Genomic DNA, 526,628 nt, shown 5'->3' with positions numbered 1-526,628 from the left:
GCTTGTTTATATTTCCTATATACTGTATTAGAAAGTAAGGCGAGAAGAGTTGGGTTGCTGACACTGCTTTTTGATAGTAATTTTGATAAGTGAGAATTTCCTTAATAATTTTCATTGGAAATGCAGAACTTCCAACAGATTGAAATAAAGGCCTTGTTGGAGGTTCTTCTGGATTGTGACTTATAGCAAAGGATGTTGAATGAGAATTTTCTGTATTTAACCGTAGTCCGGCTTTAGTCTCTCTGAAGATGGAAAACAATGTGATTTTTGTGGGACAGGCAGGACACCCCATGAGATCAGCCAGAAGTATCAGGGTATGTTTTCCAGCCAAGAGGTGAAAGGGGGGAAGGCAGGGAAAAAAGATGTGCCAGCCCCCTTCCACTTAAGTCTTTGATTTGCTTCTGTTGCCTTATGGGTTTGAACGTTAAAAGCTGAAGAACTTGAATTTTTGAGCCTAAGCTGTTTGTGTTTTTCACATTTGTGGGTTTGTGGTTTTTTTTTGTTTTTTTTTTTTTTGAAAGGTAGAGAGTCTCTGAATTTTTTGCAGGCTAGAGCACAAACGAGTGGTGGGTGTAGAGCTTGTAGATGAGATCCCACAGAAATAAACTTCTACCTCCATAATGAGATTTATTTTATCCGTTAAAGGGAAACTTCTAAAGGAGGACTTTTGATGATATATTATTTGGCACAGAAACTACTTTTAACAACTGAGTAAGCCAGGGCTGGAACTAGAACCCTGACCGTTGCCGCACAGGAAAAAAGGAGATGCTGTCCATCTTCCCCGTGGCCTTGGGAAGGGAGCAGGGAAACAATTCCTTACCTGCATCTCCTTTGGTAATTTGGTGTTTGTAATCGCTTTTTTTGGAGAAGAAGAGTACTTGTTGATCATCATAATGGCACTTAAGAGGGCATAAGAAAGCAGCTTTTCCCTTTGTGCATGGGAGCACAGGCATGTGAGGCAGTTGTTCACGTGGGTATACGAATATTACTGAAAACAGAGCAAACGGTGTAGAGGTTTTTGAAAAAAACAAACAGGCTCCACAGAATGATGAGGGAAATAACATTGACAAAGCTTTGTGTCTCAGGCTGCATTATAAATAAGAGCATAACAGATTCTTCAAGTCTGAAAACTAAAAACTTCGGTGAGTCAAGCAGGTATGTCGCTTCAGGCATTTTTCCTGGTGCGTTAATGGCCTGAATGGTGTTTAAAAAAAAATTTCTCGGCTGTGTGGCATTATCAAAGACGGAGACAGCCAGGTTACAAGAGTTGTGTTTGCAGCAGAGAAGCACTTCAAAGTTGAGGAGTGTTACGGTGACAGCAGCTGAAGATCAAACGGTGACTTGCCTTTTTCACCCCCCCCCCAAACACTGAACAATCGACGGGGGGGGTTGAAGCGAACTCCCTGTTCGCTTCCTCAGCGGCCCCCAGCCCCTGTGACCTGGAGAGCAGAGGATGACACAAGCGTCGAGAGAAGCGGCTTCATTGCTGAGCTGCGCGTGCAGGGCCCGGGCCTGAGCAGTGACAAACCTTCTCCTGCCTGTTTTGGGAGGTGCAGGCAGAGGCTGTATGCTGGAGTGGTTTCCATTGCCTCGGCGGCTGTGAGGAAGCTTTTCTCCCCCTCGGGGTTACTTCAGACTGCTGGGTCATGCGTTTGAGGTATTTTAGTACTTGCAGAATTCTGCCCTTGAGGCAGTGCCCTAGCTGTGCTCCCTGGGGCGCTGACGCCACTTAGGTTTATGCTACTGCGCAGCTCCCTTCCCCCACATCCCTGCGTGCCTCAGTTTCCCCGTCGCACGCACGCCCGACTCCGCCCTCACCGCTGGCCCTTTAAGGCCGCCCCCCCCCCCGAAGGGGCTGGGCTCGGCTGCACGAGGCGGGCCACAGCAGTGAGGGCTTGCGCCCACTTCCGCCGGCGGACCGGAAGCGGGGGGGGGTGGGTGGGCCGCGGCCTGAGGGTGGCCCGGCGGTGGCGGCGGGCCGGGGCGGCAGTGGGGTGAGGTGAGGGACGGGACGGGACGGGACGGGGCTGGTCTTCCTCCCGTGGCCCCGCTGGCGCTTCCTGCCGCGGGGGAGGCCGGGTTCCTCTCGGGCGTCCCTTTGTCTTGGTCCCGCTGCCTCACGCTGCCGCAGGGGAGGGGTTGCCCTACTGGGCCGGCTTGGGCCGGGACCGCTTGGCGGGAAGGTGAGCGGCGCGTTTTCCGGCTCACGGCGGCCTCACGGGCGGCGGGGCCGGGCAGGGCTGCTGGGCGGGCGGGCGGCGTGTCCAGCAGCCGCGCGGGGTGCGCCCGGGGCTCTCGCGGGGAGCTGTTGGGGAGAGCCTGGCTGTCTCCGGGGGTAACGGGGGGCGGCTGCGGCAGCTTAAGCCCGGGGAGCAGGCGCTGCTCGGTGTAGGCGGTTCTGTGTGCAGGTGTCGGCGCTCATCAGCGGGCAGCCGTGAAAGCGGAGCGATAGCTGAGCGTTGCAGGGCGAGGGCTCTGTTCTCAGCTGAGGTTTACGTATCCGCGTACGCTTGCTTAAGCCATTTCCTTGCTTAATGTGCGTAGATAAATTTTTACGCCTTTTTTAGAAAAAGGTGAGATAGATATTGTATTACCCGCTCTTGAATGACAGGAGGGATTCAGTTGCAAATTATCCCTTTAGTAAATGCGTGCTTAATATAAAGTGTTAATTAAAAGCGATTCTTAGTCTATAACGTGTGAACTGAACCGGTTTCTGATGTTCCCGTTTTGCTCTAGATCTTCGAAACATCATCAAGACATGGTTACTAAGGGGATGGATTGTTGACGATACCGCTTTGCTGGGCTGTACCCGCAGGCATGGCTGGAGGTGGCAGCCCCGCTCCCTAGCTGCCGGGTAGCGCTGCTCTCTGTCCCACCATGTGACCTGGCACACCTGCACAGCAAACTGCTTCCTCTTCCAAAGGTAAATACCACAATTGTTTTTTTCCCCAGTGTGTGTATGTATGAGGAAATGTATGGTTTTGCCTTACCTAGATTTCCCTTTTACGTTTCTTGTTATGCTGAATAACAGAAGCAATTACTGTCTTTCCTTTTAAATAATATAATGAACTTTAGCACTGTAGTTCTGGAAAGTATGCATTAAGTGTGGATGAGGGTGGGTTTTTTTTGTATGTAAAGTGAATGTTCACATGTTGTTTCGTAGTTTGCAAATTATGTAATTTGATTTCTTTTTGGTGCTTTACTCTTAATATTTGCCATTCAGCAGGCATTTTTTTGTAGTGTTCATTTAATGCTTTAATCTGTATTTTTTTGTTTAATTGCATGCGCTTCTATGATCTAAGAACACCCAAGAACACATGCATGTACACTGCTAATGAATTAGATAAATCCTGAAACTCATCACACTTGAAAACTAGGTACTATTGTGGCTGAAAGGAAATACTTTGCTGCTTTCAGTCTTTGGACTTCTGTTAATTCTTTCTTCTTTCCATCCAAAGAATGAGCACATGTCGATGGTGTACGCCTAGTGGTTCTGACACCACTGAGTTCCTGAAGAGCTATGCTTCTAAACGGTTGTCCCTGGAAGATCTTGAAGGATCCAATGATGATCTCTGTTACTGCCTGGAGTGTGTGGTTGAATACCACAAAGCAAGGGAAAAATTGCCAAGGTTGCATGAGGTAATTAAGAGACTTGGCTCCTGCCCGTTACTGAGTGAGAGGACTCAGAACTGAAGGAAAACTTCAGAAGGGGCTTCTGTGGTCCAGCCTTGGCATTGGGGGGATTTTTGTGCAGGGGTTGTGTTTTACTGTTTTTTGCAAATAGGGTATGTTGCTTTTTAACTGACTGCTTTTTTTTTAATGTTGATTTGCAAAGAGCTGATCATAAAACAAGAGGGTCCTCTTGTTTTGCATATATTCAAATTAGCAAGAACTAAAACAGTAGTGGGAAGTTGCTGACTAGACATTATAGCTCGAACTTCATGCTATGATGGTTTGACAGCTGAAAGAAAGAACACCTGCCAAACAAACTAACAGCTCTATTTCTTTAATGTATTTTCTTCCTTCTTCTGGCTTCTGTTCAGCTTTGGATTTGTTCCTCTTTTTGCTTTCATTTCTCATTCACAGTTTTCTACTATGCTTGAATTTCAGAGGTCTGATCTTGCAAGCTTGTGAGATTGTGCGATTAAAACAATCAAAAAAGTTTAAAAACTTTATTATAAGCCATTTATAATTCTCCCTTATTAGTATCCAGTTCTCTATTTTGAAAAGCTTTTTTTCCCTTACGTGTATATGTATGTAAAATGAATATTTGTAGCCAATTGATCATGATACAGATGGTTGCTCTTTAGTCAGCTAGATTTCTCTGGAGAGCAATCCCATCTAAGTATAGACTGGAAATAAGTAGAGTGACTGGACTGCTGAAAGTTCCTTTCTGTGTCTAGGAAATAACCTTGGTTTCTAACTGAGGTTTGGAGCAGTTACTTTAGATGAGTATTGTTATGTCAGCCAAATCCCCTACAAATATTCAGCAAGTCGATCAGTCTGTTGGCATTGTTTACATTCACTCCCACTAATACTTCGCAAGATATGTGAGAAGGCAAGATTTTAAAATTGCTTTTCCCATCTTCCTAAATACAGTAGTTTTTTGTACTGTGCACTTTTTTTATACTGGCCAGTGGAACAAAATTTTGTGAGTAACCTGTGGCTTAAAATAATTATTGAAACAGTTTATGAATATTTAACAGAATTACAAAAATATTTCTGGTTCGAATGTCACTCTTTTAAAAATTGCTCTATAATCTTAACTCTGAAGTGAGAGTTTTGTTATTTGCACTGTCTGAATGCCATGTCAAAACTTTATTGTTGCACACCACGCTTGGAAAGAAACTTTTCAAAATGAAATTGTAAGTTTTGGAAGTCTAGTTAAGGTTTCTGCATGTGATGATAAATGTCCTTAATCACTTTCTTCACAAATGCACTTTGATAAGTTGTTTTTCCCTACTGAACAGGTTTTGTGGGAGTTGGAAATTTCCCGTCTTGTGGCCCACATTGAGAAATCTATGCGTGAAGAATCTGGAGAAGATAATGAGTTGTTTATAGTGGATGAGAATGGAGAGACACAGCTGTCTGGTTATGTGGGCCCAGATTTTGAGAATAATCTGCGAGTGCCCCTTCTAGAAATACTGAAATACCCATATCTGCTGCTGCACGAGAAAGTCAGTATGTATCTTAAAGTATACAGTTGGAAGGGAATGGTATTGTTTCTACTGAAGGAGCTGCAAATAACAAGTTAAACTTGAAGTACCCTTGTGTGTGTATATATATATATAAAAATATTTATTTTGACACTAAATAGTGTGTTGGGTTTTTCTTGTAAGCATAAAAATTAGTCCTTACTATATAACTATGTGTGTCCTTTCAGGTGAGCTCTGTGTAGAAGTGCTCTGTAGAATGGAACAAAGTCACAACTCATTTCAGGTCTTTGAGAAGTATCCAGGAATTTATCTCTTTTTGGTACACCCAAATGAAGCGGTAAGTTGCGTTTTCTGTTCCACTAAAACTTTGTTTTAAAAAGCATCAGAACAGATTCTTATTTTTAATGACAAGAATATGAAAATAGTGGCATTCAGAATTTTGTTTGATTTTCTGTATTTTTCTTTAACGGTATATATATATATAAAAATGAGATTTCGGTAGGAATGTAGTTGCCCTTGCTGAAGGAGAGCAAACTCTTCTTTCGCAATAACTTCTAGAATCACTTCACTGTTTGCATTTAGTCAGCAGAAGTTATAGATGTTCAACCAAACTGTAAATTTATGCCGTTTACTCCCAAGCGGAGTTCTTCTGCAGTGGGCCAGGTTTTGTAATTTAGTGTATTAATCCCCTTCTCCTTCCTTGTTCTTTCTCCATCCCTAGAAGCTTTCACATTTTAGTAATATTCAGAACCTGAAAAATTGAAGAAGTGAGAATAGTGTAGTTACTTGCAAGAAGAGATGCTCAGCAGTGTAATTCCTCTGAAATACCCTTTAATTGTCACTGGATTTTGTCATTACAAGGAGGCAATGTTGTGTTTTAATGGACTTGTGTATTCTGTGGTGGGACAACTTAAAAGTCTGCAGTGTTGTTGTTTTTGTTTCCCCCCCCCCCCCCCGAGTCTGAATCCATATGGGATATTTTAATGTTGAACAGTCAGAGATCAAAAGATCGTTTGAAAGTGATAGGATATTTAGAAGCGTCAGCTGATCTTAGTATCATTCATGCTGGTGTACATAGCAGAGACTGCTCTCTTTTTGAATCCAATCTCTTAAGAAAGTAACACAGAAATTTTGGAGTCCTGGAAGTGTCTAGGTTGAAAGGGTTGAGAGGCTTTGCAATTGCAGTTGTTAGCAACACTTCTAATTTTTTTTTTTTTTCTGGTTAAAAGGATTTGAGAGATTACAAAAAAGACCTGAGGGGTTTTTTTCTACATTGTTTTGAAGATGATGTATTATCCAGTAAGAGGGCTGTTCCTTCAAACTACATATACACATCCTGGAAGTGAAACTGGTATCAGTAATAGGGAAGAGTACTGAAAAATAGTGATAATGCAGAGAACTTGGGAACAAACACTCTGCTGCAATTAGGAGGGCCTGTTGGAACAGTGGATCCTGGTTTCATGCACCATGTTAATCGTGAAGGGAGATTGAGTGCTTTCTTTGCATGATCTTAGAAATCACAGGACTTAAACACCACACAGGGACTTTTCTGTCTGTGTAAAGTGAATTTGGATGTGTAACTCTCGAAGGAGTACTGTAACTCAAGTGGGCCACTTGTTTATATCAGGAGAGTGCGAGTTCATATCATCATTTCCCACCTCATTTGATACAGCTTTGGTGAGTCAGGTTACATTTGCTGTGGCTGGTGGGCAGGTTGTGGCTGTAACCCTTTCCAAGACTGGCTTACTTACACACCAATGTGGCGTACAAAATTTCAAGTTGTCCTAAGAAACAGTAAGAGATTTAATAGTATTGTACCTTACACTTGCTCAAACTTTGAAGTTTTCTCAGTAGGTCAGAAAATGATTCCACTAAGGCAAGAAATGACAAGTGTCCTGTGCTGACAACACAACTTGTTGTTATAATATACAATTATCTAACTGGTAAATATTGGTCAATAATGTTTAAACAGTATAAAGCAAGTACAAAACCAAATGCTGTCCCTTTGTCACATGAATCTGAAGGAGTTTTGTTTGTATATATTACCCTGAATTTTAACTTTGTTACCAACTACTCATACCCATAGTAAGCCTGTTTCTAAGGTTATTTTGGAAAAAGACTAACTCTTACTTGCAATTATGAGACCTTGCTTGAGTAAAAATGTAGTTTTGTCCCGTTTGTAGTAGCAGTGATTCCTGATCTTACAGCATTGTGATTTTTTTTTTGTTGTTCTTTTTATTGATCTATAATTTTTTTGTTTTAATTCTTAGATTCGTCGATGGGCCATCCTAACAGCAAGGAATTTAGGAAAGGTTGACAGGGATGATTACTACGACTTACAGGAAGTGCTGACTTGCTTGTTCAAAGTTATTGAGTTGGGGCTTTTTGAGAGTCCAGATATTTACAGCTCTTCAATGATTGAAAAGGGTAAACTCATCCTTCTGCCATCTCATTTATATGATGCTGCCAACTACAAGAACTATTGGCTAGGTGAGTATTTATGATCAGAAATGAATTTGTGCATGTAGTCTCTCATGTTGTAAGCACTTCTTTCAAGTCAGAGCTCTACAATTTCATAGGTGCTGTTTATTTTGGGGCATGTCAAATGGGAAAATCGAATGTTGCACAACTGCAGTAGTGAGTTTGTGTTTAATTAGTTGCTGCTGATCTCTGGTCAAGTGTTACACTGGTAATGGCATTTGGAAAATGATCCTTGTTAGAACAAATTTTTGCAAATAACACTGACAGGTTGCTGCTTTTTTTCTTGTAGGGATTTGTATGTTGCTAACAGTGCTGGAAGAACAAGCTATGGACTCCTTGTTACTGGGCCCAGACAAACAAAATGATTTCATGCAGTCTATACTTCACACCATGGAGAAAGAAGCAGCTGGTAACTCCTTTCAACTGCTGAGATTAAGACAGTTCATAGCCTATTTTTATCTTTATCAAACTTCCTTGTCTGAGTAAATTTTTAGTAGTGTAATGCTGAGGTGATTTTTAACTGAGGCTGATTTATCTTCTGGAAGATGGCCAATATTGCACAATATTTGGGCAATACTGACAAATACTGAAAAATGACATTTGAACAAACTTTTAAGTGGAGAATGGATGGCAGTGCTTTGCATAAGCCTGGCTTAGAGATTTTGAGGATAAATCTATAATTTCTACCATATAATTTCCATTTAATGTACAGGTTGTATGGGAATGCGCATTTCATTGTGGCATGAAGTTTGAATTTTGAGTCCTAAAATAAAAGAAACACCTTCTTCTGAATTGCTGCAGCTTGCTTAAAATTTGACTCTTCCGTCCGTCTGTTTGAAGGAACTCCTTTTGCAGCTGGGAATTTAGACTTTAGAATTTAGACTAGTAGCTCTTGGCCATTCTTGTAGGCCACATGCGATGGCATAGCCTGGGAATGGGCACATGAGCTCAAGACCAGGGCAGCCTTTTAAGTGACTAGATCTTTATAAGCTTAGTATGTTTACTAAGGATAGAATACTATCTTATATGAAGAAGGAAGAACACACTTGAAGGAAACGCCATTGCTTCTAGCTTAAATGTGAAGTATAAATTGTCATAGCTGTGTAAGTTGTACCCACTTCTTAGAACAGCACTGCAAAAACTGGTATGGAAGAATCAGTTTCATAGAGTTAGGAAATGTTAGTAATAGTTATCCAGGTTCCTGTTGATTTAAGACTGTGTAAGGGGCAGTGTCTGTACAGATAAGCGACGTTGACTTTTTTCATCCTTTTTCTTTTTTCCGGGTCAAAAAGTATAGTTGCAACTTACTAGAATACGTTTCTATATATTAGTACTTAAGAAAAATCAGTGAAAACCAACTACTTTCAACTTCAGCTTAGTCTAAGAATGTACAGGACTCTTGCATTTCAACTCTCCCCAATATTACTGTTATGTTTCAGATGATTCTACTGACCCCTTCTGGCCAGCGCTTCATTGTTTCATGGTTATTTTGGATCAGCTCGGATCTAAAGTATGGGGTCAGCTTATTGATCCTGTCCAAGCCTTTCAAACCATTATCAACAGTGCGAGCTACAACAATGAGATAAAAAATATACGCAGTAGCTTTAAGAGGTCAGTTTTACTAAGAGACTAGAACAGTTTTTTGATTTTAATACCAGGTAGCGTAGTAGCTTCGTCTTGGTTTTCTTGTCAGTGCTGCCTTAATTTGTGTTGGGGGAGGGAGATGGCAAGTAAAAAAATCAGATGTTGCCAACTTCAAGCAATGAAAAGATGAAGTACGTCCCCTAAAATTGTGAGGTTCTTTCAAAAAACTTGTAAATATGCTATCTTTTCATAGGTATGTTTTATTGCTGACAAGTTCTAATATTCACATGGTCAGTATCTGAAAAGTGAAATCTGTGTCTTGGCCAGTTGGCTTTCTTGTAGTTTAAGTTAGTTGTGTGGAGTCTATAATGATTTGTATTTCTCTTTAGGACAAAATCTGAGCCGGAGTCAGACTACAATGATGACATGGTTACTTGCAGTCAGATTGTTTATAATTATAACACAGAAAAGCCTCAAAAGGTATTAAAAAAAATTGTATTTCTCTGTTCTTCTAACTCTGATTGCTGAATGACACTGTCAGTTTAAACCATCTATAAAATACGGAGGGGAAGATACTCGTGTTTCTACTAGTAACATTGTAAAGAAAAAATATTAAATCATGTATGTCACTGTTGTGTGCCTTAATAGCAGGCAGTCTGGTGACGTCTTGTTTACCTGGTACTTTCAGGCTGTAAGAGGAAAGAAGAATGTGTTTGTGGATTAGGGAGGGATGGTATTAAAGCCCAAGAATTGGTATCAGGATTGAAACAAAAATTGGTACCTCAATGAAAAATCCCTGAATTCAATTTGAAAGAAAAGTTGCTGATTGAGTTCTTGTATTTTGCTTTTTGTTTCTCAGTATTATAAACTAATATATTGAGTATGGAGTAATGAGGTGTGCATCGATGAACTTTCAAATGTTAGACCGTGCTCCAAAATAGCACCATTTTTTTGTTGTTATAAAGCAGAAGAAACATTTGTGAGTGTGTTCTCTTGGTGTTGGTGTGTTGTATTTATGAAATGTTTTTTAAAGGCTTTAAATGTATATTTGATTATCTGAGGTTAAATTATGTCAATGTAACATCTTTGGAGGATTTCACAATGATTTTTAAAGGAAGTACTACTTTATACTTACTTCATAGGTTACATTTTAGGAAATGAGTTCGTCATACATGTGTTAATTTGATCTTTATTTTTCGCATTTCTTTAAATTTAGATTTTGATTTATATTAGGATATAAGAGATGCTATAATTTAATCAACATATATTTGAGACAAAGTAACTTCTATGGCTAGAAAACATTCTGGCAGATTGAACTGTGCAGATGTGCATAATGAGGATGATGTGTGGTGAATTTATTTTTCAGGATACTGGATGGAAGACTGCCATTTGTCCAGACTACTGCCCCAACATGTATGAAGATATGCAAACGCTGGCTAATGTGCTTCAGTCTGATATTGGCAGAGATATGCGTGTCCATAATAGCACATTTCTGTGGTTCATCCCTTTTGTTCAGTCGCTTATGGATCTCAAGGACTTGGGTGTAGCGTATATAGTGGAGGTCATTCACTACCTCTGCTCGGAAATCAAAGATATTCTCAATGAGAGAATCCAGCAGTGTGACAAAATTTCAGAATTTTTTCTCCTGATCTTGGTGTCCGTTATTGAACTACACAGAAATAAAAAGTGCCTGCATTTGCTATGGATTAGCTCCCAAGAGTGGGTGGAAGCAGTGGTGAGATGTACTAAGCTTCCAGCTACTGCATTTACACGGTGCACTGAAAAATCATCTGGACACTGTGTGAGAGGTTCATCATCAGTATCTTTACAAGCTTCTAACTCTGTGCAGCACGCCTGTGTGCAGTTGATACGCAGCCTTCTTAGAGAAGGGTATCAAATTGGCCAGCATGCTCTTTGCAAGCAATACCTAGACAAACTCAATCTTCTTCTACGAGGAAATCTGTCTTCGGGTTGGCAGCTGAACATCCAGGAAACCCAGGAATTACAAGTGTGTCTAAAACAAGTTATAAGAAGTATAAAGGACAGAGCATTGAATACCCCTGTGCCTGTAGGAAACAATGCAAACTCTCCAACTTTGCCTGCCATTTCTATAAAGCAAGAGAAGAGTGCATGTGGTGAAGAATGCAAGATGAGTGTACATGGTAGAGATGCCCTTTGTTCACCATTTGCTGTCATACTGAAAGAAGGCGGAGATGAAGATTGTCAAGAGAACCTATTCTCTAGAAGAAAGAGTGCCTGGGAAGAGGAACGTATAGATATATCTAAAAGTTCAAGATCTTGGACATCCACAGAAGGCCTCTTGATGAATATTAAAAAGGAAGTTGATGACTTTACAACTCAGGAATATGACTGGCCGCAGAACTCTTTGGCAACAAAAGTATGTGGGAAAGTTCAGGAAAACAGGAGCAATGATCTTGTGGCTGGGAAATGCGATATGGATAATCAGTGCTTTAATCCAAATGTCCAGCGTTTAGATTTCAGAACAAGTGAAGAGTTGGAAAACAAATGTGAAGCAGGACCCATAACACCAATGCGTCTGGCTGTTCAGACTCATGTTGATTCTCCAGAACATGTTTACAGCTCGGATGTAAAGCAAAGCAATATGTCTTCCAGTTCCTCTTCAAAGTTTAAGGTAGATGCATACAGACTCACAAATTTGAAAAACAAGGTACAGAAAACTGAATGGCCCTCAGAAGTAGCACAGCCACACCACTTGAAAAACTGCAGTTTAGCAACAAGCGCTTCAAAAGCAGTGGTAGAGCAACCTAAGCTTTGCACTGGCTATCTTTGTACAAGCAAAGATTGTCATAAACATCAGGGAGTGAATTCTTTGTGTGAAAAGGAAATCTCTGTTGATACTCTGTCTTCAAGGAGTTACGAAAGTATGCAGGAAAAAAATATCAACAGTGCTTTTCAATCTGGACTGGTCCCCACTAAACATGTATCAAAGGAAACACCGTTAGATTGCTCTAGCTCCTCTAAAAATGAGCCTGGTATGCAGGAAAGTGAAGATGACCATATTTTGCTTTCAGGGATTAGCGACACCTTGCTGAAAAAAGTATCCACTGAAGAAAAATCAAGTTCACTGTTAAAGTCTGTGTTTAAGAAAGACACTGACATGGAGATTTCAGACCGGGAACAGCCTAATTTAAGTGACTTGATTAAATATGACTGTAAACATCAAATTTCAAAGACATTTTGTATGGATAAAACGTCAGCAAATGGTCGTGTTCCATCTAGCTCTGAAAATAAGAGAGAGATATCCAACACTGCTTCTCAGATCAGGCCACTGTCAATGAAGTGTGAATCAAGTGATAGGTTGTTCAAGTTTTCAGAGTATTTCAAGAGAGAAAACAATTCAGTGGGGAAGAAAGAGGAAAATTTTGTGAAGATGGTTTCTGAACATAATACTTTAACAGACTCCCAGGTTGATAGAGAACTCAGTAAATTATCTTTAGCTGCATATGCCAAAAGTGTCAATTTTCCCTTTGATTCAAGCCAGGAAAGCTCAGTACGTCATAATGTATGTGGTATTAAAAGGAAAGTGAAAGGTGCTGTAAGATCTTCCAGTGATGGCCAAAGTACCAAGTCTCCCTGTGATGCAGATTTCCTTGACAATCAAGTCATTATAATTTCAGACTCTTCAGATGAAGAAGGTGACAAGGAGGAAACAAAAAAAAAGAATGAAAATGTGTGTCCTGAAAAGCAGCCTCCAACTTCCAGCTGCATTTCTGATAGTGATAACAAAATAGAATCAAAGACGCCAAGTTCTCCCTTGTCACTGGAAGACTGTGAGTCTCAATACTTTGAGTTTGAAACAGAAGTTGATGTCTTCTCGGTTTGGCAAGATACTCAAGCGTATAGTACGGAAGCAACTCAAGAGTATAAGCAAGATGATGTTTCAACAACAGCCGATAGTAGTAATTCAGGTGGCTTTCTGAACGATCACACAAATGAATGGGGTTATGATGTGGATTACGTAAGTGGTGATACCATGGAGGAAGAAGCAAGCTTGACAGAAAAGCAGATGGAAAATATTTCTCATCAGAAAGAAGCTGATGATACAAAAGAAGTAACTAATTCAGCACTGCAAGAATCTGTTAGTAAGGGAAATGCAAAAGATCAGCTAGAGAATTTTGCAGACAAAGGTACTGTTGCTAAAGACTTCACCCTGGACTCAAAATTGACTGAACCCCGAGCATCTACATCTAACATGTCATTAGCTTCAAAGTTGGCCCTTAAGAAAAATAGTGCGAGCCCAAGGAAGAATCTAGCAAAATCTAAGGTAGCAAGAACTATTCAAAGAAGTCCTAAAAACCTTCCTGTTCTTAAAACAGTACAAAGTAAAAAAATACTTCAAAGTACATCAAGAAATTCTCAACCTGGCAGGTCAGTGCCTGCTGTGGTTCCTCCAAGGAAGGTTCGGCAGTGTCCTGCACCAGCATCAACTGTAGAAAAACTTGGTCTGAAGAAGGCGCCCCGCAAAGCGTTTGAATTATCCCAACGCACTTTAGAGAGCCTAGCTCAATTGCGCAGCTATGGTAAAGCGGCAGGAAGAGTTGGAGTTTCACAGAAACAGAAGATTAAACTAATTGCTCCTCAGAGCTTGTCTATAAAACATAACAAAAAATTGCTAGCCTGCCAAGACCTTCAGTTTTTAAGGCAGACAAGGCCCCAAAAAAGTGTGAGAGTGAAAAATCTTGCAGGAAGTTCTGAGAGTAGAAACAAAAAAGTTAGCAAAGTGGATACAAGATCTATGAAACAAAATCCTATGAAACAAAATCCTAGAAGCTTTGAACTGGCTTCTGCTGAAGGATCTGTTGAAAACCAAAGAGAGAAAAAAAGGGAGGAGACTGTTTGTCCCTTTGCCAGCGAGAGAAAATTTGAAAGCCTCTCTGTGGAGGAGGAGATGTGTCTCTCTAAAATGCTTAGTTCTTCAGACTTGAACAGAAAATTGGAGGGTAACAGTATGATGGTTCCTCCTGTACCTATGCATTCAAGTATCTCTTCTGCTGCACTTGTTGCAGGTGATAAAGATGAACCCTCGGGAAAAGGTTGCATTGTCCAGCCTGAGGGTGAGAAGACAACTTCAAAAGCAAATGGGTGTAAATCAGATGGAAACAGTGAAGAAGATGATGATCTATTTTTAACTCAGTTAGATCCTGTGGATATGGAATTATGTTCTGAGGAGGAAAGTGTTCAAGATACTACTAGAACTAGTAAAAAACCAGAGGAAATGGATACTACTGAAAACCTTCAGCAGAATGACTCCTTGACTATTGTGAAATGTAAGTACAAAGACTGTATGGAAAAAGTGGAAAAACCAGGAGAGTACTGTAGTAAGCATTCAGCCAGCAGCTCAGATGCAGATCACTTGTTTGCCAAACCTTCTCTCCTGCCACCTTCTAAAACAAGAAAGCCTTCCACTACCAAAATTTTCAGCTCGGCAAGTTCTTCACGGAATGCAGCCTTCAGCAAGGATCTTGAAGATGTTAAAAAGCTACCTCCAGCTTCAAAAAGCAAAGTGAATGCAATGAAACCGGCGGTGGTCAGGCCACCAAATGCTAAGGCTGTACCAATAGGGAATCAAACATGCAAGTCTCCAAGTTTCAGTAATGTACCTCAACCCTATATTTCTAATAACGTTCTCCAGCCACAAAATAGACAGAACGACAATGCTTCAAATATTTCCAGAAGGCCTGGACGAGAAGCACGTTATTCTTTTCTTGGCGCTCAGCAGCGTGATCATAGTATTTTTGTTAATGAAGTCCTAAAGTGGACTTACGAAATGTTTGCAAACTCCAGCCAGTTTGGACCTCCAAGTAATCTCCTGCAGTCTCTAGTAGCCCCTGTTCCTGTGCAATTTCAGGGATACAATGACTATTTTAATACATTTTTCCCCTTGATGATGCTAAATGCCTTTGAAACAGTAAGTAGCTATCTGCCTCTTAGTTTGTTTTCATCAACCCTAGTAAATTTTACTAAGAGATTAAAAACTGGTTTATGTCCTCTGTTTACCTTCTGAAAATGTTCAGATACAGATCTGAATAGAGGAGTGAATATTTCCCCTAAATGTAGACAGTTGTGTTTAAGATTAGGGATTGTCAGTATTATTCATTTTGGTGAAGCTTTTTATTCTTTTGGCGCGCATCCACAATAGCATGTAAAAAATGGGAAAAAGGGGGTGGTTCCTCTTTTTATAGCATATAAAGCTTAAACCAGAAATTTTTGTTTAAGAAACTGAGGATAAGGTTGTAATGTTTTGATTTATGTTGAGAACTTATGTGAGAGGGTAGGTTAATGTGAGAAATTTTTTTTTTTTTCCAAACAGTTTAACTTTACAGTTTAATAGTAAGAAAACGCAGTGCTCCTTCAATTAAAGTCTGTATGCTTTCAAGTTCAGTCATTGCTTCACTTCTCTCATAGAAATAAGGTAGAAAACAAAGTCAGTATCAGGATAATACTGGTATTTTAAGGTGAACGTGCACTCAGGGTGAACCCACGTTTGTTTTGAAGAGCTTTGTAGGAAAGTACGTTAAATGGGGAGTGGGTGGGGAGAAAGTACTTTCGTTTGCCCTGTGTGTGTTTATATGTAATGTGTATGCATATATTAAAGAAATGGGTAAGACTCTTGATGTCTTGTACTTGACAGTCTATTACCTTTCGTTGATTAGTACGTTTGCCCTTTGAGTCATGATAAGCTATTCTGATACACTAAACCCTTCAGAGTATTTTTATTTAGCTTTTACTTTCCAACATGTAGCTGGCACAAGAGTGGATAGAAAACCAGAGAGTAAGAGAGAAGAGTTACTACTTCTACTTACAGAACAACTGTGCCGAATTGAATACAGCAGATTTTACAGGTAAGAGGGTGTTCTAATTTTCTTCCAATTTTCAAGTAGACAGTGCCTTAGAGTAAGCTAGCACGTACAGGTAGAAAATTTTTTTATTTGCTTTAAATACAGAAAGGATCTTGAATTTGCTATTTTACAGAATGCACATAATGGAAACGTGTTTTGCAGGATATTTGTGCCTTAAGTGTTCAGTACAAAAAGATACTTGATTGCTGGTGGAATACTTTCTATCTCACTCATTTGGGATTTTGTTTCAGTTTCATTTGGTAAATAAAATAGTCCTTGGCTTGGTCTGTTTTTATATAGTGCTCAGTTCTGTGTTCAGTCTTAAGAATGCAGGATGGAGTTAAAACTCTTCATAGTCTTTTGCCATAGCTTTTAATAGCTTTAAAAGTTAGCAGATAGGTATTACTGAAGTATATGCAGTATGTTAATGGTAGTACTTCTATAGTCAGAAAGTAATAGTAACCATTTTTGTTCTAATGTTCTAATTTTAAAATGTATTTTGGGTAGCTCATTTTCGAGAAAGTGATTTGGCAAGGCAGCTTCATCCGAAGGAGGATGACTTAATCTTTTTGGTGGTCCAAAAGAAGAAAGACACCTTTAGGGAAGAAAGTGAGATGGAGAACCACATAGTGAGTCACGTTGGTCTTGTGACACGATTTTCTCGTGCATCTGGCTGTTTAACCAGTAAGTAAATGGGGTTGAAATGAAAGTGGGATTCTTCTTGGTACCGTAAAATGCTTCTTCATAGCTGGCTGTTGATAATTGTAAATTACAACGCTTCCCTCGGAGGAAATGCGATTGTTTTTCCACTGTAGCATGTCTGTTCCATGCTAGAAGCTTCATAAAAAGCCAGGAACTGAAGCTGCAGACCTGCTTTCCATGCTTTTTTCTAGGGGCTTCCTTCAATATAGGTGTTAATACTGTGTGTAAGAACAGAAACTAATGATGAGTAAGTGCTCTGCATACATCTTTAGGAGTGCATTGCTGTAAGATATGAAGTGCCATGAAATTCAGTGGTCTTACTAAAGTTTTCACTGTCTTCTGGAACTGAAGTTGTGAATTGCCGGGATTACCAAGTACCAAGATCAGTACTGCTTGATTAAAACAGTGATCTGTGTTACAGAGCACTGGTGGGTTTGTTTTGATTTGTTTTTTTTTTATTTGGGGGGAGATGCGGGTTGGCAGAAGGAGTTTGGGTGTTCTGCAGGAATTAGTTGTTGGCTCCCTAACAGAAGGCAGCACCTGGTTCTGGTGAATTCCTTTGAATGACCTGTTTGAATACTTTTCAGTTAACAATTTGGATATTCTTTGAATTAACTTGTGTTGGTTTTTTTTTTCTCCCTCCCCTTTGAATAGGACAAAAGGAGCAGCATACAGTCTGTCATCTTTCTGTGCAAACCCGAGCCAATTTGTCATTCTTCATAAATAAGCAAGTGAGGTGTGTGGTGGTTGGCTCCCTGGTAACCACACACCGAACATTCAAAGGTCTACTACTATTGAGCAGGAGTCCCCTGGCTAAACCCATCATAAATCCAAGTTACAACGACTTCTGTCCCAGAGATTTGCCTGTAGCTTCAGAAAGTGCTGTAAGTCTTGCAGCTAGAATTGATAGTTAGGGATGACTAAAGTGGGCATTTGGATCTTGTGAGTTTTGCAAAACTGGTTTTGCATGCTGTCTTTTGAGATGACCGAGTGCAAATAGACAAGTTTCAAAAGCACTGAGGTTTTCAGTGTTGATTGATTGGGTGAATAGGAGTCTGAATTTGCTCAGGTGTTTCTGCTGTACTGCCCTTTAAACAACTTTCAGGTTTTTTTCTTTACGGGAGAGGTGCCTGTCCAGGAAATAAGGTGTAGTATGGAAAAGGAAATGCAAAATAAAGGTGTGTAGATAAAGGTGTGTAGAGTAAACAAAACCTGGATTACAGCTTTTGAGTCAGGATTGGGTGTGCATCTAGAGCAAACCTAGAATCAAAACCTTCCATGCCATTGAAGTTTTTGAGTCATAACTAGAGGTGTGGGAGACATCCTGAAAATACATAAAATGAACATGGAAGGTTTGATCAACATTAAGTAATTAATTATTTTTTCCCCTGTCTTTTCCTTCAGGCTTCGGATATGAATGAATACAATGAAGATCAAAAGAGAGCCATTGAGACAGCTTATGCCATGGTAAAGCAACATCCAGGGCTTCCCAAGATCTGCCTCATCCATGGACCACCTGGAACAGGGAAATCAAAAACTATTGTTGGACTTCTGTCTCGTGTTTTGAGAGAAGTAAGTGAACGTGATGGGATCATCATGTGCTGGTGTTTGGTTTACCAGTGGAAGTGAATGATCGCTTAAACTAAATGGAAGTGTAGTAGTGGTAATTACTGGGAGATAATTCATTAAGGTGACTTAATTCGATCTGTACTGCATAGGCTGTAAAGGAGGAAATAATACCTTTTGAGCATGTTGGAAAACACTTATTTTATGGAACTTAAAAAGTAAAATCAAGAAAACATGCACAATCAGTAGTATAAACACTTGTTACATAAAAAAGTACTATTTTGATTTATTAAAGAATGTTAGTTGCCCTGTTCCCCTTTAATGGTTTTCATATTAGCATCCAGTAGATTCATCAGGTACATAATTGTTGAAGGGAATTTATGCAAATAGTATTAATACATTTGACTTCTTACTCAGTGTAAGACATACCTTAAGAGATATTAAAGTGTAATAGTCCCCATACTCTGCATGCTGATTAAGATGAGCATACAGTCTGGCTTTTAAATCACAAATGAAAACAATCTAAAGAGCCTGTTTTGGTTTATTGTTAATTAATCTACAGAACACTAGGAATTGCAAAACAACTCAAAAAGCAAATTCCAAGATCAAGCCAAACCGTTTTCTAGTTTGTGCACCATCAAATGCTGCTGTTGATGAACTCATGAAAAAGATCATCGTTGCATTTAAGGAAAAATGCCAAAACAGACAGGAGCCTTTGGGTATGGTTTATTTTAAAATTCTGTTTATATGTTAAATAGACAAAACCTGAAGGAGTAACTGGAACAGTTGATTACATATATTACTTGTATGCTACTCTAAGCAGCTTTTTTCTCTTGCAGAACATGACTGGTACATCCTCATACTGTTATTAATTTTAATGTGCTTTTCTAAAAGGTGTATTTTATGTTTTTTTAAAATAAATTGTACTTTGTCTTTATAAAGACCTTGACACTTTCCTCATAGTGTTAGTTTCAGTTCACCAGTTTTCCTAAGTACTCCTTAAAGATTTGAACACAAGACTATTACATTGATTTTTGTATAAAATTGAGAGCCTCTCCCTTTTTTTTCCATCCTCTTAGTTTGTTGCTAGTACAAAGTAGATGAATTCTGAACAAGGCATCTAGTCTGTACTGGGGAAAAAAATCTGCACTGTAACAAAATGTTAATTCGGTTTGACTTAGCAGCTGCATTACTGATGGTACTCGGTAATTTTCTAACTTAGGAATTCTGTAAATTTTAAATAAAGAAGCCTGGGGATAAGAGGTGGTTATGTTGATTCGAAATTACATTCTTAACTGTTAGCCACCACTAAAACATTAGCAACATCTGTTTCTTTTAGAGTTCAGAATTACTGAATTCTTTTTTTTTGTAGCTGTGTTCAGATAAGTACAAGTGAATTGTTGCAAACCCCTGAAAAGCAGAAGAAGGAAAAGCCTTGTTTGATATCCATGATGTTTAAATTTTTTCTCTCTCATACCAAAGTGGAGAGATGATTGGAGCAGTCTAAAACTATTTTGGCTCTGATTTTGTAAACAGGGAATTGTGGTGATATCAAATTAGTGCGACTTGGTGCTGAAAAAGCAATCAACAGTGAAGTCCGGGGATTTAGCCTGGATAAGCAAGTTGAACACAGAATGAGTAAGTAACATGCAAATCACTTTTCTTCAGTCGTCTTTAAGAGCTTGATGATCATAGAATTATATTATCTTTGGGTTGTAAGAGACCTCTCAAGGCCATCTAGTCCAACCCCCTGCAGTGAGCAGGGACATCTTCCACTAGATCGGGTTTTTCAGAGCCCCGTCCAACCTGACCATGAATGTTTCCAGGGATGGGGCATCTACCACCTCTCTGGGCAACCTGTGGCAGTGTTTCACCACCCTTATGGTGAAAAATGTCTTCCTTAGATCTAGTATAAATTTGCCCTCTTTTAGTTTAAAACCGTCACCTCTTGTCCTATCGCTACAGGCCCTGCTAACAAGTCTATCCCCATCTCTCTTAGAAACCCCCTTTAAGTACTGGCAGGCTGCAGTAAGGTCTCCCCGGAGTCCTCTTGCTGAGAGTGCACTAGATCCCACTGTCGATGGAAGATATTAAACAGTACTGGTCCCAATACGGACCCCTGAGGGACACCACTTGTCACCGATCTCCAATCTACACATTGAGCTGTTGACCACTACCCTCTGGATGTGACCATCCAACCAATTCCTCATCCACCCAGCAGTCCACCCATCAAATCCATCTCTCCAATTTAGAGAGAAGGATGTTGTGGGGGACTGTGTCAGAGGCCTTACAAAACTCCAGATAGATGACATCTGTAGCTCTTCCCTTGTCCACTGACGTGGTCACTCCATCACAGAAGGCCACTAGGTTGGTCAGGATGAAGTTTTACACGTGGAACTGCGTGTCCTTTAAGAAGGACGATCTGGTAAAAGATTTTTATGCCACAGCGCTTTATAAGTGTTGTTTTTCTCAGTCTTAGTCGGAAAGTGTCAGCTTACATATGGCCTAAGATCTAAGCAAAACCAAAGAAATAAACAGACGACAACTTGTTTGGTTGTTTTTTTTAAAGAAATTACAATAATGCATGTTAAAGCCATCACTTTTAAGCAATGCAGCTATGCAGCATTTGAGAGCCACAGTTGGAACCAAGTCTCATTATCTTCGTTCTACAAGATACAAGATACGAACTCAGTAGAAAAAGGGAAAATGCAACAAAAAACGAGTTTGTCCGTTTGTTCTTAATGACTTAACACTTGCTCTCAGTCATGCATCTTATTGCAACATAGTTTTTCTATTCCTCCTGTATGTTTTCCTTTGTTCTATCATAGAACGAAAGCCAGCTGACTGTGACCAGGATATTCAGAAGAAGAAAGCAGCTCTGGATCAAAAGCTGGACATGCTGTCTCGTCAGCGTGCCATGCACAGATGTGAGAAGAGGGAGGTAGTAAGAAAATAGTATTTTTAACCCTGTTTGTGTTTTCTGTCTTCATAACTGAATCCAAAGACTAAAGAACTCTACTTTTTAATGCCACCCCTGAGCAGTAACTCTTTCTTGACCTGCTTTTTCAACTAATGGAAATGTTGGTTAGCACTGTGAAAGAGAATGAAGAACTTTACATCAGGAATTTTTTTTATCGTCTTATACTAGTGTTTTCAACTGGTTGGTCATGCCACTTCTTACTCTAGTGTTGCATAGTCTTCATTTGGTTCTGTCACCAGTTAGCTTTTAGTGTAACCATATTTATAAATCTTAATGACTTAATTTGATTGTATACTTCAAAGCTCTGTTTTTGTTTAACTGGAAATAGTAAGATCTCCTTGTGATCTGAGATTTTTGGGATATGTGTTGCACTTGAAGATTTCGATTTTTTTTGTCTAAAAATTTGGCACTTCTGCTCAAATTACAGATTTCTGATGGTAAATTGTTTTCACAGTTGCACAGAAATGTAAGGTGTAGTATTGTGTGTTGCAAAGTCTAAATACATTGACAACTTTCTAAGAAACTGATCAGCTTCCTCAGACACAGTAAATATTAAAGGACAGTCTGAACAAGTCTAAATGTTTAGGAAATGAACTAGGGTGCGTGAGGAAAAAAGGTATATGGGAAATGTGTGGTGTTAATGATTCCTGATATTTATATGTGGTTTCTCTTTATTTTATTTCCCATCTAGAGTCAAATGTTAGATGATGAAATTGGCAGACTTTCAAAGGAGAGACAACAGCTTGCTTCTCAACTAAAGGAGGTAGGAGTTTAGGGCAGCTCTTTAAGAAACCTCAGCTAATGTATGTATATACTTGCTATCCTTTAATTGTAGTGGAGATTTGGTTTTGATGTGGCTGGGATATAAAGTAGTAGGTAAACAGATAAAGGTCATAAGTTGATTAAGTTATGGACAACCTGGTGTGAAATCAGGTGTACTCTGACTGCATATTGCAGAAAAAAACCCAAACGGATGGGAGTATTCACTCTTAGAGTTAAGGGTGGATTTTAAACAAAATGTGGCATGTTTGGCAAAGAAGGTAATAGAAACGTGCCTGTCATGTTCTAGGATGTATCATCTTCAGCACTTTCATGCACCTTATAGTCCTACTGGAATTGAGATACTTTTAAATGTTTTTAAGTCAAGCAACAGCTGGAAGAATTTTTTTGTGTGGAAAGAGATAGGTTTGAAAGTGGAAATAAGCACTGATAGCAAAACAGTAATTAAGCCTGAGTAACACGAACCACGAAATGAATGAAGGTTCATCTTTAATGAATATATGTTGACCCTTAATGGTCGTGGAGGCTAGGAGTTACAAATGTGATGGCAAACTACACTTTGCTCGCAGTGTCTAGATTGCATAGCTGTAGAGATAAAGGAATACTTCTTTCTAGTTTGCCACCTCAATGGCATTGATCTGTAATTTAAAGCGACAGTAACACTTCGGTTAAGCCAACTGGTTACTTTCACTTGTAATAGAGATAGTTTCACTGGGATGACGCATTATGCATGATCTGTTTGGCAGTTAGAATTGTCCAGGCAGTTAGAAATTGCTCTAAAGTCGTTCAAGAAAGCTAAAAGAAGACATGGTATCCTGTTGTACTTGAAGGTTCGGGGTCACTCTCAGAAAGTACAAGTGGATATCATCTTGGAGTCCGACATCATCTGCTGCACGCTGAGCACGAGCGGAGGAAGTTTGCTGGAATCTGCTTTTTGGAGGCAAGGACTTGATCCTTTCAGCTGTGTCATTGTGGATGAGGTCAGTAAAGCTATTTAGAACTAGAGCATGTTCTACCTCTAAAGGCCTGCCTTGTTCTCTGCTTAAGCTACTTGTGACTGGCTGCTGGTGTAATACATGGTGGGTTGACTGCCCCATGCCCACCTTTTAACTGATAACCAGCCTATCCTGCCATGTAGAGCCATAAGAAGAAAGAGTAACTTTTACTTGCTGCTTTTTCTGACTTGTTTGGTGCTTTAATGGCAGACAGCTTTTACTTAAAAGTCATGGCTAAAGTGTGGCTCTTGCTGTAGAGATTTCCAGATGGTTGGGTTATATTGGTATCTGTTTGGAGAGCTCTGGATATTTAATAAGAAAAGAAGAATATGTTTGGAGGTTTCTTTTAGGGAAAGATCCTTCTTTCTCTCTCTCCTTTTTTTTTTTGTTTGTGGGTTTTTTTTGTATGTTTGTTTTAGAAGACTTAAAGCATTTCTGAGTTGCTCTGGCTCTGTTAAAGGAAATGTAACATAATTCCCTCTCCACTCCTTTGCTTACAACTTGTGCTTTTTGTCCTGTTTGCATATACAAAAGGCAGGGCAGTCCTGTGAGGTTGAAACACTGATTCCACTGATCCATCGCTGTAATAAACTTGTCCTTGTTGGAGATCCCAGACAGCTCCCTCCTACTGTAAAATCAGTAGTAAGTGTTCAAACTGTGTTTTTTTTTGTGCTATGTAGTATACGAATGGTATCTATAGAAAATATGTAGAAGGAAAAAAGACACTTCAATGTCAGGTCATGATGTGTATCAGATAATAACTTTTGCCCTGCCAAGTTTAGTCTCTGTTATGTGGAGACTGTATCAATACTGCCTTCAAATGTGTGAATAAAGCCAATACAGATGTGCGAGTGCAACCTCTGTAGACTTTCCTGGTGTAGCTTGGAAATTATTTCAAGCACCATTAAGAATAGCTAACACAAACTTCAGTGTAACTCAGCACTTAGTTTGTGATGGACGTTGTGTTGCGGCAGGCTCTGTTATTTTGTCATGTGAGCTTCAGTCAGTGTCACATTCCTTAAGGAATGGAGGATGAAGACTACCTGTTTGTGTGCGGATTTCCTGACCCTACACATGTGATTAACATACAGGAGCACTTCCTTGTATCCAACTGTAAGGAGGACTGTTTTAAATATCTGATAAAGGAGGAAAAACAGACTGGCTTCTCTAGAAGGGTGAATTGTCTGGAGGCTGTGTGCTTGTTTAACAAGATCCCACCTGGAAGATATTGCTTTTTGTTGTTGTTGATGTTTTTTAAATTTTACTGCATTGTGCCTCATAAAGGAAAGTTGTCTTGATGAAGAACTACACTGACAAAAATTCAAATTTATGCAGGTGATTGCTATTGAACTAGTAAGACTAACACAAATAGAAGATTGAAGTGCAAGTAGTTGTCTTTTTGTCAGTGATTTAGAAGTTTAAAGGAAAACACCAAGAGTTTTAAGTCCAAAAAGCAAATTGGTGTCTTTAGTTTGGGATCTAATTCCCCAGAAATCAATCTCATGTTTTCCTTGTGGCAGAAAGCTCAGGAATATGGCTACGATCAGTCCTTGATGGCACGCCTGCACAGACACTTGGAGGAGCAAGTGCAGAAGAATGTTTTACGGAGCCTGCCAGTGGTGCAGCTGACTGTGCAGTACAGGATGCACCCTGACATCTGCCTCTTCCCGTCCAGTTATGTTTATGGCAAGACCCTAAAGACTGACAAGTGAGTAGCTCTCTGTTCTCCTTTCTGAGCAGGGGGTATTTCGAAGAAATCTTTTCACATCAGGATATTGTTTTGAGTCTAAAAATTCTTGAGGTTGTGTGTGGGGGGAAGATGCTTACTTGCACTCCATCTCTTGTCAGTGCTGGCTGTGGTACGTAAGTTAACCAGATCACTTAAAATTGAGCATACTTACTGCTTAGAGTTCATTTTCAGGCTTCAGTGTATCTGCAGGTAGCAGTGAAAATGAAGGACTTTGGGGGGAAAAAAAAATGCTGAAAGCTGCTTGTATTTGATAACCATGGTGTAAATAAATGAAGTATTAGTTCTTAGAATTTCTGTATGGTTACCTAGTGATAAAAATGTTATTTACAGAGCAACAGAAGAGAACAGATGTTCTTCAGAGTGGCCATTCCAGCCCTACCTTATTTTTGATGTAGGAGACGGTCGTGAGGAGCGGGACAATGAGTAAGTCGTGCATTGTACTCTGCCAAATTTTAGATTTACTGAGAATTAATTACCTGCAGAAGAGTTCTCTTCTCTCCTCTATTGTTCGCTATATGCATTAAGTAGCCAGGACTGCATTTTTAACTTGATTTGATTTAATCTTGTAAGAAAGCAGGTGTTAAATGTTTTTCTGTTAATTTGAAACTGGCTTTAGTCCTGGTTTGACTATCTGTTAGATGCCAGTGAATGCTTACAGTCTCTGCTAGTTCTAGTAACTGTTTCAGATTCCTGATTTTTTTTTTTTTTATCAGTGACTTTCCTTTCACAGCTGCATGATGAGGTAATGCCAGAAGGTGGCAGGCTCAGTCCTCCCTTTTACCTGTTCTGTAAAGAAAGCAAAGCTATGTAGTTTTAAGGGAACATGAAGTGCAGCCTTTCACTGCTAACACTTCTTGTTAGCCCCTCATCAGGGCCTGCTTGCAAAGTTCTTTGAGCCTCTGTGTGAAGGAAGTTGCAGCAGTTCAAGACAGGGGCTTTGACTTGCAATCCCCCTACAAATTACAGAATCACTAAGGTTGGAAAGGACCTTCAGGATCATCAAGTCCAACCATTAATCCAGCACCACCATGTCCCCTAAACCATGTCCTGAAGTGCCACGTCTACACGTTTTTTGAACACTTCCAGAGATGGCGACTCCACCACCTCCCTGGGCAGCCTGTTCCAATGCCTGACCACCCTCTCAGTGAAGAAATTTTTCCTAATATCCAATCTAAACCTCCCCTGGCGCAACTCGGGACCATTTCCTCTTGTCCTATCACTAGTTACTTGGGAGAAGAGACCAACACCCACCTCACCACAACCCCTTTCAGGTAGTTGTAGAGAGCGATAAGGTCTCCTCTCAGCCTCCTCTTCTCCAGACTAAACAACCCCAGTTCCCTCAGCCGCTCCCCATAAGACTTGTGCTCCAGACCCCTCACCAGCTTTGTTGCCCTTCTCTGGATACGCTCAAGCACCTCAGCATCCTTCTTGTAGTGAGGGGCCCAACACAACACAGAATTCAAGGTGCAGCCTCACCAGTGCTGAGTACAGGGGCACAATCACTTCCCTACTCCTGCTGGCCACACTATTCCTGACACAGGCCAGGACACTGTTGGCCACCTTGGCCACCTGGGCACGCTGCCGGCTCATGTTCAGCCGGCTGTCAACCAGTACCCCCAGGTCCCTTTCCGCCAGGCAGCTCTCCAGCCACTCCTCCCCAAGCCTGGAGCGTTGCCTGGTGGTGTTGTGGCCGAAGTGCAGGACCCGGCACTTGGCCTTATTAAACCTCATACAGTTGACCTTGGCCCATCGATCCAGCCTGTCCAGATCCCTCTGCAGAGCCCTCCTACCCTCCAGCGGATCAACACTCCCACCCAACTTGGTGTCATCTGTACACTTACTGAGGGAGCACTCGATCCCCTCATCCAGATCTTTGATAAAGATACTGAACAAGACCGGCCCCAGAACTGAGCCCTGGGGAACACCGCTTGTGACCGGCCGCCAGCCGGATTTAACGCCGTTCACCACAACTCTCTGGGATTTTTGTACAGATATTACCGATATTACAGATACTTCTGTAATGTTTCCATTCTGTCTTATTTAGCTCTTTTAGTAATCCTCAGGAAGTGAAGCTGGTGATGGAATTAATTAGAACAATTAAAGAAAAAAGGAAAGATCTGGGTCTTCGTCGCATTGGAATAATTACCCCTTACAGCGCACAGAAAAGGAAAATTCAAGAACAACTGGACAGCGTGTTTAAAAATAACAGGTAAAGAAACTGTGAGTTTTTGAATGGGACTTGCTCTTGCATGTTAGTCCTTTGTTTATCCTCTTAAAATAATGGCAAAAGCTATCAGACTTTTTTCTGACCTGCCAAAATCTGTACTTAGTTATGCCTTTAAAGGGGACATGCAAGGCTTTAGCTTGAGAGGCACAGCCTCTTTGTACCACTTCTTAGTAGTATGCATGCTTTGATTATATTGCTGTTCTGAATAAAGCTCATTTAAAAGAAAACCTAAAATTCTAAGCTACGTGGACCTGAACAGCTTGTCAACAATGATGCTGGCTTCAGCAAAGCAAGTTTAGCTTTAGGTTTGTACACTGAACCTTTGCATATATTGAAGCAAAAATTTATCCTGGGTTATTTTGACAGCTGATCATTAAGGATAGTGTTTAGGCTATTTGCATCAGTGTGTTGCTTAAAAATTCAACTAACATAGTTTATCAGCTTGCTAATTCTTTCTTCAACAGCCCAGGAGAAGTGGACACAGTGGATGCATTCCAGGGACGAGAGAAAGACTGCATCATAGTGACATGCGTCCGGGCAAACAGCACGAAAGGGTCAATTGGGTATGTTTCTCTTCAGTGATTTGCAAATTCCATTTCCAATGACACTCTAGATATACTCATTATATTTTTAATATGGCCAGTAAGAAAGTTATTAGAGAACAAGTCACTACAGCCAGCAAATTAAAGGGTATCTTAATGCATGAATTAATGTTACTGGTTTGAGATCTCTGAACAAAAGGGACCTGGAAATGCTAAGTATTGTGTTCTGTGCTGCATGCTGATGAATTTGTGTGACTGCCTTAGACTGTCACTGTTTTGGTTTGGCAGGATTGGTCTTTAGAACTTGGCTCTTTGCACTAGTACTGCAGCAGTTATTTTTCTTGTAGGTTTTGATATATAGTGTAACTTTCTGAATACTGTTAATTTCTTAAAATGAAATTAATTTTCTGTGACTGTTGCTATCCTATTAATATAGCATTCTGTCTGTAAAAGTATTGTTAACTAGTTAGAGATGTTGCTAGGAATGTGATGTAGATGAGCTGGATCTTTGATTTGTAGATGAATGTGCTTGTCTTTTGAGTTAGGATGAGATTTGCAGAAGTCTTGATTCAAGATCACAGATTTTATAATTTTATGTGGGTTTTTCCTGTCTGAAAGAGAAGGAGCTAGATACAGTGTGTGCTGTTTACCCCCAGACTGCTACAGCAGTTGTTGATTTGTTTCTGTAACTTATAATTTTAATTTAAAAAATGGTAGTTGAAACGTGCCTTCTTATAGTTCATTGGCTTTTAAGTCAAACTATAGGAAGTCTGTTCGCATAAACAAAAATCTTTGTTTCCATGTACCAGGTTCACTAAGCTACTTATGTTTCTCTGATACAAATTTTCTAATTGCTAGATTAGGGCTTTTAATTGTGTTGATCCATGCTGCTTTGGGAAGAGAAAGAATCCCAATACTGTAGTAAACAACAGTAATGCTTTTTGGAGACTTCTGAATCTGGTTGGTTGAGTTTGGAAACTGAAGGCAGCTAGAACCTGCCAGTTCTCTTGGCTGACACGGGACTTAATCTGTGTCCTTTTGGAAGAAAACTTTCCAGCTTGCTGTGTTGAAGGTTTATATATTAAAGTTTTGGCAGTGCAATGCCTTAAAAGCTGTACATACTGATGGCTTGGACATCTCTGTTCCAGGGTCAGGTGTCATTGGCAAGGTGTGATGGGAAAGTTTGCTTTGCCCTTATGATCTTGTAGCTGAGCAGAGCATTTTTGTCTCCAAGGTTGCTAGTCCAGCGTTAAATTTATTCTGGAAGTAAGTTGCAAAGGGAGGAGAAAACTCTCCAAGAAATTACAAAGGATTTTTTTTCCTTTCCTGAGAAAATAATCTTGTCATCTTTCAGTTTTAAAAGCTGTTGAGAATATTTCGTAGTCTTTCACGATCCCTTCCTTCCCCCCTCCCCTCCCAAAGACCTACAATATCTGTGCTGCTGGATCCACTCCTCAGGTCTGCTTCCTGCCTCACTTTTTTTCCCAGACTGCCCAGATTTTCTGAGGTGGCTCAGGAGCTTTTTCAGTCTTTACTGCAGGGGTTGTGAATTTGCTGAAGAGCAGGTCTCGGTGCCGTGACCACAGTACCAGGCATTGACGTTAGACCTGTTCAAACCAGGTTGTATAACGACTTGACATAGTATTGCAAAGTTTGTTGGTATAGAATAAGCTGTGCATTGTGGGAGATTTTTCATTAGTGAAGAAATTGTTGATATTAGTTTCACAAATCTTTTTTGGAGTTTTGGTAAATAACAGAAGTCAACCTTTTAGAATACACTAAGCATTTGTTTGTTTAGGTTTCAGTACCTTGGTTTGTGATCCCACAAAAACAGACTAGACAATTTTCATAGTGCAAATACAGACTTTCTTCTGCAAGAACGTACTTTTCACTCTTGAAGCATGACAAAGCAAAAGTCTTCCTTCGTGTGCTTCCAGTGCAGGTCACCTTTAAAATAAAATATTCATGTGCAGTGTTCAGTATTTCAGTAGAAAATTTTCCCATTAATCATGCCAAATATTATTAATCTATTTCAGTTCAAGTCAAAAAGAAGCTTAAAGTCTTGATAGGTGAAGTGAGGTTGATGTCTTCTGTACTTTGAGGAACATTTAAGGAAGCAGTGGCTGGCATTAAGAGGGGATTTGCTCTAAGAAAGGAAACATCAACAGCAAGAGCTGGAAACAACTGGAATTCCCTGCAAGGAATCAAATTGGTGAAAGAAAGAAAACACAATTTGTGCAAAGCCCTTCATATCAGGCAGGGCTGCTGCAGTGGGATCGGGGAATGGGTCATGAACTGCCGCCTTCTTTGTAACTGCTTCTGTTATCTTCATTTCATTGAAATTGTGTATAATAACTTTTTCTTGTAACACTTAAACCTTGTGGAAAAAGTAGTTTAGGAGCTTAGTTTTGTCTTGTCACCTAGGTTTCTGGCAAGTCTTCAGCGTCTGAACGTTACAATTACCCGAGCCAGATTCAGCCTCTTCATCCTTGGAAGACTGAAAACGCTCATGGTAGGTGCAGTGTTAACCAAATAATCTTCTATGATTCACCCTTTTAGGTCAAGTCAGTGTTGGGGAAATGAAAACCGTCCTCAGGCTGCTCCAGCCTATGAAAGGGGGCCATTTTCTAGTGTATTCTAAAATTTTAAAGTCCTCTGAAGGATTCTCTTTGAAAGCTTTGGCTGTAACTGTCAAAAGCTTAAAAAAACCCCAAAAACCTCTTTTCCATGCTTCTGGGAAGGGAGGTTAGAAATTACTCTCAGTATTTTTAGTAACTAAACTAACACAGTTCTTTACAATTCAAATGTGGGGGTTGTGAAAAATCTTCTCCCTGCTGGTAAGATAGGGTGGTGGCAGAGGTATTTCCTGCTTGATCCTTACTGTTCCTCCAGCTCCGACTGTTGCAGTCATCACTGGGCATTTGAGCAAGGAAAAAAACAAACCACCCCAAAACATTCCTCTGACCTTCAGATTATTGTTTTTGATGCTACTTTGTATAGTCATGTGGTTTCTGAGAATACTCTTTGCTTGTACTCTTTGAAGCAGGTGTTTCTGAAACAGAACTACGTATTTGGTGGCTATAAAGGCCCACTGAGTGTGTAGGATGTGCTCTTGAATAGATTTAATGTCTTACAGTACTTGATTTTTATTCTTTTTCGGGGGGGGGGGGGGGTGTTGGCTACACCACTAGAGGGCATTAAAGCTGTGTTCCTGTTTCACACTCCGAGAGAACTCTTCTGGCCTTCATAAATACAGAAATGGTCATTTTAAGTAGTAGCTCACTGATGGTTGAAAGTACCTTCCCTGTGTTAAAGCAGCCAGAGTGCCTGTTGCTGTTTTGCAACTGAAACATAAGATTCTTCCATTCCAGAAGGAACATAACAGTGGTTTCCATGACAGTTGTGTCAGGTACCTTGATTAAAGAGGTTGTGCATCCTCTGACACCTCTGTCCATTTTTGTTGATTTCTTTCTGATAACTGTTTTTTTGGGGGGGTGGCGGTGTCTTTTTTCTTTTTTTTTAAAGGAAAATAAAGACTGGAATGAGTTGATTCAGGATGCTCAGAAAAGAGGTGCCATTATCAAGACATCAGAAAAAACCTACAGGAAAGATGCTGTTAAGATTTTGAAGCTCAAGCCAACAGTACAGCCCCCAACCAAAGCAGGGACAAAGAACTCTCCTCTGTTGCAGGCTCGTTCTTCCAGTGTAAAGAGGGGTGAGCCTGCAAATCCAAGGGAGGCCAGCAGCCCACGGGAACTCGCTGCTGGTGCTGGCCGTGCAGTGCCACAAGGAAGCAGAGAGCCCCAGCAGCCGCAGGGGGCTCAGGCTGCAGGCTCCAGGAGAGGCAGTGCCTCCGCACCCGTGGAGGCTGCTGTGCTTCCTGCTGATCAAGAGAAACCGCGGGACCCAAGGCTGGCAAGTATGGTTAGTAGAACTGAAACAAAAGGGAAGGAGCAGGCCTCAAAAGGCAGCAGTCGGTCAGCCCAGAGCAATCCAGGATCAACGTCGCAGCAAGGCCTCGCTGTGTCCTCCGCTGCCAGGGATCAGCTTTCCAGAACAGAAACTTGTAAGAAGCCCCAGCAAACAGTGGGACAATGCGACGTGCCTTCCACGTCATCCCATGCGGCTCAGCACAAGGGTGACTGGAGAGCTTCTGTATCAAAAAGCAGCTCAAAAGCCCACAGTGAAGGAGGTCACGGTAATAGCAGTCAGTGGAACAAGGATTATCGTGTTTTAACGCGGAGAGCATCAGAGGAGTCACCACAGAACGCAGACTCAAACACTGCCAAGCGAAGAAAGACCTCTCACTGACTTCAGTATTGGCTCATTACTGAAAATCTATTCCCAGATTTCTGTCTAGCAAGGACTGTATTTTAAATTATTTAGTACACCTGGAACTCCCTTATATTGATACCACCACTACTATCAGTAGATCCATCTCTCTCCCATCCTGTTCCTAATGGTGAAGGAGACTTTATACCTGACTGTTGATAGCTTTGAGCTTTTGAAAAGAGAAGTTGGGTAGCTGCATTGCTTGGAAGAGCAGTGAATTTTGTCATCTAGGAAGTTAAGGTTGTAAATGTTTAACATGTATATTTGTAAAGTAGAAAAAATTATTTTAAGATTTAATTTTGCAAATATATAGCTTCTTGTTTCCTTGTGCAAATGCTAATTTCTTAGTGATGCAATTTTTTATGAAGAACCAGAGCAAAGCAAAGCAAAAAACCACCAAAAAAAAACCCCAAACAAAAAACCCTGAACAAACAAAAAACCCTCCCAAAATCTAAAAAACAGCCAGACTTCTTTTTCCCTTTGCACTAGTAAGTCTAATTTATTTGATAGCAAAGAGTGAATGTTGAAAATGTGGTAGCAGTGATTCTTCCTCACGTTCCACTAGTGCCTCAGGAAACACTGAAGGCAGATGTACATTGGTTGAATGGAGAGAATTCTACTTATTTTGTATATTTTAGTGCTTGTTTTTATAGGAGCAGAAGAGCTTTCATTTATACAAATGTGCCTTGAGTTTTGCTCTTGCCGCTGCATCATCAGTTGGAATCCTTTTCTTCTTGCAGTGGCAACACAAACTGCAGATTAAAGCCTATGAGGTGTGTTTGGTCCCAGTGAGTCCATGTGACGAATAATCAACAGCACTGTGGAATCTTAGTCAAAGTTAACACTTACCGGTAATGACACTTGAGTTTCTTTGTAGATACCCAAAAGCTCTATACAGAGATAAAAAGGGCAAGCAGTTCATTCTGCGTGTTATTACTGGATCTTTCCACTATGTTAATGAAGAATATATAACCAGTAAACTGGGGTGGGGGGGAAAAACCAAACTTTTTTAAGAAGCCTTCCTCTCATCGTAACATTTCACCATAACAGTGGAATTATTTCTCCTAAGAATGCCTTTGGGTCACTGTAAAGTATCACTCTCTTTTTCTGGAGTACGTGCCTGTCTCAAGGAGGTGAAGAGCAACATTTCATGTGTGCAGGTTTGCATGGAGACAGTCTGGAATGCTTCTGCCCGAGAATGCAGCACTTGCTATGTCAATACCAGTTGGGGGTATTGCTGTCTCTATGCATCTGTGTTAAAATACAGCCTGCTGTGAGGCAGGCAGTATCCTGCTGTCCCTTCCTCACTGACTTAGGCTTAACCAATATAAGGGCAGTGGCTTTCCTAAGCAAATGAGCTGCCAGACTTCTCTGGCCAGAATTTAGCCATAATTTTTAGTTATGTTTTCTGTCCTGACACATTCATTGCAATGATTAGTGTTAGCTTTGTGCTTTTAACCCACTGCCAAAGACGTTCATGCGATCCACTTCAGTGAAACGCAGGTGCCTTAACCATCAGTAGTGGTTCAAACTGTAATTGCCAGTAAAACTTCCATCCTTACTGCATCCAAGCCCAGAACAAATGTGCTTTACTGGTAACAACTGTATTGTAGGTGTGTTGGAAGGCTTTTTGTTGCAGTCTGTGACTGTCTCCAGCTCATGGTGCTGCGTAGTACAGAGCATTTTAGGGGAGAATCTCTGAGATGGCTGTGAAGTGAAATCAGAATACATGCATTGTTTAGCTTTGGTTATTCGTTATGTTGCAATCCGAATCCCTTCAGTGAACCCTGAATGCCTCAGTCAGCAGTATATGCACTTCTGAAACTGCTGTGACTCTTCCGTTGGTGGTGCGTACCTGGTGCCATAAGGAAGGCTGCCTGAAGGAATCTGACAGTCGGTTGGGCACTTCGGTCAGTCCCATGTCAGGGAGTCCATGCCCTGTGTGTCATCTCCCTTTATGTTAATAGGCATACTTAAAAATACTGTCATCTTTCAAACCTCTTGGCTCCTCTTGGCAGGGCTGTGCTGACCTGCCTGCTGTTTCTACTTAGCACATGAAAAAGGCTGCTATTCTGCAAAGGGCTGTAGGGTCCTATAGCTGTGGAAGCCATTTCCACTGTCTTTATGTAAATAAAGTGAGGTTGGCAACAGTGTGAATGAGGAAATGTTTTTCTGGCCATTAAATACAATTTTGTCAAAAGAATGTTTCTCTGAAACTTTTATTCTGGTTTTCTTTCGCCTTAATCTCTATTTCAGAATGTGTTCTTCTGAAAGGTATACTTACCACATGCTGGAAGGAATTTTGTTTTAGTGTTTCATTTTTATTGTATTCTGTACACAGCACATAGGTCATGTACTCTAATGCCTGTATATTTCCTTAAATCAGCTTTGAGGTGTGGTCAGTGGCTCAGACCTTTTTTGCTTATTTAATACTAGATTTATCTGACTTACGTTGTCTATCTTTCAGCGGTAGCTTATTGCTACCATATCAGTTTGTATCGTTAACGGTGTATTCTTTAATAAAACAATGTTTGGGCTGTTGCACTTAGAACACTTTACCGTCTTCACATACCACTTGGAGTAGGTTTGTAGTTTTAATTAACTTCTTTCCTTTCTTATACCCATAACATGGAAAAACAAGCAAACTCCAAAGCACGCTTCTTGCAGATTCAAATAAAATGTGCATTGGGGAACAAACAGATTAAGCACAATTTTCATAACTTCTCTGCTGTTTCCAGCGTGTGTTATAAAATGGGGAGTAGTGACAGACCGTCAGTGTTGGTAAGGTGAGTGTAGGCTTGCTGAATTCATTAAATAATCACCTCAGAACCAGTGCCAGTCAGGAAGTTGTCCAGTGATTGTTCTCTTCTGCTGACTGTTAAAGTCAGAAAAATCAGTAAAGAAACATTCAACACAACTTTATGTAAAACAGTTTAATTGGAGGTTGTGCCAAAAGACTTTGGAAGAAGCAGTATTCAGGTTTTTATACAGAGGCTTTCGTGCTTCCTCCAAGCTTGGCAGCTTAATTCTCAGTGCAAAACCAGTTCCCTCTGTGGTACTATTAGTCTTTGATGTCATTAAGAAGGGAAAATCTCTTGCAAGTGTTGGACTATATTTTGTTCAAAGTTTTTTTTTTTTTTAATTCTTTGTACATGAAATAGGTGTTCCAGTAAAGGTGGAGTGTATTCTGGTTATTCCTTTTTCCTTTAAGGTTTACTGCAATTGTTTTCCACGTCATTACATGTAAAATTATGGCGATGTGCGAACAAACCAGAGCCATATGTACAATGATGATACCCAAACAGGTACTTGCCCAGTAAGTTGTTCTTCCCTGTGTTTCATTGTATACGTGCACCATGCTATGGAGCGCTGCCTTACTAACAGTGACTCTATCCCTTGTACCTATGGGTGCCTGCGGACCGGCCGGAGGAAAAGCAGGCGTTTGCAGGAGCGCTAACCCGCTCGGGGGAGCGTAGCAGGGAGGGCGTTCGCTCCTCGGGGCGGTGGCGGCCTGAGGGCTGCCGAGAGCTGGTGGTGCCCGAGGGCTGTGCCGTGCTGCTGGGGGGGATGCAAACATCAGCCTCTGCTCGCGCTTCCTGCGCTGCTGGTAGCAGGGGGGCAACAAATTTTGACGGTCCTGGCTCCTGGACCGGCTGCGTGCAGTAACTAATTGGCAGCTGGGTGCGGCGGTGGGAGGCGCGGGAGCCGGGAGCCCGAGCCGTGCGCGGGGCGCAGGCCGGCACGGCCCTGGGCTGCTCCCTCGTGCTGGCCCGTACCATGGCAGCGGCCCCGAGTCCAGGCAAGCGCTGAGCGGCGCGCGCTTCCAGAGCGAGGGAGAACTGGTAGTGACGAAACGTATTGATTGAGGGTAAACATGGAATCATTTCGCTTGGAAAAGACCTTTAAGATCACAGCGTCCCCAGTCCCAGCAGAGATGCAAAAAATAACATAAAACCCCAGTAATTTCAGAGTTGAAACTTTTTTTTTTCCCCCCCAGTTACTGAAGTATGGTGAGATATTGGGGTTTAGTTTTGCATATAGAAGGGAGAGACTGGAGTAGCCAACAGCTGGAAGTGGGCTGCTCATTCACAGCCTGTCTGCTGTAGCAATATAGGGTAAGCGGGACCACGGTCCTAAAAATGCAAGACGTTCTCTCTAGTCTGCGTGGATAAATGATGGATGAAATGCCTGCTCTATTGTAAATGGAATTTATAACATTAATGATATAATACAGTCTCCTGCCACAACGGGTCCATTCCCAAGTCATACATAAGGTCTCCTTTCTTGTCTTTTTAAGATGCTTGGAAAGGAGCCCAATGCCTTATTCTTCAGTGCAAATAAACGTAAGCTAAGCAGCCTTGTACATCGAATATCGCTGACACATGAGACTTTCTAGCCATATGTACCTGTCTGCTAAGGCCTCGACTAATTTGCCACCAACTCCCAGGCAAATAGTGATGGAAATGAAAATGGAGGTAGTTTTGAGTGCGTGTTATGTTACATTTTCAAATGTAGAAACCTTGTTTTATAACCTGCCAGGCTACACTGGTGTGGCTGTCCCATTTTGTCACCAATTTCACTGTTGTATCAGGTAAGAACTCCCATTGCCACAAAGAAATCCCATCAGTTTTCTCTCTCTTTAGTTTAATCCCTGGAATAGCACAGAGTGGGGTCAGGATGGAGCTTTTGGAGCCTGGTATTGTTGCTGGCCAGGAGAGAAGGTAGTTAGATGGTAAAAATGGGTGGCTTTAGGCTTTCCTCACACGTTTAACCCTGCAGTGAAACTTATGACACCTGGAGAATCAAAATGACGAAGGAGCCTTTAGGACAGTCTGAAGCTCTTCCCTGCATCTCGAATTGGTGTGTGATTTTTAGCCGGTTTCTGCATGATAGTGGCCAAACTCTCCAAGTCCCTGCCAGAAGGGTGGGGAAGATGGCGATACAAATCTCTTCATAAACCCAGCTCTGCTCTTATTTCTGAGCAAGAAAGCTCAGCGCCTCCTTTATACTTTGTTTTATTTACATTTGGGATTTTTTCACAAAAGCCGATTATAGACCAGACTTGGCTGGTGAGACCATTAATTTTATTACTACTGAAGTGTTGGTTCACTCACTGCTCCAGCCTCCATGAGTCTCCTTACGATCACTCTTGTAGATGAGATGTCTGCTTCCTCATCGTTATAAAACCAAATAACATCCCTGGTAAGTGCCAATGGAAAATTTTTTCCCCCTCCTTCTGTCTCTAGCTCCCAGGGACTGTGGGCTTAACATTTTATCTGGCAAGTGAGCAAATGTGCATAAAGCCAGACTGTTGACTTCTCTGCAGCCGGGGCTGGGGACTCAGCCTGGCCACACAACGGTCTGTCACATCAGGCAGATTTTTGTTGCTTTGGGGCTTTTGGTTATTTAGATTTGTCAGTACTCTAAATAGTTAAAATCAGAGTAGAATTTTAGGTAAACAAGAAAAATCAAAAGCTCTACTTGTACTATTTGAAGAGGTCACTTTTTTGAAGCCAGAAGTGTAATATAAAAACTTTTTCAAATGAATCAAATGCCATCTGCGTGCTGGCAACAGGATACACATGAAAACCTCTTGAAAGAGCGCAAGTGGTTTTTCTCAGAAAGAAAAGTACCCTCTGGTTAACCTTTCCTCAAGTAAAGCATCAGCCTCATTGGACAACTCCCATTTGAAAGCATTAACTGATGGACAAATGTTTCTGTCTTAAAGAAGATGAACTTTTGGATCTGTGGGCACTTGCTGCGATGGTTTCTCTCTGTATTATTTCAGTAATGCTCTATTCTCTTTGTGTAGACACTTCTGTGCTAACAGATGTCTGCAGATAATGGGTCTTCAATGCTGAAGCTTTCAGAAGCTTTAAACTATTTTCTTAAATACCAAATTTAAGTTTTGTGAGAGTTCTTTTTTTCCATCTTGCAGTGGTTTTTGTTATGTGATTGCAAGTTCTTCAGCACCATCAGAAGGTAAAGTGCCATCCTGATCTCCAACATGCAGGACCAGCTTTGTGTCAGCCTGCAGATGAGCTGTACTGCCCCGTCCGCAGGCAGAGCCACAGGAGGGAAATCTGAAACTCCTTCTTTTGGTGGCTCTGCTCTTGCTCACAGCCCCAAGACCATTTGATTTCTTCTGCAAGATGAAGCGTGTTGTGTTTGTCCTTTGCAGTCACTACTTCAGAGAGGGCTTTTCTTCTGCACGACAAGGAAGAGCCTAAGAATGGTATATGTAGTGTGGAGGGTGGACTTGCGTTTTGGTTTGGTTTTGTTCCCCACCCATCATCATCAACATTTTTCAGGTGTCCTTCGGCATAGCTGCAGGAGGGTTAGCGCAGCAGCTTTCTCCTTCTGGTTGAAGTTACAGAACTATTCATTGGGCTTTGGTTAGAGAAGGTCCAGGACTGAACATTACTGGCATTCTGGGTCCATAGGGAGGTGGTGTCATCTCTGGAGCTGAGTTAGGAAGCCAATGATGTTTTATCTTAAAAACAAACAAAACCCCAAACCCAACCAACCAACACCAAATCAACCAAGAGAAAATCCCCCAAACCAAAAAAGGTCTGGTGCAGTGGTGTATCACCTTCAGCAGTCCTCGTTCCTGGGCTGCTCTGAGCTTCGTTGTGCTCTTCTGAGGTTATTTTTCTACGTGAATTCAGTGCTGCTGCTGCTGCTGCTTGGCACGTTCCTGCTTGCATCGCAATAAAAGCGTGCGTTTGCAGGGGGTCTGCTGGGTGCAGAGTTTGTGTGGGATACAGCTTTATGAAGTAGTAAATTTTCTGTCGCTTAATCTAATATTCTAGAGAAAAACACTAGCGCAGGGAAAGGAGAATGTTGCTTCACCTTCCAGAAGTGCCATTAGAGATCTTGATCTTGTTACAGTCTGTTCTACGCTATTACTTGTAAGAACAGTAATGTATGAGGATTTTAAATACATCACAGTCAGAAAGTACAAAGAAAGAGCAAGTGTCAATAACAACAGACAGGAACCGACTGCTTTAAAGGAGAGGAGGCAATGCTTGTGCCAGCCCACTCCCTCAAAGATCAAATCTCAGCAGGCTGAGTTTAACCCTCATTTATTTTATGGTGGATTAACTAAGTCGTGTGACCTGCCTCTGTGATGTTAAACACTGCTCGAAATACGCAACAGATTTCTTTGTGTTGCTCTTTGATGTGACGGTATCTGTCCTGCACCTTCGCTCCTGTTCTCTTTTCCTTTTTCAAAGTGCAAGTTCATGCCCCCCTCTCCGCGGGGGTGGCTGCATTTCGGCGGCACTGGCTGCGTATGTAGTATCTCCAGTGTTAGGCTGGAAGATGCTGCAGGCCCTTGCGCTTTTGAAACGTGGGCTGTTCCCAGCACCGGCCCCGCTGAGCGGGATGGGCTGTAGGGACAGGACGATGGAGACACAGCGTTGAAACAGGACAGATGTTGATAGAGAACCTCTTGGAGTAGCACTCTGGCAAGGACACCAGACCTGGAAGTGCCAGTGGAGGCTCGAGGCGAGGTGTGGGTCTCCCGGGCTGGCTCAGGGAGCAAGCGGGCTGGGGTGGTGACCGAGGGCTGCTCCCTTGTCAAGAGAATTAGCCCAGAACTGAACGTGCTGGAGGTGGGGAGTGTCTCCTGTCTTCTAATCCTTCGTGCAATCAGCTCCTGGCTTGGTAAATATTTGGACATGACCAAAATTAAAGCTCTTGTGTTCGTGACGTTCCCGTTCTGGTTGAGTTACATCATTTCTTGTCTCTGGTTTCTCCTGCCTTCATTTATGTGCTTGACTGCAAACGCTCCCTCTGACAGGGACATGTTTATGAGCCTTAAATGAGTCGATCTAGTCCCTGTGAGCTCTATACTGAAGTCCCAGGCTGTGGCTGCTTGAAGATACTCCAGATAAACAGCTTTTTCTGCAAAGGTGCATCATGGCACCAGCTCTCGGGGGAGCTTGCAATGGGGCTGGACACCTGAGGTCCCCCTGGAGAAACATCCCTGGACTACCCAGCCTTCTCCTGCCACAGGCTCATTTGGAAATGACCAGTGCTTAATATATCACTCAGGCTTTGTTCATTGTCTACAGTTAGTAGTTTAACCTAGGTTCAGCAAAGTAATTAGGAGAAATAATTAACAGCTCTCAGTGATGAGGCAACCTCTCTCTCCCTCCCCTCTCCCTCACCATGTGGTGCACCTTGGTAGTGACTCAGAAAACACAAGAGGACATTATGAATCAAAAAATAAGTCTTTACCTGTAATTAACTGTGCACACAAAAAGGAAAATGTGGTGATCGATCAGCGGTTGATAGTTCCTTTACTGGAGGAGGATACACCAGAATTAAATGCTCATGGCAAAATGTCCCTTTACGTTGTGGTTCTTTTATAACATTTAACCCGAACAAAAATAAGTCTCTACCAAAAAAAATACTTGAACCGTACACTATACGGAAATGTGTGGATAAGACACTGCACTCCTCACGTACCATATGCCTAACGGCCCCTGTGTTCTCCATAAGTGCAGAAAAACAAAATCCAGCAATGAAAATACAAAATCAATGCAGCAACTAGAGTTGTAGGCAACAGTATGTGCATGGCCAGGCCAGGCCGACGGTGGGATGTGGGACTATGCAGCAAGGATGGACCAGAGTCCCCCCTTCCCTCCCTCCCCGTCCCCTGCCTGTTGTGTTACAGGGCTCTGGAGTTGTCATGACAGGCTCTTTCAAAACGGGACACTAAGAAGAGGAAAAATAAAAAGAACACCCCAGCCTATACCAAAGTAAATAAAGTAATAATAAAAAAATATCCCTTGGATTGCGGCACTATTTCACCAGGGCCCCGGTGGCCCCGGCCCCGGGTCGCCCTGTGCGGAGCGGGGAAGGAGAGTCGCTGTGCGGAGGGAAGGACGGGCCCCGTGTCCCCGCCGAGCTGCGGGACTGCGGCCCCGGCACAGGCTGGCGCAGTCCCCGCGCCGCTGCTCGGCTCTGCGCTGCGGCCACCCCGGCTGCTGCCAGGATGGGTTCGTGGGCAGGAGTCGGACCCTGATTTTCTGCATACCTTTCTGCTTGGAAAGTGGACCAAAAGACGTTGTGCAAGTCCTAGCGTGAAGGAAGGCGGAGGAGACGGTGGGGAGAGCCACCCGTTACCTTAGTCTCCCCAGGTCCCCCGGGTGACATGCCTGGGCTGGGCTTCCTCCTCTGCGGTTTCAGAGGTCCGCCCAGCCACGCAGCTGGAGGGCAAGCACCCCGAGGAGGATGGTGCTGAGGCTGCTGTGCACACTGGGGGCACCGTCGCAGTCCTTTTTGTCGGCTTCACACCTGGATTGCTGGCACAGGACCCCCTTGAAGCCCACGGGGCAGATGCAGCGCTGGTTCTGGTAGCAGGTGCCACCGTTCTGGCAGAGCAGGAGCTCATCGTCGCAGACGTTGGCTACAAGATGGGAGGGAGGGAAGGATGTGGGTCTTAATCTGGGGTGTGTTAAAACCCTTGACCGGAACAGAAACGAGAAGCTTTTGGCTTTCTTCTCTAGTTCCTAGGGGTTAAATTATCCAACCCTCGTAACCGCTAGAGCAGCCCCGAGGCCAGAGGAACACAGCGGGGGCTGCAAACTCCAGGGGCAAAGCTAGCAAGTCATTTTGGATTTGGGAGGAATGACCGGAGCCTGTCCACCCTGCACCCTGAGCATCACAGGGCACCCGAGCAGGCGGTGCTGAAGATGGACGCGATGCTGCCGGCGTACTTACGGAAGCAGCCCTGTCTCCAGTAGTAGTTGGGCAGGCAGTCGTCGCACTTGGGCCCCGTGGCGCCTTCTTTACATTCACAGTAGCCGGTCTCGTTGCAGCGGTCGTGCATGGAGCCGATCTGGTTGCAGTTACATTCTGGCCAAAGACAGGGCTGTCAGTGCCTGGGGGCTTTGTGCCTGCTAACGCCCCGAGAGGGGTGTTAGGGCCTTTGGAAAAGCCTGGCTACGTGCTACGGGAGGGGCCGTAGAGACCCTGCATGGGCCAAGCGGCTGGGAGGGCACGGCTGCATGAGAGGGTCCGACAGTGCGAACAGCCACGGGTGCAGAGACCACCCCCTTTTAGAGCTGAGCACCTCCTGGTAGAGCAACGCATCTGAATCAAGTCAGAAAGATACTATCTGGGGTTTGTTTTCAGGGAAGAGATGCCTTGGGCTGCAGAGACCGTAGCGGCTGCTGCGCTTGGGGACCGTGCAGGCAGACACACCACCCTCCAGAGAGGGGCTGAGCTGAAGCCCACCCCACAGAGCGAGGTCCTACGTGAGCCGTCCCACGTCCCGGTGCCGCTGACCGAGACCGCTGGAGCGCTCACCTATGCATACATTCTCGTCATCCAGCTCCGCCGAGCTGTTGCGGTAGAAGCCCAGGCGGCAGTGCTGGCAGTGCTGGCCCCTCGTGTTGTGCTTGCAGCTCACGCAGGTCACCACGTTCAGGAAATCGATGTAGCTGCAGCGGTTGGAGTGGCCGTAGCACTCGCAGTCTGCGGAAAGGAGGAGAGAGCTGGGAGCGGGGCCGGGAGCATCCTCCCTCGCGCCGGGCGGAGGCGAGGAGCCACGAGGCTTTGGAGGAGGCTCCTGCTCTGGCGAAAGGCCACGGCCGCTGCCGACGCAGGGCTGGGGCGGGCTGGGCGGGATGGCTGCGCACAGCGGCTGCCCTTGCTTCGCTGCCACGGGGGGATCGGGCTGGAAGACGCTGCTCAGAGAGCAGAGCGGGGTCGGGGGTCTGTCCCTTGGGGGTGAGGGCAAGCTGGTGCCAGCCCCCGGCCGTCCCAGGTCACAATCTCCTTAAGGAAATGCTTAATCATGGGAGCAGGCAGTGGGCTGTGGAGGGGAGTCAGGCGTTAATTAAAGAGCTGCCTTCTTAATGAGCAGAGCCCACCTTGGTGCCTGGGTTTGGCTCCGGTGGGGCTGTGGGACCTGCAAGGGAGCTGGGCTGGGGCGCAGAGCCCCGGCGAAGGCTTTGCCGAAGGCTGCGCTCTGCCTCGCTGCGGCAAGGAGAGGACTGGCCGCGGGACGGGGCTGGCAGGGGTGCAGCAGCGCTCGCTGCCTCCAGCGATGGGGAGGCCCTGGACGAGGCTGAAATGGAGCTGAAGCTGCTGCGTTCCCAGGTAAAACCTCGCTGCCTCTCTGGCTTTCTCCCCTCTGAGTCCCTTCCCTGCATCCCCCTTGCTGTCATAGCTCCCGAATCAATGCTGGATGTGAAGTATGGTTACTCTCAGGTTAAACACTTAAAATGAGTCTACACAAGGAAGCGTGGCTTGTGTGGGGCCCTTCAAAAGATGGTGGACAAGTGTGTGAGGGTTTGAACCAGGGCTGCCTGGCACAGGGATGCCTGCAAAGGCTGCTGGTGGGGTGGGAGATGCCACCATCGCTTGGCCAAGCACTGCTCCCGTCCCGAGGGCTGACCTCTCTCAGCTCTAGGTGCCTGTTAGAAAACAACCAGCTAGGTTTAATTTGTAGCCAGAGGAATGTGGTTACTCGCTCCTTGTGTTTGCTTTTTATTACCGTGACTTGGGACGGTGACTACCATGCAGTGTTAAGAGTCAGGACGCTGGATCCTTCCGGGAGTTTAAAAGTACCAGCTCTCCTCCTGCGTTGTACCGTAGTTGCCTTGTGGCCCCACTGGCCTGGTCAGGAGGTGTCCCGGCCAGTATGGGGATAACGTGAGCAGAGACAGTGTCAGCCAGGCCTGAGCTTCCCCAGCCTTCGGAGAGGAGGGGGGCTCAGAGCTGGGCTTTTGGTCCAAGCTCTAGCATTAAATGTTGAAGGAAGGATGGCAGAGGGATGGGAGGGAAGGATGAAGGCTGGCATGCACATGCGACTGGAGGACGAGACTTGTGTCAATGAAATGATGACCGGGGAAGATGGAGCAGGGCAGAGGTTTCCCCATGGTTCACAGCTGCCTGTGGAGGAGCTGGGAGTTGTTTTAATCTTGACCCTCTGTGAAACAGCTTCTCCCTGTTCGACCAATACCCAAAGCATTTCAGCTCAAATACTTCTGGCTGCCGCAATTCCCGAGCGTTGTTTCAGCCTAGGGATGCACTCCTACATACAGCTAACCATGTCTTGGATAGGCAAACCCTCCCTGCCCTCTCCGTGCCGGAGGCTGCTGGACCCGTCACCTGGGCGAAGACTAGGAGCCCTGGAGCATCGCGCTCCCTCCTCTTACCTTTATACGTCTCAACAGGAGCCACTGGGCCTGAGCCCGGTTTGATCCGGATGAGTTTTGAGCTCTTTGAGGATGCTTAAGAAAAATCAGAGACATGCTTTTTCTCACCGCTTTGCACCGCTCCACGTCCTACCCTGCCACGAGCAGCTCTGCTGGGAGAACAATGCCGAGCCAAGAACACCGCTCTGGCAGCGCCGGCATCTATTTCGGCACCAGACAGCTGGTAGCTGCCAAATTTCTCCTCTTCCCCCCTTGTCAGACTCTGATGCACGAAAAACTCCATGCACTGCGCTATCGCAATGCGTGGAGCTGGGAGCTACTCGCGCATCCCTCCCTTTACGCACGTTCAGTGGTGTGAATTGGGTCATTCAGGATAAATATCTACAAGTCTAAAGAGCTTAAAAAAAAAAAAAATCTACCGGCCATGGCCTCAGTTTGTTGGAGGTCATGCCAACTGGTACCCAAAAAGCTGCTAGGAGTACAGGGAGGAGGACAAATGCCACAGAGGTGGTATCTGGCAGGGCTTGCTACTGGGTCCTGCAGAGCTCCAGCCCAGCTCGTCCCTGCCAGCACGTACCTGGCTTCTTCCCGTGCCTCTTGCCTGCAGAGTGTGCTGTGCGCCCTGCTTTGCTCTTCGGAGCCGCTACGCAAGACGATAAAACATATCTGAGTGCTGTGGTGGGGAGAGGGCTCCCAGGCCAGCCCAGCGTGGCTGGGCTGGGATAATTCATCAGGGTAAGGGGCCGCCCCGGCTGGGACGGTGCTTCCTTGGGGGTGTGTGGCCAGCCAGACCCCCGTGCTGCACCGAATGACCAGGGCGCTGGGGGTGGAGGCCACTGCTCCCAAATCAAGCTGATGGGGTTTGCTGCTTGGTGGATTTTGGTAACCCCAGTAAGGGGCAAGGTTGAGCCGTGCTGAGATCCCACAGGATGTTTAGGAATGGGTCCCACCGGTTTTTGGGGCGTGCCAGCCCTTGCACAGTGCTGAGGCGCTGGGTGGGCATTGCGGCCGCGCCCCACCAGCGCCAGTCACGTCCCCGCAGTGACAGCGATGGCAGGAGGTGGCCGTGCTCCCCATCCCCAGGGCTCAGCCATGGTCAGAGCGGGCCCACTCCTGCCTCTGATGCCATCTGTGAGGCTGCTGTGCATCGGGGCCTCCTCAGGCCTCCATGGCTTCCCCTGGTGGGCTGGCGCAGTGTCCAGACCCTCCTCCACCAACACGGCGTCTCCAGACTCCATGGCCGTGACAGGACACCACGGTGCCCCGGCCTTGCTCTGCTACCACGGCTCCCTCCAACCCCTGGCATAATGGCTGAGCAGGGAACATGGTGGCCTCTCCTCATGGGTGCTTGGCAGCACAGTGTCGGGGCTGCACAGCCTGCTGTCCCTGCCACGAGGGAAGTGGGGCAGCCCAGAGGGGAAGGAGCAGTCCCTAGGGTGCCCGAAGCCCCATATCTCCGCAGCGGGTGCTGTAGGTGGCCCTGGGGAACATATCCCTGCAGAGAAGTCCCTGTGGTTGTACTCAATCCTCATGAGGAGGGGGCCATGGCCGTGAGGAGGCTCCATGGAGTGTTGGGAGCAGGGTGATCCACTAATGAGGCTTGGCCCTCTTGGGCCGTCGCAGCCCATCAGCCCAGTTAATCTGGCTCATTTAATCTTGGCCAGGTGAAGGTGTGTGCCCCTCACTCTGTGGCAAGAAATCCCTTCCCAAAGCAGCTGAGGTGCCCACGGGCTCTCCTGGGGCCCAGGGACAGTCCTGCAGCCATCCCATTCCCAAACAGGTCTCCCAAAAGATCTCCATGGGGGTTGATAAGCTAGAACTGAGCTAAGGTGGACCCTCTGCGTAGGAGAACAGACTATATGATGGTGGTACATGCTGAGGACGGGTGGGTTGTCCTGGCCTATGGGTACTGAGGGAGAAACCTGTCCTGCCCTGTCCTTGGGGATGGGTATGGTCTTACCTCGAATGTTCTCGGGAGGGTCTGGTGGCTTCAGCTTGGGTCCGACTGCTGCTGTGTTTGGTGGGCTCTGAACAGCTGACGGTGGCATTAGAGAGAACAGATTTAATGCAGATCCTATTCTTTTTTGCTTAAAAAGGTGGCAAAGGGACACTGGAAGCTCTAGGCAGGTACCTAGGGTGGGCTGGTGGAGCCATATCTAGTTGGGCATGTGTTGAAGCAGGAATGAGAGACAAAGTCTCCTGGAAATTAGAGTCTTTAAGTGTGAAAAAAGACAGAAAAATACCCCTAAGGGGAGGGTGTGGGAGCTGCTGGATGGGTGAGTGTTGGCACGTGGTCATTACACCGCCCAAGCATGGAGAGCAGCTAAGTCTGCAGACCACTGTCAAGACTCAGAAGCCCTGCTTGTTCCACACAGACTGTCAGCATCACCTGGCGTTGATGCCCATGGTGTAGGCCTATCCCTTGTTACTGTATCAAATACAGTTTTGTCCCTCTCCGAGAGCACTTTTTGCCCCCAAGTTGAGTATCTCCAAACACTGGCTTGTGTCCTGGGCCCAGCTTCAACAGTTGTTGTGTTCTGCACTGGAAGGCACGCTAATGTCTATGGCTGGAGCGAGCTACAGGCATCTGGGATGGGAAGTGGGAGCTGAGCACCAACGGGCATCTGCTGAAGCACGTGTGCTGGTGGGAACCCCGAGAAGGAGAAACTTCAGCCTCAACAGCCAGCATGAAGCCTGCCAAGGTTCCCACCAGGAGCAGCTCGCCTTAGGCAGTCACACAGGAGACCTGAAGCAAGAAAATACACAAGAAGGCATCTATGCTATAAATGACACAGGCCTATCTATTTACGAAGTTATTCTGCTCTACAAACAGACTCGGGTCTCGGGAGACAACAGGATTTCCATGATCCTCTCCGCTCACCCCAGCAGCAAGCTGCGAACAATCTCGTCTGCCACTTACCGTCCTCATCTCTCAGGTATGCGACCGGCCCCCGAGGCTCAGTCCAGCCTCACCAGATTCCCAGAGACAAATGCCGAGCCGCTCCCCAGGCGGGAGGAGGAGAGGTGCATGGAAACCAGAGATGCGGAACTAGGAACTAAAGCGTTGGCCGAGCGCTGGGAGCCGGTACCCAGCTCAGCCTCGCGTCTCCTACCTTCTGCTCCTGGGCCAGCCTTGGCCGGGGGAGAGCCCACTTGCAGCGGGGCAGCCGCCGACAAGCTGGTGTAGCCTTGCAGGGATGAAAGGGGAAAAGCCGCGTTACCGGGGGAGCCGGCAGCCGGCGGGGAGCTCCGCGCCGCCCTGATGGAGGGCCGCAGCTTCGGAGGACAAAACCAACCCAACCCTGTGCCGCACAGGTTCTCACGCCCCGCTCAATGCAAGCGCCGCTGCGGGTGTTGAATGGGAGCTGGCGCGTCCTCGGGCACGGGAGGGGCCGGGCAGCCCTTGCGATGCGAAGGGCAGGAGGGCGGCGGTGCGCTGAGCTGCCCGTTCTCAGCCCCGCTGAACGCACAGCGTTTTGCTCGTGTGTTTGCGTAAGGACCTCAGGGAATGACCCGCAGCCCTCTGCTCTGCGGAGCTTTACTTTGAAATAGTGGGACTGAGAAGTAGCACAGGTGTCTTATGAGGGAGACACAAAGTCCCGGTTTCTAAGCCAGACTTCTAGGCCCTCCTTCAGGCTCTGCTCTTGCCTTGGAAATCCCAGTTTAAAGAATTTGTAAGACGCTGCAGATAAATTAAACCAGCAAGAAATTTATAGATCCCTTGTTTGATTTCCCTGCGCTCCCTCACCCCCACTGGCTCCATACCCCTCCCAGTCTCCTCAATATTGGGAACAATCTTCAGGTTTGCTAGAAAACAAACCAAGGAATAAAATTTTAAAAGTCATATTATTAATTTCAAGCTCCAGTTGGGTAACATAAGGAGGAGGAGGGGGGAAAAAAAAAATCTCTCCATCCTTGCCAAGTTTCAAAGGACAAACCCGAGTAGGAGAGAAATGTGATTTCCCAGCCTCGTCAAGGGGATGATAAACAATGCAGACCAAAAAGGAGGGGGGAAAAAAAAAGGTTTTTTTTTTAATGACAAGCTCTAAGAGACAGTGATAGACATTGTCCTTTTCAGCTGGAAAGTGGAAACTAATTGATATTAATACAGTGTTAAAGAGAATATGAAAAAAGCCCCGTGCAAATTGGCAAGGGTTTAATTAGAGTCACAATAAAAAACAGCCCTGAAGGCATTTTGCTTTTTAGTCATTCACATACACCTCCACTCAATTGCATTTACAGAGCCAGGAAAATTATTAATGCTCATTATCCTGAGAACCTTTCCCTTGTAGCTCTGGGACATTAATGGACAGCGTTACATTTCAGGAGGGGGAAGAGACATGTTTCTCCCCTAGACTCAGCCCATACAAATGGGAAATACGGGGCAGCTCTTATCTCGGGGGCTTGTGTCAGCCCCGATGAAAAGCGCTGGTCTTGGTGGACTTCTGGGGAAGTAGAATAAATTGACCCAAGAAGTCATGCTTTACAGCAAAACGCATCAGGGGAAACAGCACAGGAGTGTGGAAGGAACCTGCAAAAGTCCTTCTCCAAACATAAATATGGGGTCCTGTTTCTGCAGGACCTACACAAAGCCAGGCTTTTGGTGCTCTCTTTCTGCAGGAGCTCTTAAACATTCAGCAGGGCTCAGGTTGGTTTTGTTTTTCCCAGAAGTGAACTGGCACTGCTGAAACTGCTACAAACCAGGGTGAGGGGAATGGAAGCTGGGGGGGGGGGGAAGCTTTTTTTGCTTATTTTGAACATGGGAAAAATGTAACAAATGGCAAGGAAGAATTTGACAGGCTTCAAGGAAGGTTTTGAAATAACAGAACTGCAGAAGGTAAATGAGAATAGCACTTAATTCATCCTCCTTAGGGTAACTCCGTGATTTCCCTCCCTTCTACCCATTTGGCAGCCTCAACTGCCTTCAGATCACAGACCGTGCCCATAAACTCATTCTTCTCCCCCCTCTCACCACAGGCGACCAAGCACAAAAGCGTCTTATGAACATGACCACAGCTCCACCTTGACCACAAAAAACACCACGAGCAGCCAAAGGAAGCAGATGTCTACCAGATCCATGCAACCCAGAGACAGCTCCAGTCTAATCTACTCCTCTAGCCTACGTGCTACGTTGCTTTCTGCCTTGCTGCTACCCACTAATGTGCGGAGGCATGAAGGAGAAGGGGAAAAAAACATCGGTCTGGCTTTAAATACCTGTTTTTTTCTGTGTTTCTCTCACGGGCACAGAGGCTGCGAACTCAGAGGCTGGTCTGATGATGCTTGCTTATGGTGGGAAGCAGAAATTCAGAGGGCAGAAGACAGTGTGTAAATTAGAGAGTGAAACAGCACAGGGATGGGGCAGGGCCCTAACAGGACTTTTTTTAGTGCCTGGCTGGCTGAGCTGGCTGTTAAAGCAAGGAAGGATTTGTTTAATGCTTCTAAAATTCAGAAGGGAGGTAACGACAGAGTATCCCACCGTGGGACTCTGAGCCAGCTTGGGGTTACTGCGTCTCCCACAAAGAGGCGTCTTACCAGGAGCTTGAAGGGTCATCTCTTTAACAAGGTGTTTCCCCTGAGGTCCAAGCGAGTTAGGTGCACAGCCCCTTTGGGATATCATGGTATTTAAAGAAGTACTTTGTGCAGGACTGGAGGGGGAGGAGCGTCTCTGGTCTAAAGCAGATCAGAATTGGGCTGTGCCTTGATTCCCTGTTGCTGGTCAAAGGCACGCAATGGACCTTCGGGATCAAACCCAGCATGCTGCCCAGGCCAGAGAGCAGGTCCTTGAGCGCTGGGTGGCCCTGACTACCTTCTTATTTGGGGCAGCCCCTCCAGGGACTGTCTCCATCCCTGGGCACACCGTTCTGGGGTGGGACCTGGCTGTGCAGGAACGTGGGTGGGGGTCTGGATGGGGGTAAGGAGCTCAGAGCTCAGGCCTGACCGTAGCAAGCCAGAGATGTGGCAGCTGGACTGCGATTTATTTATTTATTTTGTCCTTTGCCATCAGTTAATGAAAGCATTTTGAAAACACTTCCTCTGCCCAGGAAGCAGGTTTTGGAGAAGGAATAAACCCCGAGGTGCACGACGTCTCCCAGGTCCCTCAGAACAGTTTGGCAGGAGACACTACCCCCCACCCCACCGAGATGCTGTCCTGCCCGCCCCAGATGTGCGACACAAGCGAGGCAGAGCACTGCAAGTCATACACAAGATAGACACTAAACACACCATCTGCACGTACACAGCGCTTGCAAAAAAATAGACCTTAAATGTTGCTACAGGTGAACATGGATGAAAATCAAATGCCCCCAAGCGCATAGTGCAGACGTAGATGTGATCCCGTCACTGCGGGGGCTCTGGGCAGGGGTGGTGGATGAACCTCCTCCCGCACATGTACAACATGGACCTGGGCAAGAAGCACTTCTTAACAGACCAGAGACTTGCACTCTTTTGCCCAGGGTCACTCCAACTCCAAGGAAGCTGGAGCTAAACCCTCGGCTTCCTGATGAACTACTCGAGCAGGGTACTTCCACGAATATATCTATATTTGCATAAACATGCAATCAAGTTTCCTCATTCCTTTGACTGGCTTCTGGCAGCTCCCCCAGACAGACTGTTACTAACATACTGTGGGTGTAAAATGTCCTCCTGGGAAATATCAGGCCCAGAAAGCGTGGCAAGGGGAAGAATGCGTGTCTAATTCCCCCATGAGAAGCTTAAAAAAAATGTCCTACTGTTAAGTTTTATCTGCTTATTTCCAAAAGACAAGTGCAAACACAGTCTCCTTGTTGACGGGGCGGGGGGGAAGGAGGAACCCTCAGAAAAAGGACAAAAGTTTTTCTCCGTGGGGTGATTCTAGAAATTAGGAAAGGGCATTTCTGGCATGTGTGTGAGCTCCAGCCCCACACGCTCCTTGGCTGCTTGTGCAGCGGCTGCCCAGGGAACGGGCTCTGCCCTAGGGAAGCTGCCCTCGAAGGTGCAGCCAGCCTGCGTTACGTCCCTGCGCCCGGCCACGGGGGCTTGGTGCAGGACTGGGAGAGCCAGCAGGGACGGAGCCAGCTTCCCCCTTGACCCCACGGCCCGTCCCTCACACGGCTTAGCACAGCCTGCGGGCTGCTCCGAGTCCGGCAGCACGTGGCCGCTCGCGCGCCGAGGCAGCAGCCCTCACGGAGAAGGTTCGTGTCCGAGCGAGCGGCCGGTGCGGCAGAGCAGCACCCAGCCTTCCCCATCACGCTCTGGGAGCAGCACTCAGCAAGTACAGCGGGGGCAACTCTCCTGCCTGCTCTGGGATCGCACGTGGAGGCTGGGGATAGAGCAGGACGGGGTACAATTCCCCTCTCCCTCCAGCCAGGCGGGACCAATACGTGGTTTAGTTTTACGGTGGGACGGTTAAAGCCTTCGTTGCTTTCCTGCCCTGCCTTGCGATGGAGCTGTAAGAGGGCATCTCGTGCAGCCGTGCCAGCTCAGTGCAGGACGATGTTGCCAAGTAAGTGGCTCTAGGAGGGATGGGTTTTGAAAACCTTTTCTTTTTAAAAAAAGAGAATTGAGAGAAAAAAAGGGAGAGCGTTGCTTCCCCCTCATCCAGTCCTGGCTTCACTTCTTGCTGCTCTGATGATAAGAGAGTGACAGCAGAGTGAGATCAGCTGGTGAGGGAGGACGTCAACCCATGGCGTCGTTGTCTCCTGGCTTTGAGGTGGACCCGTTGTGGCTGGCTCCCCGCTTACGGGGACCATAACGCTTGCTCCTGGCCTGCGTCACACAGGTCACAGTGCCCTTGGATTGAATAGTGAGAACGGCAAAGCAGGACTGCCCAGAGGCTGGGGAACGTGAACCGAGCCGGGGTGATTTTTATCCATGTCCCTTTATCATCCTACAGAGCAGACAGCCAGGGCCGCCGCCACCGGAGGAGCTGGGATGGGAAGCAGCTGAGAAGAGGAGCCTGGCAGGGGAGTCCTGGCCCTCCGAGCAAGGCAGGGAGCGTGGCACCCACCTGGCTGGGTGGCGGTGGCAGGTCGGGGGGTGCTGGTGGTGGTGGTTGTGGTGGTGGTCGTTTTTGCGGTGGTAACACGCTGCGGTCGCTCATACGCTAGCAAGCAAAGAGAAGAGGCAGGAGGCACTTACTGCGGGGGGAACGGAGGGTTTCCTCGCCAGCCCACACGCCCGTGAGGCTGCTGCTGCTGGGGCTGAACTGGTGACCAATATCTCAGTGCGGTTACAACTGGGGCACCGAGAGGATTAAGGCGATGGCGGCTCGATGACGCCGGATGCAGCGAGCGCGCGCGTGCAAGGGCCGGAGGCTGCGGTTGTATCAGCTTACTCTGTTGGTGCAGATATTGGCTTAAATACTTACAGTTCCACCATAAACTAATCGCCAATTAAGCTGAAAGGGAGAAACGAAAGCACTCCTGGGCAGAGAAGGGGCAAGGAGCGGGCGGGAGGCGCAGCGGAGCCCCCGGCCAGCCCCGCCGGGAGGTGGGCTTCCGCGGCGTGATGTCTACATGCCAACGGGCAGAGCCCTGCCTGCCCCGGCCCCGTCAGCGGCACCGCTCCCCCCTGCCAGCCCCCAGGCAGCGAACTCCCCGGCACCGTCAAATCCCACCCGTACCATTGGCACGTATTCATTTCCACTGGCACCCTTCATTCAGCGCGGCAAATTAATCGATGGCTTAAGGTCAGCAAGCCCTGCGGAGCCGAGCGGGAGCCGTCCCGGCTGCGGCGCCCACCCCACCGTGCTCGCCACAACAGCCTGAACTAAAATAATGCTGCAACACAAATTCCTTCTTAACTTACACCTGCTGCCCTCCTGTCCTTGTTTGTCCCACCGCTCCATGCAGATTATCACACTTAATTTCATAATAGCCCTGAGCTAGTTTAAATACTTAATTTAGGTCACTTCTAGTCTCCCATGCAGGCTAAATAATCTCTCCTTAACTGGCCTTGGACACAAATCCCTCCTGTCCACCTCCTGGATATCGCTCCCAGCCCCCCCGCCCCAGCTTCTCCCTAGCCGAAAAATGGGATGGGAAACATTTTCCAATAAAACAAAGGTTTTGGCACTGAGAATGCCAAGCTTTGTTAAGAGGGAAAAAAAAAAGAGTTACCAAAATGGCTTTGACCAGCAAAGCAAAGAATATTTTGGACTGTTAAAACATTTAACTATTTAAAATCCTAAATTCCTTAAGGGAGACTGAATTTTTATTTGCATTTTTTAACCATTTAAGTTTAACTGCGTACAATCTATATATGGTTCATTTACCCAGAAAAACCATCCTCCACATTTCAATTACGAGGTGCATTTTTCTTAATTGCATTTGCATTTCACTGAAACTTTCTCTCCTCCAATTCTTTCCACTTGCCTGCAAACCAAAGAATTCATTATTCATTCAGGTCTCTGACACGTTTCTTCTGGAGGGTAATTCCGAGCCACAAAATTCAAACCCAAGCTTCTGCTTACCCAAACTCAAGGCTTTTGATATCAAACTACCTCCAGCTTTGTTAAACAAGGACTCCTATCACACCATCAGTCTTTCAATAGAAATCCCCACTGAGCTCCACCGTCTTTGCTGCTGACACTTCACAGACATATGTTCATACCCATACACGTGTACGTACGGATGTACACACTATATATGCTTTTTTATCAACAGCCCAAGGTGACTCGGACTGGATGCTACGCCAAATAATTCAAACCCAGCTCCTTCTCAGAGCAGAAGTCTGCAATACTGTGGGGGGGGAAGTTCACAGCGAGCACCGGTGGTTTTGAAGAGTCTTTTTTTATTTCCTTTCTGGCTGCCATTCTAATGAACCTCATGGGGGGAAACCATGCCAGAGGAAGAGGCAAAATGAGGCTACTGAAGTCAAAGGAAGAAAATATAAGACTCTTTGACAAGACAGAAAATGAGGCACAATTAGGGAAGACTTATTGCCTGGAAAATGATAATGAACAGAAAATAACAATTTTTTTTTTTCCTAGTGACATCTGCAAGGACCATGCACCAGGGTGTTAAATGCCAGCATTTCAGTCATGTTTTTACTTACTGCCAAAGGCTGAGCCTGCAGCTGCACCTGGAAAAAACAAGAAGAAGCCCGGTCACTGGAAGCAGGATGCCGTCGGCTCTGATACCAGCAGAAGATCAAACAGATACACGATGTGGGACTGAACGGCAATTCATTAGCGGGGGTCTTGCTCATAGGCTTATCAGTTTGCTGCAACATCTTAAAAGCTGCTTTTGTCAAACCACAGAGGTGACCAGACAGGGCTGTCTGAGGTCTTGGCATCTCAAGCTTTCCACCTGGGGAAGAAAAACCAGCTTGGTCTTTGCTGATGGGTTTTTCTGTTAACCATTTTCTTGACCTACCATTAAAGCCTTGGGACAAGCACAGCTTTTGAGATTCACTCTGCTGAGTACAAACTGTAGGGTCTGAACTAGGTTGTTGCACCTAGGGCATTTCTCAGTGAGCAAGAAGGGTTGAACACCATTCCCCCTGCAGCATTTGCTCAACAGGACACTGCAAAGCCACCGGCTTCAAACCTGCCAGTTGAAGGCCATCCAAGGACCAGCTTCTGGCTTACGGCACCCAGGAGACTAACGGCCATGGTCGTCTCTACTGTAACAAGCGGATGAACCATGGAAAGTCTCAGCTTTGCATGAACATAAAGCACGGGACCAGCGATGGAAGGGGCAAGACCACCAAGAGGAGAGGACTTCAGAGAAATGCCTCTGTTGCAGAGGAAGAGGATGATGTTGATGGGAGAGGAGGAAGCAACAGAGAGACAGTGAGGGAGGGGCAGGAAGAAGACTGAGTGACAGATGGGAAGAGAGATGAATGGGAGAAGAAAGAGCAGAGGAGAAGGAGAAATAGGAAGAGACACAAGGAACGGAGGGGAGGGAAAGAAAGAGAACAGCATGTCTGTGCCTGTCAACACCAGAAACTCTCCCAGGCTCCTTTGAAGCAATGCAGCCGCTTGGTGGGAGCTGACAAGCTCGCTCCCTTTCAAAGAACCTGCTCGTCTACCAGCCCTGGCACACACAAAACATTCCCATCACGGCCTTCGGAGCCTGAATTTCAGCTTTGATCATCTTAAAGCACATAAATCTTTCAAAAAATTTGGGGGGAGGAAGGGAAAAGATCCTCTTTGGTAATGCTCAAAGCTGCTGCTTGAAAGGCTGGAGTGGCTACTGTGGCTCCATGACATTTAAAGAAGTCTGCTAATGTGGACTGGACAGAAACCCAGGAGAAACTGGCCCATCTGTGATGTTTCTTGTCCCAGTTCCCCTGCTTGAATGATGGTGGGTATGCATCTTTCATCTCATCTGCACGCCTTTGCTTGTCAGTGCCTTAATCCAGCAGGCAATTGGATGAGACTGGCGCTGCGCAGAGGGACCGCAGCTCACGGTGCTTGCCTGAAACGCCGACATACACAGAACAGGATCGAGAAAGCAACCAGCGCTCCCGCAGCTGAGCAGTGCCAGCACTCAGCCCATGGACTACTTGAAAGCCAGCGGTGTACTGTGGCCAAATAGTGTCTTCTGCAAGGGACAGTAATTTGCATTGCTACAAGGCCGTGGACTTATATTTTGGCCCAAGGTCATCCTTCCTGTTCTCTACCAACATTTGGACTCATCACTCATCTACCAGTAGCCAACAAATCACCTTTGCATCCACCCAGATCCTCTCTCATTTCTCTGTGTACCAGGACCCAGGTAAATACCTGATTCCTTTTCGAAAGCTGAGCATCCTGCATTGATTCGAGATGGAGAAGGACAAGATGAGAATCCGCTCCCATCTGGAGGCATTGTGCAGCCCAAGGTGGGAGTGCGGCCAGGGCTGGCTCGCTGCAGGTTACTTACATGCGTTGGGGGACCCGTTGGGGAGAGGCAGATAGGATCCCGCTCGCCACGACCTGGAGCGAAAGTTCTTCTTGCACTTGCCGCAGTCCTGCCCCGTGGTGTTGTGCTCGCACTCGCACTGAAGGCTGCCCTCTTTGAAGGTGCACAGGTTAGCGTGGAGGTTGCATTTACACCTGGAAGAGGAAGACAGGAGAAGAGCTATCAGGTATTACTGCATCTCCCCCTTGCCCCTGGCGTAGTGCTGCCCATACGCGTGAAAATGTAGTGGTGAAGCTGGGCCAGTTACCCCTTTCCTGTTCTTTCTGCAGGGTTTTTTCACTGAACTCATCTGTTTTCCCCAGGTAGCTGGTGCTGGGGTTACGATGTCCACGTCCTCGCCCAAGGTGGATCTGCAGAGATCCAGGTGGATCCAGGTGGATCTCATCATTCCAAGGTGAGAGATACTTTACCCCCACCATCCGACTGCAGGAGCACAGATCGTTTAATGGTAAGTCAACGTTTCCAGCTGAGACTCCAGTAAGGACTCACACATATTTTTTTCAGAAATCTGAGTGATTACTTGGAGGCAGAGAGGACAGTCTTGAGCTTTAGATGGAGAAGCACAGCTAACGCTGGTGGGACTCAGCCCCTCGATCCCTGCGCAGTGTGCTAAAGGCAAGAGTGTTTTCTCCTGTGGTGTGAAGTTGCACAACACAACCTTTTCCCTACGTGCAGCGCAGCCCCAGCCTGCTGTGACCAAAATAACACAGAGAACAAGTCACCATCAGAATCTGCCTTTTAGTCCCTGCCTCATCAGAGAAGGCAACATCGAAAAACACTATTCAGCAATTTGCAAACATTAACAAACTTTTAATGAGCTGTAGTGCAGTATGCAGGGAATAATTATCTCCGTGCACAATAATTCCTGTTGTTCAGACTCCGGAGGTGACTTGCACAGAGCACGGAGGCTGAGTCCATAACTCACACGTGGCTCTACTGACTCCCTGGGCCCGAGCTCAGGCCATCAGACAGGGACTTTGGGGACCAGAACCTCGCATTTCATTCCAGAAAGTGGATCCTTAGCACAGCCCACTGGGTTTTCACTGCTTTGTGCAATAATTTACACTCTCAGAAGCAGAACCAGTAGAAAACAGTGACGCTGTGCCTTATGCGAACGGGTGGAGAAGTCTGACTGGGCAGTGCTTCGTTTTACTGGGCTAATTGCACATGAGATGCAAAACCGAGGGGAACAAACTGCTTGCAGAGAAGATAGAGGAATCATGGCCTGTTTCTCCTCCTGCTCTGTCCGTGCTGGGATAAACAACCTGGATTAGGCTGGGAGCCGGGAGCCGGGTCCGTCCCGGCTGCCAGCGCCGCGCATGCCCACCAGCTGCTGGTGCCTCTCCCCCTCTCCCTTGGAGCCCCCAGAGATGCTCCCCAGCCACCTGCCTGACCCGCTGAGGCCGCCTTTGCTGTGCTGCTCATGCATGGCTGGATAAGCTGACCTCATGTATGATTTTTTTTTTTTCTCCCCCTTCCTGTCCTTAATTCTAGCAAACCCCGCTCAGAGGCTAAGCATAAGCTGGATAATGGTCTCTCTCCCCATCTTACAACCCTGCCCTGTCTCTGACCAAGCAGGGGAGAGAATATTTAGAGAGTCTCTAAAAGGGAGGAAGAAAGAAAATGTGGCCCATGGAGCTGAGGCAGACACACTCGGCGTGCTCCACTGGAATCTGTGCGTTAGCGAGAGCTGGAGATGCTGCCTCACGGCTGAAAGCACTAACAGCATCAGTGCTCTGGGAGCAAGCCACGAATCTGCGCGTCTCGGGGAAGGAAGCGGCTTTGGCCAGTACCTACACACCTGGGATGCTGTATTGCAGCCGCTCCGTGTCCCCTCTGCCTCTGGTGAGGAAGGATTTTGGCTGAGCCATCCCAGCCCCTTGGCAGAGACGATGCCCAGCCCTGGGGTGCTGCGGAACCTGACTGAATTATTCAGCGTCCACCCAGCATGGCCTCCTTCTCCTGCTTCCAAATAGCAGACGGGAGGAAAGCAGGCAAGGCAGAGGGTTAAAGCAGGTCAAAGCCTCACCGCTGCCACTCCGGGCCCGGCCTGAATCAGAGCAAGTTTCTGGGAGCTGCAGCTCTCCTCCCGCCTACTGCTGGTGGGAGCCAGCTTGAAGGTGCAGCCTTAAAATCCAGCCGAGGGGGAGTTTTAAGAGCCTCAGGGGCAGGGGTTCAAGGAAGGCAGGGCCTGGCATCCTCCTTGTTTTCTCTGAAGTCTGCCATGACGTGGAGGGTGGCACTTGGCTCCTGTCCTTGACCGCGCCAGTCTCGCAGTGAGAACGTCAGCCCTGGGTGACCACCACCTGGTCCCCGTGGTGGCCTGGGGGAGCCTCCATCACCCCCTCCGCCATAACACACCCTTGTTCCTGGTATCCCCTGCCGAGGGCCCTGCAGGCGTTTCGGGGTGCCTCTGCCAGCTCCAAGCCGCTGCCGTGCAGGAGGGTGAAACCCACTCGCCGTTAATTTGCCTCCTGCTCCAAAACCTCCGCCAAGCGGCAGGAGCCAGACCGCTTGCCACCGGGAGAGCAAGGCACGGATGCGTGCGGGAGGCCGCTCGCTTGCTGCCGAGGAGGGCTGGGGGCCGAGCCCCAGCCCCCGGGACAGCCCCAGCTGCCTCCTGCCCCCGCAAAGGCACCCACACGCTCCCCTGCCCGGGGATGGGCACAGGCTGGGTGCTCATGGGCGTCCCCCGGCCGCTGCGTGTCGGGGTGATGGGGCACTGCTCTTCCCAGAGAAGACCCTCACTTCCTAATTGGTGTAAACAAGGAAAATTAAACAGGAGAAAGCAGAGGCCGATGGTCACCCTGCCTGCCTGCGTCCGGGTCACTTGTAGTTCTCTCTGCTCGGCCCTTCGCCACTGTGCAAAAGTTCTGTTATCCGAAGGATCAATTTTACCGGGGAATTGCTTTCTGAATTCGACCTTTGAGGATCATCAATCTAAGCAGAGAACTATAACCCCAGCAAGCTGACCCCGCAACACAGCACTTTTCAGCCCAATCAATCAGGCTGCATTATTTAATAGCGAGCAGCCGAGCGCCTTCGGCCAGCCCCGATTGCCAACCCCATTTTGTGCGACGGTTTCTGCATCCGGGCCTCCTCGCTGCTTGCGCTCGGCGGCTCGGCTTAACCCCTTCAGGCTTCTCTGCCTCCTCCTCTGGGCCTCCAGCCCAAGGACGCGTGCTCGCCGACGGTCTGCGCACAACGTCCTTCCCCAGCCAAGATCCAGCTGGTGGAGACTGGAGTAAATGACATTAGCCCGGTCCCCTGGGTGGGAGCTGCTAGTCCTGCTTGCCTCCGCTCATCTTCCTCGGGCGGCCAGCCATCGCAGGAAAGAGAGGATGAAGGGAAAGGTTAGGAGCTACTTAGCAATGAGGCTTAAATAGCAGCCGTGTGGCAGACACCTGCGCTGTGTCCTGCAGAAGGCAGCGATGGCCCCGCTCCAGTCCCGGGGCCGCTCCAGCAAAGCGCCGGTTGCAATATGGTCTCTTTGGTGCTGGAGGTGATCGGAAGGGCTGGGAGCATTTCTCCTCTCTAGCTCATGGGTCAAGGCTAGGAGGGATGGTGCTGTTTCTCGGTGAGCATTCAGAGCTCACGTAGGATGCAGCCGTGGTGCTTCCCAGCAGGAGCTGCAGCACCCACAGGCACTCTCCGTGGCCCGGGGACACCCAAGTCCTGTGCTGGGCTGTTAGTAGGTGCACAGAAACTCGCTCGCACTGTTCCTCGGCAAAAGTGGCCGGAGCAACGGTTGGCCCAACGCGTTACAGTTTGCGCTATGGGGTATTTATGAGTTTATTTTAGCGCAAGTCATTCAGCTGCTGCCTTCCCTCGGAGTGGTGCAGTGTGGGCTGATGCTGCCAATGCCTCCACCAGGGAACATCACGGAGCTTGGAGCGCCAAGGAAAGTTTACAGGAAAGTGTCCTTTTTTTTTTCTTTTCTTTTTTTCTTCTCTTTTTTTTTTTTTTTTTCCCCCAGACATAAAGAACAGTTTGCCGTCCCTGCATTTCTCCAAGTCAGCATCCTGGAGGTTGCAGCAGCGAGCGGCTGGAGAGGCGTCCAGTGCCAAGCCCATGTGTGAGGGAAGGAGATGCCTTTGCACAGGCTCTGAAAGGGAGTGCAGGCGGGGTGAGTGCCGCAAACCTGCAGGAGCCATGCTGGGAGCAGGAGAGCAGCCCCTGTCCCTGAGCTTTCATTAATAATGACTTCTGAAATAATTTTAAAAAGCCACCCCAGCCCTTTGCTTTCCTTCCAAGGATCCTTATGTGTTTTACAACCTCTTTTCTGTCCGTACCCCCACTTTGCAGAGCAGGGAAAAGGCAGAGAGCACCTCTTCATCCCTCTCCCTCCCTGCGGGGCTGAGCCAGCCTTGGGGTGCTGGCACCCTTGCTCAAGCCTGATGCCGTGACCCCGCTGCTGTGCTGGGTAGGGCTGGAGGAACCGTTTGCTGGGAGCAGATCCAGAGAGCTGCTCCATCCCCATGCACTTCTCAATCCTGCCTTGCCCCAAGCTCCTTAAAAAAGAGCCTGGGTGAGGACATGGGGCAGCAGAAGGCCACCACAGCGGGCCACCACCTCCCTTCCGAGTCTTCTTCCAGTCCAACCTGCGCACTCATCTCCACCCTCTGCTCGCCATGAGAATGCTACTGCATGGCCGCATGGCCCCAGGGGTGCTGCGGAGACCTGCTCCTCTCCTGCCGGCTCCCGGGCCACCAGGCTCCTGCTTGCCCCCCCATCACTGGCGTGGCAGTGCAGCCCCCCTGCTCCCGTTCTGCTCGCCCGAGCTGGCGTTGGGCAGCGGCAGCGCACAGCGGGAGCTGCTAATGACTGCCGTCCAAAGGCAGGCTTGCGATAGCTTTCCCCTGAATTGTTTGCTCTCACTGTAATTGATGAGCCTTTAATGAGTCTCATGGGACAATGTGTTTGAAGGGAGCTCTTTCCTCTCCGTCCCTGAGGAAAATGATGTTTCAACTGATCTCGGCTCTCGGGGAAACATGAATAACTCTTCTCCATCTCTCTATTGTCATCCCCAGCCATTGCTCGCAGCGTGCTCCGGCAGCTGCCTGGCCATGACTTCCCCACTTTATACCTGCTCCTTTACAACTGTTTTGGCAGCTCAGCAAAAGCAGGGAGCAAATCTTTCGGGCAAAGCATAACGGCCGCTGAGCTTGGATTGTTTCTGGCCCATCTGTGCGTGAGGATGCAAGTAAAAATAGCTTCTGATGGCTGGGCCACAGAAGAAGCACCGTCCCTTTGTGGAGAGCAGTTACATTGCTATTGCCAGTGACCAGAGCAGGGCTGAAAGGGCTGAAGAAGGCGATGGCGGCTCACTCATCCCGGGAGCAGGGCTGGGAGTGTACCTGAGTCTGCGGTCCGGGGGCTGAAGGGGGAGGAAAAGCCATTTTAACGCGTTGTTTCTTTCCACTCGAACCAGGGAGAGGGGCTTCTGGGTTTCACTGCCTTTTGCAGAGCCAAAAAACTGAAAAAACCCCAACCTGGGTTAGGTCAGAGGGACATGCTGTGAGCGGTTTTTTTTCCTCCTTGTGGGTTTTCACTTTTGGTTGTGTGGTAGGGAGAGCCGAGTCCTCCCGGCAGGGAGGAACACTCCTCGCTGCCCTTCGAAATGATTTGAGGTTTGGGTTACAATGAGGAGACAATTTAAAAGATGCCAAAGTGGAGAGCACGCTAGCTGGCTGTTCCCATTCGAGAGGCTATTTATTTTAAATAAGTTGACACTCACCAGCTGTCAAGATCCTGCTGACTGGTGGAACGTTATTTACATTCAAAGCTGTCTTAAAAAGCAAACACGAAACCAAACTTCCCCATTAGGGGGTCGGGCAACAGAAGGGAGGAAGGGTGAAGAGGACATCACACGGATACATGAACATAAATATTTGCAGAGTAATGTGTATAAATGTTCTTGGTCTTTCTCCTGGAATGCAATAATGCCTGCAATTGAGTTCATTGGCCAAATTGAATTTGGGCTCCTGTAGAAGTCTCTTTATATTAAGTGCTTTAACATACATCACCTTCTCAGTCTATCGATGAAATTCTATTATCCGCTCAGGGCCGGACGCAACTCGGCAACAAAATCGGAGGGGAAATAAAAATCTTCACAAACCGAAGCCAGAGCAGGTAATAGGACCTTGGGCATACGTCTCCGTCTATTGGCAAAGTGTCACGAGTGTCTGGGGGAAGGAGGAGCTCTCCGGGCTTCTCACTAACTCCCCCCACTCTCGCTCAGCAAGTTTCCCCTCCATCTTGCTGCAGTGAGAGTAAAAACCTTTACGAGACTCAAGCAAAGCCAAGCAAATAGTTGCTCCGCATTAACTTAATTTAACTATATGACCAAGAGCAAGATTTTTGCTTGAACTCAAGCTAATTCCAGCCTGGAGGAATGCCAGGGAAATTCAGCCATCGGGCACTCGGGGGCTGCCCAGCACGGAGGCGAGGACAGGCCGATGAACGTGGCGCACCGTTGGCGCAGACTTGGCCGTCCTTGACACGAGGATGCTGTTACCTCCTGGGACCCGAAGTCTGGCTGCCAGGAGCTGCAGGGGAAGGAGCGGGACCAAGCGCAGGCGGTGCTCACCCCGGTTTTCACGGTCTTCCCAAAGCTGCTGAGCATGGGCAGCGGCGGGCTGCGGGCTGCCGGGGCGCTGGGCTAGTTCTCGGGGCATGTTTGGGTGAGCCCGTGGCTGTTTTGGGGGTGATGCTCTGGCACTGGGGCTGGGCAAGCTCTGCTGGGGAAGCTCTCACAGATCATCTACCCCAGGTCCCTGCCTGTCCCCCTTCTGCAAAGCAGCAGTGGTGCAGCCGGCAGATCCCACCCCGCTCCTCAGGGAAAAGCGCTCAGCGGGAGCATCGGTCACTATGCAAAATCTAAGACCCTCAACAAGAGACTGTTCCATGGACCAAACCTGCTTCTTTCCTCCCTTTTAGAGACAGCTTTGTTGGAGAAGCCAAGATCAGCTGGAGGCTCTCCAACAGCTTCACCAACAGAGCCAGAAAGAGGAATGTCCGAGCAGGGCAAAGCAGCCTGGGGCAGCTGGGACGCACTTTGCGCTGGCACCCCCAGTTCCAGCTGAGAGCTACAACCGGAGGGGAAGCACAGTGAGCTGCCGTCATTGCGCTGGCCTGGAGGACTGAAGCAGGAGGCAGCCACCAGGCTGAGCAGGAATTGCTTCATCTTTAACGGCAACACAGCATCGAGCATCACCGCAGTTCAAGAGTCACCAAGAATGCAGAAAAACGCATCCTTTGCATGCGGGCGCCACTGCCAATTAACCAGCTCGATTTATTGGAGGAGGTGCTTTGGGGAATGGCCTTGATCCTCCAGGTCTGGAGTGCCTGATCCTGGCTGTTGGCACTAGCATAACAGGCTGGGTGAGTTTGTTCTGCTCCACTAGCACAAACTCTCCACTCCAAGTCACGTGGAGAGCAAAACCTCCCGGAGAGGATCTGTGCACGGCACTGAGAACTGCACAAGGAGAAGGCAGGGATCAAAGCAGGGGAGCACAGAGGGCCTGTCCCTTCAATTCTTTTGAGAGAGCAAAAGAGAAGCCAAGGAAACCCTCCAAAAGGCAATCGGTGAAGAGAGGAAAGGAAATGCCGTTACAAAACTGGAAACCTCATCTTCTTGTTGGTCCTGATAAGTAATGCTCGCTGATAAGTAATGCTTCCTCCTCCTGCCTTGCTCCAGGGACTGCTCATCGCTGACAGGACAGACAGACAGACACAATGCGCACTGGGGCAGGGGAGGACGAGGGAGAGAAATCTTAATATCAGCCTAAAATTGATTCACTTCTGTTCAATCTGATTTCTCCTAACTGGATCCACATGTCCTGGCCATGGCACATTAACTTCAATTATGGCTTATTAATGTCTCTGTGATGGAGCGTGCCCCACTGAGCACTGCGGTGACTGACGTTATGAAGGGGAAAAAATTACTCCAAAGAGACAACGTGTGTAATGGAAAGAGAACCGGCGGCTTTCATCGCGCCGGCCGTCAGTCCCGGCAGCCAGGAAAAGCTCATTCACCCATTCCCGAGAAGATGACCGAACTCATTGCTGCACCGAGGAGAAAAGTAAGCGGTGAATAGAGATCTGCGGGGAAAAGTCTTTCCGCTTCCCTTCCCCACCCTGCCTGGCACACACGCCGGCACGCAAGCCAATCGTGTCTATTCCTGTCTTGACTCCTCTGCATCTCCAGTTACTCTGCAGATCAATAGGGACAGGATGGAAGAAGAAAAAAAAAGAAAAAGATACCAAGAAGAAAGAGAGTAAAAATAAACTATCAGCCATGAACGGAGAAGTGGACCTGGCTGAGGCTGTGGGGGGAGGAGGTGCAGGTGGAGCGGCCACAGGACGCCCTGAAGCACCAGCCCATTGCACCACCCCCCGGGAAGAGAGCAGTGACCCTCAGATTCACCAGACCCTCTGGGGATCCTGACAAACTCTTGACCCTCCTGTCCATCTGACCTACAGGAGAAGGCAGCGAACTCCTTCCCCTTCTCCCCATGCCCTTCGCTCCATCTCTTTCTGCTTTTCCCAAAAGTTCTGTGAGATCGCGGGGAGGGGTTTTCCTTGCTGGGAAGCAGAGGGGGGAAGCACAGGGTGTGCTTGGATGTGGGATCAGGAGCCCACGGGCCAAGGGAATCGGTGAAACCTCTCTGAACCCACCAGCTAAGGCCGCGGCATGAAAAACCGCCCAGGCTTACGGTCAGCAAAAGCGTTTTGCTCTTCCCCTGACTGTGAACATCAGCTGGAAATGAGCTGCCATGTGTCTCATCGCCCTGCGGGCACTGCCAGCTGCCTGCCAAAACCCTGGTGCCGTAGAGGGGCACAGGCAATGCCCCGCACCGCTCCTCTGATGGCACGCACCATGGCTGGGCACCACTCCTCTGTCCTCCCGGGGCCGCTCACTTCTCTACGTCACCAGCTCCTCTGCTCTCCTGGTGGGATTTTCCGGCTGCTTTTTGCCTCTGAGCCTTCATTTCTTCATAATCATCTTCCCTCTCATTTCCATGACCCCTGTAGTGACTCCCTAACACTCCCCCCCCCCCCCCCCCATTTTATCTAGGCACTATCCTCCTGTTCCTCGAACGTGGTCGTTCCCACGTCCTGGAAGAGGCAGCGTGCGTCCAGCCCCAGCCCTGCCCGCCCTGCCACCCCCTTCCCCGCACAGCGCTCCTGTCAGGCTCACATCGATTTCTCCTCTCTTCCTCTCGATAACCCACCCCTCGTTGAGCCACACACAAGATGTAGTTTGGTTTTAGTCCCAGCACTGTAACTGCCTTTGCTTACAGCTGGAATTAGATTGCTTTCCAGCAAAAACCCTGCTTGCTTGGATGGGAATAACCACAGGAGCAGAGTTAATTCACATGAAGCTTCTCCTCCTCATACACCACTTATCCACAGCTCCTCAGCCAGTCGTCCCGCCCTGCCCTGCGCCCATCGGAGCTGGAAGAGTCAGTCCAGGACAGGCATCAACTTCTTCCCTGTCCAGGATGAGTGTCCCTTTCTCCTGGGGACCAGCCCAGCAAGCGGGGGCAGCTGGGGAGAGCTAAGCAAAGCAAATCTGGGTCTTGCTGTAGCTCAGGACTTGGAGTTTGGGCCAGAAAAAGCAGATTTCAGAGTTTTGTTTGTCCCTGGCCACGGAAAAGCCCTCTCCTCCCTGCTGCACGGCCCTGAGCTGTTCCAAGGACCGTGGGTATTTAGCACGCCTGGCAACGCTGCTTACGGGCAGGTGTAAAATGTCTCTGCACAAATTTATAGAGCACGCTGCACTGACACCCGGGCGCTTGCAGACGTGCGCGGCGATGCCCTCCCGCACCTCTGCCCGTGTGCCTGAGCTCCCCAGGGCTCTCCCCCGAGCAATCCCGGCGGTGGGCACGCCGACGTGCCGCCAGATCAGCCGAGAGCCGCGGCTGCTCATCCCACACAGATGACCGCACCGAGAGAGGGACCAAGCCCCTCTGCCTGCTGCTGCCCTCACCGCTGCCTCCTGCCTCCCCCGCGGGAGCAAAGGGCTCTCCCATCCCTCGCTGCAGCTTCCTTCCCCTTGGAGCCCGTTCAAAGCCAGCCTTGGTGGCACTTGCAAAACATTTTTGCTTGCGAGTCTCAGAAGCAAACAGTTTGGAGCCGATACAAACGGCTCCTCTGTCGCTGTGGTGATTCTTGTTAGCGAGGGGTGGGTGATGGGGAGATTTTTCCCCTCTCGCCTGTAAGTCTCACACAAGCTGAATCCACAAGCTGGATGGGAAATCAGCCATCTCGGCATTTTTCCACCTTACTTTGCTTTTTCGGTTGATGTCATAACATAACATATGGCATTGTACGGAAAAATGAAAAACAGAAACCAGGAGAAACAAACCCCCTCCTGCCTTCTCCTGCCCCAGATCTGTCGGGGGTTACCCTCACCCCAAACTTCATCTGCCGGAGTCGGGGCTGCTCCGGGGCTGCAGGACTGACTCCCGACAACCCATCCTACTTGGACTGGCAGCGAGCCGGAGTTTAGTGAGGCGAGCCTCATGCCTCACCCCCCAGATCCACTAGGGTCACCCCTGAGATTTTTGGGCAGAGGCTGCCCACGTTTGCACAGCTGGGGACGAGGTATCTCAGCGGGAACTCAGACCCCGACCGTCCATCCAAGCTGTGTCCCAGCTCCCCCCGCGCCAGCTCCGGGAGGACACAGCCCATCCCTCAGGCACTCCCGCAGCAGCCTCGGAGGTGCCCCCGCCGTCCCCTGCAAGGACACATCTGTTTTGTTACCGGTGCTGCTCTGTCTTGGGAGGGAGGGTATTAGAGGGAGAAACACCAATAATCTTATAGGTCGACAGAAACGCTGATGGCTTATTTTTCTAGCAGTAACCCTCTTCTCATCCCTCCGAGAAGAGATGCCCAAAGAAATACAGCAGCTGTTACCTGCCGGTGACTTCAATGTTGGAGACGGCATAGAAGTACTTGTACAAGTTCTCCCTCTGCACGTAGGTGCCCCCCAGGGCCGGTCTCAGCAGCCTCATCCGCAGGTCGGTCACGGTGAAGAAGTCCTTGAGCCCTTTGGCGCTCTCCAGCCGGGTGTACAAGTTGTCCATGTTCTTGAGGTCAGGGCCAGCGAAGATGGCAAAGCGATCCCTCACCTCGAACCGGACAGTCTTCTCTTTTTTGGAGCCCGCCCAGCGGGAATACTCCTCTGTGCAGAGGACCCTGTTGGCACTGGTGGTGGAGAGGTCCCGGACCCTCCGTGCTGGCATGCTGAAGGCCTCCATGCAGTCATCTGCGTAATACTGGTACGGGTGCCAAGTCCTCCCGTTGTCCAGCGACTTCTCCAGCATCATGATGGTGGGTCGGCCGTACTCGAAGGTTATCACGATGTCATCCGTCAGCTCGATGCTCTTGTTCCAGGACACCGTGATGTTGGCCAGCAGCGGCTCTGGGTACCGGCGCCACGTCACGCTCTGCCAGTATGTGGCCAGCCCTTCGTCCTCGCTGTCAAACATGAGTTTCGGCGGGTGGGCCAGGTCTGGGTTGGAAGCATCACACTCGTCGCTGCACAGGTACGGGTTCTCCTGGAACAACAACAACGGTCACGAGAGAAGGCGGCAACGCCTGGGCATCGCGTGGGCATTGCAAGCGCACGGCCAAGCTCACACCAAGACCCCGCTCACACCATGACTGGGCCCTGGTTGTAGCTGCTTTTGCTTTTGTCAAATGTTAACTGCTGGGCTGCACTGGAGTGTGGCGGGGGCCTGGCTCTGGATGATGCTGTTTCTGAGCACGAATTTAAGACAGAAATGCATGGCTTTGCCTTCGCTATAAGAACGGCTGAGCTGTTTCCTTTGAAAGGCCCTTCGGGAAAGGGCCGTTCAATTTGGCGCGGGGGCAATTTTCATAGAAAGCACTTTCCCTGAGATGGTCTCTGAGAACCTTTGCTTAAGGTTGGCCGAGTTACAAGCCTATGGAAAGCTGCATTCACCCCTGCTCCCTTGCAAGAACTGAATGGTTGAAATCCCTGAAGCACATCCATGCCTCTGACGGCTCCTGATGCTGAATGGGCTGGGGACACACCGTCCCCGCAGCGCCTCTGAGCACGACTGGAGGACGGAAACCCAAATTCCCCAGCTCTGAGCTGGGACAGGACCTGGCGGTAGTGGAGAGAGCAGATTTCTGCTCCCAGTGGCCTCGGGGACGTGTGGAGCAGGTGTGCTTGGGGTGCACCCGCTCAGCCCGATGTGATGACCGTTGCTGGTGACTCCTCAGTTCAACCTGCCCGAACTAACCAGAGGCTGAGCCGACAGAGAAGGGATCAGGAAGGGAACGGAGCAGGCAGCTCTGTGTCCACCCGCCAGTGTCTAGACGGGACCCGGGACTCCCTAAACACTAAACACTAAACTCCCTAAACACTAAACAGCCTAAACACTGTTCACAGCTACTTGCTGCTTGTCCAGGCACCCTTAGCCTGTGGCAAATGGAAGGGAACGGGAGCTGACATCCGTCTTTGCACAACCCGAGTTACGTTGCTGTGCCTGGCAGCCCCGCTGCCCGCGGGGACAGGCACTTCCCCAGCTGCAGGCAGGAGGTGCAGTGGTCCTCGCCCGCCCGCAGGGACCACGGTGGGAAGGGTGGCTCATCCCATCCAGGTGACAACGTCTGCTGCTACTTCTGCTACATCATTCGTTGCCTGCAGGCCTGGGCAATGGCAGAAAAGGTCCAACCGTCCCATTTTGCCCACAAGTGAGAGCGCTCACGCGTTTTGCAGGGACACACGCATGCATCCATGTGTGCTGAACTGCACTTAGGACATACCGTCAAGGTCACACACCAAATGTTGACGTTTTGGAGGTGGGCATCAGGGATAGCTGTGCCAACGGGTTTATTGCTCATGCTTACGTGTGTTAAAGCTCGTCACTACAAGCTGGGGTCTCTCTTGCCCTGCAGCCCCTGCCTCCAGGAGCGTGTGGGTGAGACTTGCCTTGGGGATGACGTGGGGCTGTTATAGTGGGTACCGTCCGCAAAAAAACCTCTGCGACACACTGCAAACCCTTTTTGCATACGAAGCATCTCTTTGCTGTCGCTTTACTTCCCTCTCGGACTCAAAATCCAGATGATCGGGGAGGGAGAGGGACCAGTAGGACAGCGGGCTCTGCTGCGGCGGGACCCTCGTCAGGGGGGCAGAGGCACCTGGCAGAGGAGGAGGTGATAAAGCAGCTGGAGCCGCTCAGAGCTGATGGCTGGAGGCGAGGAGCCTGCCGGGGTGTGACCTCTGGCCCTCCTGAGCACAGTGGACTTGCAAGGTAAGACCGAACGGGGTTTTGCGGTTTGCTTTGTGAATGCTTTGTGCGTGCTCGGGAGCCTCTGGGAAGGTTCTGCGTGCGGGGAGCAGCGTGCTCCTTCCCGGCCCCGGGGACCTCCTGTAGCACTGGGGCTGTGCTGGGGTGCGGGGTGCTGCTGGTCCCCAGCCCACGGGGAGCCGACGCTGGTACCCGGGCGCTCAAACAAGCGAGGTGCAGGGCTGGGGTCTGCGCAAGCTGCTTGTGTCCCAGGGCTGGGAGAGCCCCGCTGCAAGCGCGGGGAGCTGCAGGAAGAAGCTGCTCCTGTGGCTGTGGGCTTGCTTTGACCTGGGCATCTGCTGGAGTCTCTAAGTGCTCGTGACCTGCTTTTAGGGTGCCCTGTGTATACCCCTGGCAAAGCAGAGGAGGGGATCTGGCTTGTATGAATGGGTGCTCTTGGGTGCAAAGTGCGGCTGTGCTTTGAATGTGGAAAACAATGTGTAATATGAGGTGCTTTGGAAAACCTGGGCTTTTCCAGTTCAAACCTCCACTTGGGCAACCAAAACTCCTGGAACTACGTAGGGCCTCTCCACTCCGCATCTGCAAAATGGGCCTTTGGTGCCTGCCTGCAGCTCGGAGACACGCGCTGAATGCGAACAACTGTTTGCACAGCGAGTGGAGGCCACAGCGCCGAGGAGCCTAGAAAAGCTCAGGAGGACATAAATAATTCTGTCTTCTGAGCAGCGTGTGAGTAGCATGCTGTAAATAAGGCAGAAGGCTGCTCTGCCAGCAGTGGGGATAAAACAAAATAGCAAGCAGCTGATCTGTACATGAGCACCAGGCTCCTTTGCAGGGGATGCAGCAGCAGCCTTGGGGAGGAAAGGGGACTCCTGTAAATAAAGCATGTGTTGTCGTGTGGGTGTGCGCGAGGCTGCCAGGGAAAGCCGCAGAGCCAGTTGATAAAATGGGGCAAAACTCATACTGTGTTCAACATTGTCTTGCTCTCAGACACACACCGATGGTAAAGGCACGAGTGCTGTGCTGGGATTTGCTTCTCCTGTTACAGCCTTAACTCGAGGGACGTGTGGCTTTTGCCATCTCCGTGTGCGCTGGGAGGAAGGGCTGCAGCCGGAGCTGCTGGGCTCCGGTGCGGTGCCCATCCCCGGAGCGGGGAGGCTACTAACTGGATGCTTCGACGGCTGTTTTAAAAGCAAATGGTTATAGTTTTATTATTTTTCACTTGCTTGCAGCTGTGCCAACTGAGCAAGGAAAATCAATGGAGCGCTCAGGCTTGCTTGGGTGGGTCAGGTCGAGATGTGAGGGCATCTGCCCAGGAGCTCCCCACTCCCCTCCCAAAGAGGGGGAGATGCTCCAAGCAAGGGGAGATGCCAGCTGGGGAGCTGCGGTGGGGGGGTCCTCTCCTGCTGCGACATGCTGTTTTGGAGCAGGGATTAAAAAACCCAAAGATATTGACATATTTGATATGCTCTCCTGCCTTGTCACGTTCAGAGGAATTGTTTACCTCTGCTAATGAGACACAGCTTCCTGCTGGGAAATGGAGCTGCCTCTTAGCGCAGCTTTACAGCGGTGGCTGACGGAAAAGGAAGAAAAAGCCCCATCAGCTGAAGTGCTGGAGGCTCTGGGTACGTTTCCTGTGCTGAGGCAACATATTGTGTTGCAGCATGGTCCTACTGCCAATGTGGACATACAGATGGTTTAATACGACGCTCCTGAAAAGACCATCCTGTGGTCCGTTTTCACCTCTTGTCTGAAGGAGGGTGCAACAGTGCGGCGTCTCGGTGGGCTCAGGTGGGGAATTGGCTTGAGGCAGCAGCACAAAACTCCCCAATAAACCCCCCTTGCTGCTCAGACCAGCTCTGTGTGAGCAGGAGCCTGCGTGCAAGGAGCCGTCCAGGCAAGAGTGCTCTTGCCGCGTGGCTTCCTTTCCCTGCGTGCGGCAGGCATTGGCGCTGCCACAGCCCTTGAGCCAGTGTAAGATGAACCTCCACTGAGTATTTGCTGCTAGAGCATGGCCACACGGGCCAGCTTCACCTCTGGGGCTAAGGATGATGCTCCTATCGAGGTTTTCTTTGGTGGCTTCCTTATGCAGTGGCTAAACTACACTAGGGAAGGAATCTGTGACCAAACCACAGTACGAAGACATTACCCAGACCAGCAAAGGGTGGCCAGGGTGCTGGGTGGGACAAGTTTCCCAGGAGCAGCGAGGGAAGCAACCGAGTCTGACAAGCGTGATCCCCCTCCCGGTGTCCCGTCTGGAGGGACAGAGCTGGCCAAGCAGGTCCCTGGCAGGGGACCTGGCGGGTCAAGAGCAGGAAGGAGCAGAGCCAGAAGTCTGCCTGTCTTCCATATGCTCGTCCCAGAGATCAGGGAATGGAGGTGTACAATCTCTGATGGCTCCTGTACATCCCATGCTGTAAGCGTGCTCAGCTCAGCAGGCAGCAAGCCCAAAGATGTCTTTAACCACCCTGATGTTCTGGAGCGGCACGCGGCTCAAGAGCTGCGTGGTTCCAACAGGGCAACGCAAAAATAACCTCTAAGTGATAGTGCTTGCAAGGTGGGAGAGAGCCTCAAAAGCCACCGAGTGAGTCACGTCACTACAGCTTCCTCTGCTAAAATGAAGTGTTCCTTTTTGGTTTTAGATTTATTGAATTCTCATTCCTCCATGGGATGCTCAATGCATTTTCTGCTGGTGGGGTGGTTTGAAGCCAGCCAGGAGGGCAGGGGGGAGCGGAAACAGATGACCATACTTTGGCTGCTCCATTGGTCCTGGTAAGATCAGTTATAGCACTGTTGAAACAATTCCAGGTATTATTTTTTAATCTGGTGTCCTCCTCCAAACCGTGTGTCCTCCAAAGAATCTGTCCAAAGTCTCAAGATATTTACGTCTTCAATCTAAAAGTCAGACTGCATTAGCCAGGCAAACTTGGTCTCAGTGAGCTTAAAATAAACCAGTTCACTTCGAGTCTCACGCTATTAAATCAGTCGTGAGTGTCCTCATGGCAACTAGACGTTGTAGGTTTCCAGCTCTCCAGCATGCTTTTCTGGTTGCTCATTTCTTGAGGGTGCACCAAAGAGCACCGTAACCTTGTTTAGCCCCAGCTAAGCCCAAAGGGGTAAAGCCCTGCGAAATTGCCACAGCCTTGTTGAGGACAAGTTGGCCTAACAAATGGCATCACAGAAAGATTGTGCCTCCATGAGGCAAATCATAGAATGGTTTGGGTTGGAAGGGACCTTTACAGGTCTTCAATTAGATCAGGTTGCTCAGAGCCGTGTCCAACCTGCCCTAGAATGTTTCCAGGGATGGGGCACCTACAACCTCTCTGGGCAACCTGTTTCACCACCTTCATCATAAAAAATTTCTTCCATACGTCTAGTCTGAATCTCCCCTCTTTTAGTTTAAAACCATCACCCCTTGTCCTAGCACAACAGGCCCTGCTAACAAGTCTGTCCCCACCTTTCTCCTCAGCCCCTCTCAGCCCTGGCAGCTGCACTAAGGTCTCCCCGGAGCCTTCTCTGCTCCAGGCTGAGCCCCCTCAGCTCTCCCAGCCTGTCCTCCCAGCAGAGCTGTTCCAGCCCTCGGAGCGTTGCTGGGACCTCCTCTGGCCCCGCTCCAACAGGTCCATGTCTCTCCTGTGCCGAGGGCTCCAGAGCTGGACGCAGCACTGCAGGGGGGTCTCCCCAGAGCGGGGCAGAGGGGCAGAACCCCCTCCCTCGCCCTGCTGGCCACGCGGCTTTGGGTGCAGCCCAGGACACGGGTGGCTTCTGGGCTGCGAGCGCGCGTTGCTGGCTCATGTCCAGCTTTTCATCCCTCAGCACCCCCAAGCCCTTCTCCATGGGGCTGCTCTCCATCCCTTCACCCCCAGCACCCCCAAGCCCTTCTCCATGGGGCTGCTCTCCATCCCTTCACCCCCAGCATCCCCAAGCCCTTCTCCATGGGGCTGCTCTCCATCCCTTCACCCCCAGCACCCCCAAGCCCTTCTCCATGGGGCTGCTCTCCATCCCTTCACCCCCAGCACCCCCAAGCCCTTCTCCATGGGGCTGCTCTCCATCCCTTCACCCCCAGCACCCCCAAGCCCTTCTCCATGGGGCTGCTCTCCATCCCTTCACCCCCAGCACCCCCAAGCCCTTCTCCATGGGGCTGCTCTCCATCCCTTCACCCCCAGCACCCCCAAGCCCTTCTCCATGGGGCTGCTCTCCATCCCTTCACCCCCAGCACCCCCAAGCCCTTCTCCATGGGGCTGCTCTCCATCCCTTCACCCCCAGCCTGTGCTGATACCGGGGGTTGCCCCGACCCAGGTGCAGGATCCTGCACTTGGCCGTGTTGAACCTCACGAGGTTCACCCGGGCCCACTGGGAGGGTTTTGCCTCTTTTCGGGGGGCCGGGCTGGGGTCAGGGCTGGGCAGAAGTGCTGCAAAAGGGACTTTCTGAAGGACAAGAGGGACTTGCTGCTTGAGGAGGATTTCTTAAGAAATAAGATACCGGTCTGACAAGGCGTGATGACAGGAAGCCAGGACGCGGCAGTGAAGCTGCTCCCCACCTTGCCGGGGAGGGAGGGAATGGGGGAAAACAGCCACAATAAAAGGCCCCGGTTTTACAAAGCCCAGCTGGTTTCTAGGGCTCTTAATGAGCGCACAAACTTGTTTTGCTTTTTTTTCCTGGCAGATAATGCCATTTTTAAGCCTCATAGCATAAAATTATATATTTTTGTAGGTGAGATTACTTGATTAATCATTAAGCTGTTGAATATTTTAAACAAACTAGACATCTGTTGTGAATGGTGAAAGCTGCACAGAAATAAAACTGCAGCTTTTAGGAGATCTCCATGCCAAAGGGAAGCTGGAAAGTGATTACAACCACTAGCTGCACAATGAAGAAAAATAATAATAATAATGGAAAAAAAACCCCCAAGATTTGAGCAAGGATAAGTGGATGTTGTGAAAGTTTGTACTGCTTGGCCAAGGATGCTGATCACAGCTCTCATAACCCGGTGTGATTTGTTTAATGGTGTCTTGGCCCAGGGAACCCCCTGGAGTTGCTTTGCTTTCAGGGGTCTCTTCTGCCTGATGAAATTGGTGTTGCATAAGCCAAGGCTTCTGCTAAAACCTAGGTCACTCTGGGAGCAGCTTGTTTTTAATTATAATCGGTCTCCTAATAAGAGTAATGGTAAGGTCTCATCAACTTGAGCTAGTTTCAGAAATCCAAATTTTGTATTTTTTTAGTTGGGGAAATGCTTGGCTTTTTTATAAAAGCTTTTTATCAAAGGGGAAAAAATTAAATGCTTTTCTTTGGCACAAAGAGCTACGCTGTCGGGTGAGTTTCTCTTGGGTCCTTTCTTCTGTAGAGGGTTGGTTTTTTTCCCATGAACTGGCTCTCAGACTGAATCAGGGAGCTCTCAGATCTTGGGTGTTTCCAGGTTCTCCTGCAAGCCCTGACAATGGTTGGGACTGGTGGCCACTTGATCACCCCCTCCACCGCCTAAAGGGCCAGAAGAGCCGGGTCTGGTTCCCTCCACTCGAGGAGGAGCTTCCTGCAGACTCTGAAATGAGAGATTTGCTTAATGACCAGGCTCCTGGAGCAGGCAGGAGAAGGTCTGGTGCCCACCGAAGCGTGTCCCTCCTGGCCCTCGCGGGGCCGTTAGCAGCAGCCGGCACTCGTCAGGGCTGCGGGAGGTGGAGGGGCTGCGGGTGAGGAGGGCTTGCATGGCGCTGCCCCTCTTATCTGTAGGTTTTCATCCCGTTCGCAGAGCGGCACAAGAAATTCAGGGGAAAAACATCCCTGCACAGAAACAGCGTTTTGCTGGCCTGTAAGTCGGGCGGTTGCTGGAGCGGTTTCAGTGGGGCAGGTGAAGGCACAGAAACCTCCTTCTCAGCTTCTCGGGAGTGCTTGTGGCCAAGGAAACCTCAGTCTGAATCTCCACCGCCGAGGGGACAATCCCCTCCTCGGCGCCCGCCCCGTCCAGCCGTGATGCTTAAGGAGCTCTCGGGTGCATCCCAAGGCCCTTCTGCTTCTCGCAGGGCACCTACGACCCTGCCTTTGATTTTCCGCTTAAAGCTCAGCTGATGAGGTTCCCGAGGTCCCCGTGGGGGCTAGCACAGCAACAAAGTCCTTAAGTTGTTATCAAATTTCCTCCAGACCCTGCAAAACAACTGCACTGGCAAAATCCTCGCAGGCACCTGATCCCTCCTGCCCTGCTAACGTCCCCGCTGTGGACCGGTGCCACCACCGGTGTCCTGCAGCCTCCCCTTCCCTGAACAAGTCACGGGGAGGACTGATGGCTGTGGGAGACGGGGTCCCCAACCTGTGGAGAGGAGCAGGGGCCAGCCTGCTCCGTCCCTGCCTCTCCTGCGGGTGCTCTGGCACACAGTCCCCCCCAAGTTTTATTTTGCACCATCGGCTTCTCCCCCTCCCTTTCCCCAACTGATCTGTTCGCTCAGGCGGCTGCAGGATAAAGCCGAAACGATCGTCTCTGCGCGTTTGCTTTCCTGCTTCTTTACGCTCAGCCCAGCTCCCCTGATTCACACCGGCATTGCTTCGCCTCCATCCCCTGCTCCAGCCTCCCTGGCTCTGCCGGGGCTTCGCAGGGATCTCCGTCCCCATCCCAGCCGGGCTGCGGGTTCGCTCCAGTGCCTGTCAGCACCACGATTCCGCACCGGGAAGTAACCCACCGGGCAGGGAAGATGCGTTCCCCAACCCAGCGCCGGTGACAACCACCTTTACCCTCCCCACTGATACCGAGTTAAATCTATTTTCTGCAACACAAAATTTTGACAAGAGCCACACTGAGCAATGTGCGTTTTGGGAAACCTCCTGGGTTTTTCTTCCAATAACTGCTCCAGGACGCGACGCTCTTTCCCAAACAGAATTGCATTTACCCGGGAGAAAACGCAGGCTCGTCCTAACGTCATTACAGGGTATTTTCACTCTTGCTGCTCCTGACCTGAGGGGTCAACTGCTCTATCTGGATTTACGAAAAGACAAGGTTATTTTATGATCAAAAATAACATTTGTGTATAATTAAATCTCATGCTTCAGGGCATAAACCATAACCTGCCAGTGGCCAGGATGGGACTCCCAGAGAACTGGAAATACTCTCTGACAATTAATTTTCACTCTATTCATGGGCTGGGAGGGATCAGAGGGGTGAAACAACCGTAATTAATTTACAGCGATTATTTGCAACAGCTGGCAAGTGGCATAACTCACCGGCAGAGATGGCTGGGAGCACGGAGATAACTGAGGAGAAATATGAGGCCCCTCTCGAGCCCCGCACCGGCTCTTCCCCGTGAGCGCGGGTGAAGGTCTGTGCCCTCCTTGCTCGGTGGAGGGGGGTGCGGGGGGACGTTGAGAGCCATGGGGCACCCACGCAGAGCTGCCTGGCCGGGGTCCACTCCTCTTGCGGTAATCGCCCCGTCCCCCGGTGCCTGAGCAGGCTTTCCCCGCGGCACGGCTGTGACTTGAACCCGGCAAATGTCTCGGGAACAGCTTCACCCGCACTGGTTTGGGATGCCTTTGGTGTGCGGGGAGGGGTCCCTGATGGGGCCAGCACTGCAGTGTTGGACTGCGGAGACACTGGGGGTGCTCTGAATGCAAAATGTGCCCTTTCGAAATGAAATCTTAATAGCTTTCTCTTTTTTCTTTTTTTTTTTTTTTCACTTTGGTGAAGTTATAGATATTTTCAATAACCCAGAAGCTCTCCTTTCCCATGTCCCGTACAAGATCTGGTTTCCCCAGGGGCCGGTGCAGCCGCTGCCCGAGAGCCGCTCGGGTGCTTGGGGATGCTCCCGGCAAACCCCTCATCCACAGACCCCACAGGCATCGCTCCCTTCTTCGTGGTAACCCTCCAAAGAGGCGTTTTTAAACGGCCCGTGCGCCTAGGCAGGTTCTGGCAAGGCATCCACGGGTCGGAGAGGGCTTGTTCCGCGGCTTCGCCTCCGCAGGGGAAGGGCGGCTCCGGCTGGAAGGCAGCGCGCGCCGGGGCAGGGAGCCCTGCGGGGACGGGGACGTGGTGCGTGGGTGAGGTGGTTTGCTCGCTTGTGTGCCCTTCCCTCGCTGTCTCCCTCCCCCCAGCCATCTGCAAGGGGCTCTTAGAGGCAGCAAAAGGGGAGAAAACCGTCCTCGCTAACAAGCTGTTTGCTGTTTATGAGCAGGTAAAGGCAGAGCTGGAATGAATTATTAATAGGGTGGAAATGGGGTCCCTCCACAGATCTGCTGCTAATTCTGGCTCAGCCGAATGTCACTCCCTCCGCCTCCCCCCTGGCCGTGGTTTGGGGGATTGATTGCTCCTCCGCTTCCTTCCCCTTCCTCCCGGATCGGAGGTTGTCCGAGCGCAAGGTCACCCCTCGGCACGGGCGTTAGGACACGCTTTGCCTGCGCGCGGGATTCGGGAGAGCGTGAGTCAGCACAAGCCAGCACGGCCGGCTTCGCGGCACGGCTCTTAGCGAGCAAACGCCGGGATGTGCTCGGCGAGACGTTTTGCTTTGCTTTTTGCCTCTTCCCTTTGCCCTGAAGCAGATCCTCATTCACCGAGCAGCGCGTCGCTCGTCCAAGGCTGCCGGGCTCCCTTGGGCCCGTCTCTCCGCCAGAGAAGAGATGCAAGCCCTGCTCGTGGCTGCTCTTCCCCTTCCCCCTCCAGCCTGCTTCTGAATTCGAGAAGCATCTCGTTCGTATTTCATCCTAACTCAGCATTGTGTCCTTCTCTCCACCAGCCATGGAGAAACATCACGGTGCCAGGCAGGGCTGCGGCGGCAGCGCAATCAGTCCTATCTCCAGGTGGGGAAACTGAGGCAGGGAGGGATTTCAGGAGCCGCTCCGGGCTCCACTGGGCGTGTTGGGTGTTCCACCTTTCTGAAGATCGAGCTCCCCCAGACTCCTGCAGCTGGGCAAAGCAGTGGCTCCTTCACCCAATCTTGACATGGGGGTCAAGGCAAACCATGAGGGTCGAGGAAATCTCTGCTCTTGCCCCATGCTGTTTCTGAAACTCTCCCCATAGTCTGCTTAGTACCTCCACAAAAAGGGTCTGAACCGATCTTTGCACCGTAGATGGTAAAACCTCTGCAGGAGGCTGACATCCAGGCAGGCACCGTCCTCCCCACAAAGGGAGTATCGGGAAGGAGATACTGCTCGTCATGCACAAGGACCAACCCAAGTCACCCGTCCACCCTCGCAACGCAGCCGGCGCCGCTCGTGCACAGACTCAAATCCCTTCATGCCCACCCTGGCTAAGCCAAAAACAGTCAGAAAATCTGGTGACACAATGAATTTTAACCTCCAGACTGAAATCAGCCCCGTCCACAGGTGACCTTGCCAAGAAGGGCCCCGGGCATGCCATTTGCAGAGTGACCTTGGGGCAGCACTTCCGTTTCCAAAGCCCCGGAATGGCCGGGCAGCAGCTCGGCTTCTGCTGCCGGATCCGCTGCCCGGCACCTTGTCCTGAAAAATGTGTGTGCTGATTTGCGGGTGACACAAGGGTTAATGCCTCCCGGAAAATTCCACTCCTAAGCAGATAATCTCATCTGTGCTGGGCACACAGACGCATCACCCACAGCCCGGCCTCCGGGAATAATTTTTGAGCAGCTCTTCCTTTGTGAACCGCTAATCCCCCGGTGAGCCGCTCTAACTCCCGGCGCCCTGGGCTCACCTCCGCACCCACCTCCCCGTCGGGCTGCACCCCTGCAACTGCTTCTTTTGCCAGTTTGTGGATTACGGGGTGACCTAGAGCCCGAGATCAGCAGCGGATGAACCAGCCGCCACTCAGCCAGCAGCCGTGGGCGCGCGTTCAAAGATGCAGGCGTTTAATCCCATTGACTGCTTTTTACCTCGTCTCCAAACCCGGGCTTTCTGTACCCAAAAGTTGCAAGCTTTGCTCTTCCCTGGGCTCCTCCCTGAAGCTTGTCTACAAATTAAGCTGCTTGGATCCTGCCCCATCCCTTCTCTGCCAGATTTTTAAGCCCCTGCATCCCTCCACAGAGACGTGTCCGCAGCCCCTACCAGCAGCACAACAGCAGCGACTTGTGTGCTGGGCTGCGGGTGCATTATTGATTCAGGACTAAGAAAATGCTTAGGAAGTAGGAAAAGTGTCCTGCTCTCTAAAAGCTTGTGCGCCTTGTAAGCTCGATACATGCAGCCTTTGCAGAGAGGCTCGCTACGCCGCTATTAATATTTTATTCTGTGAGAGAGGCCCTGATAGTTTGAATGGGGGAGGGCAGGACGGGGAGGCTGGGGGTGGGAAAGGGGAGGGAGCGGAGGCTCTGCTGTGGTCCTCAAACGGAGGTGCAGATCTTCCCCAAAGGCTCTGCGGGGGGAGCACGGCTGGGTGGCGGATACCCCTGCGCCCACCGCTGACCTCCGCCCAGGGCTCCTGCGTCTGCTGCCTCAAGCACTGCGCTTTTGCTGTTGCATGCAAAGTATTTGGCTGCTTTATGCTCCGTTTTAGGGGAGCGATTCAGCGGGTGTCTGTTGGTGGCTGGGACTGCGCTGTGGTCAGCCCGAAACGTGCCCCGGCTCTCCCCGAGGGCAGGACTGCCATCCTCTCCTTTCAGAGGGCTCCCCAGAGCCCCCTCAATGGCAGCACCACGGAGCTGCAGCAGCCGCCTCGGCCAGGGGATGGGGGCTCGCAAACCCTTTGGCTGGGAGTGAAAACCTGTTGAATCGGTGCTAGTTCTGCCTTCGGGATATTCCCCCCAAAAGGGACGCGGAGCTGCTGAGGGTGGGACTGGACACGGCGGTGGCCGCATCCAGGCGGAGCTCAGCAGCGGGGCAGCAGAGACCCATTGCCCGTGGTGGAGCGTGCAGCAAAACGGGTGCTGGTCCTGTGCCACGGGCACGTGGGTGCTGAAGCCACCCAGCACCGCTGACGGACGGGCAACGCTGCTGCCTGCTCCAGCACCCCTCACCGCTGCTCTAATCCCACGCTGGCGCCCGCCTTCCCGTGCCACTTATTGGGGGCTGGAGTCGCAGGGCCACGCGTGGAGCTGCTCCGGGGAGGGGAGGCTGCCGCGTGAGCTCTGCGGAGGTGCGAGCAACTGGGAGAGACGGGAGCCAGCTGGGATGTGACCCAACCTGCTGGCTCTGCATCACTGCGTGCCTGCACCCATGGGGCTGCTGGATGAGCAGCCCCGCTCAGTCCCGAATGGAGGAACCCACTCTGAGCCAAAAGCCACAGGCTTGCCCAAGCCTGCCTGCTCGCTGCACAGAGCCGATGCACAGAGCTGCCGGTGCCCGGCGCTGGAGCCAGAGCAGGTCGGGGCAGTGGAGCAGGGTGGGGGGGGTCAAGGCTGCAATGTGCTACAGGCTTGGGGAGTAGTGGCTGGAGAGCTGCCCGGTGGAAAGGGACCTGGGGGTGCTGGTTGACAGCCGGCTGAACATGAGCCGGCAGTGTGCCCAGGTGGCCAAGAAGGCCAACAGCGTCCTGGCCTGTATCAGGAATAGTGTGGCCAGCAGGAGTAGGGAAGCGATTGTGCCCCTGTACTCGGCACTGGTGAGGCTGCACCTTGAATCCTGTGTTCAGTGTTGGGCCTCTCACTACAAGAAGGATGTTGAGGTGCTGGAGCGTATCCAGAGAAGGGCAACGAAGCTGGTGAGGGGTCTGGAGCACATGTCTTATGGGGAGCGGCTGAGGGAACTGGGGTTGTTTAGTCTGGAGAAGAGGAGGCTGAGGGGAGCCCTCATCGCTCTCTACAACTACCTGAAAGGGGGCTGTGGTGAGGTGGGTGTTGGTCTCTTCTCCCAAGTAAGCAGCGATAGGACAAGAGGAAATGGCCTCAAGTTGCACCAGGGGAGGTTTAGATTGGATATTAGGAAAAATTTCTTCACTGAGAGAGTGGTCAGGCATTGGAACAGGCTGCCCAGGGAGGTGGTGGAGTCGCCATCTCTGGAAGTGTTCAAAAAACGTGTAGATGTGGCACTTCAGGACATGGTTTAGGCGACATGGTGGTGCTGGATTAATGGTTGGACTTGATGATCTTGAAGGTCCTTTCCAACCTTGTGATTCTGTGTGTGTGTGACATCACGAGACACATCTGAGGCGGCAGGCAGGGTTAGGGTGCTGCGTGGGATGGGATGGCACGTGCCTGGGGCGAGGGCTGGAAGTCCAAACTGCTGTTTGCTGGTGGGTCTTAGCCAGGGCTTTGTGGGCACCAGCTTCTCCCCATAGGCATCTCCTGGGTGGTCATCAAGCTGTGCTTCGCAGCCCCCAGAGCAAAAAACCCCTTTGGTGTTTTCTAGCACAGGAACTGGTGTACTGCATTGAACTGCCCAAGTAACACACGATGCGTATTTGGCGCTGCAGGCTGGGTGCCTGGCAAGACGGGCACCTTCGAGATGGCCACAGCAGCGGTGCTCACACCATCTTGGTGGAGAACTCCTGCTAAGCAGGTCAGCGACAGCCCACATGCATGACAACTCCAGCAAGTCAGAAATTTGGGCTCTGCTAGCCAAGCATTGCTGAGCTGCTGTCGCCCACGCTTGATGGAGCTCCCTGCCTAGGTCAGAGGAGGAATTCCTTAGGCTCGGGACCCCCGGCCGCCACAGCGTTGCTGTAAGCTCTGTACCCCGCCGAGCGGGGACACTGCGAGATGGGCACGGAGCGACCGCTGGCTCCTGAGCCCTGAGCCCCTCACTGGTGGGATGCGGGGCTCTGGCCGCTGTTGGCAAGCGGGGCTGAGCTCAGCAGAAACAGCGAAGCCGCAGGTGCCGCGGCCCGCGGCTCTGCTGGGGATGGAAGCAGCCGCTCCGCTGCGCTGCGGCCCCGCTGCACCTCTGGGTTGAGGAAACGAGGCTGCTGTGAAGGAAGGGACTGTGCTGCTCGCACCGTGGACAGGGCTTTTGGCACAGCTTGGGCATGGTTTGGTTTCTCCAACACCACGGGGTGAACCGGGTGCAGGGCTTGGATGGTCCCTGTTGAGGGCATCAGGATTGCTTGCCCATCGCTGTGCTGCCCCGGAGCGTAACCGCGGCGGGAGAGGTGCTCGTCCAGCGCCGTCCGTGATTTTGCAACCCCGTTTCTGCAGTTTGCTGCCTGTCGCTGCTGCAGGTGATGCAGCGGTTGCTGCAGGTGATGCAGCGGTTGCTGCAGGCAGCGCCGCAGCCCAGCGCTCGGCCCCGCAGCTGCCGCGCGACGGGCAAGCGGAGCGGTTTGGGTGGCTTCGCAGAGGTGGTCTTCTGACGGATCGCTGAACTGGTCCGACCCACCGTGGCTCCGCAGCCGTGGTGCTGCCACAGGGGGACCAGGGGGACGTGGCTGTCGCTCGTATGGGACAAGGGGCAGGGCCGTGGGGCTGGGACAGCCTAAGCCCCACGTCTCAAGATCCTGATGGTGAAAGATTGTGTTTGAGGTCTGAAACTGTCATCAGGCTCGACTAAGGTTAAAACTGGACTTTCACTTAGGGAAACTAGAGCGTGGTAGGAAAGCACTCGTTCCTGCTCGGGCAGTCTTGTCTGTAGGAAGAATTCCTTTTGAAGTTTAATGGGAGATCGTATCTATGCTATAGAATACAATACAGACTTAAAGACAAATAAATAAGAAGGACTTCCCTGAATCCCTTCGGCTCATACGTGAGGCTGGCGTACGCGCGAGTGTCAGAGCTGCTCTCCCGGCTCTGGCCACGCTCCCCAGCAAGTGTTCAGAGTCAGTTCTCTCCAGCTTTTCCCGTCTGGATGCTGTTCTCTTTGAAAAGCAAAGCTTTTCTTAAAAGCAGTTTATTCTTCCCCATCTCTTTCAAGGTGGGGGGTAGACTTTCTGCTCACTGTACCAATTAAATCTGCTTGACAGCTTGATTTTATTGCTGTCTCTTTTCCATCAGCAAGTAGAAATGATCCTTGTTAGGGGAGCAGCATCCCACTTCACAACAAGATGAATCCTGAACTGGGCATTTAAGGAAATTGCTACGGACTGTGAAGGGAAATCCCGTTCGCTCAGCACTCTGTAATTTAAAGCTGAATTGTATTCTTTCATTTTCTGTAAAGCCTCTGCTTTTGTAACACCAAGATCCTGCTGCACTCCGGAGTAGCCTCTGTGGTAGGAGAGGAGTAGTGTGTAATTTGCTGAGCGGCTAATCACATCCAATCCAAGGGTCTGGCCCCAGGGGCAAGGAGCTGTTGATCTTGTCTTCAAATACTGTTCTCTGCAGCAGCCCTGATGCCGAGAAGTGATTAAGGGTGGGAACAAAACAGAAAGGCCCCAGCCCTTTCTCCCACGCTCGAAAGCAATGCCGCGACGGGTGCAAGGGGTGGATTAGGGAAACCTTCATCCGTATGGAAATGTTGCCTTTTCCAGGCTCTCCTCAAAGGAAAGAGGAGTATTTTCCAGGTGTTAATTTAATGTATTGGAGGGCCCAAGGGGGAAGAGGGGCTGTTAGCACTTTACAGATGTAAAAAGAGAGATGCAGCTTTCCGTCCCCACAACCCCGACTGAGAAGTCACAGGCAATTTGACAGCGGAGAGTGGATTTCTTGTGTTGCTGAATTTTGGCGTAAAGGCAAAGTAGTTGTCCCCAACGCCATCTAGGTCCCGTGCGGAGGGGCAAAGGGGAGCTCTGTCTCCCAGTCCTCTGCTAAGGCCAAGGATGGCTTTGCAATCAACGGTGGGTAGTGCCGATTTATTCAAGGAGGAGGGAGAACATCCGCTTGTCTTGGAAAGGATTTTCCATTTGACTTGTAGACGGGCTCCGCTCAGCCCAAAGGCTGCCCTTGAACCCTGGGGTGGTCGCAAGGCTGAGGACCCCTCGTGCTTTGCTCCCCTGGTTCTCCTACCTGAGACGAGGCTCAGGGGCACCTCCGGTGGGCTGGGGAAGGGCTGCGGGTTTTGTCTCTGCTCGGGGCACCAGGAGGGATGAATCCATCCTTTAACCATCAGACCATGCTGCATCTTTAAAAATGCTTTTGGAAGAGCATCTCTGAAGCAATTCCATTTTCCTTCTTTCTTTGAAAACTTTCACTTTAATCGTCCCCAAACGCACAATCCTTTGTTTGCACCTAACCAGGGGTATGATGATATGGTTGGGTAGAGTTGTATAGGATGGGCTAAGAATGGTGAGAAAAGGGTTTCTGTGCCAAAAATTTGTCTGCTTTTTTCGATGTTAGCACCCAGTCTACTAAGAGAAATAGTTCTTTAGTACAAGTCTTATAACCACGTGTCATTCAGAAAAGTTTAGCTAAGAATTAAACTAAACATCAAATTTGGCTGAATGTGTAATGAATAAATAAAGCCTTTTCTTTTCAAGTACCCGTGCCAAAATCAACAAGCTCTATTAGCTGATGAAACAATGCTGACGCTAAATAAAAATACCCCTGACCCATCAATACGGGCTAAGAGCTCGGCCCTGCATCAAAGAGCATTGTCTGAAGAAGAAATACCATCTCGACACCTCTGGGGAAAAAAGAAGGGCTCCCATCCCGGCGGCGAGCTGGGCTCCCTGTGCCGCCGGCCGGCTGCACGGAGCTCTCACCGAGGTGTCAAGGAGCAGCAAAGCCATTGCGTGATGGCTGCTGGCTCGCAGGCAGCCTGCTCCGGACGTCTCTCCTGCGTGCCCCACCTTGCTTTTGCTAGAATGATTTGGAAGCCCCTTGAGCTGCAGACCTGTTTGGAGCAGGGACCGCGGCTTCGGTGTTTGCTTGCTCCCCGCCGCCCGCCCCGCGTGCACATTGCCCACAAAAACCCACGTGTTTTCTTCTCCTGTGTGCAAAACGCCGACACTTGAAAGGGAAATTCTCAAAGGTCCCTGCTTGGTATCAAAGTGCTTCAGCATCTCAGAATATCTCAATACCTAGGAGCACCCTGCCAGCTGTGCCATCCTCCTCCTCCCCAGGAGGGTGGGATGGCGAAGTAACGCCGCATCTCCCCCCGCCCAGGCAGCCCGAGCCGCTTTGCCGTTCCCCAGCCGTGCCTCTCCTGCAAACCCCTCTCCTTCGAAATCTGCATTTAGCCGCTCCGTGCCTCGCCCTGGACGTGATCTCTGAAGTCCCACCCTTCCCTCGGCATCCTTGGTGAAAAGAGCTGTTTCCTATTAGTCTTCAGTCACGCTTTTAGATTCGTTCGGGCTGTTATTTACGTATCCATCTGCCTTCCTGCTCCCACCGCTGCCCCTGCCCTGCAAGGGGGGAAAGTACCATTCGTTTTTCAGGTGACCCTGCCAGAAAGGCATTGACATGAGTAGGAGAAAGTTCAAAAACTGTGGAAAAAGCAAAACCCCTGACTTTGATAAGCAGCAAAACTCTTCCCAAGCAGAAGGGAGCAGCCAGATGTGACTGCAATCACTGCCAAACAGAAAAGACAATCCTCCAAAAAATTCCTGCAATCCCCCAGACGCTTCCTTTTGCGGAACTCCGTGAGCGCTACTCAAAGCTGTTAAAACCGTAGCGTGCGATCCCGCGGGCTGCGCAATGCCTCCTCAGTACCGGCCCAGCCTCCTGTCCTGCAGGGTCCCGGCTTCCACCGGGACTCCCCTCCTCTGCCTGCCCACAGCCGTGCCCCGCGTGGGGACATCGCCCGGCTCCCTCTTGCCTGGCTGCCTTAACCAAGGAGGGACGTTTGTGTGTCTGTAATTTCGATTTCAGTCGCCTGAGCAGCGCAGGCGTCCTGCCGGGCTGTGCTTAATTCTGAGTAACGTTAATTTAGCTGCACGGACAGTACCCTGCTGTTTTGAAAGACACCTAAGAAAGCAATATAGTCACGTAAGAACTTCTCTGCTGGAAAGCCGTGCTCCTACGAGAACCCACCTGTTACATAAAAATAATTAAAACCTGAAGAGAAAGGATAACAGGACACCGAAAGGCATCCGAGCAGGTTGGCAGGCGAGGAGCCGCGCAGGGTTCACGCGAGGCACCAACCCTCCCCTCTCGCAGCGAGGGCCGGGGCTCGGGGGTTGTAACGATCGGTGGGCAGCGACATTGATTTTTGTCCAGCGCTTCCTTTGCGCAGGGCTAGCACAGCTCCGCTCGCGTCCTCTGCGGGCTCCGCTCGCCTCTCTGCACGTCGATAGGTGTCAAGTCACCACCCAGGACCGGCGATGGAAAGGCCATTTCTTGCTGATTCCACTTTCTACTGACCATGAGGGGATGCTCAGCAGTAAGTGGCCACGTGTCATTCTCTGTGACAGAGGCCGTGAAAATTTACCTTGATGGCCTCCCAGCACACACCGCTCCAGTCCTTAGGCTGGACTAGAGTCTGGATCGGCTCCTTGCTCACCTCAGCAGGGCTGCTCTTCATCTCCTCCTTTTTCAAACCTCTTTAAAAGAGTGCAGGTTGGGGGAGAAAGGGCCATGAACTGTATTCAGTGGGATTTCATAAACCCATCCCAAAAATCTAAAAAATAACTTGCAATGTATGACTCCTGTTCTTAGCTTGATTCTTCGGCAGGGAATTGCTCGGGGAATGTTGCCGGGAATGCTGGTTTCTGTTTCGGGAGATGAATGCTGGGCCAGGCACGCACCCCGGGGTGAGGCAGGGACAGGAAGGCAAATCCATGTTTTGCGTTTGTGTAACTCCCATTCACGGCTGTACACGGTGTTTGCAAGTGTTACAGCACATGGCAGGCGTACACTACGAGGAAATACTGCTGGTGCCCAGAATAGCAAGATTTTAGCTCAGTATTGACTGAATCAAGAGATGTAGAGAGCTGATTGCAGTTTGTGTCTTTTGCTTCCTTGGAGGTCGGTGGAGCTGAAGTTTGGAGCATCCTTAGCCAGAACGGGCTTGCAAACAGCTGCAGTGGATGGAGTGGAAACCAATCCGGTGTTCACCTTTTAATCCTTCTGCAGCCGGTCAGATAAATGGAAATCCAGACTGACCCATCAACAGTTAACTGTTTTATTTGCAACCTTTGACTTAATCTTTCTTTCCAAATGACCTTTTAAAAAGAAAAAGCTGCTACTCTTCTGGAATTAGTGAAAATATCTTCCCTGGTACTTACGAGACCCCTTAGGCTGGGGAGAACTGGGTAAATAAACAGCGGCGGCATGTTCTGATGGCCATAAATGTTTGGCATCCCTTGGTATCAAAGAAGCAGTTTTCTCATGGATTTTCAAGAGAAGCCCTGAGCTGGTTGGGCCCAGGGTATTTTCTAGGTGTTCGTGCATTTTCTAGATGGCAAACTGATGCATGGGGTATACAGGCCTGGGTAATGCTGGCAACAGAAAATGGGACTCCCCCCAGTGATTTAGAGGGGGGACTCCCCTTCTCGTTACAGGTAATAGAAGAACAATATACTCTTTTAGAAGACACTCCTTGTCCAGTGCTTACCCCAGTGGAAACCTTGTCTGCATGGACCAGCTTGGTCACCGTGCCTTAAATGTGTGCTTGGACCACTCCCGGAGGGCTTTTGGGAGGGGACGTTACAGCCATGCTGTTTTGCTTTTTGCTTTGACCCCCGAACTCTTTTTAACAACATAAAGCCTTGTGAATTATAAATCAAGTGTTCCTGCTGAGCTTTGTGGTGCACGGAATGAAATGCAATGATTAATATTTAAGAGAAAATAAGTTAAAGATTTTAACGTCAAGGGCAAGTGTCTGACCAGAGAGCCTCCTCGCGCGGAGGCTAGAAGAGAGGGAGAGCTGCCTTTCCAGCTACTTCAGTGAAACTCGGGGCCGTCAGCCCGACTGCCGGAGCTGCCGGCGTGCGGGGCCACGCTGGCACCCACCGCCCTGCCCCTCGCTCTTACTCATGCCGAGACGCTGCGCCCACCTCTGACAAAACCCGGGTGCCAGCACAGCCTTTTGGGACGGGACCGGTGAACACACCCCACGCACTTTAGCAAGCGGAGGGATGTGCTCAGAGCAGCGCAGGCTGCGTGCTCACTTGGGGCAGAGCCTTCCCAAACCCCAGACCAGGACTCGCTAAGCCCCCCCAGCTCCTCCTCACCCTCCCCTCAGCATGCCAGCACCATCCCCGCTCCAGGGCTGACCTCTTGTCGGCGCAGCACCAGGGTGGGCAGGAGACCTCCTCCCCATTTTGCAGATGGGGAGACCGACAGCTCAAAGCAGCAGCCCCCGTTGCCACCCTGAACCCAAACGTCCCTGTAACGGCATCTCGGCAGGACGCTGCCTCTGGCCACCTGCAAGCAGAGTCTGTTATAACGCATCAGACAAGGAGGGAAACACTTACATGGGTGCAGAATCTCTCTGGCGGATCCCCACAAGTGATTCCTGCTGGATCCACCCGCACTGTCACATAATCCTTCATCCGCATGGCCTTGGGTTGACAAGCGTAAAACTCCCATGATGGGCCATCATCCGTGGTCACCCAGGACTTGCAAATGTCATACTGTCCCATGGCCAAGGGGAGACAGTGCAAGAGGAGAGCAACCAGGTAGAGCATGGCAGCTGTGGCCAAGTGCGGGATCCCTGGGCGAGGGCAGTGCCGGGAGTCCCGAGGAAGGCAGCTACTGGGCTAGGGGTTGCTCTCGGGATCAGCATGGAAACTCCTCATCTAAAAATGATCCAGTCTAAGGAGATCCAGATGATAACAGGAGTGATCCCACTCTGCGCACGATATTAGAATATGGACAGTTTCTCTCAGCACAGAAGCCAACTTTGCAAATTGCTTGGTTGGGGAAGTTTTGGCCAGAGCTGCTGATCAGTCGTCAAAAGTCTTCCTTAACCTCATTTTTTTTCCCCCTTTTATTGTGTGAAAGGGCTTCCAAATCAGCATGAAAATATCTAGAGGTGACTCCAGTCAATCAATAGAAAGATCAAGTTCTGAGTTGCTGATGAAATTTGATAGGAGTAAATTGGAGAGGTGAGATGGTGCCGGATCAGGTTTCCCTCAACCTTCTTGTCTGCCGCAAACGCGTCGCTGTGGAAAGTGCCTTAAACAGTGGTCTTCCTTAAATAATTATTGGGGCTGTTGAACATTAATACATAAAATAAATATTGCATCTGGTGATGAGTACAACTCTGACAAGAGAGACTCTTTGGAGGTAAAATTCCTTTCTCCCAAAGGATGGTTGCGTCTATGTAAACGCGTTGGGTAGCAAGATCCACCGTGGTCCCGGTGGGATGCTGGGTGGTCAGCGGGTTGACAGGAGCAGCGCTGGCCTTGTTGCTTCTCCCTCCGAGTCTTGCAGCGGTGGCGAGGCACTCGCAGGCGCGGACTTCTGTCTGACTGCCCTTTGGCAACTAAGCATCAAGTTCCCCAAGCCTTCAGCTGCAAGCCATGCTGCTACGTGAGGTCTCCTCTCTCTTTCATGGTCAGGGCTAAGGGAGAGTTCATTAGCAGGCTGCACCTGCAACAAATTGAAAGACAAATTAGCTGGGAGCAAGGGAGGGGGGCAGTTGGAGCAAGAAGACTTGCAGGAACAGGGGTCCCCCGGGAGACAGCCCTCGGCTGGGCTTCCCAAGCCAGGTTTTTGTAAAAGGGAGATATACAACTTTAATAAAAAGAAATCCATAGTAAGATGCTTATGGCTCTTCTGCTGTTTGGGAGATGGGAAGGAGTGTTGCCCCGTTTAAGGTATCTGGCTTGTAACAGCAGTTGGACAACAAGAGCTCTAATGGGTCTTCAAATAATATCAAGAAGCAGCTATAGGTCATTATCAGACAGAGAATATGCAGACACAGAGCAGGGACAGACAGACAAATTGATAGTCTTAAAAAGATAAGCAAATAAATAAGACATCTGGGGAGACAGATACATTGTCCAGCATCCCCACATATGATTTATCCAAACAATAACATTTAATAAAAAACAATTTAAAGTCCTAATAACATTTAAGGTTCACCTAATACAAAGAGCAACGACCTTCCCAGTATTCATTTCAGGTTAGAGCAACATTTCTGCAATTTTGTCGTCTTTCCAGTAGAGCTATAAAAATCTGAAGTAATTACAAAACAAAACGACAACTGAAAAAAAAAAAAAAAAAGTCAAACCCTCTCTCAGCATTAGATCCAGTAGGGAGATCTCATAAGAGAAGGTGGGAGGCACATATCCAGAACAGAAATTTAGCTCTGGATAATTCCCTTTCTATTCAATTCCTCAACTTTTCTTCCAGAATTTAGGGACATCTGCTTCAACAGCATGTTCAGGATTCGCTATCTCATAAAGCTCAGTTACTAAAGCTCAGAAACTCCAGGTTAACAGATGCATTGATCCATGTTTGGGGGCTTCACATCACTGTGCTACCAGCTCCCTTTCCCTCCTTTTTGGTTGAAAGATTGCTGATTGAGATGAATGAGTTCAGAAAAGAGAAGCTATCTCTCATGCTTCATCGCCAGCTCTCAAAGAAGAGCCTATTATAGCTGCGTTGGACCCGAATAAACTCCCAAAGAAAGAATAGACTGGCTGCTATTTTTACATTATGAGTAAATGTAGTAAAAATAATAAACTGGTGTGACACAGTGTTTGTAAGTCCCGCTGACATCAGAGCTGTCTTTTCGGTTCCTAATTATTACATCAAACTGGTCACGGCCAAGTGCCTAATAACAGCGGAGAGCGCGAGACTCCGGTATTGCACAGAAAACAGGCAGGGTAGTTTTAATGAGGACTCCAATGCTGTTAAGTTTATGTATCTATTTTCACAGCCTTAACAATTATATTTTGCACTTGAATGGCTGTTGGGGAAAAACCCAGGAAGAAAGGATCTAGCGTATCTATTAGTTTCTTGTTATGCTGGCTAAATATCATAAATTCCTAGGGAAATTAAAATTAGCAGGAAAACTGTATTTACTGTCAGTCAATCAGCCAGGCGTGCTGGTTCCCCGCGAAGTCTGCGGCGCAACACTTAGCTGGTACAGCCCCTTTGCAGGAATAGGTGCACGATGTTGCTCCAAAATAAGCCAGCGTGCTGCAATCGGGGGAGAGAGACTCTCTGAATTAAAGGTTTTGTCCTGCTTGATTTGGTTTGATCCTTAGAATATAAATCTGCACCTGATATTATTAAGAAACTGCAGTTCGTGCGAACGAATAGAATCAATGCTTTTTGTTTTCTTTGAAGAGTCCTCAGCAATCGCTGGGGACTGATAGCCAGAGTATTAAAACCACAAAATTAGATTGTCTCTTGACTTAGCTGGTTCCTCTTTTTTTTTTTTGTTATTATTATTTTTTTTATTATTGGATTAACACCCTATTGAAACAAAGGGACAACGCTGAGCAACAACTGAGCTGCTCCGGAATTAAGCGCCGAAAGTAAACTCAATGGCGGAGTTCCCCGTCTCCGTGCCGGAGTCTTGCCTTCCAAATCCGCCCCTGCCGCTCTGCCCCTCAGCCCTGACCACGCGTGAGTCTTCCTCCCCTTCCCCACGCTGGCCACCCCCCGCCGCCACCCCGCAGGCACGGCCGGGAACACCCGCTCCGCCCGCCGCGGGGACCCCGCGCGCACGGTGGCGGGGCTGGAAGCGGCGCCCGGCTCCCGCAGCCGCCCCCCCCCCCCCCGCGCCCCGCGCCGCGCCCGCGGCACCTGCAGCCCCCGCCCGGGCACCCAGGGACTTCGGGGGGCACGGGGGGACCCGCGGGGCAACTTCGGGGGCTGGGGGGACGCGGCAGGTGGGAGATGGCTGCCCGCCGTCCTCTTCACCCCCCCACACCCCCCCCGCGGGGCCGGTGCTCGGCGCTGCAGGTCCTTACCGGGAGGGAGCTCTGCGGCGCGGGGCTCCGGGCGGAGCAGCGAGCTTCGGGGCCGGGGGGACCCCCCACAGACAGGCAAGACAGACAGACAGACAGACAGACAGACAGACACCCCCTCCCCAGCCCGGCTGCGCCGCCGGCCCCGAGGGCAGATGGCCGGGGAAGCTTTGTGCAATCCCCGGCTCCCCTCGCAAGTTAATGCCGAGGCTGAAATCCCTTTTGCTCTCACTTTCAATCACAATCGGAGCTTTTATCTCCGTGCCTGATCCCGGCTGCGTAACTTCCTCTGTGCAGCTTTAGCACACACCATCCCACCGGCCAGCAATGTGCTTCTTAAAGGTGCAGGGAGGCGATGCGAGGGGGGAGCGGGGGGAGGGGGGCAGGAGAACCACCCGAGGAAGAGGAGGCTGCGAGTGGGGGGAGCCTTCAGCCCCGGTGAGGCGGCTGCAGCATCCCCGCCAACCCGGTTAGATAACGGCAGGCCGGGTGTGCCACTCCTTGGTGGTTTCTTTCTTTCTTTCTTTTTTTTTTTCTTCCCTTCCTTTTTTTTTCCCTTTAAGAGCTTAAAAAAAAATTTAAAAAATCATGAGATCATGTTTGCTCGAGGAAAAAAAAAAGCTCCAGTCACGAGGGTTTCCGTGCACGTGTAAGTTCCCGGTGGTGTGCCCTGAATATTTTGGGGAGCCTTCTGCTGGCGAAGATGCTGGCGATGAGGCTGTGTGCATGTGTGTTGGGGGAAGAGGGGGTGGTTGGAATTAATAGGATAAACAAAGCAGGAACTCAGAGATGGGGAAATCAGACGGCTGGGAAATGCTTTGATAATGGTGGGAATGTGCCTTGGGATTTAACCAAACCCGGTTTTTCTGTGGTAAAGCAGGGGATTAACATGCAGAGCTGTAAGGTGTGATAACACCTTCTAGCACGGGGATGCAGAAGCTATAGGTGTTGCTTAGGTCAACTCCCCTGTGTCCACACGGAGGGGCAGAGAGGGCTCCAGCTATCGACAGGGCAGATAAAACTGTGGCAGGTAAAGGTCCCAGTTTGCCCTGTACCAGTTAGCTGCTGGAGACAGGATCATGCCGCAGCAACAGGTTTCTGACGCGCACATGGATAAATGACAGTCCATTTACACGGAGGAAAACCAAAGAATCCCCACAGCCCCCTATGTACATGACCACCAAAAAATGGCTGTTCTTTCCCAACCAAGAATTCAATAATTTCTAAGCCAGAAAGTGCATTGTCCAACTTGCATGTGGTTTGCAATCTCATCGACTCAGTATTTTGTTACATGACTTCCTTTGGCCCTCTGCTCTGAGGTCTTTATGTGGCTTCTCCCACCTAAGAGTCCCTGGAAGACGCACGATCCATCCTGTGACCGGACAGAGGTGATTTAGAGCTCTTTTGGGAAACGTTTCCCATATACTGGAGCATAAGTGAGATTTATGGAATGACGGCGTGTATCTTGACTGTGGCCCAGGCTAAATGCTACGCTGATGCGCGGGGTGGTCATTACCTGCAAGACTGTCTCTGATTCTGGCTCAGTCTCCACTCCTCTGGTCAGGGCACAGACTGATACTTTCCACACGGTAATTTTTTCTGTAAACACTTATTTTAAGGCAGCAGTATTACTTAAGTGAGAAGCACTGGCTCGGAATCCAGGGCTTGCTAATATTCCTGGATTTCACTTTGTGCCTTTAGGTCTTCTCCGTAGTAATGACTCCCCTGGAAATTCCCCGTGTCTCACTTATTACTCCTTTATTAGTTATTATGGTACAGTAACAGGATAAAAAGGAGTTGGTATTTCATTTTCATTCCCTCTAATAGCCACGGCAAAGACCAAGTGGTGTGCTGATTATTGACATCAGAGTTAAGTGATATGCACGCATCATTAGGTTTCAATTGGAAAGAATAACAGCACAGTATGAGTCGTCACACTTCGAAGCTACATGGCATTTAAAGAAAAACCAAAGTCGTTTTTCTCAGCCCTGCAAGCTCAAAAGATCAGAAGCAAGCAATAATACGCGTATAGACACAGGTAAAAGGCGCTAGCTCCAGGCAAATCACCAGAATTAACTAATCGGCGTAATACCCCGGAGAGGCTGGGAGCAGCTGTATGACTTGTCCAAGGTTACGCAGCGGTTCAGGAGATCCAGGAACAGGCTGGGAGGATGGGATATCACGCTGCTCCCGCTCCTGGGGCAAACAGACGGGTCTGGCTCCAGGGGAGCTGGGAGGGAGAGAGACTGTCTGTGCCGCTCACAGACGCGGGAGCCCAAAAGCAGCGGCTGCAAAGCAGCGGCAGCGCTGCTGTCACAGGCGGGGAGCAATGGGGAAGAGTTGCAGCGAACGTTTAATTTTAGACCATTCTTTTGCCCAAGCACATTTTGCAAATATTTAATGCTGGGTATCCTTTCCTTCTGGGTGAAATTTCTGCGAGGAGCGAAAAGGATGTGCTTTTCCTCGAGGGGACAGCTTAGCCCCCTCCCTCGCGCCGAGCTCTACCTCCTCACGCGAGGAGAGCGCGGTTGAAAATCAATGGGTCTGCACTGAGATTTAATTACTACAGCGTAGGCAGGGGTGGAGAATAAGGCTCTTAATATTTTATACAGCCTCTGCTCCCAGAGGGATCCCTGGGGCTCAAGGGCCAAATGTAAACCCATTATAAGCAGGTGTAATTCTATTGACATATGCGGGCTTGCACCTGGTTATACTAGGGCTATATTTGGCTCCCTAAATTTAAATGGCAAATGGTGCTTTTGACATGCGCAGGAGAAGAAGGAAGTGTTTTCCCGACTTGGGATGACAGAGGATATACTGAAACAACAGACGGTAAACGTGGCACCTCGCAGTCCCCGTTCTCGGTGGTGATGTGCTGGCTAACACTTAAGCTGAGTTGAGTCCGTGGAGAGAGATCCGAGATTACTGCCAGAATAATAACCGGGTTTATAAAGGATCTTTCATTTGAGGATACATGAGGATACATATTGCTGTATCACCTATAATAGCAATACATTCTTTTTATAGTCCTTATCTAGCGATGTGCGGCCAAGGATGTCAAAGTGCCTACTGCGAGTGAGTAAGCATTTTATTAGGTGGAAACACAAGGCTCATAATTGTGCTCCGAGCCCAGGAGCAGGCGAGAGACCCCTTTGCAAGGGAGGGTCTCGGGTAATACTTGACAAGCACAGCTCAGCCCGACTCCTTGCTCCAGCGGAGGCTTTGTCCAGCCCGCTGGGACCTCTGGGGAGAAGTTTGCAGAGAAAAGGGAAGGAAATTACTAAAGGTGCTTTTGTTTGATGGAGGGGAAGGCTGCTTGAACCTTGCACTTACTGGGGGGAGATTCGTCTCATCTCACCACCCTTGTACTGTCCTTTTGTCCTTAGTAAGCTGGACATGAAGAAGGCTTCTAGCTTGATCAGAGTGGAAAAGTTTGTGCTTCCCAGTTCCATTGCAAAGACACAATCACCGCGTTTTAAAAGGAAGAGAGACGTAATATTTGGTAGTTAGCAGAAATGCTGGAAAACTCACACAAAGCCTGAGAAACCGAGCAACAGCCAGCTTTGGTACACGCAGCCCAGGAGGGTGGGTGCAGGGTATTCATTTTCTTGCCCTTCCCGCGACGCTCTAGCCTCGGGGCCAGGCCAGCCCGCGCTACCGGTCCCCTGCTCTTAGGCACACACGTACCCCAGCGAGCAGGAGAGGGAAGAGCCGAATGCTTCACTCCCTGGAGTACTCTACATTTTTTCCCTTAGTGAAAGCTGCTGGGGAGATGGCAGAGAGCATCTGCTCTGGGAGGGGAGGCTTCCCCTGGCTCTTTGCCTCACACCCTCCCGCACAAGACCTCGGATGCATTTTCCGCAGCTCAGATGGTTTTTACGGGGCCCGCGGTGAATTTTGCCCTCCCTGATTAGATAACCAAAGGAGCAGTGACTGTAGTCTCCAGAGAGAAGATGCTGCCTCTTTCCTGCCAGAAGGACAGCTGGAGGAAGGGTGGGATTTTCAGCATGCAAGCACTTAGCCAGATCAAGGAAATGGGATGCAAAGCATTTTAGGCTAAGAAAGGTTGTTGTGCAGGGAAACATGAGGCTGCTGTTCTGTTAGGGAGATAAGGCTTCGCAAAATGCTCCTGCGTGCCAAACTGCAAGCCTTAACCACGGCAGGTCATTGCCTCTTTAAGGAAAACAAGCATGACGAGTCAGAAAAAAAACCCATCGCTGTCTTTGCTGAAAAACTTTGATCATTTAAATATTATTGATGCACGTTAACCCCAGCAGAGATGGCTGGGTGGTGGGAAGTACTTCACCTTGACACTGGGAAAATAAGTTGCTTTCTGTTGCCTTGTCTTTTGCCTTGGCTTTTGTTTCATACGTTGAGTCGGAGCTTAGCCAAGTGAATCAGCGCAGGAAGCATTCAAGATTTATGTGATTTTGGGGAAGGTAGAGCTTTCCTTATCTTTACTAGCTGCGGGGGAGTAAGTATGGATAAAAACAGGAGGAGCGTTTAAAGGAGGGATCTATAATTAACAACCCCTCAGAAGGGGAACTTTCCTCTTAACTTACTATTAAAATGGGAGCGTTTGAGAGTATACGGTTTTGGCTCTGGGGATCTCCTCTGTATCCTTGACAGAGCCCTGCGAATTCCTCTAATCCCTGCCTCAGAGCATGTCTGCGCGTCAAAACCGGCTCCTGCCACCCCACGGAGGGCTCCCCTCAACCCATGGGGCAGGCGGCCATGGGGAGAGGAGCTCCCCTCCCACCGTGGGGCCGTGTTTCCTTGGCAGCCCCGAGCCTCACGCTGGGAGGAGACGCCTTCCACAAACGCTCTAATGGAGCTGACAGCAGCAGGGAGGGTTTTTAGGTTAGTGGTTGAAGAACACACTTGTAATGAGTGAAGTAATTGAATAAATGCTGACAATTTGATGTGGAAAATGCATAATCAGCTAGCTGGGGAAGGTTGACTTGTTCTTTTTTCTCTCTTTCCTTAGCAGTGGAATAAAGACGTTTATTCTCTTCCAAGCAGGTGATATGTGCAGCAGCACAAAACCAGCAGACACGTGCACATGCTTCCCTCCCAGGCACACATGTGTGGATTGCCAAATAATTGACCCAGTTATGCTAATATGCTGTTTGCATCACTGGAACTTGATAAATACATATATAATCAATCTCAACACTTACGTTTTTCTTGGGTCGTGTGCTGGTTGAATGCTCACTTCAGTAGCTTCACTGGCTCTAGCCCAGATCACAGGAGCTGTGCCTACAGTAGGGAGAAAGGCGGCGGTCCCTTGGGTAGGTACACGAGGCCACACCAAGGAGCACGAAGAGCTGATCGTGCAGGAATAACCGGGAGTCTAACTGGCTTTTCAGATCCCAAGCACAGCTAATAAACTGTGGATGTAGGCAGTGGAGCTGACATATTCCAGTGCAGTGACTTTCCCTACCCAACCATCACCTCAGCTTTATGCAGATGGAAACTCAGCGAATTTCTTGTCATCAAGCCCCCGGTTTTAGTCTGACAATGGCAACAGCATCATCTGTGTCATGTATGTTGGAAGCAATGAATAGAGAGCTGAGCTCACTTGTCTATTTGCATATTGAAGATATGGAAAAAACCTCTCTTCTTGCTTACTCTCCTGCCTACTCAAATATCTGTGAAACAAGGAGGAGAATATAGGCCCTCTTTGCACTTCAGATCTCAGTGCCCTTGGATAAAGGAGCAATTGCTCAATCCAGCCTTCTGGGATGAACGTGAGACTCAGAACTAGCTAGGCTGACGAAAGGTCTCCATATCTGCAGGCTGGTGGAAAAAAGGCAGTTCCTGGATTAAGAATACTCATCAACATGGATACTTTGACTTTATGTCATCAGGACACCTTCTCCACTCCACATCTGAATCAGCACTTGCATATCTAGGGCATGGAGGTTTGACCTGCCAACCGTTAAATACATTATGGCATACTCCCCCCAAACTATTAGCATGGAATGGTGCACATTCACGGGAAAGACGAGCTAAGGACACAGCGGTTCACAAGAACAATGAGGCGTAGGAGCTTTTCCTTTTGGATAGAGTTGAAAGAGTTGTTTATTACAGAAAAGGTGAAATAGCACACAGCAGTTCATCCACATCCAATGGAGGCAACTGGGCTATGACTCCATATTCAAGGCTGAGCTGAAGTTTTGGCTTGACTCTTCATTCAGCAGCTCTGGATTATCTTTTGAACTTGAACAGGTAGTTTTCTTCTAGGTTTTAGCTGTCTTAAGCATTAGAAGTGAGATCCAGGTCAGGCTTTAAGGGTTGGAATTTACATGCTTTTTCTTATGCTTCTGGTATTAATTTCATATGCAGTGGAAAAGTAATATCCTGTCTGTCACTAGAGAGGAAGAGATGTGCGTGCGTGTATACGCACAGTCATCGCTAACTGTTGAGCTTTTTCACTCAAATTTCATTTTTGTGAAAATTTCTAAATTAAAATGAAAATCGGCTGCAGAAGCGATGAATGTGAAATACCAATAAGGCAAAAGCATGAGATGTTTTCTCTTGTTTCCGTAACTCGTGGTCTTTGTGTGTAAGAGTGTATTGCATGGCAACTGCATTCACACTTCTCTTTAATAAAAGATCCTAGCAGATGGACCCACTATTAACGTGTATCCCCCAGATCTGCATATTTCATATGCCAAGATGGCACAAAGCACACATGGGATGAACAAGGCTGATATAAACACAATTGCACCAGATTAATGCAGTGACCAAAGGGTATTGTCCTAGCATCCCCGATAGGAATCCAGTTTAATATTAGTTCTTAATATTGTTAGCTGGAGTCAAATTAAGGTCTTCCAAATATGGTCGGACAGGACTCTTAGGTACTACAAGTTGAGGAATATATTATGAATTCCCGAGAGAGAGGGCTAAGAAACAGCATTTGCATCTGAGCTGTGAAGAATCCAATGCTGGAAATGTGCAGACTGAGGTTTGGTCCAGCGCGCAGTGTGATTAAGACTCACTTGAAATTCAGATCTTATCCGAGATCTGTATCTCAGAATTCAAGTGCAATCACATCTAGGCAGAAGACAAGCCTATCTGCAATATCTTATCAAATATTAGGCATTACAAAGTGGTATTCTGGAGCCCCAAATATATTTGATCCCATTGTTCTAGTCCATTAATCAAGCACTGCGCTGCACATATAAATAGGATCAAACATTAGGAAATATTTGTCAATGAGCATTGTTGTGACTGCAAAAATTAAACCGAACAGGTTTTAAATACACACTATCTCAGAAAGGAAAACTTGATTATCTCCTATATATCTGGTGCCAAATTCAGAGTGAATTTTAAGTGAATCTTAGGCAGTCTGTGCTTGAGTACTTTACACCTTCTTCCAGCTCCCTTCAGCGTGTAAATTATACCTGCTTCCACCGATATTGAATCTGACCCATTGCCCCAAGGGTACTAACGAAATCATGTAGCACCAGCTAATGCCGTTTCAGGGAGGCAGGGGCCGGCACGCACACAGCGCGATGGTGCTTGGGGCGTGCAACGCTCAAACCCATCGACGCCGTCCCTGCGCTACGCTCGGCATCTGCAGCTCTCTGGAAATGAAGCGCCGCTTACCCAGCGGAGCACTCATGCAATGATATTTCCACTGCTGCTGCATGCTGGGTGGAATCCGGACACGGTAAAGTCCTTCTTGGATGCTGGGAGTTTTGTCCCCTACTTGTGGGGACCGAATTTTGCTGGCTAGATCCCAAGGCAAGGCATGGCATTGGCATAAGGTGTACAGTAGCCCCACATGCCGTGGTTTCGCCAAGAATAAATCATGTCAAACCAATCTAATTTTCCAGTGACAGGGCAGCAGGTCTCGGAGAGGGGAGAAGCTGGAGATGTGATACATCTTGACTGCAGTAGGGTTTTGGCACTGCTTCATACGGCGTTCCCAGCGGCAAGGTGGGGAGTACGGGTGAGGAGAAGCACCAGAAAGCATACTGAAAAGCTATCAGCTGTTTACCGTTGAAGTGGAAGGATGGCTTGAGTGCGGCGCTGCGGGGGTCTGTGCAAGGTCTGGTGTTACTCAATATTTTCATTAGCGACTTGGGTAATGGAATATGGAGTAGACTTACGGCATCTGCTGACAAAGCTGAGAGGGGCTGCAAGTGCTCTCAGAGAACGGGAGAAAGATTCAAAAATCTTAACAAACTGAAGAAACAGGCTGGAAAGTATAGATTGATGTTGAAAAAGGACAAGAGCAAAGCAGAATGTATGAGAACTGTCGAAAGATGTGTCAGGAAACGGCTGCGTGGGCAGCATTTCTGAGGAAAAGGGATAATATCATGGGCAAGAAACTAACCCTGAGCCAGCTGTAGTACCCTGGTGTGAGAAACGCAAAGCTGACACCGGGGTACGTAAAGAGTGTGGTATGGTACGCTGCTCCCGTCTGTACCGAGTGTTGGGGAGGAGCAGTTTTGGTCATTGGACTTCCAGAAAAATGAAAAGAACGGTCAGAGTTCTAGAAAACAAACCTACCGAGAAGGAAAGAAGGAAAGAACTGCAGTCGATTACTTAAGGCTGATGAGGATACAGTAATAATCTCCCAAAATGTAAAAGGTGGTGCAAAAGTAATGAACTATTGTCCACATCCACCAGGGTAGGACAGAAGTAGTGGGATTAAACTGCAGCAAATGCAATTTGGGTTAGACTTGGGGGAAAATGTTCCATCTATAAGAATAGCTGACACCCAGAATAGACCATCTGGAGAGCTTGTGGAATCTCCTTAAAAACCTCCAGGGATGAACAGGTTAGAGAAACTCCTGTCAAGACGGATTTAGGCAGGGTTGATCCTACCCTGGGGGAAGGAGATGGACTAGGTGACCTCTCAAGAGCCCTTTTCTTCTTATTCCTTGTGGTTCTACGTGTATTTCATGCGGCGGTGATATTGCGAGAGCGGAGAGCTTGATTCTGCATGTTGGGAAAACATTTTACGTTTAAATTGGGAAGTCCTGTTTACTTGTCAGTCTGTTGTTTTTTCAGTTTAAATCTTACTAATTTAAATTGAACACTGGTTTATAAATGACAGCGATGGATGTATGAGGAATACCTGAGGAGACAGATACTGAAACCGATTCATCTATCGATCACATTGATTGGAGCGTTTAATTTAGAATAGCATATTCCTATTTTTAAATAAGTTTTAAAAGACTCTTCTACAAACAACTTTGTTTTGTCGAAGTGCAGGAATTCTCCTACTCTCTGATAGGTGCGTATCCTTCAGCAGGCAGACAGAAAAAATTGATGTTGGCATATACAAAAGGCACAGGATGAAACCTTGCGTTACCGCAATAAAAGGAAACCATCGGTTTTTTAGATGAAGTCAGGCAGCGGTCTGGCTGCCAATTAATGAACACGTTACTGCTAAGTGATAGCTTTAAAAAAAGTTCCTCAGCTCTTGTAACGGCTCTTGCTCCCCTTTCCTCCAAGCATGACACCCACTGCTCGTTTGCTGGAAGCGGAGCCCCTCGCCGCGGGGCACAGCCGCTCGGGGCCGGCGATGAGTGCGGCTCTGGGGCTGTAACTCTAAGGGGGGATCTGGCACAGCAGAATGCATTTCCACAAATTAATTTGTTCACGACCCAGGGGTTAGCACTAATTTTGCACTAAGTACCGAGAGAGCTTTAATGACCGCAAATAGCGAACGCTTCAATTTTTACTTCGTCCCACTCGGAAGCCAAACCTGAATCGGATTTACAGTGCCCTCTAGTATCGCAGCGGAGCATTAGCTTTCCCGTGCCACCCACCGAGCTGCCCTGTCGCAGCAGCATTGCTCACTACAGCAGATTTACTGTTTTTTCCCCCCTTCGGTACTTTCGCAGCGTGAACTGTAGCCGCTGTGAGCGCGGGAGCCTGGGCTGGCTGGGGCCGTGCCCGGGGCTGCGTCTGGCCCGCTGGCCGGCGGGCACGGTCCCTGGCTTGACCCTGTACCAGCCCCGCTGGTTTGGGATGAAAATGCACGTGGAGATAAAAACGCGAGCTCTGCTCAGAGGGTTATGGTGACTGGGCTGCTTGGAAAAGAATGATGTTCGATAGTTTGCGGCAATTTGGCAAAGCGGTATTAATAATAATAATAAGCCTTAAAATGGTACTTTGCAGCTGTTGCTGCATAACCGCTAACTAGCAAAATGCACACTGGTGAAGGAGAGGGAAGGACAGAGGAGAAAAACCTGAGTCATATGAAACCCATTAGACGTTACCCAGTACCACATCCCAGCCAGCTGAGGTCACTTAACGCAAGGACTTCTGAGCTGTGACCTTCAGCCTCGCACGGATTTCTCCGTGGAGCAGATGCCGGAAAATTCCTTGGTGGAATAGGACGTGGCACCTGCTGGAAGAGTGGGCATATTTATAAAGCACCTCTAAAGATTTCCAGCTGCCGAAGCAGCCTGGGGAGGCTGCCTGTCTCAGACCGAGCCGATCTTGTGCAGCGTTCTCGCTGCTCGGAACGGCGCTGCGGGGAAGGCACCGTTCCCATGGAGTCGTGGAGGCAGAAGGAAATCTTAAACTCCAGCTTGCCTCCAAAACAGAGCTGTGCTGTACCCGGGAGTTCTTCCCCAGAAACCCCGTTGCACAGGAGCCGCACTTCTACTGATTTGTAAAAAAGCTGCCTAGATCGTTGTTATGCCAAGAAATCTTGCCAGTTCCTGGCGGTGAATTAGTGGCGGCAGATTATGCCCATGTTACCCAGCGATTTTTCTGATAGGGAGATCTGCTTAACTAGTGAACTCTGGCAGGTGCAATCAGGCTGTTGGTACATGGAAATTATTAAGTTACATTCACTAAGCGCATTTAGAAAATGAATTCTTAACATCAGTTTTCAGATTTTTCACGTCATGGCTGCTGGCAAGATTGTCATGGACAAAAACTGGCATAAAGATGGAGCTCTTCTGGTACCCAGTACGGCTGGTGTGTGCACTTTCCTTTGAAATAGATAATCACAGGAGAAAGCTTCCTGTCGACTTAGCCATCGACTTCTAGTTACTTCAGTTCCTGGGTTATAAGCTACCAAAACCACTTGAGCCACCCTTTCTTCACTGCACAGCAGAGACCAAAATCTGGCAACCGTTGTTATTTTTTGAGAAGACAAATAAATTCTTCCTGCTTTTAAACCATGTGTGAGGCTATAACACATATTAAAAATGAAAATATTACATGGAATAGTAATCAGTGTGTCTAAAGGACAGGGAGAAATTAGGAAAAATGTTAGTGAAATAAAATAATCGTAAAAGTAGGAAGTGCAAAAGTTAAAGAGGAATCTTAAGATGGGAACATTGGTATGTATCGAAGGGCTGAACTGAATGTTATTATTCTTACTGACTTTCAGAAATCAGCCATTTGAGAGAGTTTTCTCTCTTTTGTATTGTAGGTCTGTATGGTACGTACAAATGTATTTATTTTCCTAAGTGTCACTGCTGAGCAGCAGGACAAAGAACATCTGGGGATAACCTGCGTCCCCTTCGCACCCTCCCCAAACTTGTAGCACACCAATTTCAGAAGCACAGGATGGAAATGTTATTGTATCTAGCCAGATTCTTTTTCATCAAAATATGTTCATGCCCTCTCATGTACTATGCATTCTATGTAAATGCTGAACTTTCATTATTGCCAATGTGATTTCTGCACATGGAGCCACAAGAGTCTGAAATAAGAGGTCTAGAGCCCTTCTGCTTTAAATTCTAACTCCTGCAACTAGTGTGCTAGAAATGAAGAGCTAGCTCATTGTATATGCAATATGTAAGTAGTTTGACAAGGATGTCTCTTTACAGCTTTAAGTGTCAGCTCTGAATAGATGGATTGGGGGTCTTGAAAGACGTGCTACACAGCTCTGCATCATTGTTCGCAAAAACTTTAGCGAGTATCTCAAATTCCTTGCACAGCAATACAAGCGACTGCCTCAGCTTCTCAAGGGCACTACACCTTTGATAATGAATATATTTAAACAAAAGAGGGGGAATAAACCTTTGCTGAATATAATAGAAAGCAGCTTTCTACTTTCATATTTCATGGGACATGAAGGTTCATCATTTATTGAAAATAAGATGTAGACCATCAGTAACATCCTGTCTAGATTTCATTTTCAGAGTAAGATGCCTTTCCAATAAAATGAGAAGAAACTGCATTTCTTAGACAAAATCCCTGTGTTCAAGCTGTGTTTCAGCATTCTCTGGACTATTTTCTCGCTTTTGCTGTGCTCTCTATTACAGCTTGATTTGCCAGCTGAGAAACTTCTTTTGCAAATCTGTTTTCTCCTTTATATTTAAAAATTATATGCTCCCTGTGGGCAAATTTCCATAAGCCTTCAGGACTTCAGATTTACTGTTATTCCTCACTGGCCAACAGAAAAATTAATTTGATTAGAGCTCAACCCTCAAGAGAGAATTTTGAGGGAAGCAGAGTCCAGTCAAGGAAGGAATACCTGGGGTTAGCTAACGAGTGAACGCTCCCTCGGGAGTATATTCTCCCTCTTCCATGAGCTGAACTCCCTGTACATGAGCAACATCTCCAGGTCCAGGTGTCACAGGGCATCTTCATTGCCGCAGGAGGACCAAGGTGTGTGGTGCCGGAGGGCCCGGAGCCTACAGTAATAGGCACTGCTGACCAGACTCCTCGGCGGGTATCAGTGAGCTGATGTGAATGAGGCAACCGAATGTCAAACCCCAGGCACAAGCACCCAAGGCAGAGGGCTAAAAGTGACACCGGATCCCCACCCCGTGGCAACCAACTGATGTCAAACGATAATAAGAACTGGAGACTTTGAATGAGGCGTAGAAGTGGCAAATAGCTTTTTCTAGCAATAGAAGAAACAGGAAAGCTATCGTTTGTTTCTGTTCTCTCGCCTGCAGTGCTTCTCTGACATCCAAGCTAACTCGTGCAACGGATGCATGCCCAGAGGATGAGGATGAGACCATCAAATCAATGGGGGGCACCCGCGTCACCTTGCGGTGTGATATTTGCAGGTCTCACAAACTAACAGGGCTGCTGGGGCAGTGGCTTGAGGGCAGATCTCAATGGAAACCTTCTGTGCTGCAAAACGTTGTTTGGGTGGCTCAGAAGCTCCGTTTCCTTAGAATCGATACTGGATTAATGCCGTGGTATTAGACTGGAGGCACCACGCTCTGGGAGATGCTAGCTGTAAGATGAGATATGGAACTGAAGTGTGCTTGTAATACCTACTTGTAATATTTTAACAATTCAGCAACAACTTTGTAAGGCAGGTTATTAGCCGGACTGCGTGAAGCAATTCTAGACAGGGTAACTGAGTTCTCTCACTATGAACCTTGCCCCTGCATTTTTATTTCTGCATAATATTCCTGACTTGAGTTCTTGCATGGTGTTGCTATGCATTATTAAACTCCCACTATTTTCCACTCCAGAAATGGCTGCATTTAGATTTAGGTGAACTTTTGGTGGGAAGGTTAATCTGCAAAAATGCTATATAAGTGCAAACTATTAATTACTGCTTTTGTATTTTTAAGCTGAGAACCCATGGCTGCAGGGATGAAGTTGGTGTGTTGGCTCACTAAGTTACTAGATACTCATACTCTCCCTTTGGAAAAGCAATTTGCTTTCCCTCTTTTTCTTTCCCTTTTTTTTTCCCCCCTAGAAAAAAACGCAATTCACATTTTCTGTTTGTGAATGGTCTCCCAAACACGGAAAGATGGCTTGGGGGCTTGTTCAGAGATTAGCATCTCTTCTCAGAGCTGGCCCCCAACTGTATTCACATTTATGAATCCATACGAAGAACCCTGAAGAATAATATATAACCCGATGATGCAACAAGCCAGGAGACAAAAAAATTGCCCATTAAGAGGACAAAGCTAATCAATACTAATAGCAAAGACTAAGATTTTAAAAGCCTCTCAATGAAGCCAGGCACAACCTTGCCAGGCACAACCTTACCAGGCAGTCAATGAAAAACGAAGTGTGCCTGGCAGGAGGCTGGGGGCAAGTCGGAGAGAGAGGGAGAGGAGACCCTTTTTCAGGAGAGGCGCGGATGGGTCGGTTCCCCAGGCTGGTACAGCATGTCCCGGCTGCCGCTGCGGGAGGTGGAAGGAACAGCAGTGTTTGAAGGGGTAAAACATCGACAGCACGTGGGAGAGAGCAATTTGGTCTCCTCCTAAGTTTCTCCTGCCTCTTTTCCGTCACTCTTCCAGGTGCCACTAGGATCTGAGCAGCAGGATTGCAGACCTGTGTCAGCGCACCCGAGCTCAGCCCTCCTCTTCTGTTCCCAGCTCTGCTCGCTTCTCAGGACAGGAGGTATCGTGGTTTCCTTCCCTCCCCGGCAATAACTAATTCACCCAGGAAACTGGCAGATTAAAGTGCTTCCTTCTCATTGCTCATCTCCATGAGGAAGGCTGTGGATTTGGCCTTCAGGTCATGGAAAAGACACTTCAGATGGTCTTCTGTTGTTTTGGCTGTATTCTTTTGTTTTGGCTTCCAAAATTCTTTGGCAACTTTCCTAGCTCCTTCTTGCTCTAGATTAGGCTCTTCGGTGCATTTCCTGTAGAAGTTCCCTTTCATGTCATTGGAAGTTCATCTGTCGTTCCCAAAACACAAACACCACAGACTTTCCTTCATCAGTCATGCCAACCCTTCACTCAAGCCTGCCACAGTGCCCCGTCTGTCCTGCATCTCCCACCTTGTTCCCACCTCCATCTTCGATTGTATGGATTTTTTTCGGTGTAGCTTCTCTAAAATGCAGCCTCTGATATCCATCCACATAGACAAAATTCAGGCCTAGACTTAATCTTGTGGTTTGTATTCCTGTGTGTTGATAACACCAACATCCTATCTCTTGGACGTGACTGACGCAGCCTCGTCCTCCCATGCTCTTACAGAAGCTGCTGGTAGAAGTGTTTTCCTACATTTTTGCACCCTTTCTCTGACTTCCCAGTATATCCCCATGAGAAAATTCCTCCATGAGTGTTTGAGAAGCCACCTCATGCTCTTTCAAATGCCTCCTACACGCTCGTTTTCTACCCTGCTCCTGCCCACCGTGCCTTATCCTCTCTGCTGCGTACTGCCCTCCCGCTCACGCTGCAGCTGGAGCTAATCCCCACCCAGCACCACGCTCTGCCTCCCGCCCCAGCCCTGCGACCCAGCACGTCCGTCCCTCGCCCCCCGCAGTCCCGGTGAGCGGGTGGACAGAAGGGAGAGCCGCGTCCTCCTGCAGGGACGGGCTTCCGAACGCAGTCACGTCAGCCGGCCCAGCTGCATCCGGAGGAGATTGTGTAAGCCAGTCCTCAACACTCGGAGATAAACTCCGAGAGGGCCGAGCGTCTCTTCGCCCTGTGCTTGTGCAGTGCGCGGCAGAGCAGAGCCCAGGTCTAAAGGCGTAGGCACTACAGAATTAGTATCAACAAGGCAAAATGGCGACCGAAGCTTCCCACCGCGTGCGTCAGCACTGGTGCCCGACCGTGAGCCGCCTGCGAAGAAGGGGAAGGTTGCTCAGCTGCTGTAGTTCTGTGTCGTGGTTTAGCCCCAGCTGGCAACTGAGCCCCACGCAGCCGCTCAGTCACTCCCCCACGGTGGGATGGGGGAGAGAATCGGAAGAGTAAAAGTGAGAAAACTCATGGTTTGAGATAAAGACAGTTTAATAAGTAAAGCAAAAGCTGTGCACGCAAGCAAAGCAAGACAACGAATTAATTCACTACTCCCCATGGGCAGGCGGGTGTTCAGCCATCTCCAGGGAAGCAGGGCTCCGTCACGTGTAATGGTTTCTTGGGAAGACAGACGCCATCGCTCTGAACGTCCCTCCACCCCTTCCCTCTTCTTTGCCCCAGCTTCATATACTGAGCATGACGTTATATGGTATGGAATATCCCTTTGGCCAGCCTGGGTCAGCTGTCCTGGCTGTGTCCCCTCCCAGCTTCCCGTGCACCCCCAGCCTCCTTGCTAGCATGCCAGCACCAGAAGCTGCACTGTCCTTGACTACTTAGCAACAACTCAAAACATCAGCACCTTATCAACATTTTCTGATCCCAAATCCAAAACATAGCCTCACGCTAGCTGCTATGAAGAAAATTAACTCTACCCTGGCTGAAACCAGGACATTCTGTCAGGCCTTAGCCCCTCTACTGAAAGCGCTGCAAAGGCAGAAAATCACTTCAGCTAGGACTAAAGGAAGCAGCAGTGCTACGGAGCTGCGCTGGGATCATTAGGGTGGTTAATATTCTGCTGAGTATTAACCCAAAAAGACGGTGCATGCTAAGAAAAAAAGAGCAACAGAACCCAACACTGCACCTAGATCTTTCTGTCGGAGATATTAACGGTGACAGTGGTGTTTGTACAACAGCAACTAGTACCCATTAAGACCGGAACCACAGCTCTGCCACATCTCGCCGAGGTCATCGTGGAACAGTTATGAAAACAGTCCTGAGTAACCTGGGCCGTGTGTAAGCCCATGAATTAGAGATTAAATGCTTTTTACTGCTTTACTGGTCCTCCAAAGGTGACTTCACTACTTTGGCACACAATACTCCGGGCAAACTGACATCGTGGCTTTGGTCAGGGGTCTGAAATAAATAGTGCTAAACAGTACCCAAGCCTGCACGCACACATACAGAGAGGTATTTTGCAAGAAATCTCATTTAATTCATGAAAAAAAATCAAAACTCAAGGTGCTCTTTGAAAAGGCCCTCAACTGGAGCTAAAAGCTGTCTGTCATCTCAAGTGCAATGTAGCTGTAAAAGGAACTTTTGCTGTATATAGAGACTCTGTAGTCCAAAATGTGTTATCGGGCAGAAAAACCAAATCCCTGTAAAGGGCCACCTCTTGCTATAATGCAGGTCTTTTCTATAATAGAGTCAGCTCTGATATAGGACTATTGCTGCACTGCAAGCTGTAATAAATATTAATGTGTCAAACTGTACACCACCTCTGTTTCAGGACGGAGGCAAAAGACAGCCTCACAGGGGGTGAGTCGCAGCCCTGCTAGGGAGCCGCTGCATTCCTGGGGCTTTTGGTAAGGAATTTTTATCTTTGCAGCGATTGCATCCTGCCTTTCCCTAAAGAATCACCAAAACCTCCATTTTACTCCCTAAGAAAGGCATGCAATCTGCCTGTGCTTGGGGCTATGCCTTGGGGAGCGATCTCGGCACTTCATACTGCGTTCATTGAAAACCTGCCCTCGTGCCAGCCCGGCATTTTGTAATGCAACCCCACAAGGTCATTCCCTACCAACTGACAAGTCGGATGTTAAAAGCCCAACATCTACCACCTTGCAAAGAGGTTCTGGTATTTATATTGCATTTGTTTCTGATAGTGCAATTACTCTACAAAGAAAACCAAATATGTATATAGTTCTGTGCCTGTGTATGTATCTTACAAACTGATCCCCTCATTCGCTTGCCTGCACCATGACACTGTATTAAACATCTTACCTAAGCCCATGTCTACGAGTAGTATTACTAGACCAAACATTTGGATGTATACTTGTCTTTAGACATAATATTATTCTAAATAGAGGATATAAATGTAAATAAGTATTATACTAAATATTTATGTTTACTATCCCATGTAACAATAGTTTATCAAATATTTACTAGCCTACTTACCTGTGCTCTTGTGGGCATAACTGCATAACTACTTATGCTACAGAGTGTTTTTGTGGTTGGTGAAAATGATTTGTGTGTATATCTGCGATGTTTGGTAGGCCTAGTCAAACAGCCACTTCCAGAAGCAAGCAGTGAATGTTACTCCTTTTAAAAAAATGAAGCTTGTTGTTATAGATTCTGCAACATCTCTTAGATGAAGCTCTTATTAGCCTCATGCTAGGTATCAGTGGAGCAGCAGGTTATTTTTAAAGTGTTCCTCTGCAAAAAAAATGAAAAGAAAAGCAGCTTCCATTTGTAACGAGCCCTGATCACTAGTTTCAGTTCACAACACGTTGCTGAAAGAAAACTGTTTTTCTTTCACAGAAATGTGTGTTTCTGTCCAGGAATAATCCTGTTAGGTTAGGAGACAGGAGAGAATTGGAAGAGTATCTCAATGTTTTCTTCATCAGAAAATGGGGTAACATTGAGAATGGGATGACAATCCCACTCTCCCATATCACAGACTGAAGAGGAAAGGAGATTATATATACACTTCCACTGCAGGAAGAATCAGGCAGTATTTAGCGTTTATTCCATCCTTGTTAAACTTAACTGCTTTACCAGCAAACTGTTGCTGCTGTTCACTCAATATACATTCCAGCAGAAGCAACTTGCCTGCAATTAGTCAGCAGCGAAACTCAGTTCTTAGGCAATCTCAGGTGGCAGTTCCTACTCTCTCCGTTCGGTCTCCAAGCAAACTTTCATATTCTCACGATGCAAAAGGACTGCATTAGCCAACAGGAGATGACCAGCCCTACTTTTTGAAAAGTCATTGTGTAAGACTCTCAACAGAAATGACTGCTTTGGTTGGAAGTTGATGGTGAAAAGGTACTTTAAAACCTTGTTCATGAAGCTCATTGATAGCTAAGTTACAGAAACACAACAAGGAATGAGGAAGCAGCACAAGTCTTTGCTTTTTATGGTAGATTCTAAACAAAGAACCTTAAAGGCAATAGGTTGATGTAGTTGCAATTTCATTAATTTCAAAGAAGTTAGTTTTTCTGGATCGAATTATAACCTGATGGCAGGTTGTTACACTGGAGACAATCTGGCCAAGCACTCCACAACCACGTAGTGTCAGCCAGCAGGGCTGAGGGAGGTGAACTTTGTAAGGAAAAACAGACTGCAATGAACATGAAAAAAAAAAGACCTCAAAAGGAAGCCATTAAGTGCTTTTTCATCCTAACTAAGTTCATTGTGAAGGGTGGTTGGGAAAAGGGGTAATATGAGACTTTCTTATTGAAAAAAGTATTGATTGTTAGGAATCAATAGCATTAAAAAGCTGTGTCTTAAGCACCAAGCTTTGAAGGACTCCACAAGCTTTTCCATTCCTTGTCTATTCTCCTGCCAGAACTTTGATAGCTTTAGCCTGCAAACCAGCAAATGCAGTGATTTGATGGTGGCCAATATATTAAAAAAATTAAGGTGTCAAGCATGAATTTTATTACATCTGCAATCAGATGTACTTCCTTCAGTCAGCTCATTTGCAATTAAGTCCAGCTGTTCTCGGTGGAAAAGACTCTTCCAAGGAAATTGCTGTAAAATTTAATGGGAGGATTTTCCTTGGTGCTTTGTTGTAAATATTGTTTCCTTAATAGCCTTGTAAAGGGTTTCGCTTTTTTATTCAATAGCCAGGAGAAGTTCTGTAATTTTTCAGGCTTTAGAAAATGAATAGGTCAGTGATAGAGTTCATAAAACTTATGAAAATATTCTCATTGTATAGCAACAGAAAGAACTTTAATAGCTTGAAGGAGAGGAAGTTTTTGAAGATCTTTTTGGTCGGTGTAGTTTTTTGTTTATGAAGGGCTATTTTTTATTTGACACATCAGACAGAGTTTGATCTATATGTTTTATTGGTCTTATTCTGTCTAGAATCAGGTATGACAGCCAGAGAGGGGCATCAGATTGCAGACTTCAAAGTATGATCCTTCATTTCAATATTGCAGTATAACGTCCCACGGGGGCCACAACATTACACCATGAACTCGAAATACTGCAGCGCTTTAGTTTGCTATCACAGAATCCTGTTTGGGTTTTAAGCAAATGATACAAATTAGAAACTTTTGTACCTCCTTGCTACTGTGGCCAAAGAACGTATATTTCTTTTTTTGCCACTTAGGCAGAGCTTAGATGTGTTTTTCCTATCTCCCAGCAATCTCTTCAGCAACATTTTCAATCTGTGTGCTTCTGTCACTCCGGGAGAACTGTGCCTAAAATAAAACAGTGAGATTTGTAATTATTGGCATTATTTTAAGATGTAATGCTTGAAGCATTAAATATAACAAAATGAAACTATTTTGAGGGGGAATGTTGAGACATGAATGATAGCAAATACTGTTATTGTGCATTTATTTTCACCTAAGCAAAAATCAGACTCCTTCTCTAATGGTGAAATATGACCTGGCTCTTGCAGAGAGAGTAATTTGCTAATTTGTTTAACGTTGTTATCTGTGCAGGAAAAGCTTGCAAGAAAAAGAATTCAGAATGGATCAAAAGTGCGGGTTACTTTTGGGGACAGAATTAAGCCACTTTTTATTCTTTAAGACAGTGATCGTATTCTTTTTTTGGCAGCTGTGAATACTAAGGAGAAAACAACTCGTCCGGGTCGAAAGCTGCGTTATCATTGTTATATTGGTTTGCAGTGCAAGAGGTGAAACTAATGTCCTATCAACACAACCCTTCTGCTGAGGCAGTAGAAGTCCTTCTACTAGTACAGTTTATTTGGAGAATGGGAATGAGCTATACAGTAGGAGAAATATCCTTGTGCTAGTGTACCCATACAGCTACCTTGGCAAATCCTCATGGTTTAGAATCCTATCTCCCATGTCTGCAAATAGCAAGAGTCAGCTGGCACAGTTTGGAACAGTTCTCCAAAATAGTGTAGCAGAGAAAGTTATAGAGGAAATATCTGCTGAACATGTATGTTCCTGTGTACGGGCTTCAGAACAGATTGATAATCCTGTTAAGAGATGATTAATCAAAAGGGTTTGGATCAGGAAACAACAAGGGAGTTGGAGCTAGCTGCAGCAGAGTGTAAAAAGATCAGGTGTCTGTAGGAGAAGAATGTCTTTCATAGATGTGGTTAGAAAATGAACCTCAGAAGCCCATGATTAACAAGGAAGGAGGGAAAGGCTGGAACACTGTAAAGTTCATGCTTTGGGTGAACCTATACATATGTGTTTTATATGTATAGCTTGCTTGGTTTTGGTTAAGTCACTGCCTCTAGAATAAAGTAGACGATTTTCATCCCGAGGTAGTTTCTGCAGTTACGAAGTTCGGGGCTTTTTGCTGTTGTATGAATTAATCTGCTAGGTCTCACCAGCAGGAGTGAAAGGAAAAAGCAGGGCGCACAAGGAATAAAATAGGTCTCCTTGCCCAGGCAATGGCCAGTGCTCGCCTCTCCCTTTTCTAATCCATAGGCTTTATGGGCAATATCCAAAAAGGAAGCGGCCCAAAGTCACAGGTGGGGACTGCAGATAGATAGATAAATGGCATCACTTGCATGAGAAAGCTGCAAATAGCACTGAGGCATCATGGTTTGTTCATTCATTGAAGTTCTTTGCATGCCTCTTTTCCAGCTTATATTTAAAACTTACACCGGATATATAGAAACTTTAAAGGTGTCTGGGTCACGTTTCACCTAGTAGCTGGTAAGAGAAACAAGCACAGATGCACCTTTTAGCTCCGTAACAGAGCAATTGCCGCAGGAGGCTGGAGATCTGGTCCTGCCTGCTCCCCACATTAAGTGCATTTATAGTCTGTGAGCCGTGATCCATCAGGGAGGTGCATGACAGCTTCTAGAGAAAGCTTTCCTGGTCTCTTAAGGATTCCCGCAAGCATTATTCAGCCATCAAATTCACAGCCTCTGTATCAGCACTTAACGATGTATTTGGCTTAAGCGAAGAAGAGCATATATAGAAGTCTGGCTCTGTTTAAAATAGTAGATGTGTTTGAGACAGGAGTCTGAGATCCAATATTGTACTGTTTGAGAACAAGCAGGTTCTACCTTGCATCTAAATGTTTTGGGTTTTTTTCTCCTTCAGCTTCACTCTAAACTCAGAAGGTGACCAGAATTAATTCCTGTGTTTTAAGTATAAAAATTGTTCATGGACCTTTGGAGGCTGGAGTGCTCCAAACCCTCAGGATAATACTTTCCATTCTCAGTGGGCTTCAAAAAGCAGGAGTCTTTCCATGATGTGATGGGAATCCTCATGAGAATACAAGAGAGCATCTTCACCACAGGAGGTTATGGGGGGGTTTGCTTTGGGGACCTGACCCCTACTTTTCACAAAACTTCTGTCCCTCCGATACCTGAAGTTTTCATTTGTATCTAGTGCCTGGAAGCCCCTTCCCTGTGACACCTTGCAGACCGAGCCACGCAGGGCAGCGGCGTTCACACGCTGTTCCTTTTGTCGGCCAGGAGATGCCTTGCGTCCACAAACAAATGATCTTCCAGCAGCTTATTTCACCACTTAAAGGGAAATAACAACGCAGCTTTAGAATGAAAACAAGATTGCTTGGCACCACTCTTGTCCACTCCTTTTGCATTTCTTGCTGCAAGAGATACAGCCGGGTACCTGCCAGCAGCGTAGCCCCAACACGATCAATAGCAGAAAAGATAAATCTGCTGCAGCTGACTACAGGCTGTACGGCCACTAAGTGACGATGAAAAACGATTGCTACTTGAATACACTGCATTTTTATCTGTAAATCTTTCAATAGAAGCAGTGTCAATAACAGAGCACTATATAATCTCTAGACTGAAGGAAAGTCTTTTCTTTCTTTCTTTTTTAAGAGGAAAGATGGATGTCACTTTTTTTTGAGACCTTAAATACTGAAGTATGGAATTAGACCTGCAAATTCCAGGAAGTGATTGTCTGTTCAGAAAATCTCTGTCTTATTTTAGGAAAGACTGGCTGAATTCTGCCTGAAAACATAGCTCAATTGCACAGCATGAATGCACCAGGGTGACTGTAAGTGGAATATGCAGAAATAAAATAAATAAGGATTTTTTTTCCCTCATGTTCCTTTGGGTATAATATATCTCTCTGAATTGGATACAGCTGCCAGCGATGGCCTTTCTTTACTTTAAAATATCCCTGACCTTTTCCTGAGCTAACTAGACACAGTTTACCATATCGGCCCAAGTATAAAGCAAAGTCTTGTTTAGTTAATAGCCTTTGGAAAAAAATCCAATCTGTTCTGTATCTGCTGACCATGCCACACATGGCTCAGGTCCTTCCCTAGCCCATGGGTGCTGTTAGCTGGCACGCCAGTGTGGCAGCAGGCCAGCACCGACAACGCCCATTCCTTTGTGTTGCTTTTGGGTCTGCTGGTCATGGTGGAGCAACACCCAAATGGGGCAGATACTCACCGGGGATGCTGGCAGCAATGTGGCCCCACTGCGTCTGCATATGCCTGTACTTCTGTCCTGACAAAATGAAGGTAGTCCTTTATTTGAAGCTAATTTATTTCCACATCATATGGTGCCTCCACTGTCTCCAAGTATTGATGTCCCTTTTATCCCATATTATGAGACAGCAAGAAACACACTAGAATGCCTTTGACAACACCAAATTGATTAACTTGTTGTTCTTTTGCTCACGCAGGATGTTTTCCATAGCAATGTCTGTGGGAGTGGGAGTTTCTGGGTAAATCCAGTCTGGTGGCAATTTCAGCAATGCCAGTTGTGTCCTGCTAACATGTAGAGTGCAGTGACCCTATGACGCTCTATGCAGGTTTTGGATGTTTGCTTTCCACATGGACCCCACTCCAGGGGAAATGCTCTTCTGGTTGCGGACTCTGTGAACTGAGTTCAGTTTAGCTGCCCGACAGATTCCAGAAATAGGGTCTTGAAGCAGGCAGCAGGGCTGTAGAAAGGCTTATTGATTTAAAAGTCCCTTTGTATGTACTCCAAGTTTGCTTTCTTGAATAAAGGTCAAGATAAAATAGTGAATTTCTGAAATGCTGAAGTCCTGAACATCCCAGAACTTAGATTTATTCTGCCTGTTTCGCCTGGATTTCTGTTATAAAGCATGGTTGTCTGTCCTCCTTCCTGGATTGATGAACAATACTGGGTGTGAAACGGCTTGAAAGAAAATACTTATCTATGCAGTTGCTAGATCTGCTTGACTTATCTGGAAAACAGCAGGTTTCCATGTCCTCATTCAGCCTTAAGCATATTTGACTGTATTTACTTTTATTGTTGGCCTCTCTCTTTTATGGCTGGAAAAGAAATCAAAGAAGGCATGAAAGAAAAGCTAAAGAGTAAAAAATAAGACCTTGCTGTTTCAGGGTGGCTGGTGCTTTAAGGGCAGCCCAGTCTAATCTGTTAAAATTCCAGCTGAGATTGATTGGTTTATGGAGAGATGATTATAAAAGCCAGCAAGTAGCTTAATTAGGATGGAGAGTTATGAGAAGTAGCTTGGCTTTTGTAAGAAGTACTGGAGCAAATGACTCTTGGCAAGTGACTGGTGGAATGGGGACAGCTAAGCTCGGGAGTCAGGCAGGATAGTTGCTTGGCATACTGCATTCATATTTAGAAGGAATAAAGCTGAAGATTGCCAAAATCATGCCTGAATCTGGTTCATGTCAGGCCTTATTGTCCTGAGATTACATTTTTCTTAAATAATGTTTAGTAATCAGGGACTTCAGAACACTTTGAACTTGTCTCAGTGATTGTTAGTGCGTCAGGTTTTTTAAAGACCTTGGGGAAAAGCAAGCTCTGCTTTTCCAAGCTGCATGTTAGCGTTTGCTCCTGGCAAGAAGAAATACCGTATATCGTACCATGAACTCCATCATATTTACTGTCATAACAGCGGATACACTGCCATCTAAAACTTTCATGTGCCTGTTCAATGAAGAGCAATAGCTAGTGGATGTGCTCAACCATGTATTGAATAACCATCACGTTTCAAGCTTCTGCTTGCCTGCTGCAAAAATCCTACCTCTGTGAGAAACTGGTAAGGAGTAGAATTCAAGCATTATATATTCAAGCTAATTCTGCTGACTGCTGCTAGGCAGTGAAGCTGGAATGATTGTGCCAAATCCTAGCCCTCCATGATAATGGAAGCAGAATTTTCCCCAGAGCAAACCAGCATCAGAGAGAAAACCCAGAGGACAATACAGAACATTTAAAAATCCAGCCCAGGCATTAAAAAAGGCAAATAGGCTTTAACTAGTTAAATTGCAGAACACAGGAATGTCCCAGAATTATGTAAAAGCCTGATCCTGCAGTCTTGAGACAGGGAAAACAATGAGTTTAACTGACTCTAATACTGCAGAATCATCAATATAATAAAGAAGCAGCAACTGGGTCATTCTGTCTCAGCCACTTGCATATTGCAGAACTACTTGTCTGTTCTTGCTACTATTTCATCCCTGCTAATGTCTTATTTAACCTGCTCAGGATAGTTGTCATTTTGAAAATGTGCAAAATATATTAAATTTTAACTACATCATTTAAAAATACATGTATTTGTGCAGATTTTTCAAAGTGACTAGGATCTGAATGTATAGGGCAACAGAACACAACTCAAAGCCCAATTTAAAGCAAGTATGTTTTGTGCAAGCATCAACAGATAGATAGACTGAAAAGCAAGGCAAAAGCATAGGGTTTTTTTTAGATGTTGAGTGGACTAAATGCAATGTGAATTTATCTGCAAACCATCTGTGATTTCTGGTATTTTTTGATGCCTTCACAGCTCTAATTTTAAGCAGTTATGCAGCCTTTAAATAATGATACTTTCTTCCCATTTGATTTTACATCAGATTCCACACTAGGTCACTGAATGTTTAAGGAAAAGAAGTGGCTGAGTATACATCTCTGCAGATTGCACACATACAGAACAAAACAGCAGCCTTTTTATTTTTGCAAGTAAAATTTGACATATTTTGGGACAGAATTCCGCATGCATAAAATAACACCATGATTTTTGCTGGGTATAGTTTACTTTTTGTATTTTGCTTTACATTTCTCATGTAAATTCAGTGCTGGGATAAGGCGTTAAGTTGACTTCCCCTGGGACTGAAACTCCAGAAGCAGCACTGCGTAACAGCAGATCTCTCTGAATTATCTTAAAACTGGTATCAAGGGTGCCAGTTCCATCAAACGAGGGGGAAGCAAAGAGTCATAATCCACCCAGTTCTTAGTGGTTCTGCAGACAAATCTGTTTGGTGCTGGATTTTCTGTGTGTGATGTGGACACTTTATAACTGTAAACTGAAACAAAGCACTCTGGATGAGGAATTGAATAGCCACCTGAAAATCATAGTTCCTACAGTTACAGTGACCCCCTAAGGGAAGTGGGAGGCCTCCAGGTCTGTTTTCCATACACCATGATGTGGGGGAAGATCCTTTCGAATGTGAGCCAGGTCGCCTGAGAGCCTGAAACAATACTAAGGTAACTCTATTCATCCCACAGGAAATCTGATGATAACTACATCATTGTCAGCTCAGTTCATTATTTCACTGTTTCTTCTGGCAGGAGTGTTCAGATAAGATTTTCGCTCACTGTTGTTGGATATAGTGGGAGATTCTGATTCAGGGAACAATAGGAAAGAAATAGCACTGAAGATCAAAGCTCCCCCACATCTGAAAATGTCTTGCCTTTCCAACCTTGCCTAAAAGGAGGCAGGACGCATTCCCTTCTCTTGGCAGAAGCCTCAAACATGAGTCGATAACCCCTCAGCTTCTCTTCTGTTTAAATAATGCATTATGTAGTAAACTCTGTGGCTAACTTAAGACTGAAAACCTGAAAGAAATTAATAGCAATGTAAAAATAGCAAGAATATCTTACCAACTGCACTATTGAGCGTTACAATTATTTGAACATTAAAAAAAAAATCAGCTTATTATATTTATCTGAAGTGCTGTCAAGAATGTACCAATGAAATATGAAGAAATGAAGAGGCCCTGGTGATGAATATCAGTCCAGCTTGCCACAGAATAAATGTCAGCATTTATCTATCTCAGAGGAAGATAAAGATCGTTTCTTATGATGTCATTTATTCCAAATGTTGAGTCCTGTCCAGACATTTCATGACAGATTATGAAACCCGATAGTTGCCATTAGTTGTCCCTCCTGACAACAAAATTAATTTCTCTTAAATGAGAATGCATTTCTAATTGGGCACTTTCTTCCCTAACAAATTGTTTACAGTACCTCTTCAAGAATTCTGAAATCATCCCTTTCCTTTGATGCTGCTAATTAATTACAGCCCACTTGGTTTTTAGTAGCTGCGATAGCTGTGATTTGAGTAATATTGCCATAATATACTTTGCCGTGAAAGGTTCATCTTAATTACATGCTCCCCAGTCAAGCTTCTGCTTCGGAAGAGAACTGTACTTCTCCTGTCAAGCTGCATGTGATGCCAGGTTGGATTGTTGCTTTTTTTTCCCCCCCTTTCTCTCGAAGTGAGTTCAGAGCTTATGTACGCTACGAGACTGACAGCACCCAAAATGAAATTCTCTCTTTAGCCACAGAACAGATCCAGAACTGGCAGTTCACTGCAGTCTCCTCTATTCCATCTCTTAGTCTATCTACCTGGCACAGTGCAGCAGCGTGTGGAGATAACTGGGCTAGCTGTAGTATCACCGTGTTAGCACAGTGGTCTGCCAGAACTAATTAGCAATGCTGAGGGCAGGGTTTATTAGTCTGGTCAGAATGCTGAACTAACAGAGCAGGCTGCTTCCAGGTCTGCAGTTGCTGTTTGCATCTCTCTACATGACACTGCGTCATGCAATGTGGATATAATCCATACGCTTTTAAATGTGAGGGTTTTTTGGAGGGGGATGACTAGGTCCTTGAACTTCTGGTGGGGAGGATAAAAGATGTCAGTTCTGATGCTTGCTCAGATGTGGATACATGTCCATATTGGGCCACCCAAATAAATTTTGCAGGAGCCCACTCAACAGCTGCCAGATAATAAGATTTTTGGATGTTTTGAACATCAGCTGGATTGTTGCTTTTATGTTTTACTAGTGATTTTAAAGCAAAAAGATTTTTATCGGTACCTTGGTGATATCCTTGTTCCATGTATTTTATATCCATAATGCCCACTTACAATCTACCTATGATGAAGATGAAATTAGCATACTGCCTTGGTTTGGGCAAGCTGCCACTTAAGGAATATTGCTTAAAAGAAAGCAGTGAGCAACTTAGGCAAGGCAATGCCCTACAAATGAGCACACCAAATTATGCAGTCTCTTCTGTCTAGAGGTGGCAAAACAGGAGGAGGAGTAATAAGAGGAAGAGGAACTCCTGCTCTCTTCTATAGCCATTATCTTTAGGTGTTGAAGGAGAGTCTGCTTTAACTCCCCACAGAGCCAATGGAGTTCTTAGTGCTCCGAATTGCCCGTTGTCTGTTCAGGAGGAGCTGGCTCCTCATTTATGCATGGAAAAGCAGATCCCTGGAACAAAAAATGTGAATGCCCTCCTTTGAGTTTCTAAGCCAAAGCTATGCTGCGCTCTTTATTCTTTAGGGCCAACTTTCCAATGGATCCTTATACATCCATGGGTTTGCTTTCAGGCTAGCGTTTTGTTGTTACAGTTTAAAAATAGTAAAACAACTGTCAGGCCCTTTTACTGTTCCAGGTAGGATGTAAAATCAGAAATCTTTGCACTTAGGCACCACAATGACAGGGATCTTGGAGATAGATAGTTAAAAAAATTGCGATATTAACAGCTGAAAATACATATTTAAAAATTATAAATCTTACAGCAGCGGGGAAGAAATGGAAAAGAATCATCCATTTCCAAGGGATAACATATAAAACAAGTTACAGACATCCACAATGTGCACCCAGAATCTGAACTTTGCAGTGCGAGGGAAAAAGAATAATGCCATGCAGGAGTAATCATTCAGCCTGCAAGTATTCCCTCATAATAACACAGTACTTTCTTAATAAATCTATTATAGTCCAAAGAAAGGTATTTTAAGTCTAACATAACTAATATTATAGATCCATAAACATTTTAAGTTGCATGTCTGGCTGAGCTAGTCCTGTCCTTTCTGCCTTTGGCTGCTGTCCTGCGATTCAGTGCTTTTTTACATAAAGAACTATTCCTATCTTGTTCATATTTGCCTTACTAAGCATACTCAGTCCGTTGCTGATTCTTTAAAGTACACTACTATATATTTCACTGTTTACGTAGGCTGAACTACATTGCTTCAGACTATATTGCTTCCAGGTTCGCATTAACCTCTGCGCTTAGACACAACAGCATTACTAAGCTCAAGAGAAGTAGAACCGCAGCCGTTTCATTTTCTCATTCTTCATGCTAAGTAATAGGGTTTCACTTACCAATACCTCGCATGTTGTCTGAGAACATTTAATGGATCGGGTGCAATTTTCAGAATCCGTTGCATGACAGACAGGAAAGTGTCACTGAGTGGAGGGCAAAGCCTCGCTTCACTTGGCCGGTGACACATCTGCTGGTCCTTGTATTCATTTCCATTTTACATACCAAAAAAGAAAAGCACCTCGACTAAAGGATCTGACTGTAGATTGTGCTTACTGAATTTAATTAATACCTTTATGAAAGAGGTTGTTATTTACTTTAGAAGTTGAGGAAACAAAAAACCTAGCCTCATGCTGCAATTTACTCTGCGTGGAGTGACTCTTGGCCTGCACAGCGCTTCATTTATTTTAGCGCTGTTTATTTTAGCTGCACTCTAAGGGTGTAAAGAGCTGGCGGTGGCATCAGAAGCAGCTCCTACAAAATCAAACCAGTCGTACTTAGTGCTGCGACAGCGCTCTTGAACTTGGCAGTGCTTTGCGAACGCTCGGTAATGGAGGCCGGGTCCTCGTCCTGGTGCTTCCAGCAGTAATCACGACTGGGACATCAACTGTAACATGGGGCCCAACCTTAAAACCAGGAGCATAAGGCGAAGTATTCTTGCCTGCTTAAGTGTAAGCACAGCTGCAGCAGGGCGGGGGCCCTGGATGCCGATTTGCAATAGTTTTATTTCTGGCTCTACGCCTGGAAAATCCCCTATAGAGCATCTAGAGGAGGGAATATACGCTGTATTATGAGCACAGAATGATGCACGGCAAGGAAAATAGAAGAAAAGAGGACATTTGACTGAAAAAAATCATTCTGAGGAAGGAGAGCGGTATTTTAGAGATGCACACGCCGGTGATCATCTCTCCTGCCGCTGGCTCCCGCCCCGGGCCGGGCAGGCATCCTCAGCCGCTCCTGTCATGGGGGTGCGCACAGGGCGCGCGGGGCAGACCCGCCGCTGCTGAAGAAACCCTTGAGGTTAGAAACCAAGGGATAAAAGGCTTAAAAGTGACCTCTTGTGCCGTTCAACCGGCTCTCCCCGCCCGCGGCCTCCCCTGAGGGAAGCGCCGCTTCCCGTCCAGCCCCGCCGCTCGCCTCCGCCCCCCTCAGAGCCCGGACTACATTTCCCAGCCTGCCCCGGGCCGCCGCGGCCTCGCCGCGCTCTTCACGGACCGCCGGGAGGAGGCCGGGCCTGGCCGGCCAAGATGGCGGAGGGGGTGTTGAGCCCCGGGGTGAACCTGGAGGCCTTCTCCCAGGCCATCGCCGCTATCCAGGCGCTGCGCTCCAGCGTGACGCGGGTCTTCGACTGCCTGAAGGATGGGATGCGGAACAAGGAGACCCTGGAGGGTCGCGAGAAGGGCTTCGTGGCCGCCTTCCAAGAGAGCCTGCACTCCGTCAGCCGCGACCTGAGGTGAGCAGCCGGCCCTGAGGGGGCTTCGCCCGCGTCGGCGTGCAGCCGGGCCCCGTGCCCGGCCCTGCGGTGGCGGCGTGGGAGGGAGAGGGGTCCCGCAGGCCTGTCCCCTCGCAGGCGCCCGGCAGTGCCGTTTCCACTGCCAGAGAAAGTTTTAGGCAAATAAACGCGAAAACGCTCCAGTTTGTTCCTTCCAGCATCGTGCGCGTTACTCCTCCGTGGTGTTTCGTTCCAGAGTCTCCGAAGGGATGGGTGGTGCTCATAACATTTACCTGTTTTTTGTTCTTTTTTTGTTTTAAAAAAGGAGCAGTAGGTGGCATTGCGTTGGCAAGGTGAAGGCTTTTGGTTGCAGGGAGATTTTTCTCGTGTTTTTTTAAGATTTCTATTAAAAAAAAAAACCACCCGCACATTTTAGGCCCTGACAGTTCAGTAACATCCCAGTGGTTCAAGAATGAGCGTTTTATTACCAAAATGTGTAAGGCTGGAAAGTAAATATGTGTAAATATGGTTGTCTAATAGGGGCTGGAGTGTTTCATGTAGAGGCAAACTGTTGAGCCTGATGGTCTGTGAGGATCCTGCCATGAGGAGCTGCTGGGTTCAGCTGTATCCTCCTTGGAGCCAGCAGCGCTGTCCAGGGAGGTGTCCAAGGGCACGTAACCACCCTTTCCCAGCACATCTTCTGGCCTCCAGAGACTTAGGGTTCAGGGTCTTCTGAAGAAGAATTTGTTTCTTGTTGATTTTTAGTTTGTTCTGACCATGATAATATAATTTGTTACCTATTTCTTCCCTTCGTGTTGGGAAAGATGATAATCATTCTTATGAACAATGATGTACACAACTTTACAGACTTCTGTTGCACCCCTTTGTTGTTTTCAAGTTGAGGAGGCTTCATGGTTCCCCACGTGGAAGCTGTGGCATTCCTTTGGTTATCCTTCTTGTCTTGCTTGGTAGCTTTTTAAAGAGTTATACTTGTATAATATAATTGTATAATATATATATACACACACTATATATACATGGCTCTGACCTATCTTGTCTCATGTGTAGTATTTTACACTCTTCTACTTTGCAGTTTATCATCCAATATTTCTGTGTTGTGAGGTTCTTGTGCGATTCTTTGCAGTCAGTCCCTGTCCTTACTGCCTTACCTGAGAGTAGCTTCATCATCAAACTTCACCAGTTCCTTTTTCACCATCTTTTCCACACCATTCTTATCAGCGCTTTGGTGACCATTTCTTTCCTGATTCCTTGCAAGATAACTTTTAAAAAATACTTCAGAGTATATTTAATTTGTCTTTTTTAAAACATAACTGCACCAAAATATTGTAATTTATATAGCCCTTTATATAAGTGTTACATATTCTCTTATATGTTTGGGAAGCACAGATTACAAGTAGCAAGGGAATACTCCAAGGTGAATTGAAGTTGTTGGTATCTGTGGACTTTGGCTCATGTCATGAAAGTATTGACTGGGATCCCTGTTCAACAAATACTTAGTTATTATGTCTATTCCCATTTATTTTATCGTATTATTTTGCCAAGAAATATTAAGCACATTCACAAGTGCTCACAGTACTAGAGGCTTAGAAAGCCATGGAAACTTGAAGGAATGGTGATTAATAAAGGAGAATTTTGTGGTAGTAAAGTGTGGAAGTCTCTTAACAGTTGGTTCCCTGATTGTTGGCGTTTATCTTCCCAACCTTCATAAAATGCAAATTTAGATATTTGGGATGTTTCTTTATGGTGACTTTCAAAAGTTACCCTTTGAAGGGTCTGAATCCTGCTTTTCATCTAGTGGAAGTTATGAAGTTCAGAGTAGGATGTAACATTCAGAAGTCAAAAGCAAAGGCACCTGATTAGTCATGTCACTTGCAAAACTGTGTGTTGTATCTGTTCCAAGTAGCCAGTCTTTCTTCTACAGCTGATTAATGCAAGTTTTAAAAATTGATTAACTTTTTTGTTATTAAATGTAGTGTTTGCAAATGAGATATGAAGCAATAATAGATCATTTCCCAGTGAGCTTTTTTTCATGGGAAAAGTGTGCTTATTATGCTTTAGCTGAGTATTTTATACAGGTCTACAAATGTACAAATTGCTCGTGGAAAACAGAAGATGCTTCCTTTCCCTGAGAACTTGGAATGTGCGTACTTGCTGCGAGTAATCACAGACTTTGCAGAACCATCTTCAGGCTTAGGACTAATGCCAGCCTATCTATTTATATGAGGGCAGTTTTAATTTCTAGATCTTTAATGGAATGATAAGGCATCTGCCTGCTTGATGGGTAAAAAAATAGTTCTAGTGTTGCCCCTAGTACTGCAGCCAGTGCTCAAGTCAGAATTTTGAAATTTCTGAGGGTATGCATTGCTCAGAAGATGCCCTGCGTTCTGGAAGTGCTTGTGAACAGGACCCACCTGACTCTTTCCAGCTTTTCTTACTAAGATTCTTGACTTGTACTTTCTCTCCTTAGATGCACTGAGCTTAATGACTAACAGGCCACTTTAAATTGTTTAGACGACAGTGATTGAGGTTGTGGTTTGTTTTGGTTTTTTTTATCAAGTGGGGTAGGTATTTAAAACTCACATAGATAATAAACTAGAGTTCATGCTTGATTGCTGTCCCTGCAGGAGGACTGTACATCTTGGGTATCTGTATCTGCAGATCTGACTTCAAAAAAAAATGCCATTCTGTTTTCTTTCAGTGAACTGGAGCGTCTGAGCAACCTAGTTGGTAAACCATCTGAGAACCATCCCCTGCACAATAGTGGACTGTTGAGCCTAGATCCCGTTCAGGACAAAACACCTCTTTACAGCCAACTTCTTCAGGCTTACAAATGGTCAAATAAGGTAACAGAATAAATCCATGTAACGTAGTTGAGTGTTGCTACAGAATGTTTTATTTGTGATACAGTAGACCTCTGAGTGTTTGAGACTGTGAAAATTGCTGAGTTTGTTATCATAAGTACCTAAATGTACTTCTAAGGGTAAAAATGGTGTTTTAATTGAGAGGAGACTTTTCTGTGATACTGAGGTGTACCCTTGTTTTTCAAAGGGAGTGTTAACTCCCAAGCAGAATAATACTTTCCATGTTAGCTGTTTAGCATCCTATGTAGATATAAAATAAAAGTATATAGTGTCCTTGTATCTGGCAGTAAACACTGTAGCAGAGGGCAGTGGGATATTAGAGTAGAGAATCAAGAACCTATGTCACCTCCAAACCGATTTCCAGGAAAGAAACATACAGGGAGGTTGTCATCATCGCAGATCTTGATGTATTTCCATACCATTGGCTGCTGCTGAAAAACATTTGCACCTGGTCTCAGAAGTAACTTAGTATTTAACAGCTTTGGCATACCTGGTGTTTTCAGAGTGTATATATTGCATTGAGTTTTAATAATGTTTAAAAAAAAAAAGGGCAAGTAATTGATGCAGTGTTTTACATTTTTAAAAAATTCTTTTCATGACAAATTTTTTTTTCCTTCACCTCTTTCTCATGAGCATAATTCAGTTCCATAAACCTGTACGCTGACTAGATCTAGAGACAGAAATTGGGTAGGTATCTTTCCTTCTCTGCTCTGAACATAATCTGTTTGTGGGTCAAAAATATTCCTTTCCTCACACCTGATTTCATTAAATAAGTAAACATTGCATTATTGCAATTATTACTGGTCTCTGTCTGAGCACCATTATGTTTCAGGTTGTCTGTTCCCATCCTGAATTTTTTGAGCATGCTTGTTACTTTTTATAGAAATATTTAAATGAATATGTATTTAAAAGCTTTCTTAATTAACTTTGAAATACTAGTGAGCAGTTACAAAATGTAAAAGATGGATTCATTTCTGTTATGATAATTGTTAATAGTGAGAGATTCCAGAGTTGTAGCTTTTAACAACCTTACACAAGACAGCAGGAGTAAGCTAGAATAATAAATCTGAAAATATTTAGGGCATTAAAAGAAACAATTCCACTTTAAATTATTTATTGCCATACATGAGCAAGAAAGACTTTCAGACTACACAAATACTTCTTAGGCAAATTCTTGTTAGATATTGAGCCAACCTATCTAATATTATTCAGATTTAAAATAGAATACTAGAATAATGTTTGTATGAATACCACAATGTTTGTACAGCCACTTTTCAGAACACAAATATGTGTTAATGTCTTCTAAAATCAGTAGAATTCAGCATTGACAGATATTTGGTATGGTTGGAAAATAGGGGAGAGGAAGGATTTTTAAGTAGGTATTTATTAATTGAGAAAATGTTTATACTTGCTTGTGTTTCTTGCTGTTAGCATCCAGTTATTGGCACTGAACTAAAAAATTCATTTGCTACTTTCAGAAAAAATAAAACAATCTAACATTTATACGTGAAAACTTCTAAACTTGTAACGCAGTTAAGTCTTCAGTGATTTAATTCTTTAGGTCGTTATCAGAGTAAACTCGGCTGGTAATGAAATACCTTTGGCAGAGTTGTTCTAATGGAATTTTTTATTAATTTAGAGTGTTACGGAGCTTTGAAGAGCAGGCTTTTTTTGTAATACTGGATTCTGATTTCAGCAAGCAGAAAGTTTGGGCATCCTGTGTACTCATACATACAGTTAAGTGTTCCAGGAGAAAAGCGGTTTGTTTTTTTTTTTTTTTTTTCTTTTATCTCTGTTGTCTTTGACTTCTGTTTTACAGCTAAAATAAGAGATACTTGAGCTTAAATTGTATTTAAATGGCTGCTTTCTACCTGATGGTTCTTCTGAACTTTACTAGCATCCTTTCTGGGGTTGGCAATAACCAGCAGGCACGGACAGGTTGCCCCTGTTTCTAACAGCAGATGTGTTGCCTGTGTGAGGGTATTAGCTGCTGGATTTACCATTAGCAGTGAAGACCCTATTGATGCTTGTGTATATTGCTGCTTAATTCTTCATTGCTAAATAGACTTTTTGAATAGGTGTGATCTCATTTTGGCCACCTTCTGTTCTTGTTATGTGTGTCTGGTGTTTTCTGTTGCTTCGAAGGGAGGATTTAGATGTGGTGATGTGTCAATACACTTTATGTCTCTCCACATTTAATTTTTAATTTGTGACCCCTTTGTGGCTTGCTTGCTTGTACTTTTGATGAGCTGAGATAAGGGCATTTTCCTCTCTCTTTGATTGTTCATGCATTACTGATGGCATGAATAGCCACATAGCTGCCAGGGGAGGATAGATGGAGTAGAGTTCTGGGGCTCTAGTGCAATTCAAAAAGGACGTTCATGAAATGTAGGGAAAATAAGCACACAGACTTTTGTTGCGTGCGTTTTGTTTATTTGTCAAACATGGGATGTCTGGTAGTGACAGTAACCTTCCAAATACCGTAAACCACATGAAGCTTCTTAAAACATAGTACTACGAAATTGGTTCCTTTTTTTTAGTGTATGAATATACCTAAAACTTAAGCAGTTTTGTAAATCTGGAGGTGGATCATATCTACCTATTTGACTTTTCAGCAAAATTGGTTGCGCAAGTAATAGCTTGTTTAGTTTTGTTTTCTTAAATTTCAGCTGAGGCTGTATTAATCATCGTTCCTTGTGGTTCGTGAGATACTTGATGTTAGAACGGTTATTTATATTTGCAGTTTTGTTTTGATGCTGGGTCAAGCAAATGCCTAATTTTGATCTGGTCTTAGATGCATGGACAAGCTTTTTTGGTTAAGTAGCAGTGATGGGTGGGAAGTGTAGTAAGAGCATACTCACAGGCATAAATAGAAAATTTTTTGTTTAAGATATGAATATTCAACATAGGAGACTAGACTTACCTGACACTTTTCAACTTGCTTTATTTACCATATTTAATATGTGTAGCTGTGGCTGGGTAGTGAGGAGACTCGCTTCTAGGTGCAAATTTGCTGACCTCTTTGGCTTAGTGCAGGAGAGATTAATGGCATTTAATTGTGATTTCAGAGATGTTTGCCCCAAACCTTATTTTACTGCTCTTATGAGTCACAACGCTACTTACTCTCTTTCTGAGTATCTTAAGTTTGCCTGCTCCAGGGGTACAGAAAAGTACAGCAGGAAAGATTAAAACTTTTCTTACAGAAGTGTGTTATCTTGGCAGGGCTTGTGATTTATTAGCACCTGCTATCCTGATATTTACTTACTGTAGTTTACCCAGTACTTTTGCAGATGGTAAAGTTGTCTGTACAATGGAAGCAGCTGTTTGGGAACACAACAGCTTGTCAGATGCATTAATTACATACACATGCAGCTGTAAAGGAACTTTATGTTTCCAGGTGTTTAACAGAGCTCACAAGCTATAGCTGAAAAACGGGGGAAGTTTAAGTTGATCTTATTGCAAGGAAGAGGTAAATGGCTTTTCTTTGTTTTAGCATCTTTCATGTATCAGTGGAAATCGTACAAGTAAATTACTTTGACTTGGGGGGTGCATGGCGGCATGTAGTAGCCATGGAACAGTATTTAGGTCTACTTGATAAGTTCTGTGTCCCTCTGCCCTTCAGTTTTATTTAAGAAAAGAGGTCCTCTTCATTACAATTGAAGTGCTGTTTCCCAGAAGGATCTATATGTGCCCTCTAATGTAATACTGAAGATACAATATTAAATAAGACAAAAAAGAGCTATCATTCTGTATTTTGCAGATAAAGTAGTATTGGTAAGTTAGGAAGTTTGCAGAAATCAGTAGTGTGGTTTTTTTTAATGTGGACTGTCTCTGTCAAGTAATTGTAGTTGATTTCTGGTATGTACATCTTGGCTGTTGAATTTCTTGCAATATGATTGTTGTGACTAGGCAGCTGAAATCTAAGATGACAGTAGAAGTCAGAAGGGTTTTTGGTTTGTATGTGGGTGGCCCGATACTGCTCAGAACAGTCAGAACTGGACCTGCAGGGTGCTGCTGCCTTACCTCTCATTACCAGCTGCTTGCATTATATTGGATTTCATGGGGAAACTACCACAGGGGAGAATCCATTTGCTATAAGTTTAGGTGAAAGGAAAAGGTGTTTAGATGTTACAAGTTGCTCACTGAATTAGACTGAAATACTGATTAAGTTTTGATTTTAAAAAAATATATGACCTCACGTTTGTGACAGCACTGGAAGAACTCCTGTTGCTCAAGTGCCCTTACGCTGGGCTTCCTTGTTCCGGGGTGCTGCTTCTTTTCCATGGTAGAGACCATGCTCTCATGAATAACAGCATCATTTACTAAGCAATTGTGTGTTCTTGATATTTGTTCTCCATACTGAGTCATAAAGGGGTTTGGGGGGTGGAGGGGGTAATTACTTGTTGATGACGTGATTAAACCAATATTATAAACTTATCCATATATAAAATGTTTAATAAAGCTTGTGATGGTATGGTTACCTGATCCAGCTATAGTAATGCTCACAGTCAGGATAGATGCAGCTTTTTCGGAGTCCGGGAGTTTGAACTCACTCTTTGAGTGGTATGAACTTTTGTTTTCCATCTGCTGCTTTAGTGGGGTTATTTATTGCCTATAGTGTGTATTTGTTCATCCTCTTTGCTCTTGGCAAAGTATTTGTATACCCTAGCCCTGTGCATGCCTGAGGCAGTGTCTGTTAGGGTGTTTCCATTGACGCCAGTGGAACAGGAAATACACAGCGTGTTTATGATATGTCCACTGAGCCAGGCAAATGCTTTTGTAGGGCAAGTTTCCTCTCTCTTAATGGGGGGAACATCAAGTAGTTCATGCCCAACGCTTGAGGTTTTATCACTGGTAGAAATTTTTTGCTTATTTACGTTTGTTTGTTTGTTTGAAGAGTATATGCAAAATGGATCAACTACCAAACCAACACTATAGAATTATTCTACGAGACTTAAGAAACATTGAGTTGTTGGATAGCAGCAAACTGTCTTCCCTGAGTTGCTGTGTGATAGCAGTATTAGCAGAGTTTACTTGCCCAAGTGAAAATACTGTCTTCTAGAAGTCATCTTTCCTTTTTTTTTTTCCTCCTTTACCTTTGCAGTAAAGAGTTTGTTTTCAGACTTTCAAATAATATTATTAACAGCAGTAGAAGTGGGGGAAATCTAGAACAATTATAGTCTTGAACAGGTGATGTTATCTTAAATTTTTTCCTTGACATTAACTTCGGCAAAGTGCAGTGTTGCATGCTGTACTCTTTTCAGAGTTGCATTTGTCTGTCTGCTATATTCCAATTACAACGCTTCCATAGTTTGAACTGAGGCGGGTAGGTGTATGTGCATGGTGGTGGTATTGTTTTATCATCATAAGATGGTACTTAAACACAACCATATGTTTGGGAAGGCTGTTACCTACCACTTCAAGCAGAAAGCAAAAAATCAACTTTTCTGATTTGGTGACTCTCTGGGTGAGTAGGATTTAGATCAAATTATTTCATTTACACATCTGTGAAAAGCAGATTATGGCAACTTGCATAAACTTTATAGTATCAGTGCATTGTAGACACTCCAAGCAAACAAAGCTGCACAGGAGTTGTCATAAATTTATTAAAAAATAATACACTGGCAAATACAAAATGAAAAAAAATTACTGTTGATCTTCATGTTGAAGTACACTAAAAAATATTTGGATTTAAATTTGTTACTTGATAGCTTCCTCTTGTTTTTACATAAATTTAAAATCGAACTTTTGAGATAATTACCATAATGAGTTAAAATGATTTTCTGTCACATGACAGAAGAGAAAAGGAATATATAGTTTTTGTTTATTAAATTATTTTGATGTGTTCCCTGATAAATTATTTGTATGAATTGTGTTTGTAGGTCTCAAAAAAAGAAATCAATAGAGCCTGTAGAGAAAGTCCAGACTTGTTACGACTGCCCGTGGTAGCTTAGTATTGATTAGACACAAATATTGAGTTTAATGACAATAAATGACATTAAATGTTAACCATAACAGTAGAGGAACACTGTTGAAGTAATTTTTTTTTTGTTCTGCTTGATTGTAAAACAAAGTGTTCATTCCAAGGAGCACTGATCTTAAATTTTGGATGCGCTGAAACATTTTGAATTTAATGTAGTTTTACAGTGGCATGGACAATGTAACTGAATTATTTTGGCAGTTGTTTGGAAGTTCAGGCAGATGGCCAAGATTTTGTCCTTTCAGGACTTTTTTTTTTTCTACGAAAATGCGGTGTTGTAATATTGTGGCATACTGTTGCATGGAGATCCAGCTTATTCTGCTGAGATTTCATCCATCCAAATTAGGAAACATTTTATTTTCAGGTGTACTGTAGTATCAGTGACAGATGTGTGGCATTGAGGAAAACTGTATCATGGTAACTGGATCATCTGCTTGCCCAGTGCTCCTGGAGGTTGCTTTTGAAGATCACCTGTGCTTGCTGGGGTAAGAGTGGGAAGGTTAATGGCGCAGCTTGAGATACTGGTGTTCTCAGTGAGCAGGAGCTCTGAAGAAGTACTTAAAGACAAAATTTGAAGTGACCAAAATCCCTTGGTTTGCTTACAGAAGGCAACGAATGAAAAAATAAGATTTTAATTGAAGCAAAGTGACAAGTCCCTACAAGGATTCCTCTTGCACTCTGAAGAGCACATTTTAATCTGCTTTGTAAGAACGGAATCGGTGCTTCATGGAAGGAGCTGGAATGGAAAGTTGCTTAGGGATTACTGGCTGTGGACTCCTTTTCTGTGCAGATAAGCCATGAGAGTTTATATTCCCGTCACTGGAGAACTGAACGATGCACAAACTGGTGTTTTCCTGTATATGGGGTACAAAATAGGAGCTGGGCCACTTGAATTCTATTTTTGCTTTTCTTATTTTTGTTGTAACCTTGAACAAGACATATGATTTTTTTTTGTGTGTGTGCCTAATTATTCTGACAGATAAAAGAGGATAATATTACTTAACCTACTTCTTGGGAGAGTTTTTAGTCTAAATGTGTCTCAAGTGCATTGGGTTCTTTGGACAGAAATGCTTTGTAGATGCCAGGTATTATACAGCTAGTGACTAATGTTGTTTGCATGGCAGTCTGGAAAAATGCCCTTTCTGGGCTTTTAATTTTGTGCAAAATTTAGGCAAATGTTTTTGTGAAATGCCCTTGCTATTCAGAATTACATTAATGTTCGTGGTTTTTTTTTTTTTTTTTGTTAATATGACTAGGAAACAGGTGGTTACCTCTCTGCCTCCAACTGCCATAGTTTTTAATTATTGCTCAGTCGTCTGCCTGGAGAATATTGACTTTTATTATTGCAGGGTTGATTTTAGTGACCAGCAATGGCAGGGGTGGCAAATTCAGATAATGTGCAAGTTATCCTTGATGTTATGGTGCTGGGGGGAAAAAAGCAGTGGAAAAACTATGAGGAGGAAAAAAGTACTTGTACCAAAATACAAGGCAGAGGCGGGAGGCAGGCATTACAATAGTCTACATATATTGGAGAAGGAAAAAGGTGGGACACAATTTTTCTGAGGGTCTCTTAGCTATGCAATGATAACTTAAAGTAGTGAATATAGTGAGAGGGAAAAATAGTGAAAATAGTGAAAGCCATAATGAAAATGGGGAAGCTTATAATAATAGCAATGGTAAAAGTAAAGGCAGAATCACCAGCTACTGTATGTTGGATGGCTTTTGTTCTCCCTAGAGATCCTGCCTAAAGCAGCATCTGGGGGCTTTGGAGGTGGATAACAGCAGTTATGTCCACCTTCTTTTTGGAGGATGCATCTTCCCTTCTCAGCTGGGAGTCCCTGGAATCTGCAGCTCTTGGGGTCTCGTGTTCCTTTGCCTGTGATTCCTATGCTGGTTTTGAACAAAAGTCCAACCCAGGGTTATCGTAACTATTTTTATTATTGCCACGAGTAATTCTAAAAGTGTTTTTGACATCTAATAATTGGAACAAAAGGAAATTAAAATTAGGAAATATGCTATGGCAGGTGAGAATTTGCCACATATGCCACCTTGTGCCCGTGTCATTACTTTGCAGGTCAGTTGAATTTCTTTGACAGTTTAGTAGGCTGAGGTTAGTTTATTACTTCAGGAAGAGAAGAGTGATGATGAATAACTTGTTGCTTTAAAAAAAAAAAAGCCTTTGATTCTGTCGTCTTTGTTATATAATTTAAATATTTTATATCTGTGATCTTTCCAGGGTTGTAATAGTAATAATTCACGCTGGGATGCTATTGTAAAATAACGTTATATGTGTCCAAACAGAATTTGCCTTTCTTACTGAATTTTGCTAGAATACTTTGTTTTAAATCTGAAGCAGCCTGAGAGCATGATACTTCCCCCCGCCCCCGTTATTGTGCCTGGTGTTTGTTGTTATTCAACAGTATTTTTCAAGGCTCTGATCAAAATAATGCTCTAAGCAGTACCAGTCTCGCTTTTCCTGATTCTGGGAAGTGATATATCAATACACACTATTATAAATCACAGCCCCCTTGTCAGCTGGTGGGAATTATTTAATGCTTTGCAACACCTTTATTTGCTAATGAGTGGGGTTTTTTCCCCCTCTTTCCTTGATAAGTATTAATGTTCTAGCTGTTAGCCTGTTTCAGGATGGAAATGATTGATGTTGCTGTATTTTAACCAAAACACTTCTGCCTGCTCCTGGTTCTTCCTCCCCTAAATCCTTTTTTTTCCTTTGCAAGAACCCTTCACAGTTCATGTGGGATGGCTGAATTATGTAATTTGTACGTCGGTGATCACTTCAGCTTTCTAAGCTGTATAATGTGGTCATCAAAAACTGCATTGCTGTGTATTAATAACAGACTTTGAATCAAACTAAGCCATGCACAGGCACAGAAATGCACGATGTAGATAAATAAGTCCTGGTACAACTACTAGATCAGAAGAAAAGGCTTTACTTTTAGAAGTTGAGAAATACAACAAAGTATAACTGGAAATCCATGTTGTCTAGGGATTAATTGAAGAATATGTAGGAGTCCAGAACAAGAGCAGCATTCTAAGAGACCCTCGGACCCAGCAGCGCTCTCTTGATTTTCATGTTTGCCTGTTACCTCAGCTCTCGGTGGTACAGACTGACTTGCTACTGGTGGTGAAAGCCTGACTTATCTTCCAGTGGATGGTGGCCACCATGAAAGCACAGAGGATGTTTTCAGAGACTCAAAGTTGTATCTCGCTTTCTTTGAGGCAAATTAAAGATGTTCGTAAAGCATTTGGGGACCTTCATGTGAAGGGCATTGAAGGAATACAAACACTAATATAAAATAACTGATACAGGTGATAAGCATACCATCGGTATTCTTTAGATGGAAAAGATTTTTTTTTTATAGCTTCTAGAGGAAATCAAATAAAATGGAAAATTTAATGATGTCACCCTGTTGCTCTCTGCTATTGTCAGATCTTTTAGTGTGACCGTTACTTGGTTTTTTTAGTGCAGAAGTACGCTCATCTCTCTAATCTTCTTTTGACTTCTCTTTTTGAGTTACTAAGGTCGGCCCCCTCAGACATTTTGGAGTGATTTGGTTGTTTGAATTGCATATAAGCAATACTCAATTCTTCCCCACTGTATCTTAATCAGATACTGTTGATAACTGGGCTATAATACATGGAAATCACCTAAAAGCTAATAAAATTGAGAAGAGTCTATGTAAGGAGCTGTATGTAATCAAAGTGCAGTTCAGACCACTGGTTTGGCTATTGCTTCATGGAAATGTACATTTGGCAAAAATGCGGCAGCAGTTTTATATTCAGCAGTAGTTAACGCTGAGCTTCTGATGTTGAAGGCATGTAACCCTGAAGCTCTGTGGTGATCCTTGAAATCTCTTGCCTCAGGATCAGTACCGTCTGACTTTTATTTTCCTGGGAGGAAAGAATGATCTTGCCCAGCAGGAGTGGTGTTTTGTGGCTCTGATTCTGTGACAACTGAAGAATGTGAATAAAAAATTACAGACCATGACATCAGTACCATTTACTGTTCACATCTGTGCCTGTTTTTTTGTTTTAACATAGATAGATGTGTATTGAAAAAGATGTGCAGTTGGTCTCGGATCACCTTTCGGAGGGAATTTGCTCTTCCAAAGTATTCCTGTTAATAAAATAAAATTTTGCTTGATGATTTGAAGCAAGTTGTCTCTTCTCCCCACTGGTGTAAGATTTCCTTAATTCATTGCTTAATGTTATTAGTGAAGTCCACACTTTGCAGTAGATGTGGTCATTTTACATTCTTCTGAAAATAATTGTTATTTTTTGCAGGTGAACTTTGTTTCAGGTCTGGCCGGATATCTGACCTAGCTGTTAGGGATACTTGAATTTGGTGTTCTGCTTTCTGCAGGAGCTGTGATGAATGACTCTTCTGTAGAAAAGCAAGACTTTGCTTCTGTTGTAAAATGCTGCCTCTTGAGAAATGGGCTTGGGTTTTTTCCTCCCCCCTCTCTCCCCCCTGCATGCTGTAATTATACTCTTCTGTCTTGGGTCAGCTGGGAGTAGAAATGTGGAAAAACAATATTCTAAACGTGGTAGTAAGAATTGTAGCCCGTGTAACTTTACAGCTGACTGTCAGAGTTGTTCAGTAGTTGGAGAAACATATATTGGCTCTCCTAGAAGTTTGAGTAGTGCCACAGTTGGGCAAGTTTGGGGATTGATAGGAGACTAGAGTAGAGACGAGAATGTGAACACTGCACTCAGAGGCACTTCACTCCTAACTCTATTTGTTATTGGTACATCTTCTTGGTGTGAGCTAGCGTTTAAATCAGAGTTGTAAAATCCCGTAGTTCTAGAGATAAAGATGACTTATCAGTACATGTTATCGCTTTCTCTGCCGATACAGGATTAGCCCAAGCATGTATAATTGTTCATTTTATCTAATTTTAAATGCCTGAATCTAAGGCTTCCACTTACACAAGAAACAAAAAAACGAATAAAATCTTTTAGCCATTGACATTTGTTCAGTTAGAGCATACCTAGAAAAGGATGTCCTCTGAATTAATAAAAGAAGATTTAATGAAAGCTGACTGATTCTACCAGGTGCTAGTCTTTCACATTTTTGATCCTTTCACAGAAAGATCAAGAGTGTATGCATCCTGAGCAGCAGTTACCTTGTTGTGCTCTTTTGTAAGGTTCTTGGCTTAGCGTGAAGCATTCAGTCATGCTATGGTGCTCCACTGAGTTTGCTGAGAACTTAACTACTCAAGTTATATACCTAAAGCTAGATTGTGAAATGGCACGTGACTGCAGTTCCAAGCTTGCCTGGTGTCTTAGTGAGTTAAAAATGCATTTCTTGGAGCGTGCATTTTTTATATGCTCATTAATTGGCTTGTTCCCAGATACTACTTCTTCAAAAGCACATATACTGACAGGCTGACAGTAATAACCAATATACTTATTGGGTAGAATTAGTGTCTGTCATTATGAAAAGTAACAAACATGTTGAAATGCTAAGGATATTTTCAAGATTACTTTAGATTTGGTTGGAAAGCGGAGTATAATGGCTACATCTTACAGAATGTAATAAAATCACAGGGGTCTTCGTTCAGAGTTGCACTTTGGAACAAATAGTTCTATTCAAAACTAGCACTAGTCTTGATTAATTTGCTTGTGGTATTTGGATTCTCTAAACTCTGTAACTGGCAGTGACATCGTATAAGAGGTGCTCTGTATACTGCATGGGCCATTAGACCCAAAGGAATTATATCTAGGTGTGACATTTTACAGTGTATTCTAAAATAGATGTATTTACTTCACATTATATGAAACTGCAATTCCTGTGGAAATCAATATGGAAAATACCTGCTAAAAGCCTCCTCGGATCTGCAAGCATGCACAAAAAGGAGCTGTATGCATGTACTGTTACTCACAAGGGGTGGGTTAAAGTGAATTGTTTTAATCTTTTCATGTCAACAACTGAGTATATTTTCCTTATTGCAACGTCCTGTTACTGCTACAGAAGATGCAGAGAACGTGGACTAGAGCAGAAAGAGTCTTCAGGTGTCTTTAAACTGTTTTAAGCTGCCTATGGTTTGAAAATATTCAAGAATCTGTGATATGAGCTGTTTGACATTTTTCCTATTCCAAATGCTCAAAGGAATACATCTACATAAAGAGTGTTAAAAATGAGAGAGTCTTTGCGGCAACGTCTGGAATCTCAGAATGTTACTTTATTTCTCTCTTCTGGCTGACCACCACGATAAAACAGCTGAATCAGAATACGTTCTTTTATGTATAAAATATATTTTTTGGGTCTTGACAACTTGTTTCCAGTTTTAGTCTAATTCAGTTTGAAACAGCTGTTCCTAATCTCTGCAAAACAGTTTTTTTGATGGAAATCATGACATTCTCAACTACTGCAGTGTTACTGGGTTCTATCTTGTTTCAGAAGTTGGCTTTTCTTTATATTAAAAGAATTCTTCATTCAGAGAAGATGTCACTTTTGTATAAAATAAGCTACAGTTAAAAGAATAATAGCTGCCTCCTTCCCCCAAGGTCATCTCTCAATGAGGTTGGATATATGTTTCTCTTCCCACATGACTTTTAAGAAAAAAACATTAGTGTGTGTTTTACCATTAGCTGGATTTTTGTTCTAATGTTCCCTGCCCTACCCATATGCTTTCAGTTGGGTTCTATTTAGAGTTTTCTCTGCAGTTGTCTCTGCACTCAGACTTAACAAGTTCTCTGGCTTGCCTTATGGTTCCGTTTTACTCTGGAGTCAAATCTTTTATTTTCAGAATTTTCAATGTAGCATTTTCAGTTTGCTCGGTGCCCTTTTTTTTTTTTCCCATTGCCTGCACTGCTTGGTGCCTCTTCCAAAGCTGTTTGTAGAAATTTCATAGATCACAAGCTCATCAAGTCTGTAAGCTCTCTTGTGCCTGGCAGAGCAACAGCTAACCTTTCATTTCTAATTTTCTGGTTCTTTTAGACACCCTAGCATGTAATATGGAGTGAAGTTAATGACTTTCTGCATAAAAGAACTTGCTATCTAGTCGACCGTGTGAACACAAGTGTGTGATTATACTGTGTGTGGACATCTCGAAACATTCCTGATGGCGAGGGTGAAGGTTTCAGGATTGGCAGCGTTACCAAGTTTATAATGGGACTGGAAGGACTCTGAAGTTGTACAGCCTCTTCTTTCCTCTGTCCTTAGCTTGCTGGATGAGGTTTCACAAGTCACTTCGTTATGCATGTCTTTGTTTTCCTGTCTATAAAGTAAGGGTTGTGCTACAGAATAAGTACTCTGAGAAATCTGAGAGAGATGGCTGCATCTGAGTAGGATCGCTAGTGGTTGCTGATCTCACTTCTGAGCCCACTATGGACGACTACCAGCCAGAAGCCTCTTTTGGGTTATTTTGTTAAAGCACAACTTATCAGCTGAAATAGAACTAACAGCTAACACGATGTGAAAGCTTTACTACTTAAAGAGCTGTTAAATATGTTTTCAGTTCCAAATTCAACATTTTGCCAGGCAAATACTTTGGAGTGTTTATTGTTTTCCTTGCATCTTTTTTTTTCCCACAGCCTAAAGAACCTGTGTTGGGGCTGCACTAGGATTAAGTGAGATTACTAGCGTCTTCTTTCCATTCCTCTTGTGTACCTTGTATGAATACATCCTAATAACTATTGATATTGCATTCATCCTGCAAGAAGCTAAGACCTTTAGTGTCCGCTGATGCTGCAGTTTTGATGTTGTGTTTTTCTTGCAAGTAAAATCAATTGAGACAAATCTTAGTAACTTTTACAGCAAAATAAAATGACTATGCCAGGCAGCCATTGGAAGTTTTTTAAGTATGGGTATGCTCTTAGATCACATATACAGGGTCGTTCCAGCAGAATTGATTGGTTGATCTACTAGATTTAAAGGTCAACTGTAATCACATTTCAGGAAGATAGAAGAAGATATAAAATTGCTACTGTGCTTTTCTGGGTCATATACCTGCTTCTGGTGCTCTTTGCTTTTCACCTGTACATCTTAATTTACTTAGCTAGAGCATCAATACATAAAGGGCACAAGTCAATGTGCTTGCTTTCTCATGTCGATGAGGGAGCTACTTAAATTGTATTTCCTCCAAGCCAATACCTTCCCTCTAGAAGACCTGAAGCGGACAGGAGGAGTCCACTACACTCTGCAGAAATGGAAGAAACAAGTTGCTTTTTAGGGGAAGGCTGTGAGGAAAGCTAAAGTCTAGCTGTCTTGTTAGATGATTCGTTCAGCTGCTTGAGTTGACGCATCCAAGGGATGCTGTTGTCCGTTCAAAGTGCAACACAGTTGAAAGAGAGAGATGGCATAATCCTCTTAATGGATGGAGACCTTTGATTGTGGGGAATCAAAAGAACATCTCATTAGCAGTGTTTTATTTGGCAGCTTGGTATTATGCAGATGTCCATAGAGACGGAGCAGCTTTGGAATATTTTGTTTTATAAATATGGTGTTTCAAAGTCATATTTCCATGTAATAAGCAACCATATCTGTATACAGAGATGAGTAAGTTTCTTAATTTTTTGCAACAACCCAAATGAGACAACTGTTTTGCCATAGCAGGTTGCATGAACTAAGAGCAGCAGGGACATAGAACGTTCACCTGCTCAGATACAGTTCACTTTCCCTGCAACACAGCGAAGAGAGTCCTGAAATGAAAAAGAGATTGGTGGAGGGGAAAAAGAAAATTTAATCTAAGTTGATAAACTAAACCACACTATTCTGCAAGATTTTTCCCTCATGAACCATACTATTGCTATATTAGTGTGATAGAACTTTGTTCACTCTTAAGTTTTGCCTTTTTCCTGTACTGATAAACTTCTTGTCCTTCTGTGTGGATCTTCCATAGAGCAACAGAGGAGAAAAAGTGTTTAATATGGAGGAGACTTTAATGGCATGGGACCTGTTCCTGAATCAGAGCACACTGCATTGCAAATGCTTTTAGCTCATCTTCAAACAAATTTCAGAGTTACTTTGTGATTTTGTGTGGCTAGTAAATGCATATTTGGTGATGATCATGCTATAGTAAGTGTTTTGTTGTGTTAACAGTACATGGAAAGATGACTCTTTTTGAGAGTCACTTCCCCCCAAAAAAAATCTGTTGCAGGGAACGTTAACTGTTTTACAAAGGTTATTTGTAGTAGAACTCCCAGAGTCTAAATGAACTCGGAGAGTACTGTCCTTAGTGCGTTTTCATACGTGCTAACTTGCAAAATGTAGTATTCCCAGATGTATAGAAATCAAGGGTCTGTGGCTTTTTTGTAAGCATCCATGACCTGCTTTTAAAATAGACATTGACGTACAGCAGTGGCTGAAGACTGTGCTTGAGTGGACTGAGGAGACATTTACTGCGCATTTATTTCAGGTGGCCTTTTTCAGACATTCTTGCTCTGATTTGCTTTCTAACTTCAGTATGCGTTTTGCTTTGTCAGCCACAATGTGAAGTCTGGGAAACTAATGTCTCATGTTCACTACACTTATGGTAAATATAGAAAGAATATTTTTTTTAAAAATAAATAATGGACGAGGCAAAGTTTTCAGAGGCTTGCATGATCAGATTGGAGTAGCAGCAAATCCTTTGTGATTTTCCCAGTGGCCGATGAAGTCAAACAGTGCCTTGATGGAGTGATTTGGTGTTTGTTTTCTTGCAAGTTGCTTAAATCTAATTTTTTTTTTAACCCTTGATGAAGTCTTTCTCATTAAAAAGGTACTTATGGAAATAATGAATTTTCTGAAGGGCAGAAGTAGTGCATGTAGGGTACTGGAAATGTGATTGTTCTTTTCATATATGAAAGTTGCATGTCATTCTGATCAGTAGATTAGAAAGACATTTTTGCAGGGACTTCAAAGGGGTTAAAAACAAGAACACATGATATGTTCATGAAGTTTCCAGGCTACAGGGAATTGTCAGGTTTTAAAAGAATGCTTCTGTGTGGAAGGAAGTTTGCAAGGTAAAAAAACTGCCAGTAGGATTATTATACCGTTGTGCGAACTTTATGCCTTTTTCTCCTCTTGTTTTCCCTTCAAATCACATGGCTCTGGCATCCCTTCTTTCTTCAGTTTGATAATTGTAACAGCAGAGCGCTGTTTTGAATAAAACCTGTTTAATATAGGATCCATCAGTTGCCAAAGTAAAATACCCATTAGAAAAGGGGAAGAAAAATCCTTTATTATCAAGAGTATTTAAGCAAGGTAGGTATTTAAACAATCTAAATAATTTGTTTTCTTGAGAGGTGCAATACCAGTAGTAGCAGTCATGGCAGGCAAAACGCTGTGAATATACATGCTGGTGATTAGTTTGTAGGTTCTGTTCTAATTTTTGTTGTACAATATATTCCGTGGGCTTAAGTCCAGAAGAAGAGAAAGGTATGTTGAAAGCACCTTCCTTAAAAGGAACTTGCTTTAATTTCTTATCGATTATTACTTTAAAGAACAATAATATTTGGTTCCTCATTGAGAGGAATAATAAACTTGTGCTTTCATACTTCTTTTACAAGCTAAACACAAGTGCAGTCTGTTGTGTTCTAATGCTGACTTCTTTCGTAACACTGCTGAGCTTACACCTTCATCAGAGTTCAGACAGCGCGCTGCTCCTGCCCTTTGGAAATGCTTCAGACCGATTTTTTATTTTTTTGAATGCCAGTTGCCTCCAGTTGTGATCTGTAACAATATGTATGTGTTGGTGTATTTACTCACAAGAAATTGCACTTTTCTCATCTTCAGCAGGATTTATGTTGGAATTTGCATTCCGGAAGTTGTTGCAGCCTTTTAGGCAAACATTTAGATTTCAGGAAAAGCTGATAGGGAGTGTTACTGAGTAAACAATACCTGGAGATTGCTTTAATCAATTTCTGAACTATGGAAAATTTGGATGAGGAAAATATTTCACAGAGGCATTGGAGGGCTGATGCTTGGGCAACGGTTCCCTGAATCTCAACTAGTAAAACTGTGTGCTGAGGCGTTTGGTTTCCACTGCCTTCTACCAGCATCAGCAATTGTGTCAGTGAGTTTTAAGAAAAATAATAGACGTGTTCTACAATAAAACACTTGTTTGAATGGATTTTTTAAAAATTAAAATAGTCTCATTGCAAAAACAAAGAATATGTCAGCGTAATCTGTAGCTGAATAGCATCACCTGTCATGGTGTGCAGGCCAAGGTGATACTTCCACTGTTAACTCCAGCTACTGACCTTGCCTTTTAAACAACCTGGTTTAGCACAGAAAAGTTGCAGAGGACGAAGAATCTTATGCTTGGCTTTAAACCTAGGTTTTCATCTGTGTTCTGATTCTCTAGAGACCATATATATATTTTAAGAGGTTTCTGTGGTCAGAGAATTTATAATGATTTGGCCTTTCTGAAAAGTTGCAGGTTAGATTTTTAGGTTATTAAAAGTCCCTGCATGACTGATATATTGCTTAGTCATGATAGCCTTGAAATGTAATACTTAAAGAAAACAAATTAGTTTGAGCTCCTTACACATTTGTCAAGAAGCCCTTCACTGGTTCTTCAGATGTTTATGTGTGCATGTGCACTGCGAGCCCACTGCCTCTGAGCACGTCCTCAGGTCTGAAACAGGACTTCCATTTGAAACCAGCCAGCTGCTTGTCTGCTCCAGCATGTAGCTGGAAACTTCCCCTTGCAAATTTTGGTTTTGTTCCACAAATAAAATAAGTCTGCCAGAATGAAAAACGAAAACTAAAAATCCCACAGCTTGGTAGTGCTGCCCAATTGCTGTCTGTGCCATCTCCATGGTTTTGAGCCTTCATTATGCAGCTAGCACTCAGCACACTTTTATTTAAAGCAGAGCTAAAAGTAGAACTAAATAGCTGACGTTCGTAGCCGTTCGGTATGATGCAGAATTACTGGGAGGGGGACGGGACAGGAAGAGGAATGCTGCTAGTGAGGGGCGGATTAGGCGCATTTACTTGCACAGAACTATGCAGGGCTGTCCAAAAAACCCTAAACTAGACCATGCTTTATCAAGGAATATAAGCTTGCTGAACTAGGAGGTTCTGGTTTGTTTTACTCTCCTTAAGTTTTGCTTTGTTTTATACGCTGAAATGATGCAATTGAGTTTGCTGCGGCTGTTGCAACAACCAGACAAACTATTGCTACTACGTTATTGCAGCAGCCCTGTGCCGATTACTTTTCATGGAGCCATCTCCATATTGCAGAGCCATCTGTTTTCCTTACTGTCCAAGCATTAGGCTCAGTAGTATAAATTACTAACTGCTCTGTGGCTTTCAATTGTTCCTGTTTGTTTGGTGTGCTAGCAGCAAGTCTTCAGCCCTTTCAGAACCATTTGTAAGTTTTCATTGCTCTTTTATTTATTTTTTTAATGCCTCAGGCAAAAACTATAGTTGAGTGAATTGTCAGTCATTCATGTTGCTGAATTATTGGCTTGATAAAATAAACTTCGGGAGGTAAGTAGCTAGTGTCCTCATTTATGAAAGATTTTTGTAGCTAGAAAAGTGATAGAAACACGTTAAAAAAAATCATGGTTTGTGGAAAGCAGTCTTTTGCTCCCCCAGCGCCCCAGTTTCCTTAAATGCACACCAGTTTGTCATATTGCTGGTGGTATGATCTCATACAAAAAGATCCTTTTCGGCTCTGTAAGTACATGCGCAGCTGAAGAGTTAAGGATGGTTTTAGGAAAACTTAATGCTGAATTTATCAGCTTGTGTCTTTTGAGACCGAATTGTAATGTAACGATTGTGTAGGTTTTTTAATATAGTTGCCCTGTCTAGCTTTAAGACCAAAAAGATGCAGGGTGTTGGGTTTTTTTCTTTATATATATATAATGTTTTTACATTCTCAACTCACTATTCAGGCTAAACTAGTCACTTCCAATAGTTCTATGATGTTCTGCACCCACCATAGCTGCAGTGATGGGCACCAAGGCATGCTTAGCTCCATAAGGCGTTTGCTTCTGGGCAGCTCAAAACTGTTGGAGGAGAAGGGGTTGTTTTAGTTTTCGAGGTGAGAAAGGTAAGAATAAGTGAGAATATAGGATACAGCATTTTGTGGCTGTTGAGGACTGGCAAGTTTTGGAGGATGACAGACGATGTGTATTGGATGCATCGTGATTTTTATGGGAAGCAGTTGATAAGATGAGGTGGATACCAGTTCATAATAGGGTGGTACTGAAATTTTGGTACAAAGGAAACTGTGTAGGAAAGTTGGTGCCGTTCCCTTAAGTCAGCTAGACTTTTGGAGTTTTAGCAGCCCAGGTTGGAGGAGTGGTTTTGATAATATACCATAAAGTGAATTAAACAGCAAGGAAAACACTTCTCTCTCTGTATTACAGACAGCTCAATCTAGCTGAAGTCTTTGAGTCTCCATAGTATCTGAAGCCTCGTAAGCTGCTGCTGCTATTTCAGTCAGGCTGTGCGGTACGGCAGTGAGGAGCGGTGCACGGGGCAGCCTCCGCTGCGGCGTGCCGTGCTGTGGGGCGGCCCTGCCGATCGCCCTGGGCTCCCTTCTGGGGAGTGGTGAGCTGGGTGATAGAGGTGTGGGGAAGGAGAACCCCTTCAGAGTCTCCCTGGCTTTTTCCAAGAGACTAAGTCTATTGTGATGCCTCCCCCGCCCCCCTTTTTTTTTTCTTGGTAATGGGAAACATTTGGAAAAAGGTAAAAAGGCCAGTAGTGTCCGTTTGTTCTGACCAATATATCCTTGGGGCTTGTAGGCAGTGTGACCTTCAGTAGAGAAGGGTAAAGTAGTTGAAACAATCAGAGAAGTTTGTCTTACAGTGTGAGGGAGGAAACACAGCTCTTGGTCAGATGAAGCTTCATAGAAGAATTTTCTGTTCCAATCCAGTGTTGTTACCTCACTTGTAGCACTGTGGCCATTAGTGTTCTTAATTTACCTTCCAGTAAATATGCCAGATAAGCCATTGTGGCCAGCCACCTTAACTTCCTATGTATTTTTCTTATGATGGCCACCTGAAGCAATAGATTGATTGATGTCTGCAATTTTTACTTCATTAATAATGGAGTCCACAAAGCAGTGAGTGTCAGTTTACTTGGTGCCTTAAACTGGGGTACTGCTGAACTCCTGTTTTTTGATCCAGTAAGACATTCTTAGTAATTATCAAGATACAGAAATAAGGTATGTCCATATTTAGATGAGGAGCTGAAATGTTTGTGGGTTAGGTGACAGACATTTAAGTGGCAACTGAGTTATTGAAGAGTGCCTGCAAGACAGACAATGCATGAAAAGTCAAATGTGTGTCAGTCTCCTCTGAAATCCATAAAACTTAATCATTTAGGTTTTCCTGTGGCTTTAACGGTGTCCCACAGCAACTTAAAAGTGGCTCAGTCTCAAAGTCTTAAAACTCTTCCGCTAACATCAGTGCAAATTCCTAGCTAAATAAAGAATCTGTAGTGTTTATAATTTCCAAAAAGTATGTTTTAAACTTCTATTGTGGCAATTGGTGATAGGAGTACTGTAGAGCTTGCGTGGGTGGGGACATTTTGTGCTGAATACACTGACAGCTGCAAGTGTAGTCTTCAGAAACCTGGGGTTGGTCCTGAGTGTCATTCTCTTTCCCCTCAGTTCCTATTCTGAGTCCAGTAAAGAGAAGCATATGTTTTCTTGCATCAGCTACGTTGGTGTTACCTTGTGAAGCATGACAAGGTCATGGGTTTGTATGGCAAAAGAGGAAGTATCAAATTGTGTTTGAGCTGTCTTAGCCTGTGCTTTTTTTTCCCCTGATGTATTAAAGATTTCTGTGATATACATGGTTAAATTCCATTCATGTAGGTATGCGTGTGCTGATGCTACATTGCTGCTCCTGAAATTGGTACTGTTATATTATTAATATTGCAGATCATGCCAAAAAGGTGTCTTGCATTTAATATAGAACACAAGAAGGTTTGCCTACCCCATATGAAAATCTGAAATTGGAACTGAAGATGCTATAAAAATTTAAAAGGGACAAGGTCAGCCTGAAAATCACATATCTTAAGCAGAAAATAATTTATTTTTAACAACAAATTTCCTTACCTGTTAGTACCTGTACTAATAACATTTTCAGTTATTAACACTTGAAAATGGTTTTAAGCGTTATTTTAATTGTAAAACTACCTAGTACCCATTTGTCTAGGTGCCTGTTAATTTGGTTGAGAGACATGAGAACTGACCAAAAGCATTTGGGTTCCTATGCTCCTTCTGTATGATCAAACAAATTCAATTTATTTCACTCATAAAAGAAAAGGTAACGGATGACTCGCTTTGTACCAACATCTTTATTGAGGAAGAAAAAGTGGATAAGAGGGTTCATTATAGCAAGCAAAGACAAAAAAAATCAGTAATTGAAAATAGAAGTTTAACAAATTCAGACTACAGTTGAGGTGCATGGTTTAAACACTCACGGTAATTAAGCACTGGAAGAATTGGAGTGGAATAGTATGGGACTGTTTCCTTGGAAGACTTGAAAGGTAAGCACATGCATATTCGATTTTTTTCTAACTACATTTGCTAAATTATAAACACAGAAGTAACTTGAGCTGGGTAAGAGGCAAGACTAAATGTTCACAAAGGTTCTTTCAGGTTGACTTAATATTTCCTAGGAAGCTTGTGGAAAGGATCAACTCCACCCATCCAGGCCCTTAACCATAATGGAACTTTATTTTTTTGGTCTGTTCTGTGCTCACTAACTATATGCCTTCTAATTTGAGGACTCAAAATGAGAAGGGTCTGTATCCACGAGAACATGCTGTCCTCCAAAGTGTAGAATTTAATTTGAAATTTTAGACTCTCAATTTTAAACTTATTTTCAGAGAATAGCTGGCAAGACATACTTCGGTTCCAATTAGTGGCTGATCAAGACAGAAAGTAATGGCGAACTATTACTGACTACTGCCTTATTTCAGGTGGTAAAAGTGGGGGTGGAGATTCCAACCTTGCCATGACCTGGCGTAAAGCATCTTCTGGCTATTCGAAGACTTGCTGAGCACCTGACTGCAGTTACTATCTGTAGGAACTCTACTACAAATATAGTAAATAGTAAAAACGTTTAGTGTTTTTAAAAACTTGAGATTCCTCAGATCCACACCCAGCATGAGTGGAATAAGAATTCTGAAGGTAAATTTTAATAGTATTTGTAAAGAAGCAAGACAAAGAAGGAGAATATCATAGAAGACATCTGAGAAGGTAAGTGTGGGCATTGTGTGAAATACTGCAAATAACATGCTGTGCATGAAAGTAGGTGCTGAATAACTGCCTCTTCATCCATGCGATCCTGCAGACTGTGGTAATTTGAGGTCCTTTGGAAAGAAGCGTGTAATCAAAGTCCGAATCCTTAGCACAAGCAAACTGATTCAGATTGTATAGGCAATATGAATTCACGCATTTCATAGTTATTGAATTCTTCATTTGTAACCTGAACAATTTTAATGTAACTTTTTTAGCGTATATAACAATACATGAAAAAACACTACTTTTCTCCTCAAGTAGGAAATGTTTCTTGGGTCAGCACAAAAGCTCAGATTTCACTATAAATGGTGTGTTATAAATACAATAAAAACATTTTGGAGAGTATTTCTTCCTTTTGCTTCCAGTGAGAGAGGGGTAAATATAATAATCGATGTGCTCTGTTAGCTGTCGACCAAGTTTCATGTCGCATGTCTTTCCTTTGGCATGCATATAGCAGCAGCGCATTTTAGCACCTCGCCTACAGCATCCACCTCCTGACAGCAAAACTTGCCAATAGAAAAGCATTCAGCACTTCATTATTTCTACAACCTGAGTGCATTTGCAGATTAATTGATGTGTGGGAGTAAAGGCATCTGCTATTGTAGAAGACCTTTAACTGTTGCAGCAAACCTAGAAATAAACCGCTTAGCTGTAGTGAGCTGCTGTGCTGTTGCAGGTGTTGAAGCCTCTGAGGTGGCATCTTGTCCGTTTTTCTTCTGTCTTTGATATTTAAAAAAAAACCCAAAACCAAACCAAACTGCTCACTGAATTGTGAACATGGAAACAAACAGCATGGTAAAGATGATACCATATATAATTATATATGGGTAGTTAGCAAGTAGTTTCATATTTCTTGCTGGCTCAGCACCAAAAGAGAGTTGTAATTAGGCCTGTAATGAATGACTGGGAGCATTTTAAACGCTATTAATCTTGTGGTGTAACTGAGTTAATTATAGTAGCATTATAAGCTTCCATGAAAGTAGTATGACGTGTATTCCATTTGTTTTACTCCTAAAGATATTTCTGAGGTCCCCTGACTTCATCTGAAATACTCCTACTGGAAGTCTTCAACACTGACAGAGAAAACTGTAAAACCACTTTACGTGCGGCACCACCAAACATTTCTGTTCGGTGCATCATCCTGCTCCTGGTCTTGAGCTTTCTGAGCTGCTGCTTTAACTGTAAACCACAGTAACTTCTTGCAACGGTGTGTGTCTCTTTTAGCCTTCATTGCACAGTGTAGTATTTCCATGTTTTTCTGGTTTCTGATGGGTTATCTTACCCGAGCGTGGCAGATGAGAGTAAGAATATGTGATCTATTTTCAGAAATAAAGATTACAGCAGCTTTTGAACTGTTACTCTTTGTGCTGTGGTAAAAAAGTGTGTAGCAAAAGAGGTGTTTTTGCAAAGCATATGGCTTTTACACTAGTTCAGACTATAGTAAGTCTTGGATTTGGTTGTAAAACATCTCTGTGCTTTTTGCACTCTCTAGTCAGAGTGTGACATCTTCAACATATGGACAGATAAACTTTCCATAATCCATGTCTTTCCTTTCAGAAGAGGAGTTGAGATTCTCATTTGTAAAAGTTGTTGAGGAAAACCTCATTTGTGTAAGTCTGTTGTATGCTCAGATGTCGGGGTGTGAAAATGTGATGGATACGCAGCTAAGCACTGGAGTTACTGATATTTTTGGGACTGTCTTTTTGCAGGTGCAAGGTCAGCCCTGCTTTTGTATGTACTTAAAGCCTTATTAGAGCTTTTACTTTATTTTCAGAACCATGTGCTTAATCGTGGAATAAGCATGTTGCTCAAATCCACCTTCTTTCTGTTTTGACTGATAAACTGTCTTGTTTGCATTTTGTAACCCTGCCTTACCAGGGTTGTTTTGGTTTAGTATTTTTAAATTCTATGGTCAAGAGTTGTTTCCAACCTTAATTAACCCTGCTGGGATGGTAGAAATGCCTTTTCTTCTTTCAGTAACTTTGCTGGTCAGACTTCTATATTCTTCCATCCTCTTGACTATTACAGATTTTGTAAATAGTTTGGAAATGCCAGCTTGTGATGTATGGGCCTCTTTAACATTTCTTTGATTTATGTGCATTGTGCTGAAAAAAAGCAGAGGAAGCATATTATTCTGGAAAAAATGTTGCCAGTCTTCAGATTTTTTCAGTCTTAGTTAAAAGCTACACTTTTATCAATCAAACCTGATAGATTCTTTTTTCATTCCTAAAAACATTCATAACTTAACTCTTTGAAGTCTGAAGAAATAATTTGACTAAGACTTTTATAAAAGTCTATGTATTTTTTTGATGTCTAACTTGAAATACCTTTTACACTGATTTTTCAAAAGTTGACTTTCATGCAATATAGCTTGGTCGTCTAAAAGTAGAGACATTCAAAAATCACTAAGGGTAGGCATTTTTTGTTTTGTGGGTTTTTTTTTAAAAAAGTTTGTCTATATGCTGCTATTATGAGTAGTGCATTGCACAAACTGATGTAGTAAACCAGGTTTTGTTCCCTAGCAGTATGGAGTAAGATGATATCTCTACATCGTATACAAATGACAAGGATTGTAGATTTATGATTATCCAACTTGTCATGTAAATGTCCTAATTAAATGCAGAGAGCTAATTTTTCTGAAGTCTGGTGTTCTGTTTCAGACAAAAAATCTGCAAGTCCCTGTTGTAAGCCATAAATGGCCATTCTGAAAAGTTGTTTTTTAAAAAAAAAAAGTTTAAATTTAAAGATCTTTTAGAGTTTTAGCTGGAGAAAATTTTCAGTGAAACTTTTCACAGGGAAGGAAGGGCTCACATTGCTGCTAGTGATCAGCAGGATTGCTCTGTCTCCCAGAAGCCTATGTGAGGCTGAAGACAGGATTCAGATACATATCATTAATTTTTGAACACAGAAACCTCCAGTAAGGCCAGAAAAGCTCTTTTTTAATTGCCTTGCTGTGGAGGGGGAGGAGGCAGGGAGGGGAGCGGGGGGAAGCTTCAGGTTTTGTTGACCATTACATTTCAGCATTCTGCCTGCAAGTACAGTGGTTGTTGTCATCTTTCCCAACAAGTGTTCTAGAGGTGTCCGTTCGGTGTAGAATGCGATCTGTTTTAAGGGGGAGGAAATGATGTGTTTTTTTGACACTCATCCTCCAGAATGCAGCTGATCTCTAACTTCCAGCCACCTATGGTGCTTCTAGGGTTTGTCTGTGCAAAGATCTGTATTATAAGGGAGGGTGAGAATTAATTTAACACCTCTGTTTCTAACCACTCGTGTATGAATGCTTTCTGTGGGTCACTTTATGCTGTTTCCGAAGGAGTATAAATTAATCACATCATAAATGTTCTGAAGCTATGGTAGGAATGTTAATACTGGGAAATAGGCCACAGACATTCTGTTCCAGACCTAACTGTCCTGCTTCCAGCTTTAATTGGATGTCCTTGCTAGCGGGCTGGAAATTAGCACTCCCAGCAGCATCACTTCAGGATACCTGCTAGATGTAAAGGAGGAGGGTATTAGCAAAAGTAACCATTTAAGGAAGAATTCTCTCCTAATTTGGCAAGTTCAGCTCAGTTTAAATCGTATTCGTGCAATCCCCTTCTGGCACGGTCGCGTGGTCGTCTCGAGTGTATCCATCTGCCCGTGGCATACCTGTGTCAGGATGAACTGTACGCCGGAGCTGTCATCTTTGGGTACAGCTTCCCCTTCGGGAAGGCCACGGGGGCCTGAGTAAAGCCAGGTTTCCGTTTGCTGGCGAAGACCCATGGGGCTAGGCTAATAGCTATTGTCTGGCACTCAGTATGGGTATTTGCTAGTCTAAATATATTGTCCTTTTTAATTACTGTGTGAGTGACCAAAGCTGAGGAAAGGCATTTAATGGAAGTTAAAATAATTAAATTTAATGAGTTAGGAAAAAAAATTTAGCAGCACGAGTACCAGCTGGGGTCATTACTGCTACATTGCTTATCCACTAACGGATTTCCCTCTCATCTGTTCTTTGACAGTCTTCTTCCCCTTTGATGGTACAACTGGTCTAGTTGGATTTCCATAATATGGAAATGTCTACTTTCCTTGTAGACATTTTATAGAAGAGTATTAATTTCTTTATTTGGCTGAGACGCGGTTCGTTTGCTGTAGTGGTAAAGCCTAACCACAGTGCTGCAAATCATGGCATGCTGCTAGACAGTTTAAAGAGTGTTCTGTAGCTGATTCCAGCCCTTCATTCTACCACTGTTTTAAAGTATTGTCACGTTTCTTATATAAGCACCTGAGCACACCCTGTCACGGAGGCAGCAGGCCATCCTTTACACTGACATAGCTGCCACCTGAGCCCCTGACACCAAAGATTTAGTCTAGGGTTTTAGAAAATATTAATTTTAGCGTGAGAGCAGTGTCTCTTCATTCAAAGTGGCTGTTTAAGGGAGCACAGCAGAACTGGGGGAAGATACTAATTGTGTCCTTATTCAGTCTTGAGTTTTAATGATGACTTTTCCTTACTGCAGATTATTTGTCCTACGCAAAGATAACATTTTTGTCAAAAAGGAATTCATGTTTTTCTGTCAAATACTGATCAAGTGCACTTCTTGGGTCTTGAGAGTTTAATGAAATAGAACACGCAAGTGTGAATATATTGCATAAAGCAACACCAAGACCATTTCTGTATTAGCGGACAACCTCTGTAACAACTACTGTCCTTGGGCTCAGGGTTAGTTGAAAATACTACTGTTTGTTACTGCACATGGTTTTATTTTGTCATTTAGATGCAGAATGCATTGTAATAATTTTACTCTGCTTTTTGTTATTGTGTTATGCGTCTGGGTTGTAGCTGCATATCCAATGAAATGCCAGTTCATTTAGTTATCTTTCAGGACAGGAAATACATATGTTTCCTTCAGTGTACCCAGAAGTATTTATAAACATCTTAAGCATAAAATACAATTATTCTTCTGAAGGGGTGAATAAGGCAGTGTGTAGCCGCAGGTTGTGATTACTCTGCCCCTTTATCCATTTGAAATACTAGGTCTTTTTAAATCTCAGAGCCTGTTGGCTGTGTAGTGTCACTTTGTGTTGACGTTATCCAAAAAGCAAGAATATGTCACTGATGCAACTATTAAATGGATTCCAGAATACTTAAAAAAAAAAAAAACCCAAACCCTGGAGGAGGAGGAGTGGCTTTTGCAGAGACTTTGAACAGCGCAGTTAATTTTATTGGCAGCAAGGATGCAGATCCTGAAGTTTTGACCAATTCCTTGAAGAAAGTGCCACCAGTTTCGCTATCTCTGCATGGTAAAAAGCCAAAGACTTACAAGCAGTATTGCAGTGAGGGAACATTGATGCAGTCATTCATCAGCAGAACTTCAATGTTTTTGAAAGAAAAGTATGGCAAGAACACACTTTAAGGCTGAAATCTGACACTAATTAAAACAGTGCTCTCAGCAAAAATAGGAATTCACAGACAATGGAATGAAAGATGTAGTGAAGACTAGACATTAAAAGAAACAGGGATATGAATCAATGCATTTCATATTATTATATCTTCAGACTATATGTGTATATATATAAAAAAACCCTTGCTTTTCAACTCCCTAGCCTTGGGAGGAAGGAGGAAACACCCAAGGGAAAAGCAAGATTGCCAGTGCAGGGGCATGTGCAGGTAGGTGTCCTCAGAATGCTCAATATCCCCTGGTTTGGTGACCAGGGTGAGGCAGTGGCACTGTGCATCTCAGTGCAAAGCAAGTAAGAGCTGTTGCAGATGCTTTTAACAGGAGTGCGAGCTCATTAGTTCCACAGTTTAGTCAGATCAGGGTGTTTAAGAAAAGACTCAATAACTTTTGTATGGGGATTTAAAAAAGAATGGAATGGGGGTAGCCTTTGTTCCCATCATGGATAGGTATTTGTTGCTTAAATGTTCTTGTAAACTGGAAAGTGTCTGGGGGCATAAATGCTTTAAAAAAAAAATACAACAAAGTGTCCTAATTAAATTGTAAGCTAGAGCAAAGGCACAATGTCTAGCTTTCCTATTAATTGAAAAGCCTGCAACCCAATTCCAGAAGAGGGAAACCTATGAGTAAATAAATTGGAGACTGCTCTTTTAGTTTATTGATGCTCTTTTGGCCAAGTCAAGGATTCAGCTATCCTAAAATGATCAAACATTGTTTGGAGAAATGGAGAATTTCCAGACTGGCCTCATTATCTGAGAGAAGCTTAAAAATATCTGTTAAGGTAGTATAATTTCTTTCTTGCCTACTTTAGTCTGCAGAGATGAAACTGTGGGAGTGTCCTGCTTGCTTGCTCATTGCTCTTTTCAAAAGAATGACTAGAGTTTTATCATAATAGACAAATCCCTTGTTAGCTGCAAGGGAGAAATAATTTAATGATGAAGGGCAAAGTACTGTGCATTTTAAAAGGAGGCAAATGTGCATGCATTCACCATTATTACAGTGAACTCAGAAAATTCCATGATGGGTAAGTATCTGTCAGCTGCTTCTGTAAAACTCCATTTCTTAGAAGAATGGAAAGAAACTTTTTTTTTTTATTACTTATAGCTAAGAAAATGCTTTTCTGTTTATGTCTGTGGTCTGTAAGTGTTTATATGAGAATGGAAAAAATACCACAACAGGGTAATGTGATGGTAAAGAACAGTTATTCTTCTGATTTCACTTTTTAAAGAAAATCTCTTGATGCTTAAAAAAATTTAAATAATGGTTATATGTATATTTAATATATGCATGCCACTGTGAGTTGACATGATCAGTTGTAAATGCTCCAAGTGATTGTGTGTTTTCTCCCCGCTCCCCCCCCGCCCCCAGCCTGATTCTTACCTTCTTCCCACCCAACCAATTTTTTGCAATGTTAAATGGCCTTGGCAGTAAGTGGAGTGTAATGACTTGTTTGGTCAGCAGTCAGCACATGCAAGATCTCCAGCCCATGAATTATGTAAACAAAAGACCTTTAGACCCAGCATGATTCTAATGATGAAGCTTTAGTTTTAAAAGTTTAAAATCAACACTGTGTACATGTTTGTAGTTTCATAACATACACTGTGGAGTAATCCTGTAGGCCACAACATAATCTGTCACGATACGGTCAGTAGGTTCCTATTGAATGAAGGAGCCTTGCTGCATTGTTCTGATTTAAGCCCTTTGGCAGTAGCAGAGGTTCTCTGTCTGCTCCAAACTTTAAAGATCATCTGCAGAAGACAGTGTGATCTTCCAGGGGGATGGAGGGTTTCTTTTCTGTTTGTTTTGATTGATTTAGGGGGTACGTTGCTTTGTTTCTGGTAAGAAGAGAGTCACCAGGGTAGAATAAATAAAAGAGATTATGTGATTACCTTTTAAAAAAATATTAATGCTTTTGGAACTAAATCCAGTCTGTCTCCAATACACCTAGTCTCTAATACACCTCCTCTGTTTAAATAGTTCATGTGAAAGCCAAAGACATCTTACGTGAATGAAGAAATTGTTCTCCTTACAATTACAACTGCCAGAAAAGTGACTCCAAAGTGCTATCTCTGTTATGATGTATTTCACTCTGAGGAAGATTGAGCCGTTAATGTATGAATGTAGTTTTCATCTACTCAGGAACACTGTGAAAATGTGAATTATGGCACGTGTAAAACATTAGTGATAATCTTTTCTTCTAGAAAATATAGCCATGTTGCCATTAATGTAGAAAAAGAATGAATCTGAAAAAATAATGAAATTTAAAAATAATCCAAGTTCTATTTTTATTTACCTTCAGGTAAAGCTTCTGTATGTATTGAGGTGTTATTTTCAGTACTTTTCCTACACCCTTGAGAACTAGAGTCTCTTGATCTTAAAATGTGGAATTCACACATCTACTTGGAACCAGTTTTAAGAAAAATATCAGCTATCATGAGACTCATAAAACTGTACAAGTTGGCACTGGTGTATATTCTAGCTGCTAAGTGTTATAAATTGATCTTTTTTGTTGCTTTTTTTATTTCTTAGTTTTCTGAGATATATGCAGATGGAACATAAAATCTATTGGGGGGAGAAAAGATCAATCTTGTTGAGTTTTTACAGAGGAATATTTCATTAGGAAGTAAAGAGCTTAGTTTCATGTAAACCAGTTGGAATTCCCCAAAGCTGAAAGATATGGATGCTTGCTGTAATAAAGGCTCTGAATGATGGGGAATTCCTTAGTGTCTGATGAAGAAATGATTTACAATACTACCTAGTGCTGCACCAATACTCAAGTTCAGTGAGTATGTAGCGTATTTTATGGATACAGCTATTGCTGTTTACCAGTCTGCTGGTTTAAATGAGCACAGTTGTCGAAAGCAGATGGAAGGTGGTTGGGAATACACTTACAGGAGGCACTCATGACCATCCACAAGTACCCAGCTTTTGGCTGTGCTGGGTCACAGGGTACCCCTCTGTAGACAGTGAAACACAGCGGCTCTGCCGGGTCAAACCAAAGGCTCATGTAGCCCCGTATGTCCTCTCCAGCAGTAGCTGTAAGCAAATGCCTGTATGCAGTGTGCTTCCTGATGTTCTTCGAGCCATCAGCAGTCTCTGGCTCAGGGACTTCTTGAGCTAAATGTGGTTCCTGTGCGTTTACTAATCCTCAAAGGGTTTGGGTCCCATGAGCTTGTCTCAGCTTCCCTGTGTGAGCCTTTCAGCACCCATAATATCCTCTGACAGTACATTTCACATGAGTTCCCTAAGGTGAAGATGATATGTTTGGAAATAACGTTCTCTTTTTAGTAAGCAAAAGTGTTGAGGGGATTGGTATGTTTTTAGCTGAGATTTCCCGTCATCGCTGATGCTGGCAAAGGTGTTTATTTTGCAAGAGGATAAAAGAACCAAATGTCATGTTTATTATCCATCAGGACCATAGAATCTCCCGGTTGTAGTTTTGATGCTAGTGGTACTGCTTTGGCACTATTTTCAGTCTTGTTTCAGAACAAGTTATTAAGAAGCAATTTCCCGATCTCTTCAGTTAATACCTCTCCACCCCCAAAAAGGAATGCATTCTGTGCAGTACAGTATGTGATACTTTAATAATGTATAAATCAAGTTGGACAGAAGCTGCCTGTCAGTTTTATTAACTTTGACCTTTTCTCCCATTATAAGGATGGTTTGGTAAATATTTAATGGCCCGTATAGATTTTGACAGTTGGATCTGTGTTCCTGGGAGCACAGGCAGATTATAAAGAAATACTTATAATTAATAAAAATAGCTTAATCACTGGGATTCAGCCTTCAAGGACGGAGTTAGTGTTCTAGAATATTTTTTTTTTTTTAATTCTTTTTTTTTATGCCTGACTGCTAAGTGTCAGACTAGCTGGGAGGTTATGAAATGTTTTTAAAAGATTGCATTTCAAATTCATCTATGATTAGTATCTGTGATTATCTCCATCTCTGAACAAGTGTCCGAATTAGTTTATTTACTTGAAATACCTGTCAGTGCCATTCTGCACAGTGAACATAAGTGAATGGTGTCAACAGCACAAAATGGCTGAAGGAGGGCTGCTCGTAATAAGATGCAGGAAGAAAAGGGAAAAGCATGTTCCTGGAGTTAGAGGGGTCTTCTGCCAGAGCTGTCTTTCCCTGTAATTCCCTGCATATTGCACTCACTGCAAATTCTGGTAGTGAAGATTGAAAACTAAGCCCCTGACACTTTGAAACATTGCCTTTCAAACATGTATTGTCTATTGCTCTCATTGATTTTTTTTTTTTTTTCCAGAAATCTGTCGGAGAAAAACGAATTTGAGCAAAATTCATTGGTCTAAGCAGTGCTTTTGTGGCAATACAATCCCCCCCCCCCCACTGCCTTCCCCGGCGGAGCGCGGTTCTCTTCCCATTAGGAATGCGATGTGTCTTCATGTTGTGCCATGGCTGAGGTTGCATGGCAAAGCAGCCAAGTAAATCAGGAGCCTGGTAGAAAGCCTTATGGATGCTCTGGGCATTGACATTTTGAGTCAAATTGGCTCACGGGATAGCTTCACTCATTTTAATAGCCATTTTCAAGTAGATCACTTTACCGGGCTTTGTTTCCCCCATTTTCAGTCAGTACCCTGCAGAATAGCTTTACCTAAGACCAGTTTATTTTCTAAACACTTGCAAGTCATAGTTTCTGAACTGTAACCTTTTCTTATAGGCAGGTCATGTGATTAGAGTTGTTAACATGTCAAACAGTTCACCTTTTCCAGAACAAATCTTTAGACAATTTAATGAAAACATTGATGTGGGGACTAGAATGATGAAGGGAATTGCATTTACCTGACACTGAGTCTTAAGCTTTTTTCCGACCCCCTTCTCTTAAAAAAACATGAGGAACTAAGAATGGAAATTGTAGGTGTTCAGAAGTGAGCTTGTACTTGTTGCACTTGAAACTCGTTTCAGGACAGACACAGCACTGTAGCTGTTCTTAAATCTGCGAGCAGCGGGAATGCACTCAAAATCTTGCAGATTCATGTTGCGTCCTTCATAAACTTGTCTTTCATTGGCAAGTAGAATGAAAGATTAGAAAAGAAAGTTACTGAATGAATGTGAATCTTTCTGTTGCAATGCTGTGGAGACGTGCTAGCAGGTATTTTAAAAGCTACATTTTTCTTTACAGTGGTAGAAACTTCTTTACGAATGTTTTGTGGTTTCATGTTTAAGAAAGACAGACGAGTGTAATTTCTAAAAAGCTGGTTTATATCGTGAAAGGGTTGCATCTTTTCTTCCTCTTTTCTTCTTCCAAAAAGTAAGAATGCTTGATCCCTTGAGAGGAGAAACAGTCTTAACCTTTAAAAGCAGGCCCAAGTTTCAGGAGAGTTAGGACTTGAGAGTAAGTCTTTGATTCATCATCTTGCTTGCCCTATAGCATCATTTCCTTGCAATACCTATTGCACAGCAAACTTCTTACATGCTTTTGTTTGTATCATCTTCTATCCAAACAATATATATGGAATACCATGCATTAACTTACTGACTGGTTGTAATTTGAATCGGGTGGTACAGATAGTAGAGGTCTGACATAGAGTACTGCAGTGTCATGTATTTTAATATATATGTTTTTTATTATCCAGTTGCAGTACCATGCTGGGCTAGCATCTGGCCTTTTGAATCAGCAGTCTTTGAAACGTTCAGCCAACCAGATGGGAGTATCTGCAAAACGCAGACCAAAAGCCCAGCCAACAACTCTTGTCTTACCTCCTCAGTAAGTAATGGAATATTTTGAAGAATTTGTGTGGGAGGGATTTTTTAAAATAACTTTTGTTGTAATTATTTATTCTTTTAAATCATCATAATAGCATCTTTGTGCTTGCATTTTTGTTTCATACAGGATGAATTATTCTTGTTGAATGGGTGGGGTACCCTCTGGAAACAGTATTTTATTTCTTCTGTTATGGAGGCACTGTGACAACAGAAAAGTTGCAAGGATTCTTCTTTGTAGCAGGTCATAAAAGTTTTTGCAACACGAGATTGTCATTGAGGAATGATGTTCCCCTGATTAGTATGACTTGGAGCTTCAAGTAGGACTTTTCTGAAGGTCCTAAAAGGCCGAAGCCAGAAAGTCTTTGGTGTGAATACTTTCTTGACAAACGTCTGTTCTGAGTCCATCTGTTCACCATATGTTAATTTTGCATTGGATCTAAACCTCTTTTACAGGTGACAAGCAATTATGAGGACACTTGGAAACTGTTTGAGGACATAGAGTATCAATGCTTTAGGCAGTCTGTGTACTGATGCCAAAAACACAGAGGTGTCCACAACTAAGCTTATAAATTAATAAACTGCTTAAAATATTTAGTTACAAGTAAAAAAAATGATTATTATGTAGAAAATGAAGTGCTAAGCAATTATTCATTGTACTGAGCATCCTTGTGGTTTGTGGAAACCGCCTGCTTTTTCACAGAACAAGTCATTGATGTATAAACACTATGCTACTAAAAACTTCACAGTTGTAATAACAAAAGTCCCTGTTGTCACCAGAGTCCACAGGCCTAAGTTGGTGAAGGAATCAAAGGAAGTTTAGAGCTTTTTCCTGAAGAAATGCGGAAAAAAATCAAGAGGCAACAGAGCTGTCGCCTTGTGTGTTAACTTAAGGGCTGCTAATTCAATAATCCATAAAATGTTCTATTGCTGTACTGATATGTCAGATGAACAAGAATGATTGGAAGGGCAGCTCTAGCAGAACTACAGGTTTGGAAACCAGGTGTTGTTTCTCTTACATCTGTGAAAGAACAGGGGTATATTGTGACAAACTGGCTACTTAGTTTTCTTCCTTTGAGGTGTTGGGTTTATCTGGAGCTTAAAATGGACTTCTCCAAGAAATCTATAAACTAGAGTACTGTGATACCAGTTGTCACAGTTTTTATTCAGGAGTCTTAAAATATTTTTGTGGGTTTTTTTAATCATGGCTTTTCTAGTTACGAGAAATAAATGTAGTGAGAGAGAAGCTAGCGTCTCTTTTTGCATAGAAAAGTCTGTACTTAAGACTTATACAGCTGCAACTGTTTAATATTGAGGTATGTAATATACACATTTAAAAGTATTGTGTATCTTTTTATCTGCAGGTGATTTTTCCTTCAGTGGTGCATTTACCTACAACTTGCAGATAGAATGAAATTTTAGTGTGGTAACTAAAATTTAGCTAGCAGTTGAATTATGTTTCAGTATCTTATTACCACTACAAGCATTATTGAGAGAAAATATGTTTATGCTGAGCTGGCCCTTTATCTGTCCCTGGTTTCCTCCTCTCTGGCTTCTCTTTGACCTTTCCGTATTTGTCCTTATTTGCTATCTTGGTGTCTCTTAGGGAGAGAATAATAGTTATATTAAGTCACATCAAATACCTGTTGAGCTCAATATCATGTCTCCAACACAGGGCAGAAGCAGATTATGAAAAGACTTATGAAAATAGGCTTATGAAAAGTATTAAAAAAGAAAGTATGGCAAATAGGTTTTTAATATCTAGATTTTGCTGTAGTTTCATGCAAATAATGATGAATCATGCTGTGGGGGGTGTTTTTTCTTTCTCTTCATTCTCTCTAAAATGTGAAAGAAGAAAACATCCAGGTGCAAAACTGTGTATCCCCTTGAAAGGGCATACTGCATACTAATTTTCCCATGGCAATTCAGGGAATTTTTTTTTAGCTTTATTGATTAGTCAGGGAAGGAGTAACTATTTCTTTGTCTTTTTTTGCCTTTTTTGTCTTTTAATTTGCTTCGCTATTAAAATTAATTTCAGTCTTTGGGCTGAGTACCAATGTGCTATGAGTCAAGTATACATTAAATGTTGTTCAGAGCAACTATATTATCTAGTGCTCTCCTTAAATATAAGTGGTTAAAACTGGCTATATGCCACTATGTCATTTTAGGATAGTAGACTGGAGCCAATAGCAATACTGCATTAATCCTTTTCAGCCAGCAAAGGAATGCAGGAAACACTGTTGCTCAGGAGGTAACATGATTTGGACAAAGAATCTTCTAAAAACTGTTTTATATTTATGCAGATTTTGCATATGAATAGTTTGATATTAAATATATCTTAATTTGAGTTAAAGGTAGCATTAGAGAGCGAGTTCCTGATCTGTTTGTTTATTTATGTTCAAGTTCCTCGAAGAAACTGCATGGGTAACTTTTGCTGTTGCACATTACATTCTTAATGGCAATGATGCAAGCTGAGCAATTATCTTGCTAATCCATATCTTTTGGTCTTTACTGCTATGGTGAGACTTGAGTTTTATTCCACAGACGGAACATATCCAAATGGTGTCTGTTCTCATACAGGTGGTGGTAAAACTTCATTCTTGTGCTGTGTCAATCAACTCGTTCTTTACTTGAGCTGTTAGTCTCTCTCCCTGCTCTGCTTTATCTTCTCTTTTATTTTCCAAAATTGCTTTTAAAAAAGGAAAACAAAACAAACAAACAAACAAAAAAACCCCAAAACCCAACCAAACAAAAACAAACAACAAACCCCCCAAACCTTCTCGGCCTGTCTTGGAGTCTCAGCCGCCTCTTCTTACCTTATGGTCACAGAAGGAGCCAAAGAAAGGGTTTCTCTAATGGCAAAGCTGGTTCTTGGTGGGCCCACTCATTTGTCCCTTGCCAGCCTTAGGGCAGGTGTGCTCTGGTTTGGAGGCGAGAAGCTCTAGTTTGTCACTAATAGCAGTAGCCATTTTAAATTAAGTTATTTTTAAAAATTGAAGGTCTCTGTCCTATGCAACCACTATCAGTAAAATTTTCATTTTCTTGCTGTTTCTATTATCTGAGAGCTTCTAAGGGTGCTGAACAGCTTTGAAGAGAGGCTTCTTAGTGTTCAGTTTAGCTTTTCAGTATTGGTTTTCACTGTCTCTGAAAGTGCAGAAAGGAATACAGGATTGATACGTGTCTCATTTCTAGCCAAATGTATCTGTATGGGAGAATGACTAACTGCTGGCTTCTTTCTCTCCCTGCTTTGTTCCTCCTTCTGGCTTCTATTAACAAGACATCTCCCTGTACTTGCTAATAGATGCGTTCCCTCACATGCTTCTCATCTGGCTGCTGGTTCCTTCCTTCTGTTAAAGAATCTCAAAGCAGTGTTTGCTGAAGTGCTGAAAGCTGTCAGCTCCTTCTAAGTGACTAGGAAAGAGTGTACAGGCAACCCTTCTGAAAACCAGGATGGTGTGTCCTGGTTTGAAATAAATAAATACAATAAGAAATGATGGCTCTTTTTTTTTTTTCTTTCTTTCCTCTTGAAGTGTAGTAGTTGACGCAGTTAATTGATTTTGTATCATTTTGCTTGGTACCACATCTCAAAAGCAAATTCCTGTTTATATAGTTGGCTCCATGACCCTGTGGGAGCAGAGCACTGTGCCCCAAAGAGTCTGAAGTGGCTGAGAACAGTGAACCCATGGAAGTAGTCCCTGCCAGTGGACCACCCTGCTGAGAGCCCAACAGACTCTGGTATGTCACTGTCTAGCTGGGAAATGACAGCAGTGAGTGACTTTGAGCTGCAGACAGGAAAGAAAGAGGAAGCACAGGATGTTGATTGTATTCTTGCAGTTGTGTTCATTGGCACACACGAGGGTCAGTTAGTATTAATGGGAATTTTTAGAGGTCTCAGCTGAAAACCTGGTGACTTTGATAGCTGTGTTGTTATGGGGCTTTCGTATGCTCCCAGATTAATCACCTGTCTTCTCTGCCTGCAAGGAAATTGCTAGAACAAGAGCTTGCTCACCACAAAAGGTACTGAGACTCTTGCCCTTTATGGTGCCTCTTGGGGTCATTTGTTGTGACATCTGTGGGTTTGGGGAAATAAGCACATTATAAAGAATAAACAAGTGGAAGTCTGGTTCTTGTTTGACAGCTTCAGGCTCAATGGCCAGACTTGCTTGAGTAAGAGAGAGTCTTAATTCTTTGTTTTAGGGCTCTTCAACTTGTCTTGTAAATCTCTTGTGCTCTGATGTATGCCCTAACCTGACGGTGAAAACATTGTAATAGATTGAGTAAAAATGTCTGTGAATTTGTACTGTGTTGCTAGGAGCAGACCAGCAAAATTACTTTTCCTTTATTTAAAAAAAAAAAAAGACACTGCTGCCCATGATACTGTTCTAGATAAATGAGCAACAAAAAGCTGTGAAGGTAATTTTTCCTTTAGGAGATAATAAAGACTTGAAGGGTAGAGTACTGGGCAGAGACTGAGGAGGGCCAGGTTGTTTCTGCCACTTGTGCTGGATGAGATGGAGGAGGTGTCTGTTCTGCTCTCAACACCTCAGAATCCATCCAGATTCTTCTTCTAGAGACGATGGGTGTATTCAAAAGAAGTCCATACATGCTCCATCCTTTGGAGCTATGTTAGCAAAAGATGCTTTTCAGCACAAGATGTTCTTTAGTGAGTGGTCTCCTTTTAAAAATTTAGTTTACTGTCTCAGCAGGCTCATCTGGATTTGGAAAATATGTTTACAGATATCCCAAACTCTGTGTTTACTCTGTGTAGCTTGATTCAGTACCAGCATAGTCAAAGTGTTGTTCTTTCATAATATTAATGCCCTGCAAGTTAGTTCTGTCATAGAAGTGGTACTGTAAGATTCTATTGTATTTGTTCAAGAGCTTTCTTCAGGACACACAAATTGAGTCTTGAGGAAGGAATTTAATTTAAAATAGTCAGTGATGTATTATTCAAAAAACAGTTGCTATTTTTAACAGTTAACTGAAAGGTATGTGCATATATATAAACTATACACCCAGTCATCAGATGTGCCAGAACAAATTATTTGGAACTTAACTTCTGTAATTTATCATTTTTACATTAAGAAAAATCCTGATGATCCGTTTGCCAAGAGTTTTTGGAGGAAAGTGTTTTTCAGCATTTTGTTTTATAAACAGCATCTAATTGCTTCCTAGGTTCAGGGATTTTCATTATGAAAGAAAGAGGCAGATTGTTCTAAAGATAATGGCAAAGCATGCTTAAGCCAATAAATGTTCATAGGTTTTATGGTGTGTTTTTTTAAGACCGTATGTTTAAATTATGCTTATCTAGTCTGACCTCTCTGTGTTGTAGAGGTCTGAAATCCCAACCAGGGATTCATACTTGGAAACCAAGAATCCGATGTACCAGTTAAGTGTGACACCTGGTATATAGGCTGTGGGGAATGTGGTTGTTTAACACACAAGTGTTGTTATTGCAATAATCCCATTCAGTATTATGAGCTGTACTCTGACATTTGGGCTTCCCCTTAGAATGATTCAAGAGTAAAAGAGCGAAGTGTGTGGCTGTATTTCCCTTTTTGAGAAGTCATCAGAAATTCTTTGTGCAGTTCTAAAATTCTTCTTTCTCCCTACTGGCAAAGCTGCATTAAGTATCAATATTCATTAAATACCACAGAGATGATAATGTAATAAAGCAATAATCCTCGGGCCCACATCTATACTTCTCTCCAGAAGAGTTGAGGTTGAGAATATAATTAAAGATTAAAACTCTGTTTGCATTCTGGAACATGGAGATATCTTTTTGTACATGATGGGGAATTGTATTAATAAGGAGGAGATCAGTTTCCAATAACTTTCAATACTAGGAGCTCATTTAATATCCCTGTTCATGTTTAAGTTTCTTATGGTATTCCTTTAGCTTGACTTTAGCAAGACGGCGCGACAGGAACAGGAAGAGAACATGTTGCTGAAATACGTGACCCTTTTGCTCTGCAAATTAATCCCTTTTTTTAATATGAAGAAAAAAAAGATTTAAAATTAGTTCTTTATATTGTAAGGCAATAATATTTACATGAATAAGTTTAATTACTTTGCAGCTGTGTACCATGTAGATCAAAGATTAATTTTAGTATTTGGTAGCTTGTGCACAGTTTGGATTATATTGTTGTATTGTTTTCTTTTTCTTTTTAGTAAATTGATGAACACCTGTTCTGCAGATGTTTTGTGGAGCTGTTTTAGTGTAAGTTGTAGTGTATTGCGGTACGGTGAGGTTGCATTTATCCCTAACAAACCCCGATTTTAGTGTGTTCAGAGTTTAGTTGCACATCTTGCAGGATATTTTGATACTCAAGTCTCTTGAAGCAGTTGAATTAACTAAATAGAAAGTCTCTTGAAAACTTTCTATATTGTACTTCATTAGCTTGTTAAATAACTCTTACTTTCCCTTTAAGAATCTTAGCTGAATGGTTCTTTGCCTTCTTTTTGCCTTGCTTTTTAATAAACTCGGTAACTTTGCACAGAAGGTCCCAAATACTGTCTTTCCCCCCTCAAATACAGGTATTTTAACTACCAAAGCTAATCTAGCTAGACAGAGTACTAGTTCTTAGTAACCTCTGGTAAAAAGGACTGTGATCATTAAACAAGTGGTTTGGTGAGCATTTGTCCATTCCCTAGAGGAAAATCTATTTTGATTATAAAATCCATGCTGTGCAATTCAGGGGTTAGTATTCCATTATTTTCTAAATATAGTGATGATGGAGGGGTATGATGTAATGATGCTGTTGCATGGTATGCATTCCCCTAAAATTTTTTGAAGGATTACATATAGTGTATATGTAGTATTTAGTTTCTTTAAAGAAAACTACTGAGTAGTACAAACCTATTTAAACTGCTGCCTACAACACTGCTTTGGAGAATAGCAATGTCCCCAAGTGAATTTTTCAAACCACGTAGAATATAATAGAGAATAATGAGCAAACAGGAAACTGCTATTTTGACAGCTTTGTTACAGGAGGATAAGTGCTGCAAAATTCAGATCATAATGAATTTCAGCAGCTATTGAAAATACGATACGTTCAAGTAATTTTAAGATACAGCTATGTTTTGGTTTGTTCTGTATTTTTCTTCATGTTTCCCTTCTGCCTACCAGAGATGACAATTGCTTTTAGACAAGTTCTTTTATGGAAATGAGACTGGACCCTGTTAGAGCAAGAGTAAACCCTTTGTTGTAGGTTTAGTGAGACCCTTGGGTACTTCTAGTTTCCTTGAACACAGTGAGTATTAAAGTTGTATCCTAGGGCGTGGAGGAAAAGTTATTCACTACATAATCCTAACTTCATTTTCTTCTCAACAGTGTTTCCCCACTACTGAAAGCTAAGAAAACTGGTTGTCTGGATTACTACAAAGTACATTGCCGCCACAGTATTACAAATTCTGATTTAAGTTACTCTTAAACTCAATGGCAATGTTTAACAGATGGCTTGGAGCTGATCTGGTTCTTTACAGATTCAGTAGCTGGGACACTGAGATCCCAAAGCTGGGGAAGTGTCTACCATGAATGAACCCATATTGTATTACAAATTATGAGGGAAAATTCCTAGGTGATAACACATCATTAAACTTTCTTGAACTTAATTTTATCAAGAGAACAGCTGTGCTTGTGGGTGTCATGTTGTTCTTTCTGGTTTTTGAATGTAACACAAGCGAGTTAACTGATCTGTGTCATTTGGATGAAAGATGACTGTCAGCTTTTAAAGAGAGATTATTTTTTTCCTAATGGCCCATGTCAACAGCAGTGACAAGTGGTTTGTAGAGCTCAGTGGCTGGCTGTTCTCGGGCACGGAGCGGTCATGGGCCTGCCGTTGCTTTATCCTGTTTCTTTTTGTGTGTTTTGTATTTAAATACTGGGGGGGAAAAGCAGCCTGCTATTGTAATAGCAATCTGTCTCTTTTAGTTATGTGGTATTTATTGTGTAGCACTCAATATAATTTAGCTGGAAAGAAAAAAATCCAAAGTACTGTTTTGATTCATGAGGGGCTTTATTAGACAACTCCAACAAGATCAAATCCAATCACTTCCTGGGGATATAACATTGATTAGGCATCTAACTATTTGTAGTCAAAGATACTTTACCAGGCTCTGCTCCAAAAAAGAGAGAAGGGGGTAATCCAGTTGAACTTTTGATTTCAGTGTAAGAGGTACATTTTAAAATAAGGTGCTGTTAATTTGTTTTATGTCTCTGCTTTTTCACTGTTGTTCACTCGGGTTATCTATCGTGTTAACTTTGGAACCATATGTGTGTTTTGTAGCTTGTTTAGATACCAAAGATACAGAAGGTAGACAGATTTTTTTTTTTAAATGCCCCCCCCCCCCCCCCGCCACCCTTCTTTCTTTCCCTCTTCGGTCTGTGAGGCACTTGAGGTCGATCGATTGTCCTTTCCTGTGCTTTATCATGGATGTATGCGGTTTCTTTAGTTAGGGACAATTGCAAATAGTAGACCAATGCAGGTGTAATGAGAATCTGAAATCTGAGGGAAAAAATGTGGTCTGCTTTTGAAGTTTGTAGATGATAAGAATGTACGATAGCACTCAGTCCTACAACAGCTGCTGGGACCCATAGCCTGCTTCTATATTTCTGACTTCTACACTTTTGTATGGCATATAGTAATACAAAATAAATCCAGTTGTCTTTTACACTGTAAACTTGATCACTCCCAATGATATTAAACCAGCATTCAGAGAATAGGAAAAATCCTTTTGCAATGTTAATATATTTTGGATTTTAATTTTTTTAACTTTCAATCAGTAGAAGTGTTGGAGCCCCAGATAGAGCTGTATGACTTGGAGAGTTGAGTAGGTTCCAAACTAGACCCTTACACTGGTAAGAGGGAGCAATTCCGTAATAAACTGTTGTGGTTTTTAGCAGATTTGATCCCAGTACGTGTGACATGGAGAGTGGTGGAGTGAGGAGGCACTTCCCCGCTTTGTGCTCTGTGCTCTCCTGCAGTACTCAGATGGGACAGAGGGTCCAAGTGTTGTTAAATCATCTGGGTAAACTCCACGTTGCTGCTACATGGGTACAATATGACTTTGTGTGGAAGTTTTTTGGGGTGGTTTTTGTTTGTTTTTTGTAACAACTGCTACTATTGTGTCTGATGCTTGGTAACTCAGCACTGAGTGAACACCTTTGCTGTTCTCTGCATCTTTAGAAATAGGATTATTTAAAAAATTTTAATCTTGATCTAATCTCCTAATATGTTGATATATCTGGCAGCAGGGGTTTCTGTAATAATCTTCTTTGTTTTGTTATACCAGATCAATGCTTTTTTCTGGCTGTAGTTAAATGCTGAATTTCATTTTGTTCCATTAAGTACTATACAGCTGCATAATTTCTTACAAAGTAATTACAAAAAACCAGCAGGAATTGATCAACACAGATTGTCCAAAGAAAAAACTTAAACTAAAACCAAATGTTCCTTGTGATATTCATTAACAGGATAATAATTTTTGTCCAGGAACGTACAAGAGACAAGGATCTTGGAGGTTGCTCTAGCCCTGGTAAATTACTGAAATGTGCATTAGCTGTGTTGTAAAACTTCACAGTGTATTTTAAAAGGGAGGAAAAATGTGTTTTATTTATTCACTTTTCAACAAATATTCTAACCAACCACTGTGGAAAGAGAGAGCATGTAATTAAGATTTCATTATTTCTTTACAGTGTATAGAGCTTCACTTTTATTAGCATGTTGTGAGCTGTTACGGACTGACAGCCTTAGCTCAAATGTGCTTGTAGTGAACACCTCCATGAACATGTCTGTCTTGAAGACATTAGCCAAAAGAGGCCTGGGGCTGATTGCTGTTGATATTTTGGTGTCATATTCCCCACACTAATCCTGCAAATAGGATTGCTCTGTGTGATGTGCAGCCCTGTGTGACTGAGCACAACGATTTGAAATAATTCCCATCTACTTTGCTGAAGATTAGCTGGAACAGACCATCGCTGGGAAATGAAAAAGCTGTATCTTTTTGGAAACTTTGGGCTGTGTAACTGGCCTTGATCTGCATGTTCATTTTCCAGAATATGCACAGATCCGAAGCAGCGTGTAGCCCTTATTGAATGTTAGTGTTGGGGGTTGCAGCTCTGTTGTAAAAGAGCAAATTTCTGACTCTTTGATGAATGTTTGCCTTAAAGGTAATGTTTGTGTGAGAACCGTGCCATTAAAAGGTGGCAATTAATTAAAAGTTGTTCCGCAGTCCCAACCATTAGAAGATGCCCTTGCAGCATTTAGAGCAGAACACTAATATTGCACTGTAGGGAATCCCTGTACTTTCAGTAAAAAAGAAAGTTAAGGATGAAGATTTTAATGTGTAATTAAGGCTGCAGATACTAGTTTAACTGCTTGTTTCTGTGTCAGAAAAAGAGGAACACACACTACCAGTGGTTAGACTAATTAGTGAAGAACAAGCTAGATTAGAGAGGAAATTTGTATGAACTTAATAATGATATCAAAGCTTTTGCTAAAGCTGTGATTTTATCATATGATTGCTTTACACACACACACACCCTTTTTTTTTCGCTTTGCTATTTGGGGGAGTGGGATTAGAGGCTGCTTTACTGCGGCAGACAATCTGAAAAGAATAAATGAAAACTGCCACTTGCCAAATTCAGAAATGCATTACAGCAAGTGTTTCCATCTGCATTGGTTGTATATTCCTTTGTCAAAGATGACGAGCAGAAAGAGCAGTGCCAGAATAAGGTGGAGGGAGAAGGTCTTTATATTTTGGTGGCTTAGCAAGAATGACATTATTGCATAATCATATTGTATAATGTGATGCGATATGAATGTATTGTGACGTATTTATTAATGACTTTATTTCTGTACCTCTACATGATTCCAAGTAACCTTTAGCTATTTGAGAGAAAAGCTAAATAGCTATACTGTGAGGGGAGATAAAAGTACTTTCAAATGCCAAACCTGTACTGTTAAGAAGGAAGCAAACTCTAAGTGTATCACAGTAAAAAAAAAAACCTTTGAAATATAAGTCGTACCTGAAAATAAAGGCAATTGAAGTCCCCTGTAGTTTTGACAGTAACTCTACAAAAAGGGAAAGTTCTCCCAAGCAATGAACTGCAGGTGGGGATTTACCAGGGGACTAAAGGGGCTTTTCCCTTCCCTGAGGACCACAGCGGATGGTGGGCTGGCCGTGCCGCAGCGCTGCCTCGAGCGGCTGTATTCAGCACCCATCATCCAAGCCGGCTCTTGAATTTCAGAAGGACAGCTGAATGCCCTTTCTAACTAGAAAGGTGACAGAGTAGGAGAACTGCTTTGCTCTGCTTTCTTTACTTGATGTTAAAAATAACTGTTGTTACTTTTTAATTTCACTTTAGGGCATTCTCTGGGTTTTCGTGTGTTTACAAGGAACCCTATGGATGGGGTAAATGAAGAAAGCTTGGACAGCAAATTCCAGCTGATGACTTCATAGAGTTTTCCTCTAAACATAATTTTCATTTGTAATTATTTGAAGTGTTTTGGTATGATTATTTTGCTAGTCCTGCCAGTGGAGAAAAATAAATAAAATGCAACTGTTAGAAGTTTCTCTGGGTGAACTGACTTTGGTTTTCATTCCTTTATAGATGCTGCTCTACTGTTGTTTTCATTTCTGGTGGTTTAATTTTGCAAGGCACTTCCTCTTCGCTGTATAGGTTTACCTAATAGAGAGTAACACTGTCTTTATAATTTCAGTGATGTTACTCAGTAGTCTTTGTGTGTCATTTTGAAAACAAGTGTATTAATAGTGTTTCTATTTGGATGTGGATACATTTGCCTCATTATTAGTTTATTTTCCCGATTCTTACCTTTGCAGGGGTAACATAGGGCGTAAACCACTATGGACACAGAAGACCTTGTTAACATGGGCAGACTTAGTTTTGACTTCTTTCTATGGCTGCATGCAGCCTCTTTACTGTCTGTGAGTCATGGCCAGGGGAATCCTATAGTAAGTTCTCTAATTTTAGCAACTAAAAGCATCTCCGTGCAGCAATTTTTGCATTGAAATTAATTTTTTCTTTTACATTGCTCAGGATTGTTCTTACAAATTTTATTTTTGGGAAAGAAAGTAAGAGTTTGGCACAGAGATCATGGTAAAGTAGTTAATTGCTTATTTCACCTTTGAGTTCATCTGGGCACCTTGAATGAAATGAAATAAAGATTACATTCTGTGTGTGATCATTGTGCTCTGTTGTTGCCTGTAATACTTTGTTTCCAACCCTCGCAAAGTATGACTGTGGAACAGTGTTCGGCCTTGTCATTCTGTACCATGCATGTTTGAAAGCACTTAAAGATACAGAGATTCCTGAATAAGTTATTGCAGAGCAAATTATGATTTTGTTGAGTTGCTCTGTGCCTCGGTTTCCCTGCGTGAACTATGTGAATTGTATCATCTGGGAACTGTGCAGGAGTGCTGAGAGTGACTGGAGTAGTGTTTGTACAAAGCTGGGATAAGAGAAGGCATTAACTATGAGGCATACGCTTTCATACAGGGGAAGAGTCTGGATTTTTGGTTTTTATTGTCACATGTCAAGACCAGTTAATTTTTTACAAATTTCAAAGTCCAGGAGTGATACGTTGTGAAGAATGAATGACCGTATCATTCATACTTGCAAGACCTCATAGGAAGCTCTAACTATCCACTGTCAGTGTTCATTCTGATACATGAATGATGATGTAGTATTCTGTATCCTTTGTGTTCTTGCCTTTAGGTGTTCATTTCAGTGATGGAAGACAAAGTGCAGACGCATGAAATAATTACACAGCAAGCTTGGCTGGAGCCTGTCAGTCTGTGTCAAGCTCCCTAGACTTCTTGAATCTCTAAATTGTTGAGCTCTTTTGCCGATTGTTGCATTCAGTGTTTGGTGTTAAAGTCAAATGTGCTCTAGAAGTGGCAAAAAATACCCTAATGTTTTGATATATTTTAAGTCAGAATTTAATATCTGTGTCCAAAATAGCACTATAAAACTGACCTCCCCTGAAGCCAAAAACCAGGCTGCTCTTTCCTATTTTACATGCACAACCTTCTTTTGTTTTGGCTTTTGCATTTTGACAGTTGATCAGCACGGATGATGCTTTTGCTCATGACGAATTTGTATGTGCCTTGTAGAGAGGTCTTATAAAAAGAGCCTTTTGTGAAACACTGAAAGACAAATCAAACTTGGATCTAAATTTGGAGCTAATGAGCTACGTGGCAGACTCATAGTTTGAAGAATCATAGCCATATCTAACAATACTTTATTAGAAATAATACCTAAGTTTAAACACTTACTGCTTTATAACTTTTATGGTTCAATTTTAAATTTGTTAAGAAAAGAGGGTATTGGGCTGATTTAGCTGAATGTCGCTGAGGTGTATCGTTAGCAATTAACCCATAAATTTGAAAGTTTAGGAAGTAATTCCTGGTTGATAATCATTGGTTTGGTGTTAGTGCGATCTGTCTGCAGAGTGCACTGAGAAGACTCTGTAGCTGTAATTCCTCCAACTATTCTTCTGTCTGTTTATTCTTCAGGTACTGCCTCTGCTAACCCTCTGCTTGCTGCAGCTTTTTGTATCTTCTAGTCAAGTAGGCATTAATGGAAAAGCCTGCTGTGGCAGTGGGTGCTCCAGACTCTCAGCTCTGAATTCTCTTTGATTTCTAGTTGGAGATTGGGTTGGAGGGACCCTGGGAGACGATCTAGTCCAGCCTGCCATTCAAAGATGGTCTTTTGTCACAGCTAGATCAGATTAGCCGTGATCTTGCCTGGCTGAATCCTGAAAACCTCCAGGGATGGAAGACCACACTTGCAGTTGTCATCAAAGCAGCTCATCTGCTTCTAGAGGTCCAGTTAGCGCTGTTCTTGTGTAAACAGGCCTGCTGAAAACCTGTTCTAAGGAGTGTTTGAGGCGGGGTGGCTGATGGAGAGAGAAAGCAAGTATTTTTTTAGAATCTACATTGCTACTTAATGTAGATTGTAGTAGCTTGTTTGAAAAACAGACAGTGAGAAGCAGATGAGTTAACTAAAAGGAGTGCTCCAAGGAGGAGTGATTGGGATTTAAAATAATATTTGGGTTTTTTTTTTTAAATCTAAAGGTTGGCTTAAAAGCAATTTATATGTTGATGCTTCCATGATCCTTTCTACTTTGAAAGTTGTTATTCATTTAGACAAAAGGTTACTTCTTCAACAACATGATTTTACAGCATGATATACGATAAGCAGATCTAATGCTATCTATTCGTAGGTATTTCTGAGGAAGTGAAACAAATTTCTTGACATGACAGAGCAATGGTGGCTCTCGAATGCCACTTTAAAATGAGCTTGCTGACAGAAAATGCCAGGTAGAACTACTTTAACATGTGATTATGCTTTTAAAATGAAAATTTATTTTCAGTGCAAAGATAGCAACTTTAACATCACAGACAGAAAATCAATTATAATTTTTGCTAGTACAGCTAAAATATTATCTGCTGCTACTAATTTCTTTTTGTTGTTCTACAGTTGCTGCCTTCCCTCTGTTTTTTTTATTAAGTCATCAATGGGGAGAGAAATTCTGATATTGAAGCCTGAGTGTTGTAATATCCTTCTTTCTCTCCTACGATGTACTTTTGCATTTGTCTACAGTACCGTGGTTGAATTATCTATTTCCTTGCTTGTATGTATTTAAGCCACTTAATCTTTATTGTGTCGTAGGCATCATCCTCTACCAGCAAGCTCTTGTGCAAGTGAACCACTGTTTGCTTTTGTTACTAGTTGCTTTGTTAATGTGTAAGTATATACTGGATCTTAAAGATCTGCATTTTGCAAATCTCTCGAATACCTTCTGCTGAAGTTCTTCTCCACACATCTTAAAATGCTAGTATAAACAAGGTACATAGAGAACCTGGTTGTTGGATGGCCCTTAGTTTTCAGGCTGTTTAAAATATTTCCTTCTCTGTGAACTTCCTCTGGTTGGCTGTTTCAGCAAATTTCAAGAAATGAAGTTTTTCTCTCTCACATAAAGTCTGTTCAAATACTTAACTGCTTTCACTTTCAAATCCTAAATAAGCATTTCATTTCCATCTCCTGAGTGTGAAGGATAGAGTATATTGAGAGACGTTCAGCTCTGATTTGAGCATAGAGCCTTGCCAGGTGTGTCAGCACTGATGCAGTGCGGCATGTGAGGATGGAAAGTGCTCCTTTCTGCCCTGTGATCCTGGGAAATGTACGTACATACACATATTTAAGCTAATGTTTTAAGATTGGGTTTTTTTTAAGCCCTTGAAAAGAATAAAATGAGCCCTGTGTTTTGTTTGCCCATGTTTTCTGTTTTTTGCTGTTGCTGACTTCTCACTAGGTGCAGCTCAGGAAGAAGTCTGTTTTCAGTGTAATGGGATGGGTTGCAGAAAGCCAGTCAAAGCAGCAAACCTCTCAGTAGTGCAGCTGAAGATGTAACTAACTACGTTTGATTTGTTTTCATTAAGACATTTTTCAGCTTTACCATCTTCATGTTTCCTTTTCAGATATGTTATGTGATGTTTGTCTCATTGTGTCCTTTGCCAAATAGTTATACAACAGAATCAAGGCTGGTATTTTTGTCTCCTTTTTAAAAATAACCTATGAACAGCTATTAAGAATGTGTCTGGCATTAGATCAATGCAATTGTATTTTGTTTGTGTTTTGAATCTACAGAAAACTTAATGATTGCAATTAGGCAAAAAGTGAAGAATAATTAAATGATTAAACAAAAGTCAAATAGAGAAATGCGTGTCAATGCAGTGAGTAGTGAATGTACAGTGAGCATGAATGGAGAGCTCCCTTGAAACATCTGCAAATCACTGATATTTGGAAATATAACTGCAGGACAGTCTTTTGAGGTGATAGATACCATTTGGTAATATTCTATCTGTTTCTGTAGGGCTTCAGCTGGTTCACTCTCAGTAGCTACATGTTAGCTAATTAATCATATAATTTGCTGTCATGTTATTAGGTGAACCTATATCCCAGTAGCAGCATAAATTGGAGATAATGGTTTCCTAATGATCGAAATAGCCCTGGCCCTCATGGTTGACTTCAGCTTTCCCTCTGGTTGCTTTTAGAAAAATCTTTGATACGAGGTTACTCTTAAATGAATGTTCTGTCTGCTAATACAGGTAGTTTGCACCTGTATGTATTAATATAGCTGAGTCCCATGCTCTTCTTTATACAGTATATTTTTTAATTAAAACACCATACTACAATAATACATTGGTATATATTGTACATGTGTTGGATATCCAACTATTCTGTAGCTTTTACGCTGTGATGAAGCAGAGTTTTGTTTTGTTTTTTTAATTTGGTATAGGTTTTTGTTTATGCTGTCATCAGACTTTTTCCTACAAGAACATAGAGCTTTCTGTTGGGTGGAATATTTCAGAAGATTTGGCGAGAGAGTTTTTAATGAAAAAATTACTGAACTGTTTTTCATAAGAAACCTTTAAGCTTGCACAGTGTAACTATGTAATCAGCCATCTCAAGAAAAGGAAAAATATAAACAGAAAAAGTAACCTTGCTTAAAATACACTGTCATTTATCTCCATATTTAAAATTTTGTCTGTGTGCAAGGAATGTCTTTAGTCAGTGTAAAAATCTAATTAAATCTTCTCATGGTAGTGATTCATAGCTGACCCTCTCTTTATTGGAGCACCATATTAGAATAATAAACCACTCCCTGCTGAGAGGCACTGTCACTGACAGACAGGCGAGACACTTGGGCTGCTGATTAGAAAAGGTTGATCAGGCTGGTGTTGTCTTCAGAGTCTGCAAGAAACCTTTCATTGTCCCTTCTGTAGTAGACCCTTTGAGATGCTCTTTGGCAAAGTCCGAGTTCTTGCCTGTGACCATGTACAGTCCCATCTGGTGCAATGCCACTCTTTCACGTTACAGAGGGCAGTCTTTTTTTTTCTTTTTTCCTTTTTTTTTCCTCTTTCTTCTTTTCTTTTTCCCCGTTTCTTTTTCCCCCTGTTTCCGTCCTCAAATTCTATGTTTCTTAAATCTGTACCTATTTACTATTAGAAATTATGTGACAATTGGGAATTTCTTTACTTTGGGTAACCAACTTGATGTTCCTTAAAATAACTTGCATTTTATAAGTTTTGAGCTCGATATTTGTGAAGTGGATGCTTAGAATTAGATAAACGTATCTAGGTACAAAGCTAGGCAGTGTTAATAATAGTGTGTATTTACCTAAGGCGATCTTCATGCCTTGTTTTTCATTTAGGCAGTTTTCACTGTTGGTATGCTTACATGAACAGAAGTGTATTACATTTTAATAGGCTGAACATTTCTCCCTGATAGCACCAGACGCGGTAGTTCTAAAGGGGTTGTCCTACTTCAGATATACTTGGTATAAAAAGCTGGTTTATGGTTTATTTTTTCAGGGAAGCTTTGCAGGTAATGCAAAGCGATGCAAGTACAAGAATATACTTACGAACAGAACTGTATTTGCTTACCATGGTGGTTCTCTGGCTTTAGTCCAGGTTCCAGCCCTGCGAAGTACTTTAAACTCTGCTCTGCCTGCTCTGCACAGTGGAGGAACACAGGCAAGGCAGAGACTCCAGCGTTTAAAGAGCCACAGTGAACATAAAGCCCGTCTGATCTTCACTGTGGTTGCGCACTGATCCTTGTGTGCGAGGGGAAATAACATCAAATGAGAGGGAACCTGATCGCAAGAGTGGGAAAATGGCCAAAAAGGGGCAGCAAATTTCTGCAGTCACTTTGCTGAGGTGTCTGGACTCTGTTTGGCAAGCCCAAGAATAACTGCCATGATAAGCCCTTTCCTTTAACCAACTCTGTTGTTTAAAGAGGAATTTTTTTCAGAGCATTTAAGGGGAATTAGCCCTCCTCTGCCACACTGACTTTCAGTGGAAGCCATGCAATTAATTTCCATGAGCCCTATAAAAATCACAACCTAAGGAACAGCTTGTCATGGTGGAGGAAGAAGTGATGAAAGTGTATTTTTTAGAAAATATTATTTTGAAGGGCTTCTCTCTCCAAAATGTTTGTACTGGGAGCGTCTTGAGTTCATAAATGGCTAATCGTACTTGTCATATGCAGTCTTCGTACTGCAGTATAGAGATGACCTTGAAGGAGTCTTTTGAGAAACCTCTGAGTTTTAAGATAGATTTTTCATCTCTGTAGGTATCACAGGCAGATCGAAATACTTGGTCAGAGTATAATCCTGAAGAGGCAAAATCAGGACTAATTATCAAATTGCCTCAAGAAAACTTAGTGGGTGATCGCAAAAGTTGAAATGGGTATTTGGTAAAAGTTTGTGTAATAAATTGCACTGGACTGTACAAGCGATCATTTGTTGGGGTATTTAATCTTTTTTGTGTTTTTTCTTTGCCTTTACTTCCCTCTTAATTACAGAAGAACAAATTGGTTTTAAGTGTCCTCAAAGGCTGATATCAAGTATCCTGAGTACCCTTAGAACTGGTGTTATGAAGACTTGTCTGTTTTTACCGTAGTTTATAATTTTAATAAAGCACTAGGTCTTGAAGTGAGTGCTCTTTTTGAGTGGCTGCTTGAAGTCTATTGGTGAGACCTAAAATTTGAGTCTTTACTTACTAATCCCATGTATTCCAACATCTTGTTCTATAAGAATAATTTAATTCTAAAGGAAGAAATTAGAAATACAATAATAATAATAATACATCACTGAGGACTCGAATGAAATGAGGACTTTTTTTTTAATGCCTTCATGTCTATGATGGGGTTTTTTGGTTGTGCTTTGTCTCTTGGCTAATTTACTCCTTCGGGCACTTCTGTTGTTCTCTAAGTATGCTTAGATGTGAGCATGGTTACAAGCTTTAGAAATCTACTTGCAAAATACAACAAGAGGCCAGTGCAGGTTCTAAGGTAATAGATAGCATTGTGTCTTAGCTTGATTCTGTAGGAGTGAAACTATTTTGCATAAAAGTTGAGTATCTTCGTCCCAGTAACTTCTAACAGGTCATGAAACATTAGGTATGATAGCATCAATAACCGTACAAACACCCTACGTGCATTTAATAATGAAGGCTGAAGCTCTGATAAGCGTGCTGGTGCCTGCATTAGATGCTGACACGACAGAGGCAGTAAGATATTGTGGTGTTAGCTGAAGTTAAAAGAAACATATGGTAAGGATGAGAAATTCCAGCGAGACAGCTTTCCAGAGTACTGAGCCATTGCAAATGTGAAGAATGTTTTAAAACCACATACTGCCTGCATGCCATCAGAATGTGATTTAAGTAGAGGATGCTTTTTTTTTAAAGCAGAAAATATCAAGGCTTTGCTAACTTAACTGATACAAACAAACCTGTTTTAAGAAACAGTCTGCTCTGATCTCCTGTTTTGATGTTAGCCATGCGCCAGAGGGTTATATCCTTAGTTCTCCCTTCCTCCTACCCTCTGGAATTTGTGTTGATTTCTAAGGTCAGACTAAGTTCTGGGACTTGATGTGCCTAACATAAATGATCACTAAGAACTCTTCCTTCCAGCAGTGCTATTATATGGTCAAGCATAGTGTATAACAAGGTCTAACTGTGCAAAACATAGTATGTTTCCTATTCATCAATCTCTCTACCCAAAGGTAAAATCTCGCTGCTTTTGAGAGGTATAGAATACATAATGGGTATCATGCATCATCTGTTGCTTTTCATAAAAGGAGGTAAGTACTGTAATTTCGGCTCTGTTGAGGGGGAAATAAAGCACAAAGAAAGAAAGTGAGAAGACTTTGCTATTGAAGTAATTCTTCAATAGCAGAGCTGAAAAGTACATGTTATAAATTACTGAATTCTAGCTTTAAAAGAGTGAATTCGGGAATGAAAGCGTGGAGTAATGTGCAGCATCAGGATCACGTCAGGCGGTCAGTCCACACGACGGGACCTTTCCCATCTGCAGGGAGCCCAATTTACTTTGGGAGTCTGGCTGGGCAGGTGGACTGAAAACCACCTCAGCCCGTTACCTTTTCTAAAAGCAGGACTGAACTTCACGTGTTGTTTTTGAGGCCTTTGCCAAAGCACTGTCTGGTGTTTGCTGAATATCAGCGTGTCACAGCTTAATCCTCTCCCTCGCTCCATGGCTGACTGGTGAGTGCAGGAGAGGTGGTTTCACCTTACAGTGCAGACCCAGGCAACCTCAGGTGAACTCTGCTCAACTGCAGGTGGTGGAGAGGGTGGGGATAATCCATCTCTCAAACCTCGTGGCAGGGAAATGTGTGTAGTTTGTGCAGACAATTTTCTGTAAAGGCCGGCTGCCTTTACAGAAGAGATTCTCCATCTCTTGGCTTGACTTTCTTCTGAGGACTTCTGGCACAGCTTTACTGTATGAAAACATGTGTCTGCATGTGCAAATTTAGGCTAACAGGTGGGGCACAAATTGCTTGATGAGTTAGGAGTAATTCAAGAACCGTCTTTGTAGCTAAACACTGATGTAATAATTCTGATTCTCATCCAGGCCCCTGAAAATTACTGTTGTTAGCATTTATTGTTGGGCTGTGGAGCAACATCTGATTTCATGAAGAAGTGGAAATATAAACAATATGTATGTTCTGTGAAGTGTTGCATCTGAAATTCTATTACTAATGATGCTGCATAGTTAGGGAGAGCTGTTTTTTGTCTTGAGGTATGTATAAAGGAGTTAATTTTTTCCATAAAGCACAGACTAGTAACAGGCTCAGACAAGATTCTAGTGATGACTGTAAAGTAGATGCATGCTTGTTTTCTTAACCAGATTTCACACATTCTGATATTCATATTCCCCTCTTGATTATTGCTGTGAATTAAAGGCAATTTGAAGAGCGTTACACATAAGTACTAAGAAAGCTATTTCAGCAATATAATAAAATATCTGTGGGAATTTGACTGCAAGGTCTCTATTTGTAACTTAAAGTTTTCCATATTAAAGGTATGCTTTTTAAGGTGGTGCACTGGAATTTGATATTGTGAGCAGATGTCTTTTTGCGCTGTCTTAAAAAACAAGCTCTACATTGTCAACATGTGAGCTTTCAGAGTGCATTAGAGGTGATCATATTTAATGCAAATGTGCAGATGCGGATTCGGGGCAGGTTTGCATCTCATAAGCATTCAGCATGAGAACCTGCATGCATTTGTAGCATCACTGTCAGCTCATACTTTTGAGACTATTCCTTGCAGATTTACACCATGTTGCTTATCAGTGGATTCACAGTAGCACTGAAGAATTTGGAATTGTGTTTGTATAAACAACGCAGTATAAGTAACACATTTTACCATAACAATATTTTATTGTTGTAATAGAATGACCCCAGTGTACAGTATTCCTGGCCCATGATGCATGGCCCCAGCAGGAATTGTGCTGGCACACAGCGTGTGCAGCCACACGGGGAGCTGAATCATTAGATGGGTTTAGATTTAAACTAATACCTTTTTCTTTTTTTCTTTTTTTTTATTTTAAAGCCAGATTGGTTGTGTGATCCAGCTCTCCCAGCACAGCACAGTTGAGGGGGCTGTATGCCGCAGCATGCGGGAGGGGATGTGTCAGTGCCTTATGTCACTATTGGTGCTGCAGCTTGAAAATTGTTGAATCACAGCCTCAGGTTTTGAAATGTCTTTGTAAATCCAACCCTTAAACATTCTCTCTTGGCTTCTAGAGAACTGTCCAAACGACTTCACATGCATCCTTAAGTGCTGTACCAGGTTTGGCCTTTTGTGAGTGAGAAGTGCAGATGGTTAAGTGTTTGATACAGCTATATGTGCATATGCTTTTGAAGCAGACCACCCTGTGTTTATATGTAAACACTTCTAGACTATTTAGGCACATAACTTAATCTTTTGCATCCACTCAATAATGAAACGTAATTCCTTCATGACCGAAATAACATCTCCAGCAAAGTTGAAAACAAGCTAGCTTGGAAGAATGAATGGAAAACTGCCTTCTTTCAAGTTTGGAGCTGAATCTTTCAGCACTTTCAGATGTGCATCGTATTAGTTGTCCACTGCAGGGTAGGGAGGAGTTAGGCATGAATCTTAGCAAATCTGTTCCTTAGGACCTTTGTCGAAGGTCTCTTAGCAAATTTGGTCCTTACAATCCACGCATTCTGGCTTGCTTCTTCCCACACCTGTGGATTCATGTTAGCAAGACACTCTAGTGCCAAAAGTCCCTCAAGCTGAGCATACGTTGTAGCCCCAAGACTGAAGAACTCTGTATAACTCAAGAGACTCGGGTTTGCCCCTTCTGCCCTCAACTTACCTCATGGTAGTTAGAAGACAGTCAGTTATTTGAAAGAGGTAACATTTTTCCTTTATGACGTATTGTGAATAAAGATTTCACAGCGGGAAAGGAGGCATTGAAGGAGTAGCAGAAGACCAAGTTAGTGTGCGGATGAGAATGGAACAGAAGGAAACGCGAAGAGCCAGGAGGAGCCTGGCTGGAGTCTCCCACCAACAGAAACTTGGAAATTGGGTGAGAAGAGAGAGGAAACCACTGAAGCTGTTCGTTCAGAAAGGACAAGAGGATAGTGTTAATAGCTATAAGAGAAGACAGCCTGGCAAGGAAGTTTATAGCTGGAGGAGAAGTTGGTCAAAACAAGAAAGTGATTTTAGTACTGGAACCAGGAAACGAGCATTTTTACAGAGGTTCTAGACAAGAAAAGAGCCAGAGCCTGAATTAACAACTAAAAAAACAAAAAAAACCCCAAAACAACAAAGCCTGTGGAATTTGGGGAAGAGGCAGAGACTTCCAGGATTGAGGTACAAATATCATGGATTGTGCCAGCTGTCTAATTTAGTCTTGAGACTTGAAGTCGCTTTCTCAGCGTGAGAGTTGTTGAATTTCTTTTCACGCTTTTCATTGCCTATCCAAGCAGGAAGTGTCATCTCACAAAAGCTGGCAGAGGTCACTGTTTTAATAACTACTGTTAATTGATGCTTCTGAAAAGCCTTCTATCAACTTGAATTTGCTACTTGCAGAGACTTGCTTGGCAGGTAACTGAATCAAATAAAAACTTTTAATTTGTTGATTAATAAATCACAGTGGAACTGTGACTACCTCATATGTTTTAAAATACAATATTTCTCTAATCAAGTTGCCTAAAAACTATTTAGTATCTTTATAATATCTATAATACCTAAAATCCTGCCACTGCTAAAAGCTTTAAGCTACATATTGAGCCTGGTTCTGCAAAAAATAGCTGTTACATAGGTCTTAGTAGAGCGCAGGCAGGCTCTTTGCACCAATGGCTTTATTAGCGAACACTGCATATGTTAGCAAGAGTCTGCAGGGCCAGCCCATACTTCTGAAATACCAGACATGTGGAAAGAAATTATTAACTGTGTGGAAAATAGTAACTGAAAGCCAAAAAAAAAAAAAAAAATTCTGGGAGCAAGTAAATACTGTGCTAATAAGTAAGAGAATATGTGGAGAGTTTCCCCTATTGCTGTCCAGAATATCATTAATCCACATTCAGTAGAATCATAGAGTTTCTCTTCATCTCATATCTGTTGTTTTCCACTGAGTGTATAGGAAAAATTACACTCTTTGATATTACAAATATGTATTTTTTTCCTCTATATCTTTGTCTCCTTAAGGTCATTTAGCAAAATTTTCTTTCTTCCGAAGGACCTCCTCAGTAAATTATTGTTAATACCTATATTTCTGATCTTTAAATTGTTGTGTCGAGTGGAAAAAATGAACAGCATGCAACTTAAACACTGTGTGGGATAAATGCTATTTAAATCTTGTCTAAGCTGTTAAACCTCACACTAACATTGGATCACTGGATCTAATCCAGTAAAAAAAAAAAAAAAAATTGAAGACAGGTCACATTAGAGAACTAAGCCATCTGTCCAGTGTGGAATTGAAAGGAATTTATAATGAATTACTCTTTTGTATTACTGTCTTTTGGGGGGGCCTTTGTGTGAATCAAAGCGATGTTACAAGACCATTTATCTACAAAGGTGGTTCCTGAATTATTTCTACCTTGTCAACCTGATGTTTTAGTATGAAACGTCTCGTTTGGCATTTTGCATAACTAATTAGTCCCTTATAAACAGTATTTTCTAACTGGCTTCAAAAGTGTCTTCTGTCTGTTCCAGGCATTGTTCCTCTAATTCTAACTAAAGGATTTATGTATATGCTTATTGGCAAAATGGTAGTGAGATTTTTCAAATATCTCCGTTGCTTTATTCTGGTGTTGATTTTTCTGCATATTTGTAACAAGACTTCATTCGGAGTGTAGCATTTTGAATTACTTTTTGTCTTTGCTAATATTCATGAAGTAGATTGTTATGTTCTCACTTTTGCAGTATTAATATAGCATGTTTGTAGAAAAAAGTGTTCTACTACATTAAAAAGAAAATAATGATTTATAGTGTTGACAGCCTTGGAGAGCATCTGATGTCAGGTCTGATCTTACTGGCTGGTTGTGTTGCACGTTCAGATGCATGCCCCTGAATGATACAATTATCATTTTTTAAAATAAAGATTTTCTGTCAAAAATACAATTTTAAAACCTCCTTAAAAATCATGAATCTGTGTCATGAAGGAGAGAAAGAGGAGAAAAAATGGGAGAGGGAAGTCGGTACAAACCTGCTATTAAAGCTTCTTTTAAAATCCTCCCTCTGACCAGTAAAATTACATTAGCAAAATTGCTTTAGCATTTGATACGGTTTAATGATCGGAAGTCCTGTTGGTGAAGTCTGTTGTTCTTTTCTGACTAGGATGCATATGCGTCTGGATTAGGATGCAGGTATTGATGAAGTTACTTGAAGCTTTTTTGAACAGAATGGGACTAATTTAGGATGTTGCAATTCTAAGGTGTTAGTGTGTTGGTTTTTGGGGCCTAGAAGAGTAAGTAAGATGGAATTCTGTCTATAAGGAGTTTAAATACTGTGCTGTAATTGAATGTGGGGATTATCTTTTGCAGTTGTTGCCTGTCTTCAGACATTTTTGAGCATCCTTTGCGTGATAGGGAAGCCATGGGGAGGGAGTTTGTCTAGACACTCTATTCACCCCTTCGTAGGTGGAACAATGCCGGTTCTAGGACAAGAGGAGAAGCTACTACCGTATAATTTCGGCTTGTATTTAATTCTGAGAATTCCATGAATTTTTTTTAAGATTAATATATGCCAAATACTTGAGTAAATCTATTTCCATTTGCTTTTCCCTGCTTTGCATTATTTCTTTTGGGTTTGTAAATGCTCATTCCAACTAGCATCTTTTGTAAGTAGGAGAAAACTGAGATGTGGTAAGTACCTTAAAAGTTAGAAGTGCTTGATGGCAAAGTAAAATTAGACTTTTCTCCATCCTTAAGTGCTACGCTTTTTTGAGACCGTGTAAGAGGTTCTGTAACATAAATAGGATCTATCATATTTTTGAGCTAAAACTGATTGGACAGACATGTCTAAATTGTGACTCTGCTTATTTTGGCACTAAATTAATATATTTCACTTCTGCAAAATAAGTTCCAGACAGCAGCTTTTTCTCTGACCCTATTTCCAGACAGCCTCAGGAGTGCACTTTATCTTGTCTTTATTATATGTTCTCCAGTTTTCTCTAAAGTCGTCACCAGTTACACTTTTACATTACTGCATCTGATTTATCATATCCATCCCTTCACAAGATGTTTTACCAGATGTCCTCTCTGAAGGGTGTATCCTTAGAAGAATTTTGCCTTAGATTAGGTTGTTTGTCATTTTATATTTGAGGCTGCCATGTAGTCAGGCTAATTTAGTAATTACATCTGCATCTTTGAAGAATCCTTCTGTTCTCATGAGTCCTCAGGAAACCCTGATGTCTCTGTCTGAAAAAGGCAAAGGGTCGAAACAGTGTTACGTATATCAATGCTCTTTTATCATAATGGTCTTGGATTTTCTCTGACATTCTCTTGACTGAGAAGAGAAGGAGAAGGCTACCTGTGTGGATGGTCCTGATGGAATTGCTGAGCCTTGCCAAAGTAAAACACTGTATTTCCTGAAGTGTCTGGTTTCAATTTTCTTGTTTTGTCAACTGACTTGTGAAGAGTGGTACAAAATTGCCAGGCTTCTAAGCCCAAATCATCTTAGTAACGCATCTTTGAGTTCTTTCAGGAGCTGGTTGATACAAATTAGAAGATTTCTGTGTTGCTGTATGTGTGATTTCAGTTAAAGGGAAGACTCTTTACAAGCTGCCTGTGAATTCCCTGTTCTGTCTTATACTGCCCAGGTAGTAGAAGGTGGCAGTTGGGCTTGAGTCAAGTTTTAAGGAACACAGTTAAGACAATTTTTACATGTAAAAAATAAACAGATCTAAGAAAGAGTTGAAGAATTGGTTACCTCCAACCAGCCTGGATCACATTTTCAATGAACAAAGTGCTTGTCCCCTGGGATTTTTCAGAAGGACCTAACCAGATTAAATGCACGAGTTGAACTGTTGTTTATATGATTTAAAATTACTTGAATTTTCCTTCCTTAACACATGTAGACTGTGTCAGTGTGTAAGCAGCCTTTGTTTTATGCAACTTCATATTTTGATTGTTTTATTGCCCGAAGCTTGGAAAATTAGAAAACTTAAGTTCTGCAATAATCTGCATTGTAGTGTGCAAGGCAGTAAGACACAATCCTAACCACAGAATCTCTCCGTGCCTGTTCCTCAATCAGCCATCTCTATTCACACGCAAGTGATAGCCAAATTTATTTGCAGAGCCCGGAGTAACTGCATTTACAAAAGAGTATAAACGCTCATGCTGTGTTTAAAAAAAAAAACTAACAAAAAACAAACAACAACAACAAAAAAAACAAACCCAAAAAACCCCACCACCACAAACCGTATGGGATTCAGTAATGTTTAGTTAGGTGCATACTGTTGGTGTGTAGCTTACTCATCCTGAAGCACTGTCTTACGTGTCTCCTCTTTCACCGTGCTAAGGAAGTTCTTGGCTTATGGCTGTTCTGACTTTGCTTACCAGCAAGCAGCTGCTAGTGAGCCATTCAGGTGAATGGGGAAGGTTTCCCGGATTAAGATTTTTAGGCAAAATTGTCATAACTAATTCTATTCTTTTCTTTTAAAAGTGGGCTGACTTTACCAGCTGTGTAAGTGCAGCTTTCTTGATTTTATTTTATTTTTTTCTGATGATTTTTAATCCCTTGCAAAATAGCAATTGGAGCATAGCACCTCATTGTTTTGCGTTTGGGTCTTTTTTAGGAGCTAACAATAGAACTTAATAACTTTGAAGAGCGAGAATTCAACGTTTTTTGCCTTCGTTTAAGCAAATTAAAGGGAAATAATTAGGTATTTCAGTTTTACTGTTAGTCTAACTGGGGCAACCAATTTTTCCGAAATATTTTTTCAGAGCACTTATGTGGGCTAGCATGAAAACATTTTATCAATAAATTCATTCACGGATCTGTGATCAAGTTGCAGAGTTTGTAGATGCATATGATAACACGGCAGTAGTGCCCCTCCGTCTGCATCCTTCGGGAGAACTGAAAGTGGTACCAAAGGACAGATTGATGCACGGACGATACAGACTGCCGTGTAAACTCGGCTAAAGCAAATACTGTGCATTTTAATGTGTCCAGAGGAATGGCTGAAGGATGTGAGACATGCCCGTGGGATGGGGCGATGTGTCCTGGGGAACAAGGTCTCTGAAAGGAAGTTTTCACTGTTAATGGATGTCAGTTCTTAGTACAATACCAGGGAACCGTGGCAAATGTGCGCCGGCTCCCTTTGGCCTGCGTAAGCAGGGGGATTATACCCAGCAGGAAGGATGTTATTTTACCTGTCTGCTTGATCACCTCAGAGAAACTCCTGGAATGTGCTAGCCAATTTTAGAGTCACCAGTGCATGAAATAAATTGGAAAGATTCAGGAAAAAAACCAACCCTATGAATAGTTTGAAGACACTGAGAAAATCTCTATTTGTTTAGTTCATCAAAGAGAGGGTAAGGAGGTGACAACCTATTAATTCCTACCCAGGAAGAGTAATTTTGGTAATGTATCCTTCAACCCCTGGAGGCAAAAGTATAGAAATACAATGGCAAGAGTTTGAGACTGACAGATTTGGTCCAAAAATAGAGTGTTTGTTTTTAAGGGCAGAGTAATTAATTTTAAAAACCACTTAAGTAGGGCTTTGGTATGTTTCCTCTTATCGATAACTTTTTGAATTATGCTTGCTGGCATTTTTGAAGAATATGCAGGTACTAAGGAGAAATTAATTCAGGGAAGTCCTGTGGACATGGTTAAAAAGGAGTAACAATCTGAGTCTGTGGCACAGAGCGTCTGTGTTAATTCTTTTGTTTTGGTCTGTTTGGCAGATATGTTGATGACGTCATCAGTCGGATTGATAGGATGTTCCCTGAAATGTCTATCCAGCTATCCCGGCCAAATGGAACCTCGGCAATGCTTCTGGTAAATTGGATTATTTAATCCCTTAAGATGGATTTCTTAAGGGATTAAATCACTGTTCCTAAAATGCAGGTTATTAAACTCTTTTTTTTTTTTTTTCAGAAACATACTATTCTTCATTCGTCACAGCAATGTAGGATCCTTCTTGCTCTTAGGCAAATGAATAATAAAAAGAATTTCACCTTTAAATGAAAGATCTATTACTTTTTATTGTTAAATGTGATTGTGGAAATATGACTGCAAACTCAAATATTCACTGTGTTTTTCAGCAGTCTTGGCAATGAGTGAGTCTTAATCATGATAATTACGAAGAAAAAGAGTGGTGGGAGGAAGAAAAGGAGGAGGAAACCAATGTGATTTAAAGTTTTTCACATTGTTCTTGGGTCAGTGAATTTCTGCTATATGATGAAGTTAGGAATTTGCCTTTGAAGTAAATGAACAGCAGAGGCTGGATTAGAGATAAACAAATCCAATACATTTGACTTATTTCTGCATGACCAAGCAAGATTTCATTCCAGAAGAACCTGTTGTTCACATCAATTTTCACGGGCAGCTGTTGTGCTTATAGCAAGAGAAGTCTTTAAAGCTTTTACTCAAAGACAGCAATGTGGAAGTGGAGTCTGTAGCATGGCAGTTGGGTGCTGATTTTCCTCTTGTAGGGTGAAAGACAGAAGTCTCATCTTTTGCCAAATTCTAAATAAAACTAGAAAATATACTGTATACACAGGTGAAGAACTGGGACCAAATCAGTCTCTTCCATCTTGGATTTCTCATGTCACTTCCTCTTATTTTTTCCTTTCTCACATAGCCTATTACAACAGGCTTGGGTGTAGTGTATATGTGAGTATATTTCTTGTTTCCAAGCAAATTGTAAAATGGATCTGAAAATCAGATATTTTGTGAAGACAAAATTGTTGAGTCAATATAAGTCAACCTTAGGATTGCTTCTTAGATTTTGTATCGTTATTAGTTTGTTGACTTTAAATCACTAATATGGTTATATTTTTGCCTGTATCTTTCAAAGCTTTTGTTAATTTCTCTATAGTGAGTATAGCTGTGATTATATTTAGTTTTAATTAATCAACTGTCTAACGTCCCAGTATTAACTTTCTTTGAACAGCCCCAAATTTGCAAGAGATTAACTGAGTCAGAGGTTAAAATAAACAGCTGGCATTAAAACATTTAATCTACAATTGTTGGATTCACCAAGTGGAACAATATATTCCAGAAAAGAATTGAATTAATCAGTGAAGTTTTAAGAAGCTATAAGTCTTGGGAGCTTTTGGATTTCTTCTTAAGCTGACTTTAACTATTTTGGTATAGAAAAATGTCTGGTTTTACTTCCTTGCTTTACCCTTTGCATTCTCTTAGAGTCCCTCTTTGCGTTCAGTAGGTGCCTTCCACTTCTAATGGCTTTTTGAGGTCAGAAAATCTATGACACTTTTCAAGATTCAGGCACAGTTAGGAAATTAGGTAAATTATCTTGGGTGTGACTGATTAGGAGTAAGGTGGGTTGGAAGAGCAGTAATTGTAAAAGAAGCCCCTTTTACAAGCAGTAGTAACTTAGTGAATTCCATGTTGTAGTTGCTCTCAAAATCAAGGACATTTTTATTGCTACAAGACAGCAGTCCTATATTGAACCAGTGGTGTGCATATTTTCCTTGGATCAGAGATCAGAAAGTTTGTTTTTCGAGTATTTTTGTATGTGATTGTGTGATGGGTTTATCATTTTTTCTTTTAGGCAGGTTTTCCCCTCTTTCCCATCTGTCTCAGTTGATGTTGCCAATATGGCACTTTCCATCTGGCCCTGACTGCTACAGAAGCTTTTGCTGTTTTCAGCCACAAGTCATTCAGCGAAAGGTGCTGCAGGATGGGCAGTGCGAAGAGCACCTCCCCCAGAAGAAGGGAGGTTTCTTCAGTACTTGTGATTTCTCACTCTGAACTTATCCCAAGTTAGATTTGGAGTTGCTCCCTTGCAGCAACGTGGTTTACCACTGTACCAAAGGATTCAGATAATGCTTATTTTATTTAAAAATATTTCACAACCATACTGTTTGCCCAGAGTTAATTAACTTTCTAATTTCAACCACTTTCATTCTTGAACTGTCGAAATCATACCTGTCTTTGATGCAGAGGTCTAGTTAGTATATTAAAACATCCTTAAACACAATCATTTAATTTACCAGAAAAAACATGTATTCATCTTCAAAGGCACTGGTAAACAGTATACATATTTTAAGAATGTGCTAATGTTTGGAAGGAGATGGGGAAGAAGGGAAAGGGCGTCCCTGTGAGATTCTTTGAAACTTCAAAATAGCTGGAGACTTTGCCAAATAAACCATCTTCAGGACAAAAGGACCTAATACAGAAAGCTTCAGCCCCAGACTGTACAATGGCATGTGCACATGGAAATCAATTTATGTCCTTAGCTGTAGAGGTGGGACTTTCACAGTCTAAGGCTCATCCAGTGTTTAAAGAGGAATAATTACCAGCCTGCTGGTCTATTCTAAATGGCGAGTAACCTTTGTGTTAAGCTGGGTTCTCCCTAACCAAGGTACAGCTTTTGCATAAGCTGAGAATTTTAAGCAAAGAGGGAAAATAAACTCTTCCTGAGAGCATAAATGCTGTGTCTTGAAAGGTTGCTACCTCCTAGTCTTTTGAGGTTACTGCTTCCTCCAGAGAGCAAGGAGGGGTTTTTATGCTTTAGATTTATACACAGCAATTGTACCTCATTAGTCTGGATTTATGCTACACAGACCAAACACATAAATAATTTAAACCTTCCAGAGCTGTGTGAAATCCTCAACTGATTTTAAAAGCAGTTTATCATGGCATTTCAAGGTGCTGTTTAATCCCAATCTTCACTAGTGATTTTTCAATTAATCTTTTAATCGTACTATGCATCAGAAAGACTAAACATAGAATTCTATCAGCTTTAATAACAGTGTTATGCAAAATTAATTTCCAGCAGCAACAGAGGGAACTGTGGACTCCTTAAGGTTTTTGTGAGATTTTTTTGGTCAAATGCCAGGAATTGTAAATAGATAAGCTTCATCTCGTATGTTAAGAAAACACAAACTGATTTTTAATCAGTGAAAAATACCTAGATTTTTGCTGGTTTTGAATGATTAGTTGTATTCCTAGGTATACATTTTTCCTACGAAAATAGCTTGATGGTATGATTTTTATATGATTGTTTCATGCACGTTTCTGTTATCGAAATTCAGAATATTTTTTTCTCTGTGTGAAACACTTAATTCCTGTGTACAATTCATTCATTAATATCAGAAATATTTTACAAACCAGTAAACATTAACCCCACTTTTCCAGTTGATAAGTGGGTCATGTAGCTAGCCAGTCCCTGTTAGATATAGAAACTTATTTTCTTGTCTTCATCTGGGAACTACTTTGTCTTTAAAATTTTTTGCCTCCCCAGTTTTTGTAAAGCTGTATGAAAGCACTACTGTAGAAGTTACAACCACTGGGTAAATATTTTTACAGATAATTGAATAGTTTTCTGTAATTTGAGCTGTTTCTAAAGGATAATGATTTGTGTAACTTCTAATTTGAAAAATTGAATTGTTTCTGCCAAAAAAAGCTCATGGCAGAAATAATGATTTCTTTTCATGTTATCTTACAAATTTCTGATAATACATTAATTTTATAAAAACCTAGACATCAGTATCAATTTAATAGATATCTCAAATAAAAATATGAAATACGTTTTTATACAATTTTATTCGTTGTCCATAAAATCAGACACATTTACATTTCAGCTTTCAAATCTTGTTCCAAGAATTTTAAACAGTCTGATCATATGGAATGGGGCTGTATTAGTTGCAAATAGGCTAGACATCTGTTCGCTAAAACAGAATAATTTCTTCTGTCTCATTTTTGTTTATCAGTGTTTTACATAAAATCGTTATGATCTTCTGTTGGAAAATGGATTCTGAAATTTATTCTTTACCCATTAGGAAATGCTACCAAACTGATTTTTGTTCAAGAGATGCTGATCTTGAAGACCTGGGGAGATGGGGGGGAAATTTGCCAAGTGACTTGAAACTAGTATTGATGTCACACTTGATTGGAAACAATTTGATGTTCTTCATTTCAAAACAACCTCTTTTTTCCAAAATGCTTAGCAGTGTAAGCGTTCCTCCTTACCAGTCTGGTGGTTGATTAGGAAACCAGTCCACAGGAGGCACTGGATAAAGGTAGGCATGTTCATGGTAGGGATAGAGATCTGATGATCACATTTGGCGGCTTAGGCACCTCATTTTAGGCACATGGGATGAATATTCATTTAGGGATTTGCTCTCTTGGAGACGCTAGCTAGGTTTTGGTGTTTGATGGAGCTACCAAGATGTTTAAGGGCCTCTTGTGTGAACTGGATCTTGAAGAATCGCTTCTGAGCTCATAGTGGGATTGTTGTGACTGCAGTGGCTTCACAGATTGTCACTTAAGATTGAGAACCGGCATTTAAAAAGCATTACACCAGCATTTGAGGTCACGTAAGCAGAGGGAGAATGTCTTGAATCAACCAAGTGTGTGAGCGGGGTGTGGCAAGTAAATTGTAAATTATTCTCTGCTTGTCAAATACAAGAATGAGGAAGGGGCTTTTGATGGGAGAGTGAGAGAGCGTAGAAAAAGTAGAGAAAGACCAGCAAGAAATTTCCTCAGCTTTGCTCTCTGCACAGGGTTCTTGTGACCCAGGGTTGCTGTCCAGTCCCACAAGTTCACAGTTCTGTCTGTGTTGATACTCCCGTGGATTTATATTCTGCAAGATCAGACACCGTTTTCATCCTGTGAAATTCCTGGTGTGCTGTAATTTAGAATGAAAAAAGAGACAGAATCCATTTAATCATCTGTAGCAATGCTGTGGGGTAGGGTGACCCTTGCCACTGGCAAAATCTGTCTTTTAACCTCCGAACAATACTCTATGCCAGTTTGTTCATCTTAGTTAGAGAATATGCTCTGTTACTGAGGGAGGGTAACAGCAGCGCATCCCTGATATGGCAAAATCATTTAAAGCCCTTCATTTATGTTGACTTTTTATCATGCACTATTGCAATTAGGTTAGACTAATGAAAGGTAAATTCCAGCCCTTACATAAAAAAAGAAATCCTTGTAAAGAACCTAATTAGTATGATTGTTTATTTAGACTCTAATGGCTTAATTGCATCTTATCTTGCTATTTACAAATAGACATCATTAAAGAATAATGAGCATGTGAGGGAAAGCGCAGCATTCATACCAGCAGCAGATGAGACGTAGGGGGGAAAAAAACCCAAAACTAGTTGAAAGTCTGGGTGGGATTATTTTTTACTTTATTTTTAATACATGGCCTTATTTTTCAGTATTTATAGATATGATTTCTAGGCATTGTACTGCTTAGTAAGACAGATACATGAGTGGGAGGACAAGCTTGTGGCTGGCTATATGGCAAGGAGCAGGTGTCTGGCCTTTTGCTGGAAATAAGTATAACTTGATTACACCTCTGGTTTGATGTTGCCTTATTCTTTCCTCAGGTAAATAAAAAAAACCTCATACAAACTTGTGCTCCTTTTTATACAAGCAGGGAGGTACCCACGTTAACTGAAAATAATGTTTTCTTTCCTATAGCTCTGCATTGCAGAGCATCTGCAGCTCAAATCAGCAGCAAATTCCCTGGGATGCTGAGAAGAAATCTGGAGCTTTGGGAATTTTTTGCAAAGTGTTGGTGCTTGGTGTTGTCAGCATACGTTTTCCTAATATGAAACTTTTAAATAAATCTGAAGAAAGAATGTTTCTTAACGCATTTTTTTTAATTGTTTATAAAAGAACTTTTCATGTGGTATCAATTTCAGTGAGGAGGCAAAATTAAAGGGGGGACGACTTCAAGCTATTTCCTCCAGGCAGAATTCTGGCATGGTAAATTAATTTTGATCCTTTTCATTTTGTAAACTCATTTTGACCTTGATTCTGACTTACTTGGAGAGGTACTTATTTCTTTTCCGATCAGAAGTGGTGTTAAATGGGAACTCTTTTAGCAGTCTTACAAAAAATTATCTAAGCCATTCTCAGTGATTATTCTGTTTCCCCCTCCCCCTTTCTTGGCATACAGTGTCTGTCATATGCTCTTTGAGAATTATTTTGGTGATAGACAAAATATTTTTAAAACTGGGATATTTCAAGAAGATTTTTATTTTATATATCTTTGTCAGAAAAAGCTGCATAATATTGCAGATTTCAATCAGCTGCCTATCCTACCTTCTTCTGGAGGTTGCCATTTTAGGAAGCAGGGGATTTATGAATAATTTAACTGTCTGTATTTAGTATACTTCAGTTAAAAGGAAGTTAGAAGTACCTTATTATACAGACCAAAACAGAAGCTACAGAAGTATTTAACTTGCAACTGTTCCATTTTCAGCTCACAGAACTGTGGGGCATTTTTTTTCATTCATATTAATTGAATTTTAAAGTGACCTTGTACATGTATTGATTTGAATTAAAATTTTCTGCATCAAGGACAAGTTGGCATATATCCTTCAGGCGAAATATTAAAAAGCCAAATGCTGTCTTAACAGGATATCGACAGAAGAAGTTGAAATTTAATAGGAAAAGTTGGCTTAGAAAGGAAATTGTTTCCTTTTTGTCACAACTGAAAGGTATCTTTTCCATGTAATGAAAGAAGTTTCTTGCAGTTGCTATCTGTGGAAATGCAGGGACATTTTAGTGCCCATTAAAAAGGGACCATCTGGGTGGGGTCTTGACCTCTAGGAGGAGAGACCTGCGCTACTGGAACTCAGAATAGAACTATCAAATTGCTTTTTTACCAGAGCCATTAGGTTTTTATTACCTTCGTTCAGGTGATCTGTAGGGACACAGTTGTATGACTATAGGTGTAAATTATATTCCATACATAGAACTTTTCTGAACACAGACTCCAGTTAGCTAAGTTGAGCAGGCATTGAAAGAAAAGGGTTTGCTGGAAAACATGATTTGTAAAATACGGTTGAGATGAACAAAAACATTAAGCCCTGAAAACAGTTACAAGTCTTGATTATTAGAGGAAAAAATAAAAGGTATCCCGTTTGTTGTGTACAATACAGAATGTGCTTTACCCTGAAAAGAGCTGTGGAGCTTACTGTTGGCTTCCAAATCTAACAGCATCCTCCAGTCTAGTGACAGGCTGTTGTTCATTCTTTGTACTACTAGCCTCATTCTTTTGATGCTGTTAAAGTGATGAACTATAATTTCTGTGAGCTATACTTAGTTTTACAAAATTTCTGCTTCTGTCAGACTTTAACTAATAATACGGTCCTGCAAAAGTAATCTGAAAGTCCCGATCTCTCTTCCAGGCAGCATAAAACCTACAGGAGTCTCATGTCAAAACAACAGCAGCACAAAATAGGAAAGTTTCCTATTTCAGTATGAGAGCACTGTAAGAGCTAATTCAGACAACCTAGCACTAACCTGGCCAAAGTTGCAATGTATTCTATCGTTCATTTGTATTACCACGATGCCTGTATGTGCCCCTACTCCCAGAGAAGAACCCTTTGTACAAACTGTTGTGTAAGTTGAGATAGCAAGAATAGGGCCTTCCTCAGGGAGCTCACAGTCTCAGGTACCCATCTAAGGATGGTTTCCCACAGCTCCTTACACGTGTGGGAGACAGTGTATCCCTGCTTTTTTGATGTTCAAGCAAGTGGTTGATCAAGGCTACTGTCTTGGACCAGTCTGCTGAATTTGACCTTTCAGTATTGGATGATAAATGATAACTGGGGTCTGAGTTGCTGTGATGCATTCTGAAAGTGTGGAGTGGGACGTTGGAAGGGTATGAAAACAGATGACCTGGGAAAAGGCAATGAGCTAATGCAGAAGTATTTTGAAAGCCTTTGTGCAGGTGTGTCTTGTGGGGAAGTTTGAGGCCAGCAGTAAGTATATTCAAGCAAGCTGGGGTGCCAAACATGGGATTTTTCAGCTTGTTATGTTCCACTGTTCACTCTGAGGATTTTCAGGAACATCCCACACAGGCTTCATCCATTTTTTTTTTTCCCACCTGGCAGCAATGTGAGATACCATGAATGCAGAACGTAAGGGAAGAGGGAAGAAGTGAGCATCCACTAAAGTTGTGTGAACGCAATGGAGATAGAAAATATTATACATAAAGCTGGGTCTGGGCATTTGTAGGGCAGCCTTTTTGCTCTTACGTTAAGAAGGTTTCTTTTCTTTTTGTGTAAAATTTCTTCTTTTCCTCCTTTTAATTTTACCGTATGTGGTTAGTGCCTAGTGTGAAGTTGTAGGAGTCAGTTCTCTCAGTAGACCTATATCCTAGGAAAGTGCCAGTCTTACTAAGGTAGAAAAATAAAAAAAACCCTGTTAACTCTAAATGTGCTGACAGCTTTTTTCAAAGTGACTCCATTTCCTCATTTTTGCAGTTATAACAAAACTGTCTTTCTGATTCCAGTGGACGATCAGCATCACAGATCAGGCACCTCTGGGTCATGACTTTGTATTTTTAACTTAACTGATACAGTGGTAGGTGCTGAAATTGCCAATTGCCTTTGTTTGCAGACCAACCGGGTCTTATTACAGAGTATCCCAGCAAGATACTCAACATTTGGGATAGACCCAAATTCACAGCACCCGTTATCATTGTACGGTGTTCCATACGCCTTCACAAAATCCCAATCTGTTGGAAGAAGGTAGTAATCAGAAAAAGCTAATGATGGTAATCATGGTGTGTGCATGGCTCAGGCCTTGATACAAGTCACCCTCCTTCAGCCTGGAAGAGTTTAATTCAGCAATTTACCTGTTCTTCTGACCTGCTATTTTTTTTTTATGTTCTTGCAAAATCACGCCTAGCAGCCTGTCATCAACTCTGTGTGCTGGTTTTGGCTCAGATGGAGTTAACTTTTCTATAGCAGCTTGTATGGGACAGTGTTTTCAGCACAAACCCAAAGCAGTGTTGAGGACACGGGGCTGTCTCAGTTATTGCTGAGCAGCGCTTACCCAGAGTCGAAACCTTTTTTGCTCCGCGCGGGCAGCGCGGAGCTGGGCATGCAGCGCGAGGCGTCGGGAGGGAACCGAGGGATATTCCGTACCATGTGGCATCATGCGCAGCAATTAAAAGCTGGGGGAAGAAGGAAGGGGGGAAAGCTCAGAGTGATGGCGTCTGTCTTCCCAAGTCACCGCGAGGCGTGCTGGAGCCCGGCTTCCCTGGGGATGGCTGAATGCCTGCCTGCCGATGGGAGCGGGGAATGAATTCCTTGTTTTGCTTTGCTTGTGTGTGTGGCTTTTGCTTTACCTGTTAAACTGTCTTTATCTCAACCTATGAGTTTTCTCACGTTTACTCTTCCGATTCTCTCCCTGTCCCACCGTGGGGGAGCGAGCGAGCGAGCGGCTGCGTGGGGCTGAGTTGCCGGCTGGGGTCGAACCGGGGCACTCTTTCCCTTCTCGTTTCCCTGCCCTCTCTCCTGCTGTCAGCTCCTTCTTCCCTGTTGTTTAGCCTCTTCTCGAGTTGCTTTCTCCATGCCCCATGCCAGAGAGTTGTCATCAGTTCTTTTTAGGATTTGTAACTCTGTCCTGCTATAGAGTGATTATAACGAGCAGTATTTAAAGTAGTTTGGGTAGCTGTTCTGCAAAGTTCCGTGTGGTCACCCCATTCCTACCGCCATTTCCCCTCCTAACCCTCCTCCAGCGTTCTCCCTGCATCAGCTTTGAGATGGAGTCTTTGTGCCAACTGTTCTGTCTTCCTCCTTGGGTCTAAAAGCATCTTGGCACTTCAGAGCCGAGTTGCCTGTTAGTGCCTCGGTCAGCATCAGGTTGACGTTTCTTGTGCTGAACCAAGGTGGTAGGTAGGAGTCATTAGCAGGAGTTAAAAAGAAAAAACATGTAACAAATCAATCAAGATGCATATTGACTGATCCGTTGGGGTGTGGACCTGTCTGCTGAAGCTAGCAGTCAAAACACAATTGTTCTAGTGTGTGTTAATCTATACTGGATGAAATGTTGGAACACAGCGCAAAATGAGCCGCTGCTGGTCGGGAAATATTAAAATGAACTAATTGTTTCTTTTTTATCTCGGTTTTATGCTTTTGTGGGTGAGGAAAAGCTCTGTGATAATCTCTGTATAGCAAAGCACAATGACAGAATTATTGTTAGACCCACATCTTAACAACATTGAAGTGCAAGTACATCTTTGAAATGTAAATTGATTTTTAGATTAAAATGCCTTCATTATTGTATTTTTGTCAATAATATAATTCAGGCTTATTTCTGTTGCTGTACTCTGACTGATGCTATATATTTTCCATGATACTAGTTTTATTCTTTACACTTTACCACTTTCATGGAAGAAAATGAAACCTTTGAAAATGTAACATTTTTACTTTTTAGCTGTAGTTTCCTTTTAAATAATTTTACATTTTTATTGGACCTAAAATGTTTTCCATTACACTCATGGCGTGCTTTTAAAAGCTAGCATTAGAAGAGTCTGATTCTTCTTTCAAATTATTTTTTTCTACGTGGACTTATATTGGAGAATATCAAATACATCGAAAATAATCACATTTGCTCATTGTTTTTGACAAGTTATTGAGTTGTGGTGTTAATAAAATTGAGAGAGTTGCTTGGCAGTGTCATGCCTACACAAGGGAATTCTGTGAATTCATATATTTTTCAGTTGCAAATGAATGTTTGTTCTGCACTTTATAGTCTCCCTCTTTCTCATAACACACACAGTGTTTTTAGATCTTTTATTTTGGTCTGTCTATAAAATACTGAAAACTTGAAATGACATCAACTTAAGCTGTTAACTTGATGGTCTTGTGAATTCAGACACCATTGACTGTCCTTCAGCTTGTTTTTGTCCTTGTCCTGTTCTTCACAGGTTACCTTAGGAAAAGTGTTAAAAGTGATAGTGGTGATGCGGAGCCTCTTCATTGACCGGACAATAGTAAAAGGGTACAATGAAAATGTCTATACTGAAGATGGCAAGGTAGGTTATTGTACATCCAGCAACATTAAATTTTATTTTTACCTGGTATTTAAATGACAGAGAACAGGAATCCCATCACGTTATGCTAGAAACATAAAACTGTCAGAAGACTCTGTGGGTGTTTTGCAAAATGCTCAGGTTTAAATTTATCATGCTTTGCTTCGATTTTTCATACCCTAATACCTGACTACTTTCTGAGCTCTGAAGCCCTTGCTTGAATTTCTAATTTATCACCTTAGACCCCAGTTGCCTCGTTAATAGTGTCTACTGAGAAAACATTTTTTCAGTGTACCAGCACATCAGTAGCCCAAAACTCAGATTTTTATTTTCTGAGAGCCATTGGGAAATCTTGGGCTAGTTTTGTGCTCAACTTGATAAACGCAACTGTGTGAATCGTTGGTAGGTAGTCCTCGATAATTCGCTTGTCAGTAATAGCACATCTTGAACAACAGCTTTTAAAGCAAGTGTTACCTGCTTCCGTAAGTGATTTGTTTTATGAACAATTCACCCTGCTTGAACCCTCAAATTTCGTCTGACTGCACACACTCCATATGGCTCTCTTTAGCACATCAGAAGATGTTAATGGGACCTGACGGCCTTCAGCTCAGCTTGTTTCTCGTTTCGGGGCGGAATGGTCTGTCTTACCGAGACATCCGCCAGGACTCGCCTTTGCCAGTAACGGTACTAAATACCTCCATGTTTCACATTTTCTCTCTGGAGCTTTCTCTTCTGAGTATGAAGCCTATTAAAATAAAAAGTTCATTATATCAGGATGAGTACTTGGCACCCATAGGCCATGTTTTAATGAGGTGAGACTTTTTTCCTTTCAAAAGTGATAACTGTGTTTTAGCGCACAAAAGCACGTTGTGTACTGACCCGGAGTTCAACGGCTCTGAGTCTGAACCTCTGTTCTCCAGAAAAGGCCAGGAGCTGATCTGCTGAAGGAAATAGCAGAGCTCTATTTCCCAGGTGAGAGATTCTCACTTGAAGGGTGGGGGATTTGCCTAAGCAGTAGTAAAATAAAAATTGCCTGATTTTGATTTGGATTATTCAAATATGCAAGTTTAAATACCACTTTGCCGCAGAAGCAGCTGCACTATACTCCCTGTATATTAGCATATAAATACAGACTTACAGCACCAGCCCCTCTTCACCCCAAGTTCTGCTCAGAAGTGAAATGATAGTCTGCCTAAAGAGCACTGACAGTGCTTGATGGATTCCTGTGTCACACTTCATTTGGGTGTGCTCATTTTCTCTGATGAATCCAGTTTCCTTTGAAGCTCCCTTGAAATATAGTAATGCTGAAAAGCTAAGTAAGAGAGTTCCTTTCTGAAACTCGGCTTCTCTTTAGCTCAAGGTTAGCTCTCTGGAGAGCCGTACACTGTTCCTCTCATCGTTCGCTGCAAGGCGAGGAGCGGCACTCACCAAGGCCAGCTTTGGGCACGGGGCACTAACCTTTGTCTGCTGTCAGTGGGGAGCAGTTCAGCTTCTCCAGAGCATCGGTGCTAACACCTGGCTTATTTTCTTGCTTTAAGCCAGTCTGCAGGGGAGTCTGTTTTCTACCGATGCGCGTTTCTGTGTCCAAAGCTAGGCTGTGTGACTGCTCCCACAGGGCTGCGCGAACCTGTGACCTTTGCCTGGCAGTGTGCTATCCCGTTGGGCCATCCCAGGGCTTTTGCAAACCTAAAGGTCTGCGTTTTAGGTATAAATAGGAACATTTCTTTTGACTTAAGTAGAATTAGAGTTGCAGCCGCTTAAATCATGAGTAGATTTGGCTTGGAAGATTGCATAAATGCGTAGCTTGCTAGTTTTGCCAACTGGAGTGCATATTGACAAACAGTGAGCTCCCTCTTTTTCACTAATTAACTACTCTGGTAATTGGAGAATAAGAATAAGATTGTGCTCTTGCAATGATTCGCTTTACTCATTGTGCCTGCTGGGAATGAGCGATTACAGTCAATTGCAAACATAGTCCATTCCAATTCCTCCTCTGTCACAACAGACGCTGGTGGGAAAGTACTCCAGTGAGGTTTCACCATACTATTCCAGCTCCTCGGTTTCCAGCCTGATGGGGGAAAAAATGCACTAGTGTTCAGAAGGATATGAAAAAGGAGATCAAGGAGTATTGTCTCTATTAAATAACAAAAATACTTAGAACCCTCAGGATCACAGTAGGATGTGATTGTTTTTCCAGTGAGCAGTTTACACAGTAATTGCTTTGCTTATGTATTCCTACGAAGCACTTAATATTTGTAAACAGCAGAGATAAGATTAACTAAGTGGTACCATAACAATGTGGCAGTTTTGAAGCTCCTGTCTTTTCTGTAAGCCATGCTGAAGAAGGGACACTGGATAAGTCATAGCGTCGTTTCGCTGCTTTACACTTAAATAGCTGAGTGAGGGTCTGGTGAGTAACGCTCCTGACTGCACAAGGGAGAAGGTCCTTGTAGTAAGAAAAGTGAAATTCTGTGGGGGACTTTCTCCAAGTAGAGTGGGGCTTGGGGGAAAAAAAATATATTCAACAGTATTCAACAAAAGAAGAAATGGCCGTTAGTGGGAGACTGAACGATCACAGAAACAGTAAGTGAAAAATGGACTGTGCACAGAAGTGGCCAGCAATTTGCTTGCAGATCAAGGGAGTCATCGTTTTTCTCTGAAAGTACAACTGTGTTAGCAAATTCTGCATTACTGGGAAGAAGAATGGAAGAGATGAGAGCAAACAGCAGAGATGTTGATAGTCTTCTGGTCCATTAGTCAGGCAAGTCTAGAAGAAAACCAAATATGGCTGTTTCTTGTAGTTGTGGAACTGGGCATGGTGGCATACTAGCCGTTACACACAGGGAAGCTGACATTGTGTTACCCAGGTTGCCTTAGCTTGCTGTGTGCTTGTGTGTTGTACTGTGTAGGTTGACAGGTACTTCCACGAAAGCTTCATGTGTTTTGTGCTGTACTGAAGTCAAGTTAAATTGGACACTCCCTCTTACAGATGGAAAGACTTTCAAAATTAAGGTGAAAAAATAGAAGTCTTAAGCTTGCAGCGAGTAAAATGAGACACTACATTCTGGGGTTTTATTTTCAAGCTTTGCTTATACAGACGAAGAATCATTGCGTTTCTGAAGTGCTTCATGTATTTCTCTCGTGAATTATTCACAAACCCTGCAGGTTGCCAGCTGCATAACTTAGACATTTTTGGTGACACTTTGCAAAAACAATAGGTGAGATCTGGCAGCCTCTGTCATGTCGTGGGTTCTGGATGCTGATCGCTCTGCAGTCTCTCTTGCTTACCATACTAACCCATTGCATCCACCACGTACTGACGCATTTTAATTAGCCCCGTGGTTTTAGCGATGGCACCGTGCCACCCTTAATTTCAAACTCTGACATACTCATTGTGCGCTGGAATTTAACCATGGCTAGTAATTAATTACTAGTGTTGTCCTGACTCCTGAATAAATGAAGCTATGCAGCTCACTCTTGCAGGGCAGGCTGATTGTCAGCTGAGCCATTAGTAGCCCTAGTCTGCCAGTAAAAATAAAAATGTGTTGGGATTTTTTTGGCATAGTAACACTCTGCTTTTCTTTGGATGCAGAGACCAACAACCACCTTGACAGGGCGTATTTAGAGTGGGTACTTAACGTCGCTGCCTAGCCAAATTCCTATTTTTGCATCTGTTAGACTTAACTAAAGAAATATAAGTGTTTCCGTTGAATTATCGTGTTAAGGAACTTGGGTTATGTTAATGCTGTGGCTTCATTAATTACCCCATATCAATAAGAAAAGGCAGCTTTTAGCCTCCTAGTGTAAGAGAGGAAAAGAAATAGTAGTATCAAAGGAAAGCTTCAAAGACAGGCAGAGCTGTCTCTCGGGTAATTTCTGATCCCTGCATTCTTTCCACTTCAAAGCTGGATGTGTGTGTGTTTGGGTGAAGGGGGGGTTGAATCCGATTTCTCTAATAAGTGTTGGCACCGGACCTGTTTGATATTAGATGCAGGCAACATTCTGATTTGTTATCGCCTTTGAAATCGTTCAGACGACCTTCAGAAAATGGCCTCTTGTTACTTATGCTGGGGGTGGGTGGGGAGAGTGGGGCACTGGGAAAAAAAGCCCCAGTTTAATTCACATGCAGAGGATGCCCTGAAATTGTGCTTTCAGCAGTTTTTTAGTTACAAATGTGTGTCTTGATTGAAAGTGAAAAGTTGAAGAATAATAGACCTATAACGATGCATTCTTTAATCTGCCTCTGCCTTAATCCTCAATTTCAGGGGGAAAGGTGGGCAGTCATTTAGGATGTATGCATGTGGTTTGGGGGGTTTGGTAGCTCTTTTGGTTTTTCTTTTTTGCTTTTTCTTTTTTTAACTTGGATAACATCATGTCTGGAAGACAGACGTTCGTTACTTTTTCAGCTTTTCAATCATCGTGCCAACTAATGAACGCTCAGAACATGTTGGACTCATGTTAATGCAGCATCTGAAGTGGACTGGGGTTTTTTTTTGAGTTTAACTAGAGAGGATCACATACTTGGTTTGACCACTAGGGATTAGCAAAACCGTATATACATTCCAATTACAGCAACTCTGTCCGCAGTCAAAGAAAACCTTAAATTACATTTAAAAAGTTTTTTAAAAATACACATTAATATTTTATTTTCAAATGTAGACTTTTTTAACATGGAAATACAGTGCTTACTTCCGAACAGGAACAGGTCTATTGTTACACTGTAAATCAAGCTCAGGTCTGAGTCCAGGCTGAACCACTGCTTGTGGACGCTGGAGTATGAGTGTTGTTGGTGTTCCCACAGGTTCTTGATCCCACCCTGAGAGCCAGTAAATGTAAAATGTTGTAGGTACATGCCTCAGGGTAGTTCTGCCTTTGTCTAACCTGGAAGAGGCATCGAGACATCAGCTGCCTTTGGTCTCATGGCAAGGTCAGTGGTACTAAGCCACGAAACATCTATCCTGAAGTGCTTTTTAAAGTTTTTAACATCACCTCCTGTCCACACTGAGGTTTGGGGACTCATGAGTCACTTCTGTACCGGTATTTAGAAGTGGGCCACTTAACAGTGTCACTCTTAAAAGAATGGGAACTTTCACCATTCTGAACCTTTTTAGCAATGTGAATTAATTACTTGGGTTCAGCATCCTTCTCCCTCTCCTCCTTCACCACCTCTAGTGTGTTTTACTCGATTCATCTGACTTCCTTCATTTCAGACTCTTAATTTTTGTGCCTTTTAGAAGACTTGTAAATTCAGCTAGAACTTATGGGCACTACCAGAAGACAGAATTAAAATAATCAGTTGTACTTCATACTAAAGGAGATAAAACCCCCACTGTGGGAAAGCGTGTGTCTGATCATATTGTCAAGCACTAGAGGAGCTGTACCTGCTTCAAAAATTCACTCAAAAATATTTTCTTTTGCCTAAATCGAGATTCCTGAGGTTAATAGTGTAGCAGACACCTTTCCTCTGACGGGTTTTCTGCATATGAAATTTTTGAGTATAGTGGGTTCTGTAGAAGAAAAGTGATTTGAAAGTCTGGAACTGATGGAAATTCCTTGTTTTTTCCTGCTGCTTTTCCTTGACAGAGTACAAGATATCCACAGGGCTGGGCTAAAAGAGGATTAGCATGTCAGTTGAAATTTTTTTATGTGTGAGCCATTTGGTTGTTTAACAAGGACAGCCTTACCTGCTGGTTTCTGGGGTTAATAAAACCCATTTCAATTTTTTCTTTTCGTTTGTCTACAGTTGAGCACACATTTAAGTCATGGATGCGTGCAGTTATCTGCAACCTTAAATCTCTTCTAGTGTGATTTTTGTCTGCAAATGTAAATGCAGTTTCCTAAGGGATGTTTTATTTAGCCCCTGTGGACCACTGCTTTGGCTTAATTCAGCTAAACGTTCTTTGTGTCATTTGTAACTGAATCGCTTATTCAGACACAAGACAAGCATAAACTTAGTAAAAATGCCCTCATTTTAGAAACAGACTGAAGCTGATGAATATTTGCATAGATCAGCCACAACCCCATACAAATGAAAATTTTGCTTTTTTTTTTAAGGGGAATGTGTTTATTCAACAGATCTTGTATATGTAATTTTTTTTTACTGAAACTCTGAACTCTGTTCGTCTTTCATTGCAATGCAAAGGAAATTGTATGTCATTTATTCCCTTTCTTGAGTTGCAACAGGTAAAGGCAATGGGTCAAAACAGTGAATTAAGAATTAAGTCTCCATAGATTTGTCTGTCTGCTCTTTTAATTTGAACAGCTGCTTAACTTCTTTTTCTCAGTAATCACATGTAGTAATATATAACGCTTTTTTTTTTTTTGCCCCCTACTGCAGCTTGACATATGGTCTAAATCCAACTATCAAGTTTTTCAGAAGGTAAGTCCCACGTCATTTCTCTCTACGTAATACGTGTAGGAGATACATGGACATTATTTCAAATGCCTAGGCCCTTATGTAAAGGAATTCAGAATTTATTCTTTTGTCATCACAACTTGCAAATAACAAAAACTAATCTGTAATAATTGAAAACTGTGAGTAGAAAAGGCAGATCACTTCTGCTGTTATTTAATTTGCATTTATTTCCCATCACAGTTCCAGTCCATGGTTTGGAGGAGGGTGTTGGCGATTATATTACTCTATCCTTAAAATTTCATGAGGAACTACAAGTACTCTTTTTTTAGTTTAAATTTTTGGGGGGAGGAAGGACTGTTTCAGGTTAATTTGGATTTGGTTTCGTTGTTTTCATTGGTTTTGGTTCCCCTCCTTTCCTAGGGGCTTGAGTTTAATACATGAGTAGAACTCACTTTCCAGAATGAGTTTGGGAATTTTTCCCATGACGTTATTTTGGCGGCTTCCCTTCTCATGATGGTGTAAGCAAAAGGCATAACTTACTTTCTGGAATGGCATTCATTTCAGTAAGAAAAGACTGATGAGAGAATGGGAGCAATAAGTATAAAACTACTAAGAAGATTAAAGTGTATTTTGGAAAGATCTATGTCTCGGTATTTTCCAGGCAGGGAAGAGAAGATTTCTCTTTGAAGGCCTCTTGTCAAAATGCTGTAAGTTCAGACTGATCTGGGTTTAAATTCCGGTTTCCTTACCTTCAAGCCACGGTTCAAGGCACTTGAGTCTCCAGCTAGTACGCTAGCTTCCTTTCATCTGCTTTTGTATTTTGTGTAACAAATGGGGGTCAGGGACTCGAAAGGGCGTAAAAGCAGGGGTCAAAAGTATGGCGTATTGGCTGTATTTGTGCATCTTCCTTCCAAGATTTCAGATGCAGTCAGAAGGGAAGGAGTTTGACCTCTGATATTAACCTGCTAGAGATCAAAGGATAGCTTTTGGGGAGGTTGGTTGCTCTCCCTCTCTGCCTAGCATTAAAGCAAAATTTTGCTGCAGTTGATTCTTTACCCCAGAGATTAGTGGATTAAATATTCTTTTTTTTTCTCTTGCTCCTCAGACATATTTAGTGTCAAGTAAGGTTTTACAGCAGGAAGTAAAACAGCATGTATCTTGTTTGTCAGTGTGCTTTAAAGTAATTTTTGCAACAGAATAAAGTAATTAAGTGCATCATCTTCATTTCCCCGTGTGTGTTCGGCTGTGAGCTCATTTGGGCATAAGATTGTCTTCCTAGATGTTTTAGTTTAGAATAACGGAAGTTAAGTTATACTACCGTAATTTCTGTTAAATGATAATAAATAATGAGGTTTTTGATTATATAATTTTAATTGTCTATATGCAAGATAACAAAACAGAGTAAATGTAGTTTGCTTAGAAGTCCAAGTTAAGGACTCGGAGGGCATAAATACGTAGAGTAAATTTCTATTCAGGTCCGGGTGTTGGCCTTCAGACCAAAAATGGAAGAGGTCAGTGAGAAAATGTGAAATGCCCCTCTTACTGCTGCCTGTGGCTGTGTTACGGATAAATAAGGATCTTTATTCTCTTCCCAATTTTCTAAAATACTGTGATGCAACCTGAATATTCAACTCCTGTTCTCCAGTTCTCTCTCTGTAAATAGTACCAAATGCATTAATATTTTCAAAAAAAAAAAAAAAAAAAGAAAGAAAAGACTGCAGGTGACTGCCTGTAGTCAGTTCAACAGCTGTCTGCATTTTTATAGTGGTTTTATACGTTTTGTTCTCAATTCTGTCACTGTGTTACCTTGGACAGCTTAACTTCTCTTTGGATCAGCTTTCTGCATCCCTTAGGCTGGGGTAATACTTGCTGACTTCACAGGAGCTATCGCGGAATTGGTTGCATAGTACTCTCAGATTCTTGCATGAAAAATGTGATAAAAATGCAAGGTGATGGTACTTTCTAATCAATAGATCTGGTACTATTGAGCTGATAGTTAAAGAAGTTAAGGCTAGGACCTAAGTCAAGTTTTCAAACATGATAGAAATGCTGTGGTTTAGCATAGTAGGCTTTCTCTCTGTGGTGCTGTACTTGGCTTGGTTTTCTCTTTATTCTCTGAAGCTTAACTTGTATCCATTTATAATCCCCAGGAATAGTGATTTAGCAGTAGCAGAACGAAGGAAATGGGTAAAATAGTATTAGATAAACTGTTATACTGTTACTAGTGTAGGATGTGTACTGCAGGATCTTCAGAACAAATGTTGTCATGCCATTAAAAAATCATCAGTAAATGTGTCGGAGCACAGCTGAACGTTCCTGAAACGTGTTTCTCATGGCAGTCACCAGTAATGGGATGTGGAAGTGCTGTGCTGAGACGGGAAAATACGGATGAGTAACTGCTCCCACTGAGGAGGCTGGGTAGCCCTTTCAGCCTGACCGCCTTTAATACTGTAAAATCAATTATCCCGCTGAAGGGCAGGGCCGCTTCTCTTTAAAAGCTGGACCAAATTCTCAAACTCTGTCTTCAATGATAATATAACAACATCTGGAGCTCACAAGATACCTGCCGGTGGTAGCTGCAGGCCTGTCAAATTTTCACAGGGTTGCAGCATGACTTTCTAGGTTAAGGACCAGGGACCTCTGATCTTCAGTCCAACCCTGTCAAACAAAGCTAAATTTGTCCTGACTTTTTGTTTGCAAACGTTGGCTGTGTCAGCAGGCCTTTTCTCTCTCCTCCTTATTAGGCAGGATACCCGAGTGCGTATAATTTGATGGGGGACGGCTCCCGGAGGGCCCATTACTGTTAAAGTGTACAGTTATTTTCTAAGTTCCCTGGAGGCTCCTTGAATCTGGTCCTGGGGTGAATAAGCTTTATAGGCATTGAATCTGCCAGCAGGGTTAGATTCAGAGAATGGAGCTGGGAAAGAAGAGAGGGAAGGCTGAAAGGGCAAAAGCACAAGGGGCAAAGAAAAGGTTTTTCAGACTTGCACATTGGTCTGACATTTAAGCTCTGCAGGAGCGGCAACTGTTTTGATCTTAAACCTCCTTATTTTAACACCTTGCATCTCTTGATCCACTAGCAGAGGAGGAACAAAATAGGAAACGAGGAAATATTTTGGGTCTTAAATCTTGGTGGGAAGAAGGCTGTACGTGAGGGCTGCATAATTCCACGTCATTGTGCAAATGATTAAAAAAAATACATGTTGTAAAGAATGGTGCCATATTCGTAACTTTGCATTAAAAAAAGGCAAAAATACAGGATAGTGGAACTGCTGTGAGTGGATCAGAATGGGAGATGGTGTCAAACATTAACTGTTTCATTTATCAAGCTGCTCAGTTAAGAGCAGTATAGCTGTTTTAGCTGTGTAATATGATCAGTTTGGCCGTTTAAGTCGTATGCAGAGGCTTTAAACCCAATGTATTTTGTTCTGATCTCGGAGTCCCATTCTTATTTTCACCTAAATGGTCTATCAATTTTAGCATGACACAAACTGGATTTGTTTTGGTTTGATACGCTTCTTCCCAAGGCATGTTTTCACGTAAATTTGAGAAGCTGTTTGTGCCTGTCCAGCTGTTTATGAGCTGTGTGATCCCAAAGTGATGGAACTCGTAGCGCAGTTTTCACCACTGCAAGGGCACATAAGCATTGTAATGTATGAAGATGTATTCTTGTCAATAATCTCTGAATAAAATCACATGCAGAATGAATGCATGCATGAGACAAATATTGGGCTATTGATGATGTCTGTTCAAGGAGAGGAGATGGACTGTTCCAGGGTCACCTGCGTGATTGCTCCTTTGCATGATCAGTACTTGGCTCTATTCAAAGACCTGCTCAGGTGAAATAAAATCTCTATGACGCAGTCCAAATAAGCAGAACAAGCAAAATAAAAACTTAAACAGTCTGTGGGCTCTGAAAACAAGTGATAAATTCTACCCTTCAGAAAAGTCTGGTAGTGCTTTACTGAATTGGGAGGGGGGAAGGCTGCGTAAAGGATTTGTGTGGAGTTCATCAGTGCCTGTTCGTAGAGGCACTATCTATCATCCTTCCGAGCGCCTCTTGGGCACCAGGTTCCATGCACCAGCTTCCCTCCGAAGAGACTCGGATGTGTTCCTGGAGAGAAGATTGAGTAATGGGAATCTTCGGAAATGAACAAAGGTGCTGGTGCAGTTTTCCACACTATAAAAGGTCTAAACACTAATAAAACAAGTTTTGGGGTTTTTTTTCTTTTAGTGCTGTGATCATCCTCCAGAACTCATTGCTACAGGCTTCTGTTAAGGCCATGAACTTAGCAGGGTTTAAAAAAAAAAATTAAAAAAACTTTCAGGGGATTTAGGGAATCCCTTTATATTAGATGGAGTTGTCAGTGCCATACTTGAGGGAATAAACCAGTAAGTGAGTGGCAAGGGAAGTTAGGACTCTTAAAGGAAGTCTTGCACTGATTTTTGAAAAGCATGTTTACTGGCAGTGAGATAAAGTACTCGGAGAGACAGCTTCTATAATTTAGTCATGTGATGTTCGTATTTTTCTGGTTTGTATGTATGGAACATACATAGTCTATGGCGGGGCAAAGCTATACCATAGGTCCTTGCTTTTGTGCTGCTTATTGCAGTTAGAGGAAGCACTTGTTCAGCTTTCTCAACCTGTGATTTGTAGAATGCCTTTTTTTTTTTTTTGTAAAATTTGAATGAATTTTCATCTTTGGGAATGCTGTATGACTAACAGTTGTCCTCAGGGCCAAATAATGCCCTTGTTTGGATGTGTCACCTTTGTAAGTCACATTTCAGCAGAGTGGTACTATCAAGTGGGTAAAGAAATGCTCTAGAAATGGCTGATGTTGGTTCAATTGAGAGAAATATCAGGGATTTTGTTTTGTGCTCTTGCTGTGTGTTGGTCTCGTGAGCCATTTCTAACTGAGCAGGCAAGCTGAGCGGTCGGTGCGAGGGGGACGCAGAGCAGCGGCGTGGGCTCAGCAGGTAGTTTCTCGCAGCGGGCCAGTACCCAGACAGTCCTGCTCTTTCTGGGGCCTCGGTGTTCGCCAAGAGTGACAAGTATGTAGGATTCAATTTGCACAAAGTCGCAATGGCGATGAGGTTTGATCCAGTATCAGTCTGTTTTGTATTCCTGATACATACCCTGCCCTAGACAAGGGAGCAGAGATGCAGTTAAGAAGCACATGGTTACAGTCAACTGGAATTTGGAAGTGAAAAGGAGAAAAAAAAAAAAAAAAACTCAGGTGATATAATTAACTGTTAAAGAGAAGGGAAGTTTTCTTGTTCAAATTGAAAACAAGACCATACCTTGCGAAAGCAGAATCATTTTATACAGCCCCAGACAGCTTAGCTTTGTTTAAAGGAGAAGACCAAGACTGTCTCTTTGCCGGAGTTTTGTGGGTTTTTTTCCCGATGTAGCTGAAGTCTCTTTTGCTCTGTCTCAAGGTGGGAACATGTTCAGTTATACAATAACTATTTTATTTAGCAAAATTGTGGCTTCAGGAGATTGCCTTGTCTTGCCTTTTTTTTTTTTCAGACAAAAATTCCAAGTGCTTTTCAACATATGAATTGTGAAATATTGAGCTGCAAGATCACTTGAAAAATCTATTTCAAGGTCCAGAGCAACAGCTATCCCAATCAATGCGTGCTCTTCTGAATATGTTCCCATATAAAAGCAGGTAGAGAAATTGGAAAGTGACGGATAACTTAGATAGTGGTAGGTAAGGTATAGCAATAAAAGTGAAGTTAATAAAATAAAGCCCTGAAATGTACAAAATGTCATCCTACACCCAGAGTAAATTAGTTTGTGATTCCAACTTGGCTGGAAGAAAAAGTGTGTGAGCTGGCACATACACAGTTTGTTTTGCTTTTGCTTTGGTGTGAAATCGTATTACCATTAGTAAAGTTGGGTATTGATTCCCCCCTTCTTTTTTTCTTTCTTTTCACCCCCCCGCCTCTTTTAGACTTGGGCAGTTTGTGCTTTCACTCATCTCCCTGATCTTGGGGTGGGGTTAGTTCTTCCTTCACTCCCATGCACTGGCCAGTTTATCATTTGCCCAGCTCTTTTCAATTTACCATCGTGTTGTTGGCTACTTTGGGGGGAGTTATTCCCTACTCCTCTTCCTCAGATTTGACACCCATTTTGATCTTTTTTGAAGCACTTTATCAGCACTTGCTTATGGTAGAAATCGCCTCCTTTTTGTTCAGAAAACATTGTTAGTGTTCCAGCGATGCTGGGATAGCTTTTATCTCCCTGTGGAATCTCATTAGCTTTACATTACAATAGGAACAGCATATGTGCAACTTTGCCAAAGTGGCCAGTCAATTTAAATTTGTTAATAGCAGTATTTTTTTTTTTCCAGCAACTTTCTTCAGTGCCAAGAGAAAACAACTTTGTTGTTCAGGAAAATAAACCCCACAATTTGTTAGAAGCAGAAATACAGCAGAAGGAGAGCGGCTGCTCATAAATATCTTCAGAACTTTCTATTCTTTGACATGTCTGGTACTAGCCTATAAAAGCACCACCTTAAAAGAAAAAAATTCATAGAGCTAGGGCTTGGATTACAGTCATTTCTGAATGCTACATGAGATGTGTTTAAAAGAAATGACTGATTGGAGTTATGCTGTGCTCCTAATGCACAGTTAAGCACATTATTTCTAATTTTTTGGTTTTATGTGTTCAGTGGTAACCTATAAATGGCTTAAGCAGGTTGAGGTCCATTTTGTGAATATTTTTGCAAACTCACCAGAACGTGCACGATCCCAAAAGTTTTCCCCTCCAAATGTCAGTCGCGCGTCCTTGTTCACGCTGAATGGAGCTGCTTTTGGAGTTAGGCATGTGCACTAATGATGGGGAGAAGAATCTGTTTCTGTAGTGTAATTTAAAACTGGATTCAGCGTAGGATAGACGGATTTGATGTAGTGTTCTGCGGAGGAAGTTTGTATGGTGTGAATTAGAGACTGTCACGGATTTATTCAGGAATACATCTTACAGATTCACCTCCCTGAATAGCTTCAAGCCTGAGCCTCTCTCTCCAGTGATAGTCTGAGTGCTTCAGCACAATTCTCATTGCTGAATTAGACTAACTACAGATCAGGAACAAGCAGAGTTAGCTGGGAACAGCAATCGTAATTTCAGTTCACGCTTCATCGTACTCAAAATTTGCTATAGTATATAGACGAGTCCTGGGAAATACATAGACAAGCCCTGAGAAGAGCACTACTTCTCCATGTTGAAACTAGAAAATACAATTTAATCACCAACTAGACAATCACGTAGTTTGTTGGATGCTTTGATACTACTGATGAGGACCATTAATAGATTTACAAGTTACAAGGTGTGAAAGAGCTCTCGTGGTTGTGTTGTCTTGAGTCCTTTAATAGTCCAGCCCAAAGCATTTTGCCAATAATTTCAGCGTTCAGCCTAGAACTTCTGAGAAGCAGCAAGATGCTGGCTGTGCTAATAACGTAGGAAGCTGACAGGCTGAATACTGTTTGTGAATTGTATCCTAGCTGTCAGAAACTGCCCCCTTACAGAATAATTTTAAAAATGGTAGTGATTAAAAAAAAAAAATCTATCAAAGCATTGGTTAGTTTTCCTGATTTTTCTTTAATTATTCTTGTTATTATAAATACACGTTTTATATGTATTGTGTCTAGCTGTAATTCCCAGATGTAAGATATTGTTATGGCTCTGGGAAATTAAAAAGCTTTCTATCAGAAATCTTTTAGTAATGCAAGTATTTGTAAACCATAATCATATTATTTGATTCCTGGCTTCAGAGGAAATGAAACAGAGAGCTCAACTGCTGTTTGTTCAATGTAAGCAACCTGAAATAAGACTGCAAGAGTTAAATATTTTAAGTTTTCCTGTTTAAAAGTGGGGAGGAGCATACTCATTTTTTCTGTTAAAATGCATTTTCAAATTGAGGTATTTTATCCTGGGGTTTTGGGGTGGTTGGTTTTTTTTTTTTAATAAAACAAACCAAACCTGAAGCTTTTGGTTTTTTGGAAGTAACAACCTCTGGTTCTAATAAGTTAGCCTTCCATAATTATTTAATTTAGCTACATTATTGACAGTAGGTTTTTTCTTTGTTGAGCAAATCAGCATAGGTTAAGAGAATATATTGTCTATAAAAATTACAAAAGCAAAAAATGGCATCATACAAAGAGAAAACCAGAGTGCTTTCCTGTGACATGATTTCTTTGTGACTTGGCTTGTTTATGATTTCACAGAATACACAGGATTTCAATCACAGAAGCATAGATTCTGCTCTTACGCTGTAAAGTATGTTGAAAGTTAGGCAAATTATTTGCTGTGGATGCTTTTATTTTATACGCTACAGAAGATTGATTTTTTTTTTTTCCTTTTTATGGCTGGGTTGGTAGTCCAAAGTGGGAAGCAAAGTTTAGTTTAGTGTTGTTCCATGTGGCACAGAGCTGGATGCCTTCCTCATGACTTGGCTCACGTTAGCCACCGGTTTAGCTTCTTTTACCAACACTGTTAGGTTATCATCTTTATCAACTTCCAAAGGTGTGTTTGGTTTTACTGTATGCATACAAAGTTATTTATCATGATTGCTTCAGCTGATTCTTGTATGAAGTTGGCAGAGGGAATGGAAGCTAGCTGGCAAAAGCTACCCAAAATTACTTTGAGAATGTCTTTGGAGTCATGTAGTCCTTGGTTTACTACTTCCCCATGGAATTTGTACTGTTCTTCTGCAGATTAACACTGCTTTGTCTGAAATACAGAATGAATAAGGGTGTATTCTCCTTTTGCCTGATACAGGTGACAGATCATGCGACCACTGCTCTGTTGCACTACCAGCTGCCTCAAATGCCAGATGTGGTAGTCAGATCTTTCATGGTAAGTTTATTGAAAAATGCATTTTTCCAGATAGACTTTAGCATGCTTACAGTGATTCACGTTAGGCAGTTCTGATACAGTTGTAATTTCTCCTATTTAAACAAGCTAGAGAGTAGAGATTGACTGTAATTCTTTGTATCTCATACCTGGCTCATTCTCATTACCCTGGGATAATTGGTGTTAGAAGACTGAGCTGTGTATGGCTCTTCTGTCACAGGTCTCAAGATAAACTTGATGATGCCTATTTGCAAAGCTAGTCTGGGTCATCTCTAAAGACAGTAGGAAAAACTCTCTCAATCAAACTCTTTGTTATGGCCCAGCCCTTTCACGCTGTTCATACTGTGCAACGAGTTCTGGATGTAGAAGGTCTGCTCTACTGGAAGCTCCCCAGTAAAAGGAAATTCCCAGTTAGTGTGATCCAGCTGAGGCAGCTTGCTTGTCAGCTTGTCCAGTATGGGGAGTGATGTGCATTATTCAGAGAATGGTGAGAGGCAGGAACGTGATGGGGAAGAGTCCATTTTGCTGTATCCCCTTAAAGCCCAAACTTTGTTCCTAAGGAATTTCATGCACTCACCCAGTGCAACAGCAGGTGGTTTTGAGAATCGAGGAAATGTTTACTGAAGTGTTTAGCTGTTTTTTTACTGATTAAAATTAACTGAATACTGCTCTACCTTGAGCTGCAGATTTAAATTTATCACCTTTAATTCTGTTTGTATTTAGAATTGTACTTGTGAAATAAACTTGTATATAAGCAGCCCTGTTAATCAGAGGATGAGAACTAGGGTTTATGGTTCAGAATTCCTTCTACCAAGATCAGTTTTGGGACACACTTGCTGTTCTCTCTGCTGCAGTCTCCCAAAGGAGGCTTTTGGGAGAGGTTTTCTCTGCAATTCAGATTTTTTTCTTCATTTACTTCCATTATGTTACCCCTTTACCTGAGACTTTTGAAACAAGCATCTACTTTTGCCATTCACGATTGGTTCTTTTATATCTTTAATTTCCACTGTGTAATTTCAGAACAGTCAGGCTCCCTAACCTGCTGTGCTGGTTTGTTTATTTAATAAAACAGCCACTAAGATGAGAGATTTGCAAAGGTCTCTTCTCTTGGAGTGCATCTTAAAATAATAGGTTTTGAAAGGTGAAAGCACCTCTTACTGGTCGAATCCATGTTCAACGTGTTTCTGAAAATTAATGTTTAATAGACTAGGTAGCACGTTTGTTTAAGCCATGACCTGCCTTATTGATTTGATAAAACACTACTAAAACTTTTAACAAAGCAAAACCCGATGTACACCAGAAGTGTCAATATGTTGGTCCTTTCACATGTCAGTTGTGCAATCCACATGACAGGATGTAGTGAGGCCCTAATTTTCTGATGGGGATGAAGAATGTTTCCCCCCCGCCACCAAACAGATGTCTCAAGTGCACGATTTAACTTCATTTACCTATTTTTTGTGTTACGGTTCAGAAAATTCGATTTCTCTATAGTGCAAGCAAAGCCCGTCCAAGCTGAAGTAAATAACAGCAATTTACTTGTAGTGTTCTGTTGCCCTTGTCCCCATATTTACTGCTAAACCCAGAGAAGATCTAGTTCTTTTGGAGGAGAGTTATTGACAGCCAAAGGTTTGGTTGCTATAGAGAAGGCTCTGATGAAGATGGAAGGATTTGTTTCAATAAACTCAGCTGACCTCTTCTTCAGAGAACAATTTTCTCTTATCGATGTAATTCAATAGGACTTTAAATGACAAGATTCATGTGCATCCTTCACAGTATAAATCTGCTGGTCTAGGTGTTTTCTAGTTGTGTATCTCCTTGAGTTGGGAATTGAGTTATGCAATGCTCATTGCTATGTCTGACGATGGGAATAATTCGCTCTAGAGGCAGGAACTTTACGTAGGAACACCTGAACTTACTCTGTGTTTTTCAGCACGAGGCTCTTGCATATATTTATCAGTGTAATCAGCTTTAAAATGGTACAGTATTGTTATGAGCAATGACTATTGATCTTAAAGTCGCATTAGAGAGGAAGTTAGTTAGCTTGCTGTGAAGTCCTTATATCTTCAGCTATGACGAGTTCAGACCGGTGCAGTATGATTGCAGCGGGGGTGTGATAGATGATCATAGGCGGAGACAAACCAATATTCGGTTGAAGAAGGTACCCATCAAGAACAATTATATTCCAGTAAAAATATGAGCAGCATTACAACTCTTGCCTTCCATCGTGATTCTCTAGCTGCGAATACCTCCTGCTCAGAGTGCATGAATTTCTATTAACAAATTTGCCTAAGTGACTAAAAAAGCAAAAGATTATTAATAAAGTGGGAATTCAGCTATACGGTGACCTTGTAATCTTCTGCATGTTCCTGTTTATAAAATCACTGTGTACCTCACTGGGGCCTCGCCAAAGTACATTCTCTGTCCTTGCTTTCACTGTTTGACAAGAATGATGACAAAGGGGAACGTCCGTATCCAGTTTTCTTAATTTCTCTCCCTTTTCCTTTCAGACCTGGTTAAGAAGTTACATAAAGCTGTTCCAGGCTCCATGCCAGCGCTGCGGAAAGTTTCTGCAGGATGGCCTGCCACCCACGTGGAGGGATTTTCGAACGCTTGAAGCTTTTCATGACACTTGCAGGCAGTAGTAGCCCAGCCCAGCTACGCGATATACCCAGATAACGCGAGGAGTGAACGCTGTCGGGCTCAGAAGAGAGCTGGTGGTTTAAATAGGTGGTTCCGTATCTGAACCTTTCATCATGTACCACGTAGTGAGGTTGCACTAATCCTATTTAAAAGCCATCAGTCTGCAAGGTACATGTGAGACTAATGTATTTTGAAGGAGGTGGTAAGAAGCTGAGTGTGATTGCTTGATCCTTCTGAGCTGAAACGGTATGTCTGGGGAGATCTGACAGTAATAATCATTATTCTAAACGTTAATGAAAATACCTGTGTACAGTTTGTTTTGTGACAAAATCTGCAATGTTGGAGACTTTTATAAGCTTGAAATAAATTTTGTATTCCAGAATTTGTGCTATTTATTTCATTTATTTCATCAACCAAATCTTTGGGTTTGGTGTGGATTTTTCAACACTGCTCTTTTCTTCAGAAAAACTGGAAACATTTAACCATGCATGCTGATATGGTGGGGGGTGGTTGTTGCAAGGCTGCTTATCTGAGTGCCGGTCTTTTTCTGGAAGAGATTATGGTGTTGATTAAACATGGAATTTCAAAGGCATGTGGCAGCTTGGAAGATGCAATGTACTTTCAAAGGCGGGGGGAAACAGATGTTTCCCTTTACTAAAATTGTAATGAAAAATGTTAGCAAAATCTGCATGTATTAAGTGGTTAGAAAACGTGTGATGAGCAGTGACAGCGTGTATAATTCGTCATGTTTTAGAACTGAAACTAGCAAAATAATTCATCCCTAAAGCACAACTTCTGCAGCGCAGACACATACAGCATGTTTCCTAAATGATTTAAAAGTTACAAAATCTACACGCCAGCGAAGAGTAAGATCCCTCCCAGTAATCGTTGCCCTCGGAATGGACGGGAGGGTTCAGCTCCTACAAGCCCCAGCCTTTTTTCCTCCACCCAAAGACCGGGAAGGTCCCTGGTCCAGTCCCAGCTGAATGCTCGCTGGCCTGGGGCTGTGGCAGGTTAAGTGTCTTCTCTGGTGTTTTCATGAGAACGGAACGTTTCATCTCTCGTCTCCTGATAGCCGGTTTGATTAATTCGACAGTCGTTCCGCTAGTGCACCCTTGTTTCCTTTACAAGCCGCAAAGGCTGCAGTAATAAGCTTCCTTTGGGGAGCTGGTAAGCGGAGGTCTGCAGAAGCTTCCTCACTGGGTTAATTTTCAACTAAATCGACGTTAAGGTATAGAGCTGCAGGCTCCTTCTGCCCGTGTGAAAAGCTGCTGTGGCGGAAAGAAGAGACGCTCCTCTCGGAGGCTTTGGTGGCAAAGTTTGGTTTGGTTTTCAGTAAGGAATGTTGAGTGAAGTTAATCACATTCAATAAAAAGAAGGGGGAGATGGGACAGAGAAATGGGGCAGGAAGGGGAGGAATTTTTTTTTTTTTTGCAGCTGATCGAAATAAGGTGTTCAGAGATTTTTAAAGCACTTGTTTAATTTAATTTGAACCTACAGCATTTATGAAACAGCCCATTTCGTAGCTGTGGAAACTGAAAAATGAAGAAACTTGAGTATCACCCTGTCCTTGCGTGGTACTAAATTAACTCTGCTTGCTAGTAACATGAAAGACTGAGCTCCCAAAGACAGCAGCTCCTTCCTGCGAGGACAGTGTGCGATGTGGGAATTTCAGCTTTCTAGGTATAGAAATCATGCAAGACTGGCTCGTATAAGAGAGAGAGAAACTTGAAAGAAAATACATGTTATGACTTCCTTTGGAGACACAGAATTGTGTGTGAAGGACGGATGTGTATTTGTTTGAGGATGTTGGTAAGTGAGATTGTCTTTTTTTCAACTTTTTCCCTTTTTTTTTTTCCCCCCCCTCCCAGTCACCAGACAGAACCATGGCCATAGCAGTGGGATAATGGCCATTTCAAATCCAGCTGCAGTTGAATTACCTAATGAAAACTTGGTGTGCTATTATCTGACCCAAGTAGCCTTCTCGGTACAAAAGATCACCCAAGACAGCACAATGTGTGCATCTTCGATGAGAGAGCGCCTTGTAAATAAGCAGCCCTGCTATCCGTCCTGTTACTGTACTAATTAGAAGGCCTGGGTTTCTGACAGTGTAAGCATTTTTTTTGTTGTTAATAAAAAGCTCATAATATGGCATCCAACCTGCTTTAGGTGCTGCTGTCTCCTCCGTTCCGTTTATACTGAAGTAATGGTGTAGAAAGCAAATCCCAAAGTTCACAAAAGTATTGTATGTGGAATCGTGTCTTGGCACTTGGAGATAATTAGTTGCAGAAAACAGCCTCAGCCAGTCTGTGTGTTAATTGAACCTGAAATTTTAAACCTGTAATTGGCGAGCCTGATGGAGAGTCGTAAAACTCACGGTAGGTACCCGAGTACAAAAATAATTGTCTTACAGAAACGCAACACGAACCTGTTTGTCACGTTCCTTCCCGCGGGCAACTGCAGTAGGAGGAAACCTTCTCCCCTTTAGCGGCCGTGGGAGAAACGGTGGTTTCTATCCCTGCGAGCCTTGAAGTGCAACAGGTCGGGATATTTCCATGCTGGGGAATGGAATTCAGCCGTCTAAGTTCTTCTAAAGCTCATGAATTTCCGCAGGCTGGATGCAGTGTGTGCTTGTCTCGGCTTATTGTCCCGGAGATGGGAACGCCGGGTGGCCGGTGCCCGATCGTCCCCGGGATATGGATTTCCAAGGCAAGCAGGAGCTCGCTCCGAGTTTTGAATGCCAGGAATAGAAACGGAGATTCTAAGTAAAAAGCCGTTCTCACAATACAGCATTCTGGTGTTCTTCCTCAGCTTTGTAGCTTGGTAGCTGGACGATGGTGTTTTTCTTTTCTACCCTTAGTTAAAGGGTTGGGTGACAAAAAGCAGTTTAATTGCAGGATGAGCGACCTTGTTGGTTTTTTATCATTTGAGTTTGCTGCAGCTTTTAAAACAGCTCAGATCTGCAAGGCAAACAGCAAGGACCACGACCCCCGAAGAGTGGCTGCCTCTCACCTCTTCTAGAGCATCCTCTGGAACCGCGTTGCTCCTGGTACGTGCTTCATGAGGCACCCGCCGCCGCTGGGAGCAGCCGCGCGTACCGGGGAGAGTGAGGAAAGGAAACTACGTGCAGCAACACCGGCGCTGCCTTCAGCGGCTCGGGCTGCGCCCGCTCTAGAGCCGCCCCGCTCCAGCTTGTGCCACGGGCGTGACTCCCGCCTGAGCCTGCCGGAGACGTGCGTGGCCGCGTCCTGCTGCGCGGCGTCGCGGCGTCGCTTGCCCTGAGCCGAGCACGTGGTCTCCTGGGGCCTCTCCGCTGTGAAGAAATCCCATTTTATTTTCCTGCATGCAAACCCCACCTACTGCGCTGGTGGCGCTCGCAAGTGCTAAAGGTTATGAAATCCATCTTTTTGCTAAGAAAGCAACTTAATTAATGTGAAAGTTTCTCTCGCGAAAGGAACCCGCAGCAGATACGCAGTGCGTATCGCAGCCGGCTCCCCTCGTCCCTCCCAGCACCCCTCCCCAAACCGCTTTAATTTCTCTGCCAATACTGGACAAATGTAACAGGCTGACTTTTTAATTTTCTGCTCCCAGCTCTCCCTTGTCTCCTCATGCATTTTTCATCACAGCTCACGGCTCCCTCCCTTCCTGCCCTGTGAACAATATTGATCGACTGATTAAGCCATCAAGCCATGGCAAACAACTTTAATTTTCTAACCAAAGCCTTTTCGTTTTCTTCTCTTTCTTGTGTATTTGTTACCTTCTTAGGAAGTTTTTAATGTCTACTTGGAAACAAATACATTTTTTGAATTAGTCCCTGGGTTAATTGGGAGCTACTCGGCACTGACAGCAATCCACATCAAAACATTAACCCATAAAATGTAAAAAGAGAGAGCGGGAAGCGCTGGGCACTGGTCCCCTGTTTCAAAGCCAGAGTCATCCCTGCCCAAGCTTTTGGAGAAAGGCTTAAAGACGCCTTGCGGTGCTCGCCTCTTCTCTTTGGCCTCCCCCAGTAGCCTTCAATCTTACTGGGAGGAGGTAGCCCACCGCGGCAGGGCAGCACCCTGGCCATGCCTACAGCTCTGGGGCTCCGGGGGCCAGGCTGCGCTTCTGCCTGTTCTTGAGCCACGAACTGACGCGCTCAGCTCGACCCGCCGAAGGCTCGTCGGGATGCATGCGTAGCGCTGCCTGCGTGCTCGGAAACCGAAGAGTTCCCGCAAGTGCACGTGCGACCCGGCTTCTCTTGTAGAACGTTTTCAAGCGATGATGATGATGATGATGATAAAGTGAAAGGCGATTCATCCGACCTGAATCCCAAGGCTGGCAGGTGGGTAAAAGCATCTTTCTCGCAAACTCGGCACACGTGGTTTCAGGGAGGCTTGTCGGAATCGCTCTGTGGGTTTGCAAATTGCTTTTCAAGGTAAAAACGCAGCTTAAATACCAGGATATTTGTCTCTCGCTGGAAGCGTTGTGCAGCGACGCCGCAGTCCTGTCCTAGGCGCTGGTCCTTTAGGTAGCACCGAGCCGTGAGAGCACGGGCGGTGAACTGTAGCGTGCGTCAAGGGTCCTCGTTTCGAGCGTTGGCGCAGCTGCTTGTTCCCATGTCTCCAGATCTGTGCGTTACCAAGATGAGCAAAACCTTCCGAAGGAGCCGGGCCGCTGTCGAGGGAGGGTTTGCGCAAAGGCAGCTGCTGGGACCAGCCTTTCGACTAGTTCTTAGCCGGGAACCGCTCGCCCCCGGCTCCGTGCCAACGCGCGCGAAGAGCCGGGCGCCCGGGGCTCGCGTGCTTACAGCGGGCGCGTCCCGCGGGGGCTCGGCGCCGACTCGCCGGCCGTTACGCGCCGCGTCGCGGAAGCCTCGGAGGTTTCTAGGGCCGCCCGCGCGACCTCGGGACAGATTCACGCTGCGGATTTAGTTCAAATACGTGCAGTAGGGTGAGAGACCGACCTCGCGGCTGGCGCTCGGCGCGGGTTTCATCAGTGAGTTTAGCACCTAAACCCACGTCCCGGACTCCCTCCCCCAGCTCTGTGTGGGAACTGGCTCCTCCGCCGGGGCTGAACCTCTCCGCCCGTGCCCAAGTCTCCGACTGCCGCGGTTATCGGGGACGCAGCGCTGCTAGGCAGGGCTTTCGTTCCCCTAAACTCCTTTCGTTCCCCTAAACTCACTTGGTCTCCTTGGGACGAGGAGGCTGGAGTCGCCGGGGTTTGTGTCGTCTCTCCTGCTTTGAGGGACTCTGATTTCAGTATCAGGCAATTAGTTCCTTTAAAGACGTGGATGTGTCGCGAACTTGTTAGAATGTTTGAGGTCATCTTTTTTCCTCTCCTTTTAAAATCGAGCGATCAAAACAAGAGACATCTCCAGATGTGCTCCTTGTTAACAGGAGGAGAGCGGTGAACCCTCTGGGAGGTCGGGGGGGGGGATGTCTTTGCAACAACTGGGGTTTTTTAATCATCTGGTATTTTATCCTCTGTAAAGCTCAACAGTGGCACTAATAGCTGATTACCAGGTTTGTGTCATAAAAACGAAAGGAGATAAAAAAAAAAAAGTATGGCATAGGAATGTAAACGGCCTTTTGTTGTACGCTGAATTGTGAGAACCCGGGGACAGCTGAGCAGTTCTCATTTTGTTTACTTTTTTCTGTTAATAAGGAGGCTAATTTAAAATGAGAGTCCTTGTAGTTGGTAATAGAGGAGTTTGTGCTGATCAAAAAGTTGCTCTGAAAACCAGAGGGCTGGGATCAAGGACAGAGGCAAATGCTGGGACTAGTCATTTGGGGTTTAAAGATGCCTGTGTGCATCATGCTCGGGTCTGTCGGTGCCCAACAGCTCCCACACGTTCCTGCAAATCGGCTGAGGAATATTTCCAGAAAACAACAAATATGTAAAAAACGTTAACGGTAAGATAATTTCGAATTCATGAGAACAAATATTTGCATCGGGAACGTGATTATAAGAGTTACACTCGTGAAACGGTAACGCAGGCTGGGATTTATGCGCCCGGTTACAATTAACCCACGGTACCGACATTCCAGCTCCTGAGTTTTCACAACAAGCTGCTCATTCGGCATCTGCAAGTGAAGAATTATTAGCAGGAAATTTCACTGTAGCCTTGGTACAAAAATAAAATTGATAGCGGGGAGAAGCAGCCTGCGCTTGTGCAGCGCTGCCATGCCCTTGTCTCTCACCATCTGCACCTCCTGCGTGCATTTTGGTTTTATTAAGGTATTTTTAGCCCTTTTTCTTTCCTTATAGCCTCGCTCCTGTTGACGATCCCTCTTTAAAATGCTGCAAAGCAAGCGGGAGCCTTTTTTTTTTTTTTTTTTTTCTTTTCCAGAGGCGCTGAAGTCCCATCGGCCAGGGCTGAGGGACGACAACGGGGCTGTGGCTTCCCCTTGGTTCGGAACAATCTACGGAGCAGCTACAGGGAGAGGTGACCTGTGGGCACTGTCCGTTTTCTGCCAGATGAAGAAGTCAGCCTGTCGTCGGTTCCCAGAGCTGAGGAGGCTGGAAGCCGCCGGGGGACCTGAAGGAAAGCGAGATGTCAGATGCGAATGGGGAACCTCTGCCCGGGGGCCGGCTGTTCTGCGTCCCGCTGGAGGGAATAAAGCTGGTCCTGGGGAGGGGGTGAAAGAGCCTGTCCGGCCCCCGGGGTCAGAGTGAGCCGGAGGCAGGTGAGGTCCCAAAATTTGAGCAGGAATCGCTAAAAGAGGACCTTAACAGGAGGCTTAATTACATTTTCTCCTCTTTGAGGTTTTACCCAGAGCTTGCACAAATCCTGCTCTTGTGATAAATTCCTCCTGAGCCAAGGGGTGACTTTGTTCCGACGAAACGCTCCCGCGCTTCCACAACCCTTCTTCCTACATTTCCCCAAACCTGGTTTCTGACCCAGGTGTGCCCCCAGCTCAGGGGAGGGAGCGGAACCGTGCCGGTCCCTGACGTGCAGGTCTGGTCTGCTCAGGCGCCGTGTGAATTCCCCTCTCGGGCTTGGATGACAATTCCACCTCTGCAGCGGCGGAGGGGAGTGACTGACGCTGAGGTACGACGTGCTCCTGATCTTACCCTCCCACTCAATTCAGCTTCCACCCCTGCACGTGGTTTTGAGGCAACAGCCATGGAAGATTACAGTCAAATTAGTTTCTTTGTATTAAATATTTTTCTCCTACTGAAAAACATGAGGAAATTAAACCGAGAGTATGTAACAAAACATGCCAAAAAGTAAAGCTGTTAAGCTCTTAAGATTTTCTTTTTGTTTTTAGTGTGCACCTCGCTAGACTCACGTAATTTACAGACACCCGTGAAATTAAAACTGCAAATTGCTGATGTAAGAGAGCGGAGAAGCTGGGCTATGAGACGCTTAAAGCGACTGCGCCGGGACATTCTTCCATCCTTGCAGGAGCAGCGAGTGATCGGGACGGGAGGAACGTCCCGCGCAGCTGTGTTACCTGTGCTGCGAAACGAGAGGTGAGCTCTCGGATACCGTTGCAGCCGATACCAGTGCAGTCTGCAGGTGTGCAGGGGATACTGCCCTCTGCAAGAGAGGAACTTGCTCAAGAGGCTGCAAAACTGTACGTTTTCTTCCCAGATTTAGCGCTCGTCCTCGGGTGCGGTCCCACGTTTGACATCGCAGTTTCACCAGTTTGCGGCTGTTAAGAAATCGTGTAGTTGTTTTGCTGTCAATGGACTGCTACAAAATTCAGCAAAAAGGTTGGTGTTTATTTTTCGTCTAAGAACATTTTTAAAGGGTTTTCTTGGCGATGGGGAAAGGGGGGTGGTCCACCACTACTTAAAAAGCAGTCAGACGTGGGCCTTTTCCTAGCAGGCTCTGAACTAGAAAAGAGCTGAGTTATCTCTTTTTTAATACAAGCCACCTTATAGCATACGGTAGAGAAATCGATACGCCCTCAGCCAGGTTATCAGAAGCACTGAAAATATTTATCATTAAATAGTGGTGGTATAAACAAAAATAACGCCTTCACCCCTCGAGATTAAAAGTGGATTTACCTTATTTTTCCCAAGTATAGTGCCGTCAGAGCTCTGTGCAAGCACCGCGTGAAAACTGCTTGGTAGAGACGCAGCGTGGAAAAGTAAAGCTTTTGAAGGGCATTCAGAAGGCAAAGTAATTAGATTTAAAAAAAAAAAAAAACAAAAACAACCCACAAAACAAACAGAAACAATCCCCCCAGTCACTGATCTGTAAGCTGCATTTTAAATTGATGTTGCCAACCAAAACTTTCTCTTGCAAGACTGTTAGCACAGAGTAACGTGCTCTTGGTCTGGTTTAATGCTATTTTAATTCTGTTGTTTCACCATCTTTAGATAAAGCTGTTCATTTTTAGGCTCCTATTGCAAAGAAATAACTTACACATTTGGATACCTGGCGTTTTGTCCTCTTCCCTCATTATTTTGAGGAAGCTGCAAAAAATAGGGTTTATTTGCTATTCTTTCTTATTCACTGAGAGACCACCCGTGCTGAAGAGTCTCCTGGCTTGTAGCGTTCTTCGATGTAAGTCCAGAACTGGGTTTTGGCACACGGGCTCCACTCCGTCCTCCAAGTTTGTGCTTAGATTTCGGCAGCTTTCCCCCTGTGCTCAGTATCTGTAGGATGAGAACCATTTCCCGACTTTCATTACAACAGGCAATGCTGCTTTTTTATTGGCCATGGAAAATCGGATTTCTTTAAAATGTAAATTGTGAAAATAGTTATATTTTTATCTTTCATCCCCGAGGCATCACAGGCTTTACAAACCCTTTTTAATCTTGGGTTGATTGATGGCAATGGGAGTTTTCCACTGGCTTCGATAGATCTTGGACCGGCCCCAGGGTGCAGCAATGCAACGATCTCCGGGAGGGAATGCAGCAGCTGTTAAACCTCATGAGGTGATGCTCTAGGACAAGCCGAGATGCTTTATCAGGCTGAATAAAATAGAGGGAGCTCATGGGTAGGCATCTGTGAACCCCTGAAGCAGTAACAGGTCAGAGATGGGTCTGGGCAAAGAGCCTGGATCCACTGTTGGTTTAATAACACCTCCAAGGATGTCATCTGCGGTCTCTGAGCGCAGGACGTGCTGGAGGACCGAGGCTCAGCAGAACGTGTGGGGCGATCCAGGCTCCCCTGGGACCTGCGGGCTCGTGCAGGGCACAGGGACACTGGAGAGGTGGCGTGCTCCGAGGGGTGTCTGTGGGGTCTGGGATTAGGGATGCTGGATGAGAGGGGATGAACTGTTTGGTGCTCATCTCACAGTTGCGTTGTATGGGAAGAGGAAATGAAGCCCGGTATTGCTGGGGGAGAAGAAGAGAGAAGGGGGTCCAGACCTCAAGAAGAAGGATGTGGGGGTCACTCCATTGGGAGACTTGGCAGCCCCCGCATCGCCCCCCATGCGGCACTGGGGCAGGGGAGGTGTCAGGTCCCCAGTGCAGGCCAGAGGTGCATGGACTGTCCTCTTTCCCAACTGTTCGTAGGAAGGTGGTTCTCCCACCAGGATTTAATTACACCCTGTTAAATGTCTCCACATTGTGTTTACACAGCTAGTCAAAGAAACGCTGCCGTGGTGAGTGGGGCACGTACTCCTATTTGCTTCAGGGACCAGCTTAAAGAAATATCCTAATACGTGGTGTAATATAGACATAAATCACATCACTTTTTTGTAACGCGCTTTATCAATCTGTGCTACAGATCCCCCCGCTCCCCCCATTCGTAATGATCTGTCCATCTGCAGTGCAAGATTAATAGTAGCCAGTTGGAGAACATTAAGATGACATTACCTCAAAAGAAAGCAAACACCGTTTGAATTAAGGCTTGTAACGGGATTGACATTCCTGGTTTCTGTGGGAAAAGGTGACTGACTGCTTGTACCCGTGGAAAAGCCCCTGATGCACACACTGCATTAAACCTGGCCCGCAGCAAAGCGTGGGCTCTTGTGCTTTTCTCAGAGAGATGGTGGTTCAACCTCGGGGCCAGGACGGCGCTGAAGGGGCCAAACGGTGGCACAGCTCCGTGAAACGCTGAAGATTATCAAGCGCGTCACCCAAGGGTCTCTGAACACCGAGATTTCAGACACGAGGGACTGACAGGTATGTTCCCACACGCAGCCCTGCTTGAAGAGCGGATAGATTTTCTTTTCAAGATCCAAAAGCCAAGGGGTGAGACCCCAAGAGACACGTTAAAGCCACCATCCTCCTTTCACACGCTTTCAAGAAGCTCAGCGCAAGAAAAAGCCGAACTCGCCGCAACCTTCTCTCTTCTCCTTAGCTGCCTCTCCGTTTCCCAGCGCTGCTTTGAGGACCTTTGCGCAGAGGGAACTCCACGACACACAGATGTCCTTCCCTTGTCCTGCTCTGAACTATTCGGTTGCAGCTTTTTCTCCTGAGCTCGGTGCTAAAAATACTTTAAAGGTAAACCCTGAGGTGGCTCTTTCCACCCATTCCTTCTCCTCCTGCCGCCTCCTTCCCAGGCCATTTCCCCCACAGCCGAGCTGGCTCTTTTATCCCGATGGAAACTGGGTATTGATCTCGCCACTTTACAAAGGGAGGGGAAAACCAGCCCCTTTCATCTTCTCCTTGCATAGACTGATACCCTTGTCCGGTTTGCGTTTGATGGCGGGGAGAGTTTAATCCAGAAGGATTGGAAATCTTTACCTGATCAAAGAACTCCCCTGCACAGCAAGGGCTTCAGTCGGGGGCTGCGGCTGCAGCAAGCAGGTGGGAAAATAGGGAAGCAAAAGGGATGCCCGGCTCGGGAACCGGTCTCAGGCGTTTCTGGGGATGCAATTGTAAAATGAGCTCAGTTGAGCATCGTGTGGCACAAACCCTCGCGCGGGACAGCTGCTGCCATCTCCTCAAACAAAATCCGAACTCTTGTGTGTTTTAAGTCCCCCTCCCCTCCCCTTCCACTTCTTCATTAACTCAGTCATTTTTGAGCGTGAACACCCAAGCTGTAAATCTGAGGCCATTTAGCAGGTTAGGTGAACTGTGAAAAGCAGATTTGCACAATTTGCAGATTGCTTGTTGAGGTGAGAGCTAATGCTGCTGACTCACAAGCTGATCTGATGCTGTTGGCAATCCCTCCCGAGCCTCCAGCTATTTCGATCCAGCCCTTCACCCCTCTCAGGTTTTGGCAGCATCCAAAGTTTATTCCAAGCACAGAAGTTTTCTGGATCCAGCAAAGCCACCTATTTTCCCCCAAATGCTGCAAATACACCATTGCCTCTTGCAGACCCTGGCCCCAGAGCTGCATTTCAGTGGTCTCGGCTCAGACGAGCAATTAGTATTCAGGCAGGAGAGCCGGCTGCCGGCGGGCGCGGGAGGGACGCCTCGGCTCAATCTTTATTCATAATCCGAAAGGCGTGTTTGCTCCCGGGTTTGGGTTGCTGCAGTGCCGGAGAAGCCGGCTCCGGCCAAGCCGCCGCAGAGGACCTCTGGGACACTCCAAGAGTTTGCCGGTTTTTAGCATTTCTGGATCATTTCTGTGCTCCGGCTCTCACTCAGCCCGGGAGGGGCAGAAAACCCTCCCGGCTCGGGGCTGGTGCCGGCGGTGCTCACCCGGGGCAGACCTCGCCGGCACCGGCTGGCCGCGCGGCAGCGGGCACCTCCCTTCGTGTCTGCTCCGGTTTCTGTCCCTGTCACAGCCACCTCGTGTCGGTCCTCACCTCCTCTTGGGTAGCTCTGCAGGTAGGAGCTTTGTGGTGGTTTCCACTGATCACTCGGAAACCCGTGGTAGCCGGGCAGGGGAGAAGGGTTTCCCTGCCCCGAGCATCGCTCCCCCTGACCCCTCAGCTCCAGGACCTCCCAGATGGGGGAAAACCACTTGTTCTTCCAGCCCAACGGCCTTTAGTCTGGGCTTTGTGCAGAAGTGGGGATTGTTGTTTTCAATCCCACTTCCACTGCGGTTTGCATCCTTCTCCCAGAGGGTAACAAGCTCCGGAAGTTTAGCAGCATCTCCCAGGGTGAAGCCTGCACCCACTCTGTCTCCCTGGGTTGGGATTTGTTGGGAGACTGGGGTGAGGGATGCGGTGCTCTCGGGGAGCGGGTTTTCGGCCATCCCTCCCTGGCTGGGGACACCGTGGTGTCCTGAGCAGCCACAAAACCTCTGCCACGGGACAAACATCTCGCGAGCTCCATTCTCGCGCTGCCCAGGGAAAGGCAGAGATAGATTAATCTGAACAAAGATTAATCAATAATTTATGCTGGTGTTTTCACTCACCTGGGGTTTAGACAGACTTTGATATGATTTGATGGGGTCAGACCCACCTTGCTTTAATTAAATGTGATGGTGAAAATTAAAAGGAAAACCTATTGGCTACTGGAACTGAAATCAATCTGTGATCAGTAACGAGAGACTGATTAAAGAGGTGATGCCCAGGAACGAAAGGACAGATTCAGCAGACGCTTTCTGAAGGCCAGATTAGCAGGATATATTGAATGTAAATACACCTATCGGCGTCTTGTCATGGCGTGGCCTTTAGCGAGCGAGCTGTTTGTACGCCGTGATAAATGGCTTTGCACCAGGGAAGGTGCTGCGGGAATTCAGGGCTGCGCTGGATGCTCTCCCGGAGCGTCGCGGGCGTGTTGGCTGGGAACAGCGGCGAGGGGGGAGCCGGGGCAGCATCAGCAGAAGAGCTGAGGCCTGTGCACCCACCAGCCTTACTCGGTGGGGCACAGGCGGGGTAAGGCAGCAGGAAATGCGTCTGTCTGGTTTTTTTTCACAGAATCGCACAGAATCATTAAGGTTGGAAAAGACCTTCAAGATCATCAAGTCCAACTGTCAACTCAACATCACCAAGCCCACTAAACCATATCCCGAAGTGCCACGTCTACACGTTTTTTGAACACTTCCAGAGATGGCGACTCCACCACCTCCCTGGGCAGCCTGTTCCAATGCCTGACCACTCTCTCAGTGAAGAAATTTTTCCTAATATCCAATCTAAACCTCCCCTGGCGCAACTCGGGACCATTTCCTCTTGTCCTATCGCTGCTTACTTGGGAGAAGAGAGCAACACCCACCTCACCACAACCCCTTTCAGGTAGTTGTAGAGAGCGATGAGGGCTCCCCTCAGCCTCCTCTTCTCCAGACTAAACAACCCCAGTTCCCTCAGCCGCTCCTCATAAGACATGTGCTCCAGACCCCTCACCAGCTTCGTTGCCCTTCTCTGGACACGCTCCAGCACCTCAACGTCCTTCTTGTAGTGAGGGGCCCAACACTGAACACAGGATTCAAGGTGCGGCCTCACCAGTGCCGAGTACAGGGGCACGATCACTTCCCTACTCCTGCTGGCCACACTATTCCTGATACAGGCCAGGACGCTGTTGGCCACCTTGGCCACCTGGGCACACTGATGGCTCATGTTCAGCCGGCTGTCAACCAGTACCCCCAGGTCCCTTTCCACCGGGCAGCTCTCCAGCCACTCCTCCCCAAGCCTGGAGCGTTGCCTGGTGTTGTTGTCGCCGAAGTGCAGGACCCGGCACTTGGTCTTATTAAACCTCATACAGTTGACCTTGGCCCATCGATCCAGCCTGTCCAGATCCCTCTGCAGAGCCCTCCTGCCCTCCAGCGGATCAACACTCCCACCCAGCTTGGTGTCATCTGCAAACTTACTGAGGGAGCACTCCATCCCCTCGTGCAGATCATCAGTAAAGATATTGAACAAGGCCGGCCCCAGAACCGAGCCCTGGGGAACACCGCTTGTGACCGGCCGCCAGCCGGATTTAACGCCGTTCATCACAACTCTCGGGGCTCGGCCATCCAGCCAGTTCCTCACGCAGCGAAGAGTAAACCTGTCTAAGCCCCGCGCCACCAGCTTCTGCAGGAGGATGCTGTGGGAGAACTCGCTGCTTTGGCAGTGAGTCGCGGGCCAACGGGCTTGTGCAAAGGCAAACTCGGGGCATGGCAGGGGATGGGGTCTGGGTGCAGCCAGCACCCGCTCTCGCCTGTCTCTCTAGCTGCTGAGCTGCGGTTGGGCTTTGTAGAAGCGGAGCTGCAGCGGCATCGCGAGACACGCGCCGGGCTGGGAGCAGGAGGGGGGTTAACGGCGGACCCGGCGCTTCGCATCGCGTCCGCCCTGGGAAACGGGGCTGCTCCGGGAGGAGAGGTGCTGCAGGAAGGAGGCTGAGACCAGCGCTCCGACAGCACGAGGTTCGGGGGGGGGGAGAGAGAGAGACCAAGCCCAGCGCTTTGGGGAGGAGAGGTCTTCCCCCTGAGAACGGGGCAGGGTTTTGGGGGCTCCCAAGTGAATTAGGGCTGGTTGGTAGAGCTCACGGGACAGGGAGCAGTTCTGGGAGCAGAAACTGTGCTGGGCTCCTTGCTGCTGTCAGTAAAGGTGTCAGATGTCCCGAAATTCAGAAACGAGGCTGGGGAGGGATGCTTTCCCCCAGTGAAACCCTCACCTGTCTCCAAAGTGACCGGGGCAAGGCGCCGGGCTCGGCACGCTGGGCTGCGGGCTCTGCCGAGCTGCCCCCCGCCCCGGCCTCCGCGTGCCGGAATCGCTCCCCGCCGCCCTTCGAAGCGTGAAGCGTCCCTGCGCGCAGCGCGGTTGCCCGTCGCTCTTTGCTGGCACTGTCCTCTGAGAAGCGAAGAGGAAAACAAGCCGAAATGTCTCCCCTCTCTCCGTCCCACCTCAACCCTGTTCTGCGCCAGGCGGGGGGACAAGCAGCATTTGTCCAGCCCCCGCCCCCCCCGTCCTCTGCTCTCCTCCGCGCCTGCGGCTCCGCCGAGGACACCGGCAGAGCCCTGAAGGGACGGGGACAGTGGGGACGGTTCCTTCCCTCGGCTCCTGCAATTGCTCGTTTTTAACTTCCCTCTCATTTTGCAGGGAGGCAGGTGCTGGCTGCAGCGAGAGGTGCAGGATTTGAAGAGTTTCAGTGGCTGCAGGCAGGAGATGGAGTCACCGTGGCCAAGGCGGTCGGGGAAAAAAGCGCCCTCGAGTAGAGGACTGCTGGAAATAGGCTGGATTTGGGGGGAACAAGGTGACTTATGTGCCTTAAAATAAGCTTTTACCATCAATTATTAATACGCAGTGTTTTGGAGGGAGCTCAGAAACGGGGGGAGTGTGCGGGGCTGCTGCCGGCACCGGCACCGCGGCCGCACGGGGACGGGGACGGGAGGGGCGAGGTGTGGCACGCGAGCCGCCGGACCCGCCGGCCGCTCGGGGAGGTTGGAAGCCGCTTCCTCCCCTGCCTGCCTTGTTGGGGCTTTGATTCCTCGCTGACAGCACGCTGAAGGATTGATCTGAGCGGGGATAAATAATTCATGAGCTTTTTTTTTTTTTTTTTGAGCAGCTGTGAATTTTGAGACGGGAGCTCTGCACAGCAGACGCTGTTGGGACTAAAAGAGCAGTTTGAGGAGAAAGCTGTATATTTTTGTTGTTGTTGTTGTTGTCTGTTGCCATTTATAATTTCTGATCTTCCTTTTCTTCTTTTTTTTTTTTAATTTTTTCCCCACGCAGGCCTGTTTTGCTGCCCCGGCTCTCGGCAGGCGGCTGCGGCAGAGGCAGCATCCCGCCGCGAGTGGGTGCCTCCACCAGCCACGCCGTGCCGTGCTGGGGCGAGGTCTGACATCCCAGCGCTGGGGGAAACTATAAGCCCTGCCCAAGGACATCCCCCGGCTCACGGGCGCCCATGGAGCACCCCTGACCCACCTCTGACCCCTGGTGTCTGCAAAGCCCGTGCTGCTCCAGGCCCTGAAGTTCAAGGGATTTGAATAGCACCTTGGTTCCTGCCTCACCCCCCGGGGACGGAGGCTGCAGCACGGCTCCTCCGCTGCCGTCTGCCCCCGACGAGCAGCACACGGATCCCCTCGGAAAACGAGGGTCGGAGCAGCTCTGTGCGCGGCGGCACGGGGGGGAGAGGGGACGGCCGGGACTGTTGGCAAAAAATGCCTGGGGAGGCTCAGTGGGGGCTGAGGACCTTCCCCCGGTGGGTTTGGGCACGGGGCAGGGGCGTGTTGCTGGAAAAGCTGGACTGCAAAGCCTCTGGAGCATCTGCCCGGCTGCCCAAAGGGGGCTGGGGACATGCGGGCTCTTGGGCGACTGCAGCCCGCCCAGCCCGGGCTGCCAAAACTGCCCCCGGCCCCCACGGTAAACCCCTGTGTGTCACATACAGGTGCTTTACCCGGCATTTCGCGTTCCCCAGGTTGGCTGGTAGCATTTGTTACCCGGGACCCCTGGGTGGATCTTTACCAACCGCCTAAAATCAGCCCCGCAAAGGCACGGACGCCCTGAGGAGAAGATCCAGCCTGACCCCGCTGATAGACGCTCCCTGCTGTAGAACCGCGCCGAACACCCGCCCGCTGACTCCAGGAGATCCCAGGAAGGGAAAATGTGGTTCAAAGGATTTCGTAAGGAAAAATTAACGATAAAAATATTCTGTTGCAAGTCAGCCAGACGTTGTAGACCCGGATTCCTGCGCTGCTTTGCAGCTGGGTTCGCAGCGGCGCGGGGAGGCATCCTGCAGCTGCAGCCGAGTCGGGGGGGACCCGCTAGTGCTAATACAAACCGGTGCAAAATAATCTTTGCTGTAGCGAAGTTTATTTAGGAAAATGAGAACGAGAGGCAGCCCCGGCGCTGCTGAGGTATGTGTGAAGCCATCCGACAGCCCCTGAGCGCAGCGTGCACCGCTGCTGCCATCAGCCTGCCGTGGGGAGGAGGAGGGAGGCGAGCGGGGAGCTTTTTGCCTTCCTGCCCCCCAAATCACCCCCAAGCGCTGCTGTCCGAGCCCAGAGAGCCCCTGGCCTGGGAGCGGGGTTTGCAGCTGGGTGAGGCAGAGCTGGGGGCTTCTGCAGCCCTGCGGAGAGAGGAGCTGAGCCCAGAGGCGTCTCCGTCGCAGCCCCCGAGCTCAGCGCGGCCGAGATCTTCTCCCGGGGAGCGGGGACAGCCCCTCGCTCTGCCCCGGGAGGCGGCTGGGGTGGAACCCTCGGGGGCCCCATGGGCCCCTGTTTTGTGGCTTTCACTCCGGGCTGGGATTTTCTCTGTCGCTCCAAACAAATTTTCTCTGTTTGCCAGAACAGCAAAACCGGTGCAAACTGTTTGCCGGGATATTCCCGCGTCACAGGGAGGAAGGTGTGCGGGGAGGTTTTGCGCCACTTCGTCCGGCTCATCCAGGCCTTCACTTGTTCGCTGTAGAGCAAGAAGGTAGGATGAAATCTGCTCCGTGTTGAACCCAGAAGGGGCTCACGGGGACTTTGGGGTCACCTTCCCCAGCAAGTCCTGCAGATCCTCAGCTCCCAGCAGTGGGGGGGCATCTCGCTGCTGGATCCCCCACGCTGGCCGGAGCCAAGCGAGAGGGGACGGACACCCGCAGCTGTACGGCACTTCGGGCTAAGTCTCATCAGCGATAAGTGGTTTCAAGCTGATGGAAATTATTCATGAACTTGTGCTGAATTAGACGAGGAGTTGATGAATGGGGGGGTTGGGGTCTGTGTCAAAACGTTTCTTCATAATGCTTAAAAAATGGAGTATCTTGACTCTTTGTTTGGAAATGATGTTAAAATAAATTTGGCCAACGCTGATTTCATAAAGAGGGGAACACCTGAAGAGTGTGAAACGTTAGGGTTGGTGGTGAAACATTTTTCAGTTTTGGGGTTTTTTTCCATGTGTTTATTTTGACAAGGGAAGGAAAGAGGAAGCTGGGGGGTGATTATTTTTTTCTTCTTTTCTCTGAAGGCCACGGCAGTCTCTATAACCCTGCCTTTTGCCTGGTGGGTAGTGGTGGTAGGGGACAGCAAAGCACTATTTGCTATTTAATTCTTGGCCTGTTACGTAGAGGAAGAGGAAGATATTTAAACAGCAGTAACTTGTCTCCACCGTGCTGAGCGCACGAGGGCTTCCCTGCCCTCCCCTCTGCGGCGTGGCGAGCGCGTCTGCCCTCCCGGCAGAGCCCGGGTTCCCCTCGCTGGCGAGCAAAGCGACGCAGGAGCCGCCCGCGTTGGACACGTGGATGGTTCATCAGCTAATTAACTGATCACTCTCCGCTATCCATCTGCCAGCCCAATTTAGCTGGGTTTCATTTCCCTCTTTAGTGGCTTAATGATGTTCGCAACAACTTTTCCTTTGGACGGGGAGATGGACCCGCAGCAGAAAAACTTTTTATGTCAAGAGCTTGATGTGCTCAGTCACACCCGCCTGCCACGAAGGAGGCACAGCTGCGCCGAGAGAGCGAGATAAACACTTGAAACACGGGATGAAGGAGGCTTCAAACAACTCTGCTGCCTGCAAAATAGATTTCTGTTTCCAGCTCCCTTTCTGAAAGCCACAGGGATCACAGGGAGACGCGGAGAACAGGTGGAAATCTGTGGCGAGACATTACTTATTCATAAAATAATGTGCAATCATTCCTGTGAAGCGTTGGGGTTGGGAGGGTCACTGTAATTCAGATGAATCCTGCTTCCTCGCTTCCATTTCGGCGGCGGTGGAGCCTGGCACCGAGTGGGACAAGGCTCCTCCGGCGCTGGAGGGGAGCGGGGACACTCGCCGTTCTTGCAGTCGGAAAAACACAGGGAAAGCTCAGGAAGGGTTTTTTCTTGGAAAAAGCTGCTTGGGCCGTGGTGCCCGCTGATCAGGCGAAGAGCAGAGCAGCCTCCCGCCCCGTCCCGCCGCAGCGGGGGCGAAGCGAGCACCTTGCCGCGGAGCCGTGCCCCCGGGCTCTGTCAGCATCAGCCTCCGCTGCTGCCGTCCCAGCCGTGTGACCGGGGTGCCTCGGCACCCGGGGTGCCTCCTCGGGGCTCGGGGCCCGAAAAGCAGGAGGGAGCAGGGCTCTGTCCTGCGTTTCCCGGGGTACCTGCAGGAGCTGAGAGACGCGGCACGCGGTCCCTGGGTGCGCTCCTGTGCCCCCACCGCCGCGGGGGTGACCACCACCGACCGGCCGCCGCAGCCGTCCCACGCGAAGCTGCGACTCCCACGCTCCGGCTCTTCCTCAGTCACTTTATTCCTCTTCAGAAATGGTGGCGTGAAAACCAAGTGGGAAGCGAGATGTCTTGTGAAAGGGGGGAAACCTGGTTCGTTCATCCATAGGAAATCAAATGCTCCTCACCGGAGCACTGCGGTGCAATTACAGTTATGAGATTCGCGGGTAATTAATTTGCTGTGTTAGAGTAGCCAGCAAAGGGCTGAACACCACTGCCGGCAAGGAGTCTCCCGTAATAATTCACCTGACGCAGAAAACGAACTGTAACGAGAGCTGATGGACAGCATTGACGCCGAGGACTTCATCCCATGTGGGAATATCGCTGCATCCAAGGCTGGAGCCAGCAGCTTCACTGCAGCAACATCCCAAATGGCAGCGAGGAAGCAAGGAAACCCCTTTTTTTGCCAAATCTCTGCTGATTATTTGGGAAACCAGAATTTATTTGCTGTTAGCACCTTTTACTTTGAAAATGCATCATAAACCTGAACAACACCCACAGTGCTGCTGGCAACCAGACATGGGCACCTCCGTCCTGCAGATGGGGAAGGCACCGGGGGTGAAGGCGAGATCCCCACACCCCCCCAGCACGGCGAGGGCAGGGGGCTGCGGGGAACCCCACATGCTCCCGGCGTTGTCCAGCCCATGCTGGTTCCTGGTGTGGTCACCTGAGATGGGCACTGGGTCTCCGTGCCTGACTGCCACCTCTTGGGGACAACCACCCGGCGCAAGGTCACCCGTGCTGCACACGTGGTCCTCGAGCATCTCAGCTCCTCTAAGTCTTACTGCACATCAGATTTTTAAAACAAAAAAATAGGAGAGAACCGATCCTGGACACTCAAAGGATGCCTGAGATCAGACTCTCCCAACAATCCCACTCTTGCATACGTGACCATGACCGTGACCTGCCGGGGCTCCCGTCCCAGCTGGGCCCCCCCCCCGGCTGCTGGCACTGACTCCTGAAAAGCCCCGGGCATTTAACTTGGCCTTGGAAAAATGCCCGGTCTGCTCCTGTCCAGGATTTCATTAGCTTGCAGTCAAATATTAGGGCTGGTGCTGCATGTTTGATTGTGTTTCTAATGCTCCTGCCCTCCCTGGGGCTGGGAATTGCTTCTCCACCGAAAAGCAGAGAATGAACAGGGGCTCCTGAGCAAATCAGTCCCGAGAAAAGACGAAAAGTCCCAGAAAGGACCAAGGTGCTTCCAGGGTTGGGGCTGGAGCTGGGCTCGGGGTGCACGTCACCCCGGGGCACTGGGCAGCAGCTATCCCAGGTCTCTGGATGAAGATGCTCCTTCCACCCCTCCCAGAGTCCTTGGTCCTTTGGGCAAACTGGAATACTTTCTGTGTCCCCTCGGATGCTGATAGCAGAGCTGTGACGTGCCACGGCCCAGGTCTCCAGGGCAAACGCAGGTTTTCCTGCGGAGCCAGGAGCGGGGGGCTCTCCGTCCCCTCGGCGTGACCCACCGCCCGTCTGGTGCCGGGCTGGGCCAGGCTCTTCGCTGCACGTTGCCTGATTATTTATGGATCTATAGGCTTGCCTGGGGTACGTCATTCACAAGGTGGGTCCTGGGGAGGTTAAGGCTGGACGGGGCCTCGGGCACAGCCTGGGCTCCTCTCCCCTTCTTTTGTGTGCAAAACTTAGGAAGAAAAAAAATTAAAAAAAAGCACAACTCAACAAATCAAACCCAACTAGTTCTTCAGCTTCGTTTGGACGGGGGCCTGAAACACAGTCTGGCGAGGCCTCGCACAGCGCAGATGGAAATCCTATATGGGGCTACTGACTCACGGCACTAAAAAAAACCTGTTAGTCAACGTTCAAAAGGGCTGGAGCTCCCAGAGAAACCCTCCCGTGCCCCGCAGGGCTGTTGTGCCCACGGGGGATGCTCCGCTTGGGGACCGCAGGGGACCGCGCCCCAGGACCGTGGGCGCTGCGTCCCCCTGCGGTGCTCCCGGCGCCGATGGGTGTCGAGTGCTCGAAGACTCGGCGGGGTAATGAGGTGGGTGCTATCGACCAGGGTCTTCGCCTCCCCCTCTCCTCTTCACCGATTTCCCGTCCCTCCTCAGCGCACTGCGCTTTTTAATCCATCCAGGTCACGGCCCGCATGAGCGGGGCCAGGTACGGGGTCGGCACTAATGATATGCTAATGAGGCTGGGGCAATCAATTCCCCCTTAATCAGGCAATCGATCCCCACTGCAGGTGTTTCTGATCTGGGGCTGTGTGGGAGCAACATCCGATTTTAACGTGGTGGGTCTCTTTGAAGCCGCTTGTCACAGTGGGACTGGACTTGGAGGAGACTTATAGGGCTTATAATAAAAGAAGTTATTAAAAAAAAAATTTTAAAAGAGGGTTTGGGGATTGGAGCATCCTTTTGACCCCAAGCGCTGCACTCTGGTCTGGTAATGAATCAAAGCTTGTTGGCAGCAGTGGGTCGGGGCACACAGGGGTCTGGTCCAGGCGGAGGGGATGGGGATGCCGCAGCACCCACAGCCCGGGGGGGGAAGGCTCCTCCCTGCTCGGCTTGGTGCCATCGACGAGGTCTGGCAGATGTGGCATTTTGAGCATGCCCACGTGCACCCTCACGCCCGCCCCGGCGATGCCCGTATCTCTCTCGGCAGCAGCCGCAGCACCTTCCTGACGGACGTCCCACGTGCAGGTCCCTTCCTCCACCATGGGGCAACTGGTGGCTCAGGACACTGGGAAAACAACGCCAGCACTGCGCAGGCAAAGCTTTCTCCAAAGAGAAAGGTAAGAGGTTTCTGGGGGTTCCTCTGCCACTGCCGGCCTGGCAGCGCCTCGTGCGTGGAGGTGCTCGGAGGGACGGACACGGCCCGTCCTGCACCCGCTGCAGCACCCAGAGGATGCACAAGGACAACATCGGTGGGGCAGATCCCAGATCCCCTCCTCGATCGTTGCCTTTTTCCTGCAAGAGCAGCAGCATTTGCTTTCTCCTTTCCTCCTGTTTCCTCCGGGGCCGGTGAAACGGGACCGGCGGGGGGGTTTGCTCCCAGCCCTCCCCGCCGCAGGGGCACCTTCGCCCGCACGAAGCTCTCGGGAGCTTTCGGCTGCCTGCGCCGCCGCCTCTGGAGCGATGGGGAGAGGCTCTCCAGGACGGGCTCTGCTGTGCAGACGTGAAGGCAGTAGCGGAGCCTCTGCTACAGTATAATTTCCCCTTGTTAGTCATGCAGCTTTGGGATGTTTACGTGCCTCTCCGATTTAGTTGAGGCAATTGCTTTTAAGGGTTGATTATTTATGGATCTATAGTACACAGTTGCCAGCAGGAATAAATTTCCCCATCTAAATCAGTTATTTTTCCAGCACGACACACTCCCCTCGAAATAGATGCACCCGCCCCCTCATCACCCAGCCCGGGCGCGCGGCGGCGGGCACCCACCAGCACGGCGCAGCCCTGTGCGGCTCCCACCGCCGCCTCCAGCTGCTCCACCGCACCGGCTCACCCGGTTGGGGTTTCCCACACGCTCCTCCTCATGGGGCTTTGCTGGAGGTGCCTGCCACAAAATAGTGGCTTTTTAGTGGTTTTTAGGTCTCCTGTCTCCGTAGCAGCCGTAAGCAGACGCACAAGAGCGAGCAGGAACAGGTCAGGGTGTTTGATGCCCCCTAATATTTCGTGTTTGAGCCCTCTAATAGGTTTTTAGTGTCAGTTGGCTTTGGCTCAGGGAATTGCCTGAGCCTGATGTGGTTTGCTTACCTCTCTCTGAGCTCCTCATTCACTCTCTTCAGCCTCCGTGAGGCTTTTTTCCACCTGCATCGCCCTTGGGTAAGGATTTCAGTAGCTTGTCTGACCCCTGCATGGGAAAACCCACTTAAGCACCTCTAGTCCTTGCATTGGGAAAGCCTCTCTTCCTTGCAAAGGTGAGTTAAAATCCCCCTGTGTTGCCCAAATCCTCCCCTCTGCCCCTGGAAAAGGAGGAGGGTGACTCCGCTGCTCGCAAACCCTGCACACGCTTCACAGCCTTTGGGTTTCAGTGTCTTGTTGCATCTGGAAAGGCTGGAATTAGAGTTTTATGTGCGTAATGCCACGTGGTCCCGGCGTGGGCGTACGGATGTGGGAAACGCTCTTACATCAAACCCAAACCGCTCCTCCGTGGCCCTGCGGCGATGCACAGCTCTCGGCACGGTCCCACGCAGCCAAGCGAAGCAAGGACAGTGGCGGGGCCAGACCCGTGCGTCGGCCCCAGCGGGGACTGCCGCCATTGCCACCCAGCAGGCTCGTTGGGCTAATTAGAGCTTCGGGCAAAGCCCTCTCTCCAAAACAGCCCTGCCCCGGATTAGCCCGGGCTGCGCTCAGAGCCCTCTGCGGATCCACACAGGCAAGTTGACGGGGGCTTGGATCCGGTGTTCTCACTCAGTCCTGCCCCGTTACTCCAAGGGGGGAGTAAAATAAGGATCAAAAGAGCAAGAAATGCACTTAAAAAATGACCAGCATCTCCGAAGCGGCAGCACCTGGCAGCAGAAGGAGCAAACCCGTCTCTGGGAGGTAAAAGCGCTGGTGGCACCGAAAAGAGATTGGGAGCAGGGGGTGGCGGGGGGTCTCGCAAACAAGAGGATGGAGGAGCCGCTCGCTTGACTAATGTGGCCGGCGGCAGCGATGGAGACGGCTCTCCGCGCCCGTTAGGAGGTCACCGGTGTCGCCCACGGTGTGGCTGTGCCAGCACCCGACGCTCGGGCTCCCCGGCCCTGCCCCGCGTTTGGCTGGGCGATGGCGGTGGCGGGGGGGGGTGTTACGGAGGGGCTGCATGTGCACGAGGGGGGAATCTTGTTGAGCGCGTTTTCGGGCAGATCAATCAGTTCTGCACCCTTTTTTCCCCGGTCGACCTGTCAGTCCCAACGCTACCGTTAATGAGAGCGTACGCCCGGAGTCCGCTAATGCAGCGTGAGCGGCCGGCTGTCCCGTCCTCAGCGGCGCTCGTGGTAGAGCCGGGGCTGGTCTGAGTCCGTACCCCGGCATCCTCACGGATGCAGCCTGTGCTGAGAGTCACGCTCCTGCCTGCGGCGCCCGGGTACCGGTAACCACCGGCTGCTCCGGGTACCGCTGGCATTATGCAGAGGCCTTTGCTGAGTCAGCAGGTTCCTCGCTCTAGCTGAGTCAGCAAAAAACACCATCCCACCCACCCACCGGTGCCGGGCTGTCCTCCCCTCCAGGGAAGACCGACGCTGTGGGGGATGTTCCCCCAGGCACCTCCTGGGCAAACGACGCGGCGGGTGCAATACTGCGTTTCTACCAGCTTGATGCCGTCTGCGGCCAGATGCCGATCCCGGTGTAACGCCAGCACAGAGGTGACCAGCCAAGAATTTGGCCCCGCGGGCAGGCGACGGCGGGTCAGTGACTTGCACGGTGACATTACAGCAGTTTCGGTCCCGTAGTCGCAGCCCTGGGGCTGGGTTTACTGCTGCCTCGCTGGGCTCTGAGGGTCCCCAGCCGCAGACCCGGTGGGTGCCACCCCGCCAGAAGCTGTAGGGCTTCATGGACCAAAGCCACCTCCCCAGGCGGGGCACGGGGTTCCCCAAACACGGGGGTGGCTGCAGCCTTCAAGCTTTCCCAGCCCTCCTGGCTTGCCACACAGAGCTGCACTCCCAGCTCAGTCCCCGCGCTGGCCGGAGAGCGATGGGGCATTTGGGATGCCGAGCTGGACGCTGTCGCCCCCCTTCCAGCAGCCCCCTGTGCCAGCCCCTCCTCATGTCCATGCCCTCCCGCTTCCCTCCGGCATCCTTCTCCCGGGACTGCCGCTGCCTACAGCCCTCTCGAGGTCGGGAAGAGCTTTGGGGTTATCTCTGCGCTCTCCCCAGGCTCCGCTTTCGCACCGGCGCGCTCCCTTCATCAGCAAGAACACTGTCTTTTCTTAACACTTATTAAGCCCTAATTTTCATCTTACTCATTACTACCAAGTCATTAAGCTGGCAAGGAATTAAATGGGGTGAAATGAAAAGAACTGAAAGACGACTGAAGGGTTTGGTGTGGTTGGGTTTTTTTAAAAAGAGACCAGGAAATAATCTCCCAGGATTAAGCAGGTGAGAGCAACTAACCCCGCGGAAGGGCACGTAAGACTTAAGGACGAGGTTTCTAATTAAATAGAGGCACCGAAGGACTCTGAGGGGTGTCCTCCCTGCTCCTCCCTGCCCACGAGGTGACGGCGAGGACAGTCAGGCACCGGTGGCTCCCGGGCAGTGAAGCGGCTCCTCCTTAAAGTCTCTGCTCAAATAAAAGACGCTGCAGCAAGAAATGGGGGACCCAGTGAACATTTGTGAGGCTTCCAAAAACAGTCTCTGCCAAAGTCATTGCTGTTGGTGCCAGACTAAAACCCTGAGCTTTTATTTATTTATTTATCTATCTATCTATCTATCTATCTATTTATTTATTTATGGTTGGGTGGGGGTATATTTAGGGACATTATTTAATATGTTAAATATAAATATACAAATATAATTAATATTAATGTATTTAAATACATGTCTGTATATATAAAGCCATTGCTTTCAGAAAACAATCTTCTACCTGCAGGGTTATCGACCGGTCCTTGCTGGGCATTTTCTCCAAGGATGGCTTTCCATCGGCCACGCTGAGTGTGCATATGGCATTTATGAAATGCTTTGAAATCAGATGTGGTAAGTGTCTGTCCATCTGTCTGTCCCTGCTCGCCTCTCCATGCGTTTGGTCTCCCACTGCCCGCGTGCCCCCAGGGCTCCTGGCACAGCCGGGTACAGCTCTGAGGCACCTCCTTGCCCTGGGATGGGGCTTTGGGATGGGGCTTGCGTTTCCCTGGTGGGTGCCCGGGGGGTGCTCGCAGCCCAGCTTTGGGGTGACCTGAGCTTCTCCATGAGCGACCAGAGCATCCCGTCCCTTGAGGAGCTCTTTACATCCCCTTTCCCAAATCCGTTGCCCATCCGGGCACCGCAGCCACTGGGCAAACCGGAGGGATCGGCTGCTGCCCTGGCATGTCACACCGGCACGTGGCTTTTTTATTATTGTTGTTTCCCCTGACTGGATTAAAATAACGGTTATACAGAACAATGTCAGACCTGCCAAAGGAATCCCAACTCTCTGGTGACTTCATTAGCGCCAGTGCCTCCAGTCAGCAAAGTCACGGGGCTTTATTAGCGCACGGTGGGTTCTCTTCTCTCGCCCTCCCGCATGCAGAAACCTCATTAGTGGGGAAGACAGAGCACTTAAGAGTCCCGTTAAGTTTCCATCCTGACTTGTTTCATCTCCTCCTTTCCTGGCATGCTGCCCCGTCGCCTCCGCTTTCACTGGCAGAACGGGTGAGGTCTTGCCACGACCACAGGGATTTGGGACCCAGCATCCGCCCAGCACCGCGGTGCTCATGTCCTGCCGGGGACTTGGGTCACCCCCTGCTCCCCCTGCCCAGCCATGGGGGCCCCGCCAATGTCTCCGGCCCCACATTAGGGCTGTGCTCACATTACTCATCAGCAGACATGCACTGAGCTGGCCGGCCTCTGCTAGTGCCATCCCTGCTGGGAATATCCCAGTTCTCGGCCAATGGGAGGCAGAGAGAACACAAGACAGAGGTGTGTGCAGCACAACTCTCTTCCTGGCCTGAACTGGTGTTACTGGTATTAAACCCACCTGGGCGGGAAGATCAGAGTTCCCGGAGTCCCGATTCACCTGGTACGCAGCGGGGTGGGGTTTGTTCCCACGCCGCCGCTTACGGCCCTACTCCACCTGCAACACGTCCCTGGTGGCACCGTGACCCCTCTGGTCTCCCGTTCGTTTTGATGCATTCAAGATCGTAAGAGGCTGTTATTTTATGACGGATTAACGACACTGTATTTGCTTTTAGCCTGTTTTATGGTGCCCCGAGTGCCTTGGCTATAATTCTTCTGTTTATTTGTTTTATTATCCCAACAGGCTGCTCATGGAGGTTAGCGTGAAAACACCCACTTTCCCCACCACGTGCCCCCGAGAGAGGCTGGAGGAGATGGATATCCCATCCCAGATGAGGCACAGGCCCACGGCTCAGCCCGTCCGTGCCATGGGAACGCTGCCTTGAAGCGGAGTCGGCTGGGGAGGGAGGGGGCAGGAAGTTGCTTTAATTCAGCGTCTGTCTCAGTGCACCCACCCGCTTGTGTGCAGGGCTTGGCTTGGCCACCACCCTGGAGCAAGAGGAGCGGGAACAAGGAGCCCAGGGCTTAGGAGAGGAGGTGTGGAGCCATCGCTGCTGCGGGAGGTCACATCCATCTCCTCTTCATCCTCACTGCTGGGGCCCTTCTCCGTCCTCGCCCGGGTACGGCTCCTGAGACAAGCCGTGCACGCGGGTGAGGTTGGCTGGAAGGCACACCCAGGCGCAGACCTCTCCCCACCTTTGAGCATGACCTTGGGGGTCATCCCCCAAGCCCCGTACCCGGGCTCCTCTCCCACCTCCCCTCTCCGGCGGCTCCAGCGGTATCTCCCCTCCCCTCCCCTCTCCTCCCCAGGGGTTGATGTATTTGCGGTGAAGTACCTGAGTGCTAATAACTCACATTAGCAACTTTGGCTGATGGATGTCAGCGCCAAGGGCCAGATTCCATTTCAGCTGAAAGCCCGGCTGCTAATTTCCAGTAGCAAAGATCAACTGGGAGCTTCGGGGATTAGAACAGTGGGTAGAGAGGGAAACGAGAAATGAGAGAGGAAGATAAACATAAAAGTCATACAAAACAAATAGCTGGCAGTAACTCCATTAAATCAGATGTTTTTAAAAGGAAATATTAAAATACTAACTATGTAATTAAGTATTTATTAATTAAAAAGGAAGCCAAGCCGCATTAAGACAAGCAAAACCCTAATTATGTGCAAATTCTTGTTTAGCTCAGCTGCCAGTTCAATGGACCTTGTATCTGGCTTCCCAGGGCCTTGGGCTCAGGTCGGTAGACGGGACGGGGAAGCGGATTCTGCTGAAGTTATAAGGAGCAAAATCACTTCAACGGTTCCGTTTTCTCTGCCCTGCCGAGGTCACGGCTGCCCACGCTGGCGATTCCAGCGGCTCCTTCCTGTAGAACCCCACAGCTGCCCGGGGAACTTGGCCGGCAGCGGGACAGCAGGCGAGGGCAGGGGCGATGGTTTCCCTGGCTGTGCATCACTACCATTCCTCCAACTTGTTTGGCAATTCCTCCTTTGACGATGTCCAAGCGTGGCAGGACCCCTGCGCTGTTGTCCTTGACCTCCCGAACCGCAGGAGCTGGGTATGGAGGTGAATCGCTAAGTCATGGACTGGGATGTCTCAGCGACCGGTTTGAGGGAGATCCGTGTCCCGCTGCGAGGAGCCGGTGCCACTGGCGCTGTGACCTGTGTGGCGATGCCGGAGCCGGTGCCGGGGTCACATTGAGCTCTCCCAGCCCTGTCCCGGGGAGCACGAGCTGTCTGGTGCCTCTGACAAACTCATCTGTCACGGAGTGAGGGCCATCGGCTGCGAGACGCCGCAGAAGAGAGAGAATTAAAAGAGGGAGAGAGAAAGAGCAATCAATACATTATTTAACAGCGGGAATGCAAATGACAAAAAATTAATGAGGTCTCTCCCCCCCCCGCGCCCCTCCCCCAGCCCTCCTTTGCTGTAAGATTGCTGACAAATTCTCTGAAAAATATCAAAACAGCCGGAGGGTGTAACCTGCCAGAGTGATGCACCATTATCTATTATTGATGGAAACCTTGACAAGTTCCTTTTAAAAAAGGAGAGAGAAAGGGAGGGCGAGAAGGGGAAAAAAAATTGCATCTGATCTTTGTTTTAAAGATACAGTTGCTCCTTTTCTTTTCTGGGCAAGTGACAGAAGTTGTCACCGCGGTGTCACCGTGCTGTGATGCTCCCCGAGCCCCAGGACAGCCAGGAGCCTCTGGGCTGGGCTGGTGGGAATCAGATGGAATCTGGATGGAGGCAGAATATTTGTTTCTCCCCCTGTTACCCCTCTAAAGAGTCTTTTAAGCTTTGTTTGAAGACGAAATAGGGCTGAGCTGGCAGAGGCGGCACTGGGGATTGTGTCTGGGGAGGAGAGAAGTTGGGGGCCTGGGGTAGGAGGGAGGGAGCAGACGATCAAAGCAAGCCACGTGGTAAATCCAGGAGGAGAGACAGGCTGTGGGACAGGAGGAGGAGGAATTCCTGGTAGAAAAAGTGACTAGGGGAAAAAACCATCCAGCAAGTCCCTGGAGTATATCAAAACCTCTCCTGAGCCGCAGAGAGGCAAGAGACCATGGGAGCCAGCACAGAACCACTATCAAACACGCTGGCGAGTGACACTCTGCAGGGATTAATACTTTATAAATGTCATTGGCCTCCTGACAGGCTGCTGTATAATCCTCTTTGGCCTCTTACAGCAAACCAGCAAAACCCTCTGAACAGCCCGGGTGGAGCAGGTGGTCCCAGTGCCCCGTTATCCCGTCGCCCTGAGCCTGGGATGAGCTGCCCCTCATCCCACCGGTGCCACCTGCTATGCGGGAGGCACCCGAGCTGCTTCGGCTGCAGACCCCACTGTCCCCACGTCGCCCTGGGGATGCTGTTTGCTGCAGGGCAGGGGGACAAGCCAATGCAGCCGCTGCCATGGGAGCCCCCTCGGCGTGCCAGCATCCTTCCCTCCATCCCCAAGCCCTCCTCCAATAGCCACCTGGCCCTGACTTGATAATCTGCTCTCCTTTTTTTGCAGCGCTCGTATTGACATCCCTTGCTGCCAACTAGATGTGCAGCTCGAGGCGGGGAAAGCTGTCAGCGTGTTCCACGCGCGTGCAGCAGCCGTGGGCTCTTGGCTGAGCTGCCGTACACGTGCCTGCGTTTCGCTGTGCCTCAGTTTCTCCAGGCAGACACGGGCAAGTCATGGGCACTCTGAGATCCAGGGATGAAGGACGTGCCATAGGTGCCAAGTATTGTTATTCACTGTTGCTTTTTTTAGAGGTCCTCAAATGTATTTCTCTGATCTCACGGCCAAGCACCTCAAGGACGCTTACGGGATCTATTCCCAGCAGATGCTGCAGTCCAGCTCCCATGGCCCCGTCAGTAGCTCTGGGCCTGTCCTCGGACTATTTAACGTGAGACTGTTGGAGGTGTAGGAATTACCCCCGGAGGTTTGTTTCCCCACCCCACTGTCCTTTCTTCAGCAGAAACCGTGCAGAGGACCTCAAAGGTACAAAATCCTGGATGAGGCAGTTTGTATCTTATTCAATTTAACCTTGGCAGACACCAGTGTCACTCTGGTTTATGCCCACGGGTGTTGCGGATCCCACTGAACTCCATGTTCCCGTGAAACCTCGTGGCAGGGAGTCCTGCAATTCTGCCTGTCGGTATTCCCTGCTCTTGGTTTGAAAGGTATCGTCCTCTAATTGCACTGAATGTCTCCTGTTTTGGTGCTGCAGGGGCAATCTGTCCTCCCAGGGACCTCTACACCAGCCGTTGCTTTGTATGCCTCTGCCGTGCCCTCCTTATCTTCACCTCTATCCTATCCCCTCTTCTTAAACTAAATAGTCCTAAATCTTTTTAATCTCCTCTCATGGATTATTGATACTATTTGTTGCACTTCTTTGGATCTTTTCCATTTCTGCTCTATCTTTGCCGAGATGATGGGGTGACGAGATAGGACTCCAGCTGAAGTGAAGTTCATAAAGCCACGGCAACACTTGCAGGTTTGCCACCTTTCCCGCGTTGCCCAAACCGGCTGGCTTTGGGGAAGGGGCTGCTTCTGCCCATCGCATTGCATGCTCCTAGACCTGCCCACGGCGATCCCCAGGCTCCTTTCCGGAGAGCTTATTGCTCAGTAAGACCCCACGCACCAGCAGAAGGATCTGTGTTTTAATCCGTGTGTTTGCGTCGGAGTTGTCACAGTAGGTGAGATCCACAGCCGTGTCACCCAGCCCTGCTCTTTTGCTGAGCTCTCCCCAGCACGGCTCAGCTGTCCCGGGGCTCAGATAGCTGTTTTGAGTCCCCCCCAGGTCTTGCTGCTGCGCAGTCCGGAGCCCCTCTGGACCCTCCGGGACACAGAGGTGATGCTGCTGCTCTGCGCGGTGCCTTAGCAGCATCCCCGCGTAACGGGGAGCAACCGTGTTCCCCCTCCTCGGCTCGCTCCTGCCCGGCCTCTGCTGAGCTCCAGCTCTCCCCCAGCACAGCCTCAGCCTCAGCGGCTTCTTGTGTTTGCAAACCCAAGCCCACCGGGGAGGGTGCAGGCAGTGCACAGGCTCCCGTTTAACTGGGGAGGTGGCCCAGTTTATACAAAATTATTTGGGCCCTTGGGAGACCTTGTAAGCTGGGGGTGGCAGTCAGGGCTCCCCGCTGCCTGCACGGTGTGTCCTGCTGTTGGGGTGCCTCATGGGGGGGGCAATCTCCTTTGCCAAAGGGTTGTCCCTGCTCATGCTGCTCGCTTGGATATTTTAGTACTTAAATCACTTCATTTCCTTGTTACTGGAAGGTGAGCGGTCTATGATTCCCTGATTTTATCCCTTGAGTCTTCTTCAAGTTGAGGTTTGGCTTTTCCAGCTTGCTGGAGGGGGCTAATGAGAGGTTTATTTTCTTCCTGTCACAGCCGCAAGGAAATGGGTCTTAGTGTCCATCTGAAGTGCACGGCACACCCGGTTTTCTCCCATCCGGACCACAGCTGTGTCAGGACGCAGTTTTATCAGAAATTGAGCTAAACCCTGGCCATGTTTAGGCCAGGGAGAAAATAGGATTTGGCCCCGTGGTAATAGTAATGAAGGTTGAATAACCTGCAGAAGTGCAGGGGCTGCTCTTGCCGAGAAGCTCATCTGTGCCTCTTCTTCCAGGCAGGGGATGGCAGGAGCACCCAGGCCAGCTGCGCCCACCCACCGCCCTGCCGGGCCACGCGGGTGCCCCACGCAGGGCTCCAGCCCGGGGGATGAGGGCAGGAGGCTGGGGCTGCTCACAGCTCCCTGGGCAGACTGGCTGCTTCAGGGGGCTCCGGGTCGGTGTGCGGAGAGAGAACGGGGGGAGAATTCAGATTTCTGTACTTTATGCCTTCTCCCCAGTGTCTCCATACAACCACACTTTTTACTTCCTCTCCTTCTTCCTCAGTTAAGTCTGGCCGCCACTAAAGACACATCCCTCAAATACCCTAGCCTGCAAGGAAGCACTGAAGACCAAAAGAAGCAAAGCAAGATAACGACGCTGGAGAGGCGATTGCCGACATGGGGCTGCCAAGCAGTCAGAAGCTCCAGGTCCTGTGGTGGGACCGTTCAGCCCGGGTAGGCAGGCACACAGATGACAAGGAAATCAGCCTTTCAAGGGGCCGCAGGTCACCCCGGGCCAGTTGCGGGGGGACAGAGAACAGCCGCCGTGGTCACTGTGGTGCTGGAAATGTCGTGTCCAGCCAGAGCATTAGTTTTGCTTTTCCATTGTCCATTCTGCTAAAGAAAGCTTTGCTGGCAAATGAACTTCATGGGAAGCTTATTTCCTTGCTGTTAGCTTGGTGCAAAAAAAAAAAAAAAAAAAGTTATAATAAAAAGAATACAACATAAATTCCCAGGCAGAATCAGGAGGTCAAGTTTAAAAAAAAAAAAAAAAGGAAGGAGGAAAAAAACTACACTAAACAACCCATCAGCACTGGCTTGACGACAAAGAGAAGCGCTCTGGGCTGAGAAATAATGGTTTGAAGTTTGCATCATTACCAGGGCTACGTGCCCCACATTTACAATGCTGTCTGAAATGTATGCAAGCTGGGACTTGTGCGGCATAATGGAAGAGGCATGGGGGTGGGTCAGTCCCTCCTTCAGGGACAGAAGAGCCAAAATAGAGACTTGCACGAGACGTTGCAGCTCATCATCCCACACGCTTCTGAGAGGGACCTCGGAGGGGCTGGGTGAGAATCGCTGGTTCTAATTTGTACCTGCTGCCAGGCCGGCTGCTGTTCTCACAAACGAGGTCCAGGGGAATCTGTGCCTTTCTTGTCCAATTGCAAAGGCAAAAGGGCCCTTTTACAAAAGGGGAAACTGAGGCACAGAGAGGCCTGCTTGCCCCAAGTTAGCTTTCTGCACTGAAAGCGATGCCCTTCCACAAGCAAACGCGTCCCCTCTCTCCCGTGCACATCCTCCGTGCCGGTGCCACTCACTGCTCAGAGGCAGCGCCGCGTTTCCCGAGCCTGGATCCTTTGCCCTCATGCAGTCTTCAGGATTCAGCGCATCTCAATCCTGACCTGCCACAGCCTCTTTTATTCAGTGCCGGGCTCCCCAGGCGAGCTTGCCAACACAGCTCATTCCTGCAAGACTTCTGTGATTTCAAACCACGACCCTCTGCATCTTACCCAGCGCCCTCAGGTTTCTCTCCCCCACCCTTCCAGGTCTGTGCATCTGTTGTCAGCTGTATGAACCGTATGGTGCTTCGGTAACGTGGGCGTGGGCAGGTGACACTTTGGCTTGGGCACAAGGTCTCCCCACCTGGGATTGGCAGAGAGAGGAAATCAGGGCTGGGCTGTCACGTCCGATTACATTTTTCTCTGGGTGACCTCTGTTTCCATAACACAATTTTTATTATTTGACTTTGGAATATTGACTTTGATTTCTTTTTTTTGATTCATTTTGGTTTCGCTCTTTCCTGCAGGGAGTGACTTGGGTCACCTTCAACTTCTGCTTGTTCTGTAGTGTGGGGCAGGAACGGTCACTTGTCCATGGAAAATGACCTGGAAGAAAAGCAAGGATTTAAAGAGCACTTGTGTATGGGCTGGGTTTCCTTCTGATGCTCTGAATTGGGCCCCTCCATCCTGTCCCTCCTGAGCTACGTGGTGACTTCTCTCCCTCTCCAGGAGGTCCTTCACGGAGGGGGACGTGAACTGCACTGCAATGAAGCTGGTCTGGATGTGGAGCTCCTCCGATCTTTGTGGGCAGCAGCACCAGCTTCTGATCAAAAGGGAGGGTTTTCTGTGGACATGTGTCCATCTCCTTGTGTCCTGTCTTCAGCAGTGACCCGTAATGATGCTTCAGATGAAGGAAAAATGCAGTTGTACCGGGCAGGGTCTAAGGTAAGTTTCCCACAGACCCGATGCACCCGGCAGCTTGTGCCATGACACGACAAACTTCCCTCTGCTCCGCTTGCCCAGCGCAGAGGCTGGCCAGGGTCTGTAGAAGCTGGTGGCCGCTGCCTGTGGGCAAACACGCAGGTGCTGTTTTCAGTGGGTTGAGTTACTTCTCTTTTCATTTTGCTGCCAGTGGGAATGCTGGCCAGCTCATCCCCTTTGCAAGAGCAGCAGGTGGTGGTCTGAGAAAAATCTCCACATTTTTTTCCTGGTTTTTTGGGTTTTTTTTTTTTCCATTTAATTCTGTGGCTCCAGCCTCAGTGCCTGCCTATGGCCTCTGTGAAGCAGAGTGGCACCAGCTGATGTTCAAGCCGTCCTACGGGGATGGACTTGGGACCATCTGTGTCTCTAGGAACATGCCCTCAGAATTTGCAAGTGGAAAGGACTGCCCAGGATATACTGTCCACTGGGCTCTGGAAACAAAGAGGAGTTTTCCCACCTTTCCTGTCCTCAGCAATGCAGACTCCAGAGCCAGAATGTAACCCACAGCACCCGAGTCGGGACAGGCTCCAGAGTCCCTGCTCAGAGCTGCTTTTGCTCTTCAGGGACAGCAAGGATGGACTCCTGATTTGGTCAGCAAAGTCAGCAGCTGAGCTCCAACCATGCACAGCAAAGATCTTTATTGAGTTACCTGCCACTCTCTCGTTGAACCCCAAGAGGATGAGCTATTGATGTGAACCTCCCCGCGTGGTGAGGTGAAAGGACAGCCAGACGTCTGACCACTAAGGAAGTGCTGACAGAAACACCTTGCGGTACCTGACGGCTTGTTAGCCTCTCCTTTCGGTGTTAGCCAATATGTATTTTTGTGGTGATTCACATGCTTATTTTAATACTGTGAAATATAGTCCCCAGTAGAGGGATAAGATTAAGCCAGAGAAAGAACCTTTATAGCCTTTTCTCCTTCCACCCTCACCTTCCTAATTACTTTAAATGTACAAGGGGGTTGTCAAAAGTTGTTAATCTCTCTCTCTGAGTTTTTCTTTTTAATTATCCCAGGGCCTGGAGTTCTTCTCAGCCTTCCTCCTCAGATCCACCTCATCCTCCTGTGGCAGGGTGAGGCCAAAAATTTTTTTCCTATTTACTTCCTTTCACAAAAGACTGAGAGAGGGACATCAAAAAGCTTCACTTTAAGCTGCCATTTTAACAGATCTGAAAGTGCGATTATTTATTTGTTTGTTTGTTTGTTTGTTAAACCACCTAGCCCCAGTGACCTAAGCATCGTTGGGTCTCTGCCCTCCTGCCTCTGTGGCTGTCTGCGTTTTACAGATGGGGAGCCCTGAAACAGTGAGCGACACATCTCAAGCAGCCGAAGGATCTAGACCCCTGAAGCCTGCGATGAGTCCGAGGCAGGGGTGCCTGCTCGCGGGGCTGGGCGGCAGGTGGGGATTTGGGCTGAGATTTTCCGGATTTGGTTCTGGCACCTCATCCCTTTCAGAGATCTGTCTGGGGAACAAAAAAACCCCAAACCAAAAGTCTGTGACCAAGCAGGGAAGGGACCAAGGTGTTTCAGGTGGGGATGTCCCACCTGCAGACAGCCATGAACCCACTCTCTGCCCACTCCGGTTCTCCCTGCCTCCTGGTCCCCCTTTTCTGTGCTCAGATGCTCAGAGGGCAGCGGCTGCTGCCTCGGGATGACGAGTGTTGGGATTTTTTCCTCCTCCTTGCGCCGGAGCGTTCGCTTGGCTCAGGCTTGCTGCGGGCGCAGGGGGTACGGGCGCGGCGGCCCCCCAGCCCCATGTGCCGGCATATGCTGCCCTCTAGAGTCAGCACCCAAACTTCCCTTTTTTTGAAGGAAAAAGCTGGTAGAAGGCAAGTCCTGTCAATCATGTGTCAGAGTGGCTGAACGAGAGAAAATCCGCCACCTTCTCCGGGCTTGGCAGTGTGCGGGTGCAGGGTGAGACACCCACCTGCAAAACACCGAGGCCGCCTCAAGGAGGTGAAAGTGGGGATGTACCCAAAATCAAGGTCACCCGTTTGTGTTTTTGGCTCATATGAAGTTTGCCGCAGCCCACATTACATATATATTTTTCCAGGGGACTGATACAGAAGCTCTGTCCTCGCCTGCTTCAGCTCCCAGCTCTGTCCCCTTCTGCATCGCTCCTCTGAGTCTCCCACCCAGAGTCTGTCCTCCGTGATCTTCTATCAGCTTCTCCTTCCCTGAACAATTCCTCTCCTCCCCCGTATACTGCCATCTCACTACTGTTTTTCCCACCACTGAAGACCTCAGAGGAGTTGCATCCATTAACAGGAGGTGAGAATCTTGTTCTTCTGCTTTAGTTGCTTCCACTAAATTTTTTTTTTTTTTTTCACTTCTTCCCAGCTGCAAAGCTTTCCACCCTGAGGGCTGAGCGTGTGTGGCGGCAGGGACATGTTGGGTCACTCTGATGTATCTGTCACTTGGGGATCCTCCTGTATATTGAATAAGGTCTTTACAGGGAGCTGGTTGTGTCTTAACCAAATTGCAACCACACTGACCAGCAACGTTATCAAGGCCAATGCTGGTCTGGAAGCCATCGTGTGAAAAGGTTGTTGGCTAAATGGCATTTTCCTACATAATCCTAGTTACTCCCTGCTGCTGAAACTCACTAGGACAGCTGTGTTTGGGGGTGAACAGGCGCTATCTCCTGGCTTCTGCAGGGACAGACACTGCATCACCCCAGCTGCCGCCCCACAAGCTGGGGGAAAGCAGGAGAGCAAAGGCTGGGGTGGGAGGAAGCCGCCCGGGAGAGGGGAAGGGCACTAGAGGGCAGGAGAACTCTTTATTATTGCACGTCTCAATAATTTTGGCATTTCTTGCACAATTTCCCCTGTTCAATGGGTCAGTTGTGAAGTTCAGTGACTCATTGCAGGAAATGACCCTGTGGGGCTGCAGTTTCTGTCCACTGGCCTTCCCTAGCTGCCGTCGGCACAGGTGGCAGGGCTGAAGCAGACTCAATCGGAGGAGTTTGCACGTGGAGACTGACCGCCTGCAGTGTGTTGCTGGCAGATTTGCTGCCAGGTAGTTTCTCCCAGTGAAGAAACGTTTGGGGAAGGAGGCTCCAGTTGTTTACCCCCACATGCACATCTTTTGCTGCAAGGTGAACTTTAGCTCTGCACTCTCATCCGATAGCAAAGCAGGTATCCACACTGGTGTGAAAACCCCACATATTCTTCTTCTCTTCTTCCTGATGTAGCATCAGCACCTGAAAAATTGACTTTTTGCAGGGTGCTTCAGTATTGCTCCGTCTTGATGGTAACCAGCTACCATCATCCCCTTTCCTCTCTCGCCAGCCTGCAGCAAGAAACATCCCCCCAGGATCTCACACCACTCTGTGCCAGCATGAAAAGTCACAGCTCTCGTCACAGCTCTCCTCCCGCTCTCCTGGCCCCGGCTCTGTCCATAACAGCATATTCACACTGACGCAATTAGCGCTGGGGTGTTCTTTTCCCCCAGCTGGCTCAATGGGATATTTAGAAGCATCAGGTTTTCCTGGCGTTGTGAGTTACATCTTTTAATACAGAATGCACAAGAGAAACTCCAGCATCCCCCGAAGGCAATACATCATGGGCAAAACAGGGCTTTTTATATCAGACTATGAAAAGACCTTCCAATTTAGTAGCTGTTCTGTTCATCTCGCACATTATTGCACACATACTCCTTCCGTGCCCAAGCCTGAAAACGGAGGGTGTAAGAATAGCAGCTTCTTACTTCATCTGTCTGCTTCCTGTGTGTACTCACAGTCGGGTCTACTTGCATTAACATCACCCGCTACGGCTCCCAGTTACTATCGCCTACTAAGAGAAGTGAGTCAGCACAGCTCAGCATGGCTACAAGACAGCCACCTTTTACACATGTGTAAATGAGAGAAGAATCTGTCCCTAAATCTTTTTTGTTTAGATTTACTAAGCAAATGCACTCAGGAACTCTCCACAAGACTCCAAAAAAAAAAAAAAAAATCATGAGAGAAAAATGCATACTCTCCCTCTCAGAGATTTCCTCCTATAGCTTGTGCCCAGCTCCAGGTGTGTGAGATGTTTAAACAAGCTGATGAAGTCACTTTAAAAGTTGTGTGTGAAGCTTATGAAAATAGAAGCCTCGTGAATGACTTATTTGATAGAGGGGGGAAGTAAACAGCCTCTGACGGCTCACCAGGCTTCAGAGATTTATTGGGTCGTAGCACAGGGTGCTACCTGCAAGTCAAGGTACTGCTATGACATTTGTCCCTAATTAAGCCATAGAAGTGAGTTAATTTTCAAATAGGACCATAATCTTTTATTGTCGCCTAGGGCCATCCCCACCAGCTCTGCTGTTGCCTCCTGCCAGCGGGAACCTGCTTCTCCCCAGGGAGCTGCCGCCGCTTCCTGGGCTCCGATGAAAGACAACCGCAGAGGTCGGGATGGCAAACCCAGGGCTGTGGGTGCGAGGCAGCTGGGAGCTGGAGCCCAGCGCTAGCCTGCGGCTCCTGCAGAGCTTCCAGCTGGGTGACCCTGCGTTTAGGATCATCACAGAATCACAGTTTGCGTCAGCCGAGGCCGCCGGGCGTGCTGGAGTTGGGGTAAGCACATGGTGCTGTAGGGTTCTCCGTGGCAGCAGCAGCGGTGTCCAGTCTGAGTTAAAAACCGTGTCAGGGTTTGCACAAATCTCACCCTCGTTCCCCTTTGGTTAATTGTAATTTTGCTGCTGACTCCTCTAACAGAAAGCTTCTGCCGTGGCAGCGCGGCTGCGAGGCCTGGCGAGTTCCTGGCGGGCTGGAGCGGCGGCGGGACGTGCCGTGGGTCCCTGCTCTTCCCAAACCCGCGTCAGAGGATGGCGTTTTGGGGGGAAAACTGTCCAAGAGGCCCAGGGCTGCCTCGGAGACGTCTCTTCCTTTTGGGTTTCCCCCAGCCCCTCGGTGGAGGCCCGGGGAGAGGAGCTGGGCCCGCAGCAGCTCTCTGGTGCCGGGCGTCCCCGCCACGCTGCCCGGGGCTCCACGGACTCCCGAGTCCCGCCACGCTGGCAGCTCCGGAGCCGCGGGCGAGGGTCTCCCTGAGGACGCTACCCACCGCTGCCAGCACTCGCCGCGGCCCTGCGGTTGCCCTGTCAGCGCTCCTGGGGGGCACTGCCGGCCCCTGACAGCACCCCCTAAGGCGCCGCCGCTCCCCCGGGCCAGAGCCCCCGGCACGCCCGCAGATACGCGGGGCGCTGCCCTGCCCGCTGCCCGCCCCGCCCGGCCGGCCATTAGCGGCGGTTCCCGGGCGCGGCCGGTAGGCGGCGCTGCGGCGCGAGTGGCGTGTGCGGCGGGAGCCCCCGGGCCGCCTCTTCCCCTCGCGGCCCGGCGGAGCGGGCGGGGGGCGGGCGCTGCCTGCGCCGCCGCCGCCGCCGCCGAGCTCCACAGGCCGCCGCCGCCGCCACCGCCAGCGCTTCTCCCGGATCGCGGCCGGCCGGCAGCAGGCGGGAGGCGGCGGCGGCTGGCAGCCCCGCGCCGCGGCCGCTCAGCCGCCAACCTGCGCGGCCAGGCCTGAGCGCCGAGCCCGGCTCCGACATGTCCGGCAAGATCGAGAAAGCAGGTGAGCGGGCCGGGCGCCGCGGGAGGCCCGGGGGGAGTCCGCCGGGGCGGCCGCGCTCGCCGCCTTCCCCTTAGCGCCGCCCGGCCGCCGCCGCGGCCCGCCGGAGCTGCCGGCCGCGGGCCTGGTGCGGCCCTGCGGGGCTGGGGGAGGCGAGCAGGGGCCCCCGCGCTCCACCGGCTTCGGTGCCCCGGGCCGGCGGGAGCCTCCTGTCAAGGCGGCGCCGGGGCCCGGGCCCGGGCTGGGCCCGGGCCCGGGGTAGCGCGGGAGCGGTGGGGGATGCTCTGCCCGGCGCCCCCCGCCGCAGCGCTGCCAGGGGCTGGTCCTGGGCTGCCTGGGCGCCGTTCGGGTCAGGCTTTTTGTCTTCTCCTCCGCTTTTTCCTTCTTTCTCCCTTTTTTTTTTTTTTTTTTTTTTTTATTTTCCCGCACCCCTGCCGTCCTTTTCATGTAGCAAAGCATCAGCAAAGCCGGGGCGCTGCAACGCTTTGGGGCCTACACGCAATGATTAATTGCAACTTCTCCAACTTTCCTCTTCTGGTGTTTGTGCAAGGTCAGGAAAGATGAGTCCGTGGGCAAATGTCAGAGGGAACGTGCTCGTTTTTTCCCACCTCTTGCAAAGCTCTTCCTTCTGCCTAGGGTGCTCAACTAGAGCCAGCCAGGGGAGGCTGCTGAGATCTCTTCTGTTCTCACAAGGCAATGTTCAAGCACGGATCATATTGTCTCTCTGTGCTTCTGGAGTCGTGTCTGGTTCTCAGTTGTCACTTTAGATGGTTGAATGCCCCTGTTTTTCTGTGTAGCGGGAGTAGTATGTTTAAAGATTCAATTAGTGTTTTGCAAATCAAGCAGTGAAGTTATTTAGTTTAATTATGTTGCATTTAATTAGCAGAGAAAAATCAATGCTGTTTTGTATTTTTTTATTGTAAGGAATAGCAAGGCAGCTTCCTACTGGGGAAGGCAGGGTAGCAGTCAGGACGTGTGAAGTACAGCGTTCAGGCTTTCCAGGACAGCAGCCACCGATTTAGGAAAGATTCCTGTTTCAAAGGAGTAAAGTTGGTAGCAGTGCTTTCTGGTTTTGATCATTCGATCCTGGTTTGTTCTGGCTTCTGCGCTGCACTGTGTACGAATATGTTCTCCTGTGATACGGGTTCTGGAGCGGCCTCCAGGGATAAGCAGACTGGCAGCCGGCTTTTGAGTGTAGTACGTAGGCATGTTTCCAGCTCTTAGCGCTAAGTTATGGTCTTAACAAGTGTGCATCACATCATGGGACAAATGTTGTTCCAGAAATATCATAGGTTAATCTAATGCACAATCCCTTACATAGAATCGCAACATTACGCTTTGCTTTGGGATTCTGGCTATGTCTTTTCAATGCTTACTGGTATATCGCTGCAACTGTTTGTCTGGGAAGTGGGTAACTGAGTAAGGAAGGTCTTAGTAGCATATATAGACCTGGGGCCAGTTCTAAAATAATTGCCACTTGTTTATGCTAGAGGTGAATTTGGTTTGGGATTTTAGTAACTGCTGATAGTGCTGTAGACAGTAATTACAGATGTATAAAAAAGTGATCACGTTTTGTTTATTCGCGTGCAGTAAATAACCCTGTGAGAATAGTAAATATAACTCCACCCAGCGAAGCAGCGTGAAGAGTTCAAATGCGGGAAGATGACTCTGTAGACACACACAAACGCAGTGCGGTTCCATAAACAATATAACAGAAAGGCCAAAAAATACCATACAAAACTCATATGCTGCGCAACCTAGAGATACGACCTTGCAACACACTGAACTCCCATTGAAGAACTCAAGACATCATGCAGGATCCGTCCCCAGGTCAGTGCTGTAAATGTACAGTTTTGAAGATGCAATGGGTGAAGCCTTGATGTGGAGGCATTCTTTCTAGTGGGTGTGTATTGTAGTGATGATTTGCTGAACAAGAGAAACTGTAAATCTGGGAAACTGTCCTCTTTCAACTGCTTGTACTTTCATTTCTTTAAGAAGGGTATTTAAAAAAAAAAAATTAAATCCATTCCAAATATAAACTGGGGGAGAAAGAAATGGGGAGGGGGAGGGAAGGAGGGCTGGAAGCCAGCTGTTTCAGTGCAGTACAGTCTTGCTCACTGTTTTTGAGTGTTTGAACTTCTGATTGACACAAACAGTTCAGTTAATAGCGTCACCAAATAAACACAGTCTGTAATACCACAGTAATTCTGGGATAATATTTGTCAAAATGTATACAGTAGCAGAACAAGGGATACAGAGTCATGAAACAAACGCTGTGAGGTCTAAGGTCTGTGTATTTGCGTACATTTGAATTTGTTTTTTTTCTTATGGGAACGGAAATACATGCAAAACTCATTATGTTGTAAATAAAATAGGCTGTTGCCTGATAACAAGCCATCCTGACAAACTTCGGAATGGGCTTGGGCTTAGGTTTGACTCTCATGTTCATCTACTTGGGCTGCTGGGAAAAGAAATGTTATTTTATAGGGTTAGATCCCTAGAGGTCTTGCATACATCTGCTCCCTGGGTCCTTAAATGAAACACCTTGTCGGCACTTAATAAAGAACAATAACAAATGATTAGAAATAACAGCTACCATCCTGTCCACCAAGAAGAGCGGATGAGGCTCCCTCTGGAGCCTCTCTGTACTGTTGTTAATCAACAGAAGGGTCACTGTAGAGCGATTCAGAGCACTGCTTTGGAGTGAAGGGAAGCCATCTGGTAATGTGGAATAAGATGGTATATTTTGTTTTCACTAGCATTAGACTGCCTGTTCTGTTAGGCTCCAGCCAGGAGACTTCCAAATACTTTTTGGAAGCAGACTCCCCACTGACTTGAAGAGAAAGAATGGCATCATCCAGTGTTGGTGTTTTGTTGCTGTAGAACTGTGACTTTTTGTCTTCACTTTCAGAAGGTATTTGCTCTCACCCTAGTTAGTCTTACAGTTTTGATCCGAAGCCCAAAATAGGGATGCCAAGAAAGAGTGGAGAAGGTCACAGATTCTGCTTGGGTTTCCTGTTACCATGGCAATATGTGAATTCCTGTATTTATTTACCTGATGGATTACGTGCTCCAGGGAGTTGATCTATTCTGCATCATTCAGGGAAAATAAGGGAGCACTTAGGCACCATCAGGTCTAAAACCAAAAGCTCTTCCATGAAGCAGGTCCATTCAAGAATGACCTTTATTAAAACCAAAGAACATATGGGTGCCATACTTTGAAGGTTTATTCTACTTGACGGTTTCAGTCTTAGTCCTGTAATTTCTTGTAGGGTTTTCATATACCATGTAAGCTTGCTTTTTCAATAGCTGTCTGCTAAAGGTTGTTTGAGATAATTGCTTCAAGTGTTAGCTACCTGGAGTGCAGTCAGTTATCTCTATTCTGCTCAGGACTTGACTGGATGTGTTTATTCCCAGCAGACTGAAAATGCTGTTGTCCTCACAATTTACTCACAAGCGTTTGCCTGATAAGCAAATTCATCTCTGAAGTCTCCTCCTTTAGTATTGGTGGTATAAACGTCTAGGGGTAATCCCAGGAGAACTCTGTTCTTAAGGAAAATGGCAAAATAGAAGAAACAATTCAGGAGGCCAGATTATTCCCACATTTTTAGGAACTTAATATTTGTTCGGGGTCCCCTATGCCAATTTACATGATTCTGAATTGTGCATCTGTCAGTGTTTTTGTATTAACATGAAGCTTCCTGGGGATCTTACTTTTGAGGAGGATATATTTTGAACTGTGTATATTTTGATCTCTTGAGTCATTCTATGGAAATTATCCTGCATATTTTTTACACCTGTACAGTATTCTGCAGTCTCTATTTGCCTAAGGTATGCTTAGGCATGTTACTAGGCAGAACTCTTTCTCAGTTCAGTTGTGCATTCACCACTGTACGATGCTCTTCAGTATAAGCGAGGGCTTTCACATCAGAAGTTTTGCAGTTGGCGAGTGTAAGTGCTGCTCTGCTGGTGCTTTTCAAACGAAGTAAAAATTGTCTGTGAAATGTCTTGTCCTGGGATCTGAAAATTAAACTCTTCTAAAGACTCACGTCACAACCCTAAAGGCAGGTTGGTTCCAATTCTTCCTTACTTGGGCTTTTAGCACTTACTACGTTTCCTACTATACGCTGCTCGGATAGTTACATCACATACATGTTTTATTGTAACTTGTTTGAAAAGCATCAACAATTCAGTCTAGTTTTGTGTAGAGGCAAAATACAGGTACAAGAGGATCGCGATTTAGTGTTTCCTACAAAATGGCACAAAGGGCAGAATTTTGCATTTTTTATAAGTTGGCATAGGCTTGATGTGTGTTCTGATGCATAGCTTCAAGACTGCAGTGTTCAGAAATGTAGCCTGCGGGATAGCTGGTGCAAGATTGAGATGGTCAAAGCAGTTGTAAGAAGGAAGTGGACAAGGAGTGGAGAAAAAAGACAGCTGAAGTCTACTGGAATGTGAAGCAGCTGGGTTGTGCCTGAGTCAGTGAAAAAGCAGAAACTGGAAACAATTGCTAAATTTATTTGCAGTGCAAGCAATCGTTTTCCTTGAACCGCAATGACTAAATATATCTATCGGTGTGATTTTTATGTGGTGGTAACTCTTACTGGCTCTTGCTAATGTCCTGGCATGCAGCGAGATGAATGGAAGTTCACTGTCAGTCAAGATCATAACACAAATGTCCTTCATCTAGGTCTGTTCCTTCACTTGCAGAGAACGTTCCCTGTTTGTAAGGGACCTGTCATCTGTTAACATGGCTTTACTCGTTGCAATGTATTGCATGAGTGGAAGAAACCTGGGTATTTGTTTCTAGGGAAGGGAGTCAATTTCTAACTGATTTTCAGGTTTCCTTGGGGTTTTGTTCATCTTTCTGGAAGTTCTGAATTACAGTTGATACCTCAGCTGATATTCTAGTAACTCTATCCGTAAGTGCATCTGTGCTATATTAGAAAGATTCTGATGCGAAAGTGTGGGTCCTTTTAAAAATATACATTAACTCCTTATTTATTCCGAAGTTGACAGCCTGTGGCTAGAATTGGCAAAATGAACTTTGCCATTGACTTACAAATCCTTTGAAAGGAGAGCGTTTGATTCTGAAGTTTACAGCCTGTTAACTGTAAGTGGACAAGTGAAGGAACATGAAGTGTTAACTTTCTAGACTTTATTTTAAAGAAACTAGGGAGATGTTATACCTTTCCCTGGCAGAGGCATTTGATAGCTAATCAGATTTAATTCAAGCGGTGAAACACTATGTGTATTGCAGGAGATGTCTAGATAGTTCTCAGTTGGGCTACTGAGAGGTAACAGCTGGAATTGTTTGTTACCATAGCATCAAATTTGGAAGATCCTTGTACCACAGCAAAGGTAAGATGATAGAGAGCATCTCCAGTCTTTGTGCCAGATAAAACTCCAGAAACTATGTAGTATATTAAAACCAACAAATTACATATCAGAGCTACAGGTAAGGTCATTTAATGGCCTTTTTCCTCTCTCCTGCTCCTCACCACACCCATCATTTTGCATAGCTTGGATACATGTAGAGGATATAACTTGTTCCATTTTCCAAGGCAAATCATCCCAACATTCTGCTGCTGAAACTAGAGATCTGGAGTTTTGGGGTCTTTTGCCAGTTTGCAAAGCTATTGACCTCTGTCTGCTGTTGCTTAGCAGTGAAATGACTTCTTCCAGTCAGTATTCTTCCTGTGGAGACTTTACATTATCTGGAGAAAAAGCTACGCATAGGAGAGGGATCCTTCAGCTCCTCAAATGTGTGACAGAAATAGGCTTTTCTCTCTAAAAACAATTGAAATGTGTAATTCTGCTTCGGTGTTATATCTGTCTTTTTTTCTTTATTAATGTTAGCGAACTGTAGGATTTGGCCATTGTCATGGAACCAGTATGGAAGGAGTATTAAAATCATGTAGCTATTGCAAGAATATTAGCTTTGTTATTTGTCAGTTTTGTCTAAATAACCAAAGCTTGGCTTTCATGGTGTACAGTTGAGAAATATTGGACAACGTAATGGGATGAGGGGACGGTTAGAGAGAACAATGTGTCATTCTCAGTGCTTTAGTAGAAATTAGAGGAAAAGGGAGAGCTGGTTGGAGGAAAACTAGAGTTACTCACCTTTGCAAGTTTGAATTTGCAGCCCCAGAACTCCAAGGTTGTTGATGGAATGGTTGGAAAGACCAGAAAAGGAGTGAGAAGATGCCCAAACCACAGATGTTAGAAGAGGAGGGAATGGTGGGCTAAGTTGCGTGCGAGTAGAGCAGATAGGAAAAGACAGACAGATGACAAAAGCGGAAAGTGGGCAAGGAGGAGGCTCCCAGCAGCTTTCACAGGAGTCTGGTCCAAGGCAAAGAGACAGAAGATGAATTTCAGTAATTCGGAAAAGCTGCAGGAATCCTGCAGGTTGGGACGTGCTGCCAAAGGAATGTTCTACAGTTCTGCTATTCACATTACTGCAGCCTGAAAAATTTACGGCTATATTACCTGACCCATAGCATCGACTCTTAAAAATACGTTTCTGATCTCTTCTTGTGGTGCGTGACACTGACGCTGATAGAGCAAACAACTTCATCTGTGCGAGAGAGAAATGATGTCCCTGCATATTCTGTGCAGCAACCCGAGGAAGTTGATGGATCAGATTATTGGTCTACTTTTGTGTTGCATATTTCAGTTAAAGCTCTTCAGCTTCAAAACAGCCTCTTGATGTTAAATCTGTTTGCTGTTTTAGTTGCTACCATAGCTCACCTTCTCTGGAGTTTGTAAGATAATGTTTTCATGTTGAGAACAAGGAAGAAGTGAACAGAAACAAGTATAAGAAAGAGATGGTCTGTATCAGAGCATTCAGTGTTGTGGGAGATACGATATCAACAGTATTTGGGAGATATGATATCAACGGTATTTGCAAGAATTGGTTCTCCTACACTTGCTTTCTATTTTATCATATTTAGGAAAGTAATCTAAAAGATTCGTGAATTGACAAGAGCTGTATGGAGATTCTAAGCCTTGGCTAGCAGTTTGATTTCACGTTTCTTTCATTTTTTTGGTTCCCCTTTTATACCGCTGAGAGGGCTGATCAAGCATGGGTGGCACCCCAAGAAGAGATTTCTTAATTATGGGGCTGAGGCTCTTTGAATTAAGCAAATGCATGTTTTGCATTATCTTACTTTACCTGGGTGATGGTCTCTGCTGCTTTGTGTAGAGCTTGTCTGGTGTCATGAAAGTACTGTGCATTTTGTGATTCAAGTTAACATCTTGGTATGGCCATCAATGCCTCTGAGAAAATAGTAATTCATTATTCTGCTGAGGGGGAAAGGTTAAAGCTTGCTTGCGCTCTCATGTGCTCATTCTTTCTCTCTGAAGGCTTCATGCGGGGATGCCCTTTGTTGTGTACTTAACGTATTCACTGAACCAGTCCCATTTATATTCTAAACAAGATCTTTAATTTTGTCCCTCACATGTACAAAAATCTCAGGTTTTGAAAGAATACAGATGAGCATTTTCTTTTTAGGCTTCTGGAAAGAAAGGAAAAAATCAGTAGAAGTCAAAATCAAAGAACAGTTACCCATAGCTTGGTAAAGTTGAAGTAAGCAGATGCTGTAACTTCGCTGATTGATTAAATCTTGATAGAATTTTACCAAAAGATTGAATATGTATTTCTATATCTGTTAAGCTATAGTTTGCAGGTAGTCTTTAATAATTAAAGTGGGAGCAAAAGGAGTGTGTTCATAAAGCACAGCATGCATTGTTTTATGCCCTACCTTTTGATATTTTATTGTGCTTCTCAGTCTACCAATCTGTCCTGTCTGTGCTGCCCAAGAGGTAGTAAAATAGCCTCAGGAATTAATTCCATATTTAGAAAGTTTCCTTTACGAACTAAACATCATGTAATAAAAGGCACCCAGGGAAATCAATATTTTAGTTCTGGTTGTATAGTATATTCCAACCAATTCTAGATAGTGGTGCTCAGTAAATCCATCTGACAGTGGGCTTCAGTTAGCAGGGCAATGCTGTTTAAAACACATTTTTCCTTGGATGATACATTATCCTTTCATTTTGTGCTCTAACTATATTAACTTAAGTCTGTCAATTTGAATGCAGGGAGATAGAGTGTGGGTGATTCCCATCCACTTTTGGCTTAACAATGCAACCTTGCATTTCATTGTTGAGAGTGGTGTGTGCTACAACTTTCGTATACAAAGAAATTAAATATCCCTATTTGGATATCTTTTTTCCATCTTAGTTTTTTTAAGTGTATGTGTTCTGCTTTTCTAATTAGACGAAGCTTTAAATTGAATTATATACAAGAATAATAAGTTTGAGGAACTAGGGAGGTCTACCAACAAGCTTAGTTAGAGCATGATGTATGAATTTACAGGGCATAACAGAAAATCTAGAACACTGGTTTGTGCAGGAGGTGGTTTGTCTATATAAATATCCTTGCAAAGGTCACATGAAATCATATGTTAAGTCTGATGCCAGATTTTTGATGGAGCATGGTGAGAGGTTGAGTTTACTCAGTTACTGCTTGGAATTGCTTCTCTAGGGCTACCATATGCGAGAAATTTGCTGTGCCCAAAAAGACACTATGCATCTGAAAGTCACATGGTTTTGGTTTTTTTAAATCTTGTCTCTTTATGAGCAATACCTAGGAGAACATAACTGACAGAAACTGAGGTGGGGATTTTCTCTGTTTTCAGCTCAGTTTTTCTGTTTGCTCTGTGAATAGCTGTTTGCTCTTTGTCACTGGAAACAGTGGCACTTCTGTCTCCTGCTCTGTCAGTTTGGCCTGTTGTAGATTACAGGAGAGACACTTTGGAAAGTTGAAGAACCACCCTGTTAAAATGTTCTAATTAATATAAGAAATGGTATTTAAAGGACATTGTTTACAATGAGCTGGAGCGCTCAAATATGGCCCGTTTTGTGATATTCAAGTGTACAGTATCCCTTTGAAGAAGAACCACTGAGGCTTGACGCATAACTTGGCACATCAGCTCAGAGATAAGTTTGCTTCTTATGTCTGTACCTGTCTTACTTAATCTGTAGCACTTTTCATAAGGAAATGACGGTGCCTCATTCATCGTCTGTTAGAACTCTTGGACCTATGGCCAATTTCAGTCAAACTTCGCAGAGAAATCTATATTAGAAATTTAAATAAAATTTCTGCACGTTTTCTGTAGAAGACTGAGTAGAACGAAGAGACCACAAATAATGCCATCCCTGTAGCAAAAGAGAAAATGTAGTTGTCCCATACTCCATTTGATCATTCATTATCAGCTGGTACACACATCATTTCAGAATCACTTAACACACATGGTGCTTCTTGATCAGAGGAGTGCCAAGGGAGATGTGAGGAAGCTAGATTTCTTGTGTTGGGAGAAGAATAGATAGTTTTGCTGGTCATAGAAAAAGATTTTTTTTTTTTTAAATAAGACCTCGATGATGCAGTTTGCTGTTTGATTTAACTAAGGTTATGACCTTATGCTCATTCAGCTGCATAAGCATTTTGTCAGTCCAAACTTGTCTCATATGAGTTTATCTTGCATTGTAAAATTCTCAGGAATGAGAGAAATCTGGTGGCATTTTGGGGGGAAAAAAAAAAAAGGAAAAAATTGTGCAGTGAGTTACTTTAGCTTAACCTCAGCTGGATTAATTAATGCAATCTTCATGGGCAAGAGTCTAAGAATGAATAGGTATAAATGCTTTATTGCCTAGAAACTTGTCCTTGTTTCACCACTAAACTTCTTGCACCAGCACACTTGTGGTAGTTAAAAACCGATTGTGTCATTTAAGCTTTTGCCTCTACATTTATGAAGGTAAGATGAATTCATAAAAGAGAGATTTATGGGAATTTGAGAATATCCTTGCTCAGAATTAGTCAATTTTCTGAAGCTGTCTCAAAATTGCACCTATACCGAAATAGATAGTTTTGTGTATACAAAGTCTAAAATATTTTTTATTTATGTATAATTTTTGTTCTACTAATTTCTAATCCCTCGTGGATTCCAGCAGTTGTCAAGAGGATTTAATACTGGTTATACTGGTTTGGAAGTGCCCGTCTTTCACGAGAAACTACGTAGGAAAAGCCTCTGGTGACCATGACTAGAGCAGATCATGAAGCCTAGCATTTACCCAGCTAAGTTTGGGGGAGATGAATCCCAGCCCTGGGCAGATTTCTGTCCTGTTGGGAAGCTGTTCAAAGAGACTTCTACATACTGCTTGATGCTATAGTTATGTGAAGCTGAACGCATTGACTTGGCAAATGGCTTGCTGCATCGTTGGTTGAAGCAGAGCTGAGGAAGGCATTTCTTCACTGCCACCCTCGCTTTGGCATGCCTGTTTCTTGCAGCACTAAAGCAAACATGCTGTTTCATAGAATCATAGAATGGTTTGAGTTGCAAGGAACCTTAAAGATTATGTAGTTCCAACACCCCTGTCATGGGCCAAGACACCTTCCACTAGACCAGGTTGCTCAAAGCCCCAACCAACCCGTCCTTGAACACTTCCATGGATGGGGCATCCCCAACTTCTTTGGTTGGCCATGGTGTTCACCCCTCGGACTGCCTGACTCTCTGCAGAGGAAACCAGGGTTAGGAGAAGACCCCTTGCCTCAGAAAAAATCCCATCTCGCATGCAAGTCACTGCTGAGAGGACTAATGAAAGAACCTACATACCTCAAAGGGGCTGCTTGCAAGAGCTCACTTAATATTGACCCTGCTGCTGGTGGCAGGTCTGTGAGCTGGCAACATTTTTATCTAATTTGCTGTTGATTCCCAAAGATGAAACAGACACTAGACCTTTTAAAGTTGAATTTCTTTGCTTTCCCTTGCGCTGCTCTGCCTAAGGAGATGCGAGGTATCGCGTTCCATCAGCCAATGATTTGGCATCAGGCTGAAAGGTAGAAACACCGATAAAAGTTTTTCTTTGCTGCTAGAACAAAGACTACTTGAATTGCGAACTGGTTGGCCTGGAACAGGGAGTGCCAAGGAAAAGCAAAATCCTTTGGAAAAAAGCAAATATGTGTGTCTTCTGGGGACAGCTTTGAGGAGCCAACCAAGGGCAGTGAAGAGTGCATTGCTGTTAATGCTGAAGTATCCTGGTAAAAATGGCAGGGCAAATGAACCCTTAAAAACAAAACAAAAAGAAAATTTGGTTCTCTGTATTTCTGTGTCTCTATTTCCAGGTAGTCTTTTAAGAAAGATGGTTTTGCTCCTGTCTGTCTTGGGTAAAAGCATTTGTATAAATTCTTTAAATATGCATTGGCAGCTCTTACTGTTAGGTTTTATCCTGAATTACAGCCTTGTTCATTAAACCTGAAATCTGAGGTGTACATTTCACTGTAGTACTTCTAGGGCTCCCTGGAGACATCAGGTATACCGCAAGTGATACACAGGAGAACTTTGGGCTTCCATTTGGCTGGCAGCCTGGGGAGCGCCAAGGTCCAAGGGATCAAAACCATCATTTGGACCAGACATTGGTGTAACTTGTGTCATTGCCTGGGGTTGTCAGGATTGTTGTGGCTTTTTACTATGTGCGGAAGGAACAAATGCTTACCTGGCAGTTGACCACAATTACCTGTGTTGAGGGCTACCAGCCAAATGTGTATTTTATTCTGGCTGAAGTTAACATGATAAAGAAAAGAAAACTAAGGAAAGATCTGAGGGATTATTTCTGACAGCTGGGTAGATCAGTTTATCCATAAATCCTGAGACTCTCTGGCAACAAGGTGTGTAACAGTGTTAATAACAACAAAAATGATGTTGGAAGGTTGTTTGTGGCTTATGTTATTGTTTTGGTACTTCTCAAGTTCTCTAAGTACTTGAGGCTGGTACAAATAATATTGTTTAAGGTTACAGCTGTTGGTCATCCAGACTGCTAGAGCTCCACTGGCAATATCCAAAAAAAATTCCATTGTGAAATGAAAGAATAACTGATTCTGAAATCCCTCCCAGTGTGCATGTGCCATTGACATGAATGTTGATCAAGGTCCTGATCTGAATCTGGCATCCAAAGTTGATAACTCATGCAAAACACGGTTCTCTCTGATGTTACCAGTGCTGTGGCATGCCCTGTGGGGAGAGCTAACAGGCTGTGGGGTGGTTGTTGTTGTTCTTATTAATATTGATATTGATATCAATAATATTAATATTAGTTATTTTAAAATACAATTCTTTTCAGATGAGGTACTTTGCATCTAAAAGCTTTGGCAACCTAGTATAATAAGTTTCAAATATTATCATAATGGGAAAAAAAATTGTGCTAGAAATATTAGTAGTATACATTTAATGACATTGTTACTCAAAACTCTCATATCCAGAAAAGTAATGCTGGTTTGTGTTGATGCTGCACACTATGATTTTAACCTTTGCGATGATAACAAAGCACAAGAACTGGCTCCTTCTGCGATGCTGTGCCCTTGAAGAAGTAATTTAGTTAAATTCCTTAATATTTTTGCAGCTGTGGTTGTGGTTTACTAACTGATGCTGCCTTGAAGAAGAGCCTGTGTCTGCAGTAGATTTTTCATTACTCATCTGTCAATACTTGCAGAGTAAAACAAATGGGGCTGGGTAGACAGGTTTCTGCTCTTCTGTGTAAATTGTTTCTTTTTCTCCATCCCTGCTATTTTATCCAAGGAGACGATATAGAACAGTTTTGATGCCGTACGTAGTTACACTGTATTGGATAGGAAGGTCTGACCTGCTTTGTCTGTGAGGATTATTTTAAGCTATGATGTTTAGATTTTATTAAATGGACCAGAGGGAATTAAAAACATCTCTCTCCCAAAATATTCTCACTTGTACAGATGTAAAATGCCCTTTATCCTGAACCGAACCAGCTGAAGAATCTCTAGAATTTCTGTTTTGCAGTAGGTAAAATAATGATTTTTGGCCAGTTCAACAATTTGCTTTTCAGGAGAAATCCAGTTGAATTCTGTTTGGTTTTGTTTCTGTTTTTACATAGTCCTCAAAATTGAAAATTAGATAAACCAAAATTATTACGTTGCTGTGTTTACTGATGCAAACTGCAAGTTTTGCAGTAATTACCTTGGCTTCTGGGTGAAATGCAGGAGGAAACTTATCTGCCTGGAGGTTTTTTTTATGATAATTGCAAATGAAGGGCACATCTTATTTTGAATCCCCTGCAGAACAGGGATATCTGCTCTGAGAGATGGAGATGTAAGTGCATTTCATGTTGCTACATAATACGGGCGAGCGAATGGAACGAACCACTTTCGTAGCTCGTTACGAAATAAGCAGTCAATAGAAATGCTTTGCTGGAATGGGGCAGGGCTGTAGCAAAAGGACTAGCTGTAGTAAGCAGGGGAGAAGGACTTGCAGAACCCAGGGTATTGAGTCACTTGCCCACACGCTCCTCTTGAGTTTCACACTTGACTGTGACAAATACTGAAAAGAATAGTAGCCAGGCTAGTGAGCAGATGTGCTTAAGAGCCAAAAGGCAGTGCTGACCACTTTCTGTGTGTTTGTATTTTGGGGGAAATACTGGAGTCCTTACCCCTTTTCCTGTTGTGCCTTCTGGTTTTGCTTAGTTTTTCTCCTACTTCATAAAATCCTGGTGGGGAAAACCCATGTACAGTGGTTCCCTGTGCAAGAAGATGTAAAGTGAGGCCCAGCCCAGTAAAGGGGATTCATAACTTGAAGACTTGCTTTGTTCCTCTGTACCTTGGCTATGTGAGGTGTTGGCTGGTAAATTGGTGCCAGTTTCCTTAGCACAGACCTGCTTTCATCATGGACTTGCAATCAAACATATTTTTGAGACTGTTCCGTGTAACTGTGGCCTCCGGTGAGAACAGAGGCAACCAAAACCTCTGCCAGACTGAGCTCTTGACTAGCTGCAAACATGAGGACCTCAATAAAAACTGATTAGTGGATAATTCCTCCAGAATGAATAATCTCAGCCTTAAAAGATGAATTGCAGATGGTTTTGTATGAAGAGAGATCGGGTTTAAAATGTCATTCTTTCAGTAACCTGAATGTGTTGACCTTATGTGGCATCGCAGAAACTATTTCACCCGAGTGAGAATGGAAGCAGAGACTTGCCTGCTGGTGTGCAACCAGTGCTTCCTGTGTTGGTCTGACCCTCCAGCCCCCAGTGTTGCATTCGCCTGTTGGTTTGAAAGGTGTCACTCCACATGGTCAAGGAAAGCTTCCAAAATACAGAGGAGAGCCATTGTAAACTTCCCAAGTTAGGATTAGTATCTAATACGACTTTTTAAACTATTTTCAGATTAGTTACGCATCTTTACCCATCTTTCACATTTGCAAAGGTAACAGTGCATGTGTGTTTGCCCAGCTTTGACTGGAAAGCTTGCAAAAAACAAGACTGAAACATAAAACCAAGTTAAGGTCTATAGGAGCAAACTATGTCAATAAAGACCATCATTTTGTGTAGCTGAGCAGCTTACCAAATTACTCCAGCAAGAGTCTCCTTACAAATGCTTTTGTATTTTATCTGTTGACTCATCCATCTCAACACTTACAGTAGCATTTCAGTACTGTCTTATAAAGCCCATGATTGAAACAAGGCTGTTCTTGGACTGGTTAATCAACAGATGCAATTAATACAATGATGTTTGTCTTGACACCCTGTCTCACTGGGGTGGCATTGTAAGCAGCATTGCTACACGAGGAGAGCTCTGTGGTTGAGGACTCACTGAACAGGCAGATCACTCAACATTTGTATTCAGTGTAAAGTCAACACTGAAAGAGTTTCAGACCTCTCCTGAGCTGGAAAACAGTCTCATTGGAGCTACAAGCGATGTTAACAAAAAGTTAAATTGTAATCTGCCACGCTCTTAATTTATTTAACAGTTTTATAAAATGCTGGGATTTTGTTCTCTGTGTTCAGAGCACCAGAAGTGTAAGAGGAAAGCTCAGATGGATTTTCTTCTTGTGCGAGTCTAGGAAGGTGGTGAAGGAAATACAGTTTGGGCTCAGATTTTATTCTTGTACTAGAACAATGTCAGTCCCAGGCCAGTGCTTCTCAGATGTGTTTTACCCTGGGAACTTGCATAAAACGTCTTCCCTTTCAGCTATTTCATTTTTAGCTGTATAGAGGGTGTAACCATTGTTTAAGGGAGTGTCAGTGGCATGTAGCCAGTTGATATCTAAACCCTATCATGAATTGTTTTAAATAGAGTACGATTTTCTGTACTGAGATATATTGATGACTTATTTTCAAGGCAGGAAGTACATGCTGACTCCACCAGTTGCCAGAGCAGCTGTTCATTATGAGTAAGCCATATGAAAGATCTTGTGAAAACTTTAATATCAGTAAGAAGCAGTGTGAGCTTAAATGATCAGCACCAAAGTGTGATTAAGCTGTTTTCATATAACTGCTTTCATATTTTCACTTGCTTGGAATTCTATATTGGAAAAAGGTTCTGGTTCTTATGGTATCGAAGTCTGTAGGATAGTTTACAGAGAGGTATTTAACTTCAGGCTAGTTAATATTTGTAAAGGCTTGTCTGGACATTCCCTAGACTCTTGCTCCAGGGTACAAATTTATTTGATTTATCCTATGTGGAGTTGATGTCGCAGTTTCTGTCACTGTTAGTAGGCATCTCAACTGGTTCCATGGCTTTTAGCATTTCCTAGCATTGCAGCACCAGTGTTGCTTAGACTGGCTTTCCACCAGGGCCTGTGTTAGGCAGAGCACACACTTGACATGCAGTCCTCTCCCTGTCCTGAGTTTCCTAATCAGTAAGTTGGGGCTTTTTTGGTATAGTCTGTCTCGGTTTTTAATCACAGAGCTGACTTTTGTTGACACTGATACATAGACTTCCATAGCTGTCCACCAGAAAGTTTATTTTTTATTAATGGACATTTCAGTTAATTTCTGTAGTTGACATTTTCTGGAAAAAGAAATTATTATTTTGGTCCAAAAACCTCTGAGCCATGCCAGCTGTGAGCAGCAAAGGCGCTGGGCTCTGGTGGGCTCTGGTGGGCTCTTCCTGGGTTCGGGTGGCTGTAGCAGAACTGCTGACCTTTGGCTCACAAAAAAAAAAGAGTAAGCAAGAAGTACCGCGCTCCAAACACGAATCCCTCTGGAAGCTGAGTATGCAGAGATAAACTGCTGAAGGGGAAAACCCCTTCACCCATAGCTGATGCATTGTACAAGTGAACCCAATCTAATAGCTTCCTAGCTCAGCTTCTGAGATACTTCTAACCCAAGTTCAGTTGCTTCCTTTGTTTTACGTTTGAGCTCTGTGTTTGAATAGCTTTTCATTTTGTATTGTTCCTTGTTGTCTTTGATACCAGGATATGATTTCTTCTTTGTCACCTCTCGCTGCCCTTTGTTTCTCTTAGTTTACAATTTTTTTGACACATACACTCATGTTGCTTATAGTACATCCTGTGTAAGAGACTGTGTCACAAGGTTTTGATTCAGCAGGGTTGTCCTGGAGATGTTTAGGGATGTGCCAGCAAATAGTGGTACATATGTCACAGCAAAGGGACACACATACACATCTCCCCTCAGCAGTAGAGCTTCTCTTGCCACTGAATGTGGTTCTCAGGCCATGGCTCATGAGGGTGGTAGCAATGGGAATCGTGGGATGTGCTGGCTTATTTTAAGAACAAGATTCAGCTTCCCTTGATGCAATAATTTCATGAATCAGAAAGGAAAATGTGTAATGCTTAGTGTTTATCTAGAGCTTTACATTTTCAGAGCATTGTGCAAGCATTTATTCTGTACTTTTGACTTTATGATGGGTGGTGATGGAGAGTGCTGTCTGTAGTGAGGTGGGAATGGGAATGAGTACCACTTCTGCCCTTGTTTCAGTTACTAATAAGATTTAACTTGTTAACTTTGGTCAGGTGATGTCTACTTCTCCATAAGCTTCTGTAGTCTTCTCAGTTTATCGCTAGAGCTGTATACTCTGTGAGTGGGTTGTTAGTTCATGGTTTTTTAAGGCATTTGAGATCTCTTTAGGTAGTGAGAGTGGAAGACATAGTGCTATGTAGTGGTGGCATCTCTCCATTTGTGGGAAGATGCAGGTAATATTGTGTGCACAGAGCATGCCACCTAGAGGAATGGAGTGGGCTGGCAAGGCTGTTTGGTATGCTGGCAAAATTTAGGTGGCTGTGCAAATGGCTGTGTTGAGACCTTCTCCAAGCAGTGCCCTTTGTGGCCTTGCCTCTAGTACATTCACCAGGTCAAGTGTGAGAGGTCCATGCACAGCTAGCTTTCCATCAACTCTTCTCAACAAACATTTCTCAACTTTTTACATGCGACTGCTGTTCATGATTTAGCCTCCTGGTTATGTTGATCCTAATCTTTCATGGAGGCTCAAGAAGCTGAAAATAAGTTGCAGATCTCACCTTATATTCTCTGGAAATTAGGGTGAGGAATCTAGCACAAGGTGTGATTTGATGGGCTAATGCTCTCCAAGCTTTGTGCTTTTTTTGGCTTGTATGTTGCAATTTCTTTTGTGGGAGACTAATAAATTTCCCAGGAGATTATCCTAATTTCCAGAGTCTCAAAGTCTGAGTTGTAATTAAGCACTTAATTTGATGAGGGTTTTTAAATGTGTTGTTAGTCTACTGGCAGCTTGGGGAAATGCTTCTGTCTTCAGCGCAGCTTCCCTTGTGTAGGTTCAAGCTCAGAAAGCTGGTATATATTTGGAACTGGCAGAACTGCAGACTGCCAGACAGGCCTCAGAAAATTGCTCCAAATCTATGCTTTCTGGATAGGTTAAAGCCAAATTTGAACGAAGCCTGGCTTTTTTTAAGAAGTTGAAGTTAGAGTGATGGCACTTTTTCATTAACAAATGGGCAGTGAGAAATTTTAATAATACATTTCATTGCTTACAATTTCATTGAGTTCTCCCATTGCCACAAATGACCATAAATCAGTACGTCCAACAGGGAAGCTATTACTTTATTTCTTGATCTTCCAGAGACGCGCGGTCATCCAGAGAGTCAGGGAGTTGTGTTGTCAGATAAGCACATGGCTTGACCAGAGGGTATCGCCTCTTCAGGACAAAAATTTCTTTTTGATCCATATTAGTCTTAATACATGGTGCAATGGGTGACTTGGGACAATGACTTGGGCTCGTAGGATTTAATACACAAATAATAATATCTGAGTAGAGGTTTTTTCTTTCATGCTATTTGAGGTTACGGCTCCTAGCTGTCGCTGATTAAGTTTGCATCTTCTGCTAAAGTTTCTCTCTGCTGTTTAAGTAAAACATCTTTCCCCCCCCACCTCCTGTGCTTCTAATTTTTTGCTTAAGACCTCAGGAACAGTCTTGAAGACTTTATTATGCTGTGCCTTTGAACTGACCCCCATGTGTTTCCATCAAGACATTAGGATGACCTTCCCTTTCCTTCTATTCTCAGTTTAAACTTTCCTGTTATGGGAATACTAAAAAAAAAGATAAAATTGAATTGTAATTAGTCATATGTTAAAACAACCAGCCTAAAGCCAGCAGGAAGAGCATCCTCTCAGTGTCAGTGTACGAGGCCGTGTGTTAGTATGCCATTTCGGTTGGGGCCAGATCTCTTGCGTCTATTGACCACTCATGCATTTAACAGTCCCGTTCTGTGGCTGCCCCCATGTCTCTCTCCTTAACACGTGCCCCTTTTCGCTGATAACTTTCTGGCCTCCAGGCTACTGACAGCTGTTGTCCACTTGCTGCTAATTAAGAAAGCAGCATGAGCGATGGGAATGTGGATTGAAGAGACTGAACCCCCCTCTCTGCAGCAAAGCATTTCAACCTGATTAAAGAGTCTGACCGATCGGCCTCTTTTTTCTCTGTAGATAGCCTGTTTGCTCTCAAAACTCACATGTGAGGCGCTTTCTGCGTCTCCATATTTTTTAGATCCTGCAACAATAAGCCATGTCAGAACAGATTTACCATTGAAATAGTGGGCACGTGTGAAATTTAAGCCACTATAAATCCACTTATTTAACATGCAAAGCATTGTGTACATCTGTGCTCTTATGTAGAAATTCAAATGTCCGTTGTATTTTGTAACTAAAATGACACATACTTTGTTGAAAATTTAGAACTAGCTATAAGAATCAAGATCATCATGAATTAACAGCACTGAGGGGATGGACTGATGATTTCAAAGATTTTCTTCCTTTGTTTAAGGATTTTCCTTGTTTGGTTTCCTTGTTTTGTTTTCCTTGTTTTGCATCAGGTCGCAGTGGGTGACCTTTTGTGTGATACGGTTGCGCTGTGATTTTTATGCTCCAGCAAGAGAATGGGCTTGAACTCTGGAATTGCCTTTCTGGTCTGTGCTTCTGTGGAGGTAAAATGATAGACTGAGCTTAAGATAATACAAGATTGTTGTGTTAATACACAATCAGAGATGTGAATTCAAGTAAGAGTGATGGTAATTTGGTAGAAGAAGCCTTCTCCTGTAGCACTGATGCTCTCTGGAGCTGTTTACCCTGAGGAATATTATGATGCTCTGTATTTCAAATTAGACCTCCAAAATTCAATCTGAATTCTTATCTGCAAAAAGCGGGCTCTGTATAGCCCCTAGCATGCTTTTAAAGCAGTGTTGTTTGTTCTCATATCTGCAATATAATTTCTCTTCTTCCTGTTGTGATTTTTCTCATGCTTGGCTGTTACCGTTTACTGTGGAGATGACTGTTTCTTGATACAGTAATTCCGCACAATCAGAGTGTCTCTTTAAAAGCACTATGTATATATAGGAGTAAAATGTATATTTAAATAAAAAAAAATCATTGCCAGACTTGGCTCCTTAGGCATGTGAAAATCCTTTAACAAACCATGTCTACCACAGTATAATAGAACAGTAGGAACATATCTAGGGAGAGGAGGACGTACTTTTGACTGTATTTACTGGTGTTCACCTTATATGCCCATCATTTTGCTGCATGATCACTTTATGAAAGAAGCCTTGGAGCATTTGACTTTAGCTTTTCAAATAAAGAAATTCTAAAATGGTAGGAAATGTGAAATGTAGTGTGCTTATAACTAACCGAACTAGGCAGACTCTTTGGGATATGGCTCGTTCAGGGTGTCAAAGTGCTATAATTTCCTTGAGTGGCTTTCTGTTTTCCCTTGAAGAGAGCAGATGCTGCCACAGTACAAATAGAAGAGAAATCCTATCACTAGATTGGCCCTGACTCCCCAAGCTGTAATCTGTAAATAAAGTGATTTATGGGTATTATAGATCAAAACAGTGTTTCATTTTTTCCTCCAAGCAAAATATTACTTGCAAATAGATCATCTCATTATTGGACTCTGGTTTGGTTAGTAATTTTATGAAATAAGCCTGGTAGACGTAATGTTAGAAAATTAATGGGACGATTTCTCTACTAGTAAGAATTTATGGAGACTCCAAATCCCCGTCTATCTTGCTGTGGGAGCTAATTAAAAATATGAGGGAGTGGTTTCTTGGTTTGAAATGTTGAAAGTGAGTGTAAGCATTCCTGCTGTTACGCCTGGAGAGCTTGTTAGGGATGGTGAGATTGGTTATGCTGGGTCATTTTCTGTGAATATTGGTCATTTCTTTCACAGTAACCTGATAATTGCTTGGACAGCTTTGCCAAACCGTTTACTATCTGCTGCCTGTTGACTGGCAGTGCATTTCAAGTCGATTATAGGAATATTACGTGGCTTCAGGATCACGGTTAGTCCGTTTTTCCTTTAATGCCAGTCACGGTGACATCAAGAATTGAGCTGCCATCATCCAGGTAGGTCCTCTGCCAATATTGATACGTTTTTGCACCTCTTCTGCATTAGCTTTTCATGTGACTGATGGCAAGTGTCACTTGCTCTGAATCCCCACCTTTTATCTCTTTGTGCCATGAATTTCTGGCTGTGTAAAATGAAAAACCATCACACAGTCATTTCAGAGACACAGGGGTGGCAGTTTTGACATTAAAAGGGCAAAAGAAACATTCTGCAAATTCCTATGTAAAAACTAGGTGCCTGTTTGGTGCTAGGATAGGCTTTGTTTAGACTATTGTCTAAATGTAAGCCTAGAGCTTTGCTGCGAGGTCTACAGTTGCCTTCCACTGGGTTTGTGAATGACAAAGTATTTCAGTGGAGCTGGCAGTTCTTTGTTGGGTTGTTTTGTAAATGCAGACCCAATTCTTAACAGGAGAGCACAAAACAGGAATTTCTGCTTTACAATGGGAAATCTTGGATTTATGTTGTTGGAGGAACAGGTTTAGTTCCTCTGCTTTCCTGGTTCCTTATAGTACCACAGGAGTGTCCTTTAAAGAAATAAAAATTACAAAATAAAACCACTCCTACCAACTGGGAAAAAGGAAATATATGCAAACAATTCTGAAAACAGGCCACTGGATTGTAGGGAGAGTGACTACAAGAAAAATCTGTATGGAGTTTTGTCATCTTCTTCTGTTGAACAAAGCTGGACTTTATCTGAGCAACAGGTTCCCATATATATATAAGAATTATCCTTAAATATTTCAATTTATTGCGCATTTGGCTTCTAATTAGCTAAATCCACTTTGCAAGTGGACAGTCTTATTCCAAAGTAAAACTGTGTAGGGAGTAAATTGGGAATATTGTGCCCAAGTTTCCAACCTTCACATTGATTGAATTAACTTTCCTGGATGGAAAAGCCCTCTCATTTATAAAGTCTGAGCTATAAGGTTTTTGTGGCTTTGAATGTTGGTACATTTTATCATGATAAATTACTGGTGTATTATAGTTTCAAGCAATCTCCCTAAAAGTATAGATTTGTACAGCTGCCAGGAAACCAGCTCAGCTCTTCACCTGCTCTGTTCTCTGCCAACAAATGGCAAACTAACTTGACTGTGCTTGAAGTATTGAAGTATTTTCTCTATATATTTTTAAATTATCTTTTACAAGTTATTTGAATATCCGTTGAAAATGTCTTCTGTGAGGGGCATCTTTCAAAGTTTTTATATGAATGAGTTCAGTTGCATAATTTAACATTGTGACTGCTATATATAGTGTTGTGTTTTTTTATCAAATGGCAGCAATCAAGGCATTAAAGGTGTTTTGTACCTATGGCTTGTGTGTAATGTCAGAACCATCATAGAAATGCTTAATGTTTGAAGTCATATAGACTGTAGGAGCCTTCTGCGGAGGAACTCGGGACTCTTGATACATTGTAATGAAGGAGGTTTTGCCAAGTCAAATGCCTTTTCCAAGATTTGTTTGAGACATCTTCAAGTTTTGCGCTCTTTGTAATAGATACATAGCTGGTTTTCAGGTTAATGAAGAATCGTGGCACATTTAGTGTATTCATACTTTCCTGACTGCTGAGTTGCCAAAAATGAAGCAAGAGCGATATCTTCCATCTGTCATTCTTCTACAGAAATCAGCAGTTTAGAAGTAGATGTAGCTGAGAGTTTATTTGCTGAGCTTCAGAGTAGAGTTCATGAATACACAGAGGAGAAAAAGAGGCAAAATTTGTTTGTTTGGGGAGGGAGGTAAATTGAGTTTGTTGTGTAAATGTGTAAATAGGATAGAAAGGAAAGGGAAGTTTCCTCAAAACACATGCTAAAGTAAATTAAGTCCAAACTCAGATTGGAAATCTCCTTGTGAAGTTGTGTAGGGCGTCGTGGGAGAGTGCTCCTTCTGGGGAGCAGATGTTTGCTGAGGTCCTGCAGTGTTCAACTCCTCTCAGCCCCCTCCCACAACACACATGTATTTCTGCCAAGCAGCACCCCATCTCTTCTTCTTCCTCCCTTTTTTTCTTCCCCCCCCCCCCCCCCATGAGTTTTCAGATAAGAGTAGAGAAAATAGAAAGGTCTGTGGGGCTACCAGTCTGCCCTCTTTTTTGTTGTTGTTGCTATTGCAGAGTCTCAGACACATAATCTCTTAGGCATAAGTATTTTTTAGCTCATGTGATATTAGATAGCAATTACAAAGCTATGGGTTTTAACTAGGCTGCCACAAAGCTTAGTACTAGATGCTTCTTATACTGCAAAATAAAATTAATAAACATGGATCATATATACAAAGTCAATTCTGCGTTTGCAACGTTACAGGTCATTGTTTATTAGTTGAAAGATGGTTTATAGCATTTCTTGTTGCTTTAACTGCAGTGTAATTTTTTCGACTCGTTGGCTGAGCCCAGTTGAAGGCTCAAAATCCAACAGGGATGAAGCTTGTGCAGGGTCGTTGTGCATTACCAGTTGATAATATTAAGCACAGAAGGTCTGGGAGCTATTTACCCTTCTAATGATGGTACCAAAGGTATTTTTTTAAACATGTCTTCATGTCTTTCTGAACCCAACTGCTATGACATACTAAATCCACTGCAGAAATCGCTAGGTTATTGGATGTTTTTCACAGTGAAAGAGCATAAAGTTAATCACACTGAAGCTTTGACAAAGCACCAGGCTTAGCCTGACGGAAGAAGCAAGGCTCTCTGGACATGATGGCACACAGCCTGACCCGACCTGCCGCCTTCCCGGGGCTGCTGGACCCAGTGCCACACGTCCTGAGGCCTCATGGAGCTGGAGTTTCTTCTTACAGACTAGCTGCTGTTTTCCAAACGGACCTCCTAAGCTCCCAAAGCATTGCTCTATGTACCGCAAGCTGAAATTAGTATTGATTCACCTTTCAGGGCTGGATGGCAGGATCGCCACACAATCGCATGTTGCGTTGCAGAGACTTAAATATTTAATTTTGGCAGTTGTGGTTTTGCTACTTTGTCAAAACCAAATTAGATATAAATACTGTACAAAATTATTTCTTATTTATGGAATCGTAAGGTCTCTCTGCCAGAGAATCTGGGCACTGGGTTTTAAAACATGTCTTTTTTTCATGGAGTGGTCTTTGAATGCATTCACATGGCACCCTGTGCCTCCTGGCAGGTATGGCTCTTGAGCAAGATCTCACTTTTGAAACCTGATGCCATGCTCTGCACTGGATGCAAAATGATAAGGGCATGGGCTGTTAGTAAAAACCTCACTCAAGTAGCAGTTAATTCACCAAGATTTATTCAGTGATAAAAGAATTGTTTCAGCAGGATTGTAAAGAGATGCTGAGATAAGGTTCAACTTTGTTTTTGGTAAAATACAGTCTCAGCTTAGTTCCCTTTAGCTATGGCCCCGCTGTTGTGTGTTAGCATTGAAGGTGTTTCTTCTTGAAATGCAGGCCAGCTTCCTGTATCAGTAAACTGGAAGCTCATTAAAAAATAGAAACTGATTCTTAGTAGGGCCCGCTTTTGGTAATTTCCATTAAAGGTAACAGTACTGTTTAAATACAAATAGTCAGGGTGATACAAGAAACAACACTGCATGCCAGCAAAAAATTAAGCGCCAAAGAAATCAGGCTTGGCATCCCCTCGTTAAGTGGGTTTTCAAACTCGTCACTGCATTAGACTATGTAATATTCCAAAATAGCTGCTTTTTCTTCAGCATTAAATTAACGAATAAAATTCTAGTGACTGTTTCTGTGCTACTGAAGCCCCAAGTCTTCAGCAGGCTCAGTTGTGTTGCAGATGACACAGATTCCTTCAGATTCCCTTCACGTTTCTGTTGACAATTGTTCAGATCTTCTAGGGTTTGCTTCTGTGGAAGTTCGTTCATATCTTTTTTAAGATGTATGTTTGTTTTAAAGTCAGGATTTGCTGAGAAGGTTGGGGAGAACTGCAGGTGTTCGTAGCAGTATGCCTTCCCCTTGAAACCTGTCATCTGTGGGAGCGATGTAACCAGACGGTTTTAATTCAGGCATGAAGAGACAGGATAAAATAGAGAGTTGTCACAAATAATTGTTTAATGCTAAAGTAACTTTTAATGTTTATGTGCAGTAGAGTAAAAAATAGATGTCTCGGACTCCATAAGCTACCTGATGTTTCCTGCCATGATGGTCTAGGGATGTGCTAATCCTACAGCTCACAAAGGCAAAGTCTAGTATTTCCTCTCCCTCCTGGGCTGTTCAGTTCAATTAACATCTTGGTTTCCCCTTGCTGGAGGCACTGATGTTTCAAATTGTGCTTATAGAAGACTAAAATTTCCTACTGCCTGTAGGCAGGCAATAAAACTGGCTGTTTTTGGTTGCAGATCCTATCAGGTATAGCATAGGATATGGAATTGAGGATATGGCCTGCAGCTTCTTAACCCTTTATGTGAGCAGCACAACAATAATGTAAAAGCAGCTTCTGACCTGATTACATCAGACACTTCACACCTCTGGTGCCGCTGTATCACTTGGCACACGTGCTTGTCTGTGTATGTGGAGATAGAGAGCTGGCCCTTTGGGGCAGCAAGTCGTACTTCAAAGTTCAGTGATTTGCATAGCCCTCCTGTGATGCCTTGTTTATTGAGTAAGCAGTATTAGGGAATTTTACACTGGTATTGCAGTGCCTCTGTAGGAGATACTGCTGGCCTGCTTCCTGAAATTCATTTTTCTTTCTCTTGCAGAGGTGTGAGCCCCCAGCATGGTGCACTGGAGTTGTGCAGACATGTTTAATCTTACCGAACCCAGTATCTGCTTTTCAGCATCTGAGCCCCGAGGACACAGTGCTAGTTAGAACAGTGAGAAATGAGGCTTCCTTGCGCAGAAGTTAGCTCATCTCTTAACACGCATGGAAAAGAGCTTACGTCACACTCTCACCTGGACTGTTGCCCTTAATCTATGGCACTTGCTGAAGAAGGAAATAAAATTGAGCATGTTTAAGCAAATGCTTTCCATGTTTTGATCTCATTTCTTGTGCTCAGCTCAGAGGAGTGTGGGCGGTGGCTTTTGGGCAGGGTATAAGGTTCCTCCCAAGCCTACTAGAAAAGAGGGGTTAGCTTTGCAGTTCAGCCTGAATGTGCAAAGAGTCTGTAATCAGAGGTCAAAAATAAAGATGTCTATAATTAGTAATGTCCAAAGCAACTGGAAATTGTGTCAGGCAGATCCGAGCCAGCTTCTCTTTTTTTCCATCGCCTAATGAATGAGAGCTGAAGTTACTCTCTGAGGGTGAAAGAGGGCTGGGTTCTTCCCATTCAAAACTGGTGCTGTGGGGTAGATGCAAAGTCAAGACTCTCATTTACAACCTTGTTTTTCAGCTATTGAACCTGTAGGCAGGTTGTGAGCAATTAGGCTTTTCCCTAAAGCATCTAAAATAATGCGTTTCTGCTTGCCGTCCTGCAGAGTGCCAGTGACGACATTCTGTCACCTTGGAGATGGATAAACAGCTTCAGCAACATCGGGTTATAATCTTTCAGGTCTGAGTTTCAAAGCTGACAACCGTATGACTGAAACACAAGTGAAGCAAAATTTTTTCAACATGGCAAGGGTCTAAATGTGCTCAAGTAAAATGAGAGGAAGGGAGAAAGAGTTTAAGCGGAGCTCAGTGGCAGGGCTGTTTGCTTGGCCATGGCAGCAGTGTGAATGAAACGAATTAGCTTTGGCTCACATGCTCCCTACAGCCTGGAGTGACTCAGGTAGTGTGCACGCATACTTGTGCCTGCAGGGCTTTATTTTTAGATGTCTGAATCACTGTCATGACTATATCCTCATAAAGCCGTTAGACGAGTGGGGATGCCCACGGACCCCATATTAAGTCATGTTTGGTGAACAGAGAAATTCAATGGATTCCGTCGCAACCATTGCAATTTCTGTATTCCAAGCTGCTTGCTGAAGTAATGGAGAGGCTATGTCTTGTAGCTGGATTTTTTTTTTTTCTCGTTTAAAATTAAATGTTTAGTTAACAACCTTGGGGGTTTATATGTAGAGCAGGGTAAGCATGCACCACAACAGTCATGTTGATGTTGGAGGCTACTTGACTCTCTTGTTGTTTTAGTGTTGCTGGCACAGGGGGAGTTACGAGTCATGTTACTGGTGGTGTAATCCCATTAGTTCTCTCGGGCTTGCGGGGCTGTGCAAAATCAGTACTTAAATGGGAAATTACCAGAGACTCAGCAGATGCTGCACAAAGGTTTGCTAGTGATTTGGTAAATGGCAACATTTCTGCTTGTGAGTTGATATGGGACCAATTTGCTGGAGCGGCTTTCTTTCACATAAAACAGAGCAAAAGTCCTGTCTGCTGCTTATCAATAAATTACAGTATGTTTTTCAAAAAGAAGTCTCAAAGCCAGGTTTGGTGTGCTGGAGGAAACAACTTGGGTAGCAAAGTTCTACTCCCTTAAATCCCTGCTTCTTCAAATAATTGTACCTTTTTCCTTTTTTTTCTTTTTTTCTTTTCTCCTGTAAATTGGTTGGGGGGCATTGCTGTGGTTTTCAGCAGCTACAGGATTCCTGGTTTGTGTCTGCACGCAAGGAGATTTCTCTCTTCTGAAATACTTCAGGCTAAAAGAGGACTAGGAAGGAACCTCGTCAACTGCTCTGAACTTGCTCCTTGGTCTGGTGCACCTTCTCTTCATCGCAGCCTGAAGATTTGCTTACGAATATGAAGCTGGAAGGAAGAAGAGCTGCAGTGCTAATGCACCGTAAAATTAATGTTGTTGACTGACCCAATCCTTTTTGCTGCAGTCAGGAGACATGGCTGAATTGATAAGTTGCCCTCTGTGCTTCCCAATTCCCTTGCAAACACTGTGAGCTCTTCCCACATGAGGTTGCTGCAGCTGGAGATGCCTCATTCGTGGTTGCTTAGAAAGGAAAAAAAAAAAAAATCAAAATAAAAATGTGCTCTCTGACAAATAAAAATCTTTTGCTTCCTCTGGAGGCCCCAGAGGGCGGCATAAAAAATAATGAAGCCTCTGAGTCAGTGAGCATTGCCTGGCCAGCTGAGAGGGAACTGAGCCTCCCTTTTCCATAGAAGTTTGTGTGCTGTCATTGCACATCATTAATGCTCGCTGGTTTATGCTCATTCACTGTAATGTTGCCAAAAAAGAGGAAGGGCAGTTGGTCTTTCCGTTCCCAAATGCTGGCTGCTTCGAAGGTGACGTGATGTTAAAGGAAAAGTTTCTTTAGCACTCAAGAATGATTGTTTGATTCTCGAGCTGCCCTTCCTCCACCGTTTTCCTGTAAAACCTGGCGGCTCTCCTAGCAAACTGATTCCCTGGAGAGGGACTTGGAGCAGCTTACAAACAGCTCCACCTAAGGTACAAAGGTTAGGGTGGGCAAACTTCCTGATTGACACTGGACCCTCCCTTTTTTTTTTTTTTTTTTTTTTAATCCTTTCCGAATCCCCTACCGGGTCTATTTTTATTTCTGAATAAATTCTCTTTGCTCAGTCTCTGGGGGTAATGGCAAAGTTGAGAAAAATAAACTCACAGAGACGGAAGTAGTAGGTCTGAGGCTTCTGTAGCGGCTGTGATGCAGCAGTGATAAGCTCAGACATTTAAAAGGGATATTTTAATTCTGTTCTGTCACATTCTGTCTTTTCTGTATTGAGGATCGCAGCTCATCCTTTTGAGAACATACAGCATCGCACAAGTGCTGCATATCAGCATTTTTCATTTTTTGACTTCTAACCATCCCCAGGACTTCTGCAGAAAGGGGGCATGAAATGGAGCAGAAGGCTGTTTGCCGCATAATGCGAGAGCTGAGTCATGTTGCAGGTGTGGAAGGGTCGAGAATGTATCTGGGGTTGTCCTTGAAAGTGCTTCCTCTCCATCCTTACAGTCACACACTGGCAGGCTTGAACATTTTGTCGCAAGAAAGACAGAGATGGCCTCCACCACAAAACTATTAAAAATTCCTTTTAAAAGTGCCCCTGTAGTAGCTTTCTCTTGCCCACAGCCCGCTGGTGAGCTTCACGTCATTCCTCCTCCATCGGCTCTGGCAGCTGTTCTGTGGAGGAACTTTGCCGTTGGGAGAGGCTGTTTGAGTATAAGGTTAGAGCAACATTCTGCAAAGCTCAAAGCCTTCAATTTTCTGTCAATCACTATTATTTTAATGTTCCCATTATAGGAGAGCCCAAAAGCTTTAGCCAGGGCAAAGGCCCCACAGATTTCTGTACTTAAAAGTATATAGTAGCTACAGCCCTTGCCTTAAGGGTGGAAGGAACATGGTTGGGAATTCTAGCAATATTCATATATAGTCTTGAAAGACCTGTGCTTTGCAGCATGTTTCATGATTATTGTGGGAAGCTCTCCTGTGCCCATCTGTCTGTCCTGAATCGCCTGTTCTCCTGTGTTTCTGGCAGCAGGATTGGGTCTAGAGGAGCCAGAGCCGTAGCCCCTCGCTGGGTAGCACATCGCAGCACCAAACGGACAGCCTCTGCAAAAAGGTTGTTTTGAGCTGTAGCTCATTATTTTTTCCTTTTGCTTCAGAACTCTTAAAGTCTCTGTCAGCTAGAGTTCAGCTGAAGCCTTGCAACTTGCCTTTTGTCTTCCACAAATGATGGAGCTGAGCCCAAGGGAACAAATGCCATTTTAATGGGCATCGTTGTGTAACTCATTACATAAGTCACCTCTGCCTTCAGAGGACTTGTGGCATAAATGGCAGGAGTGGTTGATTAAAAATGTGCACAATAGCTTCATTATGACATGGGGAGAGATGTCTACTGTTGTTTTTAATCTGATAGCTTTTAAATATGTGCATCCATCAGACACCCAAATGGCCTTTAAAAAGGGAACCATGTGTGGGATAAGATATTTTAGGCTCCACTTCTCTCTAACAAGCCGCAAGGGTCAGTTCAAGCTGGAAAATGAACTGTAATCCTTTTTTAAGGCTTTGTCTCCTCTGAAGCTGCAAGGTTTTGGTGTGTGAACACATACAGAGTGACAAAAGATGGAGGGTTTAGGTTTTCAGGTGAAGGGAAAAAAAGAGGTACTGTATTTTAAAGTTTGGGGGTTTTTTATTAAAAAAAAAAAACCCAAACCTATTTTCAATTTGTTTAGTATGATCCAAGCACTAGACAAGTTGAACAGTTCAATTGCCCGTCCCTGCTGCTGGAGCCTGCCTCGTCATTGAACTGTGCCTTGGTGACAAAAACATGACCAGGAGGTGCAGAAGCAGACAGGGGCTTATTTCCCATCTCCGAAGCCTCCCATGTGCTGGTTACGTGCAGCTGGCGTGGGAGGCGGCTGGTGAGGAGGACCTGGCAGCTGGAAAGCCTGCTGTGACTGAGCTGTGTAAAAAGATGAACTTTCACTTTGACTTTAAAGTAAATTGCTGCTGGGTTAGGTTGGTGGAATTCACCAGTGTGCGAGTGTTTTGACTTAATTTCTGGTGTTCATTTGAACCTGAGTGGAAAGTGACTGCTTGACTATGGCAGTGGTGAACATTGGGCTTTGACTTGCCGGCTTTCTCCTAAGCAGCCTGGTTTCTTCACCCACAAGCACATAAGCTGATTTATCTGCCTTCCCTTGTGCCTCTTAATCCGCTGTCCTTTAAAATCTGCAGTTCTTTCCTCACCAGATTTAGCTTTGTGTCAGCAAACTGGCAGGCAGCACCGCTTTGCCGGGGCTGGGGGAGCTGCCGGGGGATGAGGCGGCTCCTGGCTGGCCATGGCCTCCCTGGCCCGGGGGGCTCAAGGGGAGCCGAAAAAACCCTCCGGTCACACCTGGCAGCAGGGCTTGGAGCAGGCGCGTAACGTGAGCTTTCTCGTGTTGTGTGTGTGGCCGGACCCCAGACGCGTGCCGGCCGGGGGAGATGAGCCCGAGAGCTGAGCAAGGCCATGACTCAACAGCTGGAGCGCGTTCAAGCACAGCGGAGCAGGAGCCTCATTAATAGGGGGATGGAATTAGCAGTGAAATGAGTGACGTATTAAAACTTCTAGTCAGAAATCAAGAAACTCAAATCCATAGTAAAGTAATTTTGAAGCGATTTTTTTTTCCAGCAGCAGAGCATCCGGAGGGATGAAATACGAGGGGATGGAAAGTCAGTGGTTCCTTTGAGACAGAAGCACTTCGATACAACAGTATTTCTTTTTTCCCCTTCCAGCTGAAATCACTCCCATCCAGTTTGTTACCCTGTCTTTTCCCATTCATCTGATAAATATTTGGACACTGCATAGAAGTGCGGGGTACCCTCCTCCTGCGCACCAGAAGGGAGAAAGGGAAGTTCAGAAGGCGGGTGCTGAGACTCCAGTTAAACACTACCAGTTATTCATCAATAAGAGGCGAGGGTAACATGATAGAACAATTTCCAGTGGGCAGACTACCAAGCTCAGGAGCAACCTCAATGCTGCATTAAGGGGTTTGGTTACTGTAGAGAGGCAGGAAGGAGCAAAGGGACAGGAGAAGTGGTTTGAGCACTGCCATGGCTCTGTTTTCTGCTTCTCTTTGTAGGTTATCACATTATGTGATCTGTAAAGGCGTGCTGCGCTGTTTGAACTTTTAAACTGGACAGACATAGGACGTTAGACATTTAAATTAAGATGTAGTGTAAAGAAAGTAACTTTCTCAAAGCAAACCAGTGCTTCCTAAGTTTAGGAAGTCTTGCTCAGCTGTGCTTTTTGCAGGAGAGTTTCATGTTCATCTGTAGAAGCTCAGGTGACTTAACGCCTTTGAGCAAGAATACTTTCCTATTTAAGTGTAACTTCTTTTTCATACCACTTATTCAGATTCATCAAAATGCAAATTCTGTTTATAACTCTTGAACGATGTATCTGCTTGAAAACCATAAAGCCCAGTAAGTGCCAAATAACGTCTGTTGGCACTCAATGAATATAAGTGCACTAGCTCCACCGCTTGATTCACAAGTGGGGGGAGAGGGACGAGGGCCTGCAGCTTGATGGAGACTTTGTAGTCACTGATTCACCCTGGGCTCCGTTTAGACAAGTTGCTTCACCTTTGTGCCTCCTTCCCGTCTGCAGAGTAAGGTTAAGACCTAACTGGACAGATACGTTTGTAATGTGCTTGGAACAAGAAAAGCACTATTTTAAGTGCAAAATGTAATTTGAGTGTAAGAGAATACTGGTTTGTGACTCATTTGTTTAACTGCAAATGCATCAGAAACTTATGAGATGAGATCTGGAAAATGCTTCTTGTAGATGGAGAGACATGGTAGTAAAAAGCTGCATTAATTTGTGATCTTCAAAGCAGGACTTAGCAGGGCTGTACAAACAATAACATTTATTATTTTTGCAAATGTCAGCTGGTTTACTTCAGTAGTGTTATTTTAAGAAGTTCCCGTTCTGCTCCAGCCATTTGCTCCTGTCCTCTCTCTGTAGGTCGGTGTCCCCTCAGAGCGTGGCATGCAAATGATTCAATGTTTGATGTGACAGAAGGGTAAAGAGAGCGAAGGGAAATGGTTAGGCTGATGGTGAAGGGAACCTGCTGTCAGCAGAAGAGAAACTTTCTCCACTGACAAGACATCTCCTTTTGGAGGCTCCAGGCCATACGCACCACATTGGTTCAGCCGCTCCTGTGGCTGCCCCATAAAGGTGGGCAGAGATGTCTGCTGAGAAGCAGAAATTCTAGTCTTCTGAAATCTTTCTCCCTTCCAAATTTCTTGTCCCTACAAGGCAAAATTTATAGCCATAAGCAACCGAGGGTTTTGGAGGTATTGAACATTTTCTTACTCAGACAAGGAGTTTGGATCTCACTGCAGCCCATGGAGGAGCCAGACGCCATTTGTTGCTGCTACCATTATTTCCCTGTAGATTAATTATTGTAATTGTTTGCCAGTTCTTCAAAAATAAATTCAGAGCCATGACTTCTCTCGACAAGCATGCATACGCGTGCATGTTTAGAAATTCTCAGATGGTATACGAAATAAATACGAATTATTTTTTGAGAGGGAGTGCAAAAGCATTATTGCAGCAGCCAGGAACTGTTTTCAGTGGTGACCTTCAGCACCCTGTGGAGCCGCAGAGGTTTTAAAGGTTTGGAGATCCCCTTGTGGATGTAAAGCAATGACGTAAATTGTTGCTAAGTTAGGGTGCCAGCTGGTGTAAGTGATTCTTCAGAGGCCAACTGATATGTCTGGATTCATCTGCAGTGACCAAGGGTTTTAGTGCCTCCCTCCTCAGTGCATTAAACAGGGCTTTATGATACGAAGAAAACTTTGAAAAACATTTACTCCTGTAAATGGAGACCAGGTCTGCAGCCAGACTAGATTAGAATCGGTGCTGATGCAGCTTCCATTAATAGGATGCCTGCAAAATTTTGATCTAGGGGACATAACTAACCAGAGTTTTGGCTCTGGTGAAGGTGTTAATAGCAGGGTCTTAACATGCTACCAGGAAACCAAGTATAAAGGGAGACAGCCCTTATGGGGAGGGCAAGCACAGGTTCCTTCCCCTGAGTTGTGGTTAGGTAATTTCTGAGTATGAGGAGCGGCGTTTGCGCTGCAGTGTGGTATTTAGCTTCTGGGTGCTAGGTTTGACTCAGCAGCCTTTTCTGTTCGCAGTCTGCACGCTAACAAGGTGGTGCAGTGCTGCATGCATCAGACTGTGTCGTTTTGACTCATTATAGCTGGTGCAGTCAATTCCCAAATAATCTAAAAGAAAAATGAAACCTACAGCAAGACTGCTTACTTTTCTTGATAGTGTAGTGACAGACAAGTTTGATATCTTCTGCTGAATTATCTGGGCCACTAGAGAGCAATTCAGACCTTCATTTATTACAGTGCTCTTTGCTCAAAATACATTCTAACTTGCTCTCTACAAGGCAGCTTAGTTTTATTTAGCTTCATGGATAAACAGATGAAAATGTATTTCAACAGTAAGTCTGCATATGGCATGATTGCAAACCTTTGAGACTTCTGCTTTTAGGTATTCAAAAAGTAATAAAAATATGATTTTTAAAAGGGTTGGTCAGTTCAGTAGTGAAACTTCTTCAATGATGCCCTGGTATTGAAGCAGTTCCTCTGTTCTCTGGTTTATCTGGTACATTTGAAGTGAAAACCATTGGGAATGACAAGGGCTGGTATTTTTGTTCAGATTATCCATGGAGCCACATGCAAAGGAGATGCTACCAAGTGGGTAGAGATCAGCAGCCTGGGAAGGGCTTTATGTCGGACTGTGTTTTACTTTCCTGAAGCAGCCACCATGCTGGTGGCTACCATAGGTAGAGAGCAGAGCTACCATGGGCAGAGAACCCTGCCTGCGCACCCATGGTGGGCACTGACTCCCAGCCAAGACAGGGGCAGGAGCTCTGCTCTGCCAGAGGTCTGCGAACAAGTCACTTTATCCCCTTGACTAAGTTGCTCATCGGCAAAAGAGGGACGATGATTACCTCCTTTGTAAAGTACTTTGGGATCTGCTGGAGATAAGTGCTTTTGAGAGGTATTTTTCCTTTTCTCTCCAAGGCACAGAGCGGTAGCAATCCCGCTGTTCCTGCCTTTGTACTGCAGCGTCGCTGCCTCCGAGGGGAAGCAGGAAATGATGGTGATATTGCGGTTGGAAACATAATAGAGAGCCACAATTTTTTTTTTTTAAATCCTGTTCCACTCAATAAATTTACATGGCTGCAATGTTTTTCGTAGGCTGGTCTTCCAGATAATGCTGTGACACAACTTCCCTGGTTTCGACAAATTTACCCTAATCCAGTAACACATTTCTGTATCTTTCTAGATTCTGAGCGTTCCCATCTCTCCTCGTTCACTATGAAGTTGAAGGGCAAGTTTCATTCACCAAAAATAAAGAGAACTCCTTCAAAGAAAGGAAAGCAAGCTGACCTGACAGTGAAAACACCAGAGAAGTCAGCGAACAAAGTAAGCAGACAAAGGACATGTTATGTTAGTCTTGCTGGTTTCTTGCTTGCTGGTGCTGTTTATCAAAATCCACAGTGCTGCTTTAGATGCGTGACTTAGTCCTTCGCAGAATTCTGCAGATTTTTCAGGGATCCTCAGGGTTACTGTATGGTTAGTTATAAACTCTGCTGTGTAGTATAAAATAGGAGCAACCAAGGCATGTACTTCCTTTTGGAGAGCCTGATGAGACCTCCTTCCATAAGCGTTTAAATATCTCATTGTGGAATGTAGTTTATGGCTTGACACATCCTCTCCACTTGCACACCCTATGGTTTTGCTTACAGCTTCCAAATAACTGCCTGGTTTTGGGGTGTGATCCTTTTAAAAAAAACACCCCAAAACCCAGGCCAGCAAATCCTTGAAGATGGTCCAAAGATGTGCTCAATCTCTGACGACATCAGCAGGGAGAGTCAAACAGATGCGTGCAAGCATTCCACACACCGTTCCTCAGACCCAACATACTTCAGGTCTTCTAAGAGCTGAAGTCACCACTCTTTCCCAGCACAAACCTATCAAAGTGTCACCACCTCTGCTGTTGTGACCTGATTATGTAGACTGGAGACTATCTAGATAACAATGCTGTTACAGTCAGTTTTCAAGTATAAATCTAAGCCAAGAGTTAGGAGCAATCGAGGTTATTTATGATAATTCAAAATCTTTCCCAGTTGTTGTTGGAAATCTCATCCAATGTGCAGTGCCAGATATGCAAACTTTTTTTAGATTATCTCTGCTGAGGATTGTTGTAGTGTTATTGAGAGCAGTCAGCAAGATACAGTTATCTCGTGCAGCGTGATGTGCTTAACACCCAGAGAAGTCAATGCAGGACTTCCTAGCACTACTCTGCACCATCAGGTGGAAGATGATGAGGCTTTTATATCCCAGGCTGTAGTTGTTTGGGTTTTTTTTTTCCCCCAGGAGGCTATGGATATACTTTCTAGGGAGTCAAGCACCTTGTATTGCTGGCTCCTACCAAAAAAAACCCACAAAAACCCCTGGGAGTACTTCTTGAAGGCTTTTAATTCCAACAATGCTTCAGGATCATATATTGAGATAATTTAGAGGCCTGTCTTTCAATTGATATGTGACCACATACTAAATAAATTAGAAAACGAAGACCCCTTTTCAAAAGGCTATTCTATAGCAAATACGTATTAGCACGTTCATAATAGGTGAAGTTTTTGCTTTGCTTTCTTTCCTCTAAAACACACTGCAAGAGGATTTACTGATAAGGCATGCTGAACCTGTAAAACCTTTTTTTATGTACAGATTGGGGTTTTTTTACTGAAAACCAAAACAATTGCAATAATTTTTATTATCACACATGATTATTTAAACTTTATACATTTTTATACTGTGAAATATTGTTATTTCTGGCTCATTCTTGTCTATTTTAATAGCTACTGTCCAAATAATCAATTAGTTGGATGTAGTCAGCTCATTAGCTTTGTGTGGATGGAGTGGGGAAGAGGATATGCCTGGATTGGCACCATGTTCTCTCACTGGAATATAGACATCAGTTGACAAACAGATTTTCCATCAGAAGACACACTTGATACACAAAATATCATCTTTTCCTCCCTCTTAAGTACTTAAGATGCTATTTTTATACTCTTGAAGTAGATAATCACTGTAGAGCAGAAATAGCAATACCAAAAATTAATATAAAATCACTATGTGTAACTTGAAGGATATGCTCAACCCATGCAGGCATCGTCTCTTATAAATGAGATGCAGACACTGGAATATATTCCTATCCATCCATCCACCCCACCGGGTTATTACTGCCTTCTCTAGAATTATTGCTCCTGTTCCCAGGCCTCAGTGAGTAAAGCACTGAACACCAGAAACTTCACCCTCATGGCAACAACTGACATTTATATATCTGAGCTCCGTAGCAGAACCTGCAATCCTGTGTAGGATGTGTAGGCTTTATTTTTGTGTGTTTGTGTGCGCATGTATACACACATAGATATGATGCCTTTGGACCTCAGAAAGGGATTCATAAGAAGTGCTCATATGGGATTGTCGCCCAAAGAGCTAGCAGGGGAGTTGCAAAAAAGGGCTGCATCCCAAATAGCGTCCGGTGGCTGGATTTGCATGCCTTGATGTGTTCAGCAGAAGGATTTGTGTTTCCACTTGTCATTCTCAGCCCTGAACTCTCAGAGTCAAGCCCATCCCTCCTTTGTGCCAGGAGAAGTGTTTAAGCTATTAAGGCGCAAGTCTTTCTACAGGAAACAGTTGTTGAATGAAACATAAGCAGTCATCAGAGCAGGAACTGCAATCCACATTTTTTCACTTCTGTGTGAGAGCTCTGACCACTGGGCCATAGTCCTACTCGCTCAGGGAATGTATATAGGGTTCTCTCATACTCGCTCAGGGAATATATATAGGGTTCTCTCATCCCTGAAATGTGTGTTCATATGAAGTGCAAAACCTTCATGGGAGGGACTGAGCCTCTCCATATCCTGGAATAAACTGTGCAGTGGTGAGGGCATATGCCTAAAAAATGGGGAATGTCATTTTTCACATCAGCGAGTTGCCAGGATACTCCTCAGCAAGGGAGTTCAAGGTGGCTGTGAGCTGTGGAGCAGAACTTGAGGTGCCTGGCAAGCAATACTGTCAGAATTGGAAGCAGCAACAGAGTTTGGGCACTTCCCAGATGAGATGGAAAATGACAGGGTGGTTTGCAGATCTTGGATTGGGACTTAGACTTCTAAAGTTGGAGCTGGACGGGACTTGGGACTCTAATCCTTTTATGCAACTAGCCCCAAATTACTAACCAGTGCTGCCTATAAATTGTTCTTCCTAAAACCTTTTGGGCTGCTGGCCTGATTTTGCAGAAAAGCAGCAGTTTAACAGCTGACAAGAGTGTGGGGAGCACACAATGCCCATAGGTCATTAATTCTTGAAGCCGAATTTACTGAGGAGATAATGGATGAAACCCGACTCTGCTAATCTCTCTGCTCCTTTTCTAGCAGTGTTCAGTAGTTAATTTAAATCTCACTTAGGAAATACTTGTGGCATTAGAAGTCCTCCAGGCATACTCTGGTAAACTTTTTAAACAAATCCCTGTCCAGAATGCCATTAAGATATCATGTATCACTTCTGAATTTCCTCTTCTAGTGTTGGTGGTGGCACAAAAGTATGTGACCACAACTCAGCTTTATTCCAATGAATTGTTCCCTTCTGCAACATTCATTCACTGATGCCAAAACTTAGCTTTCACAATCTGTCCCCATGGACAGTGTGTGAGTTCCCTTGTTCCAGCAGCATCACAAAATGACTTAGGTTGGAGACTGATCGGATAGGAGTTTTTTATTTGTGAACAGAAAGACAAGACTGTAGCTCACTTTCATACAAGTAGGCATATTGGAGTCAGCAGAATCACTTAGAACAATAAAGGTGAACACCACATATTTTGTTGAAATTATCAGGGATGGGTACAAAAATGGAGGCATCTGTTTGGATTGTTCTAGAGTTCGGAAGTTTTTCTGATTGTGGGAGGGTTTTTTCCTCTTTTCTTTTTCTCTTTCCCTTTGGCTGATCCACTGCATTTACTGATTGAAAAGACCTTTTGATAATGAGATGTGCTTAAGGTGAAAGGATTTGGATCACATCAGAGGAGCAACTCTATTAAAACCAGTAGTTGATGCTTCCTTTCTTGCATTATCTTTACTATCTGCATTTAGTAGATTTTTTTTCTTTCACTCTCCCAGTTTGGCCTGTGGGTTTCAAAGCAGTGCCCTTCACATTGGTAGTAGTGTTAATCTTGGCCTAAACCTCATGAAGATAAGTCTTCAGTTTGGAATGCACATGATTCAGAAAGTTAAAGTGTGGGTGCAATTTTGCACTGACCATTCTTTTGAAAGAGTAGTAATTGAGTTTAAAAGTGTTTGTGGTAGAAGGGGTTTTCTCCAGTTCTCTGAAGTAGAATGTACTGCATTCAGTGTTGCCATCCTTTAGGTAAGGTAAGGTAACCCTGCCCTTAAAAATCCTGAGGTTTTAACATATCTCTCCTTTTTTCCTCCTCTTTAGAATGTATCGTGGCTAGAGGAAAAGGAGAAGGAGGTTGTCAGTGCATTGCGCTACTTTAAGACTATTGTGGACAAAATGGCAATTGATAAGAAAGTATTAGAGATGCTGCCAGGCTCAGCAAGTAAAGTGCTGGAAGCCATCCTGCCCTTGGTGCAAACTGATCCACGCATCCAGCAAAGGTAAGTTTCCTTGGGTTTTGGGACTGTGACAGACCAGTAGGCACCCAACTTCTTTCCTTCTTGTGTCTGAAGAATTATATCGCGCAGGAGACACAAAATGCTGCAGTGGCTAATGAAGTGATTGCTATTTTTACTAATTACGTGATAGTTTTCAAACATAACTTAAAAGCAGATTTCCTGCTGCAAAGAAGTCCGTGCTGTGGAAAGATAAAGCAAATCAGAATGGTTTCAGAGAGGAGGAAGGGCTGGTTCTTAGCATAAACTTGGAAATTCATCATTTACTAGCGGGAGATTCTCCTCAGATGCTATACTGTTTCTGCAGTCCATGATGATACCCTAAAAGCTAGCAAATCCAATAGCTTTTACCTGAAAAAGAGTTCATCTTCAGCGTAATCCCTTTTTGTGTTCAGTTTATCCACCCTGATACTAGAGAAGTCTGAGCCTGCACTCTTAACTGCTTTTTTTATTTTACTGGATCAGATACAGAATAGAAGCAAGCAGATACACTTCAGTAGATTAACCAGTCCAAGTTCATTCCTGTGCACTCTCAACAGATTATTTGTTTTATGTTTTAACAGATTATGTGTATTATGTTTTAACCAGTTAGACAGTGGGTTTGAAGCCAGAAAAGAAGTAGAAATGTGCCAAAGCCAAGCTCGGCATGGATTATAAGAATTTGTGGAGTTGTCAAGCCATAGAGATATAGCTACTGTTCATCCCATAGATGCTGGAGCAAGTGATTTACACAAAACAAGCAAACATTGATGAATAATACAGAAACGGCAAAATTAGCACAGACAGAGAAAAGCACAAAACTAGGCAGAGAAATGCAGGTGTTTGGTTCCTGAAATCCCGACGATTTTTGTGCTGTTCCTATTTGTTTTCCCATGAAGTATCTCCAAATTTTTGTTTCAAGATGTTTACTTAAATTCTGGTGCGAGAAAGGTTTATAGTATGGTTGAGACAGCAGTAGGGTGCCAAATATTTTGCAAACAGGGATGCTTAGCTGTGTTTGGCCCTAATGCAGAGGTCAGGATTGTATCTGACAGTACAAAATGAAGGAGGCAATGGGTGAGTATCAGAGCTGTGGCTGAGACAAGAGGGATCCAATTTAGGTTAGATCTATAGAACTACAAAGACCAATAGCTGTTAGAATGGGAACATTCATCAGGCTTCTGGATACAGACATGAAAGTTTCTTCAGTTGCTATCAGGTTTCCCACAGCCATTAAATTCCTGACAAGCACCTGCTTTCACTTAATAAAAGAAAGAACAAACTTTCCTTTTACATCAGGAGAACATGTAAAATGTCAGAATATATTTTTAGGATACAACATGTCATCTTTATAGTCACTTGCTTTGATTTGTGTATCCACTGGGTGTTCGCTGCATTATCTTAACTTCCAAGAATATATTTTGAAATAAATATCAGCTAAGTAGTCTTCGGCAGCAGATATTTCTGTTGTTCAAATTCCTTATAGCCTCTCTCTTAGTAGTGAACTAATGCAGCCTTGACAGTTGGATATCCATATTTACTCATATAAGCAGAATTTTCATAGTCAGTAGTCAACGGAGTCCTCTACGTAGTGATAAGTCTCTTTTTATGGAAACAGTATGTGTTACAGCACAGATCCCATATGTTTGTTTTGCCTTGTTTAGCCTCACAGGAAAAAAAGGTAATCTGGCATTCTCAAAAAGCCATGTCCTTTTGTGCTGACCTATGTACTTTATTTCTTTTGAGTAGTGTCAGGACACAAAGTGGTGATTTTTGATAGCAAATCCCCCTCAAGAAAAGTGAGCAAGACTTGTCTCAGTGTGGAAGAAAGTCCTACAATTATTGTTGGACTTCTTTTTGCTTTAGGGGAAGCATTTGCATCAAGGAAAAAGGTAATTAAATCTAGCACAAAATGGGCTTTCAATTACCACCTCCTTAGAAGGAAGCAGACTGAAGGTTAATGGCAAAGAAATCAAAGCCTTAGAAAGAGGTGGGGGAGGGCCCTCTTTAGGAAATATCTCCTACTAAGCTGATTTCATTTGAAGCTAGAACAAATGGCAAGCAGCATGATTTAAAAAAAAAACAACAATACCAACAACCAAACAAAAATTACTTGCTGTTGTTTGTATCCCCCTGGTTGTAACTTGACAATCCTTCTTTTCCCAGTCCTGCAAACCTCAGTCACCTTTATTTAGGTGAATCTTCTCATTGAAGCCTGTGGGCTTGATTCTCTTCTCACAGATAATGAAATTACTGGAGTAAAGCCAGTGTAAAATGGATACCAAAGAGAAATGGGAAGATTTGGAACACTTGTATCAGTAATGATTGCAAGATTACACCTTCTCTTATCTGTTTATGGTTTTGATGCAGTTTGAAATTGATTTAACTTTACGAAGAATTGTTGAAGCGTTGCCATCAGCGGTACTCTTAGCACACCTTGTTTAGTAATGAAGTGTTTTCAGAATAGCCAGGAAAATGCCTGCGAGCACTATTGTTACAGTTAACTTTTATTTAGAGTTGTCATCCTTCCAAAATTCTTTTTTTCACCCCTGTCAGAACAATAGCTTCAATTCTGTTTCTCATTAAAAACAAAACAAAGCAACACCCTTCCTCTTCCAAACCTGAAATTCATTCAGTTCAACTTCTGTAAAGGAGCAGGTTTTAGTTACATGTTTTCAGGCATTATAAACAGTGAGGAAATGATTTGTAAGGGAATGAATACAGTCAGTTCTCAATTATCCAAGACATTTTTGGGGAGACTTAATAAGGAAGAAGGAAGTCATAGGTGATACTGAAATGATATAACTTTGACTTAAATACAGGACTTAAATATTTACCTTTGAAGTTAAGGCATAGGATGGAGCTGTAATTAAAATGGAAAGCATTGTCTTTTTAACATTGCTGTGTTAACCTGCAGCCCAGATAATTCATTCTGTTAGCTGAGAATGAACTGTTGATCGTTTGTACTGTTGTCCCATTTGGTGCTGGAGAACAGGAGAGCAACTGCAGTGGAGAGGAAACCCAGGCTTTGTCACCTGCTAAACACAAATTCTGAATGTCAGAGAGAAAAGGAGAACAATCACGTTTTAAATGTGTTAAATTTAAAGTGTGAAATGCACTGTTATTAAAAATCAAGCACTCTTGTAACATCTGATAGTATCTCCATAATTTCATTTTGTGCTTTTTTCTCAACTATTTCCTCCCCTGCCGTCCAGTTCCGCCATCTCGTCCTGCTACAGCCGTGTGTACCAGAGTCTGGCCAATCTAATTCGCTGGTCTGATCAAGTGATGCTGGAAGGTGTGAATTCAGAAGACAAGGAGATGGTGACAACAGTGAAAGGTGTCATAAAAGCTGTTCTGGATGGAGTCAAGGTACACGAGTCAAATATTGTGAATTATATAAGGTATAAAATAATGTATTTTAGAAGACATCTAGTTGAAAGAGGTTTTTAAGTGCAGGTAAAATATAAAGATCATATTCTTCCCTTTTATAAACTACCTCTTAAATCAACTGCTCTGTAAGTGAACTGATCCCGCTTGGAGTGCTGGTTAAAGACTAGCACAAACGGTTTGGCTATTACTGTGCACCTCTGAAATGCACACCCTGGCATTTGGATGAATTGGAAAAAGCAATAAATCTTTATTGAGCATTGTATTAAATTTTCTGCGTGTCAGTCCCAGTCTCCCAGTCTCGCGTGTCGATTACAAGACAGAGTTTGCATATTCTCTGTCTAGGCAAAATATAATGGAAATGCTTCCTGTCAGTGCCCACAGAGAATCAAAGACTCCAGCTCCATCTTTTAACATAAATTTCAAGGGATTTATCAGTGATACATCACCGCTTTCAGCAGTCGGATTAGGGTGTGGAGCAGGTGATGAGCTAAGCTCAGTTTTCTGGAGATTACTTTTACGTAACTAATGGAAACGTTTAACAGAAACCATTGTATCCTTTGTGAGACCTGCTTATAGCGTTCCCTCCCTGCCCCACCCAGGGCAAGCTGTTGGCTTTCCTTCTACCTCCCAGTAAGCTTTTGGTACCCATTATTTCTGTTTCCCAGGCTTGTCTCTGGGCTGATGGCCACAGAGGCTGTTCATTCAACTGTCCTACCACTGCAGTCAAAAGTTTGCTTGACCTGGGCTCAGGGCACCAGTGGAGACACCGTCATGTCTCTTGGGAACCTTATTTTGAAAACTGTAGAGAAAGTTAAGCCTCTTTCAGCAGCAGGGCTGAATCTAAAGTGGAATGTCTGGGTGAAGTACAGAAGGAAGGTCGAGGTAGTGTTTTAAGAACTGCAGCGGGTGTTTCACCTGGACTAGTGTATCAGGAACAGGCATCTTTCACTGTACTCAAACTCAGCTTAATTTTTATTACCTGGAACTGAATGCAAAAATGAAACTGATCTCCCCAAGCTTTGACTATCACGTTTTCATGAGTCTTGGTGTGGTATTTGCATACTCTGAATATCTCTTTAATGTTACTCAAACACAGATACTAAAACCTACTATTACTTACTGAGCCTTTTAAACAAGTATCTTTGGAACAAAACATTCCAATCACCTAAAGATGACAGGTTTTCCTGATTATTTTGCACAGTATGTCCTTTAACTATAAGCTCCAGATTTGAAAAGTAAAGCCGGTCTTAAATTTGCACAGCAGAATGGAGAAAAAGTGTTTAGCGTAACGTCTCAGCTGCTGTTAGTGTTGGAATTCAGCAGCAATTTGCAGTACGTGAAAAATCTGTGCTGTGGTATCTGAACGGTAATACCCCAGCAAATTGCAAGACAGTTCACTCTGTATTCACTTAATGAATCTGCACAATCCCGGGGAGAGCCATGTTACCACCAGATCCGGGATAGAGTTGTGCAGTCTCATTGCATGAGACTTGCACACCCACTGTCCTTGCACTCCAAGCAATATTTAAACCCCTGGTACCTGTTGCCTTCCAGCCGAAGCAGCGTGCCTGTGCGGATGGGTGGAAAGTCTTGGATGCCTGCTCTGCCCGCGCTGCAAGCCAGCCAAGGCTGGGAGCGATGCAGGCGTGTCTGTACGCTGCTAAGCCTGAGCTATTAAGCCCCACTGAGTTATATCAGTCTCTACTTTGTTGTTAAACTAAAAGTTATTTTGGCCTTCCAGTTGGAGCTGGCTTATGTCTGGTCAGCTTCGAGGATGGTTAGAGCAGATGTGTGGCTGTGGGTAGATGCGAATGTGTCTGCCCATCAACAGATCAGCATTTGGAAGAGGCGTGCACTCATTTACTGCATAGCGAGGAACAAGGTTTATTTTAGAAGGGCCAAGCCAGCTTTCAGGTCTGGAAGCAGAACTGAGAAGTTGGACACTTCTCTGCTGTGGAGAGCCTTTTTTGGTTTTCTGGCAGATCACACAAGATCCACTTCCACATTTCAGTGCTTACTTCCCCCTTTATTTTCAGAATTGAGCATAAAGGAGTCGCTTGTTCACTTGTGTTACTTGCTGTTTTGATCTCAGGTTTTAGTGCCTGGCTAGGCATATATTAAAAAAAAAAGAAATCCCTGTTTTGATTACATAACTTCTTAAAAATCCATCTCATTTTGGAATTTCCAGCTTGCTGAAGTAGCATAAGTTTGTAGAGAGGCTTTAATTATCTCAGATTACTGCTGCAGTAATCTCTTTATTTGCTGATAAGAAATCGCATAATGTGCATCTGGCTCAGTTGCGTGCTGGTTACCTCTGTGCGTACGCTAAAGATCTTGGCTTGATTTTTCAAGCGCTAGTTCTCATTTTGGGGTTAGTAGAGAGGAGAAAAAGTCAGGGTCTAGGGAATCTGGTGATATTTGCCAACGTTTAGAGGAAAAAGTGATCCTCTCAAGTATCAGCAATCATACATTGTCCTGGTGTCTCTGGTAGGAGGTGTTTTGGTTTTTTTTTTCACAGCCACAATGGTTTGAATCATTCTAAAGATACTTTTGAGCCAAATTTGATTGTCTTTCTGCCCTGTGGTAACCTACACTCCCATGTGGTGGACAAGCGGGTGTCCATCACGACTGGCAAAATAGGAAAACTGAGCACTTCAGCCCCGAGTGTCGGGGGCTCATCGGCGCTGCTGCGGCACAGCTGCCACCATCGCGGTCTGCAACACTGGCCTTGGCTTGGTTTAAGGTGTTAAACATGGTGAAGAAAGGTGAGGAAAAGGAAACATTACATTTTCCCTTCTGTAGCCCTTTCAGGGGGATGTTTAAGGAGTATTTTGGCTTTTGGTTTGAAATCCCATACATTTTATTTCCCTTATCGTGCTCTTACACACCGTGTGGAGTCACTGTTCTTGCTGGCGAGTACCCGATAGCCCTGCAGGGTCCAACTCCAAGTCTGTTGAAGTGCGCGAGAGTCTCCAGAAACCTCTTTGGTGGTGGAATTTTGTCCAGAGGGCAGGAAGGTGGCAATCCGTTGTGTCACCACTCATTCCTGATGGTGACTTGGAGCATGGTGCCAGCTGTATGATGTCACTGTGTAATTTCCAAGCTGTCCGATTCACAGAAAGGCCTTGTTTGGGGTTCGTAGGCTCCCAGGTCCTACGGTTGTGTTTCCTAGTGATGCTCTGTAAACTTTATAGGGGAATTTCTAAAGTCTAAAAGGAATAGCAAGTTTTTAATTAAAGATTGTTCATCCTGAAAGAGAGGATGAAACAGAGGAAAGTACGTTTTTAAAGAATAGTTTCTGTTGAGTAACTGGGGATGCTCAGCAGAGAAGTCTGAGGTCAATTCAGTCTCCATGTTACCACTGTAGTTCTTCTGTGATTGAAGGGCCTTAATTATTTTACGTTTTGATACACAGTGTAATGTACATTACCACAGTGGAGCTGATAGATTGTCAAAAGCCCTGTTGGTCTGTTGCTCCTTGTTGCAGAGTGTTTCCCCACTGGGGGATGTGGCCCTCCTTGGAGGAGGGCACTGGCCAGGCTGGTTGGCTGTGGTCAATTTGGTGCTGTGCTTTTTCTCATGAGGGCACTTCTCAGAACACCCTGTTCATCACCAGGGCTCTTGTCTGTCTGTCCCAGACAGGACCGTCTTCGTAGCATTAACCCGCATGGACATCTGTATGTGCTCTGTTTGTGCTCTCTCTTCCTTCCCCACGTGTGGGATTTTCCAGGACAGCTTCTGGAAAGCTGAGTGTTTTGTCCTGTTTTTGGTTGACAGGGCGTACATTATTTTTGAGCACAAGCTCACACCAAGAATGTTAAGTAGAACATTGAAACCAAAATCAGCTGTGCTGGACACTTTGCCATCCTTTGCGTACCCAGTGCAGTACTTTATTCCTCTTGTTGTGTGTGTGTTAACGCATGGAAGTTCAGCTTTAAATAGAGCCTTACATAAAAATATGAGAACAAGAATATTTTCCTGCCTTGGAAAGATGATGACGGCAACATTCCAGTGGCAGTTACTGCATTCAGAGAGCAATGACAGTTGTTTCCAAGCTCAACAGACATGGACATGAAGCTGATACTGGAATAATGACTGTGTACTTCAGGCTGCTTTAAAAAAAAAAAAAAAAAAAGATGGATCCCATATAGTTTCCTTTGCATAATGTGCTGGGAAGCCAATACTGTCAGGAAGCACTGCCAGTTTTCCAGCCTGCCTGTAAGAGGGAATGTGTTTGTATCTGTGAGCAGTAGATCTATTTGTCAGGCTCAGACATCCATAAAATGTTCTCTCCATCTTTCTGGCATGAATGATTGCTGTTTTGACTGCTGGCAGATTTGTAGTTCAGGATTATCATGCCCTTATCTCTTTATCCAGAGCCTTATCTGCCTATAACAGATACACTACAGTAGTTCCTTGAGTGATTAAGACCTCCATTTCTAACATGTTAAAAGATGGCTTCAGGGGAAGCAGGCCTTTTAATAAAGGTGTTCGCTATTTAATTTGTTGTTTGGCATCTTACAGAAAACTTGCTTTTTGAAACAAATACATACTTGTTTATAAAAAATAAAGCAATTATTTCATTTTTTTACAGGCTGGGTGAAGTACTCCACTGTGTAAGACTTTACATACATAAATACAAGTACAGAAAAGTCAATTTGCCATTATCTAGGGTGTTGTGGGGACTGGAACACATTTCTGACAATAGAGGAAAGAGGAAGCACGGCAAAAAGACACGTGTGTGGGTTTGTGCAGAATCCCCATAGGGCTTAACTCAGATATGGCTAAACTACTGCTGGGTGCAGACTGCTCCTTAGAAGCAATGCTGCATCATTTGTACGGCTTTGTACCACACTTAAACCTAGCTCAGCTCTGTCTGTGTCCGTGCCATCATTAACCCATAACCTGGGTAACCAAGAGTTTACTGCAGTAGCATTTCTTTCTGTCCTAGAATGTTTGAGTGCAGCATTCACCAAATAATGATTATTTTCTTTTTCTTCTCTCCTCTCCATCCATCAGGAGCTCGTCAGACTCACGATTGAAAAGCAGGAGCATCCCTCTCCCACAAGCCCAGTTAAACCCAGTTTACCAGCATGCAAATCTGACAGGTGGGTCACTGACAAGGAGATGTACAGAACTAATATAGAAGGGATAATTTCTGGCTACTGATAGTTGTATTAAAGCATTCAGTTATTCTTCACAGAGGGTAGCATAGTGTTCTGTATGTAGCCTCATCCATTACAGTGAGACCACTTAAAGAGAACAATATGCTATGATAGGGAAGATAACAAAATCTGGCAATGAAACATCACTTGGCTGTGACACATGCACATTGTATTCTGCATTTACATGAAATTTCACCTGCAGATGCAAACTCTGCCTTCTGCTGTAGGTGCCTCTCATATTGCATGTCATTTAAAATACGTATTAATGTGTCGGCCTGCTGCATTCCAACTATGTTTTATGATCTACAATCTGTATTTTGCTTGTTGCAGCCCATCAGAACTTCCCCTCACAGACCGAGAAATGGAGATCCTCAACAAAACAACTAATATGACTCAATCCAACGAGCTACTGACTGACTCCATGGATGAAGAAGTTGCACCTCCTAAACCCCCTCTCCCTAGCATTCGTGTGGCAGAAAACAGGTAATATTGGCCAACCTGCTGAGTGGAGAATACCAGTGGATCTTACCAGCTTCTTGGTTTTTTTAAACAGTCTTGCAAAATGTGCACAAGAGAGGTCTTGAGGAGGCTTAGTCATGCCTCTGAATTTCCAGTCCTCCAGAGTAATTCTGCCCTGCTCCTGGACTGTGTTTATGACTTTGTGTTCTCTCTGTCTTGTTTTGAGCAATACCCTTCATTATCTGTGTTTTCCTTTCCCGATTTTTATGTGACGATAGTGCCATGCCGTGAGATCCGTGCATGAGAGGCATCACGTAAATGCATAAAAACCTTATTTAAAACTATGTGAATACCACACTGTACAACAGTGTCTTGTGCTGTTGTATCCAATGGGAAATGTTCCGCTAACCTCAGCTGGCAATTGTTGATCTGTCCTGCACATCCAGGTTGTTCTGCATTGCTTATCAGGTTAAGAGTGAAAGGAGCCAACAGTGTGTGAAAAAATATCTTTTACTTGGTTGTTTTTACCCTGTTCTACGAGTAACCACATGAAAGTTTCTATGTTCTATTTTGAGAAGGAGGAGAAAACCCCCTATTTGCAGGTTTTTGGTCTGTGTGTGTAATGTTTTTCTTCTCTAATGTTGGTACTAATGGATGGTGTGAAAAATACATGTCGTGCTAATTTTAAAATGCGGCATCAAAAGGGATGTGGCTGGCAAAAAGAATCACATTTCTATGTATTTTATGAGTTCTTATGGGTTATATAAAAATTTCCTGGTATGTTCCAGGAACAGAAGATACATGCTCTTGGGAACTTCACAGGCTTGATGATTACCAGAATTGTGTGTCACTAGAAACAAAAACTAAAACTGCAGTGGTTAAAATCTCACTACTTACTGCTAATGTTTGTATCTGAAACAGATTTATCCCAAAACATGGTGAGAGCAACATTGACCATCTTGTTCCAGGAAGTTCACCAGGAGAATAAAAGGGCGGAAAAAGAATTTTTCTGTCATAGAAATTTTTGAAACTTTGAACATTTTTCAAACTTGGAAGGTTTGAGGATGAGGGACTTCTATGAATGGAAACAGTATTTGGGTTAACCAGAACATTTAATGTGGATTTTCACCACTTTTATTAAGAAATAATTACCGTGCTAATTAGCTCCATTAAAAATTATTTTTAAAACAGCAATTGTTTTTGTTTGAGAAATACCAACTCTGTTCCGGCCTTAAAAAATAAATCACTGAACAGGACCTTACCTGTGAGAGTATTTGATATTTGTTAGTGGGTACACTTTGCTGAATAGCTCCTGGCCAGCTTTGGATAAGAACTTGTGAGCTTTGATCCTGGCAAGTCAAAGGCTTTCTGGGAAAACAAACTCATGAAGCCTTTAAAAGCCTTTTTGCTGGAAGAGTAATGGAAGCATCAATGCCCGTTCTGTCTTGCAGCCCTCCACCAGCATTGCCCCCTAAAAAACGGCAGTCGGCACCTTCCCCAACCAGAGTGGCAGTCGTGGCCCCCATGAGTCGTGCCACCAGTGGATCCAGTTTACCTGTTGGAATCAACAGACAGGTAATGGCGTAACCCCTTTGTGAAAGCCAAGGGAAGCATGCTGTGAACTGTAGCAAAAGCTCAGAGAGTTCCCTGCACGCCTCTGCTTGTCCCAAACAGCCCTGTACAGCAGAGCTCTCGAGTGGGAGTTTTAGTGGCAGGAACATCAGTATAATAAATAGTGTGAACAGCTTAATTTTTTTTATAGTATTGTTGGATTTAATTAACAAATTGCTACAGACTTTGTTGCCTTGAGCTGTAGCAGAGTGTGACGATGTGAGCGGTTGAGTGTTGCTGTGTCAAATAGATTAGGGTAGAGAGTGGCTGGCTGAGCTTACCAAGATCTCACCAAGGTTTATGTACAGGCCAGGGAGCATCTGGCATAGTGAGATCAGAAGTCTGTATTCATCCAGTCTCTATTTAAAACATCTTTTAACCCAAGGAGTAGTTTGAGCAACTGCCTTGAACACTGCTGATGCTTTGGGGGAACTTGTAAATTTTCTGGTAGAAAAATTGAAAACTTGGGGCTGTGTGTGTTAGGCATATTCCATCGCTTGTGCTAGTCTGGGGTTTATGAGGTTGTAAACAGCTGGGTTTGCTTTACACATTCAGGAACCTACTAACTCAGCAGTGAGGACCTGAATCATATTAAATTGCACCAAAATCAAATCTTGTCTTCATCCCCAAAGCCTCAGCTCTGGCTTAGGGAGTCTCTGCTGTTGGTTGGCTGACCCAGATAAAGCTGTGGCAGTTCTTCAGTTACTCGCACAATCACACTTAAGTTGTTTTGCAGGAGCGGGAATACTTGAGGGGTTCACTCACAGGTTGATAAGCTTGAGGTAATTTCCAAAATAGAAATTTAGTCATAGGCACAGAAAGTTGTATTTCACTATAGCTTATTTTCCCTTTGCATTCACCCAAGCTAACCAAATATTTGCTCAAGCCTCAGTTATTTAATGACAAATCTTGCAGTCTGGTTCCCTAGTATCAGTGTCTTGACAAGCGGTCATCAGACGTGTGTAGCGGTGAGAAGCTCAGTCATCTTCTCATCTTCTGTGAAGTCCACTGTGGGTCACAGCACGCCCTGCCTGGAAGCAAGAACACGCAGAGCTCCCTGGCGTGGGCTCTTTACTGAATCAGAGGTTTTCTGTGGTCCTGATGAGCTTGTCTAACTAGAGAGGGCTAGCAGCACCGATCTTCTTCCCTCCTGGTTTTCTTAATACAGCTGTGAGGTGTTTGCTCCTCAAGCTGCATCTTGCTTGCTAGTGAGCTGCCAAGAATGATGGTGATTTTTAAAAATTTTTTTTTTGCTTAAGGATTTTGATGCTGACTGCTATGCCCAGAGAAGGTTATCAGGTGGAAGCCACTCCTACGGGGGAGAATCTCCTCGCCTCTCACCGTGCAGTAGCATCGGCAAACTCAGCAAGTCTGACGAGCAGCTCTCTTCTCTGGACCGCGACAGTGGTCAGTGCTCCCGCAACACAAGCTGTGAAACATTAGGTAAGCGAGCGGCTGTCCAGGGCCTCTGGAGGAGCCCCCATCACTCTCGTCTGGGAGCTGTCATAGCTGTGATGCAGAAGTAAATGGATTGTGCTTGCAACTGTCATCTTGTAGTTGCTGCAAGCAGTTCTATGCAGAATTATATTCTGTCAGATAGGAGAAAGCCCAGGGGAATGTGTTTCCCTAGCTATAGTTGATTGTATTCAAACTCAATTCAGCTCTCAAGTGGAATGTTTTGTTGATTTCAGCCTTGTCTGCAGACATCAGTAGGAAATGACAGTCCTGATAGACTAAAGCAATGTTGTTTCTACATACTAGGAAAGAAAATAAAAATATGAAACGCAATCTCTGCCATGATCTACCTATTGAATTTTTGTAATTTGTTTGCTAATGTAAAGAAACGTTGATAAGAGTTTTATTCAGGCTGGACGTTACGGAAGGTGTAGCAAGATGGTCCCTGCTGCAAGGAAGTACCACTCTGATTAAATGAACTGGTTAATTAACTGATGGAATGGGAGGGTCAAAATTGAGAAGGGCTGAACAGTAAAAGAGAAAAACTAATGCATCATTCTCCTGTCCCCTCTGTTTAACCAGATCAATCAGATCACTATGATCCGGACTATGAATTCCTGCAGCAGGACCTCTCAAATGCTGATCAGATACCCCAGCAGGTGCCAGGTATCCTCAGCCCACTGCCAGAGTCCTTGGGTGAGTCTGGCTCCCCTTTCCATGGACATGCTTTCCAGCTCCCGCAGGGCAGCTCTCCTCCACTGGAATTCTGCAGCCTCTCGGGAGCAGCGCAGCCAACAGAGACTCCTCCAGCTTTACCGGAAAAGAAGAGGAGGAGCGCAGCCTCTCAGACTTCAGATAACACAGGCTGCAGGGTCTCCTATGAGAGACACCCTTCCCAATATGATAACATCTCGGAGGATGACATGCAGAATGCAGCGTCTGTCCCTTCAGTACCCTTCACGCCATTTGCTGCTGTTTCGCCTTTCCAGCAAGTAAACTCTTCAGCACCGGTTGAATTCATTGCTGACTTTGCTGCTCCAGATTCTAACAGTGATCCAGAGAAGCCACCACCTCTGCCAGAGAAGAAAAACAAACATAGTAAGCAAGTTCTTGTGTTTGGGTTTTACGTTTACCTTTCCCTTTCCTTGCAGTTGTTGTACTTCTGATGACCACTAAGTAATGGTGACCCCAGGGTAATGCCCTTGCTTACCTGAGGCTGAGGGTCAAAACGAGTCAATCAGTGTCAAAGGCATGGAAGGAGAGTATCAGTCCTTTGGTGGGCAGGGAGTAACTCTTGGAGTCAGGCACGATCCAGGCCCAGGGGAGCTGGCATTTTCATTACTATAGTGAGACCATTTCACTTCTCTGTTTACCTGAGTGCGAATCTTTGAGGCACTCTGCCTTCCAGATCTTCCTGGTTTATCCTCCCTTTTTATGTCCATTCCTTCCCTCCTGCCCCCATTTCATGAACGTTTTCCCACTGCAGAAAAGAATTGGGTACTCTCCAGGAGCTCAGTGAAAGGGCTGGTTTTCTGTCCAAAACCGAGCATTGCCAGAGCAGTTATTTGGCAATAGGAACATAGTCACCCACATAGCTGTGCAAGACAGCGCTATTAATCTAGTGTCCAGTGCTGCTGTTTTGCTACGGAATCTCATTTCCTTTGGATGTCTAAGAATTTCCCACATCATTAAAATGAGCAGCCTCTAAACACGAAGGCTCGCCATCCCCAGCCAGGCTCCTGGCACGCCAGTACTGACTGCGACTCAAGCTCACAACCTTATTCTGATTTCCTTAAGTTCATGGCTGAAAACAGGTGAAACCTCTTGACAAAAAAGGAGCCATACTGATCTGTCAAGGAAGGCTGTGGACTACATCGTGAGATCCAGCAGATGTTAGCTTACTAGTTACTGGCTTGCTTTGCAGTGGTACATTGCATGAGGAGGTAGCATGTACAAGATCTGGATCAACAGAGTTATGTTGTATGGCTGGCAGCCCAAGTGAAGAGCCGATTCGAAAGTGCTGAGTTGGCCTTCTGACTCATTTCTGCAGTTTATAGTCTTTTCACTGAGAATAAGGTGGAAGTGAGATTGGTGTGTCTTCAGCACGGTCAGTATTCTGTCCATTCCTGTGGTAGTGTACTGTGCCAGTCACTTTTTAAAAAGTGCATTGGCTAAAAGCATTTCCATTATCCCTAAGTGACCAGTCCACATTTGTAACCCTCTGGGTTTTTAATCAGACCACAAGGCTTGACCCACCTGCAGTTGAGGGTCGTTCTTGTAGTTCAGTGTCCCCATGCTCATGAAATCACTTTTGTGCCTCTCTGGCAAGCAATCAGTTAAATGATACTGAAAGCAGCTGAAAAGGAGCTGAGATGTTTGTAGACAACAGAAAGGAAATAAAAGCTGGCACAGGGCATAGCCCTCGTGCTGTTCAAAATACTCGCCTGCAGTAGCAGCTGCAAGGGGATGTGATACAGAGGCTCCTTACTGGAGATCAGGTCCCTGTGGGCTCTGCATTTGAATAACGAGGGCTGGGTCCAGGTGATTTTACACCATGCAGGCTGGGGTGGACACAGGGAAATGTGCCTCTGGACACGTAGGCAGCTTTAGTAGGGGGAGACGCCTGGGTGGATCTTGGATAAGAGGCAGTTTGACAGTTGAAAGAGAGACCTGGGTTGTTTGCTTTCCTCTTTAAGCCTCATGTCTTTGTTTTCTGTTATCATATGAGATGTCGAATTACTTAAAAACAATTTTAAAAGCTATCTTCTCTGTTACTGCCCATGCGCACTTTTAACCTCAGTACCAAGGCCTTGAATGTGAATTTTCTTTGATGTTAGGATAGAGTTAATTGTCATCTGTCATCTGGCACTATCAGAAGCTCTTGGGGTATTGACCAGATTGCATTGTTAGGAAAGGTAGAAGCTGGTATCTAATGTACTGTCAGCTCTGATGGTTTGATAAAGCATCCTTGCTGCAAAGCTTCTAGTAGTATTTGGGCTGATACCTGACTGCTGCGGATTTTTTAATTGCATTCATGTGACAGAGAACTTGTTTTCGATTGTCTTTACTCCACAGTACATCACACCACAGATCTGTGGTTGTTAGTTTTACTTTTATTTTCAACATTAAAAGGGCAGTAAAATATTACTCAGGCTATATGGTAGCACCCAGGATTTTTTTGCCTGGAGGGTGATGCATGTAGATGTTCTTGTGTAATCACATAGGTGAGGCAGTGCTGTTTCCACAACTCCAACAAACTCCTGGGATCCAGAGGAGATGCATGAATTTATTAAAAAGATCTAGAGCTCTCACAGATGGGACTTGGTTGTAGTCCCTTTGTTGTGGGTCATCTTTTGGTAGTTGGCAGGAAATGTTGCAGCAGAGACTTTGATGGCCTTTTTATTAATAATATATAGCAAATCCTGCTTGAGTTGGCCATGTGTACTGCTGTGAGCTGTGCTCAGAGGGACCTCCAAGAGTTGACTTCTGTATAATTTAAACAGAGGAGTGATAAGCCTTTTAGTCTGGCATGAATTGTTATTTTACTGTGCTGTAGGAGTACATGTTACTGTGCTAAGGGCAAATTACTCCAGACTTCTGCTTGAGCACCAGCATCATGCGGCTGCCATACAAGACACAGGCATGGAGCAGCTTCTGCCATGAAGAGCCCAGAGTCAGAAATAACAAGAGCCTTCCCTCAAACAGCTTGCAAACTAGAAGTGAGGCACTTATTCATGTTTCCCTCCCTGTCAGTGGGAACAAAATGCAGCCTGGTGCCCTGTAAGCAGCTGGTATTTAACTGCAGGAACCACGCTGAGAGCAGTCTGAGCTTAGCCAGCGGATAATGCGAGCTCTTTGAAAAACAGCTCTCCTCCCAGAGGTGACAGCAAAGACTGGCTTATTTGACCTTGACTTCTCCAGTGAGTTGATGTGCAGTATAGCTTAAGAATTTCCATTATTTTGGCTCTTGCCCATGCACACAAATCTGTTGCGCTTGTTTGGAGCCAGCAGTAACACAGGCTGCTGACACAGTGCCAGGAGCTGGGCTAGACCTTCAGTGAGTCCTCATCAGATACTGCTGTGCCTTACCTATATTGCAGATGTGTCTTATTGCTGATAGTCTTCCAGCAGTTCCTTGCAGACTCCAACAACCACTGGTCCAAGGGTGTTTTCCTGACAAGAGGTTACTTGCCGCTTTCTCTCTTCTCCTGCAGCCAAGTGCTGCTTCCAGGACTGGTGGCTGCTCTCTCTGGCCGCATGGCGAGCTGGCTCGGATGCTGCTGGTGCACTCTGAGCAATACCTGTGACTTCCACCATGTGGGCAGAGCTGGTGTGTGCTAGAAATCTCTGAGCAGCTTCAACTCCTTCAGAAATGACAGCCACAGCACTGCAAGCAGATTGCTGGGAAGGTGTTCCTCAGTGTGAGATTTTATAGGTTTTTTTTTATTTCAAATATGTTCTGTCTGGGTTAAGAATTGACATAGGCTGGGCATGGTGCCGTGATGGGCGAGGTTTCTCTCTCACGCCTCCCTTCTGTCCTGGGGTGCTGCCTTGAGACTGTCACTCCACCGCGGCTGCTCACCATGGAGGTTGCAGCCCCCATCCCTCCCTGTGCACAGAGTCGCTGCAGGGCGTGCAGCCTGATCTGAGCTGGTGATGTAATTTCCCATCTGCTTTTAAAATTTTTGCCTTGTTAAAAACCATGGCAGAGAGGGAAGGGGATAGAGGGAGAAGGGGGAAAAGATCCTTTGCAAACAGCAGCCTTAGGAGTGGTCCTGCTCCCTTAGTCTCCTGTTCAAGATTGGCAACATTTTAATGATGCCCATTTTAATTTGCGCTCTGCAATATCTACTCCTGAGCCAGGTTTGTATTTCACCATCCCAACTGTTTTTCTTTTCACCTAAAAACAGAGAAGACGACAAAGTAGAAGATGAGACATACTCACCCGCCCTGGACTAGTTGTAACAAGCAAGGCAGGGGAGCTGCCATGGCGATAGGATGCATTAGCCTCATAAAGAGCTGAGATAAAAGAGCTCTTCATTATTCCCTTGCAGATTGAGTTAAGGCTCTCAACAGCATTCAGGTTTACTACTTTGCATTATAGTAATACAGTAATTTAATTTTATGCAAGTATCTAATGTGATACCCTTTTCACCAATGCTTCCCAAACTGTAGTGTCATACAGACATCTCAGCCCAGGAACTCACAGCTATCGATCCTGAGTGTTGTCTTCAGATCTGGACGTTCAGTGAAGCACTGTGTTTGTAGGTAACTCCACATGAAGGGTTGGTCTGAATTTAGCAATGTCTGCTGCATTATGCCGGGACTGCCAAGCTTGACTTCTTGGCTTTTGTCCTACTCAGCTGATGAGCTCTCAAAATGTGATCTTTTCCTTCAAGCCCTTGTCCTCCACACTTCTCCAAGGAGTCTTGATCCTTAGTTCACTTTTACTCTCAAAGAAATGTCTTTAATAAGCGTCCTTTAGACCTTATCCTCTAAAGTGATTGCATGATACCAAGGCATTTTTCAGGGCACGGGTAATAACAGGAGTACCTTAGTTAACCGAATCGCTGATATTTGAAAACAGTATTTTAGCAATTCTGTATTTTCTACACCAAGACTCCTTCACTATGATTTCAAATAGGAGAATATTGCCAGAACATGCTTCTTTTCACTGTTAGGACTTAGGCCGAAATTCACGTGCGTGAGCAAATTTGATCTTGGCTTTAACGTGAGTGCCGACACCAGCAGATGAGCGGGCACAAACACACACCAACACGCATGTGCGTGCAGTTTGAAACCTCTGTCACGCTCCCTTCAAAAAGGAGAGGAATGAACCAGCAAGAGTGGTGACTCACATCTGTGAAGCGGTGCTGGGAAGGCAGGAGGGTGGCTGGGAGAGGAAGAGGAGCAAGGCTCGGCTAGCAAAGGGTATTGGAGGTCAGAATTTCAGCAGCCTTGGCAGAGCTGTGCAGGAGCTGGCAGTATGGCGGGACACGAACAGGTTGTCCGCTGATGGCACCGCGTGGGGTCACAGGATGGGGACGGCAGGTGTTACCGGTCGGGATTGACATCCATCAGCTGCGGTTTCCTGTGCTCCCAATTGCTACCACTTTTTTTTTTTTTTTCCCCTCTTTATTCTGTTTTTTGGAGGAGGGATATCATTCTGTGGGAAGGGGCAGCTGTGTTAGCTCCATTTCTAAACGGAGTTTAAAATATTAGAGGAAATCTGAAAAAAGGTGCAAAAGACAGGTGCAAAGCGACTCCTTCCTGCCGACACGTTTGCACGGCTGCATCCTGTTTGAAAGAGGCTGGCCCGCAGATCTGCACTGGCAGGTGAACAGAGGGCTTTGCCTTGCCGCTAGTGTGGGAACCAGCCTCACGATGTGCAAATACTGCATTGTGGTCGTTGTATTTATAGCTTTCACTGAAGTCATCCATTCATTTCAGCTGTACAACTGAAATGCCAGCAGAAGCTGAATAATTGCCACCTAATGACCAGATTTACAAAAACTGACAACTGCTTGTTTATCAGGAGGAAGGGAGGAATGATCATAAAGTATCTTGTGTATGACAGCGTATATACAAAAAGGACTTAGTTAGTCCTTTTTATGACACTTAAATACATCTGTTGCACCTGTTCTCAGGTATATAGAAGAGAGTTCTTTCTTTATTTTGCATTTATTAAGTACACTTCTGATCATTAATAATTTGAGGGGGTTGTAGTAGTCTTTCTATGACACTGAGTGTCATTCTCCCCCTCCAACACTAAAATATTGCAGCAGTAACTAATTCTCTCTCAGAGCCACATAGGCAGACTTGAGTGAGGTTTTTCATAGATTTTGGAAGGATATTGTAGAGATGGAAAGTCTGTAAATGAGATTTGATCCCATTTAATATTTCCATTGAACCACATCTCAGAATAGCTTTTGAATCAGCTGGATTCAAGAATTGGAGATGGTGAGATGCTTTAAAAAGGAATGAGAACAGAGTGTTGGATTTGAGCTAAGGAGTAGGACGGCATGGTCCGTGGCACTTTTGTAAGGTAAGTATCTTGTACCAGCATTGGCAGTGGCATATAAATAGCTGAGGGAGAGGTGCATGCAGACTCTCAGGTAGGTGTTCTCCGATAACAGTTTTATCAGCTTGCTGGAATGCAGAAAGGCTGTAAGCCTCCTCATTCTAGAAATCTTGCTGACTACAGATCCAAGACTCACCGTAGGCACAAGAATTACTATAGATTTATTGTCAAGGTTGCATCTTTGTGCAAGATGATTCGTGCCTCCTAGAAAGCAGACTGAAGTTATTCTGGGTTTTTTGGTGCCTTTGGACTCTAGCTGTTGGGGAATATTCTCAAAATTTCCATGGGTTACATGAGGAAGGGATTTGGGCTAAGCATCAGTGAATCAGACTTCTCAAGTAGCTGTTTGGAGACCTCGCTGGTTCCTTAAACTGTTGTCAGATGTGTTTGTGGCCTGTGATTATGTTTGTTGTGCTCCGGCTTGCAGGATGGGATACTCAGATCCTTCCCTGCAAGGTGGATGGCAGCTGACTCTGTGAGCTACCTGTGAGCACAGCGTGGATGCCTTGCTGCTCCCAGCCTGCAGCGAAGCCCGACTGACAGTGGCATTGCCTTACTCTTACCTTATTTTAAGAATGACCACCCTGCCTGCTTGTTGCAGCTGCAGCGTGCGGACCAGGAGCAGTGAGTGTGACCTTTCTTTGCATTGCAGTGATGGCATACATGCAGTTTGTGGAAGACTACTCAGAGCCGCAGCCGTCCATGTTCTACCAGACCCCCCAGAACGAGCACATTTACCAGCAGAAGAACAAGCACCTCATGGAAGTCTATGGGTTCAATGACTCCTTTATCAGCTTAGACCCCTCTCAAGATCTGGCACCTCCTCCTGCTCTCCCACCGAAACAGCGGCAGCTGGTGAGTGACATCTGCGGTGCCCTCCCCGGCAGGGCACACCAGCCTCCCAGGAACAGCCTCCTCTGTTCTTGTTACTGCTGTTTCTGACAGGTTGCGGTGGTGGGAGGATGTCTCGTTGGTGTTATCGCGTCATGCTCCTTGTCAGCTTGTTAACATGGTTTTAGGCATTTTGCATCATCTATTTTGAGCTCCTTTCTAACCCCATGTCCAGACTGTTCCCCACAAGCTCTTAAAGTCCTAAGATGCCCTAAAAATTAAGCATTAGTCTTCCACATGGCATGGCTGAATCTGTGCCAGACTACAGGCTTGTGCAATGACAACTGCTTTGAAGATTTTGACACACTGGGCAACACGATTTTCAAGAGATTGCTGCACTGTTGTTCCCAATGCTGTTTTGAAACTGTTGTCAAGGATGCCACTAATAATAACCGTTTAAACATAATAACTGCTTTCATGGCTCAATCTTTGCCAGAGCCACAGAACTTTGGTATAGCTGTTACTTAACTTGTACATGTTTCCTCTACATTAGTCCCCTTGTGTGATTCAGGGTGTTACCTGTTTTTCAGTGTTCTGTTGGCCCTCCCAGACTCCCAGCACAAAAAGGCACATGCACATGTGCATGTATGGTGGGTTTAACAGTACAGCGAGTGCCATTTTCCACACAGGAGATGAAATTCTGGCCTCAGTGATAGCAGTGGCAGTTTTGTTTCCAGCCTCAGTGGAGCTGGGATTTTGTCCTATTTCTTTTTAAGGGTCTTCCTTTCTTTTCTCTTTTTTTTTAACTCCAACCTTAGGGGTTTTGTTTATATTAATTATCAGATTTGCTCTTTAAAAAAAAAACAACAAAAAACCTAATCATGTTTTCTGCTGATGTAGCTAAATTGGCCATGGCTTTAACGAAACAGGAGGAAAGGTGGGAACAGAGCCATGGTCTTACCATCATGAGGGCAACTGTTGCAATATTTCTTCATGTTATCTCTGCTAAAGTTTGCCTGTCCCAGGGGGTTACCTTTTAAATCAAATGGGAAAAGCAACCAAGAACTCTAATTTTGGGATTTGCGTAACTACATTCCTGTATGCAGGTAGGAGTCCTAAAAAGATAAAGTAACATTTCTGGCTACGCTAAACTGAGTATTATGCATTATTGCTTTGTGGGGATGAGATCTTAAATGCTCATGTCCCATCTGTTTTGCGGGGACACTGAAGAGTCTACATGACTCCTCTCTGAAGGATCAGGCAGTTCTCCAGAGTCTGTGGTCCCCTTGTCGGTGTGATGCTCACAGTCATTTGTACCTTGTAATGCCTTGCCCTACCTCCTCCTCCTCTTAGAGGTGGCTGCACTCTAGTGATAGTTTCCAGTGGTGACTTAGCCTACATGGTCATGAGAGAGGGTGTGTAAGGCACAGATTTACTGTAGCCATTGTGCAGAAGGGAAATTCTGCTCCTTTTCTGAATTTGTCAGCTGAAGCAAAGCATTTCTTTGCTGCCCTTTAATCATTACCTGGGTAGCCAAGTTGTCACTGATTTGCCTGCTGGGCATTCTTGTAGTCTAGCAAGCTGATACCATCAAGGTGTTGCTTGCAGTTCCCCTGCAGCAAAGGTTTCTTCAAGTGCAGCCTCCCACCCTTACCTTTATCTCTCTGTTGGGAAAGTGATGCAAGCAGACGATGGCTTATTCAACAATCACTGTAAACGCCACCAGACTCTTGTTCCTCTGCTCCTGCTGCCATGAGAGTTTCTGAAACAGCAAACCACGTGGGCATCAGCTGCTCTAGCAGTAGGCACATTTTGCTGGATGGACTCCTCTATAAAATAATTATTAGGAAGTCCTTTCTTGTGAGCTTCGAATCTTATTTAGGAAACAGTTGTACATTATATTCAACAAGTCAGAGCTGAGAAAACCTAAATATACCTGAGCTTCCCTCACACTCCTTACTATAGTGGAATTTAGGAGAAATTCCTTAATAGTACTTGTTACTTACAGGGTAATATCTCCCTCTTGTGCAAATGATCTATCATTTTGGACTGGACTGAAAAATGGCTGGACATCACTGTTACTGAGTATCTTAGCGGTACCAGTGAGGGCCCATAGATCACACGGGAAAGACCAACTTCCCAGTCTGCAGGTTGCCAGAAAAAACGGTAATCTGCAAGAGTCGGCTGCTTAGCGGCTAGAAGGAAGAGCCAGTTCCTCCTTTGGGCATCTGCACCCCCAGGCCATGGGGAAAAAGGGCAGCGAGGAACAGCTTGCCTCTCCCTGCAGCAGCTGTCCATGGGTGAACTGGAAGGGGGAGGCAGGAGTTTATTTTTAAGGGATTTGTGAAACAAAGAAGATTTGAACTGTGATTTTTGTCATGCCTCTTGAGCTCAAGAAAGGCATATTGGTGTGTCTGGCCCTGATGAACTGTATGAATAGCTGTTTGTTTAGCAAGCCATTATATGCATTGTTTTACAGTTAGCATTTCTTATCCTTTATTCATAGCCTTTTCTGTGCTCTCTTTCTTTGTGTCTTCTGTCTCTTGCTTTCTTCCCCCTCTTCAGCAGGCCTCCTATGCTGCCTCTTCTTTCTCTTCTGTCTCCTACTGTGTCCAGCAAACTAAAGTGCCCTTCACCCCCGAGGACACCGGTGCCACTCAGGGCCTCACTATGTCAGTCTCTAACTCCTTTCTCAACCGGCACAGCTCCTTTCCTGTGCATTCGGTGAGTTGCTCTCCACGCTTTAACATGTGTGCGTATTTGTGTTGGTGAAAAGCTTGTGTGCAAATTCTGTGCTTATGCTCTCAGTTGCAGGTAAAGGTGAAGGTTCTTTTGGGGGCTTTTGAACTCATGTAGTTATCAGCCAGGTGAGAAAAACTGCGTGTAAATCCTAGTAAACGGACTGCAGGGGAGGTGTGGCTTTCATTATTTATATACGTGCCAGTATTGATGTTTCTGGTGAGGGACTGATGAGGGAGAGCTGGCCTGTGTGCCCAGGCACACTCCTTTGACCTACATGTTCCCCAGGATGCACGTTGGAGCTGCAAAGTCCTTTTATTCCGCTGTATAACGTTAGCGATGTAGATGAGTCAATTAATGGCTGCTGTGTGAGTCTGGCCTTTGGAGAAATAACAAGATGCCGTCCCCAGAATACATAGATTTAGTCAAATGTATGGAACAGTGGCTGCAGGTCCTTAAGTTTTTTTCTAGAAGATGGCCTCTACCAGTCCCTTCATGTCTCCATGGTCCCAAACAAGCTCAGTAAGCTTGTATGATTTGGTGACGAATGAGCAGGGTTTTCTCTCCTACAGCACTTGTGAGCAGTCTGAAGACAGAACCACAGGAGGAGCTGAGAAAGATTTAAATCAAAATAAGAATAATCTTAGAGCACTGCTTAAATCTGTGATCAGCTGCTTAAATTAAATGCTAGTAATAACAAAGTGTTAATGTAATGAAATTAAATCTAACCATGGGATTCCAGCAGCTCATCAGTATGGGGCTCGTTTGCATGTAAAACTATGTGGTTATGCTCTGATTGCCGTGTGATGACAACTGAGAATAGGCTAGTTTTTAACAGTGACCTTGATGTTTAGTAAATTAGACTACTGCTGGAGAAGAAATTATCAGACAAGACTTGAAAAAATTCGGAAGTGTTCAATTAATTTAATATTAAATATTTGAAAATGGTGTCCTCCCATTGTGCCACTGCTATCTCCCCATTTCAACACTTACTCATTCTTTAAGAATTAGTGATAATCGTGGGTCCAAAGAAGAAGAAAGTATTCAAGTACTTTACAAGTGCTACTTCACAAGCAATGAATTAAAGCTTTTGTCTTCCACTTGTGTGAGAGAGCAGTAGCACAGTTTCACTGCACAGATGAAAAGGCTGAGGTGTGGAAAGGTTAGTGCTTGCATAAATCTGTGGTAAACAGTTTTAAAATGTGAAGTAATGCAAAAGTTCTGAATAGTACAGCTGTCATGTTTGGTAGTAATCCTCGCAAGCAAAATACAGAACTCTAAGACAAGGTAGAAGCACTTCACTATTTTTGTTTTAATCGAGAGGCTATAAATATGATAGTATAATGTTCTAAAAATATGTGGGTACTTCAATTTAAAAAAGTGTCCTGGTTGGATTAAATGGTTACTACCTACTTAATTGCTCTGACCTGTTCTCATCTTGCTTTGGACTACATTATTGTGAATACATTATTTTATCAAACGTTAAAACTTCATTAAAAAATCCTTACTTGGTTTTGCAAGGATTTGGTGAGGGGTGACTGAGCATGAGAAACAGTGAGAACAATTAGGCAGTGCACTGTCAAATGCACAAAGGAAATAAGCTGAATTAAAAATGGTGATTTTTCCATTAATGCCTTTAAATTATGATAATCTTGTGGTTGCTCATGACTCTAGCTGGTCTATTTTTTCACAGGCAAAAATGAGATTTTTCACTATGACACTGCCTCTTTGTTTCCGAGCTGCAAAATACCGATGTCCTTACATGCATCATAGCTGACCCATGTAATACCATAACCATGGTTTATCCCATTTTCCCTATCCGTAATAAGACAAAGATGTGAAACAGCTGTCAAGGTTTGGATCATTCCCAGGGTGACACCCTGCATTTCAGCACTGAGAAGGACCAGAGCCCCTCCTGCAATTTGCTCCCGAGCATTGGCTGGAAAGACCACGTGCTTTCACGCAAGGGATGCCACGAGCCGCACCAGGAACGCTTTAAGCACATCGCTCTGCTTCTCTTATTCTCATGTCTTCATTTTTAACTCTCTCACCAAAGAAAGGCCACTCAAGTGAGCACTGTGGTGAACAATAAACCTCTTAAAAAATAAGCAGTAGCTTTCCGCCAGCCCCAGCAAGGGAGTTAATGCTAGGGAGAGCATACCCTTCGTATACCAGCCAACTGAGGAGTCGGCCTCCTGTGTACCCAAATATCAATGGTGATTATCAAATCTCTTAAAATGATATGTCTCCTACATTAATCGTTAGCCATTCCATACAGGAAGCAAAAACCTCCTTAGATCAATACCAGGAAATGAGAGCTGATAAACGAAATGGCTGTCCATTGACCCACTGTGAGCAATGCATTGCAGGTTTGCCAAGCGTAGCCAATCTTCAGAAAGCGCCCTGTGCTTTTTTCCTTCCCTGGAGAGTGGCCTGGGGTGGGCAGCAGGAGTCAGTCCCGGAGGGGAGACCTGGCCCTGTACCCATCTGTTCGCATGCAGGCAGCAGGAAAGCCGAGCCTACACCGTGTTTTGCATGGTAGCCCATTAGCTCGGTGCTCCAGGTGAAGGACTGGCGCCTTAAATCAGTAGTAAGGGGCTTAAAAAGGCTGTTTCCCGTTGGTGTTTTGAAGCAAAAAAGAGCTGAAGTTGTTCAGAGCATCTTTACCCTCTTAATTTTTAAAGCATGAATTTATTTTCTAGAACCCTGACTTTTTTCTTTCTGATCAGCACTGCAGACGCTGCTGCAGCCCAGAAGCCACCACTGCTCTGTCAACCCACTAATCGCGCTTTTCCCTTCTTTGCAGGAAATTGTGTCAGAGGTAATAGCTTTTACTGGATAGAGGCAGATCTTGAGCAACTGGATCAAACCTCATAGGTTTGGCAAGCTGAGCTTGTTTTTTACCGAGTCTGATTCGCGTCTGGCCTCTGTGCCAGCAAGGGTCGTGTTTGCAGTGTGGGCTGATACCGTGAGGATCTGCAGCATTGTATTCCCCATCCCATGCACAGCTAAGCTGTTCAGTCCCACACCGGTGGGACAGCTGGATTGTCCTGTCAAGAGTCATGTTAGGGATTGCCATCTCCTTTGAAAGTACTTTCTGTTGCTAGACAGTAGGAAAGGAGGTATACAATAAGAAAGCATCCTCCTTGGTAATTGTTGGCAGTAGTTTTTTCTCTGGCTGATTGCCTCCCTCCCTTCTTCTCGTGAAGTCAGAGACGCTGTCCTTTGGTTTATTAGCTCCTTGTGCTGTTTGACTGGAGATGGGTGGGCAGGTATCCGAACGGCAGGAATCAAATCTCATTAATTCCTGGCAGCTGGGGAACTCTGCACTAATAGAGGAAATCAGTCTGGTGACAAGCTTTACTGCTGTCCATCCACATATTTTCCACCAAAGACTGCAGAAAGTCTTGCGTTCAGTTACAGCTAGGAACGTTTTCCTCACTGAAACAAGAAACGCAGTTGTTTCTCCAAGGCATTTACATGCCATTAGTGGAGATTTGGCTGCATCCTCCACTGTGGAGAAATAACTCGCGTTTCTCAAAATGCCGTTTTTTCTGATGTTTTCTTTTTAATTAAGAAACATTTCCAGTAATTTTCCAGAAACCAAATTGGCTGTTGGATACCAGCAGAAGGCACAAGAGATTTCTTTATGAAAGATCCAGTTCAGTGCTTCTGTTCTCACTTGTTCCCACTGTTCTTGAGCAAATTAAGCAAGCACACAGAAAATTCACAGCAACTGTTTTTCGTTCTTGTGTGTGTGCTAATGTATGTTCAGGAAAAGGAGGGTCAGATAAGTGTTTAAAGACGCGCATCATGCAGACATGTGCTTCACATGTTTTCCCTGCCTCACTCGTGTTTGTGTAGCTCACTTCCAGTCTGCAACACACGCCGCAGCTCTGGCCCTCAGCAGAGACCGAGCTGTTTTGATTCATATGGTGGTCCGATGGTGGGAACCACGATCAAACCGGGAGATCGAACTGTGTGAGTTCATTTCTGTCCTAAGCAGGGTTTGGCTCCTTAGTTTGGAGCAGAGGGAAAGGGGGGGGGGAAAAAGATTTGCATCCATTTAACCAGCTGCTGAGTTCTAGGTATTGTTTTGCCTTTGCTATTTAGTGTTCATTCTGCATTTGTGTTCGTTTCCACTGCCCACAGCAGGCCTGGATGGTGGTATTAATAATGCTATTGCATGCTGAATCCTGCTTCTGAAAACTACTTCCTCTGGTGGCTTATATATTTTTCTTTCAGTTGGAGCACTATCTGTCTCTGTGTAGGTCTCTCTAAGCAGTCTCCTGTTGACTTCATAGGTCACAGGCCACGTTTTTTGTGACTGACTTTTTTTTTTTTTTTTTTTTTTTTGAGTCTTGTCTTTGTCTCCAGGCTCTGCCTTTTAAAGATCTGCTTGCTAGGTGTGGTGATATTATCTACAAGCTAAACAAGAGTTGATGGTGTTGGTGTGATCAGATTGAATTCTCCTGATATTTTTGAGAGAGATGCATGATAGCATGGTTAACAAATCTTTCTTACAAATGTTTTCTCTCCCCCCCTTATTTTTTTTGTTGCAAAGGTGTACAAGAAACCCTCCCACTTAAGGAGAAGTTTGGATTTCTGTTTTCTCGTGCAGAAGCCAGGAGGCCATTTCCCAAGGGAAAAGCAAACCCCATCTATCCATCTGCTATGCTAACCATTGCTTAAAAACAGGGAGGTCAGATGTGCAGCCGGGTCAGAGGCTTTGCTGAGAAACATTCAAGCATGAGGAGTTGCTGCCTTTCCTGCGGCAGTGCTTGAAGCCATTCTGTTGGCAGCTTGTGTTTCCAGCCATTCATTGTAGGAGCATTTCCTTCCTCGTTAGCAAAAGTACCTGGAAGCCCAGCATTGTGTCATGAGATAGGAAGTCTTTTCCAATAGTTGTCTATGCAATTATATTCTTAGGGTGTAGCGGCCTTGTGCAACACCCGGTATTTTGTGAACATAGTTCTCTACTGTTAGAATTTGGGCATGCAGTTCTGGCACGTTGCCCACATCCCCCTCTTTAATAGCATTAGCAGAGGAGATCTAAAAGATGGATCCTTTCTTCCGATAGCTTCATGTTTTGGAAGTCTGATGCTCTATCTGATCTGGGAGCGTCTGGCAGGATCACAGATTAATTTGGCAGATGAAGTCTGTAGGGTAACTGAGAAGGCTGTGCTTAAAAGGTAAAGACTGTCTTCTTATGCTGCAGATACTCTGACAGCCATATAACTGAATTCAACTTTAGATTTAGAATGGAGACTGCTGTAACTTGCAACCAGTGACTCCCTGCATTTAAACACCCTGTCACCCTGTTACTGGTGGTCAGCCATGCCTCGTGAATGTAGAGAAACATCACTCTTGAAATAAGTTTTCTATTAGTGTGCTTATCTCTGCCATCTAATCCAAATAAATGGTCATAATGTCATTGACCTTTGGGACATCCTGTAACACTGCTGCTAATGATGGAAAACTGTTCTAAAATATTGACCATTGCAAAAATCAAAGGCAGCAAATTGAAAACGTTGAAAGATGCCATCTCTGGAGGACCTCTGTGTGTCATGGTGTGTGGTAAACATTCAGGTCCCGGCATGTTAGCTTCCTGCTGTTCCCAGGAGACGAGATTGCTCCGAGCTCAAAGCATGCTTTGTGGAAGTACTTCCAAATGACAGATAGCTTTTTTTAAAATCCACTTTATTGGTGAGAGGAGAGGGATCTCTCTCTTCTCCTTGTGTTGCCATTTGCTGTTGTAGGTCAGGATCACTCGTGCTGGGAGACCATCTTCTGGTCCTGTGGTGGGACCTTGGCAGCGTAACCAGAGTCTGGATAGAGGAGAATATCTTTTATCAAAGGATCTAGTTGCATCCTGCTTTCTAGCATTCCCAGAGGTTATTTTGAAGTACTTAATTTAAAGCAAAGCCATGGAATAAGGAGGTTGTGACAATACAGCCATAACGGAGGCCTTACTGACCCTGCAAGAAACCTCTGAGAAGCAGATTAAAACAAGCACTGATTCATTTCCAAGATAAACTGTTGCCTGTCATTTCATAGGGGGAGGAGTAGTAGAGAACTAGTTTGCTGGTGACAGTTCTGTTGAACGGACCATCCCCTCCCAAAAGAAGTATGTCTTTTAAAGCATGACAGGGCTTCCAAGAGATGTGCAACACCCAAACTCCATGGAAGCTGTTGCCACAATTCCTGTTGCAGCTGCTGGCTGGGCTGGGTTGGACTGGGGAGCAGCAGGAATGGGTGCCATATGGACGGACATCATCTCCACCACAGGGTGTTTTTTTCCCCTTTAAAAGTATGCTTCATTCTTGGCTCTTGTCCCAGCACGGCTGCATAGCTGGAATTCCAGAGCTGTTTGCAGGCTCCGGAGGAAGGAGGGGGCTCCCTGGCTCGCTTTCTACAAGATGCAACGTTACAGGAAGATTGGAAGTTGAGAGCAGCCTGGCTAATTAATGCCAGCACACCAAAGGCTTCTCTGCACAGTTCCCTTTGTTAATAGCCTGCTGAGAGCATGTCTACATCGTTAAATGATTGTTCGCGGATCACATAATGAAGATGAATGCATTTTCCTGGGTACCTGGGCCTTAAGCCGGCATTTTCAACACGTCTCGTGCCAAGATGTTGTTTTGAAAAGTATATTGATGAGGCCGAGGAGAGGTGAATGTATAGTGATTGTCAGTAGTAACGTATCCGCATTCAAACTTTTAAAATTTATGCAATGTTATGTTATGTCTAGGTCTAAATTGCTTTTGAATTGGGATTAATGTCTCTGAAACTATGCAAGGCAGAAACTGTGCAAATTTTCCTGTCCTAGAAGAAGTAATTCATCTCCCCGAGCTCTAGCTCAGCCTGCAGGCGCTGTACCAGGCAGTGTCTCAGCTGCCAAGCCTCTCGGCCAGCATTTGGCCTGAACTAACCCTGCCAGCACCATCACGCAGCGTGAGAGCTTCGCGGGGTGCTGCCTGTCCCAGAGTGACTTGATTGAGGACAGTGATTTCCTTTCACTCGTGCCCGGCATGAGCTCCACCGCTGCTTTGCAAAAGCCTGGCTTTTTCTTTGGGTTCAGCAGGTCAGGGACAAAAACCCTTGAGACTCCTCAGTGGAAGGTGTCTATCAACTACAAAGCGAAGGACAGCATATGCCGCCTGTCTCATGTGGGCACAGGAAGCTCAGCTCTAGGGGAGCTGGCACATAGGTCCTGTTTGAGCAAATTATTTCCTTTACTGGAGCAGAGGAACTTGTCATCAGGACAGCATTTCGCTGAGTGCTTTCTCGAGAGCAGCTGCAGCAGTGGTTCTCCATTTGCTTTGCTCCTGTTCTTTTTTTGGGGTCTGGCCTGGGACTTGGGACTATAGTTGCCATATTAGCACCAGTGAGATCATGAAATACCAGGGAGACAGGGCAGGCATAACAAATGTGCTGAGCCAAGATGATGTCATGAGCCTGGCATGTTACGAGGGATTTAGTGTTTTGTGCCATGCAAGTGAAAATTAATAAATGTAGAGCATTTATCCAGGCAGAAAGTAAATACAGAGATTAGACTTGTCATTGTTACTGAGGCAGCACCAAAGGCAGGCAGTGTCCCTGGAGCCAGGGCTGCTCATCCGGAAAGAAACGGGCAGGAAGAGAGAGGACCCAGTCCTAGAGCCAGTCTCCTTTTAGCCACAGGCATGTGGTAGAGATTTGCATTTTAATCATTTTTCAGTAGTTTTTTAAGCTCTCTTTCCAAAGCATCTCCCTCTGCTCGTCTGTATTATGGCCAGCAATATGTTTTGGGCCCCGAGAATACACCCAGAGCACTGCCAGACTCCACGCATGGCGGAGGGCAACCACTCAAGGATTAAGGTGGTGGAAGGTAAAGTCTAGCCATTGACCTTTACTTTTCCTTTCCTTTGTAGTGGAAAAGCTTTTTTTGCCCGGGCTTCTGGCCTGAGGGTGTTCTCAGTTTAGATTTTCAAGCTCACATCTTTCCTGTGTAGAAAAAAAATACCACTGCTGAACTGGATGCTGCTGCCGTGACTCAGGTGACAGACTAAACTTTGCTTTTTATCACCTGCTCAACTCTCCTGAGAAAATGTAGCTTGAATTCTCCAATTCATGCCTTTGTTTCCCTTTCTCCTTTTTACATCACAGCGGTGTCACTTTTCAGCCTGGTTTGAGCAAGTTGTGTCTGTGCTTGGTGAGAGCTCTGTAATGCACCATCCTTCTGCAGCAGATCACTCAAACGAGCAACCACCACAGCTGAATTTCAGCGTGGGTTTATTTAATGATGTGGTCCTTCCTTCGGTCCACTTGGCTATGACACACGTCTCGCTAGTGGCTGAGCTTTACAGGTTTTAAAATAAACTCCTCTCCAGTGGGTTTAGCGTTACTGTCTTGTTTTTGTGTTTTTTTTTTTTATTTTGATGGGCGTCAGCTTTGTTTTGGACTTAACCCTGATGGCAAATCTTACTAGCACCAGATGTTAAAAGACAGAGGGTTGCTCCTCTTTTTCTTGGCACAAGGTATTCCCACTGCATTCTGTTTAATACTATCTGAACAGTAATCTGATGATTGGGAGAGGTAGTGAAATAAAGCTTTACGCAGATGATCTCTTTTCATCTCTTCAGCTGACTCTTCAAGGCACTGCATTAAGGGATCTGTTTGATAAGGAATTCATCGCTTCTGAGGGCAATTATCATTCTTTCTCCTTGTGTTTCTCAAATAGGAAGGAGAGTTACACATCCTTCAGTGTAACTTTGAAGACAGTATCCAGCCACTTCTCCCTGGGAGCTGTGTGTTCTGGAACAGACTTGACACAGTAGCCGTTAAATTACAGGGCTGGAGCAAACAGCATCTTAAATTTGGATCCTGTGGAAAATCCCAGAAAAGCAATAAGCACTCGGAGTACTCTTCTCTATCTAGATATTTCCAGCATGCGCACAGTCGTGGTTTCTGTATGTCTTCACATCCTTTTATCCAATCAAGTGATTTTGGGGGTCACTGTCATTAACAGTACTGAGATATCCGGGCTTTCCCCCTGCCTAGCAAAGGCTGGATGCCTGCAGGTAAACACCCTGGTGCCCACTTTCCCTCCATGAGATGAGCAACCAAACTGCTGTTTGTGCAAGAACATGCCTCTCCATGAAAAACTGGCTGACATGTCCCAGGCAGCAATTCCTGCTCTAGCGTGGGGATGATAAAATAGCGCTGCCTCTGTTCGGGTTGGCCTCTCGACGGAGAGGTGCCTGTGTTAGAAATGCCTTGTGCTCTCACTGCTACACTGCTGCCGATCTAATTACTTTTTCTTTTGTCTGTCTCTTTCCTTTCCTCATCTTCTTTCTTTTTGTGTTGTACGTCTCTGCATCCTGTAGTACAAATCTGTGTTTAGGTCCTACTCCCAGGACTTTGTGCCTCACAATCAAGTCTCCATACCTCCTTTCCTCTCTTCTACCTCCTCCTCCTGCTCCACCCCACCTTTTCCACCCGTCCATCCATCTCAGAGCTCTGACCTAGCGGTGCCCGCCGCAGCCAGCCAGTCACCCAGCACTGTGGATGTGCCAAACTCCTCTTCTCAGGAGAGCAGCTTTAACGGGAATGCTCCTGTCTGCCTTCCTTCTGAAACCTCTTTCACTGATTCTCTCCAGACGCCTTCGGTGAGACTATCCAAAGAGATAATGCACCTTAACGCAAGGCTGGGTTTATTTATTTTTTAAAAGAAAATGTCTCTCTTTTATTAATACATGCTAAATGTGATCTAGTCCGGTTTCCAAAATGTGTGTGTGAGTTGAAGAGAGATGATTTCGTATAAAAATGGTGGCTAGAAAAAATGAACAACCTCAGCAGGTTTAAGAAAATGTTAGCACATGTGTAAGATATAAAATGTCAAATGCTGGTGAAGGGGAGAGGAGAAGTTGCTGTAGCTTCCTGCAATTGTAATACAAAGCTGAGGAAGGTAGAGGAGTGTTTTGTGAGGGTGGTTGTTTCTAAACAGAGGCTCCTAACAGTCGTTTGCATCCTGCAGTTGCTGCCATGGCAGGATTTGGTGACTGCTCCTTCCTAAGTCACCGCTGAGCCCCAGGAGCAGCGGGTGCAGACCTGCTCTGTCTCTCCTGTGCATAAACCTGTTGCTCTCTCCAGGCTCCTGCTCTTTCCAGTTACCAGCAGCCCTAGCTGTGCGCGTGGAGGCAGTGCACGTTGGTGCAAAGCATGACATGTTGGTGAAGTTACGACTAACACTGTTCCCACACTGATACGGCACTGCTAGTTTGAGGTCCCAGATCAGTTTTGCAGATCACTGAGCAGGTTTATCCATTACAGCTACTTTTTTAAATGCCTTGTTTTCGAGGTAGTTCCTCTTTTGTCTGCTGCAAAGCCTCGAGTTGATGGGATTAGAGCTGTCAGCACAGTGCATGCTAGTGCTGCCTCTTCACAAAGTTTGGAAGAGGGACACTGCAGAGTAAATGATCAGGTTTCCACTTTGGACCTGACCTTGCTGTTGCATCTTCCTCTCATCGGGTCCTTGTTACAGCCCAGAAGTCCTCAGGTTTGGTTTATCCTGGCGTGATGGCTCTAGTCTGTGCTTGTAGTATAGTTTGGGAGATACGTTTGACACCCTCTGGGCTGCAGGGCTGGGATGCCTTTGGTGGCAGGACTACAGCACGGGTCGGACAGGCACTTGTGTGTCAAGCTCTGAATGCTCAGCTTCCGTAACCTTGCAATCTGCACGTGCATATCGCTCCTTCGCAGTCTCACGTGAAGCCCATGGCAGCTCTTGCAAAGCAGTGCCTGCTGCTGTCCTGCTGTAGCTCAGAGCCTTCGGGATAGTGCTTGAGAACCAGAAAATAATTACCCCCGGCAAGGTACAGCCTCAGTGGCCAGTGTTGGCCACTAAGCTGGAGGAAGGGCTCCCAGCCAGGTGACAACAGCCGCCCAGAGCACTTCTCCTCCCAGCCCGTGGGCATGTTCTCTCACCAATGTGAAGTGCTGGCGGGGAGCACCATCACATATTTCCTTTCATCCTGTCTCCCTTAGAGTGAAAACGCCAGTGAGGAAGCTGGTGAGGGTGAATACGTCAATCTGTATTCCTCTGGCCAGAGCAACGGGGAACTCCCTCGCTCTGAAGGAGTAAGTAACCTGGAGAGGGCCGGGCACCGGGAAGGGGCTGCCTGGTGCATGCTGAGCTCACGCCGGGGCTGACGCGCTTGGCACCGGCCCCTTCCGCACACCGTGGAGCTCCTGCGTCCGTCCTGCTGCCCCGGCTCCCTTGCTGGCGGCCCCTCTGCTTTGCCCACTCCTGGCTTGCAGGCCTGGGTGCCCTCGCGGTCCGGGTGGAGAGCAGGCAGTGCTTTGGGGGCCGCGGTGAGCCCCGGCAGGAGGTAGGGATGGCTTTTCCTGCCGCGCTGTTCCCTTTGTGCTTCGCTGTCTGTTTGGAGCTGCTTGCGTGAGGTTCCCTTCCAGAAAGCTGCACCCTGACCAGCACCGTCCTGGGGCTGTGTCTATTCTTGTAATTGCTTTGGCTTCCCCATTTTAATACAGAAAGCCTTGTGCTCTGAATTTTTTTTTTCCTTCACCGTTTGGATACAAAGTGATTGATTTAGCACTGTCATGGCACGCCGTTTCTTCCTTTACTCAAGCCTCATATCTCATATTTCCTAGAGGAGACAGGGCGTTTTCCATTGCAGGGAGGTACCGTCTTCCTGTCAGGTCATAGGAAACAGCAGCAGAGGTCTGTGGCGATCTTTTTGCGTGCCCTCATCTTGGAAGGCAAATCTCCTACAGGATGTCTTGGAGACCTTTATCCATACTGGTGTTAAGTATGCCAAGAGATAGCGCTCCCATCACTTCCCTTCAGGAGACACATCTAGGCAGGCCCATCCTTTTGGGCAGCTGCGAGCTGGTTCTCGACTTTGAAGCAAAGGGCTTTACAGATATAGCCTGGAAAAATTCTGCAGACACTAAGAAACCTAAACTCAGCAGTGTGTTTTCCAGGCCGAATGGATAGCGTGTAGGTGGTTTCAGTCCTGTCTGTTTGGTAGGCTGAACTTCCAAGTTTCACTCTGCATGTTAAATAATTCTGAATGCCAACACTGTTACATTAATATTCCCATTTGCCGTTCATGGCTATTTGTCTCCTTAATAAATGGCTAATTTAAAATGCTCTGTCTTTACTTCGAGCTCTCTACCTGCTGTTCCATGCCATCGGTTCAGATGGTTCTACTCTTTTGCGTTAGCTTCATTTCCACAGATGTGAATTGTGAAGTGGAAACATTGCATCGTTGTGTAACCTCTTCTGTTGGGGAGCAGGGAGGTAGGAACGGCAGTGTGCATCCTCCCCCCAAGACAGGCTGGTCTATTGGGGGCTGTGACCAGGAGGGGAACTGAAACTGGAGAGCTTAGAGCTGGCTGTGTCCATTTTGATTAAAGCAGAAGGCAAGTGTATTTCAACAGTAAAGGGAAAAAAGAGTGGTGAGAGGGTTAAAATCCAAGACAACAGCTGACTTGTGTTGTAACTTTCAGCATCGTTTCACAATGTTAAAAGCAAACAGTACTAATTACACTAGTCTCCAGAGATGGTCCCAAATTTCCTGTCTAATTAACTTCTGTGTTTTCCTGGCATTTGGCATTAACTTGCATCAATCTTTAACCGCTCTGTAGGAATTTACAATAAAGGGCCATTTAGAGGCAGTCAGACTGTAAATGCAAGGCTAGCTGTGGTGTAGGACCCCATGTAATAATGAAAAACTTCTTTCTCTTTGCAGGAATCTCCCTCTGTCAAAGACAGTCACACCAAAGACTCCACTTCGAACAGCAGTGCCATGGGGAAGGAAGGCAAAGACGGTGCTGAAAGGTGAGCCTAATTCCCCTGGTCCTCCTGCTTCCCAGCCTCAAAGGGTACAGCATCTCACCAACGTCCCGTCAGCCCTGCCCTCTACCAAATCATCCTTGGGGCTGCCCCATCTGCCTTCAACCTTCTCGATGCTCTCTAAACTTTAAGCCCACTTTTTTTGCACAACTGGTGAGCGGCGGGATCCTGCTGAACAAGGAGATCCTGGCAAGTTGTCGTGACTTAACTTGGCGAGCTCGCAGGGGTTAATGCAGCTTGTGTTAGCCATCCTAAATCCATCTAATTGGTAGTCCTGTCACTGACACTGGCTGCTCCCTCCTGCTTACAGGAAAGCAGGAGTCTGTATCGCTGTTGGGAAATAGTCTTCCAGAGGGGAATTTCTTCCTAACCCTGCTAGTTAGAGGCTGGCTGAGGCCCCAAAGCAGGAGGCTTTATATCCCTTCTAATGCTCTTAGCTATCATTTGTCTATGTAAATGAAGAGGTTCAGGCTGTAACAGATGGGCTTCAGGAGGAGTGCAGTGAGCGCTTCCCTGCTGCTTGAGATTGCTCTTCAATTGCATTTCTAAAGCAAAAATAGGGAACAGCATTGTTTTGTGTGTGACAGTCAACTTCCCTCCCCCATTTTCCTGCAGTTGGTTGAGGGTTTTAATCCCTGCAGTGAAGGAGACAATGCAGGAGTGCTCTGCAAAGATCACTATCTGATGAAAGTACAGACTGGTGCACGGGATTTTGGCCTGTGCCTGGGGTGAGCTATACAGAACATGCATACTTTTTTTTTTTTTTTTTTAAGGAATACAGTCACAGACAGCATGTGTCCACGCACAAGACTACCAGCCCTTGGTGGTAGGAACACTAGGGTTGTGTATGTATACCAAAAAAAGTGGTCAGAGCTTTCAGGTCTATCTTACTGCAAAGAGAGAGACTCATCTCCCCTTGTAGCAGCACGATGGGTCTTGAGCTGACTAAGATATGTATCTGTAGAGTATGCTCAGTCTCTATACATTTGAGGAAGGGCTTTAGATCTGTGTGCGCTAAAAATTCAGTGGATTAAGGAGACACGGAAGCATGTACTCATGCAGGGCATAGTAAAATCCTGTCTACCAGAAATGCAGGCAGACAAGTGTTCAGATCCTAAAGGTTCCTTCTCTTTTTCAAGACATGCACAAAGCAACAGAATTGGAGCTAGACATTTGGACTTGTTTGCAAAAGATTTACCTCCAGGCTCTCTGTGTACTTACGGTCGTTTAATGAAGGTTTGTATGCTGAGAGTTTGGGTGGACCCAGCATCTCTTCCCCTGGATGGGCAATGACACTGGTGGGTATTTGCCTTTTTTTTTTTTTTTTGTTACAGGCAGCAGCAGTCACCAGATGCTTTGGAATCATCACAGCTGGAGGAAGAGGTAGATGAGCTATCCCTTATTGACCACAGTGAAATTATGGCTAGGTTAACGCTGAAGCAAGAGGTAGGTGCATTCAGGGTTTGTTTTCTTACCCTTTGGTTTATGCTGTATTGAAATCTGATTCTCTGTGTGCACAAGCAAGGCATCAGCTTTTATTTGATGGGAAGAGCTAGGTTGCAGCAGAAGTGGTATACAGCTTTATGTGTGCAGGCTGTTGTGAAAGTATGAGATGCTGGTACAGGCAGGGAGCATCAGCACTGAGTCGGGGTTTAACAAAGTGTGAGATGTCTCTAAAAACCAGCTCATCTTGTGCCCTTTTCCCAGTCTGTTCCTTCCCACCTCTTTAGCTTGCTTTAACTCTTTAGTCTGAAATGAACCTGCACAGTAAATCCGGGTGCAGGTTTATGTTGTTGGCCTTTCAGTCTGAAGGCAGCTTTAGCAGATTTCCTGAGCAGGACGTTATATTACTGATGTGGAAGAGCAGCCAAAGTAACTGTTTCTGTATTTGAGAAATGGTTTTGTTTCTAGCCTTGGGTGCACTCCCAGACAACTTTGCTCACTGTGCTCTTGAACCAAGCTGTCTCTGACATGCAGCTTGAGGGAATATGCGGGCTTTTGAAGCTTTCAGACTGTCAGGGGCTTGTCTGAAAAACAGAGAGAATGTATCATTTACTGGCACTTTAGGAACGTTCTTTGGTCAGCCGAGATGCACAGGAGAGAGTGAGAATCTATTACTCATTCTTCAAGTAGTATTTCATGAGTCTTGCCAGAGGGTTACCTGAAAAATTCACATCTTGGACATAGCTGCTCCATGGCTTTCATCTTTTTTTTGCGTATTAAAATGACAAAGACATTGCTAAGGGAAGCCAGACATGACTCCAGCCTCCTCTGCAGGAATATTTCCTTTAAAAAACAATTAAAAATCACTGATTTCTGAACATGTGGGACTAGCATGCCTGTGTCAACCCCTAACTTCTTTTTTCTCTCTATTCTTTACGGTCTACATGTTTGAAATGATACAGAGCTGCCGTTGCGAGCTGTTTCCTGCAGCGTGGGAACTGCTGGCTGAGTGATATATCAGTTTTGCATATTTTTAGTTGTGAATTGCAGCAGCTAGAAGAAAGTTGTTTTTAGAGAGTGGTAAGGCAAGAGTCAAGCAGCTAGCAGGGCTGTTTTCTGCTCCTGGTTATTGGATCGCTTCAGGTGACCTCCAGCCAAATAGTTCCAGATTAGGGAATTAACTTGCTAGGTTTTGATGTTCCAGGAACATGCAAGTTGAATGCATGACCTCTCCCCTCCCATCCACTGTGGTACATGATCCCGCACTTTGAGACAGTTCACACAGTGTTACTGCTCCGTTAATGGTCTTCTGGGAGCATTTGGGAGTCTGGGACATTTCTGTTCATTCTTCTGTGGGCAGAAGGTTCAGCTTTCACTGAGCTTCACAGCCTGGCCTTAAGGAGTCGGAGACCCCAAGTGAGGATCAGCCCAGATCCTCATCTGGGACACCAAGTGTTTTATTCAAATTCCAGGATTAGCCCAGCATTGAAGACCATGTCCCAGCTTGCGCTTTGAGCAGTGCCAGGAACGTTGTGTACTCTGCCAATGATTGCTGAGTTTGAACCCCAGAGATGGTAAACCAGGCCGGAGGGAGCTGGGGCCATGTCTAACATGTTTCTGTTCTCATTGCAGGGAGATGATGGGCCAGATGTTCGTGGTGGATCTGGAGACATTTTGTTAGTGCATGCAACAGAGACCGACAGGAAAGGTACAGTGCATGCACCAAAACAGAGCTGAGGAGCGTGCAGCATGGCATGGCCTTTTGCTGCTTGTCTTCTGTGTCTGTGCGGTGCACGCAGTCGTGATGTGGCTGCAGGCAGCAGGGTGGCAGCAGGCAGCATTCGTGATCCTCCAAGTTGAGGGGGAATTGTGCTTATCTTCGGTGGAACGGAGATAAGCTGGATAAGCGCCTGTTCGTTTCATTTAGCAGCAGGGATGGTATTAACTCCTCATAACCCTTGCCCAGATCTGGGAGGCAAGGCACACCAGTGGAGTTGGTGACAAGTGCTGCGTTGGTGTCTCCGTGCCTGCCGAGGTAGGTCACTGCAAATGCAGGTGTGACTGGTCCTGTTTTCAGAGGTGCTCCTTGCCCTTTGAACTTCAGGGCAGCGGTGATGTAGGAGTTGCTGGAGTGACTATTGCATCAAAGTAGGAGAGGAGGGTCGTTGGTTTGGGTCTAATGCTGTACCTGTGGGCATTGGGCAAGCTATCCAGATGCTGGTCTGCTGACATTCCTTACTTTCAACTCATTGTGTTGCTTCCTAGTCCTGCTCTGTACCGCTTACATGCTGGTAGCCACCGAGACTGGTTCAGAGAGGGAATCCACAGCACAAGAAAGGAGATGTGGGCGAGGAAGAGAGGGTCTGGCAACCCCTAGCTATAGATTTGTTAAAACCCCACTTTATCTCTCCAAACCCAGTCACCACCTACATGCAGCTGCACCTTTCCAAGACCTGTGGCAAAGACAGGCTTTGTGATGTTTCCAGAGAGTGATTTCAAACCTGCCAAACACATTTGTGCTGATGGCTTTAACCAGAATTGATCTCCTTGTCTCCAGGGATGTAAGGCAAAATGCACTAGCCCACTGAACCACTCAGCGCTCATATTTTAGAGGTTTGATAGTCAAAGGGGAAATATCTTTCATGTGCATTTTTAAATGGCAGGGTTTTTACTGTAGCATAAGGTGTTTGCAATTACTTACCAGCACAATTCAGCTAGCAAGAAAATCCTTCCCCTAAGAGCTATGTTTCCCTGTTTACATCAGGCATCGAATCCAGGCAGAAAGGACCAAAGTTAGGAACATACTAGAGAGAAGGAGGCAATTGATTGCACCATGGATTGATATGTATATTTAAAAAAATACAGTCTAAATGAGATGGTGGAAATACCCCTTATAAAAATGCTGAAACTGGAATAGGGAAGCTCTGATTTACTCCTACTGTTCTCCAGAACAAGCATCACACTGGAAGAACTTCCGTGCTGGTCCTGCTGAAAGACCGCTCTTTGGTAAAGGGATGTGTGCTAGACCTCCTGTTCACGAGCGTGGAGCTCTGAGGGTGCTGTGAGCAGTGAGGTTAAAGCCATGGAGCACCTCTCAAGACTAGGAAAAAACTAGAGCAGGATTTTAACCGCACAGCGGTGCGGACGGGGAGAGCGGCTGGGTGGAGGGAGCTCTGCGCGGTCCGTTTCTCAGAATAGACGCAGGGCTTAGCCTCACGGGCTCTGCCAAGCCGCTGAGCTGAATGGAGCATGGAGGAATTTGTGCTATGCTAACCCAGTGTTTGGGTGACTGAGGGGGTTAATGAATTAAGCTTACAATGAAAAGAATTCAGGGCCTGTAAATCAATCAGCCAAACGGCACAGAGGGGTATAGTTAAGAGGCTTTCGTTTAAAGATGAATTTCTTGGCAGGTTCGAGTGCCAGAGCAGACCAGCTGTATTACCTCACGTTGCCTTTTGGGCAGATGGGAACCCAGAATAAATGTAACTCCACACCCTGTTGCATGATACTTCTTGTCCATCTGAGTTTTCTAAAAGAGCTATGGAATAAGGGATAAAGGGAAACTTGTGGTCTTTAGGAATAAAACCCGTGGTCAGTTAAGTGCTCACAGCCACACTTGCTGTGAGTGCAGCATTACAGCTGGACGGGGCCTAGGACTCACCCCTGACATGACCACCCAGCCTCTGGCTTTAGAGCTCACGTCTGATTGTCTTTAACCAAAAGGCAGCGGCGCGCTCTGATTTAAGAGCAGGAGGAGGTGGCGTCTCTGTCAGGCTCCTGCCAAGAGAAACACCGCAGGTAGAGAGGCACAACTAGCACGCCGTGCCCTGCTCTTTCCCACCCTCCACGTGCAATGGCTGGGTGTTACAGCACGTGGGTGCGCGGTGATCCCTGTCCTGGCTGAAACAAGTTTTACATGTACAGCCTAGCCTGGGCAGGCAGGGCAGAAGCTTTTTCTCCCTGTCTGCGCTAACAAGGCTGTGCCAGCGGTTGCAGGGCACTGGGCAGGGGCAGTGTGCCATGCCACTGCATGCGCCGCCTGCAGTGCTGCGTGGTTTCATACCGGGGCTAATAAATTTCTGTTTTGACCACTGCTGTCCACAGCGACCAAGCCTTGGTTGGAACTGCGAGTATACCACAGTCTTGACCTGAAATCTTCGTTCCCATTTGCGGTTCCTGCTTTTTCAAATTCCCTCCTTTGTGCCCCTGACGACGGCCAAAACCTTTGCAATTCTGGGGCCTGTAGCACCCACTGCTGCAGATTAATAAACAAAAGCTGTCTCCGTGCACCACGTTGGAGTGTGTTGTGGCAGGGCCACAGTCACGGTAGCGTCAGTTTTTGCAGTGCAATTTACTCTTTTGGCTGAAAATAATCTATTTACACTGTCCTGAGCCAGATTGCCTGGAACGTAGCAAGGGCAGAGGGTCTGCAGCACCATATCATCATGTCAAAACACATGCGTTCTGGATCAGGAGGGAAGAGTGACCATGCCTTTCTGCAGGGCCCTGTGCTGCCTAAGCAGTAAAGACAGAGAACAGGCACCCATCTCTCACCATCAGATCTTTGTTTTAAAGTATCCCCAAGGTCTAAACCACATTTTTTTCTTGACCCGTCATTGAAAGCTCCTGTCCCACAAACAGGTGTTTTTCACTGACCCCTTTAGTGGTTGCATAAGCGAAATGGCAAGCCTGAGAGCTGCAAATGGGAGCCAGGCCAGTGGGGACAGGGCAGTTTCACTGTTGCTCTTGTGCCATAGGGTCCATCTGCTGGTAAGAAACAACAGCACAGCATTTCTGTAAAATCCATTTGTGTCAAAATGTGTCCGTGTCCTCTGCCTGTAAGACTGGCTTCAACCTTACAAGATGCTTCCTTTTTCTGAAAGTAGGCTGGACTGAAGCTGTCTTGTCTTTCTCTGTAGATCTGGTGCTGTACTGTGAAGCCTTTCTGACTACATACAGAACATTTATCACCCCTGAAGAGCTCATCAAGAAGCTGCAGTACAGATATCCTTTTGCATGAGTGACAGTTGCATGACCCCACCAGGAATCAGAGCCAAGCAGTCATTGTGGAAGGAGCTGGTGGCAAGTTGTTTGCTCAAAAGCCTGCTGTCAATGTGGTCAGTAATGTGCTTGCTCTGGAGGTGTCCCAAGCAGGACTTCCTTCACCTCTGCACCTTGCAAATGGGAAATGCTTCTGGGCAGGTCCAGGCAGGGTGGAGTACTGGACCTGAGAGTAGTCTCCTACAAGCCCTGGCAGGGCAAAAGAGCAGTTCAGATTTTCTGTGCATTGCTGGAGAATCGGTCATTTGTTTGGGACATCTCGTTTGCAGAATGGGGATCATACCGCCTTCCGGAGGAGCCATGGGGATTGCCTGCTTGGGCAGTTGTATTTTAATCCTAGAGATGACTAAACCATCAAGACCTGTTCTCTCTCATATTACAAGAAATGCAGCACAGAAGATAATGTCCTCTTGGCCTCCCAGTTCTGAACTGAGCTTGTAACTGCTAAGGAGGCAAGGGCCCCTGCGTGGCAGGGTGAGCGTTAGCATTTCTGGCAGAGCATGCAGAAGGCTTCTTGCTGAGCACCCTGCCTGCAGTTCCTTCCCCTTGGCTCTGTTCCCGTGGCTCCCTTCGCCGTCAGCTGAGCAGGCCAGTGTCTCGGTTCAGGCAGTGCAAAGGCCTCGTGGGCTTTGGTCCTGAACAAGGGAGCACACGTCAAAGGGAGCCTGACGTCACCCTGTCCTGCGTCGCAGCTCATCACTGCCATCTGCAGCAGAGCCGCAGCTCCCCTTGCTCCTGCTGGGATCAGCGCGGCCAAGGACACAGCAAATCTCACTGCAGAGCAGTTGTCAGTGAAAATACTGGCTGGGGCATTCCTGCAGGCCCTTGTCAATACTTGACTTACTGGTAACATTTTTCTCTTTCCCTTTGTCCACCTGGCAGAAGGTTTTTCAACCCATGCTGTCTCCCCTGCCAGCCGTTCGCCTTGCAGCAAATTGGGCAGTGAGGAAGGTAGGGGCGACGTCTGAGATCTGTTATGAGAGCAGATGTCACAGACCAGTGGGGGAGATCACAGTAGAGGAGTGCTGCTCATTAAATTCTGCCTTAGAGAGAACAGTTTCAGGGTATACCTACTCTTCTAGCATCAATTCTGCAAGGTGTAAGTACTTCCTCACACCCCTGCTACCTGCAGCTGGTGGCAGCTTAATACCGTGTTAATTAGAGCCACATTGGCGTCCCTTACCTCCTGGAAGTTGAACACCAGTCTCTGTCAAGACAGAAGAGTAGCTATTCTGACGTTCCTCAAGGCAGCTGTTAGTTGCATTGATGCTGGTCTGACCACACTAAGTTGATTCTTTAATTTGAAACCAACATATGAGAAGTTTTGCCACTTCCCAGACACGTTTAAGAAGCGAGTCAGTAAGAACACCTTCTTCGTGCTGGTGAGAGTGGTGGATGAGCTGTGGTGAGTTGCGTTCTTCATTTTGGGATGGGAGATGTGGGCTCAGTAACAATACAGAAGTCTGGCAGTTATGAAGATGTGGGTTCTTTAAACCCCATCGATAATGACCGCTGAAATCCCCTGCCCTGACCCGCGAGACACCTATAGTGCTGAACCCTCTTGTTGGAAGAGCCAGGTTCTCGGTGTGTCCTAACTGGGTCAGTGATTTTAAAATAACAAATAAAAGGGGAATCTGTAGGAAAGGGAGAGCTGGGAAGAGGAGAAATTTCAGTCATTGACTTCTGCTTGTAGGAAAGAGTGAAAAGACTCAGTACAGATACAAACTCTCTAGCTCAGTTAGAGTCGTAGCTCTGATGCCTTCCCTGTGTTTTCCATCTTTCTCTCAGCTTAGTGGAGTTGACAGAGGAAATTCTCAAGCTGCTGATGGACCTGGTCTTCCGACTGGTCTGCAATGGGGAGCTGAGCCTCGCCAGAGTGTTACGCAAGAATATCCTTGATAAAGTGGATCAGAAGAAAATGCTGAGCTACGCCAATTCCATCAAACCCCTTGCAGCCCGTGGGGTGGCAGCCAGGTGAGGAAAGATGCATGTAACCATACTTTAATTCTATGAGAGACAGGGCATCCCTTTCTTGTGGACACAACAGTTTTCTCAGTCCAAAATACAAGAAAGGAAAAACAACAGGTCACATTTTCTTCGCCTTTATACTTCATCCTTGTTTCCTGCAGGCCAGGGACCCTGCATGATTTCCACAGTCATGAAATAGCCGAGCAGCTGACCCTCCTAGACGCTGAACTCTTCTATAAAATTGAGGTACAGAGACAAGGATGGGGTAAGGGCGATGGGAGGGATTTGAACAAGTACCCTCTCCGATCTCTGATATTCCCTGCCAGCTCTCCAGGCAGACGTGGTGGGTTGCAGGAGACAGCTGAACTTGCGTCAGCAAGTAACAGTGAACACAGACTGCCACTGGGAATCTTGAGGCAGAAATCCCATTTTAACGTGTGATATTTTCCCACCCCTCTCCTCTTCTTCCTCGGCAGATCCCAGAAGTTTTGCTTTGGGCAAAGGAGCAAAATGAAGAGAAGAGCCCCAACCTGACACAGTTCACAGAGCACTTTAATAACATGTCCTACTGGTAAGGAGCTCAGAACAACCGTGGCATTGAACTGTGCTTAACCTCTGGTGCCCTACAAATATTCAAAACTTACCTTGCAGAGTTGGGTTCCCTTGTTACAAGTGGGATAACATACATTTGTGGCCAGGGAGTAGATGCCAGGCACTCAGGAAAGACCCCGGAGCACATGAGGAAGATAATCAGGAGGGTTGTAGAGGGCACTGTAACCCAGAGGAATTATTGTCAGTGCCACTGAGCCCTTCAAACAAACATTACCCTTTCAAATAAATGCACCCTCTTAAGGGTTATTGTGGTCATCCTTGAAATTATTCTGTCTTTTTTGTGAATTAGAGTGCTCCATTTAAGTTGGAGGTAGCATGAACTTTTTAGTGTTGTTGGCCCATCCTAATCAGTTAATCTTTTTTTTTTAAATGAAACAAGAAGAAATCTGAGATCTGCTTAAGTGTTTTGGGTTTTTTTGTCTGTTCTTCTAGGGTCCGTTCAATAATTATGCTACAAGAGAAAGCCCAAGACCGAGAGAGGCTGCTCCTTAAATTTATAAAGATCATGAAGGTATCAGCTTGGTTCTTGCTGTGAATCAGACACAAGGCTCCTTAAAAGAGCAGGGCAGGTAGAGCTGTTTGGTGCTAGAAGGCTTTTCAGATCTCTAGAGTAACTGGTATATTCTCCCTCTTCATAGCACTTACGAAAGCTGAATAATTTTAATTCCTATCTGGCCATTCTTTCTGCACTGGATTCTGCACCCATCCGAAGGCTGGAGTGGCAGAAACAAACCTCAGAGGTGAGGAGCAGCGAGGGCTATCATCTTCAGGGGAAAAAGATAACTGTGGTTAAGGTGTGCAACAGCTGGGTGGTTTTAAGAGCTCAGCAGCATCCCGGGGTGGAGGGATGGTGGAGAACTGCTCTCCGGTGGTTATAATGCCGCCATGCTGGAAGTCTGCCGCGTGGCTGGGCATTCTGACTGCTGCAGTCACGGGTGAGAACAGCCTCCTCCTCCTTGCAAATTGAAGGCTTGGTGAGGCTGAAGGCAGCGAGGCTCTGTCTATATGCCCTCAGGGTCAGGCTGAGTAAATCAGTTGGAGGGGTTTGCAGGATGGCATTAACTCCCTGGCCTGCATGGCTCTCTGGGGAGAGGTTACAAAGAAAAGAGATTTGCAGCAGTGGTGTCACCGTGGGCTTTGTGTTCTACCAGGGCCTGGCTGAGTACTGCACACTGATTGACAGCTCCTCGTCCTTCCGCGCCTACCGAGCAGCCCTGGCTGATGTGGAGCCTCCCTGCATACCTTACCTGTGAGTTGGTAGTTTCTTTCCTCTGCTGTTACTTCTGCACGTTCAAATGGTTCCCTCAAGGATTTCTCATCAGCTTCTGCTCAGCTCAGCACTTGCCTTTTGACCTACATCTAGGATAAGACGGCAATGTGCCACATCAACGCACGTGCCCTCTCTGGAGCAATTTGTCCTGTAGCACAGGAAAGCAGGGTGGCAGCTGTCTTTTTGTAAGGACGGCTTTTGTGATTTGGCTATGGCAAAGTGCCTGGATCTTTAGCTGACACTTTTAACTAGTTTCTTTGGGGTCTGTGTGCGGAAAGACAAATTTTCCCATGGGTCACACAGCTTTGAGCTCCTGCTTGCTCCTCTGTGACAGCAAGAGCTGGTGAATGCCTTGTCAAACCTGCTGCTTCATCATGTTTCTAGATGAAAGGTTGAAGCAGTTGCCCTTTTCCGTAAGGGCCTTCTGATCTAGATACAAGATTTGCTCTGGGTTTACAACAGTAAAACTTCTCTTGGTCTTACTTTCTTCCATGGAAAGAGTTCTGTAGGAGGAGGTTGCACAGGAACATGGCATCTCATCTGGCAGGGGACCCCAGCAGGACTGTGCAGAGACATGGCTGAGTAGGGGAGGCAGAAGGAGGAAGGGACCACAGACTGCCTTGCTGGGGAAACCCTCCTGCATAAAACCCCTGGCAGGCACATCCCATTGCAACCTTCTTCCAGCCCGGTCCTCCTTTCCATGGAGGGTGAAAGCAACCTCAGCACCCTTAGTGTGACCTCAGAGGTCCCTCAGCTGTGCATGACGGGGGCCTTGCACCTGAACACCTTTGGATCTGTGGCTGGGGGAACACATCCCTCTAGTTGAAGGTTGCCGTGCTGATGGTGGCAGCAGCGGGAGGCAGATTGCGTTCGGCTGCCTTTTGGCTGCCCCTGTGTGACTAACCTCTGTTCTTGTTTGCCTGCTCCCTGGCCTACTGCCCCTTTCTCTTTCAGAGGCCTGATTCTGCAGGACCTGACCTTTGTTCATTTGGGAAACCCAGATTACATTGACAGCAAAGTGAACTTTTCCAAGCGCTGGCAGCAGTTTAACATCCTGGACAGCATGAGGTGCTTCCAACAAGTGTAAGTGCAGCAACAGGCGGGGCAGAGCTGGCTTTGAGGCACCACGGTGGGGATTGCTGGGGGGGTCATGGCTGGAGCAGGTGAGCCCCCATGCAGGGGGAAGGGAACCTAAAGTCAAAGCATCATGACGGAGATGTAAGGAGACCTGGGAACAACCGGGCTCCGGTCACAGTCTCCTTCCCTCTCTAGGTGAGGTATGACTGAAAGTTGTGAAGACACTTCTCCTATATTAGTTTTGAGATCCAGTGCATTGAAGTTTTCTCACTACTCTTTCATACAACAGTTTTTCCTCCAGGTCTTGCTGTTGCTGGGTCTTGGTGTTCTCTAGGTCATGGAGGGTTTTATCCAATGCTGTCTGGCAGCAGAGGCAGCAGATCTAACTGCTGATTTCAATGTGATAGGGTCTTTTTTTTTTCCCCCAGTTCAGCGATGGGCATGATGGTTTTTCCCCTGATGCCACAGTCAGGAGTATCGGGCTGAGGCAATGCAGACCCCACAGCAGTGGACGTTCCTTAGAGCAGGGGTGGCTCAAAGTTGAGAGAGGTCCCCAGGTAGCCCCTTGTTTAACTGCCGCCCTACTCTGTGGTTTTCCAGACATTATGACATCAAAAGAAACGACGACATAGTGTCATTCTTCAACGATTTCAGCGATCACCTGGCTGAGGAGGCCTTGTGGGAACTGTCCCTCAAAATCAAACCTCGGAACATTACGAGGCGGAAAACAGACCGAGAAGAGAAAACCTAGGAGGAGGGGTTGTGCGAGCAAGAATTGCTCCGCAGACGCACCGAGGGCAGCTATGAGACTGGAGTTCAATGTTTGTACCTGTTACTGGATGACGCACCCTCCCTCCCAGCTGGCAGCGATCCCTGGGCGTGCGAATGTCGGGCTCTCGCAGCGGGCGAGAAGTGACCGCGCGTGCCAGCCACGATGGGCAGAGATCAGCCGGTGCTCGCTGCACTCACCCTCCTTCTCCTCCCGTCCCTCTGTGCCATGAATCAGCTTTAAACCCGGGGAGAGAGCTTTGTGGAAGGAGGGTCCCATGCAAGTGCGTTACTGGTTTGCTGGCCAGTTGCATCTGGGAATACCCGGGCTTTTGTTTTCATCCGCGAAGGAGGGTCAGCAAGAGCTCAGCACCCGCAAACTTGTCTCTGGAGTGGTGTTCAGCAGGCAGCAGCCGTGGAAGCCAAGGGTTTGAGTCTCCCCTGCAGTGCCACCTCGAAATGTGTTCATCCTTAGGAGACGAGGATGGAAGAGTCTCCCGCTGCTTGCTGGAGGAGCTCTGCTTTCCGAGCTGCTTGTGTTTACAGGGGTCTTCGGTTTACCCCAGATCTCTGGCGCCTTCTTCAGGGAGGAAGGCACCGGTCGTAGATACGGAAAAGGCACTGAAAATGTGGGCAGGGACCCGCCATCTCCGGTCATCGTATCCCCCTCCTCCTCTCAGATCTCATTATTTAAGCAACGGTAATCCCTCCCAACCCTGGAAACATTGACTACCCGAGGTACTGTGGTTCACTTGTCCTGTGAACCCGTATCTTTTAGTGACGGTACTAGCTTTTGCACAGTAAATGCTGTAGTATACGAGACTGTAAATATTAGTATTTAGAATCCATTGGGGATTTTTTTGATGCATGTCTGAATACCGATGGGTTTATAGGAAAAAAAAGAAAAGTGCAAAACAGTAAGTATAAAACTCACAACCAGTGACAATGTTGTTTCAAGTGCTGGAAGAGAGGAGGCTCGGGGCGGCTGCGTGGGCGCTGGCTGCGGAGCGGGTGCAGGAGCTGGGCGAAGGAGGCAGCGGGCCGATTTCTGAGGTTGGAAGTGGGAACGGGGAAGGAGCCCCGTGCCCGGCCGAGCTGCCCCATCCCGTCCGCCCCGCTCCTCTCTTCTCTCACTGTTGCCAAATGTTTTTTTCGGAGGGTCCTCGTCTGGCTGACCCTTGGTGCTTGTGCTTTGTGATCCACTGTTTGTCAGGAGCCCCCGCAGGTCCCGTCCCCAGCCCCGCCGTGCCGGAGCCAGCAGGGCAGGCCAGCCCAGCATGGAAGAGCGAGGCGAGGGGTCTCATTTACCACACACGCAGCGTTAACCCCCATCTGTTTGGTGTGCCTTATTCAGCCCCTCTGTCCCCTCTCCGTGTCCACCAGGGCATCCTCCTCTGTGCAGCCCCAGCCGGGCCATTTCACGTCCCTCCTTCCTGTCCTCATCCGACGGTTTACAGTGCGGATTGTGGGTTTGAGCATATGCTGTAGGTTTTAGCAGCCTTGCGAGGCCTTTCTCAGTACCCTGTCACGTGGTCACAGGTTTTTACAGAGTTCTGTCTAACAAAATCCTGCAGTTTTAGGGCAGCAGCTCACAAGGAATACAGACAGGGTGGTTCGCAGAGCATCCTTAACTTATTTCTCAACAGCAGCTCCGTGTTTGCTAAAGTCTTTGTTTATTCTGGGTAAATCAGAGTTGCAAGCACTTCCTTCTACAGATTGCAAAGCCTTAGCCAGCTCCCTGCAGACGGCAGCTCTGCCTGACGGGTGCAGGAGGGAGCGACAGTGGTGTTGCCCCGTTCATAGGATTGTACCCAGCTCGACTATTTTCCTGTAGATCTAGGCGCAGGACACATGCAGCACCCCAATGCCCCTGAAGGCATCTTCTGGGGGAGGAGAGCATGGGGTTTGGCACCGGTTTGTGCTGTGCAGCCCCAGAGCAGGGATCTTTCTGGACTGAAACACGGCGTCCAAGATGAAACACTTCAAAACCGCTTTATTTTTAGGGCACTAAGGGCACTGGAGCCATGTGTTGTACCTGGCTGAGGTTTGCAATCCTGGAAGGCTTCCCAGCCTTCCACGCAGGAAGTAATGCTTGTGCTTTCCTTTGTAAATAAGATTTTTTTAAAAAACAACATGGTAAGACTGTGAAAAGGCAAATACACCCCGTGTCTGGGGCAAGCTTCCCCCCGGCCTGTGCTGTGGCAGAGGCTGTTCCTAGGAGTGTCATGTGTGGTGGTAGTGCTAACGCGGCGGCCATCGCTCCGCTGTCCCCGTGCAGGGGCCGTGGGGCTGCAGTGCTCATGGCTGGGGCTCGGCGCTTCGGGTGAACAGGGGGGTGCACCTTGTCTTCAGCCCTGCCGGGATGCTCACCTCCTCTTGGCTGGTGAGCGGGAGCTGTTTCCAGCCCTCTTAGTGCCAAAGTGGGGGTTCTTGCTCCCCCTCTCTGCCAGCCCCCCCGAAAGCCGGAGGCTCAGCCCGCGGCATGGGACAGGAGGGCCGCACGGCCGCAGCACCTCATCCAGCATGGTGGGGCCGAGCCCCTGGCTTTCCTCCCCCCTTCTCCCCTTTGCTCTGCCGTCAGCCCCAGCCGAGCGGCCTGTCCTCACTGCAGCTCCTGGCTCATGTCCCCGCCTCGGGCCAGGCTCGCGGGGAGGGCTGGGGGTTCCCTAAAGAAGAGTCTCCTCACCCAGAGCAGCGTCAGGTTTGCTGACCAGAGACCCCCCTCTCTGGGAGCAGCACCCCTGGGGAGCAGAAGCCCAGAACAGCAGCTGTTTGCAAGACTGGCCACGAGCATCTTCGCCTCTGTTGCAGGCAGCATCCTTGGGGCCGTCGCCTCTCTTTTTGCAGGGAGCGAGGGGTCCCAATCCCCTCTCCCTATGGGGCAGGGAGGGGGTCGAAGTGATGACCCCGGTCACCAGCCCCCTGCCCCGCTCCCAGGCCTCTCCCCGACCCCAGCAGTTCAGTTGTATTATAGAGTTCCCACTAACCCAGTCCTGACGGTGGCATCTTCCTGCAAACATTTCAGACCTGTAACTTTTATATTAAAGACAAATAAACACCAGTAACAAACCCGCCTGATGATCCTGTTTGCAGTGCATGCAGCAGTCTGTGGATTAAAGTGACAATCGAATCCACTTCTGGCGCTGGTGTGGCCTCGTGTTTTCTCACGTGTCTTTCGGGCATTTCCTGTGCCCTTTTCCCTTTTCCTTTTCTCCTATAAATCTCTTCCTCACCTCCCAGCGAGATGGTCTCGCCCCAGTGCGAGCCCTACACTTGGGGGGGGGAAATATCTGCTCCTGTCACCTTCTTTCAGGCACCAATGCCCCCCCACGTCAGGAGGGTGCTGCTCCCCAAAACACAGGTTGGTGGGGGTGCGCCCGGCCCCAGCCCAGCCCCTGCAGTGGCTACGGGCTATAAATAACCCCTGTGGCGGCCTGGGCGGCCGAGCACGCTCCCGCGCTATTTCGGTCCTGGATGGGCTTCAAAATTCCTCTGGAAATAATCAGCATCAGCCAGCTGGGGAGGAGGATGCCCAGACACTGACTGAGTGCATACCACCCGCCGGGGCTGGCCACGGTGCCGCAGCCCACCGGCCCGGCAGAGCACGAGGGGGCTGCGGGGTCTGTGCCCCCCAGCACCCCCGGGAGGCCGGCAGGAGCCCCAAGCAGAGCCAGGGCCGGGCGCGGGGCACGCTCGCCTCCCGCCTCGGCTTGTCGGAGCCGCCTTCGGAAGGGCCAGCAGCTCGTCCCTCCCTGCAGCTGCTCTGCCAGCGGCACCCCCAGACCTGGGGTTGCTGCAGCCCCAGCACGGCCCCGTGTGGGCTCCCCTTCCCAGGGGTTTTGGAGGCAACCCTGATTTGACTGATTATAGGAGAACTTACCCTCAACTTTGTAGACAAAAGCCACAGTTGGAGGAAGGTCCTTGGTGTGCCCAGAAAACAGAAACTTTGGCTACACCTGTATTTTATTTCAATCTGGAACCAGCAAGAAGGTGGTGATACAGCGTGTGTGTGTATTTGTGTGCAGAATTACCGTGGAAGCTAAATGCGTGGGTTTCTGTCCTCTCATGCCATTAATTACCGGTGAGGCTTCTCGCATGCCCAGAGCAGCAGCTGCCAGCAGAGCGGCTCAGGCCTCTCCGTTACACCTTGGCCGTTTGCTCCATGGCCAGCCCCGGCTCTGCGAGACGCTGTGCCCGAGTCCCATTTGGCACCTCCGAGTGACAGTCCTCCATTAACAGGATTTCGCATCCCGCAGCAGAGCCTGACCCCGTACGTGGAGCCGCTGCTCTGACACGGCTCCTTGCCCAGAGCTGGCTCCAGCGGGGCACAGCACCGGCATTGCTTCAGCCCCCACGGTTTGCGGGGCCGAGAGCGAGTGGGCGAAGGCGCGTGCAGATCCGGAACAGCTCCTTGTCCCACCAGGATGGACGGATGCTGCCCCTCGGCCTCGGTAACTCTTTGTGGTCACCCGTTTCCCGCAGCAGCCCTGGTGATGCCATGCGGGGGCTGCAGCCGCTCCACCTGCCCGTGCCCCCCAGGTCGCGGTGAGCCGCGAGAAGCCCCTGGCACGCACCGTGTCCGTGGGGCTCGGGGCCCCATCATAGGTACAGGGCCACCACGACGTAGATGACCCAGCTGATGGAGGCGAACAACCCGAAGAGGAGGCTGAAGAGGACCAGCGACTGGGCCTTTCTGGATGCCACGCTGGCCTGGGCCATGTCCCCGCGGCTGAGCGCAGCCCGGGTCTGGTGTGGGGGCAGAAGGGGGTGGTTAGAGGAGAGCCATGGCACCCGGAGGGGGCATTTGAGGCGCCGGGTGGCTTCAGTGCCAAATGGGGACCGTGCTGTCCTTACCTCGTGGGAGTAGACGAGGGCGACGACCCCGGTCAGCAGGCAGCAGAAGACGGTCACCAGCACCGACTCCACCATGTAGTCTTTGGGCAGGCGCTGCCCGCGGCCGGCGGGCGATGGCCCTGTGCTTGGCTGCCCATCATACTGCGACATGGGGCGGGGGTTAGAGCTGCACGACCCCCCTGCACCCCCCCGGGCTGTGATGCTCGAGCACTGCTCCAGGCACCGCTTGGGACCCCACAAGCCCGGGAGGGGGGACAAGGGGTGACCCCGCTGCAGAGCGGGGCGGGAACGCGTCAGTGTGGGGGATACGTACGGTGGCATAGGGCAGGGCTGCGGGCGGGATGCCCTGGGGCAGAAAGGGCCCGGGCCCCGGCGGGCAGACGATGGGCGCTTGCCCCGGGAAGGGCGGGTAGAGGAGGTGAAGGCTCTTGGGGTCCGGCGGCGAGTAGGGCGGCGGGTCCCCCTCGAAGGCCGCGTTGGTGACCGCCGACCCCGCCACCATGGGCCCGTCCCCGTGGCCCGTGGCCGGGTCCCAGCCGGTGTCGGAGCTGGGCAGCCCCCCGCTGCCCCCCGGCTCTGCTCCCCCGGCCGTGGGGCCGCAGCCCGAGGGCCCGGCCGGCGCGTCGCCCTCCATCCCACGGAGACGCCTGCGGGGACAGGGGAGGCCGTGGGCTGCCCCGCCGTCCCCATCCCCGCGAGCGGTGGCCGCCGGCGGCGTGGGGCCCTGGCGGGACGGGCGCAGCCCCGGCCCACCGGCCCCCAGCGTCCCCCCCCGCGATTAGGGTCGAGTCTGGGGCTGGGACGGGCTCCCCGCAGGAGCAGTGAGCGGACACCCCCTCTTTGCCACCCCACGGCCACGCGGGAGCCCCAAGCCCCCAGCGCGCCCCCCCCACACGTCCCCCATCCCCGTCCCCACTCACGTCGGTGCCCGTGGGGTCCCCACCCGCCGCTCGCTCGGGGCCTGGCCCCGCCGCGGCCCCGCAGCGCCGCGCGGCGGGAGGGGCGCGGGCCGGGCGGGTTAATCATTGACCGGCTGTTTGCCAGGGCCCTGCGCCGGCCGGAGCCGCACCCGGGGGTGACCCCGCGGGGGCAGCGGAGGGGGGGGGGCGCACGGCGTGTGCGCGTCCTGCACCGCGTTGCGTTTGCATGTCGCACGTGTGGCACGTCCGTATGTGTCTGCACATACACGCTTCTGCGTGTGCATGTATGTGCACACCCCTACGTATGCAGACACGTAGGCGCACGCGGGCGCCTCCATAACGCGTAGCCGGCCATAATACGCCTGCGGCCGCACGTGCCCGCGGCTGCCGCGGCGGGGCTGAGGCCGGACGCACTCAGCGCATGTGTAGCCGCGGCCGCCGCCCCGCCCACTCACGTGTGGCGTGGCCCCGCCCCGCGGACTACATCTCCCATCAGTGCCCGCGGCAGCGCCCCGCAAGCCGCGCCATGGCCTCCGCCGGCGGCGCCGAGCCCGAGCGGCCGCACCCCAAGCCCTTCCTCATCGGCGTCAGCGGCGGCACCGCCAGCGGCAAGGTGAGACCCCGGGCGCCGCCGGCTCTGTCCGCGGCCGCTGCTCCGCGGCGCTACCGGCGGGGCCGGCCGCAGCCCGCCGGGGCCGCCGGCGGGGCGGGGGCGGGCTGGGCCTCCAGCGGCCGGCGCCGCTGCCGGCCTCCGCCCGGGGGGCGGCGGTGGTCCTCCCGCCCCGCCTGAGCCCCCCCCGCTCAGTCCACAGTCTGCGAGAAGATCATGGAGCTGCTGGGGCAGAACGAGGTGGACCGCCGGCAGCGGAAGGTCCTCATCCTCAGCCAGGACAGTTTCTACCGGGTGCTGACCGCCGAGCAGAAGGCCAAGGCGCTGAAGGGGCAGTTCAACTTCGACCACCCGGGTGAGGCCGCCGGCCCTACGGCCGTCTCGTGGCCGAAGCCTTTCCCCCCCGTCTGTAGCGCGGTTGGAGAGCGGCCGGGGTTTGCTGAAAGGGCTTGTAGAAAAGGAGAGGTGTTGGATGACAGAAATGCTCTTTTCCCCACGAAGCGCCTGTGGTCTGTCGCGTTGCTATCGCGAAAGCCGCGCCGCTGCGGGCGGTAACCGCTGTTCGGGCGCGCCTTCGCCGAGAGCGATGCTGGAGCGTTGCCGAGCATCCCGGCTCGCCCGGCGCCCCGGCTCCTCGCTCTCGGCTGTCGAGAGGCTCTAAAACCCGCCGTCGTTCCCCAAACCCTTTCCTGATGTTTCTGGCCCGCACGACCAGCGGCGCCCCCGGCTCGGGGGAGCGCTACGGCTTGTGAACCGGACCGTGATCTGCGCTCGGCTGAAGCCAAGTGCCTGCTGTAGCTTCCCCAGGGTGGATAATGAGAAGCATTAAAGACTTCTGAGGTTTTCTAAATTACGTTTAGCTAGCAGACTAGAAGAGTTGCACAAAACTATACAATTACCAAGCGGTTTGGTAAAATTATACAATTACCAGCTTCACATTTGGGTTCTTAATTTTATTGTGTTGCAGTTGCCTATAAACAGCAAATTCTCTCTTCGTTACCCCTGTGACCAAGTATTAGCAATTACAGCTTGGGCGGAGAGTGTTGGATTGCTGCTGGTAGGAAAGAATAAGCTGTAAATCCCTTTTTCACGGTGTAATACTGGACAGAGAGTTTTTCCTTCGGGTCTAGGAAGTCTGAGCAGAACGTTTGACGCAGCAGCATCTGAACATATTCTCTTTAAAACTTCCTCTTGCAGATGCTTTTGATAACGATTTGATGCATACAACCCTGAAAAATATTGTTGAGGGGAAAACAGTTGAGGTACCAACCTATGACTTTGTGACCCATTCTAGGTAGGTTTTGGTTTTGTGTGAAGTCTTGGGGGTGTGTGTGGGTGTCCCCAGCTGTGTGGGGGCTGGACTGCTTGACTGTGCTGTGAGACCCATTTAACGAAGTGCTCTGGGTGTTTTCTCCTGGCAGGCTGGCAGAGACGACAGTGGTCTATCCCGCTGACGTTGTTCTCTTTGAAGGGATTCTGGTTTTCTACAATCAAGACATTCGGGACATGTTCCATCTCCGGCTCTTTGTCGACACAGATTCCGACGTCCGGCTGTCCCGCAGAGGTAATGCTCTGATGTCATGGGCAGCGTCAGCCAGCTTGTGTTCCTTATCCATCCTCAGCCATACGGTAAGACTCGTGGGTTTTATCTTCCTGTCCCAGTTCTGCGAGATATGAAGCGTGGGAGGGACCTTGAGCAGATCCTCACCCAGTACACCATGTTTGTCAAGCCTGCCTTTGAGGAGTTCTGCTTACCGGTACTAAATGTTTCACTGATTGATTTGTGTGTTTTTGGGGGGGGAGGGGAGGAGCAGGGTTGCCTGCGGATTAGCTGCGCTGTAGATGCAGCAGCAGTGGCTTTTGAAATTCGTATTTCACAAGTCCCATGCTTTCCCCTCTGCCTCATCTATTACAAGCTGCTTGTTTAAGGAACTTAAATGGTTGGTCCCATGGCAAAGCACCATGGCAAACCCTAGAGGCCATGCACGTTTTCTCACTGCTCGCTGTCATGGGCTATTTTAGCATGGTTCACTCTGACTGAAACTCTCCCACTCTGCATTTATTCTTAAGTAAGTCTTGCAGGAAGAAAGAAGAGTTTGGTTTCCAGCAGACACACTCTCTCCACAGGGAACACTGGTGAAAACCTGGGGCAGACCATTATAGCGTCTGCTTGCTATGCTGTGTAATGCAGGGTCAGTTTAGGTGCTCATGTAATCAAATTAATTTGGAGAAAAACCCTTTGAGAACAAAATCCTGTATGTAGATTAAATAAGATGGAAAAGACTAGCTCAGGTGGCTCTTCTTCTAGATCAAAGCAATTCTCGGATTGTAAAAGTACTCATTAGAAATGCTGAATTGGCCAGCCCTTTTTATAAGTAGGGGAGGGGGGGAAGCAAGGACTCTGTGGTGGTAAAAATCAATAAAACATCATCAGAGGCAGGAAGGAATTTCACATGCACATTGGGTACCTTGGCTCTCAGCAGAGATTTAGCAATGGCTTGTGAAATGCTGATTAGAACCAGCTCTTAGCAAACAGACCTCAGCCTTGAAGCGCATGACCCGTTTGAAGGCAGCTCACTCTTCAGAAGTATAAAAGTAAGTACTCCACGCTTGGCCTACTGCTTCTATCTAAATTCTACTAAAATTCAGTGCACGTTAGCCAGCATGACTTCTCAATTCATTTAGGTGTTACCATGACGGAGAGCTTTAACTTAACAGTCCCAGAGCACTGAAACCCCTCCGTCTGTGCCCTCAGCTTTCTGGTGTTTGGTAGCTTCTGCCTAGAATAAAGCTGTCTTTTCCCACCACTGTTTCTGTTTTGCAGACAAAGAAGTATGCAGATGTGATCATCCCCCGAGGAGTTGACAACATGGGTAAAAGGGAGTTTGGTTTCCTGATTTCTCTGGGGAGACCACCTTTGGGGTTGGGAAGAGAGCAGGTGGCACACCACTGCCTTGTTTCCATGCTTCTAAGGAAAGGTGTTTTGCTGGAGAGGCGGAGGGGAGGGAGCTGCTCAGAGCCTGGTCGGGATGACCAGCTGCTCAGCCTGTGGAGGGCTGGAAAAAGTGACGTGCCATTGGAGATGCAGAGCAGGACGGCAGCGTTAGAGCTGGTGTTACAGTTGCTGGTTTCTGTGGCGGTCTGACCTTGCTGCAGGGGGCAGGCATAGTTTCTTTTAAGGGCTTGTTGTTAAAACTTCAGTTGAGCAGGGCTGGATGCTCCACATTTTCCAGATAGCTTGGCCAAGAAAGCCTATGTGTCCTTTATTTCCCGTTCCTCTCCGCAGTTGCTATAAACCTCATAGTGCAGCACATTCAAGACATCCTAAACGGAGACATCTGCAAATGGCAGCGAGGGGCAATGAACGGACACAGTCGGACCTACAAGCGCCCATTCCCTGAACAGACAGAGAGCAGCAGCGTGCTAGTGGCCGGCAAACGCTCCCACCTGGAGTCCAGCAGCCGTCCACACTAACCTGTCTGGAGGATTTGCCTCTGGTCCAGGCCAACAGTGGAGACAACTTTGGGAAAGAAGGACTTCAACAGAATGAATGGTTGGTGAAGTGCCCTTTAAATCATCCTAGCAGCACAGGGGATACTGGTGTGAAACTTCTCGCAGAGGGGAAAGAGGTGGCCTAACTGCCCCGCTCCCCTCCAAAACCCCTCCCTTTTCTCCCTGTGATGTGTCTGGAGTTGTTGTGTTACTCGATGAACTGGTTAAAGGCAATGCTGCTTGCCTTTTTTTTGATTTTCAAAATGAAATCTAATGCTGAAGTCTCCCCTGAAAATTAAGCGCTACCAGATGATTAGCAAGGTGATACCCTGTTTTCCCGATGATGATCTTCCTTAGCAGGAAAATTAGCTGCCTGTTGTTTCAAGAGAAAAACCAGTCTCTTTAGCTCATACCCTGTTAATGTAAACAAGCAGGTGCAGTCCTTACTCTTCTCCACCTTGTTGGGACCTCGAGTTCTGGCATTGCTGTCCTGCTGACCAGCCTCCCTTTTAGCCTGTAGTAGCATGTGGGGGCGGAAGGAATGCCTGTAGAGGAATCCCTCCCCTGAGATAGGGACAAAACAGAGACTGTCTGGGACAAATGGGAACTTGCAGTTCATCGGGGGGACAGGCCCAAGAAGTTGTGTGATTCTGGTGCCTAATTTATTCCTTTCTAAGCTCCTGAATCTTCCTACACTGTAGCATTAATTTTTGTACCCAAATAGTCTCATTGACCACAATTATTGAATGTGTGAGCTCCAACTGGATTGAGATGCTCATGGAAACAGAAAACTGACCTTGTCAGTATTAGTGTCTTTTAGGGCATTTCTGTACTGCTGGTTGCAGATTCTGCTGGGCGGAATCCGTCCCCTTCCAGAGCTGGGTTGTAAGATCAGCAAGGGGGAAAGCTGTGAATTGCAAGACCCTCCTTCTGATGGCACAAGCAGCACTCTGGATGTGCTTCTATCCCCATACGCAGGGTCGAAGTGGTTGCCTTGCACTCAGGCAGTTTAAACTCAAGAATGTCTGCTTTTCTAAAAAGAGCAGACAAGAGGCTGGAAGTATAAACAAACAGTGACATCCTGGTTTCTGTAGCTTATCCCAGATAAGTGATACTGCAGCAACATGAAGTTTCTGGAAAAGAATTCTGAAATGAAGTGCTGCTTGGGCCTTTGAAAATGTCCTTGTGGTATCCTTCTTGAATCTGGACTTACGGTGTAATTTTAAGAATGGGGGTGGAGGGGAATACTAAGGGGAACTTACTTTTTCGTATTTGCTGGTTTTCTAAAACTAGGGTCTGGCTGTGCTGGTTGTGGGTGTGTTACGTTGGCTAATAAACAAATGAACAAATAATGACCAGAAATGACCACTTTTATATAAAAGGTATTTGTGCTACTTGCACTACACTGGCACAAAGGTACAGAAAGGAACACTTCTGGAGATGCTTTTATACTCAACAGTTCTTTCTCCCTTTTAATTGCAAAAAAAATTGCAGTCTGCACTGTCATCCCTATAGTCTTTTGAACACTGGACATAGGTAAAGGTTCGTTGTCTATTAGTGATCGCCCCAGTTCAGTGCTAGGCTTCTGTAGTGCCGAGGAGAAAGCAGTTCATTTCCTAACTGCTGCCGGGTGCTGTTCAGCTCAGGGTGACAGACTTAGAGTATGAGCTACTGCACTGGAGCATTAGCTGTCAAGGCTGAGTTAAGTAGGAGCAAAATAAAACCTACTTTGAATGACTGTGGTGTTTGATCATCCCTTCCTCTGGGGGCGGGGGGCTCAAAGCAGCCTTGAATAGCATTTCTTAGAGCAGTAAGGAACTCTATGGTAGAAGCACTGTGGTCTGTCTAGGGCTGCTGTTAGTCAGCTTGGAGCTGTATTACAAAATCCTGCTGCTGCAGCCACATGGAAAAAAAAATCAAGCGTGGTGTAGGTACTATAACCCTCGTTGAATTCCTGTACAGAGCTATATTACCAATTCCCCACTGAGCAATCCCAGTCCTTTACTTGCACCTTCTCCTACCCTGTGAATTCCCCTGGCTGTGCAGGCCAGGGCATGGGCTGAGTTACCTGCAAGGTTTTTACCCTGAACCCATGTGTACAAGTTGGAGCAGGTTTCCTTGTCAGCATGATCAGTTCTACTTTGCTCAGAGTTCCCCTTCCTGTGAGATTTGAGGTGTAACCCCGCAGCCCAGTAAATACAATACCGCCATTGCTAGCAATGTGCCACAGGCTTCAGATAAGCACCACAAGGTCAAGGGATTCGTCTGGCTTTGGCTGACTTCCTGCCCTGCCTGAAGCGTTGTTTTAGCTTGTGTAGCTGCAACAGCAATTTTTTTTAATGTGTATTATTTGTTTTATTTTTACTTGGCTTCATAAAAATTATGGTTATGCCAAATGATTATACATAGATAATAGTAACAAGCCATTATTCTGTGTGGAACAAACTATTTATAAACCTAGCTTAATGCTGTAATGTGATGAAATAGGGATGATGATAGCAGAGCATTGGAAGTGGGGGCAAAGAATGCATTGCTGAGCAATATAGTCATGGGATGATGCTGACAACTGCAGGGCCAGTTATTGATAGTTAAAGACGTGTAAACTTTGGCGCTGGGAAATTCCCTTTTTTAGGGGTAACAAAGAAAACAGAAAAGTATCCAGTGTGTTGGAGAGTACCAATTTATAGGAACTTGTAACATGGAATTGCAGACCAAGGTGCTAGGGAACATATAAAATAGCCCTAAATAAGTGCAACGTAGTGCAAGAAGGAAGGAACCATCAACACCACACTCCCAGGAAAGAGGAAGAAGAAACCCTTGCAGCATGCTCTTTCCAGCAAAGGAGCTGGCATGCTGTTGACTGGTCAGCAACCTTCAGACCCCAAGGGGCAGTGGAGAGGTGACTGTAACAGGGGTAGAGGTTGAGAATTGTGCTCATAATGGCAATATTACTGTTGAGACCTTTTCTGTAACAGTATTTTATTTTCATTTCCTGTAATAATTAGATCTGGACTACTATCAATTATTTGATCAGACTGTTAAAATTTCAATTATACTAACAATAAATTCTTGGCTTTGCATAAAAGGCGTTTCCTTTTGCCTGTAACCAGATTGTAATTGTTACTGTTTTCGGATAAGGATGTTCCAGCTGTCCTTCCAGCGCAAGTCCTTGAGTTCAGTAACAGACAGCGAGGGCTCCCCATAGGTCACAGGGCTGAATGTGCAATAGACAAGGTAAACTGAAGAGAACCAGGCTACGATCAATGCACTGAACATGCTCTTGAGAAGCAGAGATCTGGGATGAGAGAGGGAAAGAGCAGTCGAGTTAGTTACATCAAGGCTGGCCAAACACAGAATCACAGAATCACTAGGTTGGAAAGGACCTTCAAGATCATCAAGTCCAACCATTAATCCAGCGCCACTATGTCCCCTAAACCATGTCCTGAAGCGCCACATCCACACGTTTTTTGAACGCTTCCAGAGATGGCGACTCCACCACCTCCCTGGGCAGCCTGTGCCAATGCCTGACCACTCTCTCAGTGAAAAAATTTTTCCTAATATCCAATCTAAACCTCCCCTGGCGCAACTTGAGGCCATTTCCTCTTGTCCTATCACTAGTTACTTGGGAGAAGAGACCAACACCCTCGTCGCGACAACCCCCTTTCAGGTAGTTGTAGAGAGCGAACACTTCATCCAAAAGGAAAAAAGATCTGCATATGGCCTAACTTTTCTAAAGGCAAATGTGAAGGTCTGGCCACTGCTGGAAAAATCACTGCTCTCCCTGCAGCAGCTTGCCAAGGTGACAGCCCTGGAGAAAAGAGCTGTGTCACTTCTCTTGTCTGCCTGCCTATCTGTTAAAACCAAGTACCTGCAGAGATGATCGCCGAGATGCTGTAATATGATGGGAATCAGGAGAATCTGGAATGTGAGGGCAGGCAGGTAGTGGTACAGGAAAAGCGTTTTCTCCATCAGGAAGAAGGGCAGGTAATTCACAGCCCAGCCTCCAACACAGATCCCCCCGGCTGATACCCACAGCTGCCATGCATCTGTAGGAGACAGGAGATGCCATCTCAAAGCATGACCCTGGAAACCTAAAGTCTCTAAGAGGCTGTCTACTTGCATGCTTGTTTTTTTTCCCCCACACTCTACAGTTTGTAGTTTGTGCTAATATGACCTTTAACTTGACCACACCCAATGGAGGGAAATGGTTAAATTTTGTCACACTTTTATGCAGTACCCATCACGACGGATTACAGCCAACATGAAGCAGCTTCACAGCATGACAACAAAATGTACTGCCAGAAAGGTCAGCGTACAACCGCCCAGCCACACAGAGGAGATGGTACCTCTGTTGGAATGAGCACATCTAAAATAAACCCCGCCCCACACAGCCAGTACCTGCCTCTCTTAAATCATCACAAAAGGGCTCAGTAGAATCCAAATCTAATGCCTGGACATTTCCTACATCCAGGGTAAGATTTAAATAAATATTATGCTGGCTACTATATTGTCTTGTGAGGTACTGGTCACATTGCGATGACCACAAATCAGTCTCTTCATAGGCTACTCTAGATGTTTGTGTGTCCGAAATAAAAATTTCAGGGTTCTGGGGCAGGACAAAGCGCTGGCATAGCCAAGCACGTAGTTGCAAAAAAAATCCATGTGTTTGTTTGGATCCATTAGCGCAGCAGAACAAAAGACAAACACACCACCCCACCCCCCCCAACACACACACACTCTGGAATCAGACCTTCAGGAAAGTCGTAAATCTTTCTCCTTCGTCGTACCAAGTACCACAGGGACAGAGACACATAGACCAGAGCAGCAACGTTAGCTGAAGCCCAGATGACAACATTCCCAAGGAGGTGAATCTGGGCCTGAAGGACAGAAGATGATCTAAGCCAGAACCAAGAATATGCTGCAGTTCTTTTCTTTTAGGCAAGTTTAAATATTACCTGCACATGCTAAATTAAATGTCAGAATGTGCCTGGCTAGCAGATCTTTCCTGGAACAAAGCTAGTTGATAAATTTTGCTGCTTTAAGACTCTTTTGTAATGTGAGGCATTTAAAAGGTGCTATTGGAGATGAACTCATCTTCTAAATGGAATCAATAATGGAAACAACTATTAAACTGCAGTTTTCCTTTCCTTTACTAAAAAAAATGTGCAAGAAGACATAATTTAATTAAAAGCAACTACTGTCAAAGCTGTATCACATGCAAAAAAAAGCCCCGACCCAGGGAAAATATATTCTTAACACAGGAAGAGTCCATCCTGGAGCAGCTCCTTGGAGGAACTGCAGCCCTGCTCACACTCACACTCATGGAGGTCATGTCTGAACTGAAGTCTGCTTTCTTCACCAGGTTCACGTTTACTTCTACCCCTCATACTTACACCAGAGGTCGGGTGGAGCCAGTAGGCAATATTTGTGTCCATTGTGATCCAGTCAAGAGCAGAGGAGCTGTACTTATGTTCTGTGTCTTCATTTTTTAATGTGAGTATTTTCCACTAGGAAAAAAGTAAACAGAAGCCTTTCAGAACTGGAACAATTTGTGGGATAGCAGGCATGGGTAAACAGCTCCAGATGTAAGATAGATAGTAAGTTCTTAACCTGTGAGAGGAAAAAGGTTTTTTTGCATTTCTCATACTGGATATTGAGCAATGAAATGGTTTTATTTTGTTATATAATGCACTTTCCTTAGTGAATTTCTGCAGTGTTATCAAGGGGAATCAATGCTACTGATCACGTATACAACACGTTACAGTTTAGTTTCAGAGAGCTTTTGGGTGCCCAGCTGATCTTCCTCCCCTTTTTTTACACAATCACTTGGGTATTCATTACTGAATAGCATACTTGCACAGTTCCCTAATGCCTTTCTAAGTGCATTCAGAAATATTTTTATTTTTCAGCGAGGAAGCCAAACTACTCCATCAGCAAGGAATAAACAATGAAGCCTCAGGCTCAGAGTTTGCAGAAACGCTCAGGTTCCTGCTCTGCAGCAGAAGGAAAGATGAAGGGAGTCAGAAGACACTCACCTGCAATTCTGTGAACTTTGCCATGAAGCTGAGGTTTTTACTTATGTCCATCTGCGTGGGAGAGTGGAGTTCCACTTCCCTCTCTTTTTGCTCTTGGCCTGGAAGAAAAGAGCATAGCTCAGAAATAACCACATAACAGGTAAAAAGCTAGAAAGAGGGGAGAGCACATATGATATAGCCCTGGCTCCTCACACTCCCGGGAGCCCTTCTCCAATATATGTGTTAGTGCTCTAAGGGGCTTTCTAAGGATTATGACCTCCTGATTGATAGAGTCAGAGCCTGCTGAACACACATACACATGATACCACCTTCCCATCAACATGAAGCCTCCCCCAGTCACAGAAATCTGCTTTGATAACATGGCTGAGACGTACTTTTCCCATATCTGTGCTCTTCCACATTCCACACCATGCTCTGGTGGTAGCCTTTGGACAGTTTCTCTCCAACAACCTCCAGCTGCCGGTATCCCCACTCGGGTAAAGATGCTCCACTGAGCTGAAAGTGAAAGATGACTGTAAACTTACAGTCCTGCCAATTTGGACTTCAGGATGGAAGTTCCTAGGCCCTGCCTGAGCAGCACATCACAGCAGGGGACTACTAGAAAGTACATGAAGAGTCACTGTGCAATACTGTCTCAACAAATGCTACAGCTGTGAAGTCAGTGATTCAGGGTGATCTCTGTGGTGAGATCCTCCTTAACCATTCCAGCTTCTGCCACAAAACTACACACAGGCTCAGCATCAATTTCTGAAGCAGTATCTAAGCCCCAGTTATGGACAGTTTTCACAACATCCTGAGCAGCAGGATGGCTCTGCAGGCTGAAAAAGAATGAAGTATGACTACCTGAAACACATACTGCCCTTTTATCACACTGAGCAAGTTTATTGTTTCCTTTTATTTACTTATCTGGTTATTTGTTTCAGTGGTTTAGGCATTCTGGAGCAGAGAGATTAGCAGTTTATGAGATTACAAGAACTGCATGGAGGAAAAGCTATAAGTAAATAAACATAAATCCACTTGCCTTTAGCACTGCAGAGGTGTTCACGTGAACAAACCTCACTTCCGACAGAATTGTCTTCCACACATCTGTGTCAGACTCCCGATTTACAATTTCCTACAACAGAAAGATGTCTTTTGATCGTTATGTTGTCTCAGCTGTTTCAGCTGGAACACGATGAGCTCTTCCCTTCCCTTTGACCACTCACCACTCTCCAAAGGTTCTGTGCTGGCATGGAGATGTTATAATCAATATAGCAGGAAACTTCTTGGGAGTGGGGGCTAAGAGGGGCAGCAACATCATGCCTAGAAGACAAGTACAGTAAGATCCTCCAACACCACTTCCCAAACTCATATAAAAAGCAAACCTATAAAAGTAAAGTATTGAATTGGCTTAGACCAGATTCAGTAATAAAGCAAAACCAAGCAACTCATTTATACAGATTGCACTGTTTACTCTGAAAGAGAACACTCCCCACTACCAAGAGCTGCCAGGAACAGCTCAGAGGAAGCCAATACAGATGCCTGCTATGCCAGGCCGAAGAACAAGCAGTGATTGTGGCAAACAGACATGCTGTTCACTGGGGTTTCCAGTAATGAAAAAACTAGGTTTGGAAGGGACATAGCAAAAACCCAAGCTCAGAACATTCCCTTCCTAGGGATGTTCCTACACACAGACACCCTTTGGGAAGCAGTCAGGAGGCAATTTCATACTACAGTCTGCAAAACAAGCAAGAATCTGTGGCAATCAGACACAGCACACTGCATTCTCCAACACATTCTCCTAACTTTGAGAACACAACCTTTATGCAGGAGTATGCCATCAATGTCAGTGGAGCTGGTAGATGACTTTGAGTTAAGTCAAGTTACACAAAATACTAAATATCTCCACCTGCCTGAGGCAGAGGCAGCGAAGGGACAAGGATGAAGACTCACAAAGGGGACTATGTATTTAGGAATCTGCAGAACTATCATCAATTGCGAACATGGGTGAAACCACACTAGCCCCTCTAAAGGCCACTAGTAGAGAAGACCAGAACAGCTATCAGCCACTGAACAGTTTGTGATCAGTATGAAATCCCACTGCCAGGTCAACTGCAAAAAATAAATAAGCATACCGCATCCTTTCTGTGGGCCACAGGGATGGCTTATGTAAGTAACCACGAGGTCCCTCCTAGCCCCACCATTCTGAGAATCCATGAATAACAGGCAGTTTATAGCATATCTGAATGCAAGGGTCACTGTGCTTCAACCCCTGAATAGTTATTCTGAGAGACAACAAAGCAGAATGAGCCAGCAGGATCGGCAGAGCCTGAGAGAGTATGAGGAAAGGACTTACGTGTTGAGGTACCGAGTTGTGATGCCGTGGACCAGCTGCACGATGTGTCCGTGCCTGACAGGACGGGGTGGGTTACTCACCACCAGCTGCTGCCTGGTGGAGTGACACCCAAGAGGAAATTATTACATTCTTCTTTATATATAATGCAACCTCGTCATGACCAAACCGTTAGGTCAAGAAGCTGCAGGCAGGGACAAACATTCAGGCAGTAGGATGAGAAATTCAAGCAATCTATAGATTGTACTAGAATGGAAAACAAAGCTCACCAAGGCAAAGGTGAGTTAAGGGCAGAGTGACTCAGAGGATCGGTAATGGGATACCCACAGCCCAGTCATTAGGTCAGTGATCTGAATCCAGGTCAGTCAGGAGCGAGTTCAGATTATTCCCACCACACAGCTGGTTGGTGGCTTCTGTGGAATGAGTAAGGGCTTCAGTGAGGTCTGACAGGTGTTCTTACTTATAATTTTGGCAGAATTATAAGAGAGATCAATGGGTATCTCCACCACAAAGACCAAACTCTCATCTTGCTTCTGGACAGGGCTAAGGCATGCTTTGGCAAGGGGGACGTTACAGTTCACCTAACTGCTGCCTGTATTCTACTGTTCTACAGAAGGACTTCATAGCCTCCAGGGCTTGTAGAAGTCTTGACTTTGAAAATTTTTAAGAAGATGCTGGGTTTCTGTGGTTCTGGTAGAGTCCCTGCTTGAAAGGTTTGCATTATGGACAAACCTTCCCAATGTGGGTATGATTTATAACGGCACATAGTCCTTCTGGTAGGACTGTTTATGCAGTTCCCAGAGCAACACAAGAAACCTACAAAAGCAACTTTTTGATCAGTATGAAATGATATCACACAAGGGCTTTTACTGGCAAAACTACAAGAGCAAAGAGTCCTACTCCTCACTAACAGTTACAATGGCAAAACACTTCAGCATGAACCAGCCCTCTCAGACACAAGCACCCACTTGGATGTGCCACTCCCTCCCCATGTGGCAGATTCTACAGCTCATCCCCCACTTTAAATACAAAGAAATACTCATTCTGCGAAAGTGATTTCTACTCCCTTCTGAGACCCATTCAAGTTTGATAAAACTCATCAAGGCACTCTAATGCCATGGCTCACACACTTCAAAAAGCAGAACTTCCCTTTCATGCAAAGCACCTGAAGAGTTCCCACCGCTCTCATGAGTCTTTGAAGTTCCCGTTGTGCACAACACAGCCTATGTTCTGGCAGGAGCAGTTCAGACAGAATTTCAGAGTCCTCAATAATGCTTTTACCATACTGAGGAGGACTGTGCAAAGAGCTGCCCTTACCAACTCTGCAGCTGAAATTATTTAGCATCACACATGGCCTCTATGCCGATAAGCAGAGAACAGTTATGTTCAATACAAGGTATGCCCTGGTTAGGTTTTGGAAGCATACAGAAGCTATGCTTACAGCAGCTTGGCATTTAAATCTCTTGCATACTCACATGCCAGGATCTTTGACAATCCACCAGTTGTTCACATCCTTGAAGGGATAGCAGGTCACCTGCTGTTGATGGGAACTACCTCGGCCATTCTCATACCTGTACAGAAGATTAAAAAACCCACAGGTGTGTAACAGTACATTTCTGTGCTAACAGAGTCACAGCAGTACAAACCAGCACCAGATGACTGGCTCCATCCCTACAGAGCACAGAGAATCTGTGCATCTGCAGTGTGCTCTGAGGACTAATGAAGAGACTGCCAGGACCCAAACAGAGATACTTGGACTGGCAGGTGAAGAACCAGAGCAACCCTAACAATACAGCCCCAACCAGATTGCTCACCTGATGGGATAAGTATTCGTGTGAGAATGGAGCCAACACTGCATGGGCTTGCCCAACACGTTCCGCAGAGTAATTTGAGAGCCGTAGGCCACCTCTAAGGGCTGACCCTGAGTGATTCGAGCCAGCCCACCCTGAGGAACATAATGATAGGATAAGTGGAAAGAAGAAGCAACAACCCGGAGGTTGTTTAAATTCCATTAAGAGTCACCTGTAACTTTAACATAGCAGTATCTTAGCACAATGCTGTCTCATTTGGTTGTAGCTACAAAAATCAAGTCTTGCAGCACCATACCTAGCAGACAGTAAATACACCAATGCCTGAAAGACTACAGGGTCTCAGGGAATATCCCTAAAGCCATGCTGTTCTAAAAGACAGACTAAGCACCTTCCTACAGAAAACCATACTACCATCCTGTAGTATACAACGTCATCACTTAAGAGTTCAGTACTGTATCTACTTTTGTAGAGTATCCTGTAGGAAGGGACAAATCTTCAGCAGAAGAGTGAACATATTGTTCTTGGGTCACTGGGAAAATCTTTTCATCTGTTATTAGGATTTCAGTTATTATTGCTTCATCTTAAAACAGTACTACAGCAGCAAAGCAGTTAAATGACATGAACAAATATACGGGATCAAAGGAACAAGATTGCACACCTTTCTTCTACTAGTGAACACAAGACAGATTTCCTCCTCTTCTCCCCTAATAAATCATTTTCATGACCACATTTCCTTTACCTCTAAGCTGGCTTGGAAAGCACTTGTCATAATCTGGTCATGAGGCCCAGAGCGATACAGCAAAGCCAAGTGAACATAGAAGAAGGACAGGTACATTGCCACTGGGATGATGATGAGGGCCAGTCCCCTAGCTAGAAAATGGCACGTCAAGGAAACCTAGAAGAATACAGAGAACTCAATGGTTTCATGCTCCAGATAGTAAAAATATGCACTTGGCTTCTTTTGTTTGTCTTTTTTAAGTTTCCCCAGCCACCCTCATTCAGCTATAACTTCATGGACAGCTGGATAACTTCCTCCGAGGATTTGAACCGGAGCCAGCAGGAGGTATATGAAACAGTATAGGTTTTGAGCCACAAATCACCAAGACATGGATAAGAGCAGAAAAGCCAGCCACGCACACATGCTTATCTAAATTTAACTCCATCTTCTCCAGCAACTGAGCTGGGAAAGTGTTCTATGACAGAAGGGTTTGCAGACTATGACAAGGAATTTTAGTACAAAAACTAGCTACAGACAGCATTGCTATCTGTGGGCTTGCAAGGCTCCTAGCTGGCTCCTGTACTGAAAAGTTATGTATAATAGATTTTGCATGTTGTGCTACCTACATTTGACAATTTATGGTCTCCTATCATGTGCCAGAAGTGGAATCCTGCGGTGGCCAAGAGCAGCATATAGGTAAACACACCCATGTATTTCACTCTGAGAAAAAAATGCATAAAAATTGAACACAATTAAAAACTACGCAATTACTTAATACAAGACGTAAACATTCAAACTTTCTCTTGACCAGGATGCATTAAAGTCCAAGGATTTAGATCCATGACAAGTTTGGTACAACAACATAAATAAGCCTCAAGGCTTTGACACCAGAAGATATCATCTGTTTGCCAATTACATTAAATAACTGCAGTGACACAGAACTTTGATAACAAGGTGGCAGATCACAAAGCACAGAGTCCCTAAATTCAGACTAACTGAAGCTTGAAGAAAGTAGGAAGGAGGGGTGAAATGCTGATGCTAATTTAGTACATAAAGACATCTCTGAGAAATGCATTTTGTTCTTCCCAGGTCAGTACCCTCTAATGCCTGGTATTGCTCACTGTGAATTGACATCCTCTCTACAGAAATGACCTAACTCACTAAGAGTCATGGAGATGCCTGCTCAGAACAGCACCAATAATCAGCCTTCAAAATCCAAAGTTCCACTGATACCTCAGATGGTAGGCAGGAAAGTCAGCTTACTAAAACAAAGTAAGACGTCGTCACTTACCCAACTGCACAAGAACAAGCTACTCCAGTCAACAGAAGCCAAAACCACCAGCTCCCAGAGAAGGAACTTAAATAAAAGGACAAAGGAAATGATGTTATGGTGAGATCTGGGCACCTTCTTCGGATCCTGAATTCAGCTAATTTAACCGGAAAATGACTTGCTGGACCTCACTATTCCTTATTCTGCTCAAAGGTATCTAATTCTGAACCTCCCATGCCACCAACACTCAGCTCTGACCTACAGGGTGTTGTTAAATGTACTTCTCTGTATCCTGAAAAGCAAAACGGAACACTACCTGCCTTCTGATATTACAGCAGATAAAAGAAATGTATTAAATCACTTGCTGGGCTCAGTTTAAAGATAATATTACTTTACTAAAGATTACTTTATCCTTTGCACGGATCAGAGAACTGTGAAGTCACAAGAGGCAAATCACTACATTCAGTGCCTGTAAACAGTAACAAAGGAGCGTTAAGTGACCTGTTATCGTCCATGTTTCTGTGCACAGAAGGAAACCTTCCAATAAAAAATCTGGGTGGGCAAAGGAGTGTTCCAAGGGATTTTATCTTCATTGTAAAATAAAAAAGACAATCTTGCTACCAGTTAAAACAGTCTTTAACACCGCTCAGAAGAGAAAACTTCTGGGGCAGCCATCTGAGAGGTCAAAGCATTGTATTTTACAGACAGATGAAGTGAGTTGCAGCATGGTGAAGTGACTTACAGAAAAAAAACCCCACACAGTCTGTGGCAAAAAAAAAGTCACCACAAGAATATCCAAAAGGGTGGGAGACAATCCAGCTTTACCTGTGCCTTTGCAAATTGTAGAACTTCAGGTAGGACAAAACTGCAAGTAGGATAAAAAAGATCAGTATTGATTCCAGAAGCATGAACCTTGACTGAGTGATCAAAGAGTTCTCTGTCGGAAAAGAGAGACAGACACAAAATTAGAGAAACTTATCTATAAGCAAGTGGTACCTCAGACAATCACATCATTATCCAACAGAAGGACCTGACCCTTTAAGGACAGCCAATTCATTTGCAATCTTACTGGCTGTAATAGGGAGGTGTTGGGTTAAAAGGGATAAAAACCTTCCAGCAGGAGCAAAGTACATGGCCATAACTGTCTCCAGGGACAAAGAGGTGGGCAAGTAGTAAAGTCTAGCAGGAGGCAGGTAAAGGTGCTGTGCTTGCCTACAAAGGCAAAGAAAATCAATACTGGGAAATCCAGAGAGGTGCTTCTCAAGGCAAAGAGAGTCAAGGCAGTGACCCCAGCAGGCAATAAGCATGATGACAAATCTTCAAGACAGGGAGCTGCAATGAGCTGCTTTGTGCAAGATTCCCTGAGCCAGAATCAGAGCAGCCAGTAGCTAGGAGAGGTTTCTCTTATCAGACTGCTAAAGGGCTGTTGAGAGGCTCCTTCCCTTTCAGGCAGCTGCCAGTAGATCCTCAGAGAAAAAAAACAACCTGAGTTATACACACCAGAACAGTGTCAAATCATGGTGCTAAGGACACAGACTGGTTTGCTGCACTTTGGAGATGAAGAAATTTCATGAGCTCTGACTGTAAGTAGGGTCATCCTGCTGTTAAAAAACAGCATGTTGTAAGTCATCCTGTAAACCTCTGAGGAAGAGAGTACAGGCCTCCTTGGATGCAAGAAAAGTGGTTTTCTGTGAGTCTGTTAAGGCTGCCCGCTTTGCTTAATAATGAAATGAACTTGTAGAAAGCCTCAGCCTATAATGGTGGCCTGCTGCAGAGCTGTAAGGATAGAGGAGACCAGAGAGGCCCACCAAAGACTGCTACAGGCCAGGGATGAAAGTGGGCTCCAATGTGTTGTTAGCATTATATGCTGTTAGCATCTAATTGTAGCATTAGATGCTACTCCAGCCTTTTACGCAACCTAAAAATTCACAAGGGGAAAAGGGACTCTTCTCCCTCTGTTGTGAAGAATGGGGCCCAGGGGAATAATCTCACCTAAGAGAATCAGAAGAGCAGCTCCAAGTGCAGAACAGTGGGAAAACTGCAGTTCTACCAAAATCTGGTATGCTAAAGGCACACACAGAGCACCAGCCAGAGCTGGCAGGAGTCGCAAGGACCAAACAGGCACGTTCATGCTATATTCTGAAAGAGGAGACAACAGTGATTCACAAGTTTGGAAACTATTGATTGCCGAGAAGACAGATCAATACAGAACTCCTTATGACTACAACAAGTTGTTGAATCTAACTCCTGCCCTTAGTAATTTATTGCCAGTTTTCTACTGCTTAAACTGTTTTAATTGATTTAAAAAATCTGTGCTATGGAAACATAATGCCTTAAACTTCTGTTCAAGATCTGCAGAAGACTTACTGAAGAGGAGGAGTGAAGGTGTCAGATAAAGCACTATTTCCACTAGTCAGGCAAAAGGAATCTGTCAGCTGCTGAAATACTGATTATTTTCTCAAAAGAATGAGACAGTTAAAATCAGCTCTTACCAGCTCCAATCCTGTTCCATAAGAAGTTTCCATCAAATCCTCCTAAGTAACCTACAACATAAGCAACAATTCAGAATTTCCAGTCTCAAAACAAGTATAAAAACTGGTACTAAATTGGTCCTGGAACCATTTCCCAAACACATAGCTTCTCCATGAATGAAAGCCCTCTTTCCCAAAAGGGTCCTCTTTCGTACTGTTTTGCCTGCAGCAGTCCTTGATAATGTGCAGAGGCGTGAAGAATGTGAATTGGGAACAACAGATTCTCAGTCGCAAAGTTACAGGTATATTTAATCTCTCCTTCCCATACAGACACCTTTATGTTGTGCGTATCTCAGCTACGGAAAGGAACTCAGGCCTGAAAGTCTGATTGTTGCCTACTATTTCTAGTCACTAGCAGTTCTTATCTTACCTTTCTCTTTATCCAAAGGACTGGTTAACAATGAGATAATGGATACATGGCTCCATCAACTCCCCAGTACTCATGCAAGAGCACCCTAATGATACAAAGTAAGGGAAATCCTAATTCTCTCTACGACAGAATCTCTCGGCTGCCTTGTGCTTTCCTCCAGTAACAGGATCTGACAGCTCATTTCTAATGAGCACTTCTCTATTCCACAGCAACAGGCAACAGACACTTCTCAATTTCAGGGGATGCCCTACCTCCCAAAGCTAGCAGCATATGGCCAAAAGGTGGGCCGCTGTCATCCACAAAGAAGATCCTCTTCATGTAGAGTGAAACGAATTGGCCATAATAAACTTCATCAAAACTGAAACACAAGAGGAAGAAATACGTCACATCTAACTGGAAGTAATACTAAGAAAAAAGGAAACACTGATTTGTTGGTGCAGAAAGCTAGGAATACAATGAAGGACCGTGGCTTTGCCCCTTTACCTTCCCGTCAGGAGTTTCTGTATCACTGTATTTACAGAGGCTAACATCAGGCAAGCTCTGCTCTTCCACTCCTGCATTCTTAGTCACAAATGTTTAAAAAACAAAAGTCTGTGTCATTCAAGTAAAAATAAACTATTCTACTTACACTACAGCCCGTGGATAGGAAAGCCCCCAAAGACGGCTTATTAATCCCATCACAGTCAATGCCACAAGGTTCACATTTATCTCCGCAGTAACCACAACCGGGTTCTTCAGAAATCCCAACATCCTGTCAAAGGTCTGTCCAAACCTCCAAGAGCAAAGAGACAAGAGCAGCAGTCACCATTTTGCTCAAAGCTATCTGAAGGTCACTCGACAGAAAGCATGCACCACTACTTGCATGCACCACTACCACTACTGCTAGCAGCTCATGGTAACTGATCTTCCAAAGTTCTCTCACTTTCCATATTTATGTGTTTTCTGCTGTATCTACAGGAGTAACTGTAAAAATGAAGTTATTAAAGTAACACGCTTAACTTTGCATCTGCCCTACGTATGGCTGTCATCAATAGCAAGCTAGAAACTTTGCTTATTTGTACACCGATTCTGCAGAAATACAATAGCTTAATTCAAGCCTATATTCTGCTTTGCGCTAAGCAAACCTCCCAGCCCAAACTCTGATGCTAGTGATAGGCAAGCCATGTGCTCAGGCGCCAGGCTGCTCAGGTGGCTTTAAAAAAACGAATAAAGAGTTACTTCCTTGCAAACTGAATGTACTTCTGCGGGGGGGGGGGGGGGCACACAGGGCAGAACCCACAAACATCCTCCCTCTTAAAAAGCTGGCTATTGGAGCACGGGTGTAGGTGCTGTAGGGCTGTAGCGCAGCCTAGGGGGAGGCGCTGCAGGAAGCAGGACTGAAGTCTACTTCTGCAGGCAGAACTGCTAAAAGCTAGGTCAGAAAATAGTAGGGAATCAGTGCTGTATCTCCTCACCTCAATATGACTGAAAGTTACCAGAATAAATGCATCTGCATGGCTTTGATCAGGGGAGAACAAAGCAAGATGTGAACACATCACCATCAAGTGCGGTGCCACTGTCCTTGTTTCTCATTACCTACAAAACACAAGTCCTGTTCAGCTGCACATTGCCCTGTGAAACAGACTTTTGTGAGAAGCCCCTTGCAAAGCTGCACTCTCCACTGGCACTGGGGACAGCACACCACTGCCCCACCTGCCTTGGGACACAGGCAGGCCATCACCTGTGCTCTGCCATCGTTTCTCAGGCCCCACGACCCCAAAGAACACCCTGATGGAGAGGACCCTGCTTCTCCCTGCAGCACAGGCAGGCCTCAAACCCTGGGGCAGGACTGCAGCACTACCAGCCCCACCAGACCTCATAAACCTCCTCAGAGAACCGCTAAGCCCTCTACAAGGCTTTGTATCCCCTCCCATGAGCCTTATTGTGGGGGTACTAGGACCACTAATCATCCCCCCAGGCCTTGTTTCCCCTTTTGAGCTTTATGGGGAGCAACAGCCCAATGACTCCACACCCAGGCCTCACCCTTGAGGGTTGCAGGGTCAATAGGACCCACCAAGCACCCTGTATCCAGTCTTGTACCCCACCTTGAGTGTTCTTGAGGGGATCTAGGACCACTAACCCGCCACCAGACCTTCCACTCTCCCCTCGAGGCTTTTGGGAGCAGCAGGGCCACCAGCCCCGCCCCCCCCAGGCCTTGCACCCCCCTCGAGCCTCAGGGAAGGGCAGCGGCGCCACTAACCCCGCCCTCAGGCCTCGCCCCCACCCCCCTTGAGCTTTACGGAGGTGAGGGGGGCCAGCAGAACCACCAGCCCCGCCGTGCCTCAGGGGAGGCAGCGGGCCCGGGCCCCCCGGCCTTGAGAGGGCAGCCCGCCCCCCCACCCCCCACGCTCTCACCGGGAGGGGGGGCGGGCGGAGACGTCCAGCGCGCCGCGCTCCACCCCCTGCCTCGCGGCGCCGGATGTGGCGTCAGACGCACGCACCACCCTGGGGGCGGGGAAAGAGCACGCTCGTGTTACTACGGCAACGACCGCGTGTGGCGACTGGGCCGCTGCCCGGCCCGCCATGGCGGCAGTGAGGGGCACCGCTGAACCCCGCGAGCCCGGGCCGCAACCCCAGTGCGCCCTCGGCCTGCCGCATACCGCCGAGCACTCCAGAAAGCTGTGCAGGCCCACGGGTCCCTGCCCCTGCCTGACCACCTCTATTCAAGAAACAAACAAACAACCCACACACATCTTTAACCTAAAGAACCAGCCAAGGAACTTGGGGAGTTGAGAAAAGCATAATCTGCTTTATATTTTTTTTATTTTTTTTTATTTAAATAAGGAGAATTCTTTCATATGGAAAGAGCTAATACAATCACATATTTGAAAGGAGAAACAATAGGTACTGAAACGAGGAAAAAGGGCAATAAAGAGGGTGCCGCAACTGGCCTGGTGATTCCGTGATTCGAGTTCCGGTCCAAGTAAAAGTTTCCAAAAAATATAAACAGGTTGCACGTTACACAATTATCCATCGTCTGCCCTTTCAAATATCTGGTCTACATGAAAAGACAAAGAGAGGAAAGGCCAAAAAAAATTTACTATACAGGTCATGAGGTTAAAAGCTTTAAGGAGTACAATATCCCCTTGAGAAACAACAAATGCAATTTATACAGAACCAGAGGAAAGATTACAGCTAAGGACAACGCCTCAAGACATGCTAAAGGGCAAGCGCCTCACTGCTGCTGCTGTGATTCCCAGGGGAACGGTCAAGGTTGTGGATGCAGACACCTTGAGGAGCCAGGGACAGGCCATTAAACCCAAGGGGGTGTCTATGGCCACTAGGAAAACCTGGTGGTCTTTGGATTAAAACAACCAACAAAAAACAACAGTAGTTGGACCACTGCTGTCTCTTCACAGGCAGCAGTTCCACTGCTTCGGCAAAATCCGCCTGTTATCAATGGGTCACAACTAAGTATCCTGATGCTGCCGTAAATTAATTCTTAATTCACAAATGCAGCTTTCTCACAAGGAAACTGGGCTGCTGTACATCAAAAATAACCCACGTTACAAGGAATTAACCTGTGCTTAAATCAGGCAGAAGCAAAACAGAAGGTTAAGAAAATGCAACGGAACACGATCTTGGCATGCAGTGGTGCTCGCTTGAAAGTGAATATAGTAGCTTGCCAAAAGGTGAGACATAGCAAAAATGCTAGGCTCATTTTTTAATAAATACACAGGAACCACAGGGCAGCTTGTAGCTTTGCAGCATTCTTGCAAGGAAACTGTTAAATGGAGTGCCTCTGCATGAACACAAACACGTATGGAGTTCAATGGGCTGCAAACACATTCAGAGTTACTGGCCACTGTACAGCTGCCACATAGCAGAGCCAGGAGCAAATTATGGAAGATCAACAATAATATCTGTTTCACTGGTGACTGTGCTGCTTCCACTTGTCACTTTAAAATACACTAGAGTGCTTCCCCTCCCCCCTCCTTTTTTTCTTCCCTAATATCAATTTTTTTTTTTTTAATTAAGAGCTAAAAGCAGGCTGAACTGGAGAGGAAAGCAGCACTGAAAGCAGCTGCTAGGCCATGAATCACTGCATATAGAAGAACTGGTTACACACGTGCTTCAGACCTTCAGCAGAACAAAAAGCAGCGAAGTCAGCCTCTGAATATTTCTGCTTCACCCATTGTTGCTGAAAATATGGATTCCACCTCTCCCTCCCACTGCACCTTTCCTAGCAGGAGCCTGCAATTTGGTAGCCGATTTCCAGTCAAAGCAAAAGCAACGGGCAAAGGAATACATCATTAGGACCCGACCCTTCAGCAGTGGAGACGGCAGGCAGAATTATCCCACTATAAACCATATCCACGGTCTACACATCATTCTCCTCTTCCCCAAGCTGAATACGTACCAGCACCCTTGGCATTTCTCCACCTTGAGTATCAGAGACTTTCCTTTTGACTCAAGAGCACCACAAACTGCACTAACCTTGTACTAGCTTTAAACAAACAAAAATATATGCCAGAGAAGGATATTGCACCTTAGAAATTTGGGCTCTAAAACTGCTTTCCATCACACAAAACTCCATTAAGTGAAAGAGAGTCTTGCCAACTGCAGCTGACAGTCACGCAAAGGTGAGGAATGGAATGAAGCTCACATGCATTTCTTGGCCTTTCCTGCACAGAATAATTCAGACATAATATATAAATAGAGCAGTGAAACAATTACTTTTTCACCTAGACCTACAACATCAAATACGTATAAATAAATTCTAGTGTTTTATTCTGTTGGGGGAAGGAATGGAGGGGTTAGAGAAAGAAGGGTGACCTTTTTCAACAGGAAGTACTGTAGTTCTGATGGCATTTACACCAGAGAGACCACAATAACTTGTATCTAGCAATAACCCCATTTCTCCAACACATTTGACCATTTTCAAGTCACATAGGTAGGAGGAAAGAGGTTACTGTCTTTGTAAAGCTTAAGTAGTGTGTCTAGGGTAGGAAAGAGATGAGAAGGGGGCTCGGATAAGTCTCTGTAGCCATTACAGTTAGATTCTGGGCTGATATCAGCTAGGGCCAGCTGGGCAGAAGGATAATAAAAAAAGAAAAAACAGACAATTACATTGTTCATGATATTCCAAGGAAGAAGATAAAGGGGAGTGGGATGACTTACTGGTGGAGCAATCTTTGGAAAGTGTTGGGAACAGGACTAGCAGATGAGGATGCAGGTCTGGGAGATATCTGAAAGCTGGGGAAATACTTGTTGCTGTATCTCAAACCCTGTACTTTAAGGAGGACACTAGAAAGATGCTGGCACACACTGCTCTGAAGTTAAAAACCCATAAAACGCGAGGGAAAAAAAAGAGCTTTTATTTTTCTTAAAAGTACCATCCTATCCCTTTCCCTTCGGGTTCTCTGCCATGGTCAATGGGAACACCTGTGGAGAGGAGACATTACTGTGTCTAATTTAGGTTTCTAAACTTTTTAAAGCAACTGTATAAAATTCTTACTTATACCTAGCTTAAAACTTTGAATGCATCCCTAGAAAGTTATGGAGGAACTTTCCCAGAAAGGGGGTGGGGAGGGAAAGCAAACAAAGAAACAAGAACACCTTTCAGATCCCTTCCCAAATACATTCTTTGTTCAAAATATCTTCTTTGGAACCACCACCAAATGACTTGCTGCCACCTAGCAGAGACAGATGGCACAGCCAGTTAGCAAGCTATCATCTCCTGCAGAAATGAAGTTTTCTTTCCCTCACTTCAGAGTGACCAGCCTACTTTACATTTTGAAAGAGCTAAACAACACAAACCAAGTTAGCTGAAAGCAGTTGAGTTTACTTAAGACTACCATCAGCTGAAGGACTCCAAGCACTTTCAGGAACTTGTAAGTCCATCCTAAAATCTACATACACACACACCCCCCCCTCCCCCCAACCCAACCACCAAAGAAACAGAAACCCAGTCCCCTCCCACTAGGCCCTTCCTTTCTTAGATCATCAAATACTGGTGAGGAAGTGTGAGGTGATGACACTGTATACAGACTATATGTAACTGCATCAAAAGTAAAGAACCCTTTCCTGTTCATCTGGGGAAGGAGAGTAAGAGGATGATTCCAAACTGCCTCTGTAACCATGCACTTCCAACACAAAAAAGGAGGTTCCAAGTGTGCTAAAATGGCTGCCTTGCAGAGGGAGCTCCCTTACCAAAGCATTTCTATGCAAATTTTGCAAAAGGCCAGAGTTAGAGGAACAAAAAAAGGGAGAAAAGGGAGAAGAGCAAAGCTTAGGAGAGCAGCCCCAAGAGATGAACACAATATAGAATAAGTTTCAGGAGACATGAAGAATTAGAGCGGCCAAGGTAGAGAGCATAAGAGAGAGCATCACAACTACAAAAAGTAGTCCATACAGACCTGTTGGCTCTAGCCAACTCTTCTGACCCATATGCGGTGAGATTTTTCTTAACAGATTTTACATTTCGTAAATCTACGATTTACATTTTGTTGTGTTTGGCGGTCACTAAAAAATCCCAAACGCACCAAAAAAAAAGTCTAAATCCAGATGAGCTTGCAACAGAAATTTGGTGGTTTGGTTTTTGTTTGGGTTTTTTGTTTTGTTTTGTTTTCCTTAAAACAAAAATGCCACATTTTGTTGTGCACAGGGCACCCCAAAGCTACAAGTGGTGCAAGTTTCAAGATTAATGCACTGATCTACCATATACCTTTAGTACACATTTTACTTCTAATGCAAGCACTGCTTCTAGCTTAAAACAAAAATACTGAAAAATTAATGAATGCCATAACTGTCCTGTTTTTTTCAATCAAATAATCTGAAAGGCTAAATCATCATGGAAATATACCCAAATTCACTCAATTTAGAGAAGTAATAATTCTCAACATAGCACAGAACTGTATATAAAACTAAGCAGAGTTTTGTCAGAACGTAATTTTAGCTGACAGGAATTCTTTTCTGGAAGGAATGAGGAAAGCAGAAAGATGGGGAAATGAAAGAACATATAAAAGTTCTGCTATAAACAAAGATATAGCTTTTTTGTAAAAACCTCAGCTGCCTTTAAAATGAAAAACCTCAAACTAACCCTTCTCCCCCAGTTGCCACTCTGCTGAGACAGAAGTAGGGAAGGAGAAGGATGGGCTTTGCCAAGTGAACGATCACAGCTACCTGTGGATAGGGCATGGCAGGGGAAAAAGAGAAAAAAAAAAGGCTCAAGCCACTTAGAAGTCACATGGTTGGTTTGTTTTAAAGCAAGCAGGTCAATGTCATATCCACTGTTTCAAACTGCTTTGTTGGGAGAGGGGCTTGGATGATGTCACTGTAGTCAGTCATTGTGGGGCGGGGAGTAGATCTGGCAAGATTTTCAGGAGATCCAGTGGGGTCCAGTCTAAGCTGCAGTGCCTCCCAGGCAGCAGGACCAGCTGGGCATCAGAGGTGCTCCTAGGCCTTGCTTTCCTCCACTTTGACTGCCTGAGGTTTGATCGCTCCTGTGCGCACTGGCTTCATCTGGTTTGTGGAGGCTGTTTCTTGCAGCTTTACTGCTCCCAGATTGGCTTTATTTTCATCCGCCCGCTGCTTTGCCTGTTGACATACAAAACCAAAGCATTAGCTAGCACAGAGACCTCTATGCAGATATAAAAAAAACCCCAAAACTGTGACCATCATTCATGCAAGACATCAAATTTGCTCCAAAAATCAGGTATGACTTCTATTCTGTCACACTTTGCTGTCCAGAAACACCTCACACATAAGGATCTCAAAGTGTCACACATGTCTGGCAATGCAAATAACCCATAAAACTCAATAACCAATAACATGGACACTGTAAAACAGGTAATCCTGTAATCTCTCCTGACTTTCAAACCACACAGCATTACTCTTGGACTCAGTGTTAACACCCACCCACTCTCCTTGCAGGGAAAATAACAGCTCCCACATATAGTGACAGGCCTTTCTATCACTCCTCAAGTCCAAAGAACAAGCGTAACAGTATACAGGAGAGCAGATACTGTTGGGTCGAACGAAGTACTGATGTACACTACCTGCTGTACATAGTGTCCTTGCACAGAGCCCATACTAACTGCTGGTCCAGATGGCTTCCCGCTTGGGCTGGCAGAGCTAGGCCTGGAAATCGAAGAGTCGATAATATTCATGGAGTAAATTCTACAATGGAATGAGAACCTTATTCATGTGTGAAAGAAAAAAAGACAGCAGAAAGCAGCAGTACACAGGGCACGAGTCTGTGCTGTGCAGATCAGCAAGCTCCCCAGCGCAAAAGACAACACATGGATTGGTTAGGAGAGAAAAGAAATAAAGTAACTGCATGTGCCAAACAGCTCAATAACCTGAAGGTTTGGTATGTCTAGACATGAGCACCTCTCATCTTGAGAGGACCATGCTGGAAACTAAAACGTTTATTCAGTGATCCTCAAATTTTCTACCTTAACAAGGAACACACAAAAGCACACACCAATTCCAATTCATCTTTAAGATCCAGTAAACATGTACCTTTATGCACTTCCCACAAGCACAAAAGGCCAAGTCAGACACACACAGTCCCACACCCAAAAATGAAAGCCACGATCATGCATTTTGACAGAAGTATTTGGACTACAGTAAACACATTCTACATGTGAAAACCCAAGTAAATCTTGCACAGGGATGATCCATGCACCATATCACTGCAAATGGGAATACTACTTCTTCCCCATTCTGACTACAGAGGCTAACTTCTGTAAACATTTTACCTGTATGTATGTGGTGATGGCACAGACCCTCCGGAGGACATATTCTGTTTACCATCGGAGAAATGAAACCCCTTCATTTCCATTTGGGAGGACTACAGAGGAAAATGAGTGGTAGTATCGCCTTTGCATTCACAAATCACTCATTACTTCATATGAACACTTAAGCCAAATCTTAGCCCTTCTACCCATTGTGCCCATTAAAAGAAGAAACATTTTTCAGGTGAAGAAAATGAGGCTTGTAAGTGAAATAATCTGCTTGTATTTAAACCAACAAGCCAGCAGCACAAGCAAAATGCAGAACCTGGAAGTTAACTGCTGTGCTCTCTCTCCCCTGTGATAGACAAACTTATGATACGAATCCATCAAACCAGACATGACATTAATATACCTACTCAAATGGACAAGCTTCACAACACTGTGAAATATCTGGGCAGTATTCCAACTGTGTCTGGAGCTCACCACCCCTCAAGCACTCTGGGGAAACCTGTGTAAACATGTAATAAAACTGGAGACTCCAAACTGGATCAAGGCAGGATGTGGCTCCCTGGAAACAGAATGATGACCAGCAGCAAAACCTGAAAAACTGCTGGCCTGCGCTTTGAAGATGAGGGGAAAAGGGCTCCTTCATTTTAACACCAATCCTTGGCTTTGATATTTAAGGAACCCAAACAAGCCAGTCTCCCCTTTAACAAGCAAGATCAAGGAGCAAAACTTCAATGCAGGAGGGGTTAATGAATGCCAAGATGAACACGCAGGAGTTAATCCTTACCTCCCTGCTGGTAGCAAGAACAGAAGGCTGGGATCCAGGAGGGAGGATTCTTCGGGGAGCTCCTACAGGCAGGTTTTGCCCCTGAGGAAGCTGGATGGACTGTGGTAGAATCAGGGGCTGCTGGCCAGAGCCGTAGCGGGGCAGAGGAAGCTGGGAGCCAGGCACAGGCATTGTTAGCTGTGTGATAAGGATATGTAGTTAACTTAATGGCAGTTAAGTCTTGTGTTTGACACGCTGTCTCCCAATACCCTGGAAGCACAGCATTGCTAGAAGGAAGTTCACACACAGTACAATCTGGCACAGAATAAATGCAAATCAATGTAACAGAGGGACTTTCACACTGAAATGCACATTCTGGTAGTGTTGCCAACACCTCATCAGCTGGGCTTTATAACATGGCACCGATTTAACGTAACTGCATTCAGACAACAGGGCTTTCCTCCTTGCCTAGAACCTTCACCCAGTTTTTCAGTCTTCCTCATGTTGCTGCGTGGGTGTATTTTCTCTTGACATAATGGCAGTGTCAGACAGCTCAGTGTCAGGCATTTTGTTTGCAGCTTTGATGCCCAAACTAGAAAATCTGCTACACTTTCATGCCAAAGGATTTTGAGGATTGGACCTCTAGAGAACGTAATGGTAACCTCAAGTCTATGTTCTGCAGCGAGCTTCAAACTGATGATGGTAATAATTAAGAGTAATGAAAAGAAAAAATTCAGCTCAGGACTCAAGAGCCTCCTGTTGCCTCTGATTCATCTGGCAGTTCTCACAATTGCTGGATTTGGGAGGTTCTGTGACAACGCTTTGTAATAAATAAATAATAATCTAAGGCTGGCGAAAGAGACCAAGTCACTAGCTTATGATGGATAAAGCATTTCTTCAAATATTTGCCAGTATTCTCTGTATTTCCCTCAGCTAAGTTACTTTCAGGATTAACTCTTTATGTCACCACAACAGAAAAATCCCTCTTTAAACAAAAAACCCCAAATTTCAACATGTTGCATAAAATAAATGTAACATGAGCTTTTAATAAAAGGCCCTAGTTACCCTGGAAGCAGAGTTAAATCTGGAGACAATTTGGATTTGGCTCTCAGAAGAGGTTCTTTTAGGACAACTATTGCATCATGGCCTCCTATGCATGAAGCACTGCAAGGTTTGATCTGCATGAGACTATATTGAGGGTGAGGACTTCCAAGTTACAAGATGACATCTCAGCAGGGACAGACAAGTAATTAGCAAGAATCTCATTAAATAAGGTGCTGCATGTTTGAAACAATGGTTCACAGAACAGAGTCTCTCAGGGAGATCTTTTGCCTCTTTGCAAAGAGCTTAGCTAACACAAACACATGACTCAGCACAAATACTAGTTTCAACCCAGTCCCAGAAACAAGCGGCTGTGAAAAAGCCTGTACAAGGGAGTGGCTCGCAAGCCCTGCTCCTAACCTGTGTAAGCTGAGAGTCCATCATCTGGGAGGCTCCCATACCAGCTGCCTGGTTTATCTGGCCTTCATAAACCAGTGTCTGGCTTCCATTCATGGGCTGATAGGGGGACCCAGACTGGGTTTTCACCACCTCCAAAGGCTGCATGCCTGGGAAGGCGGAATACGGAGGCTTCAGAGCAGTGCCTCCTGTCAGGACCATGGTGCTGGGCTGAGACAGACTGGGGTGCATATACACCTGAGACCTGGAGAAGAAAAATATGCTCAAGTCATTACACAGAAAACCTTTGGAGACTATACAACCCCCCTTCCAGACCGTATCTGGCCTGCAATCAGTTCTCAGACTCTACTAAACTGACAGTTTAGAAATAAGCTGTGATGCCACTTTCCATTTTATTTACCTTTTTTTTTTTTTTTTTTACTTCTGCTTTTAAGCCCTTACAATCATGTCCTTGTGTTGCAGGAGTATTCAACAGAATGACACTGTGTCCCATCTAAAGTTTACGTTTCAGTATCCTGCACAATAAGCTCTCAATTAGTAGTAAGGGAAGATTCAGGTTACCAAAAGTCTGCAGCAGTTTTGCAAAGCAGAAAAGAATCAGAACTTAGATTCAAATAGCTCTAGCAAAAAAAAGTTTTGTTTGGGTTTGTTTGGGTTTTTTCTCTCCAAACCTCAGTGTCTAGGTTTTTGAAGCCTATTCTGATCATTCAGTCTCCTCTCATGCAGGAAAGGGGGTACAGAGTATGATTTCCAGAGCCAGCCCAACTCTGAAGCAGGTATCTCAATCTTTCAATTCTAGTAAGCTGTTCCTGTAAGCCAAGTACTATTGCTTTGTGCTTGATTTTCTAACTTGAATCTTACAATTTTTTCTCCAAAGTGCAGGCATTTATTCTGCTCTTGTCAGTTTGTACCTAATAGAGTTATTTACTTTCACTACCCAGGTACTCAGCTCTGATCCAACTGTCTCTGTCTTCTCTCCAGTAGTAAACCAAATACAGTAAGCTGTAAGTTCTGGGTTTCTTACTAGTAAGTCTGCTTGCCAGCCCACAAAGCTCCTCTTTCTGCATCTTTCCCAAGATTTGCCTCCCCCTTTGACAAGGTAAGCAGTACAACCAAGTTAACTTTCCAAGGATGGTATTTGCCATTGTCCTACAAAGAAACATGTTACAGAGCACCTTATGTGCCCCAATATCCTTGCTCTCCACCCCAGCAGTGATATTAGGGGAAAGAAAGAGCACATCAACAAGGGTGGAAGATGAGCGTGAAGTGTCAATAAATAGCCATCAGGAACGTAAGAGATCAAGCCACAAGGAAATAAAAAAATGGAAGCCGTTACCTGAAGGGCTGTATGGAGCTGTACATCTCCTGGGACTGGGAAACTGGCAGACCACCCCTGAGCCCAAGCTGAGCTTGGGCCTGTAAGGATGTGTGGAGGGAAATGGGAATTTGTTGAGCAGCAGCAGCCTGCAGAAAAAATTAAGTTGACTGAGAGGTACAATAGGAGCCAGAAACTCTCCTAGGCCATTAAAAATCCATCAGTTTCCTCCATGAGTCAATCTGCCAGAACAATTACCTACACTGCACCTTTACCCAGACCCTGCATCATCCCACAGAACAGCAGCACACTGGCAGGGGAAGATACTGCATAGGCAGCCAAGAGGGAAGAATGATGCCTGCAACAGGCATATTTAATGGACACAAGGGGACCAATGTGCTCGACACACAGAACAGGCACTGATAATCCCAGCTCTCACTTGCCTGCACCTTGAAGGGACTCTCTCCAACCCCATCAACACCCTTTTTACTAAGGCTAGTGAAATCGCTCATCAGTACTGGCCAGCTGTGAATTAACTGAAAGTCACTTTACCTCACACAGATGCCTCAGGATCTGCTTCAGTTAAACCCAGTCCAAAGTACAAAAGGGAAAAAGCCCCATCAGTTCCATCTCTACATTTTTACTAACCTGTGACACCCACTGGGAAGAAACATTCAAGAAACATAAAGGGAGCCACATCTAAGCTCCTCTGCGCTGTCAGAGATAAACAATTCCTCATTTCTTAAATGCCTCCCTGAAGACTTCTTGAGAACCAACTGGTTGGTTGTATTTCTCCCTTACCTGTTGGTAGCTTTGCTGCTGAGGTATCGTCTGAGGGACCAGGCGAGGCTGACTTGCAAACACATGGCCATCCAGATACAGGGGTGGAATATGGTTACCTAAACATCAGAGAAGGCAGGCTGTAAATTCAAGGTACAAGGGAGATACAGGCACAGTACACTGCAGAGACCTGCAGCTCAAGACCGTTTCCTACCTCTCAGCAACCAGCTCAGCAAGTCAACACAAAACACAGTACTCATCCAGAAGATCCTGTAAAGCTCGTAAGGCCACAGACCAAAGCCAGCAGCCCACTTACAGGAGCAGGCTTGCTGAGAATTAATCATCCCTTTCTGTAAGAGGCTAAACATAAATCCAAGTTTCCTACCCCCACAAAAAAGTCAGAGACACTAGCAGTTCAGGAATTTGTGAACTGCACTCCAAACTGTTCCCAAATGCCACACACCTGCTCTGCAATCATCTCATCTTTGCAGCTAGGAGGGACAGAAAAGAGCAAACACAGCATTTGAGACCTTCACACGAGATCCAAAAGCCTTATTCACTCCAAGGGTGGCACCAATTAGAAAGTGCTGTGCCACTCCTGCGGTTCTGCGCAGTTCTGGACCATGGGATTTACAAGCAAAATTAGGGTGAATGGGGAAGGAAATCACCCGACTTGGAACAGTTTCCAAGTGGAAGCTAGTAAGAGTCCACTCGCTATCACTTCTGTACAGCACATTCCACTCCATTCCTGAATTGAGGAATGAGAAGGATAATGCAGGCACAAGTCATCCTTTGGGACCCAGGAGTCAGAGAATCCAAGTAAGTTTCCTTTTTCCAGATGCTCTCCCTAGTTATACACACTATCTAACATACTGAGCTTAAGCTTTTCCTCCAACTCAAGGACAGCAACACCATCCCACCTCCTAGAGTTCTGCAAACTGTAATCAAGTTGTTGTAATGTACAAAGAGCAGAAGGCGCGACTTAAAATACCAAAATGAGCAGACAAATGGTTGATGTTGATACTGGGACTGTTTGTCTCTCAGCCATAGGTTTCTTCACTTCCCTTCTATTCTACTGAGCACTCAGTGAAGGGTAAGCAGGATCTATTGAGACATCACAGACTTGCCACTACACAGGGAAAGTCGTCCTTGTGCTAAGTTTATACCAGTCACCCTCAAGTAACATTCTTCGAAGTGGGGAGACAGTCCCTCTTTCCGTCTTGACTGAATTGCTGTGAAGAATCTGTTAAATACCAGCCAGTCAGTTACTTTACATGGAAGCTCTTCTCACCATGCTCTCATCTACTAGAATCAGAGGATGATTCCTAGATACCAACCAGTCAATGCAAATTCTGCTGCCGCAGTTTGCAGGTACCTGGAATAGATGCAGAAGGTGCTACGGACGCCACAGGCATAGGAGGCATAGAAACTCCACCAAAAGAGCTGTAGCTGACACCATTGGAAGCTCCAACACTGGAAGGAGGCTGGATGCCTGAGCCTGCACCTCCTGGGGAGTTCTGTTCTGGTAAATTAGGAGAGTTTTCCCAAGCTTTACGAGCAGACTCCATCTATGGAAATGAAGGACAGTAACTACAGACAGTTCAAATGGGGAGGATAATACTGAAGCCTAGAGTTGCTCATCTACGACCTATTAGTTCAAATTCAAGTCTAGCCTAGTCATAGTGGAATGCTGGCAGGTCTCAGGTCAAGGGGTTTCACACCAATTTCCAATGGGCAAGCATCCTTCACGAACACTCAATCCCCCATGGTATTTTGCTGAGCTTTTTGGGTTTGGGGTGGTAGTGTTTTTTTGTTTTGGTTTATTCTGGATTTTGTTGTTGTTGTTTGTATGTCTGATTTTGGGGGATTTTTGTGTTTGTTGGGTTTGGGTTGAGGTTTTTTGGGGGTTGGTTTGTGGTTTTTTTTCTTCTTCAAACCATCAAGCACCTAGGATCCCTGACCAGCCATCTTACCCAGCTACTGAAATAGGAAAGCTCTGTTGTACTTGTTCTACAACTGGCAAGGACTTCAACATCCAGGACTATTGAAACACACTCCCTTCCACCCATGCTAAATAGCATATATGCACAACTTTTACAAGAGCTAATTAAAGATTTAGCAGTACCTAACAAAATGCTCTGGGAAAGATCTCTCCATCCTCACTACTCTGGCCATGGTATCCACACCTAGGACAAACACACATGTCAGCTTCCTTACCTTAAGAGTAAGGTCTGCAGTGGGGAAGGACATTGGGTTCAGGCCAATGCACCGCTGGAGGTGATGATCTCTTCGCAGAATGGGAATGGACTGCGTTAACCCTGCCTAAGGGGAGATTCGTAAATGGTGAGTACTTTATAAGTCTTACAAGAATGTCATGAGCTACCAAGAGCCTCAGCTGGCAGCTCTAGTATCTACACCTCAAACAATTCAGTCCTCAGTGGTCCTGCAGCACAGTTAAGTACCACATTCAACCATGATCCATTCTGCCATTGGAATACATAAAGCTTTGGTTATATGCAATGACACCCTCTGCGTTGAGTTATACCAGCTTCCACTTAAACATCCATTTGATCCAATTACTTCTTGCAGAAGAATCTACCTATATTTCAGACAAAACCTGTTTCTGAAAGAGCACTTCTGAAAAGAAACCTTTAAGGCAAATCTCCAAAAATCAAACAGCCTACAAACTTGAAGACATTTCAAAAGAAGCTTTGTGAGTTTCTCACATTGCTGTCCATAGCTGAGCTACAAGCTGGGCTTTGAGCATGCTCTTTCATATCAAATAATAATGATATACCCAGATGGCTGGAATAAGCTAGGAAACCTCCAAAAGGGCCTGACTAACAAGTTACAGTTCTCTGCCTTGCTGTGGCAGACGAGACCTTCTGAGGAAGCTGGCAGTCTGGGCCTAGAACTACCACTTATCTGCATCATGTCCATCACCAGCACTTTTTTGTGTCTCGGAAGAGAAGACTGGTGATCTCAAGAGATCTGCAAGGCCTCTTGCTTTAAACAGGTCACAGTGATAATGGAGTTGCTCCCTGTATCACTTCTGAGCTAGTGATGCTCATTTTATTAAGGTACCTTGAGGATGCCCATTTCCATTATGGATTTTAGCCATGTGTGCTGCCTAGGCATTAAGTGTGAAGTCAATTGCAAAGAAATATGCTTGCTCTCTTTGGAGGCATCTGAGGTTTAACTAAAGAGTATCTCAATGAATCAATGCCAAAAAAAAAAAAAAAAAAAGTACTTACATTACTGGCCAAGGCATCCTGCAATTTGGTGACAGGGTTAGCTGCAGTGCCAGAAGCAGAACCAGGTGGCAAGCTGAAGTCAGAATCCTGAAAAAAGCAAGACACACAAAATTCAAATCCAGGTCCAAGGGTCACCCATCTGCTTCTCATGGTTAATGACTTTAGCCCGAATCATGACACTAGAAACTAAAGATTGTCCTCCAGTAAGCCTTGCTGGAAGAGAACAAAAAGACACTTCTCAGCACTCAGCAGCAGGCAACCCCCAGGGGCACACAAAGGCTTAGATGGCCGTAATTTTGTCCCTCACCTCTTACCACCCCAGCTGGTCCTTGGGACAATATTTCCAAGAGGATATTACGTGTTTGCCAAGACATCTTGAGTACCTAGTTTGTGTCAGTAATGAAATTCAAGGCCAACTCTACAGCTGCAAGCTTTCTCTAAATAATCCTTCTGCCTCAAACCACCTTTCTTATCTCAACAAGCTCAAATCACCAAGAAGATAAAATTAAATTCAATCCTCACTTTAGGATTTACTCCAAATTCAATGGGTGGCACAGGAAGTACAGAATCCACGTGAATTTCCACCCCGTTAACAGGGGGAATATTCCCTTCCAGCCGTTCCGTTCCCTCCGAACCCTTTCTGTTTTTCAGGGAGCGTTCGTTGCCGATTGGTCCAGGCTTGTGTTCCTTGTTCTGTCCTGAGCCTTGATCTGAATCCTTAACAGGAAAGCAGAGAGGCTGAGACACAAAGACTGAACAACCCAATCTCAAGCCTTAAAAATGCCAAGAACACCACAACCACTTCACAAGGTCTCTCACTATGTGCTCTGGCTCAGCTGCAAATCCAGATTACCTTTTTATCAGATTGCTTCTGCACTTGCTCCTTCTGGCAGTCAGGCTTTGGGTCCACCAGGCCAGCCCCATTCATCTCCTCTGGTTTCAGGGTGCCATATGGAGAACTGCGCTGAGAGGAGGTAGCGGAGGATTCCCGAGACTCTGCGCTCAAGTCAATGCCACTATCCCCCTGGCTGCCTTTAAAACCCTGCTATGCAAAGCACGAAATGTGTTAAAGCCCCAGACTCCAACCCAGCTCCACAAAGGAGGAAAAATAATCCCAGAAAACAGCGAGACCATGTCCCCTTTTCAAATCACATTCTTGGTTAACCGCAGTTGGGCCTGACCTGCAGCATCCCTTGGCTGCTGCTACAGCTCTACACAACCGTGAGACAGGTTAACCAATGCACCAACCGGACTATGGCTTTAGAATAAGGAAAAAGTGTCCCACACAGCAACTAGGCTGAGACTGACAAACTCACGTCACTTGTGGCCCAAACCAAATTTGAACTCCAGTCTCCAGAGGTGAAGCATTCAGGAACCTCCTCTGCCCTCCCTGCATTAAGGCTACAGCTACACACTGCTCACAGGCATGAGGCACACAAACATAACCTATGGGATTCCACCAGCCCTGACCACACCCTGCATCCAGTTAGGAGCATAACCCTGGAATAGGTCTACCAGACAGTTGCTCCAGATTTATACCCACATGTAACACCAAGCAGCGCTTGGCCCTCTAGGTCAAGATTTGAGCAGCATCAAGCTCAAATTAGAACTGCAAAGAGAGAGTTTAAAATTGCACAAGCAGAGCTGAGAGTCACTAAGCACAGATGGAGCAATGAAAAGCATAAGCCACCTACGTTAATATTTTATACACACAAACCTGAATGGCACATTAAGTGCCACTTACCTCAGTGGTGCTAGATTCAGTACCATTAAAGGTATTTACAGGCTTGCTCCAGGAATCACTGCCAGGAGACTGAACAGAAAGAGCTGGAAGAGAACAGAGGGCAGGGTTCAGCTGCTTGAAACACAGTTGTGAGCACACCTTGTACACCGCCCATGTTACATTACTAACTTTCCGTTTCTAGACATGAGTTAGGATATTTTCACCACCTCAGAAATCTAGTGCTGCCCATTCAGCTGAGACATCATTTCTTAGGGAACATGGAAACAACAGGAGAAAGAGCAGAGATAGAAAGAAAGGAGGCACTAGCTATTCAGGGCTAGAGGTTGAGAAACAGAGGAAGGCAAAATAAGAAAATGGCTGAAGTAGACCCAGCCCAACAGGCTAGAAAATGCTATGTAGGATTTTGATGTTACAAGAAGACACAAGAAGTACATCAGGAGACTGCCGTGGTCAACAACAGGAGGAGAATGGTTGAACAGCACAGCTTTGAACAGATGCTACTCCAGATGTCTGCTAGCTCCCTTCCCAATTCCAGCACCAGACAAGAGAAGGTTGTCTCCTCTTAAGCACAGACACCCTGTCCTTCCTGCACGCACCAGAGGACTCCCCAGCTGTGTGAAACACCCCAGAACAGACAGACACAAACTTACCTGGGCTGTTGCTCTCCCAGATCTCTGTGCCCAGGCTGTTTCCAGAAACTGTTACATCACTTTGCTCCAAGCATAAGCTGTTCTGCTTTTTAGCAAATCGAGGAGGAATGCGAGACTGAAGAACACGGGCCTTAGCTGGTGCCTGAGAGAGAAGAGGCACAGCACATAAGACCTGTCACTGCACTGCGCTAATGCAGCCTGCTCTTGGCAAGTTCAGACCCTAGATTTCTAAGTGCTGCAATATGAAAAGCACTAAACTCATGTACTCATGTAACAGAACCATACAAAGTAGTTCTGACTCCTTCCCCTCTCCCTTTTTTTTTTTTAATGGACCCTGTGGTTACTGGGAGGTTCCCTCAGTCTAATAAGGCAGTGAAAAAAGCTGCCTTCATCAGCATGAAGTTGTTTGGGGTTTTTTGGGGGGGGGGGGGTACAAAGCAAAGCAAAATTAACACTACAACAGACTTGCTCTGCTTAATTCCTTTCTTCTAGCCTGGCTAAAGCAAGATTGATTAATAATTTCACAATAGAAATGGCTCTTTCACAGAGCCAAGATCTGAATAGAAAAAGCAGCACATCTCTGCAACTGCAAGATCTTTCCCACTGCACATTCACACGTTGTCTTCAGCTTAATTTTAAAGATGTCAAGCAACCAGGCTTTTCTAACTTTCCTTGCAAGACACTCTGAACCTACCACAAGCCCTCCTTGTCAGGAAACATTTCTCAATGATGCTTTTCATTTGCATTTAGTCCTCGAGATTTCACTAAGTCTCCTTTCACGTCAAAATAGGCTATCATCTCCCTAGAATCTGCAGTCTTCCAGTACACGTAGACAAATGCCCCCCTCCTAAACATTACTTAACTAGGCTATCCACACTGCAGTCTTAAATCTTTTCTTGTAAATAAACTCTTTTATCCTATTACAAACACAAAATCATCAGCACTTTTTCCAGTTTGTTAGCTTCTTTCTGGTCAGGTGCCCAGACACAAACATGAAACCTCTGGCAAGGAAGCTACCCACAGCCTGTTCTCACAGTAAAACACTGCTGACACAGCAAGAGTGCCAAGGTCCTCCACTGCTTGCTGCTGCCCAATATCTCACCAGCTACAGCCAGCAACTGGCTTAGTGAGCCAAGTTGCTTTGGATGAAGCTCAGTTTAGAAAACCCTTCTTAACTCACAATTAATAGTTCTGCTAGAAAACAACAACAGTCAGAAATCTAACCATCCTTTTCAGACCAATGGTCCCTGACCATCAGAGCCAAAGTACGTTTCTGGGGCCTAATACAGCATTTGTACTACTTTGTCCAACTGCATGTTTTTCTGCTCATCCAAACACCTTTTGGGGCCCTGTTCCTCTGACTGCAGTCCAAACAATGTATCAGGTTAAGCTTTTTCTGCTCCCCATTCCTCACCTGAGCAGCCTGCTCCTTCTTCCTTCGCTCCTCTTCCAGCAAACGGCGCTGCTTTTTAGTAAGAACCTCAATGAAGCCTTCACCTGCCATAGAACCTACTTCATTCTCTTCTGCTGTGTTTGACACCCGATTATCAATGATGGTACCTGAACAAAGCATATACAGGCAAAAAAACAGTGCATGTGTGTATGCATATAAAGCTTTGTAATTGCAGTAATTTAAAGAGCGCATTCCAAATAGGATCCGTGCTACAGGCAAACAAGTTCATCCAGTAGTACTGCAGCTAAGCTTTGAAAACTAAGCCATGGTAGTCTGTTAACATCTACCAGTAACTTTATCCTGCAGGGTTTTGCTCTCCTCTGCCTCAAGATGAGCACACCCCAGCTGGGAGGAGTTTGGGAACATGAGCCATGTGGTAACTCAGGTAACTTTAGGTGTAGTATCAGTTGAAACAAACCTCCCACCTTTCCAAATACTAGCACGGGCAAAGCAGGCACAGGTACTTCTGAAAACATACCCATCACCTCCGGATGAAAAACCTCAGTTCTATGAACAGCAAAAGCTGAGTCATGGTCTAATGTCAATGGTTTCAGAGATACTCATTTCTTGCCTCCCCGTCATGAGCTTGGACTCAAATTCCCCACTCTGGATGCTCTTTCAACTTCTGTTGCACTACATATGATATTTTGGGCTTGAAATTTAACTTTAATTTAAATTTAATTTGTTAGATAGAAATACGGAAATATTCTCCCTAAAACTAAACCTTCTTTAGAAGAAACATTACAGAGCCTCTCAGATCTGGCTGAAAGCTTGGGTTTATTTGTCTTCCATGTTTTCCCTATTTAGGGAGTTTTATTGTACTAGAGTTTATTGAGTACTAGAGTTTTACTGCTTGTGTCAACAAATTAAAAAAAACAACCAAACCCCATATTTAAAAATCGCATGGGATTGAATCACTCTGGCTTGAAGTAAGCCACAACATGTTACCCCTTTAAAGAAACAAATGAATGAAGACACTCACTTCCGTAACTCAGTTCAAACTGTGACAAGGCCTCTCCCTTCTCACTTGCTCTTTGTGCAGTGGATTTGGGCTCCTTCTCTGGCTTTTTACCCGGCCCCTCAACACTCTCCGAGTTCACATGGGAGGCTCTATCCAAGCTGTAAATGGAGTGGCTGCTCCCACCACTGGTGTTGCCAAGACCCCCTCCTTCTTCTGGAGATCTACAAGGAAAAGAGGGAAAGGAATTAAGTTTGTCACTAGAAGTTGAGTAAAAGTACCAAGTAGAAAACATATGGGCTGTATTTTCTTTACCAGCTTTCTAATTGCACCTCAGCCTTCCCCAGCCTTTGCTCAACTGAAGCAGACGTTATATTCTGAGCACACAGCCCATTACAAGGATGTTACTAAGGAAGTGGGATGGAAACAGAACAACACTCATGAGTCAACCAACATGCTGCCCCCACAACAAAACTAATACCCTAGCTTGTCCCTTCAAGAGGGCTGTGCTTCTGTACAGTGTCTCCTACCCTCCTATGACACTGCTCTAACAGCTCCCCTGCTCCTCTTTGCAATTAACACACATTTTTTAGCAAGCATCAGGTGAGGGAAAAGGAGATGGGGATAGGCTGATGGCATTGAGGGGAAAAAAAAAAAGTAATTTTCCCATTTTGTTTCTCCCAGAATTTGTTTTGCCTATTTGACCACCATCATTCCCAAGCATTCAACTCACAAAAGGGGTATGGTTAAAGGAGAAGGGGGCGGGGAATAAGCTCCCCCCTTCCCTTACTTTTCCTTTCTACCTGCATGCATCTTTCCAGACATCCATTTCCCTCACTTCCATATAAACTACTATTAATTACTACATCCAGGAGTTGGGGGAGATGGGTCACAAGAGGACAGAAAACAAAAAACAAGTTGCCTATTTATCAGTGCTTTAAACCCAATACAATGCAGCTGTACAAAACTCTTTTTCTCCTGTTAAAGGAAAAGCGTAACAAGGGAGCTGTCAAACTGGCCCAGGACCAAGGCTCACCTAACCCAGTACCCTGTTGATCATCAGATTTTTCACCAGATGCTTTGTATGGGGTTTACGTGGCAAGGTTTTGGTAGCAGGCCAGGCTGCAGGGGTGGCTTCTGTGAAAAGCTGCTAGAAACTTCCCTTATGTCCAACAGAGCCAGTGCCAGCCGGCTCCAAGACGGACTCACTGCTGGCCAAGGCCAAAGCCCAGCAGTGACAGTGGCAGCATCTCTGAGATAACATAGTTAAGAAAGGGGGAGAAAAAAAAAAAACAGGACAGCAATTGCACCTGGAGAGAGGAGTAAGAATGTGTGAAACAGCTCTGCAGACACCAAGGTCAGTGAAGGAGGGGCTCCAGGTGCCGGAGCAGAGGTTTCCCAGCAGGCCCTGGGGAAGCCCACAGCAAGGCCAGCTGTGCCCCTGCAGCCCATGGAGCTCCACACTGGAACAGATCTCCACCTGCAGCCCAGGGGATGTAGGGGAGTAGGGAATGCCCAAAGGAGGCTGTGACTGCATGGGGAGCCAGTGCTGGAGCAGGCTACTGGCAGGACCTGCGACCCTGCAGAGAGAGGAGCACACGCTGGAGCAGGTTTTGCTGGCAGGACTTGTGACCCCACAGGGGGCCCAGGCTGGAGCAGTTTCTGAAGACCTGCAGCCTGTGGGCAGGACTCACATTGGAGAAGTCTGTGGAAGACCATGTCCTGTGGGAGGGACCTCATGCTGGAGCAGGGGAAGGGTGTGAGGAGTTCTCCTCCTGAGAAGGAAGGAGCAGCAGAGACAATGTGTGATGAACTGACCACAACCCCCATTCCCGTCCCCCTGCGCTGCTCAGGGGAAGGAGGGAGAGAAATCAGGAGTGAAGTTGTGCCTGGGATGAAGGGAAGGGTGGCATGAAGGTGTTTTAAGATTTGGTTTTAGTTCCCATTACCCTACTCTGATTTGACTGGCAATAAATTAACTTCCTCAAGTAGAGTCTTTTGCCCGTGATGGTAATTGTTGAATGATCTCTCCCTGTCCTTATCCGGACCCACGAGCTTGTCATTACATTTTTTCTCCCCTGTCCAGCTGAGAAGGGGAGTGATAGAGCAGCTCCGGGGGGCACTTGGTGTCCAGCCAGGCTCAACCTACCACACATTTGCAAGGAAATACTTAACCCCTAGCATCACAGCTGTCTTAAAATACTCTCAGGAGAAACTCCTCCCAGCAGGCAAGGAACAGACAGCACTGCTTGTGATTCATCACCAGTCTCCACTAAGGTCTAAGAAAATATTTGCTCAGGCAAAGCTAAGAGTGGCAATGCCACAACCACACTACTGGCAATCCACGTGCTCAACCTGCACAGCTCACAGCAACTTACCCCAGGAAAACCCAACCCTCACTTATGTGCTCTGCTATACTCCATTGGGGACCCATGATAGAAGAAGGACACAGTAAGTTTGGAGTAAGAACCAGGACTTCCTTCATTATTGTTCATGCCTCTAGCAAGAGGCAGTGTAGAGAGTGAAGAGCTGTCCTGGCCTGAAACTAAGGTAAAGCAGAGCAGCACATGTCATGCCCACAGTTTCTCAGCAACTTCCATAAATCTGGATTCCCAGCATGGAAGCAAAAGGCATCAATCAGCTCCAAAACAGACAATGACAAAACCCTCGGATATCGTAAGGTTGGCTAAACGCTGCTGGAAGTCATCTGCACTAGATGACAAGAAACACAGCCAACAGCTCCTCACCCACCGTCCAGCCCTTCTCCACTCCTCCAATATCTGCGTATCAGTACATCAGAAGGCAACTTTACCTTTTGCTTTTTATCAGTGTCCCGTTCTGCTGGCTCTCGTATCTGGAAGCTGCTCCTACACCAGTCCTGACGGACTGCTCTGCAAACCCCGCTGGCTCAGCCTTGCGGCTCTGTCTGTCGACAAGTGGCCTTTGGCTTGAGAAGCTCCTCTTCGCTAGCTCCCTCTTCTCTCCCAAGCTCCCACTCCCAAGGCCACCCTCCAGCTGGCCTTCGCTCTCTGAAACTCCATCTCGCCTCTCCCGCCGCTCGCTGAAGTCACTGCTTTCAGATGCTGTCTCCCACTCCTCGTTGGCATGATCCGAGGAGTTCTGGTAGGACAGCTCAGGAGATCGTCTGCCCGAGATGCTGCTCTTCTCTGCAATGGTCAGCTTGGGCCTTCCAGGCCACTGGCTGGGCGGCAGGTTGGGGCCTCCCTCCTCGGGGTTCCACTGACCGACTGATTCCCTCTCTTGCCTGAGGCGCCTGAATCGCGGGGGCTTGTCTTGGCGGGGGGGACGGCGCCTCCGGAATGGCCTGTTCTCTATGTTCTCCTGATCTGCTGAGTAATCCTCCTGGAAAAAGTGCCGTTTGTCATCCAGATGACTCTCATCAAAAACCCGGCTGGAGAAGGAATCCACGTGTTTGTAAGAATCCTGAATGTAGTCCCTGTCGGACTGCTGCCTGCTCCCAAAAGTGTCTGATGGAGAGGTGTGGCTGTACTCCTGCCACCCTGCTCCCCCACTCCTGCCTTGCCACTGCGTTGGCTCCTTACCCATGAAACCCCTTCGCCCATAGCCAGAGTTGCTCAGTCTTGGTGGCAGTGATCTCCCAAAAGCTCTTGGAGCCCTCATCTTTGGATCCAGACTACTGTGATCATCTGAATAGATTTTGTTGGACCTCCATGACTCTTTGAAGTCTCCCTTTTTCAAATCACTGTCCTCCCTGTCCAGTACAGAGCCTTCATTGCTGTTTTCCGAGCCCCTCTGCCGGCGACGCTTGGGGAGCTCCTCATATTCTGACCCTTCACTGTGCGTCTCGCTTGCAATCCGCCGCCTTGGCTTGCCTCTGGGGAAGTCCTCTGGCTGGTTGAACTCCCGAAGCCCTCGCCCTCGGCTGCTCCGCTGGTTGTTATAGACTCCTCGGCTGCCCACAACAGTGCCTCGGCCTCTGAAAGTAAACTCTCTGAAGCCTCTCCCTCGCCCACGGCCTTGACCTCTCCCACCAAAGGCTTGTTCCTCATCAATGAAGATCCAGTTGTTTCTTTTCGTGGGAGGGAGATCACCAGCCTCTCTGGATAGTTTGTTCTCCCAGGTTCTTTCTGGCTTCTTTTCCTCCTCTTCTTCCTCTTCTTCCTCGTGGGATTTCTCAGCCTCTCGGGTAAGGTTGGCTTGGGAAGAACCTTTGTCATCTAGCAGGTAACGTGTGGAGTTCAGTAAGGCTGCAGAATCATCTGACTCATTTTCTACTTTCTGAACAGCTGCCTTTTCCTTCAACGGGCACGAGGTGTCCTCTCCCTCCAATTTAACTTTCTCCATCTCCTTCTCCTTCTCTTTCTCTTCCACTTTGAGGGCTTTCAGGACTGGTTTTTTAATTGGACCTGATCGCCGCGTCCTGCCCATTTGCTCCTGGTGCTGACCACTGGTGTTACGGTTCTCAGGAGCCCACTCTGTTGTCTCTTCAGTGGGCTGTTTGGTATTAGCTCCTTCTTTCTTCCACAGGTCAGCACTGAATGACTGCTCATCCCTGGGCACTCCTTCAGCAACTTCTGCTGCAGTCTCCGCAGGTTTCTGATGGTGGCTGATATCCCAGCCATTATATTCAGGCTTCTTCTCTGCTTGGATAAAATCAGGCTCTAGGGGTGAACACCTGAAGTTTGCATGGCGGCTGCCAGCAGGACAGGTTTCCTGCACAGTCTCCTGATGCTGAAACAAGAGATCTTGGCCTATCCTCTGAGAAGACAGGCAGCTGTCAAAGTCTGCTTGGGCCTTCTTGTCAAAAGTATTCAAGTACTCCTCCCCTCTCTCCTCAAAGAGATCTCGTTGGGTGCTCAGACTCTCCGGCCTTCCAGGAGAAGTAGAGTAACTATCATTCCTGAGAAGAAAACAAACAACAAACAAAGGAAAGTCAGCTAATGCAGAGCACAGCATGTCTCCCAAGGGCCCAGGCTGGGCACAAGAGGTGGAAACAAATAAATAAATTGGGGTTTGTTCTAAATCATGAGGCAACAAGCCTATAAAGACCTGAATGCTGGGCAGATCTGCTGTGGCCCCAGGCTGTACTGCCTGGTTTGTCAAATCAATGGATGATAAAGAAAGCAGTTCCTATGATGGGCAGCAAACTTAAGAAATAAAAGGAGATTCAGCCTCCAACATATGTGGAAAACTGAAAACAAGGAATTGGTTTCAGAAAGTCACAAAGAATTAGGAGACAAACTAGAAAGTATCAGAAGTTTTGACTCATTGTTTTCTGTACCTGCCCATGTAAGTGACAAGTGCCTCTCTCCTACTGAACAGGCTCCAAGCTGGTCAGCCTCGACTGGCATCAGATAGCAAAACTCTGAATAGCTCAGTCTGTAAGCACCCCCATGACACAAACACTCAACAGTGTAAGGGTGCTACCAGATCAGTACCTTGGCCTGTTCAGAGATATCTTTTGGGTCAACTCTACACCTGCTTTTCAGTAGGAGATGGCTTATGGCAGCACCTCCCAACACAGCATGCATGAGGACAGGGGAGTTCCACACTCACCTGGCATGCAGCCCCTCCACTGTCATGTTGTCAGCCTGTTTTTGATGTGACAGGGAGTACCCTTTGCTCTGCAGAGACGTGTAGCTCTCCTGGCCCCACACTGGCACTGGGTCCAAGGGAACAGTTTTCCTTTCCGCCTGCCCTGCCTGACAGTTCTGATCTTCAGACCGACAGCTGCTCCCACCGATGGGGTCCTGCTGAATCATGGGCTTCATAATTCCTGGTCACAACAGAGGAACATTAACCATTAACCTACCATTAACACTACGATCTCATAGCCAAGAAGAATTAACAATCCACAGCTATCCTGAATCCCTTTCCTTCCAGGGCAGCAGGTGACTGCATCCATGGAAACCTTTCTGGTAGAGGGGAGTCTGTGCTTAGGAAATACACAGTTGGGAAATACACCTGGAATGATACACAAGGTGACATAGCTTTCAGAGCCCAAACTGCACAAAATGCTACACATCATCACTAGCTCGGAAGCAAGGAGGTGTGTGAAAACAAACCAGAAACTCAAGGGAATTATTTATGTATCCTGATATTTATATTCACACCTCTGAAGATCAATACCAAGCTAGGAAGGTGCTAGGAACACACAGCTCAGGAACTACAGGATTTCTCCACCACGGTTCTTGAAGGGGATCTATTAAGATGTCACATGATTGCAGTGACTCCCAAACTGATCCTTATCCTCCAAGGGGCAAGATCTGCTTTTATATCCACTAAGGCTCCAAAGCTGTTAAGGGAGATCTCTCATTGCAGTGCAGCGGATGGGCAGTTCCCTCATGAGCTCTCATTGAGACCGACACTTTCTCATCCCTAGAAGTCAATCACAGCCAGCCATGATGCAAAGCCTGGACAGAGATAAGATGACTGAAGCACAGCAACTTTCCAGGTATGGACCAACTCAACACAGCCACGACAAAGGGAAACACTGAAAACGCCTTACCTGAAGGGTGAAGGGCTGAAGGGTAGAAATCCACCGGGGTGCGACTCTGGGCCATGCGAGGGTCCATATAAGACGGCATCATCATCCAGCGAGGATCAAAGCCAAGCATCTGAGGGTGTGGCGGGTAGAATGTCCGCTGGGGATGGGAATGGGATGGGGGAGGATAGACTTGCTGCTGCCAGTGCTGCATCTTGTACAGCTGCTCCTGCAGGGAAGAATGACGGGCCTTTTGACATGAATGGTCACAGTGCCAGAAATCACACTTGCAAACTGGCCAGCTATAGGAAAACACATTCCCTGTGTTAGGAGGCTCAAAAACATATCAACAGGGCAATTCACTACCAACTGGTAACATGACAGTTGCTGTTCTCCTCCAGCTCCCCAAAACAGCCAGACTATGTTGCAGTCAGCATCTCACATCACTATGGGCCATACTACACAGCCAAATGCAAGGGATCAGCTTCAAGACTGGAGCTTGCCTTTTCTCAGTGTTTCTATGAGGTACAGGACAGCTTCCGGTCAAACACAATCTCCTAATTGGAATCAAATATTTTAGACGACGTTGCTCTTTGGAGGAAATGCAATTAGTAAGTTATTTAGTGTGCATATATATTAGTTCTACTCATGTTAGCTGAACATATTAGATAAGAACAACCTAAACTCAATTAAGAGAGCTATTAGTATTTTATATTCTTTCCTGTGAATTCTCCAGAGATGGACTGACACCTTCAGGTTGTGTCCTATCTCCCACATAGCCAATCCACCTTCCTTTAGCCAAGGACTGTCATCATGCTAATCTGATTTGACATTTAACTTTTCCTAAAGGTCCAAAAAGAACCCATATTTGAAGGGAGCTTTGTCTACTGAAGAAAGCTTTCAAAAGGTAAACAGCTCCAATTAACATGAAATACATCTATTTACCTGTCAAACTTTCCACCATCTCGTCTAAGCTTACAACAATCTCAGATACTGTAACTTTATTTAAAAAAGCCAATTCCTTACTGCAGAGCAAGAGAGACACTGTTAAATCTGAACCTGACACATCATTACGGCAAGAGAGAAACTCAGATACATGAAAAGATTATATCTGAGTTACCTAGTGCTCCAGTACCTTGGAGAGAGTATTTCGCTAATGATACCAACACTATTTTTTATTTCATTCTTTTCATGGAACCACTGCTACCAAAGCAGCAATATAAGCCAGCCAAAATACAAACTGCTTCATATATACTAATGACACAGAGGATAAGAGAAAATAAAATGGAAGTTTCATGTTCTTCCAGTAGCAATGACCTGTGGTATTATTAGCATGACAGCAAAGACATCCAGTTATTTTTAGTTTAAGAGCATCTCTTTTAGAGAGTAGCATTAACAGTGTTTGCTGTTGTACATTTGAATCATGAAAATGTCAACTGCCCAGTAACAAGCACAGGGGAACATCCATAAAAGAGCAATTACTGAGCTTCCAAGCAAAAGCCAAATGTGAGCTCTTCACTAAGGTTTGCAGCAGCGTTGATTATACCACATTTCAAGTGGTTATTCTATGGAGAATGGTAATTAACTTCGCATTATCTCACACCTGCATATTCTGTCCCTTGCTTTGACTCTGCTGCCCTAAGGGGGCTCACTGCATCTGGAAGAAGAGCTGAACAGTATGTATGGCATATACAGCACTGTAAGACTGGGCAAGATGCAAAACACATAAAGCAGTTCAGGCTGGTCTCTCAGAGCCCCAGAAAAGAGAATTTTCAATGAAACACAAATGAAACAATTAAGACAAAACATATTTATGGTGCAAAGAAAATAATGATTTGAAAGACCCTCACAGAAAAAAAGCTTGCTAGGTGCAAGATGACAGATGTGGAAGACTACCTCTCCGCACGGGCAGGAGGTGGAATGAGAAGTGTGCCGCTTCATAACTCTCAGATTCAGCCCAGAAGCAAGAGTCCAACTGCCTGCCAACCTAAGCACAGATTGCACCAACAAGCAAATGGCTGCCCATAACTAACAGGGTAAGGGCACAGCAAGTGCAAGGTGAAATGGAAGGAGCTGATCCCCAAAAGGTTTTTCTCTCCCTTGGTCCGAATATTGAACAGCTCCCTGTCACTGCAGCAGTGCTGAAGAACAGCAGCTCTCATCTTGTGCCAGGGAATAAGAATGGATGTTCACCAGGTTCACAGCCAGCCAAAGGCATTACAGACATCACTGGATCAAGCCTACAGCAAGTACCAACCAAGGTCACCACTGCTGCTCTTCAGCTCTGGACACAGGAAAGGGAACATCCTCAGCTTCTCCTGCATACCTACATTTGTAAACCAGAGCTCTGCTACAAACCACATAGTCAGGAGACATCCAGACAACTGTGCAAGACAAGTCAACATTTCTGACAACAGTGTCTACTTTTCTCCCAGGCAAGTGACAAACCTGGCCTGTCCACGCCTCTCCGCAGCCACAGAAAGCCCTAACTACAACAGCTCCAGCATCACAGGGTGCACGTAAAATTCATGTAACCTACATGGAGCCCTTTTACCCCATCAGAGTGGATACATCTATGATCAGAAGTACTGAAAATGGCCCAGGTAGGACTCCCATTTATCACTTCCCAGCCCAAAGACAGTTGATTAGTTGGTAGTGTGATTGTGTTGAGATCCAAGCAAACACAATGGTTTGGTGGAGGTCCAAAGGAAGAGGAGTGGGAGCGTCACACCTATTACCTGCTGCTGTTGCTGCTGTTGCCTCTGGAATCGCGGGGGAAGAGACTTCTGGTATTTGTTGAATTCCTGTGCTGGGGAAGGAGCTTCTCTGAGCTCCTCCTCACTGCTGCTTTGGGCTGCTGCTGCTGGGGCAGGAGTCTCCTCTTCCAGATAGCCAACAGAGACATCCTGTGCATGAAACTCGGGAGTTGCTGCAGAGAAGAAAATAAGCCTTAAAGAGGCCTGCTCATGACAGGGCTTGTGAGTGCATCACCACACCACAATATGCACGGGTGTGGGCATGTCCTGACTGTGTTATGGGGCTAAACTTTATAATAAACATATATAGCACCTCACACACAATCTCCCTGATTTGCCTTGACAGCTCTAGAGGGCTTTGTCCATCCTGTTTTAGTGATAAATTCCAAGATCCCCCTCTGCCATCAACCTTCTGCTTAAGCACTGGGGGAAAAGTCCATTTCCCCTGTTACTCCTTAAACCTGCCAGCACTTACTGGTAACAATTTTCTGATCTGTGGCCCATGAGCACTTCCTTAGTATGATCATCCAATCATCAGAAGATCAACAGGCCTGTTCCAACAACTAGCACAGCTGACTGAGCACAGATAAAGGCAACCAAAGAAGTTTGCATTTGTTTTAATGTTGGGTTTTGTTTTTTTTTTTTTTAAACGAACCTCCATCACCAATCCAAAATACTCTGCAGACTATGTGAAGCAGCTGATCTCTCAAATGCAACTGAAGTACCCTCTGGATGCTCTCTCCCAGGAACTCCCTCACATTTCAGGTAAAAGATCGACAATAGCAAAAGATCAGTTTTTACAAGGTGACACAAGCAACGTTTCTCTACCTCTACGGAAAGTGTGACCATTCTCTTGCACAGCATTTTTCTCAGTGCTTGGGGGCCTCAGGTCTTCATTCTCTGCCTGTTTCTGGGTCTCCCCGCTCTTCTGAGCCAGTTTGCATTTCTGGTCAAGTTGCTTCAGCTTTGCAGCGCAGGCTGCCAGACGCTCCTCCCTGGCTCGCCGCTCCTCCTCCTCCCGTCGTCTCCTGGCTCTCTCAACAGCCTCAGAGATCTCAGAGTGCACAAACTTTTGTCTCAGTGGCACCTTTTCTTCTTTGTCCTCGAGGGACTGCTGTCTGAGAGTACTTCCCAGCATAGGCTTCTGCCAAAGGAGAAACGTTCCTCAATAAGCATGACCCAAACATCTCCTGCATCTTGAGATTTGAATCCCATGCTGAGAAAATCCCCTCCTGACACCCTCCCCTCTATCCTCATGCACACAAATCCCTCTTTTGGTGGGAGGAGTTATTGCTATCTGTTTCAATAACTCCATTTTCTCAGTGACAACCCCACTGCTCTGGACCAGCTTGAATCTCTTTCTCTAGTGGGAGTGCCATGCAAATGGATTTCTCTCCAGCTGGATATAAACAAAGAATTGCAAAATTCATCAGCATCCCATTTTCAATAAAATGTCAAACTGGACTCTTAAGGACAGCAATGTATTGCATCCAGCAGCACAAGCCCACTCACAGGAGTTCAGCCTACCTGGTATTCAGATGCAGAGCTCCAGCCATTCAGCTTCCTCGGAGGCTGCTGTGAATCCTGCACTTTCCGGACTGACCGGGACAAGCCAACTGAGTCGCTCCAATTCTTTCCTTCCTCCAAGGTGTGTTTGACATCTGCACTGTCTGCAGAGCTCACGGACAATTGTCTCTGCCTTCTGGGATCCCAGTTGTTCCTGTCATATAAACGCTTTGCTATCGCATTTGCTACTTGCCTCAAAAAGCACTTGCGATCTTATGAAATGGCAAAGGCAACTGACTAACAGAAAGGAAAGATAAAAAAACCAAAAAAACCCCACCAGAACAAGCAATGCGCTTTTCCTCTTAAGGTGCATGCGGATTAACACCACTATTGTGCAGCAGGATCAAGTTAAGACACAGAAAAGGGAGGAGGAAAGAAGCCTGGCATCCTGGCACTCAGCTTCAAGACCTATCCACATCCCTGAAGCCCCCTCAAACAATGGCCAGTTGAATCAGCGAAGTCACAGTATGAATCAAAAGGAATAGGTCTCAATATTTAGAACAAGTTTTTAAAAGATCTTGGTATTGTTTACTTTTACCAAAACAAGCGTAGGTGCAAATACAGCCACTTCTTACCATTTCTGTAGTCCATCTTTAAGAGTTTCTTCCTCTTCCTCATCTTCACTAAACTTTAGTTTCTCAGAGTAATCCACTTCATCATGAATGCCTACAAAGACAGGATTGGAGAAGGGATATATGAGACAGAAAAAACCAGCTCCCTTGCCCTGATAAAGCTTATGCCCTCTCTGGCACTAAACCAGAGAATGCACAGGCTTGGCATAAACTACTTGGAAAGCCGAATGTCCACCACAGGTACTGGAAATTATGCAAGCAGTGTGGACTCACACTGCTGAACAGCTGGGCTGGTCCCAGAGAAGGAGCAGCAAGCAGTCTGGGAACAGGGGCTGCAAATGAGGAGACAGCCACCAAGCTAGACCGTGCATAATTTGATACTGAACGATACAACTGAAAAGGCAGGACTAACTTCTTCCCAGCAGCCATACTGCTATCCTCCTGCTGTTTGGTGTTTTCAGCTTTTAGGAGTCTTCAGATCCGGTTCCTTGAGTACAGTGTGATGGAAGGATCAGAAGGATCCATTGTGTCATCATTTACACCAACAGCAGTTTCACAGCTAACATACACCACTCTTTTCTTCCTCTCCTTCCTTCTGTGGCAGTGAAACAGAGCCACCAGAACAGCCTGACTACTTCATGCTTCAGGGAGGAGTAACTACTTCGCTTCACCTCAAGCTGTGGCCTGAAGCTAGAGAATCGAAGCACTTTACCTGCCCATCCATCATCTGCATCAGTGTCTAGTTCATCCAGCCCCTTCAGGTTCTCTGCATTGATAATGGTGGGCCGAGGTGCTCTCTCTACTTGCTGCCGAACTGGACGTGTTGGGCGAGACAGGCTGAGCCTGTTCTCTTTTCTACAGGGAAATGCAGAGAAATGGTTAGAAACAGCAAACAGTAAAGAAAAGAATGTAAAGCTGAGTTTGTAACAGTGAATCAGTCCTTTTCTGCCATGCACTTACATACCAAAGGCTCCAAGTTTCTCCTGTGTTCAGCAACGTTTCTTTCCCTTGTCTACCTGGTACCTACTTCCTAGGGCTTACAGATCAGAGCTGCAACCCTTCCAGTCCAGCATCACACACAACTACTTCTCACATCCATCTGCTCTGCAGACACACAGTGCTTACAGTCCTACAACATTTCAGATGCTGCTGTAGCTGGAGCAAAGCATTGCTGCTTTGAGTAAAAATCAGGTTTCCTCTGTGGCTGCCTGCAGCTTCACCCACGCAACTGGATCCTCGGCCCAAATTCCTGCATAGTTTAAGGTTCGTGTCACACTCTGAACCTGCCTCTCAAGTGGGACAGTCATGGCAGCCTTACCCATCCTGGTCATTCATCTGGTACTGTCTGAAAGGTACCCGGGGCTCAAGCCGGAGCTGAGGAAGGGGGAAAGACCCTCGGTCCAGCGATGCAGGGGTCTCAGATGGCTGTTGTGGACACATCTGGAACAAGGCAAAGCAGAAGAGTCTGTTTTTTCTCCTTGCCACAGGAAGGCTTACCCAGATTAGGTTACAACATGAGCACAGTAGCTGCATCCGCACAATGGGAAAACAAACATTTCACATCTGGATGCCTAACAGGCCACGTGCTAATGGTTACCCTCTCCAGATCTGTAGGGAAAGCAGCGACTTTTCCTTGGGCTGAGCAAGGCTGTGCTACACTATCCTAGCATGAAAGGGTAAAAGCACAACAGGGGAAACTAAAAATAGATCACGAGAAGGATCCCTGAGCCAGCCCTGGGAACCAGCTGAGAGTCCAGAAACCAGATAGCTCAGCTGACTTCAAACCCCACACACATTATAAGAAGCAAGGATGTTACATGGCTGTGGGGAAAGGGCAACTTACAAAAGCAGGTAGCATGTCATGGTATGTAGGTGGTTGGTAGACATTTCCCATGAACTGCGAAGCCCCTTTGCGGACAGGCTGAGCTGGGCGGAGGGACGGCTCCTTCGGATCGCTGGCACTCACTGAGGAGGGGGCTCCATCTCCAGTGCTAGAAGTCTTGTTGCCCAGCTCAGCAGGGGAGGCGGTCAGAGATGTGGCAGAGGTTATGTTCCTCCCACCGCCCTCCCTCCAACTGGTGACATCTGGAAGGGAGGTAATAATTATGTTAACATTTGTAAATGCAGTCACTCTGCCAGAAAGTCTCGAAACTCAAATACTCTGGTCAAGCCCTAATTACAATAAGCATGTAGAAAAACATTAGGGACCAAGGAAAATTTCCAAATGCATGTATTTTCCTAAGAGACTAGCAGCATCAGCCATTACTAAGTAACTACTGCACCAGTGGTGTCCTTATTTGTCAATAAATTCAAATCAACTCTGCTCCCCATCTCCACAGTCCTTACCCTGCAGAATTAAGGCCAATCAGATCATGTACAAAGACTCAGAGAAGTCACATTACACCACCCACTCATTTCACTTGTGACTCCCCTTGCCCAGGGGGAAGGGGCCTGCTTTGCAACATCACGCAGCAATTTCTACTAAACAGCGTAGCTGATGACAGTCCATACTTGTCTATCTGGACCACAGAACTCAGCCAGTGAACATCAGCACTACATGTGAATCTGCGGTCATTTGCTAAGCAGCTTGACACATGCGAACTCATAAGAAAGATAAAAGGAAATGTAAGGATGGAACATCTGATACCACTGTGAACTGGCATCACCCTGCCCAAAACAGAATCTATGGGGTTATGAGCTGGGATAAGGCAGAGACAATTATCCACTTACTCTGGGGGCGGAGGCTTGGTCCTGGCCCATACGACGGATCTAAGGCGCCCTTTTCTTTGCCAGCCTTGTCCTGCTCGCCAGCTGCTTTCAGCGTCGGAAATTCCTCGGGAGAGAAGGATAACAGTCGGCTTGAGGCCCTTGAACCTGTCAGACAAATAAGTGTGGAACTCAGAGATCTTTCCACTCTTTCAATTCCCTTACCAGATCAGCCTGGAAATGCACTTCCTGAGAATCTGGGCCTCCAGCATGTTTAAAACCAAATTACTACCGTACCAGCACCTCAGCTCACATCCAAAATGCTCTCAGACACTGTCACTGACACGACAATGTGTCCTCACCCAGTACCCCCACACTCTTAACTTGGGATCTTCATTTAAATTCTCACGTTCAACAAAGTCAGAGTGAACTTTCTTAGCTTCCAATTATTTTTTTAAAGTACAAAATTCAGTCTGAGGCAGAGACATAAATTCTGCAAGATCGCTTATAGATGATACCCTGTTATCAAGTATTTGACATTTCTATTCAGGCTCTTTCTGCTCCGATCTCATTCTACTGTGGAAGTCTATCGTTGAGATTTCTGGCAATATACTCCGTGAAAGACCACAGATAAGAACCGAGTGCTATATGCTTTACCCCACGCTCCTCCCTGCTGAAGCACTTTTAAGATGCAGATCACTAGCCAGATCAGGCCAGGTGCATTTCTAGTCGTTGGCAAATCGTCTTGCCGACTCATCAGCCACCCGAGAATGACAGCTTTTTGTCCATTCTAAAGATCTGCCAGTGACCGGAAAACAAAACACAGCAATTCCCCTAAATCTGTTGGCAAGATAACCCTGGATAAAAGGAAATTGTCAGCATTATTGCACTACTAAACGTTTAAAAAATTGCTTTTTTGAGACCTGCTTCTTGGTGTTACTTGGCTAATGCTCTTTTTAAAAAGGGCATTTCAGAATTACCATGTTAGAAGTATCAGCAATGAGTGCTGAAGACCTGAAAAAGAGTCTCATCTATCTTTATCCTTTCTTGCCCTAAGGAGTCAAGGAGGACTGGCTTCTTAAAGTCATTTTCACTTTCTGGAACTTGCACACTGCACAAGACCCCTCATGTGAAGATTTCCAGTGAAGACACTGCAACTGCTGCACATAACATCTTCAAATATTTTGGACAGATGAGAATACACAAGAAGGGCATTTCTCAAATACACCACAAAATATCTGAGATGTGCCAAGAATTCTGATTTCTACTGCATTTTCTACTGAACTAGAACAGCAACGAGAATATTAACAACATGTCTTTCGGGTGAGACTTCTACCCCCCAGGTAAGGCTGCACAATGTAGTGACTGTTAATGTGCAGGCGTTAATTTGCACTCTAAACCTAAGCAGCATCACACTGATAGAAGTTTGGTGCATCTTTTTTCTGCCTCCAAATGCCCCTTCTACAGAAGACACAGGGACAGACCAGTTCATAATTGATTTACTAGACCACGTTTCTTCAGGATATGCCCTCCAAAAAAGATTTTACAGCGCTAACACCTGAAAGTGAGCAAAAAGCAAAAGACTTCCCTCTCTGTCAACAATATTAGAAACTGCTGTACTAGCTTAAAAAGAAAAGCAGTTGTTCAATGCCATTGGAGAAGAGGTGCGAGGATGGGATGGCTTAAGAAGTCCTTTCAGCCAGATTTCTGACATTTCTGTGATTCAATTACCTTCTAATTAAGCTGCTCTTAGCCACATATACAACTCTTTCCTTGGGTTGAGAACTCTATATTGTTAAGTGTGACCTAGAATGAGTTTTCAAAAAAAAAAAAAAAAAAAAATCTTTTAAGAACACTGTTAGATGATCAGATTTCAAAATGACTATACAGGTGGTCCACACAGCAACAGCCTCAAAAAAGTACCAATTAACCAAACAAGACACAGTCTTTGCACTGGCCACCAACATCAGGCAAGCACAAGTCTCTGCTTTCACATTTCACCTTTGAGAAACACCCTCTCATTAAGGGACTAATTTAATTTAGGACAAGCTTGCCCCCTGCAATCTGCAGCTGTCTTAATTCTTTCAAATCTCTCTGCAATTTCACTCAACAACTAAATGGTTCCAGGTCTGTTCACACTAAAACAGGGGAACTGAGCTGTTACTCTCACTACAGTTTTAATGGTAGTACTCAGTGCAGCTGGAAAGCACCTCCTGTGTGGAAATGGATGCATCTGAAGACAACTAAACTCCCAATCTATGTTAAATCTGCTTCAGGATCCTCAGTCAAGCAGAAGCCATTAATGCAGCACAGTACTCAGGGAGACTTAATAGAAAGGCGTCTCAGACAAGGTGTAAGCAAGTGCATCCTGCAACAGCTTCAGTGCCACTTCCACCCACTGATACTGTAATACCCTTGGACCAAGGATGCTGTGTACAGCATCCCTGAGTATTATCATCACTGCTTCACTTTTGACCACCTAATTAGGTGAAGCTCCCCATGCTACTAGCCATGGAGATGCTTACATTTCCAGTCTCTAATATCCTACCTTCTCCTTTCATCTTTTCTTCTAAACCAATCCCTCCCCTCATCCACTCTGTTTTCTGCGCCTTTATTATACACTGCTCTGGGCTGGTGGAAGATGCGTATGAGGGGGCAAATGTTTCCCTTCTTCAAAACCGTCATCCCCCAGAAGTCCCTGCTGCTTCCCAAGTGCATGAATCATTCTGTTTCAAGGTGGCAATGAGACACATTCTGTTCAAGCCATGTCTTGCACTGGCAGACCCAAACAGATGCAGTTGCGTCATTCCAGCCAACACACTACGCTGACTGAAAACAAGACTCACAAAGCCTCACTGCACTGTAACCAAGACAGCTGTGTTCCATTCCAAACCAGTCCAGGCAGAGAGGGCAGGAAGGAATGGAGTCCACCCTATCTCATGCACATCTGGGAGAAGCAGGCACATACCCAGATCCATTTCTGTTTATCATACTCACCACCTTCTTGTCCTGCTGGCTTTCCATTCAGCTGTGCCCATGACTTTGGTCCACCTGGCACTGAATTTGTACTCTGAAAACAAAACACAAAAGAAAAAACACCCACAGATCAGTGAACTCTCATGACTGTTTCTCATTTCCTGGCTGGCACCTTCAGACCTATAGATCACCCAGACGTCACTGGATATCACAGGTCTCACCAGCTTCTTGTTGGGGCTAAAGTCAGCTGCTCCCCACTCCAGTGTCCTGTGATGCTACAGCAAAAATCCTCTTCTCTGCCCTGCCTCTCATCTCAAGTCTATTCATCTTCAACAGCTACTTCCTCAAACCATTGCTCTTGCTTTCCTCCCTCTAATCAACCTTTCCCTTTGTTCTGTTGCATTTTCCCAAACGGTCCCCCTTAATCTTCTAGATTTGTTCCATGCTACACCTCAACTTGAAGGCTACCCTACTTTCTCATGCATTAACCACTCTTCTCTTCAAAACATAACTCCTGTCCTGATTTCACTGAACCTTTTTTAAGGTTAAGGGAAATATTTTTAAAACTAAAAGTGTGAAATCTGCAGCACAGAGGGGACAGGTCCCTGCACTCTCTGGGAAAACTTTCTTACTTGCCAGTAGCTTTTTCAGGTCCTGACACTGCCTACTTCTCCCACATGACCAGATCTCTTCTTATCAAGTCTCATCAGGCTGGGAATAAGAGCTGGGTCTGTTGTCACAAAGTGACACTTGAATTAGACCCAAAGTAAAATAGTTTAGAAGTGCTAACCAGCCATCCCACATTCCAGCCATTCTTCCTAGATTGAAACTAAACTTTCTGCACACACTTGAAAGGTACAGAGGTAATGTGCACAGAATTTTACTCTAACTGCAGCACAGCATTCCTGGGGCACAGTAACAAGACAGTCAATCTTACAAGAATGGATTATATAGGAGCTGTCCTGTAAATTGCAGGCTGCTGATTCTTACTTGTGCACGGCAATACAGACAATTAAAGAAAAACCTCAAGCTGTCTGGGGACAGGGGAAGCAGGGTGGCAGTCAGAGATCACTTGCACCTACCTCCTGACTGATTGACTGTGTCGGCTTCTGTAAATTGGAGACAGATTTCTGCAAACCCTGCTGCGGCAGCGACTCCTGCAGCTGTGCAGCCGTCACACTGGAACTGAAAAGAAACAGCAGAGGGGAGATCAAAGGGGAAGGAAGGCAAGACGACAGACAAACAACTCTGGCAATACAGCAGTTGCTAAAAAGATCAAGCTAACATTGGCTCTACACTGGCATGGACAACAGAGGACTGATCACTGTGAGGTCCAACACACAGCACAGCGGTGCACAACTGCTGCTGCTTGCCTGACAAAACTAAGCAAAGATTAGTTCTACCTACCTCTTTTGGTCTGGCTGATCCTGCTTGTTTGCCCATCCTGTGCCGTCCTTGGGTACTATAATGATGTTGGGGTCGTTTCCTTTGTTCTCAGACTTCAAGCTAGGCAAGTTTGCAGGAGGTGGCATGCGCCGGGCAGCAGCAACTTTCCCAAGACTCTGTAAGCCATGTCTAGGAATAACTAGTGAGAAAGGAACAATGTCAGGTTATAGAGAGCTACATCCTGCTAGATAAGTAACCTTAATTAGCATACTGTGGCTGGGTGCAGTCCCAACAGAACTGTATGACAAGCAGCACCACTGCTGCTACATCAACATACAGGTCATTTCCCACAGGACCACAGCAACGCAGCCGTCTGTTGTAGCAGCTGGCTAACAGGCAGCCTCCTACAACAGCCAGGAAGGAGAGAGAAATAATTCTCCCTAACAGAAAATGCCCACAAAGTCTTTTAGCTACCTGTGCAGATATTCCTCTCTCATTTCACCAAGGAGAATCAGCATTGCCCTTTCACAGCTTGGGGAAATGGCCATCCAAGTCTACCTCTTAGCAGAGGCAGACAGACTGGTAATCTAACCCAAGAGTCCTGATTTTCGAGCTCTACCTGCCAGATCACATTTATTAAGATGGTATTTTATTTTCTTTGGTTTTCTACTCCCACACTATATCCAGAACCAGTCCAGGAAATGTTTCAATTTTTTTGACCGCACCATCTACTTTTGGTCACTCCACTGCAAAACTCACTCAGGCTCTTCCCCAGAGGCCTTCAATCCTCAACTCTCACCTCACACAAAGTCTGACTAACTTAAGGCACTTCAGTCAGCTTAATTTCCCTGTCTTGGTATAGCCTAAGGCCCTGCTAAGGCTTCCACTCAAGTTTGCAACCTGACCACTTTGCAGCAAGGACACAGGCTAAACAAAAGGGCCAACAGTCCCCCAGCTGTATTGCCCTAATTCTTCCACATCTCTACAATAATAGCAGCACAAAGAACTGTAGACATTTTCCTTGAAGTCCTAATGAAACACAGGCTTAGACTCCAGCACAAACAACTCTGCAACCCAGCTGCTTCCCACTAGACCAACAACCTGAATTAGCTCTGCAACACTACTCTTGGAAGACAACCAAAAGGAGCTTTCTGAAGATGCTTCTTACCTGTAGTTCTGATAGCTTCTATTGACTTTCCTTTATACTTATCAAACAGGCTGAGAGTCGAGTACTTGCTTTTCCCATCCTTTCCCTTGGTTATTTGCCCCAAACGATCGGACATTGCGATGAAATGTCATCTAGTAAGGAAATTTCTCTGCGCCGCTCCCGATCTGCCTTTTAATGAAAGAGAACCAGGGGAATGCCATCAAACAGATTATTTAGCCACAGACAAGTAAAAAGTAAAACACGCACAATTGATAGAACTGCAGATATTCAGTGAGCAGACACACTAAGTTACAAGGTTTTAATCCCCTCCTCTTTAGGCACAAGAAGCTTGTGGGATTTAAGATTCATAAACTGAATGAAAAGAACTGCAGGAACACACTTCTCATAGCATCATTTTTTTCTGCCACTCCAGTGCTGAAAGAGGTGAGCTTCTTTAAGTCTGAGACTACAAGAGAGGGTGGTCACCACAGTCCTTGCTTTCAAAGAACAAATCTAACAATAAGCAGTTAGGCACAAGGATTCCTAAACATAAGTGACAGAAAAGCACTGTATCTTATAACACACTGGAATTTAGCATTGGGTTTCCCACTGAAGCACTGGTAGCCAGGTTTGTACTATTTAGGATTATGGTTCCACACTAGCCACAGTTAATGACTCGTACCAACAATTAATGCTTTGAAAGCATCACTCGAAGGCAGTTATTTCTTCAAATTCCCTTTTCCCATTTGCTGGCCATGAGAGAGAGTTAAGGAGTCCAAAAAAAACCTGCTCAAATGAAACAAGTTCAGACTCTTGAACATGTGGGTTCAGCAGTTCTACTATGAATCCTGAAAACACTTAATAAAAAAAAATTACATTTCTCTGTTGCTGGCACCTTCAACACCATTTTTAGCAATAAATATACTATTCACAATGGATGTGGTTTGTTAATTTTTCACTCTGACCTTCGCTGGCACAACATGCTGTGATTAACACCCTTCATGAAGTCTCTTTACTTCACTTTTTGGCTCTTGGAGCCTCAGACAAAGCTGAAACATGGGGAACATACACTGTAGGTCAACTTTTACGTGGGTAAAGAAACTTTGCTTACTTTCAACAGACCCTTCATTTTTTCAAGCCTAGTTCTCTCTTCTAAAATTTCTCAAGTCTAGGAGCTTAATCTAACCTCTTCACATGTAATTTAGATTTCCAGATTTCTTCTTGTAAAGCTTCCGTTTCAAGCCTAAAACTACTGGCAGTTTCATTATACCATTTGCTAGGTCTCATTTTAGGGTTGCAACTCTGCTGGAGTAACAAAATGCTGTATGTATCAGACCTTCCCACCCTTCACCCTTTCTCACACTCATCCATCTGAAAGCATGTTTCAAACCCAGTCAGAAATCGCTCTTTCTGAAAGAAACCAGAGGCTGCAACTTCCACCAACAATGCCTTATCAACCATGATTTCCAAGTAAGAGGATTACTCCATTGTGCATTATGTACAAAATAAAGCACAGACCACAAATATGCTGGATACAGCCAGTTTGAGAACGTACTGCAACCTGCAACTAGCCGAGTAAAGCACATCTAAAGGCTGCTGCCAGAGGGCAAGTTTCTGACCAATACGCCTGGCACCACGCAGCGTTCATTCTTGCTTTGCAGGATTTAAATCAGGCCTGGCAGGAGCAAGAAGCCATGGACTCTGTGTGCTAGGCAGCAAGCAGCGTGGTTGCGGACAGAGGAAGAAAAGCATTTTCTGTCACTCAGTAACAGCATCCACAGGATGCTCAGGAAAAAAAATAAACAGGCTCCACGAGGAGCCCCTCACAGCCACCTTTGCTGGACCACCACATGGGGCTGCAGCACGAAGGCTTGTGGAGGCAACAGGGCTGGCCAGCATTCTTGAGGCACCTTTTCCTGCAGAGTAGCAAACAGATCTTTGGCTCCGGTCTGGTTCAGTCTTTGCTCAGATGTTCACTGTGTGCCAAAGAAAACAATAGCTCCTCCCTCACTTCCCCATTTCCAGTGTATTTTATTAGTAGGACAGACATAAAAGAGAAAGGGAGAAAATACACTGATTAGCACAGACTTGGCAGGAAAGTAGAAGTTGGACTGAGAACAATGACCTGTTTGAACTGGCAGAGTTGTGGGGAGCCCCGGACCAGAGCAAATAACAGAGGGTGCTGCGCGCCAGCCCTCAGCTGTGCTGGCAAGCACACAGCCACCTGCTTTTACAGGTATATTCAGCCTTGCAGAAGGAGCCTGGCTCAGGGTCTATCCAGACCACATCAATCCGGTAGCAACCTCACACAATCCCAAGCAATAAAGTCCACTTTGAGGTTCGAAAAACCCAAACCAGTCAAAATTAGCAGGCATTAGAAAAAAACCAAAAAACTACCACATCAGGTTCAGTAGTTAGCCAGTTAACAGAAAATCCCCGAGTTCCTGAAAGTCAGCATGCAAACAGCACGCAGGGTAACGCTGCCAAAGAAAAACCCTGACAACCAGTTATGTAACTGGGTCTCAGCTGCCTCTTGATTAGAACTGCTATCATTAAAAGGATGCGGGAGGAATACACAAACACTTCAGAGCAGAGGAGCTGGGGACATTCTGGGATAGAGCCCCTTGTCAAACTTTCTGGGACAGCCACAACTGCTGTCTGGGTAAGTGAAATTTAATTTGAACTCCTTCAACACTTTGAAGCTGAAAAGGTGAAACACTGCTTTGTTTGTGTCATGTGTGCACTCCAAAGGGGAAAACAAGTCCATGGAGAGGTGAGGCGTTTCCATACAGTCACTGTGCAAAGAGGCTGCAGAGGCGCTGAGCCCCCTCAGAGCCATCCTGCAGGCAGGACCTTGCTGCCTGTCCCTCCCAACAGCAGCCAGCTGCACATCTGCGCTAGTCCATGGGTGTATTGGCCAGGGGTATCACTTGGCACCCAGGTCACCCGCAGCACTTCAGAGAGGCCACAGAGCCTCCCAAGGTTGTCATGACACTCGACTATCTTCCCATCGCACAGTCAAGCAGGGAATCCAGGCAGGGATCATCAAGGCCTTCCAGTCTTGCAGGACGAAGCCATTTCTGATAAAAATCAAGCTCATTAAGAACTGAACTGCCAGCCTGCATGTTTATTATTATGAGAGCTAGAACCAGAAGGCACATGCCGATGCCAACAACTGAAAACCGACAGCCTCAGCAAAGCTTCTGACCTGTGCTGAGGGTTGCCATGTCTGATAGCTGACCCTGAAGAAAACATTATACCCTGTTATAGAGAAATAAAAAAAAAAAAAAAAAAATCACCAGCATTTCTGCAAGGTTTGTCTCTGGATTTATAGAGGTCTTTGGGGGAAGGTTCATTATCAGTTTTAGTTTGGACCTTAGCTCTTCCTGTTCTTAGGACTAGCAAGTTCTCCTGTAATATCCAGGGACAGCACCAGAGTGCAAAATACGGAGAGTCTCAAGAGGAACCAGAAAAAATACTGCAGTATGACCAGTTACATTAGAGACCCTAGGGTACCAATAACCAGCAGAATCACTTCCTGGGCAGAGAGCTTCGCTACCCAGGAGTCTTCATGTCCACATCGTGTTGCCCTGAATTTCATATGTGGGTATTCACCCTATCTAACTGCCTTTTAAAGGGGTATGTTCAAATCCCGAGAAAGCAAGTGACATTTTAAGTGCCAAAGCATGCAGGTCTTGGAGCTACAGCAGGGATCTACCAAGCATGGGGAGCCTGTCCTGCAAAGAGTGATGTGAAAACCTTGACTTACTGGCAGTGGTAACAACTGGAAACCCCTGAGTTGAAAACACAGCCAAAGTGAGAGACTCCTGACAAACAGGATTTTTGTTTGCAAAAATCTGTGTCTGCAAAGCTCTTTGTAAGTCTATGTACGAAGGAGGCTGAGCTGCTGGTGTTTTATTCACAAGACTTCAACGGAGCTTGAATATCTGGAAGTTAGCCAGCCTTAATTGAGCAGGGCAAACAGATTTAGGAAAGGTAACACACACACTAGAAGGAATCACTTCAACTACTCGCACACCACTGAGCTCTACACCGAGCAAAATCACTCAGGCAAAGGACCCGAGACCACTGCAGACCTCCACTCTTTGCTCACTTCACAGCAGCAGTCACAAACACAAAACAAAGCAACAGGATGGAGATTAGCAGTGAAGAGGCTTTTCTCCAGAAGCAGGAAGATTTTTGACCTGAAATTTTATACAAATAGTTCAGAAACTCACAGGTTGCAAAAGGAAAAGGGAAGTAAGGAAGTGTTTGGAGTTTGTTCAACTGAATTCTGTTGTGGTTTCTAATGTTACTGGTAATGTGAAATCTTAAAAAAAACATAGTATAGTTTTACAGAAGATTAGTGATGTTCACTCTTCTTTAAATACACAAAGTCACTTTTTGCTGGTACTTCTCATAGCTAAATGTTTATCTGTCAACAGGAAGATACCGCTACTTCTCCTGGAACACGTCCCACCAAGAATCACCTACCTATGAAACAGTCACCACCTGGCTCAGAGATGAAAGACACCACTGGCTGCCCTGGGAAGAGCTGTGGTGAAACAGTATGACCCTAGGGGCTCGGTGAATGATGCACTTATATCCTGTAGAAGCCCTGTTTGGGCCAGGCAGGGATCATCAGCCTAGCAGGGAAGGGACCAGATGAGCCTTCAGTTCCTAGAGGAGACTACTTAGTAAGGAGAGAGGCAACAGCAGAGTATCGGCATCCAGGTACAAAGTCAATAGGAACAATGAAGAGCTGTGCGTAGCAAGGGTCTTGCTGTCTTTCTGTTGCACTGTTTCCAGAGGGAGCTGCTAAGATTTGTTGGTACACCTGAAAAAGGGCTTGCCAAGACCCTGAATGTGGCACCAAGTCCTGCCAGATGGGGAGAAGCAAGTCAGCAATCTGCAGTGCAGAGCAAAGACAGACACCCCGCAGCAAAGACAGCTCCTGATTCCCAAGGGGAGGACCCTCCTTGCTTAGCTGAGCAGGTGTATCTGGCAGTACCAGTTGCACAGTTCCAGCTTCTCTCCACATCTCCCATGAACTTTGTCTCTTTGTAAAAAACAGGCCATGGTGACCAGGATCGCCTCTCCCACCATTTATTGCAGAGGTATGCTGCTAGCTGAGTAATACTGTTAGAGGCTGCCTGCCAGAAGGCTTGCCTGCTGGCCAGCCCCATCATCAGGCCTCTCTAAGCCAAGCCACCCTGGATTTGAGATACGCGGTAGGACCATGAAGAGGAGAGGCAGAGTCTTCTGGAGAGCGTATCTATCATTAACTCTGTAGCGTGAAGTTGTACGAGCAGAGGTAAAACATGAAAACGAGGTGGGAAGAAAAGGCATGTCCTGTAAGATGACCTGACCTCATTTGCTTAGCTCTGTCTTCACCAAGCTCACCTGCTACCCCCTCTTATAAATGTACCAACAGGTTGGGAATCACAACTACTGTTACTGAACTACTGCACAATTCTAGACTAAACAGATCTCCATCATCTCAAGTCTGGCTTGTGAAATACAAAAGCCTCACCTCTGTAATAAACAGCTTTCCCAGTGCTGGAAAGGCAGACAGCAGAGAAAGGTAGCCAGAAAGGGTGAATTTGTAACTTACTGTAAAATAAAGCAGGCTGGAATTTGAAGAGCTCAATTGTATTTACACAAAAACATTAATGAGTTCTGTTGTCCTTTCTTGTAAGGGCTGGACAGACAATGCCACACCCTGAATCAGAGCCCTGACCTCCAGTAACTGAAAATGCAGACAAAGCTAAGAAATACTTCATCCTAAGGATGCAAGACTATGGCATGGAGAAAAAAAAAAAAAAAAATTCCAGCCAGAAGGTTGGTCCACAGCCCACAGAAAGTACTTACAAGATCCTGTGCTCATGAAACTCCCCTCCTTTTCAAGCAGCAGAAAACCCAAGGTGTGCAGTAAATTATTTTCTTGAAAGGAGTGTCTGTCTACAACAGCCCTCCAAAGAATTGGAGCCCATTTTCTGCCCATCTGCCCCACCATGCTGTAAAGAAGGAACTGACCCCTTGGTGCCAGCTTGTCAGGAAGGAATAACTGTATCTCTAACCCAAGAGGAAGCGCTGCAGGGCTTTCATACCCCTCAGAATCAGGAATTGATTACTGCAGGGAGGCAGCACCTCCCAACATCTTACGAAGTACTAGCTACCAACATCACACTCATTGCCCTCTCATCCAGGCCATAAAGGTGTTAAAGGAGACAAGTCCCAGCACAAACTGACTCTGATGCCTCTATCTATAAACCTCACCAGTCTCAGAAACCGTAACTTCCTGTAGTCACTTCTGCAGCAAGACACAATAAAAATAAAGGAGCATATTTCTCCACTATTTCACATTTCAGAGGCAAAATCCACAGAGGACAGAGCCCCTCAGTTCAGCAAGAACCACCTGTGGCTTCGACAAATCCAGACCCCAACTGCTCTAGTACAAGAGGAAAGGGAAGTGACCTAGTGATGTCCACGAGCTGCCTGCATAAAAGAGGGTTCATATTCAAATGCAACTGTTTACCCTTAAGAGTTATACTTACACTCTGGCTTCTCCACAACCAAGGCCTGGAGCTGAAGCACACTACCTACAGCCTCCAAAGTGATTCTGCCTTCCACTTTGCCCTGCTCAGGTTCCTCTGAGAGCTGAGTGTCCAGGGAGAATGCATAGATACAACATCCTGTTCCCTCAGCACCAAAGCAAGGAGACTGATCATGAGCAAGCAATTTAAACCCAGAAGAAATTCCTGGCATAATGCTTTGTTGGCAAAACCTGTTCAGAAAGCTCCCGGCAACATTCATCTGAACTGTAAGGTAAACTGGGCATTTAGGTATCTGAGCAACAACCACAGACTGTGAGTAGCTGGTAGGAATCTCCTGATGGGTAAACAGGGCCAGTACTATCAGTCCTATTTTACAGGCTGGGTAACCAAGACAGAGAAACAATTTGCTGAAGGAACACTGTAGGCAGTGTTAGACATCGCAGAGCTCAGGTTTCAGCCCCAGTCATCCAAACCTGCACTGCCAAGACCCTCAAAGAAAATGCAGCTCTTGATCACAAAAGAGTAAGTTGTAAAGAAGAGTCAAATGAGGAGGGAACGCGCTGCAAGCAGCATCTGCCATGTCTAGAACAACCTCTTCCAGTGGAAAGAGGTTCCCACTTTCCACCTCTTTCCAGCACAGAAAGCAGATCCAATCCTGCCCACTGTTTCAGAGGAGCCCATGAGAGCAGGAGGCACTCACACAGTGTGAACTGTTCTCAGGTCACTGCACCAGGTCTTAGGACTTGCTCAAGGTAAAGACACTTCCATTACTAACAACTAAACCGAACACCACTGCATTTTAAGGTTGTGAAATTCCCTTAGTCCTGACACTTCTGCCATACAGACTTTTATAAATCATCACAGTGATGATACCCGTATAACCGAGGTGAAATACAGCAAGAGCTGCATAGGTGAAGCACCTGTGCTGCCAGCTCCAGAAACCAAATGCAAGCCTCCAAGTCATTAGATGTAGCTCACCCTGGAGAGCCCTACACAGCCAGGACAAGGACAAGGGGAAGGACCACAATCGACTGCTGCCAGAGAATAAATATATTCTGAGGTGTGAGCACAGAAATTCTTTGAGTGAAGTTACAAACATTTCACAAATCCTTTACCTGGTCCCAAGCTCAGCAACCTACTCCATCTCTCAGCACTGAACATAGGTTTTATAGCAAACAAGCAGAGGGGAAATCAGAGATGTCACAGCTCCAGGAGATGAAATCAGAGCAAAGCTGGCAGTCTTTAGGGTTAACAGTTCTTTGTTCAGGAACAAATACAGCTCTTTCCACACAACTGCCATCAGCTGTTGAGTAAGCAGCTCTGTTTTCTCTGCAGTCTCAGGAAGGATCACACTGGAATGGGGCGGTAGGTGTTTACCTTGAGTCTATGAGCCTCACTACCAGATCTGAGCTTTGGTAACACCTCTCCACACTCTCAGGCTGTCTGCGGACTTCAGGGCCTCAGCTCCCATTCAGGTTATGCACAAAAGGTTATCTTTACGAAGAGAAAGACTAGAGATAAAACCCAATGATACTAATCAGCAGGCAGTAAATGCCAATCCCTCACTGCACACACAAGGGAGAGGTTCCTGTATACCCCTGTTGCACAGATCCCTCGAGTCCTGTTCCTCCCCAAGGTGCTGATGGGAGCTCCTCCAGCAGGCACCTTTACAGTCAGACAGGCCAGCACCAACACACACACTGCAGGCTACAAAGCTGCTCTGGCAAGAGCTGAATAGATCTTTCGCTATAGGATTTCTCCCAATTTCCCACAGCCATCAAGTCTGATGCAGCCGGTTCAAACCATTAGTAAGATTACAAGCAGTTCACACAAGCCTGCAGTTCATAAACACTGCAGATGCTGAAGCTTCCAAGAAGTAATCCTCCCGGCTCCCCAAATTTAACAACACTAGAGTAATGCAGCATTACACAGCAGCCTTTCTTAGAGGAAGCCTATTCACAGGAGCCATTTGCACTACAAATGAGCGCCAAGGATGTCAACAGGAATCTCATGGGAAAAGGACATAGGTACAAAGTGGTAAGAAACTGCATTGTTACACATGGTGTGGTTCAGCAGTCTGAAGCAATGAGCTTCAGTTATCTTTAGGTAGCTTTAGCTTTTCTGGAGAGCTAGGCAACTTGAACTATGCACAAGACATCTGGACTACGCCAAGCTGGACAGGAAGTGAAAACATTTCACAGATGCTTTAATTTACATAGGTATTTGCAGTGCACAACTGACAAGGTGTGTAAGCGACATCACTTTTATCTTCCACATAGGAAAATGATACCGCAGAACTCTGCTGCTATGCTGAGTGCCAGAGCAAGAAACGAACCCTTCATCTCCCACTTTCTGGGGCTGGAAACCACCCTCTGAATTGCACTGCCTTCCTAACACCGCGAGGAAAAAAGTGCTTCAGAAAAAGATAAACCTATACTTCATACTATCCCAGCCATGAAGAAGCGTTTCTTGAGCATGTCCATATTCCTCTGCTTGCTTCACAGTCCACTCCAAAATCTGAACAAGAGCACTTAAGGCTTTTGTATGGGCTCCCAGCCCACATACAGGTAGGAACAGCTGAAGCACCTACCTCACAGCAGAACTATTTAAAAAAAAAAAATTCACTATATTCCCACAAAAGAAGTATCTGTGGGAGGCAAAGTCCCAGTGCAAGCTCTTCAAACCTGTCTCTATTCACTCCTTGCAGCACCATTACTACAATTCCTGTCCAAAACATCTCAATGGCTACCCAGGAAGGATTCCGCTACCAAGCTTCTTCCAACAGAGTGCAAGCTCTGCAAATACTATATAGTTTACTCCCCTTAAGTGCTACTCACCTGAAATTCAAAGGCTACTGAGGATGCTCCCGACAGCTAATTGAAGCCCTGCGGACATTTGAAGTACTACAGTCCAACCGAGTACTTCTCTTGGCCAGAGCTTAGAACGCTATCCTCGCTTTCTTCATGGTATTCTTCCTGTATCTCTTCGCACTTAAGCCTGGCTCACCTTCACCTCCTCTTTTTGCGTGTTTCAAATCTGGCCATTACCTCCTCCCTTTCATTCAAGGTATGATTGTTTTCACCGGTCCTCCACAGATTAATACCCATAGTCTCTTACAGATGTAACAGTGAGCTCTCTTGCCCCTTCCAGTTTACCAGCACTTTCCTGCAAATGTGTTTGGAACCAGAATACAGACACCGTATTTTGGCTTTAAGTACAATGACCACCTTGCAGAGCTGCATATACATCTTTTAACGCCTCAAAACCACCTTCTGTCCTCACAGACCCCACAGCACCACAAGTCAAGCGGCTTCGCAATGAACCAATGCCACAGGTAAATACAGAACAACCCAGAGCTACTAGACAAGTCTCCAGTCCACTTCAATTATGGTCCCAATGCTCCCAGACAAAAAAACCACAAAAAACAACAACAAAAAAACTCACAACAAAAAACAAACAAAACAGATCAGGATTTACAGCTACACACATCCAAACAAGTTTGCTCCGAAATAAACAGCTCATAAGCCAGTTTTGTACAGGAAACACATGCACACACAGGGAACATCCTGAATACTAGTACAAGTTACTAACTAAAAATGAGCCCAAGCTACGTTTCAGTGAGGCTTAACATTACAATACAACCTCCTGCTTTAGCCCCATTTTTCCCTCCTGTGGGAAAGAACAACTCTTTAACCAAACCAAACGGGTTTTGCACATATCTGCAAAATCCCCTTCAGAAGTTGCTTTCCAGGAGCACGCTGTCATCACTTTCATAAGAAAGTCACTTAATTTCAGCAATTAGAAGAAGTTCTGCGACGGAGAGAACTGCACCTCCCCGGCCTTTACCTGTTCTCTGTGCTTTCACCTCATTGTCTTGATACCTGACAGACTCACAGTTGTACTGCTTCTGTTCCAAATGACAAACTAGTGATAAGGAGCTGTGAAATTATCGACCTGTTAGGAGAATGAGTCAGTGCCACATGAAAAACAAAACCCACTTACAAGGGATGATTAGCTGAAGAGCAAGGCCTGATACTGAGACAACACGCTCATTGCCAAGTTGCAGAATAAATGAGGGATCTAGTAAAGAGGAGCACAGATGACCAGAGAGGTCCAGCCTTTGGAATACACCCTCTCCCTCTCCTAAAGTTACCGTCCTGTATTCAGTAAGTTTCTCCTGTTGGTATTGCTTCCATTCCTACACCAAGAAGATACACAATTACAAGTGGAAATGCTAGTATAGCAAAATCTCTTTGTACAGACTATCATCATAAAACAAAAAATAAAATTACTATTATTTTCAATGCAGCAGCACTTAAGAAAGTTAGTCCGGCTCACTCTTAAATACTTTCAATTACTCAGGTAAGTACAACAAAGGCCCTGAGCAACCAACACTTCTGAACCTTGAATAGGCAGGTAATTCTGTAATGGATACTCTAATAGGCTCTGTACTGTACAGCTCAGGCACACTGGGGGCACCACCAGGCATGCCAAAACCACGGTCCTCATTTTTCCCAGCTGCATCTCGGATGCGATACCCTGCAGGACACGGAGGATGCGGTATAGGAATCGGGTGCTATGCAAAAGCATCAGTGCCACACACAGGAGGACTCAGGATTGTTTGTCTTTATAAGATCACTGAGATACCACAGCATGCTGCGTCAGGCACAAGGCACAGACTCTAATGCCACCCCTACTTTTAGAAGGAGGTTGTTCAAGTAAATTAGCCTTTGAAGTTAGGTTTTACACAAAGCTTTAATAAAAGGCTTTATTAAAATGTAACTATAAAGTTAAATCATTTTTATTAAAATTCCTTAGGAACATTACTCATATTTATTAAAACTAAAATACTTTTAAAGCCTGCATTCTCTTTCCAGCATTTGTATGGACTATTTACTAACTCTTCCAGCTTCCACCAGTTGGCTGAGTTTCACTTTTAAGCTCTCATGCACATAGAGCAAGAAAAAAAGCCCACAGTTCACACACAAAAAAAAAAAACAATGTAAGACCAAATAAAAAATTCTCCAAATTTAGAAAAAAAAACAGTATATAACAACAACTTTGGAAAGCTATATAAAACTAGTGTTTCACTACTTTTTTTTTTTTAAAGAAAAGAAAGGTATCTGCTCAGGTCATGTAGAAATTTATTTTCTTATCAGTAAAGTCTGCTGAAGTCATCCTAAAATGTGTGGCATCTAGTCGACTCAAGCCGTGCAGAAAAGCAGACCAAACCAACAACTAAAAAAAAGAATCACCTTATATTCAATGTACATATCAAATTAAGTACAAAATCAAAATGCAGCTAACAGCAGATGTACTCATACTGGCTTGAGAAAAATATGTAATTCAAAACAAAAACACCCCCAAAAACCCCCAGCAATCTCAAACAGTATTTGTGATTTGCCTGAGTATGACTTTTAATCTTAACTTTTTAACTGTAAAAAGAAAAGGACTAGCCCATTTCAAGGAGGTTACATGGGAGAGGTCTTGTTTATCATACCCCAAAAATAGACTCTGCTAACTAGGAAGAACCTCTTAGGCCACAGTCCCGAAAGAAGCAGCATTGCCCATGATGAAGCCACAGATTGCAGGGACACCCAAAACGCTCCTGATAAAACCCAGGCCCATTTACAATACTTAAGTGAAAAACACAGGTGGGTATTTCAACTTTTCAGGCAGAAATCATCCTGAAACCATGACTTTCCATCCTTTTTTTAAACTCCACTTTAAAATACGGTCTCAGCCTCCCTACCTCTTCTAGACGACTTCTTTATTCCCCAGTCCCTTGGCCCACAGCACTAGCTTTAAGGACACTGGGGTTTAACTACCCCATTGCCAGGAGAACATGCAAGAGGCCTGGAAAAAGCAGGTCCAAAAGCAACATCCTTGCCAATTTATATCCCAGCAATCTACTCAGGAGCAGATTCTCCAAACTCGGGCTCTCCAAGGCAGGGACCAACAATTTATATATCACAAAAGGGCCCCGTTCCAGTGTAGGCCCCGTGTGCATCTGCAATTCAAGGCTTAACGCTTACAAAACTTCCACTATAAACCCCGATTCAGTCCTGGAAGGGGCGGGATGCCTTCCCCTAAGCAGACTACAGCAGATGGTGCAGACCCTGCAACGTGCTTATACTTAATACCTGTTCCTAGAAAGAAACAAATATAGTCCTACACATTTATGTTGTCACCCCAAACACCAATAACATCAATATACAAATATCTGATGAGTTGATACTCAAAAGGAGTATCTCACCCTCTACATGTTCAGAGGACAGAAACAAAACAACTTTCCTAACAAAACCCACAACTCCCAGCTCACTCAACCCCTTTCGCCAGCTTTGACTTTGGGGGATCAGGGGGGTTTTGTAACCACCTTAACGAAAAAACCCTCCTAGTTCACAACCAACACTAGTAAACACACGACCCCCCTGGTGAAGATGCACAGCACATGTATCTGTCCCAGGACCCACAGTAGGGTTTCCCCAGCTTGCCGCACATCTGCTCCCACAGACATATGAAAAACTCCTTCCTAAACAACAAAAAAAAACCCCAAACCATCTTTTCAAACCTACCTAACAAGCTCTCCCAGCAGCAAAGCGCACAAACTCCATCCTCGTTTCCCCATGCTCAGCAACCGCCCCGCACACCCCCCACCCCAAGCCGCATTTCAGCGTTCGACCTCAGCAACCCTTTTGTAGACTCCCGCACAATAACAAACCGACCGAGCCTTCTGGATGCCACCCCCCCTTGTTTTGCTAAGACACACACACACGGCGCGACAAAAATATCTTTGTGTCACACTCCAGACGACGAAGAAAAACAACCTCCCTTTGCGGCGAGGAGGCCCCCCCCATCCCGGCTGCACCCCAGGGGGAGGACTCCAGCCCCGCCGCACAAGGGACACCCGCCAAGCAGGCCGCCTCCAGGCCGGACAACGGGCCCCAAGCCCCGGCGGCCCCCGCCAGGCCCCTCGGGCCTCACCGCGGCCCTCACTGGGGATGGGGCCGGCCCGGCCAGGCCCCGCGGCTGCCGCTGGCGCCTCCATCCCCGCGGGGAGAGGGGGTGTCGCACAATAAACACAAGCGGCTACAGCAGCCCGAGATGGGGGGGCCACCCCCACGGCCGCCCCGGCCCCCCACCGCCAGGTCCCCGGCCGGAGGGACCCGCCGGGGCTGCGCCGCCACCTTCCTCCCGCCGAGCCGAGCCGGCCCTGGCCGAGTCGAGCTGGGAAACCGCGGGGTGCCGCAGCCGCAGGCAGCCGCTGGCTCCGGCTCCATTTTAGGGCTGCCTCGTCCCACCTTCCCTCTCCCTCCCCTTCCTCCTCCCCCCCCCCCCAGCCCCACTCACCACCCCAAATATCCGCAGCCGCCGCCACCGCCGGCCCCCGATACCCACCTGTGGGGGTGGCGGGGAGCCGGGAGTGCCTGGGGAGTCGGGTGCGGAGGGGCGATGGGCGCGGGGCGCGGCGGATGGCGGCGGATTGCGCGGCGGCGGGATGCGGGGCGATACGGGTTCTCACTGCCGCTCCCTCCTCCTCCCCCCTCCTCCTCCTCCTCCTCCTCCTCCTCCTCTCCGTCCTCTCCCTCCTCCCCCGGCCCGGCCTGTCAATCCCGCGCGGGAGGCAGCCGCGCCGCCGCCTGCCGCCGCCCTCCGCACAGCGCCGCCTGCAGGGCCCCACCAGCGCCGCAGGGGCGGCCCAAGATGGAGGCGGGGAGAGGGGGGTGGGATGCGCGGGGGCGAGAGCAGGGGAAGGGGGCAGAGCCGCGGCCGGAGGCGGGTCATTCTCTCCACCTACACGCCCGGAGCAAGCGCCCGGCCGGCCCCGACGACCGTGAGGGAGATCTTTGCTCGGAGGCACCAGGGCGGGCTGAGGCGGAGGGAGCTGGGCCTGGCGGGGTGCCCAGCTCCTCACGAAGGCAGCAGGAGGGGTGGGGGCTGTCGAAGCCGCCAAACACACCCCGACTTCTGTCAGGCCATGAGGTGCGACGCTCGGGCCCCACGGTGCTGAAGGGGACCCCGAGCTCACTGTTGTAGGGTTCATCCCCTTCCAGCTACCCCAGCTCGAACCACCCGCGCCAGGGAGGCTGCCACCAAGGGGGTACGGGAGGCTTTTCCTCTCAAATTTTTGCCTCCTTGCTGTGGTGACCCTGGTTAGGGCCATGGGCGTTGCTGTCCAGCAGGAGTGGGACCAGAAAATATCAGCGAAGGCTGCCTGGTGCTCCTCCCTGGCTTCACGGGCAGCAGGTTCAAAGGCAGCCTGGAGGAGCTGCCCTTTGGAAGGACTTCAGTCTAGAAATACCTTTTAATTTGTTCTCTCATTAATGATGATGGAAATGAATGCAGTAGAGCAAGGCGGTCACTCCTGTCCCAAAAAACTACGAAGCCATAAAATACAAGTAGCCTCATATGGCAAACATAGTCTATGGTTAGGCCGAAAAGAGCTTCAGGTTAACATGATGCAAGCAGCAGTCCTGGCAAGAAACTGGCACTAAAGATACTGTCGTAGAAGTTGCTGTGCAGTGCAGTTCCTCTGCCCAGAGGGTCTTTTATAGCTTGGGAGATGCGGTCTCACACACAAGGACAGACCATTTTCCCTTGGATTCTCCTTCCCTGGCCTGTAACAAACTCACATGGGTGTCTAGCTCTGCCATTTTGCAATGAAAGACCAGACCGCAGGTATACGTGCATTTACTTAGGGACTGTTCAGCAGTCTGCAAAAATGGCACACACACGTATATGTGAGAGTGTGCGTGTATAATACCTCGGCATGTGCTGGCTCCTTGCAAGCACACTCTAGAGTCACCAATCACACGCTGTCACCCTGCATGTCCTTGCCCATGAAGAGAAGATGGCTTTCGAGCGGTTTTGCAGCACGTTTCCCTGGTGCAGGCAATGCCTCAGCAGGAACAGTCCTCACCTCTCCCCAGGTTACAGGAGCAGTGTAAGGCCTGGCACCGGGATCACAGCTCATGAGAGATGTGTCTGGTCTCAAACAGTCATCAAGAGTAATGCAGAGGGAAGAAACGCATGAACAGCTTTCTGGGCCATATGTGATGTTCCTACAGTTGATCTGCACTGCTGTCAAAGTTGCCAGGCACTGAGCTACCACAAAACACACCAGCACTGCTGAAAACTGTCATATGGTTGTTAGATCCCCTCCTTTTCTGGATATCAAAGTATGACGCTACTCCTGTCCCTTTGGTGTCTCGTCTCACCTTTCCTGCAGCATGTTTTTTTCTGTCTAGAGACAGCAGGCCCATGCCCTCCACTTCTCTCCTTATAGCATGGAGATGCCCACCCTCCTTCCTGACATTAGCGAACTCCCACTCACACCCACTCCCTGGGCAGCCGGGGCATTAGTCTGGTGTGTTTAGTTGTTCTTTCCCCATTGGTCAGACAAGTACACACATGCACACACACACACACAGACAAATAGCTCTTCTAATTTGCTTCCTGCCCATACAAACCTCGCTGTCCTCCATGAGCAAAGCTACAGGTCAGCCAGATTTCCAAAGAGGGCTTCTGATTTGGTCTGCTGCTTTTCATTCAGCCACCCTACTCTGCAGCACTGTCAGATGAGGAGGAAGAGGAGACTGAACCATCTGGTACTATATGCTATTGATGCATAAGAACAACAAGCACCCAAAGGAGTTAATGTTGCTCTTCAGGAGAGTGGACACTGTGGGATCCCCTCACTTTTGGTGACTCATGCAGCCACCTACAACCCAAACCATCAGCAGGTGACTCATGCGGACTTGTCCAGGTCAGCATTATGCACACCTGCTGCTGTAATAAGCAGTTCTCCAAAGGTCTCTTGTGCATCTCCAAGGCAACAGTCCAAGACCAAAGGAATAGATGCACCAATTAAAGAAAAAACTAATGCGACCTGTTGTGGAGATCAAAAGGCCAAGTAAACAAATGAAAGGCAATTCTATGTTCATTACCAAGAGTGTACAGTGCAGCCCCCACAAACTCATGGCTTTCCCACCTGTGCCCAGCAGTGTGTCAAGGCCAACTCCGTGGAGCTTTGCAAGTCTCATGGCTCAGGAGTGCACTGGGGCTGGGCTTCTCTCTGTTCACAGTTGGGCATGATCTGAATAGTGAAAGGACATAGTCTGTCCCTACCACCAAAGGGAAGAGCATGGCTCCACTACATCCTGGTCCATGGGGACACCATCAGACCTTGGTGTAAGGTGATGAATCCCCGTGTTGCTTTTCAAAAGACCTGCACCATCTTGCACCTGCCTATGTATAAACAAAAACAACTGGTGTAAGATGAGAGCTGGTGGGATTAGACCCGCAACAGACTGTGAGAGAGGAGTGTCGACAGCGAGAAGAGATATGGGCAGAGACTGATGAACAGGTTTCATGTGGACAAAGTTCAATGCACAGCTCTACGCAAGATTCATTCTGGAAAGAATGCTCTCCCACTCTGATTTTTTGACCTGTTCCAGAAAGCTGAGCAAACTAAACCCTGGAGAAGAGAGTCAAACTCTCTTGCAGCAGGAAGAGTCCTGCTTAATCTTCCCAGGATTAATTACAAGTGAGAGCAGAAGCCCTGCTGTGTGCTTCATCCTCCCATTAATGAAGAATCCTGTCAAATAGAAAATAACCATTGCAGAGGACTTACAGCCCTAGTATAGAATCTGCATCTACAGAAATGTCTTGTGGTCTAAGGCTTCCTAGAAATAATAGAATTACTATTGTATTCCACAGGCTTCCACAAAAATTTGCTCTGAATCTGTAAATCCCTGACCATGGCTTGCACCATGCAGGGTGGTTTACAGCAGAGAAAACTGGAGGCTAAATGCTCTTGTGCCATTTTGGTATCGCTTCGCTCATCTGTAAACAGCAGCCTGCAGCACAAGACTTCCTGCCCTTGCAGTCATTCACAAAACTCCGTAATCCCTTTGGAAAAAGCAAAAGATCCTGCTGTGTTCCCCATCCAGAGGCCATTCAGCACCCGCAAAGTACACATTTACCTTACCAGGTCAGGTCACGGTCCTTCTAATTTTCCATCCATCTCAGACAGCAGCGAACATCAGCTGCTGCAGAAGAAACACACAGTGGACAGTTGTGGAGTAACCTGTCCATGTGAGAATATGCTTTCTAATCTCATGAGGTAGGAGCTGGTTTATACCCTGAAGCATGCAAATCCATTTCAAATTTGGTTGCGTCTAAACCAAGAATGCCTCATGACTTCACTAACTTCCTTAGCTCATCTGAGACAGCTACAGGGAAATTAAAACCTGCAACTACGTGAACAGGGCCTTAGGACCCAAAACCCAGTCAGCAAGAACATCAATAGAGTTGAGCTGTCATATATGAGAGGTGGGAGAGAAGACATGAGTAGCTCCGGCAGTTCTCTGTAATTCCATGTATGATGCTGTGTTATCCAAATATAAGGAAATGCTTTGAAAGCTAGACCTCAAATAGAGCAAAGGGACATTGGGTCTCAAATACAAAAGGTTGATTCCCCGCCCCTGCTATTTGAGACCTAATATCGAGTTGTTTTCATAAAATTGTTTTTAAGAAGCATAAAGCGGTGTTCTGATGAGAGAGGAAGCTGGAGTCTTTCACCTCTCTAAGCAGAAATAGAGTATGAAATACTGGGAATGGGAAAAGAGTATGGCAACCTTGGCCTTTACTCCATCCCAGGTTAAATGTGACCAGAGAAAGCAAAGACTGCAATACTACGCTCACTCTAACTCACACTAACTCATGGCATGGTCCCCTCTGCGCATCTGCATTAAGTATCTGGTGTCTTACAATGCAATTATGATAGCTCTGCTTTCAGAGTCAGTTTGTGGGGTCTCTTAGGTTTTTTCCCCAGCATTTGTTGAATAGCTGACCAGTTCACAGGGTATCGAATCCATCTCTGGCCCTGAGATTGCTGAGCTGTTGTATATACAAAGACTTACTTCACAGGTGGGTGTGAAAAAAGTGCTTTAGTTAAGATGATCCCATTCTCACTCTCCACAAAATCTTACCGTCAAGACAAGACACAGGCACTGACTCCAGTTCCTTCCTACTGCAGGGGAGACTGGGTGCCCCCAGCTGCAGTCTCACATGCTCTTTTTTCCCCGCTTCCTCCTCCCCACCCGATTTCCCAGATGAGAGCATATTCAAGTAGTTAGTTATTGCTCCTTGTAGCTGCTGGATAAGGTAGAGGCTGTTCTTTCTCTTTAATCCTTTGTGGCCTGTGGGAGTTGCAGACTCTGTATAAAAATGAGATGCCATTGAAGCATTTCTGTTTGCCAGACTATTGTTTGTCTTTTTAAAGTCTCCAGACCCACACCATTCTTCATGAGTGAATGCTGGCTGCCTGAAGGACAAACCAAAATGACTATTTAAGGCACTAAAAAAGGAAATCATTTAAAACAGAGCTGATTAAAAGGAAGAAACTATTCTTCCAATGAGAAGTGAATTGCTCTCAGCTGGCTTTAGTGCTGAGCTTTGCCTGCAATGAGAACCAAATACCAGTTGCCTGATAGTGCAAGTATTTTGGAGGCACTTCATCAGCCATGGCTTCAGTTTTTCCTTGTGTGTAACTGCAAAACAAGACTACTGCTTCTGCTCATCCTGGCTTGGTGATTTTTCCTTTGGCTGTGCTATTCAGAAGCTAACAAGGCTGTTCCTAGCACAGCATTTAAAGCCCAAACTCTTTCTTACTACATCCACTTGGAAGCCCTCGCACAGCCTTGGTTGCCTAAATAGCAAGAGGCTCAAGAAGAAAAATCAAGCACTACCGTGCATCTTTCTCACAACGTGACAGTTTGTGTTCTTCAAAAGACTCCAAAGAGTCTTGATATGCTGAGTTCTCAGCACCTCAGAAAAGAGGAGAAAACAGGGAGATGGAGGTGCAAGTACTGAAATTTTGCCAGGCGAAGACCTGATTTTTCAATGCAACACTTGTTCCCAGAACACACAGAACAACACTAGTAGGAGCATCTACTTTCATAGTTAGCACCTTTGTTTGCTGCGTCAAAGAGGTTGAGGGAAAAACAATAAATCAAAACAAATAAGGGAATCCAGTTATTTGACATAAAGTCCTAAAAGGCATAGCTCAAAACACAAGGAATATTTCTGAGAAAGGCAACGCATGCCTGCATTGGGTCAACCTGTCTGACTTTTTATGACAGTCCATAGGCAGATTGCTGGATTACACAAATATATATATCAGTCTTATTTTGCTCTAAATCTGAAGATCAGCAATTGTCCCAAACAACACTAGAGCCAAAGCTCTGCAGAGCTGATCCCGATATTTTAGCAAAAAACCCCACTCTCTTTTGAGAATGCGTTTTCATTCACTCTAGTACATCCAGTCATGAAAACTGCAGCCTACACTGGGGACAAGTGCAGCCAAATATTTGAGGCTGGAGTTAGCCACAAGACCTGCACTGACAAAGAAGGGGAAACCTCCCCAGAATGGAAAACAAGGGTAGAGGAATCCATACTTCCCCCAAATTTATTGAAGGAATTTTAAGGTACTTTAAAGTAATTGATTTTGCAATGCCTAATATTCAGTCCAGATTTAAACTAACACATTTTTTGTTTCCTATCTTGAAACTCTCATAATGACCACAGATGTGGCAAGAATGTAAGTTCACGGCGCGTTTGGGTTCACGATTCCAACCTTCAATCACAGCCATCTGATTCCTCCGCTCCATGTATTGCGAGACAGCTGTTGTTTCACAGTTCAAAAATATCTCGCTTCACCCTGCCGAAGGGAACTATCAGCTGCTTCTGAATGCGATGAAGCTGATGAGAATAAGTAATTTTGGTAGAACTGCAACCCCTGCTGTAAGGAAGGAGACTCTGGCTATCCCTGACAACCGTGGCTTTGATCTGCAACAGGATGATCACAGCCCGGCCAGTGTGTGAATCCTGCACACGTGCAGAGACAGAATTGGTATCTTGTGATTAACAGGGGCTGCAGGATTCACTTCCAGAGCCCCCAAGCAAAAGCCGTTGTTTGGAACATCTCCAGAGTTGCAGCATTCCCTTTTTCTTGTAGAATTTACAAAATAAAACGCTTTAGCGAGCACTTTTTCTCATGGCTGGATTTGTCCCTTCTGTCTCATGAGATCACACAAAGTTCCTTTTGAGTTCAGCCTCTTCTTTAATTATTAACACAATTCCTAAATATTTCAGTGGGTGCTAAGTGTCAGGAAAACGCAGCCTCAGCCCAAAAAGGTCCTCCATTCCCCATGCCCTGCAGGGGAGCCCTTTGGGCACAGCTGCAAGAGACGGGGTGTAACTTCCCACGGGGCTTTCGCTTGGCGTGGGGCATAATGCACAGGGCACGGCTGCCCACGGGCACGGGCTGTAACAGGGCCCGGGCATCGCTGCCCGAGGGGCAGCAGCCCCGCGGCTCCCGGGGCCGGGATCCCGGGCGGCGGCGACAACTTTCCCGTGTCCCCACTAGAGGGAGCGACAAACCCAGCGTGGGAGCCGGCGGCGGGCGGGCTCCGGCCCGAGTCTCCCCAGCCCCGGGCTGCGAGGCCGGTGTGCAGCCCCCCCCCGTGCCCGGGGGGCTCCCAGGGCTGCACCCCGCAGGCAGGGACCCGGCAGCAGCCGGCCCCAGCATCCCTCCCCGGGAGCAAAAGGCCTGTATTGAGGTGCGGGGGGGGACAGCTCGACCCACCCGCTGCGTGGTAGTCCCACGCCTGCAGCTAAAGGAGGAGGCCAAGGCATCGAGTAGCGGCTCCACCGTGTGAAAGCGGGTTTTTGCCTGGTGCTGTGGGCTAAAACCCTTCAACCGCTGCAGGGACAAGACACAGGGGGTGAGGAAGTGGTGGGGAATGGGGGCAAGAAGACTGGAGGGGATGGTGAAAGAGGGGAAGAGCCCTGGGAATGAAATGAGGAAGGAGAAGGGGGTGGAAGAGCAGCAGGGAGGGAATGGGCCACACTGATGAAATAAATCCATGTTGCAGAAAAGTTCCCTTTTCTATCCACGTGGCCCCGTGTTGGGGCACAGCAGAATGGAAACAGCCCCGGGGAGCCCAAGTGCCCTGTCTCAGGACACGAAGCAGAGCCAAGGTGCTGGGGCAGCCCAGGGTACAGGCTGGGAAATCAGTGCTGTCCCCTTCCCTGGCTCCAGTCCCCATCCCCGGCCCCCACTGTGGGCAGGGATGAGCCTGTACGCTGGGCTCAGCAGGAGGGCAAGAGAAAAGAGACAAGGATGGGGGAGAGAAGGAGGCTGGGAGGGGAATAAACCATGGACGGAGCAGGCAGGGCTCTGGGAGCTTCCCCAGGGCTCAGCAAAGAGCTCAGTCCGTGAGCTGCAGGGCTGGAGAGGACACAACCTTCTTGGGGGAGATGGGGAGGTTGGGGAACAAGAGATTTACAATGGTGAGAGCGAAGCCTCAACGTCCTCATTGGGGTGTTGCAGAGTGGGTTCCCAGCAGAGATGATTGCAGCATATGGAGACCTGTGAGCTGAGGAGGAAGAAGCAGAGCAGGAGGGAAGGAAGATAGGAGGGGAAGGACTCAATGCTCCAGCTGCAACCAGGCCTGCCCTAGGCCTGGAGGGCAGCTCCTGCTTTGCTATTTAAAACCTGCCCAGGGAGTGCTAATGAACCTGGCTAACGAGCATCAGCCCTGGTAAACACAGCCTGGCTCACCCTCACACCAAATCACCTTGCAGCTCTGCTGAGCCCCCCGGTCCTGGGGTTGTTTGTATAATGTGGTGGGGATGTGGGTGTCCTGCAGCTCACTCTGGGCAGGAGGAGTCCTGGGCAGCTCTGGTCTGTGTGACCCAGGGCTGGCAGTGACCCCCAGTGCTTGGGGACCCCCAGAAGGCTGCCTGCAGCCTGTGTGTCCCCCCTGGAATAGCCCAAACCCAGATTGCATCATTGCCGCAATTTTGCTGAATGTGCTATACTTTCTCCCCAGGTCCCACATGTACCTGGGGGGTCTCTGAGGTACCTGTGCCTCCTCTGCTTTGCCCTTGCAATCCTGGGAAGAACCATGGGCAAATGCTGTGACCAAAGAAGAGGTTTGGCAGAGACAGATGGAAACCCAGTGGCTGGCAGACCCCGTCGTGTCCAAATGGACATGGGTGCCAAGCAGCACCGGGGTCTGCAGCAGCCTGGGGACACCCAGTGCGTCCCAGCCCAGGGAAGGGGCAGGCGGCAGTCCTGATGCTAGAATCCAGGCAGCCCAACTCACCTGCCCTGCAGCCTGGACCAGGGCTGATCTTAGGTGCAAAAAAACCAGAGGACCCAGGACAAGGGCGCAATGAGGCTCATTTCAGAAGCACCAGGAACCTCTCCTGTGCTGGCAGGAGGTGCAGAAGCCTTGGGGGTCTCTCCAGGCCCCTCCACAAGCCTCACACCACTTCTGCCCAGCCCTGTGGGTGGGGATGGGGTGCAGGGCCGGTGGGAAGGAGCCTCTGACCTTGCCTGAGGTGTGCGTCTCGCCTCGCCGCGGAGGAGAGACAGGCGATGCCAGGGCTGGCAGGCACTGTGGTGGGAGCACAGCCAGGGGGTTATTAATAACCTGCTGAGTCAGCGGGGGGCTCTTGGGTTTCAGGATCACAAGACACAGATGCCGAGCAGCTCAGATGGACCCCCCCCATTCCTACTTTTTACATTGACAGGGACAACTGTGAAGCTGGATGGAGGCTGCAGCCGGAGCCAGGCGCCTTTGGGCCTCGCAGGGCAGCCCGGCCCCATCCTGACGGTCGCTGCACCCAGCGGGGATGCAGGGTGAGGACTGGAGCTGCGATGTGCCTGAAATATGAGAGTTGACCTAAAGGAATTAAGCAAGGAGGGGTGGGGCAGAGACACACAGAATTGATCAGCTATGTCAGGATGTAGTGGCTGTAGCAGCCCCGTTCCCCATCAGCGTAAGTCAAATCACATCATGGGGAAAAAAATGAGTACCATGGGCTTCGCTGTCAGTCCTGCTTCCATACAGGGTCCTCTCCGCAGCCCTCAAAAGGCTGTGGTGTTCTGCTGCTGCCCAAAAGGATGGAGTCAAGAACCTTGTAAGATGCAAAGAGAATTTGGAGGCTCTTGCAGACACACACATCACAGTGTCTAATTTCAAGAGCTTTGCAAGGGATGAAAAGCCTCAGGGGATGGGTCAGCTCTAGCTAGCATGGGACCGGGTCAGACCTCCCAGAAAGCATGTTGTCCCATCCTGGCTGCCACAGGGTCACCTGCGTTTCCACTGAAGAACTCGGCACCGTCACACAGATGAGCTGAGGTCTGCTCTGGGATGGTGATTCCTCATGCATCGCTATGGAAAAGTAGTTGGTGAGGTGGAACAGGTTAACTTTCAGATGCAGCAGCCCATGGTAGCAGCGTGCATTGCCAACATACAGTTTCTCTGGCAGCTACTGTGCAAGAGCGGCTGGAGCGGCAAGAGCCATCCCCAAGTCTGAGCCCAGCCCTCGGTGCTGCTGTCAGGGCAAGGAAGGTGCAGGGACCCCTCACACGCAGGCAAGCACCCGTCGCTCGCTGGTCTGTGCGCTGCGATCCGGGCACTCACACCTAGAGCTCTTTAGGGCCACACAACCCGCTGGTGTGGGGTTGTTCCCCTGTGCTTTTGCATGGCCCCGCTCCCCTTCCCCTCATCCTACCCGCTGGGTGCGCTGGGACACAGTTGCCTTTCGGGAGGGAGAGCACCCCTGCTTTTGCTGGCAGGGTGCTCCAGGCTGGCACACGGCACCGCCGTCTATTTTTCCACCCAGGACAGGACCAAAATAAGTCTGTCTCGCCCCTCCTCAGCAGCTGTTACAGACATCACTCCGACCACGCCGGTTTTCCCTGGCCCCTCCGCTGTCACAGCGCTCATACCCCAGCGTCTGCAATTGCTGTTGCTGTAGCTGCCACTTGCAGTGTCTGAAATAAGTGAAGTGCTGAAGCTCTGCTCGACTTCTGTGTCCCCGGAGAGGTCTCATTTCGTTGTATCGGGCTGTCGGAGCAGCCGAGCCCCGTTCATCTCAATTAGCCCGGTAGCTCTCAAATCCTATTTACCTTTATGGATGTGTTAGCATCTTACTGCTTCCTGGCCGAGTCCCGATTACAGGGTGAGCAAGGAATACGTGCCATGCGATATCACACGCTGACTGTTAACTCTCACTGCACCTCTTGCACAGCACTATATTTCCTGCAATGAGTAAACTGAGACGCAGATAAAGCCATATCGGAGGGACATAGTGAACCTCATGGAGCTGGGAGCAGCCTGCAGCATCAACCCATAGATTAGCGAGAAACCCAGTCTGTGCCTTTTGGTTTTAAACAAACATTTTACATTTTAGGTGGTGCATTTTTTGGCAGATAAAAGATGGAAAAGCCCAGCCAGGCTGTAGCCTTGCGAATCTCCTTTTTGACTAGGTGCTCCCTCTCAATGGGACCTGTCCTTAGGTCCATGTACCTCACTTGGATTTTAACAATCATTTACCATCACAACACATTCCAGCACTTAAATAAGCTTCTTGAGAGAGAGAGATAAGGTATCAACTTTCCGGTTCATCTTGCCAGTCTGTCTGCAGCAGATAAGCATGTTGGGCAGCAGGAAAAAGGTTATCTAGAAAGGAAGCTGAGCAGCAGTTGCTGTTATTGCAGGAGGCTTTGAAAAAAAGTAACCCCACCAGGAATCCCACAGCCCATACAAGCCCTTCCCGGCGGGATATGATTGATGGTTGGAGTCCAGCTGTGCCTTCCTCCCAGGGTGGGAGGCATCTTCCCGTATCGCGGAGGGGAGAGCTGTCGAGACAGTCGTGCTCTCCCAGGGCAGGTCACGACTGGAGGCAGGTGCCCAAAAAACCTGCTGCTTTCCCTCTCTCGCTCGTCCCTCCTGCCCTGCCCCTGCTCCAAGGAGCTGCAAAAGTTTAGTTTTGGTTTGGTGTCCCTGCTGCCCCTTCAGCACATTTTGAATGGTTTTGGGCTGAGGAGTCTGCAGGAGGGAACTTTTCTGCCCAAAACTGGGACACTGCTGTTCTGGGTTGTGCATGGCGTCCCTGGAAACCAACAACGGATCTCCCAAGGCAAGGAGTTTCCGACAGTCCTCAGCCTTTCTTAACCCAAGTATCACCTTGCTTTTTGGGATGAGAGAGGGGAAACAAGCCACGTTGGGGGCATTTCATTTACAACCTAGTGAAAAACGTGCCTTTCCTTTGGATGGCAGCTTGTTACTTTATCTTCCGCCCTGTGGTTTGTTTGTTTGTTTGCAGGTGCAGAAACGATGTACGTCACCTAAAAAAAAAAAAAAAGGCCAAAAAAAGCAGCCATTTCCAGTCAAATTCGCAGACCCCCTTTCTGCCTTCTTGTGATCATCCAGGGACAAAAGACCCCACATCGCAGCAACGCTGGCTCAGGAAATGTCTGGAATTGGGGACTCCAGAACAATAACTGAAGCAAATCCTGCCAGGAAGCACTCTGAATCCGCTCAGCCACCTTCTCTCCCCTCTGGAGCTTCCAGCTCCCTCCTGCCTCCCCTCCCAAGACATCCTCACCGCATCCCTCCACGTGCTCCTCTTGTTTTGCTGATTCCCATTAATCTGTGTTTTATATAACCCTTTGGCTTGCGCTGGACACAAAAGCTATGCATTACCATGCTATTAATACACAACTTTAGGCTTAGGATTTAAAGCAAATAAACCCCCCCTTGCAGCCAGGGGAAGCAAACCATGACAAACCAGCGCTGGCAGCTCCAAGGTGCAAATCCCAGCGGGGAGAGGGCATCAGCGCTGGGTGCATCACAGCTCCTCCAAGTGGAGCTGCACCCAGATGTCAGAGGCTGATTCCTTAAGCACCACGGCGTCAAGCGTATTTAACTGTTGCACAGCTCCTTGGCTGGAAGCAAACATCACCCAATGCCCAGAGCACTTCAGTTGCTGGGCAAGCGTTTCGCGAACATCCATCATTGTAGCTTTCAGCTTCTCTTCCCATTGCTCTTATTTTAATTAATCTCTGCAGGTCTGACTTTCCAGCGCCGATGGTCTTGCACGAGGCTGCTGGTCCTGGAAGAAGTGAGAAAGTCAGAGAGGGTCCCATGGGCGAGGGTGTATCGGAGGGATGGGGGGTCTGCAAGGACAGGGCAGTTTCTGGGGAGAGGAAGCCAGCTCCACCTGTTAGAAATTTGTTAGAAATATTTAAACTGGGAGAGATCCCCATGCAATGCCCAGGCCCCCAGGCCCATCCCCATCCTCCGGAGAGGCTCAGAGTATCCACGCTGTAAAGGGAAGAGCATCAGCGTTTCCAGCGGCCCTGTGCCCACGCCACGGGGCCAGCAGCATTTGCCGCAGGGCTTCCCGGCTGCCAAGACGTGACCCCGCTCGCCGAGCGCCCTGGACTGCCTGGACGCTTGAGCCAATTTGTTCCAATACCGCAATTAGCAGTTCATCATGGCCAAGCCATGAATGATGAACAAAGTGGCTGTGATACTGCCCAGCCGGAGAGTCCTCCCCTGCTAAGAACCAGGGATTTTCTGGGGGAAACGCTGCTTTGGGGAGGCTGGGGAAACCACTGCCAGCATCTCCTCTCTGCCGCGGGGCTCGGGTGCTGCTCAGCCTCACTTGGACGGCGAAAGGTTAATGGTTTTCAAGCGACTCCTGCGATTAACTTTTCCTGAATCTCCAGTTCTTCCCTGCCTTCTATTTTTATAAAAAGAAAAGGGGGGGAGGCAGTATTTACAAGGGATTTCACTCAAATAATAATGAAATAAATGTGATCAAGCCGAGGGACCCTTAATCCGCTTTGACTCCTGCGTCCTGGGAAGCGAACGCAGAGATCTTTTCTGCCTCTGAGTCCCAGTGAGGCGGGGAACGACGTAACCCCATCCCTGCCTGCCTGGGGGGCAGAGCCCCCAGCAGCACCTTAAATCAGGCGCCGTCTTCAGACCCAGGCGCATCAGCCAGGGTCTCTTGGGCTGACACCTGTGAAAAACACCTCTTCGGTCATCTGCTCCCACCCTGCAGCCTGCCGTGCCAAGGCAAGGACTGGCCACATTTCTATTTCAGGTGGCCAAGCACACGTAAATGGCATTGGCTGTGTTCACACATCTTCCACATGCAGCATCACCCGCCCTGACAGCACCCTCTGCAGTACGTGCCTGTGAAATGGAGGAACCTTCCCATTTCTTCGGGCTTTGCCCAATATATTAAACTTTTAACCCGAAGTGACATGGATAAGTATCACTTTAATACAAAAACTTAACTGAAAGTCACACAGGTGATTCTCCCTAACTGGGGAGAAATCTTTGAGCCTCAGAAAGGAGTTTGTGGCTGCTGGGGCCATCCTGCACGACTTGGTGCTGCAGGGAGCGGTGCCGGGGCTGCGCCCGCTGCACCGAGCTGCGGGAAGCCAGTTAAGCCCACGGGTCCCTTCACCCCCATCGGAAACATCCCTGAGTGAATAAAGGGGTGCGTTTGCCCAAGAAAACCCAGCACGGGGTGAACTAGAGCCGCACCTGTGCTGCCATAGGGAGACCTTGCGTAGCGCAGCCTTCCTAATTCCCCCCCGAGTCCTCAAATCCGCCAGCCTGCTCTGTGGGTGCCAGCCAGCGTCCCCGCTTCCATCCTGCTTCATCCCGGGGGGCACAGGACCCGAGTCACCCCTTCCCAGGGGACAGCAGCCCCATGGCAGGGAGGGCAGCGCTGCCCTGATGCGGGAAGGGATTTGTCCCACCTTCATTTCAGCACAGCCCCAAATGTGCAAAACAGCTTGTTGGAATAAAACACCAGCTTAGGTTGGGAAGGGGGGACTAAACACCCCAGCTGTGATTCCCACATATGCCCAAAGATATAATCCAGATTTGCTACTTGCCCTGGCACTCTTTTTTTTTTTTTTAATAAATTAAAATCTCTTTTTGCTGCTGAGCGTAATAAGCATTAGGGCGAGGGGAGGAGGGGCCTTTCACTGTACGCAGCAGACTCACAAATGAAATCGCTGCCATCCCAGCCAGGGGCTCTCCTGGCTGCAGGGACACATGCAGCCCCCGAACCCATGTGCTGCGCTTGCCTCCTCTGGGGCATTTTCTTAATTCATCTGTGAGATGAACTGACAGGCAGAAGATGCCCCAGGCAGGGGGGTGGAGAGGTGTCCTGGCTTGGGAAGGACCTACTCCTCCCCGAGCCTCACACTAAGCCTTGCAAGGCTCAATTTGGGGGCCTGAAGGTTCAGGGAAAGCACTCACATTCCTGGGCAGTCCTGAAGGATCTCAGACCGTTTGGCCACCGTGGGCATCTGCACCGAGCAGCCCCGGTGTCCTGCTCCGGCTCGCCCGGGACAAGCTGGGGCCAAACCTCTGCGTGAGCTCCAGGTGAAGGAGGCACAAAAGTTATTGGTCACAGCCGCCGGCTTACAAGTAACACACGCCTGCGAGACCCACTGGTGTTTCTTACAGCCGTTGCTAAACGTGAGGCCAGTGGAGAGCACAACCGGGTGATGCCTCCAGCACATCACACAGGAGCCCACGGTCCCGGGGCCGGGACCCAGCTCCATCCCTCTAATACCCCCTGAGTGGGGAGAAAACCCTCGTCAGGCTGCAGGGACAGGCACCCATGCTCCTCCTCGCAAGCAGGAACCGAGGGCTGGAAGGCAGATGGCATCCGCACAGATCTAAAGCCCAGGGAACTTGTTCTTTCCCTTATGCTGCTGCGCCTTCCTTGCCTCTGAGCCAAAGCAGTCAGGATCCGGCCCTGGATGCCTGTGAGTGCAGCCCGGGGGGCTGAACCTCTCCCGGTGCTGCCCGCCGGCTCCCCGGCACAGCCTGCGGCGGGACGCACAGGGCTGCTGGGACCGAAAGCTGAGGACAGTCCCTGCGGATTGTACCTCATCGGTGGGAGAGCCGGGTCATCCCACCACTGCTCCTCACGTGCCCCTCCTCAGGCGGCTGCGCCCCCGCGGCGGCCGGGCTGGGGGTCTCCTGCCTCTCGCCGGGAGCTGATAGCCAACCCAGCCACAACCTGTCCTGCTTGTTGGGTGACAGGGACGGGTCGGGACGCGGGACACAGGCTGGCAGCCCCACAGCGGGTACCGCCATCCCTCCCTGTTGCTATAGAGACAGAAGCTGGTTTTCATCGCAGCGATGCTGGTTGTTTCCGAGCGGTACCTTCGGCATGGCAACCAACCGGGAGAGAAGGACGAGGGATGCCGCGCGGTGCCGTGCCACTTGCCTTGCTGGGAAGGGTGGGCACGGCTGAGGCGAAGCTCTGCTGGGCCTCTCCTGGTGCCTCCGCACCCAGACCTGCACTCACCTTGTGGGGGCTCTCCCCAGACCCTCCCTGCAGCGAGCACGCGAGCACTGGGTCTCCCCGGCTCTGGGCACTGAAGCACTGGGGGAGCGAAGGGGTGCAGGCTCTGGGGGTGCCGAGGAGGAAGGCTCCCAGTGTTTAGTCCCCATGTGGGAGCAAGCCCTCTCCTGCGAACCCCAGCTTACGCTGGCGAGTCACCCCAACTCACCTCTCTCTGCTCTCCTGCCTTGCTACTACGTGCTGGGATGAGACCGGCTCAGCTGATGTTACCTACCACGGCAGCTCTCCAGGCCACACTCTCCTGATTACACCAGCAAAGACCAGGAGTGACTCCTCCAAAGCCATCCTGGATGTACCAGGAGAAGACAATGCAAGTGCAAGGAGACCTGGACCCAGGGACGTGGCTGTAGATGCCTCCAGCCTAATTGCAAAGGTTCAATAAAACCTAGAGCTACGAAGTGAGAGCTTCCCACAAAGCAACCGCGGCGAAGTCTTCCCTTGCTCCCTGTAGCTCCAGCTACGCGTAGGTGCGTACGCACTCCAGCAGAGCTGCAGCAACATGCCTCCATCCTCCCTAGGGGTGAGGATAAACTCAGCCAAGTGTAATAATGCCTGGAAGAAAGAAAAAGCACCATAGCTCTTTGCAGGAGAAGGAGACTGGCAAAGAAAAACCCGATGGAGGCCAGGCGCAGTAGCACATCTCTGCTCCCACCCGCAGCAGCACCCCGCTTTTAAACAAGCGGCAGCCGGGGAGCGGGGCAACGCCGACCACCCCCCTGCTGCGCTGCCTGCTGCTGCACCACCCGCCAGCCTGCGGGGGTAACCGGCAAGACCCAGAGCTCTCCCCTTTCCTGAACACACTCAGTCACAGCCCTTCCCGAGGGACCCTCGCACAGCCCACCCCCGGGGAGCTCCGCGGGAGGCTCGTCGTTGAAGGACATGGTAGCCCCCCTTATCAGGCTTCTGCTCCAGCCCCGGCGCCGGCAGCGTGGGAAGTCAGCGTCTCCCAGGGCTCTGCGCTGACATCCCGGCTGGAGACGCGTGCTAGGGGTAGATTTTCTATTTAGCTTCTTTTCGTATTAATTATCAAAGAGGAACAAATGTCAGCAGCTTGCAACAGTCATTATCTGAATGTCTTCTCCTCCTCACCAGCAGCCCCTGTAGGAAGAGGCTCCCTCCCCAACATGCAGGGATAGATGAGAGCACAAGACCCAGCTGGTTGCTCCCTGGCCTTGCAAGCCAGGTGCATTTTGCTTACTTGGGATAGACAGGAGGACAGGGATGATGGGATCCCTTCATTCTGCAGGATGCATCCAACCAGGGTAAGTGTTGAGTCTGATGGTGTCCATCACCCACCAAACATCAAACTCTTCTAAAGACAGAGAAATCACAGAGAACTGGAAGGTTCTGTGCAAAATACGGAATTTTCTGAGACAGTCATTAAGAGGTGAGCCGTTTCAGGGGCACCACACTAAGCATGGCTGTCACCTGGGTGAAGATCAGCCAGGTTTCAAGGTGCCACTTGTAAGTAAAGGGAAGCAACGGCAGCGTGTCTGGGCATCAAACTATATTCAGTAATCTCAGACCGACTCGCAGACATCAGTTAGCTCAGCTTTGCAGTCAAGGAAGGTCAGGAGCACTCTCCTCATTTCATACAGGGTGAGACAGAAACGTTCAGTATTTCCCTCTCTAACAAGGTTACAGCCAAGCGAGCAGAGGCAGGGGTACGGGCAGTCCTGCCTCCCTGCCCTCTAGCTCAGCGTCGCTGCTGGGTGTACCAGAAAGCAGCCAATGCTGTAAGGACTTAGCTGGGAAATTCCCAGCTACAGCATCATTTGGCATAATTATAAAATCGTATCCGTGAAAAGGTAGAAAAAGACTCTGCTGCGTATCTAGACCTGCTTTGCAAAATCACCACGATCCAGCACATTGCCTGTTCAGCTACTCCCTACTAGGATGAAAATGGGCAACTTGTATTTGTCCTTTACGAGACCAAGAACCACACAAACACCCTCACAGAGCAGACTTTTGAACAGCAGATGGAAGACCAGCTTCAGCATGCCACCTTCAGTGGCCTGAGCACCCATCTAGGTCCACCCCATCCAAAGCAAACCATTTAAGTGATCACTTGCATCCCCTCGGTCAGCAAGACTGCAAGACCTGCTCCACGTTGAACATGTATCTCAAAGCTACACTGAACTGGCTTTTGTCCCTTCCCTCATGATAAGAAGCAAACAGGGCAGGATTTTTATGATTATTTATTATCTGTGAAGTGCCAGCGGTGTCCTGACTCTGAACAAGACACAACTGCTGGGCTTACAAAAAGAAAAAACACTGTGGCCAAAATCATTTAGCCTCAAAAAAGTTAATGAACATGTTCTCAGGAAGCTCTCAGGCGCTGCCCATCCTGAGGATATATCAAGGTGCCGATGCGAACCACTCAAACCAGGCAGACATGTAGCTCATTTCTCTCACCCGTAAAGCTTAATTAGGTTGCTGTCCAAACACAGTTTGAGAATATGGCCAAAACACAGGTACGGCCCTTGATTGCTAAAACCCAATCCATTGCAAGAAACTTTTTTTTTCAGGTGGGGAAGCAACATTAAAAAACACCACTATTCACGGAAGTTTTAACTGCTTCCAACAAACAACATGTAGAAAATACTGGAAGGGAGACAAAGTATCTGCTAGTTTCCAGTGGAAAGTCGTCAAGTCCCCCATGTTCACCAGATGGATATCAACATCTGACACGTGTTGGAAGACATCCATATCAACTCCACCAGCCTGAACTGTAAGTAGCCAAAAACAAAGCCAGACAGGACATCTGTGATGTGGTGCCGTCCGATCATGACGCGGGAAAAGCCCACACAGAGGGCCCAGAGGACCAGCAGGATCCGGAGAGGGATGGCCAAGACCAGGTGATTGAGGAAGAACTTGGAGAGCATGGCCACTCGGCTGGCGTGCCCAGCTGGAAACGCATAGGTGTCCATGGTCAGGTAGTCCAACAAGCCAGGGTTGATGTCATATGGGCCCTTCCGCTTGGCCAGCTTCTGCAAACTGGCCACAATCATGATGTCCAGGAGCAGGGCTACAAAAGGAGGGATGAGGAGGGAAAGGTCAGAGACAGAAGCAGAAATGAGGGCAATTTTCAAGGCAGAACATTCAAGGATTGTCACTGTCTTTAAATAAAGGTTCGGGTTCAGATCCAGCCAGGTTTCTGTGGTTCAGCTGCATGCAACCCCCCTCATCCTCAGATCACCACCCAGATGTTAATTAACCCTCCCAGTTCACCCATGGAGAAGGCAAGTACCATTATCACCATCTCACAGAGGAGAAACCCAAACCGCAGAGGCGAGCGACCCGCCTGGGGAGGAAGAGAGCAACTGGCAAAGCTAAAATTAAAACTTTTGGCCCTCAAACCACCAGGCTGGGTCTCCCTGTTCCCATCCTCCACCCCACGCTTTAGAAACCTCATGCAGCAAGGACATATCCCTGCCCGGGGTGGCTCTGTGCCGGGGTGACCCGGCTGCAGTGAGCAGTCAGTGGGAGGAAAGGTGCCCCATGGCACTTTCTGGTGTCATCCCTTGTGTCTCCCAAGCCCACCACATCCCTCCTGCCCAGACCCAGCCAGTGGGACCGCACCGCAGTGGCAGGTTTCCCTAAGAGCATTAAGAGACAGTGAGCCAAGGGGAAAGCCATGCAATTAAGAAAAAGGGCTTCTGCCACAGGTACCAACACCAAATCGCCTTCCTTCCCTGACTGCTTTGGGAGTGAAACCCACCAGCACTTGTCTTCATCATCATCCTCTTCATCCCACCCCCTTTGCCCCAGCCAACAGGTACTGTCATTTCTATTTCCTAGCATCAATTTTCCTTTTCTTTAATCCCTTCATCTGCTTTTCCCCAGCCCTCCTAATTAGCCAGAGTGCTGATTTCAGCTCCTCGCAGCAGTGACAAGGAAATACCACGAGCACAGCCCGCTCCCTCGGCCTGGTTCCCGGGCCCTGATAAAGACCGTTCCTCGAGCGCTGACAAGGTTTCAGGAGGATGGATGGGAGCGCGGCGGGGACGGGAAATGAGACGCCGCAGCGGAGGCAGGCACCTGGCAGGAGCTGGGAGCGAGGAGCTGTCACAGCAGCTCTGCTCGCCCAGCCGCAGCGTGCCACCGCTGCACAGCCAGCCCCCGGCACCGCTTGGGGAAGGAGACGGCATTTGTCCTGGCCAAACTCTCTCCTTATGGGAGGGCTGTTTCTCTCCCACATCTGCAGGGCATCTTGCGTGGGGACAGCAGGACCTGCCTGGACCACTATGTTGTTTGATTTTCCCAGTGCATGATAGGGGATATGATATACCCACTCGATGCCATGCTCTTTGGCCCAGGTGTCTGTGAGGTTGTTTTGGAAATGAGTCCCAGTGCATGTGAAAAATATGCTGGGGAAGACAGTTTGGGTTATTCCTGCCTCGGGCAAGGGCAAACCCATTTGTGGGATTGCTTTTGCTCAAGGACCTGGGTGCAATTGGTGGGTGATGCGGGAGGATGGGGAATTTCTATGTGTACCTCAAGAAGATTTTATTTTGGAGGAGAATAGCCAATGATTTGAATTATTTAATGTTAATTGCTATATAATACTGTATTAGAGGCTGAAGCGAGCCTAACTGGGAATGAGTGGCAAAAGCACCCTGTTGTGACTGGCCCGGAGGCTCCGTGCGTCCTGGGCATAGACTACCTCTGGAGAGGGTATTTCAGGGACCCAAAAGGGTACTGGTGGGCTTTTGGTACAGCTGCCTTGGAGAGGGAGGAAATCAAACCGCCTTGTCTCCTGGAGGACTTTCTGCTGTGGGGCTGCTGAGGGGCGAAGAACAACAGGCACCGACCGTTACCGCAACAGCGCGCCGGTGGCAACAGCACACCAACCGAGACTCCCTGATTCCTGTCCATGAGCTGATTCATCGAGTGGAGCCAAGGAGCGGTCAGCAAGACTCGTTCACCCTTTAACAGTCCTTTTTGGCACCCAACGCGGGGCACCAGGTCCTGCCTGAGCCGCTTCCTGAGCTCTCGGAGCTGGGGAGGGGAGATGGAGCAGAGGAAAAGGTCTGGGCAGCAGCTCCTCGCTAGCGGGAAGGGCGGCACAGGCTCCAGCTTAAACACGACCGCGAGCAGGAGGCTGACATGACGGCACGGTTCACAGGTAGCACATGAAACAAGATGGAGAGTCCGCAGGTGGCAGGGGGACGCAAGGTCGGGACCCTGTAGCGGTCACGATGGGCTTAGGAGGACACGGACAGGCAGGGACTCTGCCCAGAGCCCACCCGGTGGGACCGGCCGCCAGGGAGAGAGCAGGGCGAGAGCTGCAGCCCGCGGCGGGGGACCCTGCCATGCTGCGCTTGGACATTTGCTGATTTATGGGGTTTTTTAAGGGGCTGGCCGAGGGGAGAAACGGCGGGAGGAATTTCAAAGGCGGGCTGCAGAACCCTGGGGCAGCCGCTCGCTGTGGTTTCCTCTCAAGGCTGAAAGCCGTCAGCACGGCTTGCGGCCGCCGAGGGTAACGAAGCACTGGGGCTGGCCGGCCATTACGAGGGGTCTCACTGCGGCCGCGCAGCTGCACAGCTCTGCTCGCACCGGGCTTCCTAAATCACGCCCAGCCCGGCTCCTCACCCCACCCTGCGGCCCTGATTCAGCAAAGTGCTTCAGGAGCCGATTTTCAGAGCTCGTCGGCTGCGTTGCCCATCAGTCCCATCTCACCCTGGGCAAGAGCTGGGCGAGAGCCGGGGCTCTGAGACGCCATCTCGGGAGCCCAGGCTCGCGCATTCGTTTCAGAGAGAGGATGCACCAGCCCTGCCAAGAGAAGACTCTGGCCCAAGCTGCTCCTGCTGAAGTCAGCAGCTTATTGCGCTGCTGAGGAGACCAGCCGGGACTTGGGAACTGGTCTGAGCACCCTGAAGGATCCCCACTGTCTCCCGTGGTGTTCAATACACCCACTACACCATTGCCCTCCAAACCTGCCCAGAGACCAGTAGCACAAACGTTGTGTGCTTTAGTGACGTGTGTTGTTCTCCATTGCCCGTCCGTATTCTGCACTTACAAGGTTTTTTTGTCAAAGGTGACGTCAGGGCAACTTGAAGGATACCGGCATGTGCGCGTGGAGGTGTTCAGAGCACGGAGAACAAGCCAAAGAGCTGTTTTAATAATCCTTCCATTCAGAAGATGAATAAAATGGGCCTTCAGTACTGCTAGGTTTGATTTTCGTCAAATGATGCACAGAAAGCAGAAAGCCTCGTTTGCCCACATTTCAAGATCTGAAAGCATGACAGCATTAAAACTGGGGTTTAATTTGCCGTTAAAAGAAAAAAAAACATGTCTGGTGCTTTTTCTGTCACTTCCCCCTGCACTTTCTGTTCCTTCCATGAAGCAACTGCATTATGCAACAGCCCCAGCAGCCTGCCCTGCCCCGGCCCCCGAGGCACGGGGGGTCCCTCCGCCTCGCCCGGCTCTGGGTGCCAGCAGAGCCCCTGCAAAGGCCCGGGGAGCCGCGCGGCACCCCTGCCCGCTCCTGCTGCTGCTGCCGCCGGCGGCGGCGGCCGGGCGCTGCCAGAGTGAATCAGCACGCAGCACCGCTGCCGACAGCGCTGCCATGGGGCCATCCCTCAGGAACGGACGCAGACGGTGCCGTCGCTCAGCAGTCCCGGCCCGGGTCCTATTCCCTTGCAATTCCTTGACCTACATACCTGCCTGGACTTTGGCTCGCTTGCTTTTTGCTCTCTGCCATTCCAGCTCAATGCAAACCAAATCTTCCTTCCTCAGCTGGGCACCTCTGCGCCGGCATTAAGCAGCCGAGGGGTTAATTTTCTCATAGGCATCCCTGGTGGGTCCAGCCGCGGGCGGGCGTCTCCGCACTCAGAAAAGTGCCCGCTGGCTACCCAAGCGGTTGCATCTGAAGCCCCTTGGCCTTGCACCCGCCGGCGCAGCCCCGGCCACCCGCAAACCGGCATTGTCGCCTTCGCTCAGCCCTTCGCCGTCCCTAACGCAGAGACGTGCAAATCCTTCAGGCCGAGACGCCTGAGGGCTGGAGGAAATACAGCCCCGGGAGAGACGGCAGAAGGGAGCCTGCAGCCATTTCCCAGCCTGCGCTCGCGCAGCGCTGCTCTCTGGAGACGGACGGGGCTGCCGGAGGCGTAGCAGAGATGGCAGAGAGCTACCTGACCGAGGGGTGAGATGAGAGGAGCAGGAAATGTTAATTTTAAGCATTTTTTCACCATGCACTTCCCCCAGATCCAGGTAGCATTGGATTTAAAACACAGGCAGCATTGGATCTAAAATCCAGGTGGTGTTGGATTTAAAAGAGCAAAGGAAGGATTAGCTCTCACCCATAACTTCTTTCAGGTTTTTCTGAAAAAGATCCAGAATTTCCCCTATAACCTGGTGCTAAGGGAAAGAATCCTTCAGATTTCCACTGCAAAACCATCGGATCGCAAAAAACTCTGTTAACATCTAAAACTTCCTTAAAGCGCAAACCCAAGGAGCAAGTCTTGTCTGCCTGCGACAATTTTAGCATCAGAGATCACCTTGGTATTGTAAATAGCCAACATCTGGCATCGGATGCGCAGTAAATGAGCTGAAAGTGAGCTCCCTGGGCAGACGTTTTATATCTATTAATAAGAAAAGGAAAACAATTATCTGCCTTGCTCCTACCACCAAAGGGTAGGAGCCCATTAAGGGTGGAGGCGAGCGGAGAGGCGAGCCCTGCGCAGGCAGGGCACAAGGACGAACCTGAAGCATCGCCGCAGCAGAGCCAAGCCAAACCCCAGAGCTCGTATTTAAGGGAAGGCGAAACGGTTGGAAGTCCCCTGTCACTGTAAGGTCCTTTCTGTCCCAGCGCCCGAGCTGCCACCTCTGCTGCCGTCCCTTACGGACGGAGGGCTGCGGATGGGGCGAGCAGCTGCGGGGGCATCGCCTGCCCCAGGTTGGAGCCAGGCAGCATCTCCAGGGACGGAGGCAAATTCCGGCTGAGATGATCGTATAAACATGTTATCAAAACCGCAGCCAAAAAACAGCCTGGGTGCAGTGCTGGGGGGGGTGGTGAGGAAAAAAGGAGAAAGCCAGAGCAGCGCTTGGTCTCATCAGCTCCTGCAGCCGTGATTCACATGGCTTCACGCACGCGGGGCTGTGGGGAGGAGACGAGGCGGCTCTCCAGAGCCCAGCCTGTGCGAGCCGGATCAGAAACGGAGGCACAAGCTGGACTCAGCCTCCCAGCACCATGGCTGAGCACGCGGGGAGAGGAAAAGGGGCAGGTAAATGCCCAGAAACAGAGAGCAAGCCCATCCCGTGAGCTCAGGAGGCATCCGAGTGTGGGAGCAGACAGGCAACCCCCCTCTGCCCAGCCACGGTACCATTTTAAAGCAGAGACAAGATGGTGATAACTCATTGCTGGGGCTTCAGAGCATGCAGCCTGCTCTGACCAGGGTCCCACCGTGCTGGAGGCCACACCAACCCCACTGAGATGGAGTGTGCTCCCCACCACAGCAGCCGAGGCCATGAGTAGGGCCAAGGTTGGCTTTGAAGGTCCCATGTCTTCCAGATTAGTCAACCTCACTCAGGAGTGAAGCCCAGACAAACGTCACCCTTCCCAGGAAAGAGTTTCTTTTGCTCCATAATTAGAATTCAGGGTTTTTTTCCATTTTTCTTTTTACTTACATGCCCCCTCCTACTGCTTCTGAACTTCCCAAATCTCCCGCAGGCATTAGGCTCCCTGACCTCGAAAATGAGCCATTTGCAGCCTTGTCTAGTTGACATTAAGGAAAGATGCAGGTTTCAAAAGCGTCTTCACCTTCTCTCTGGCGGAGTTGGTGGCAGCTGGAAGAGCTCCACTCTTCTGGAAGCGAACTCCTCTACTCCATTTTCTTCCCCCAATGTGGTACTATTAGGTGTAAGAGCTGACAAAAGGCACAGATGGCACGACACATTGAAGAACCAATGAATCAGACACTGTGGCGTTTTGGGGGAAGGTTATTTTTTGGCTGAACAAGCAGCAGAGTGGGGTAAGTGGCCACAGGGAGGTGAAAAAGTGGTGGAAAGCAGCATTGTGCAATTAATTAAAAAAAAAAAAACCAACAACCACCCAACAACTAAAAATAGACCCGCTATATCCTAGATGATTAGAAACAGCCCTGAGTGCAAACACAGACTGCCTGGAGTTCTCCCCTCGGAGTTACTGTTCCCCTGGGAGCTGGGCAATTTGTATCTCAGCATCAATTACTGAGCGGGGCTGCGTCACCGGGGGTCTGCATGGCCTGGGGACGAGACGCGGGCGAGAAGGGCTCGTGCTGCTGGGGAAAACGAGCCAAGCAGCCCCCAGGACAGCTCAGCCGCCTCCCAGAAGGGCACCGGCAGCTTGCAAAGCCGCTGTACGCTGTGGCAGCAGTGCAGGTAACATCAGCGCATCCCAGAATCGTGTGATGCAACACGCGCAAGCGTGACGGCACCGTACGGGATGAGCTGGAGGAAGAAAACTGCCTTGGGCTGATGAACAACAGCATCTCCTAGCCCACAGCTGCTGGGACTCAGTGCTGCTTAGGCTTGTCTTTACATCCCGCTGCCTTCAATGAGGCAAACGGGCAAAAAATATTGGGGTGATTCCGTGGTGCTCAGAGGGCCTCCAACCATCACATCTCACAGTGCGTTAAATACCCGGATCACTCAGGTCTGCCGGCATCCCTGTACAGACGGAAATGGAGAGCAAGACCAGAAGTGTGTTCCAGGTGAAAACACGGAGCTTGCTTCCAAGGGAAGGGAAAAAAGACCACCTGATTCCCCTGTCCCATCCCCACCCTCCACCAAGCCTGGCCTGGAGCGGGATACCCGCTGGGCTCTCCCCTCAGCGACTCACCTCGCTGCCCAACGCTCCTCCACCTTCCTCTTCCCAACCACTGCTCCTGCCAAGGTGCATTAGATGCAAACACACTCACCCATTTCTCGGGGTCTCCCTTGGGGCCAGAGGCTGGATCAGCTTCTCCGGCAGGGCTGGCTCTGCCCGAGTGAAACAGCTACTGTCCCCTTTGGGCTCCAGGCAGGGCCATGGGGAAGCTGTTCCCGGAGTGACAGACGCAAGGATGACTCATTGCCGTGTTTATTCCCCCTCTTCCCATTCCACAACCCTCGCACTTCTTTTCTCTTTCACTCTGCATTCAGGCTCTGGAACATTTCGCCCGCTCGCGCCGTGCGAGGGCTGGATTTCAGCTTACTGCAGTTCCCCCGAGCGCTGCACGCTGATGGCTGCAGGGCTCACAGCATCCTCAGCACCAAGCAGCCGGCCAGGACCTGGGCACCTCGATGCCGACCAGTACCAAGGGGCTGACCAGACCTTGGGTCTGACAGAGACCCTACACGGGTCCCTGGAAATACCCCCCTCCTGCTCCAGCCACAGCCAAATGGGTCCCAGGCTGTCACTGACTGTCCTTTACGTGAAGGGATGCTGCAGACTTGCAAGCCTGCCCTGCAGTGAACAGTGCACACTGCTATGGAGGAAGCAGGCGAGGAAGGGGAGGGGGGCTGGTAGCGCTGGGCATCGCTTGCTTCTCAGAGATGCCTGAGCTCATCAGCTGTGAGGGGATGAAGGGTGAGGACGGCACCCACCAAAGGACCAGGGACTTTAACTGCTGTATCTGGGCAGGACAACAAGAGGCAGATTAGCTGCCTGATGTGAAGAAGAGGAATATTTAATGCCAGGCTGGACCTGTGTCCAGATGCTGGATACAGGGAGTGGGCATCTGTGCTGCTGCCTCTGCCTGGCATCCACCATGGGTCGGTCACGTTGGGTTGCTTGACATTTAAACATCTCTGTGGGCAGATGTGCTGCAAACCTGCTGAGATCTCAGCGGGCACTGGCGGGGCTGGGAGGGGAGCAGGACAGGGGCTGGACCTCCTCCACGTGCCAGGTTTTACAGGGAGGGGATGGTTCACGCAGGGTGCCAGCTGCCAAGCTGCTCTCCCCTTCCCTGCCGACATGGCATCTGCCCTGTCTAGCTCTGAAAATCCCCAGCCTGGCAGTGGGAAAATGAAAGGGGAAAAAATAGACACATCTGGCCCCCGACCACCTCTGGGGCTCTCGGCTTAGCAAGCTCTGCTGCGTGCGGACCGACCCATCTGCTGTGCAGCTCCCCGGCCTCTCTGCTGGCGCTGGGCGGCCGAGCCCCCAGGCTCGACAGGATGAGCTTGTCTGTGCTGCCTGGGCATTTAATCTACCCGGTGACCTTAACCAGCAACGGGCTGTACTCTCTGCATTTTCACCGCACGGAGTCCAAAGGAAAGCATGGCAACGCCTGAAGCACCTCCGAATTGTTAGAGCAGGGCCAGCGGGGTCTCGAGGAGCCCTTCCTAAACCACCACTTGCCTGCCAATTTGGTCTTGCTTGGAAGCTGCCAGGGTGGGACTGCAGAGTCCTGGCCACATCTATGTATTTATAAATGTATGTATATTTTTTAAATAGATATATATATGGCTCAGGATAAAGTCACAGCGCTGCAGGTGACTGTGCCCCAGAATATCATGGTTTGGTTCCTGGTGAGACTAAAGCTAGGTCAGTGCTCAGGGAGAAGGCTGGAGAGAGCAAGAACTGCCTTCTTGCTGACCTTCAGGAGTGGAGAAGTGACCCTGGGCCCCCCGCGTTCCTCCTGTGGCTAGCCCCCCATCCTCAGCCTGCCGCGCTGCTCGCGATGATGCGTCCACGCCCTGCGGCAATGCTTTACTTGATGGCGATAAATGCTTAGTGACAGCACCAAAGAGCCAACCCGCCCCTCAGAAGCGGGAGGCAGAGCCAGCTGGTGATGGACGGGGACTGGGACCTGTGTCACTGAGACAGCAGCTGGGCACAGGGGATGCAGCAGGCAAAGGGAAGACCAGGGCTTTCTCTTCTCCTAGACTGAATACTTATTTTAGAAAGCCATGACCAAAGCAGACCCAGTGAATTTCTGGTATTTCAAACCGAGCACAAATACGTATTTTATGGGCAGGCATTAATCAAGCAGATACCCTCCGACAGCAAAGGCACACGGCCGGACTGCAGATAACTGAATAAAGTGGCAGTTTGGCTCTAAACACAACAGATGGACTTCACCAAAGCAACCACTTTGGGTAGATGGCCATATTCCATCCCCATCTCACTAAGAAGGTGCCTGGACCTGGGAAAGATCATCAGGCTAACGAGATCAATCTGTTCAGCTTAATAAATAGGAGGTGAAGAAACGACTTGAGCACTATCCAAAATACCAAAAGGCAGAAGAGATGTTGGCTAAAAGAGCTGTTCAGCCGAAGCGACAAGGATATGCAGATGCCATGGAGGGAAGAGGAGAGTCAAACTAAAAGCAAGGCGCTTGTGAGACTACCTACCACTGCAGTAATACAGAAATGGTTCTGACAAGTTCACCCTCGCTTGTAACTGTACATCAGATTGAGTGTTTGGGTTTTTTCCCTTAACAAATTGAACGGGAATAAATTAAGGGATGTGCTACAGCCTGTATTTTGCCGTGGGTTAGATCAATGATCCAAATGTTCTTTGCTGGCTCTGCAGTCAATGAATCACTAAATTTGGATCCACATCCTCACCAGATGGACCAGAACCAGAAACTGAGGTACTGCTTCCCTCAGGGTTTAATGGAGTTTCTGTCTGGTTCTGGAGTGGATCTGGGAATTTTAGAGAAAGTTTTTTTACTGTTTTCCCCAAAAAAACCCAACTGCAAGGTTCAAATGATTTTCTAAGCACCTCAGTTTTCATGAAATCCTTGTGATTGCAGAGAAAAACTTCAATGGTCCTAAAAGTTCCAACACCAGCAGACAAATAAAATGAACGCTAAAATTGGGGGGTTTCTCGAGTTACGATTTTCTCGATTTGGCTGGGGGGTGCAGGATTTCTTCCTGACTCTTCAACAGCCAGGGTTGGCAATGCTGAGATAGTCTTCCTGAAAGCACATTCTGGCAGAGGGATTTTTATAGTGGGCACAGCTATCTGATTTCTTCCATCTTTTCAGTAACAGGCTGTGAGCGTGCTTCTCTGGCTGTTTGGCATTTGCTGGAAAAGATTACGATGAAGAGAATCAATAAATTCCATCACAGATGACAAACATGGAGGGAAAACATTGCTTGGGGTGGCTAATCAACATCTGCAGTTGGGATGGCTGGAGCATTCCAGGGTCAGAACCCCTCACCCTAAATGCTCCCGCATGTGTTGGCAAAGCTCCTGCCAAGAGCTGCTCAGGCGCGAGTGCCCCCCCTCCATCTGCAGTGGTGCTTCTGCCAGGTTCCTGGTCCCATTTCAGCAGTCTCCTCTCTCCTCGCCTTGAAAGCCTGATTGCAAATCCCAAACAAGTGCTCTGTGATGGGCTGGCTCCCTGCCCAGAGACTGCATCAGAAATTCTGCTTGATGTATCAAACTCTCTGCGAGCAGGGGGAAGGGAGGAGAGCCGGGGAGGGGTACCATAGACAACCCCAACTTCCCTGCTTCCCTCTTCCCAGGAGACCAGGGAAGCACCAGAAAGTTCCCTTCCCTTTGACCTGTCCCTACCCAGGAGGGCTTTACACCACATCCTGATGGGTTTGATCCACGGGAAAACAGCCGCGAGAGGGACCCAGGATGCCAGATGCAGCAGTCGTGCCCTACCCTTCCTATTTACTCAGGAGACCCCGCTTCTCATGGGATCTGTCTAGGTCCACCAGCCCCATGCTCCCCAGCCAGACTCCTTCCTCCATCAGCAATGCAGGTATGATGGCAGTGGCTACTCTGATATTTGCAATATTCTGCAATCTTAAATATCGAACCAAGCAGAAATCTGCTCTGTGGGGTGACACAAGTCCTGCTGAGGAAGCTCTGACGAGAGATGCTCAGGGCACCTTGGTCAGGCCCACCAGTCAGTGTTGTCTACTTGGAGGGCAAAGCAAAGCTCTTTGGAGGCTGCCAGACCTACGGAGCTGTCAAGCCACGTTATGAACTAGTCCTTCACACAATTTAACTATTTTCTTTCTTGGCAGGCGGGGAAGAGGGATGGCAGTAGTGTGTCTAGGCAAGGATGCAAGGCTCCCGAGTTGTCCCCAGGCACCACATTTGAGCTCAGAAGACCCGGAGATGCAGGTAGAGGTGCAGGGCAGGGCCCTCCCAACAACCACCTGATACTCAAAGTTTCACTGTGGCCTGGAGGTGGCTTTGCATTTGGCCTCTTCACACGGCAACAGAAGAGCAAGAAAACCTTTCTTGTCTTTAAGCCAAAGGTGGCATTAGCTCTTTATAAGGATCTCAAATATTTTGGAGTCAAAGAGGTCAGTTTTCAGGCTCCAAGACTGTCAAAGGCTCTCATGTCAAGAGACATCTGGAAACTGTGCCGGTTGATGTTAGCCACCTACTATTTCATCCTTGTGCCCGTTTTAGTGAAGCTTCTTTTCTCTTGACCCAGCACACCGAGGAGCCCCTGGAAGGACTGCTGACGTCGGCGGGCTCTGCATCACACCGATACTATTCTGGCTTCTTCCCCGTGATGGCCTCCCTTCATTAGATGTCACAGTACGAGGACAGTCTCTTTCAAAGGCAGAGGGGAGAAAAGGCAACTACCACTGTGCTTTTCAAGCCAGTTCAGTGCAATCTTCACCCTCTCCAAAGGATGAGCTTGTGAAAAAAAGACAAACCTGGGACCGTGATGCAGAGCCTGTATCGCATCACAGTCAGCCCCTGCAGACAGGACGTCCCTTTCCTGAGGTGCCTCTGAAACGAAATGTCCCTACGTCCCTCCAAAAGACCCCCTGAGAAGCAAAAGCCTAAACCCAATGTTTTTGATTGCTCTTACCAATCAAAACTGGGAGCTCTGATCGCTGTTTTTTGGGGGAGGGTAAAACACGAGGGCCGATCTCAGTCAGATGGGATAGTAACGAGTCACGAGGAAAAACATGATAACTGGGCCCCATGCGGAAGGCAGAAGAAAGAGAAGAGCAAGGTCCTCAGGTAGATGTGGCCAGGGTGGGTTGGGGCCACGTTCTAAGGCAAGTCAGACCTGGAGCTCAGCCTGGTCACTGGCGGGACATCGGTCCACACGGTTGGGATGGGCCCTGCTCAACCCAGAAGTCACCACCTTTAACATGTCTCAACCTCCAAAACAAGGACACGACCACTGCACAAGAAAGGACTAGCAGGAGAGCCAGAGAGATCCCAGCCCGTCTGCACGGCCTCTGGGTCAAATTAGCGCATGGAAACGGGGACAGCAGCAAGAAAGGTCCTCACGGGAAAGAGGATGAGAGATCAAACCATAGCAGGGAAGGAGATGGGACTCCATCACGTGGCGGCTGAGACGTGGAGCCAGGGTCTGTTCAAGGAGGTGGCGAGGGCATGGAAATCTTTTTTTTTCTCAAAGATATCCTCAGAAATCGATCTAGATATCAAAGATTAAAATCTTTACGTTTTCCCCAACTATCAAACCACCAAGGCAGATGACCATAGATTAAATCAAAGACATCGCTGCTGGTATCCACCTGCACATCGCAGACACTTCCTTGGTCTGACTGGACAACCCTGCCCCGTGCAGGACTGGGGACCTGCCCCTACTCCATGAGTGTCACCAGCTACCAGGGTTACTCCACCTCCCTTAGACCACTTTTTGCTACATCCATCACCCATGGTACCGAGGATCGGGACGGCTGGCAAGTGCAGCTTCCAGCCTAACCGTCGCTCGCCGCTGCCTGACCACATCGGTGGCTGGGAGCAGTCAGAGGAGGAGCCTCGGTGCCGCTGTCCCTTGTGACCAGGGCTGGGCTTTCCCGGCGGGGAGGGAGGTTTGCCACTCACCTAGCAGCAGGTTCATGAGGACCTCTTGGCCTGCCAGCGTGCTGCTCTTCACCAGGCAGATGAGGGTGCCCGCGATCCAGGGGATCCCGTGCCCCGTTATCCCCAGGAGGTTAATCATGGAGCGGGCACCCCCCCAGGAGGAGGCCCTGTTGGCACACACCCCCAGCCTCTTGGACATGCAGATGTCGATGGCCAGCAGGGAGTTGAAGGCGATGCCTTTGAAGGAAGGGTTGAGCTGCATGCAGTCCTCTTCGGGCAGCTGCTGCGACTGCCTCCGCTCCTTGGGGCTGCTGTTCTGGGCACCGGCTGCCCCGGCCTGGCTGCTCTGCTTTCTGCCGGAGCTCCTGCTCTCCTGGTTCCCCTTCAAGGGCTGATTCAGGGAGAGGAACTCAGCCCTGTTGAGGACATTGTTCCTATCTCTTGCCCTGGACCGCGGCTGGGATGCCGGCATTGCAGTCTGTAACGCAACCTGCTTTGCAAATACCGGGACGGAGAGAAATCCCTCTTCTCCCTGCGGAAAGCTTCCCCACTCCCTCACGAGCCGTGAATTGGGGAAGCCACAAAGGTCCCCCTCTGGTGCAGTTGCCCCCAGCACAGACTGCAGCTGTTAAATATAGAGTAAGGAATGCACATGGCTGTTTACTTCATGGGCCTAGCAAGCTTGGAAGGAAAATTAATGCCAGCCTTGGCAGCCACTCCAGTGCCAGGGAAAAAGGTTAGACAGCCAATAGATTGGAAGAAGAGGAGGGAAAAGCTTCGTGCCAAAGGTTGGTTGCTTCTAGCCTGGTCTATTTAAATCTTCCAATTGCTTATTCCCCTGGGCTGCAAGGGAAACTGGGAAATGTAGTTTTTTTGCACCACAACGCACATTTCAGTATCAAGACGGTCAGAGCTGGAGGAGATCGCCGCCTCCCCCCTCCCCACGGCGGCTGGCATTGCTCCTGCGGTGGGCTGTGCCGCCTGGCTTTGCAAGCTCCAAGGCTGGGCGTTGCTCGGGGGCTTCCCCCCGGGGGCCTTCCCTGGGTATCTTCTCGATTTGTCTGTTCTGCAACATCTCGCCCCTGCTGGGGCACCCTAAATACCACCCTCCTCTCCCTAGCACGGACACCTTTCAAACACCCCTAGCCCCATCCTCTCTCCCTGCTCGGGTCCGTCCCCGCGGTGACTTCCATCACTCGCCCCGTCCCCAGACCCAAGGAGAAGCAGCACCCGCCTCCTGATTAAGAGAGACACGGCGCCGCTAATGAGCTCCCATCCCCCTGCGCCCAGCGCTGAGCGTGGCCTCGATACCGCACACGCTTCTGCCCCGTCAGCCAGCACCGCGGCTCCCAGGCTGAGGGCAGGTGACAGGCGGTGCCCGCGTCCCGGCGCCGCGGACGTGATCAGGTACCGGCCCCAGGGGCGCGGGCATCGCGGGGTGGGGAGGAGGAAGGCTCGTGTTGGGCCCTGGGGAGCCCTCCCGCAGAGGACAGACCCGCCGTCCCTCCTGCCCCAGCACATTGTGCTCCATCGCTTTGCCTGCCCACGGCTGCCGTCAGCCTCCTGCCTCCCCGCTCCCCACCGCGGCTGGGCTGAACCCCTCTGAGACATCTCCCACGCGCCGACCGCCAGCGCTGGCGAGCCCCTGAGCACATCCCATCTGTGCTCGCGGCTCCAGTTTGCAGGTCTGAACGATCTCAAACCGCAGCCGCGTGGATCTAAGCCTCAAGCGCCGCTGGGGGAGACCCTCCATCTCAGCTCCTGCCCGAAGGACGGCAGCCCGCTGCAGCAACCACCTGAGCCAGACCCACCCGGGCTGCCATTGCCGAGTTGCCTTCCCTGGGCAATGGGCTGCCGCGGCTCCACACCACCCACGCTCTCAAGAAACAGGATTATTCCTATGCAAATATGCTGGAAATCCCCCCGTGGACAGAGAAGTGGAGAAAATGAATATTGCATCAAGGAGCAGAACAGGCTCGTCTCTTGGTGCCAGTGACATTTGCCTACACAAATGTTCAGTTACAGAGGTCATTTTTTGTACAGGTAACCCTGGGAATCAGGCACCCAGGTACCCTTAAAAGTCTTGTCTGAAATACACTGGAGGGCTCAAGTACTAAAAGAAAGGTGGTTCTTGGCCTTCTAAGGCAATAAGAAAAATTTGTACTTCGTTCACACTTTTTATCTGTAGTTCTCAAAAGCCTCTGGATGAACCTGTGCCATCCAGCCTGTGCCCGTCTGACAGACGGACTGGCCAGAGGCGAGGGCAGTGCTTGGCCAAGCAAGTGCCAGAGGTCCTGAGGAGCCCTCGGCCCTGGGCTTTGCCCATACTCCCCTTGTTATGAATCAAAGGAAAATAATACACGTCAATTTATTTCTGAATCACACCCTCCAGGAGCCTACCTCCAGTCTGCGATGCTGATCCTAGCTGGAGGAAGAGCTCGCCTCCTCCTCAGGCACCCTTACCCAGCCCTTACGGGGTTCGGCTCGGGTACCGTTCGGGGCTGCGGCAGCCCGGGAGCGCGCGCAGATGCTGCCACATCACCGACACCCAGCGGCTCCCGTCTGATCACGGCATTCTCACGCTATCGGGGAAGTCAGCGCCCCGTCCCTATCTGCCTGCCCTCATCCCGCTGCCCGGCTCTGAGGCATGTGGAAAATCTCAGCCCACCTGACATCAGCCAGGGAGATAACCGTCGTCAGCGCTTCAGCTTGGCTACGCCGGTCGCCTCCGCGCGGGATGGCCTCCCTCTTTCTCCTGCTCCACGCAGGGCTGCTTGCAGACACCTGCGAGCAGAGGGTTAAAGCGCTGGTGGCCGGGAGCCCACAGAAGGAGGGAGGCTCGTCTCTCCCTCCTGTCCAGTTTAGTGCTGGGGATGCTGAGCTATTACTGAGCACGTTCCTCAGGAGCTGTCACTGGGGAAAAAAATACCTTGAAAGCCCTGGGAGTTAATTTAATCTGGTGCCTGTCTCTTCTGCTGACACTGATATGGGGAAATTGCTCTGCCTTACACACAGAGCTGCCCCGGCCTCCCCGCGGGAATGCAGCCTCGCACCCCAGCGCGAGTTCCCAGCGGGAAGGGGACGGGGGAGGAAGGGCAGCACGGGATGGAGGCAGTGCCAGCAAATCCCTGTCAAAAGCGCAGCAGGAAAGGAAAGACATTTGGTGTCTCCTGCAGCAGGGCTGTCACCGCCGGTCCCAGCCAGAGGAACCGAGCTCAGGGCAGCGGGAACGTCCCCGATCCCTGCCCTGGGACTGTGCCGAGCACTGTCCCGCTGCACGCACGGAGGAAGGGACGCAGCAAGCTTAGAGGAGATACGCTGTGCTCACAAAACAGCCACAAAACCAGGGGTTTATAAATATCCTCACTAAACCTGTAGATAGGCTCCCTGCTCCGGCAGGGCTATTCCAGGCCTGACACCCGACCCACGCAGGCTGTCGAGCGCCTCGGAGAACGCCCAGACGGACAAATCCAGACGGACAAATCTGGCACGCTCTGTGCACCGTGCCTGCTCGGCCCCGGCGTTGCTCCCCGCCCGCCTGCCCAGCCCTGCCTGCGGTGCTGCACCCCCGGGGCTGGAGGCTGCCGGCCGCAATTCCCCACGTAGCCGCAGCCATGCAGAGCATCAGCTGCTGGCATGGCCACGCAGGCCACGCTGGAGGTGCGGGTGGGATGAGAAGGACAGCAACGTCCCCTTACGCTGCAATTCACTGGCGGCTTTGGTGCACCCCAGGCTCTGGCAGCGGCTGGCCAAGAAGCAGCGCTTGCAGGCAAAGCGCTTGCAAGCAAACCTGCAGCGTTCCCCAGTGGGACTCTTCTAGGGCCGAAAAAGAAAGTTTGGTCAAAATAAAATATAATCTTCTGCAGTATATAGGGCGCACGCAGCAGTGCCGTTCAGGCCCATTAGCGCAGCATAGCATAGCCTCCGATGGGCTCATTTTATTTGCCGCTGCTCAGATGGCGAAGGAGAGACCCTGCCTTCCAGTAAACCTGGAAAACGTGCTGGAAGGACATGGAGGGACAGTGCAGGCCATGATGCCGGGGGAGCAATAGCGGGAACGGAGCATGGCCGTGCTACGATGAGACACGGACAGGTGCATCAAATGAGCAGCAGAAGGAAACGCAACTCTCGGCGTCACCAGATGCTCCTAATTCTTACTGATCACAGCGTGGCCTCACATCCCCAGCAATTCCATCAGCGAGCACCACGCTGTCGGGCACAGGAACCGTTCTGCGCACGGCTTAATGCGGCCACTCTGGGGTGGAGTGTGCTAATGCCTTCATCAGTCACAGCAGCGCGACGGAGACAGGCACGACCAAAACCCAAAGAAAACTCCAGCGGAAGATGAAAAGCTGATTTAATTAGAATGAGATAATGTAATTTCCTAGTTGACCAGAACACCAGAGACAGCCAAGTTGAAGCAAGACCTGGCTAAAGCTTCAGTGAAACTAGAGTTGCAGAATATGCAGTTTCACCAGATTCATAATGTTCTGAGAAACTGTGACAAGCTTGTTTGAAAAGTGTGAAGGAGTCTTGGAAATGTCAAAGGATTTCAGCACCTTCTGGAGGCTGCTGAAGCAACTGGATATTTCATTCAGAGATGCTCATTTCATTCTTTCGTGTACTACATGGTAGTAAGTTACTTGCTCTTAACTTGAGTGTGTTCTTAGTTTTTATACCTGTTTAAGGGCTAGTGACTATAACTGTGTCCTTCGCAGAGACCGGGAAGTTTAAAATGAATACTTAGCCAATGCTTTGAGAAACGTGCAGAAGAAAAACATAACAATATACTGTGGTTTCCCTGCCTTGCCAAGGGGCTGGAAAGGAGCAGATCTGCTTCCCCTCGTCCTGTGGCATTCACTTGTCAGGATCACCCAGTAGCTCCGGTCTCTCCTACGTGCCGCAGGGCAAGTGCACCGCGTTGAAAAACGCCAGGCACTGCCTGAGCTAATGGAGCCTGCTGAGAGCGCGGGGCGGGAGGGACTAAAACGGGTTTGCTTAGCTCTGTGCTGCTGTACCACCCGCAAGTGGCACTGGCAAAGCAATATTTACCTCTCAGTGCCCCGGGTTTCCCATCTAGAAAGGAGCCACAGAGGACACGCACACCCCGAGCTCTGCGTAACGCTGACGTACAGCGGCTATCACCGAAAACCTGGACACACGCAACCTCACCTGGTTCTCGGCCCTTGGAACTTGGATCCTCAGCTGGCTGATGGTCAGCAGGACCAGCCAGCAACAGTGCTCCTAAAACTGGCTGTCATAGAAGTTTACAACTTTCCCAACAGGCCATTCCTGCCTCAGACACTCCTCGCTCTCTATTCCAGCTACTCCTTAGTCCCCCTGCTGCTATGGAGAGCTTTGCATTTCTAGTTGCTTGAATCCCAGCCCATCCAGCCCAGGGTACAGGTTTTGCAAATAAGGAGAGCATCCCTTTACCGAACCTACCAACCGAGCTCCAGCCGGGAGAGGAAAATCTTAATGTGAAAAGCCAAGAGAAAACACACTGCAGTTAAATTAAATTAAAAAAAAAAAGGGGGGGGGAGGGGGGCAACATTTCTAAAAAGAAAAACTACATTACCCACAATTCACGGACATGTGGGAGGAAATGCTGGTTTTGCAAAGGAGGTTCAGCTCCCACAGCTGCAGTTTAAAAGCGAAATACAGGGGGAGGGATGGGACTGGGTGAAGGAGGGAGGACGGGGCGCGGGGGGGCCGGGGGAGCCGCCGGGATGCCGCGGTGCTGCCCGGGCGGCCGGGGGGGGGCCCGGGGCACGGGAAGGCCGGGAGCGAGTTTCTACAAAGTTTGACCCGCTTGCCTTTTTGATGCTGTGTCGGCGGCCGAAGCGGGACCCCCGCACCCCGCTGCTCCGCACCGGCGAGGCTGAGTGAGACCCGGGGCCGGCGCCGTCCCCGTCTGCAGGAATGTGTTGCGGGAGAGGAAGCCTGCGGCTGCCGGGAGGCGGAGGCACCGATCCTGCGCCTCTCACCTCCCCGGGCATCTAGCAACGAGGCGAAGGGAGAGGGAGGGGGGGGAAAAAAAAAAGGGGGAAAAAAAAAAAGCGCCAGAGAAGGAGCCTCCCCGCCCCCCCCCCGCCCCCCCGCACCTCGCCCCCGCGCAGCGCAGGAGCCCGGGGCTCGGCCGGGGCTCGGCCGGGGCTCGGCGCTGCTCCCCGCCGCCGCGGGATGCTGTGACGCCCTGCGGGATCGCGGGGCCCACGCGTGTGCGGGGCAGCCCCCGCCACCCGCCCATGAGCCCCGCCGGTTGAGCCACAGCCGGCTCGCCCGGGAACGGCGGCGGCGGCAGCAGCAGCGAGGAGGAGGAGGAGGAAGGTCGGACACTCCTGCGGAGACCCGCTCGCCGAGGAGGAGGAAGGGCAGCCGCGGGGCCGGCGTCCCCCCGGGCCGGTGCGTGGCGGCGGGATGTCACGGGCGGCGATTCCGCGGCGCTGAGCGGGCGCGGAGCGGCGCGGCCCCGGGCGCGGAGCGGGGGAGGCTTCGCCGCCGCCTCCTGCCCCGCTGCGCAGCCCCCGCAGCCCGCCTGCGTGACCGGGAGCCCCGCTTTATTCTTTATGATTTCGGCTATTTCTAAGGAGGAAGGAAAAAAAAAATTAAAATCCCCAACCCCAAAGCCCTGACATCGCTGACGGAGGAGCCTCGAAATCGGAGATTTGGCTACTTTTTGCATTTTCCACCCGTCGTTTCTTTCTGTTATTATTGTAATTTTGTGCGAAAGGAAGTTATGAACAACTGCAAGTCAGGAAGTGGAAATCCACACCGGTTGTGACAAGCTGGGGCTAAAAACTATTTCATTATTTATATAGATGTGTCTATCAACATTCTGCTTTTCATCCAAAGAATAAAGGGAAATACCGGCTAGTCCTATGTTTGACGGTGAATGACAGACCGCATCTGAGGAAAGGAAGGACTAAATATATCAGCTAAGAACACCACCGTTATTTATTGAACTCAAGAGACCTTTTTTTTAACCCAAAGACTGTTTGAGCAAGAGATTTAATGGGCCATTAAAAGAGGAAAAAAAATTTAAAGGCCCTTTTGCTTCTGAAGTGCAGCTAACCTCAAAGTAGGAGCAGTACTTGTCAGACAGATACTCAAATTAAGGCTTTACATGATGAATTTTCTATCCTATGGATATCAGTTTTGAAATTACAAACCAAGAAGATCTGTAATTGATCTAGCACCAGATAATTTCAATGCCTAATATTCCCCAGGATTGCTGGAGTACCCTAGGAGCTGCGTCGGACTGTACTCGGGGTATGCCATGGGCTGTATTCAGAGTATTAGCTGCAAATCCAAAGTTTTCCGGGAAAGTATTTCAGTGATTGAAGTCAAAGCCTCCATCGATCCCGTTCCCACCAGCATCGACGAGTCCTCCAGCGTGGTCCTGCGCTACCGGACCCCTCACTTCCGAGCCTCTGCGCAAGTGTTGGTGCCCCCTATTCCCAAGAAGGAGACCTGGATCGTGGGCTGGATCCAGGCTTGCAGCCACATGGAATTTTACAACCACTACGGGGAACAGGGAATGTAAGTATTTCCAAAAGCGCATGCGGGTGCGTTTGCCTGGCGGGAAGAAAGAGCAGGAGGACCATGGCCTGTCTGGGAAATATTGGGTTAAGCCAAAAATCATAATCCAGTGGGTTTGATTTTCAAACCCAGCTCTTCTGAAATTTAACAGGACTTTCTCATCTGTTTAAAATACAGGAGAGCTTGTCCCTGCCCTTTTACAGGAGTGAGTGTTCTCTTCTAATGGGAATGTGCCCAAACCCTAACCAAAACCCTCTTGTTCTGGTGGGAACCCAAAAGCTATGCTGTATTTCACAACAGCTTTTGAGCAGCATTGGAGATCCTGAAATCCCAGCTCAGCCCTGCCACGACGGACACCCCTCTCCTGACAGGCGTTTTACACGAGGGGTTCCCCTGACGGGCAGCTCCTCTCTTCGTCATCCTCCCTCCCTGTCCCTTACGGGGTAAAACCGCGCACTGACGAGCCCCAGGGAAGCCCGAGGGCTGACACTTGTGGCACGGTGCCGTCCCCAGCGTGCTGTACTGCTGCTGCAGTGGGCCATGGCTGCGAGCTCCCACCAGCTCTGGGAGCACGTTTAACGTCACAGGAGGGATCCTGCTTGCTTTGCCCACAGGGAAAGAACTGGATGGATTTAACCCACTGATAATTAAACCCTTTGCATCACCTTGGCACAGGGTGGAAACTTTGTATTACCCTCCTTTTGGGTGATGTAAGAGTGGGAGTAATAAGCTAATAAGTAATAAGTAATTAAGGTATGCAAGGTAGGGGGAATCCAGGGGCTGTTTGCAACACCAAAAACCCCACATTACTTGTCGGACAGTCATAGTGAGACAGGAATGAGTCAAATTAAAATGTCACCTCCCTACTGAGAAAAATCATCTCTTCCCAGTCCCCCACCAGTTTGTTCACCAAACGTTGTTGCAGGCTTTGGCCCGAAGTTAAATCAGCAACAGCACCTGATCTCCAAACGCCTGCACGGAACAGCAATTCTGCAACTCACGGTGCTGGGCAGCGCCGGGTGCAGCCTCCTGGTGCAGCAGAAATCTGTCTGTCCAGCCACGGGATCAAAACCTGACCGCAGAGCCTGGCAGTGGCAGATGGTTTGGTGGCTGGAGGTGCTGATGCTGCCCGGTCTTGGGGGACAAGGGAGAAAGAAAGGACGGGGAGGTCAGGCTTAAGCAACCCTGCTGGCTCCGAAGTGCCCTGTGTCGGGGGGATGCTGGCTCAGCCCCTCAAGGGTCATTCTGGGTGGCTTAAAAAATGGTGAATGGGGAGGGCTGGAAGGAGGATGGGAACAAGGAGTAGGGCTGGAGAGCAGGACAAACTCTGACTTAATGCAATGCCTTTCTGAAGGCCCGAACATCCCCTTCTGCCCGCGCACCCCGGCCCTTGTAAGCCCAGATGAGGACACGGGTTCAGCGTCTCCGACATAAAGCGAATATGCACTGTGAGACATGGCCCAGAGGGAAGGACATGCCGAGGGGTGGCCCCAAGTGACAGACTGTGTCCCCCTTCCATCCCCATGTCCTCTCTCTGCTCAAAACAGAAAGTGCCTTGAGAAGCAAACCGGCACCTGGCAAACACCAGGAGCGAGGCTCAGCGCGGGAGCAGACCAGCTTATCTTGATTTTAAAAGTACTTACACCAGGCCTGAAATCTGTAGGCATTTTGGCTCCAACACCAGCTTTAACAAGGACAATTTGTTGCTCAGATGTTCCCAATTCCAGGCCTTTGGGATTTGCATGTGTAATTCTCAGGCTCATTTAGAAATCCTGTCTGTAGCGACCAGCTGCAAAGGAAAACAGAAAAGTCCACTGTATATAAATACAGCTCACACCCACATAGAGAGGACCGGGCAGAGAGCTATTCTGCTAGTGCCGCTGTGGGCTACAAACCTCTATGTGTCCTTTTATTTCTCTGCACCTGAGTTTCCCTGGGTTTAAAATGAGGATTCGGTACGGTCTTCCCTTGCTGGAATGCTTTGAGACAAAAAAAGTTGCATCTACAAGCTAAGCGCTGTAAACAGGTAGTGAGAATTAAACGCCGCAGCTATGTAAGAGAGTATTAGCCAGAAAATCATGGAAGCAAAGATTTTTCCCTAGGAGGTTCATTCACCTGTAACTGATATAAAAAAAAAAAGCTACCCAAACGTAAGTGGGAATTGGTCTGCTCCTCCGCTCTCTTTCTATAGACCTGTCACCATCTGAAAGCTATAAATAAAGGCGTTTGGGAGGAAAGGCCTCTATTAATGCCATTGAAACGTGCTCTTGGAAGACCTTTATATAGAAAGACAGGACACAAACCTATCTCAAAGGATGGGCCAAGGCTTTAGCTGGTGTAACCCAACCTATCCCACTGACCTCCATGGAGCTGTGTTGATTTATACCAATAGAGTATTTGTCCCAACTTTCCATGATGAAGACACTACTGTAACATACATTTTTTTTAATCACTGTGGTGACAGGCAAACAGAAAACTCCAAATAATAGAAAAATCAGTCGGTCAACCGGAGCATCAATACTTACAGCAGGCTTTGGATTAATTTTTCACTTTTATGCTCCGAAGTTGTTAGCTGTGTATAAGCTGGCCATTATGTTGAGGACAGAAACAGCTGAGAAATACTGGAGCAGATGGAGCTGTGCACAACGCTCCTATAGGGATGGTAGCTGCAGAGGGGATAATTTCGACACACGCGGTTAAAGTGGCCCTGATAATTTTGGGGCTAAATGCAGTGTCTTTAAATGTAAAGGAAAATAATTAAAGCTCAGATAACACATAAATGCTGGCATTGTTGTACGTGTAAGACAGTAGGTGCTGCTGGGGACATGAAAGCCCATGAGGATGTGGATGTGCTCTCCGACCCCCTCCTCCGTGCAGAACTGGGGCAACCTCCCGCTCATCCCCATGGCTGGTATTCCTGCTCCCCTCGAAGGGGAGGGTGCCGCTGTGCAGCGGAAGGCATCAGGATCAGGCCACAGAGCTCTGACCTGTGCAGGAGCAGCTGGACCAGGTCCCCGCTGGGATCTCCTGGGGTGGGTGCTGGTTTCTGCGCCTGGTTGTGCAGCACCTGGTGGGACCCGTGTCAGCGGCTGGGCAACGCCGGAATGGCGTTATCCAGCCTCGTTTCTTCATCTCCATGGAGATGCGCAAGAAGCGGTGCAGATGGAGATGTGCAGAACAGAGAGATAAATAATCAGAGTTTGAACAGGATCAGCCAAGGATCTGGAGAAGTTTCAGGTAGATACTTCTCCCCAGGAGGACCCGATGGGGCAGCTGGGCAGCATTACATCATCGCTTTACGTTACCATGCAGCTCGCTCTTGCGAGATTAAATCTTCCGTGCCCTGCAGCAGAGACACAATGAACTCAAGAAACCGACTTGCCAAGAGAATAAACCCCCAGTCCTCAGGAGGGAAAACACAGTCAAAACCAGATTCACCAAAGGAAAAAAGGTTGTGCTTCCCAAGGGAAGCGAAGGGAGGGCAGTTCACCATGGGAATTTACTGAGATGCCCCGAGGGGCTTCGAGGAAAAGGCTCCGCTGCCCTTGCGCAGCCCCTGGCCCGTACCCACGCTGTAAACACGAGCCTTAGCCCAGTTAGATAAGTTGTCCAGTCTGACTCCAGCCTGCTCAGCTAAACCAGCAGAAACCTGTCCCTTATTTAATGCCAGTTTTCTGCTAGTTTTACTCCCTGACCAGCGTGCGTCAAACATCACTGCTGGTTCAAGCGACAAGGCAGGTCCCGTCGCAGCTGGGCAAGGGACCACAGCATCCTGGCTCCGACAGCTGGGGAACATCTTAAATTTCCTTCCTGTTCTTCGCTACAGTCCTGGCTTGAATTGCCTGACGTGCCAGAGTAGGCGACAGAGATGCTCTAAAGGACAATTTAAAATTCAGCAGCTCCCAATATCAGGTTTTCTTTCTTTCAGCTAGTCAGCAGCACAGGCGCGGCGGTGGAGGGAGACAGGTAGGAGCAGGGACGTGGAACACCCGAGACGGCTTTTCACCGCGCCCACGCAGCGCACGGTACCTGCACCGAGCACAGCCTGCACCTGTGCGGGGCTTCTCTTCTTCGGGGCGCTGGTGGAAAGGAAGGGGTTGGAAAGCACAAGGTTACGCAAGTCCGTCTGGCCAGTGACTAATTAGGAGCTGGCTGTAAGGAGTTGGGGCTGGGGATGCAGTAGTGCCTGATGCCTGCCTGGGAAGGTTAACTGAATATATCCGCATCAGCGCTGGATGCGCAGGGCTGGAGGCTGCTGTGCTTGGGTTTGCTGTCACTGCCCAGGACGCTGCAGTGACTGTTTCGGTCTGTGCTGTGGGGCAGCCCCCCAGAGGGCTCGGGAGAAGCTGGGGGCTTCATTTCGTGTGGCAGGATAGGAAGAATTGTGTCTGAACGAGGACTAGGAGGCTAAAACCTACGTAAAGCTTCTTGGCTCTCAGCAGCAGAGCTACAGCTGTGCCACAAGAAATAGCTCGAAGTTCCGTCACCTGGCAGCAGGTAGACACTTGTTGAGAGTTTTGTTGGCAGCTCCAGTCTCTGGTGATACCCATGCTGACTCTGAAGGTTTCAGAAGTGGCAGAAACAACCTTGTCAGTATTACAAGGCAGAAGCTACTGATTTTGGAGCTGATCAGCTATGGTGAATCCATGAAACCAGATAGGTTGGTTTCTTTCCATGCCTCTAACCCTGCTATTGTCAGCAAAGTGTTAACTGGACACTTTCTGGTCTTTCCTTGGCTCGACACCACCACAGAAAGATGCTGACGCAGCCAAAGATCATTCCACAGTGTTCTTTCCAAAATCATCCAAAAGGCCAGTTGTTGGCACGCTATTTAACATGGACTCACTATGCAAGCAAAGGCTACCAGCCTGGCTGGCATGCAGGCTTTGCTGTAGCAGCAGGCGAGGGGCAACCACCAGCAGCAGCAACCAGTGTGCAGCCTCTGCTTTTGCTCCAGTCATGGGATCATCATAAGGCCTCATTTTTCTTCTCGTTTCTAAGCTGCACAGATAAAGCGTGATGGTTTTGAAACCTCAGGGTTAACCACACTCACTAGAATTAGGCACAGCATGCTCCACGAAGAAACACAGGCCAGTTTCTTCTTCCCTGTTCCTGCCCACGCCTTTTCTTAAGCAGGGTGCACTTCTGAGCCAGCGCTCACGAACACGCTCGGCTTTGCGGTGGGGTTTCTCAGGCTCTGCAGGCAGCATCCTGCCTTCGGTCACTTGCCCGGGCCCTGATGCAGCTCCACCTTTTAGCTCTCGTTTAAAACCTTGGGCAAATCCTGAGAAGGTCATGCAACTCCATACTGGTCTGGGGTCAGATACGTCTACTGGGAGTGAAGATGGGGACAAGCAGTTCTTAGCTCACCTGAAGTTTCTGAGCATCTTCTACCTGATTCTCCTGCCATTCGCCCACCAGCCCCTGATCCATGTAGGCTGGAGCAGCCCGGGAGGGTTATCAGCCTCTTGTAGCACCTCCGGTCCCAGTTTGGCACCTCTGTACCCGCAGAGGTGCTGTGGCCGCACCTCAGCACCACGTCTGTCGCAGGGTGCACCTCTAGGCCACTCACACCTCACCCCCGGGTGACAGCCCAGCTGAGTACCGGCCACTGTCTGAATGGAAAGTAATCCTAAACCACCCGCTGCAAGGGAGAGAGTGAGCTCCCAGACGGTGCTTCAGAGCCGGGCTGTGCGGCGGGGAGGAGGCGGGGGGTGCCGGGCACGACCTCCGCTCGTCCACCCGCCGAGGGCCGCGCTCACCCAACAGCCCCGGAGCCTTTCCCTTCTCAGCTCTCCCTGAAGAGCGTGGGGGACGGCGAGCCGGGATGACGCCGGTTTAGAGACCGGAGCGTATGAACATCTCCCCAGCGGACGGGGGCCCTGGCAGGACTGCTGAGGGATCTCCTTTCGGCTGCCTTCGCTAAAAATTTTCTTCCAGGGAAAGGACTCCCTCTGCCTGCTGGCTGTGAGCGCGGGAGGAGCGGATCGCTGCGGCCGCGGTGCCGGAGCTGACAGCAGCCCGTAAAGCTGCGCGGGGAGAGGTCGCCCACGCGTAAGCCCCGGTCCCGCTGCTCGGGGCATCCCTGCGGCCCCCGGCGCAGCGTCCGGCCTGGCACTTAAGCGCCCGCGCTGTAACCCGGCTGCCTCCCACGCGGTGCGGCCCTTCGCCGACGCCTGCCGTGGCACAGCGGGGGAGTTTTTTGCTAGGACCCCCCCTCGCGTGAAAAAAAAAGATAAATGAGATCTTTAAATTCCCCGCCCCCCTCCCCGGTAACTTCCAGCTACAGCCGGACATTTACAGCTCGCTGCTGAACGATCCGGTGGTTACAAACATGGAGGCACCTCACGCTCATTAACGAATTAACCAGCAGAACAGCCGTGCGAGGTGGTCGCATTAGCCCCGGCCAGCGGAGCAGCTCGTCCCAAAGCTGCGTCACGGCGCCCGGCCGCAGCCCCTGCTGCGGGCAAGGGGCTATTTTAAGCCGCAGAACCGGACCCGTGAAAGACTTGGACGGTTACTGCGACGAGCCTCGGCGCGTCCCCGCCGCCTCCCTCCCGAGACAAACGGCGTCGCGTGGCGCAGCCCGCCCCAGGGAGCCGCAGGGCTTGGGGCGGGGGGGGCTGGCGCGCAGCTCCGCGTCCCGGCCCCCCGCCAGGGTCAAGCGCAAACGCCGCGCCGGGACCTGCCGTGAGCGAGCGGCCGCCGCCGGCTCGCGGCCCCTCCTGCCACCTCGACGGCGGGGACATCGTCTCTGGGTGGCGGGGAGGGCGGGTTCGTAAGCGAGAGAGGGGACGTTAGAGCCACCTCTGCCAGCCTGGTTTTGAAAAGGATGTCCTTAAAACACCTGGCACGCGCTGAGCACATGGTCTGTGGTTGTGCCATCCCCGCGCCTGTGCCCTGCAACTATCTAACCCTTTTTATGAGATATTTACAGTAGCTTGCTTCTATTGACAAATCTCATCTTAAAAATCGAAATGGAAGTTAATAAAAAAATCCAAGTTGCGCATCAGCATTACCGGGGACGGAGGGACCGTTTTCGCGTACTTTCTTGCTAGAAAGAGCGACCTTTCCATGAGTCTCGCAAGCGCAGCGTGCAGACGACCGGCTCAGGCAGTTTTACAAGCTGTCTGACCTCGGTTTCTCTGATTACTGTAATACCATCCCCAGCCCAGAGCCTGGGGTGCAGCCGTTGAACTGGGTCCTTCTGGGGCCGGGGAAGGATGGGTTACGCTTCCAGCTCCAGGCAGACAGCGGGGAGGGACAGTGGCTTATCCAGAGAGAAAACGTTTGCAGGTAGAGGCTGAAAAGGAAGAACAGAATGGGGCGAGGGGAAGGTTTATGGTCCACTTGAGTCCTTGATCTTAGTTCCAGCGCCTAGGTCTTCCATCAGCTCACTGCCAGCTCTGAGCTTGCCCATTCTTCTGCCGACACGGGAGATTTTTGTGCTATTGAGAGGCACTCAGCCCTGAGCAACTCACCAGCCCAAGAGTTGAGATCCTGAACGCGGCTCTGGAGCGAGTCCTTGTGCTCAGCCATGCTCAAACCAGGGAGCTGCAAGGGCATAGCTGCAACGCTGGAGCTTTCCTGAGCACCTGCCGTCTGCAGCCTGACTTAAACACCAGCGTATTTTGAACCACTCTTGGTAGCCACTGGTCCCTGCAAGGAAAGCCCTGGCCCTGCCAGGTGATGGTTCCTTGGTGGTGTTTAACAGCAGGATGGACTTTCGTGATCAGTCCTGGAAATTTGCAGACACGGTTTTAGTGGCAGGGATGGGCTCTTTCGGCAGGATGGTGCGAGAGGCGCAAATTCCGGTAAAAGCTAAAGGGGGAATGTGTTCACAACTACTTCCTCTCCTTCCTTGAAGTCCTGCATGTTTCTAAACTAATTAATTAATGCATTATCTCTAATTTGTTGTTGATTGTGGCAGGTCAAGTTGGGAGCTTCCAGATCTACTGGACGGTAAAATCCAGGCCATCAGTGACTCAGATGGCGTGAACTATCCCTGGTATGGAAACACGACAGAAACCTGCACCATCGTGGGTCCCACAAAGAAGGAGTCCAAGTTCAACATCAGCATGAACGACAACTTTTACCCGAGCGTGACGTGGGCAGTGCCCGTCAGCGAGAGCAACGTGGCCAAACTCACAAGCATTCACCGGGATCAAAGCTTCACCACCTGGCTGGTTGCAACAAACACGGCTACCAACGAAATGGTGACCTTGCAGACTATCAAATGGCGCATGAGGCTGGGCATCGAGGTGAATCCCAGCAGACCCTTGGGGCACCGTGCCAAGCTGCAGGAGCCCTCTGCTCAAGAGCAGCCCCAGGTCCTTAGCAAGAATGAGCCAATACCACCCAGTGCCCTTGTCAAACCCAATGCCAATGATGCTCAGGTACTCATGTGGAGGCCAAAGGATGGACCACCGCTTGTGGTGATACCTCCGAAACACCGATAATATAAACCTGGCGTCCCGGCACCAAGAGGGAGAAAAAAAAAACAAGAAAGCAAAACAATCACTTAGGTATTAGAATACACACGTGTAATCTGAGCAAAATCAAAATGCACTTTTTATTCATTCAACAAATGCAACCATTCTACCTTCTCCCATTGGGACGGATTTCACTGTGCTAAAGCTAAAGAGGAGACCTTTGACTGGGGTCTGTCTCATCACTGGATTCCTAAGGGAAGAAACTAACACTGATGTCTACCCGTATAGCTTTTTTTTTTAATTCCCCACTTGAGTTACTGTTTGAACTTCACTCTCATTAGCTTGCCCAGACTGCCCAGAACAATAATAACATTTTATTTGGGATTTTAAGATTTTTTTTTTCTTTTGTTTGAGAATGAAACACGTTTCTGGAGCAAAAAGTTGACTATTTAAGATAAGGATTTTTTTTTTTTTTTTAAGCTGTCAGGTTCTGAGTTGCAAACCCAAGTCATGCGGCCTTATGTAGACTTTGCTTTGCATTGCCAAACTTTTGCCTTAAAGCTACGTTTGGAAAATAACCAAGAACACCACCAGGCAGAATGTCCTTTCTACAGAATGTTTGGGAGAAAGTTTTGGAACAAGGAATAGACCGCCAGTGTGTCACGTGGGCCGATGGATGAAAAGGGCATGAAATTGGAAGGAGCGTGATTAAAAAGAAAATCTTCCTGGTTTTAAAACCTGGAACAAGGAAGCATGGAAATAATCTCAGTTTCAAAGCAATGCAAATAACAAACCTGCTGCAGGATGTCTCTTGAGTGGGAGCTACTAGGCCATCTCCCTGCTTCGCAGAAGGGGTAGCAAGCAAGCTTGCACTTACACTTGGTGATCTCAGTTTCCCGTTAGCATTATAATGTGGGATAATCTCACAGCTGGAATTGCGGCCCTGGGAGTCAACATAAATTGAGAGGGGGAATGTCCCACTGGTTTTGTCTTTAGGACACACAGATGTTTGCCCAGCTAGCCCACGGTCTTACCTTCTTGTGGCTTAAGAGCCAATGGCTTGCGCAGCGGCTGTTGTTGGGTGAAGCTCTGTTGCCCCATTTTCCCATGAAATCTAAATGACGGTGCTGTAAGAAGAGCAGGATATAAAAAGGATCCTTCTGAAGTCATTGGAGGTGCATGGGTGTAAGCGAGGGCAGATCTTATCTACTGAGTCTACCCAGCAATATCCATAATTCAGGAACAGCCACATCTGAAAATAACAGGCACCCATCCGCAAACACCATTAGCAAAACCTATGGAAAACTCTCTTCTTCCCATGATAACAAACCACCTTGGGGTAAGTAGGTAATTTTCTTCCAAACGACTTTGTGATCTCCATGACTGTCAGGAAGGGGGTACAGGCGGGACCGTGGGTGATTCTGTACCTGTCTGGTGATGGCACAAACATCTATGTAGCCAGGGTAATGCACGAGAAGGCGCAGCAGGGCAGCACCTGAGTCTTGGGTGTAGATCCTCCAGCGAGCAAGGTGCATGTGGAGCAGGAGGTGGAACCTGCAGGTTTTAATACGGACCTTGTCCAAGTGGCTTCAGAGACAGCCAGATGTACTTCTGCAGAGGAGGGCAGCCCGGAGGAGCTGTTTGAACGGAAGGGCATGGCTTGCCGGCAGAAGTTGTTCTGCAGTAGAGGTGGCACCTGGAGGACAGAGCACAGGATGGGGAGCGGAGGATCTGCTCCCTTGCTCCAGCACATGGCCTGAGGCAGGTCACTTCCCCTTCCCTCTGCAGCTCCTTCCCCGAGATAACATTTCTTCCTCTTATTAACAATCTGCCTCAAGAGCTAGGACTGAAGAGCTCAGCGTGCCCAGGCACAAGCCCGGCCCTGCTGAGCTGGTCTGAACAGGTCTCACAACCACACACGCGCTGCTTAAAAGGCTCTGCTCTTGGAGAGGCACCATTAGCTGCTATTGCCATCTTCATCTTCCACAGAGGACATTACCAGCAAGAAATTCTCCTTCCTCACTTCTCCATCTACTTCAGCAACAGGTTCAACATCACCACCTGCCCGGGAAAAGCACGCCCGGAAGACATGTCCCCCACTATGACAGTCTGAAACCAGCAAACAAGGGTCCTGGGTCCCTGCAGCCATACCCCCATTTCCAGGGGAGACCACCCTCCTCCACGCACCGCTTTTCAGAGATGCTGAGCCACGGGACTGCTCCCTTCGACGGGCAGATCTCTGAGGTAGGAAGTCCAGCGTTACAAGCAGCTTGCAAACGAATAGACTGGATCAAACCCAAATCCACAAGCCAAAGGTTGCCTAAAGCTAGGCTTTGGGACTATAAAGGATGAAGCTAGGGAGACTTGGACTTGCACAGTCACTCTCTGTATTAAACTCCACTTTCTTACACGGATTCAGATCCTAACTATAGCTCTACCGGCACAGCCCTTTGGGACTTGTCTGTATTTTCTCCGAGGCAATACACGCAGAAGAGGACAAACTGTGCGCTGTGGGTGAATAGCTGATAACGCTTGCTCGCATCTCGGCTACCACTTAGATGCATTTCTGGGCAGTCCCGGGGGTGGGAGCAGAAGGGGTATTTATGTCTGGTATTCACTTTGTCTCCAGGTGCTGAGTACTTACAGTTCTCACTGATGTCAGCATGGGTCGAAGAAATCAGACCCAGTTGTCTTAATTAGCTGCACGAAGGACTTCCAAGGAAAGATTTCTTCTCAGTCACCAAAAACCACATTCAGGGAACACCTATGTCCTTTTCCACTTAGCTTTGTGTTGGACTCAGTCTCCCAGTGCATTAAGTAAATCTGGTTGTTCCTCCTCCCTCTCCCTGGTGGGCTGGATGCATCCATGCAATTTGATAGTAACCTCCTGGCTAATTTGTCCTGTTGCACTGAACAGACCCAGCTAAGCAGTAAATACGAAATTCAAATTTCACGTTGGGGTCGGCTTTGCATGGACTTCTCCCTTCCCAAAGAATGCCTTTATCCCGTGCCTCGGTTGAAATGTGCCCCTCCACCTCCATCCGCATCGCCAGACACGGCATAGAAAAGTGATGCTGCCTCTTTTGAGATTTCATGCGTTGTGATGAAAAGTGATGTTTTTCCAATGCTGCTTCGTGACAAAACTGATGGGGACGGATGGAATATAAAAGGAGCGGTGGCTGGAAGTAACAGGTGCTATAGGCATCGCCATCGATACGGCTGGTTAATGGCCGCACGGTTAGCACGGGGATGGGCAGGGTCCCAACGGGGACTTCAATGTCTGGGGACCCCGGGGCATCCTGTACCGAGTAAGGTGGTAAATAAGCAGAGGTAGAGCAAGCTCCTTCTCTGGCAGCTTTTTGCAGAACCAGGAATGCAGAAAGGGTACGCCGGGAAGGCGATGGGGCACCAACGTGGGATACCGATGTACGTGAGCTTGTCTCTGCCTTGCGCCTCTCATCCACGGTGCTCAGCTCTTTATGGTCCCCAATCACCACAGGAGCTGAGAGTGTAGCCTGAGCACCCCTGCCAAAATCCCGTAGTGGTCCAGGGTGGGAAGCAGCAGGGTGAGCCCCGGCCGAGCCCCTCACCTGCGCCCAGCAGCGGGGCAGGGCCCGGCAGGCACTGTCGAGCACGGCCGACGTGCGGAGCAGCGTCACGGACCCTTCGGTTCCTCTTTCCTACCCTTGACACCGAGAGGAGTGTGGCAAGAGAGGGGCAGCCCCTCGGGGAGTCAAGAAGGATATTGAGCAGCGTTGGGGAGGGGTAGACCTGCCGAGCCGGCGTGGCGGAGAGCGAGGCTGGGGCGCGCGGCGAGGGCTGCCCGAGCCGCGGCACTGCCGTCCCTCCGGCCCCGGCTCAGCAATAAGAATCGTCCTTGGTCTTGCAGAGATACTGTGAAAACAAAACCGAGATGTACCGAGTGTGGACACTTACAGAGATGTAAAAAACAAAACCCTGCTTTTATAACAGACAGAGAAATAAAGTGAAATTTTCAAACGCGTCTGCCTGGAGTCGTTTGGGCGGTGGCTGTTTTTAAACAAACAGCTCTACCACCTCCGCACTCACGTTTCGGGGCGGCGATAAACACCCTATTTACCACGAGTGCCGTTTCTCTCCGTTTCAGCTCTTACGCCGCATCAGATAGAGCACGGAGGTTTCTGCTTAAAAATACCAGCCGACATCCTGCGCTTTTCATTACCGGGCTGCTGCGCGTCTCGTGACGGCGGGACAGAGGCGGTTGGCGCAGGCAGCAGCTGAACTTCCGCACGGTTCTGTTTCCTGATGCCGTTTGCTTATTTAGCAGAAGCCGGGTCAGATGTTCGCTGTAAACGCCGCATCTGGAGAGAGGCAGCCTCTGCGCCAGGCTCCGGTACGCCGGCGGCAGAGAGCAGCCCTGGGCAAACGAGAGGTTAAAAGCTGCTGCAGCACGCAGCTGGATTTCCAATGCCACGCTGTATTCATCTCACTATTTTCCCCACACATTTTTTCATATTTAGGTTCTGCTTGCTTTTCAGTAAAGGAAACTGTCAACATTACTTTCAGAGAGCGGGGGGTGCCCGGCCACGTGGCCAGCACAGCTCCCGTGCTAACCTGTGAATCCCCAGGGCCCAATCCTGGCACCTTCCAGGTCCGTGCTCCAGCTCCTCCTGCCGTGGGCTTGCCCCAAGGCAGACACAGGTTCCTCTTTTTTTGTTGTGGGTTTTGGGGTTTTTTGTTTGTTTGTTTTTTTGGGGGGGGGGGGTGTGGGTTTTTTTGGTTTTGTTCTTCTTTCAGTAGTTTTGCTGCTCTCTGATCCAGCCTGCAAAGAATCACAGAATCATCAAGGTTGGAAAAGACCTTTAAGGTCATCAAGTCCAACCATCAACCCAACACCACTGTGCCCACTTAACCATGTCCCGAAGTGCCACGTCTACATGTTTTTTGAACACCTCCAGGGATGGCGACTCCACCGCCTCCCTGCGCAGCCTGTGCCAACGCTTGACCACTCTCAGTAAAGAGATTTTTCCTACTCTCCAATCTAAACCTCCTCTGGCACAACTTGAGGCCGTTTCCTCTCGTCCTGTCGCTGGTTACTTGGGAGAAGAGACCAACCCCCACCTCGCCACAGCCCCCTTTCAGGTAGTTGTAGAAAAGCATCAAGGCTTCTCAAAAAGCAGCAAAGACTTGCTCTGTCTGCTGCAAGATCTGCTGCTGCATCGGCTCCCACCCAGCACTTCCTGCCACCCCACGCTTGGGGCTTTCCCAGCACGTGCCCCGAGCACAGGGGCTGGACCCTCACCTGGGCACCCCCCAACAAGGTGCCGTCTCCCCGAGTCCTGCCTGGAGCGAGCGACAGCCCGTTACGAGCCTGTTATTGCTCCTTAGAGGTTGTAGCCAACCTTTGCGGCTCGGGAGCCTTTGGCACGCTGCTGCCGGGCGGCAGGGAGACCCGGCTCCGTCACGCACAAACCACGGCGGCGCGTGCCCACGTAAAACAGCCGCTTTGGGAAGCTCCACCAGCTCGCAGCAGCGACAAGAACCCAAGTGCGGGAGGGGAAGGGGAGGAACGAAACGTACGGGAGGTCACGGCTCGAGGAAAGGAACGCGCGTGGATGGAGCCTGAGCAGAGAGCAGGTTCCGAGTGGGACTCCTTTCCACGGTGGAATCTCTCCAGCCTCATCTGTCGATAGCAGGTTAAATTTAGATGTCCTAGTTTTGGAGGGAGGGAGGAGTGGGGAGAGGACATCAGCCAACTCGCAGCTGTTTCGGGTGACACCCTGAAAAAGCCGAAGGCGCCGGGTCACTTATTGTCTGCACAGAGACATTGGAAAACCCTCTGAGAAGGACCAGGATAAGAGTGGGAAGGACATCGGCTGCTGAACCCAGCAGAGCCCGGGTGACGCTGGAGCCCCACACTGGGGATTCGGGTGACGCCAACACCAATCCTTCACTGCAGAGCCTTTGTGAATGCCGCGGCTACAAATCAAACTTCACCGTTCTAGAGGTTTTGTCGCTTGGCTTCACAGATTTCTAACCTCAGTTTTAAGCAGACCAAAGCAACAGTTCCTTCATTTGAAGAAATAGCCCTTGGCCTCCACCGTCCCCGCTCGAAACTTCTTGCGGGGACTTCCCTCTGCTGATGCAAATCAGATTTTGTTTCCCATTTCTTCTATCTCACATCTTGTTAAGCTGTTCATGTGCAGTAGCTTCAAACACTCATTTTATTCCTTCACACGTTCAAGTTTTAAAGCAAAATAGTTTTAGCAATGCACTGAAGAGCCTTGAAGCATCTATCACAAAAAAAAAAAAATACTGTGTCATGTGTTGCATCAGAGCCCCTCAAACATCTGCATCAAGATTTCCAAGGCTGCCTTTAGTAACACCTTTGTAAATTGCTCCCCACAAACCTATCGTGTACAGAGCCCTGGCAAAAAGCCCAAACATGGGGGAGCAGCCCTGGAGAGTCGGGTCCGACCCTACCACGATCCGTGACCACATTCGCCCTCAAAACAGAGCGAGAGCTCGTTTCACCTTTTGATGGAGACGGCGTTCTGACGTCATTTAAGCACAGCGCGTTTGAAGCGCTGAAGCTCCCGGCGCCTCGCAGAGAGGTTCTGCGCCGACGCGGGAGCGACTCCGGCACCCTGCGCCCAGCGAGGGTGGCGTACGGGGGGACCCGTCCCTCCCGGCGCTGGGATGGGGTGCTGCGACGAGGCAGGGCCGGAGCGTCGCCCGTGGCTGCGCGCTCCCGGGAACGGTGCCACGGCACTCCATTTTATCTCGCGTTCAGGGGACGGTGCGAGTTCAGATACAGGCGCTGGCAGCACGAAGCGTGCCCCTGCGCGATAAAGGCACGGAGGGAGAAGTCCCAGCTCTGCAGCAGGAGCCAGAGACATGTTTGCAGAGAAGGAGCTTTGTGACCTACTGAAAGCTGCAGAAAAACGAGGTGGGGATGGTAAGAGACAGGAAACGTGCCGAGCGTAACCGCGCCGAGCGTAACCGCAGGGCCCTCGGGGAGCCGAGACAGAAGCCCACAGGCACACGTAGGTGTGCAGAGTTAAGAAACGTGCCGACAGATCCAAGCTCATTTCTCGTCGAAGAAGAGCTGGTCTCTTCTCGATGGCTGCAAGACCCTGGAGCCCTGATGCTGCGAGAGCGAGGAAGGAGAGGGTTGTTCTGCTCATCCTCGCCGAGCTGCAGCCACTTCTTCCCCGGCCCCGGGCTCAACACAACATTTATCTAGGAACAGAGACTCCCTCCCAGCCACGCTCATGCCAAAGCCTCATGCAGGATTCTTCTTCCTCGTAAGCCATGCTGAGAGCAATGCAGAAGGGCAGGACACATGAAAACTAAGAAGGGATAAATGTCACTTCAGCCTCCGGGTGTGCAGCGGCAGGGACACGTACAGGGGCTGACAGGGCGGAGGGAGGCAGCTCCACACAGAACTGCTCTCAAGGGGCAGAGGGGTGGGAGGAGAGGTGGTACCAGCACCCACCTTCGCCTTTCCACTGCCTCATTCCCTGCTCCCAGCAGCTGGAGCAGGGGTCCGAGATGTTCAGCAGCACTTTTCCAACTTCCACCATCTCTCAGGGGGATCCTACTCATCCCCAAGACCCACCACACACACAGAAACGCACGGCAGCAGCTCGCTGTGGAGGCTGGTAAACCCACCCTGAGCAGGATGGTCACGTCAGGAACACGTCTGGTTTCTCCCACGGAGTATGACCAGGGTTTTGGTCAGCGGCACGTCAGCTCTGCCCCTGGCACCGCTCGGGCAGGGAGGTGGCCATGAGGGACCAGACAAGCCAAGGCATATAACCCGGCAGCACGGGATGAACTTCAGCCCTGCGATCCCTCCTCGGTTCAACAGCAAAGGGATGCCACCAGCATTTGGTCCCCTGGTCACCTCTCCCTGCTGTGCTGATGCGGCACAGAAGGGCCAAGGCTGACGGGGACAGAGAAATGATGACCTTCTCTCGCAGGAGATGGATCGGACAGAGCAGTAGAGCTGAGCGCATCGGTGCTCTGCGAGACATCCATATTCTGTAATACTAAGTATTATACAGTAAAAACAGGAGATTATTTTTCTTTTTGTGCCTCTTTGTGATGAAGCTACATTTATCCCCTTTTCCAGAAAAAAGCTCTTTTAGCCTTCAAGGAAGCAGAAAATCCCCAGTCTGGTCTCTCCGCGGCTTTGGGGAGATCCTCTCTATGCCTCAGGCTTCCCTCTGCCCACCAAGTCTGTAACACCATCATTAGTGCTCTGCCATAGCAGAGCGTCACCAGCACTCGGCGCTCCACTGCCTTGAGGCCACGACATATTCTTATTTCATTAAGAATAATTAAGAATCCAGCTTTGATAAAAGCCTTGCAAGACTGCTTCTCATACTGAAATGGCAGGGGAAAAAAAAGGCACAACTAGATTAGCACAGACAAAATAAGCTCCTTCAGAGTAGTCGTGGAACAGTTGCTATTAGTTATTTGAGGATTAACCACCACAGACAACACAACTAACGAAACGAGGGCTCCAAGCCCAGTTAGGCCTTGGCTTCTTTACCAGGTCTGCCAAGACAGGGGCTTTCCATGTTAGTAGCTTTATTCGTTGGTGGACATCTGTCCACAGAAAACTGGACAGAGGCCATGAGATCACAGGCCACCGAACACAGATGACAGACTGTAACAGCTTCTGGCAATCACCAGCCAAGCGCCACACGCACTTGCCAAATCCTTGAGTCATCTAATAAAAATGCAGATTTTTTTCAAAGTCGACTTTGCTACGTTTTGTGCATATTCCTGTAGGCTTGTGGTCACGATCAGCCTCTCTATGCTGCTCAGCTCCTCCAGCAGCTACTATGGAAACCAGGGGCAGCACCCGTTCCTCAAGGACAGGTAATTCTGGGGGTTGAGGTTTCAGCCATGATTTTGGAAGCATTGCAAGAAAATGCATGTTCAGTCAGGATCTGGAGTAATTCTTACCACCCTTCACTTGCAGGGGGTAAAGGAGTTAAACAGGTACCAAGCAGCACAGCAGGGACAACCCCCAATTGCTCCCATCATTCCAAAAAAGAAACTTTAAATGGCTCAGCATGCCAACATCACATTCTTACCAAGCCAATCTTCTCCATAGCAAGAGGTTTATTAGCTATCTGGGGGAGCACAGCTGATACGGCCTTGCTAGGAGGTGTCACATGCCACAGCCAGCAGAGATTAATGCTAAGAATTTAAGGTCAATGGTTTGGGCCAGCTGCTATTTATAAAGAGCAAGGAAAACAGAACAGCAGTATCACCTCCAGGCCTTAAGAAATGTTGTACAGTCAAGGAGAACATACTGGGAGGGCACCCTTCAACCGATCTGCAGCTTTTTCTTCCATCTCCAAACCAGCAAACTTCAGAAAATTTTCTCCTTTGTTCTAGCACGGTGGTGCCAGGATCTCTGGCGCCCGCCATTCCAGGGGAAGGGAAGTTATAATCAAAACCCTGACACCAGTGCTGTCTCTAACACAGCAGCGTGCCAGCCTTCAGAAACCCAGGGCGTATGTAAACCCTTACAGCCTATAGCCTTGCAAAGCCTCTCCACATCTAAAAATAAGCCCTTCTTGTGCACTATATCCCCCGCATTTCAGTGGTCTTCCTTTTTAGAGGGAACCTACCTAATGTCATTCCCCCAGTGCAGAGACAGGAAGGACACTTTCCACAGCTCAGATGAGAGTTCGGTTGAACGCTAACATTTTAGGTTGACTTGAAACAAGTGGTTTCTTCAGGAACTGTTGATAGATGTAAGTATTTAGTTTATAACACTGGATGTGAAAGCAAGCAGTTATCAACTATTTACAATTCCAAAAAGTGACCACATGCCCACCAAACCAGAAAATTACACTTGTCATCCTATTGTGTGGTATTAAAAAAAAAAATCCCCACTGGAAACGTTGGAATGTTTCTGCTGAAAACAGAAAAAGCAGAAGTACCCCAAAATGTCCTAACAGAACCAACAAGATAAAACCATCCAATCTGCAGGTATTCAACTAATACATAAGCTGTTATTTCAAATGCACTTTTCATAGAGCAACAAAAACCCCTTACATCATTTGGAGGTTTCATGGAGGTCAGATGCATCAAATAGAAAAAGTGTTTGTCCAGAATGCCTTCAGGGCATTCTTTAAAACATTTGCTCAGTATGTTCAAGTATGAGCATATGAGAATTTCACAAACAATACTGACTAAAGCGATAAGCTACAGGGGAAAAGTACAATCTCATACATATTAGAAAAAATGTAGCTGACAGTAGAATCTAACAGCCAAAGCCATAAGCTGCAAAATCACTAATGCCTCTGGATGGAGGTCACACCTCTAATTCAAGAGCCAGAAGTTTTCCCTAAAACCAGAGTTCCGTTTTTCTGAGTTCTGTAAAATTTACAGAAAGGTAAAAATAGGAGAGCTTGCTTCCCACCTCTTTGCTGAATGTTACTGCCATGGGAACGTGTTCTGCACGCTGCCAGTTTCTTCTCAGATAATTTCCTATTTCTCCACTAAGCCTCTGGCTCACACATGACTCAGTTTTAACACTTCAGTGAGATAAGCATGTGCCCCATCCCATACTTAAAATTAGCAGGGCAAACTTCAGCCCCTTCTTAAGGGCCTAGGATAATCACTCATTCTCTTCAGTGAAAAACGTGCTGGTATATATCAGGAACCAACCTGAGCTACTTCCTTGTCTAGCCAAGGGATTAGCAACAGAAAGCTAAGTCCAGTACAGGGCTGGTAACCACAGCGTACATCTGTTTCTTTTAGATTCAGCAAGATAAACCCTTTCAACACAAATAACATCAAGGCAGATAAAATAGTTTAATATAGAGCGAGAACAAGTGTTGCACAAAAATAAGCAAAATCTTTTTCTTAAAAAAAAAAAGTCTGAGAACTCATATTTAAAAGAAAAGCTGTTTGGATATTGATCATGTAGGTGACTCGAACACAGGAGCTACAGCACAGTTGTACAGGAGAGTTCTGGATGTTCTTAGCTTCTCCATCCACTAAATCCAGAGGAAGATCTGTGGAGCAAGAAAAAAAAAAAAAACACAAAAACAACACAGCAATGAGTGCTAGAGAGTCTCCCTCAGGCAGCATTAATTCAGCAGATCTCTCAAACTTCCAGACTCCTTAGTATCAGAGGCTTATTATGAGAAAGCATTGGCATTTCCAGCATCTTTTACCTGAGACTGCATCACCACATACTAACTAGATATGATTATACTTATTCTAGAGCCTACCATCTGGAGATACACATGCTTTCTCTACTTGGCAGGGAAACAAAGTAAAAGAAACTTGCTAGAAGTAATCCAGCAAGCCAGTGGCAGCGCAGGTAACAGACTTAACCTCCGATCTTAGTCCTGTTCTTTAACTGTAAATCAGCATCTCAACTCAGCCAGAAAGGTACCAATTTATTTCATTCCTTGGTTTAACCTGACAAATGGAGTAGATACACACATCATGTGCCTGAGAGCTGAAGAAAGAGCATGATCTAACTGAAAATTCACTCTTATATGAAAGATTAACCTCACTGGAAAGCACACATTCAGATCCCAGACTGAGTTGTATGCAGTGGCACTAAAAAGGACATCAGAACTACTATGTTACTGCTACTTTCAAAGCTTGCTCTTGTAAACCATTCAACTCTCCTATTCTGATTCTATTTGTATTTTTAATGAGTTAGACACAAAAATGGTACTTACGTGTTAGATGATCCAAAACCAAACCCTGAAAGAAATGCAAGATTAGAAAAATAATTGTTAAAAGGCAAAATGAATGCATAAGATTTCTAATAAATGTCCCCTCCCACACACAGATTGAAAAACATGTCTTTCCTGCCTTAGGCCAGGGAAAGAGTGATGGGCAAACAATGAAAGTCAAATCTCCATCTAGAAGAAAAGTGACTTGCCTCGGTTCCTAAGAGGGCTTTGCTTTCACTGCTAATCAGCTAGGTCCATTCATTAGCAGCAACTGCATACAGCGTGCCTGGTTTATTCACCTCTGCATGAAAATAAGAGGCCTGCTTTCTGAAGATGGAGTTTGTGCTTAACACAAGCCAGTGGTGACAGGCAGACTACCAAGGAACTTAGCCTCTTTCAAAGGCTCTGTTCTCAGCCCTGTGTAAATCACTGCAGCTTCACTGAATTACATCAGATAAAAATTTGGCTATTGGTGTTCTAGCTCAATTTTGCAGTGCATATTCTTTTGACACTAAGTACTTACACACAGGTACTCATGCATACGGTACTGAAGAGATATTCATTATTTCTCAATGTTTTCCTTTGAGAAGAAAGGACAACTCCACAAAAAGGGGCGAAAAGCAATAATCTCATGAGGTGTGCAGAAGGGTGATTTATTGACATGCCACACAGCAAATCAGCAATGGAATGATGAGATAAAGTCTGAGAAGATGCTACACCTCACTGTGCAGCTCAATTCTCCAGGCCATTGTACCTTCCCTATAGTAGAGCCAGGACCAGGCAGATTTTGGACAGGGAGCTGAGTTGTCACACCTGAGTTCCAAGGAGAACTGGAGACACGGGGCCTGTTAGGTTCATTATATTTTAGCTTCTCCTACCTCCTCCACCTGTCCCAAAAGCTGAGAATCCACTGCTTTGTGTGCCAAAACCAGTACCCTGTTGTGACAGCGATCCAAATGTCGGGGTATTTTGATTTGCTAGCGTGCCAAATGACGCTGTGTTGTTACTGGTACCACCAAACCTGCAGTTTAAAGAGAAAACTTGTGTTTGCAAGCATCTTCTCACTTACACTGGAAGTTTGTCCCCATACCCACAATGATAACAGTGCATTCCTTCAATGAGGATGCATCAAAAGAGCGAGAATACCCAATATGAACAACTATAATTGTTCATTCTGGAAATGGATTTTCTGGTTTGGGAAAGACTATTGTACATACAAACAGCTGTTAAGCTCCCATTCTCACTGTACACCAGGCAGAAAGACAGATATGTTCATGCTTATACAAGGTACATTTTCAAGTGCTTGGAAATACCAACTCCAGCCATCAAATAGAAGATATTAACTCACGTTTATATGTAGTTTTCACCCTTTAAGCTCAAAAGTACAGCACCGTTTTGTTTCACAAACAGGGCAGGAAACACAGAATTGGTATGAGCTGCTCACGGCCAGAGCACAAAGCAGAGCCCTGATACAGAACCCAGACTCACAACTTTCAAATGGTACCTTACCCACTGCCCACGTAAACTGTCTGCAGATTTCTCAATTCCTTTCTCTCCCCAGCCCATTTTGATCCACACACAGTTCCAGGGCTTTCCTGAAGATCTGCACCTACCTGGCACTTCTCCTCACCACTGCTGGATTACTTCCCCAATTGCTTTTGGGGACTGAAATAAGAAACGCTTTTATATATGGAAATTGCTCTCCTTTCTCCACCCACTCCATCCAACCAGGCATTGTAGAGTTATCAGCATGACACACTAATGAGACCGTGATATGCATTATGGTTCTCTGTCCCCCCCATACACCTCTCTCAGTTCTGAACGTTAAGAGGTACACTCAAAAAACACGCTTCAAGTGTTTCTCTAACTTAACCCAGGTAGAATGCAGACACAAAATTTTCAAATGACAAGCTCTGCAAGTGCATAATGCTACTAATACCGACCCAGCGCCTGAGCAGACAGTTGTCCAAGTCAAATAAGTGTGCCAGCTTTGCAAGGCTGTGCCTCACGCTAGCTCCTGTCATTTCTGACTTAAAATATGACCTGACAGCACATTAACCCACCTCTCCATCCATCCACTGCTTGTAGACTTTAAAAACAACAAACACAACACATCAAAACATATCTTTTCAGATAAAAGATAACCCTTGCAGCAGTGTGACAACCAATTCACCTGGTAAAGGACATCACCCCTCCTATCCCAGACACCGTCAATCGTACATGCTACTGCCATATACAGCATTAGATACAATGGGCAGTTCAGTGACTTTGCATCTTTAGCCCTGCTAACCATCCCCTGTGCCTCCGGTTTGGCTCTCGACCCATGTACCTTGCAGACAACTTCAGCTCAGAACCACAAATATGCTTTTCTCAGCAAAGGCAGAACAGGTTTTGTAGTTCTTTTTTAAAAAGAGCAAGATGAGGTGATGCATTTAAGAACAAGAGTTTTTTATAGTGCTCCATCTCCACAGGACTGTGCCACTAAACACACAAATCATATCTACCCCGTGAAAGGAAGCAGAGGTGAAAATAGTGACAAGGAAACTCGTGGTTCAAACTGCTCTTTCAGTTGCAACTAGAAGAACATGCCTGTTGAAAAATGCTAAGCATAGGAGTAGAGAAACAGCTTAAGCTATGGGCAGATTTTTTTTTTTTAAATGGGATACAATCATTGCCTGGCAACAATTTAATCAAACCAATCTTGCCCAGATTTTCAGATCTTTTCTAAAGCTCCTATACCAAACAGAATTGACAGACACTCGAGGTTAATTTATGAAAGCAAAACATTATTTGCTCACAAACAGCTGGAATTACAGACTTTGAAGAAGTGTAGTGGTTGCTATTTTTGATACCCAAGTCATTTATCAAGGGATGCAGATTTTTCAGAATTGAAGCAGCAATGAATAACGTGTATTTAAGATAGCAGAGTGTTCTCAGGAACTCAGAGCTAATACTGCACAACACACTGGCAAGTACCTTCTCTGGATTTGGGATTTTTAAAGTTTCACTTCAAGAGAAAGGCAGAAAGGAAGTCCTGCACAGACACTCAATTATACTGCACGATTAAATTACTGCTCAAAATTTTGTGGTCAGATTTGGAGTTTTGTAAACCTGCCTGAGAATTTTGCACATTCAAACTTTTTAAAATAAAAATCAAATTCCTCAGGCAACTCTGAAAATATCAGACTAAGTCTGCATCTTTCTAATAGAAAAGAAATTCTCAAAACTTTCCAGAAGTTAAGCCAGTGAATTCTTTCTTGAGTCTACAGATTCCTTATGCAAGACCTCTGTTTGCATCACCACGCTGCTTGTTCTGAATCTCATTTTGTCTTTAAGCTTCCAACATTGTCACTGAGTGCATACCATGCATACAGTTTCAGTACAAAATCCTCCAGCACAATGGCTGAAAGTTGGAACATAACAAAATATCAGCCGAGTTGAAGCTAAGTCGTCCCTACAAGCGCATCCTTCTTTGCAGGGATTTAATTAAGCTGCCTCTATTTTTACCCTTTCCAAAGGGACTCTCCAGTATGCTGCACCAGAGTTCAGGATGTAGCAGAACCACCCAGTTGAAGGCTCCCACAGCTCAGGGGTGCCATGGCACATGGGTATCTGCCTAACTCCATGGGGAATTAGAACATACAGAAGTGTAACTTGTTAATGTGCCTTACGTAAAGGTGGTTCCTCCTGAAACTAAAGACAGACACTTGCGAAATACGTTAGCGCTAAGGTGGGGAAGACATCCAGTTTCCTCTTTTCACTGGAAGTTTTTATTTTTTTTTAACCGAGTTAGTTTGGTCCAAATAAAATTGTAGGGTATGAAGGACAGTTGCTTAATGGTAGTGCAATGTTGAAGAGGTACATTTGCTGCCTATTGCAGAACCTGCTTTGCAAGGTTTGAAATTCTGTATTTGCTGAACAAAACAAGGAATAAAGCGCTGTCTACTCTGGGGCCAAGCACAGGCTTAAGGGGTAAAGCAACAGGTAAAAACAATCAGTGTGGGATAAACACAAATTGCTCGGGGAGCACAGGCTGTTACAAGTGCTTCTTCCCACCCCCCAAAGGTGAGAGAACAGACTGAACTCTCATTAGTATCTCTAGCTCAAACCTCACAAGCGGATAAAGTTGGTAGACAGTCACAGATAATGATATTTATTATTTTCTTTGCTAGGCACAGTTTGTAGGCCTAGATTTGAACTCATTATGTGTGCACACAGAAAATACTCCTGCATTCCCCTAGACACAAGATGACTCACACTCCCCTCCCCAAATCTCTAAAGCTAAAGATTCAACATAGTTTCAGCATTAAAATGAGATCATACACATTATTTCCTTTGGGCTTAAAGTCTTTGTTTTATGCCTTTTCTAATTTTTTTTTTTTTTTAAACAAACCAACCAACCAACATCACTTAGAGCTTAGCAATCAATCACAGAATACTTTCTTTTACGTTAATGCAGAGGTAACGAAGCATAATAGTTTTTGTCATTCAAAAATATGGCTTTCCCAAACCCTTGGCCCTGCTTGGCTTACCCAAATCCTCCAGCGCTGGCTGCTGCTGTACCCTCGCCGAACACTTTGCCTCCCGTTGAGCCCAGAGGGCTTGAAAAGGTTGGGGCTGAACCGAATGCTGGCACCCCTCCGAACCCAGGGGATCCCCCAAAAGTAGGAGGGCTGCCAAACACTGGAGCAGCACCGAAGCCACCTGAGCAAAACAGAGGCAAAAAGGGACAAGAACATAATGTAAACAATAATGCAGAAAAACAAAAACTAGATTTCCAAGCAGACAATCTCCATAATGGGGCTGTTTATCTTATCATATGGACACAGCATTATTTACAGAACCAACTGCCACAAAGCTTCCAAACTGCAGGGTATTTCGTTACAAAAGACATGGATAAGAAAAGTGCTTGAATGCATGCAAAAAAACTGCAACCGAATTAAGAGACTATCCAGAAGAAAACCACATTCTGGGTCTTCAATATTTCAGCACAAGATCAACTCAATCCCCATAGCTGTACTAAAAGGTGGTAATATGTCATACGTGGAGGAAGATAGCAAGCATGCACAATAACCAAATTACACAACAGGTGATAAACTGATGCTTTTATTATTATTAAAAAAACCACACATCCATCCTTCATGACAAAACTAGCACTCCTTAAGCAGAAAAAAGCTTTGCTTATGTAGTCAGTTTTAAAGTAAAGCTCTGCTCATCACCATTTAAACAAGTTACTAGCCTAAGGAATTGCATATAACAACGCAGAATGAAAAGTCTCCTATGAAGGCCAGCTTCATGAGCATTTGCTGCTGTGTTTTGGTTGCAGTGTTTTACCCTGGCTTCTAATCTAAAGCTCTGGAAGGACATACAAGTGTTCCAAGGACAGAATTGGATGCATACAAGTACTTAAACTGGAAGAATTCCCCAATGCAATCGGCAAGTCTCCCTGATCTCTTATGATCAGAGTAGATAGCAAGCTTATTTTTGAGGTGCTCCAGCGATGCAAAAAGATTCAGAAGGTAGAGTATTATCTAATGCTGGCTTAAGCGGTGGAAACTAAGATGCAGTGGTTAAATGCCAGGTCAGTGGAACTGCACGATTCCTGCACAGAATCAAGAACTGAACTCTACTCTTGGCAATTTCTGTTTGGGGTTTAGCTGCCTTCTGCAGCTCTGAATGGACTTTTACTCAGATTATTTTATTCTATACTCATCTGCTGATATTACTGGCCTGTTTCTAATTGACACTGTGGAACGTGAAGGACACCTGCTCTTTTGTTTGACTAGAGCTGAGGACTGGAATACCACCATGCACTTTAATACCCTGGGTGAAATTCCAGTCCATGTCAAGGTAATGGATATTGTTTGGCTGTAAACACAAAAGGTCTGGGGAAAAAAAAAAAAGCACGCTCGGCCTGAATTATTTAAACACAGATCAGATATCTTGTTACCTCTATCTCTAGGAAGTTAAGAGTATTCATCACAGGGGCTGAAGCTTTGCTCAGCATACACTCTCTTTTGCAATGCATATTAACAAATAGTGGAGAAAGGAAAGTGAAACATGTAAGTAGTGAAACCAGGACAATGGGTGATTCAAATCCAGTAAACCCTTCCACTGCAGTTGGGAGAGGAAGACACACCATACATTTCAATATTTAGCAAATATAACCAGAGGAAGGAAGGATCTGAGGGACTCTGTGTGAGCGGCTGTGCCTTCTGCAGAAATCTCTTGAAAATCCTATCTCAAGAAAAATTTTGAAACCAAAATAATCAAAAGAAAAGGAAAGAGTCAGTGGGTGAATGAAAAAACTTCCTTCAGCAATGCCCTTCTCCAACAAAAATAGCAAATGGGAGGTATGCCTGAGATAAGAAACTGTCCACTCCCAAGCAGAATACAATACTCGAGAGATATCTTACAAATGGCTCCTGGATCTGATAGCATCATCACTATGCTCTCAGCCGCTTCACTAATGTGAGAGCACAGATACTGTCAAAGCAGAGAGTGCTTCTTCTCACAGCACTGCTTCTTGAGCACCACTGTCTCAAGACAACGTCAAGAATGACCAAGCCTCCCCTACTTCCCCCAGGGATTAAGCTTCAGTAGACACACTTGGAGCAGAACACTTGTCTTCATCAATGTTCACTGTAAGAACGGTCTGAGGACAGAGGAGAAAAGCTTTGCTCTGCCTGATCCTTTGAGCCTCCATTCTTGCCTGGTAATGAACAAAATGAACGTTTTGTCATTCAGTTCTGATGAACATATCACAGTCATTACTACTTTCGTGGCTCCCTCTTCGGGCAGATGACAGTAAAAGAGGTTTTGTGAAATTTCCAATATTTGATTCAATTAACTCAATCAACAAAGAGAACAGCTCAACCACAGAAGAAAGTCATGATGATAGGTCAGACTGATTTCAAAAGAGAAGGACCTGAAGCACATCTGATACGAATGTTATGAGGAAGCTTTCCCACTGTAGACACCTGTGCATTCACTCACATGAAGAAATGGGGACAAAAAGTGTTACAAAACCCAGAGTGAAGCTTGGAAGATAATATTCCAAGAAAGCATCTAAAATAGGAAAAATTTATTCAACTCCGTTTCTGTACTCTTCATTGTATGGTACATAAGACCAGAACTAATTCACATAGCCTTCTGCTCTTAAGTTGCAATGAGAATTTCTGGAATGAACACCTGAAAATGTAGTTTATTGGATGCTTTTCTGCACAAGAGATTGTAAATCTCTGCCTTGATCCACCAGCTAAAGTTCCACTCACTAAGCCATTAGTTATTCTTTATTTATTGTTCAGAGACAGTTAGTGTACATGTATGAAGTCCAGGCTGTAGGCATCTAAATGGTGGAACACTCTACTAAATATCTCACAGATAAGCATGGGTGTTCGTAGTGGGTGGCTTAAAAAAGTACCTGCTTTGGTTGGACTGGAGAACCCAAAGCCTTGAGATGCCACGCTTCCACCACCAGAGCTGAAAGTGCCTGTAGGCTTCTGATCTCCAAAAGATGAGCTGCCAAATCCAAAGGTCTTTGCTCCACTGTTTCCAAATAAGCTAGAAGAATCTGGGGAAAGGAAGAATACTCGTAAGTTCATAACAGACAATATTCTATGATATACTTCATTAACTGGATCAGGAGAAAGGGAAACTCCTTTTACTTCCCCAACCCCCAAGCACAAAATGAACACCACATCGGAAACAGCACTCTGCAGAGAGAAGCTGAGTTTTCCCGTATTCCTACAGGGCTTTGTAGTTCTACCAAGCCATTCTGGATCTGATGGACCACTAACAACCCTTTATTGCTGTAATCTAGCAAATCATAGTGATGGATGATTTGTTTAGTTGCATCCTGCACCATAGTCACTAACAGACAATCCCTCAAGTGAGAAATCACAGCAGCTAGAATCAGCCTCTCTTGACAACACCAGTATCAGTCCGCCGCAAATTAAAGATTGTCAGCTATTCTAGCAATGGCCAGTATTTCTTAACATGACTACCTGACATGACCTTAAAAGTAGGAGCCATACTTTTCAAGCCTTACTGAGAAACCTGCTTCTCCCAAGTAAGTATCCCAAGTGATAGGACGAGAGGAAACTGCCTCAAGTTGTGCCAGGGGAGGTTTAGATGGGGCATTAGGAAAAATTTCTTCACCAAGAGAGTGGTCAAGCATTGGAACAGGCTGCCCAGGGAGGTGGTGGAGTCACCATCACTGGAAGTGTTCAAAAAATGTGTGGATGTGGCACTTCGGGACATGGTTTAGGGGGCATGGTGGTGTTGGGTTAATGGTTGGACTTGATGATCCCAAAGGTCCTTTCCAACCTTAATGATTCTGTGATTCTGTGAAATAACTCAAATTTTGATCTTTCACAAGGTTACACAGGAGTTTTAGCATCTAGTGGCAGGACACAGAATAACCAAAGCTTTTCTCTGGCGAACCACCTGTTTTATTTCATCACAAAATCCATCGCTGCAATAGAAGAGGACTAAATGAGCAAGATTAGAGAACTGACCTCAACCATTAAACCCAATGGATCATTAAAGATGTAATAAAAGAAATGGATTTGCTCTCCCAAGACTTGAAGTGCTACTTCTAGCCACTTGCAGCTCATTCTACAGCTCTCCTTTGTTCCCCTACTTTTACAGCTTAGACACTGCTTCCCCTTCTTTGTGTTTTCTACCTGCTGGACTCCACCCTTCTGCTCTCCCTTTCTGCCAAACCCAAGTCACAAATGATGGAATAACGAAGCTAAGCAGTCATTAAATAAAAGCCACAGTGAAGAAATCATTATGAATAGCTTTTGTGACATACAAAAGTATGTAACAAGCACAGATCTGCAATAGCTGCACACGAAAGGCATGAGAGCGCCTGCTAGTATTTCAAACTAATTGCTACAGCAGACAATAGCATACATGCATCTCAGCTCAAATTTTAGAGTATTACCAAGACCTGTTAGTCCAGAAAACTCAAGACAAATGTGTTTTTAACTTGACTCTGGCAATAAAAAAAAAAAAATCTTTACACTAATAGACAGTGATTGATTCTTGCATTTACAGTTAATCCTTTATAGCGTCTAGAAAAAAACAAAGTTATAGTCCCTGGTGCAAAGGAACCTGCATATAGCTTTAATATATTCTTCACCACTTTTCATGTCTCCTTTTGTTAGGTTGGTTGGCTGGGCAAGAAGCAACATGTGGGAGGACTGGTTTGGCATCTCACATGCAGATTGATTTAGCTAAAACACACGTGCGGACTGATGCCTTTTAGCTGACAACTGGAGAAAAAGAAAGGAGAAGTGCTGAGTCCCTCCTCCCAAAGAGTTCTTTAACACAATTCCTCTCATCTATCCAGCTTTCACGACACTTGTAAGAGTTTATCTGTGAGACCTCCACCCTGTCTACCAAATGTGGATAAAAACTGATAAAAGGACCTGCGTAATTCTGCTTCCTTACCAAAACAGACTATATCCCCAAACCAACCATGGAGCGTATTTATTTTCCTTTACTACATTCATGTGACACAAAAAATGCACATCTCCTTCTACACACAAAAAATTACAGAGAGCTTATCCATGTATTATAGCAAATTTTGGTAAAATATCCTGCATGTGCTGCACAAAGCCATTTTAGGACAAAGCTGAGGAAACTGCTATCCATCACACACTTGTTAACTTGGTTTCTCTTGAGCAGGGGATTCTTAACAGTTTTTACAGTGCTAGGGCAGATGAGAAAAGTAATTAAAGCTTTCTAACTTTCAACCAAGTTGGAAGCAGAAATTCAGTGACAAGAATTTAGTGTGTTCAATTTTAAAGAAGCATTTGGCCAAGAATTCCCTAGAGGATATAGATATTCTTCACACTTCTTGCATCTGCTTGCTTGTTTCAACGACTTCCCTACTTGTTTTCCATAAACCTAAAAGAAAAATTCCGGATTACACATCGTGCATACTCTGTCTCTGTTACCCCTAGAAGTCTTTCATGTTAACACAGAATTTACTCAAAGACGACTAACGGCAGAAAAGCAGATGGGATCGCAAAAGCAGATGGAAATCAGAGCACATTTTGTATTCTTGTTTTGTTCACTCACTCTGGGAAGCTGCAGACCCAAATCCTCCACTGGAGGAACTGAAAGGATTCTTATTGGCTGCATCCTGACTTGGCTTTCCTCCCAAACCACTGAAGAAACCTCCACCTCTCCCACCACTTCCAGCTCCAAACAAGCCTCCACTGGAAGGCGATGGCTGCTAGAACACAAAAAGGACAAAAAAGGGATTTAAGAGAAGTCAAAGCAGCACATTCCCCCAAGGCTGATTTTCTGTCTGGCCTATTCCTCCAAATGTACAAAGGGGTTAATGAACCAGCAAGTGATTACCTTCCAACACGTAATGCAATGAAATCTTATTTGAATCTCCCTTAAACCTTGTCTACAGTAGAGAATAATGCCTCTGAAACTTGCCCTACACTGTCCACCTTCCACTTAGCGTGGAATAAAGGCAGGTGACTTACCGCATCTCTATCTTATCTTGTATGTGATAAAACATTTATCTCTCCATTCCCCTTTGAAAACATTCACACAGATGCTGCTTTGGTGCCCACTACAATAGCAAACGTCTTCAGTACAGACTGGGACTCTTTACTCAGCACATCAAATTGTATCTTTCTTTTTTTTAAATATATCAGAAATTGGTAGGGAACCCTGAACAAGTCCACAATATATAACAGTCCCTTGTTTCTACAAAAGTAATAAATACTTGCCTGGCCAAAGACAGTGCCTCCAGTATTAGTTGCTTGCCCAAACACAGAACCTGTGTTACTAGAACCAAAACCTGCCAAGAAAAGAAAGGAAAATAAGCTACCAGAACTATTATTAGGGTATAAGACAATTCAGGGAGGTGACGCTAGTCCAGAATAGGGAAAGGACAGATCTCCCATGCCAAAACACAAGGATACAAATGTTGTTACCAAATGTATCTAGATTGGGCAAATTTGTGCGCCAACACACAAATAATAAATTCCATTGAAAGTTCATCTGAAAGTCATTCTCCTCTTCTCTTCAGACAACTTAAAAACAAACAGAAAAATAAAAGGCCTTTTCACTTGTAGGATTCTTGCTAACAATATAAAAGAATTTGATTTCTGTTAACATTGCTATAAAAATACTGCAAGTCACGGACAAGCTGTTTGCCATAGCATTCTGATTTCCCTTGTGTAAGGAGAATCTGAGCTTTGTTACCTAAAGATTCCTGTTACAGATAATGAAATGTTTTGATTAAAAAAACAACTCTCCATTCCATTTCCCAATTCACTGAAATGTGCATTTTGTGATAAAACTCCCATTTCTATAATTAGGAACACCTTTCTCAAGCTGAGTTCACTTCCCCCAATTTAACTGTTCTCTGTTACTGTAGTTAAAATGAGCAAGCAGTTTGCCTACAGTGCCATCATTTTTAATTAAATGAGCCTAATTAGTTCTTCTTACTTGGAAATACACGTTCACTATTATTACTATGTACGTTTCACTTTTCCCTGGGAGCTCTCTGAAGATTGTACAGACAAAGCTTTGGAAAAAAACCAATATATTGTAGCAACATGGATAACAAAAGGAGACGGACAAAGAAGGTTTGGTCGGTGCAACTATTCCATTTAACTGTGTAGACAGGTAGCTGATAGTCATGTTACCACTCTAATTTTGAGATGTTTCCAAATGCAAAAGTGGATTTAACAGATTAGTTCTTGCTCACCCATCACTTGGAGAGCTTAAGAGGTTTTTTTGCCATCCCAGATCACAATGCAGTACTATACCTGGCTTTACATCCACTGTTGCACATACTCAATGCAGTCCGCCAAAGGAAATGCTGCATCTGTGTTTGTTGCCTTGGTTATGGCCTCAGAGCTGCCTTGCTACTTCAGTGTAACAATTTACAACAACATACTAGTTTTAAGATCTTTTACACTATGCTGAATCCAACCCACTTATTGTGCAACAGGCAGGACAATACATAATTCAAAAATTAAGTCAAGATAGGCTTGGAAGTATAAAATGAATGCAAGATTGGATTGAAAAGCCTACATTCAGAGGCCTACTGATTAATAACGAAGCAGAGCAAAAGCTTCTTTGGTCTCCAACATTAGCCTCCCCCTCACACACATGCCTGTTCTTACTAATTGAAAATAAAAAACCAAACAAAAAAAACAGCACGTGCCATAGGGGAAAAAAGGCATTAAAAAAGATCCTATTTTCCCTAGTGATGTACCACGCTTTGTACTTCAGCCAGACTGCACCACTGTGCTGTGGTGCATCTCCCTGCAGTTTGTTCTTACCTGAAGCCTGGCAGAAGCTGAACCCAGCAGATGACGTTGTAGTAGTAACAGCGGCAGCGCTACCAAATACGGATCCCCCTTGCCCAAAGCCGGTGTTCTGCCCAAACACTGGAGGGCTGCTTTGTCCAAACAACCCACCTCCAGTGCTGGCAGATGGCTGTCCAAAGGAGAAGGAGCTGGCACTATTGGTGCTAGCCGGTGCTCCAAAAACATTGCCGGTGCTCGAGGCTGCCGTGGAAGCCGTTGGCTGCCCAAAGGCTGGCATTGTCCCAAACCCAGACTGGCTAAAGGTAAAGCCACCTGAAGAACTGCTTGCTGGTTGCCCAAAGGTCGGTGCTTGGCCGAAGGTTGGCTGACCAAAGCCGCCGGTAGTGGTGGTGCCAAAAGCAGATGTACCAAAACCTGAGCTGGCAGCCTGTGTGGTAGTGGTGGCAGTAGACAAGGTACTGGTGGTGAGTTGCCCAAATGGAGAGGATGCTGTGGTACCTGCTGGCAGTTGTCCAAAAACAGGTGCTGTGGAAGGAGTGGCAGTTGTATCACCAGCAGGCTGGCTAAATGCTGAGCCAGAAGAGCTGGAACTTGGAGGCTGAGAGAACACTGAGGAGGAGCCTGCAGAAGTGGGGGCAAACACAGCGGCACCAACAGCTGGACTCTGAACACACGTAGTAACGTCAGAGGTAGCAGCCAATGCACTTGTTGCTTCTGCAGGAGAGGCAACGTTTGTTGTAGAGGTTGTCACTGAGACATTCTGATCTGGTGGGGCAGATGCAGAAACACCAGGAAGCACTGGTGCCTTCAAGTCACTTGTGGAGACCGAAGTAGCAGTGGTATCAGGGGGAGGTGCTGCCGATATGGTGCCAGAGCCCACTGAGACAGTGTCCCCAGCTGTGGCCTGGGGTAAAGCGGGTTCTTTAACAGACTCTGAAAGCTGTATCTGTGGCTGTGGTGACTGCATCATTGGAGGTGATGACCCAGCTGCTACAGCTTCATTTTCAGATGGCTTTTCTGACACTGATGGTAATTTGGCATCCCCTGCTCCCTTATTAGAACTTGCAGCGGGGACAGCAGTTTGTGATGAAGTCAAGAAACTTCCAAATGAGAGGGATGTTGAAGCAGAGAGAGTAGAAGGGATAGAGGTGGATGTGGTCATACTGTTTGCTTGCTGAATACCAAATGAAAAGGTGGGTTTGTTGCCACTAGAGCCTCCAAGATTAAATACTCCAGAAGACCCTGTGCTGGTTATCTGGACATTGCCAAAGAGACTGCCTGTGGCACTAGTGCTGATGGATGGGGATGCCACACCAGCTGATGTGACTGACGTTGAAGCAGCTTCTCCAGTTTTTCCTAATGACAGGGGAGCACCAAAAGTAAACCCAGAAGGTATTGTAGATACTTTAGTTGACTGTGCTCCTGCAACACTAGTAGATGGTGCTTTAGTACCGGTCTTGGCATTATCATCTACTTGACCAACTCGTAGTCCTGAGAAGCTCCCAAGAGTTTCACCAGCTAGACTGCTCTGAAACAAGTGATCTCCTGGTTTAGATGGAGGGATATCCAACTTGCCAGAGGCTGTGGAGGGAGCAGAAGATGTTGTGGCAGCAGGTTTGTTTGATTGGGTGCCATCTGCTGAGGAGCTATTTCCTACTAAGGCTCCTGGAGCACCTGCTGGCTTGAGGGACCCAAAACCAAAGGAGCTCTCGGGGACTACTCCAAATTTGGAACCCCCAGCAAGCGAAAATGAATCAGTCTGGGTGGACTCTTTAGCAGAGGCTGTCAGTGAGAGAGACAGAAGTTACAAATTGAGTTATGGTATGCAAAGCTTATTTATCATTCTTACAACAATAGCACTCTTTAGTGCTTCACAGATTGCTTAGAAAGATAGTGCTCTTGCCTCAAAACTATAAAGCCTCTGACCATCAAGTAACTGCCACTTCCATGTGCACTCAGGAGACAACAGTGACATCTGAAGCCTTTATGGACAGAGTTGCAGTGACAAACACTGTTACCTTCATGTCATAGCCTCCACTTAACCATCATTCTCTCTGAGTGCAGGGAATTTCATCCTTTGGCTCCTATCTCTTTTTCAACAGTTTGATAAAAACATAGAAAACTGGTTACTACAGACCATTTGCTGTTAACAGCATTTTAACCCCTTCTTACCTGCTTCAGCTAAATGATTCCTGACATTCACTACAGAGCTCTCTGTTTAAACCAATGGCTCAGAACAGTTTGGGTCATAAAAGGACTTTCTGGCACTTGAAAAGTCTTCTACAGAATCAAAACTTTCTTTACAAATTCAAGTATTTATAGACCACCAATCAGTTCCTATGTAGCCTGGTTTTGGCTTTGAAAGACTAAAGAAAAGCTCTCAAATGTAATTGCCAAAGCAGCTCCACTTATAAGATACATTGCTGTCCAGCAGTATGAAACGGCTGAAGTTTCAAGGGAGATTGGACTAGGTTTAGCTGATGTATTGTCATTTCATTTCTGAGCACCAAACACACACAAATTCTGACTTGAAGACATTGCATTGATGTTTGGACTATGGGCTGATTTGGACAAGGTACAGGAAATCTGCCTGGAGATCAAACAACAAAGAGCAAAAGCTTCTTGGCACAGCTGGTATCATCCTTGTGTTTTACCCTATAAGTATATGAAGTATATTAGCAACTGACACTGAATCATGTAGCATTTGTTTCCTCCCGAGGCACTGAAATTCCTTCTGTTCTTCCATCACCAGCTAACAGAGGCAAAGGTGCTCGTACCATTTCATGGAGCAGCATGAAGTAACTGCCCTCACACAATGCTGTGGTTTACAAGTCTGTCTCCTGCACTCCTTTAATCAGTGTTATTTACCTAAGCTTTTACGTTAACTGAATCTTCAAGTTGTAAGCCAAGTTAGTTCTCTCCTAGTTCTCTGTTTAAGTCAACAGAATACCAGTAGCATTGCTGTGGCTGTGATAGTCTAAGGATATAAGCAAGCCAAGATTGTAAGGAGAGGTGATATCTTATTAGAGCAACCAATAACACTGGAAGCGTGGTTTTGACCATACAATCTCTCTTGCAAGACTGAAATTAGAGGCAGAAAACTTCAAGAATATTATAAAGCAGATGTATTGGTCCCCTTTTTCCAGGCCAGGCAAATATGCTCTACCTATGAAACGGAAAGGCAGCCTGGTCAACTCAGGTTTAGAAGCGATCACAAGCTAACACAAAGCTATCCCAAGTATTCCCCTCCCATTACTAAATGCTCATTCCACTTAATGACAGCTTTCTGTGCTAGACCACCTCAGCAACCTTAAAATCTACAGATTAAAGACAGCAGAGGAAATTACTATAGATGTTATCCTCTTCATAAACTAGTACCTCCTAGATGTTCTTGGCAGCAAATATTTTGCTTACTGTTAATTGAAAGGCAGGTGGCCTAGATTTCTGGGCATTACAGGGCATAATCCACCATACGTATATATGATGTTATTGCAGCTACTGCAATTTTAATAATAGAACAGCAACACAGAACAAGAACCACATGAATTACGAAGCGTATGCGTTTTCTTAGCAAGGAAGAGATGTTGTTTGCACACTCTTCCAAACTAACCTTGTGAGGAAGCGAGGCTGGGCAGTGTCGGTGATGAAGCAGCTGATGTGACAACACCAAAATTAAATCCAGACCTAGGAGGAAAGAGGAGAAAGGGAAAGAACGATTCTTAGCTCAAAGTGTTGAAACTTCCAGCCCCATGATTAACACAACTTTAAGACTCAGATTTCCAGTACAGGCTTGCACAAAGTCCGGCACACAGGTACAAGAGCTGATTCTCTAACAACTAAACAGGTAGAGAGAAGCATGCAGGCAGACTGGGATGCATTTGTTTTTCCTCTGACAAGGCTTCTAGAGGGTTAAAGAGAGCGTTCTTTTGTATCCTCGCCATATCTTTCCTTTCTGCTGTATATTTCTTCCCCGTTCAGCTCAGCAACTGACCACCACGCACCAAACCCTGATAGCTTCTGGGAGACTAGCAATAGCAGAAGCCACAGTGGCGACTAGAGTTTATTTAAAAATTAAAAGACCCCAAATTCAAATACCTAGAATACTACCCCCCATCAAAAAGGAGATCACTCATAGCAAGACAGAAATTAAAAGTTTCCACGACTATTTCACACTAAAAATAATTCTGTCTTGCAAAAACACTGCAATCTTTCATAATGAGCACTGGGGTCCTCCAGAGACCTTCATTCCCTGAGGCTTTTTAAGCTTTCTCTGATTCTCAAAGACCAGCTGCTGATACAGAAGTCAGGCCGTGTAACTAAAACATCACTAACAACAGTACTGTATTTAGCATATGGTTTACAGACTGAGGCACTGCAGCCTGGGAGAAAGGTGGCATTTGTTTGCTTTTTGAATCTGAATTTTTATCTCTCAAAAGGACTATTTTAGCCCTTTGAAGAGCACAGCAAGGTGTTTGGGTAACATCCACTTGACAAACTTGCAGAGGTCAGACTGAAAGAAACAAGCCATTTGAAAGTATGCATGTTCTGAAAAACTTAACGTTACCCATTTCATAAAGAGAAATTCACGCCAGCATTAGATAGGTAAACATGCAGAATTTCAAACAATCGTTTCTAAGGAGTCATCCTTCTCCCCCAAAGATAAGATATGATCAAAGAAATATTTTTGTCATCCCTGAGAAAACATTCCATAAGAGAGATTTCAGAATAGCTGTATGCTCATAACAGTAACACAAAGCAAGGTGCATGTTATGCAAGAGAAATCACCACATGGCATGGAGACTCTCTAGTCACCTCCATGAACAGACTACTTTTCAAGCCAAAACATGAAATTTGTTCTGGTGTACCAAAATAAGTAATTCAGCATGTTTGACCATCAGCACAAATTTCAAGTCCTAACTGGGAATTCTAGCACTTCTGTTTCTCAAACCTTTGCCAGCATTTGAAACCCATATATGTATGCTCAGGTTAGAAAACCCAACATCGTTCTCTTTGGAATCCACCTTCAGAGGGGACAAGTGTTAATATGACCATGTTCAGGTTCGTTCTTCTTCTCTGGGAGCAGAAGCTTCCAGTGTCCAGCCTCCTCTCCTGCTGCTGTAAAGCCCAAAGTTCACTCTCACATGCTTCTGCACAACTTGCTAGGGATGATTTTTCTGCTACTGCTCTTTGCTCATTAAAGAACAAGATTTAAAACTAGCTATGGTCTGCCTCTTTTTCCTCTTCCTTAACCCCAACACATAAGATACAGCATAAATGTTCTTCTCTGACTCTCTGAGAACTGGTGATGTGCACTCAAAGGCAGTCAGTTAACCCCATGTATCAGACCATGAGTGGGTGCTTTAACCGCAGTCACATTGCTCTCATCTCAAATCATCACCTGATGATAAGAAATACCAGTACATACAGTATACGATTTGTTCAATAGTCCAGCATAGATAAACGTAAGAAGAAAGCCAGTCATTATTTACTCTTGATTAGTTACAGACTGAAAAATCTGAAAGCAATGCGATATTGTGTCAAATTCTCACAGACCTTCAGACCTCACTCGGGAAGGCTTCTACAAACACCAAGGTCTTCTAAGAACTCTGGTGCGACCCCCTGCCCTCCCAATATAACACCTTCAGGTGCCATTTTTACAGTATTATGCAGCTTGTAGGCAACACTTGCCGTAACAGCCAATACTCATACTTAACATCAACTACAAAGAAATATTAATGTTTCATACAGACCCCACAGAAGAAAACGAGAATGCTTTGTTAAGCTGTGCAGTTGTTGCTTGTACTGATGTCACTGTAGAAGAAGTCACAGCTGTAACTGTTTTTACTGTCCCTTGTCCTGTAAGTTACAAGAACAAGCATTACAAAAAAGAAAAAAGCATGTTGACATCCAACTATCAGAAAAGGAAGGAATAGTTTGCACACACAGTCTGCAATTTTATCAATGGGAAACAAAGCTTTTTTGACATTTATACCAGGTCTGACATTTGTACACAGAAACATTCCTGCTACTGCTACAATGTCAGAGAACACATGAATTATTTCAAAGATTTAAGGCAATAATATAGATCAGATTAGAGCAAAGATAGGCGTCATCATCTTGACAATAAAAATTAAACAATAAAAATCAAGAAATCCTTGGTAAAATCTCTCATCAACATAACACATTTCAAATAAAAAGGAAGCGCTATTAATTTCAGGAGCTGACATTTTCAATAAACCAAAATTTAAGAAACATTTGCCAAGTCAAATACGATTCCTAGCTATTTTTATTGCTTCTTACCTCTGGCCAAGAGTCAACCTATATCCACAGATTAAAGGCAGAACAGCAACAGAGATGGATTTCAGACATTTATGCAAAAGGTTTATAAAATCATGTCCAATGCAAGCATTATTATAGAATACACAATAAAAATAAATTCCTTCCCTAAGTGTTTCCACTTCCCCCATTTGCACTGGATGATGTAAACTGAGCATTCCTTTCCTCAGAAGCTTCTAAACTGTGTACAGCTGATCACAGTATCTGAACTGGCTTTGAAGTTGGTCATAGAGCTCAATGCTGAACAGACCCAGTACCTGAATTACTTCATTTCAAGGTAGTTCAGGTACTCCTATGGTGCTGCATGTTTAAAAATCAAACCAACAAGTTTAAAGTGTTTATAAACAGCATGATTTTGGAGTTTAAAAAACAAAACATCAAAGATGGCTGCTTTTGGTTTGCTGTCAAACCACAGCAGCCTTTGGTAGGTGTGCTTTCACACTTCTTGATAAGAGGAACACATTCCTAGTCCACTCTGGACAAGGAATTGTATCATTGAATTCTAGATGCAGGCAGAAAGACAAAACACAGGGCTGTATACAAAAGCACTCTCCTGCTCCTCCGTACCTTGGTTTTTCAAATTCTCTCCCTCAAGACTGGCATAGCAGCCCTCATGGAGGCAAGTTTTTTCCCTCAGTGTTTTTATTGTCTGGATTGTGCACCCTGACAGGTGCCAAGAGGCATCTGGGCCTTATTTCCATCTGCACTAAAGACAACTTACCTGAGATTTTGTTGCCAGATGATGTTGGCCCAGCTGTAGATGCCATAGGACAGGGTGCACACACGGAGGAAGGTGGAGTCTGTCCCTTAAGCGAGCTTGTTAAAGGTGTCTAAAAATACAACATCACTTCAGGTCAGTGCAGTCTGTCCATTAACAAGGGTCCTTCTGACCTTGGTCTGGCATTATAAGAGTCATGCAGCAACTTAAGAATAAACTAGAGGAAGGTGGTCGAAGCACTTAGTACCCTTCAATCTTGGGGCCATTATGTCTTGACACTTAAATACAGGGTCAATACTCAACTTCAACAAGTCTCTTGCAGAGGCCAATGAGCCTCTATGAGCAACAGCTCAGCGACTCCAGGAGACAAAGACTGCTGCGTGGTTTTCTGATGTGTTGACACAAAACATAGCAGCTCTTTGACCAATAAGAAACGTTTTCAGTAGAATAACAGGACAGGTAAACTACTCTCTCCCTTGATTGCACAGCATCTTTTTTTGGTGATATTTAGGTTTATCTACTGAATTCAGTTTCCTTTGTTGTTAGTTGCAACCCTTACTGCTGCAAGGCTATGGCCATTAGAAAGCTGAAAGTCTTTGAAAGAGAGAAAAGGCAAGACATAACAAAGATATGCCTGGCATCACACTGTGGAGGTCACAGATAAATAAATGGTTTGCCAAGAATGCAGGGCAAGCTGTGAAGAAAGATTTTATGACCTGTTCACCAACAATTAAAACCCCAAACTGTGCTGAGCATGCCCAGGTACAGTATTCCACAGGGAAAGGGTTCTGTATCAAGATACCTGTTTAGCTTGATTTGTAGCAACAGTTGCCAAAACTTGGTGGACTGCCTGGGCTGCAGAGTGAGGTACAGATGATCTTAAAAAGAAAAATTAAAACGTTAAATGAACGACTAGTCTAAAAGATGACTTCCTCACCTCTCAAAAAAGCACAGCTTCCAGAAGTCTTGAACAACCGCCACTATTAAAGATTCCACACACAACTCCAAACAAACAAATCTGATTAGGGAATAAACATCTTAAATGAATCAGTCACTTTTAACAAAGGAAGTCTGCAAACATGTTTAAAGCTCTAGACTTAAATGATCAAGTCTTCTTCATACACTCCTGTCTCTAAAGAAAGAGTCAGGCCTTTCTATTTTACAGGGAGTTGATGAAAAATCAGCAGGTAAGGGGATTACAATTTTATGCCTAGTGGATAACAAATTTAAGAAGCTTCCTTCATACCATGGAGCCCAGACTAGTACATGAAGCACTCAGAAATACTGAGCAAGGAGACAAGGCTGGGGCGGGGAGGGGTTTGTGTGCTTCATGTCTTTAAAATGTAGTATAAACATTAATGAAGTCACGGCAACAGCTATGATAAAATTAACCTTTATTCTACATTATGGGTTTGGGAATTTTGACCACGAAACAAAATTGTACATCAGAGCTCACAGACAATTGCTGCAGAATGGCAGCTACTTCTGGGGTGAAGCATCCTACCTACATGCTGTGGGCCATTAAGACACAAGAACACCTAACTTGTGAGCAGCCATCCAGTTTTAGCATCTCCTCATCAGGTTTGGCAGATTAAATGGCCTATACCAGAAGCTTTCAGAAGCTTAGATTTAACATTAATTGCATTCTCTTGGTGGCAAAGGCCAGCTTGCTCTTATCCTAGCAGGCTCTTTCCATCTTGACTCAGGCCAGATGTTCCTTAAGGCAATAAGCAATCTCTATACTACAGAAAGGGCTGAGGCTGCAAATCCCAGACAGTAAGTGAATCTGGGCATCCTAAAGCATGAGGACTCCCAACTGCATTTACTATTTGGTCAGCTACAGGCCAACTCAGAGGAATTTCCTACGATATTCCAAAGGAAGGAGACACATGCATGCAACAGTAATTTTGCATAGCCACTTGGTCTTAGATAGGGTTTTGTGCCTTAAACAGCTTTGCATTACTAGTAAGTCCTTCCTTCCAGAAATGAGCGTTCTCTCTCTATGTTGCATGGCCTGAATTTGCCCTCTGTCCAGAGCAAAAGTAAAGCAAACAAGGAAAACTTCAGATTAGCACTGGAAAGAGTCCATGTTGGGAAGGTGCAGCTCTAAATTTCAAGTTCATATAAATGCTGAACAAAGAAAATAACAGGAGGTCTGTGAAATTCATGATAGGGTGGGGCCTTTTCCCCAGAAAAGTCGCAAGATCACTTGACCCACAGCTTCTCTGACAAGGCTACGAAAATGCTGGTTTTGACTTCAGTTGTGGAAAGAGGGGGTTTTGCACCGAAAACTATATAAGTAACTGGCCTGGGACCACCAACACACCCAGCCACAGGCCATTGAACAACTGATAACAACTGAAAAATCATTACTGCTTAATAACCCGAAGAGTGTGCTGTGGCGGCAAAAGAGAGCCAGGATATCTGAAGTAGCAAAAACTGATGAATTAACTTTGCTGGGTGAATGCTCTTTATTTGAATCTGACTGGCAGGCATGGTTCATTTGGGTAGAATTTTTAGAGAGTACATTTTTATGAGGTCAGCTATAAAATAAGACTGTAAAAAGCCTTCAAGATACCAAGCTAGCTGGTGGTCTATGAATTGGAGAGATCAATCAATACTGCCAGTCTAAAACTACTTGAAGGTAAGACAGGTCTTACAGTTCAAGTGAAAGCCAATCTCAGATATGTACCGCTTGCTCATGTCCTTGTCTATGTACAGCCAGTACTCTCTAATTTTTTCATCATAGTTTTGATGAAACAAAGGGTGGAGAACTCTTCCTGATCATAACACTGCTTTTAGCAAAGTTTCCTAAGCAGAGCTGTTTGCAAATTTTACTTTCAAAAGATGTAGCATTGCTCTTCCTCCCGTCAGTTTATCATTTTTACGAGAAAATAAAATAGTAAAAAGCTCCCAAACTCTATTCCAATTAACATGCAGAAGAAATCATGAACTAAATTTCAAGGTCAGCAGCTGAGTACCACCACTGTAAGACTGTTCCCTTTTCAAAAAGCTGCATCGAAGGAATTTCACCTTTTTTCTTCGTCAGCAAAGAGTATACCCACATGTATGAGAACCAGAAGTGATGCAACAACAGAAATTGTTCCAGCAGCTGCACGTATAGCCCACAGTTATATGGATAAAGCATTTGCAACTCCATGTGGACTTATAATCAGATGTATGTGGTGAGTTTATCCTGCTTTATGCAGTAAGCCCAGCTTTGCTCAGATTTTTCAGTAGTGCCCTTGCCTAGAAACAGCCATGTATTATCTTGGTCTTAAGCAATAGTAGGAACTTCAAGTAAAGACAATTTCAAGGTCATTACGATGACAGGGAAAAGGACTAGTTCTGTGGCTGGTGACAGAGCCTGGTGATAAGACAGAAATCTATGGAATGAGCTGAGCTGGCTGTTGTCTGTAGGAGGCAGAGAAGTAGGAAAGCCAAGTATTACAGCTAACTCATGGGAAGTCTTAACAAATTCAAGGTTAAATACCAAAAGACAACATCCATAATTTACTCATGAGGAAGAGAACCTTGCAGCTCTGTATTTTTCCAAAGCGATCGTCCCCTATTGACACACAAACATTCAGTCAAAATTCTGACGTCAAAGAATGAGACAGGTTTCCAGAAAAGCCAGGGCACAGTTCTCTCTCCCTTAGGGAATGAATCTGGAAACAGATCGGAGACGCATAATTCCAGAGAGGGTTTTCTCTGTAATGGATGATGAAGAAGAAGGAGCAACTTCTGGAGAGCTTAAGGCCATACTCAGCAACAGAGGAGTGCACGTCCCTCAGAAAGAGGCAGAACAGACGTAGCGACTGGAGAGATACCAGATCCAAAGTAAATTTGATCCCATACTAGCAGTAAAACCACTCAATCCCAAAAGGAGAGGATGCACTAAAATGCATTTCACAGACTAATGGAGAAGGAGGTTAATACTGGCCTCGTTATTTGTTCAGTACAAGCCATTAGCAAATCCTTGAATAGCCTGGAAAGAAAATATTTCTTCCTTTCATTCCACAAACCCAATACTCTTCTCTAAATGCATCGATTTTAGGTCTTACACAGTCAAGACTGTGTAAAATACTACTGCTGCTCCCCACTGGCAGATGTGCTTTATTACAAGTGCTACCGAAGGCTACCAGAAAGAAGAGGAGCACCCACTCACCCTATTACCGTGGAGACAGCTGGAGTCAATGCACCAGTCTTGAGTTCTCGCACATTCACCACCTGAGGAACATTCTTCAGAGTTGATTCAGTCAAGGAGGTGCTTACAGCTTTAAGGGGGGGTGGGGGGTGAGGGGGAAGGAAGAAAAAAAAGGAGGTAAGGATGATCTCCGTAGTAAGCATTTCATTCAATATGATGCCTATGAGTAACTCCAGAAGAAATCCAGCCGAGTTTCTAGAAGGTATGTGGTGTATCTGGCCCCAAAAGTTTGGTATCTCAGCTTTCAATAAGGACACCAAAGAACTGGACAGCTTTCTATATAGTTGGTACATTTTTCACTGTTAGCCAACTAAATCCAACTATTCTTACAAACTTTCCCTTACCTAGATTGCAACATCTTAGGTTAACAGAAATGACCTGTGTAGTTACACCCCAGCCTCTGCTAGAATTCATGTCACTAGTCCACTTTTTGCACTTATGCTCTCCTGGTGCAAGGAAAATAAGCTAATCCAATCCCTCTATTAGTAACTGAATTTTGCTTCTTTTCTGCACAGACACTGCAGTACTGGGGAAGCACTGAGAAACGTCTAAAACCAAACAAGAAAAGCTTAAATTCAGAAACATTTCTCCCATCAACTCAAAACCTTACAAGCAGATCCAAGGCTTAAACTCAACAGTTCATATTTAACTTTTCAGTATTAAAATTGTTTGATCAACTGTCATGCCAGGATGTTCTAAGAGTCATCAACACTTCTGCCACCACACAGATGAGAAGGGGCACAAAGAAACCTGGAGGTGGGAGTTTCTCAGGCATTTTGTACTAGTGGCTTACAGGAAGGAGGAAGACAAAGAAACACTGGAAAAGTCGGAGATGCAACAAATACAGATCTGCGTCATATTTTGTTTGATGATCTTCTCCTTTGAGAGCACTAAATTTCTGTGAAAGCCACATTCAACTGCTCAGAGGTCACTTGGGCAATTAGCCATCCTTTTACCTGGGGACTGGTTAGCCATCTGCCTCCGCAAAGCTGCCGCAGCAGCTGCTTGTGGTGCTGGAACAGTGACAGTGGGAGCAGGGGCCCCGTGTTTCACAGTCTTCGTTGCAAGCATTGTACTGTCTGCCCCTTGTGGTATGATTCTGTTTGAAGATGTAGGCACTAAAAGCCAAATGAATAAAAATATTACAGTTCACTACATCTCTACAAATCAGGCAGACTTGAAAGCCTTTGCTGAACTACAGTTCCTCTAAGTACACAGCTTCCTTCTGACAAGACTGACACACAGGCCTTTTAAACAAGCAACACAATCTGTCCCTGGCAGTTTCTGTACAGCCCAATGAACTGAGCAAGTAGGTCTCAACAGCTGTCATTTCAATGCATTACATGACTTTCAGTTTGTTGTTACAGACACTTCTGCTGACACCTTATTTTCCTCTCTGGCTACAGAGATAAAAAGACTCTCTCACACAGGGAAAACTGAGTGTATGCAAAAACAGTTCTTACTGCGACTCACTGGGCTCAGAACTCCTAACCTTGGCCACACCAACCAAATGCAATAGTACTTCAGTTTTCCGATGTTTGGGCATTATTTTAAGAAATAATGGCATACACTTAAGGCAAATTACTAAAAGACGACAATGGTCAGACTATGGTCAGTAGTATCTGAAAGAAACAGGCTATCAGAAAAGCACAGTCAATGAGTCAAGATACTTTAGTGCTTTTAGCTCAAGTTCATGAGGTTACAATGCCACTCTGCGAACTGCTTCTGGAAACTTGGCAATGTAAATCTGCATGCTGCAATCTCATTTCTCCAGGACCTGAAGCACTGGCAACGGATACAGTGGTTAAAGATACTGACAAGAACACATGCAGAAAAGGAGAGACACTGTGAAAACAACTCACGCAAAGTACCCAGGGAGAGGTGCTGTTTCCCAAAAGACGGAGACTGAGCCATCAAACCAGGCTGGATAGAGGGAGTACGGACCACGGGAGCATGACGAGGGACTTGGACTGGAGCAGCCTCTTCTTCCTGGTCCACTGCCTGTGAATCATCATTCTCCAGTGACTGGGAAACTGAGGATGTTGAACTGACTTCATCCAAATCTTCATAATATCTTGTGGACAAGAAGGCAGATCGGGACAAATTTGCTGCAAAACCAGAAACAAAATCACGTCTGTGTATTAAGTTGAGGGAAACATCCAGTCTAACAGCCAAGACAGAGACACCCTATTTTAGGATGCTCTTCTACTGGCTTGTTTTAATCCTGCATTGATAGGATTGGACTTCTTAACTGCCAGGAACGGCAGCCTTCGACAAGATGGTAACTGAAAGAAATTCTTACTGAGAGCAATGGGGGAACAGGAAATGAGAAGTAGGGGCTGAGTGAGAAGCCAAAAGCTAACTTCAGGACTGATTCCCACAGCAGGTAAGTCACCCTCCTGGAAAGCATTTCAGACTTCTACAGCAACTAAAGGTTTACCTGGAGCTGTAGACCTAATTGGTGGAGTTTTCCTCTTAGCTAGAAAATTCCTCAACTGTGCCTGTTTCACAGGGGATAATTTAGCTGAAAAACCAAAGACAGTTATTAATCTACAAATCAAACTGCAAGTCAAAAAAAGTAATTCACAATTATGGCGTGAATGCCAGGAAGAAAGAATAAATTACCAGGTACTTTAGGCAGAGGTTTGGCATGCGATTCCAAGGTAGTTTTCATCAAGGTATTGCGCAGGCTTTCAAGGTCACTGTCAAAACTGGGACAAGGCAGAACAGTGAAAAACCATGGTCAGCAGAAAGAAACCAACCAAATCAGGAACAAAAAGGGGCCAAAGAAGCCACTAGAACCACCAGCTTATATGGAAGAAAAATTGGCTCCTTTAGATACTGTGCTATTCAAACACATGCATAGCTAATTATTTTGGAAACTCTAAGAGCCATTCACTTCTTCCCCTGCGTTAAAACAGAAAACCAGCAGTACCTCAGCCTGGAGGCTCTATTACTCTGTTTACTATAAAAAACACTGTAACTTTAAGGGAAATTTCTGATAAGCATTGAACAGTGTGTCACAGAATATAACCAATGAGCTTCTGTATTACCAGAGCATAGTTTAGTATCATTTTTAGGACATCCTGTCCTCCCACACCACATCCACAAGACATCATTCTTTGCACCCCTGCACATTGCTGGGGGCAAGAGAGGAGTGTCAACACTACTCAGGAACTTGCGTTTCACATACCTTTGAGCACTGCTAAGAGAAGATGTATCACTGGGAACACTCCACTGAGATGTCTGATTATACAGTCGAAGCTGCTGCAGGCTATTCACAAGCTGATTTAGTCTCTTCCTCTGCTGATTGATTATTTCCCGGTTATTAGCCAGCGTGTTAAACAAAGTCTCTCGCTCAGGAACTATCAGACGCCTTAAGACATCAGATCAGGAGACCAGGATAAGGACCACTCTACACACCTGGCCACAAGCAGGCATGCGTACATAAAGCAGTTTAATGGTTCCAGCTACTTAAACTCCATGAGGTCAAACATGGTTTGGTTTGAATACCAAAGCAGTTCAGTTCGTCTCAAATGCCTATTTCTCCTTTGGATATGCTGCAAGCTAAAATATCTTGAAGTAAATGAATAACCTATTAGAAAGGTTTCATTAGCTACCACCAATGCATGCATTTGGTTTCTACAAAGCTTATGGTAAATAGTGCTTATAGAAAAAACTCTACAATGTACACAGAGATGCAGCAAGCTTGTAGCATGTATAAAGCCAAATAGTCTGAACCTATAGCTCCCATTAGGTGTCTTAGTCAAGCTTTATTCCCAAACGCCCTTGAAAAAGATTATACTGTTAAATGGAAAAAGACTTTTGTCTGTTGATTAGAGACTAAAGCTCAATTCACTGACATGCTCCTTACAGTTGTTCTGTATTCCAAGACCAGTTACTTACTTCTGCTTTCTCTTCTGTTCCAGGTGCCGATCCCACTCCAAATCCAGAACATCATTCACATCCTGAACAGCAAACTTCACATACTGGTGCAAGCGTCGAATTTCCTACCATGGAAAATAAAGTCAGTTTTTAATCCGCTTCAGAAACGTCCATTTCAGCTGAAGCAGCTGAAGACCCTTTGGGCTCATTCAGTCCAAGCCATGAGGCACTTTCCCATATTTCTGCCTTGAAATTTTTATCTAGCACAACAGAACCCAACACAGTGAAAATCTACTTATCAATCAATGGGGTACCCACAGGGCTTGGCTTGGACATTTTACCCCACCTAGAAATAATGCTTCCCATAATGTTTGCAAAACATTGCCAGGTCTTTAGAGAATGGGTTTTACAAACATCAGGCATTATACAAAACAAACCTTATTTCAAATCTCATTTCTAGAACATGAGTCATTTGCTCCCATTTTACAATGTTGAAACTTCTAGCAATTATAGGTGATCAAAGCTTTGCAGGTTATTCACATAGCTCTAGGATAACAGTGTTCACAGACTATGATTCATGAAAGCATTCACAAATGCTCACAAATCCCACATTAAGGCAAGAAATTAACTTGATTTTTATAGGTAGGAAAGGAGAAAAAAAAGCACTGAGAGTAAAGTGACTTATCCTCGACCATAAAGTTGTGCAACCAGCACAACTAAGCCAGAGACCTCTGGCTACAAGCCCTGCTCCCTACACAAAACCAACATTCAGTCTCATTATTGTCATCCCTCCAGCCTGTCATGGCATGAACATGTCTTGAAATCCAATCTCAACACACTACCAAGCACATGTTTCCTCTCCCCAGCAACAATGAGCATTATATAGCAGCAACTCTCTGGACAGCAAATTGATACAGCTGAACATCAGAAAAGCCTCAATCTTTAAAACTTCATTGAAAACTAATACATGGAGTTGATTAAGTGAGCTGTTATCACCCCAGAGAATGAGGATGATGTAAACTGAACAAAATTTAAGAGTCAGACTAGAGCTGTCTTTCTCATAAACTTTCCGAAAGTTGACCTGAAAGTTCTCTCCTTACATTCCAATCCACTTCCCTTTCTCTTCCACTCTGTTATTCTTTCCTCATGATCCTCTCTCTAGACGAGCGAAACAAACATTTCAAGATTATAATCTCTCTGAAGTCACAAGCAGAAGCCTGAAATGTCACAGAGACATACTGGACATCAAGGCAGGCATACAATTAAGACTGCGAACCAGTCTACAGAATCCAGGTGAAGATTAGAGATCAGACCTAAAAGAAATTACATCATGGCAACTAATTTCTAGTAACTGTCTGTGTCCATGCTTTTGATACCTACTGTAACAAAGATGACACTGAATTATGTCTTCAGCCTGCTAGTCAAACTTCTTGAGGGGAACTTATCAGTGTATAAAAGACCAAATATCATTTGTAGGGTACATTCACTTTGCTTAGGGTTAAATAGCCCTCTCACCACCAGAGCTGTACCAAAAAGAGTGCTTCACCCCTAGTTTCTTTGAAAGCCTCTTCCTGTATTGCTGGTTATTTTCCTTTGTGTCCTAGCTTTCAGAGTATCATTTAGCTTTATGCTTTGCCATCCATGAAATTAACCACACAGCTCTGTAAGTCATAGTAAATCACCAAATTGTTCCATAAGGCACTTGCTGAAGATAAAAATAATTGCGAGAACTCTTCTACAAAGTGTTGAAAAAAAATAATATTCTTTTAACTGAAATCCCTGAGCAAACACTACAGGCTGAGAAGGAATAGGATGTCAAGAGTCACATTCTAAGCTTAGAATAGACTTGAATCTCAGGTGAACTACTTCCCTTCAGCAAGAGTTTTGAATCATCACTGCCAATGGTAACACCACAGAGGAGCTTTAGGAGAGGATTTTCAGCATCTTGCAAACTCAAGGAAAACAAAACTCATCACACTTTTATTAGACTATGTTGAAACAATAAATACCTAGGGCAGAACAAAACTGCTGGGTGCCTGCACACTCAAGTTTCAGTTTTATTTTATTTAAAACTCTAGATTAGAAGTTGGCTGACATGCTTCATACCTGAAGTTGTGCTTCACTCTTGGGATCCAAAGGTTTCTTATACAGCAAGCGTAAATACCCCAAGCTATGATTCCGTTCATTCTGTTCTCTAGCCTCTTCCACCCCTGCAAATCCCTCCAGCAAGGTTGTCTTCAGAATACTAATATCTCCATGAAGTGACTGCAAATAGGAATAGAACAGATGGGACAAGGTTCAAAGCAAAAATTTCTTTATTGCCACCTCTAGCACAGGGGCTTCTGCAAGTGTCTGCCTGAAAGCCCAAATGCAAATGTCACCCCCACATTAAAGCAGCATAGTCAGATGTTCCATCTACATCAGCTCAGCTTTAGCAGGTTAAGGAGGAACATCAGGTGAGGAACAGTCATTGCTGAGGAGTTAAACAGTTTGAAGATACTCTGCTCACCTCTGTTGTCTCTTTAATTTCCAAGAGGAAGGTATGAAGATCATCTGACTCAGTTCGCAACACCTTCATTTCCTCTGGAGTACCCACTTGGAAACAGGCTTTGGAAGTCCGGGCCTTCAGCTCCTCCATCTCCTTTTGGAAATGTGCAATCTACAAAGTCAAGCAGAAGAAAGCGCAGCCACTGAAACATAGCAGGGTCTGGAATAAAAGTCGCAGCTCTTGGATAATGTTTCTACTACCCTATAAACACTTGTCACTTTGCAGCCAAAGCAGGAAATTCTTCTTGAACATTAACAGGAAAGAATACTCAAATTTTCCAGCACAGCAACTGAAATTAAAGATGACTAAACAGGACACACAAACAGCAATTACAAACCAGGCTGATTACCTTGGGAAAAATTTCCATTCTGATTCCTAAACTACTGACAGACACCATCACAACATAGGTGAACCTGTTTGCATACCTATACAGTGGTCTTACAACTTATAAAATGAAGAAAACTGCTTGAAAAAAATCTCACCTCCTCTCTGATTCCTGCTATGACAGGGTCTGAATCCTTCCACTGGTGGGCCTGTTTCTCTAAAGATGTGCTGGGGAGTGCTGATTTGCCCTGAAAACAAGAAAAAAACCCCACCAAACCAAAAATAATATTAGGGGTATATCCTTAGCAATAGAGCACTTAGAATATCAAAAAAGACCTGCTGTTAGATACTCTATTCAGACACCAGTCACCAGGGAGACAATTGTCATAAGCATAAATACTAGTTCCACAGTAAACTAAGACTGGTATGTGCATGTTTGAAGTAGAACTGTGGACTAGCTAGAGATACGCGGCTAAAGCTTCATGAAAGCAAAGGAATTTTTGTGCGCTGCTCTGTATTACTGCTTTGATTTTAATATCCAACAAACTTGGTGTCTCTCTCAAACACAGTCAAGGCATCTCTTGACTCCTTATTAGCTAGGAAAACTGTGAACCCTCATTTCCATAACAACAGGAAGAATTAGTTTCTACAACTCTGATCATGACAACATACATCAAACACAGCTCTCTAAAGACATGCACAGAACACAGTTTTAGTCCCATAGATTTGCTACTATTTTAACGTCAAAAAACTAGCTAATTCTTTCACCTAAGGACAGCCATTCAGTCCAACAAATTCTAAGCAATTCATGGGCTATGTGAAAACATTCAACCCCTAAAGAAACCACTCAAATTCCCATTACCTGAGTAGAGCTTGGCTTTGCTGCAGAAGGGGTGATTTTGGCTGTCTTCTGTAGTAAAGAAGCTGAAGGTACATTTTGAGCAGGACGTGCCACTGGAATTTAAAAAGAAGAATAGTAAATTATGAACTTGCACAAGACTTGAGGAAACAGGTTGTGATCTGACACAATCATAATCATTGCTGTCAAATCCAAAAGCAATAGTGGCATAGGCCCCAGTGCAAGAACACACCTTCCTTAGGTGCTGTGTTACTCCCATCCAACTTCTCTGCTAATGGTAACAACTGTCACTCTCCAATATCTGGCTGCACCACCTCAAAACCCCCAGTCACACAATCATTTGAGAGATTGGAATAGGATTCTGCTAACAAATGAGTGCTATCTAAACTAAAAACTCATTTAAACTCATTTGTGACCATTTTGAACTCTAGTCCCTCCAAATGAAAGATAAGGCACTGATTTGTTGAAACATTCATAATCAGAACTGTATTAGAGCACTGAAAATGCCAGAGCTTCTGGATGAACTTAAGCAGCTGAATATATATTCACGTATGGCTCTCCGGGGAACAAAATGCACAAATGGAAAAACTTCTCAGTTACAGTACTGTTACAGTGTGCAAATCAGGAGGTCTGCTGCAACAGTAAAAGCAGCAAGAAAAACAAGAAAGAAAGAAGCCAAATTAAGCTCACTATGTCCTAAAACTTTTAGAACATTGTTTATATTATTCCAAACAATATGCACCATACTCCTACCTGCAGCAGGCACAGGGGTTGAAGCCTTCAGCAGTGTGGTAGGAGAGGCTGCAAGAGGTGTGGACTGGCTCAGAGGACCTCCAGAAACAGTTTTTGAAGTGGCTGAGAATGAAAACATTGTGGAAGTGCACTGACCACTGCTGCTAGTGGGTGAAGAGGTGTCTACAGCAGTGAACCTGCAACAGAAGACGGAACATCTTTCAGGTCTCATTTGATCCTGGCTGTTTCCCACCATGCAAAATGAAGCACTAAATTCTAATGAATTATCATCCTCTGGGATCAGCAACAACTCAAACTGCAGATACAAAATTACAAGTGGAGATAGTGGGAAGGAGCCATTCAGGATCATTTCTGAATGTGTGGAACCACAAAGACTGCTACCATAGACCCACCCAGTGCGCAAAAGCCAAATGCCAACAAGAAGTACTACCCTGCTTCAAAATGCACCTCATCATTTTTCACCAAAGCACCAACTATACAAATCTGAGCTGCCCTTCAGTGTCATCCTTGCAGCAAGGCTCAAACAGAAATTCTGCAAGAAAATATGAAATTCCATTCATCCGCAAATTCAGATCCTCAAGGCAGCCAATTTAAATATTAAGCCAATTCACAACCGTATCATTTGCTTTATACACAAAATACAAAATTTAAAAAGCCATAAGAGCTACTATCAGATTCTGGTGTAGTAAAGATTTTTCTAACTAAAAAATAATCATTTGAACCATCAGAAATTTCTTATGATACATTTACATGAAAACTGCTTTCCACAGAAAGCAGCTCCAATTAACACCACTCTGTGTCTTAAACGATTCTTTCTAAAAAAAGAGAGCAAGTCTCAGGAGTGGGTATATGAAAACTGAAAATATTCATCACTCAAATCCATTTTGCATAGTTTCTAATCAGTATTAGTTTTCTTTCAGTTGGCATGAACAAGCTTTGAAGATTTCAGATCCTGTGTTCAGTCATCAGGCATCCATTTAAGAACAAAACCAAAAAATCTGGCACCTTCTTCACTGAACATGGGAGTGGAAAAGAAATCCATCAGCTACTGATACAGCTTCCCCTCAGCTCTGCAAGTTACTCTTTAGGCTGGGGGTAAGGAACCTTCAAAGTGAAAGACACTTGTGCTATCACCACCACACTAAATTAGTCACAGGCATAAAGCATTTCCCCCAGAGTCTTTAACCATGATTTGCATCAGACCAAGGCATGGAATTACCATTTGATGCCTAAGAAGCAAAAACACGGAAAAATAGGTCTCTGGTAATTTGGCAAATTATCAGTCTAATTTTTGGCATCATCCCTTGACTAATATTCTGCCCATGAACATAATCTCTAGCATGAGAAGCACTGAGGGTCTTCACAGCCAAGATGGCTACGTCTTGGATAAAGACAGGCTTCCTCAGTGCTTTCTTGGGAGCTTTTCTTGGGAGCTGCTGGGGCAAAAAGCCAGACACCATCTTCAGAACTACCATACATTGTCCATGCCTGGAACAACTTAACAAGTATCCAGTCACTGCATTAACTACTTTATCTATTTACTTCTCATTGAGGTTCACTTTGACTGAAGAAGCTGAAGAGGCAAAAGATGACTTCTGTGCAACAGGTGTTGTGGAGAGTGGTGGCCCAGGTGAGATGTCTGCAGCTGGTTTGAAGTTCATGGATCCAAAAGAGAAGGAGGTGGCAGTAGCTGTAGTGGTGCCTACAGAAGGAGCAGGAGTCATGGATGCCTTAGGAGGAGCAGAGGAGAAAGAGAACGTTGCTGCTCCAGTCAGATTGGGAGCCAGGGCTTGCTTGGAGGCATCAGTGGCAAAGGTATAAGGTGGAGGATCACTGCCTGTAGAGCCAGGCACCTTCACAGTTGAAGGCATAAAGGAAAAAGCAGTTGCTCCACCCCCTGCAGGAGCCTGACTTGAGGCAGGCGCAGTAGGAGCAACACCTGGTACTGTGTCAGGCTTTAAAGAAGTTGGAGGAGTGGTTGGAGTTGCAGCAGTACTTCCTGCAGAAAAACAAATGGGGAAGGAAGAGACTCATTTGGCTGTACTGACCAATGGCAGAAGGTATAAGGCCAAATGCTATTTGATGGGGACAGTTCAGCACTATCTTGCTCACTGGAAAGATGGTACAGTGAGCAAGAGAGATGACAGAGCCAGGCTTCCAGTCCCCAAACCCAGTAAGTGATACAGAAACTGCACAAAGTCCAAGCCATGATCAGTGCTACAGTCTGTCTAGATTAATGTTGTCTGGAATTTCCTGTGAAAAGGCTTCACCTTTCTCCATTGATTTTGATGAGGTTTCTGCCATCTCAAATAAAACAGGCTGTCAGCACACAAGTCAGCCAGTGCTGCAGAGAGGCAGGCTGCCAAACAAAAACATTCTGTTTGGGGAAGGAGAAGCAAATTTGGGCTGAGGGAAGAAAACAGTGGGTTTGCAGTTATTACTGCATGCATGCAGACAAGCAAAATAATCAGCTTACCTGTCTACCCCAGCATAAGAAACTGCCTACCTCACACTGCATATGGCAACACATCTATAACTCAGATAGAACTACTGTTCTTGACCTGCTAACACAATTTTCACCGTGCTGCAGAAAGCTACTGTTTAACTAAGCTTTTGCTGCAACCAAACACCTTAGTTCATATCATGGCCTCCTGTGGGCAAAACATATAGAGGAAAAATACCACCTCTCTGCAGCATATAGACCATGCTCTGGGTCTCACAGTGCTTGATCCTTGTCCCCAAACAGAGCCTGCAGTCACTGCCTGCTGCAGTCCCAGTCATACAGCCCAAAGCTGGGCAAAGGGCCTCCTAGAATTGCCTTAGCCCTGTTCCCCAAAGGTTGATTGCACAGTAGAGTCTAAGTGCACAGTCTGCAAAGTGCCTGAGATCCTGTATAATGAATGGGACTAGATAATTTCATCCTAACGTGCAAAAGACAGAACAGTCCTGGGAGCAGAAAACACCCAAGGATTACTCCCCATTATTATTATAAAGAAAATTTTTTTTTTTTCTGTGACTACATACATGTCCGACTACCACACTTAAAGTTGACAAAGATCCACAAATGCAAGTGTTTCCCTAACCCACTGGAGCACTTACCTGCTGATTTTGGAACTCTCTCCCCTACTAACAGCAATGGCTCTGGGGTCACAATAAGCGATCTGACGCCTGGGTTTTGGTTGATCATGTAAAATGGGCAGAGCACACCATCCGTAGAGAGCAGGATCAGAACTGGTGCTGGAGCAAGGGTCTTCTCGTCACCTGCCAGAGACCACATATGTAAGTCCTGCAGCCAAAGTTTCCTGTTCTGTTCCTCGTGGCACCGGCACCTTCATGTGACTTGCTTAGAACAATATTTCTTATGTTTCTCCCTTCTTGTTTTCACTTGCATCTTTGTTCCTTTGCTTCTCTGTGAATGCTCATTTTTTTTTCCTTCGTTATTCCTTCCCATTCCTGACTTCATGTTTCATAAATTCATAGATGAAGGGTTATTTTGACAATCAAATGTCATCTCCTGCATGACAAAGCCCAACTTTCAACCATAAACTCCTGTGCCAAGCTTTTTCATGTTTTGAAGTAGTCCATTTTTTCACCTATATACTGCTCCCTCCTTCAATCCTCTATGCCTTTCAGCAATCCCTACATTCCATTGGGTCCTGTCACATCATTAACATTCATATACATAAAGTATGAAAGAGAACTGCTAGATAGGAAGCTTTTTAACTTTAAAGAAAATCAACATCAAACAAACATCCTGTTCATCTGAACCTCTGATATCAAATACTTGTATTTTGTGCAGCTGCAGCTTTGAGCCTAGAATCTGCTTCAGTTCAAATATTCTCAGCACAGTTAAAGGCCCCAAACCACTCCTTATATTTAAAAAAAAAAACAAAACTATAATGGTTTAACTGTGCTTAATTAAATAAAAACCCCAACAAATCTACGGTGCAGGAAAAATCTCATATAATCACGGTGCTTTGTTTGTCAGGCAGTGCAGTGGATGGCCATGTTTCTCTACCTATTGGTTCTTCAGGAAAAGCATGCTAGGAAAGGCAGTTTCCACATGGGAACAAGCACCAGGACAAACGCGGTTCCTTTGCAATACAAACTTGCTGTAAACTGCAAAGTCAATTAATGTTGTCCTGGTTTCAGCCACGACAGAGTTAATTTTCTCCACAGAAGCTAGCGTGAGGCTATGTTTTGGATTTGGGATGAGAAAATGTTGATAATGTGCTGATGTTTTGAGTTGCTACTAAGTAGTCAAGGACAGTCCAGCTTCTGGTGCTGGCATGCTAGCAAGAAGGCTGGGGGTGCATGGGAACTGGGAGGGGACACAGCCAGGACAGCTGACCCAGGCTGGCCAAAGGGATACTCCATACCATATGACGTCATGCTCAGTATATAAAGCTGGGGCAAAGGAGGAAGGGGTGGAGGGATGTTTGGAGTTATGGCATTTGTCTTCCCAAGAAACCATTACGCATGATGGAGCCCTGCTTCCCTGGCAGGGGACTGATGATGACTGATGGCTGAACACCTGCCTGCCCATGGGGAGCAGTGAATGAATGCCTTGTTTTGCTCTGCTTGTGTGCATGGCTTTTGTTTTACCTATTATATTGCCTTTATGTCAAACCATGAGTTTCCTCACTTTTACTCTTTCCATTCCCTCCCCTGTCCCACCGTGGGGGAGCGAGCGAGCAGCTGTGTGGGGCTTAGTTGTCGGCTAGGGTTAAACCACAACAAATCCGCAGCCAAAAACAAGCTGATTGCACTCTGTGCAAACACATTCTCTGTGTTAGCAAAAAGCTTCCCCAAAAACCTTTCTAAAAACTCTAAGGCAGCACAACCTGGGCTTACAAAAAGCTGTCCTGACAGATTCCTTAATCCAGTAACTGTATAGATTAACAGAGAAAACGCTTCAAATTCAAGTTTGCATTCAAGTACAAAGTTTGACCTCAATTCCCTTCTGTAAGTTTTTATTCAGTTAATGTTCTCAGTTAATCGGCACCCTCCCGTGCTCTTCAGGAACTCTTGACTGCAGTACCTTCCACTCTGCCTGAAGGCATCTCTATTTCAATCTGTCTCTGGGTTTCAAGGAAGAGTTTTCAGAATTCACTAAGGTACAACACAATAGCTCAAATGTGTCTGCAGCTTCAGCCTCTGACAAGGTGCTTTGAAGAGCCTTCAGGCAGCACAGAAGGTACAGCAATAATGCAACTGGCTAGACATGGAGCACAGCAGGGTTCAGTCAGTACAGGCCCTGTGCTTTAATGCAGAATTAAAGCCTACAAATTCACCTCAATGATCTTTGCTTTTTCTGGCTTTGAAACTAACACACTTTTCCTTTAGATCAGTGCAAATGTACTTCAAACACCACAGTTCTGCAAAACAACATAAGCTACAAGAATAAAGAAAACCTCACAGGCAGTCTGCAATCCCCAGTGTTAGAATATGACTCCTTTAAACTCACTATTATCCCAGCTCTGTGAAAACACAGACATAACTCGGATGCTTTGTTTGCCATGTCTGTTAGTGTAGCATCCCAGGCTGCTGAAAGCTTTGAGGAAGAACAGTATTTAACACTTTGCCATTTGAATCCTTACACAGAAGTAAGCCCACACGTGCTGTGGGCTTGGTATAAACAGGCTGGATGCATTCTCTGTGTCAGTCTCCATTTCAGAACAATCTCCTAGAACCTTGAGAACAAGGCTTCCTTGTCAAGAATATCTCATATATTGCTATTACTGGACTATTCCACAAGAAAGACTAACAAGACTTACTGATTGGGATAGGCATGTTACTGGTGTAGTCTACAGCAACACCAACAGGCAGAGTGTCATCGCTCTTATCTGTCACAGGAAGTTCTGCTCTGCTGGAGTCCTCCAAAACCCACGACTCCCAGTTCTGCAAAAAGTAAGATTATAATTTTGACTATTGCTTTCTTGTGATCAGCCTTCTTCAGAAGTCTAGCCTACTACAGTTGAAAGATAAGGCTGAGAGAGTTGGGGTTGTTCAGCCTGGGGAAGAGGAGGCTCCAGGGAGACCTTATTGCAGCCTGCCAGTGCTTAAAGGGGGCCTATAAGAAAGATGGGAACAGGCTTGTTAGCAGGGCCTGTAGCGACAGGACAAGGGGTAATGCTTTTAAACTAAAAGACGGCAGATTTAGGCTAGATATGAGGAAGAAGTATTTCCCAATGAGAGTAGTGAAACCCTGACACAGGTTGCCCAGAGAGATCGTAGATGCCCCATTTCTGGAACCATCCCAGGTCAGGTTGGACGGGGCTCCAAGCAACCTGGTCTAGCTAAAGATGTCCCTGCTCATTGCAGGAGGGGTGGCTTAGATGACCTCAAAAGGTCCCTTTCAACCCAAAGATTCTATGATACTTAAATTTGTCAGATTAACAAATGCCAGAAGTGTCAGGGCCCTTCACAGATTTGTGTGTGACTTCTCACACATCATTTCATATCAGAGTTGAGATCAGACAGTTTTAATGTTTAACTTCAACTGATGACCTCACATGAACCACTTTATTATAGTGAGCTTGACCAAATTTTGAGACTGCCAAATGAGTCATGAAAAACAGACTTCTGGTACTTGGTTCATAACATACTGTGTTTCTGCTTATTCTTTCTCTTTTGTGTCATTCAGATCTCTTGTTCATCTAATAATTATATTTGTCTTAAGATTCTGTACAACTCAGATGTAAAAAGAAAGGGGATTTTGTTTGTTTGAGTGTTTTTTAAAAGTGTACCATCTCATTCCAGGTCTTACATAGGTTATACTTGCCTAGATTTTCAAGAAAAACGAGGTACCTATGCACAAATGCAACAGGAGCAAAAATATTACCTGATCCCCTTGCCTGGCAAGAATGCTGACTTCTGTGGAAGCTGCTGAAGCCGCCAGAACTAGATCCCTGTAAGCATGGACACAAATAGGTTAAAACCAACATGACAATCCACAGCAAGGTTCCCAGCTCCACAATTCATTATCATCTATACAAATCTGTAACTAGGAATACAGTTATAATAACATGAAACTGACTTTTTCTCCCAAGATGAGGGAAGCATCATTTGCTACATTGCTGTAGAACATTATTTTTTTTTCTTTAAAACTAGTCACTAGGGGCTGAAACCCTTTGCCAACCAATGGTTTGACAGCCACTGTATTATCACAAATAATGATGGTCCAAGTCAGGTAGGTGAAAAATTAGGAGCAGCTTCTTCACACAGATACACAATTAAACAAGGCAAAGGGTCATGCTTTACTCAACCTCTTACTTACAATCTCAAGGGAAATTGTTATGATTTTAAACAATTGTGTGTGTTCTCACTGGATAAATGAGTATGTTGGCATGGAGATAAAGCATGCAGGAGAAAACAGCTGTACTTAAATAGCAATTTCTTTTGTCTCATATTCATTCAGGTACTACAGTTTAACAAGAGGGAGGAACACAATACACTGAGAAGCATTGACCACTCAGACACACATAACAAGGGAAAGACTTTGCCCTCACCATTCCTCAACATAGTTGAGGAAATAATGGTGCTGTCTCTCTGTGCAGCTCCCATAGCAAGGCTCCATGAAATTCACAAACTTCTCTGGTCGCTTCTCTTCCTTTTTCTGTAAGACCAACATTGGTAATTTACCTTCCAGCACAGAAATTGAGTAACCTCTCATAAACATAACCGCATCAGGGTACAGCAATAATTGCCACATGCCTCAGGAGAGAACAGGCACCATGAAACCACTTGAAAGACAAAGCACAAAGCAAACAAACCAAAAACCTCCTCCAAAAGATAGAGGGACAAGAAAGAGGTTGCCAGTGCGTTTAGATCTCACAACCCCAACAGCAATAAATAACCTGATACTAAATAAGAGTGTATCATCAGGCCTAAAAATCTCCCTAACTTAAACAAAAAAATATAACAGGACTCTACATAAGGTAAGGTTTTCTTCCCAAGCGTTTATTTCAGAGGCTAAAAGGCTTCACGTCATAATTCCATCTCAGCAAAGAACAGGTTACCAATTGGTTTTCAAGTGGGTACTACTTCCTCCACTCAATCCCCTCAACATCAAAAGCATGATTTTCAGTAGTACCAAACTCAAATTCTACACCATGCCAACATGAATAATAAAAGCAACTTGCCATTGTAATAAACAAGTCAAAAACAAGCAACAAACATTTCTGTCGTTCTGACTTGCTAGCACTTACAGGCAATATGGCTATGACCACTTCTGGAGGCGTTTCCAGTGTCCCATCAGCCGCTGCATATACAATAGTAAAGACGTATGTGCCAATCCACAGTACATCCAAAACTGAAAGAGAAGGAAACAGATGCCTCAGCCAGAAACTTCAGAGTGATACTTCCTTGTATCTTGATTTTAAATGTGCACAGCACACAAAAGTAAATGACAAACAAACAAACAAGGAATCACTAACTTCTAAACTACCAAGAAAAAGAATTTCAATGATCTGTCCGCAAAACATCAATCTTATTAGGGGGAAAAACTATTTGATCCCAGAAATTTCAAACACAAACCAAAAGAATGTATTGATTTGCTTGACGATATCACAGGTAAAACACCATCAGTGCTTCCAAACATGGATGATGTTTTGGCATATCCAAATGAAGTGTTTCTGCTTTTCTAAACTTACTGCTTTGACATTTTATTGAAAAGTCACAATGATGAGATGAAACTCACATGAAATATTGCAATGCAATTTATATCCAGGAATCTTCATGCTAAAGGTAGATAACTTGCGACACTACTATCAAATCGATGAGCAAAAAATAGGCTTTAAAATTAATATTTAAAACATTCTAGAAATGGACAAGGTAATTGCCCACCTGGTAATTTTCTATGCAACCCAGAGATAAAGCATGTAATTTTTTTTCCAAATATTAAAAAAAAAAAAAAAATCACACCGTAATTATATAACCAGTGCAGTATACAGCTGCTATAACTAAAAATAACATAAGGAGGAATGAGCAAAAATATTTTAAAAGAGAAAACAAGTTAAAAAGAAATAAAAAGACGTACCTTTAACAGGATTGTCAGAGTCATAAAAGGGGGGACAAGGAATTACTTTCTTCTCCTGCAGATTCTGCAAATAAAACTACTCTTAAATACAAAGAAAAAACCACCAAACAAAGCCACTCTCAAGTTTTTCAGAAAGCCCAGAGAACTGGTTCAGAGCAACATACCCACTCCTTAACACTCATCATGTGCCACTCTGAAATCATGACTTTTCAGTGGCAAGCATAAACCTTAAACTAAACCCAGCATTGGTCTAAGACACTCCAGTATTACTAAAGTGTCTGGGCAGCTTTGGATGGCTCATACCATGTGCCACGTGACCAAATTCTGTAGCTTGTGATGCAAAGAAAATAATGCATATTGCAAACTAATGAGCAGACATAAGGCCTTACTCCCAACAATACTTACAGGCAGATACTGCACCACAGTGCCATTTTGCCTCCCTACAGCCAGTTGTTTTCCCTTTGGGCTCCAACACACTAAGCAAAAAAGAGAATTTCATTAGCACTAAGGAACTGGAATGCTACAAGCTCCGCCCCCCCACCCCAGCATTAAAAAGGTTTTTTTCCTCTGGAAAAAATTCATGAATCTGAATTAAACAAACAGGGAGTCATCCAGTCATCACAGTCCATCCAGCAAAGACTGCTCAGCTCAAAAACCAACAGCTGATGATTCTTATTTGCATGCTTCCCTGTAAATGACCGTCAAGCCTGAGACAGCACAAACCACAGGTGAGCACATGCGACTAACTCGCAAGAGGCAGCTCCTCCACTCACCTGGGAAAGAGCAGTTACATTGCAACACATTTTCCAAGTTTTAGGGAGTTTAAATCCTTCCTTTTTGTGAAGTTTTTTGTTTGTGTTTTTTTTAAGAAACCTCCTCCCCATACAAACAGTCTGTCTTTTTACACCTATCAATCTGCTTTTATTCTTCAGTGTCAGACATTCTGTGTGCTATCCAAGGCTGCCACTCACCAGATGTAACAGCTACAGAGGAAGGCAGTGTGGCATAGACTTTCACGGAGTCTGTGACCTGCAGGACCGAGATGCTGCCATCGGACAGGCAGATGGCCACCATGGCGGGACTAGCAGGGTTCCACTTCAGGTCATTGACCATTGCTGCACTTGCTGAGTCCTTGGCCAGTTTGTGATAAGCAAATGCACGTTTCTGCTGTTTTGCCTTTTAGGAAACACAAATACAATGAGACAGCCAAAGCTGAGGACAAAACCAAGTTCTCTCAAAGTCATAACCCAAAGCAGTTTCAACCTTCCTATAAATTAATGACTGACAAAAATAAGCAGCAGATTTTGAGTTTACTGAACAAATCCTTTACAAGAAACCTCCCAGAAAGAGACAGAAAATCCCACCCAAGGCATGCCTCTCCTCCTGCTGTAATCTGGAAAACAAGAAAAACCCAAACCCACTTTGCATATGCTTTACCTGATTTAAGAATGTGCGGACATCAAAAAAGCCAATGAAGGAACCAATCTCACCAGACATCATACAGACAGACAGCGTGAGGTTATCACAGCTCAGAGCCAGGTGCTGCACAGGAAACTTCATGGGAACTAAGGTACTCTGAACATTCTCCACTTAAAACACAAAGAAAAAGAAGATAGGATGAAGTGGACAAATCTAAATAGCAAGAACTGTTTTTTTAAAACAATAGTTAGAACAAGTTTATGCAAATATCACCAGTCCTAAACCAGCAGCTGTCATAGCTGACATGTAGAAAAACTGAGTGAAAGCAAAGTCCTTCATGTCTACCAATAGTCTCAAGAGTTGCCAAATTCCTAAGAAAATAAAATTCCATTTTCCTTCCTCAGTAACCTGGAGGGAAAATAAGTGGACAGATTTTTTGGTTTTACTTATATGTGCACTTTGGGTGGTACAGCTAATAAGGACAAGGGGAAAACGAAGATAATTTTGTGCTTAGGTTTATTTTTCACTTGCGGGGTGGAATGGCAATCGCTTCTGCTCTTGAGGGACAGTCTTTCAGTCAGATAACTCAGTGCAAGAACTCTGTCCCTCTCCACTCCTACATATCCCTGATGCACACACAGGTTCACAGCTCAAAGACTGGCTACCAAGACAGCGTGTGGCTGCAAGGAAAGGGGTACATTTTCAGGCAGAAAAAGTCAACCTCACTGTATGGCCCTGAACACAGGGGACCAAACATGAACAACACTTCAACAGGAGCCATCCTGGTGACATGTTCCCAATAACTGTACTTAATTCCAGCCAGAAGTACAGCTCCATATCATAAAACCCAAAATAAAGCTGTCTCTGCAAAGACCGTGAGACATAAGTGTGCCTTACCAATTTTATTGGGATCTTCTCCCAGCTGGTTTTGCATAAGAAGATTTCTAGTGTGAAAGATCTGCAGGCTGGTTCCTCCACCAGCAAAGACCAACCCGTATTTGTTAGACACTGCAAGGAGACTGGAGCGCTCTTTGGGAAGATCATCAGGAGCATCAAAGATGCGGACCTTCTTCAGTGCTCTGAACTGGAAATCCTGTTGTAAGAGAGTTACTCAGTAGCTGTACATATGCTGGCAAAGACAAACAGTTTACTTTAGTTTTTCTAAGACAGGAAATTGAAAAGCCTCTCCATGAGAGCTATAAACACTCACTCTGTCATTGGCCATCCCATCACATTTTCTGTCTCATCTAAGAAAGACTGAGATTACATTACATTTTTTCCATTGGCTGAACACCTCTAGAAGAGCAGTCTATATTCATAAAACTTGTGGGAGTTCAATCCGTCCATGTCATCTAATCCTCTCAGAAACATACCAAAACTAGCCAATCATAGAAAAGAAAAAAAGAGGGGAACAAAGCAGAGCTACAACATGATCAAATAAAACTTGTTGCCATAAAGCTACAAAGCACACAGCTGCTTAGATGCATCTTTCTTTTGCCCAGAACAGATACAGTCATTCCTTTCACCCCCAGCAATTACTCTGTATAACCACACCAGGTTTTTTGCACTCATCTCTCTCACAATTTAAACTGTACTTTTGTAAAAGGAGGAAGAGAAAAGCAGACTAGAAGATTAAAAATAAATCTCCAAAAACATAAACTGAATTAAGAAACAGCAGTTACATTATTACCATGCAAAACTTGAGGTTCCCCTTAGGAATGAGCATCTGTCTTCCCAAGGTGCCAGTTGTTGAAGGGAGTACTGGTTCTAAGACTAGTAACTCAAATCAAGCATCTGAGGTCTATTTCCAAATTATTGCCAAAGCACTGAGTACGTTCCTGCAACCTGAGGAGGCTGCAGGAATTCATACACTTCCGCAAAACAAACAGCCCAACACCCTTGTTTCTGAAGGTGCCTGAGCAGAAAGCAGCTGCACAAAGATCCACATGACCTTCAGAAATCTGCCCCTTCATGTCCCTGCTTATACACCCTCACAGTAACACTCTGGGAGACACAGCGATGGGCTAGGCTGGCACCACATAGCAAGACTCCATTTTACACTGCCCCATGGCAGACAACCACATATGCTGTTCCCAAAAGCAGGAGATTCCCAGCACAAGGTATGCAGACAGCAAGACTTAGAAACACATCATTCCTCTCCCAAAACAAGGTTCCTCCAACTCTCACATAGTCTCTCCTCCCCCAGGCCTTATCAAGACCCCCCTCCATCACAGGCCATGCCAGCCCCTCCCTCTTCCACTCCACAGGCTTGTACGAGACTCTGCTGAAGAGTCCTCAAGTGCTTCACAAACCCTGCAAGGATACTTCAAAAGGTCCCCGTGCCATGACCCGAGCCAACACTCCCTCCCCCCCCTCAAACCGGCCTGTCAGCCCCACGTCCAAACCAAGTCCCTCCCATAGCCTATCACCTCTCACAGCACAGGCCAAGCCCTTCCCAAGACCCCTTCCCCTCACAGACCGTGTGCCGACCCCCCACCACGGCCTGTCACTTCCCTCACAGCCCAAGCCGACGCCTCCGGCCCGAGCAAAACCGCCCGTCAACTCCCCCAGCACCGCACGCTGCCCCCTCACAGTCCGCCTGCTCTTCCCCCGCCCCTCACCTTCATCTCCCGCTCCGGGATCACGTCCATATCGTCCCCCATGGCGACGCCGGCAGCCCCGAGGCCCGCGGTCTCTGCCGCCCGCGTACAGCCAGGACTTCCGCTTCCGGCGGGGCCGCTCTACCCACCGCTCTCGATGCTCCCGAGTCCTCCACTGGGCCCCGCCTTGCCGCAGGCGAGCTGGGCTGCCGCGGGGCTCAGGCGCTACCGGAGGGGAGGAAAAGCGCCTGCCCGCACGGCGAGGCTTAGCAAGCAGCTGAGTTTAATAAACTTTTTTCGTTATGTTCTGAGGTGGGGCCTGCCCCGGTGGCGCTCACGGTGGGTGCTGCAGGCCGCACCCACTGGCCCTTCTCTGCCCTGAGGAGATCCACCCCGATGGGGCCAGGATGGTGGCTTCCACAGCGGCCCTGAGGGGACGGGCTGCGCTGGGGCCGGGCCGCAGCTGCCATGAGGGCAAGGGGCCTGGCTGCCGACGAGCTGGCTGTCCCAGCTGTGATAGCAGGGGCCAGGGGGGCGTCTGCTCCGCTGGTAAGGGCCCTTGGTAAGGGCCTTTGATTTGTTTCCCACAGGAGAGGCCTGCTGTCACTGCAGCTCTAAGCAAATCCTGCTCCCTTAGCGTGGACTGCAGTGGGAGCACACAGTCCAATGCTTGCTCTCAGTCCCTATACACCTCCTGTTACCTGCAGATGGGCCAGAAGCTCTGTGAGTGGGGACAACCTTACTGCACTCCAGGGTCCCACAAAAGCAGCATGTGCTTTTTTAGTCACAGCAGGACCTGGATTTCCTTCCTTGCTCCCCCCTGCCTGAAGTTCAAGGGGGTTCAGTCCCTACTCCGAGTGTCAGCACAGGGGTTACATCACCTTAGCCCATGGCCCTGTGGGGACAAGAACACATTGAGAAAGGCTGTTTCCAGCTCTAGCAGGGTGTGCTTGTCTTTTCCAGGACCAGGACAAGGATTTCCACAGAGACAAAAGCAGTGATGGCTTTGGTCAGTGACCTGAACTGTGGCAAACAACATCCAATTTCCTGTTGGAGCAGGTCCAGAGGAGGCCACAAAAATGCTCAGAGGGATGGAACACATCTATGAGGACAGGTTGAGAGAGCTGGACTTACTCATCCTGGAGAAGAGGAGGCTCCAGGGAGACCTTATTGCAG

At 46.1% G+C, this 526,628-nt stretch overlaps 11 protein-coding genes across 12 annotated transcripts; 5 read left to right on the top strand and 6 right to left on the bottom strand.

Annotated features, from left to right (window-relative positions):
* Nucleotides 1-3,459: 3,459 nt before the first annotated feature.
* SETX (senataxin) lies at nucleotides 3,460-32,667 on the top strand (the record flags this gene model as incomplete). The annotated part of the gene is made up of 24 exons (XM_082008983.1): nucleotides 3,460-3,639; nucleotides 4,971-5,181; nucleotides 5,384-5,493; nucleotides 7,427-7,646; nucleotides 7,927-8,046; nucleotides 9,077-9,248; nucleotides 9,611-9,701; nucleotides 10,588-15,171; nucleotides 16,006-16,105; nucleotides 16,610-16,786; nucleotides 17,459-17,688; nucleotides 18,209-18,376; nucleotides 18,933-19,089; nucleotides 19,907-20,008; nucleotides 21,199-21,311; nucleotides 22,042-22,113; nucleotides 22,961-23,114; nucleotides 23,664-23,767; nucleotides 24,646-24,833; nucleotides 25,206-25,298; nucleotides 26,920-27,084; nucleotides 27,567-27,665; nucleotides 30,069-30,156; nucleotides 31,170-32,667. 24 exons carry the CDS (start codon nucleotides 3,460-3,462, stop codon nucleotides 31,953-31,955), a joined length of 8,484 nt encoding a protein of 2,827 aa, XP_081865109.1. The 3' UTR covers nucleotides 31,956-32,667.
* An 8,503-nt stretch (nucleotides 32,668-41,170) lies between these two features.
* NTNG2 (netrin G2) lies at nucleotides 41,171-88,636 on the bottom strand (the record flags this gene model as incomplete). The annotated part of the gene is made up of 12 exons (XM_082008798.1): nucleotides 41,171-41,394; nucleotides 41,709-41,843; nucleotides 42,297-42,464; nucleotides 44,153-44,227; nucleotides 44,730-44,795; nucleotides 46,113-46,187; nucleotides 49,367-49,435; nucleotides 52,137-52,232; nucleotides 54,185-54,211; nucleotides 55,999-56,171; nucleotides 66,961-67,604; nucleotides 88,424-88,636. 12 exons carry the CDS (start codon nucleotides 88,634-88,636, stop codon nucleotides 41,171-41,173), a joined length of 1,965 nt encoding a protein of 654 aa, XP_081864924.1.
* A 33,357-nt stretch (nucleotides 88,637-121,993) lies between these two features.
* On the top strand, nucleotides 121,994-215,630 carry MED27 (mediator complex subunit 27; the record flags this gene model as incomplete). 2 transcript variants are annotated; one of them, XM_082008870.1, is made up of 8 exons in its annotated part: nucleotides 121,994-122,213; nucleotides 124,912-125,056; nucleotides 158,307-158,437; nucleotides 186,708-186,801; nucleotides 197,672-197,779; nucleotides 204,114-204,155; nucleotides 212,914-212,991; nucleotides 215,496-215,630. In XM_082008870.1, exons 1-8 carry the CDS (start codon nucleotides 122,008-122,010, stop codon nucleotides 215,628-215,630), a joined length of 939 nt encoding a protein of 312 aa, XP_081864996.1. In that variant the 5' UTR covers nucleotides 121,994-122,007. The 2 variants fall into 2 exon arrangements, with proteins under 2 accessions (XP_081864996.1, XP_081864997.1); XM_082008871.1 differs by lacking the exon at nucleotides 197,672-197,779.
* A 39,262-nt stretch (nucleotides 215,631-254,892) lies between these two features.
* On the top strand, nucleotides 254,893-341,570 carry RAPGEF1 (Rap guanine nucleotide exchange factor 1; the record flags this gene model as incomplete). The annotated part of the gene is made up of 26 exons (XM_082009039.1): nucleotides 254,893-255,044; nucleotides 289,409-289,548; nucleotides 293,623-293,801; nucleotides 297,011-297,167; nucleotides 302,208-302,296; nucleotides 302,684-302,836; nucleotides 304,264-304,387; nucleotides 305,683-305,866; nucleotides 306,470-306,976; nucleotides 313,612-313,814; nucleotides 316,356-316,514; nucleotides 325,898-326,179; nucleotides 327,558-327,650; nucleotides 329,285-329,373; nucleotides 330,723-330,834; nucleotides 332,464-332,539; nucleotides 335,751-335,842; nucleotides 337,212-337,297; nucleotides 337,681-337,866; nucleotides 338,022-338,106; nucleotides 338,337-338,431; nucleotides 338,905-338,983; nucleotides 339,111-339,212; nucleotides 339,624-339,721; nucleotides 340,697-340,825; nucleotides 341,420-341,570. Exons 1-26 carry the CDS (start codon nucleotides 255,020-255,022, stop codon nucleotides 341,568-341,570), a joined length of 3,675 nt encoding a protein of 1,224 aa, XP_081865165.1. The 5' UTR covers nucleotides 254,893-255,019.
* A 4,616-nt stretch (nucleotides 341,571-346,186) lies between these two features.
* PRRT1B (proline rich transmembrane protein 1B) lies at nucleotides 346,187-347,157 on the bottom strand (the record flags this gene model as incomplete). Its single annotated transcript, XM_082008820.1, has 3 exons — nucleotides 346,755-347,157; nucleotides 346,442-346,582; nucleotides 346,187-346,333 (listed from the first exon to the last, which is right to left on the bottom strand). Exons 1-3 carry the CDS (start codon nucleotides 347,073-347,075, stop codon nucleotides 346,187-346,189), a joined length of 609 nt encoding a protein of 202 aa, XP_081864946.1. The 5' UTR covers nucleotides 347,076-347,157.
* Nucleotides 347,158-347,887: 730 nt separating this feature from the next.
* Nucleotides 347,888-351,445, top strand: UCK1 (uridine-cytidine kinase 1; the record flags this gene model as incomplete). Its single annotated transcript, XM_082009197.1, has 7 exons — nucleotides 347,888-347,974; nucleotides 348,167-348,326; nucleotides 349,169-349,265; nucleotides 349,393-349,535; nucleotides 349,634-349,728; nucleotides 350,796-350,844; nucleotides 351,258-351,445. 7 exons carry the CDS (start codon nucleotides 347,888-347,890, stop codon nucleotides 351,443-351,445), a joined length of 819 nt encoding a protein of 272 aa, XP_081865323.1.
* A 3,138-nt stretch (nucleotides 351,446-354,583) lies between these two features.
* Nucleotides 354,584-367,280, bottom strand: POMT1 (protein O-mannosyltransferase 1; the record flags this gene model as incomplete). Its single annotated transcript, XM_082009019.1, has 19 exons — nucleotides 354,584-354,758; nucleotides 355,332-355,509; nucleotides 356,214-356,340; nucleotides 356,857-356,970; nucleotides 357,499-357,596; nucleotides 357,873-357,993; nucleotides 358,520-358,612; nucleotides 358,704-358,800; nucleotides 359,834-359,926; nucleotides 361,306-361,401; nucleotides 361,645-361,775; nucleotides 362,381-362,536; nucleotides 362,986-363,079; nucleotides 363,651-363,716; nucleotides 364,455-364,566; nucleotides 365,622-365,768; nucleotides 366,122-366,172; nucleotides 366,782-366,888; nucleotides 367,159-367,280. 19 exons carry the CDS (start codon nucleotides 367,278-367,280, stop codon nucleotides 354,584-354,586), a joined length of 2,178 nt encoding a protein of 725 aa, XP_081865145.1.
* Nucleotides 367,281-373,967: 6,687 nt separating this feature from the next.
* Nucleotides 373,968-407,345, bottom strand: PRRC2B (proline rich coiled-coil 2B; the record flags this gene model as incomplete). The annotated part of the gene is made up of 31 exons (XM_082008925.1): nucleotides 373,968-374,108; nucleotides 374,570-374,651; nucleotides 375,275-375,366; nucleotides 376,044-376,220; nucleotides 377,484-377,724; nucleotides 378,817-378,944; nucleotides 379,597-379,694; nucleotides 380,951-381,143; nucleotides 381,793-381,897; nucleotides 382,830-382,916; nucleotides 383,352-383,546; nucleotides 383,683-383,874; nucleotides 384,574-384,656; nucleotides 385,224-385,365; nucleotides 386,638-386,783; nucleotides 387,659-387,858; nucleotides 390,447-392,516; nucleotides 393,173-393,392; nucleotides 394,125-394,329; nucleotides 396,839-397,029; nucleotides 397,685-398,000; nucleotides 398,384-398,576; nucleotides 398,998-399,088; nucleotides 399,707-399,849; nucleotides 400,313-400,434; nucleotides 400,838-401,079; nucleotides 401,725-401,868; nucleotides 404,698-404,770; nucleotides 405,759-405,861; nucleotides 406,084-406,261; nucleotides 407,231-407,345. The coding sequence occupies 31 exons, from the start codon at nucleotides 407,343-407,345 to the stop codon at nucleotides 373,968-373,970; spliced, it is 6,708 nt and encodes a 2,235-aa protein (XP_081865051.1).
* A 32,355-nt stretch (nucleotides 407,346-439,700) lies between these two features.
* PLPP7 (phospholipid phosphatase 7 (inactive)) lies at nucleotides 439,701-453,318 on the bottom strand (the record flags this gene model as incomplete). Its single annotated transcript, XM_082009166.1, has 2 exons — nucleotides 452,792-453,318; nucleotides 439,701-440,065 (listed from the first exon to the last, which is right to left on the bottom strand). Exons 1-2 carry the CDS (start codon nucleotides 453,240-453,242, stop codon nucleotides 439,701-439,703), a joined length of 816 nt encoding a protein of 271 aa, XP_081865292.1. The 5' UTR covers nucleotides 453,243-453,318.
* Nucleotides 453,319-459,981: 6,663 nt separating this feature from the next.
* Nucleotides 459,982-469,761, top strand: FAM78A (family with sequence similarity 78 member A; the record flags this gene model as incomplete). Its single annotated transcript, XM_082008924.1, is given in 3 exon segments — nucleotides 459,982-460,026; nucleotides 460,032-460,312; nucleotides 468,243-469,761. Coding segments are annotated over 3 exon segments (855 nt in total). The 3' UTR covers nucleotides 468,772-469,761.
* A 9,321-nt stretch (nucleotides 469,762-479,082) lies between these two features.
* Nucleotides 479,083-525,515, bottom strand: NUP214 (nucleoporin 214; the record flags this gene model as incomplete). The annotated part of the gene is made up of 36 exons (XM_082009062.1): nucleotides 479,083-479,771; nucleotides 480,453-480,477; nucleotides 481,328-481,470; nucleotides 484,982-485,153; nucleotides 487,873-488,022; nucleotides 490,542-490,698; nucleotides 491,210-491,280; nucleotides 492,776-494,545; nucleotides 496,374-496,447; nucleotides 498,514-498,619; nucleotides 499,821-499,929; nucleotides 500,620-500,695; nucleotides 503,986-504,094; nucleotides 504,981-505,142; nucleotides 505,887-506,132; nucleotides 506,465-506,548; nucleotides 506,650-506,735; nucleotides 507,218-507,400; nucleotides 507,931-508,034; nucleotides 510,016-510,174; nucleotides 510,419-510,568; nucleotides 510,940-511,029; nucleotides 511,644-511,735; nucleotides 512,394-512,569; nucleotides 513,936-514,392; nucleotides 515,493-515,654; nucleotides 518,171-518,294; nucleotides 519,238-519,304; nucleotides 519,905-520,011; nucleotides 520,604-520,707; nucleotides 521,434-521,497; nucleotides 521,839-521,909; nucleotides 522,405-522,609; nucleotides 522,871-523,022; nucleotides 523,750-523,945; nucleotides 525,474-525,515. 36 exons carry the CDS (start codon nucleotides 525,513-525,515, stop codon nucleotides 479,738-479,740), a joined length of 6,279 nt encoding a protein of 2,092 aa, XP_081865188.1. The 3' UTR covers nucleotides 479,083-479,737.
* Nucleotides 525,516-526,628: the final 1,113 nt, after the last annotated feature.

Source organism: Phaethon aethereus (assembly GCF_964289735.1).
Source record: "Phaethon aethereus genome assembly, chromosome: 20".
NCBI lineage: Eukaryota > Metazoa > Chordata > Aves > Phaethontiformes > Phaethontidae > Phaethon > Phaethon aethereus.
Note: the sequence above shows the minus strand (reverse complement) of the source record. Positions and strands in the feature narration are given on the sequence as shown.